General features: G+C 43.9%; 2 protein-coding genes across 4 annotated transcripts; both read left to right on the top strand.

The window, feature by feature from the left end:
* Nucleotides 1-17,364: 17,364 nt before the first annotated feature.
* nus1 (NUS1 dehydrodolichyl diphosphate synthase subunit) lies at nucleotides 17,365-57,780 on the top strand. Of its 2 annotated transcripts, none has more exons than XM_078542200.1 (5): nucleotides 17,365-17,872; nucleotides 38,252-38,377; nucleotides 43,410-43,562; nucleotides 47,304-47,406; nucleotides 55,493-57,780. In XM_078542200.1, the coding sequence occupies exons 1-5, from the start codon at nucleotides 17,551-17,553 to the stop codon at nucleotides 55,581-55,583; spliced, it is 795 nt and encodes a 264-aa protein (XP_078398326.1). In that variant the 5' UTR covers nucleotides 17,365-17,550; the 3' UTR covers nucleotides 55,584-57,780. The 2 variants fall into 2 exon arrangements, with proteins under 2 accessions (XP_078398326.1, XP_078398325.1); XM_078542199.1 differs by having other exon boundaries at nucleotides 55,551-55,810.
* A 66,748-nt stretch (nucleotides 57,781-124,528) lies between these two features.
* slc35f1 (solute carrier family 35 member F1) lies at nucleotides 124,529-560,246 on the top strand. 2 transcript variants are annotated; one of them, XM_078542204.1, is made up of 9 exons: nucleotides 124,529-124,935; nucleotides 258,825-258,887; nucleotides 279,386-279,561; nucleotides 393,336-393,463; nucleotides 431,268-431,427; nucleotides 439,361-439,517; nucleotides 459,364-459,416; nucleotides 478,370-478,524; nucleotides 559,180-560,246. In XM_078542204.1, the coding sequence occupies exons 1-9, from the start codon at nucleotides 124,583-124,585 to the stop codon at nucleotides 559,402-559,404; spliced, it is 1,470 nt and encodes a 489-aa protein (XP_078398330.1). In that variant the 5' UTR covers nucleotides 124,529-124,582; the 3' UTR covers nucleotides 559,405-560,246. The 2 variants fall into 2 exon arrangements, with proteins under 2 accessions (XP_078398330.1, XP_078398331.1); XM_078542205.1 differs by lacking the exon at nucleotides 258,825-258,887 and having other exon boundaries at nucleotides 124,530-124,935.
* The last annotated feature ends 16,470 nt before the right edge of the window (nucleotides 560,247-576,716 follow it).

Genomic DNA, 576,716 nt, shown 5'->3' with positions numbered 1-576,716 from the left:
TGATTTACATTATATAAATCTAGAACAAGTGTAAAATGAAAACTATTTCTTAGTGATGATAAGTTAGTAATATAAATACATACTGAATTATCTGTTGGATTCTCAGGTATGATTATAGTACAACATGAGCATGTAATGAGTCAGCAACTGACCATAATAGTCAAATATATGTATTTATGGAAATTGTAATGATCATAAGCATTCAATATCCATTTTTTTTCTAATTCCTAGCATTAGACAGATTCCAAAACTATGCCTTGTAGTTGGTTGGTATTTTGGATTCTTCTTTGACAGTTTAAAATCCAGCTAGGGTTAAAAATGAGGGGTACTTTTCTCTTTGAAGTGTAAGGGACACATTAATTCCTTCTGATCTTAAAGCTTCGGAGCTCACCTGGAGACCCCGGCCACCTGTGGCAACAAATGTTATTGGGCTTTTGTTTACATCAGCAGGTTCGAAAGGACAGCGAGGGACTGGAATGTAATATGATTGTAACTATACAAAGTGATGTTATCTCAACATTACAGCAAAAACAGGCTAGAGACGAAAAAGAAAACCAAACGGAATGTGCATGTTTGCAGATGGACACCCTACACAATAGACAATTGAGTAATATTGCGACAACGTTTCTATTAGCACTTTGCTTCTTTGCAAATATCAGGGCAATATACTATTGTCTGGTGCTGGCTTTTCCGTTTGTAACAAAACGTTTACTTACTTTTAAAGCCCGATAACATAGTTTTCTGGTATTCTTTTGATCAATGTTTTCTATCAGAGAAACACGCTCGTTCTCTTCATTCTGATGTTTAAAAAAGAGATACAAAGACACTTTGCTGGAGATTGAGATTCTTTCCCGCGAAAGCAGAACGCCTTCCGCATTGATACCGGACTCTATGCTCGTTTACTGGACCACTAGTTCATACTGGTAGTTCTTGAAGACAAAAAAATGGTATTAATTTACTTTCTCTCCATTTTGGCTTTTCTGATGTTATGCCAAGGCGACTGCCCCACGAGGTGTATTTGTGACTCCTCTAAATCGGTGCAATGCTACAGAGTTACATCTGTGCCCAAAGCCATTCCAACCGATACCAGAAAGCTACACCTCGGACACAACAACATCAAACAGCTGCGGGTGAGAGAAAGAAGCTCAATGAGTTTGTCAGCACCATTTTACCTTGGTTTTTGTTAATAATCATGTTATTGATTTGAGTTCAGTGACATTTATTTGCATTGATTTATTTTTAATTGTATCTTTTAACTTTAAATTATTTATTGTTTTGTGTTGAGGTGGGCTGGGTTGCATTGCAATAGTTATTCTCATTTCTGCGATAGTTTGTCTCTATTGCTCAGCGATGACTACATTTAATCTGCTGGATGAATTAAAACTCTGATGGTTTTGTGAATACTTTGGGAAGTCTGAGTGCGGCAGCAAATGAGATGAGGCACTTAAAATGCGTGTAAGATGTAATTACTTATTACATCATTTCCCCTGAAATAATAAAATTACCAAAGATGCTGCTCCTGAAATCGCCTTGGGTAAGGACAGTCAGTCCTGTAAATGCAGAGCAGATACGCGCGGTGTTTAAACTTCACACCATTGAGTTAGGCTGCTCATGGATTTTCCGGATTTTATGCAGGAAGCAAATTTAAAATAATTTTCTTTTGAATCAGGATTACACTCTCATTTTATGCAAAACGATAACATTGTCGTTTGGAATAGAAGGAACGAAAGTTTCTCGAATTGTACCGTACAGAAGCACTTCTTCATATAGAGGTGTTGGGAAAGTGTTTGGCTGAATCCCGATGTTCTTATTATATCATAATGTACGTTTTAAGATTATTGAATATAGGGAGGCCTATAATAGGTCCATATGCTCGCTCTCTGTTGGAAGAATCTGAAAATAACCCTTACACTCTCTCTTACACTCCAGTTCTTTCCTTTACATATAGTATTTATTCACTTTCTCCGTTAAAGATGCCACGGTCTCTGCCTCAGCTATTCCCTTTTGCAAAGCACCTCACGCTACAACAATCTATTGTGTAAAAAAATTTCTAACCACCTCTCTCTTCTTTACAATTTTAAATTAATGGCCCCTTATTGCTGACTACCTAACCAGAAGAAATAGTCTTTCCCTAGTAAGTCTATTGAAGCCCTTCGCAATTTTAAAAAGCTCGAGTATATTTCCTTAGTCTTCTGTGCCTCATGGAAATTGCCTCAGTATCTCAAGCCTCTCCTTGTAACTATAGCTTCCCATCCCTGGCATCATCAAGGTAAATCTATGCTGTACCCATTATGGCTTTACTATCCTTTCTATAATGAGACTGCCAAAATTGCAATCCGTGTTCTATGACCAAACAGCTGTCTTGAACAAATTTGTCATCACATATTTACCCTTATACTTCATCCTCCCATTTATAAGTCTAAAATGCTCTAAACCCTTTTATGGCATTAACTACTTGCTAAAGTATGGTCAAAGGAAATCCCATAATCGTTCTGTTCATCCAAATTCTTCAGCATTTTTCCATTGAGGCGCACTCCAAATCCTTGTTTGTCTCCTAAAATCTATTACTTTATATTGTTTACATCCTTTCATCTCGCTGCCAATTATTTTATAGTATTCCTCAGTGTTTGACAAATCGTTTTGATTTTGGTCATCAACAAATTTGCGTAGCATGTTCCTTATGCCCAAATTCAAATCATCTTTATGCACAGAGAAGAAAATTGGCCCCATACTGACCCCTTGGCCCATCACTTGCAACCCTTCTTAAACTGAGCAGCACCCATTCGCTATAACCATATGTTTTCTGTCTGTCAACTAACTTCCTATCCATGCCGTTACATTACTTGAATTATTGTACCAACAAACACTGGGCTAAACACTACATCTATTGCCTTTCCTTCATCTATACAGTCACTTAGAATCATAGAATCACAGAATTTCTCAGCACAGAAAGTGCCATTCAGCCCATCATTTTTGTGCTAGCCCATTGAAAGAGTAATCAAATTAGTCTCATTTCCTCAGTCTTTTTGGCAGTTTTCTTCCCAAGTCTTTATTCAATTCCATTTTGGAAGTTACTGATGAAAATATTTTTTTAAATAATTTTTATAATTTATAAACATATAATTTATAATTTTTAAATGTCAGAGACATTATAAAAATACAAGTTGATGTTGAGGGTGAAAGCAGAGGGAAGGGTGGTTGCACAGGAGAATGAAGTCAGAGCTCCAGAAGTAGAGTGGGAGAAGGATGTGTCAAGATTTGTAAACAAAGCTGCGGATTCAATACACTGAGTGGCTGGGGTTGTGGAGTTTGGTAGGTCAACGGAAGACAATGAAAATGGGGTTGATGATCAAATGGCCAGTAATATTTTAAATACATTAAGAAACAGCTGTGGACAAGCAAATCAGTTCCTTAGTAAATCAATGGCATGCCAAAAAGAACAGTTTGTATAATCTGCAGTAACCTTGGGGCCAAGATAAAGTTTAGTGAATACAGTTTAAATTATATATAGTGTCTGCCACCACATTCATTCTCTTTATTACGGTATTTTCTTGTTGATAAACAGAAATTTTCCCTCCCCAGGGACTGTACATTCAAATGATGCATGCCTGTCCTTTGCCAAGGACTCCCAAAGTCAGTAACTTGTCAGTTAATGGAGTAATGGATCTGCTCAAATTTCAAATGAGATCAATACCTAATAAATGGGACTCAACAACATTTGATAAATACTTTGGTATTTGCCTCTGGTCAATGTGCTTAGCTACAGCAGAATGGATATGTCCCTTGATTATAAAGTGAAATTCAGAAAATTATGAACTTTACACAATAAAACACTCTTGGTGTAGACATAGTATATCATAAAGGTTAAATAAACTTAAAAGCATTGAATGTTCATGTGGATTTATTCCAGTTTTTTTTCATTCTCTTTCTTTAGTTTCAGTACTATCTCCCCTCATACCCTTTGTGTCATTCTGTCCATGAGACCTACTCCTGCTCACTCAATCCTATTTCCACTAAACTGCTGCAATTTCCTGGGTTTTTTTCATTTATTACAGATTTTCATCATTTGTAATTTTCTTTATCCCAATGTTGTATTCATAGGATTAGAAAAACAAGATTAAATCCTGGCACAAGGTGATTATTGCAAACTGAAATTACACTTCAGTGTCTATCTTGTATTGTTGTTTTGCAGGCATCAGACTTTGGTGGACTTTATGGCATTGAAGAACTTGCATTGTCTTCATGTGGAATGGAAACAACAGAAGCTCACACATTTGCAACCCTGACAAATCTGAGAACCTTAGAATTGTGGAAGAACAAGCTAAGGAATGTTCCCAGTAAGCTTCCCTCCAATGTGGAGGTGCTAAAACTGGGTAACAATCGGATTCAGGCATTATGCGAGACTGACTTTGAAGGCTTGGCAAAACTGAAAGTCCTTGACCTTCAAAATAATAAGATCTCCAAAATCCATTCTAGTGTTTTGTCATCTGCTCTTAAACTAGAAAGTCTTGTTTTGGATAGTAATAGTCTTGAGTTGTTATCAGGGCCATTAAAACTTCCTTATCTGAAACGTTTGAGCATGCAAGATAACAGGCTGTCTTCTCTACCTTCGAATTTCTTCAGTTTTCTACCATCACTGCGCTTTCTCAGTTTATCAGGGAATATATTTTGCAAGATTCCACAAAAAATGCCACCTTTATTGTGGTCCTTAAAGATGGACAAAAATCTGATCAGTGAATTACAGATTCAAGACTTAAACTATCTCAGTCATCTCTTTGAGCTCTCCCTTTCTGAAAATCAACTTTCGACAGCAAATGATGCACTGGCTTTGACAAACTTATCCATAGTGGATCTGTCTAAGAATCAACTAAAAGCAGTTCCTACTAGGCTGCCAGCACGGTTGCAAATGTTGGATTGCAGTCACAACTTCATACAAAAAGTTACACTACAGGAATTCTCTGGATTGTGTGAGCTCAAACATTTGTTTCTGGAGTACAACAACATTACGATTATTGATGTAGATGGACTGCAGCACTGTTTGCAACTTTCAGACCTAGCATTGGAGCGAAACCAATTGTCATCCTTCCCAAAAGGGTATGTTAGTATTATTGGGATGGGAGAAGTACTACACTAAAGTTCTAGTGGTGGGTTTGTTTTCTAGGTATCAAGTATTTTTTGTTCCAAATTTACTGTCAAGCAGGAAATCATAACATTGGAATTAAGGGGCAGAATTTTCCCCCCGTTGGGGGGGGGAAGTTCAGGAGTGGGCGCGTGGAGGCACGTCTCCGATCGGCACCCCCACTGTCATTTTATGTGAGCGGGCCAATTAAGACTATGCGTTCGGGGATCCCTCAGCGAGAGTGCGCTCTTTCGTGCGCATGCGCGCGTAAGAGCGCACTCATCTCCCTGAGGCTAAGTGCTGCCTCAGGGAGATCAGCTCCAAATGTAAAAATGCTAAAAATAGAAAAATAAAATTTCCCTGACATGTCTCCTCATGTGACACTGTCGCTTTTAGTTAGACTTTTATTAAATTTTTAAAAACCTACATGAAACCTCATCCCACCCGTGGATGAGATTCCATGCTTTCTCTGGAGCCCGCCAGGGCTCCCGGCCTGCCCGCCAACCTTAAGGTTGGATGGGCAGGTCCGTTAATGATGTTAATGAGTTTGTCAATGGTCTCAATAGGCCATTGACAGGTCAGTGGGCGCACAGCTGATTTGGCTGAGCCCCCACAGACCTGAAAATTGAAATGACGTGGGGTGACGTCAGGAGTTCCGCCCGATGTCATCCCGCGTCATTTTACGTGTCGGCGAGCAGTCCCTGCCCCCCCACTTGCCGACCAGGAAATCCTGCCCAAGGTTTTTTTTTCTATTTTAATACCACTCATAATAATAATTGCATCAAACAGAGTAGCTGGGTTATTTGTGACCTCAGGGAGTGGTCGTCCCTACCCTTTTGCAAGTTGCCCAAGGCACAGGTGAAGGTTACAAACCATGGCCGATGGCAGAACCAGTGAATTTTCAGTGGCAATGGTGGGAAAACCATCAATGAACAACAGCTGCTTAGGCGGAGGGTCCTTTGGGATGAGGACTTGTGTTTCCTTTGGGCACACATGAGGAAGCCAATGTGAAACTGCTTCATGTTGTCTTTTCCTTGCTCATATTGCTCATTGAAATGGAAAATGAGAGGCTCCTACAAACAACAGAAGAGAAAAGCACAAGATCACGAGGTTTGCAAAAATGAGCAGATCACTTCTAAATCCAAACTCTATTAGTGAGCTAAAAACATAAATGGTATCAATTATTAAGGAGATCCAATAATTCAAGTGCCAACTTATTTCCAGAAACATACATTTACATGGGAGTAAGCCCAAGTTAACAAAACAATATTGCCTTTACAAAATATCATGTCAGCGATGCCATCCATATGGCCCACCCTTCTCATGTCACATCTCACATGAGACTTTCTCTGAAGTTCTGACAAAGAGCTTCCATCCCATTAGCTCATATTTTCTCTGTTCAGTTGCAGAAAGAACTGCTTTGTGATTCTAGTATTTTAACTTCAGATTTTCAATACTTTCAGCTTTTTTTCTTTCCTTTTTAAAATTTGCTTTAGTTCTTTTCTCGCAAAAAAGCAACAAACCAACACTGTAGTAATGTAATAGGAACTAAGGATGTGTAGAGATGATTGGGCAGAATACTGGTGCACGGAGGAAAATGAAAAAGAAACAATAATATAAGTGAACTTATGTTCTTTAATCCAGCTTCTTCCAGATAATGCAGGAAGCTGACAAAGCAGCACTCAGGAGGAAAAATAGCTTCTCTTAGCTTAGATAATCACATCCAAAATGGACCAAAAAGAAACATTTTTTTTTCAGAAGACAAATCAAGACCCAGTACAATATTCAGCTCAAGTGGCAATTTTGGGGTAGTGGATGGGAGGCGGGTAGGGGATGCTGGGGTTCGGTAGTCACTGCTGTTATTTCACAGGCTGCGGAGATAAATGTACTGTCAGAAAATCAGGACAGCATAGTTAATCATCTCACAAAGGGCATTCTGTTGGGAAATCATCACAGCCATGGTGAATGAGCACTGCTACAAATACATCGCAAAGGATTGCACTGTGAGACATAATCTCAGCAGAGATGGAAAATTCTCACAGTATGGGTAATTTAGGGGCTGGGAAAAGCTTTCAACGAGAGATGGGTCAAAACATTTTATTTTGTCACTGGGGGGAGTGGGGAGGCTAACCTGGTGGATTTAGTAAAATTAAACAGTAAGATGCCGGGGTAGGCGGGGGCTGGGATATTTGGAGGTAGGCCTAAGGCTGAAAGTCTACAGTACTTCACCAGTGGATAGGTACAATGTTATTCTATTAAGTGTGAGAGGCAAAAAGAGAAACTGAACAGGAAAAAAACTAGACGTTTCACTTACTGAAAATTACTTGCATTCTCATCATTATTCTATCCATATCCAAATCTTGCAGTAGCTGGAGTATTTTGAACGAACTAACAAGGATGCAGAGCCACCGAGCAATAAGTGAGACTGTCATGTATTTCCAAAGCTAAATTAAACCTGATTTGATGGGCAGCCGTGAAAAGTTACCTCTGCTGGAGCAAACTAGTTACATAACATAACTGACCTCTACCTCCCGGAGGCTGAGCGTCAACTCGCAGACACTTCCTCCTACCTCTCCTCGGACCATGACCCACCACTGAACATCAAGCCATTGTTTCCAGGACTGTCACTGACCTCATCTCCTCTGGAGATCTTCCTCCCACAGCTTCCAACCTGATAGTCGCCCAACCTCGGACGGCCCGCTTCTACCTCCTACCCAAAATCCACAAACAGGACTGTCCCGGCAGACTGATCGTGTCAGCCTGTTCCTGCCCCACGGAACTAATTTCTCGTTATCTTGACTCCCTTCTCTCTCCCCTTGTCCAGTCCCTTCCCACCTACATCCGTGATTCCTCTGACACCTTACGTCACATCAACAATTTCCAGTTCCCTGGCCCCAACCGCCTCCTCTACACCATGGACATCCAATCCCTCTACACCTCCATCCCCCACCAGGATGGTCTGAGGGCTCTCAGCTTCTTCCTCGAACAGAGGCCCGAACAATCCCCATCCACCACTACTCTCCTCCGTCTGGCTAAACTTGTTCTCACACTGAACAATTTCTCCTTTAACTCCTCTCACTTCCTCCAAATAAAAGGTGTGGCTATGGGTACCTGCATGGGCCCCAGTTATGCCTGTCTCTTTATGGGGTATGTGGAACATTCCTTGTTCCAGTCCTACTCCGGCCCCCTCCCACAACTCTTTCTCCGGTGCATCGATGATTACTTCGGTGCTGCTTCATGCTCTCGTCGGGACCTGGAAAAATTTATTAATTTTGCTTCCAATCTCCACCCCTCCATCATTTTCACATGGTCCATCTCTGACACTTCCCTTCCCTTCCTTGACCTCTCTGTCTCAATTTCTGGTGATAGACTGTCCACCAATATCCATTACAAGCCTACCGACTCCCACAGCTACCTCAACTACAGCTCCTCACACCCCACTTCCTGTAAGGACTCCATCCCATTCTCTCAGTTCCTTCGCCTCTGTCGCAACTGTTCTGATGATGCTACCTTCATAAACAGTTCCTCTGATATGTCCTCCTTCTTCCTTAACCGAGGTTTTCCACCCACGGTAGTTGACAGGGCCCTCAATCGTGTCCGGCCCATCTCCCGCGCATCCGCCCTCACGCCTTCTCCTCCCTCCCAGAAACATGATAGGGTCCCCCTTGTCCACACTTATCACCCCACCAGCCTCCGCATTCAAAGGATCATCCTCCGCCATTACCGTCAACTCCAGCATGATGTCACCACCAAACACATCTTCCCTTCACCCCCCCCCCCGGCGGCATTCCGTAGGGATCCTTTCCTCCGTGACACCCTGGTCCACTCCTCCATCACCTCCTACAAATCAACCCCCTCCCAAGGCACCTTCCCATGCAACCGCAGAAGATGCAACACCTGCCCCTTCACTTCCCCTCTCCTCACCGTCCAAGGGCCCAAACACTCATTTCAAGTGAAGCAGCATTTCACTTGCACTTCCCTCAACTTAGTCTACTGCATTCGTTGCTCCCAATGCAGTTTCCTCTACATTGGAGAGACCGCTTTGCAGAACACCTTCGGTCTGTCCGCAAGCATTACCCAGACCTCCCTGTCGCTTGCCATTTTAACACTCCACCCTGCTCTCTTGCCCACATGTCTGTCCTTGGCTTGCTGCATTGTTCCAGTGAAGCTCAACGCAAGCTGGAGGAACAGCACCTCATCTTCCGACTAGGCACTTTACAGCCTTCCGGACTGAATATTGAGTTCAACAACTTTAGATCTTGAACTCCCTCCTCCATCCCCACCCCCTTTCAGTTTCTTCCCCCCCCCTTTTGTTTTTTCCAATAATTTATATAGATTTTTCTTTTCCCACCTATTTCCATTATTTTTAAATCTATACCTTTTATGCCCTTTTAGTCTTATTTCACCCCACCCCTACTAGAGCTATCTGTACCTTGCATGTCCTGCTATCCATTCTTAATTAGCACATTCTTTTAGATAATATCACCACCTTCAACACCTCTTTGTTCTTCTGTCTGTGCCATCTTCTGGTTATCTCCTCCTATCACTGCTTGCTTGTCCCAACAACCACCCCTCACCCTTCTCCCCCCCACTAAACCAGCTTATATTTCACCCCTCTCCTATTTTTACTTAGTTCTGTTGAAGGGTCATGAGGACTCGAAACATCAACTTTGTTCTTCTCCGCCGATGCTGCCAGACCTGCTGAGTTTTTCCAGGTATTTCTGTTTTTGTTTTAGTCACATAACATGGCCTCACAGCACCATCTACAGACACAATCCAAATGGAATACCAACAATTTTACATCATTTTTATAATTTGATGATGTAGCCATAGCTCCCAGTGGCAGAATGTTGTAGATAAGCATGATCAACTTCTTTGGAATGTTTTTGTTATTTGTACATCTAACAGTGAAACAAATAATTTTATGTAAAGCAAAGCCTGTTTAGTCTCATTATCATTTTTTTGCACTTTACCACAAGTTATGCAAATTTTTTATGTGAAACAGTTCAATTGCCTATGTTAAAAATCTGAATAGTTTCAACTGATACCTGACTGGATTACCTAACTTTCTGACAATGGTGAGTATAAACTTGCTGATGAAATGCGATGTGTTTCTTCCCTTTGCCTGATGACTCAACAGGCTTATCCAATAAGTGGCTTGGCTCGATCTCCAGCTTCCATGGTTTTTATTCTATCTGGTGTAGGTACACCCACAGTGCTGTTAGGAAGGGAGTTAATTGATCCCAGCTGAGGTGAGGATAGGATACCTGCAGTTGTCTTCAAGTCCCTGTTTCAGAGAGTGGAAACTCAGTCACAGCTCAGGATCCTGACCACTTAATAGTGACCCCTTTTGGAAGGAGAAAGTATAGCTGCCGAATGAGGACATAATTAAGATTAGCTATGATGCTTTCTGACAATTATTGCCAAGGTTGACACACGAATAATGATAGTTGGGTGAAATAATGTACGAAGATCTTGGTCTGTGGAAGCATACGCCAGCAAGAAATCATCAGGAGCAGTTGAGCAGCAGAGACAATTTTTTGAAGTTTGGTAGATTCATGCATTTTTAATTTAAGAAGGGTACATGATCTGCTCAGCATTAGCTTAGATAGTTACTGTCAGAAATATTATTTTAAATCTTAAAATATCCCACATCTTAATTGGGAGATGGAATTCAAATTGAAGTCTCAACTCTTATTCATATCCGAACATGTCTCAGGAGATGAACTCGCTATCCGGGGATATGAGAGAGATTTTGCCACAGTCGTTCAACCATACCTATTGACCGCTCAAATAAAAAAGAGTGACGGAGTCTGGGAGAAATCCATGAACTTTTGTATCATTCACTTTAGAAGTGGATAACACATATTCCTTCAGCTTACCTGGAAAACTACGTACCCAATTAAATACTTTGAGGGCTGCAATAGCATTTCTGCATTTTCTTAAGAATACCCAAGATATTTCAATGTATAAAAACTGTAATTCCTATGATTAAAGAAACATTCTCTAAATTCAGCTTTTAAAATCAATAAAATTATTTTTCAGAGGTAATAATGCAGGTGAAATGCCTTTTCAATATTCCAGAGAATTGTTTTTGAGAAATATTGTAAATTGTGGTTCTCCATCAGCCTGTCTTATAAGGATATTTGCAGAAAGTTAACAAAGAAAATTTTCTCAAGGTTCTTAATGAGAAAATCTGCAGAAACCCTGGGATATCCAGCATAAACAGGGTTTCTACAGAAAGCAGGTGATCAGGAGTATCCCTGAAGAAATTCCCACATTAATATTTTTAGTAGTTACATGATTGTGCCATCTATTGCGACATCAATATTTTGTCATTTCCATGCTGGATTTCAGAAATTCCCTTCTCACAAGTCTTCTAATCGCAATCCTACAATTTTGAAAAGATTCTGCTGCCTACATCCTGGCCCACACTAATACCCATTTGCCCGTCACTCCAAATCTTGCCAAATGACCTTTGGCTCCCTGTAACTGTACATTTATTTCAAAATCCCAGTCCTCATTTACAAATTCCTCTAATGCTGTTATGATACGTTACAGCTTATGTCTTATCCTGAGACCTATTGTCCTCGAGCTGTGGCTTCTTGTGATTCCTCCCCTTCCCCCTAATTCATCTTTGGTAGCAAATCTTTTGGCATCTGTACTTAAAATGGAGACTGCCTCAGTAAATTTGTTATGCTGTAATTACGTCCTTCCACTAGTGCTGCTGCTGCAAAAATGTGTATTTACCATTGATTACATAGTTCTATCTCAATCTGGAACTAGATGGCAATAATTCTTACCTTTTGTCCTTTCTTCAGGCTCCCTGATACTCTTGTAAGACTAGATCTGAAAGGAAATAATATTACTGACATTTGTAAAGAGACTGTTGAAAATTTGAAGCGGCTGCGAGTTCTGAATCTGCGCAACAACAGGTTATCATCTCTTAACCCCGATGTGTTTGGATATTTTCCTCGTCTCAGGCAGCTTTACCTGGATGGTAACCCCTGGAACTGTACATGTGACCTCATGAAAATCAGAGTCTTATTGATTGCAAGACAACTAGAAATCAAAAGTGGCTACTGTGCAACTCCAGCCTATTATCAAGGTGAGGCCTGGCTATCTTCCACCAAGTTTCTGAACAGCTGTGGATATAATACTATGCATGGTGTAAAAGGAAAAGCATTTCTTGACATTGCTGCAAAGATAGGACAGGAGGATGATGATTTAAATATTAATGGTCTGACTGACAATGAAGATTATTATGACTATGATGCAGACTAAAAATCAACGAACAACATGCCAATTACTTTAAAAATTCTGATTGCGTGTGCGATGTGACATAGATCATCATTGTTCTATAGTAACTGAATTATACATTTGCAGTTTTTTAGTCTTCTCACTGCTTGTTAAATCTTATATACACTTCTAGAATAGATAAACATGATTTTAAGTGTCTTCCCTGAATCCTTTCTTTGTTGATCTACAATTCAAACTGGGTGATTTACTTAGGGTACTGCATGAATTAGTAAGATTTGCATAAGCATTGACTCATTTCCGCTATGAAGAAAATGATGAATAATCAAAAATATTCATTTGGTATAATTTTTATAACAGGATAATGTTTTGCCTATCTACTTATCTTGCAAACCTGATGCCCAGGCAAATTATTCTCTTTCTTAAAGTGGTCTTGACTAAAATGCATATTCAAATTGCTAAAAATTAAGACAATCATTATATGTCTTGAATCTGTATCAGAATTTAAATCAGTGTTACTACCTCATGCAGAATTGGTGTATAACTAGTTGTACTGTTTAATTTACTTACATTGCTGTTTTAATTGGATTGATTTTCTTAAATTCTACATTAAATTAGCATTATTGTTTTTCTCATTACTGACTTAGTAATTTTGAATGTAATTACAAGGAATAAAACAGAGCTCAAATCAGCAATGTTGTACTCTGCGTTAATCTTGGAATGCTTTCTTAATAAAACATTTAATTTAAAGAAGTCGCTCATTACAAAAAGGACAACATGACCCGCAACGTGGAAATGGCAAATGTTTAATATTTAATGTTTAAAATGTATCTTTTTTACAAAAGAAGAAAATAACACACCAGTTTTCACATTGGCCAGTATGGAGGAATGGCGCTTGCTGTTTACCTTGCTGACATCCACCCAGATACTATTCACGGGTTATGAGTGTAGATTTCTTATAATTTGTCTTTTCCAGCTCAATTCCCTCTACAGAGAATCTCTGGCATTTGTGATCAGTGAGAGCAATACTAATGCTCTTAAATGGCCCAGACTGAATCATCGTTGAGACATGCAGAAACCAAACCAAGAAGTATAAAGCGGAAAATACGGCATAGATTTAAATGATGTGTAGAAAGCAAAATAATGATTGGGAAATACAAACAGGATTAATGGAGAGAATTAAATGAAACAGACAGAAAAAGTTAAAGCAAACATTTAAAATCTCCAACACTAATTTTCTTCTGAGGGAATATGATTCTACACTTATAAAATTAATTTTTCAGTGCCAGAGACATTGTTCAGTGGTAATTATTCCATTAAAAACCTGCTTATTTCGGAATGCACTAGTCCTAACTTTTTCAGCCATTGATAGTGCGGAACTAGTCGGCCAATACAGCAAGTTCATGCAGTTGCAGTCATTTTAATGATGAGATTATGGGCAAGGACTGCAACAGCACACCCTGTGGAGGAGCAGGGTATCCTCTGACAGCAACCTCTAGATTTTCCCGCACTCAAGAGTTTCTGTCAGGTTTCCTTCATTACAATGGTGAGCAATGATAGCCTCACCGTTGCTCGCATCAAAAATGACAGGTCGTTGATTTTTAAGAACATAATAACATAAGAAATAGAAGCAGGAGGCCCTTCAAGCCTGTTTGCCATTCAATAAGATCATGGCTGATTTGATTGTAGACTTAAATCCACTTTCCTGCCTGCCCCTAACTCCCTTGCGGATCAAAAATCTAACTCAGCCTTGAATATATTCAATAACCCAGCCTCCACTGCTCTCTGGGGTACAGAATTCCAAAAATTAATGACTTTCTGCAAAAGGAAATTCCTTCTCATCTCCATCTTAAATGGGAGACCCCTTATAGTATTTTGAAACTATGTCTCCTAGTTCTAGATTCCTCATGAGGGGAAACATTCTCTCAGCATTTACCCTGTCAAGCCCCTTCAGAATCTTATATGTTTCAATAAGATCATTTCTTCTAAACAATAATGAGTATAGGTCCAACCTGCTCAAATTTTCCTCATAAGACAATCCCTTCATCCCAGGAATAAACCAGTGAACTGCAAGGCAAGGATATCTAATGCAAGGATATCCCTCCTTAAATAAGACTAAAACTGTACACAGTACTCTAGGCATAGTCTCACTAATGCCATGTACAGATGTAGCAAGACTTCTATTTTATACTCTATCCCCCTTTGAATAAAGGACAATATTCCATTTGTCTTCCTAATTACTTGCTGTATTTGCATGCTAACCTTTTGTGATTCATGTACAAGGACACCTCGATCCCTCTGTACTGCAATATTCTGCAGCATCTCTCTATTTAAATAATATTCTGTTTTTATATTCTCAACAAAGTGGACAACCTTACACTTTTCCATATTATACCCCATCTGCCAATTTCTTGCCACTCACTTAACCTATCTCTATACCTTTGCAGACTCTTTGTGTCCTCCCCAGAACTTGTTTTCCTGTCTATCCTTGTATCATCAGCAAATTTGGCTAGAATACAGTTCCTTCATCCAAGTCATTAATATGACTTCCCTCCAGGGCTGATCGCTGTGGCATTCCATTACAGTTTTCTAGTCAGAAAATGACCCATTTATCCCGATTCTCTGTTTCCTGTTAGTCAGTCAATCCTCTATCCATGGTATTACTCCCAACACCATGAGCTTTTATGTGGCACATTATGGAATGCCTTTTGGAAATACAAATACATACATTTACTGGTTCCCCCTTATATACCTTGCTTCTAATATCCTCAAAGAACTCTAATAAATTTGTGAAATACAATTTCCCTTTCATAAAACTGTTTTGACTCTGCTTGATTGTATTGTGATTTTCTAAATGTCCTGCTACTGCTTCCTTAATAATGGATTCCAGCATTTCCCAATGACAGATACTAGGCTAACTGGCTTATAGTTTCCTGCTTTGTCTCTCCCTCCTTTCTTGAATAGAATTGTTACATTTGTAATTTTCCAATCTGCTGGGACCTTTCCAGAATCTAGGGAATTTTGGAAGATTACAACCAATGCTTCCACTATCTCTGCAGTGACTTCTTTTAAGACCCTAGGATTCAGGCCATCAGGATAAGGGGACTCAGCAACTTTAGTCCTACTTGTTTTCCTTTTTCTCTAGTGATTGTTTTAAGGTCCTTCCTTTTTGCTCTTGATTTTCTGTTATTCTTGGGATGCTTTTTGTGTCTTCTACCTTGAAGAGAGTTATAAAATACTTATTCAAAGTCTCTGCCATTTCCTTGTTTCCCATTAGCAATTCACCATTCTCATCCTCTAAAGGGACAACAGTAGTGCTTTAGACAATGAACATAGAATTTGCAGGACCGCACATTTAAAATAAAAATGTTAACAATACGTAAAAATGTGGGTTTCATAATCAATTTCGATCAATCAAAATTGATAAAATTATTACTTTTGAGAAATATTCTGGGATTAAAGATCTCTGGTGAAGAAATTAAGGCAAACAGTTTAAAATTGATAATGCATAAATTCCATCAGAAAGCTAGTGTTTTTCATATGTGATATCCATTACCCATGAACAAATATAATCATCACAGCACAGCTGACTATAAGTTAACGCCTTTAACAAAGTAAAATGTCCCAAGTGCTTCACAGGCGTGTTCTCAAACAAATTTGACACTGATTCACACAAGCAGATATTAGGGTAGAGAGCAAAAGTTTGGTCAAAGAGGTGGGTTTTAAGGAATATCTTAAAGGAGGAGAGAGAGGTAAAGGGACAGGGAAGTTTAGTGAGGGATTCCAATCTTAGGGCCTTAACAGCTGAATTCACAGCCATTAATGATGGAGCAATTAAAATTTGGGATGTGCAAGAGATTATAATTGGAGGAGCGCAGAGATCTTGGAGGGTTGTGGGGTTGAGGGGGCTACAGAGATAGGGTGGAAGTGAGGCCCTGAAGGGATTTCAAAATAGAAATGAGAATTTTAAAATTGAGGCCTTTCTGGAGTGGGAGCCATTTGGTCAGCGAGTATAGAGGTGATGGGTGAATGAGATCAGAGTAATACTTAGCAGAGTGGAGTGTTTCAGATACCTTATATAATCATCCTTAATTCAAAGATAATTTGTACAAACTATTGCATTACTATAAAACATACATCTATTTTTACAGCCTATCTCTAATTTCCCTTTGTCTGTTCTCCCTTCCTCCTAGACTGTCACCTGTAACTCAGTTGGTAGCACATTTGCCTCTGACTCACAAAGTTCTGGGTTCAAGTTCAAATCCCCAGCTTCCATGCAAAAATCACGACTGATACTCCAGTGCAGTACTGAATAAACATTGCACTGCTGAAGGTACCGTCTTTTGGATGAGATGTTAAACTGAGGCCCCATCTGCCTGCTTGTGTGGATGTAAAAGATCCCATGACACTTTTCTAAGAAGAGCAGGGGAGTTATTCCTGGTGTTCTGCCCAATATTTATCCTTCAAGCAACATCACAAAAAACAGATTATCCAGTCATGATCACATTGCCGTTTGTGGGAGTTTGCTGAGTGCAAGTTATCTGTCCGGTTTCCTCCATTACAATAGTGACTACACTTCAAAAAAAAAATAGGCCATCAGCTGTAAAATTCTTTGTGACAATCAGTAGTTGTGAAAGTTTTTTCTCTCCATACGCCCCTGTGGAATGCAGAGAGTATACTTGACAATTTGACCTCTTTTCTAAAGTTGTTTTGTAACCGGCTGCACGGATATGTCTATAACTTAAAGTAATTCGATTTTCTTCTTCGGTATTGCATTGACAAACGTTCACCCAGCAAATGATTCTGCTCTGCCTACTTAGGGGACGCTAGAGCTGTGGCTACTAGGGATCCAGAGCAGAACATTTCTCTTGTCTACTGACAGTCAGGGCCCAACGTGCACGTCGAGTGGAAGTTTTGAACCAATCCCCACGCTCCATGTGTTGTTTAAAGTCAAAGGTGAAAGTTAATTTTTTAACCCCACCCCTCCCACCGCAAAAAAAATGAAGATGGCGCCCGGCGTGTTGGGGAGTTGGCACTGATTCACAGTCATTCATAGAGCGAAACTCTTATTCGGCAAGCTGGCTTTTCCCGGTTTCCCCAATGTGAATCTTTCAAACAGAAGTTCTTTTGTTTTAATTTCATCACCTTCCCCTCTGTAATTGCATGGTAAGGTGATGGCACTCTTTGAGTTGGTGTGGAGGGTGTTGCACTCTGTGCTGTGCCTGCACCGGACTCTGTCGGCCTGGCTCCGGAATGGAATGTGGGCCTGGAAGCGCTGGAACCCGGCGAGCCTGGCGTTCGGCTTCCAGAACGCCAAGAACAAAGGCAAGAGCCGGCGCGCGCGCTGGCGTTCGGACGGCCGCAGCCTGAAGAAGCTGCCGCTGCACCTGGGACTTGTGGTGACCGAGGAGGAGAGTAGCTACACCGACATCGCCAACTTGGTGGTGTGGTGCATGGCCGTGGGCATCTCTTATGTCAGCGTCTATGACAACCAAGGTGAGTGGGGAGTGCTAACGCTGCTGAAAGGCATATCGACTCTGCACGCCGCCGATCAATGCAGAAATGTGTATGTGGATAAACTTGTGTACTGACCAAGGTGTTTGAAGCTACAAGAGGATGATTCCTCCCATTAAAAGCGAGGAGAAAATACTGTCTCAAGATGGGTCCATCCGCTGATCTTCCCTTGTTGAAGCAATTTAATGTGAGGACAGGCCCCTCCTGTGTCAGTAATAGGGTTGCACACTGATCCGGCGGGGTTTTTTCCCTCTTAAAGTGAGCGTGTCGATGAATAATTAGCAGTAACCTCTGTTCGTGACCACTTCTGATTTAGTTAGTTGTCCAGGACAGGTTGACATCTGTATGAGAACAAATATATTTTTTTTTGAATGGGTCAGTGTTAATGTTTGGCTTTTTAGTTGCAAACTATACCGATGCTAAATGAACGTTTTGTTTTCCAATTAAAATGCTTAACTTGAAAAAATATTTTAAAATTATTAAATATTTAAATATTTTTACTCTGTTCATTTAATACTAAATGTGAGTATTAAAAAGCTGTAGATACTGGTGTCATTGTGCAGATGCATGCAACATGGGCAAGTCAGTTTGATTCAGTTGAGAATGTTACCACTGAACCAAAGTTGTGGGTTCAAGCCACAGATATTTGAATGCACAACCTAGACTGACTTTTCAGTGTGGCACCTTGTATGTGTTGTAGCAGTAAAAGATGAGAGATGTTTTGGGAGAAGATGTTAAACCAAGATCACATTGCCTGCTCAAGTGGATGGAAAAGATCTTGCACTTTTTTCTGAAGATCGGGGAGTTCTGCCAGTGTCATAGGATATGATCGTTCATCATGAGCAGTTTTTAATTAACTGGGCCTATTCCAAAAGGTGTTTTCAAGCTAATACATCGGTATCAGCCCTATTACTTTACTGTTTACCAACACAACAATGTTTCTGACTTTGGAACAATTTGATGCAGAAAATCTAGGAATGCGGTTGGTAAAGCTGAGTTATTTAAAATTCCCAGAGGGAAACCTTAAACAACTGTCATAACCTATAATTTTAAGTGTTATGTTTGAGATGTGACTCTAAATTCAGGAATCAGACCACCAGTTCTCAAGGCTTTACATTGAACTAAATTAAACATTTTATTAATTTACACAGTTTAAAATATATATACACATGGCTTCAAATTATTACTATCATAACTTTTAACAAATTTCCAAACTAATCTCCATTAAGACAACAGCAACCCATAGACTTAACCAATCTTAAGCATTTTCACCTTACGAATTCAAAATGAGGTTCTTTTCACTTTGGTTCCTGTGGAGACAGTTGGAGGCTTGTAGCTGCCTTTTAATCTTACATTCCCTCTGCTCTGCACACCTAGAAACTGCTAAAGTTATACCTACCACTCCTATTGAACGTAAATTCTCATTGTATCACCAACCTCTGAACTAAACCTTTTCTACCAATAAAACCCCTTTCATAGTACCAATTTTATTAGTAATGTAACATATGGCTTGGTATCTGCTAGATAGGTATCATTTTCACCCCACTTCTTGAATGCTCTATTCAAAAAATGCAAATGCACGCTATCTCTCTCTCATATCAAAACTAGTACAAATCAAAACACCCAGACTAGCTGGCTTTAATCCAATTAAGACACATCCACAGGATGAACCTCTATTTTAAAAGAAATCTTTTCCAATAATATATATATTAATAGCTTCATGACAGGTATAGTCACTGGAAGATCAATCCTCAGTTTGCTTAGTGCTTTCTGTCGCTAACGTTTTTTGTTTCTTATTTATGCTTTTATCTACCATATTCACCTTGTATTTCTCATCATTTTTGGTTTTTCTACTGGCCTCTCCACAGAAAGAATAAGTTATGTATAAGTAACAACCAATTTAATTTAGGCTTGTTTACCTTTGCAGAAAATGTTGATTTGTGACTATTGTAAGAGGATCCACGTAGGTGTAATGAGGATATTACTCAATGTTGCAATAATTCTGCATTTTATGCAACACTTCAAAATTAAAATTAGGGAACTGAAGATGTGTTGGTTTGAAGAAGCAGATTTGACTTGGTCGTCATAGCAGGGGTATCAAATTTACAGGATTGACACAACCTTTGCTTTAAAATTGTTGCATGTCTTTATTAAGAGAGGTTTTGAAAAATCCCCCTGGGGTTATTTTTGTTAATTGGATATACTTCAGCTAAAACAGGTACTCCTGTAATGTGCTGGTTTTCTGGAATCTGGTCCAATTACATTGTGGGTCTGAATTCAACACCAGCATAATGGCAAAACAACAATCAATGAATCATATAACTTTGGTTTTAAAAGTCATGGCCATGACTTTCATTTTTGGGCTGTTTTTTTTCCCCCCCTTGCTCGGCAGCTGTTGTCTGGAGGGATTTGGACAGGTCACTTTGAGGTGCTCAGTTTGCCCATGACCTGGGGGGAAATGCAATCAGCAGCAGGGCACGCTGTTGAGTAAACCATTTGCATTTGGCTTCCAACGGAACTGTGCCTCTAGTGACTGGGGTGAAGGAAGAGAGTAGGGGAACACTTCTTGAACTGACCGTCCGGGGTATGCCAATGGACTAACTAGTACTCCCTCGTTCATGTTGCAGTGCAATTATTAAAGTTGGCACTGCCATTATTTGTAGCATCATAATAAAAAGAAAGCACCAGATTTGCTCTTCTGAAAGTGTCTGCACCATTTCTTGGGTGCATTATACAAGTGCCAACAGGGATAACTAGCCATGCTTTATTGATTTAACTCTGTTATTAATAGTGAGAGAAGGCAATTTGAACAAAAAATAACCTAACTTGCATTTAAAGGAAAATGGCAGATAACTAGCTACCATCTGGATGTCTTTCTCTTGTCCTTGTCCCTAAAGCAAGAGAGCAGTTAAACAAGAACTTTCCATTTGTTTATAAAACCATGAGCAAAGTTTTGCTGCAGTGACAGTATTGGACTGCAACAAGATCCTTTATCTTAGACGAAAATATGCTATCAGTTAATAAAGTTAATTTTTAAAAATAAGCAATTGGGTAACAAATTTGGCTAGGCCACAGTGTCTGTCGTATATTTATGGCTTCTAATTCTATCCATAAATGGAAGCATCTCTACATCTACCCTATCGCACCCTTTCATAATCTTAAGGATCGTTGTCAGGTCACCCCTCAACCTTATCTTTTCTAGAGAAATGAGTCCCAGCCTACTCTCTTTCCTGAGAGATGTAGCACCTCTTCTTTAGGGTTTGGGTGATCACAAATTTGTCATTCTTAGCAAGAATAATTTGGGGCAAGATTGCACAAGTTCTGAAAACATTAAATTGTATTGCCTTAAGTGATTTTTTTGATTTCTAAAAGATTAGTGCCCTTTTGAAAAAAAGACAGGCTTTTACATCTCTAGGGGACCACTGAAAGTAACCATGAACAGTCATTTCAACATTTGTTCCACTTTTGCACTTCACAGAATTGCAGAATGGTTACAGCACAGAAGGAGGCCATTTTTTCTGTCTTGCCTGCACTGGCTCTCTGAAGGCGCTATTTACCTAGTGCCACTCCCTGGCTGCCTCCCCATAGCCCTGATAATAATCCAGTTCTCTCTTAAATGCCCGAATGAATCTGCCTCCACCATATTCCAGGCAGTGCATTCCAAATCCCAACCACTTGCTACATGAAATGTTTTTCCTCATGTCTCCATTGTTTCTTTTGTCAATTATCAGAAATCTGCGCCCTCTTGTTCTCGATCCTTCCAATGATGAGAACACTTTTTCCCTATCTGTCCAGCCCCCTTGTGATTTTGCATACCTCTATCAAATCTTCTTTTACTTCTATTACTGCCTACAGACTGAAAGAACCGTACTGAAGGAATGGCAAATCCTCTTTAAATTTATATTTAGTGATGCTGTCATTTATATGAAACGCTAGAGTTAGAAGTCTGGCATTATTGCAATGTAAAAATGGTTGGATAGAGGGGGCAGGCAAAGAACAGGACACTATGAAAGATGAACATAAATGGGTGGTGGAGGTGTAATTTTAGCCCCCCCAAAAAGATGTGGGTTTGGGTTGGGTGGAAATTTTTTTTAAAAAAATCTTAATTTCAAAGACTACTCCCTCCTGCCTTGAATCCATTCACATCCAGTTTTAGTGGAGGCAGAAGGGTAGGCAGGTGGATTGGCCGTTGAAGTTGGTTGTGTGCTTCCATTTTAACAAGTCTTAATTTTCAACTACTGTTGGCTGAATCCCCTGGCAAATGAAAGGTGGGGAGAAGGATACATAGATCCGTAGCATATGTACTGCTTTTGGGACAGGAGTGTTTTCCCCAGGCCCAGCAAGCTAATCCTGTGAAATGCTCAACCTCCCTGATCACTACCACCACCTCCCCCCCCCCCCACCCCCCCCCCCCCCTGCCCCCACACAACCAAGGAACTTATCTGCTTCCAATATGAGGCAGAAAATACTGTAAATCAGACTGGCTGTATGGTGAGAAACCTGCAATTTTCCCTCCAAGACGCACCCCATCCCAACTTGGTAATATATCGCCGTTCCTTCACTGTTGCTGGCTCAAAACCCTGGAACTCCCTCCCTCACAGCACTGTGGGTATACCTACACCACATGGGGTGGACTGCAGTGGTTCAAGGCAGCAGCTCACCACCACCACCTCAAGAGCAATTGTGGATGAACAATAAATGCTGGCCTAGTCAGTGACGCTCCCAACCCATGAAAGAATAAAAATTGCAACACAAACTCCACGACATTCAGGGAAACCTGCGCTTTTGGGTTTCCCAGCCATAATTCGTCCCACCAGCTTCAAAAGCATGCTGCAGTAAATATCAGGGTCAGGGAGTCAAAGAGTGGGCGCTGAGTATGGAAACAGATGCAGAGAGTTTTGTCTATTTGTGAATGCAGAATATTAGGTTAAACCTTTTTGAAGAATATTTTATTGGGAACCAAGCTTTTGTACATATGTTTGTCTATAGTAAGCAGTAACTGTTCCATTGTGGACTAAAATAGTTTTATCTGTTTCAAGCCAGTTTTAGCTTGGGTTAGGCTGATGAGAACAATTTTAAGTTGCACTTCAGTTTCGACAAAAGGATTGAGAAGAGCAAGTGTAACATGCGAAATATGGCATGTTCCTTTTGGACTTTCTAAGAAACTTAGTTTGGCAAAATATTTTTGTTTTGTCATATTTAACCCCGAGATGAGCTTCTGACCACAGATCGACGATATTAATAAGACTGTCTACTTCCGCCTCTGTAACAGCACCTGTCTCAGGCCGCCTCCCGCATTCTACTCTTTGTAAACTTAAGATCACCTAAAACTCTACTGCCAATGCCTTAACTTGCAGCAAGTCCTGTCTACCCATCACCCTATGCTTGCTCACCTGCATTGGCTCCCACTTAAGAAGCACCTTGTTTTTCTGCAAACATCTTCATCCTTGTTTTCAAATCCTTCCATGGCCTTGCCTTCCTTAACCCTAGGGGGCAATTTAGTGGTAATATCATTAGACTAGTAATGGGGATGTGGGTTCAAATCCCACTATGGCAGCTGGTGGAATTTAAATTCAATTAAAAGCTAGTCTCAGTAATGGTGACAATGAAACTATCGCCGATTGTTGTAAAAACCCATCTGGTTCACAAATGTCCTTTAGGGAAGGAAATCTGTTGTCCTTACCTGGTCTAGCCTACCAGTACTCCAGACCCATAGCGATGTGGTTGACTCCTAACTGCTCTCTGAAATTGCCTAGAAAGACACTCACATCGAAGGCAATTTGGGATGGACAACAGATGCTGGCCTTACCATCCCATGAAAGAATTTTTTAAAAACTTCTGTAACCACCTCCACCCTCACGGCTATCAGATATGTGCCCGTCTAATTCTGGCCTCTTGTGCATCCCTGGTTTAAATTGCTCCACCATTGGTGGCCATGTCTTCAGCTGCCTTGGCCCTCAACTCTGGAATTCCCTCTATAAAGGTCTCTGGCTCTCTTTCCTCCTTTTAATATGCTCCTTAAAACTCATTCTTCGACCAAGCTTTGTCATTTGTCACAATGGCACAATTTCAGCTCAATGTAAAATTTTGTTTATAATGCTCCTGTGAAACATCTTGAGACATTTTATGTAAAAGGCACTATATAAATACAAGTTGTGAAGAGTGTGACTAAAAAGTATGTTGCATATTTTTTTTTTTTGAAGATGTGCGATGTCCAAGGTGATGAGAGAGCAGGACACTGGCCTGTTTAAAGATAACTAAAGCTGTAAAGTAATTATCCTGATGAGTTAAATAGTGCATTTGATTCCTAAATCTGTGATGCTTGTATGATGCTCATTAGATTTTTGATTTCTTGAGTAGTAACTGTGGTCACAAGTTTTATACATAATGATAGATGGTGTGACTTCTGTCCCAACAAGTTTTTAGTGCTGTGGATTTGGTATTGCATCTGGAACTCTTTAAATGACCTTGCGCCAGGAGCGAAGTGACCTATGAAGCTGCATATTCTACCAACCTTGTGGCCACCTGAGGCAGATAAATATAAAAGAACAAATGGAAGGAAGCATTTGAAATGAAGGTCAGAATATTTGGGTGGCATGATTCTCAAATACTAATTGTGTTGTACACAGGGAACATGGGTAAACACCTGCAGATTTGATCAATATGTTCTTGATTTTGGTACAGTATAATACCATCTGGATTCTGTACAATTAGGTGGCATGAAATTGGAAGGTGAGTCAACTGGTGTCACTCAGCATATTATTCAAAAGAAGTGTTAGCAGGGGACACAGAGTAATATGCCTGTCCTTCAGCCTTGGCTGGCAAACAGTACAAGCCTGAGATGTTTTAAAGAAGAGTGCTATCAACTTGTTCATATGACAAGTTTTTTTTAATCCAAGTTATTATGGTATATTCTTGCAGGTTGGGAAGGTCAGTGAGAGAGAAGGATAAGGATAGGGAAGTTGAGGTACTGCTGTTAAGGAGGGAATAATGTATTCCTCTTATGGACCTATTGGAAAATGCTGAGATATGGAGAGTAGGTATTGGCTTGTTCAATGCTGATTCAAACCTCAAACGTATGGAGAGAAGGAAGAATCATTGAAATAAACGTAATGGTATTCTATACTGCCTGTTAAGTTCCAATAGTTGTTTAGAAATGAAGACTGAAGCCAAGACAGACACCTTTTAGACAGAGTTTTATTACTTGTCATAAAACTGTTCACAGGCAGAACTGTTATCCCTTTTATACAACCAAATTGATACTTAGTTAAACAACCTAATAATTAGCAATTGAATTTCTTTAACTGTTTCCTTCCCTAACAGATTCCCCTCTTAAAAAGAAAGTAAGCTTTAAGTTTATATAATCTCTCCAAAAAATGGTAATAACGAACATCAATATAATCTTTTAATTCAATAAATTGACCTTATTCCCCTCCTTAAAAAATGTATAGATATGTTCACAAGTATTTTTTCTTAAGAAAAAGATGTCCCTCCTTGAGGATTTCTAGTAACTTCTTGGAGCTCACTCCTCTTTTGGTGAAGCAGTCGGATAATTGGTAGCTGCTATTAATCCATTTGATCTTGGCAATCTCCTTATTCTCAGCATCTGTTTTAAGCTTGGCGATGTTGATTCACAATCTCTTTTCATCGAGTGAACATTTTCCCAAAGTGACTTATTGTCTATAATACATTCGATAGGTACTGTTCCTGAATATCCTTTTCCATTTAAAACTTCTGCCAGCGTCTTTGATATAAAGAATGCCATATCTACCGCCTCAACAAGGGCAAGAGCCTCCGCTGCTAACATACTTTTTACAACCCTTCGTATCATTTTCAGATTCCCATTTCGAAGGGCAGCATTTGCTTTTTTTCACCCCATGAGAAATATTATAAATCTTCCTGCAACCTCAAATTCATCTCACAGATTTGCATAAGACGCATCACTAAACACAATCAGTTTCATTTTTCTAACATCGCCCAAAGATGGGAATTTCAAAACACACTGCATTTTTAATTTTGTCAATGTTTTGTTTGCCCTTGATCGTTCATTTTAGTGCTCAATTCCAAAACGCCAAAATTGATGTCTGTCACTGTTTGTTTGCCTAGCCAATTGAGTTGCCCAATTAGACTTCTGAGTTCCTTTTTTTTCATTTCAGAAACCACTGTATCTTTCTGGGAGGCCCTACCATGACTAATTGCAATGAGATTGTCGTTCTCTAAATAGGATTGCTGATGTAAAAGAATGTGTGATCTGCTTTGCCTGATTTCCAATCCAGTGTACTAGAAGCCTGACTTCCAATTTTAAACTCTGTTCTGAGCCCATTAATGACAACTGTTTCAAATTTGCTACTAACACCCCACAAAAAATAATCTATGTACATCATAAAGATGCCTGCAAGCTTCCCTCCATGGTGCCAATAAAACATTGCCAGGTCGTCGACCAACTTTAACAAAATTGACCCCTGAGAAATACCAAATTCTGGAGGCATCATTTAAACCATATAAGCATTTATTTCGCTTCCAGAGAGTCCCTTCTGCATTTGGCGCCCCTTTTGGTGGATGGAAAAGAACTTCCCTTTGAAGTTGGCGTCCCTGCAAAAAAGCAGCTTTAATACCAATGGACTTACATTCCCAAGCATTTGTAGCTAATAGAACTAAAAAGGTCTTCAGCATAACTTTCCCTGCCGTAGGTGAATCTACTCTTATCTCCCAGTCACCCAATTTTTCTTCAACCTTTGTGCCGCTAGTCTGGCTTTGTAGGTCCCATCAGGAAACACCTTTTCCGTGCATATCCATCTGAGACAAAGCTGGTTGTCCCCTATCTGGCACCTCCGCGTATACCCTAAATTGTTTCCAACCATGTAGTTCATGCTGCTTGGCATCCTTTATTAATTTATTGTCTAACTTGTTTGAAGCTACTAACACTTCTCGATGACATGGGCTTCCGCTCCTTGTAGCGTTACCAGTCTGTGCCACGTTCCTTGACCTTGTTAAGCTATCTATCCTGGCTTCTTCACACTCCGGACTGTTACTGTTTGATCTCCCTCTCCCGTTTTATAGATGTTCTTTCAACAGTTCGCAACCTCTTCCCAAAGGCATGTTCACTCCCAGGCCCACTGTCTGAACTGACCCTGCATTTCCGTGCCTTCCATTTTTTTGTACTTCGTGTTTCCAATCCATAGGCCTAACCTCCTGCCATTTTGCTCATACATTTAACCAGGTTTTATATTTTCCCGTGGCCTTCCTTGCTGTACCTACAATCATCACATGCTGTCATTGACTGGCCCCTTCTGGCAAGTGTGTAACTTTAGTGCCAGCTTTTGGCAGTTGTCCTCTGGGACAAATCATCTCATCTCATTCTTTCGAATTACAGTCTCCATCTTCAAACACCCTGTCAGCTTCAGCTACCTAGTCCTCACAATCATGCAACATATGGGTATGAGAAGTACATGGTTCCTCATCCCTTCCTACAACCCTTTCTGGACCTGCAAATTTGTAATCTGCACCAACTAACCTCGATGAGTGTACCCAAATAGTCTGGTTTCCATGTTTTAAAATAACTGTTTTACCATCTTTGCCTATAATCTTTCCCAGCCTTTTCCACTCATTAAAGTCCTTCTCTTTTATGGTATACCATGTCTCCCTGATTAAAAATAGTTTCTGATGGTTGTAATTGTGTCTTCGAGCTCGCAGAATTCCTAGTGAAACTTTGGCTTTAAGGAACGCTCTTCTACCCACGTGTGGTGCATTTAAATGTTCAGAAAAGGTAGAGTTGAAGGATGATCACTCAGGACTGAAGCAATTTTTGGGTTTCTACCAAAAACCAACTGATATGAATTATAGCCCCCACACATCTGCAGTGAATTCTTGGCATGGACAGCCCACACTAGAGCAAATGTTAATTTTATAGCTTGGTCTGTCCGTCAATATTTAACGAAGCATTTCAACTATCACCGTGTGATTCCTTTCACACACTCTGTTACTAAAGGGGCTTTCAGCTGCGGTAATCATATTATGTTCAGATTTTAGCACATATACCGGAACTTGTTAGTAAATTTTCCCTCCATTATCAGTGAGGAATTTTTGCCGGTGGTCTCAATTTGGTCCCTGTCCACTTCTCCATTACCTGGTCCACAATTCTCTTCTTTACTGTATATGATTGTTGACTGGCTAAACCTTGTTGCCAAATCTATGAAATGCAAAATAAAAATGATCTTTATCCCACATCTTTAAATCCATCGCCACAACTTCATTGAAATCCCTCGTTAAAGGTAGACTCACTATGAGCCCTGATGGTATCCTTCTGTGTTTCTTACGTATATCACATCTATCGCGTATCTTTAAGTTTAGCGTAGCCTCCATCCTTTATTCCTGCATCTCTTAACAAAGTTTTTAATCTTTGTGAAGAAGGGTGGGCAAATTGCTGATGCAATTTTAACAATTTGCTTTTTGTCTTCTAAATTTCTATCCTCTGACGTGAACAACACTTCTTTAATCTCCTTAGTAGAAAAGTTAGGTTTCATTAAAGGAATACAATAGTTTCCAGATTGTGTAAATTGTAAGCCCACAAACTTTCCAGATACTACAGCCTTGTTATTTTCCATGTCCAGCTTCATTTGCACTTTCTTCATCGATGGTCTGCTCAACAGTAACGGTATTTTGCTGGACACAACATCCATGCTGATGAAATGATTGACTCCAGCTATCTTACAGGGAGTCACTGCCCTCTAAAGATTTTAGGGTATTATCATCTCCAAATCTAAAACTGGTGAAACTCAAATTCTTTAACCTTATTCCGATCCTTGTCATTTAAGGAGTGCAGGTAGCATTTTAACCAGTCTATTCCACAGACTGTAGAAGTGCATCCGCTATCTAGCACCGCACAGTTGAAGGACTCTGCCAAGACATTATCACCGGGCTGAAATTTCTTGTAACTAATACAATAACCTCTCTCTGGTCAATATCTCTATCATCTTCTGAGTCTTCTGTCTCCTGTTTAATTTTGAACACCTTATTATATCATTTAGGACAGTGCATTGCATGATGGTATTTTGAATCACATCTAAAACACCGATTGACCACACCCTGGACATTTTTGGGGTTCGTCTTTTTGATGTAATCCCCCAATTCTTTTCTACCATAATTGTCCAAGATGTTTCTGTCCCCATTGTTTCTAGTTACAAATCTGCTTTCATCCATCCTGTTAACATTGTATCCTCCATTTTCTGTCTTACAGCCGAATGGCTCATTTGCGCCATGAATGCTGCCAGAAAGGAATGTTTTCCGTGGAATTTTTTTGAGCTTCTGACATCTGTTCTGGTAGTGTGTGTCTTTCTGCAAACTTAACTCCCGTTAGAACTAGAAACCTGTTCATATTCGATACTTTGGCACAGCCTAGTAACTTAAATGCCAGCACCGTTTGGGGAATTTGTAGATGGAATTTTTGCAATCTTGCATATAGTCTACTGAGTTCCATTATGTAATCTTCTATGGAACTTTCTTCCAACTTTCTAAATTTGTCAAAATCAGACCATGCTTTGTAAGCACATAATAAATCATCTTTTTGATAGATCCTATTCATAAAATCTAATGTTTCCAAACCTTCATCCACGTCCAAATACTCAAGCTCCAACTCTGAACACTTTACATCTTATTTTCCTTTTGTATGGTAATGAAAGTTCCAAGGCCATTCCCTGTTTTTTCTTTGGCAAGGATGTAACCCGTGTCCACATGGTTACTTCATTCTTCCATTGCTCATAGGGTTCACCCAAAAAACATGGGTGGGTCATCATACCCCGAAACTCGACATTTTGATTCAGCCATTCTCCTTTTTTTTTCAAACCACTCTGCTCTTAAAGTTAACTCCAAAGAAGTTGTCCAAAGAAAGCCTAGTTTCCAATCTTTTACTTAAAAGCAGCAACCATTCTCTGCCACCACTAAATTCCAATAGTTGTTTAGAAATGAAGACCGAAACCAAGACAGACTCCTTCAGTTTTATTGCTTGTCATAAAATTCTCCACTGACAAAACTAGTCTCAGCTGTTATCCCCTTTATACAACCAAATAGGCACTTAGTTAAACAATCTAATAATTAGCAATTGAACTTCTTTAACTGTTTCTATCCCTAACAATGTCTAGTCATTAAACAAGGGAATTAAGTTCCTCTGTTGCCTGAGCAAGGGTCTCCAAGGCCCGGTTTTTTTTATATGGTGACATTGTGATAACCAATCCTCCACCTCCTCTTTGAAGCAGATGAGCTGTTGTGATCATTTATACTGCTGTGGCATTTTCCTCAAGAATTGGTGCAACTCAAGGCAAATATTTGCTGGAGCACATATATTGGAAGAAATTGGGTGGTCACCTAAGGGGCAGATGTTGAACTGCCAATGCTGTTATCTCTTGGAAGTCTTTCAGGGGAAGGCCATCCCACAATTCTTACCAGCTCTATGCTGCACTTCAGAATTTAGCTGTATGAGCAGTAGTGAAAAGAGATCAGTTTGTGAATATTAGCACGAGAGCAACAGCTGCAGTGTTTGGTTCTGATGGTGTAGTTGCTTGGGGGATTCTGCTGCAATTGTGGCTGTGTGTCAAAAACAAAATGGTTTCTCTGTATTCAATTTAAAAATAATGTGCTTCAAGGATAAGGTTAAGGGAACAATGAAAATATAGATAAGGTCCTCTTGTAGGAAGTCTGCTACTTGTCCCTACCCTTTATTACCTGCTAATATATATAGCTGTATGTTGCAATGTGTTCAGTTGAGACCATTTTGTGGAGTAAGCATGAACTCAAATTAGTCCTAATTACAATAGAATATAAATTTTTGAGGTTTCATTGCATTTGTATTAAATTTTATTTTGATATCTTCCTATTATTGCTGAAAAACGAGACATGTTGAAGCTTTTCATTGCACTCATCAGTAAACTAGCAAGAAACCAATATAAGGGAAAAACAAGAACTTATACTGATGAGAAGAGAGTGCTGATTGATTGGCAAGTGGACTCTGGTAGAGATGTTGCCATGGAGAATGCACAAGTGATGGTGACTGATATTTGTTTATAAAACCATGAGCAACATTTTGATGCAATGACAGTCTTGGAGGATAACTAACAATGGATTGCAACAAGGTTCTTTATCTTTGACCAAAATATGCTGCCGGTTAATGAAGTTAATTTTTTAAAATAAGAAATTGGGTAACACAATTGGGTAGATCGTAGTGACTATCTTGCATTTATGGCTTCTAATTCAAGACATAAATGGAGCATCATCTCTACATCTACCCTTTCATAATCTTAAGGATCATTGTCTGGTCACCCCTCAATTGCAGCGAGCGGTCGGGATTTGGAATGCATTGCCTGAGAGTGTGGTGGAGGCAGGTTCAATTAACCGCCAAGCATTGTTTAGAATTTAAACCAGGCAGCTTAACCCTGATTCATCAAGGCATTGCCTTGAAGAATGAGCCAGCAAATGGCTGTGACTTATTTTGTTTAGCTGAAACAGGCGCAATGTGTGTCCATGTTCTTTCTGTCTGTAAAGAACAGGACCCTGTGTTTTAATATATGTAGCTTGTAGTGAATACAAATGTACCACACTGCAAGCCCAACTGACAATCTTAAATTGGTTGTCAGCATAATTCTGAGCACACTGAGGATTATTTAGCAAATTTTATCTATTCGGATAACAAATTTCTCTGACCATGTACTCTCAGAAAGCAAGGAGTTTGTTCTTGCGCATGGTTACAATTTTGATGTGCCTTCATCCTAAATCAAAAGGGAAGTGGTATTTACTGAGTTCGAACTTCTCAACTCCCAACTATCCCACCACAAATCAGCATCCACTGAAGACGCTGAAACTTGAAAGCACACCTAGCTGTTCTAGCTCATGCATATTGCGGGATTCAGAACGACCTGTCTGACTTTCACGTGCAATGCAAATGTCTGTGTTGCAAGGCCTTAACACCAATCCAGACATTCACATCAGTAAACCTGACAAAGGGACGGGAATAGTCATCCTTGCCAAGCGTGATTATATCAACAAAATGCTCGCCGTTCTTAATGATGGGCCCAAATTCATAACCATTGGACCTGCCACTCAACATGACTAAACAGCACTGCTCAAAAGCAAGCTTAAAAAAAAAAAGATGCTTGTTGGACTTGTGTAAGACCGATGAGCTGCCACGTGATATATATGACAGGGTTCATCCTTATGGCTCGTTGTGTCCGCGTTTGTATGGACTGCCCACGTGCAAAAGTGATGTCCCTTTATCTTATCTGTGACCAGTTCTGTACAACATGAATTGGCCAAATATTGGGCAAATTGTTACAACAAGTTTTCCACATACACGGTGAAGGATTCCTTCACGTTTGTGAAGGCCATACAGGATTTACATATCGATAGCAATGCTGTGCCCTTGTGCTCATTTGACATTGCTAGCCTATTCGCCAGTGTTCCACTTAAGGAAACCATAGGTATTTGTGCAGCAGCATTATATTGTGGTGATCTAGACCTGCTATCATTGCGTGAATCAGTATGCATTGAACTTATGGACTCGGCAACTCTCACAATTGAGTTCAGTTTTAATGATGCCATGTATGCCCAAATAGATGGTGTTGCCATGGGACCACCTCTACGCCCAGCTCTGGAAAACACCTTTGTTGGGTTCTATGAGAAACGTGTCTTTGATGGAATGACACCTAACCTCCTATCCCTCGTATATTTCCGATATGCGGGTGATACGTTTGCAATGTTTAAATCAGCAGCTGCATGTAATAATTTCCTTATGTATCTTAATGGGCTCCATCCTGCGTTCAAATTCACCTTGGTGAAATGGAGCAGTCAAATGTACTTGACTTACTAGTTGAATAATCTGCCAGGGGGTTCTCTACCGCGGTCTACTGCAAGCCTTCCTTCACTGGACAGTATACGCATTGGGATTCTTACAGTTCCATACACTATTAAATTGGTCTTATCGGCAACCTTGTAAATAAAGCCTGAGCCATTTGCTTACCAGGCAAGCTTGATGTTGGAATAGGAATATCCTGCGGGATAATGGCTACCCTGATCAGATGATTTTGTGCTGTATATCACGCAAACTCATAAATGGGCCTAATGCCATCACTTTTGCCCATGAAATGTGCCAAGTCTGTCTCAGAAGGGCAATGCATCTCAAAAATTTGTGCTACGGGTGAATCTAGCTGTTTCATGCTGCTACTGTGCAGTAGCAACATGAGTGGTATTTGCCACTAACAGGATGCTGCCGTCAAGCTAAAAAGATGCCCTGCCTGTTGCATAAATGAGTAATGTGGTATATGAATTTCAGTGCCAGTGTGATGCTAGGTATGTAGGGCGTATGTCCTTGTGTGGCCCTTCAGCTGTTCTTTAACGGGCAACGTACAGACCGTACCCAACCAGCTCACGCTTGCAAAACTCAAAATAGCGTGCAACATTAGATGTGATTCTGCGATTATACATGTGCTTAATAATTCTCAGTCTCCTAGGCAATTTGCTGACAACCAATTTAAGATTGTCATTTGGGCTCGCAGTGTGGCACATTTCCGTGTACTGGAAGCTACATATGTTAATACAGGGCTCTGTTCTTTGCAGACAGAACATGTACGTACATTGTGCCTGTTTCAGCCATTCGCTGACCCATTCTTCAGGGTAATGCCTTGACCAATTAGGGTCAAGCTGCCTGGTTTAAATTCCAAAACAATGCTTGGCAGTTAACTGTTGGTCACCATCAACTGGTGCATTCTCTATGGCAGCAGCTTTACTAGTCAGAGTCCACTTGCCAACCAACCAGCACTCTCTTCTCATACAGTATAAATTGTTTTCCCCTTTGTATATTGGTATTCTTGTGAAGTGCCCTGATGAGTGCAAGATGAAAAGCTTCAACATGTCTCTTTTTCAGCAATATTCAAGTTCTGTCCTACTAAACAACTATTTCCTTTTACGTGTAAAATGAAGCTTTAGCGCTTCACAGATTGCTTAAAGCTATATTTTTTGCTTTGTGGGCTACTTTGAGTTGCATCCTACTCATGTTTGAGCATTTGTGTGTCTGGATAATTGGAATATTTTCAAACCATTCTTCTCTAAATTAAATGCAGTCAGAGCTCGGTTTTGTGTTTTTTTTTCAGATGATTTTGGGGCTCATCAATTAATAAGGATTTTCTTTGATCTCCACTCTATCACACATAGCTTTTAAAGCCCTGAATATTTTAATACTTTGGATGACCTATGGGTCCAAAATGATAGTATTGAAAGTTGAACTGCAATTAGATGTTATGCTACAGGTGGCTAATTGTGTAACGATTCCTTTACTGCCGTGGTGTTTATAATAATCTGTGGTGGCTACTCATGACTCTTGGCAGACTTCCTGCTTCATATATTTCTGCTTGGCTGACTGGGGGTGGACAGCTGGGATTCAGTTCTACTTATGCACTTGTCAAGTGAGAAGAATTACAGGACTGACCCATTCTTTACAATAAAATGAAGGGCTCTATTTGAAATGACATGGCTAAGTTTTAACAAGAGTTGATTAAACTATAACATTTTACACTGTGGCACAGAGATGTTGAGAGAGGCGAGCAAAAACTTGGTTAATGTGGAAGGTTTTAAGGATTGTCATAAGGGGGAGAGAGAGGTTTTGGGGGAGAATTCCAAAGCTTGGGGTGCCTATGCTGCCAATGGTGGAGCAATCAAAATCTGGAATGGACAGGAGACCAGAATTGGAGGAGTTCAGAGATTTCTGTGGGTTGTAGAGTTGAAAAAGGTTAGGGCTAGAGGGCATGAGGATTTAAATTCAAGGATGAGAATTTTAAATCGCAACTTTTTTCTAGCTGAATGTACAGGGTTTGTGTAGCAGCTGTTACCTCAAAGCGACATTGTGTTTGCATAATTATCAGGAGGTACACAGTTTTCATGCAACCAAATGTTCCTTTATTGGTGAAGCTGCCAAGGTGGGTCACGTTGTCCACTGATCAACCCCTGCAGTAGGAATTTGAAGTTTTTCCACAAAGGTACCTATCATATTCATATTACCTTGGATTTGAACAGTTGGTTTGTCCACATTCTAAAGAGAAGGACATCTATGAATGAAATAATTTTCTACTTTATTCTGGTTTCTCTTTTCCCTTTATATTACCCTGTTTTAATTTGCTTATTTTCCACTCTCTTTTACAATTTCTGACCCCAGAGAGCTATACAATACTTAGTATTGTTTAATATAGTTACTCAGAAAGCTGCACACTTTTGAAGTTTAAAAACTGGTGTTAATTGCTATCGATATGGCTTGAATGTCTTCCAATGTATGGAATTCCATTTTAAAGTTCTGTTCCAATTAGTGAAATGATTTAAAGGAAATTTTAGAATTTTCTTCCCAGTAATATTAGATGTTATTCAACATGTACTTGTTTGACATCAGTACCTATTTGAAGATAGACGGGCTGGCACACCCAAGTTTTATTCCAAGTTGCTTTTTGTTCAGGGAATTAATTGTGTAACCATTGCACGTGAAGAGGTTGAGTCACCAGTGACTACTGCTGGTTAAAGATTTATAGTTGAGCTGTCGTTTGGCACTTTGCCAACACTGAAAAGGGCGTAAGAATTTATTTAGCAATCACTTTGTGCCCTATTGATAATGGTAGACACACAACAAGAGTGAAACTAATGGTTGATTTTGAAAACATGCCTCTGGATTCTAATTTATTTTTCTCTAATTGCTGTTGTACTGTAGGGGGCCCCTGTGTGGAGGGTGGAGAGGTGGTGGGGGTGGGGCATTTAAATCCCAAGTTTAGTGGTCCTGAACCACCACCACCTTCCTGTTGGTCTGCAGTTGCAGAAAATAACACATTTTGATTAGTTGGAAACGTTTCATAGAGTATAGTTTTCTGTTAAGAATCAGAGAACTGAATGAATTTGAGGATCCTCAATATAGTAGTAGCCAGAGTTGGATAACTTTTAGAATGCATTTTTGCTTTGAAGGCTATAATTAGATTGAGATGGAGAATTTGTCAGGATGGACGATGGATGAACAGAATGGGCCTATACTCTTCCCTATCCATATCTTGTGTGATTCTGAAAACTAATCAAAAAATATTTTTAGTCCTTAACAACCTTGACATCAAGGCAGCATTTGACTGAGTGTGGCATCAAGGAGCCCTAGCACAATTGGAGTCAGTGGCTATCGGGGGGAAAACTCTGCTGGTTGGAGTCCTACCTAGCACAAAGGAAGATGGTTGTGGTTGGAGGTCAATCATCTCAGTTCCAGAACATCACTGCAGGAGTTCCTCAGGGTCATGCCCTAGGCCCAACCGTCTTCAACTGCTTCATCAATGACCTTCCTTCCATCATAAGGTCAGAAGTGGGGATGTTCGCAGATGATTTTCAGCACCATTCGTGACTCCTCAGATACTGAAGCAGTCCATGTCTGAATGCAGCAAGACCTGGACAATATCCAGGCTTGGGCTGACAAGTGTCAGGTAACATTCGTGCCACACAAGTGTCAGGCAATGACCGTCTCCAACAAGAGAGAATCTAATCATTGTCCCTTGACATTCAATGGCATCGCCATCACTGAATCCCCCATTATCAACATCCTGGGGGTTACCATTGACCAGAAACTGAACCAGACTAGCCATATAAATACTGTGGCTACAAGAGCAGGTCAGAGGCTAGGAATCCTGTGATGAGTAACTCACCTCCTGACTCCACAAAGCCTGTCCACCATCTACAAGGCACAAGTCAGGAGTGTGATGGAATACTCCCCACTTGACTAGATGAGTGCAGCTCCAACAACACTCAAGAAGCTTGACACCATCCTGTGCAAGGCAGCCCACTTGATTGGCACCCCATCCAAAAACATTCACTCCCTCTACCACCAATAAACAGTAGCAGCAGTGTGTGCCTTCTACAAGATGCTCTGCAGCAACTCGCCAAGCCTCCTTTGGCAGCACCTTCCAAACCCACAACCACTATCATCTAGAAGGACAAAGGCAGCAGACACAAGGGAACACCACCACCTGGAAGCTCCCCTCCAAGCCACTCACCACCCTGACTTGGAAATATATTGCCGTTCCTTCACTGTCACTTGGTCAAAATCCTGGAACTCCCTTCCTAATAGTTCTGTGGGTGTACCTACACCACATGGACTGCAGCAGTTCAAGAAGTCTGCTCACCACCACCACCTCCAGGGCAATTAGGGATGGGCAATAAATGCTGACCTAGCCAGTGAAACCCACATCCCGTGGATGAATTTTTAAAAAAAATCTTTAAAGCTATAAACAATTTCAAAAGGATCTTGTTTCAGCAATACAATGTGAACAAAGATTGTATTGAGCTCCTTCAAATTGCCAGTATATAATTTCCATGAGAATTAATGATTTTACTAATCTGAGATGAAGTTCATGTATACCATTCATCGATTTGACAACCTGATAAATTCTCCTGTTAGGGCACAGAGAATCCAAGTCATTGCTGATGTTTCAGAAGTTCTCAAACTTTACACTGACAGAAACAGCTAGCTCATGCCCAAACAGGAACATTTTTTTTCTTCTCTCCTCTTCCCCACTTTGTGGAACGTTATTCTATTTTCATCACACTGGGTTCGGGTCTCCTGCTGGAAACTGTCGTCTCGCTGTGAGCACGTGTTCACCATATTTGCTGAAACTCTTTCGAGTTATCAACAGTCACAGATTGCAACTCTTTCGAGAACAATCACAGTTCTTGGTTTCCGGGAGTGGGACATGAACCCACAACCCTCTGATTCAAAGGCGAGGGTGCTATGAACTGAGCCACAGCTGACACTTCATATTTGCTGAAATTTGGGCTTTCTGCAAACACCATCAAATTATAACGAGCAGCTTGTGATTTTAGGAAGTATAAATGCAGTCAACTTTCCTTTTACCTAAGCCAACAACACATGTAGGCAGGAATTAAAGACTTCTTGAGTTATTTGTTCACCTTTTTTTTTTGTTCTTTTATAAGTAATGTACATTTTATCTGACTGATCAGTGTTGGTTAAAGTATGTACTCGTGGCACTGAGATCACTAAAGTCGTTTATTGCTGCTATGCAAAGGACTAGAAATAATTGCCAGAGCGAAGAGTACACTATCAAAAGTCCAAGTGCTAATGATTCTGTGTTACTGCAGGAAGAGTCTTAATTGCTGCTTTTGTCCAACTTCATCTTGCAATTTACTACTGTAAACCAGATTTCTCTGATGTGGACCAAGTCACTCACTGATGTCCTTGATGAAGTCACTGACCGGTTTCAGCTGCTTCAGTCTTATTGTCTATTTGACTGCTGTTTTGCTTATTGTAATCACTGTTTTTAATCACCTGACAAGCATGGCCTTTGTGTCTTTCAGGTATTTTCAAGAGAAATAATTCCAGGTTAATGGAGGAAATCTTAAAACAACAGCAAGAACTACTAGGTCTGGACTGTTCCAAATATTCTACTGAAGTTTTAAATAGTCATCAGAAAGTTGAACAAGGTGGGTAATTATGCATTTTTTTTCAATTGCATTTCAGTAGTTTGAGACCCTTTTTAGGAAGTTTAAATTGTACACAAATTTCTAAAGCCCATTACCATAGTAAGTTCTTTTATGATTGGATTTGTACAATGCCATGTGATCTATTCATTGTAAATATTATCTTAATTTAACATGTAGATTTTGTCACCATTTGGAGTGCATCATTTGTAGCATTTGATTTGATGAGCATGCTATGTGGCCTTGTTGTAGCTGAGTTTATGAAGCAGATCATTCTCTGTACAAATCCTTGCTTGAAAACATGATACACAGGTCAAACCGTGGAGAGGTGGTGGCGTAGTGGTATTGTCACTGGATTAGTATTCCAAGTACCCAGGATAATTCTTTGGGGACTCTGGTTTGAATTCCACCAACAAATTTGAATTTGATTAAAAATCTGATGACCATGAAACTGTTCTCGATTGATGCAAAAACCCATCTGGTTCACTAATGCCCTTTAGGGAAGGAAATCTGCCGTCCTTACCTGGTCTGGCCTACATGTCACTCCAGAACCACATGGTTGACTCCTAAAATGCCCTAAGAATGTACTCTGCATGGGGGACTTCAATGTCCATCACCAAGAGTGGCATAGTAGTACAACTACAGACCAAGCTGGCTGAATCCTAAAGGACATAGCTGCTAGACTGGGTCTGTGGCAGGTGGTGAGGGAACTAACAAGAAGTTGCCTGTAACCTCACGGCCTGGCATATCCCCTACCTTACCAAGCCAGGGGATTAACTCTGGTTCAATGAAGAGTGCAGGAGAGCATGTCAGGAGCAGCACCAAGCATACCTAGTGAAGCTACAACACAGGACTATTTGCGTGCCAAACAGCATCAGCAAGCGATAGACAGATTCCACAACCAACGGATCAGATCTAAGTCTGCAGTCCTGCCACATCTAGCCGTGAATGATGTCATAGACAAGTTGGTGGAGAGGGCAGATAGGTGGCAGATGAAGTTCAATGTGGAGAAGTGAGGTGATGCATTTTGGTAGGAAGAACATGGACAATATTTTTTTTAAAAAAGGGTGAAATTTTGAAGGGGTTGCAGAAGCATAAAGACGTGTGTGTATATGTGCATAGATTATTGAAGGTGGCAGGACAGGTGGAGAGGGCAGTTTATAAAGCGTATAGTATCCTGGGCTTTATTAATAGGGGCATAGAGTACAAGAGCAAGGAGGTTATGCTGAATTTATATAAGACACTTGTTAGACCTCAGCTGGAATATTGTGTACAGTTCTGGGTGCCACACTATAGGAAGGATGTGAACACGTTGGAGAGAGTGCAGAAGAGGTTTATAAGAATGGTTCCAGGGATGAGAAACTTCAGTTACAAAGATACTTTGGAGAGGTTGGGAATGTTCTCCTTGGAGAGAAGAAAGCTCAGAGGGGATTTGATAAAGATGTTCAAAATCATGAGGGCTGGATAGAGTAGATAGGGAGAAGCTGTTCCTGCTCGTAAAAGGATCAAGAACAAGAGGGCACAAATTTAAAGTGATTTGCAAAAGAAGCAAGTGTGACTTGAGAGAATCTTTTTTTCACACGATGAGTGTTTCAGATCTGGAATGCACTACCTGGAAGTGTGGTGGAGGCAGGTTCAATTGAGGCATTCAAGAGGGCATTAGATGATTATTTGAATAGAAACAATGTGCGGGGGTATGGGCATAAGGCAGGGCAATGGCACTAGGTCATAATGCTCATTTGGAGAACTGGTGCAGCCACGATGGGCCGAATGGCCTTCCTCTGTGCTGCTAAAATTCTGAGAGTACTGAAGTCTTGTGCTCCAGAACTTGTCAAGCTCCTAGCCAAGTTGTTCCACTACAGCTGCAACACTGGAATATACCTGGCTATGTGGAAAATTGCCCAGGTATGACCTGTGTACACAAATCAGGACAAATCCAACCTGGCCAATTACTGCCCATCAGTCTACTCTCAATCATCAATAAAGTGATGGACTGAGTCATCAGCAGTGCTATCAAGTGGCACTTATCAATAACTTGCTCACTGATGCTCTATTTGGGTTCTGCCAGGGTCACTCAGCTCCTGACCTCATTGTAGCCTTGGTTCAAACATGGACAAAAGAGCTGAACTCCAGACGTGAGTTGAGAGCGAGTGTCTTTGACATCAAGGCAGCATTTGACCAAGTGTGGCATCAGGGAGCCCTGGCAAAACTGAGGTTAATGGGTATTAGGTTGAAAACTCTGTGCTGGCAAGAGTCATACCTAGCACAAAAGATGATGATTGTGGCTGTTGGAGGTCAGCCTTCTCGGGTCCAGGATGTCACTGCAGGAGTTCCTCAGGTTAGTGTCCTAAGCCCAGCTATCTTAAGCTGCTTCATCAATTACCTTCCTTCCATCATAAGGTCAGAAATGGGGATGTTTGCTGATGATTGTACAATGTTCAGCAGCACCATTTGCGGCAACTCAGATACTGAAGCAGTCCATGACCAAATGCAGCAAGGACAATATCCAGGCTTGGGCTGACAAGTGGCAAGTAACATTCATGCTACACAAGTGTCAGGCAATGACCATCTCCAACAAGAGAGAATCTAACTATCTCCCCATGACATTCAATGGCATTCACATCACTGAATCCCCCACTATCAACATCCTGGGAGTTGCCATTGACCAGAAACTGAACTGGACTAGCCATATGAATACTGTGGCTACAAGAGCAGGTCAGAGGCTAGGAATCCTGTGGTGAATAACTCACCACCTGACTCCCCAATGACGGTCCAACATCTACAAAGCACAGGTCGGGAGTTCGATGGAATACTCTCCACTTGCTTGGTTGAGTGCAGCTCCAACAACATTGAAGAAGCGTGACACCATTGAAACGGCTTGATTGAAAGCCCACCCACAAACATTCACTCCCTCCACAATGGCAGCAGTGTGTAACATCTACAAGATGCACTGCAGGAACTCACCAAGGCTCCTTTAGACAGCACCTTCTAAACCTATGACCACTAATGCCTAGAAAAACAAGGGCAGCAGACACATGGGAGCACCATCACCTGGAAGTGCCCCTCGAAGCCACTGACTTGGAAATATATCGCCGTTCCTTCACTGTTGCAGGGTCAATATCCTGGAACTCCCTTGCTAACGGGTAACAGGCAGGATAGATAAAGGGGAATCAGTAGATGTAATATATTTGGATTTCCAAAAGATGTTTGATAAGGTACTGCACATAAGGCTACTTGATAAGATAAGAGCCCATGGTGTTGGGAGTAGTATATTAGCATGGGTAGAGGATTGGCTAACTAATAGAAGACAGAGTTGGGATAAGGGGGGCATTTTCAGGATGGTAACCTGTAGCTAGTGGAGTGCCACAGGGATCAGTGCTAGGGCCTCAATTATTTACAATTATATATTAATGTCTTAGTACATTCACTTCCCTCATCTATCGCCAAGTTTGTGGATGACACAAAAATAGGTGGGAAGGCAAGTGGTGAGAATGAGGCAAGGAGTTTATAGAGGGATATAGACAAGTTAAGTGGGCAAAAACTTGGCAGATGGAACATAATATAGGGAAAATGTGAGGTTCTGCACTTTGGCAGGAAGGAAAGAGGAGCTGCAAATAATTTAAATGGAGAAAGACTGCAGAAGGCTGCAGCACAGGAATTTGGGAATCCTTGTACATGAATCCCAAAAAGCTAGCTTTCAAGTTCAGGTAATGGGGAAGGCAAATAGAATGTTGGCCTTTATTTCAAAGGGAATGGAGTACAAAAATGGGAAAGTCTTCCTAAAACTATACAAGGCACTAGTGAGACCACACCTAAAATACTGTGAACAATTTTGGTCCCCTTATCTAAGGGGAGGCATTGACATTGGAGGCAGTCCAGAGAAGGTTCACTAGGTTGATCCCGGATATGGAGATATTTTCTTATGAGGAGAGGCTGAGTAGGTTAGGCCTGTACGTACTGGAGCTTAGAAGAATGGGAGGTGACCTTATTGAAACATGCAAGATTCTTAGGGTGCTTGACAGGGTAGATGCTGAGAGGTTGTTTCCCCTTGTGGGAGAGTCAAGGAACAGAGGGCATAATCTCAGAGTAAGGGGGTGCCCATTTAAGTAAGAGAAAAGGAGGAATTTCTTCTCTCGGAGAGTAGTGAGTCTGTGGAATTCTTTTACCGCGGGCGGCTGTGAAGGCTGGGTTGTTAAGCATATTCAAGGTTGAGATAGACAGATTTTTAATCAGTAAGGGATTCAAGGGTTATGGGGAAAAGGCAGGAAAGTGGAGTTGAGGATTATCAGATTAATCATGATCTCATTGAATGGCAGAGCAGACTCGATGGGCCGAATGGCCTACTCCTGCTCCTACGTCTTATGGGTCTAACAACACTGTGGGTGTACCTACACCATATGGACTGTAGCGGTTCAAGAAGGCAGCTCACCACCATCTTAAGGGCAATTAGGGATGGGCAATAAATTCTGGCCTAGCCAGGGATGCCTACATCCTGTGAACAATTATTTAAAAAATATCTTAAGTACCATTGTTAATCTTCAGAGTGTTTTTCATCCCATCCCTCGTGTCAAGCAATTTGGATAGATTGCTTAATTTATGACCAAAATTTAATTGTTAGATTGTTAACTTAAAGGATCCGCTGGAATAATTTGAGCAATTCAGTTCACTCAGTGGTCTTTTTATACTTGTAAATACATATACATTATAGATAAAAGTTGTTTATATCAGTTTTAGTTTGGATGCCTTATAGGCACTCTAGTTAAATCCCAGGCTTTTGGGCTGCTTGCTACTCCATTTGTCAATTTGTGTTTTTTGAAGGTTGAAGAAAGGATTTTGGAATTCTCAGCTAACAAAATATTAGTTGGATTGTAAAACTTGATCTTGGAATAAAGCTGACAAAATCCTGTATTTATTTTTCAAGCGCTCAACCCTGTTGAGCTTTGTAGGTTTTCAAAATTAAGTCTTTGTGCAATCATTATACATACTATTGATATCCTATATTACAATTTTTTAACTTTTGTATTTTGTATTTTAGTTTTATCTTGTCCAACTACAGTGAAAGTGCTTTCACCTGATGATGGTAAAGCAGATATAGTGAAAGCTGCTAAAAAGTACTGTCAGTTAGTTGCTCAGCAGCAGAGAAGGTCCACTGATCTAAATGTGAATATTATGGACAGCTTGCTTAGAGGTAAGTGCCATCTGTTGGTCAATGGAAGGAATGCAGCATTCAAATTTACTTGTACAGTTTGAGAATGGATACAGAATCACCTCTTAAGGTTTCATTTGTGCCACATTGAGATACTGTTAGTGATGTGTTTCACTGAAATTATATTTTAATTTCTTTGAATGAAAATATTAATTATTAAAACACTCTTTAGGCCCTTTTTTATTAAATACAATGTTTAAAAATTTAAGAAGCGTAATTTTATTGTCAAAATTTGCATTGTTTCCCTTTTCATAAAAATTGTAATCATTAGATTCTTAATTGAAGAGACAGCACTAGTTTGTAGTTACTTTAACTTGATCATGATGTTGCGAATATCTAGTTCATGGTTCATGTGTGTTATTATATCATTTTTAGTTTTAGGAATTTCAGTTTAACTGGAAAATAGGATAAATGCAGCTAAAGCAAGCTTGGAGCCAATTGCTCTTGAAAGATTGGGACCATGTTAACTTAAGAGGTTAACAGCTAGAAAGATAAGCTCATAAAACAGCAGATGGAGAAACTTAAACAATGCATGATGTATCTGTGGGCATTTTTGGTGGAGACATTACGTCTGTGATCATTGCAGTAATGACAGTACAGAGAGATGTTTTAGTTTGGTGATTTAGAGCTAAATTAGTTTAAAAGCATTTGGTGGACCCTGAAAGGTTGTAAAAACCCATTTACTTCAGATCAAAGAAATTACAAATGAGGGATAATTAATCTAAAGGTTGGTTTGAGGACTGCTCAGAGCAGTCATGGAGATGGGTGGAGCTTAAGAAATTCTTCTTGTGTGTTCTGGAAATTTATCGGTGTGTTTGCTGAGAGCTGCAGTTTGGACCTAGTGTGGTTTGCAGCTCACTGAGAGAAAATAGGCCCAATAAATGACAGTTAGCTAGGCCTGCACTGTAAGTAGAGTAAAAACCTAACTTCATTATAAGACACTAGTTATACCTTATCTGGAGTACTGCGTCCAGTTATGGGCACCATACTTGAGAAAAGATGCGAAAGCATTGGAGAGAGTACAGAGGAGATTCTCAAGAATGATTCCAGGGATGAACAACTATAGCTATGAGGATAGATTGGAGATCTTTTCCTTGGAGAAAAGAAGGCTGAGAGGAGACTTGATAAAGGTATTCAAGACCCTGAGGGGCATAAATAGGGTAAATAATGAGAAACTGTTCCCACTCAAAAGAACATCCAGAACTAGAGGGCACAGATTCAAAATAATGGGCAAAGGGAGTAGAAGTGATGAGAGGAATTTTTTTTTCATCTAGAAGGTGGTTGAAGTCTGGAACAAACTTCCTGAAAGGGTGGTGGAGGCAGGTTCGATCGAGGTATTCAAAAAGGAATTGGATGACTATCTGAAAAGAGAGAATGCACAAGGTTACGAGGATAAGGCAGGGGAGTGGGATTAGGTAGATTGACCTTTCAGCAAGCCAGTGCAGGCTCAATGGGCTGAATGGCCACCTCCTACACTGTAAAGATTGAGATTCTGTGATTAACCTGGAATTGGGGTGAGGCATAATCTCAATTTGAATTTTGAGAGGGAACGGAAGCCTGAAGATTGCCTAGTTTGAAACTAGTGGGAAAATCACAGTGGTCGCTACAGTCTTGTGAAAAAGAAAATAATCAGCTTACTTAGCTGGGAAGTATTGGAAGAGTAACCAGAATAAGTGACTGAGGCATCCAGAGTCAAGAAATGGTAAATGAAAATTTTACCTCTTGAGAATAGCTGGAGTGGAGGAGAATTCTTCAGAGGACTGTGGCATACTTATGGGTCATTCCTACAGAAGTAAATAACTTTAATGATTGAGTCTTATAAGAGAGTTCTTGGGGGAAGTAAGAAGTGTACCTAAGTGCATGACATATGAGCTATAGTGTTAACTAACTTGTATTTGTTTTGTGTTAATAAAGTTAAGCAGTTTGTGTTTCGCATTTTTAAAAAACAAGTGAAATTTTATGGTGCAGTTGTCTTGGTTAAAATTAGGTGTTCAGATTTCTATTGAAATGTTAACGGCCCCTAACTGGATTGTGACAGTAGGCATCAGTGTTACTATGACTAACTTTATTGGCCCCTTTCATGGTTTCTTAGCAGTGCCAAATGCCTTTTCTCTTTCCCTTCTCTAGAATTTAATTGCGATAAAGAATCTAATCTGTAACCAGTTAACTTTTATTTTCATATACATGGTGATCTGTCTTACTACATGGATGATTCTATACAAATTGCTTTTAAAAAGTGCACTTCTAAATCTGAGAATTATGGGTGTTCCAAATTAAAATTAGATGTCAGCTATTTTTGCTAGCCTTGTATTGTGAACGATACACCACATATTCTAGCTGACAAAGTACGCAGCTAACCTGTTCTGACATCTTTGCCTCTCTGAAAGTAGCTTGTATGAGGTGTACAAGAACATTCCAACAACAATAGTCAGCATTTATATAACATGTTTAACATAGTTAAAATGTCCCAAGGCACTACACGAGCATTATCAGACAAAATTTAACACCAAGGCACACACAGATATTGGGACAGATGACCTAGAGCTTGGTCCGAGAGAGAGAGAGAGAGATTGTGAGAGAATGAGCATCTTGAAGGAGGCGAGAGAGGCTGGAAATATAGGGAGTGAATTGTAGAGCAATTTTAAAGTTGAGGATGCATAAGAGGCCAGAATTGGAGAAATGTCAAGATCTGAGGGTAGGAGGGCTGGAGGAGGTTAGTGAGAAAGGAGTGAAGTCATGGAGGAATGGAGAACAAGGATGAAATTTTAAAATCAAGGCATTGCCAGACCAGGAGCCAATGTAGGTCAGCGACCACAGAGTTGATGGGTGAATGAGATTTCATGCTTAGGATATGGACAGCAGATTTTTTGATGAGCTTAAGTTTATAGAAGTTGGGAGTCTGACTAGGAGAGTATTATAATAGTCAAGTCTAGAGACAAGAAAGGGTTTTAGCAGCAGATGATCCGAGGCAGGGATGAAATTGGTGATGTTACGGAGATGGTAGTAGATGGTCTTGGGTTTGAAATACATATGCGGTCGGAAGCTTTCTCAGGGTCACATATAACATAAAGGTTGCAAGCAGACTGGTTCAGCTTCAAGCATTTTTCATGGAGAGAAATGGAGTCTGTGGTTAGGGAATAGAGTTTGTGGCAGGGATTGAATGCAGTGGTTTTGGTCTTGCCAATATTCAGTTGAAGGAGATTTCTTCTCATCCAGTACAGATGTTGGTCAAGTAGTTTGACAATTATTGGGTGTCGGGGGTCAAGAGTGGTGGTAGTGCAGTATGTATGTGGAACCTGACGCGTTTTTGGCTGGTGTCAGAGTGGTAACATGTAGATGAGAAGTGGGGGCAGGCACTACCCCCTAATTTCTGCAAAGCATCTACCACAAGCAGTGCATTGTACCTATGTCATTTGAGATTATTTCAATAATGGTGAAATGCTTTTGACAGCTGAATTACAGTACTGTAATGCTTTTGCAGTGTTCTTCAGTTGTCTGTGCATTTTAGAACATTTAATCAAGTTTCAATATAATTCCATTTTTATATGTTTGTACTATACCTGTAAAACATGAGACAGCACTGTGCTGTTAATGGTTAGCTTGATCCTTTTGTAGGTATTTTCATGTTGGAGTTCACTGTTTAACAAACTTATACAAAAAAAAATCGTGTTTGATTTGATACTTGCATATTTAAAATGTGTATATACTTTCTCTTTTTTTTAGAAAGTGCATTCGGTTTACCTGACCCAGATCTAGTTTTGAAATTTGGTCCTGTGGAAAGTACACTTGGCTTTCTGCCCTGGCACATCAGACTTACTGAGATTATGTAAGTGTCTTTGGGAGTCTAATTTTAGTTAAAAGTTTAAGATTGTTTAAGCAATCAAATACATTGTTTACTAGTTTAAGTACTTTGTAGTAAGTCAATCTTCCAATGAAAACATAATTCCTACTTTATGCTGGGAATGCTAGATGGAGGATATTGCTGTTGTATATTTTAGCAAAATGTCAGTGTGTTTTGAAACTGTTGTCAACAGGTGCTTTAACATATTGGAACTTCATTGTATTAGGCAATGGACTGATAGAATAGGAACCTGCAGATCCCCAAAAAGTGCTCTTGTCCATCTTGCAGATAGCGATTATGGGACAGGGATGTGCTGTTGAAGGAAGTTTGGTGAGTTACTGCACTGCATCTTGCAGGTAGTGCATACTCCAGCCCCAGTACACCGATGATGAAGGGAGTGGATATTGAGCCCAAGTGGCAGGGGCAACAATCAAGTGGACTGTGCTGTCCTGGATGGTGTTGAGCTTCTTGTGTGTTGCAGCTGCAGCCATCCAGGTGAGTGACTATCCCCATCACGCACCTGATTTGAGTATTGCAGGCAGTGGAGCAGCTTTGAAGGATCAGGAGGTGAATCACTCATTGTGAAGTACCCAGCCTCTGCTTTGTTCTTGCAACTGTGGCAATCATGAGGCTGATCCAGTTCAGTTTCTCGCCTGGATGTTGATTTGGTGCCATTGAAAGTCAGCAGAGAGCAATGGTTTTCTTGGGTGGAGAAGAGCATGAAGAACTTTTCTGTTATAAGCTATTTAACCTATTCACAATCATGTTAATGAGGGAGGGAATCACTCCAGGGGTACATCAAATTTAAGTTGGTGCTTTTGTTGTTTTTGTGCAACCACTAGGTGACACTGTGTAGCTGTCATGCTGTCTGTGCAGTGCAGGCATCCACTGTCTTGACTTAATTGTGGCTCAATAGTACAACGCAACACTGTTAATGAATCAGATGCAGCAATTTCTGGTAACATCTTGGGAGCACTGGGAAACAATATCACTAGGTTTAGAGAAGTTGCAGAAAAGGACAATGCAAAATGAAATAAAATGCACAACTGGGGGAGGGCTAAGTTCGGTGAGCTAAAAAGTGTTCTGGCCCAGGCGGATTGGGATACAAGATTAGCAGTTAAAACAGTAAATGAGGTACATATGGGAACTATTCTCACCAAAGGGAAAGGAAGGGTATCCATTGTTAGAACTGGATGACCAAAGATACAGAACTTAAGCCTCCTCTTTCAATTTTAACTTATGGTAAATGTCTGGTTCATAATTCAGTGAAGAACCATGCCGAATACAAAAAGTACAGAGAATAATAGAAAAAAGAAATGAGGGGTGAAGGGTGTTGAGACTATATTAGCGCATAATTTAAGGGAACCCAAAAGCCCTTTAAACCTATAAATAATGAATGAATTAGGCCAATTGGGGACCAAAAATGAAATCATCCTATGGAGGCAGAGGGCATGCCGGTGGCACTAAATGAGTGCTTTACATCCCTCTTCACTAAGGAGGATGTTACCAATATCACAGTGAAGGAGAAGGCAGTAGAGAAATTGGCTAGGGCAAAAATAGGTGAATAAAATGGTACAAGTAGGATGGCAGTGTTCAAAGCAGAAAAGTCATCTGGTCTGGATACCCAGGAACAGGAATAGGCCATTTATCCTCTCTAGCCTATTCTATCATTCAATTGCATCTGTGCTGATCTGTGTCCTACTTAATATACTGTCCTTGCCACATATCCCTGAATACCTTTTTTGGTTAACACAAAATCTATCAATCTCAGATTTAAAATTAACAATTGACCCAGCATCAATTGGCATTGAAGAAGAGAGTTCCAAACTTCTGCCACCTTTGTGCATGGGAAAGTTTCCCAATTTCACCCTGAAATGCCTAGCTTTAGTTTTTAGACTATGCCCTCTAGTCCGAGACTCCTGACTACTTCTCTATTTACCCCATCATTTGCCCTTAATATCTCAAACTTTGATCAGATCACCACTTAATCTTTGAAATTACAGGGGATACAACACTCGTTTGTGTAATCCCTCCTCTTGAATTAACACTTGGAGTCTAGGTATCAATTCTGGTAAATCTACACTGCACTCCCAGCAAGGTTGCTGAGTGAATTGAGGATGACAATTTTGGATGCTCTGGCCACAATTGCCTAATTTTCCTTTATATATGAGAGTGGTGCCACAAGACTGGAGGATTATGAATGTTACATCGCTGTTCTGAAAAGGATAAATCCAGTAACTGGAGTAAACGAGGTGGAGGATTGGTGAAATGGGGACACTCGTGACAGATGAAACTTCAATCACTACTCACTTCTCTGCATTATTTTGGTAGGAAGAATAATAAGAGGCAATCTAAACCAAATAATCCCTGGACATGTGTACTAAACAAGTTTTTGAAATTGATAGAAACCAGTTAAGGCAGTTAAAATGGTATATATCCTTGGCTTTATAAATGGAGGCATTGTGTACAAAAGCAAATAAGTTGTGTGCTGAACCCTTAGAAAACACTGGTTAGGTCCAACCTGGAGGATACCAAGGCCTTGGAGATGGTGCAGAGAGGATTTACTAGAATGGTATCCTCCACAGGGATGAAAGATTTCAGTTACATGGAGAAAGCAGAGAAACGGGTTGTCCTACTTAAATCAGAGAAGGTTAATGTGAGATTTTAATAATGTAGGTTTTGGTGATGAACATGGCAAAGCTAAAAGGCTGGGTATCTAAAGGAAACAGATTTAAGGTAATTGGCAAAGGAACCAGAGGCGATATGAGGTGGGTGGAGTGGTGGAAATTATGTTCCTATGATCTGGAATGCATTGCCTCCAAGGCTGGTGGAAGCAGATTCAATAATAGCTTTCAAAAGTGAATTCGGTCAATTGTTGGAGTGGAAAAACTGTGTGGCTATGGGAAAGTGTGGGAATGTAGCACTAATTGAATAGCTCTTTTAAAGAACCTGAATAGGCATGATCGACTGAATGACCTCCTATGTTCTAATTATTCTATAATTTTATGATCTAAAATGATCATTGGAAAGCCAATGTATGGAAACTCTTAAAGCCTTCAATCTAAATTTAATATAATGAAATTGTTCTAGTGAAAGTACTTGTTTCTCCATTCTTTGCGCCTTTTTAATTCTAGCAATTGGAACAAGAATTTGGTTTAGGCAGTTTGAATTCCATTGACAGCAGCATAAATCTATACTCTCAAAAAGCTTTGTTTTGTACGAGGTCTATAATATTGTTCATCAGAGCTACAGGAAGTTGCAGAGCATAAAAAGTCATCACTCAACCTGATCCTTCAGTGATCTAGCAGAAGTTACTGAGCGAGCAAAAACCCTGGCAATATATTTCCCCCTCTGCAGAGGGCAGCATGTCTAATTCCTTTGCTTCAGTGCCACCCCAGATAAAACGTACGAACATTGCAGCCTGCGAATTAAATGGGGTGTTATTTCATAATGCTTAATATGACACTTTTGTGTTTACTCCATTTTTAAAAAAATTATTATTTATGATTTCCAAATTGTAGTAGTTGAGTTAGTAATGCTTATTTTCTGGGGATTTGATGATTCGGAGTCAAGACATTGTGCCAAAATGTTACAGATTTGGAAAATGGAAAGTCTTCCAGCTGCTAACTGAGTTAACGGTACATATATATTATACTATATTAACTTGTTCTAAGCCATTGTGTCTCCACATAGATAATGTGATGCCAGATGACCTAGAAAAGGGTAAATTAGAATTACACAGATCTGGACCACAAAGTTTTAAAATGATTCGTAGTATGAGGATAAAAATGTTGTTTGGAGAGACAGAATTTCTTTTAAGCTTTGAGAGAAAAAAACACTTCCATTTCAGCAAAACCAAGCAAATTTCAGTTTATTTTTAAACTCAAACTCAAATCTTTAGCACTTTGGCTTTTCTTCCGTCAGTCTGTCACTTAATGTTAATGTTAAAAACTATCATTCTGAGTAGTTGAAATTCTGTTTCTAGTTATGGAACTGTTTAACTGCAAATTAGTTAAATTATCAGATGACACCTAAGCTAGGTGGGACTTGGTAGGATTACATAGGATAAATGGCACAGAAACAGCCCATTCTGCCTAACCAGTTCATGCTGGTGATTATGCTCCACTCGAGTCTCGTCCAACTTTTCTCATCTGAATTTACCATTATAACCATCTATTCCCACCTTCGCCCTTATGCCTGTCTAGTTTCCCTTTAAATGCATCTACACTATTCACTTCAATCACTGCCTGTGGTAGAGTTCCACATTTGGAGGATTTGGGTAAAGATCTTTCTTCTGAATTCCCTGTTGGATTACTTAGTGATTCCTTATAGGTATTTTGCTCTAATTATGCTCCTCTTCACAAGAGGGAACATTCTCTCTCTATCTGGAGCTAAGCAATCTCACGATCAGTGGATGAAATCAAAATTCTGCAGTCCTGCCACATCCAGTCATGAATGGTGGTGACCAATTAAACAACTCGCTGGAGGAGGAGGCTCCATAAATATCTCATCCTCCGTGACTGGGGAGTCTAGCACATCAGTGCAAAAGACTAGGCTGAAGCATTTGCAACCATCACCAACCAGAAATACCGAGTGGATGATCCATCCTCGCCTCCTTCTGAGGTCTCCATGATCACAGATGCCAGTCTTTGGCAATTCAATTTACTCCATGTAACATCAAGAATAGTTGAAGTCACTGGATACAGCAAAGGCTATGGGTTCTGACAACATTCCGGTAATATTACTGAAAGCTTGTGCTTCAGAACTAGCCCCTAGCCAAGCTATCCCAGTATAGCTACAACACTGGCATCTACCTGACAATGTAGAAAATTGCCTGGGTATGTCCTGTCCAGAAAAAGCAGGACAAATCCAATCTGGCCAATTACTGCCCCATCAGCCTTCTCTTGGTCAACAGCAAAGTGATGGAAGGTGTTGTCACCTGCTATGAAGCAACAGCACCTACACACAGTAATCTGGCCACTGTTGCTCAATTTGTGTTTTGCCAGGGCCATTCGCCTCCTGACCTCAGTAAAGCTATATGCCAAACATGGACCAAAGAGCTGAACTCGGTGAGGTGAGAGTGAGTGCCCTTGACATTGAGGCAGCATTTGACCAAATGTAGCATCAAGGAACCCTGGCAAAATTGAAGTCGATGGGAATCGGCGGGGGGGGTGGTAAAACTCTGCACGTGTTGGAGTTGTACCTAACACAAAGGAAATTGGTAGTTTTCGGAGGCCAACCGTCTCCGTTCCAGGTCATTACCCTAAGGAACTCCTACGAAAGTGTCCCAGGCCCACCCATCATAAGGTGAGAAGAGGGGATGTGCGCTGCTGTTTGCAAATGGTACTGAACATTGCACAACGCTTCACATATTGAAGCAGTCCATGCCAATATGCAGCAAGACCTGGACAACATTAAGACTTGGGCTGACAAGTGGCAAGGAACATTCGTGCCCCACAAGGGTCAGGCAATGACCATCTCCAACAAGAGAGAATCTAACCATCTCCCCTTGGCATTCAGTGATATTACCATCACTAAACTCCCCATTATCAACATCCTGGACCTTATCATTGACCAGAAACTGAACTGAACCAGCCATATAAATACTGTGACCACAGGAGCAGCGGTGAGTAACTCGCCTCCTGAGACCACAAAGTGTGTTGACCACCTACAAGTCAGGCGTGATTGAATACCCTCCACTTGCCTGGGTGAGTGCAGCTCCGACAACGCTTAAGCTCGACACCATCCGGGACAAAGCAGCCTGCTGGACTTGGCACCCTATCCACAACTTAAGCATTCACTCCCTCCCCCACCAACAATGGCAGCAGATGCACTATAGCAATTCACCAAGGCTCCTTTGACAGCACTTTCCAAACCTGTGAAGTCCACCATCTGGAAGGACAAGAGCAGCCCAAGCAGGGGAATGCCACCACCTGCAAGTTCCACTCCAAGTCACACACTATCCTGACTTGGAACTATATCACCGTTCCATCACTGTCACTCCCTGGAACTTCTTTCCTAGCAGCACTGTGGGTGTCCCTGCATCAGATGGACTGCAGCAGTGCAAGAAGGCAGCTCATCCTCACTTTCTCTGACTGTTAGGGATGGGCAACAAATGCTGGTCTTGGCAGCGTGCCCACGTCCCATGAAAGAATTTTCAAAAAACTTTCATAATTTTAAAGACCCCTATTAGGTAACCCTTGGGCCATTTTTCCGAAAGAGAAGAAACCCACCCTGTCAATTCTCTCCTGATATGTATGCCCTCCTGATATGTATGCCCAAGCATTTCTGGTGGTCTCCTTGTAAAATATTTCCTGAGCTCTCCAGTGCCTCTATATCCTTTGATAATATGGCAACCAGGACCACACGCAGTATACTAAGTGTAGTCCAACCAAGGTTTGGTACAGGTTTAGCATAACTTCCCTACCTTTCAATTCTATCCCTCTAGAAATAAAACCTAGTACTTGGTTTCTAATAGGAGACAGCTGAGATCTAGCATAAAACTCGATGGCATTTGCACCCAAGGTGATGGTAAGAAATGCAGTTCAGTTTGAAATGCAAAGTACTGCATAGTGGAAATAAGCATAGGGGGTACATGTACTCCATGAATGGGATGGAATTTGCTAAGGAGGTGGTTGGAAGAAATTAGGAGTATTAATTGGTTCATTTTTCACCATGCTGAACATTTTGGTGTTAATGAGTGATATGATGCTAGGTAATATTGCCATTAAAAGTCTCATAAATTTAAAGCTAGGCTATTGTGTATAGCTCACCATAGAGTAAAGGAGCACCCAAGCCCTGGAGGCAGTCAGGATCAGCGCAACAAGGCTGTTCCAAAGTTTCTTGTGTTTTTTAAGAGGCAACTTAAGTTAAGAGTGTTCAAGTTTCAAAAACTGTTTAAAAGTATCATTAAAGAAATAAGATTATACTTAACGGGACATAGAAAGTAAACCCAAAGCAACTTTGGATTTTGCAGACCAGCAGAACTAGAATACAGATTCAGGGCTGTAAAAGGTAAATTGTCGTCTTTACAAAGGACGATGAAGAATCTAAAGAAAAACTGGTTAAGATCATTGTATTCAACTCATTTATGAAACTGCTTGGAAGTAGAATTGGCATTCAGGATAGAATAAGGTTCTCCATTTAAGATGGAGATGAGATTTTTTTTTTCTTTTTGAGTTGTTCACCTGTGTAATTCCCTTGCCCAATGAGCAATAGAGGTAGGATCGTTGCATATGCTTGAGGCTAAGTTGTATTCTTGACTGACGAGGGAGTCAAAGGGTTTTGGGAGTTGGACAGGAAAGTAGAGGCTAGATTCAAATCGTCTGTGACCTTATCAAATGGGGGAGCATCCTTAAGGGCCGTATGGCCTAGTCCTATTTCATATGACTTTGGAACAGTCAGTTCCTGTAGGTCTAAAGTTATATTCTACTCTAAGCATTAACTTTGTTTTGTCCCTCCACAGATGCCACCTGACCTGCTGAGTATTTCCAGCACTTCCTGTTTTTACTTTAGATTTCTTGCATTCGCAGTGTTTTGCTTTTATTTTTGTGTTGTGAATTGTTAGTTACAGTGCAAAGTAGTGGACTGATTTGTTGCGCCTGGTGCCAGTTTTTTTTTTCCTGACAGTGCTGTCAGTGCCATTCTAAAAGGTGGCTGCTTGCAGAGCATGCTCCCATCGTGTCTACGGGCTTAAGAGCTGAAGAGGCTTAGCTAACTAAAGCATAAAATGATTTTTTGGAGACCTTAAGTAGCTGGAAGACTCCTCTGGGTTGTGACCCTCTCTCAGCACTTACCTTAATGGTAACTAAATATGGCCGTGTCTTCATCTTGTGAGGTGCCTGTTTGACACACCAGCTTTGCAGTCGGATTGAAATAAAGTTGGGACTTGAAATTGCGTGGGTGTAGGTAATCAGCCAGCGCACCAATTGGTCACCCAAAAGTCAAAATCCACCCCAATGTGGCTAGCCTAAATCTTATTAGAGGTTAAGAAACATTTTAAAAAGTGCATTTTGAACTTCAGTGATATGGTATGTTGACTTTTTTTTTCCCTCCCCTCTTCTACCTCTAGATCATTGCCTTCACACATCAACTTAAGTTATGAAAGATTTATTTCTGCCCTCCAACAGTTTGCAGCCTGTGAACAACGTATGGGAAAATGACCACAAGTCAACATGGAATCACTTCCAGGCTTCAGACCAAGGGACCCAAAATATCCAATGTTTACACTTACCTGTGAACCATTGAAGCCCAGTTCAGTGTCTTTCTTTATCAACTGAGGATAAGAATGTGTCTTCTTTGTTCAAATCTTAGTTCCGTAAGTGTCTGTGAAGGTCAATGTGTTTTTTTAAAAAAGCAAAATTGAGCTTGACAATAATTCAGACATTCTCAAATGGGACCTTTTTTATATAAAAGAACTGTATGTTCGAAGGATTACCATCATTGGACTCTTCTTTCTTGGATGATATGGACAAATAATTTATCTACAATGCCTTGCACTAAATAAGTGTTCAATAAATGTGTAAAGACGATCCTATTCAATTTTAAAGTACTATTTTAATGCAACATGTAGAATTTTGATGAATTTTAGTTCGCCTTAAACTAAAGAGTGCAGCAGGGATGTTTGATCACATACTGCTAAAGGTTTAAAAACGGCTATATTTTTCCCCTAACGCTTTAAAAGTACAAATATGGAACCTAAGTATTGTAAAGTAAGAAGCTGTGCTATTCCATTGCATCATTATGATGTGCAACTTGGTTTATACTTGGCTGTCACAATCATGGGCTAGCTAGCATTCTTATGTTTTTGTAGACCAATGTGAGATTCCCTATTAGTTTAAGGATAAAACCAAACTAAGGCACGAATTGCCTTTAAATGTTGTTGATATTCAAATATGCCTTGTTTAGCTATCATTTTATTAGACCTTTCTTTCGGATTCATTGGGGCAACTTTATTAGCAGTTAGTGATGAGTGAAGGAACCTGTTTAAATGCCATATTTTGTATAAAATTGGATACCTAAGAGAAGCGTAAGGGAACAATATTCTTGGGTTTTGATTGCATCATAAACCACAAGTGAAGTTTGGTAAATAATCCAAACAAGGGATGTTAATTGTACTTAATTTTATTTTTATATGTAATATGGCACATACAAAATGCAAGTTTTTGGTATAAGTTTAAAATCTGAAAGATTTGCGTCTGAGCCCTGTATTTCCCTATGTTGGAGGCACTGATATACAAGTTTGTCAATTGTGACTTAAGTTGATGCATGACACATGACCGTATATGCTTATGGTTTTGCAGTGTGTTTCTGCTGTTATAAGAATGTTGTATTATGATGTCAATGTTATTGCTTTACAAGCACAAATATGGTATAGATCACAGTGCGGAAAAGGGAAATCCACATCCTTACAGTCATCACAGCAGCAGATATTCGGTTACAATAATGTCATAGCCATTATCACCACAGGGAAGAAGAGCATAGAAATCCAGTGATGAATGTCCTTTTGACTAATGCATACCCGTCCTTTACATTAATAAACCTGATGCCATAGATGAGAGTTGAGTGTCGTTAATCAGAAGTGTAAAGATTTTGGGAAATGGAGGTGCTCTGTTCTTATTAGTGCTGCTAACTAGAACTGGGACTAAGTGAGTAAATGATCAAATGCTAATTGCATTTTTGGCTTGGCTTATCTAATTAAAATAATTCAATAAAGTAATTTGTCATATTTAAATTAACAGCATTGCCAAATCACACTTGACGATATAGGCCCAGCAATGTCAGATGGATGCCAGTAAGATGGCACAGGTAATTTCTTCTACTACTTGACAGTAACCTGCATTGGATAAGGAAAATTATTTCATAGGTTGTTGAGGTAAAGCGGAGTATTATTAGCACTGCAATATTTTCTGTTTGCAGTTGAAAATCCAGTCCTAAAGTGTTCCATATAGATGGTGGATGGTTGTTTTATTTTGATTACTGTTTTTGCTCGATGTTTCAAAGTATTAATCTCCCTTACTTCACAAATCAACTTTGGTTCTTTCTCCGTTTATTTTATGTAGTGTAATAATTGTTCCACTCAAGGTTGAGTTCATTTTTGGGGGGTGGGGGGTAGGTGCGTAAGGGACTAAGTTTTCCTTGCCTAAACCAAGTAAACAGTGCCAACTACACTGAAATCCAGATGAAAACGTGCTGAATGTATAAGTGACTAAACACTTCTCCCTCAAAGCTGGTCACTGATGTTATGCAGAGAAGGCCAGCTTCATTTCACCAAGGTCTATTCATAGTTGTAATCTTTGGTAATGTGTACACCATGTAAAACCAATTTTTACAAATAAAACTTGGATTTTATGAATGGAATACTGTATTATGACAGATAATGACAAACAAAAGCTCCATCTTAATCCTTCTGGGAGAGCAATATATAAACTGCAGTTTAATCCATAAGGGGGCATTTTTTTCTAAATTATGAATATGGCTCAAATGCTTTAAGAGCGAATCATTTTCATTTGAGGTGCCATATTGTAGGACTGCAGCTTTAAGGCATGTTGGTCGGATGGAAAAGGAGATGCATGCTACAAAGGCCTTTCATGAGGGAAGGCAACACACTTACCAAACAGGAAAAGAATTTGACATTCTTCTGCATGCATCTTATTTGGCTGACTCACCCAGGATTTGAACATGTTCCTAGGCCCGAGGTCATCAATATTCCTTGATTTTTAGGAGGATGATGAAATTACTGCTGTCTGATTCTGTATGGTAGCATAGTCACTTCTTAGTTGTCATTGTGTAGCATATTTCGTCAGTGTAGTGGAAATCCAGTGGTTCTAGGGTAGTATAGTGATTAGTAATAGAGTTTTGAACTAATCCAGAGAATGCAAGTTCAGATCCCACCACTTCATTTGAGAATTTGAGTTCAATTTAAAAGAATCTGGAAATAAGTAAGTATCAGTATAAATGACCATGAAGCTATCAGGTTTATCAAAAAACTTGATTTTTATTGTATCTGCCAGCAATTCTGTGGAATGTTAGGCATTTAAAACTACTTCCAAGTTTTCTCCTTGTGGTTCCTAAAGGCATTCACTTGCAAGATAATAAACACATGGTGCTGATGTCAATTTATTATGGAATCCTGTGCTTTATTTTTCCCCTTTCTGTTTTCCAAAGTTTTTCTCATGGGTAGAGTCCTATATATCACCTCGGTCTTTGCTGTCTATCATCAGGGATACATATGGTACTTAATTAAAAGAATAACTGTCTGAGAGCTAAGCGTCAGTACAATTTTTATTAACACTTCCCACTTAAATCAGTTTGAAATGAACCTAATTATTGATATCACATTACATGTGGTGCACCTGCTCCAATGTCAATACATCCTTTCTAAGGTGAGGTACTCAAAAGTGAAACATAGAAAATAGGAGCAGGGTTAGGTCATTCAGCCCTTCTGGCCTGCTCTGCCATTCAGTACGATCATGGCTAATCCTTTATCTTGACGCCGTGCTCCTGTACTCTCCCCATATCCCTTGACGCCTTTAGAGTCCAGAAATCTATCTATCTATTTCCTTCTTAAATATATTCAGTGACTTGGCCTCCACAGCCCCAATGTGGTAGAGAATTCCACAGGTTCACCTGAGTGAAGTCTAGTCTCCTCTTCTCAGTCCTAAATGGTCTACCCTGTATCCTGAGACTGTGACCCCCTTGTTCTCGACTCCCCCAGCCAGAGGAAACACCACTCCTGCATCCAGTCTGTCCATCCTGTCAGAATTTTATGTTTCAATGAGATCTCCCCTCATTCTTCTAAACTCCAGTGAATACAGGCCTAATCGTCCCAAACTCTCCTCATGACAATCCTGCCATCCCAAGAATCAGTCTGGTGAACGTTCGCTGCGCTCCCCCCATGGCAAGTATATCCTTTCTTAGGTAAGGAGACCAAAACTGTGCACACTACAAGTGTGGTCTCACCAAGGCCTTGTACAGCTGCAGTAAAACATCCTTGCTCCTGTACACTCGTCCTCTCTCAATGAAGGCCAACATACCATTTGCCTTCTTAACTGCTTGCTGCACATGCAAGTGATTGGTGTACAAGGACACCCAGGTTCCTTTGGACATCAACATTTCCCAATCTACCACCATTTAATTAATACTCATCTACTTCGGTAGGAAAGGCAGAATGGCAAACTTCACGATTATCCACGTTATACTGCATCTACAACGTATTTGCCCATTCAAAATCTGTCTAAATTGCCTTGAAGCCTCTTAACACCCTCCTCATTGCTCACATTCACACCAAGTTTCGTCTCATCAATAAACTTGGAAATATTACGTCCCTCATCCAAATCATTGATATATTGTGAATAGCCGGGGCCCAAGCACTGATCCCTGTGTACCCCATTAGTCAACGCCTGCCACTCTGGAAAAAGATGCATTTATTCCTACTGTCTGCTAACAATTCTCAACCCATGCCAATATATTGCCCCAATCCCATGTGCTTTAATTTTACACACTAACCTCTTATGTGGGAATTTCTCGAAAGCTTTCTGAAAATCCAAATGCACCACATCCACTGGTTCCTTATCTATTCTGCTAGTTACGTGCTGAAAAAAACTCCAGTAGGTTTGTCAAATATGATTTCCCTTTTATAAATCCATGTTGACTTTGTCTAATCCTGTTTATTTTACAAGTGTCCTGTTATCACATCCTTTATAATAGAGTCTAGCATTTTCTTTACTACTGATAGGCTAACTGGTCTGTAATTTGCTGTTTTCTCCCTCCTTTTTTAAAATAGCGGAGCTACATTTGCTGCCCTCCAATCTGTTGCAACTGTTCCAGAGGCTACAGAATTTTGGAAGATGACAACCAACGCCTCCAATATTTCCATGGCTGCCACCTTTAGTACCCTGGGATGTAGACTATGGGACCCTAGGCTTCTATTGGCTTTCAGTCCCATTAATTTCTCCAGCACTTGTTTGTGATACTTTATTTCCTTCAATCCCTTCTCATTAGATCCTTGGTTCCCTTGCATTTCTGGGAAGTTATTTGTGCCTTCCTCTGAAGGCAGAACTAAAGTAGTTGTTTAATTGCTCTGCCAATTCCTTAGCCTGAAACTGAAGAATTTGTAAAAGAACAAGGGACCTACATTTGTCTTTTTTTAATTCTACATACTTATGGAACCTTTTACAGTTGGCTTTTATGTTCCTTGCAAGTTTAGACTCATATTCCCCTCCCTTTCTCTTTCCCCCCCCCCCCCCCCCCCCCACTTAATCAATCTCTTGGTCCTTCTTTGCTGAATTCTAAATTACTCCCAACTGCTGAATTTAGTACACCAGATGGGGTCTGACCAAGATCCCCATGACAATTGAAGTATTGTCAAATCTGGGTAGAAAGATTGGAGAAGCTGATGTTGAAGCCAAACCAGAATTTTATAAAGGTTCATCATAATTTCATTTATCTTGTATTCTTTGTCTCTTTATAAAGCCCAGGATCCATATGCCTTTCTTAACCACTTTCTCAATCCGCCCTGCTACCTTCAAAGATTTGTGCACGTGTACCCAGAGGTCTTTTTCCTGCACCCCCTATAGAATTGTACCCTTCTAGTTGCCTCTCATGATTCTTCCTAACAACATCATTTCAATGAGCTCATGATCCCCAAAATATCTTTTTCTTTATTTCCTTCAACTACTTCCTTTTCCTGTATATACAGAAAAGGAATTTAGTTTTACTAGCTTACTTCTGTGTATCATTTCACCTGTAACTGAATTTGATAATCTTGTACTTGTTGGAGTTATGATAAATTGTGCCCTGGAAAGTGACAGGTGTATGTAGTGGCCATCTCGCATGCCCTTCAGTCAGCAACCAATAAAACCTGACTCACTACTTTTTTGTTGATTATTTCTCTTCTGTTACTTAGTTGCCCTACCTCAGTTCCTGGGAATAGATCCAGGACTGTCACCTTTCTTGTTGGACTGAAAACATACTGGGCAAAAAGCAGTTATGACCCATTTTGGTATGTGCCTCATTGTAATAATAGTGATGAGCTTCCTTGTGCCTTCAGCACCAGCTCATCTGTTTGCTTTGATCCAGCTGGCTGCCTCAGTGGTGGCAGTCCTCAGGAAATGTCCTGGGCAAGAAAAACTGGCATTTGTATAGCACCTTTCTTAAACTTAAAATATTTTTTTGAAGCACAGTCACTGTCGTAAGGTAGGAATCGTGGCAGCCAAACTTGGGTGCAGCAATGTTATCTGTTGTAGAGATGTCAGTTGAGAGGAAAATATTGGTCAGGATGCCTTACACAGCACTTTTTGCTCTTTATCCAATAGTGACAGTTGGTATAGTCTCTTCCCACTTGAGAAGGCAGACAGTTCCTCAGTCTAATGTTTCATCCGGAAGGCAGTATTTCTGACAATGCAGTACACCCTCAGTACTGCATGGGATGTGTCAATCCAGGGTTTTTGTCCTCAAATATCTGAAATTATGGAGTTGGAGGAAATGTAACCCCCAAAATAAATTATGCAGGACTATGTACATGCTAAACAGCAGGACCAGCATCCTATTGATAGTTAAGCAATCCTTGAACCAACATATCAGAACAAAGCTCTGCATTCCTAATACATTCAATTGTGAATGATGGTGGACAATTAAACAACTAACAGGCTGAGACTCCATGAATACCTCCATCCTCCATATTGGTGGAGCACAGCATGTGAGTACAAAAAATAGGCTGAAGTGTTTGCAACCATCTTGAGTCAGAAGTACTCAGTGGATAATCCATTTTGGCTTTCTCCTGAAGTCCCCATCATAATGGAAGCCAGTCTTTAGCCAATTCAATTCAGCCAACGAGATATCAAGAAATGGCTCTGCAAACGGGATATGGCAAAGGCTTAGAGCCCTGCTAACATCCCAGCTGTAGTGCTGAAGACTTGTGTCCAAGAATCGGCTCCACCACTAGCCTAGCTGTTCCAGTACATCTACAAAGTTGCCATCTACCTGACAGGTGGAAAATTGCTTAATTACATCCTATCCACAGAAAGCAGAACAATTCCAATCCAACCCATTACCACCCCATCAGTCTACTCATAATCATTAGCAAAGTGATGGAAGGTGTAGTCAACAGTGTGGCATTTACCAATAACCTACGCTGGGTTCTGCCAGGAACATTGTGCTCCTGATGTCATTACATCCTCGATCTAAACGTGGACAGGAGAGTTGAATTCGGGAGGTGAGAGTGACTGTCCTTGACATCAAAGCAACACGTGATCGAGTGTGGCATTAAGAGCCCTAGAAAAATTTAACTCAGTGGAAATCAGAGGAGAAAACCCTCCACTGGTCGGATTTATACCTAACACAAAGGAAAATGGTTGCTGGAGGCCAATTATCTCAGCTGGAGGACAATGCTGCTGGAGTTCTCCAGAGTAATGTACTAAACCCAATCATCTTTAGTTACGCTATCAATGACCTTCCCTCCATCAAAAGGGGGGGATGCTTGTTGATGATTCTGCTACATTCTGTTCCATTTACAACTCCTCAGATAATGAAACAGTCCACGACTGCATGCAGGAAGACCTAGACAACATCTAGATTTGGTTGATATATGGCAATATATTGGAACCACACAAGTGCCATGCAAAGTCCATCTGCAACAAGAGAGAAACTAACCATCTCCCCCTTTTTTTTTATTCATTCACGGGATGTGGGCTTTGCTGGCTGGGCCAGTATTTATTGCCCATCCCTAGTTGCCCTTGAGAAGGTGGTGGTGAGCTACCGCCTTGAACCACTGCAATCCATGTGGTGTGGGTACACCCAGACTGCTGTTAGGAAGGGAGTTCCAGGATTTTGACCCAGCGACAGTGAAGGAACGGCGATATATTTCCGAGTCAGGATGGTGAGTGACTTGGAGGCGAACTTCCAGGTGGTGATGTTCCCATCTATCTGCTGCCCTTGTCCATCTAGATTGGTTGTGGTTTGGAAGGTGCTGTTGAAAGAGTCTTGGTGAATTCCTGCAGTGCATCTTGTAGATGGTACACACTGCTGTTACTGTGCATCAGTGGTGTAAGGAGTGAATGATTGTGGATGTGGTGCCAATCAAGCGGGCTGCTTTGTCCTGGATGGTGTCCAGCTTCTTCAGTGTTTCGGGCGCTGCACTCATCCAGGCAAGTGGGGAGTATTCCATCACACTGCTTACTTGTGCCTTGTAGATTGTGGACAGGCGTTGGGGAGTCAGGAGGTGGGTCACTTGTTGCACTATTCCTAGCCCCTGACCTGCTGTCATAGCCACAGTATTTATATGGCTGGTCCTGTTCAGTTTCTGGTCAATGGTAACCCCCAGGATGTTGATAGCGGGGGATTCAGTGATGGTAATGCCATTGACCATCAAGGGGCGATGGTTAGATTCTCTCTTGTTGGAGATGGTCATTGCCTGGCACTTGTGTGGTGCGAATGTTACTTGCCATTTGTTAGCCCAAGCCTGGACATTGGCCAGGTCCTCCTGCATTTGGATATAGACTGCTTCAGTATCTGAGAAGCTGTGAATGGTGCTGAACATTGTGCATTCATCACCAAACATCCCCACTTCTGACCTTATGAAGGAAGGAAGGTCATTGATGAAGCAGCTGAAGATGGTTGGACCGAGGACACTACCCTGAGGAACTCCTGCGGTGATGTCCTAGAGCTGAGATGATTGACCTCCAACAAATGCAACAATCTTCTTTTGTGCTAGGTTTGACTCCAGCCAGCAGAGAGTTTTCCCCTGATTCCCATTGACTCCAGTTTTGCTAGGGCTCCTTGATGCCACGCCCTGTCAAATGCTGCCTTGATATCGAGGGCAGTCACTCTCACCTCACCTCGGGAGTTCAGCTCTTTTGCCCATGTTTGAACCAAAGCTCTAATGAGGTCAGGAGCTGAGTGGCCCTGGCGGAACCGAAACTGGGCATCAGCGAGCAGGTTATTGCTAAGCAAGTGCAGCTAGATAGTACTGTTGATGACCCCTTCGATTACTTTACTGATGGTCGAGAGTAGACTGATGGGGCAGTAATTGGATGGGTTGGATTTGTCCTGCTTTTTGTGTACAGGACATCTAGGCAACATTCCAGGTAGCCGGGTAGATTCTAGTGTTATAACTGCGCTGGAACAGCTTGTCTAGGGGAGTAGCAAGTTCTGGAGCACAAGTCTATTGCCGAAATATTGGCAGGGCCCATAGCCTTTGCAGTATCAAGTGCCTTCAACCCTTTCTTGATATCATGTGGAGTGAATCGAGTTGGCTGAAGACTGGCATCTGTGATGCTGGGGACCTCCGAAGGAGACCGAGATGGATCATCCACTTGGCACTTCTGGCTGAAGATTGTAGCAAATGCTTCAGCCTTATCTTTTGCACTGATGTACTGGCTCCTCCATCATTGACAATGGGGATATTTGTGGAGCCTCCTCCTCCCATGAGTTGTTTAATTGTCCAGCACCATTCACGACTGGATGTGGCAGGACTGCAGAGCTTAGATCTGATCCGTTGGCTGTGGGATCACTTAGCCCTGCCTATCACTTGCTGCTTATGCTGTTTGTCACACAAGTAGCCTTGTGTTATAGCTTCACCAGGCTGACAGCTCATTTTTAGGTATGCCTGGTGCTGCTCCTGACATACCCCCCTGTACTCTTCATTGAACCAGGGTTGACCCCCTGGCTTGATGGTAATGGTAGAGTGGGGGATATGTGGGCCATGAGGTTACAGATTGTGTTCGAGTACAATTCTGCTGCTACTGATGGCCCACAGCACCTCATGGATGCCCAGTCTTGAGTTGCTAGATCGGTTTGAAATCTATCCCATTTAGCATGGTGGTAGTGCCACACAACACTATGGAAGATATACTCAATGTGAAGGCGGGCATTCGTCTCCACAAGAACTGTGCGGTGGTCACTCCTACCGACACTGTCATGGACAGATGCATCTGCGGCAGGTAGGTTGGTGAGGATGAGGTCAAGTATGTTTTTCCCACTTGTTGGCTCCCTCACCACCTGCCGCAGACCCAGTCTAGCAGCTATGTCCTTGGCCACCTCGGTCAGTAGTGGTGCTACCGAGCCACTCTTGATGGTGGACATTGAAGTCCCCCACCCAGAGGACATTCTGCACCCTTACCACCCTCAATGCTTCCTCCAAGTGATGTTCAACATGGAGGAGCACTGATTCATCAGCTGAGGGTGGGCAATACATGGTAATATATAGGAGGTTTCCTTGCCCATGTTTGACCTGATGCCATAAGACTTCATGGGGTTTGGAGCCTATGTTGAGGACCCCCAGGGCAACTCCCTCCCCACTGTATACCACTGTGCCGCCACCTCTGCTGGGTCTGTCCTGCTGGTGGACTTGACCTTGAACAACATTACCATCACCAAATCCCCAGAAATCAACATTCTGGGCTGGTGATCATTGACCAGAAACTTAACTGGACCAGCCCCATCAATGAGCAGGTCAGATTTTGGATATTTTGTGATGAGTGACTCACCTCCTGATTCCCCTAAGCCTGTTCACCATCTACAAGGCATGAGACAGGAGTGTGATGTAATACTCTACATTTTACTGGATGAGTGCAGTACTCAAAAAGCTCGACACCACCCAGGACAAAGCAGACCGCTTGATTGGCACCCCATCCACCAACTTAAACATTCAATCCCTCCACTACTCTCACCCTTTCATTGCAGTGAGTACCATCTACAAGATACACTTGAGCAACTCGCCATGGGTTATTTAAGGAAATGGTAGCATAAATGTCTTTTGACTAGTAATTCAAATGCCGAGAATAATGGTCTGGTGACTTGAGTTCAAATCCCACCATGGCAACTGGGGCATTTAAACTCAGTTATTGAAATCTTATTGAAAAATTACCAATGGTGACCATGTAACTACTGGATTGCCATAAAAACCCATCAGGTTTCCTAATGTCCTTTAGGGAAAGAAGTTTGTCGTCCTTACTGCTCTAGCTTATGTATAACTTCGGGCCCACAGCGATATGGTTGATTCTTAACTCTGAAGTGGCCTCGCAAGACACTCAGTTAATGGAAATTAGGGATCGGCAATAAATGCTGGCCTTGCCAACGACACCCAAATCCTGTGCAGCAACTTTCCAAGCCCCCTTCGACAGCACCCTTCAAATCCACAATCTCTACTACCTAGAAGGACAAGGGCAGCAGACACAAGGGAACACTACCTGCAAGTTCCCCTCTGACTCACTCCATCCTTATTTGAAAACATATTGCCATTCCTTCATACTGTGTTAACATGACGGAACTGCATATCCAACAGTACTTGGTCAGCCTATTTTAGAATGTTCTCTTTTAGGACCTGCTTACTTTGTTAGACTTAGTTCTTCTGGTCTCATTCAGGACAATGGGCAGCAATACTCTGCCACAGGTCCATCGCAATTTACCTCACTCCAGCCCATGTGGTGGTCCGCTCTTGAATGTACTTAAATGTACTTTGCCTCCCATCGCCAGATGGAAAAAGAAGATGGAGCTGGCCAAAGAAGACCTGGCAAAGTACATGTCCAGCCAGTCTCAGTCATCTCCCCATCATGACGTTCCACACGCTTTTCTGACCAGTTCTCTGTAACACTTCATTAGTGATGTTGCCTCTCCATGTTTTACTTTTTCAGGAGCTAAATCAAATAAATAATCAATTTTAAAATTCCAAGATGTTGCTGTTGAAATTGATCAAAATTGTTGAAAAGCAGTTATACTGATATATTCAGCTTTTCTCATTTCAGGAAAAGATCTTTGTTCCATATGCAGTATTTGGAACACTACGTCCTGTCGTTTGTGAAACTAAAATAGGTTATTAATTTCTTTCACCTTTTGTGTATTGCGTTATATTGAATTTTTAAACCTGTCATATACAGTAATTCATTTCTGACCCAGTGGTACTTGAATGGCCATTTTTTGTTCTTAATGCAATTTTTCCTTCAGGTCCATAAGATTAAGAATAGTGGAATATTGATCCTAAAAACCTTCTGCAATTTTAGCCAATGAACAAGATTTAGTAGAATCATGGCACCTTACTGGGAACAAGTGAATCCAAGAGTTATGGAAAGGAGAAGCAAATGCGGAAAGACCAGGGGATATAACAACATGAATTTATACAGTGCGTTAAACGTTAAAAATATCCCAAGATGCTTCACAGAGCAGAAATGAACACTTACCAGCACTAGAGTTTGAAAGGTCAAAACGAAACATTTTTAAAGAGGTTTTAAAGCTGGACAGAGATGTTGCTTGGCATTATGGTTTAGGGGAAGTTCCAAGGAGTAGGATCAAGATAGCCAAAGCCACTGCCATCGTTGATGGAGTGGATGCACATGAAGCTAGAATCAGAAGATCAATTGCTGGGACAGGGTTGATGGAGACAAGGCCATGGAGAATTTTGGTTTAAATGTTTTGGGAAATAAAAAGCCAATGGGATTAGTGGAGCAAGATGCAGGCAGTGAAATTTTGGATAAATTGGTGTTCGCGTATGATGGACTTCAGGAGGCTGACAAGGAGGACATCGGACAAGTCAAAAGCGGGAGGAACCAAAGTATGAATGTGAGTAAGATGGAGGTGGATAAGAGTAATGATGCAGGTTTGGAGGAAAGCATCTAAATGAACAGGGCACATAGTTTGCAATTTGGCCTAGCACAGTGGCTCTACGTTATGTGGTTCAGCCTGGTGAAGCAGCTGAATAGATAAAGTCAGGGCACAAGATCCAGTAATAGGTTGGAAGGTAGGAGACAACGAGTGCAGACAAAAGAAATATTCTCTGGCAAGTGGGATGTGACAAGTGGTGTTCCCTGGGTATCTGTATGAGGCCTCATCTTTTCACCCTTACTATCAATCATGTGGAGGAAGGAATAGAGCTATATACCCAAGCTTGCAGATAACATTAAGTTAGGAGGAACAGTAAACTATGTGGATGGGAGCTGGATATTACAAAGGGACATAGACAAGTGAGTAGGCAAATATATGGCAGATGGAATTCAGTATGGAGAAGCATAAGGTTGTTCATTTTAGTTCTGTGAAAGACAATTGGAATTTTTTATGGTGAGGAAGGAGGAACTGCGGAGAAACAAAAGGATTTAGGTGCCCAAGTGTACAAATCACTAAATGTTAGTGCACAGGTACAAAAGTAAATAAAAAAAAACGAATGGAATGCTGGCCTTTATCTCAATGGTTTCAATGATTAGGAAGTGATACTTTGGTTATACAGCACTTTGGTGAAATCTTATCTGAAGTACTGTGGTCAGTTTTGGACAACAAACTCAGAAATAATATATTGGTCTTGGAGAGGGTACAGTGAAGGTTTACCAAAATGATATGAGGGCTTAAATTATGAGAACAGGTGGCATAAACTTGACTTTTTTCCTTTGGGTTTAGAATTCTAATGTTGTTTAAAATGACAAAGGGATTTGAGAGGGTAGATTCAGATAAATTATTTCCTCTGGTGGGGGGGCTCAGAACAATAGGGCATAATTTAGAATCAGGCCCTTTAGAGTGAAATCAGGAAGCATTTTTTCCACAGAGAGGGTAGTGAAAACCTGGAATTCTTTCCCCAAATGGCTGCATCAATCAAAAATTTTCTAGGTACAGATAGCCATGATCTTACAGGTGAAACAGGCTTGAAGAGCCGAATGACTTTTTCCTGTTTTTATGATTCTGGAGCTTTTGGCAGCATACATTCCATTGATATCAAGCAAACAGTCTGACAACATGACATGACCAAGGACAGCGATAACAATCTGTGTCTGGATTGTCAGTATATTTATGGAAGTAGACTTCAGGCCCATGGATAATATTGGAAAGAGAACATGTAAGCAGGAAAAGGGAGGGAACTTTGGAGTAGAGTGGAGTGCCATATGACAGTGGGAGGTAAAGCTATTGCTGGATGTGTTAGCTAGATAGGAAAAATGGAATTTCAATGATGGGACTCACAGAAATGCCCATGAAGTAGAGGGGATGGAGTGGTTGACTGTAGTGATCAGTGTGGAGAAGTCAAGGAGGGATGATATGGTTCCAATCACATAGGATGACATTTGAGTTTGACCTGAGCATTCAATGGGAGGTGATAATCAGATCTACACAGAAATGTGGGGTGGATGAGCATACATTCGCATAACATTAACATGTTTATGACCTGTCAGGGGAAAGGGGGTTTGGATATACCAAATGAATCTATGCTGCCAAAAAATTCCAAAATCATAGCCCTTTCAAAGAGATGGCACAGCCATAATAGGCCAAATGGCCTCAACCTGTGTTTTATCATTCTATAATTCAATGAGTTAGAGTTGGTTGTTGGAATGATCAGGGATGGGATTTTTGAGATGCAGTGATGGGTGATGGCAGTCTGAAACACATTGAGGTTGGAAGGCTTGTACCAAATGATGCCAGCAAATATTGGAGCAGAGAATGATACCTGAGTGGCCAGTGAGTGTGAATGGAATGTGCAGGAGCTGGATCTCATAGCAGATATCAGTTTGGTGAAGAAGGGAATGCAATGGAATAATGGGGTAAGAGAAGGACAGTGGAATCAAGAATAAGACAGGTAGTAGTAACTGAGACAAACGTGAAAGGTTGCAATAGTGTAAAACTGCAGAAGATCCTTGCACTTGAGGTGTGGGAGAAGGCAGTTGGTTGCTTCTTAGGTAAATTATCCTTGCTTATCAGGATGATTCAAGAGTAGGAGGAGAATCTGGCAGCAGAGTGAAGGCACAGTATTGCTTGTAAGGTGGAGCCAGATCTATTGGTGGACAACTAGGCCAGTCCATGTTCCGTGGATCATCACCATGATGCGCTGGAGAGGCTTGTGTGTTCTGACGATCCCTTCAGTGATGCTGTCAGGAGCTCCTTTCTCCTGGTAGGGCCACCCATACCGGTAAGGCTGGGCAAAGGTGCCAGACAAAGTAAGGTCTAAACAGTCCTAAACAGCAGAACAAGCAAAAGAAGACAGTTCAGCTCACCAGTTGCGAAGGCGGAATAAATATGACCACCAAACTGTCAAGATCATGTGGGCAATGACAATGCCCCAAGTCCCATGTTAAGTGAAGTCATGCGTAGGCTTCTACCAGGGTCCTTCAGCAGCCATGCAGAAAGTGCTCGTGTCCATGCCCCTCAGAGTAGAGGTGAAACTTTACTGGTGGAACAGCAGGGATGGCAGACTGTAAGTGACTAGTGGGGATTAAATGCAGAATTAAATGCTGACTAGGTGCTATGCCTGGCAGAGGGCCGGAGAAGGTAGGATTAAGAGTTGGAGTGTGTACTGGCGAGGAAGGCGGGCGAAATAAAATTCCAGGAACACGGAGAGATTAGGGAGGTCAGAGTTGGTGAAGGGGATAAGCAAGTGAAGCAAGATGGTCTTGTCAATGACCAAAGCCTAGGAAAGGTTAACACCTTACATAGGCAAAGTTAAGGAGTCATCCTTGGTGTGGATGGCTAATGATTTACTAGAGGCATCATGTGTGGCAAATTCAATATAATTTTTTGGAAGAAGTAACCAGTTGGATAGCTAAAGGAAATGCAGCAGTACTACTCTGCTATGGGATGTGCATTTTTTTGATAGTCTACAACTAAGGTATAGTAATTCAAGACCAATAACAAAACAGTGCGCTTGACTGGCAATTCATCCACAAGCCTAAACATCCACCACTGGAGTACCATGGCTATCTACAGGGTGCTGCCTTCTACACGAGCATTGACCTCACCATTGGTCTGCGCAATGCTAGTTTAACTTAGTCTGACTCAGTCTATTGGCCTGAGATACCACTTCTCTAATTTGCATCATTAATAACTGCCTCACACTGACCAGATGCTTAGAGTATGATGAGCAATCACTCCCAAATCTATATCCCTCACAGTGTCTCCCAATGGAGTCAGAGGACCCTCCTGTTACATAGAAGTTTATTCTTACTTATTTCTATATGCAATATCCTGCATTTACCCTCACTGAAACACATTTGTCATATCTCAACACCAGCCCTGCCATTTCTATTGCTTCTTAGGAGTTAATGAATTAAAAATAATCTTTGTTTATTTGCTTGGTATTGTAGTTTCATATGCGCTCTGTCTTAGCATTAAATTCCAGTTGATGCCAAACACCTATGCTGCCTTTTAACAGTTTTGACTTCTCCCAGCAACTCTTCCATTATTTCTGAGCATCTTTCATTCACTCCATTGCCTCAGGCAGCATTCTATAGTATAATTATTTATGGACCCATAGATGTTGCAGGTGTGCAAAACTGATATAGCACTAAATATTTTTATAAGAAATTATGTGTCTGCATGCTCACATGTAAATATAGATCCTTTGCTTTATGACAAGCTCTGAAAACTGATGGATGATCCCTGCCAGTGTGTAATTTCTCATTATTGATTATAGTGCCAGAGTTTTATACCTTTTCAAGGTAATACATCTAAGCTACAAAATGCTCTGCATTCTCCTAGTAATGAGTCATTCTTCAAACAAGCAAAAATGTCAAGGGTCTTTGCAGATTTCTGCCAACTGCTCCTAGTCACTAGTTGAGCCAGTATATGATCCTGAAACACATATTTGAAATGATATGATGGGACTGGACATCGTTATGCACCAGAAAGATGCCATACATATTTGCTGCTACTCCAAATCATTTCTGAACAACTGATCAAACAGCTGAGGATTTACTTCAGTTTCAGCAGAGGCAGATACCAGACTGGAATCTTTCAAGTGATCGCACATGTCTGTTCAGACAAATGCTGAATGCAATGATGATAGCCTCTCAATTTTGCAAATATTGAATACGTTATTTCTGGTTCAGTACCAAAAGATCAGAGTGAAGCTGATGCTTTGAGGCATTAAATCATGCATAAAAAAGAATAGATGTAGTAAAAGCACCAGTAAAAGACCACCAAAGATCTTAAATAAACAATGAATTCAAATAGTTACCTCAGACAATTAAAATGCCAACAATGCATAAGCTTATGATAGTTGTATCTGCCCCTTCTGAACACAATTAACAAATTCAGGTGAACAAATGACAATGCAAGTGCAGAGGCAAGACTGACCCTAAGTTTGCTGTATCAGCATACACACAGTGGATGCTGATGCTGAGCAGCTTGTTCAGCGTAGACGAGCATAAGCAAACTCTGGAAATAATTTTAAAAGTATGTTAAAACTCAATCACCTATAAATGAACACCTAGACCCAACTGTAGAGCACCATAGCGTACTTGATCTAATGATACTGAAAAAGTTTGGAGAAATACTTTCATTACTCTAAAAAAAAAATGCACAGAAAGACATAATGTAATACAGTATTTGATTTATACCTTTGCTTTATTAGGTGATCTGATAATGGTGCAACCAGAGACAACAGTAACAAGGGTAGATGTTTTTACAAATTTGATGTTGATGTTTGTTGTTAAAGGTGTGGAGAAATTGTAATGGGCCCAAAATTCCTATAATCCTAGTTAAACCCATCTTTTGTTGTAAAAGCCAGTATTCCATTAGTCTTGTTTATAACAGCCTTTCCACATAAGATGCTGCTTATAAGGACGTGAACTTGAGCTCCGAAGACCCTTTGCTCTCCCATATCATTCAGCTTCCCGCATTCAAAATATAATTATTACTTATTTTCATGCTCCAGCACCCCTGTTCAGCAAATGATGATTAATGTTGTACTTAAACTTCAGCATCTTGAGGACAGCATTACAGGAAACAACATTACCTGAGAGAGCCATCCCAATGGTATTTGGTGTGGACAAACTATTGAGACGCAAGTGTTGTAGTTAGTGTGTTCTGGCATGAACTCAGAGATCTAATTTAAGCATCAGTAACTCCTATGATGCTGTTGTAATTGTGAGCTTACATAGAATTGCATACCAATTACATGGGTACAATGCAGAAACAGGTCTTTTGGCCTGGTGTCTATACTGAACTCAAGCAGTGGTCTAATCTCATCTGCCCACAATGTACTCATATACCTTCCTCCCCTTTCCTTCCATCACCTATTCTACCTATTCTTAAATGTTGACAAGGGGTTGCAATTATTAACTCTAATAGCGCATTCCACAATCTTGCAACCTTCTTTATAAAAACATTTCACCTGTTCTCTGCCTTAAATCTCTTATATTTAATCTTATATCTATGACCCTACCATCTAGACCATCAACCACTGGAAACAATCTGTTTCTTTCTACCTTGTTCTATCCTTTTACAATTTTAAAGACTTCTATCAAACCACCCTATAATTATTTGTGCACTCATGAAAAAAGCTGCAATTTTAAGCATTTCTATTTCCTCACACCAGACAGCATCCTTAAGAACCCACTTTATTACCTCAACACATTTCCAATGGAGTGAAGCCCATAACTGCATACAGTAATCTTGCTGCAGTCTAGATTTGCTATTGTTTCTATACTTTGCTTTAGTTTTTGCCATAAAACCGATTACTTTATTAGGTTTTTTTGTTATAGCTTTTACCATATGATGTGCTGCTTTTAACAGCTTGTGAACTCAAATTCTCAATTCTTTCTCCTCTTCCATTTCATCCTGCTTCCCCCATCCTAAACATAATTACTATTTTCATTTTCTTTTACCCAAATGTTACCACCTCACTGATATATTTAATTCCACGCACAGTTTATTTGTTCATCTACAGTCCTACGTACTAATTTTCTCTTTCCATATCACCACAGCCAGCTCACTTCTCAGATTTTTAAGAAGGAACTGTGGTAACTCTTTATATTAATGCTAATCAAGAAAACTTTATCATGGATGGTGTTGAGCTTCATGGTGAATATTCCATCAAACTCCTGACTTTTTCTTTGCAGTTGGTGGAAAGGCTCTAGGGAGTCAGGAGGTGAGCCATTCAGCACAGAATATCCAGCATTTGACGTGCTCTAGGAAATACGGCATTTATCTGGTTGGTCCCGTTAAGTTTCTAGTCAATGGTGACCTCCAGCTTGTTCATGAGGGATTGGAAGAGAGGGGCTCAGTGGAGTTGGTGATAGTTAGGCATTTCCCAGCACAATGCAACTGTTACTTACCACTTATCAGCCAAGCCTGATATTGTCTAGGTCTTGCTGTTTCATTATCTGAAAAATTGCAAATGGAGATGAACACTGTGTAAACAACAACAAATTGTTTCATGCCTGACATTATAATGAGTGGAAGATCTTTGATGAAGCTACTGAAGATAATTACGCAATCCTCAGGGATTTCTGCAGCAAGATCCTGGTGCTGAGATGATTTACCGCCTACAACCACAATCATCTTCCTTTGTGTGACTACAATAATGTAGTAGCCATGTTACTGGACTAGTAATCCAATGGCTGAAAATATGTGGGTTCAAATCCCACAATGGCAGTATGAGAATTTCAAACATGCAAAAGATCTAGAAACAAATAGCTGTTTTTGGTAAAACCATTGAGCTTCTGGATTGTTCTAAAATCCCAACTCATTCACTATGATCTTTTGAGAAGGAAACCTGTATATTTGTGACTCTAATCCCATAACAATGTGGTTGACTCTTAACTGCCCTCTGAATTGGTCTAGGAAGGCATTCAGTTCAGGGTAACTAAGGAATGGGCAATAAAAAAACAAACATGGTGAGTTTTCCACTTGATCCCCATCGACTTTAGTTTAATTAGGGCTCCTTGGTGCCATACTAAACAACAACTTGTATCTATATGCCACCATTAATGTAATAAAGTCTCCCAAAATGCTTCTTAGAGGCATTATAGAACAAAATGTGGCACTGAGCTACATAAGGAGATATTAGCTCAGATGACCAAAAGCTTGGTCAAAGAGGTAGTTTTAAAGGCCTGTTTTAAGATGGAGGAATGTGAGGTAGAGAGGTGGTGAGATATAGGGAGGGAATTCCAGAGTTTAGGACCTAGGTAACAGAAGACACGGCCACCAATGGTGGAGCAAGTAAAATCGGGGATGCTCAAGAGGCTGGAGATGTGGAGCACAGATATCTTAGAAGGTTGTGGGGCAGGAGGAGATTAGAGATAGGGAGGGGCCAGGCCATGGAGGGATTTGAAATCAAGACTCAATCAATTGCTGCCCTGGTGATTTGAAATTCAAGTCCCGTGTTTGATTAGTTTTCTTGAACAAAGCTTCACATTGTCTAGAAACATTCAATAAATAACCAATAATCATCTTTCTTTTCTATCTTTCCTAATTTTATTATGCATGTAAATCCTTAGGATTTGAATAAGGTGGATGTATGGGACAAAAAAACAAACTGCAGATATCTGAATAGCTGAAGTTTGTGAAAGATGGAATAATCTTATGAAGTGAAGCATAATCATTTATTCATATTTACAGTGCTATATAAATTATCATACACTAAGTTAATTAGTGTTAATTACACAGATGTATACACTTTTATAGAAGCAAATCACATGTTTTACATCTTATTTGTAAGCAATACATTTTCATGTTAATGCGTGGGTTATACATATATGTAACTATTTATTCTATGCAGTTCACATGTATATGCTATTCATGGGTTCACATTACTTATCATTTATGCAGAAACTATTTCTCACTGCCATAGAATAGCTGCCAAAAAATACATCAATTTGCATGTTATTTCCCTCAAATAATTTCTTCCCATTTATTTTTATTGTGAAACTGATAAAATATTTATTTTATAATTCCTGGTCTAAAGATTTCAGAAGTGAAGATGACAAACCACCCAGATTTTATTTTTACCTGAGACTAATAGTCCAGATTATTAATCTATTTCATCATAAAAACATTCCAGACCAGAGCTGCATTTAGATTTGGGCAAACAAACACCTCTAATACATCATTTACATTAGCTTAAAAAGTGTTGTCAGTGCACAAGTTAATGGTTAATAGTGCTAATTTAAGACTTTGAACATTATAAATTAACCTGTTTAATCTGATTTTACCAACATCATTAAGCACATTCAAATGGCTGCACTGCAAACCAGCCAATGAGAAGCTACATTAACATGTTAATATAATGTGGAAGAGCACATGTTAAGTGCAATAATGCATTGAACCCACTGAATAATGGCATACAAGAGTGCAGGCCAGCTGTTCTTGCAGTTACTTTTCTGAACAATCTAACAATTCACATAGAGGAAATTAGATAAGGACTCAATGTACCAGGTAACTCAGCAATAATATTATGCATAATAAACACTTACCTTAAGTATACATGCAAGATACTCATATCTATCTACTAACTAGTTACACACTCGCATGCTGTAAAATTTTTAAGCTGTATTACGAGGCTCCTGGGATTCAGTTCTGCCGTAATAGGAACAGCTCAGGGCATGCATGTATGAACAAAGGTGCTTAATATGTATGGCTCATTTACAATTAACATTGCATTTGGCAACCTGTGCACAACATCAGCCCTTAAAGCAGCTTCACAGAAGGAATATACATCTTAAATTTCTAGCTTGCCCATGAGCTGTTGGGCATTGTCATTGGTCGTTGACTTTCCTGATCCGTTTGTTCCTATGCCAATTTGTACCTGATTCAAGTAATATTTCCTTCAAGGTCCTGGTTTTCAATGTAGGTCCTAATTCCTGGGTTCTGATGAGAGGTCACAGACCTGAAATGTTAACTCTGCTTCTCTCTGCACAGGTGTTGCCAGACATGCTGAGTGTTTCCAGCATTTTCTGATATTTTTCAGATTTCCAGCACCCACAGTATTTTGCTTTTGTCCTAATTTTTAGTACTTCCTTAGCAAGACCTCTTCCCTAATCTTTCCTATATTGTTGGTTCTGACAAATCACAACAACTGGATCTTCCTGCCTATTTCCAAATATTTTCCAGTTATGTTGAGACGTCCCTTGCTCTGGCACCAGTTAGTAACACATTCTTCAGGACTCTTGATTCTGACTGCAAAGAATACCTATACCTATCTCACTAATTATAGAATTCCCTATAATTGCAACTTTTCAACTCTGCATGTCCTGCCCTTGGACAGCCACCTGCTCCATGGCGCTTAGGTCAGTAATCTAGTTGTCCTTCCCACAGTCTTTCTTCTTATCTTCACAGCTACTTTGCACCTGTTGGACACGAGCAGTATCTACTCAATCTCCTTCACTAGCTCCCTACGTTTCCCTTACCAAGCTGATTGTTAATCACACTGTCCACTTCTGTGCTTTCCTCTGATGCGTGACTATATTCTAGAATAAATTATCCGTAATTCCTCCTGCCCTTTAGGTGTGAGAGTATCGCTAGCTTGAACTCCAGCTCAATGACTCTGAGCTAGAGTGCCTCGAGGTGGAGACATTTCTTACACATGTGCCATTCTGGAGCAATCTCGTTGTCCACAAACCCCACATAACAACAATCCCATATGACTGCCTGCATTTGCTATGTCATCATCAATGAAATTATTTAATTATTTATTTGCTAGTTAAGGCATCCAGATGCAGATCATCATTCTTTGGCCTCAAAAGTGTCAGCTGGCTGGGATGTCAGCAGAGGCTTGTAGGTATATCCTCAGAGGAGAAGGGATGCAGATGCTTCTGTTACTATAACCATATTTCTGAAGCACCAGTGAAGCTATACATCCCTGGAGTGGCTATAACCTCTTCCTATAAGATTTTGTTCAAAATCAAAAAAAAAGAAATTGCCTGGGATTTTAAATTGGAAACTATGAACAGGCTTCACCTCAACATCAGTATTTATATAATTAAAAGTTTTGTACCATGAGTAACCTGTGTAGGTTAAAGTGGCCATCGTGTCCATAGGGTGTAAAGCACCAATTTCACATTCACTAAAAAGTAACTGCTTGAAAACTCAGCCACACCTAAACACACAGGGTATACTTTGCTATCTCTCAAAAACTCTTATTTACAAAAAGAAACCAAGTACATTCCTCAAAACATGCATAAAAGCCTTTATATTTCATAGTATTTTCTGTTGGTCTATCATTTCTCTCTTAATTCTTGCCATCTAACATTTTAGGCATTCTTGACATTGACAAGAAGATGTTGATCCTGTCTTGTTTGTAACTTCTCCTTTCAATTGCTGTTATATTTCTTAAAAGGTTTTTTAGCACTCCTCCAATCTCTATTACAATCCTTCCTCTTGCCAGTATTGCTTTGTATTTTGCTCTCTTTCTGGAATGTCTGATGTTGAATTAGGCTATATTTTCATGTTATTTTTAAAGCATTGTTTATGTACAGTCTTTTCATCACAATGCTGCAATTTCTTCATGATGACATGACTGCAACTGTCTTGAGTGGAAGATCTGAAACAGGGCCTTCAAAATCCAGACCAGGGTCAAGCAAGGCTGTGTGATAGCCCCATTTGATTTACAATCTATCTGTCAGTGGCTATTTACCTCAAAGATGCCTTCTGATGTCAATATTAAATACCGTCTAGTTGGAAATTCTTTAACCTCAGCCACCTCTGTGCCAAAACAAAACTGACCAATTTAAATATACAAGATCTACAGGTTGCAGATGATTGCAGTCTTGTTGCCCACACTGCACCAGATTTGTAAACCACTTTTGATCTCTTCAATTCTGTATATAGGAAACTCGGCCTGACCTTGAATGTTGCGAAAACAAAACTCATATATCAAGCCATGCCTGGTCAGCCAAATATTCAATCTGTCATACATATTAAAGGAGAAACACTGGAATACATTGAGCATTTCCCATGATTGGCAGCCACCTCTCTTAAAAGGCCACCATTGATGAAGAAATCCAACAGCAGACACGCTGTGCCAGGTCAGCCTTCTGAAACCTAAAGAAGAGAGTGTTTGATGGCAAAGATGTCCTAGTGTACAGAGCAGTTGTCAACACCACATTCCTGTATTGCAGTGAGACCTGGACTGTGTATCAGCAACACATAAGAGCACTAGAGAAATTCCATCTGCAAAGCCTTCACTGCATCCTCTGGATTTGATGGAAGGACCATTGGACAAATGCTCATGTCCTTTTTGAAGCCAGCTCTACAAGCATTTGAGCAAAATTTCTGCAAAATCAACTTTGTTGGACTGGGTACTGGGCTGAATTTTTGTGCAGAGTCAGGAAAATTCCCGAAAAAGAGCAGGATGAAGACTCAAGGATATAATTGATGTGAATGAAACATTATGTCCAGATAGCCAGCAGCATAAGCGCTCATTGTTATGATTTGGATAGCCAGATGGTGATGATCCTTGAGCAGACCCCCAAGCTTTTGTTAAGATTTGGTTAGGGAACAGTAACGTTTTGTTTAAAGTGGACAAAATTTGAGATTTAAGACACTTGCTCAGTGAATAAAGCCACAAGATTCCACGGGTTTTGAACAAACAGAAATGAAATTTACTTTACAAGTTCAGAAAGATAAAACAATTTAGAACATGTATCTTATTCTCTAACATTCAAGGTAAGCATGAGGCACATGTGAGTTAACAAGTCAATTGTGGTCGAACACACCACACTACACAATAAATGGCAGATGTATTCAAGACAGTGTCCACGGATTTCTCATCAACACACCTACAGACGTCAGTAACACTGTGGGTCAACCAATCTCACTGAAATCCTGTCTCTCTCATGAAGGCTTCCCATCTTCCCCTTTGAAGATCTTGCCTTGGAATTCTCTCCACGTGATGACATCAATAAAAGCCCTCCTTCACAGGGTTTCAATCTTGTCTCTCGAGATTCTGTTCCCCTGGATTCCCAAGTATACACTCAGACACCAACTCACAAGCACAACTTCAGCTCTCAGCCATGCCAAGCAAAACACTACTGCTCTAAAGGGGTACCTTTGCCCCAACAGCCCGCTGCATGGAGTCACCAACCTGTGACTGCCTTCTTCACTTAATGTCTGCTCCACACAATCCTTTTCCTGCTTGAAGTCTGTTTCTCTGCTCCTCTCTTTTCAACTGTACTGAGACCTTTTCCTTTCACTGTCCCCTCTCTGGGACTCTTCCCGATGGTCCTGGTCACCTGGCCAGGGTTTTTGCACTGTCTTTGTTCTGACATAGGCGCACTTGGGCCAAAGAATGTAAAAATGCTGATCTGCACATTTTTATTTTGAAAAATATACTTTATTCATAAAATATCTGGAAGAACATTACAAAACATTCCTAAATGGCCATCACGAAACATACAATCATTTTCAACTTTTACACTTAGATCACGAGGTGCTTCAATACAATCAATGAATATTACAGTCATTTCAATATGATCATTACAGACAGTGCAATGGTATCGGAGTTATCGACATACATCATGTTGCGCTCTGCGGTGCTTCAATACAATTATGATACATTTAATATTCACTACATACATTTATGGTGAGTTGTACAGCCCGAGGGGTCTATACCTTTCCCAGCCCCTTGGTGCACTATGGCAGAACAGTCTTGTTTTTTTTTTGCAAAAATATACTTTATTCATAAAATATCTTCAATCACATTCCAAACCATTTCAAAAACACCATTACAAGGGTACAATCCAGGTTAAACTTTTACAAAATGTATCACCAGGTGCATCAGTACAAACAATATTACAATCATTTACAGCCTTTCATTTTGAGCTGTACAGCCCGAGGGGCTCTAAACAGTTCCCAGTTTCTCGGTGCGCTGTGGCAGAAAGGTCTTAGACAGCGACCCTTCCCCATTGCGCCTTTGCGGCAGCTGCCCCAAGCTTTAGTGCGTCCCTCAGCACGTAGTCCTGGACTTTGGATTGTGCCAGTCCGCAACAATCGGTCGGGGACAACTCTTTGTGCTGGAAGACCAACAAGTTTCGGGCAGACCAAAGCACGTCTTTCACCGAGTTGATGATCCTCCAGCTGCAGTTGATGTTTGTCTCGGTGTGTGTCCCTGGGAACAGCCCGTAGAGCACAGAGTCCTGTGTCACAGAACTGCTCGGGATGAACCTCGACAGCAACCACTGCATCTCTCTCCAGACTTTCTTTGCAAAGGCACAATCCACAAGGAGGTGAACAACGGTCTCTTCCCCACCACAGCCACCTCGAGGGCAACGTGCAGAGGGGGTGAGACCCCTGGCGTGTAGGAAGGATCTGACGGGGAGGGCCTTTCTCACCACCAGCCAAGCCACGTCTTGGTGCTTGTTGGAAAGTTCTGGCGATGAGGCATTCTGCCAAATGACTTTGACAGTCTGCTCAGGGAACCATCCCACAGGGTCCACCCTCTCCTTTTCCCTCAGGGCCTCTAGGACGTTACATGCTGACCACTGCCTGATGGACTTGTGGTCAAGTCTTTTTTTTTTTGTAAAAATATACTTTATTCATAAAAAATCTTCAATCACATTCAAAACCATTTCAAAAACAACATTACAAGGGTACAATCCAGGTTAAACTTTTACAAAATGTATCACCAGGTGCATCAGTACAGACAATATTACAATCATTTACAGCCTTTCATTTTGATCTGTACAGCCCGAGGGGCTCTAAACAGTTCCCAGTCTCTCGGTGCGCTGTGGTAGAAAGGTCTTAGACAGCGACCCTTCCCCATTGCGCCTTTGCGGCAGCTGCCCCAAGCTTTAGTGCGTCCCTCAGCACGTAGTCCTGGACTTTGGATTGTGCCAGTCCGCAACAATCGGTCGGGGACAACTCTTTGTGCTGGAAGACCAACAAGTTTCGGGCAGACCAAAGCGCGTCTTTCACCGAGTTGATGATCCTCCAGCTGCAGTCGATGTTTGTCTCGGTGTGTGTCCCTGGGAACAGCCCGTAGAGCACAGAGTCCTGTGTCACAGAACTGCTCGGGATGAACCTCGACAGCAACCACTGCATCTCTCTCCAGACTTTCTTTGCAAAGGCACAATCCACAAGGAGGTGAACAACGGTCTCTTCCCCACCACAGCCACCTCGAGGGCAACGTGCAGAGGGGGTGAGACTCCTGGCGTGTAGGAAGGATCTGACGGGGAGGGCCTTTCTCACCACCAGCCAAGCTACGTCTTGGTGCTTGTTGGAAAGTTCTGGCGATGAGGCATTCTGCCAAATGACTTTGACAGTCTGCTCGGGGAACCATCCCACAGGGTCCACCCTCTCCTTTTCCCTCAGGGCCTCTAGGACGTTACGTGCTGACCACTGCCTGATGGACTTGTGGTCAAAGGTGTTTTTCTGCATAAATTTTTCCACCAGGGACAGGTGGTACGGCACGGTCCAACTACTTGGAGCGTTCCGCGGCAGCGTGGCCAGACCCATCCTTCGCAACACCGGGGACAGGTAGAACCTCAGCACGTAGTGACACTTGGTGTTTGCGTACTGAGGGTCTACGCACCGCTTGATGCAGCCACACACAAAGGTGGCCATCAGTATGAGGGCGATGTTGGGCACGTTTTTTCCCCCTTTATCTAGAGGCTTGTACATCGCGTCCCTGCAGACAGGATCCATTTTCGACCTCCAGATAAAGCGGAAGATGGCTCGAGTGATCGCCATCGCGCAGGAGTGTGGAATGGGCCAGACCTGCGCCACGTACAGCAACAGCGAGAGTACCTCACACCTGATGACCAGGTTCTTACCCGCAATGGAGAGGGAGCGTCGCTCCCACATGCCCAGTTTCCTTTTCACCATAGCCACTCGCTCCTTCCAGTTTCTAACGCATGCCCCGGTCCCTCCGAACCATATCCCCAGCACCTTCAGGCCGTCAGCCCTGACAGTGAAGGGGACAAAGGATCGGTCAGCCCAGTTCCCAAAGAACATGGCCTCGCTCTTCCCACGATTTACCTTGGCTCCCGAGGCCAGTTCGAACTGGTCGCAGACGTGCATCAGTCTGCGCACCGACAGCGGATCCGAGCAGAAAACGGCGACGTCGTCCATGTACAGGGAGGCTTTTACCTGAGTGCCTCCACTGCCTGGGATCGTCACTCCTCTTATGCCCGGATCCTTCCTGATGGACTCGGCAAAGGGTTCTATGCAGCACACGAAAAGGACAGGCGAGAGAGGGCAGCCCTGCCTGACTCCAGATTTAATCGGAAAGCTATCTGTTTCCCACCCATTGATTGAGACTGCGCTACTGATGTTAGTGTAGAGCAGTTGGATCCAATTTCGAATTCCCTCCCCAAAGCCCATTTTGGAGAGCACATCCCCCATGTAGGTGTGCGATATTCTGTCAAAGGCCTTCTCCTGATCCAAGCTGATGAGGCAGGTATCCACACCCCTGTCCTGTACATAGGCAATCGTATCCCTGAGCAGCGCCAGGCTGTCAGAGATCTTCCTGCCTGGCACAGAGCAGGTCTGGTCAGGGTGAATCACCAATTCCAGAGCGGATTTGACCCGGTTGGCGATGACCTTGGACAGAATCTTATAGTCCACATTCAACAGTGAAATGGGTCGCCAATTTCTAATTTCCTCCCTTTCCCCCTTGTGCTTGTAGATGAGGGTGATGATGCCTTTCCTCATGGATTCTGACATGCTGCCGGCCAGGAGCATACTCTCGTACACTTCTAGCAGGTCTGGGCCGATCAAGTCCCACAGAGCCGAATACAACTCCGCCGGCAGGCCGTCGCTTCCGGGGGTTTTACTCTTCTCGAAGGACTCGAGGGCCTTAGTCAGTTCGTCAGGAGTTAGCGGTTTGTCTAGGCTCTCCCGCGTACTGTGGTCTAAGACCTCCGTGATAGAGGACAGGAAGGACTGGGAGGCCGTGCTGTCCGTGGGCTTCACGTCATACAGTCCGGCATAAAAGGATTTGCTGATCCTCAGAATGTCGGACCGTGATGACTTTACTGAGCCGTCTTCTTCCTTCAGGCTGCTGATCACAGAGCGCTCTCTGTGTACCTTTTGGAAGAAGAAACGTGAGCACGTCTCATCCTGCTCCACGGAGCGGACTCTGGAACGGAAGATGATCTTGGAGGCCTCCGAGGCAAAGTGCGAGGCTTGCTGGCCCTTCACCTCTTGGAGCTCCTCCTTGACATCGACCCCCATCGACTGCAGCCGGAGCAGATTCTGCATCTTTTCCTGGAGTCGGGACATTTCCCTCTGTTCCTTTCTAGCTTTCTGGGTGCCTTTGCGGATGAAAAACCTCTTGATGCTTCCCTTGATCACTTCCCACCAGTGTGTCAGGGACTCAAAGAGGGGTTTCACGGTTCTCCAACCTTTGTAATCCCTCTTGAGCTCCTCAATGTTCTCTGGGGTCAGCAGTTGCACATTTAGCTTCCATGCCCCCCTGCCCACCCTCAGGTCTTCCTCCAAGTGGCAGTCCGCCAGTAGGAGGCAGTGGTCAGAGAAGAACACCGGCTTGACGTCGGTGGATCTGACTGTGAATGCACGGGACACAAACAGGAAGTCTATCCTGGAACGAATGGACCCGTCTGGCCGCGACCAGGTGTATCTACGCTGCGCTCCGTCTGCAGGGTTGCTGAAGACGTCGTGCAGCTTGGCATCCTTAACTGTTTCCATCAGGGATCTGGACGTAGCGTCCAATCTGCTTCCGGCCCTGCCGGATCGTCCAGCCGCATCGATGATGCAGTTGAAGTCCCCGCCCAGAATGACCGGCCTGGAGGTCGCCAGCAGCAGTGGGAGCTGCTGAAAAACCTCCAGCCGCTCAGCCCCTTGTGCCGGGCCATACACGTTAATTAACCGGAGTGGAGCGTTCTTGTACATTACGTCTGCTACGAGGAGTCGCCCGCCCACCACCTCCTTGACCTCGGAGACGGTGAAGTTGCCTCCCCGCAGCAGAATACCCAGGCCGGAGGAAGTCAAGTCTTGTGTACACCCTGCTCCCAGTCTGCACATGTGCAAAAACTCCAAGGTCCATCGGGAGTTGAAGGTCCTGGCTTCCGCTCTCAACTTCAAGGTAAGTATAGCTATCATAAAAGTGAAGGATAATACTACAGTGAATCTTTACTCAGTCTCATATTCATTTACAGAGTTAAACATTACAAGCATACACCCCCTAACTCAACCACACCCCAGTTTCAATAATTGTCTCTTAATATATGCTCAAATGAAACCCCAGTTAATGCCCACTACCTGCATACAATCAAGATTCCCATCTTTCTCTTCAAATTAAAAAATAGTATTAATATGCAGAACCAAAATTTCAAAACAAATCAAAAAGCTTCATATACTGTACCAAATATTAAACTTCAACACCCTGCTCTAGGACCCCTAACAATTTCTTAGTATAAGCATTTCATTTTATAAAACAATCAGGCACTTGATGACTTGTAACTTTCAAGATTTCCTTTCACTTCTGCGTTGTTTCAAGCTAGCAAAGTCAACTCATAACCTTTATTCATTCACACTCAGCAAGGTGTTGAAAACTATGCTGACCTTGTTGGAGAGCAGGAGGTTGGGAACTCCACAACCCCGACAGACCTCTGAATGAGCCCATGCTCAGACTGGGAGCAGGCTGCACATGCACAATTTGGCAGTTTTGAGTTCTTTGGGCTGGAGACTGGCCCAGCACGCCTGTGCATGAAGAATAAAAGGAGCGAAAACCTGGGTCATGTGACACAGAGTGCCACAGAAGACTAATGTCCCAACCAGGGGACAGGGAGAGGTGACAGGAAGAGGTCTGAAGGGAGACAGGACAGGACGAGGTCCCAAAAGATGAGTCCGAGAGAGAGGACAGGGACAGGAAAAGGTCCCAGTTCAGTTATAGAGAGAGGAGCAGAGAAACAGGCTCAAAACAAGAAAAGGGGTGTGGGTAGCAGACTTTAAATGAAGAGGGTACAGGAGAAGCCCTGGCAATTAAAGAGCTCTGAAGCCCTGAAGATCCAAGAAGGCAGCAGAAGGTTGATGACTCTGTGCTGCAGCCCATTGGGGCGAAGGTACCCCTTTGGAGCAGTAGCTGGCTCCTAACCAAATCTTACCAAAAACTTGGGGGTCTGGCCTAGGATCATAACATAAATGTCAATCCATAACCTTTACTCACTCACGCTTCTTATAAAACAAACATTATACCACAATTGATGATTATCTACATAACATTCAATGGGCATACCATCTTCAGCATGCCCCTTGTATAGAATCTCGCTTAAAATATTTGACGAATAGAATCTCATATCCACTGTCTTCACAAGAGCAGCGTTTCAGCAGCTAAAGTACTTCTAACAATCCTTTTTATCTTCTTGGTTCGGAATTTTCCGCTCCCATTGGTGGTGGATGTGATTGGCGACGTGACCGGACAAGATATCAAGAAGGCCAAAAATTAGTTTTACGCTGTCATGAAACCAATTTGCAATCATCTGCTCCAGCTGTCAATGGCAGGCTGCGTTTCCCACCATCCAACGTTCGGATTTTAATGCATTTGCATCTTACCATTGTGCCTACACACCAGAGCCATCCCCCCACATCAAATTTACCTCCCACGTCAACGTGACTTCAAAATGGTATGATTTATGACTGCCTTTAACAGGCATGCACCTGGCGAGCTGAATTTCAAGGGGAACTTGGATGTAAGTGTACACAATCTTGCGCAGTACTCGCAAGGATGGCCCGTAGGACATCAAGGAAGAAGCGCCGTGCATTCGGGAGCAGGCACAGGCAAGTCACTTTTTCCCAGCTTGCTTTCAGTGTGGTGCTAGGGCAAGAGTGGGTGGGGGCAGGGGATGAGGGGGTGGGCAAGGCAGCATAGACTGATGGAAGGACACAAGCAGATACCAGGGCGGGAGAGGGGGGTGGTGTGCGAAGGGTGAGAGAAGTGGCCTCGCACTTGGATAAGCTTGTCAAAAGTGAAAATTCTTCCAGAGCTGAGACCATTTAGCAGCAGCTCCATTGACATGCTTGGAGTCGGGCCTCTGATGCTTTTCTGCCCACCCAAGCAATGTAAAACCATGAATGTGGCACCAAATGCTCCAGAAATTTTCACCCCTTGAACGCAGACTGCTAATCAATGTGCGTTTTAGGGAGACAATTGGATGACTGTGCAAGTTGTACAATCCCCTTGCGAAAGTGGTGCAGTTACTGGTGGAGGTGCTCACAGCCCCTTGAAATGTCTTTTTTAAGGTTTGGACCAGTATCCCTCATAGTTCAAGATAAAAATACAGCCTTGCAGTGCGGATTAGGAGAATGCCTGCGCCTGAGCTGAGAGCACAGCATGCAATCCAGTGGGCAAAGCTGCTGCCAATCGTCATGGAGTGGGGCGGAGGTGGGTGGGGCTTTGAAAAGCCATGAAGCGTACTACACACTGGCCACCCAAGTGCATTGAGTGTTGTTTTGGGCTGCATGAGAGTGCTTAAATTGGAGTTTGGTGAGCGGGTGTTCAAAGAAGAGAGAAGGAGGGATCCTTTCATTTTCTACCTTTCCTAAGTAAGGAAAGCAGCAGGCTTGGTAGGTAGGACCTGGTGAATATTTTTGCTGTCCCTAATATTCTCTAAACTAGAGGAAGTAAAACTAAGGGAGTAATTTAAGGGTAAGTCAGGGCAGGGTAGCTGGGCCAAGTGGCATGCTCCTCCTGTACGGTATAGAAGGTCAGGGACACTTCCAGTGTCCAGGGCAACTACGTGTCCAGGGAGTGTCGGCAGCTGCAGCTACTCAAAATCCGCGTTTCGGAGCTAGAGCTGCACCTGGAGTCACTGTGGAGCATCCGCAAGGATGAGATCTTCGTGGATAGCACGTGCAGTGAGGCGGTCACACCGCAGGTAAAGAATGCACAGGCAGAAAAGGAATGGGTGACCGCCAGACAGAGTAAAAGCACTAGGCAGGTAGTGCAGGAGTGCCCTGGGTCCATCACCCTCGCTAACAGATTTTCTGTTTTGGATACTGCTGGGGGAGATGGTTTCCCAGGGGAATGCAGCAAGAGACAAGCCCATGGCAGCACAAGTGGCTCAGCTGCACAGGGGGGGGAGAGAAAAAAGAGTGGGGAGCAATAGTGATAGGGAATTCTATCCTAAGTGGAACAGATAGATGTTTCTGCGGCCACAGACGTGAAACCAGGGTGGTATGTTGCCTCCCTGGTGCCAGGGTCAAGGATGTCACTGAGTGGCTGCAGGGCATTCTGAAGGGGGAGTGTGAACAGCCAAAGGTTGTGGTCCATATTGATACAAACAACATAGGTAAAAAGAGGGATGAGGTCCTGAAAGCAGAATATAGGGAGCTAGGAAATAAATTAAAAAGCAAGACCTCAAAGCTAGTAATCCCAGGACTACTCCCAGTGCCACATACTAGTGAGATCAGAAATAGGAGAATAGACCAGATGAATGCTTGGCTGGAGAGATGATGTAGGAGGGAGTGATTTAGATTTTTGAGGCATTGGGACCATTTCTGGGGAAGATGGGACCTGTACAAGCTGGATGGGCTGAACCTCAGCAGGACTAGGAGCAAGATCCTCTCAGGGGTATTTGCTAGTACTGTAGTGGAGGGTTTAAACTAGGGGATGGGAAACTGAATGAGAGACACAAGGAGGGAAACAAAGATAGGAATGAAAGACAGAAAAGTAGAAAGCAAAAATGGAAGGCAGAGGAAACAAGGGCTAGCAGCAAATAGTGCCATAATACAAAAAAGATGCGTAAAAATGTTAAAAAGACACATCTAAATGCACTGTATCTGAATGCATGGTGCATTTGCAAGAAGGTAAACGAATTAACAGTACAAATAGATGTAAATGGTTACAGTATGACTGCGATTATGGAGACATGGCTGCAGGGTGAACAAGGCTGGGAACTGAATATCCAAGGCTACTCAATAGTTAGGAAGGACAGGGAAAAAGGAAAAGGAGGTGGCGTGATGTCGTTAGTTAAGAGTTAAATCAATGCAATAGTGAGAGAGGATATTGGCTCAGAAAATCTAGGTGTAGGATCAGTCTGGGTGGAGCTAAGAAGCAACAAGGGGTAGAAAACATTAGTGGGAGTTGTCTATAGGCCTTCAAGCAGTAGTGATAAGGTAGGGGACAGTATTAAACAAGAAACTAGAGATGCATGTAACAAGGGTTTGTTAGGAAATAGAGATAGTTTAAGTAAGTTATATTTGTTAGGAATGAGTTTAGCTTTAAAGTTTAAGTTTGATCCATATTTCTGTGTTTGTGTGTTAAGAAAAGGCCAAGCTGAGTTTTAGTTTCACTTTAAAAGGTGAAACCTGGGATTTAGTTTCATTTTTAATGGAGACGGCAGGTCTAAAGCTGTTTGTATATCCGCATTTCTAATAAGATTTTTATGACTGTTGGGGAGAAGTTAAAGGAAACAAAAGAGTAGAAAAAAATGTGCTGTTGCCTAGCAACAGGGGCCCAGAGAGGGAGACCCACCCACACACACACACTCACAGGAAAAACAGCAGTTTGAGTGCAGTTGGAAGCAGGTGCCTGGACAGGCAACACATGAAAAGGGGCAGATAGCAAGTGCCAAACTGAAGTTGAAGCCAGGACTCCAGTGAGACTGGACACTGGGATAGGGAGCTGTAGAGTGAGAGCAGATTTCCCAAAAGAACTGAAAGGTCCCAAAATCCAGGGGAGTGGAACAGGAGAAAGTCCCAAGAAGACCTTTTAGTCCAAGGAAGGAAAGGAACCTGGCAAAGGTCCTGTTAAGAGAAGTTAAGAGTGAGGAGCAGAGGAAGACTCCAAGCTTCAAGCTTGAAGGGAGAATGCTGCAGGAAGCAGATTTAAAGTGAGAATGGCTTGTGAGAAATCAGAAGGTCCAAAGAGACAAGTGAAAGTCTGAATGGGCTATGAGCACACGGAACAGTGGTGTACTGTTGATGGCTGAGTGGGTGAGAGAGAGTGCATGGAAGAAAGTTTGAATGTATGTGGTGCCCAGGGGAGAGGAACATCGCAAGGAGAATTTGAAACCCTGGAGGTGGACCCTTGTGCAAGGCGCCTGAGAGAAAGCGTCAGTTTGGTAGAAAATTCCAAAGTGAATTCTTGGAGATTGGAAACCCTCGTGTGAAAGATGGAGTTCAGTGAGGCTGGTTGGCTCACAGTGTGACAAACATCTTGGGGGGAGTTGAGGAGAGATCCATAGCCTCTGTTTGGGGTGGCACCTGGCACTTGGTTTCAGAGTGTGCTGTGTCTGACCACAGGTCGCCCATTGGTTTACATGGACAGTGTACTTACTGTCAACATTAGAGTGTAAGATAGTTTTTATAACTAGTGTTATCCTTACAAATCTGTATATATCTGTAAAAATATAGTTGTGGCTGAAGGAGTATTGTAATATAGTTCATCTGTTCTTATAAAATATAAGTTTTATTCTTCTGTTAAAAGTTCATCATTTGACTTCTGTGACTCTGTTCATTAGCTACTCTCCATGTATCCAAACAAAAAATAAAAGTTAGGATCTATCAAGTTGGGTTCCACCATGGGATCAAGCTTGTCCAGTAGAAATATCAGCTGGGATCGTAACAGGTGCTACAGTCATCATGGATGAGTTTGATCTACATTTAGATTGGACAAACCAAATTATAAATAATGCTGTGGCGGATGAATTCCTGGACTGTGTATGAGATGGTTCTTTAGACCAGTATGTCGAGGAACCGACTAGGGAACAGGCTATCCTAGATTTGGTATTGTGCAATGAGAAGGTGTTAATTAAAAACCTTGTTTTGTGGGGTCCTTTCGGAAACAGTGACCATAATGTGATGGAATTCTTCATTAGGATGGAAAGTGAAGTAGTCCGATCTGAAACTAGGGTCCTAAATCTAAACACAGGAAATGACCAAGGTATGAGGTGTGAGTTGGCTAAAATAGATTGGGGAACTTCATTAAAAGGCATGATGGTGTATAGACAATGGCTAGCATTTAAGGAACGAATGTATGCATTGCAACAGTTATACATTCCTTTCTGGCACAAAAACACAACAGGAAAAGTGACCCAACAAAAGAAATTAAGGATAGTATTAGATCCAAAGATGAGTCATATAAAGTTGCTAGGAAAAGTAGCAAGCCTGAGGATTGGGAGCAATTTAGAATTCAGCAAAGGAGGACCAAGAGATTGATTAAGAAGGGAAAAATAGAGTATGAGAGTAAACTTGAAAGGAACATAAAAGCAGGCAACAAAAGCTTCTATAAGTATATAAGAAGAAAAAGATTAGTGAAGACAAATGTAGGTCCTTTACAGTCCAAAGTGGGAGAATTTATAATAGAGAACAAGGAAATGGCAGAGGACTTAAACAACTACTTTAGTTCTGTCTTCACAGAGGAAGACACAAATAACTTCCCAGAAATGGAAGGGAACCAAGGGTCTAGAGAGAAGGAGGGATTGAAGGAAATTAGTATCACTAAAACAATCATGCTGAAGAAATCAATGGGACTGAAAGCTAATAAATCCCCAGGGCCTGATAATCTACATCCCAGGGTACTAAAGGAGGTGGCCATGGATATATTGGATGCGTTGATTGTCATCTTCCAAAATTCAGTAGATTCTGGAATAGTCCTAGCAGATTGGAGGGTGGCAAATGTAACCCCACTATTTAAAAAAGGAGGGAGGGAGAAAACAATGAATTACAGACCAGTTAGCCTAACAACTGGTAATAGGGAAAACGCTAGAGCCCACTATAATGGATGTGATAACAGGACACTTAGAAAATATCAACAGGATTGGACAAAGTCAAGGTGGATTTACGAATGGGAAATCATGTTTGACAAACCTACTGGAATTTCTTGAGGACGTAACTAGCAGAATAGATAAGGGAAAACCAGTGGATGTGGTGTATTTGGATTTTCAGAAAGCTTTTGATAAATTCCCACATAAGAGGTTAGTGTGTAAAATTAAAGCATATGGATTGGGGATAACATGTTGGTATGGATTGAGAATTGGTTACGTTAGGAAAATACAGTAAGAATTTATTGAAAGGGAATGAATTGCTTAAAATCTCCAGGCAGCCAGTGCTATCAAGCACATTAACAGTTAAAGGTTACCAGATGAACCTTGCACAGCCTTAGGGCCTGCAAACAACAGGAAGGCCTTGGGAGCCAGACTGGAGTCAGAGGATGAAAATAATATAGATTAAGTGTGCACTTCAACAGATAAGGAAAAGCCAGATGGTTCCATCTTAGATTGGGGGAAAAAGCTCTGCCTGGGTGTAGGGGCTGTGTGTACCTATATGTTGACAAGATTGGAATCTGAACAATGTTCTTGTATGTGATCAGCAGTGTATAAATAAACTTGTGATCTGGTAGAGTTCTACCTCAAGCTGCTTTGAGGTGGCTCTCTCCTTGCAATTGCTCGAATAAACGATCGTAACCTGTACCTGGGCCTCCTGTGGTTCATTCGTCAAAGATACCACAATAGTTTGGCATAGTCGGCAGGATACTCGGATCGGATCCTCGGGACGGCTCTGCAAAGTGGGTGAGTATACTTTATTTACCACCCATAGTTAATGCAGTCAGCTTACCCGAGAATGGTCCGGTCAAGTATGAAAAGAATCGGGAGGAGGACTCAGGACAGGAGGCGCCAGGGTAGGAGACGGAGCCGCGCTGGCAGGCTAGCAGAGCTGAAGCTGCGCAGGGAGGCTGGACCACCTTCATGAGAGGAGGCGGAGCCATGCTGGCAGGCTACGGTTTGAAATAGAACCATAGTTGAAGCTGCGCAGAGGCCAGACTCCTGGGGAAACAAGTAGACTGCAAGTAATTAAGTTATCAGAGCCGCACGGACTAACTGCGCAGAGACAAACGGTAATATAAGAAAGAATGCCGTCAGGAAAACAGGAAAGTGCTATGGAACTCGGCTGGGGAGCCACAGACTCCATCACAAGGTTCATAGTAGAACAACAGAGAATGAGAATATGTGGAAAGATGACAGGGACTTGAAAGGTCCCCTACTGAATTTTTGTAACTTAAAAAAATGAATTGATCTAAGTTACAAGAGCTGTTTGTGTTGAAGAGAAAGAGGGAGAGAGAGAGAGAGAGAAAGGGGGTACCCCTACGGGAGTTAATGAGCAGTGACAGGCAGGAGCAGAGGAAATGTGAGCTTCAGTCAGTTTGATTGTCCCTATAGGTGGAGCCTCCAAAATCCCTTTATTCCCCCCACTGCTACTTGAAGTTTCATTTAGAGCATGAGAGTTTTAAGTTGTTAAGTTCAATATTATAGGAACATAAATACATACCTTTATATATGTGTTTGTTTGTGTGCAAGGAAGCATTTGTATGTGAGCTTTAATGTGTTTTCTTCCCTAAATTGTCATTTGTGTGTGTAGTTCAGCATTTTAGAGTCGAAAGCCCCATAATAGATTAAAGGAAAAGTATACTCAAGCATTCCAAAGTTTTGAGTATCTGGCTTGAGTTGAGATTTCTGGCAAAAATCGCAATTTGAAGGTATTGTAAAGATAAAAGGATTTGCCTTTATTTGAGATGAACCAACCTTTGTACTTGAGATGAACCAACCCTTGCAGACTAGTATCACCAGCTTCCAAGCTAATTGGGATGATACATACAAGTTACATTAGCTCATATGAGTTGGTATTCTAAAATTCAGAGGGAAAAAAAATTACCCAAAATTCAAAAGGATTCTAGGAAAACCAAAAGACATAAACACATGGCTTAGGTGGTTCCAATGGATAAAAAAGGGTTTCTTTTGAAGAGATTAGTTAAATCTGAAAGGAAATCTGCATCCCAACAGCACTGTTATTTGAATTTGGGACAACCTTGAGATGTAAAGTGCAGTGTAATTTAGAAGGTTACTTTTGAATAACTAGGATGCTATCCAAGATAAAGAATGTGTCAATAAACATATGAGACCTTTAATCTGGATACAAACCAATACACATGAGAAAGAGGTAGTTTAATTTTGATGGTGTAAATTACAGTTCTTACAAAGTTTTAAAAAATGCAATTTGGTTCCTGATAAAGTTCTCAAAAGGGAATTTTTATTTTTAAAAATTTTACAACAATTGACACTAATTCAAATGCTGCAAGCTTTTTGTAATTGTCAGTCTGTTCACAAAGTTTGGCAGAAATCCAATTTTTGGCTGAGTTAATGAATCTGGGATAATTCTAAAAAAAAGGTCACACATAATTTAGTGGGTTACTTTTGAGACAATAAAATATTGTTTGAGAAGAAGATAAAGAAACAAAACATGTCAATGCCTGATTTCTGTTTTAAAACTGTTATGAGAATACTTTATTGGACTGTAAAGTCTCTCCAGACAACCTGAACAAGATATGATGGTCGCTGTTGCTTGTGTAAAATGGTATGACGAAAGTAGGAGAAAGAATTAGGGAAAGAGAACACAATATACAAACTGTTTTATGGGAACTGAATTTGATAATCTGGCCATCAACTGAGACATTGGAACTGCACAGGGGGAGATAAGCAAGCAAAGATCTAGAGATAGAGAGCCCCGTTAACATGACATAGTTAATATGGCCTAAAGAGTAAGAAAACATTTAAAATGATCAAGACAACAGAGAAACTGACCTCAAGAGAATCTTAGGATGATCATGGTCAGGGGAAAAAAAACCTTAGAGGTAAAATTATGTGGAATCTGTAGTTGAGGCAATTGAAGGGTAAGGAGAAATAAAACTTAACAACAATTTACCACAAGATGGATACAGGTAAAGGGAAAGCAGGAAAAAGGCTAAATAGATGTATTGCTAACTATATTAATGTGCCTGCGGGCTACAAAAAGTAAGACTACAGGATTAACACCCTGATGACAGGCAGAGTTAAGCAGCTCCCAGAGAGAACCGCCACTGGAAGTGAAGATACTGAGCCATTGAAAGATAGGATAAGAAGGTGCATTGTAAAGTTGTGTAGACAGTTTAAGGAATTGAGGTCCAACGAGGGACAGCAGCAAGAGATAGTAGACTGGAAGGAGTGGGGTGCCTACCCAGATGGATTCAGATCAGGGAACTCATTTCACAGGAAGAGTCATTAAAGAAATGTGTAAATTTATGGGGATTAAACAGAAATTCCACATTCCCTCCCACCCACAGAGCTCGGGGATTGTGGAAAGTATGAACCGAACTTTAAAAAAAAACATCAATAGCAAAAGCAATTTAAGAGACAGGGAACAGTTGGGCAACAGTATTGCCCAATATTCTGATGCGCCTTAGGGCTACCCCAAGCAGGACCACCGGGTTCACCCCATTTGAACAAATGATGAGAGCAATGCAGTTACCTGAGGGAACCATAGTAGGAGGGGGAGATGTAGGACCATTAAAGGGAAGGGTGTGAGACTATGTGAGAGAAATGAGTAAGCAATTGCATGAGTTAAGGAAGGAAGTCAGGGACCGACAAATGATTAAGGACATGGAAACAGATAAATCTGAAAGGCAACAACAGACCCCACTAGGTGAGGACCAAGGTGATGGTTAATATAAACCCAGAACAAACAGGGTTTTCACCCAAGTGGGTGGGACCGTATGAGGTAATCATGACCAGTGATACATGCGCGTGCATGGGCATTAGGGGAAAGGGGCACTGGAAGCACTGGTCACAACTGAAGCGTTTTCTTAACTGGTTTCATTCACAGAAGTAATCTCAACAATTGACTGGTAATGATTGGGACAGTTATCTGCTTAAGTTCACAGAATGTTAATTGTAATGTCGATGTTCGTGGGCATGGCGATACTAGCAACAAGGTCGGGGAATCATCACTGCTTGTCCGGCACCACAGGAGGGACTTTGGTACATAACGGACAGTGCCGAATGCAATACACAACGGGGAATGCTAAATGTAACTGTAGGAGAACAAGTGATTTTGAATTGTAGCAAGGATTTGCTTCAGATCGGGCGCGGAAGTGTCAGGAATATGACACGCAGTTGGTGGGAAATGTTCAGGAAAACTGGCTCTTATGTTAAGTTTCCAAATTTAACTACTGTGTGTTTTAAGCATAAGGAGTGGGCAGAGGAGTTTGATTTTGTTTATGAAACAGAGAGTCATGTTTATGTAGCATGCTTGACAATGTATGCACCAATGATTGTTCATTCCCACTCTAAGAATTCCAAATGGAACATTTGTGGCCCAAACGATAACGATGCACTGACTTGGGCAATTAGCAATGGTAGATGGACATGGGAGATACACCCTAGAGGGAAGATTAGTACCACTATCCAGCCACTTCCCACGACTGTAGCAACATTCCGAGCAGAGGCAATTGAAGCCTCTCAACCCACACCAACCGACCCACCTTGTCCGGTTATGGGTCCAGGTCTGACGAATGGTCTCATATTGGTTAGTCATAATAAAGTCTTGTATGATAATGTACATCATGAGCTGGTACCCGTAGTCTTGAACATATCTGGTATAGCCCTGCCCCAGTGGTGCTCGGTCCATTCCCATGCACTTTATATGGCTCTGATGAGCCAGCTGATGACTGAAGTGGTTCAGTTCAATGATGGGATGTGATCAATGGTTATACCTCCAGGTCTGGGAGGGAACCGAGTTAAGCACAGCCTGATAAATGACGCTGCTATGATATTTAATACAGGGACATCAATGGTTAACTCTATTGACCTAGTAACTGTTGACCAGAAGTTCCGGACCTTGATCTCCAAGCTTAAGGAAGTTTTAGAATGCGAACAGGGAATTCACAACACCCAATTAAATACAGAGCAGGACATGACACGGTTAATCCAAAACCTGGCTACTGTGCTTGAAAGTCATGTGGGGACTATCAATAAACTGATCGGGATAGGGAAAAATATTTCAGATGAAGCAAGCAGAAATGATGTTTGGATCCTATGGATCCTGAACACTGGAGCAAACCCGAGAGAATTTAAGACAAATTAATGAAGGGGTGGTTCCTTTATGGGTAACTAATGAACATTTATTTAATCTCTCACGACATAAGGTCATGACTTGACTCGTTGCCAGCTCAAGGTTTAACACATGTATATAGAATGAATGTTGAATGTATTGTGAATAATAATATGCTAATAGGCATTGTCTTAGTGATACCTGTTATACCTATGTCAACGTCCGGCAGAACATTATAGGGAGTAGAAAATATTGGGGTGATACAGGGGAATTACTATATTAGGTACCATGACAATCTGCCATATGCAGTAGACATAGAAGGGAATATAGTTAGCACCACATTAGAAGGGTGTAGTATAGAGACCACCGCAGTAGTATGCACACATCCAATATATGAGATGGAAGAAGCAAGGTGCGGATTTAAAGCAGCAGCAAATTATACAATGGAAACTATATGGGCTGCAAAAGAACTGACTCATGTTGCATATATGGGGAATGGGAGATATTGTATTACCACGTGGCAGCAAAAGATCCAGTTCGGGAGCAACCGGATGTGCCCCATCCACAATCATTCAGTATGCCGACATCCACAGGTGCCAGCAAGGATGGGGAAGGTGGAACAGGTTGAAATATACAAGAAAGTAACTACTACTATTCAGGTCATGGAAAGCCTTAAGGATAACCTGACACAGTATTTGAACCAGTTCTCCTATGAAATTCCCTTATGACCAGAGCACCTAACCGCAATTCGGAGACAGGCTCAGCAGATACATAGAACTTACAATACACTGCAACAATAGGTTAGAGCCTTAAAAGAGGATATCAAGCAAATAAATTCCTCCACATGGTGGGAGGATCTGTGGAATTGGGGCTCAAATGTATAAATACGACTGTGGATTTGGATTATCTCCCATGCCCTGGTTGTGATTCAGCTGATATTAGTTATATATTTAACATACTTAATTCATCATACCTGAAGGTCGCAAAAGAGGTGGCGCTGGCGGAATTTTAACATGTGGAGAGAGGTTTAGCAAGTCAGAGGCCTGAATTGAAGGGCCAGATGATACAGATGGTCTGACCTAGTACCTTTACGATCCAAAGTTGGATACCTGGCCAGTATCAATAGGTGGCGATACGTAAAGGGATGGACAGTATCACTGTAGTTGACTACCTTGGGCTAGGCCAAGGGCCAAATGGGGGGACTGTTAGGGGAAATGCAGTAAGAATTTATTAAAAGGGAATTAATTACTTAAAAACTCCAGGCAGCCAGTGCTACCAGTTAAAGGTTACCAGATGAACCTTGCACAGCCTTAGGGCCTGCAAACAACAGGAAGGCCTTGGGAGCCAGACTGGAGTCAGAGGATGAAAATAATATAGATTAAGTGTGCACTTCAACAGACAAGGAAAAGCCAGATGGTTCCAGCTTAGATTGGGGGAAAAAGCTCTGCCTGGGTGTAGGGGGATATGTGTATCTATATGTTGACAAGATTGGAATCTGAACAATGTTCTTGTATGTGATCAGCAGTGTATAAATAAACTTGTGATTTGGTAGAGTTCTACCTCAAGCTGCTTTGAGGTGGCTCTCTCCTTGCAATTGCTCAAATAAACAATCGTAACCTGTACCTGAGCCTCCTGTGGTTCATTCGTCAAAGATACCACAACAGTTAGCAAACAGGAAACAAAGGGTAGGAACAAATGGGTCCTTTTCAGAGTGGCAGGTGGTGGCTAATGGGGTACTGCAGGGATCAGTGCTTGGGCCCCGGCTATTCACAATATATATCAATGATTTGGATGAGGGAACCAAATGTAATATTTCCAAGTTTGCTGATGACACAAAACTTGGTGGGAATGTGAGCAGTGAGAGGGTGTTTAGAGGCTTCAAGGCAATTTATACAGATTGAGTAAATGGGCAAATACATGGCAGATGCAGTATAACATGGATAAGTGTTAAGTTATCCACTTCAGTAGGAGTAACAGAATGTCTGAGTATTATTTAAATGGTGATAGATTGGGAAGCCTGGGTGTCCTTGTACACTAATCACTGAAAGCAAGCATGTAGATGCAGCAAGCAGTTAAGAAGGCAAATGGTATGTTGGCCTTCATTGTGAGAGAACTTGAGCACAGGAGCAAGGATGTCTTACTGTACCTGTACAGGCCCTTTGTGAGACCACATCCTGAGTATTGTGTGGAGTTTTGTCATCCTTACCTAAGAAAGGATGTACTTGCCATAAAGGGAGTGCAGCAAAGGTTCGCCAGACTGATTCCTGGAATGGCAGGATTGTTGTATGAGGAGATTGGGCCAACCAGGCCTGTATTAACTGGAGTTTAGAAGAATGAAAGGGGTTCTCGGTGAAATATATAAAATTCTGACAGGAATGGACAGACTGGATGCAGAGATGTTTCCTCTGGCTCGGGGGCTCTAGAACAAGATGTCACAGTCTTAGGATATGGGGTGGACCATTTAGGACTCAGATGAGGAAAAACTTCACTCAGAGGGTGGTGAACCTATGGAATTCTCTACCACAGAAGGCTGTGGAGACCAAGTCATTGAATATATTTAAGAAGGAAATAAGTAGATTTCTTGACTCTAAAGGCGTCAAGGGGTATGGGGAGAGAGTGGAAGTATGCTGTTGAGTTAGAGGATCAGCCATGATCATATTGAATGGCAGAGCAGGCTCGAAGGGCCAAATGACCTACTCCTGCTCCTATTTTCTATTTTTTTTTGGTTTCTAATTGGTGGCCAGCACTCTCCGGCATGCATGTTGGGGTCTTGAGCCCGAGACTTAACCAAGAGAGGTCCTTAAGACACATATACTAACCCATGCGTCTCTCTCTTTGATCCTGCAAGAGGAGAACATCAGGATCATGGAGCCTGGTGATTTAGTGGAATGCCTCATGGCTTACAGGGAGCAGAGAGGGAGGAGAAGAGTGCAATGGAGGTGCCTGGCTCACTAATAGTAGGAGCACCACCCTCATGATGAAGGTGTGGCAGGGCTTCCTGGGCACACAGCTGGAGACCCACAGCAAACTGTCGCTTGCAAGTGTGTTACTAGATCCAGGGTCTATATATGGTCCTAATCATTCCTGCAGATGACTGAGAACCAGTGTTGCTGAAGACTGCGCATATCTCAGGAACTGGTCGGTCACATATGCCACCTACTGCAGGATTTGGCACCACGGGGACATGGAGGACATCTGCTGCCAGTGGCCATGAAAGTGACTGTGGTGCTCAGTTTTTATGCCAGTGGCTCCTTCCAGAGCTCCACAGGTGACATGTGCAAGTCTCTATGTACAAATGCATCCAGGATGCATCTTTGCGAAGGCACAGAACTTTGTGTATTTCAACCATGATCAGGCAAGCCAGGAATCAAGAATGCTGGGATCTGCGGCAATCTCTGGTTTTCTACAGGTGCAGGATGCTATCGACATCAACTGCACTCATGTGGTGGTTAAATCTCCATGGCAACAAGTAGTCCAGTACGTCAACCACAAGGGCTTCCACTCGCTGAATGTTCAGCTTGTCTGCGACCACCACAAACACATCCTACAGGTCCATGATTCCCAGAGAGCATCCTACATCCTTAGCAGATCTCAGATCCCTGGCATCCTCCAGGGTCCAGAGGGGCTGCAGGGTTGGCTCCTCAGGAACAAGGGATACACACAGAAGACATGGCTGATGATGCCCCTGCGCTGGCCTCAGACTGCAGCACAGATAAGGTATAACAAAGTTCACGCCGCAACCTGGACTTTGGTCGATCAAATTGGCATATTGAAAATGAGGTTCCAGTGCCTCAACAGGACTGGTAGAGCACAGCAAAACTGTCCCCAGAGGGTGTCACACATCACCGTATCATACTGTGTGCTATACAACCTGGCGCTGCAACGGGGGGAGGACCTGACTGAGGGGGGAGATGGAAGAGCTGAGGTCCTCGAAGGCAAAGATCCCTTGATGAGGCTATCAAGCTGGCCAGGCAAGGCAGGTGCGCTCAGGAGGCCCTCATAGCTGCAAGCTTCATGGAGGATGATGATGAGATGCAGTGAGGACAGTCCTGACATCCTCACCTTGCATCTATGAACATTTGACTCCTGTGTGGCTGATGGCAGTGCACATACCCTCAATGCTCTGGCTCATGTCATGGAGACACAGCAGAAGCTCTATTAGTCACAAGATTCCAGGAGGATGATGATGACATGCAGTGAGGACACTCCGTAGATCTTCACATCTGTGAAGCCACTTCACGGCTCTGTGAACGTCTGACTCCAGCGTGGCTGATGGCAGCTTGCGTGCTTTCTGTAATCAGGGTCATATCACGGAGACGCAGCCGTGAAACTTTAAATGTGCCTGATCCTTTGTCCGCTTTCAACACCTGCACTCTACAGGACCACACCGTCACCGTACACAGACGCTTAAGAGATGGGGGCCAACCCCACCTTTAAGGTACTGAGAGCACTCAGAGAGAATGATGGAACTCTGTGATGCCTGCCCACGACATTCTGGCAGCAATGACAAGCAGGCAGCACTGGTGTGTCCAGTCAGTGTGAAGCCAGACCATCACTTTGCTCTGAAGGTTACACAGTGCACAGGGAAGAGGCCCTGGACTCAGACACCTGCCTTTATCTTGTGCAGGAACCAAGGTTTTACATCTGAATGACACAAACACTGATCATCAGAACAAGGAGCCATAGACACGGTGATGTTTATTTACAATAGTGAATATTGTGTACAAGTGATTAACACATGTGCCTACATGGTACAAATACATCTTCTTAACCTTCCTAACCCTGCGCTACGTCTTGGCTCCCACAACCCCCCCCCCCACCCCCCCAACAACATCAACAGTGGAGGGGGAGGCAGCCTGCTGACTGCTAAGCCCTGCCTGTGATGACCTTGGCGGGCGCCCTCTGGAGGGCTGAGACCTGAAGGGCCCTGTCCTGCTTTGGGTATCCTGCTGTGTGCCAGGTACACCCTCCTCAGCCTGTGGAGCTGGAGATGATGGGGTCACAGGAAGAGCGGATTTGGATTGGCTGGATACTCCTGGAGTCACCCAGGTGGATGGCACCAGCGTGTCGAACTGCAGATCCTCCTCCCTATGGGTGCCCAACGGCCCCTGGCTAACTCCTTGAGGAAAAGGGGAAGCTGGAGTGAGATCAAGCTGCACCCCTCTCGCATTGACACTGTTGGAGTCCAACTATGACCTCAGTGATGAAGTTCAACCCACGCAGCAGTTCAGGACCAATGTCCTGGACCAAGGTCTCCATGGCAGCCGCCATTCTACCAGTGTTGACCACGGTGCATTGGCATACCGGTGCTATCACCTCAGACTGAAGGCGGTTCCTGTGATTGTCTTTGCAGCTCCAGCAACTGATTGAGGACTGAGTCCAGAGGCTCATCATCTGACTAGGACTCAGCAGATTCCTTGCCTCCAGCAGCCCTCCGACTGCCTTCAACTCCAAATGTTTATTACAATATGGAATGCCTATTCACAAGTAGTTATTGAAATAGAGACTTTAAGAGATTCCAAGATCATGCAAAATTAATTGGATAAGCATTTGTAAAGAACAAAGATTAAAATTATACAGAGGTAAGGTGGGGAACTGGAATTAGACCCTCAACTCCGGCTGAAGAGCTAGCACTGACACAGGCAGGAAGGGCTGATTAATCTCTTGTGCTGAAAGTTCTATGACCCTATAATAATTTTTATGCCTCCACTTTGCAGTTTTTGACCTAGAAATTCAATGGTACTGTGCATGTTTTGCAGACATAAAATTGGTGCTTAGAAGTTCAAAATGGTGGCGGTGTTATGCCTTGTGGTTCCCAGAGTTCAAAATAATCACACCTTTAGACACAAATACTGGAGCTTACATCCAGTGAATTTTTCCAGATCCCACCATGTGCTGCGGAATGATACATTGTTACATTGGTACACCACAAATCAGTACTGAGTGATGTGGCATTCTGCATATACATGTATACCTACACATCATTACAGAATCATTATGGAATAATATAACAATATTGAGCAGTCATTAAAGGGACTGCTGAAGGTTATTACCAAAAGAAATATAAGTCAATCCTTTATTACTTCGCTTATTGGGACCCAGGAGAAGCTGGACTGCTGGTCTGCAGTTGCCCCCTCCCACCATGCTTTTCCCCAGCACCCTGGAATCTCCCAGAGCCCTCAGCTGGTCCATGAGTAAAATAATCTTACTGCCCACTCTGTGGCACTGCAGCAAGCAAGCTTTCTGCCTTTCAGATCTCTGGTATTGAGCATTTTATTTCTGAATGTCTTGTTATAATTTTCATTGCTGGAGATTGATGCTTTTGTTTGCAGATGTCCTAATAAGTAACAATCTTGTACCTAGCAGCCAATTTCTGTTCTTTATTGAATTAGGAAAATACAGCTGGTGTTTGTCCTCTAAGCTATTTATTAATGCTCACTCATCATCTCACAATGTCCATGTTCCAATTTACAACCTCTCAGAGCCCTTTGCTGTTATTGACTGCTCCCAGTGATGAAGATTCTCAGAAATATCATTTTATTCATTGTTGCCTGCAGACTGCAGCTATATGTCATCCTTCTCTTCTTAATATTCAACTTTTTTGGTTAATTTATGCACCCTTTACATAAATAAAATGGGTGATTTTATGTTCAGTTAGTTTTTATTTGCAACCTGTGAAAACCTTGCTTGCACTCTTTGCTATCAACCTCACAGCGACAGGAAAGACTGTGGGTGGAATTTTCAGAGCCCGCTGGCGGCAGGCGTGATAGGTGGCTTGCGTGGAAAATATGATGGGACCCACCTGACCAAGGTGTGAAGGCAGGTTGTGATCTTCCGCTCCGCAGGCTGCATTTCCTGCTATTGGTTGGCGGGGAGCTAATTGTAATACATTAGCATATAATTAAAAGACTATCCCGCCAGGCTCTTGGAACCCCGTGTAACGTCTGTCCACGTAGGCGGGAAAGCACGCTGACATGTTTCATGCAGGCGACGTGCACTTGGCGGCCTTCACTTTAGGGGAACTGAGGTGAGTGAGCAGCAGCGTTCTTCACAGCTCACCCATTGTTCACAGGCCTCAGGGGCACTGGGGGGCAGGGAAAACTGGTGCCTGGCCCTGCAGCCAACTGCTGAGGGGTGGGGGATGTCTGGGGGCAAATGCTGGCTAGCCCCGGAGCCGACTGCTGAAAGGGGGTGTCAAGTGCTACCCTGGCGCTACATCCCACGCACAGGTGGCGTGGCAGGGTAAGTGAGGGAAGTGGCCACGCATTAGGGACAGCTGTATAAACTGACCATGCCTCTGCAATTAAGGCAGACCAGGCGCAGTCACAGTGATATGATTGGGGTCAGGCTCCTCGCCTGCCCACCCACGCAAGGATCGCAAAGGGCTACCAAGCGTTCCATATCTTACTCGCCCCGCAACCCACCCAGCACAGACTTTGAGTCCGCCACCACTTACTGGACTGCGGAGCAGTTGGACTGCACACATTGTACAATCTCCTCGCCAATGCTGGCCATGTAGCAGTCACTGCTGGAGGTGCTCACAGCTCCTTGCAATCTCAGCATCCTGGTTTGGACCAGTATCCACCATGTTGCAGGTTGATAGGGCAGCCATGCAGCACACTGAACTCTGGCCATCTGAGGGGTGACCAGCACTCTCCGGGAATCATTAAGGGGCAGTCACACAGGGTCAGGAAAGGTGCTAAATACAGCCATGATAACCACATCTCGCTCTCTTTCGTGCTGCAGGAGGACCACATCAGGATCATGGATCCTGGTGACCTAGCTGTATTCCTGATGGCCCACAGAGACCATAGAAGACGGAGGAGAGAGTGACTGAGGATCCTGACTGCTCAAAGGCAGGAGCAGCAACCTGATGAAGAAGGGGCAGCAGGAGCTCCCGCACACGCTGTCTAGAAGCGACAGCGAGCCGTAGTTGGTTGGCGCCTAGTGACAACCAGGGTCTATAGACACTGCCTGCCATTCCTGCAGATGACTGAGAACCAGTGTCGCCGATGACTGCGCATGTCTAGGGACCTGGTGGCTCACATCAGCCACTTACTGCAGGACTTGGTGCCAAAGGGACATGGAGGGAATCCACAGCCAGTGGCTGTGAAAGTGACTGCAGCACTCAATTTCTAAGCTCCTTTCAGGGCTCCACAGGTGACCTCTGTGGGATTTCATAATCCGCCACCCACAAATGCATCCACGAGGTCACGGATGCCATCTTCTCCATGGCACATAACTTTGTGCATTTCACCCGGGACTGGGACAGCCAGGATGCAAGGGCCATTGGATTTGCCCTGATCTCAGGATTCCCACAGATGCAGGGTGAGATTGACTGCACTCATGTGGCGCTCAGGTCTCTATTGCTACACTCAATGGACTTCATCAACCACTCACTGAACGTGCAGCTGGCATATGACCACCAGAAACACATCCTGCAGGTATGCGCACGATTTCCAGGCAGTGTGCACGACGCCTACACCCTGAGTCACTCGCAGATCCCTGCAGTCTTCCAGGGTCCACAGAGGCTGCAGGGATGGCTCCTCGGTGACAATGGCTACCCACAGAGGGCATGGCTGATGACACCTGTGTGGCGGCTTCAGACTGCAGCAGAGCGAAGCTATAATGAGGCTCATGAAGCAGCTCGCAACTTTGTGCAGCAAACCATCGGGATGCTGAAGATGTGGTTCCGGTACCTGGACTGGTCTGCTGGAGCCCTGCAATACAGTCCTCAGAGAGTGTCATACATCGTCATCATCTGCTGCGCCCTTTACAACCTGGCGCTGCAACCGGGAGAGGAGCTGGCTGAGAAGGAGATGGAGGAGCTGCATTTCTCCTCTGATGGGGATGAGAGCGAGGGGGTCCTCTATGGTGATGACGATGGGGTTGAGGCTCTTGCACTGGCTAGATGAGGCAGGTGCACTCAGGAGGCCCTCATAGCTGCCAGATTTGTGGAGGATGTTGACAATATGCAGTGAGGTGACCCCATAGATCCTCACATTGCATCTGTGAATGTTTGACTCCAGTCTGGCTTATGGCAGCACGAATAACCCCTGTGAGAATGCTCCTGTTATGGAGACACAGTGGAGGCCTTAATAGTCACTTGAACACAGGAGGATGATGACAACTTGAAGAGAGGACACTCCATAGATCTTCACATCGCCTCTGAGAATGTCTGACTGCTGTCTGGCTGAGGGCAGCTCACTTGTGCACCATGATCAGGGCCATCTCAGTGTCGCAACCATGAAACTTTAGACACATCTGATGCTGTGTCCGCCTTCAGCACCTCAACCCTTCAGGAGCTGGTGCACAGCATCACTGGTTGCAGATGCTGGTGTGATGGGGGCCAGCCCCACCTTAAAGGTGCTGAGAGCACACAGAGTAGGAGAGAACTCTGTGGCCCCTGCCCACTACATTCTGGCAGCAATGACCAGCACTGCCAAGGTGCAGGCATCAGTAATGTTTCCAGGGAGTGTGAGGCCGGACCATCACTTTGGTCTGAAGGCTGCACAGAGCACAGGGAACAGGCCCTGGACTGTGACACCTGTCTTTTATCTTGCTCAGAAAGGTATCACATCTGAGTGACAAGAACACTGCTTATCAGAACAAGGAGCCACAGGCAGGGAGACATTCTTGGGAGTTTATTGACAATAGTGAACATTATGTACAAGTAATTAACACCCGTGCCCAGGCTGTGCAACTAATTCTCCTTAATTTTCCTAACCCTGCCGCTATGTCTTGGTGCTCCCTGGACACCTACACAGAGGTGGAGGCAGCCTGCTGACTGTGACGTCCTGTCTGTGATGACTTTGGCAGGTATCCTCTGGAGGGCTGAGACTTGGAGGGCCCCGGCCTACTTTCGGGGCCCTGCTGTGTGGCAGTGGTGCCCTCCTTGGCCTGTGAAGCTGGATCTGCGGAGGTCACAGGAAGAGGGGAGTCAGATGGGCCGGTCACTCCCAGAGTCACCTGGGTGGATAGCCCCGGGGTGTGCACCTGTGGATCCTCCTCCCTATGGGTGCCCGAGGGCCCCTGGCTGACTCTGTGAGCGGAAGGGTTAGGCGGAGTGAGATCGAGCTGCTCAGCACCCATCTCGTGTACACACTTTTGGAAGCCGACTGTGGCAACAGCGATGGAGTTAAGCCCATGCAACAGTGCAGGAGTGACATCCTGGACCAAGGTCTCCATGGCGGCCGCCATCCTGCCAGTGCTGACCTCGGTGCATTGGCATGCCGGCGCTATCACCTCAGACTGAAGCCGGCGGACTCCTTGATCATGCCTTGCAATCTGAGGAGTGCAGCGGACATCCCTTCCTGATGTTCCCAAGCTTGCCTTTGCAGCTCCAGCAACTGTGACATGACTAAGTACAGAGGCTCTTCATCTGACTCGATCTCAGCAATGTTCTGGCCTCCAGCAATCCTCCAAGTTCTGAGGACGTGGGAAGTTCCTGCTTCCGCCTGCTGTGGATCAGACAGTGCGATGTACTCACCAGATTGTGATCTCAAGGCTACTCTAAAGCTAGGTCCCACCGAGGTGTGTGTTTCTGCGCTGATGGAGGGTGTGGGTGAGCGCTGTGACAGGACTTCAGGGAGGGTGCCTTCAGATTCCTCTTCAGAAGTTTCTTGAGAGTTTGCTTGGAGCTTCTGGGTTGTGGACTCTGTTGGCTGCTTCCCAGATGTGCCTGCAAAAGCAAGGGGAGATAATTAGTGCATGGCAGTGGCCTGTGAAACAGGACACATCACTCACAGCATGGTTGTCTGATGGACATTGCACTGCTGGATCCTCACTTAGTAGAGCAGCGCTGACCTCACCATCAGCACAGGACCGGTCCCGGTCATCGCCGGCCAGCTGGATGGCTCTGTTTTCGGATTCTATCAGAACTTTGAATTCCCACATCCCTGCACCTGTCTGCGACCTTTCCCTCCTGTTGTGTGCCAATTTTTCCTGCATTGATAGCAGTGGGGAGAGTATATCAGGACTCCTGTCGGGCCAGATGTTAAGTATGCCTGTCCTGTGTGGGTGGTAAGTGGTCCCATGGACAGGATGAGGACAATGACCGTGTGTGTGAGAGAGTGAATGGTGATGTCCCTTGCACTGGCAGTGAGTGAGGGCCCTGTGGGTGTGTGATGGGTTTGTGAGTGTGTGAGTTGAGAGTGATGAAAAGTGTGACTTACCTTGGCAGAGCGGAGGAGATCATTCATCCTCTTGCAGCACTGGGTGGCTGTCCTCCTCTGCAGGACGTTCGCACTGACCACTGCTGCCACTGCCTCTCAAGCCGGGTTGGTGACATTGCTACCCATCCTGCAGCCAGAGCGGGAGTACAACACATCCTGACAGGCTTCCATGGCATCCAGCAGTTGCTCAATGGACCTATCGTTGAAGCGGGGGGCTGCAGTCTTTTTGCCTTTGCTGGCCATGTCTCCCTGGCAGCGGTGGTGAGCTGGTGGTGATGAGCACTTTGCTGGCGGCTGCCTTTTAAAGATGGCGGTTGGAGTGATGCAACAGCGGGGTGATGGCGAGCGGGCGTATGAGACCCCGCCCACCATGGAAATGGTATGTTTCGTGGGAGTGAATATATAATGAGGCGAGCTCGGGAAGGTACAGCGTGAAAACCCTCCATTTTCATTGGCGGGTAGGCCTCCATTTTACCCACCCGCTACCACACTTAGCGTAATTCTAGGAAAATTCAGCCCTGTGTTTGATCTTGCCTGATCTTCTTTTGCTTTTTTAGTCATTTGGTAAGTCATAGTAATATTTAATACCTTTTCAGTTTCCAGTCAGCATAAATCTCCATGGATACTGCTTAAAATGGTTGAAATATTCCAGCTAACTGAAAATTACGTTTCATCTTTAAATGTATTGAACATCAAACTATATTTTGTTTCATCATGAATTTTACTGTCACTCTTGGCTGTGCATTGTAAAAAGTCTTTACTGTGCTAAAATCTGCAATAAAAATCTCATTTATGTTTATCTGGCTATTAAGCAGAAAATAAATGTCTAAAGGAGTCATCAATCTCATCCTTTTTGACTGTAATCATTTACTTTTAGTAAATTGTGTGAAAAAAAATCCTCGAAGGTGATGGTAAAAAGAATTGATTTTAAACATCACTCCATTATTGATTGTTCTGAGAAAATGGCATTGCATTTATCATAGCCTTTGCAGTATCCAATGCCTTCAGCTGTTTGTTGATATCACTTCCAGTGAATTGAATTAGGGTGTCAAAGACACAGAATATACTCTGGGTGGGGTTTTGAATGCCCATTAGCAAGTGCGGCCTGGTAGCACCACTACTGACTGAGCTGCCAGACTGGGCCTGCAGCAGGTGATGAGGGAACCAACAAAAGGGAAAAACCTACTTGACCTCACCTTCACTAATCTACCTCTAGCGGATGGGGGAGGTGGCGGCATAGTGATAATGTCTCTGGACTAGTAATCCAGAGGCTCAGGCTAATGCTGTGGGGACATGGGTTCAAATCACACCATAGCAGCTGGTGGAATTTAAATTCAATTCATAAATGTGGACTTAAAAGCTAGTCTCATTAATAAACCATGAAACCATTGTAGATTATTATAAAAACCCAGTTGGTTCACCAATGCCCATTAGGGAAGGAAATCTGCCGTCTTTACCTGATCTGGCCGACATGCGACCGATTCTTAACTACCCTCTGAAATGCTCTCCAATTGTATTGAATTGCTACAGAAAAGTTGATAAGGAATGAAACCAGATGGACCACCTGGCATCAACCTAGGCACTGGAAACCACAACGGCACATCCAGCCCTGTTGATCCTGCAATGACCTCCTGACTAGCATCTGGAGGCTTGTGCCAAAATTGGGAGAGCTGTCCCACAGGCTAGCCAAGCAACAGCCTGACCTAACCATACTCATGGAATCATACCTCACAGACTATGCCCCAGACACCACAATAACCATCCCTGGGTATGTCCTGACCACCGGCAGGGCAGTCCCACCAGAGATAGCGGTACAGTGCGATACAGTCAGGAGGGAGTTGCCCTGGGAGTCCTCAACATTGATTCTGGACCCCATAAAGCTTCATGGCATCAGATCAAACATGGGCAAGGAAAACTCCTGCTGGTTGCCACCTACTGACTCCCCTCAGCTGACGAATCAGCATTCTTCCATGTTCAACACCACGTGGAAGAAGCACTGAGGGTGGCAAGGGCACAGAATGAACACTGGGTAGGGGACTTCAACGTCCTTCACCCAGAGTGGCTCAGTAGCACCACTACTGACTGAGCTGACTGAGTCCTAAAGGACATAGCTGCTAGACTGGCTCTGTGGCAGGTGGTGAGGGAACCAACTAGAGGGAGAAACAGACTTGACCTCATCCTCACAAATCTACCTGCTGCAGATGCATCTGTCCATGACAATATCAGTAGGAATGACCACCGCACAGCCCTTGAGGAGACAAAGCTCTGCCTCCACATTGAGGATACGCTCCATCATGTTGTATGGCACGATCACCATGCTAGATGGGTTGAATTTTGAACAGATCTAGCAGGTAAAAACTGGGGCATCCATAAGGTGCTGTGGGCCATCAGCTGTAGCAGAATTTTATTCAACCATGATCGGTAACCTCGTAGTCTGGCATATCCCCCACTCTACCATTACCATCAAGCTGAGGGATCAACCCTGGTTCAATGAAAAGTGCAGAAGGCATGCGAGGAACAGCACTAGACATACTTAAAAATGAGGTGTCAACTAGTAAAAGTACAACACAGGACTACTCGCATGCCAAACTGCGGAAGCAGCACGCGACAGACAGAGTTAAGTGCTCCCACACTTATCCAAACCAATGGGTCAGATCTAAGCTTTGCAGTCCTGCCGCATCCAGTTGTAAATAGTGGTAGAAATTTAAACAATTCAGTAGAGGAGGATGCTCCACAAATATCCCCATCCTATTTGATGGGGGAGCCCAGCACATCAATGCAAATACAAGGCTGAAGCATTTGCATCAATCTTCATCCAGAAGTGCCGAGTGGATGATCCATCTCAGCCTCCTCCTGAGGTCCCCAGAATCACAGATGCCAGTCTTCAGCCAAATCAATTCGCTCCATGTGATGTCAAGAAACAACTGAAGGCACTGGATAGTGCAAAGGCTTTGGGCCCTAGGAACATTCTGGAAATTGTAAAAAAGATTTGTGCTCTAGAATTTGCCGTGCCCCTAGCCAAGCTGTTCCAGTACAGCTACAACACTGGCTTCTACCCGGCTATGTGGAAAATTGTCCAGATATGTCCTCTCCACAAAAATCAGGATAACTCCAACCCAGCCATTTTTTGCCCCATCAGTCTACTCTCAAAAATCATTAAAGTGATGGAAGGGGTCATCGACAGTGCTACCAAGCGTCACTTACTCAGCTATAACCTGCTCAGTGACACTTAGTTTGGGTTCTGCCAGGACTACTCAGCTCCTGACCTCATTATAGCCTTACTCCAAACATGGACAAAAGTGCTGAACTCAAGAGGTGAGGTAAGAGTGACCACCCTTGACATCAAGCCAGCATTTGACTGAGTGTGGCATCAAAGAGCCCTAGCAAAACTGGAATCAGGGGGAAAACTCCTCTAGTTGGAGTCATACCTAGGACAAAGGAAGATGGTTGTGGTTGTTTGGAGGTCAATCATCTCAGCTCCAGGACATCACTGCAGGAGTTCTTCAGGATAGTGCCCTAGGCCCAACCATATTCAGCTGCTTCATCGATGACCAGTCCTCCATTATAAGGTCAAAAGTGGAAATGTTCGCAGATGGTTGCACATTGTTCAGTACCATTCATGACTCCTCAGTTACTGAAGTGGTCCATTTCCAAATGCAGGGAAACCTGGACAACATTCAGGCTTGGGTTGTTAAGTGGCAAGTAACATTCACACCACACAAGTGCCAGGTAATGATCATCTTCAACAAGAGAGAATCTAACCATCACCCCTTGACATTCAATGTGGAGGTTACTATTGACAAAAAAACTGAACTGGACTAGCCATATAAATACTGTGGCAACAATTTAGGTCAGAGAATGAAAATCCTGCAGCAATTTACTCCCTCCTGACTCCCCAAAGCCTGTCGACCATCTACAAGGCTCAAGTCAGAAGTGTGATGGAATAATCTACACTTGCGTGGATGAGTGCAGCTCCAACAACACTCAAGAAGCTCGACACCATCCAGGCCAAAATAGCCCGCTTGATTGCACAACGTCCACCACCTTAAACATTCACTTCTTTCACCACCAGCACCAGTGGCAGCAGTGCGTACCATCTATAAAATGCACTCCAGGAAATCGCCATGCTCCTTTGACAGCACCTTCCAAACTCACGACATCTACCACCTCAAAGGGCAAGGGCAGCAGACGCATAGGAACACCACCACCTGCAAGTTCCCCTCCAAGCCACTCACCATCCTGACTTGGAACTATGTTGCCATTCCTTCACTGGACCAAAATCCTGGAACTCCCTTCCTAACAGCACTGTGGATATACCTACACCACATGGCCTGCAGAGGCTCAAGAAGGTGGCTCACCACCGCCTTCTCAAGGGCAATTAGGGATGGGCAATAAATGCTAGCCTAGCTAGTGACACCCACATACCATGAAAGAATATAAAAAAAGATGCATCTGTCCCTATTCGTCCCCATCTGTCCATGACATCATTGGCAGGAGTGACCATTGCTCAGTTCATGTGAAGACAAAGCCCAATCTTTTCTTTTGCTACCCCAAGTGGTACTCAACATGTAGGAACACTGCTTTATTAGCTGATGGAGGGCAATAGGTGATAATTAGCAGGAGGTTTGCTTACTCGCGTTTGACCTTATAGTATGAAACTTACATACGAACATATGAGGCCCTTCAAGACTACTCTGCCATGCGTTTGCTGGCTGGTGGTGAGGCATTTTCCCATCAGAAAAAAGAAATAAAATTGGTGGAAATGAAGAAGTTTAATTCAAACTGTAAATGTTTAAGAGAGTCCTTTCAATAGATTTATAGACTCTGGAATAACCCCATATAACCTGTAATAACCGTTTTTAAAGAGTGCAGAGAGTGGGGGGGACTTCATTTAAAAAAAGCACAGAGAGCGAGGAGACCTCATTTTAAAAAGAGCATGGTGAGCGGGATGACTACATTTAGAAAGAGCCTGAAGAGCGGTGAGACTTCATTTTAAAAAGATTGCGGAGAGAGGACTGAGTGAGTGCAGTTGTTGGGAAAGAAAGTATAATTTTTTATTTTGTACAAACCTAATTTAGTTTGTTGTTTGTAGTTGGCATTAAACTGAAATCTACAATTTAAATTCTGTATTTGCCAGCTTTAAGTAGGGTTTTTTCAAGGGTTCCAGTGAAAGAATAGTTTAGTTAAGAACCAGCTGAAACTGGATCCTCATTAGGTGACTCAGATAGGCCTTCTGTGTTAGGAGCATATATAAGTAGCCAACTTAGTGCGGCTTAGCACTTGAGTGCGAGTTACAATAGAGTTCCAGGGTTGAGAGCTTCAGGGAGTTAAGCAGAGGAAGGGAAAGAGATGATTGGTTGATTTTGCCTAAACTTTTTCAGCCTTCAGGAATTGATTCTTGCTCTGCTACAGGAGAAGAATAGGTGAGTATCTGGTAAGTGATCAGTATCTGGTAAGTGGCAGCTCCTACAACACTGAAGAAGCTGGACACCGTCCAGGACAAAGCAATCCACTTGATTGGCACCACATCTGCAAATATTCACTCCCTCCACCACTGACACACAGCAGCAGCAGTGTGTACCATGTACAAGATGCACTGCAGGAATTCACCAAGGCTCCTTAGACAGCACCTTCCAAACCCACGACGACTACCAGCTATAAGGACAAGGGCGGCAGTTAGATGGGAACACCACCACCAGGAAGTTCCTCTCCAAGTCACTCACCATCCTGACTTGGAAATATATCGCCATTCCTTCACTGTTGCTGGGTCAAAATCCTGGAACTCCATTCCTAACAGTACTGTGGGTGTACCAACACCACGTGGACTGCAATGGTTCAAGAAGGCAGCTCACCACCAGCTTCTCAAGGGCAGGTAGGGATGGGCAATAAATGCTGGCCCATCCCATGAATGAATAAAAAAAAGGAATGTGGTAGTGGTAGGGGACCAGTATAATTAGGGGGATAGGTACTGTTCTCTGCAGCTGTGAATGTGAGTCCTGAAGGCTGAGTTACCTGCCTGGTGCCAGGGTTAAGGACATCTCCTCAGGGCTGGAGAGGAACTTGAAGTGGGAGGGAAGGGATCATGTTGTCGCCATCCAGGTTGATACCAACAACATTGATAGGATTAGAAAGGAGTTTCTTCTGAAAGAATTTGCACAGATAGGAGCTAAATTAAAAAGCAGAACATCCAAGGTAATAATCCCAGGATTACTACCTGAGCCACAGGCAAACTGGCATAGGGTAAATAAAGTCAAGGAATAAAATGCATGGCTCGAAGATTATTGTGGGAGGAATGTGTCTCATTTCATGGGGCACTGGCACCAGTACCTCGGTAGGAGGAATTAGTAAACGAAGCCAAAGTGATATGAGGGAAAAAAACTTCACATAGCGAGTGGTTAGGGTTTGGAATGCACTGCCTGAGAGTATGGTGGAGGCAGGTTCAATTGAAGCATTCAGAAGGAAATTAGACTGATATCTGAAAATGAAGAATGTGCAGGGTTATAGGGAGAAGGCGAGGAAATGGCATTAGGTGAGTTGCTCATTCGGAGAGCCAGTGCAAACACGATGGGCCAAATGGCCTCCTTCTGCGTTGTAACTCTGTGATTCTGTGAATGCTGAACAGCACTCCAGTCTTTCAATGTCCATTTCAAACAAGTGCTGTATGGGAGTAATGCTCACCATGTTGGTTCTTCACTATTAAAATGCACTCATATGGAATAATTTAAGATTTGTGTTCCTGATGCAGCACAACACCACTAGGCAGCACAATTCAGAAAGTTAGGTGTCTGATTTTAAAAATTGTCTCATAGTTTTGCAGTTGTTTCCAGCAGCTGATCTGTTTGCATCAATATCAGTGTTTTCCTTTTTGCTGATCTCTTGTTTCCAGAACTAAAGTTACTCAGAGATTCTTAAAGCTGTTTTATGAAACTTTCCCCAGGGAACTGTCATTCTGTATTGCCTGTATGAGACCTTTGGGTAACCCTATTACCTTCCATTTTTGCCTGCGAGTTCTGGAGGAGGAAGCATGGGAAACAGATGCATTTGCACTTTAGACTACCTGGTACCTTGATGGTTCAAAAAGGGCCCTGTAATATGTTCCAGCTTGTGGTCCCACACAGTTTTAGCCTCCTATGCTCTGCACAACTTCACCATTCAGAAATACCCGGATCTGGGAATTGCTGGAGACAACAATACGTGGAGAAAAGTGTCATGCTGATCACTCAGAGAAATTGTTGGAGGCACCAGGGCACAATTGATCACTGAAGCTTCCTCTTCCGTTCAACACAGACTGCCTTTGGCACCAGAGCTCCAACTCTTCCTTCACCTTCAAATAAAAGACAAATACTTCAACTCATTACCCATTCTATAACATTACACCATATCAGCTCTCTTTAATTCTATCCAGCATTGCCAATAATAATTACTTGGTAGAATAAATTAGCACAAAGTATGTCCTGACTACAACCTCCATGAATAACAAAGTGCTGCATAAGTCTGTTTCCCACCACTGGGTTTCCCTAGGTGGAAAACATGCCTTGCTTTCTCCTCAATGTGTGACCTGAGGATCAGTATTGCAAGAGACGCTTAACTGCTTATGTTCCACAAAAGGGTCATAGAGCCGAGTTCACTCTCCTCTCACGGTAGTTTGCTCCTGTGAAGACCTGGTTGTATCTTTGGAGCTCTGTGTCACCTCCCTCATCCCACTGGCATGATACTCAGAAGGGGAACACAACCACTTCTTCAGTCATCCTTTCTTTCATGTGATACCTATACATGACTGTAAAACCAATATGACAACCTGCCCCCCATATGCACTATCTTATTATCTTTCAGGTGAAAGTATCTGCGCAGGTGAGCAGTGGGGAAAAAGGTTGAGGGACTTGTGGCAAAGTTGTTGCAGGAACTAATGGCTGAACTTGACCTTGATTTCTTCTCTCTTCTTCATCACTTATGTCATGCCCTGAATCTACATGGCACAGGTTCCATTTGTCCTGTTCATTTTTGTCCTTCTCCTCCTCATTGACTGTGAGAACACCTCCAATAACATAATGGACAAAGGAATTCCATGCAAGCACCTTAAGTACTCATAAAATAATATACAGTGTCAAATCACCAAATTGGTTAGGGATACAAAAAGAAAATCCCCTTTGTTTGGTGTGTAAATATCTCAAATAACTGTACGTCTGATGATTTTTAACATCGGCGATAGTTTTACAAGTGAGTTGAGGCTTTGGGGACAGCAGCAATATTGGGAAGGGGACCAATAGCCTCATAAATCTGATGCATCAGCACTGCCCTGTGCGGCCCTAACCTTTACATTGATTAAGATGTTACTTACAGTTTGCAAGCGGGCCCATCATTAACTCAAACATTTTAGAATAATTGCAGCTTCTGAGCGTATGTGAGACCTAAATCATTCTGGAATTGATGTTTTGTAAACTGAGTTCTATATAGAATCATGCAAAATTTTAAAAAAGTGTTTCACTTTCAAAGAATCAAAATACAAACGCATGAATTAGGAGCGGGAGTAGGCCATTTGGCCCCTTGAGCCTGCTCCGCCATTCAATATAATCATAGCAAAAATGATCGCGGCCCCAACTCCACATTCCTGCCAACCCTTCTATAACCTTTGGCTCCCTTATTAGTCAAGAGAAACTTTATAATCAAAAAGCTCAATACCAATTTACTTTGAAAACAATTGCTACAGAAAATCATTTATTTGCATTGCAATCTTTTAAGTTTTTGTTTTTTACAGTTTCAAGTGTATTCTACATCGTAAATTTAATGCATGAGTCATTCTTTGGAACTCATCATCATGCTTCTCTTGTGCTAGAGTTATATTTTAGCTAATTTCTTTGCCTTAGACTTCTAGTATCATGAAAAATCCCCCAGAGAAGCTGTCTGGCAGACATTCTGTTCCCATGTCAATGCTACTCCTGAGTTAATACTTGTGTGTGTGTGAGTGTGCCTTACTTTAATGTTGTCTGATCTACTTTAGCCTCCACTTATCAGCTCCTCAATAGGGAGATCAGGAAGTCACACATGGTGAATTACAACTGCACTCCATACCGCAGTGCTCCAGAGCACCAGCATGTTACATCAGTCCACTGCTTCCTGAATTTATCTTCAATTTCAATCTGAGTAAGGTTACAGTTAATCCATGGAATAGTCAACCAGAAAATACCTGCAATACTACTGCTAAATTGTTCTTTAACTGATAACCATGCTATCTGTGCTAGGGAATATTTGAAATGGACTTCCCAGGGAGGCAATTGATGCTGATGACATCAATAATTTTAAGGGGGGATTAGACTGACATTTGGTGAGAATATTATTTGACAGATAAAAGGTAGTGAACTGTATATTCAGTGCCTGCCAGATGGACTGAAAAACCTTTTCTGATCAAAGGCATTCCAATATTTCTACATAGCACTTTCTATTCTGATAACTGGAATCTAGATTTATCCCTTGAAATCTAATTCCTCCCAACTACAGAACCACAAATGAGAAATATTCTGTCCTTATCACCACCGTCGTCAGCCCCCCTCACTCCTGCCAACCCACCATAAAATTTTTGTGGCCTCTCTTCACCTCTCCCCCTTTCCCCTCTCCCTTTTCCTGAATTTCTCCTTTCTGTTCTTACTCTGGCTTCCCCCCTTCTCTCTTTTCCTCACCTCTCACCCTTTTCCCTTCCCACTTCTTCCTCACTTCTGTCTCTCCTGCCCTTTCATCTATCCCCTTCATTTCTTTGACTTGGCCTAAATAGATGAGCAGGGCAGGTGTAAAAAGTGTGAAACTTGTAAGTGTTGATCACAGAATCACACAAAATCACAGTGCCCATCGAGTCTGTACCGACACGTGAGAAACACCTGACCTACCTACCTAATCCCATTTCCCAGCACTTGGCCCATAGCCTTGAATGTTATGACGTGCCAAATGCTCATCCAGGTACTTTTCAAAGGATGTGAGGCAACCCCCCTCCACCACCCTCCCAGGCAGCGCATTCCAGACCATCACCACCGTCTGGGTAAAAAAGTTTTTCCTCGCATCCCCCCTAGAACTCCTGCCCCTCACCTTGAACTTATGTCCCCTCGTGACTAACCCTTCAACTAAGGGGAACAGCTGCTCCCTTTTCACCATGTCCATTTCCCTCATAATCTTGTACACCTCAATCAAGTGACCCCTCAGTCTTCTCTGCTCTAACAAACACAACCCAAGTCTATCCAACCTCTCTTTATAACTTAAATGTTTCATCCCAGGCAACATCATGGTGAATCTCCTTTGCACCCTCTCCAGTGCAATCACATCCTTCCTATAATGTGGCGACCAGAACTGCACACAGCACTCCAGCTGTGGCCTCACCAAGGTTCTATACAATTGCAACATGACCTCCCTACTTTTGTAATCAATGCCTCAATTGATAAAGGCAAGTGTCCCATATGCCTTTTTCACCACCCCACTAACATGCCCCTCCGCCTTCAGAGATCTATGGACACACACGCCAATGTCCCTTTGTTCCTCAGAACTTCCTAGTGTCATGCTGTTCATTGAATACTTCTATGTCAAATTGCTCCTTCCAAAGCATATCACCTCACACTTTTCAGGGTTCAATTCCATCTGCCACTTATCTGCCGATTTGACCATCCCATCTATATCGTCCTGTAGCCCAAGACACCCAACTTCACTGTTAACCACCCGGCCAATCTTTGTGTCATCCGCAAACTTACTAATCCTAACCCCCACATAGTCATCTATGTCGTTTATATAAATGACAAATAATAGCCAGCACAGATCCCTATGGTACTCCACTGGACACTGGCTTCCAGTCACTAAAGCAGCCTTCTGTCATCACCCTCTGTCTCCTACAACTAAGCCAATTTTGAATCCACCTTATCAAATTACCCTGTATCCCATGTGCGTTTGCCTTCTTTATAAGTCTCCCCTGTGGGAACTTGTCAAAGGCTTTGCTAAAAATCCATATAAACTACATCAACTGCACTACCCTCATCTACACACCTGGTCACTTCCTCAAAAAATTCAATCAAATTTGTTAGGCATGACATCCCTCTGACAAAGCATTGCTGTCTATCCCTGATCAAACCTTGCCTCTCCAAGTGGAGATAGATTCTCTCCTTCAGAATTTTCTCCAATAGTTTCCCTATTACTGACGTGAGACTCACTCGCCTGTAGTTCCCTGGCTTATCTCTACAGCCCTAGTGGAACCACATTAGCTGTTCTCCAGTCCTCTGGCACCTCCCCCCGTGGCCAGAGAGGAATTAAAAATTTGGGTCAGAGCCCCTGCGATCTCCTCCCTTGCCTCCCTCAGCAGTCTGGGACATAAATCATCCGGACCTGGAGATTTGTCCACTTTTAAGCCTGCCAACACCTCCAATACCTTGTCACTCCCTATATCAATTTGCTCAAGAACCTCGCAGTCTCTCTCCCCGAGTTTGATACCTTCATCCTCATTCTCTTGGGTAAAGACGGATGTGAGGTATTCGTTCAACACTCTACCGATGTCCTCTGGCTCCACCCATAGATTGCCCCCTTGGTCCCTTATGGGCCCTACTCTTTCCCTGGTTATCCTCTTCTCATTGATATACTTATAGAATATCTTGGGATTTTCCCTACTTTTACCAGCCAGAGCTTTCTCATATCCCCTCTTTGCTCTCCTAATTGCTTTCTTAAGCTCCACCCTGCACTTTCTGTATTCCACTGATGCCTCTGCTGATTTGCTTCCCATGATCCTGCTAAAAGCCTCTCTTTTCCTTCTCATCGTATCCTGAATATCTCTGGTCATCCATGGCTCTCTGGGTTTGTTACTCCTTACTATCACCCCAGAGATAACATGTTGAGCCTGTACCTTCCCCATTTCCTTTATAAACACACCCCCACTGCTCCTCTGTAGATTTCCCCACAAGTAGCTGTTCCCAGTCTACCTTGGCCAGATCCTGCCTTATTTTACTAAAATCCGCTCTCCCCCAGTCCAAAACATTTTTTTGCAACTTGTCTATTTCTTTGTCCATAACAAGCTTAAACTGTACCATGTTGTGGTCGCTATCACTAAAGTGCTCCCCCACTACCACCTCAGCCACCTGTCCGGCTTCATTCCCCAGAATTAGGTCCAGCACTGTGCCGTCCCTTGTTGGAACCTCTACATATTGACCTAAAAAGTTCTCCTGTACACATTTCAAGAAATCCACTCCATCCAAGCCCTTAACACTATGTCTATCCCAATTAATGTTGGGAAAGTTGAAATCACCTAACATAATTGCCCTATTGTTATTGTTTTTACTCACCTCTGCAAATTGTGCACATATTTGCTCCTCAATTTCCCGCTGCCTATCTGGGGGCCTATAATAAACACCTAACAATGTGGCTGACCCTTTTTTATTCCGAAGCTCTACCCACAAAGCTTCATTCGATGCCCCCTCCAAGATATCATCTCTCCTTACTGCAGTAACTGACTCCTTAACTAATAATGCAATGCCTCCTCCTCTTTAACCCCCTCCCCTGTCTCACCTGAAGATTCTATATCCCAGAATGTTGAGCTGCCAATCCTGCCCCTCCCTCAACCACATCTCTGTGATTGCTACTATATCACAATTCCACATGTCAATCCTCACCCTTAACTCATCTGTTTTACCTGTAATACTCCTGGCATTAAAGTAGAGGCCATCCAGCCTTGCCTTACTCCCTTGAAACTTACTGCAGCTGTACTCCCTCTGATTGATTGTTTTACTGTATTATGATGTATCCCTATTCTGCTAACATTCTGTGTCCCCTCCCCCTGCCGAATTAGTTTAAACTCGTCCCACCAGCACTAGCAAAAACGCCCGCAAGGATGTTAGTCCCGCTCTGGTTCAGATGTAGACTGTCCCGCTTGTGCAGGTCCCACCTTCCCCAGAAACGGTCCCAGTGATCCAGGAATCTAAAACCCTCCCTCCTGCACCAACTCTTAAGCCACATATTCATTTGCGCTATTCTCCTATTTCTGAGCTCGCTAACACGTGGCACTGGGAGTAATCCAGAGATTACAACCCAAGAGGTCTTGCTTTTCAGTCTACTGCCTAACTCCCTGAATTCTTGATGCAAGACCTCATCCCTCTTTCTACCTATGTCATTGGTAGATGATGTTCAAAGAGACTTAGGCGTGCTCGAACAAGGAACAAAGAAAGCTAGCATACAGGCGCAGCAAGCAATTAGGAAGGAAAATGACATGTTAGCCTTTATTGCAAGGAGATTGGAGTACAATTGTACAGGGTTTTGGTGAGACTGTATCTGTAATACTGTGTGCAGTTTTGGTCTCAACATTTAAGAAAGGATATATTTGCGTGTGAGGGTGGTACAGCAAAGGTTCCTTGGGGTGACGGTGTTTTTCTATGATGAGAGGCTAAGTAAATTGGCTTATATTCTCTGGAGTTTAGAAAAATATGTGGTGAAACCTAGAAAATTCTGAAGGGGCCTGATAAGGTTCATGCTGAAAGATTGTTTCCGCTGGCCTGGGGTAGAGGACATCACGGCGGGCCTCCATAGCTTCCAAATGCGCTCAAGGGATGCATCACGAAACTGGGGTGCTGCAGTCTTCTTGCCGTTTGTCTTCCACGCAGCAGTCGTGGGCTGGAAGCACTGAGAGGTGTGTGCGTGGCTGCACTTTAAATGCGGCAAAATAAAAGCAAAACACTGCGGATGCTGGAAATCTGAAACAAAAACAGAAAATGCTGGAAAAATTCAGCAACTGTGGCAGCATCGGCGGAAAGAGAAACAGAGTTAATGTTTTGAGTCCGTATGAGTCCACTCCTAAAGATTCAAAACGTTACCTCTGTTGCTCCCTCCACAGGTGCTGCCAGACCTGCTGAGTTTTTCCAGCATTTTCTGTTTTTCTTTAAATATGGCGCCTGGCTTGATGAAGTGGTGAGATGATGGTGTGCTGGGCGAATGAGAGCCTGCCCGCCATTGAAATGGCGTGTTTCCCGGGAATGCATAATTAATGCAGCGGGATTGGGATGATAAGGCATGAGAAGCCGCCATTGCAACTGACAGGTAAAATGTCGTTTTTCCCATCCGCTACCGCACTTAGTGCAAATCTGGGATGCTTCTGTCCATAGTTATTATTAATTTCTAATGTTACGACTGCCCATCTTAACAATATACTTGCATTGAAGGCAGTGCAGTGAATGTTCAGTAGATTGGTCCCTGGGATGAGGGGGATGCCCTATGATGTGAGACTGAGTAAGTTGGGGCCTATATTCTCTGGAGTTTTGAAGAATGTGAGGCAATTTCATTGAAATATACAAGATTCTGAGGGGGCTCGATAGGGTAGATGCTGAGAGATTGTTCCCACTGGTCAGGGAATCTAAAACACGGGGGCACAGTGCCAGGATAAGGGGCTGATCATTTAGGACTGAGATAAGGAGAAATTGCTTCACTCAAAGGGTTGTGAATCTTTGAAATTCTGTATCCCAGAGGGTTGAGGATGCACCATAGTTCAGTACACTTAAGGCTGGTGCAGACAGATTTTTAGTCTCTCAGGGAACAAATGGATGTGGGGAGCGAGTGGGGAAATGGAATTGAAGCCCGAGATTAGCCATGATTGTATTGAATGGCGGAACAGGCTCGACAGTCCATTTGGTCTACTCCTCCTATTTCTTGTGTTCTTGTGACATTCCTGTGCAATAGGCAAGTGAATGGGGGAGCATTGGATATAGCATGAGGGAAAAGCTGTACGAGAGCCAATGGTCAGAGCGGCCGATCTTAGGGAATTAGGTAGTACTATAGAATCACTGTGCATCTCACCTTTGAAGGCCTGAAAGTGTCATATAGAAAGTGATTCAAATGCACACCTCATTTTAAAAATCTGCACAAGCATTTAGGCTGATTTTCCTGGGTGCCTACAATGGTAAATTGGTACAGCCTGGGTAGGGTGGAGAAAGATTAGACAGGAATCCAAACATAACATCAAGCCTATAATACACTTGTTCAGGCTTAGGCGGACAGTTATTATAGGGTGTAGATGATGGGATGATCTCATGACACATATTTCTTGTCATCTGTGTCTGCGCAACATTGATTCATTCCTGGAATCCAGCTTTGACCCATGGTGGGGTCATGGTTCCAATTTTACTCTCCAACTAAGTGAAAATTGTGGAGTTCTTTTCACTTTTGTATTCCTCAGCCAGCCGTGCTGGCCACCTCCACGCTGCAGCAAAACACTGGAGCAATTCCACCCCCCCCACCCCCCGCCCCCAATCAGTGAATTGTGCATCTTCCCTCAAAATGTAAACACGTGAACAGACACAGCCATGATGACAAAACCAAAAACCAGCAACCTTTAATTTTGAAAGAAATTCTATGACATTATAGCCAAGCATGAAAACAATTAAAGGTGATAAATAGGAAATGCATGCAAGACCCAAGACTGTTAATAGTATATAGAAAACAGCAGCAACTTGCATTTATGTAGCACCTTTAATAGGTCCAATGGTGCAGGAATAGCCCAAAGGGGTTCACAGGGGTGTAATAAAAGAATGGAGACTGAGTTTAAAAAGCGGATATTTGGGGCATTGCCTTGCTGACGAGATTAATTAAAACCTTGCTAACCTTAACATCTTACGCCATCATGTAACAAAACAGGAAGTAGTACTTTAACTAAGTAGTACTCAGTTTACAGTTTTAAAACCACATGCCTCATTCAATAAACTATCCCCTCCAAAACTGGACTAGAAAGTGCTGGAAAACTCAGCAGGCCTGGCAGCAACTGTGGAGAGAGAAACAGAGTTAACCTTTCGAGTTCAATATGAGTCTTCCAAAACTGGACCTACAGCAGTACGAGATAGTGTTGCCAGGTACCATTACCTTCAAGTGAAGCTGGAAGTGATGACAGAACCAAATCTCATGAGATTCACAAAAATCTCAGCACTTGGGTCAAATTATCAGGTATGTCAATTTTTAATTAAAAAAACAACACAACTGATTGGGGATAATTTTCAAATGTGATTTATTGGAGAAAATCAGCGAATCTGAAAGTAACCATTGTCATTTTTTACACACACACAACTCTAGAAAAATGAAACTCTTTCGAGTTATCAACAGCCACAGATTGCAACCCTTTCGAGTACAATCACAGTTCTTGGTTTCCGGGAGTGGGACATGAACCCACAACCCTCTGATTCAAAGGCGAGGGTGCTATGAACTGAGCATTTGTGGAAAACAGCTCTAGACGGAGGGGAGCTTGGGCGTCACGCCTCGAGGAGCAGTGGCCAATTTGTCCTACAGGACAGTTTAACAAAGACTGTTAGTTATTAGATCTTGCATTGCACAGTTGACAAAGTGTAAAGCAATGGAGTGGGAGATAATGAAAGATAAGATGCTGGGATCTTGGGTTTCCATTTTGTTGAGAGGTGTGTTCTGGCGGAGGGGAGTGGTCGAAACTGACAGCCCCGCAGAAACTGACTACAAGTCCCAGGTGTCAGCGGACGAAGCGGATGGAGAGCAGCGTTCTCCCCCTGCCGGAGAGAATGGGAACCTCAGCTCGCCCAGAGCAGGTGTTCGCTCCTCAGCCTCAGACGCTCTGCTGGCAGCCCCTCAACCCCTCGTCCCTGTCTCTATCCGCCGCTCGAATCGAAGAGGCAGCAGCTCGGCAGGGAAGAGGACGCGGGCGGACTCAGTGCAATCGGCCCCCCATCATTGGTCCCCACGGTGCAGGATGTTCCCTGCATTTTAATCCAGCAATGATCCCCGAGCAGCGCAATCATGTTGCTACCATCGAGAACATCCCAGCCGAAGCCATCACCGCATCGCCTACCCTGCTGCAGAGGATAAGGAAAGTATTCACAAGGTAAGAGACCAACACCCCCTGCCCACCCCCCCCCCCCCCCGATAGATCCCTGTCCAGCCGGAGCGGACCTCCCACACCCTAAAATCTGTCTGAAAGAGACCGCAGTAAACAATGTAGGTGGTCAGACTCGGCACTCAACAGCTGCTGGATCGGTTCCCACCGTCACTACAAGGGGAAAAAGTTGTCTCCGACTCATATTGTAGAGATAGTCTGTTTTTTTAATCCGCACGCAGCCTCAGTTTTATTTTATAACAGTGCAAGGTATTTAGAGTGATCGTGATGTCAGGAGAAGCGCCCTATTTACTCAAATTCCTGATGATCATGATGTATCCAGCTCTATTGAAATTGACCCGCTAGTTAACAGCGTCTCCGCAGATTCATACCCTCGATAACTCCAGCCCACTTTACCAGTGGCTAGATACCATTCACTGGTACTGGGCTCAGGCGAGGGATGCTAAGGTTCATTGACTCATTCCTGGTTCATTTCTGACATTATAGTCGCATCTCAGTCGTCCGTGAGTTGAATGAGTAATTATTTGGGACTTTATACAGTGGATTTACTTGAGGTTCGAATCGCCAAGCATCCTTTTAATGAGCATCCCCCGCCCTCAACCCCTCAGATCTTATGAGGCAGCGAAACCCAAAGCTGGCAATGATCACTGATGCTCTTTGTGTGCTGGGCTTTTTCTTTCATTGCTGATATCTCTTGCTCTCTGCAAGGGTGCACCGGGAGACAGGGCTTGTAAAACGGTAATGGGGACTCCCTGCCTGGGAAAAATAAAATCTCATCAATTTCCACCTAGAATCCATCAGTTTGTTTCTCGGTACTCCTCACCATCCAAAGCTTATAAAACAAAAGACAAATTATTCAAAACCCGCTAAAGCAACGAAATAGTAGATGATATTCTTAATGCTCCATCACAATGCAACAGTATTTCAATGCAAACGCGCGATATCATGTAATGATGCACCTACTGCCCAATCTAGATTCTCCTAACACCATACATCAGTGTGATTCTTGTGATTCTTTTAAATGCATTTATCTAATTTACTTAAAAAAAATGAAATTTTACTCATGCCAAAATCGAGCAGTCCATGATGGACCTCCATTGTTCGGTGTAGTTATTTGATATGCTGGGTCTTGTTACATTTTCTGGTAATATTGACAGCACACTGGGAATGTTAGGAATCATTCCAAAAGCACCATTTTATGATTATATTCTCAACCTTAGTCTTTTTTCACAGTTTTCCTACATTTCTATTTTCTCTGTTTTTCTATAAAAACTGATAACTGTCAGATTATTTTAATGGGCAGCTTCACATTTGACTAGGTAGCATGCCCAGGCACTGAAAATAGAATAAATCAATTCTACCCAGACATGCACGTTAAAGAATTAGCTGATGTTGAACTGTGTTTCTCCCTCATCAATAAGTTTCATAATGATGATTCTCTCCCACTCCTTTTCAAATGTCCAATGATATTTAAACTAGACATGGACTGGTATTAGCTGGAGTTCAAATTTAAATGCATTTCCCAAAATAAGTTGTGAGTCTAACCTGCAAAAACCTGCACTTTTGCTTGTTCACTGACTAGAAAAAAATAGACTATTCATCCACCTTGATAAATTCAGGAAATTGGGCCAGTTAAAGTGTGCATTGTTGTCTTTGGAATGGATTGTTGTCAGCAGTGGTGTTCAAAATTCCCGGAGACCAGGGTTTCTCATTGCTGATTAATCACATTTCAAGTGGAGCTTTAGCCCATTGGCCACAGTATTTTGTATACTGAGGTGTAATAAATATTTGTGAAGCACTTAACTTTTGCACAGAGCTGCATGCAATTATGTGGCGCAGTGATCTTTAAAGCTTTCATTCAACAGTCAAGAATGGGGTGGAGAGTTTTTGTGTGGGAATAAATGGTTACTTATGTTTTTCTTTTACCTTCCCTTAAAAATTCCAACTTGTAATTTATTTGCTAGGTTCTCTCTTCCCTTGTCTCTAGGATAGTTCCCTATATTCACACCTCTTCTGTGGTTGAAAGGATTCTGTCTGTAAACATATCTGCACAGATGATATGATACTGCTCCTTGTTTGAGCCTCTATGAGGCAGACTTGAGCAGTTAGGGAGGACCTCCCCAACACTGCTTCTCAGGCAACCATGCTAAGACTAGCAAACTTGCCTTCCAGATGAGCACTATGTCCAAATGCCCATCATAGCTGGTATTTAAACTTGAAACTCTCAGTTAAGCAATGTAGCACCATTACCACTGGGATGCAGTTACTGATAGTATCGAGACTAGTAAGTGATTGATCTATCAATCCCTAAACGCAGCAGCGTGGAGGTCTTGCGGCACAGTGCCCCTGCTTCTGAGCCAGAAGCCCTGGGTTCAAGTCCCACTCCAGGACTTGATGGCTGTTCGTAATGTGACCAAACAGGTTGATTTTTCAACCTGTAAATCTTCCCAGCATGCTTATGGCAAGCAGTGAGAGCAGGAGAGTCTCCTGCTCAGCTATGCTTGATGTTGAGTAAGCATGTAAGCATGTACTTCATCTGCCTCCTGTGTCTCAAGGTGCTGGAAGAAAATCAAGAAGAAGAAAGGGAGCAGTGGCTATGGCCATGCTTCTCAGTCAAGAATTGTTCCTAATTGAATAGCAGGTCTATAGACAGTTTGCTTGATTATACTAAGAAGGAAGCTTTCTTCTTCGTGCTGATGGAACAATGGATTTTTTCATCTTTTTGTGTATTGTTTAGTAACATAAAAAAAATTATATAGACTTAACATTCTTTGTTGTAGGCTCAGCTTTCCTTGCAGAGATTCAGTGGCATTCCTTTTGAAGATTGAGAAACATAATTAGGCTTACTTCTTTCTTTAGAAAGAGAATGCTTTTATAAATTGAGCTTATTTTCTTGTGTACTCTATTAAGAAACTCAATGCTTTAATTGCACTTTTTCATGGATATGATAAATAAGTCCATAAATTTTATGAGCAGACAAATAGTATATAATTCTTTAAAATGCTGAGAACAGTCACATTTGTAGAATCACTGACGTATGTGAAAAGGGCAACTGCATAAATGTGTTTATTAAGTTACTAAATCAAGTCTAGTTTCTTAGCATTAGGTCAGTGAGGAAGTGTGTGTGAAAACTGAGGTAATTTTATTCTGCAAAAGTAAACAGCATGAGTATGGACCCACTTTGTTACTTCTAAGCTTGCGTTTCTTTAGAATAGAGGGCAGCTTTCAAAGTGGATTTTATTTGTTGTCCTTGTCTCATACACAGTCAACACATGTCAATAAAAATGAAACTTGTATGTTGTGATTAATAGTGCATTCCTGCAATAATTAACAAATCATCTGTATATTCAATTTGGAAGCCTGCTTTAGGCTGATGTAATTTAGTGCAAAATGTTCGGGCTTGTTATAAATTTGCAAGTAGGCTGTTCAGCCCAATGTGTATAATAAGCATATTATATGTTGGAGAAGAGACAGTATTTTATTTAGTGTCTTCACAGACTGCATTTCAGCTCTCTTGGTTGGAAAGGGTATACAGCATCCCTTGTGACAACAGCTTCTTAGCGTTTCCTATGCAGTTAACTTAAAGCAATTATTAGTAAAGTATTCACAATTGTCTCTGAAAATGAAAATGATCCTTGACTGCAAGATTTTTCAGCATCATTGTAATGATTTTGAGAAAAGTAGCATATTAAAGTGGAATGTGACTCATTTGTAAAAGTTTAACCAACAGTTGTCACTTTAGATAAAGTATTGATGTTTTATACCACGTTCTTAGTATTTGTCTTGTTGAACCAATCTCCATTAGGTTACTGTGCAATTAATAGAAGTGCTGTGCCTGGCCATTTTTAAAATCTACTGTAAATTCCCTGGTTTACTCAATTGGAACATTGATTGTAGAATGTTAATTGCATAATCGGTGCAAGTTAGTGCAAGGTGATTCTGTCAGTGTCAGTGTGATTAGTTGTCATTCAAAATTTCAATTTCATTTGAAAAGCCTTGAAGTAGTAGGTTCAGACAGTTTCAAAAATTTCCAACAATTTATTCCTACCTCCAGTTAGGATGGAGCACAAGGTACAGTGACAATAATGAATTCAGTACATGTATACATTGGGGATTGAAGTGCCCGGGACTCCTCCAGCATTAGGTTTCACCATAATTCTTTGTGTGATATAAATCCCAATCTATGTGTGATTTTTCCATTTGATATTGTCAGGTTATAGATGGTTGATGTTCAAAACTTGTGATGTCTGCTGTAGATTGCCTGCACCAATAGGGACTTCATGATAGAATTGGCCAGCCTACAGTCTCACAGTCGTGTTAGATAAACTGCCTGTGAGTGCTCCCATCAATCTGTGAAAGATTCAGTTTACTGCAAATGTACTTTGTCATTAACATTTCATAACAATTTCTCTACTGTTTTCTCACTATTCCTGTTCATTTCATCACTGACATCACCTGCTCCCCTTCCACAGGTATTTCAAAGATGATCTACAACAGTAGAGGCTTGCTTGCAGTAGAATATAGCTGCACCAATAAGTTGAAAGCAGAGTAATTTATAAAGTTGCGAATTGCTTTCCCTTCCGATGAATAACAATGTTGCATGAATTCCACTGCAATCAAAAGTAGGATTATTAAATGATAGTACATCAAGTTGAACCTGTTGTTACTTATGTTAAGTTGAGTTAACAGTGCATAAAGTAAGTGGTAGAATGATACAAGTTGCTATTGTGCATAAAAAGGCCAGAAACTGCATAATGGGAAGAACTATCTTTGTTTTACTTAAACTTAAAGTTGTAGAATCCTTATTTATTTCTTCCACACACAGGTAAAGATGAAGAAAAACAGCTGTGAAAAATGTTTCTTAGCTCCCTCTCCAGCAATTCAAGTTTTATGATGCTTAATTGCTTGCATTGGATATTGGTGTCAATAATGAGTGGTATGTCTACTTTTGCTGCTGGTTCGGCTGTTTATCCTTGGTTCTTAGCTGTGTGACAGGCAGGAGCCCTGGGGGCTGTAGGACAGGACTTAACTCAACAAATTGCAGGGCCGCAAATATCCAACCTTCTGCAAACATAAAGATAAAACAGCCAGGAGCAGAGAACACTTAGTACTAGGTAAGCCTGCATAAGTTCATACTTATGTGTGGAAAGATGAAATTATGGATCACTGCAGCTTTAAATTCTAATACTGTGCCATTAATGTAAAGACATGCACCATATGGTATGCTATTTCTAAATGGGCATAAATGCACAAGATTTACACAGTAAAGCAGCTTCAGTGAGAGGTTATCATTGTTTCTTTATGTGCTGCTCTGCTGCACTAATGAAAGGCAGGCATTGGCATTTAAACGATATAGGATGTATCCTCGATGGGGACACCATCAAGCTGCCACAGATTTTACAATGATGATGTATTTAATATATAGTATAATGTTTTAACAACTTGCTGAAGTGCCACCCAACAGTTCAGTGACAAAGAAATATTGCCCTTGTAATTTACTGAGATTAAATTCTTGACTTGGCGCCTTGATTTGAGGTAAGTGCTATTTAATTTTTTGTTGATATGGGAGCACAAGACAAAGACTGGGTGTGGGCCCAGTTCCTTGTTAGCAAAGCATGTGATGGAGAACAACAGAGTCAACCCCCTTCACTTATCAATTTATTCGGGGATTCCTGCTATGTGACGGCGCGGAATGCGGGTGAGTGAAAGGAGCAGTAAATGTGCAGCTGCGGTTGAATGATGCTGCTGCAGCGACTGCCAGCTGGCGGCCCCGTTTCATGCTGCTTTCTGTCCGTTGCAGAGCCATCTGCTACAGTTTTAATGAATGAACCTTTCTTTCGTGCTGAACAATAGCTCCAAGGATGTGATCTACATCCTAATACACCGCATCTCTCTTTGGGGGACACGTCGTTTCACCTCTATTGTGAAAGATGCAAGGGGAGGGAGAGGCGCTTCTTTTTTTTTCCCCCCAAAAGTTGTCGCCAGTTCTAATCTTCCTCTTGTTCCTGAGTGACGAGGTCTGTTTTTTTTTTGGTGTTTCTGAGAGAGGCAGCCTGGAGCTCAAACTGCAGTAACATTTTAAGATTTAAACTTAAAATCAAAGATGGGAACGAAGAAATTAATTGTAATTGGGCACTTTATTCGCTGAACCCCAGTGAGCCACATATGCTGCTCCTGTTTTGTTTGTAAACTGATTTCATGCGGAAGGAGCGCGGTTCTGCTAAGCAACGGTGGAACAATGCTCGGGATTTTCTCAATCCATTGACAAAAAAAAAAGCAAGTCTTGAAATGGTACTACCCCTTCATACTGGTCTATCCAAGGTCATTCAGCAAGATTGGCGCGCACTTTACGAGAAAATTTAACCTCATGTTAACTTCCTTATCGTAAGTGTGCAGTAATGTGTGTCGTTCATAAAAGCGCCACCTTTGTCGATTCCTACTTCAGACCAAGAACACGTCGACTAATTTCTGGCTTTCATTGTGTTCCCCACGGTTACTAATGAATAAAACGTTTGGACTGAATGAGATCCTGTAATGCTTTTAACAGAATCACAGAACTTTAATGGCACAGAAGGAAGCCATTCGGCCCATCGTGTCTGCACCGGCTCTCCAAATGAGCAATATGACCTACTGCCCTTACCCTGCCTCTTCCCTGTACCCCTGCACATTGTTTCTATTCAAATAATCGTCTAATGCCCTCTTGAATGCCCCAATTGAACCTGCCTCCACCACACTTCCAGGCAGTGCATTCCAGGCCTGAACTACTTGCTGTGTGAAAAAGTTTTTTGGCACGTCACATTTGCTTCTTTTGCAAATCACTTTAAACCTGTGCCCTCTTGTTCTTGATCCTTTTACGAGTGGAAACAGCTTCTCCCTATCTACTCTGTCCAGCCTTCTTATGATTTTGAGCATCTCTAACAAATCTCCTCTTAGCCTTCTATTCTTCAAGGAGAACAGTTGAAACCTCTCCATTCTATCTTCGGAACTGAAGTTTCTCATCCCTGGAACCATTCTTGTAAACCTCTTCTGCACTCTCTCCAATGTGTTCACATCCTTCCTATAATGTGGCACCCAGAACTGTACACAATACTCCAGCTGAGGTCTAACGAGTGTCTTATATAAATTCAGCATAACCTCCTTTCTCTTGCACTCTATGCCCCTATTAATAAAGCCCAGGATACTATATGCTTTAGAAACTGCTCTCTCCACCTGTCCTGCCGCCTTCAATGATCTATGCACATATACACCCAGGTCTTTCTGCTCCTGCACCCTCTTCAAAATTTCACGCCTTATTTTATATTATCTGTCCAATTTCTTCCTACTAAAATGCATCACCTCACACTTCTCCACATTGAACTTCATCTGCCACCTATCTGCCCACTCCACCAACTTGTCTATGTCCTCTTGAAGTTCTACCTTGTCCTCCTCATAGTTTACAACACTCCCAAGCTTCGTATCATCCACAAACTTTGAAATTGTCCCCTGCGCACCAAGTTCTAGATCATTAATATATATCAGGAAAAACAATGGTCCCAATACCGACCCTGGGGAACTCCACTACAAACCTTCCTCCAGCCCGAAAAATATCCATTAACCATTATTCTCTGCTCCTATTTTTCAGCCAATTTTGTATCCACATTGCAACAGTCCCTTTTATTCCCTGAGCAATAACTTTTTTCGCAAATCTATTGTGTGGCACTGTATCAAATGCCTTTTGAAAGTCCATGTACACCACATCAACAGCATTAACCTCATCGACCTTTTCTGTTACCTCTTCAAAAAACTCCGGCAAGTTAGTTAAACACTATTTTCCCTTTAGAAATCCATGCTGGCTCTTCCTTATCAATCCATATTTTTCCATGTGACTACTAATTCTACCCTGATTAATGGTTTCTAGAATCCTTCCCACTACTGAAGTTAAACTGACTGGTCTGTAATTGCTGGACTTATCCTTACACCCTTTTTTGAACAAGGGCGTAATGTTTGCAATTCTCCCGTTCTCTGGCACCTCCCCTGACAAGTGCCCCTGCAATTTCTACTCTCACTTCTTTCAATATCATTGGATGTATATCGTCCGGTCCCAGTGTCTTGTCAACTTTAAGTACCGACAGCCTATTCAACACTTTCCCCTTACCAATTTTGAACCCATCTAGTGACAGAGTTTCCTCATCTGTCACCTTTACCTGGGTAGCATCTATCTTCTCGTTAAAGACGGATGCAGAGTATTCATTTAATACTTCAGCCATGGCTTCTTCATTCATGTGTAAATTCCCTTTTAGGTCCCTAATCGACCCTACTCTTCCTTTTGCCACCTTTTTATTATTTATATGCCAATAGAAGACTTTGGGATTCCCCTTTATGTTGGCTGCCAGTCTTTTCTCATAATCCATCTTCACTTCTCTACTATGCTTTCTGACCTCCCCTCTGAACCTTCTGCATTCCTCTTGGTTCTCAGTTGTATTTTCTACCTGACACCTGTCATAAGCACATTTTTTCTTTTTTATCTTAATTTCTATCTCCTTTTTCATCCAGGGAGCTCGGGATTTGTTTGCCCTACCTTTCCCTTTCAGTGGAAAATACCTTGACTGTGCCCGAACCAATTCTTTTTTGAAGGTAGCCCATTGTTCAGCTACAGTTTTTCCCCCAATCTTTCATTCCAGTCTATCTGGCCCAGCTCCATTCTTGCCCTTTCGAAGTCGGCTCTCGTCTTACTCTGGATTGCCTATCGTCCTTTTCTATCACCATCCTAAAACGTATAATACAATGATCACTGTCTCCTAAATGTTCCTCCACTGACACTTGATTTGATTTACTTGGCCCACCTCATTTCCAAGAACCAAGTCCAACAGTGTGTCTTTTCTTGTTGGATTGGACACATATTGCTGTAGAAAAATTTCCTGAACACATTCTAGTGACATTTGCCACTCTCCATCCTTTACACTACCACTGTTCCAGTCTACATTTGGATAATTAAATTCGCCCATTATAACTACTTTATAATGCCTGGATCTCTCTGTAATTTCCCTGCAGATTTGTTCTTCTACGTCCTTCTCACTAGTTGGTGGCCTATAGACTATACCAAGCAATGTAATTGCACCCTTTTTGTTCCTTAGCTCTAGCCAAATTGATTCTGTCCTTGAACCCTTTGGGATATCCTCTTTCTCCAGGACTGCAATGCTCTTCTTAACCAATACCGCCACCCCTCTTTTCTGAACATCTTGTACCGAGGAAAATTTAACACCCAGTTCTACCCTTCCTTGAGTCTCTGTTGTCACCACAACATCATATTTCCACATGGTAATCTGCACCTGTAACTCCTCAATCTTATTTACTGTACTCCGTGCATTCACATGTATGCATAGCAACTCTGATTTAGATTTTGTTACTTTCTCCCTTTCCCTAACTTCGCCTATTAACTCACTATTCTCTATACTAGTGCTATCTGTCCCTCCCAGTATTTTGTGTACCCTGGTATTCCTCGCTAACATTTTCTTTTGGTTCCCACACCCCTGCTGAGTTAGTTTAAAGCTCCCCCCCCCGGAAAAGCACTAGCAAAACACCCCGCAAGGAACTCAGTCCCAGCTCTGTTCAGGCGCACCCTGTCCGGCTTGTACAGGGTGCCATCTTCCCCAGAGCCAGCCCCAGTGTCCCAGGATTCTAAAGCCCTCCCTCCTGCACCATCTTTCCAGCCACGCACTCATCTGCTTTATCCTCCAATTTCGGTACTCGCTGGCACATGACGCTGGGGGTAATCCGGAGATTACTACATTTGAGGTTCTGCTTGCTAATTTTTTACCTAGCTCCCTAAATTCTGATTGCAGGACTACATTCCCCTTCCTACCGAAGTCATTGGCACCAATGTAGACCACGACCTCTGGCTGATCACCCTCCCCCAGAAGAATGTCCCAAGGCAATATCACCATATGTTGGAAAGTCATTTACATATTGTTTCAATCACATGATCATTTAAAAGTGTCAAGATATTCAACAAATATGCCACAGTATTGTGTTATTCTATTAATTCTGCTGCTTTTGAAGAGGGTTTATCTTTTTTGTCCAGTTAAACTCTTTGCCCCAGTTACTGGAACTCTCTTTAGGGTGCCATGATTGCTATGGTCTAAAAATGTCATGATCAGAGAAGTGACATTCACATGATTATTGTCAATTTTGCATGTGCGCTTTCATCTCCAATGGTGGTGGCAAGGGGATGCAAATTTATGTAAGGAATGTTCAATTATTAACATTTCACTTAACAACAAATTGGCAACAGATTTACCCAACTTGTGACCATGACAACCGCAACATTTATATGGTGCCTTTAAATGAGAAAAATGTCACAAGGTAATTCAAATATGTGCTGTCAGACCAAAGAAAAGATTGAGAAATTTGGGAGTTGATGTGGGGTGGGAAGGACTGGGGTGGGGTGAGAGGGAGGGAGGGAGGGAGTGGGGTGGGGGGGGAGTGGGGTTGGGGGGAGCGAGTGGGGAGCATGGGCTTTACTAAAAGCTTGATCAAAGAGGTGGATTTTAAGGTAGAGGGGGAGATGGAGGAAACAGCAAAGCAAAAGGTTTAGGTTGCTGAAGGCACAACCATGAACAGTGGAGTGAAAGGAGGGTGGATGCACAAAACCCAGAGCCAGAATAACAATGAGTTCTGTTGAAGGGTTGTAGGTTTGGAGGAGGCTGCAGAAAGCTGAACAAATAGGGAAAAGCACAGCCATGAGGGGGTTTGAAAACAAGGACGAGAATTTTAAATTGGTAGGGTTGGTGGACTGGGAGCTAAGGGCAGAGGTAATGGGTGAGCAGCACTCGATGTGGGAAGAGACATGGGTAGCAGAATTTTGAATGAGCTGAAATTTACATTGCATGAGGAATTGGAGAATGGTAAGGTGAATTAGATTATGGTGTAGATTGGTGAAATGTTGTGGTGAATGAGGTTATGGTGTAGATTGGTGAAATGTTGTGGTGAATGAGGTTTTGGTGTAGATTGGTGAAATGTTGTGGTGAATGAGGCTATGGTGTAGATTCTGTTTTCTACTATATCAGACTGAAAGTTAGTGGCACAATTTATCCAGTGAATAACTGAGTTATACAGAACAAAAATAAGAACATATAAATTATAATAATAGTTGCAATTATATATTATCTTGTTGTATTGAAACAGCAGTAACTCGTTTATACAGGACCGTCATCAGAGAAACATCATCCCAAAGTACTTTACAGTCTCTGAAAGCAGGTAAAATGATGAAGTGCAGTGACTGTTGTATGGGCAAATTCTATGATGGCAGCAGTCAGGCAAATAATCAGTCACTCTGTTTTTAGATTATTGGTTAAGAATTAAATGCTGACAAGACATTAGGAAAACTTCTAGCTTTTCTCTGAATGATGAAGTAGAATCTTTTAAAATTCCTTCTGAACCATTGGAACAGACAAACAAGAATGGCCTCTTTAGACAATGCACCATTCCCTCAGTAGTGCCTTGGGCTGCCAGCTTAATTTATGATCTCAAATTTTGTGAAGAGATCCAACTTTCAAACTTCCGACCCAGGGACTGCACAAACTGAGTCAAGCTGAAATAAATGTTTAATAAATAAAATAAATCCCAGTCTGGGATGAGTTTCTTGATTGCAACTAGGGCAATTAACCTCAGTGCCATTGTGCTATCAAAAGGAAAATCAGCATCCAGTCTGGAAATTGTGTGTGCCTGAACAATAGATAATAACTATTATGGTCTATTTTCATCCTCCACCCCTTGGTTCAATAGCTAATGACACTCATTATCAAAAATCACACATGAATAGTATCAACTGAGGCAAAGTACCAGGGTCCATGTAACCTGAATCCAGCAGAATCAAAAGCTTCAAGACACGAAAGCAGGGGGAATTTAAAAAGGTTTGGCTAACATCCATGCAAAGTAAAATCTATTTAATGTCAAACCACAAGATTCCATGGTAAAACATGGAACGGGAGAAGGAATTGGCCAAATAATAGAAGATACATTTGTCATGCCCAGTAAAAAAGGTATGCCATATTCATTACTTCAAACATGGACTGTGCTCGTATGGAAGCTTTTGGAACTGCCTTTATTTATTTAAAAATGATAAACTGTTAAGATGGCTGCCAAGGGGGTCAGGTGATCTTTGCAACTTTAGCACAGACTATCAAACTTCCACAAAGTTCTGAATTGAATCATAGTGGGTCAGGGTCTTCCCCTTGAGTGGACATGCCTAAACAACCTCCTTTGTGGTATTCATGTCTGCCATTGTTCAAAGTTTATTCTAAAACACAGTCAATGGACTCCTAAACTCTACATCTCCAGGTTTGCAATGTAACAAAGGAAAACTGATGAGACCAGTTATCCATAAGAGTGAAAGGCCAATATCTACCTTCTAATGTATATCAAAGGCTGATGACCATGTGACTGAAACTGGCTCTCTGATACTGAAATCCTTTTATCCCAAAACTCAGAAGAGACCTGGGAGCAGTCTGTAGAAAACACCGACAAGACAACAGCTGCAGAGAAAGGCTATGCCACCTTTGCCTTTTAAGAACCGAGAGTCTTAAAAGCCTTTTGTAAAAGAAAGCCTCCCAGCTTGATTCAAGAGTTGTCACTGTACATGTGAAAACTGACATGTTTTTGGGTGATGTCACTGAGGGGCAACATATAAATTAAAAATAGGAGGGGGCCAAAGATAGAAGCTTCGGAAACATCAGAGGTAACTGTGTGGGAGTTGGAAGAGCAGCCACTGATTCTCTGTCTATGATTGGATGGATAAGAATGGAACCATGTGAGAGCAGTCCCAGCCAGCTGGATGATGGGAGAGAGGCATTGGAGGAAGATGTTGCAATCAACTGCCTCAAAGGCGGCAGACAGGTTAGGAAGTATGAAGGGCGATAGTTTGCCTTTGTCACAGTCAAATAGGATGCTATTTGTGACTTTGATAGTAGCAGTTTGGCATTGTGGGAAGGGCAGAAACATGATTTGGGAGATTCACACATTGAGTTCTGGGAAAGATTTGGAAGGCAACAGCACGTTTGGAGAAAAAAGGGGGTTGGATAGTAGTCTGAAAGGACAAAGGGTTCAGGGGTTAGTTTTTTGAGGAGAGGGATGATGAGGGCAGATTTGATGGAGAGAGGGATGACATGAGAGAGAATTGTTAACAATGTTGGCTAACATGGAAATCAGAAAGGGAAGTTGAGTAATCAGTAGTTTAGTGGGAATAGAGTTGAGAGAAGGTGTTCGGACTTATTGACAGGATGAACTCAGTGTATGAGGGGAAATTGCAAACAAACTAGATGCTAAAAAAAAGGGGAGACTTAGTTTAATAATGGTATTGAAAATATGCATTGGATGTATATAATGAATATGATTAAATTAGCACAGGTAGACTTAACGCTGGAAGAAGCAGGCCATTTTCAATGTCCGTAAAATATGGCAGAACAATTAAAAACAGAATGGAACATTGTGATTATGTAGCTGAAAGAGGAGTGTAAATGTGCATTAATTGAGTTAATACTTAAAGAAGTCAAGGTCAGATCACAAGAACCAAAGACGAAACAAGGAAAAACATTTTTTTTCATGCAGCGAGTGGTTAAGGATTGGAATGCACTGCTTGAGTGTGTGGTGGAGGCAGGTTCAATCGAGGCATTCAAAAGGGAATTAGACTCGTTTTTGAAAATGAAGAATGTGCAGGGTTATGGGAGAAGATGGCACTCATTAAATTGCACATTCGGAGAGCTGGTGCAGACATGATGGGCCAAATGACCTTCTGCACTGTAAGAAAAAGTGGTTAAGATCTGGAATGCACTGACTGAGAGGGTGGTGGAGGCAGATTCAATCATGGCTTTCAAAAGTGAATTGGGTAACTACCTGAAAAGGGGAAATTTGTAGGGCTACAGGGAAAAAGCAGGGGAGTGGGACTAGTTGAATTGCTCCTGCAAAGAGCCCACATGGACAGAACAGGCCGAATGGCCCCCTCCTGTGCTGATTCTTTGATTCTACGTTTGGAATAATTGTGATCACCATGCTAAAATAAGACCTGCAGGCGTTTGAAAGGGTGCCTAGATGAGAAACAAGACTGATCTCATAATGAAGGGAACCTACTCACTGACGCTCAGTTTATGTTCCTCTAGGGTCACACTGGTTGGAGTCATACCTAGCACAAAGGAAGATAGTTGTGGTTGTTGGAGGTCAATCATCTCAGTTCCAGGACATCACTGCAGGAGTTCCTCAGGGTCGTGTCCTGGGCCCAGCCATCTTCACCTGCTCCATCAATAACTCTCCTTCCATCATAAGGTTAAAAATGGGGATGTTCACCGATGATTTCACAATGTTCAGCATCATTCACAACTCCTCAGATACTGAAGCAGTCCATGCCCATGTGCATCAGGACCTGGACAACATTCAGGCTTGAGCTGATAAGTGGCAAGTAACATTTGTGCCACACATGTGCCAAGCAATAACCATCTCTAGCAAAAGAGAATCTAACCATCATCCCTTGACATGCGATGGCATCCCCCACTATCAACATGCTGGGGGGTTCACATTGACCAGAAACTGAACTCGACCAGCCATATAAATACTGTGCCTACAAGAGCAGGTCAGAGGCTGGGAATTCATTGACAGTAATTCACCTCCTGACTCCCCAAAGCCTGTCCCATCTACAAGGAATAAGTCAGGTGTGTGATGTAGTAGCCGGCACTTGCCTGGATGAGTGCAACTCCAACAACACTCAAGAAGCTCAACAGCATCCAGGACAAAGCAGCCCACATGATAGTTCAAGAAGGTAGCTCACCGCCACCTTCTCAGGGGCAATTAGGAATGGACAATAAATGCTGGCCTAGCCAGCGACACCCACATCCCTTGAAAGAATTTGAAAAGAAGCTATCGGTAAAGGGTAGATAAACTTAACTCTGACAGTCCAGAAAAAAATGGTGAAATGATACAGATAAGTTTATAACAAAAATTAATATCTTGCATTTATGTAATGCCTTTAACATCTTCACAGGGGTGTTACCAAACAACATTTGACAACAAGGTTCATGAGGCAATATAATGGCAAATTACTAGAAGTTTGGTCAAGAAGATAGATTTTAAGGAGTGTATTTTAAGTAGGAAAGAGAGGTAGAGAGGCAGAGAAGTTTAGAAATGGAATTCCAGAGATTGGAGTCCTGGGAACTGAAGGCATGGCCACCAATATTGGAGCGATTACAATTAGATGCTCAAGGCCAGAATTAGCAGAGTGTAGATATATCAGAGAGTTGTGGGCCAGAGGAGATTACAGAGATAGGAGGAAAGCCATGGTGGGATTTGAAAACAAGGATGAAAAATTACTAATTGAGGTGTAGCTTAACCAGGAGCCAACGTAGATCAATGTAGAACACAGGGTGATGGGTGACAGGAATGGTGCGAGTTAGGATGCAGGCACAAGGTTTTGGATGACACCAAGTTTATGAAGGGGTTAGTCCTTAAAACTTCAATGTGAATGAAGAAATTATAGTCAGAGGACACTTAGATATTTGAAGAATGCTGAGGATATAAAATTGCACCATGTAATCAGGAACAAATACATTAATGCATTTATATGAAATTCCTTTGTCCACAATTTACTTTGAATGGGTTAAACTTGTTAATGCATCTGGAAAATGTTTCACAGTGCGCGGAATTGTCCGTGCCCGCTGGCCTTGAGTGCGCTTGGCGGCATGAGCGGACATTATGGCGAGAAGGCCAGAAATCGGTTTCATGATGTCGTGAAACCAGTTCGCGATTGTCCACTCAGCCTGTCAATGACGGGCCGCATTTCCTGCCATCAGGCGTCAGGAACTTCATTGTAATGCATTTGCATATCATTATAAGGCCAGCCCGCTGGAACCATTCCTTGCACCCCGCCGCTGGATCATCCACCCGCGTCAGTGTGTTTGCACACTGACTTGTTTAACAACAGCACACATAAGGCATGCACTTGGTGGGCTGTACTTTGAGGGGAACTGTGGTTGATGTTAGTGCACAAGCATGTGCGGGGTGGGGGGCAGGGAAGCGGCCATGCATTAGTGAAACCTTGTGTAAAGTGACCATTCCTCCGCAGCTGAGGCTGTTCAGACGCAGCCACATTGACATGTGTGGTGTCGAGCCTCTAGTTTATCTGCCCACTCAAACAACGCAGAGGCATGAAAGTGCCACCAAGTGCTCCAGAGCTTTTCACCTCTTGGGCACAGACTGCAAACTAACGAGCGTTTTAATGGACTGCAGAACAATTGGACGACTGGGCACGTTGTACAATCTCCTTGTGATAGCTGGTCATGAAGCAGTCACTGGTGAAGGTGCTCACAGCCCCTTGCAATGTCATCATCCCAGTTTGGACAAGTCTCCCCCATGGTTCAAGCTTACAGTGCAGCCATGAAGTGTGGGTTCAGAGAAAGCATGTGCCTGAGCTGAGAGTACAGCATGCAGTCCAGTGAGCAAGGCTGCCGCCAACCGATCAGGTGGAGAGGAGCGGAGGTGGTTGGAGTTTCGGGCAGCCATGCAACGCACCAAACTCTGGCCATCCAAGTTGTGGCCAGCACTCTCCGGGATGCGTTGAGGGGGTCTTCAGACTTAACCAAGGGAGATTCTTCATAAACTCAAGCTAACCCAAGGTCTCCATGGCGGCTGCCATCCTACCAGTGGTGACCTCGGTGCATTGCAATGCCAGTGCCATCACCTCAGAGTGACGGCGGACGGACTCCTCCATTGTGCCTTGCAATATGAGGAGTGCAGCGGACGTTCCTGACATTCTCGGATGTTCCCGAGCTTGCCATTGCAGCTCAAACAACTTTGACATGACCGAGTCCAGAGGCTCATCATCTGACTCGGAATCAGCAGATTTCTGGCCCCCAGCAATCTTCCGAGTGCCGGGGACCTGGGAAGTCTCTGCCTCCGCCTGCTGTGGATCAGAAAGTGCGATGTGCTCACCAGGTTGTGACCCCAAGGCTACTCTAAAGCTAGGTCCCACCGAGGTGTGTGTCTCTGCGCTGGTGGAGGGTGTGGGTGAGCGCTGTGACGGGACTTAAGGGAGTCTTTCAGTTGATTCCTCTTCTGAGTTTCCCTCAATTAGAGGCCCTAGGTCATGGACTCTGTAGCTGTTTCTCAGATGTGCCTGGGGAAGCAAGGGAGATAATCAGTGCATGGCAGAGGCCTGTGAAAGAGGACACATCACTCACGGCATGGTTGTCTGATGGATATTGCACTGCTGGATCCTCACTTGGTAGAGCAGCGCTGACCTCACCATCAGCACAGGAACGGTCCAGATCCTCGCCAGCCGGTTGGATGGCTCTGTTTTCAAAGTCCATGAGGACCTTGATTTCAGGCATTACACCACCAGTCTGCGACCTCTCCTCCTTGTTGTGTGCCAGCTTGTCCTGCATAAATAGAGATGGAGAGAGTGTAAGCAAGATGCCTGCCAGGCCAGGTAATGTATTCCTGGCATATGTGCATTGGATGAGGACAATGAAGGTGTATGTGAGAGAGTGAATGGTGATGTGCCGTGAACTGGCAGTGAGTGAGGGCCCTGTGGATGTGTGATGGGTTTATGAGTTGAGAGTGATGAGAAGAGTGACTTACCTTGGTGGAACAGAGGAGATCATTCATCCTCTTTCAGCACTGGGTGGCTGTCCTCTTTTGCAGGGCGTTGGCGCTGACCACCGCTGCCACTGCCTCCCAAACCAGATTACTGATGTTGCTGACCATCTTGCAGCCAGAGTGGGGGTAAAGGACATCACGACAGGCCTCCACTGCATCCAAAAGGTGCTTGAGGGACGTGTCATTGAACCTGGGGGCTGCAGTCTTGCCTTCCAGGGCTATGTCTTCTGTGCAGCAGTCCTGAGCTGGAAGCACTGAGAGGTGTGCGCACGGCTGGACTTTAAATATGGCGCCCGGCATCATGGCGCGCCAGGCGAATGAGACCCTGCCCGCCCTCAAAACGGAGTGTTTCCCAGGAATGCATAATTAATGCGGCAGATTTGGGATGATAACGGCGTGAGAAGCCGCCATTGTGGCCAACAGGAAGAAACGTTTTACCCGCCCATTACCGCACTTATTGCAAATCTGGGACGATTCTACCCAGTGTCTTTTCAATCCAAAGAAGAATGAGAAATGTTTAGAATAATCTGCTGGAAAGAGAAAAGCTTTAGTCAAAAGCAGAAATACTCTGAATGCTGGAAATCTGAAATAAAAACAGGACGTGCTGTAATTAGGCAGCAGGCCTGGCAGCATCTGTGGAGAAACAAAGATACTTTGGGTGAGATTTTACCAGACCCTGGGTGGCAGGCTTGGGGGTGGGGAGCTGATAAAATGCCTGGGAGCCTTTTCAGGAGGGCTTCTTGATGCATTCCCTCCACCAGGCCTACCAGCAGTGGGAAGGGCAGTGGCTTAGTTGCCCACCAGCTGGAGGTGAGCAGCCAATTAGGCGTATTAACATGCCCATTTGAGGGCCATCTTCCCAGGCTCCCAGTGTTTTGTCAATGGTGGAATGACCCTCTGCTAGGTGGGAGGCTACCAACTGCATTGAGGCCCTTTTCCCAGCGGCTTCCCTGGTGGGCTCCATTGCTTCCAGAGGCTCCATTGTCCAGTGAGGGGGGCCCCCAGTTGCAAAGGCTGCCCCATGGTCCTGATGCCACTGCTGGAGGTGTCCCCTCTGATCTAGAGCCTAGCCCTGGCACAGGAAGAATTTTCCACCTCCTCTGCAAGTGTGCCATAAATGAAGGTGCCCTCTCATCCTTCTTGCAGCCTCAACTGCATCCATCGCTCTTGGTGGCGCTGCAGAGCTGCTGGCCTTCTGATTGGGCCAGCAGCCTGGAAAGCCTTCCCGTTGTCCTTCATTGGACAGTGGGCCCGGCAATGGCCTTTTAATTGGCCACCGCGGGGAAGATTGCCTCTGCGGTTTTGCTGGCTGCCCATGTGGGCTTGGGACCTGCGAATAGTCCCGAAATTGGAACTCACCATGTGTTGGGTGTTAACTCTGTTTCGCTGTCCATGAAGTTAATTTAAAATGTAGTTGAATGCTGAGATGGGAGGTTTAGCATGCAAGAGAAATGAGCTTCAACAGACTAAGTAACCTTTTCTTGTCTTTAACCTGACTTATGTAGAAAAATAGAACTGAGTGGTGGGATGAGTTTTTGATCATTCAACTTTTGAAGACAAGTTTATATGCAGTCCATAATAATGGAGTTAATGTTTTCTCTTTCTGTTGGTAATAAGACCGGTACTAAAATTAATTTGGGTAGTCTGACCTTAGTCCCATTGAAAGCTGTGAGATAATATTGTTATGATCCCCGTGGAAACCAACATACCAAAAGAACCCAAATTACCGAACAACCTCAACAAGGAAACCAACGGACAAGATTTCAACTTTTTATAGCTTTTATTTTAGTAAGCAAAAAATCACCATAAATTAAAACATGAATTAACAGCCAAGTTACAGTCAATATAAATATAAATAACACCTTAAAATCATGAATACAACAAAAATAGATCTCACGGATTTACTTGGTAGTCTACTCAACATATATGACACCAATTTCAGCCACAAAGTCCTTCACAGCTCTGAACTTCCTCAGGTGGAACCCCAGTTTCTTCTCAGTTAGTTACTGCTCCTCACCTGACAGCCCCAAACAGCCTGAGTTCCAAAGACACAAACTTCACCAAAACAGCACACTTCTGCAGAACCTCCTCAGTTTTGCTCACAACAGTCTTGGTGGTGTGGATCAACCAGAATCACCTTTATCCAAACCCTCAGCAGCAGCCCAATGCCCGTTTCTGATCGAATAAATAATTGAAAGCAGCAGTAGTAACCTTATTTTCCCTTACCTCTGCTCCCAGATCCAACCTTAAAGTTCACTTTATTTCCAATTGCACCGTAATCTCTTCTCTAAAAACTGGTCACATGGACCAGTTTGGGCACCAGCTGGGGCCATGTGGGCCTGCTTCATGTCCTTCCAGAGGCTGGGCTAGCGTCTTGTCTAGCGTGAAGCCCAGCAACAGTCAGTTCCTCTTCTTTCCTCAGTGAGGAGCGTGGACCCCATGGATGGGGCAGCTTCAATCCATCAGGTGCCTGTGTGCTTGGGGTGGCTCTGTCAGTCCCGCACTCAGTCCACTTCCTGCTTGTCTGCCTCTGCTATACTTGAACTGTGCAAACAGCAGATCCCATCCCACTATGTCAAACTACATGGGATAGGTTCTTCTGTTCCGGTGCCTGGGTGTATTGGATTGCTTGTGCACAGTGCATGGAGGAAATCTGCACAGAGAGGTTCACAAGGACAGAAGGGAGCCCCATTTTCTTTCCAATTTGCCCAGGTGCAACATCAGGAAAATATGCCCCTTCATAACTTGGGAGAGATTGGCACCAAATTTACAGAAGGCCCATCAGCATAACCATAGAAAGAGATTTATCCTGTATTTTGTCCATACTATAGCTGATCTAGAATTGCTTCTAGTGATATTTGGTGGAAAAGTGTTCTGTTCTGCACGACTAACAATTTTCATTGTGGATACCATGAAATTTCCTTCCCCACAATTTAATGTTGACTTGTAGCAAAGAAAAACTTCTTAAAAGTACATCAAGACAGGGCAGAGGTCATTCACCAGTTCTGAGTGTGGGAAGGGAGTCACTGATGCATCCAGCCTGCTGAAACACCAGCAAGTTCACAAGTGACTGCAGGGGTTGGATTCTGCTGTTATAGCTGCTTTATTAAGTACATATAAGTAAGTATATAAGTACAGTCTTAAAAAACCCTTAAAAGTACATTTTTGAAGTTGACCTTTGATTGTCTGCTGTCTTGAATGTAAAATAATAAATCAATCAATCATTTTGCTCTGACAGTAATAGTCTACTCCACACTGCAAGTGGCTATTTTGCAGGTAATTGACCTGCAAAATGACTGTTTCAATTGATTACATCACCAAACCTGGTCAAATCACCACCTGACACGATAATAAAAATAGTAGGATGGGTCCTGTGGGTTATTAATCTGCCAAACATGTTGTCAAACAGAATGTAAAATAGTCCATTCCCACTGTTTTAATAAACTTAATTAGGTGTGCATTTTGTCCTGCGTAAACGCTGCATTAAAGCAAAGTAATTTTTGATTTGTCAAAGGCAAAAGGTTAGCTGCTTTGATAAAATCGCTGAAGTTTTTCTTTCATTAGGCATTTTAATTTATGTATTTGCAGAATATCACAGAAACTAACCAAATAAATATTCGAGTATTGCTGAAAAAAAAGATTTTTTTTGTCAGAATTTTTCTTCTTGCACTCATCAAGACAATTTGCAAGAAAATACCAATGTCAGGTGAAACAATATATTTATACTTTGTGAGAAGAGAGTGTTGATTGGTTGTTAAGTGGACTCTGGTAGAGGTGTTGCCATGGAGAATGCACCAGTTGATGGTGACTGACAGTTAACTGTCAAGCATTGTTTGACATTTAAACCAGGCAGATTGACTGTGATTGATCAAGGCATTGCGCTAGGGAATGAACCAGCAAATGGCTGTCACTTATTTTGTTTAGCTGAAACAGGTGCAATGTGTATACCTGTTCTTTCTGTCTGCAAAGGACAGGGCCCTGTCTATTAATACTTGAAGCTTCCAGTACACATAAATGTAACACATTGCAACCCAACTGACAACCATAAATTGGTTTTCTGCGTAATTCTTAGCATACTGACGACTATTTAGCAAATGTTGTCCAATCGCGGAATCACATCTAACGTTGGACACTATGTTTTGAGTTCAAAAAATATTCTGTGGAGGGTGAGGAAATGACTGTGTAGCTCACTTGTACTTTCACCTCAGGCATCTGGACTTGAATTTAGTTCAGACCGATGAGATGAAAGGTTGCTCCTTGATAGTTGCCAATGATCCCCAGTGAAATTGAATTTGGATAGTATCAATCCATTTCCCTAAGGCATAGCCCAAAAGTGCCTTCATAGTTTGCACACAAGTAAATAATTTAAAAGAAACAAACAGAAATTCAAGTATGATAGATGGTGCAGTAAGAAAGTACAGAAAGAAGAAAATATTTCCTTTACATTAATGGTTAGAAATGTTGAAAGTTTGAATTGTTTGTAGATAATTGATGCCATGCAGCATTCCTGGTCAAATAACAAATGAGGATTTGTTTGCCTGCATTTGAAAGACTGCATATAACATCTGTATATTATCTAATCATTCATGTGAAGAGAATGACTGGCTGCTTATTGCATTGAAATTAGCAGGGACAATTGTTGACGGAGAAGAGTATGTTATCGCCAACTTTGTTGAACATTGGGAAAGTAGGCATGGTTAGACTCATCATTACTTCTGGTCTGATGACACCCACAACATCTAATCATAGCAAAACTGTCATAAAAATGACTTAAAATCAGTTCCATTGGGAAGTGACATGTTTTTCAAGAACATCTGAAATAAATCCTACAGATGTTTTCACCAGACTGGTGACATTTTCAGTGTAAAACTTGCAATTGTGTTATCACTGAAATCTTAGTAAAGCACAATGTTAGGTCTGTGAAACCTTTGCTCATAATGTAAACTGCTTACCCCACTGTTTCGGTGCTCCATAGTGGTTGATATGTGAAATTTCTATACTATGTCCAATTGAATTTTGCAAAACATCCAGCAATACATCTCGTTCTTTGAAATTTGCATTGTACCAGACAAAAAAACACTGGGGTGAAGCCTATTGGTTTAAGTGTGAATTTTCTTAGTGGGTATTGATCAATCATATTGGCACCAATATCCTGAAGAATCCAGGGCATTCTTCCCCTGGGGATATATGATTGGCTAACTTAAAATAAGTAAAGGAATTCCCCAGGAATTCGGAAAATGTTTGTTACCACTCTCCTGTTTAACTGTATATGAAAAGCTTACATCCTGGTTCTTAAAATGTATTTAAAATAATAGCAAAGTCACCATGACTGTGAATCATCATTGTTCTTGTCGTAACTCTTAGTTTTTATTATGGCATGATATAAGGCAGACCCATGGGCACAACATAATTTATGGACAGAATTATGTGATCTACAAAGGCTGGCTATTGCGTCAAACAGATGCATTTCTTATAATCTATTCAGCACATTGTCCACTGGTGTCCATTGTGAAGCTATGGTTAAGTACTTAACACACTACCTTACTCTACAAAAGCCATCCCCCTAGATTTAAATCTGCTGGCTGTAAGCTTGAGTGCACTTGATAAGAAAACAGCCTGGCTATTCATCTACAAATTGGGCTACTCTCCTTGAGTTGAACTCCAGCTTTTCAGCATCAATGGTAGTATTTTTGTTCATGTGTCTGCTGTGACGCTGTGAACAATTAGGGCACTTTACTGCCACCACCACAACTCACCCTATAATGGCAAGATGTAGCCCTTTAAGAGCTGCTGCCCCACCAAATGCAGGAAAAAATCTCTGGGCAAACTTTTCATCCACTGTAGCCTAGTCAAATTAGTGGGGAGAGACCTCCATTGCAAAATTTGGCGCTCCAAGTCTCCTGAGTTACTCATAGACAAGCCTGTAATGTATATCAGCTTGATCTTTTTTGACATTCTTGCTAAATTGAGTTCAATGGCCTGACTTCCTTGTGCCTAAAATTAAGAGCATTACTTTTGCTGCCTCAGCCTTCTCTGCCTTTCAGGCCTCCCCTTGCTCTCTTCCTGTCAAAGCACCACAATCTTCTATATCCCCTCCCCTTATTGTCATTAATGATATCTTGTCTATGAAGTTCACTTCCCATTCCTTCCAGTTTCTGACCAGCTTGCATACCCAGTTCCATGCTTGCTGACATCATCAAGCTGTCTCTGTCTTCTGGCATGGTTCCTACCTCTTTCAAAATTAATATCACCCAGGCCTGCTTCGAAAAACAAGCTTTGACCACTCTATATGTTCCAACTATTGCCCCCCTCCAATCTTTCCAAAGTCTTGTGACATGTTGTTGCCTCATAACTCTGCTCCCACTATACCAGCCTCCAAACTCTTAGCGTATTTTCACCATGTCTATAGCAATAAGTCACCTGCAACATCCTGTGTGATTGCAATTGTAGCACATTTCTTTCATTGCACTTTCAACTCTCTTTGATACCATTAACCACCCCATCAATCAAACATTTCTCCTTAAAGCCTCCTGTGGCACAGATAGTTCATGATCTTATTAATAGCTTTTAAAAAATATTCAGTCATGGGATGTGGGCGTCGCTGGCTAGGCCAGCATTTATTGCCCATCCCTAATTGCTTTTGTTCAGAGTGCATTTAAGAGTCAACCACATTGCTGTGGGTCTGGAGTCACACGTTGGCCAGACCAGGTAAGGACGGCAGATTTTCTTCCCTAAAGGACATTAGTGAACCAAATGGATTTTTACAGCAATTGGCAATGGTTTCCTGGTCATTATCAGACTTTTAATTCTAGATTTTTATTGAATTCAAATTTCACAATCTCCTGTGGTGGGATTCAAATCCAGGTCCCCAGTGCATTACCTTGGTCTCTGGAACACTAGTCCAGTGATAGTATGACTATGCCGCCGCCTCCCCTGTCAGAACACACATCTGCATCACTCCTATTGCTTTCTCCTCCAAGGCCCATATTATCACCTGAGATGTATCTAAAGTTCCATGCTTGGCCTCAAATTTGTCCCGATTTGCCTCTCATCATCCAACAACAAAGTACCGGCTTTCACATGCATGTCAGTGACATTCACCCGTAGCTTTCCATTCTCCATTGCCACTTTCATCAATTCTCTATGTTCTCAAAGGCCTCACCCTTCTTACTGCTGCAGTCCCTCTAAATCCCTGTGCACTCCCCCCTGCCCCTCTGGCACGCTTGCTGCTTTAGTCCTTCCGCTCCACTGTTGTCAATTGCTTCTTCCGCCACGATGTTTGGATCCTGGTTAAATATTTGGGAATTTTCTAACCTTTTTAATCCAGGTTATTTCAGCTCTTACAATTTAGGTTATTCTTATGTGTGTAGCCCAACTCCCTGCACCTTCAAGAATATTGAAGGCCTTTGTCAGCTTTTAGTTATAAGCGTGGGAAATAAAAAGCAAACCCTGTCGGATAATTACTGGACTTACGCTGTAACTCCATAAAGTCTCAGTTTAATATTCAAAGTTGGTAGATTATAACTTCAGACTCATTTTAAATTTAAAACAGTAAGTTGATGTATTTCACAAAAACTTACTGTAATTAATTAACTGTCATATAATGTAATTTTATTTATTGTAGACAACCTTACAACTGTCCCTTTAAGTGGACAAAATAATAAGAGGAATGCAACTCCAAGAACTAAGCTAACCCATTGCAAATAACTTTTAAATATTGACCGGTTCTTTTATTTCTTGAATTTCTTATGGGAGGCTATATTAATCCAAATGGTTCTTGAAAATATCAAACTAATCTTTCTCTCTGTCAGGAGTTTCAAACTCTCCCATTCCTTTAATCATCAAGAATCATTGAGTAACACAGGACAGAAGGAAGACATTCAGCCCATCAATTGCATGTGCCGACTCTTTGAAAGAGCCAGCCTGCTGTGAGATTTTCCAATTTACTCTTTTCTTTCAAAGATTTCCAAAGTGACTCCCCTGATTCAGACAGAATTGGACTTTTATATCCCAACACAAAAGAATGATCAGGTCATCTTAGAATCCCCAGCATCTGGATTTGAAAAACGAAACAACAGTCAAGTACAAGCTGAATCAATCAAACATCATTATTTAAGCTTGTTTCCTTTCTTAAGCTGTAACAGGCAAAACTTGCAATGCCGTATCAAAATAAGCTTGTTATAGAAGTCTGAGCTGTAATTATGTATGTAAATTTGCCTATGTTGCTGTGACTGGATTCAAAGGAACAGCCACTAAACCACCAAAACTAACCAAGCTTAATTCAAATTTGTTGCAGCCTATTTCATAAAACAAAAACAGAAAATGCTGGAGGTCTGGCAGCATGTGAGAAAACAGAGAAACAGAATTAACAAACTGGATTTAGTGGTTCCGAAGTGGGGTCTTGCCTACAGGTTGGAGAACTGGCTGGGAGCCCCCATTAGCTTCAGGGGGGAGCCCTAATGGTATTAAATATCTATCAGGCACTTAAGTGGCCACTGTGCGGCCTTCTCCAGGAAACAGGACCCTGGTGGCAGACACCCTCTTTGCCGGGAGCAGCCGATCAATCAGAGGCTGGCAGCTCGCCATTGCTTGTCAGCAGCACAGTGGCAGCTTCCGGCAATGCACCCACCAGAGGCCCAGGATGAATGAGAGACTTGAGGCCAAAGGTGAGTGAAGGAGGGGTGAGGAGCATGGGCAGGTATTTGTGCAGGGGGAGGGCAGGTGGGTTTGAGGCACGAGAAGGGGGTGGCTTTCAGCAGCGCCCCCACCCTGCTTCTCAATGCCGAGTCCCTAACAAGGGCATCCCCACCCTCATGAGGCTGCTGGCAAACCTGACAGGGTTTGTTGGGCAGCATTTGGGACGCGTGGGAAAGCCATGTGGCTCCCATTTGATTCCTGAGCCACCATTGAATTGTGGTAGGCTCAGGGATAATGGGTGTCAATTGGCTCATTATGAGATTAATTGACATCCCATCAGTGGTGGTCAGAATCCTGCATTATCCCCTTCCGCCCGCCGACTTAATCCTGTAATTAAGTGGGTCCAGCTGCCATGGTTCCCACTGTCATGGGCTGCATTAAATCCAGACCAATGTTAATGATTACCTTTCATTTGAACCTGATAATCTTTCTTTGTCCATCTCTGTCTTATCAATCCGATTCCTGCCTTCAAGAACGCGAGATCATAATAACATAAGAACATAAGAAATATGAGCAGGAGTAGATTGAGCCTGCTCTGTCGTTCAATACGATCTTGACTGACCATCAGCCTTAACTTCACTTTCACTAGATACCATGAGGCCAAAAATCTGCCCTTCTCAGCCTTAAATATATTCAGTGATGGAGCATCCACAACCTTCTGGGGTGCAGAATTCCAAGTTTCACAATCCTTTTGGTGAAGACATTTCTCCTCATTGTAGTCCTAAAAAGTGTGGACAGCATTCAGCAGAGCACATACCTCTACAATACCATGTTAATGCAGCATTATTACAATTACTCAGCTCTTCCTTGAGACTTTTCCCTGCCTGGTTGATGCTCTGTGATGACAAAACTGAAAAATAAACATTTTATTAAGAGCTTTCAGCTCACTGAGGAGGCTTTAGGCCAATCCACATCCAACAACCTGCTCTGAAAACCCTGCTCACATTTTGGCAGCTGTGACAAATTCCACCACAGCAGCTGAGACAATCCACAACATTCCAAAACAATCAATGACATTCTAAACAAAGCAACCCACAACATTCTAAAATACAATCAATTCAAAAAAAATCCAGGATCCAAATCCACATCTTGGCCAAAAACTATTCAGCTCATCCTTGGACCATACCCTGTCTGTGTACCAAGTTTTGTTGAAATTCATCCATTAATTTTTGAACTATATTTTTTACAGACAGACTAACAAACAGGGGCGAAAACATTACCTCTGCCCACCTTTAGTGGTGGAACTAATGATTGACCCCTTATCCTGAAACTGTGTTCCCCTAACCTAGATACCCTAGCCAGGGGAAACAACCTCTGTGTCTACCCTGTTAGGCACCTTCAAAATCTTGCATGTTTCAATGAGATCATTTCTCATTCTTCTAAACTCCAGAGAGTATAGACCCAATATACTCAGCCTCTCATCATAGGATCAAAAATTTTCTGACTGTACATTAACCTTCCCTCTTTCTCTGCTTTGCATCCACTGATTCTCGGGGTATGAAGCGTTCTATGAAAATGTAAATTTTGGTCAAGTATGATATTTCCTTGTTAACTATTTTAACTCATTTCCTTTCCTTTAAAGAAATCGGACAAAGTAATTTCATATGAAGGCAGTAATGTCTGCAAAGTTTAAATTGCACACTTAGGATATTAATCTAACATTATACCTACTGACTGAATACATACTGTGGTTCCCAACATGAATGGATTTAATGGGGTTGATTTCTATCCCTTCTGTTTGGTAGGGACAAGGCATTAGCTCAGTCAAAATAGCAATGCAGCAGTTATTATCCTATTTGCAACAGCATCAGGGTTTCCACCATTTTGCTGGAGCCATGAAATGACCGGCCCAGGTGCCCGCCAGAAACAGGTGGAAGACTCATTAGTCCATGCAAGTTGGTGTCTATGATGCAATTTTGAAGTACCATTGAAGTGAGTTTGTGCTGTGCATGTGCTATCCATTGGGACTTTGTGCTGAATGATCTAAGCAGTGGGACCGCTATAGGCTGCTGAAAAAAATCTTCAAAAAATGTTTGTGAATGATCTTGGTGGGGTGGGAGATATTAATGCTCCTCCTGGCTTGAAAATAATGACACCCTCCCCTGACAATCACTTTCTGTGGCTCTTCCCCCAGACCCCCTTCCCTCCCCTCTTTAACTTACCCACTCCACCCAGGCTGTGTGGTGGAATCACTAGATTTCTGCTCCCTCTGATCAGTGAGCTGCTCCAAAAGCCCAAATGAAATTGTGAGAAAATAATTTTTAGACGGAATGCTGACGCGACACAAACATGAAAATGATTTGAACCTCAGAATGCCCCATTGGGTAGGCAATGGGCTCGATCCTTCTGTACCCCACTCCCCAGCCTATCTTTTCCAGTGTTCCACATACAATGTCTTTTGTGCTTTGTTTATCCTTATAATTTTACTTGTCTTTCATAACCAGATTTTCATTGAGCTCCTTTCAAAAGGGGCTAAGTGTTAAAACATCTTATTTTTTATAATATTTCTTTGAGACAAGTGACATATCTGATGTGCTTATGATGGTGCCATGTAGACTATACACTATATCAAGTTAGTGCAAATGTAATCCTTTCTGCACAAAATTCAGCATGAATGACCTACCATGTTATACAAATGCCCTTGAGACTTTTCGTGCAAAAGCCTCTTTAAATAATGAATGAATGTGTATATTGATTTGCATTATGTTGAATCCAGAATACCTAGTTTGCTGCTTCAGTTTGCAGGTTTAATGTTGTAGAAACATCCAGTGTTTTGCAGTATAATTTAGACTAAATCACAGATAATCTAGCACAAAGATGCCATTTATGCTAAAAAATGAGCAAAAATAGTCTTGCAATAGCCACCATTTCCTGACCACTCACAATCTATTATTGAAATCTGCATTAATTTCTTAACTGAATTAATAAAGATTGATGTGCTTGTTGTTCCATAATGATTGCTGTTTTGCTTAAAGTGATCAAAGAATTTACAAGGATAAGAATGATTCTTGTCCTAAGGCATTTAACCTTATATAGCAAAGTATAACTGGGGACACATTGTAAAATAGTTTTCCACAGTTCTTTACGTATAGAAGAGAAGTGCTTTCTATTACACAGTGAATGAAAGACTGTAATTGTGCTAAAATGATCTCTGAAAATACTACCCTAGTCTCTGACAAGAACAAAGACTGAATTTACTAATGATGTGGTGATCTCACAGCTTTTTGATGCACATTGCACTCTCCCTTGTCTGCTGCCTGAATTCTTGTTATCACCAACCACAAGTGTCTGCACCAAAAGTTCTTTGGGGAAGGGGGTGGGGGAGGTACCTCTGTATTAAGCTTTTGAAAAATTGTTATGGTAAAGTGCATTCCATTTACAAATACCCCAGTTAAGTTGCAATATTATTTGCTGGCTTCTTGCTGAGGGCTATAGTAATCGGTACAGTCAAGCCTATTGCCTTCTCATCGGCTGTGAACAAGTAAACACTTGGATTGAAAGAAAGTACTGGTGGAATAAACTGGGTAATCCTTTCACCACTGTTCATCACGTGGGTGTTGGATGGAGAATAGTACCATTATTTTATGGAAAAAATGAGCTTTTGAACACGGCTATTTGTGATAGCAATTGAAGTACTGTCTTTTTCGCAGATGATGAAACTCATCAAGTATGTGATATGCTGTTTGTTCAAAATTTCCACAGCCTTCTGTAGCCCTATGCCCAAATAGATATTGATTAGAGCATTCTGAAAAAATGTTAAATGGGTGCAAATAAAACAAGTGTTTGTTCCTGTTTGTGGCCTGGAAAAAGAGATAGGTTTGGTTGGGTTACAGGAAGTGATAATTTCCTTTTTCAAGGTCGAAAGAAATGTTGAGGACTGATTCATCAGAGATTAATGTAACGAAATGTGGTCAGAATTCTAATTATGGATTCAGGCAAAAATCTTCAGCGTGACCAGCAAGCTGCACTTTGTGTGTGTGTGTGTGTGTGTGTGTGTGTGTGTGCTATAATGGTGGTGCGCCGCATCCTGCACTGCCGTGGTCCATGCAGTACAGATACACCCACAGTGCTGTTAGGGAGGGCGTTCCAGGGTTTTGTCCCCTCGACAGTGAGGGAACGGCGATGTATTTCCTAGTGAGGATGGTGAGTGGCTTGGAGGGTAACTTCCAGCTGGTGGTGTTCCCATGTGTCTGCTGCCCTTCTAGATGGTAGTGATTGTGGGCCTGGAAGGTGCTGCCTGAGGAATCTTGGTGAATTCCTGCAGTGCATCGTGTAGATGGTACACACTGCTGCTACTGTACGTCAGTGATGGAAGGAGTGAATGTTTGCGCATGGGGTGCCAATCAGGTGGTCTGCTTTGTCCTGGGCGGTGTCAAGCTTCTTGAGTGTTATAGGAGCTGCACTCATCCAGGCAAGTGGGGAGTATTCCATCACATTCCTGATTTGTGCCTTGTGGATGGTGGACAGGCTTTGGGAAGTCAGACGGTGAGTTACTCACCGTAGGTTTCTTAGCCTCTGACCTGCTCTTGTGGCCACGGTATTTATATGGCTAGTCCAGTTCAGTTTCTGGTCAATGGTAACTCCCCAGGATGTTGATTGTGAGAGATTCAGTGATGGTAATGCCATTGAATGTCAAAGGGTGATGGTTAGATTCTCTCTAGTTGGCAATGGCCATTGCTTGGCAGTTGTGTGGCATGAATGTCGCTTGCCACTTGTTAGCCCAAGTCTGGATATTGTCCAGGTCTTGCTGCATTTGGACATGGACTGCTTCAGTATCTGAGAAGTCACAAATGGTGCTGAACATTGTGCAATCATCAGAGAACATCCCCACTTCTGACCTTATGATGAAAGGAAAGTTATTGATGAAGCAGGTGAAGATGGCTGGGACTAGGACGTTACCCTGAGGAACTCCTGCAGTGATGTTCTCCAACAACTACAACCATCTTCCTTTGTGATAGTGTGACTCCAACCAGTGGAAAGTTTCCCCCCTGATTCCCATTGACTCCAGTTTTGCTAGGGCTCCTTACTAAACATTTAGACCTTTCACATTTATTTATGAAACTTCTAGTATGCAAACAGTGGCATTTCCTCTCTCCCTGTTTTTAAAGCCATGGAATTGCCTCACTTAAATCTAACCGATTCTGACCCCTTCTTCCTTTAAGTCACTCCTTTGATCATCTATCCTAGTCTTCCTAATATTTACTTGGAGGAAATTTCTGCTCACCCAGCACTAGATGTCAGATAAGCAATCTGATAATTTAGCAGTGGAGGAGTCAAGAGAGATGGTGGTGAGGTAGAACTGGGTGTTGTCAACTTACATGTGAAATATGAAATGTGAAACGTGAAACATCGGATGATGTTGCCAAGGGGCAGCATGTAGATGAGAAAAGGAGGGGGCCACCAATTGATCCTTGGGAGACACCAGAGGGAGCAGTGCAGGAACAGGAAGAGAAATCATTTCAAGTGATTGGCTATGATAAGATAGATAAGAATGGAACCACCTGAGTGCAGTCCCACCCAGCTGGACAATAATGAAGAAGTGCTGGAGGAGAATGATGTGGTCAACTGTGTCGAAGGCTGCAGACAGGTCAAAAAGGACGAGTGGGGACACAGTCACATAGGATGTTATTTGTGACTTTGGCAAGAGCTGTTAATACTGTGCTGGGGTAGAAACCTGATTATAAGGATTCAAACATGGGGGAGAATTTTCTCCCTGTCGGGCAGGCCGGTCAGAAGCGGATGCGAGCGGGTGTGGAGCCGATCGCCACCCACGATCGGCTGCCTGTCGCTATTTTACGTGGGCGGGCCAATTAAGACCCACCCAGCATGACGTGCGCGCGAAAGAGTGCAGAAATTGTGCCTCAGGGAGATTAATTTCAGAATGAGAATTTTTAATAAAGAAGGTAGAAAATAATTTACACATGACCCCCTTGTGACAGCGTCACATGAGCTGGGACATGTTTATGAAATGTATGAAACTATTTATTAATTTAATAAACCCTTCATGAAACCTCATCCTGCCTGTGGATGAAGCTTCATGAAAAATGCGAAGGCCACATTAAGGTTGGATAGGCAGCCCTGTCAACTGGGTTAATTGTTTTATTAATGTCCTTAATAGGCCTTTGACAGTTTGGCGGGCACGCAGCCGATTCTGGTGCATGCCCGCCGAACAAAAGATTGGAATGACACGTGGTGATGTCGGGACCCACGCCCATCGTCACCGTGTGTCATTTTTATGCGTCAGTGTGAGGAACCCGCCCCCGCATGCTGAACAGAGGATTCTGCCCATGAAGTTCTGAGAAAAATGGGAACGGATTTGGGAGGTGACAACATGTTCAAGGACTTGGGAGAGGAAAGGGAGATTGGAGTTGGGACGAAAGTTTGCAAGAACGTAGGGGCCATGGGTTTTTTCTTTGAGGAGAGGGGGGGCGATAACAGCAGATTTAAAGGAGAGAGAGAGAGGACCTAAAGAGAGAGAACTGCTTACAACATAGGGGCCAAGAGGAGAGGTTGAGTGATCAACAGTTTTGTTGGAATAGGATTGAGGAAAGGTGAATCTCATGGACAAGATGAGCTCAGGGAGGGCATGAGGGAAGATAGGAGAGAAACTACCATGCTATTTAACCCACCTAGATGAACCATTGTAAGTGTACAACTAGTGCAGGTCAGTTGTCCCTCTGCAGCATTAACAAAAAAGTGAATGGTGGTGGGGCTGGTTAGTGGAGATTGGAAAGGCATTACATGTAGCTGAATTCAGTATGAAAGAATAGTCCCTGAACAAAAATGAAAAACACTGACTGCATGATATCTTTTCTCACCTGCCTGATTCCCTAGACCAAATAATACAAAGGAACTACCAGGAATTTAATCTGGAATTTTACTGATTTAAAGATGACACATCTATCTGTTTCAGCTAAAAGCAAAAAACTGCGGATGCTGGAAATCCAAAACTAAAACAAAAATACCTGGAAAAACTCAGCAGGTCTGGCAGCATCTGTGGAGAGGAGCACAGTTAACGTTTCGAGTCCGCATGACTCTTCAACAGAACTAAGGAAAAATAGAAAAGGGGCGAAATATAAGCTGGGTTAAGGGGGGGGCGTTGGGACAAGAAGAGCTGGATAGATAGAGGGCCAGTGATAGGTGGAGATAACCAAACGATGTCACAGACAAAAGGACAAAGAGGTGTTGAAAGTGGTGATATTATCTAAAGGAATGTGCTAATTAAGGGTAGAAAGCAGGATGAGCAAGGTACAGGTAGCCCTAGTGGGGGTGGGGTAGGGTGAAGGAATCGAAAAAGGCTAAAAGGTAGAGATAAAACAATGGATGGAAATACATTTAAAAATAATGGAAATAGGTGGGAAAAGAAAAATCTATATAAATTATTGGAAAAAACAAAAAGGAGGGGGAAAATTGGAAAGGGGGTGGGGATGGGGAGAGAGTTCATTATCTAAAATTGTTGAACTCAATATTCAGTCCGGAAGGCTGTAAAGTGCCTAGTCGGAAGATCAGGTGCTGTTCCTCCAGTTTGCGTTGAGCTTCACTGGAACAATGCAGCAAGCCAAGGACGGACATGTGGGCATGAGAACAGGGTGGAGTGTTGAAATGACAAGCGGCAGGGAGGTCTGGGTAATGCTTGCTGACAGACCGAAGGTGCTCTGCAAAGCGGTCACCCAGTCTGCGTTTGGTCTCTCCAATGTAGAGGAAACCGCATTGGGAGCAACGAATGCAGTAGACTAAATTGAGGGAAGTGCAAGTGAAATGCTGCTTCACTTGAAATGAGTGTTTGGGCCCTTGGACGGTGAGGAGAGGGGAAGTGAAGGGGCAGGTGTTGCATCTTCTGCGGTTGCATGGGAAGGTGCCTTGGGAGGGGTTGAGCTGTAGGGGGTGATGGAGGAGTGGACCAGGGTGTCACGGAGGGAACGATCCCTACGGGATGCCACCAGGGGGGGTGAAGGGAAGATGTGTTTTGTGGTGGCATCATGCTGGAGTTGGCGGAAATGGCGGAGGATGATGTTTTGAGCTGCTGTACTGTTGCAAACAAAATAAAAGATTAACAAGAACTTTTTAATGAAGCAACCTTTTTAAGTTTGTAACTAGTGTAGTTCCAGGTCTTCCTAATTTCCTTATGTTTCTCCCTGAAATACTAAGAATAAACAATGAAAATTTGATGTACTGGCAATTCCTTGAGTGCTTTTAAAAACAATATTCTGAATATCAAATTGTATTTCTTAGATCCCTGAAATCATATTTCTACTTTATTATTCTATAGTGGTATATGTGCTTCAATTGGTGTTTTTATTCTGCAAATATTTGAATATCAGGGACACTATACTCATTAATAGGTGACCTTCAAACGTATGTTTGCACCAGCACTGTATGAAAATTTCTTTAATAAACGCAATATGTATGCCTCACAGTAAATTTTGAGAATCTTTTGGTCTGGTGGTTTCTAATGATCTCAATTACTGTAAAATTAACTTCAGAAGCTTTTGGGCTCTTCCTGGAATTATTTGTTTATCTTTAATTTATTTGTTTATGGGATGTAGGTGTCGCTGGCTACACCAGCATTTCTTGTGCATCCCTAATAGCCCTTGAGAACGTGATGGTGAGCCACCTCCTTGAACCGCTGCAGTCTATGGTGTAGGTACAGCCACAGTGCTGTTAGGGAGGGAGTTCCAGGATTTTGACCCAGCGACAGTGAAGGAATGGCAAAATATTTCCAAGTCAGGCTTGGCAGGGAACTTCCAGGTGGTGGTGTTCCCATGTGTCTGCTGCCCTTGTTCTTCTGGAGCGTAGTGGTTGTGGGTTTGGAAGGCGCTGTTGAAGGATCCTTGGTGAGTCGCAGCACTGCATGTTGTAGATGGTACACACTGCTGCCACTGTGCACTGATGGGGGAGGGAGTGAATGTTTAGGGTGGTGGATGGGGAACCAGTCAAGTGGGCTGCTTTGTTCTGGGTGGTGTCCAGTCTCTTGAGTGTTGCTGGAGCTGCACGCATCCAGGCAAGTGGAGAGTATTCCATCACACTCCTGACCTGTGCCTTGTAGATAGCGGACAGGCTTTGGGAAGTTAGGAAATGAGTTACTCTGCAGAATTCCCAGCCTCTGACCTGCTCTTGTAGCGACAGAATTTATATGGCTAGTCCAATTCAGTTTCTGGTCCAGAATGTTCATAGTGATGGTAATGCCATTGAATGTCAAGGGGAGATGGTCAGATTCTCTCATATTGGGGAGTAAATTACAGGACTGTTTTAGTGCATTAATACGAATCTAAAAAACCTAGCAGCACTGTTTGTAATTAGGATGTGTGGTAAGATTAAGAAAGAGCGTTGATAAACTGACAGCATAGATGAATTTTCTTATATGCATACTCAAGAAAATGGTTTCTATATGTAAACAGTAACCTGGATCATCTATTCCAGTGGTTCCCAAACGTTTTTGGTCATGTACCCCTATTCAGAATTACCAACTTTTTGCATACTCCTACAAGCAATTTCTTTTTTAACTACCCCTCTAATGACTATTGTTTTGGAAAAGTTGCAACTAGAAAAGCTTCAAGAGGACAAACCATGCAGCCTTTTATACTCACTCCTTTTACCTTTGTGAGATGGCTCCATCCAGGGTGATGGCCTCAGCCAGGCAAGCCGACTCAGCTGACCCTCTGGGTCAAGCAGCCGCCTCTCCCGTTTGGACAGTGCTTCGGGCAGCAGTTATTGCTCTTGGACCAGCACCATGTTGGTGCTCAACCTCATGCACCACCACTCACCTTGCTGCTGCACACATCGCCTCCAATCACACTTGCTGCTAATAGGCACAACTGCGTCTCACTAGTGTGAGCAGCGGGAAGGTGAGTGGCAGCGCCTGAGCTTGAGCACCAGAGACACCTGCGTTTGGAAACCCCTGGAGTTTGGAAAAAAATTCTCATCTCTGAAAATTTCCTATTATGCAGTTAAGACAACGGTACCTCCTAGAGACATCTGCAGTAACCCCCTGTGGTACTTGTACCCCAGTTTGTGAGCCACTGGTCTGTGCTACATTAGAAAGAGAGAGAGGCACAGGGATTATTGATGGAGTTTCTTCTCTTTTAAGCATATTGAGCAGAATCTAATGTAGGCGACAGGGGACGGAAGACCCGCTCACCGAGAACTGCCGGCCAATCTAGGGCTGATGGCTCTTCATTGCTTGGCAGTGCCACCAAGGAGGCAGGGCTGCTGCCAGTAATGCACCCATCCAATGTCCAGAATCGCCGAGGGACCCAGACAACAGGTGAATGATAGTGGGAGGGGTTCTCAAGGTGGAGATTGCAGGGGAGGGGAGTAGGGGGGTTGGCAGCAGAGCAGGGGAATGGTTCATAGCATGGCCCCCCCTTCCTGATGCCGGGTCCCTCGGTCAGGTACTGAGCACCTTTGAACGAGGGCCCACCCTCCGGGCCACCCTCCCCACCAGGAGTCTCCAAGCAATCCTGACAGGGTTTGCTTTTCAGGCTTCCCGCATGGCAAGTCCCTTGCCCACCACTAGGTAAATACCACGGCAGTGGGATGAGGCCCTTAACTGGGCATTAATTGCCCATTTAAGGGCCCCAATTGATGACAGGGAGCCTTCTGCCCATGTGCCTTCCTGCCCCGGGCATAACCAGGACAGACACGGGAATGTGATGGGGTCTGCACCCACCACCCTCCCGCCTGATTAAATGCCCCTCCTTCCACCAAACTCACCAAGGGGGAGGACATTAAATTTCGCCAATTGAATGTGCTGCCATTTCCTGCCTTTGTTAAATGATCAGAAGAATCCAGTCAGAATAGATAGCAGCCTTGAATTTCTTTGTGGCCTGAGGTGTAATTAGGGGTAAAGATGATGCAAGAGGTTTAGCAGGGGAGGAAATTGGTAGGACCGGAGAGCTCTGCGTCCCTGACTAGAAAGAGGGCCAGTGAAAGCTTCCATGGGGTCTGCGGCGGATGAAACTTCCACCAACCAATTATAAGGATCATGATATGGTGAGAAGGCAGCACTAACATCTCCCTGCTGAGTTTTTGTGGCTCCCACTTCCTTTCTGCCCAGTGATCTGCACATCAGGAAGGGCTCAGAATCCAAGATATTGTAAGGACAGGGGTTGTGTCTACTTGTCACACCCCTGAAAAGTACTGTCGCACTCTGGCATTCAGTCCCTTTATAAATAAGGCCAAATAGCAGCATTAATAAAAACTTTAGAATCAGTGTCATTAGCTAAGCCTTCCAAGGAGCTTGTCACCATTGCCTTTCCCCAGTGGGTAGCCAAAATGAGTCCATATAAATTTGGACATTCACCAAAAATACTTAAATAAGATGACCCTACCCTGATGCCGGATATTCTGGTAGGGCTATAAATGGAAGGCATTGCTCTTTTCTAATCAAGGACTTACATAATGGACTTCCCATTGCAGATATATAGAGCCCCATCTTAAGTCACTCAAAACCCATTCACTTACGCAGAGTTAAATTGGTGTAATTGTTAAAATGTAGATTTTTCGTCTATTCATTGTGTATTTAATAAATCTGTTTAATGTTTTAAACTTAAAATGAGGTCCCGTGATGCTCTCCTGCTTTGCAGGGGGATCCTGTGGAGTTACAGAATAAAATACAGTGGTTTGACAATAATTAAAAGAGCGGTTTGCTATTCCAGGCATGTTATTAAAAGCTTACCTAGATTGTCAAGCTACGATAGAACCTCTAAAATATGTGGGTATTTGGGATGCAACCGAGATGATAAACTGGGATATAAAAGCTGAAATAATCTGGAATAAGAAAGGCCGTAGTGACCTAACAAAAGCAGCACCAATGGCATGGTGTATTTACTCAGGAAATCAAAGTGGCCATTAGCTTGTCTGCCCTGATATGGTTCCTATATATCAATGACATTTATCAGTGGGTAAATGCTCTGTGCTATGAGTTTCACAAAGGCCCTAGTTTCCACTAGGCTACGCAATCCAGTTTGTAGTTTGCCTCACTCCCTCCAGAGTGGAAAAGGGAAAATTCAGCAAACACATTTGTTCCTAAAGAATGTAGGTATGGCCCATTATATTGAAGAATAAAGGGAAGAGACTGGTATATGCAGCCAAATATCATGGCATTTAACTTTGTAGAGGTCAGCACATAGTCCTCCTCATCCAGGTTAACCTTCTTAAGGTTTAGCTCCCTTATCAAATCTAGTGCAGTTCTACTTGATCTTAGAAAACACATTTATTATAAGGGAAGGTTTCCAATAACAAGGTTCACTGCACTGCAGTTATTTTCCTGTTGGTGTTTGATTATTTTTTTGAATTAAATTCTCTAAGCAGAGGGTTTAACAGCACAATGGCAGTTTAATGGGGAATCCTGGGGCAAGATGCCTACAGATACAGAACATGTGATGAGAAAGGAAAATACAGAATACTGTCATAATGCAATTATGGTATATAGCTAAACAATAAAGGATTATGCAGTAGAGTAGCATGTTAATTAATATTACAAAAGACGAAAAAAGATAGTTATTTAGGTGTTGGTCCTTCATTGTTCTCCCTGAGCAGACAGACCATGCACATGGCCTTGGCAGGATAGTGTGCTTCCCATAGTGCATGATATCACATATGTGCTTATGTGGGCACTGCACCTAGATGCAGAGATTTACAAAAAACATTGGAAAAAAGAGCATGACTGATCATTGGCCTTAACTCCACTTTCCCACTTACTCCCCAATTCCCTGAGAGACCAAAACCTGCCTATCTCAACCTTAAATATATTCAATGATGCAGCATCCACAACCTTCTGGGGTAGAGATTGTAGTAATTATATTTTTATTCAGTGTGTAATGTACCTTTAAGAATAATACTTGTTAGGCAAGATCATGTGATCTGTAGTAACCAATAGGAGAGTAGCACAGGCTACCTCCGCAGTCAGTTTTAGAGATACAATTGGAGTTCAAAGCACATATATAGCTGCTGCTGAGTATATTGTAAATAAACTTAAAGTTTCCACCCAAGAAGTGTCTGCAGGTCAATTCTATCATTAATAACACAACTTGGCAACCCTACACCAAACTGGCGATGAGAGTGGAATAAAACAGGATTGAACAGAAGAAATCAAGTTAAAAAAAATTGGAACAGTGCCCCAACCAGTGATTGTAAGTAGTAAGCTCCATTAGCATTGAAGAAGTCATCCCTTCTCAAAATGCCACAATTTGGGAGAAATTATCCTTTTGAACCTGCCACATAGTCTCAATACGTAGAATGCCTCATGCTCTTTTTTCAAGCGAACAAGATTACAGGGGAAGAGAAGAGGCGAGTGATCCTCTTGAGTACTTGTGGGAGCAAAAGCTAAAATCTGATTCGAAGTTTGATGGCACCCAGTGCCTCAGATTCGAAGAATTTCGATGAATTGGTGGACCTCGTGAAGGATCACTTTCAGCCAAAGCCCTCAGTCACGATACAGAGGTTCAGGTTTAATTCATGAAATAGAGCCCCGGGTGAGACAATTGCATGCTATGTGGCAAATTTGAAGCAGGTGATGGAACATTGTGAGTTCAGTATGACTCTGAACGACCTGCTCAGAGATCGTTTAGTGTGTGGTGTGAAAGAGGACGCTATTCAGAAAAGATTATTGTCCAAAGTGAATCTGGATTTCAAGAAGGCGCTAGAGATAGTGCTGGTCATGGAAAGCTTGGTAAGAGATTCAAAAGCAAGACAGGGTGTGCAAAATGGCGCCGTCCTCCATATCGTGTGGGAAACCTCAGCCAAAAATGGCACGATAAAGAGAGACTCTGACGAGAAGCGGGAAACAACTCCCGCCAGCTGAAGAATAAAGAAAAATAACTTAGCAGTGAAATCAAAGAATCATTTTAATGGAGGTGGAAACAATCAGTCTTTTAACGATTAGCAGTTAAAAAAAATCGAATGCTACTATTGTCATAGAAATGGACATATAATGAGGCAATGCAAGGAAAGATTCAAGCAGGCTTGCAAACAAAAGAAGAAGCCCAATGAAATCTACAATGTAGAAGAGTCTGAAACAACAAATTCAGACATTTACTCATTGTTTAATCTGAAAGCTGGAAAGACAGAACCAATATTTGTCACAGTGAAAGTAAATGGCAAACCTGTTAGAATAGAAGTGGCCACGGGAGCTTCCACTACAGTAATTGGGGAACATACCTTCAGATATTTGAATAATGGTGAACATCAATTAAGCTTAGAAGAAACAAATGCCAATCTAAAAACATATACCGGTGAAGACATTCAAGTAAAAGGCATAAGCAGAGTAACTGTCCATTATGGAAGTCAATTGGCAAAGCTACCCTTGATGGTGGTAGCAAGTGAAGGGCCAAGCCTCCTGGGGTGAAATTGGTTAATGGAGGTTAAGTTACAATGGGCTGAAATTTTCCAGTTGAGAGCAAGTAGGCTACCAGAGCTATTAGAAAGTAAGCTACTGTCTTCAAGGATGAACTGGGGAAAATCCAGGGCCTGCAGGCCAAGATTCATGTGGATCTGGAAGCAGCCCCTCACTTTATGAAGGCGAGCCCGGTACCATATGCTCTGCAAGGAAAAGTCAACATTGAACTGAACAGACTAGAGTCTGTTTCGGGCGTCATACAACCTGTTCAGTTCTCAGAATGGGCAGCACCCATAGTCCCCATCCTTAAAACCGACTAAAGCATCTGAATTTGTGGAGACTACAAACTGACGGTTAATAAAGTAGCTAAGCTAGACAGGCACCCCATTCCAAAAATTGTATGCCAAGCTGGCAGGAGGGACAACGTACACAAAGCTTGACATGGGTCATACTTATCAACAACTAGAGTTGGATAATGCCTCTTGGTAATTTGTCTCAATTAATACCCACAAAGGGTTGTACCAATCTACATGATTGCCTTTCGGTGTCTCCTCTGCTTGTGCCATCTTTCAGAGCACAATGGAAAGCTTACTGCAGGGACTGCCCCAGGTTGTAGTCTATTTAGATGATGTATTGGTGACAGGATTCACTGACAAAAGAACATTTGGCAAACTTAGAAGAATCTCAAAATATTTCTTGCAAGCTGGACTGCGTTTAAAAAAAGAAAAGCGCATGTTCTAGGCGAGGGAGGTAATTTATTTAGGTCACCGGGTAGATTCACAGGGCCTCTATCTGATTGAGGATAAAGTGAGAGCCATAAGAGAGGCACCTGCGCCAAAAATGCCTCAGAGCTCAAATCATTCCTAGGCACTTCTGCCTATTTGTAAGGATGAAAACGCAAAGGAAAACCATCCTCGGGCATCACCTGACCACTCAACTCAACAGCCCACTTGTTAATATAACGAGCTATAAAATATATAATCAACTATTATGGGCAGTTCTTACCCAATTTGTCTACAGTGCTGGCTCCCCTGCATCCTCTAGTCATAAAGAACCAATGTTGGTCTTGGGAAGCGCCCCAGAAAGAAGCTTTCATAAAGGTGAAGCAATTATTGTACTCGTCCAATCTATTAGTGAATTATGACCAGATGAAAGAATTGGTGCTGACATGTGACGTATCTCCCTACGGAGTGGGAGCGGTGCTCTCTTATCAGATGGATGATGGCACGGAATGGTCAATAGGTTACGGATCAAGAATGCTCACCACAGCGGAAAAGGGATACTCGCAGATAGAAAAAGAAGGCCTACCATCATCTTTGGTGTCAAGAAATTTCACCAGTATGTACGTGGCCACTATTTTACAATTGTTTCAGACCACAAACCTTTGCTAGGATTGTGTAGTGAGGACAAGGCTACCACCCATAGCCTCAGCAAGAATACAACGATGGGCCTTAATTCTGGCAGCATACGAATACACTTTCATACATAGGCCTGGCAATCAAATCACAAACGCCGATGCCCTTAGTCATTTGCCTTTACAAAAAAATGATGAGCACGTCCTGGTTTCACAGGAACGTGTTTTACTGTTAAATTTCTTAGATTGCTCGCCGTTATGTGCTCGACAGATCAGAGACTGGACAAGTCGAGCCCAGTCTTATCTCAAGTACGAGAATAAGTGCTACACGGTTGGCCACAGGAGCCCGTATCTGACGAAATGAAACCGTACTTCAACAGAAGACATGAAATAACCAGCCAGGATGGCATCTTATTGTGGGGAGCACGAGTGATAGTTCCTCCAAAGGGAAGGGAGCCACTTTTAATTGAACTACACAGTGCATATCCAGGAATTTCCCGAATGAAGACCATAGCACGCAGCTATCTATGGTGGCCAGGGATGGATGGTGAAACAGAGAGTTTAGTAAAGCACTGTATGCAATGTCAGCAACTGCAAAAGTTGCCAGCGACAGCTCCATTACACCCATGGGAGTGGCCAGGTGGACTCTGGGTGTGGTTACACATTGACACATTGGATTTTTCCTGGGAACAATGTTTCTGCTCATTGTTGATGCCCATTCAAAATGGTTGGATGTATATGAGGTGAAGTCACCAACGTTGGCCGCTACAATTGAGAAACTATGTCAGAGTTTTGCCTTTCACGGACTACCAGAAGCAGTCGTTTACAATAACGGCATGGCATTTACAAGTGTTGTGTTTCAATGGTTTATCAGCCTCAACGGTATCACTCATGTGAAATCTGCACTGTACCACCCTGCCTCAAATGGACTGGCCGAAAGGGTGGTTCAAACGTTCAAGGCAGGCATGAAAAAGCTAACTAGCCATTCCTTGGCAACCAAGCTAGTATGCTTTTTCATTACAGGACTACCCCTCATATAACAACAGATGTCCCACCTGTGGAATTATTGTTGAAATGTCTTCTCAGGACGAGATTGAGCTTAATAATGCCGAATTTAGAGGGGAAGGTGGAAAGGAGTCATGGAAGCCAGAAATCTAGACATAACTGGCATAGTTGTGAGAGGAAATTTACAGTGGGAGAGCCGGTATAGGTGAAAACTTTGGAGGAAGGACCAAAGTGGTACCCGGGTGAAATAAGTGCGGTGACTGGACCTCTACCTTACCATGTGGAGGTGGAAGGCCGGATCATCCATAAACATGTGGACCTTTTAAGGAAAAGAGAGGCACATCATCAAGATATGGTTCCGCCAGTGATCAGGACCGGTTCTGCGTTTCCTGTTGAGGATACTAAACCTAGGACTGACATGTCTGATGTTCCTGTAAGAGTTGAGGATACAGAACTACAAGTGCCCACCGAAGCACCTGCTGCTCAGGCAACTCCGGAAAAGGAGGTTCCTGGCAAAGAATCAGAAGTTGTGGAAATATGATGTTCAATATGTACCAGGAAAACACCTGGAAGAATTAATTTGTAAATTCTTTACCTAGTGTAAACATTATGTTGTCTTAAACAATATGTATTTATAAATATAATATGTATAGCCAAGTTAAAGGGGGAGCAATGTAGTAATCATGTTTTTATTTAGTGTGTAATGTGCCTTTAAGAATAATACTTGTTAGACAAGATCACATGATCTGTAGTAACCAATAGGAGTGTAGCGCGGGTTAGCTCCGCAGTCAGTATAGGGATAGAATTGGAGTTGAAAACACGTATATAGTTGCTGCTGAGTATATTGTAAATAAACTTCAAGTTTCCACTCAAGAAGTGTCTGCAGATCAGCTCTATCATTAATAGCACAACTCGGCCACCCTATAACAGAGAATTCCAAAGGTTCACAACTGTTTGAGTGAAAGAATTTCTCTTCATCTCAGTCCTACATGATTCTGAGACTGTGCCCCCTCGTTCTAAAATCCCCGGCCAGGGAAAACAACCTCCCAGTGTCTACCCTGTCGGTTAGGCCTTTAATAATCTTGTGCCTCTCAATGAGATCACCTTATAGAGTCATAGTCATAGAGGTCTACAGCCCTTTGGCCAATCAAGTCTGCGCCGTTCAAACAGGTACCTAACTATTCTAATCCCATTTTCCAGCACTAGGCCCATAGCCTTGTATGCCATGGCATCGCAAGTGCACATCCAAATACTTCTTAAATGTTATGAGGGTTTCTGCCACTACCACCCTTTCAGGCAATGAGTTCAAGATTCCCACCACCCTCTGGGTGAAAAAATTCTTCCTCGCATCCCATCTAAACCTCCTGCCCCTTACCTTAAATCTATACCCCTTGGTTATTGATCCCTCCACTAAGGGGAAAAGTTCCTTCCTGTCTACCTTATCTATGCCCCATATAATTTTATACACCTCAATTATGTCCCCCCTCAATCTCCTCTGCTCCAGGGAAAATAACCCCAGTCTATCCAATCTGTCCTCATAAGTAAAACTCTCCAGTCCAGGCAACATCCTGGTAAATCTCCTCTGCACTCTCTCTAGTGCAATCACATCCTTCCTATAATGTGGATTCCAGAACTGCACGCAATGCTCTAGCTGTGGCCTAACTAGCGTTTTATACAGTTCCAGCATAACCTCCCTGCTCTTATATTCTATGCCTCGGCTAATAAAGGCAAGTATCCCATATGCCCTCTTTACCACCTTATCTACCTGTCCCGCTACCTTAAGGGACCGGTGGACATGCACACCAAGGTCCCTCTGATCCTCGGTACTTCCCAGGGTCCTACCATTCATTGTGTATTCCCGCGCCTTGTTTGTCCTGCCCAAGTGTATCACCTCACACTTATCTGGATTAAATTCCATTTGCCACTGATCAGCCCATCTGACCAGCCAGTCTATATCTTCCTGTAATCTAAGGCTATCCTCCTCACTATCTACCACCCCACCAATTTTTGTGTCATCCGCGAACTTGCTGATCAACCCTCCTACATTCAAGTCTAAATTGTTTATATATACCACAAACAGCAAGGGACCCAACACCGATCCCTGTGGAACCCCACTGGCCACAGGCATCCAGTCACAAAAACACCCCTTGACCATCACCCTCTGCTTTCTGCCATTCAGCCAATTTTGGATCCAATTTACCAAATTGCCTTGGATCCCATGGGCTCTTACCTTCGTTATCGGTCTCCCATGCGGGACCTTATCAAAAGCCTTGCTGAAGTCCAAATAGACTATGTCAAATGCATTGTCCTCATCTACACACCTGGTCACCCATTTGTAAAATTCAATCAAATTGGTCAGACATGACCTCCCATTAACAAAACCTTGCTGACTGTCCTTGATTAATCCCTGCTTCTCCAAGTGTAGATTAATTCTGTCCCTCAGAATTGTTTCCAATAGTTTCCCGACCATTGAGGCTAGACTGACTGGCCTGTAGTTCCCTGGTTTATCCCTTCCTCCCTTCTTGAGTTATGAACCTCTCGTTCTCCTAAATTCCAGAGAGTGTAGGCCCAATTTACTCAGCGTATTATCATAGGACAACCCTTTCATAGCAAGTATCAATACAGTGCACCACCTCCAATATAAGTATATCCTTCCTTAAATATAGAGTCCAATACTACACACAGTGTGTAGTCTCACCAAAACCCTGGAGCAAAACTTCCTTATTCTTGAACTCCAATCCCCTTATAATAAGGGACAATATGCCATTTGCCTTCCTAATTGCTTGCCATACCTGCATGCTAATTTTTTGTGTTCCTTGTATGGGTACACCCAAGTTGCTCTGATCATCAATATTTTCAAGTTTTACGCCTTTTAAAACTATTCTCTTTTCCTATTCTTACTACCAAAGTGAATAACCTCACACTTCCCCATATTAAACGTCACCTTCTACCTTGTTGCCTACTCGCATAACCTGAATATATCTTCTTGCAGCCTCTTTGTGCCCTCCTCATAGCTTGCATTCCCACCTGGCTTTACTGCAACCGCAAAGGTGATTGCATGCTGCAGTTAGTGTGCGATCATGCTCAGCATATCAAGCTCGTGAATGCCGGGTATCCTAGCAGCAGTCAGTGTTCCCTCAGTACTTGAGTCACCATGTCAAACCAGAGGGTGGCTGCTGGGTGACAAGGGCTATGTGCTCTACATCTGGTTCATAACTCCATCCCACAACCCAACCACATGTGGCTAGCATATGTGCAATGAGAGCCATGCTGCCACACAAAATATCATCAAGCAGACGATTGGGGGTCCGAGTCAAAGGCTTTGCTGCCTGGACCACATAGGAGGAGACCTCCAGTACCCACCAAAGCAGGTGTCCTGTTTTGTGGTGGTCTGCTGCATCCTCCACAGCCTGGATATAATGAGGGTCCAGCCTTTTCCACCACAATGACCTCCTCAAGAGTAGGAGGAGGAGCACAAGGAAAGGAGGAGGAAACTAGTACTTCCCCTTTCTGGCTGGATTATCCATGATTGATTCATTCAATGATAATTCCACAGCCCCACTCTCTATTGTACAACAGCCCCACACAGACCATCACAGCATCCTCTTGGCCACAATCCTGAAATAAAATCCACCACAAAACAAACATTCCAAAACAACTTTATATAACAAATCATCCAATATTTCATACAAAATTCAACTAATCACCCTTGTACATTCCCTTAACGCTTGTATTATGTGGGCCTTTGCCTGTCCTAGCATTGCTACGCAGTGCTACCTCAGTGGTTGTTACCCCATAGTTGGCTTTGGGGAGCTTGCAGATGGCCTTGCAGAGTGACCTCAAGCAGCTCTGACTTGAGGCCCATCTTATGACTGCACCATTTCAACATGGATGGCAGCAGTCTGGGCTGGCTGGCTGAGGGCAGTGGTGGGAGCACGAATACTGTCATCCTGGGAGAGGTATCTCAAAGGGTGAAGGCTCAAGGGTAGGGTTGTTGGAGTGTGGAGAAAGCAAGAGCTTTTAATAGTAGCCATAAACAGGAACTTTGGCAATTATCTCTTTCTGTCTCTTCTCTCTGACTGGGAGTGTTCATACATCGTCCAAGAAGAAACCTTTGCATGTTCCCTGCAGGCCCCTAAGGAGCTTCCTTAAAACCTGCAGAAAAGAAATATTGTATCCATTCATCCCTGGTACCATTCTAACAAATCTCTTCTGCACCCTCTCAAATGTCTTGGCATCCTTCCTAAAGTATGATGCCCGTAATTGAACACAATACTCTAACTGAGGCTTAACCAATGTTTTATAACTATTAGCATAATTTCACTGCTTTTGGCCCCTATGCCTTTATGTAATGTCAACGATCTCCAATACCCTTCTCAATTTGTCCTGCTATCTTCCAAGATTGTGCATGTACACACTCAGGTCCCTCTGTTCCTGAACTCACTTTAAAATTGTACCATTTAGTTTAAATGCCACCGGAAACAATCTGTTTCTATCTATCCTTTCATAATGCCTCTTCTCATTGTTCCTATCAAAATATGTCACTTACCATTCTCTGTGCTAAATTTCATTTGCCATTTACCTACCCATTCCACCAGTCTATGTCCCCATGTCTGTTAATATCCTCCTCATTGTTTACTACATTTCTGAGTTTTGTGTCACCTACAAACTTTGAAATAATGCCCTGTATATCTGAGGTCATTAATATATGTCAAAAAGAGCAGTGGCCCTAATACAAACTGCTGGAGAACACGACTGTATGCCTCCAGTCTGAAATCAACTGTTCACCATGTCTCTTTACTTTCTGACCTGTAGCCAATTTTGTATTCATGCTGCCACTGTTCCTTTAATTTTACTTACAAATTGTTCTGGGAAAATATTTGGTATGTCTTTGTTGTGCTTCTTCTTTGATTTTACCATGAAAGATGTCAAAGTATGATGTCATCAATTAACTGATACAGCTTGTCATAGGGATATGTGTGTTCCATAACAACATTGAATACTCAATGCAAGAAACCAGATTCCATTAATAGATTTGGGAGATTCCACTGTATTATACAGGAGGGTATTGCAAGACATTTGCATTCAGCCTGGGCCTTGGATAGTGAACACTGTTGAATCTTAAGCAGTTTAATGGAAAAATCGCATGATCACTTAACTATGCAGAACCTATTCAGTTGTGACCTGAAATGACCATTGAAGAGTGCAGTGACCTTCACCACCCAGCTAGTGTGCTGGGAACCAACAGGGGTGGTCTTCATAACCTGCTGCTTTTCTCTTAAACTGCCACATGCACACTCAGTTGCTGTGGCATTCTGATTAGGTTCTGAAAATCCTCAATAAAGCAAAGCTCTTCATGTGAAGATAGTGCCCCTTTTCTGACCATCATTGTTTTGCTTTAAAGCTTGGATCCTCAGTCAAATAGATGCATAACTTTATCCTTACATCTCTGGAGGTTACCTCAAAAATAACGGCAGTTCTTCCACTTTTTTGAAAAAGATTTTTGGGGAAAAAAAACCATGGTTGAACAGCACCATGGACTGATTTTTCTCCACCTATACTGTACTGCTGAAGCTCGAACCAGAAAAATTCTTAGGGCAGGATATTGAGGTCGGCGGGCTGGGGGCGGGGTGGGGGGGTGGGGGGGTGGGTGGTGGCGGGGCCCGCTTGCCAGCGCGGGATGCTGTCTGGCGGAACTCCCGACGTCACCCCACGTCTTTTCAATTTTCAGGTTGGCGGGGGCGCAGCCAAATCAGCTGTGCGCCCGCTGACCTGTCAACGGCCAATTGAGGCCATTTAAAAAGTAATTAGACTAGTTAGTGGGCCTGCCCGTCCAACCTTAAGGTTGGTGGGCAGGCCGGGAGCCCTGGCAGGCTTCAGAAAAAGCATGAAACCTCATCCATGGGCGGGATGAGGTTTCATGTATGTTTTTAAAAATTTAATAAAAGTTTACTTAAAAGTGATGGACGTGTCCCAACTCATGTGACAGTGTCACATGAGGGGACATGTCAGGGAAATTTCACTTCTCTACATGTACCATTTTTAAATTTGGTGCCGATCCCTCTGAGGCAGCACTTAGCCTCAGGGAGGTGAGTGCGCTCCTTTGCGCGAGTGCGCAAAAGAGCGCAATCCCGGCTTAGGAGTCAAAGGCTTTGCCCCCTCCCCCGCCCGCCCGTATAGGGCTTCCTGGCGCACATCACACTAGGTGGGCCTTAATTGGCCCACCCACGTAAAATGGTGGCGCGCCCCATGATGGAGGCGCCGATCAGAGGCATGCCTGCACACGCCCGCTCCTGAACTTCCCCCCACCCCGACGGGGGAAAATTCTTCACTTAAGCTTCTAAACTTCAAGGTATTTCTGTGTCCATTCTCTCTATTTCTGATACTGTGGAGAATTGACTGCTGCTAATCCGCAGACTCTACGTACAAATGCTTAAAAGCGACTACATAGAAATGGGCCATTCGGCCTATCCAGTCCATGCTGGCATGTACCCTCCACATGAGCAAATAGTGGTAATCATATTTAATCCCTGTTGCCATATCGCTTTATTCTCTTTTCCTTCATCCACTTATCCAATCTATTCTTGAATGTTAATATAGATTTTGCCTCAACCATTAACCCACAACCAATAAGTAAATGCTGCAACTCTGCATAAAGTAGTTTCTCCTGGCTTCTGTTCTTAATCTCTTACATTTAGTCTGTATCTACAGCCTCCCATTTTTGACCCCTGGACTGCTGGAAACAATCTGTTTCTATCTATCCTTTCATAATTTTAAACGCTTCTATCATTTTGCTCTACAATATGCATTGTTCCAATGGAAAAGGACCTATTTATCAAGGGTCTCTTTGTTTTCATATTTCCTTATAAAAAGCAGCATCATCGTGAAGCTGCTTTGCACAGCCTCTTAAGTTTCAATATCCTTTCTCCTACACTCGCTCTTGATGGTGGAGGATGCTGAGAGCTTACCTGGCATGCTTAAACAAACCTGATGGAGGAAACTGGGTTAGGTTTAGGGCATGGTCCAGGTGATGGGGAAAGTCCTTCTGTAACTTCCTTTTGGTGGGCTTAGGACAGTCCACCCCCATAGGTCCACTAAGTCTACTGTCCTGTTGGTCTAGCAGTTGTGCTGAATAATTGGATTCTGTTTAACATATTTGTTCAATTTTACCTTGAAAAAGTCTCAGATGGTTGCTCCTACACCACCCTTTGTAAACTGTTCCTTAAACCCAACCATCATTATGTCTGCCTAAACCTACTGCTCCTTAGTCTATCTTCCCTGTTTTTCTGTCTTGTACCAATTTGAATAGCTTTGATTGATCCTCTCCACCCTGAGCCTTACTAATTTGAAAATGTTAATGATGGTGTGAGATAGATATATCTTCTTTAACTCCCAGGTTTATTTCTTGATCTCCCCTTTGCAAGTATTTTCCCATGAATTGTGTAATTCCTCTGCCTGTTCCATATTCCTACCTGCAAGACTTTACACTTAAATATATCAACTGTATTTGCCAAATGGTCCAAATTCCATCTTGCTCTTTTTTTCCCTGTCTTTTTAAAGCATTTTCTCTTCTCTTCTCCCCCAGTTGCCCTTCCCCTATATTTCTCTCTTCGCTGTCTTCCTGGCTTTGGGCTTTGAGATAACCCAAAAATGTTGCAAATACCGAGTGAGCCAGGCAGTGGAGAGAAGTGGCAAATTAACATTTCAGAAACTCAATGGGCAGAATTTTGCCGTCAGCGAGCAGGGGGCGGCGACCGCTCGCCAACGCGTAAAATGACATCACCCCGCCCCATTTAAATTTTCAGGAAGGCGGGGGCACAGCAAAATCAGCTGCGGGCCCGCCGACCTGTCAATGGCCAATTGAGGCCATTGACAGGATCATTTAACCAATTAAAGGATCTGCCTGTCCAACTTTAAGGTTGGCGGGCAGGCCAGGAGCCCCGGCGGCAAATAGAAAAAACATGAAACCTCATCCACCGGCGGGATGAGGTTTCATGTAGGGTTTTAAAATTTGTAATAAAGTTGTTCTGTAAATTATGAACATGTCCCAACTCATGTGACATTGTCACATGAGGGGACATGTAAGGGAATTTTTTTTTTCTATTTTTAATATTTTTAAAAGTTGAGGCGATTTCCCTGAGGCTGCACTTAGCCTCAGGGAGATGTGTGTTCTTTCGTGCACATGCGCGAAAGAGCGCACTCTTGCTTTTAGGGATTCCCTCCGCCCACACAGGGAGTGCATAGCGCTTCCCGGCGGACGTCAGGCTGGTGGGCCTTAATTGGCTCGCCCACGTAAAAAGGCGGTGCGGCTCGCTTCTCCGGCAGGGATTGGCTACGCGCCCGCCGGACATTGGGTCAGGCCCACCCGCCCGACAGGCAGAAAATTCTGCCCAATATGTTTTTTTCTTTGATTGGAGAAGAAGAGTAACAAAAGCCAGGAAAGTGGCTTTTTCCCAAAATCTATAATTGCAATGCAAGTCCTATATTAAGCAGTTTCCTATTAGCAGTTGGTTAAAGCATTTAATGACTAAACTGTACAAATCAGGAAGATCCTAGGTTTGATACCAAATTAGCTAACTCCAGGCATGGTGATGCTAGATTATTATTCAGCGACACCTGCTGGAGCTCCATTGTGTGAGAAGGCGATTGGTTTTGGCTGTGATACCCTGTGATTGAAATGCCTGCAGGCACTCAGTAAACTGACATATGTAGAATGAGGTACTAAAGGCAACTGGCATCTCTGGAACTGTATCCCAGTCGGAAGCATTGCCTTCCGGAGAACAGTAAAGGGGGAAAGAAAATTTGCTGAGAAAGGAGGGGAAAAAAATGGCTTTTGTTAGATCTGTTGTAGGTCCTGACAAAAGAACTAATTGTAACACCCCAGTTAATAAACATGATTCTTATACTGCAGTTACAAAGACTAATACTGTGATTGTAAGGCTCCCTATCACACCATACCACACTATGAACTGGTTTTTATCAGCCCTCTGGAGAAGGACTTGGAATTGGGGGCGTTGGGGGGCCTGTAAAATGGGGAGCGAGGGGAGTGTTGTGGAGTGTTTGTCATTTTCCACTTTGCCATTTTACCAGCAGCAGGGAAGGTGGAGGATGGCCCTTCTGCCCAGGCACCAATTGAGCCACTTAAGAAATCAATTAAGGGACCTCTTCCTGTCACCAGTGGCATTTAGGTGGTTGGAAGGGCGGCTTCCTCCCTTGGCATCATCATCTTCCAGGTGCAGTCTCAACAGTCACCACCACTTCCAGTAGCACTGCTGAGACAGCTGAGCTGCCAGCCCTCCAGTTGGCTGATAGTTCTTTGGAGTGAGCAGCCAAACTTTAAAAGGACTGCAGCCCCGACAGAAACCAATTAGTTGCCTGACCCCTGTAAAATGCAGCCGGGGATTTTGCAAACGGCCGAGGTGGGGTCACCCCAGCTTTCACTTGATAAAATTCCAGTTCACATTTACAAGGATTCAGATACTGCTGCAATCGTCATCAGCGAACTTACCTATTGATGCTCATGAACCATCCTAATAGCTTACAATGCTGTGAAGCAATAAGCTAATTTTATTTTGCTCTTATTGTGTACCATTTTTCCCATTAATTAAACAGGAGCATCACTAATTAGCATAATAAGTGTGGTTGGAGGGTACAATATAAGTCTAGGATTGCTTGCTGTAAATAAGGCTTTAGAGGGCTAAAGCTGAATAGTACTGAATGGAAAGAGAAGGTGAGAAGGAAGGAAAGAAATAACTGGAATACCTTCAAAATTTTGTTAAGGCTGGGGATTTCCTCAGGGCTGGTCCCACACGACTCTGACTTCATCTAAAATGTGGTAGAAACCCAGTTAACACATACAAACTGGGTTTCCACTGCGCTTCCACAGGGCAGGAGCAGTTCCTAAGAAATCTCAATGTTTTATTATTCGTAGGTTTGAAACAATTCTAGTGATTTCTGAAGGCTTGTATCATTATTGATGGAATGCTGGGATTATTGTAAAACAGGGTTATAATTCCAAGTTGTGAATTTAATAAGAGGCCTCGTTTTATTTGTTTATTTAAGTGGAAAATATTATATTGGTCGTAACACAGCTCAGATTTCATCCAGTGACAGTATCTGCAATTGGGGACAGGGTTACTTTTGTCATGGTGTCCTGCTTTGATCAGAGAATGGGGTCAGACTTCAGGATGTAGATCTAAGATGAGAGTGTCAGGCAAAGAGAACTTTGAATTTCATTAATATTTGTTGAATCTGATCATCAGTCATTTCTTGCTATGAACAGCTAACCTTCACCAGACATGTAGCCAGGATCAGTTCTAACTAGGCACCTATTTCAGTTACCATAGAGAGTTCAATTTTCATTTGTCCATTGCATTAATATTGAAGTGGGTTTCAGGCATCTAACAAACATACATTTAAGGAGCATGCAACAGTATGCCCAAGCAGTGAGGATGAAAATAACCCTTTTACACGATCCCTCTGTTTGACATTGGCTTTGATAGATGGGTAAATTTTAACCCTATCCACTCAACAGAGTCTAGACAGGTGGGAAGTCAGAAACAAGCAGGTTACTTACCCACTTAGAACGTGACACTCTCTGATAGGCATGAAGGGACTACCTAACGCAGACAGAAACCCCGTAAAGTTATGCAAGTCAGGGTTCTGTTGTGCCCAGTGAAGCCTGTTTGTGGCCTGAATTTCATGCTCCTCCGCTGATGGGTTTTTGGGAATTAGGATGAATGGGCCCCCTCTTGGTTCCTGCCGCCCCGACCTCCCAGCGATTTTATGCTGGGGTGGGCGAGGCCTTGGATGGTCCATCCGCCCTTGCCCCAGTTTAGGCTCTTAAGTGGTCAATTATTGACCACTTAAGGGCCATTTACCACCCAGTCTCAAATTTTAGGCTTGTGGGAATGGGGGAAGCCCGAAAATAATTGAGTTTACACTTTGGGCAGGGAGGGGATGGGGTGGGGGCACCTCCATCAGAAGCCTTCTTCTAACTTCAGGCGCCCGCGCCCCGTCACTGCAGGGACTAGAGAGCTGCCAGCCAATCAGACTGGCTGGCAGTTCTCTGAGGCGGGGCTGCCTCCCGAGTGAGGGGCAGAAGTCTTGCCTGCAGCCAGCTGACGCTCATTCGAGTGTGAAATGGCTACGGGGCAGGAGGAGCCTGCGGGAATGTGTTCCCTGCCGACTCTTCAGACGGCAGGGCGGGAAACCCCACCACCCGTATTATCTTGGCACCATCCCCCCCCACCAAGTGTTTTAACTGGAGCCTGAACAAGGAAGCTGACATGGCTAAAACAAGTTGGTAGCTGGTGTGAAGGACAAAGAGGCCCTCCAGGTAAATCAAAAAATTCCCTTAGTTGGGACAGGATAAGCAGGCTTTCTCTGCTTCAGACTCCTGCTCCACCCACCCCGCAGCCCATCCTAAGCTCCCTCCTGAAATTTGCTGCCCCCAGTGTTTGCCTGGGAGCCAGTGGGTGGTCAAAAGCCACCTGAGTGTTAATCGCCAGCATCCTCTCTATGCTGTTTCCCCAGTAAATTGGGAGTATTTAGAGGCCTAGGAATGAAAAAAAACTCTGGGCCTGAAAGTTAGTTTCACACTCTGCCTGCCATCCTTTGCCCAAGGTATGTACCAAGTTAATTATTTACCCCTAAGCGTTCAACTAAAATTAAATGTTTTACTGAATAGTCTATTAATTCTTTATAGACAAATCATATTGTTAAAAACTTTTGCCCTATGCCCTTACACAAAAAAAAGTCACTGAGATAAAATGGCAGGTATATTACTTGCACAGATTTACAACTGAATGTACAATGAGCTGATGAACAGGAGTCTATGCTTCATAAGCTTTAGACTTGTTTTAAGGAATTTGCACTCAGCTCCCCTCCCTGCTACCTTGCACCATAATCCTGGATCTAACGCTCTTTTTATTTGTCTTTTTTATATAAATAAACCCAACAATTTAAAATCTACCCTTGTTACCTCATACTTCAAATATGAACCCAACATTAACTCTCACCCTGTCTCAAACATTAGTCTCCATCCACACCCACATCGATTGCCTGGTCCTATCAAAAACAAAGTCCTGTATCCTCCTCAGCCTCAACTAATTGACTGAAAATTCATTAATCTACTTAAAGCATAAATTCACTTTCCGCACCCCCATGGGACCCCTCCCCTCATCTAAACCCAGAGAATTTTACTCATCTCCTTGTTAGCGCCTCCTCCTCCTGATCTGGGATGCTTGGCAGTCATTTGCTCCAACCCTTCTTTGTATCGATTGCTTCTACTAGTCGTCACCCTGGCAGCACCAAACTCGATACTAAAATCTCACCCCCAGCCCCTACCAACCCCTGGCAAATGGAATTTCCAAAGCCACTTCCTGATAGACTTTTCCAGCTTCCCCTACCTTCCATTGCTGATAGATTTTCAGACATCACAGTGAATGAGGCCCCCACTCACTCTGATAACTTTCAACTCTTGCTGCTGATGCAGTTTTTGACCCTCCTCCCTCTGGAGTGGGACTTTTTTACCCTTAATCCAACTCCACCCAAACCACCACTGAGAGTTTATTCCCCTCCCACCCTTTTCTGACAGTGCTTGCTAACCTCAGCTCTCCTTCTCCCCACCCCACTCCTTTACTCTCTCTCTCAGTACTCCTTCTCCATTCTCCCCTTCTAACTTTCCTCCGAATTCCTTCTCCCCTTCTCTCCCCGCTCTCCTTTTCCTCCTGTCCTCTCTCCCCCTCCTTTGCACTCTCCTCTCTTCCTTCTCCCCTTGGAAGAGGCAGAGGTGGGAGAGTGACTGATTTATGTAGCTGGCATGGATGCTGGGTACCAATTTATTGATATAAATAGGGTGAGTGAGGTTCCAGTTTTAGTTATGATTGTATGGAATTATTCCTTTTTAAGTTATGTCATTAAGCAATGCTACAGAGGCCCACAAGGATACATGTAAATCTTTACTTTCTGGAGCTGGAGGTTATGGCAAAGTGAAACTGCAGAAATCCTTAGAGCTATGTTTGGTGGAATACAGCATATGCCATTTCCATTCTTGGTTTAAACCCTGTGATTATTTTTGTAATATGAATGATAGAATCTGTCTAGCATTTGATAGTCAGACATTATCAGACACCTTAACCAGCTTACAGCTTAATGAGTGAATCTTTAGTCCAGTGAAGGAGGTGAAGAAATTAAATAATATCAAACATTTATCAGTAATGCAACAAAACTGAATTTGCTTTTTGAAACTAATTGTTATGAGGTAAAGGATTATTTTATAATAAACAACAGAACACAGTGGAGACAATTATTTCGCTGCACAAAAACATTTTTCACAGATACCATTGTTATCAACATTACAAATAAGAAGGTTCTCCTTCACTTGCTCTCTCAGTTGTCTAAAATATCAAAGATTAAACAATCTTAAAATTGTTATTTCAGTAGAGAGTGATAACTTTTAGAAGGACATTTGATTTCCTAGTGGCTGCTGCTGACTAGAATGGTCACACGATAAGATTTCAAGGTTTAAGACTTTTACGATGTTAAGCAAACTAAACTAAACAAAACAACATTGTCTAAACACTATTCAGTAGGCAAATTATTCTCTAAACTACAGAAAAAATCCCCCACTTAACTTTTAAACCGACAGAAAATTTCCCTCCATGGTTATACTTCATTCTGTTCCTTAAATGAACACATCATTCTCCAGGGACCAATCCAAAACTATTCTCAGCTCCCAATGGCTTGCTTTGTCCTTTTCCAACCAGGTAACTCCTAATCCCCAAACTTACTTTCATTGTGAGGTTTACCCGAGGGATCCTTCCCTACAGCCAAAGCTAGGTGAATCTTCCAGGCTCATTTAAATCTTCACAAATTCTGCATCTTCAATCTGAGCATGAGCTCCCATCTGCGTATCACGTGGTGACTGACAGGACTGACAGCATTTTCTCTGCTTGAGGTGCAGGATTAGCTGCATCTATCTTTTCCTGCTTTCTCTCCCTCTCAGATTTTTGTAGCCTGAATCTATCCATGAGGTTCAGTGATATTTTTAGGAAAGGTCCACAACCCATGGCTTCCTGTGGACTTCTCCCTTCCCAAAACCCATCTTGATGGCAACATGAATCAGATAGGCCTTGTATCCAGGTAGAAATGTTAATTAGCTATCCTATAGGCCACCAAATTCATTTTATCTTGGAATTAAATAGAAAGTTTAAGCTATAACTGTTTTTAAAACCTGACATTCATAACAGCTCCCTGGGACTTGTAGACTGAAGGTCAATTTTTTGCTCCTGAGTCAGGAGCACAGAGTCGGGAAAATTGCAGAATCTGCAAACCTGACTCTGGAGAAAGTGCCCTGAATCTTTGGATTTTTGTTCTGGGGGTTGGGCAGGGGAGGGGGGCTGGGGATTGGGGATTGAAGGAGGGGCATTGGAAATGATAACAGGAGTTGGGTCTGCTGGGGCAGATGCAGAGCAGAGGGAGCCACAGGGGCTCCCAGTTATAATAAAAGACAATAAAAGAAAAAAGCATCCCTTCTGGCCCTCACCCCCACTACCCCCACACACTGTCCATGGCCCATCTATGCCAACTCATGCCGCTTCATGACATCCAGTGCCCCATGGCCCCTCATAACGTCCATGCCAACCTCTTTACCCATATCTCATGCGCTTTCATACACTCCATGCTAACCCATGCCCCCCACTCATCCCCATGACCCTTTGTAGCCCCTATGCCAAATTAGTGCCAACTCATGCCAACCCATGCCCCCACCATCCTTTTCCCTTATACCCTCCATGCCAACTCACCCAGTATCCACCATGGACAGACCTCAGGGGCAATAGTAAGATGAGTCTATTGCAGACTTCATTATATGTAAAAAAACACTCTCATTGCTGACATTTAAATCCATTCAGGTACTTAATCCCCTGTAAAAACAACATTTTCTTCAAGTACTCAAACCCTTATAAAAACAAACATTTCCTTCAAGTACTTAATCCCTCATGAAAACAATTTATAGCCCCATATCAAAGACAGCCAACCCTTTTATAACCATTTGGAGTGATCAGTCAAATTGTGAAATTGCAGACACCCACCCCCGCCATTGTGATAATGATAGGTTGTGGAAGCAGTCAAGTAGCACTAATAGTATAATGATATCCCTCAGGCCTATGTCAACAGACAGTGAAATAGCAAGAAATATTTATTTTCAACTTCATGCTGGATGGTTTTGTTCAAAAATTTAAAGGGCCTGGGATTTAAGTGACTTGACAGCTTGATAGCTCCACAGAGCTTATCCACTTTTTACGCACACTCATATCCACTCTTAACAATCCCAAAGGGGTACCTGATCTCTCCTAAAGGTGTACTTTACCTCTCCCAAAGGGTGCCCTGTTGCTTACCAGGGGATACCGTACCTCTCCAAATAACTCTGGCAGCTTTAGAACTTTTTCTCAAAAGTCTAAAACTCGCGAGTTGTGTTTCGGAAACACCAGTAATGAAAATGGATCTTTTTGAAGGCAGCTGCATTTAAATGTGCTGCTCCCTCTGTGAACTACAGATGTGCAAAATACAACCTGCATCTCCCCTCCCCCCCACCCACCACCATTTCCCCCGCACACCTGGTGAAAATGGTGGGTGCCCGGTACAGGTGTGAGACTTCTGGAATCGAGGCTCTGGTGCTATTTTGGCTAAGGTGAGGAGCCCTTCTATCTTTATGAAAATTCAGGCCTAACACTCTATCCATCATCAGCACAGCTGCCCTGGTCATTGCTTACAGGTGTGAATATCTCACACCTTCTTCCCAGTAAGACAACCTGGGTCTCCCCGTAACCTTTAGCAACCAAGCCACCCAGACTTGTGAGCAGAATTCTGAACAGGTCACATGACCCCCTCCATCACTCCATTTACCCTAAATTAAAGAGACAGGCCCGCAACATAATATTACAAAGCTCAGAAGCTCAAATTTCTAACAAAATGTGTCACTGTGTTTTCTGCTGAGGTGTGTATTTTAATGTGAGAACAGTCTGTGTCTCAGTTAAAGATAAGTAGGATTACACTGAGTTGCATTGCAGAAGGGTTTTAAAAAAAACTCATTATTGCTCAAAAACCACACTATTAAATTACTTATTATGAAACACTTATAAAGATACAAACATATGAACATACAAACAAGGAGCAGGAGTAGGCTATTTGGCCCTTCAAGCCTGCACCGTTATTTAATAAGATCATGGCTGATCTTATAGTAACCAGAAATCTGCAACCCACCTACCACCGATAACCTTCACCCTCTTGCTTACCAAGAATCCGTCCACCTCTGCCTTAAAAATATTCACACTCTACTTCCACCGCCTTTTCCAGACAGAGAGTTCTAAAGACTCACGACCCTCTGAGTGAAAAAATTTTGCCTCGTCTCTGTTTTAAATGGGCGACCCCTTATTTTTAATCAGTGATCCCTGGTTCTAGATTCTCCCACATGTTCTAGATTCTCCCTCATGTTGTTTCTTAGCTAACTTTGGCTCAAAACAACTCAAAATTCCAGGCCCATTTTTGCATCTTTTAAAACTGCCTGTTATACTAATAATCTTGCATTTGTGCATTTGCAATACTGTATAATTATAATAATGTAATGAGCTTCTAATGTTGGCCTATCTCTAGTATATGAAAAAAAAATTAGTGTGCACTTCCTCTCAACCTTTCCATTGTAACTTCCTATGCCTACATTTATAATGGAAACATGTAAACTTGTCATGCTGTAATCACGCTCTCATCCCGGTTGTAATGCTATTGTGTTTATGTTAATAAGAATTTTTAAAAATATATTTGTTCTCAGTACTTGCTAGGATGCATTTATTGCTTACCTGTAATTGCCCTGATAGAGTGGTGCTGGCCCTTCTTGCATATTTGTGGCAATTTTTTTGGTGAGGGTGCTGTTGAAATGCTGTTAGGTAGGGAATCCCAAGATACTGACCTAAGAAAGATGAAGCAATAGCGATCTAGTATAATTTGAGGGGAACTTGGAGGTGATGGCATTCCTGCAGCATTGTTTTTCTTGTTCTTCCTGGTAGAGAAAGGTTCTATTGAGTGACCTTTCAAAATTGATGCAGGACATTCACGAAATCCCACAATTCTCCAATCACAGCTTGCTGGTGATGGATATTGATTTCAGTAGCATATGCCCATCAAGGAAACTGCTCTGTTCTGATGGTGATGAACTCCTTGCGTTCTATGATGGCTGTATCAATCCAGGAAAGTATGTATTCCATTACATTGCTGACTTGAGCCTTGTTGAGGCTTTGAGGGGTCAGAAGGTGAACCACTTGCTGCTTATGTCCAGTGTCTGTCCTGTTCTTGTAGCCAAGTTGTTGATACAGCTAGTTTAGTTAAGCTATTGATCAATGTTGACCCCAAGGTTTTGATTGTAAGGGACTCAGTGATGTATCAAAGGTCAGGCTGAGATGGCTAAATTTGCGCTTGTTCAAGGTTATTTCTAAGGTTCTTTGGTAGCATTCTTACCTCGGAGTCAGAAATTGTGTGCTTAAGCCCAATTCCAGAACTGCGTGCACAATTTCAGTCCTTCGCTGAAGTACTATGAGAGCACTATAGCTGTCTGTAACATTATTTAAAAGAGAATTGGATAAGTATTTGAAAACTAAGAATGTAGAAAGACGTTTTATAAAGGATTTCTAAAGTGGATTTAGAGTGTACAGTTCCAGCTTAATAGCTACACCAGCACAGGCATGATCTTCTTTCATGAAGTAGATTGAATGGGGTGAATTTTTCTGGGCCAAAGCTCTACCCCCTGCTACCCTCTGGTTTACCAAACCCATCCCTGTCAATACTAGGGCCAATTGATCTGAAATTCAGCTCTGTTTCTGGAAGCATCTCTGGAATACCTGCTGGTGAGATGATGGGAAATAGGTGGAACCTGCTTCTGCCAGGATTCCACTATATGAAGAGTATAGACTGGGAAATTCTCGTGACAAGGAAGAGGACAGATCATTTGTCTATCTTCCCCCGCACCAAGAGGGTGTCCGAGGAAGATCCTAACTTAGTTGATTGACTGAATGGAGCCCACTCCTTCTGGGGGAGGCATAGATTCTATTATGGACCTTCCAAAGCCCCCAAAATAACTTGGAAAGGATCCTTGCAAAGACAGCCCCATAACTGAGAGCTAATGAATTATACAAGCGGTCTTTTGCTAGATCCAGTTCACCAACCGCTGGAACTAAATTTCAGTCCCAGCTCTAAGTAATGCCAGAGCAGTAATTTATCTATATAGGTAATGCTCTGGGGACAGGGGTCGGAATCCCACCACAGTACTCAGAAACCACATCAAAGGCAGTACATGTTGTTACAAACTCTTCAAAATCTCAATCAATCTCCTGAGCAACTGTGTCAATAGGGTCAGATTTTCATGGAGTCAGTCCAGCTCTGGAGGCCTTTGAAAATGGTGGGTGGGACCTGGAGGCAGAAGTCCCGCTCCTATTTCCGGCAGAACCCATTTTTGCTGGCAGGAAGAATGAGTGGAGCGTGAATCACACGGGTGGGAAACCAAACTCAGCAGGGTCATTTGAAATTGATATTGAGATCAAACAGACCCCATTTTGTCTGTTCCAAGGGTCTTAAACCGCAGTGTGGAAGTCACAAATTGGAGAGACGCAAACACTTTTGAAGGGTGGATGAGGCCTGTCTAAGTGTCATGATCTAAACTTATTTAAATCCTCAGCCCTTTAAACATGAATAAACAGGCTGCAACTGTCATAGTAAAAAAATGCACACTGGAGTGCATTGATTGATAGGCCATCTGGTGTTGTTTAGAAAAAAAACCCATCTGTTCCTGCAGTTTCAATAAAATACATTGCTGACATTTCCCAAGGACAATTATTACAACGGAGCCCATTATGAAGGCTTGGCTGAGTTTCAAAACCTCAAAAACCACTTATCTCAGTGGGGGTGCTGAGTTCACACTCTGATTGACAGCTTTAAGAGGCTATTAAATGATTAGATGTCTTTGACGTGGTTACTGAATAGAAGTTTGTTTTTCTAACAGATTGACCACTTGAGGGGATTTAAGATCTTTGGGTTTCATGAATCAAGTATGTATGAATGAGAGCTCTCTTAAATTGAATGCATTAAATGGCAATGGATCCTGCATGAGTTGCTATGGAAGTCGCTTGGGGGCTATGAGTGGCATGAGGACTTGAGGTAGCATGGGATAGGTGGAGGGTGTGAGGGGTGAGGACTAGAAGGCCTAACAGCCTTTCATAAAACTGGGCAAAAATCTTAAAGAACCAAGAAGGGCCTTCTAATCAGCCCGCCTTGGCACTCACCTGATCAGCCTCCTGCCTCCCCCACCACCCACTCACCCCCAAGGGACGATGTTTCCATGGATACATGTCTGCTGAGTCAGGAGATTTCCCAACTGGACCCTTCCACTTCCATGAGGAAAATCCAGTTCACTGTGTTACATTTCCATTTCAAGTTTGATTGCCTGTCAATCAATGGAGGGCAGTAGGTGTTTAAGTTTTTTTTTAACATTCAGCAGCAGGGGAATTTGTTTGCAAAGTCAGAGCTGTGCATTTAAATCACTGAACCAAGCATAATAGGAAGGTTTACCAACACATTTATCTACATTTTTGAATGCATTATATGGCCCTTTCTCCAATGGAGAAAGTAAGATAATACATATCAACATTTACACAATGCTGGTCAATGTAATGGTCAGCTTACCTTTGCAGGGTAGATCCCAATGATGAGTCGTTGCATTAAAAACATATCTACATTGCTACCCAGTGTCTAACAATGGCATTTGAAGGTGTCGAAACATTTTACATTTACCTGTCAGGGTGTTGCCGACTCCTCAGCAGGCTACCCCCAGTGGTCACAAACTTCCCAAAGAGGGGTTTTTTTTTGAGGGGGGGGGCTTTTAAAACCTGCACCAGTACACAAAGTAGTGTGCTGGAGGAAATACAATTTTCCTGTGGTCCTCACAATTGGAACCCTGACCTTGGAAGAGGTGAGTGTGTGTTTTGAACCCCAGGCTTTCCTGATCCATGAAAAGGCCATATGAAAATAGCATGGGGTTGGGAAGGCACAGGAAAATTATTTTCCTGCAAAAAAGACGTTTTGCATTTTGGGAACCGATGCCCGCCTCCATGTGGAGACGAAAATCTGGCCCCAGCACCGAAATTCATTTTACATATGAACCTTACAGCCCATAGGCAGGAGATTTTCACCCCAACAATCTGGCTGGATGTAAATTTTGGTGACAGAGGTAAATAGATATTCAGGGTCATCAGAAGGAAAAGCAAAATACTGCGGATGCTGGAAATCTGAAACAAAAACAGAAAATGCTGGAAAAACTCAGGTCTAACAGCATCTGTGGAGAGAAAAACAGAGTTAATGTTTTGAGTCCATACGACTTCTTCAGAAGAAGAGTGAAATGGACTTGAAACGTTAACTCTGTTTTTCTCTCATTAGAAGGAAACGTTTGTTTGAATGAAAGTCTTGCTGCTTCTGTGCACTGTGCACCATTTTTTTACTAGCTTTGTCAAGTTCCAATAGGAGCCTGTTAGAAATGTGCCATTTATAGTATGTATCCCTTATAAATACAGAAGAATAAGGCAACTACACAAATCAGAAACTACTCCTCATTGTAAAGAAATTAACCAGCTGGATCAGTTAAAAGTGTCAGCTGACATGTGCAAGTAAAGGTACTCTTTCACGATGGGCAGAATCTTCTGTTTGGCGAGTGGGAACGAGGCCTGCTCGCCAACGTATAAAATGATGCGGGGTGACATCTGGCGTGTGTCCTGACGTCACCTCGCGTCATTTAGATTTTTAGGTTGGCTGCGCGCCTGCCAACCTGCCAACAGCCTATTAAGACCATTAAAAAACTAATTGAAATCATTAATGGATCTGCCCGTCCCACTTTAAGGTAAAGCATAAAACCTCATCCACGGGCGGGATGAGGTTTCATAAGTGATTTTAAAATCTTGGAATATTTCAAAATAAAAGTTATGGACATGTCCTAACTCATGTGACAGTGTCACATGAGGGGACATGGCAGCGAAATTTTTTTCTCATGTTTATTTGAAGTTTCAAATCTGAGCCGATCTCCCTGAGGCAGCACTTTGCCGCATGGAGATCTGTGCGCTCTTCCGCACGCATGCGCAAAAGAGCGCACTCCCGGCTCAGGGAATTCCCCCCCCCCGCCCGCACAGGGATTGTATAGCGCTTCCTGGTGCCCAGGATTAATTGGCCCGCCCACATAAAATTGCAGCATGCCCCAAATCAGGGGCGCCGATCGGGAACCCGCCCACCCGCGCCCCCTCCTGCACATCCCCCCCACCGACGGAGGGAAATTGTTGCCCTATCATAAGAATTCCTTCTAATTCCAGCACAGTACTATTCCTAAAATTGGATGACCAATTTTTGTTACGCTCATAAGAGAACAGAAAATTATTATTTCCATTTATCATCCAGATTAATGAAGCAAAATTGGCTTTGAAAAGCAGATCTAGAAAAAGTATACCCCCCAGTTGAAATAAGCTCAGTCGGATATATATGAAACTTGTAAAGGCAAGAGAGAGCTGTAGAAATGTCTTAGTGCAGTATAAGGGAAAAGCAGTTTAATTATGGAATATGATTCTAACCATCATGCTTTTTTCTGTTACCAAATGCTATTATTGGAAATGTTAACATTTTAAAAGGGCTTTTACATACACATAAACATTATGATCATATTAATATAATGAATGGGTTAACTTCGTGATTATTTACACATAGGTCAAACGCGAAGAGGTTTAACTGTATTTGCATGTTAAATAAGGCAAGCTGTGGATAACTCAAGTGCTTTAATCATTATTTATGACGCAAAGGTGGTATAAAATTTGATTGTTGAGTGGAGCTGATGGAAAGTAGTGATACAATATTGAATTAATTTTATTAACTTAATTACGCAAGCTTAGTGCTTCTTTCACCATGGAGGAAAAAGTAAGTTTAAAACCTGAAAAACAGTAATTTCTATTTCTTTCAAAAATGGTGGATTAATATGTACCATTTGTGGAAGCTGGACTACGTCCCATCCCCGTAGCACGCGAGCTTTGTGCCCACATTCAAATAAGACCTGCATCAATGCTTCCGGCCGCCTCATGCTGACCTTGGGCAGCCAGCATGAACCCTCTACTGACTGCATTTCTTTCAGGTGGAAGTCAAAATTAGTTCTTCGTAAGCACAAATGCTGGCCGTCAGCTTAAAACGCTTTGACCCCACCTGTCCATAAGCAGAAATTGTTTTGAATTAGTTTTTAAAAGAATAGGCAGTGGCGTGTTCCCCCAATCCCTTGGTTTTGTCATCAAATTTTACTAATCACAGCAAGCTCAAGTTAGGATCAACTCAGAAGGTTAGTTTATTTTTCACATTAAAAATCTGCGAAGGGAGTGTTCGCCATGTCCCTATCCACACATTCACACACTAAAGAGGGGGATAGAGAAAAGGAGTTTTACAGTACAAGGACTACAGAAAATGAATATTAGTTCATGTGAGTTCCATAGTCCAAAATCAGAGTCCAGAAGGTGTTTCCTTGGTGGTGATGTTCGGTTCTGATGACTTTCTGATTGGTTAAATGATTTAAAATCTTTGAAACAAGCGATGCTGCTGCAAGATGGGTTTCTGTGTTTAGGTCGCTTGGCAGGCATTGATTAGAGACTTAAAACTAAGCAGGCTTTGTGGAGTTGAGACTGCTTACCCAGCTTGGCTGCTGGAGTTCTGTCCAGTTGATGTTAGAACTGCAGTCTGCCTGTGAGGCCCAAAGATGTAATGTTAAAACTATCCAAAAGGGCAGAGGCTTGGGTCATGTGACATGGCCTATTAATGGTTAATTGCAGCTTAACAATCAGTTTCTATGTTTTTGGCCAGGATTCCATTGTTTCTGCTTAAGAGATAGCTGAGGTGGTTAATAGCATCTCTTTCAGTACAATGAATTTCGGCCTCACTCTTTTGTGATAGTTCAGGATGGGGGAGCCAGTTCGTCTGTCCCTTCTCTGCTTTCGTTGATTACAAGGGGTTAGTACAATAAAGTGTGAAATTCCGGAAGCTGAAAAAAATAATCATTTTGTTCTTGAAACTGCTGGGAATAGTTCCCAGACAGAGGGCTAACCCTGTGATCTGGTGACTTGTAGCAGCCATCTTAATTTTCTTTGTCCAGCAGAAAAAGTCCGGTTTTAAAAAAAAATAACAATAATGATAAAGTTTTGAATATACCGTGTTTGGGTTTCTTTCTGTGTCATAGCAACCCAACAATAGCATTAATGACATCTGCCACAGTGGGCTGTCAGGTGAACTGGAGCAGCAGGTTGCTGTTCCAAGAACAGAACAGAGGTCAAGGAAGAGCCTATCAGTAATTGCCTAACAGGGCCTTAAGAGTGATACAGAAGCAAATTGCTGCAGATGCTGAAAAACAATATGTTGGAAATACTCAGAGCTATGATGAAAATATATCAACCCAAAATATCAATTCTATTTTTCTGTCTCCACATATGCTGCCTGACCTGCTGAGTATTTCTAATATTTTCTGTTGTTAGTGCTCAGAGTAAGCTCCTTTTCTACTCTAATATGGGCGAGTGGGTCTTTTGTCTAAGTTATTTCATCCCCTTTAGATTGATAAGCTCATACTACAGGAAGTCTTTTTGTGAGACCTCAGTTGATGTACTGAGGCTTTCAGAAGGAATAACCGAGGAACTGCTGATGATACACTTTCTCTGAGAGGGGTCTTGAATAAGTCTCACTGAGATTTCCCTTCCTTCTAGTTCTGGAGCCTATCTACAGCTTGCCTACGCATTTAAACAGCTTAGCTAAAACTGGGAATGAACTGTGAGGATATTCCATGCTATGGCAAGCCAATCTTGATATGATAGTGTTGATTTTCTGATTTTGCGCTCCCTTAAAGGGAGCCATTCTCATCAGCAGCATGGACTGGAAATTTGGACAAATGTTGTATGGTTCCTGCTGATCATTGAAGTTAATAGTTTGAAAATTGTATACCACAAATGTTCAATTGTACAAAATGTACTCTTGACTGGTAATAGTGCCTGCAGTGTAAAACTGGCTGCCAATTTATTATCTCCTGTTTTGTGCTACCACCAAGATATATGTTACTCTGATAGGTGTCTAGGAGTAACTACAAAATTGTGAGTATAGTATACAGACCGAATACAAAGATTCTATTGTCCATTTGCCCAGGGAAAGGCACTGAATTAAGTGGATATTAATTGTTACTGGTCTGGAAACATATGCATCAGATACAGATTATTTGTTTATGGTGTAGAGACCAGTTATAATTATTGAATTAGGAAGCAGCTCAGAGTGACACAAGCAGCCTAAAATGAAGATGTTTATGAAGTTATTAATTTTGACTCTTGCTTTTGGATAGTTTAGGTGTGAGAAATACTCACTGTCCCAGTATCAACCTTTGAAAAGTTTGTAACAAGTCTTCAGCTTTTTCTGATTGTTAAAAAAAATCTATCTTATGTACTTGGTGTCATGTTACACCTATTTTGAGTGGCTTTCACATATCTTTATGCATAAAATAGGAGCAAGTAATAGTCTTACCTGGTGTGAACTTGCTCTTCACTGATGTAAAAGAAGCACAGGAATGCTAACCCTTTGCACTACAGAATGGAGTGTGTGTGGTAAATTGGCTGGTGCTAATGTGATTGTAAACTGAGTGGCTAGCAAAAAAATTAGTCCAGAGAAATTAAAAAAAATAATGGGCTAGCTTTGTTCCTTTACTGCCTGGGCTTTGAATATCATCTGGGCAAGAGCAGAGAGAAATATCTGATAGGGAGGACTGCACGCCCTAACAGAACCTATTTATCCACTTAACAGCTTAGCATAATGTCATTAACATCTCTGAGGTTTTAACCTAACTTCCTTGATCTCATCTTTCAATAAACATTACATAAATCTCAGGATTGTGACAGAATAATCCAGTACCTCATAAATTAAGGTCGAATGGGCCTAATACCATTCTATTGTCAGTTTTTGGGCATCATTGTCCAAGAAAGCGTCCAAAGTTGGGTAGAGACATCCTTTTGAACAATTTAAAATGAATCAAGCATGTGTACAGTATGGGTTATGTTACTGGACTAGTAATCCTGGATCAATAGTTTAGAGAACACAAATTCAAATCCAACCACAGCAGTTTGAGAATTTGTACTGAAATAAAAGCTGGTGGTCAGTAAAAATGACCATTGTTTCAGAAACCCATTTGATTCACTAATATCTTTAGGGAAGATAACCTGATGTATTTATGTGGTGTGTCCTATATGTAACTCCAATCCCACAAAAATGGGCTGGTTTTTACAATGAGGGCGGGCTCCTCGCACCCCAGTGTAATTTTGGGGACGATCCTGCCTCTGGTAAGTTGGCTCGTCCTGCTATAATTTTTCGAGTGACAGTCCTTTATTTATTATGAGGCGGGACTTCTGTCTATCTCCAGAAAGACCTGCCGCCTCATAGCGCTGCTGGCCAATTGGAGACTGGCAGCTCTGCACAGCAACAGTGCCAAACATGAGTGGTGGCCATTGCCAGTACTGCAGTCAAGTTAAGTGGCTGCATTCAGCGATGGACCTGGACATTCAGGTAAGTTCAAGATCTCCCCAGGACCAGGCTGACAGGCCCCAACAAGGAAGGGGGCATGTTGGATAGTGTTGGGGGCGGCGGTGGGTATGGGAGGAAAAGCTGTGGGAGGGGGCCTCATATTTACACAGAGGGATCAGGAAGGAGGCATCCCCCCCCTTTCATTGACCAAAAGCCCGCAGGTTTAAACCTGCTAGGCTATACTTTCGGCATAGGCCTCTTTTGCTGCCTGTTATATTGGAGCAGCAGCAGGATGAGGCCTTTAATTGTACATTAATTTCCCAATTAAGGGCTTCAGTTAGGCCATGGGCAGGGGGCCCAACCGACTTCTTCCCAGTGGCCCAAAAATGGTGGAAGGGGTAGAGGCTGATGGACCGGTGGCAGATCACCACCAAGAGCACAAGGCCCTAATTTTTAGGTCCAGTTGCATTTAGGTGGGATACCTCCTGCTGATTACCACGTACCACCCTCCCTCAGCTGACGAATCAGGACTCCTCCATTTTGAACACCACTTGGAGGAAGCACTGAGGGTGGCAAGGATGCAGAATGTACTCTAGGTGGGGGACTTCAATGTCCATCACCAAGATTGGCTCAGTAGCACCACTACTGACTGAGCTGGCCGAGTCCTAAATGACATCGCTGCTGGACTGGATCTGCAGAAGGTGGTGAGGGAACCAAAAAGAGGGAAATGCATACTTCACCTCATTCTCACCAACCTGCCTGCCCCAGATGCATCTGTCCATGAAGGTATCGGTAGGAGTGATCTACTTTGTGGAGACAAAGTCCCGGCTTCGCATTGAGGATACCCTCCATCGTGTTGTGTGGCACTACCGCCATGCTAAATGGGATAGATTTCAAGCAGATCTAGCAACTCAAGACTGGGCACCATGTGGCACTGTGGGCCAATAGCAGCAGCAGAATTGTACTCGCGCACAATCTGTAACCTCATGGCTCAGCATATCCCTCACTCTACCATTACCACCAAGCCAGGGGATCAACCCTGTTTCAATGAAGAGTGCAGGAGGTCATGCTAGGAGCAGCACCAGGCATACCTAAAAATGAGGTGTCAACCTGGTGAAGCTATAACACAGGACTACTTGCGTGACAAACAGCATAAGCAGCAAGTGATAGACAGAGTTAAACTATCCCACAACCAACAGATTTAAGCTCTGCAGTTCCGCCACATCCAGTCATGAATGGTGGTGGACAATTAAACTCACTGGAGCAGGAGGCTCCATAAATATCCCCATCCTCAATGATGGAGGAGCCCAGCATATCAGTACAGCATTTGCTACAATCTTCAGCCAGAAGTGCCAAGTGGATGATTCATCTTAGCCTCCTCCAGAGGTTCCCAGCATCACAGACGCCACTCTTCAGCCAATTCAATTCATTCCACGTGATGTCAAGAAACGGCTGAAGGCATTGGATAGTGCAAAGGCTATGGGTCCTGACAATATTCCAGCAATAGTGCTAAGGACTTGTGCTCCAGAATTTACTGCGCCCCTAGCCAAGCTCTTCCAGAACAGCTACAACACTGGCATCTACCCGGCTATGTGGAAAATTGCCCAGGCATGCCCTGAACATAAAGAGCAGGACAAATCCAATCTGACCAATTACCACCCCATCAGTCTACTCTTGATCATCAATAAAGTGATGGAAGGGTTCATCAACAGTGTTATCAAGTGGCACTTGCTTAGCAATAACCTGCCATCTAATGCCCAGTTTTGGTTCCGCCAGCGCCACTCAGCTCCTGACCTCATTACCACATGGACATACACAAACATGGGCAAAAGAGCTGAACTCCCGAGGTGAGGTGAGAGTGACTGCCCTTGATATCAAGGCTGCATTTGACTGAGTGTGGTATCAAGGAGCCCTAGCAAAACTGGAGTCAATGGGAATTAGGGGGAAAAACTCTCCACTGGTTAGAGTCATACCTAGCACAAAGGAAGATGGTTGTGATTGTTGGAGATCAGTCATCTCAGCACCAGGACATCACTACAGGAGTTCCTCAGGGTGGTGTCCTAGGCCCAGCCATCTTCAGCTGCTTCATCAATGACCTTCCCTTCATTATAAGGCCGAAAGTGGGGATGTTTGCTGATGATTGCACAATGTTCAGCATCAGCCACGATGACTCAGATACTGAAGCAGTCCATGTCCAAATGCAGCAAGACCTGGACAGTATCCAGGCTTGGGCTGACAGGTGGCAAGCAACATTTGCGCCACATAAGTGCCAGGAAATTACCATCTCCAACAAGAAAGAATCTAACCCATCACCCCTTGACATTTAATGGCATTACCATTGCTGAACCCCCCATAATCAACATCCTGGGGGTTAGCATTGACCAGAAACTGAACTGAACTAGCCATATAAATACTGTGGCTACAAGAGCAGGTCTTGGCTAGGAATCCTGCATTGAGTAACTCACCTCCTGACTCCTCAAAGCCTGTCCATCATCTACAAGGCAGGAATGTGATGGAATACTCCCCACTTGCCTGGGTGATTGCAGCTCCCACAACACTCGAGAAGCTTGATACTGTCCAGGACAAAGCAACCCGCTTGATTGGCACCACATCCATAAACATCCACTCCCTCCACCACCGAAACACAGTAGCAGCAGTGTGTCCCATCTACAAGATGCACTGCAGGAATTCACCAAGGCTCCTTTAACAGCACCTTCCAAATTTACAACCACTATCATCTAGAAGGATAAGGGCAGCAGATAGATGGGGACACCACCACCTGGAAGTTCCCCTCCAAGTTATTCATCATCCTGACTTGGAAATATATTGCTGTTCCTTCACTGCCGCTGGGTCGAAATCCTGGAACTCCCTTCCTAACAGCACTGTGTGTGTACACCACATGAACTGCAGCAGTTCAAAAAGGCAGCTCACCACCACCTTCTCAAGGGCAACTAGGGATGGGCAATAAATGCTGGCCCAGCCAGCAAAGCCCACATCCCATGAATGAATGAATAAAAAAAAATTGTTGTAATATGCCTTTAAGGGATAGCAGCATGACATCATTAGAAGGGAAGTGTGTCATGTGATTCAGTGGTGTTCCCATCTATCTGTGATCCAGTCTTAGTTTAACTTTTGCCTTTGAGCAGAGCACACGCACACAGCTCTGCTGCTGATGTCTTCAAGCTTTCTATCTCTGTATAAATATTCTCATGTGCCTGGTCTAAGTAAATTAACCTACAATGTGTTTACACAATCCCTTATGAGTGTCTGGTGCCTATATCATTATAACAACATGAAACAGGTGGCCTGTAAAATTCAGCCCACTGACTCTTAAATGCCCTCTGAAATTACCTAGCAAGCCATTCAGCTGTCATAAGTTGTTCACCCTCATTGTAGGGTGCTGCCAGTGGTGCCCATAAACCCCAAATTAATTTACGCTGTTTCACTCATTGGACTGATAGGCTAGACGCTTCAATCTCGCCACCATCTGCTTACCTGCTCTTTATTTTATCTCAACACTGTGTCTTTAAAGCTTTTCTGCACAGTCACCGCGTCACATTTTCAACGTTCTACAATGCTGAGGCTTTGTTGCGCTCTGACCAGAATGTCGAAAGTTGACTTATGCTAGTTAGCATGATCTAAAGCTGTTTACCATGTTGTACCTGTACTTAATCTGCTGTTTGACCACTGTTGAACCCCACGTAATGCTTTTATAATTATATAAAGGCACCAATCACTCATAAGGGATTGTGTAAACATATTGTGGGTTCATTTATTTAAACTAGGCACATGAGAACACCTATACATGGATGGAAATCTGGAAGAAACCAGCAGCAGAGTTGTGTGCTGTGTCCTGCTCACAGGCCAAAATGAAACTGAGACTGGATCACATGACACACTTCCCCTCTAGTATAAGGCATATTACATACACTTAAAGGAAAAACCTTGAGTACATCTCATTGCAACTCCCTTAACAGGGTGCTTCAAATGACTCAACAGTTGTGCTCAACAGATTTTACATTGTGCTGACTTTGTTTTACAGTACAATTATTTGATACCATTCTAAGTATTGTGCAATACAGTAAGGAACTGGACTACACCTAATTCATTGTTTAACAGCTGCAATAATTAGAAGGTAAAAATCAAATGCCCAGAAATGAGGAACATTCCTGAGCTCAGGTTTATGTTCTATGAGCCATGTTGCCAGCCTGAATTTGCTGTAAAGCAAGAATTCTCAACCTTGTTGTTTCCGATGCTCCCTCCTTAATCATAAAAATTCCACGGATCTCTGTAACACTAGTGCTTTCTCTGTATAAAAATTTCACTTACTTAATGTGAAACCTGAAGTGTGTATGCTTGCCCGTTGACTGTGATCTCCTCAAACTTGCTGGATTTTCATTGCCATGCAGCGCACCTCTGATCCTCCCTCAACCTCTAGCTATGTTCTTACGGAGAGGCAAACTAATTCAGCCCAGAGGAAAGTTTGGCTTCAACTCCCCCATCTTGGTTGGTGGGGGCAGGTTTGGGAGGAACACCTTCATCTTCCTCCATTTTCTTTCTGCACAGTGGCTTCATTTACAAACTCCTTTCATAGACTTTCACCTGTTAAATGGCCATTACTTATTTTCGAGCAAAGTGGCGAGTGGGGCGGCAAATAAGGTGAGCAAGCGGATGGTGAGCATTCAACGGGCACACAATGATAACGTCAGTGGCACCGCGCATGTGCCTACGGGCAGAGTGGGTGCAGACTTCCTGTTTCAACCACACGATGATGATGTCAATGGTGATGTCAGACTTCCTGTTCCTGTGCAGTGACAGGAGTTACAATGTTTCTGTTTTAAAACCGAGCAGCATGCTGCCGCATGATGTCATTTACACATGACATTGAGAAGGGGCCAGAAGGAGACGATGATGAACTAGCCTGTTGGTGGACCCTTGAAGTTTTGTCATAGATCCTTAGGGGTAGCAGGCCCCTATTTGACCCACCAGCTCCAAAGGACTGATAGCTGTGGCAATGTCTGTTGGTTATTTACATTCAAAGGCATTAAAGACCATGGATTTCTCATTTGCAGCTGCTTCTTAGTCTGCAGGTGTTACAACAGTATTTTTTGATTCTTTCACAGGACATGGGCATCGCTGGCTAGACCAACATTTTTATTGCTCGTCCCTAATTGCCCTTGAGATGTTGGTGGTGAACCATCTTCTTGAACCGCTGCAGTCCATGTGGTATAGGTAACCCACAGGGCTGTTTGGGAGGGAGTTGCAGGATTTTTATCCAGCGACACTGAAGGAATAGGGATAGAGTTCCAATTCAGGATGGTGTGTGGTTTGGAGAGGAACTTGCAGGTGGTGGTATTCCATGCACCTGCTGCCCTTGTCTTTCTAGGTGGTAGAGGTTGTGGGTGTGGAAGATGCTGTCGAAGGAGCCTTGGTGTTTTGCAAAGCACCATAATGGAGGCGACGGAAATCTCGCCCGCCGACTAGAGAGTTGGCAGGAGCCCCACATTGTCTCCTTTAGGGAAGGCCCACCGAATTAAGTGCCGCTCAGGCAATTAACTGTACAGCAGTGAGCCTTCCCAGGATCAAGGTCCCCGGGGCCAGAAGTACTGCTCATCAAGCATTGCCAGCCAACCAGAGGGCTGGGAGATCAGCAGCCTCAGCAGTGCCACTGCTAGTGGTGGCCATTTCTGGGACTGCACTTGGATGGCCTTACCTTTCTTGATATCAGGTAAGTGAGGTCTGGACATTCTGGAAACAGGCTGGCAGGTCCCAGGGAGGCGGACGGAGAGAGTGCGGTTCCTGGGTGGGGGGGGTGGTGTGACCATTGATATTGGGTGCTCGTCTGTGCGCCAAAGTGTGTTGAAGAAGGAGGATCACTCACCTGGAGCCCGCTAGGCTAGTGGGGTTAGTGCCATTCACAAAATGTCAGCCGATGGGTGAGTAGCCCCTCAATTTGCCACTTAAGCAGTTCACCTAGGCTCCTGGTGGGCAGGCTGTCTGCCACCTTTCCCACTGTTGGCAAAATGGCATGGCAGTAGGAAAGCGTCAGGCATCTCCCTGTTGCCTTCCTGTTCCACTTTGCTAGTCTTACTACCTCCCTGCCCGTTCCCAAAGGGCTGGTAAAATTTAGCTCTGTAGATAAGGAAAGAGTTCTCAATGATGCAGCAATATGGAAAAGGGATTGGAAAAAAGAGAGGGTGGGACCTGATTCTAAACTTAAGCTGGTGTCTCTTAAAACTCCAAAAAAGCTGCATATGTGAAAATAAAATGTACAATATACATGTACTTAAACTAAACCCTGGCCAAACAAAACAACAGGTTCTTCTTTCCAAATCTGGCAGTAGAATGGTGGAAAACGAAGGAAGTATGGGTGGGGAGATTGAATGTGCTGCCATTAACATAACCAACCTTCTGTTCTCTCCTTCCGTCGCAGCAGGTAAGTAACCCACCTGGGCCCAGACCACGCTGTAATGTATAGATGATAGAGAGAAGGCAGGTCCTCAGTACCCACCTGATCCCTGTCACCACGAACGCAGGAGAGGGGTGGTAGTAGTCCCTAGAGTATTGCCGGCATCCCTATTGGCAGAATGTTAGTCGCAAATTAGGATCCAGTAGATGCTCCCTTCCCTCCCTTACGAGGTTTTCCACTTTGCAGCCAATTATCTCATGAGGAGCCTTTATTCAAATTTAAAACAAATTGCCGGTGCTCTTCCGTACCTTTAAAATGCCACACTTCTGGAGCAGTGTAATGAACTTGATGTACTGGACAGGTTTCTTACTTGAAACAGGTAACTTTATTACAGAGCTGGTTTAGAAGCCACGTGCTTGAACCAGGTCCACGACTAGAAAGCTCCGCCCCTAGGATTACCCACATTTTGGGCCCCTTCGTCAGTACAATCACGTGACTCCTAAAGGCAGCAGGAAAAGTTATACCTACAATCACTGTATTTCCTCCCCCTTTAGTTTTTTTACATTTCCTATTTACAAAGAATATTTTGATCCACTACGTATACATATATACACAGGTCATGTGATTAAAGATTGAGTCTCTGAGGTGGTTTTCTAATTTGGTTAGAGCGGCGTAGCTCTACCATTTGAGATTCTCCCATTGGGTTGACATGATAGGGACTACAGCAACAGGGACATCCTTAGAAAATGGCAGTTCAGGGTTAGGTAATTCAACAGAGACACCAGGTATGTCTATTTTAGGTTGATCTGGCACCTCAGGGATTAAAGGTTTGACATTGGTTACAGGCAGAATAGCTGGTTGTTGGAATGTCTCTCTACTCTTTAGATGATCCACATGTTTTTGAACAATCTGGTCTTCCACTTCCGCTTGGAATGACAAAGATCCAGTTTCAGAGACAATTATACCAGGAACCCAACTAGGCCCATTTCCAAAATTCCGCACAAAAACTTTATCTCCCACAGTAAATCTTTGAGCTTTGTTATGAATATCATGATTCAATTTCTGAATACTCTGGTTCTTCTCTACCTTCCCCTCTAAGTTTGGAAACACCAGATTTAACCTTGTATGAAGGCAGCGTTTCCTCAGTTATTCAGACGGTGTTGAACCCCTAGTTGCATGAGGAGTTGTATGATAGTTGAGAAGAAATTGTGAAATTCATGTTTCTAACATTCCTTCGGACAATTTCTTCATTCCTGATTTGAAAGTTTTCACTGCTCTTTCTGCTAACCCATTGGATGAGGGTTGATATGGTGCCGTTTTAACATGTTTAATTCCGTTTAAACTCATGAATCTCTGAAATTCTGCACTAGTGAAGACAGCACCGTTATCTGAAACAATAGCTTCTGGTAGGCCATGTGCACTAAAACATTGGCGCAGCTTTTCAATAGTTGCACATGATGTCGGTGATCTAACTTCATCTACATCCATCCACTTAGAATGAGCATCTATGATCAATAAAAACATGGTAACTAAGAATGGACCGACATTATCTATATGTAGTCTAACCCAAGGTTGACCAGGCCACTCCCACGGATGCAGTGGAGCTGAGACGGGCAACTTCTGTTGTTGCTGACACTGGAGACAATGCTTGACCATGCTTTCAATGTCACTGTCTATGCCTGGCCGCCAGAGATACCTTCACGCAAGCATCTTCATCTTCGATATGCCTGGATGCGCACTGTGAAGCTCTGTCAAGAGTGGTTCTCTACCTTGCAAAGGGATGACAACTCTTGATCTCCACAACAAGATTCCATCTTGACAACTTAACTCTGTTTTACTGGCATGGAATGAATGGCCTTATCTCTTCAGACACTGAATCCAACCACTCTTGCAATACCTGGTCTCGGATTTTTGACAAAATTGGATTCCTGTTTGTCCAATTCCTTATTTGCTTCGCATAAACCAGTGAAGAGTCCAAGAAATTCAGTACTAGCACAACCTCTTGTGGCAATGGAACATGTACAATGCTACCTGGTAATGGAAGACGACTGAGTGCATCTGCATTTGCAATATGCACACCCAGACGGTGCATAAAGGCGTACGCATATGCCGATAATATCAAAGCTCAAAGTTGAATTCTTGCTGATGCTATTGGTGGAATGGCTTTGTCCTCACTGAATAAACCTAGTAATGGTTTATGGTCTGACACAATGGTGAAATGTCGTTCATACAGAAACTGATGGAATTCTGTCACTCCAAATATTACTGATAAACCTTTCTTTTCTAGTTATGAATAACCCTTCTCAGCTGCAGAGAGGGTCCTGGAGACATAACCTATTGGCCATTCGGAACATCTTCCATCTCGTGTGACAACACAGCTCCCACACTGTAGGGAGATGCATCGCAGGTTAATATTAATTCTTTTGATGGGTCATAATGTACTAGTAGACATGATGAGCGTAATAGCTTCTTGAATTTTACAAAGACGACTTCTTTTTGTGAGTTCCATGGCCAACGATGGTTCTTTTTTAAAAAATGTGTAATGGTGCTCACACTGCAGACAAATTTGGCAAGAAGCGACTGTAATAATTTATCATGCCCAAAAAAACTTGTGTTCAGTGACACAGGTAGGAGAGGGTGCCTCGTTGATTGTTTTGACTTTCTCCTCGACTGGATGCAAACCTTTGGCATCCATTCGGTGACCCAAATAATTGACTTCTGGCACTTGGAATGTACACTTCTCTTTCTTCAATCATACACCAGCTTCCAAAAATCTTCTTAAAACTTCTTCTAGGTTGGCCAAATGTGCGGCTTCCGTTGATCCTGTGATCAGGACCTCATCCAGGTACACGAGAACTTGGGGAAGTCCTTGCAATAGCCTTTCCATGGTCCTTTGGAAGATTGCACAGGCAAACGATACACCAAAGGGTAGGCGTGTATATTGTGCGTGTTGATTATTTCATACCCTCTAGATGTGCTGTCCAGCTCTAGCTGTTGGTATGCATAGTTCATGTCCAGTTTGATGTAGGATTTTCCTCCTGCTAACTTAACGTACAAATTTTCTATCCTCGGGGCAGGGTGTTTATCTAATTTAGCAGCCTCGTTCACAGTTAACTTGTAGTCTTCGCAGATGTGAATAGTTTGATCTGGTTTCATCGCAGGGACTATGGGTGCTGCCCATTCTGAAAATTGGACTGGCTGGATGATGCTTAGCTTCTCTAAGCGGCACAATTCTGTACCCACCTTCTCCTTCAGGCATAAGGCACAGGTCTGGCCTTAAAGAACCTGGGTGAGCTGAATTTTAAAAAAAATTTTATTCATTCATGGGATGTGGTCTTCGCTGGCTGGGCCAGCATTTATTGCCCATCCCTAGTTGCTCTTGAGAAGGTGTTGGTGAGCTGCCTTCTTGAACCGCTGCAGTCCCTATGGTGTAGGTACACCCACAGTGCTGTTAGGGAGAGAGTTCCAGGATTTTGACCCAGTGACAGTGAAGGAACAGCGATACATTTCCAAATCAGGATGGTGTGTGACTTGGAGGGGAACTTCCAGGTGGTGGCGTTCCCATCTATCTGCTGCCCTTATCCTTCTTGGTGTTAGTGGTTGTGGGTTTGGAAGGCGCTTTCAAAGGAGCCTTGGTGAACCCCTGCAATGCATCTAATTGTGGCCCAGAAGACTAGGTCCTTCACCTGTTACTATGATCACTGGAAGCAGGGCTGTCTGTTGCCTATAGGACACAGGTACTGTGGTAATGCCCTTTACTTTATTGACTCTTCAGTGTATGTCTTCAGCTGAGCCGTGCTTTGCTCCAGATTCAGTGGTTGGGTACCTTAATTTAGGTAATTAAATGTGTGTTCTCTCACGACTGTGGTTGAGGCTCCTGTGTCTGCCTTCATGACTTGAGGTTTCCCATTCACTTGAAGGGTGATGGTGATTCACTTTAATCTGCTTTGACATTGTATAGGGAATACAAATCAGTATCGGCAACTTCTGGTTCCGTCATATTGTGCACTTCAGCCATCTTGGTCTGCTGTCTGATTAGCTGTCTCAATTTCGCTCTGCATTGCTTTATCACGTGCCCTTTTTTGGAACAGTAATGGAATTCGGCCTCCTTAAATCTGAAGGGGCAATATTTTTTGTCCTGCAGATGGGCGCGCGCCCGGCCCAAACGGGAGTAAAATAGTCCACGATGACGTCAGGTGAGTGTCCCAATGTCATTGCGCACTCGCGCGATACTTTGCTCGGTGGGTGCATGCGGGTGCCAGAGTTGTGCCTGCCAATAATTAACAGGCCACTTAAGGCCTTTAACAGTTCAATTGAACGTGATTTTTCCTTGCCCGTGTGATTTTCTGCTCGTTGCACAGGCAGACAGCTGACATTTTCACAAACCTCATCCACAGGCGGGATAAAAAGGGTCAGCAGCATTGCCAGTGTGAACAGTGTGCAGCTTTGGAGATAGTTTGCAGCTGGTTGCTTATTGGTATTTGGCAGCTTCATCTCTGTTCAGGGCTTCATTCTTAGCATTTCCAGGCTTCTTTTCAGGTCTCATTGCTGTCTGCCAGACCCCCTGAAGATTCAGACCATGTGGACCCTTACAAGTAACAGACAGCCTTCCGTTACCCTGGTAATTTGGATTGTGGTCTCCGCTGGTAGCACCTCCTCTGAGGAGGAAGAGAGGGTAGAAGGTAGAGGAGGCCAGGTGTCCCAAAGCAGCATCCAGAGGATGGACCTGTGGGAGGAGACGCGCAGGCACAAGGGGTGCAGGGCCAGCAGCAAGTCCAAGGCAGAAGGGGCCGCAGAAGACACCACTATCCTGCTGCCAGGGTTTACAGGCAGCGATGTAGCTACCTCAATATATCCAAGGTGCAATGCTGAAGGAGGCTCTGCCTCTCAAGGGAGACCGTGACCTCCATTTGTCAGATGATTGGGCCTGAGATCAGCTCCAACTGTGTGGGTGGACACCCTATGGCAGTGGCTCTGAAAGTCACAGTGGCCCTCAACTTCTATGTCTCTGGCTCTTTCCAGGGCTCAGTGGGGGATCTTTGTGGAGTCTCCCAATCTCCAATTAGTTGTCCACAATTGCGTCAAGCTGGTGACAGAAGTCCGGTTCTGACCTTTATTCTGTACCATATGCATGAGGCCAGCCAGGCTGAGCGAGCCAGAGAGTTTGCAGCAATTGCTGTGTTCCCCCCGCGTCCAGGATGCCATCGACTGCACACATGTGACCATCAAGGCGCCAGCGGGTGAGCCGGGTACCTTCGTCAACAGGAAGGGCTTCCACTCCATGAACGTGCAGATAGTGTGCGACCATAGGATGCAAATTCTGCAATTCTGTGCAAGGTATCCCGGCAGCGCCCATGACACTTATATCCTGAGACAGAGGCTCTTCAGTGCTCCAGCCCAACTGGATGGATGGCTGCTGGGTGATAAGGGCTATCCCTTGAAGAGATGGCTCATGATGCCTCTCTGCCACCCAAGATCAGAGGCAGAGAAATGTTACAATATGAGTCATGCCTCCATAAGGGCGGTGATGGAGTGGACCATAGGTCTTCTCAAGATGTGCTTCCGATGCCTGGACTGTTCAGGTGGTGCACTACAATACCCCCCTGTGTGGGTGTCGCTGATAGTGGTTGCATGTTGCGCTCTCCACAATCAGGCACTGGCGAGGGAGGACCAACTGGAGGAAGAGGATCTTGACGCAGCTGCACAGGCCACAGATGATGAGTCCAGTAGTGAGTCTGAAGATGGGCACAGTGAGGAGAATGCTGAGGGCATTGAAGCAGACCTCAGTAACCTCCAGGGAGGCAGGGATACCAGGGATGCCTTGATCCAATGCTCCTTCAGCTCGGCTACCAAAGATCAGCTTCAAGTGCGTGCCAGGGCTGCCGCCTCCATCCCGGATGTTTCATCTGAACACAAAGAACACTCAGTGCATGTGCAATAAAGTTAAGAGATGCTTATGTCCAGCATTACATACTGGCGTATCCTGCACAAATAAAATAAAAAGGTGAAGCATACTCAGGCCTTGATGACAAAAACAAAATTTATCTCATGTGGACAATTCCAAGCTATTTACCTAGACTGCTATGGTCTTCATTCCCAGACCAGTATAGATAAACTAAACATAAATGAACATAAAATCCACCCATGAACTGTCCCTCTTGTGCTCATGGTCCCTTTAACTTACGTTTGTGAGTGCTACATCTAGGTGCTCCCCCTCACTGGCACTGACATTGGGGGCAGCCTGCTGACTCTGCTGTCTTGTTGGCCTTGATGACCTTGGCGGTAGTCCTCGGGCCAGTGGAGCCTGTACTGGCCCCGCCTGGGAGGGAGTGGCCTGTGCCATGGTTGGCATCTCCCCAGTCGCCGCAGCCTCACCAGATGCCACGGTCACTGGCAGAGGGGCGGAGGAGCTGCTGCCATCATCTGAGCACCCCGAGAGGAGCCTGCAGAGATGACAGGCAGCTTGTGCACCGACGTGAGGTCACTCTGGACCTCCCTGCTCACCATTGATGGACGGGCACCTAGCTGGGACACTTGGTGTCTCATCCATCTCCCACACTGACACTGACCACCTGAGGTCATTGCCTGTGTGAGGGCTTGCAGGTCCGAGCGCAACCCCAGGAACCCCTCATTCTGCCCCCCGGAGCTGCCTCTTCATGAGAGTCGCCACTCTCTCAATGGAGGAGGCAGTGTGCTCCGTATGATGGTCAACACAGTGCTCACACTCCGCATGGTCTCCTCCATCACGGAGGCCATAGCACACATACTCTCATGGATCTCCACCAGAGCCATCCGCACATCTTGCCGGACATCAGCATCTGCCGCCTAATGAACAACTCCAGAGGCTCATCATCTGCCTTTGACTGACCACCATCCTGATATCCAGCAGTCCTCCAACTGCCGGCGCCTGGGCACTCTCTGCCTCTGCCTGCACCTCAAGCGACTGTGAAGTGCCCTCACTAATGTGCACTGAGATACAAGCTGCCGATCTAATGCCCACTGAGGTGCTGGTATCTGCACTGGTGCCTGGTTCAGAGAGTGGGTGTGACGCAGGTGAAAGTGACGCCTGATGGTCCTCCAGTGTCAGGAGTGGCCCTTCAGGGTCTGCAGATTGGATGCCTGCTGGCAAGCCCGAAAGGGAGAACAATGACATGTCACACTGTCACTGTGCATGCCAGGCACCCTCATGAGACAATGGAGATCTGCTTCATGGTGCCATCGTCTTTCAATGATCAATGGAGACGCCAGGTTTGAGGCTCCCATCAATAAGAAGGCTACACCAGAATGGTTGCACAATCTGAAACGCTCACCTCTGTGCACTGCACTCTTACCTTCGTCAGAGACCCCAACCTCTCCACATGAGGTTGCACGGGCAACGTGCCGGCTCTCCAGCTCTAGGGCATCCTGCACGAACCTGGTGAGCAGCAGCAGGTTGGGTGGGCCTCCGTGTGTACGTACCCTCTTGAGTTGGTTATGGCTTGTCTTCTCCTGAAGGGACAGAGGAGCATTGATTAGTCCACTGTCTACCTGCAGTGCCATTGCAGCCTGGCCGACCCCAGCTGAGGAACACCTTGCAGGGCACATCCGAGTTGTGGCCCTCGAGCCGCAAGGCACTCAGCCCAAGCAGCCAGGGCTCACCCCCTTGGCCAGCTCCGGTGTCACTGACAGTTTGCACTCAGACTCTAGCACCCTTAAGGTCCACACCTTAACACTTTTGCAATCTGAGCCACACCAACACGGTGCACAGCAGGCCACTGAAGCGCATCCAGCACTGCACCCATGTGCGCCACACCACGTCATGGCTGCTAACCTGGGCTGCCACCTCCTCCCATGCCCTCTTTGTGAGGTGTGGTGGCCTCCTCCTCCCATCTCTGGGGACAAGGGTGTCGGTCCTGGCCGCCACCTACTCCAGGAGGACAGCGAGGCACTCATCAGAAAAGCGGGGGCCGAGCGCCCACCCAACCTGCCCTCCCACCTGGCGTTTGCACTCGACTCCATTGTTGCAGTGGCAGACAGATGTCCTTCCCTGGCAGCCTTTCTGGGGCTTCCTGGGTCGCTTTTAAACTGGCCGCTGGGTCACCATTGGACCTGGCGGTCAACAGGCCCTCGCCCCTGCTCGGCCCTTCCCGACCAGTGTAGAGCCTTTCACACTGGGTGGGCCTTAATTGGCCCGCCAGCGTGAAATTGCGTTCAGGGCCTGATCGAGGGCTGTGGTTGGTTTCGTGGCCGCTCCCGGGATCGCCCGGCACGCCTGCCCGATGAGGGAAAAATTCTGCCTCAGGTTTTGGGTACATGGTTACCCCCATATCTGTAAAAGGTTAATTTCTGAATCGCTGCTGAAATGGTTCCACTATGCCTTTTTGTTTCTCGAACTGTGGAGACTGTCTCTCGCTTCGTGGCTGTCTCTCTGGTTTTCTTGCCAAGCCCGGTGGTAGGTTCCCGCCCCAACTGAAGAACGGTGCCAAGTTGCACAATCTGTAAATTCTGAGAGTCCCTCTCAGCACTTTCCATTGCCAGCATTATTTCCATGGTGCGCTTCAAATCCATGTTAGCCTCTGCAAGTAAGTAGCACTGGATAACGTCATCATGAATGCCACAAAACAACCAGTCCCGCAACATGTTATTGACTGTATCTCCAAAGTAGCAGTGCTCAGTCAGCTGCTTCAACTTCAAGTTGCGATGGACTCTCCCGGGGCCCTTACTGTGGAGTTAAACTTAAATCTCTGCATTATGACTGATGGTTTTGGCTGAAAATGAGTCTTCACGAGGTCAACCAATTTATTAAAAGATTTTGAATTCGGCGCGTTCCGGACCATCAGACTCTGGATCAGGTTATATGTCTTGCTACCGCAGACACTTAAAAGAATTGTTTCCTGCTTCTCCTCTGGGTTTATTTCGTTCACCGCGAAATAAAAACCAAGGTGCTCTATGTGCTGGCTCCAGTCTTTGTGGATGCATCATAAGGATTCATTCTGCTGAAGAGTGGCATGACTTTTCTTTCCTTAAGGATTGATGTACTCATAATCACAAGGCAAGGTGCAGCGTCGGAGCTATCCCATCCTCATCACCAAATGTAATGAACTTGAGGCGCTGGACAGGTTTCTTACTTGAAACAGACAATTTTATTACAGAGACCTTAAAGAAGCTACATGCTTGACCCAGGTCCATGACTAGAAAACTCTGCCCCTAGGATTACCTGTGCTTAGGGCTCATTCGCCAATACAATCACGTGACCCCTAAAGGCAGCAGGAAAGGTTATGCCACAATCACTTCAAGCTGCAATGGGTTTCCCAATATAGCAAAGGTGACTTCTCCACTGTCACCATTGTCTGCCTCCTACCATTGACAGAAAGCTCACTGGAAGTCCATCCTTTACGCCTGCAGCAACATGCAATTTCCTGCCCACGTTCGTAAAACACCCTTGTGGTGCATTCATACATATGGAGGATTGGAATTTGGTTTAATCTCATATGGCTAAAGCTTTTGGCCTCTGTTTACTTATAGTTAGCTTGTAGGTTTGTACTGTAGCTAGAAATACCAAAATGGTTAAAAGCTGTTCAATCACAAGATGTTTTAAGATTTGATTTTTTAAAATTCCTTCACGGGATGTGGGCATCGCTTTCTAGACCAGCAATTATTGCCCATCCCTAATTGTCCTTGAGAAGGTGGTGGGCCTGTGAGAGAATAGAAACAATTGTCAGGGTACAATTTAGCTGACAGTGCTGAACCTACCGAATGTATGATTTGTGTCATATTATGGCCACATTGGGAATCAGTTAGCCAAGATAGTTTTCAGATAAGGAGATGGAACAAGGATGACAGGATGAAACAAGTTGACGGCTGTTTTTTTTTAAAGGAATATGTCCTTTTTGGAGGTCTGGTTCACAGTAATATGCTACAATAACACTTGTCATGCCATTGTCATGTATAGAACTTATGTGTTCTCTTATTGCCCGTGATCAGTATGTTTTGTGTGAAGGAGGTGTGTCTTTTATTACCCTTGGCAAGCATACCCCAAGTTAATTATAATTCAGCAGCAAGCTTTTGTTAGTTAAAAAATAAAGAGGTTATTTATTCTCACAAACTTACCCTGAATTAAACGCGACTTCTCACACATTCGTTCTCACCAACACAAAGATTGGATACAGGTGAAGGTAATGTACTTTTACAGAATATAATTATCTTGGTCTCTGATTTATGATCTATGGTCTCTGATGTGGCAGGCCTGTAGTTTCTTGAATGGTTTTGATGCTTTAAAGTTAAAGTGAGGGTCTTGTAAAAGTAAGGGTTACCAGCAGGTTGTGCGGTTTCTCATAGTCGAATTTCCTGGAGGTTGATTCTCAGATGGAGTTGGAACAGGTTGGGGGAGTCCTCCTCTCTGTTGGGATCTCCCACTTTCAAGATGTTGCTGTTAATTACCTTAGCTGCTTGATGACTTGCAGCTAGTTCATGGCCTGGCTTTCTGACCAACTGAACTATTGGTTCAATGGTTTTACCTGCAAACAGCTTTTGCTGATTTAAAAAACCCAACAAAAAAGGCTGTCTCACCATGACTTCACACAAGTTCAAAGCCTTTTCCAAATAAGGGGGTGGTGTTCATGTTGATTGCACATCCTGTGTTGTGGTTAACACCTCTAAGGGTTTGAGACAGCCAGTGTCTCTGCTTTTAAATGCCCCATTCAATCTGATAGTACCATTTTTATTGGTTGCAGGGAAGGGCATTGATTGACATCAGTCTAGAATGTTGCTTTGTTTCCTCGAGGCAGGCGAGTGGTTCTAATCCACAAAAGAAGTCAGGCGAACCTCGTGCAGCCATCTTTTCCCGCCTTTGTGTCCAGCTTTAAAACATAAAACTTAGTTTAAAGTTCAGCATAGGACATGCCAGCACTAGGCATGACACTGTAATTAATCATTAACGACAAAGTTTTATAAGAATAAGTAATAAAGATCTCAAGCTTTTCTTACAAGTTGTAAAGGAATCAGGATTGGCTGGAATGCCAATATGTTTATGTCTCTACCCAAGGAAAGGAAACATGGCTATTTGTTGTTCTGTATGTTTACTGCTAAAAGATATTGTATGAATCTGGCCTTGGTCATGGAATAAACAGAAAAACATTGGAAACTAAATTCTTCTTGTATCAGGAATCAGACTTGTTAAAGTAGGAACTGGCCTTCAGTGAATGGAGTCTGGTTACTAAACAGATGTCGGTTGCATTCCACTCAGATTGGTCAACAGCAATTTATTGGGGCAGTTAAAAGAAATAAGTTATGAGGGCGGCTAGGACTTTGAGAATTTGAGTACAATGCCACTGAGGCTTGTGTTTTACTAGGAGTTGAGATTTGAAGAAAATGCTTAATCTCATTTTGATTTGGTAAATTTCTATACTTCAGGGGGACATTCAGCACTCAATCCCACATTTCAGATAATCTTTCAGCAAACGTGTGGGTCACAAATGTGTAAGAAGTAACTCCATCTTGCTTAGGAGTGCAAAGTTGGGTCTTGCACTGCATATATAGTTGATTATCTATTGCATATCTTCACATTGGGCTGCATATTATGGGGAGCAGACTGCTTGCCACCCTTGGAAGCAAGTCAGCGAGAAGCTGACTTGCTCCCTGCTAGCCCGCTCCACATCCATAATGCGCTGTGAGTGGGCTAAATTGCCTGACAGTGGAACTTCTGCCCCTCATGGGGGAGGATGTCTCACTTTCGGGAGCTGCTGGCAAATCCGATTGGCTGGCAGTTCCAGCAGTCCTGGCAGCACCAAGAGCTCTGTAATGGACGCTGCGGGACTGCAAACTGTCTCAAGAAGAAGGCGCAATGGATCCCGGAGTAAGATGAGTCCAGGGTATTGGGCAGGGAGTGTTCGGCTGCTTTAGGGAGAGAGGTGGGGGATGGGTGTGGTGGTGGTGGGATTTGCCGAGCAGGTGAGTTGGAAGAAAAGGGAGGTTCTATCATGGGGGACTGCCCCCGATGTGTAAAAGGCACCCCCAAATATAGTGCCCCCTTCCTTCCCACCCTTTTGAAAACTTTTTTAAAAGAATGGCCTGCCCAGTCTCGTTCCAAATGCCCATGCCAACCGTATTATGCCATGGGCTGCGTATTATCGAGATCAATTGGCTGGTTAAACCAGCTCAATTGACTCTTCATTATTTATTTATATATGGTGGGTGGGCTGCCGATTTCGGTGCCTGCCCATCTACCATTTTATGGGGGTGAGCTTGGGGGTGGGCGGGCAGGTGGTGGGGTGGTGGCACCCTCCCTATTTTACCTGCTCCCCGCCCCCCACCAAAAACTGGGGCAATAAAAATCCAGCCCGTTGTCTGAGTTTGTGGAATTTGAAGCTTATCTTGGATGTGCACCCTTGAGAATGGAATGACAGGATTCCTTTATTCACCCAATCAGAGAGCTAAATTTTGCACCAGTGTTATGTACACCATATTCCAACTCATCTGATTGTGGAGCGAAATCTGATTTTAGACTATGTGCAAGGTGTCGACTTTAATGGAGAGTAAGTGATGGTAAATGTAACAGCTGGTGCTTCCCTGAATGGTTTCAGGGGATTGGTCTTAACTAGATCAAAGCAACGTTATGTTCAACTAGAGAGTGAACTAGCTGTTTAGACCCATAATCAATCGTGTTTCAGAATGCAACATAGCCATAATGAGCTTCTAATTTGCTACCCAACCACTTCTCACAGTAGAGTCGAGGCTTGCAGATAAGAATGCTTAATTGCATGTAAATAATCAGATCAGTTGAAATAAACAACAGTTTAGGGCCATTCTTGGAGACTGACTCTGCATCAACTGCCTGGCACTCAAACACAGCAAACTGCACATTGATTAAAGGACAATGATCCAACTTGAACAGGAAATGAATAGAGGCCAGCACATCTAATTCAGGTTCATATAGCTGGATCTGCCACATTTGAACGTTGACTGAGAGTTTCTAGTTGGCCGTTTTTAACCGCCAATTCATTATTTTAATTTTTCTCTAACCATACGTTCTATGATATGGCAAATCATTGTTATGTGTGCTTGATAAAAAAATGATAGAATGTTGCAATATGGAACTGGCGTAGGACATCAGATAGCTTTCAGTCTAGTAATTGCCATAAATCTACACCTTTGCTCTGGGGATGGGGGTAAATCTTGCCTGAAGAATGTAGATTTTAGTATTCTTGCTAATGTAGCTCTTATTTTCTTGAAGCATATGTGTAACTGATTCATTCTTCCCTCTGCGCTCTTTAGCCTCTGAATTCTAGATTTGGAGAAGAAAAATAAAATTTAAGGTGCAGTCTGAAAATTTGAGGAAGGAAATTGGTTATGTACCAGGTTAACCCAACAGTTAGTTACCTTTTTTCTTTATAAAAAATAAAAAAGTCACATGCAGTGCAACGTATTTCTGCAAAAATGTAGCAGTATGTGATAATATTGGCTAGCACAGAATTATAATATATTGCCGTAAAATGATATCAAATCCACTGGTTTCTGACCGTTAACATTCACGATTGGCAGTTTGAAGTATAGGTGCTGTTAACAGTGTGTCTTGAATATTAATTCCTAATCACATCATAACCTCGATTACTTGGGTTATGAAGCTAATTCAAACTAATCTGTAAGTGAGTTTTATCTGTAGAATGCAGAATAGTAACTCGGCAATTCAAACCGTCAAGGTTGCCTACAAGAACTTGTAGCTCCAGAATCTTGTCAATACTTTTCTGGTTGTATTACAGTAAGAAATGACTTGTATTGTATGATACCTCTTCATTAGGACATTAATTTTCTGTGTGCAACAGGAAAATTATGTGGAGCATAGGCAAGATTCAAACCACTAGCATGCAATCATGCTGCACAAAAAGCTAATGCAAACTGTTATTGGCTTAAATTTTGACTGTGCATCAAGCAGCAAATTGTGCATAAGGCAAAATTGGGGGTGGATGTTTCTTTGCTGCCAGGTTGACAGCTTATCCAACAGTGGTTAGGAGCTGGAATGCACAGCCTGAGAGTGTGGTGGAGGCAGGTTCAACCATAGCTTTCAAAAGGGAACTGGATCATTATCTGAAGAGAAAAACTTTTCAGGGCTTTAGGGCAAGGGCGGGAGAGTGGGACTAGCTGAGTTGCTCTTGCAGAGAGCTAGCATGATCATGATGGGCTGAATGGCCTCCTTCCATGCAATAACCCGTGTATGATCCTATGAACTGGCAGCACCTCCAACAGTGTAACATTCTCTTAATACTCATGAGGGTTGCCAATTTTGCCTGGATGAGTCATCACATGAGCTCCAACCTGCTTTCACCATCCCAGCAAAACTACTGTCCTGTGACTCCAGATCAGTAGCAATATGCTGGACACTTAACTATTCTCCGAAATAGCTAGCAAGCCACTCGGTTGCATTAAGCCATTACGAAAAGCAATAAGAATTGACCTAGGTATTGGATAAGACCAGTCCAGTCCACCCTGCAATGTTCTCTTAACTAACATCTGGGGACTTGTGTCAAAATTGGAAGAGCTATCCCACAGACTAGTCACACAACAGTCTGAAATAGTCAGAGTCAGAGAATTATACCTTTGATTTAACATCCCAGACTCCTCCATCACTATCCTTGGGTATGCCCTGTCTTTCCGGCAGCTCAGACAAATCATTGGTATACAGTCAGAAGGCTATGGCTCTTGGAGTCCTCAACATGGAATCTGGATACCAAGAAGTCTCATGGCATCAGATCAAACATGGGCAAGATAATGTCATATTTGTTACCACCCAGCACCTTGCTTCAGCTGATGAATCTGTACTCGTTCATATTGAACATCACTTGGAAGAAGCACTGCGGGCAGCAAGGTCATAGAATATACTCTGGGTGGGAGACTTCACTGTTCATTATGAAGTGTGACTTGGCAACATTATTACTGATCGACTTGGCCAAGTTATGGACATATTTACCAGACTGGGTCTGCAGCAGGTGCTGAGGGAACCAATATGAGGGAAAAAGCTACTTGACATGTCCTCACCAATTTACTTGTCATTGATTATCCTTTCATGACGTTATGGGTAGGAATGATCATCGCGTAGTCCTTATGGAAATGTAATCCCATCTTCACACTGAGGATACCTTCTACCATGTTGTATGGCAGTATCACTATGCTGAAAGGGATAGATTCAGAACTGATCCAGCAGCTCAAAACTGGGCATCCATGAAGTGCTGTGGGTCATCAGCAGGAGGAGAATTGTACTCCACCACAATCTGTAACATCATGGCCCGGCCTATCCCACATTCTCCCATTACTGTTGAGTCAGGGGATCAATATTAGTTCAATGAGGAGTGTGGGAATGCATGCTAGGAAGAGCACCAAAAATGAGGTGCAAATCCAGTAAAATGACAAACAGGACTATATGCATGGTAAATAATGGAGGCAGCATGCTATAGAGAGGACTAAGTGATCCCACAACAAAGCTCTGTAGTCCTGCCACATCCAGTCAGGTGGACAATTAAGCAACCAACTGGAGAAGGAGGCTCCACAAATATCCCCAGTCTCAATAATGGGGGAGCCCAACACAAGTGTAAAAGACAAAGCTGAAGTGTTTAAGATGATCCTTTTTGATCACCTCCCAAGGACTCCACCATCACAGAACCCACTCTTCAACCAATTCAATTCATTCCAGATATTAGGAAACAGCTAAGAGCGCTCAATACAGCAAAGGCTATGGCCTCCGAGAACATCCTGGATGTAGTGCTGAAGACTTGTGCTCCAGAACTAGCCACATCCTAAGCTGAGCTATTCCTGTACAGCTACAACACTGGCATCGACCCAGCAATGGCAATCTAAGCAACAATGGCACCTAACCAACAATGTCATCTAACCAACAATGCCTAGGTATGTCCCATTCACAAAAAGCAGAACAAATCTAATCCGGCCAGTTACAACCCCATCGGTCTACTCTCAATCGTCAGTAGTGTGGTGGAAGGTGTCAAGCAGCACTTGTGCAGCAATAATCTGCTCACCGATGCTTAATTTGTGTTCCCCCAGCGCCACTTAATCCCTGACCTCATTACATCCTTGGTCTAAACATGGACAACGGAGCTGAATTGCAGAGATGCGGTGAGAGTAACTGCCCCTTTCATCAAGGCAGCATTTGAACTGAGTGTGGCATCAAGGAGTCCTGGTAAAATTGAAGTCAATGGGATTCAGGAGAGTAAAAACCTCTTCACTGTTTGGAGTCATACCTAGCAATAAGGAAGATGGTTGTGGCTGTTGGAGGCTAATAATCTCAGTGCCAGGTCATTGCTGCAGGGGTTTTTCAGGGGAACGTCCTAGGCCAAAACATCTTTAGCTGTTTCATCAATGACCTTGCCTCCATTATAACTGATTGCACAGTGTTCAATTACATTTACAACTCCTCAGATATCTAATCAATCTCAGCCCACGTTCAGCAAGACCTGGACAACATTCAGGCTTGGGCTGATAAGTGGAAGTAACATGCAGGCGACACCAGTGCTGGGCAATCACCATCTCTAACAAGAAAGAGCCTCCCTTTGATGTTCAATAGCATTACTATTTGCGAATCTCTGACTGTTCACATCTGAGAGGTCACTATTGACCAGAAACAACTGGACCTGCCATATAAATATCGTGGCACCGCCTAATCTGAACCCACTCATTTTTTGTGGTTAAAATTCCCTCTTAGGTGGAATTTTGCAGAACCAGATTCTGTGCCATTATCCAGTCCCTTGTGGGTTGATTGTTCCAGTGCCACCTAAGGTCTGATTGGAATTTAGGGCTTTCAAACACTGATTTATCGAAAGTTCAGTTTACTTTATGACCTTAAAAAGGCACTGTATTAGGATTTGTATATTTTTAATACTAAACGGAGACTCATGGCCAACACTGAGATTACAAAAGATGGGCCTGCAGAAGAATGCATGTCACAGCCAGTTGAGCTCAAATTTCTCTCCTCCTTCTGTTCTTTTTTCAAAGCTCATGTTACTATTTAAGCGTTTTTATATCATTCCAATTACATAATTTCACATGTTCGATGCCCTTTGCATCAATTCTCACTATTCCTATAAATAAATTCCTGGGCCTAAACTTTTATCTTTGTCTGATGTCGTCTTGAAGCTATTCAGAAATCATTGATGTTTAATGTTAGCAAGGCTAAATAAGTGACTGAGTCTCCAGTTTAGAGTGATAAAGCAAATCCAAATATAAGCATGTACAAGCTGGCTTCAAAGCAGGTTGTAGCTAACCTTTGTACAGGCAATTTTGCAGTCTTGCTGTATTTTAGTCTTCAATTTCCAACTATAGAGCTTAATCTAAATGAATTCTTTTTGTAAAAAATGGTTTCCTTTCCTATTTCTTGATCTTTGTCCCTGACAATAGCTCTATCTTCACTGCAAAATAATGTTTCATGCATCACATGATATAACACCTCTGTTAATTACGTTAAATTGAATGATGCGCTTAGGACTCTATTTGATCATGGGTGATCTGGTTATATATACATTTATATATAATATATAGATATATATATAGTATACGGTAAGGTATACATATATATTATACAGTAAGGAATAAAATTTAAACACATAGGTAAAGAAAGTCATATAAAGTTGAGGCCCACGAAGCTTTTTAAAATTCTTCTGTTGAACAGATGACCCATTTGATAATGGTAATCCCACTGGGATCAATTACAGTGTCTTGTGCTTTGTTGAAATTTCAACCCACGAGACATCTTTATACCAGAGACATGGATCCTCTTTGTCCTCAGAGAGTACTTCAACGATTAATGGGGGTGGGGGCGCAGTGTGGACAGAAGAAGCATTAACTTCAATTTGCAGATTGTACTGAGTTGTGCTCTATCACTTGCATTGTTTAATAATACAATTTTAAATACTGTCAAATATGTATTTTTTTCTGTTTTACACTTCGCAACATTAGCAGCAAAACTCAAGCCAATCAAAGTAAAATGTGCCAATTCACACACAACTCAGCATAACAAAAGTTCACTTGCAAACATTGTAGCGATGAATTGCGTCTGAATATTTTTTTCAGTTTACATCAGAGGCAAGCAGAACATTGAAAATGCAGCAGGACAGATAATTTTCAGGAGAGGTAGAGAGCAGTGGTGATAAAATACAATTTAAAACAAAACCAAAGTATTAATTTTTAAATAAGCAAGCAACAAGCAGGTAGATTTCATTTATCCAGTCAGCAGGCCAGAAATATTAATTTTCAACAAACATGGTGAGCACAGGTAAAAATATAACTTCTAAAAGCAGGACAGATATTCATTGGAAGATTGAGAACAGGCAACAGTTTCCAGATTTTTTTACATTCTATTTAAGAATGTGGAACGAAAATGTTCAGTATTGATGGAAAACTAGGCAATGCATTCCCATAGTTTCCTTGGAAGTGTTTCCTGCAAGCACAGAATCAATTTATCATAGGAATGTGGCAGCACCATTAATGGAGGAACGATGTACAGCAGACATCACAAATTACAACATCACTCGTTATAGTGTATTGAAGAGCAATTTTTTAACCTGTACTATTATAAGTCATTTGTGATCAAAGCCTAGAAATTAACTGCAATATTATTGAAAGAAGACAACACATTGATGTAACATTCCATGGTCTGTTATTTTAGCTTATCCATTTAAAATAAATGAAGTAATACCTGTGTTACAACAGGATTAGAAAACTAATAGAAATACAAAACACATCTGTGATTCACAGTTCTAATGTGAAGATCCAATACAGTAGTGTATATTCGATCATATGAAGTAGCTAACACATTAGAAAATAATTCACATCTTTATAAAATGTCCACCATAGAATTCTTCAAACCGCACTAAATAAAATGTCAAAACAAAAATATCTATGAAGAACCACACAGCGTCTCTCCTCAAAAAAATGTTGTTTTTGGTTTGCACTATGCCACTTTACAAATTGCTATGGCTTGGTGCACCAGGGAGCTTGTGAGAGGGATCACTGTTCTCAAACTGGTTCTTACAACAGTATTCAGGCAGTTGGAAGAGCTGAGCTACTGGGCAATAGTGAACGATTCGAGCTGGCTTGCAACCAAAATTTAGTCTGGGAAATTCCAGCTGTTCCTGCTCTGCCAGTATTATTTCTTGGTGAAAACCCCATTTGTGTACTCAGAAAATATTTCTTTACATGGTAGATGATTGATACTTGCAGAAGTTGGATTCATTTAAGCCAGAACTCTAATGGGAAGGGGAGGTGGTTTGGAAGAATGAGATTGAATGGACTGACATTTTTTTTTCATATACATATAAACCTATCTTGTGATCTTGTATGTGTTAAGTTGCTGTCAGAAAATACCGAATTGTGGTAATACTATTGCTGGAAGGAGCTAGTGTGTGATATTATGATTGATACTAAACATCTGTGAAAAATAAATTACCTTGTGCTGTGCAAATGTTAGAGAATTTCCATTTGAACAAGAACCAGAAATCAATGCCACCAAGAATATTAGTATTTATACTTTGCACTGACAAATAAAATTATTAGAGTAATAATTTGAGATAATGTGAGACAAATGCTGCCTCCATATCACCACATTCAAAAAAAGCTAAATTGATCCCTTTGAATAAATTCCTGAAATGCAATTACTCAAAGGAACTGGCATTGTATCCAAACAGAGTTTATGAACTGACTAAAACAATGTTTTGTTACAGTTGTACTCACTTATTCTGAATGAAGCTTGAAGTTTTTGTGTGGTCCATTCTTTCAGTATGAAATTGCCTTGCATTTTGTTCACAAGTTAAGTCTCCAACATGTTAAATAAATGGGTTATGGTCAGCACAAAAGATGCTCCAACTGTCGCATCAAATCGTATTATTATCAGTTATTAAGATCATAATAACAGAATCCTAATATCTGTGAACTTCATTATAATACAAAACCAGTGCTACTCATTCTCTTAAATGGATTATGCATTGAGCTTTCAATAACGGTTCTAGTGCCTAAATCTAAAAGGGACCTAGAGCTAATTCGAGAATTCAGCTATTGCATGAAGCTTTAAGTGTAAACTACAGTGAATAAATTCAATGTCAAACCAGGCATAAAAGAAAGAGAGAGGATTAAAAGAGAGAGAAAGAGAGATAAAAAGGAAAGGTTAAAGAACATATTTTAATTTTAAATTTAATATTTGCAAAATCTCCAACAACAATTAACACCTGAAGGAATATGAGACTCAATGCTTGTGATAATTACTTTTCAGTGTTAGTAAGATTGATTAGCAGTAACTAACAATTATCACACTGCTAAAATAGTGCTTATACCTGTAATAACAAGACTTAACTTACTCAAGCATGTATAGTTTGTATCTACTGCACAATTATAACAAGTTCACGCTTTTAAATGCATTTCAATGGTGATAATGAAAGACTGTTTGTCTGGAGCTAACTGCAGAGTTGCGCACTTTGGACAGCAATTTTTAGTTATCTGTATTTAATCGCATGTCTGTCCCTCGCCTGAAGTTGCTATACCATTTTTGCATAAATAAATATGCACATCACCCTCACAATTATTTTGACACCAAATATGGTCCATTACAACTTAACACTTCAGTATCAGCATTCCCTGAGAATAGTTGTACCTAATGGTTTAGCACCAATACAACTCCACTAATAGAACCATCAGTTTAAATTGGATTCCTGCCAGCTTGCAACATTTGCACAACTAATATGGCAACAACAGAGTCACTGGCCTAATTTTCTATTGGGGCAGCATTTTCCCCCCGCTGCGGGGATTGTACAGGAGCGGGCGTGAGCGGGCAGGTTCTTGATCGGCGCCCCCGGTCAGGGGCGCACTGCCATTTTACATGGGCAGGCCAATTAAGGCCCGCCCAGCGTGACGTCCACCTGGAAACGCTGTGCGCTCCCTGTGCAGGCAGGGGGGTTCCCTGAGCAGGTCTGTGCGCTGTGCACACATCTCCCTGAGGCAAAATGCTGCCTCAGGGAGATCGGTTGAACTTTAAAAAATTTATTAAAGGTATGAAAAAATTTTCCTGACATGTCCCCTCATGTGACACTGTCACGTGAGCTGGGACATGTCCATTACTTTTATTTAAAAATTTTCCGAACATTTTAAATCCCTCATGAAACCTCCTCCCGCCCGTGGATGAGGTTTTATGCTTTTTCGGAAGGCTGCCTGGGCTCTTCGCCTGCCTGCCAACTGTAAGGTTGGACGGGCAGCCCTGTTAATTACCTCAATAAGGTAATTAACAGGCCTTATTAGGCCTTTGACAGTTCAGTGGGCGCGCAGCCGAACTGGAAATCTAAATGATGCAGGGTGACGTCGGGACGCACACCTGACGTCACCCCGCGTCATTTTACACGTCGGCGTGCGGGCCCGCTCCCGCACGCCGACCAGGAAATTCTGCCCTTGGTGTATGACTTTATGGGGTGATTTGGAGGATAAAGGCTTTGAATTTAATAATATAAATGGCAGGAGTTAGCTTCTGGGTATTCATTTCCCAGAATCCAACCGAAATAAGCACCAGTATGAATGTGGTTCAAGCTACTTTAATTCATGCTAGTGATTGTGTGCACCCAGTTTAAGTGCACACTGTTAAATGGGCTTTAATTTAACAAAGTGATTATGTGCAGCATTGCTAACTGCTCAGGCACTATTACATGCTTACATTTATCAGAATGATTGTGTGTATCCAGATCAGTTTGGCAGATGAAAGGAGTTAATTGCCGTTTCATATCAAATAGGCAAAAACAATGATAATCTGGTTGGTTTTTAATTCCAATTAGTCAAATTCTGAAGCAGAGGTTTATAGATGAACAGTGTAAAATGCAATTGTTTAAGTTCAGAATGAGCTAAATAACTCCAAGCATATGTATTAATGACACAGGAGTCCAGATGTTTCCTTCTGTAGTAGGTGCACAGAGTCAGGAAATTTCCCAGCTTGGCGCACCTGCCTTGGAAGAAACAGCCCTGAATGGCAGGATTTTCATTCCAGGGGGGTGGGTGCAGGCTGAAATCAGTGCCGCCGCCCCCTGAAACAGTTTGGAGGCAATCACAAGGGCTGCCGAGTGCCAAGGCGGGCTGGTTAAAAGAACCAGCTTAGTTCTCTGGAACTTTGTCTCAGTTGTAATAAAAGCAGTTAGACCCTCCAACCCTCACCCCCTCACAGATTCTCATCCTTCCAGCCCACTCCTATTGCTCCATCCATGCTCAATCAAACTGTGACTTAACAGGCTACCCACAGTGATAATAATAGGTCGTGAAAGCAACCAGGCAGTACTAATACTATAATGATGACCCTCAGGTTTATGTCAACATGCAGCAATTCAAATCACAGGCACTGATGCTTTTCAACTCAGAGGCACAGCCGGCTGTTGTTTTTCAGAATTTTAAAGAGCAGGGGGCTTAAATAATTTAAACACAGCACTGAGTTCAAATGGTCTTGCTGGGTTCAGGTTTCCCCTGTGTGTGAATCACATCCCACCCCCCCACCCCCCTGCCACTTGCAAAAATAGGATCTGTCGGAAATAGGGGCAGAACTTCCAGATCTGGGATTCCAGTGTCATTTTGGCAATGGCACAGTGTCTACACAACTATGCAAAAGTATGGGCCATGGATTAAATCATGAATATATCATGAATAGATAGCTATCATGGCCACTGATTTTTTTGGTGACAAAATAAGTTAAATTCCTTTTTCATTGTAAGTACTTATTATAATTTTCCAGGACTTTTATCAATAATTTATCTGTGATTCTACCCACTTACCCCATGAAAATGCCTGATCTTGATAATTGCTATTTTAGTTTGGTCTTGAAAGGAATGTATGTTTGTCACTTCTCTCATTCATAAAAACAAAGGATATCATAGATGCATAGAATAGAAGGAGCTAATTCAGCCCATTGAGTCTGCACCAGCTCTTTCAAAGAGCAACCCTGGTAATCCCACTCTATCCCGCTTTCCCCATATCTCTGCAATTCTTTCTTCTTGAAGTATTAATCTAATTTCCTTTCTACCACTCCATCAGAGAGTGCATTCAAAATCCTGACCACTAGTTGCATTAGAAACAGTTTTTCCTCATGTTACCTCTGCTTATTCTGCCAATCACTTAGATTTGTACCCCCTTGTTATCAACCCTTCAACCATGGGAAACGATTTCTCCTTATTTACCCCATCTAAACTGTTCATGATTTTAAACACCTTCATCAAATTTCCTCTTAGCCTTCTCTCCCTTAAGGAGAACAGCTTCTCCAGTCTATCCATGTATCTGTAATCCCTCAACCCTGGAACCATTCTAGTAAGTCTCTTCTATGCCCTCTCCAAAGCCTTCACCTCCTTCCTGAAGCGTGGTATTTAGAATTGGACACAATGCACTAGCTGGGGCATAACTGATGTTTTATGTTGGTTTAGCATAAGTTCCTGGCTTTTATCCTCTACACCTCTTTTATAAAGCCCAGGACCCCAGGTTCTTTGTTGACTGCTTCATTAATGTGTTCTGATATCGTCAAATATTTGCGCTTTAAAATTTAGCATTTATTATCTATGGTCTCTCCTCATTCTTCCTACCACAATGTATCACCTCAAATTTTTCTGCATTAATTTTCATCTGCCTTGGGTCCACCTATTCAACCATACTCTCTTGAACCCTCACTCGTTACTACATTTCCAAATTTTTGCCATTTGCAAATTTTGGAATTGTGCCCAGTACCCTCAAGGCAAATCATTAATGTTTATTGAAACCACAGATGCCCTAGTATTAAACCTTGGAGAATTCCCCTCCAGTCAAAAAACAGCCATTCACCACAACTCTCTGTTTCCTAAATCTCAGCTAATCTTGTATTCATGGGCTGAATTTTATCACAAGCTGCAGGACCTGGATGTTGGCACACAAAGTGGGCCTGAGTCTTTGCTGGCAGCGGGACTGGCTGAGTGATTGACCATAAGCGAACTTAATTATTGGCCACTTGCAGGGCAATTATCCAGTTAAGGACGCTGGGTGATGCTGCCACCAAATCAGAGGGCCAGCAGCTCTGAAGCTGCAGCAGCAACACTGGAAGACACTGCTTGAGGCAGGTCGGAGGGAATTAAAATTTAGTGGCAGTAGGCCCTTTGGCGATGTGGGGGAAAACCCTCCATGGGGATCGTTAGAGCTGCCTTTTGTGCCCATGGCTCCCTCTTTGGCCATGGAGCTTCTGGCTCTGAAGGCTCTGTGGCTGACAGCTTTCTGACCCACTGGGGGGGGCGGCTCCACCGTCTCAAAATGCTGATGACTCTGTAAAATGGCCTGTAATTGGGCTGTTAATTTTGCAAATCAGCTGCCATACCTTAGAGCGGGTAGTCGATCTGCTTTGCTAACCGCTTCCTGCCCGCTGCTGGGAAACTTACCTGGTGACAGCCCAGTGATGGGAAACAATCCTGACACGTTTCCCCACTATTTTACCGGCTGTCTGCCTCCATTCCTGCCATCCAGAAACTGGTAAAATTCAGGCCCATTCTGCACCTCTCCTTTTTATCCCATGGGTTTTATTTTTTACCAGCAAAATTAATATGTGGTACTTTATTAAATACCTTTTTGAAGATCATGTACACAACTGCATTGCCTCATCTACCCTCTCTGACATCTCATTAAAAAAATCAATCAAGTTAGTCCCATGCGATTTTAGTTAGTCAATTTGTGAATAGTAAAAAAAATCAACTTGTATTCATACAGCTAACCAAAGAAAATAAGGCAACGTGTGTTTGTACAATGTCATTTACAGTATTCGCCTGCCATTATTTGAGATAATGGGTAAATTACTCAGATTTCAGTTTAATCAAGTGTGCTAATGTACAACATATCAAAATCGATCTGCCGTAAGAAAGTACTTTATTTGAAACTATGTTCCTGCAAAGTATTTAATGCTATCTCATTTGTTAAGAAGCATACACAGGTATTGGGTTTAGGGCATTATATACACATTTGTTAGGTAAATTGTGAAAGGCCTTAAAAGAAAAGTCAAATGCTTACAGTACGGTAGTGTTAGCACTTTAGATGTGTTCGGAGAAGACCCAACGTGAGCTCTGTAGCAGAAAAGCAATTTCCATTAAAAGACCATGGGAGGAATCATCCTATATTTGCACTAAGTGCAGTAGTGGGCGGGAAAAAGGATGTTTTACCCGCCAGCCGCAATAGCGGCTTTTCACACTGTATTGTCCACTTTCCGCCTTATTAATTATGCAGCCACTGGAAACACACTGGTGGGTGGCCTCTGAATTGCCCGCCACGCCATTACCTCACCGTTTCCTCACTCTGGGTGCCATATCTAACCTGCAGCCACGCACACTGTTCTCAATGCTTGCAACCCAGGACTGCTCCAGTGAAGACATGGCCCCGAAAGCCAAGAAGAATTCAATGACCTGTCACCAGGATGCCTTTTGGAGACCTGCCGTGATGTCCTCTACCCCTGCTCTGGACGCAGAAGGTCCAGCGATCTCACCACTCTGGCTTGGAAGGCGGTGGCAGTGATGGTCAATGCTGAAGAAGCACTGAAGAAGTTGGCTATCCAGTGTAGAAAGAGGATGAAGGATCTCATCCGTGCTGCCAGGGTAAGGCAACCATCTCATCACTCTAAACTCTCACACTCACAAGGCCATCACACATTCATGGGCATCTCTCTCACTGCCAGCTCAAGGGGCATCATCACTCGCTCTCTCACACACACCCCCACATCTCCATCTGGTCTCATCTCATCTGGAGACTGCCTCCTCAGCCCTCACCCACTTGAGGCCACTTGCACAGATCAACATATGCCCCCACACACACCCTGGGATACCTCCCTTCCCCAGCACAGCCCTTGTCCTGCAGCTTCTCCCCTTGTCTGAGGCCACTTTTCCCCCTTCCCCAAGCAAGCCCTAGCCCTGCAGCCATTGAAAAGCCACCCACATATGGCTGATCTGGTAGGTAGAGACCTGACTGTGAACCCCACTAAAAGTGATGTGGTGTTGCCTGTGAAGCCTGGCGCTGATGACTGCGAGTGCTGCCTGAAGCAAAGTAGGCAAACAAGCCTCGAAGTCCCAAGCGAATTGCAGCCCACCAGGTGCACATCACTTATGTACAGTGGGTGCCCGGATGATCCAGCGTAGGGGGATGATTCCGGTGGGCAGGGATTATAATTATATGCTGATTAATTAAAATGACGTTCCTGATGTCCGGTGGTGGGAAACACGACCCACCATTGACGGGTGGAGCGGATGATCGCAAACTGGTTTCATGATGTTGTGAAACTGATTTTTGGCCTTCCTGCCATATTGTGCATTCACACCCGCCATGATGACCGATGCCAATGGGGATGGAAAATTCCAGCCTATGTAACTTGTGCTCGTATACATGCCACGACTGGGGTGATGTGCTGTGGGTCTAATAACGAGATTTTAATTATGATATAATGCACCAGGAAAGCATTGGAATTGTTGAGTCAGGAAGGCATGGATGAGGAATGTATACAGTCTGGTTCAGTTTGAGGGAGGGATTAGAGGATATGGAGTTGTAGGCAAGAGTAGGATCATTGTGGTGGGGACTTTGGTCCTTCCTTAACTTTAGCTGGAGAATATTGAAGCTTACCTAAGACTTAATGCCAAACTAACAGTCTCACAGCATAGAGGTGTTGAGAGAGATAGTAGAGAGGAAGAACTGTGTATCACCAGCTTACAGGTAGAAACGGACCCATTTTGCAGAAGATGTTGCCAAGGGAAAGCATATGGTTGAGGAGGAGGAGACCTTAACCTGTGAAGCGGAATTTTACTTTTAACATAAAACCTTCCTGGTCCAGGGTTCGATCAAATTGTGACAGGGTTTGGGGCAATATACGGGAGGTGCGGGGAGGGTAGGTGCAGCAGGGGAAATACTTTTCAGGGTAGCCTCCAATGGGCCCAGGGGGCTCGTAAAGGAAGTATCTCATTTCCCCACCAACCCCCCACTCCCCGTGCCATAGCCCGAGCAGTAAAAGCTGCCAGGCTTCATACTTGTCACCAGCCCCTGCCAACTGCAGGAAAAGTTGCAGCAGGTGCTGGAAGCAGCCCTTAAGTAACCATTAATGAACCACTGAAATGCTTCAATTGACTCAAGGGTGGGTGGAGCACCCAACACCTCCCCTGCCATAGGTACAGCACCTCCAGACGAGTACATGTGGGCACCACTTCATCAGAGAGCAGGCGGATGAGCTCCTCCAACTCGCGTGCCACTCTGCTGAGGGCTTCCAACAGCTCTGCATGATGTTCCCCCGCCTTCTGCTGACTCTCCAGGATGAGTTGGAAGGCCAAATTTCGAGGCTTGTCATCTGACTCGGACCTCACAGATGCCTGATCCCCAGCAGCCCTCTGAGCACCAGCTAGCGCGTACAAACCTGCTTCCTGCCGCTGCAGACACGCGTCCGTGTGATAACCACCAGTTTGTGAACTTGAGCCTCCTCTAGATCTAGGTCCCACGAAGGTGTGTCTCTGCGTTGGTGGAGGGTGTGGGTAAGCGCTGTGATGGGTCACCCAGGCTTCTTATTTCCAGATCTTCAATGGAGGAGAAGTCCTCTTGGCTGGAGGTGAGGATGTGAATGGAGCTGAGGGCCTGGCTGACTGAGGGTGTCGGCCACTTGGCAGAGCTCCCTGTGAACCAAAGTGGAGATAATTAGTGCATAGCAGCAGTGTCAAAAGCAGGAGAGAGCACTCACAGTTGCATTGAGAGAGGAATAATGTGGTGCAGGATCCTTGAGGGTGTTCACCGTCGACCTCACTGTCACTGCAGGTAGGTCCAAGTCCTCACCTGTTGGTGCAATGGCACACTCCTCATAGTCAGTGAGGGGCCTAATGTGCGCCATTCTACCTCCAGCCTGGGACCTCTCCTTGCTGATGTGAGCAGGCTTCTCCTGCATGGGAACAGGTGGAGAGGGTATGAGCAGGACACATGGCAGTGCGTGGAATGTTTGTGTGGTGAGCGGAGCCATGGACAGGATGCAGACATGAGCTCGAGAGAGTATGAGCCTGATGGAGATGTGAGGGTGTGTGTGAGAGTTAGTGGTCCCTTGAGATGTGAGATCACTGTGGATGTGTGATGGGTTTGTGAATGTGTGAATTGAGAGCAATGAGAAGAGTGAGTTACCTTGGCAGAACGGGACAAGTAATGTTAAAAAGGCAAGCCTTAAAGCTTTGTGCCTTAACACGAGGAGCATTTGCAATAAAGTAGATGAATTAACCGCGCAAATAGATGTAAACAGGTATGATATAGTCGGGATTACGGAGACATGGCTGCAGGGTAACCAGGGATGGGAACTGAACATCCAGGGGTATTCAGTATTTAGGAAGGACAGACAAAAAGGAAAAGGCGGTGGAGTTGCATTGCTGGTTAAAGAGGAAATTAATGCAATAGTGAGGAAAGATATTAGCTCTGACAATGTGGAATCTATATGGGTAGAGCTGAGAAACACTAAGGGGCAAAAGCGTTAGTGGGGGTTGTATACAGACCCCAAACTCTATGGGTGATGTTGGGAATGGCATTAAACAGGAAATTAGAGACTCATGCAATAAAGGAACATCTGTAATTATGGGTGACTTTAATCTGCATATAGATTGGGCAAATCAAATTAGTAACAACACCATAGAGGAGGAATTCCTGGAGTGTATATGGGATGGTTTTCTGGACCAATATGTTGAGGAACCAACTAGAGAACAGGCCATCCTAGACTGGGTATTGTGTAATGAGAAAGGAATATTTGGCAATCTAATTGCGTGAGGTCCTTTGGGGATGAGTGACCATGATATGATCGAATTCTTCATCAAGATGGAGAGTGACGTAGTTGATTCTGAGACTAGGGTCCTGAATCTTAATAAAGGAAACTACAATGCTATGAGGCGCAAGTTAACTATGATGGATTGGGAAACATTACTTAAAGGGATGATGGTGGATAGGCACTGGCAAACATTCAAAGAGCGCATGGGTGAACTGCAAAAATTGTTTATTCCTGTCTGGCGCAAAAGTAAAATAGGAAAGGTGGCCAAGCCATGGCTTACAAGGGAAATTAGAAATAGTTTTAGATCCAAGGAAGAGGCATACAAATTGGCCAAAAAAAACAACAGACCTGAGAGTAGGGAGCACTTTAGAATTCAGCAAAGGAGGACCAAGGGATTGATTAAGAAGGGGAAAATATAGTACGAGAGTAAGCTTGTGAGGAACATAAAAACTGACTGTAAAAGTTTCTATAGGTATGTGAAGAGAAAAAGATTGGTGAAGACAAATGTAGGTCCCTTACAGTCAGAAACAGGGGAATTTCTAATGGGGAACAAAGAAATGGCTGACCAACTAAATACATACTTTGGTCTGTCTTCACAAAGGAGGGCACAAATAACATACCAGAAATGTTGGGGAACTCAAGATTTAATGAGAGGGAGGAACTGAAAGAAATCAGTATTAGTAGGGAAATGGTGTTGGAGAAATTGATGGGATTGAAGGCCGATAAATCCCCAGGGCCTGATAATCTACATCCCAGAGTACTTAAGGAAGTGGCCCTAGAAATAACGGATGCATTGGTGGTCATCTTCCGAGATTCTGTAGACTCTGGAACAGTTCTTACAGATTGGAGGGTAGCTAACGTAACCCCACTATTTAAAAAGGGAGGCAGAGAGAAAACGGAATTATAGACCAGTCAGCCTGACGTCGGTAGTGGGGAAAATTCCAGAGTCCATTATAAAAGATTTAATAGCTGAGCACGTGGAAAACAGTGGCAGAATTGGGCAGAGTCAGCATGGCTTTACGAAAAGGAAATCATGCTTGACAAATCTACTGGAATTTTTCCAGAATGTAACTAGTAGAGATGATGAGGGGGAGCCAGTGGATGTGGTTTATTTGGACTTTCAGAAGGCTTTCGACAAAGTCCCACATAAGAGATTAGCGTGTAAAATTAAAGCACATGGGACTGGGGGTAGTGTATTGAGATGGATAGGAAACTGGTGGGCAGACAGGAAACAAAGAGTAGGAATAAGTGGGTCTTTTTCCAAATGGCAGGCAGTAACTAGTGGGGTACCACAGGGATTGGTGCTGGGACCCCAGTTATTCACAATATATATTAATGATTTAGATGAGGGAGTTAAATGTAATATCTCCAAATTTTCAGATGACACAAAGCTGGATGGGAGGGTGAGCTGTGAGGAGGATGCAGAGATGCTTCAGTGTGATTTGGACAAGCTGAGTGAGTGGGCAAATGCATAGCAGATGCAATATAATGTGGATAAATGTGAGGTTATCCACTTTGGTAGCAAAAACAAGAAGGCAGATTATTATCTGACTGGCTATAGATTGAGAGAGGGGAATGTGCAACGAGACCTGGGTGTCCTCGTACACCAGTCGTTGAAAGTAAGCATGCGGGTGCAGCAGGCGGTAAAGAAGGCAAATGGTATGTTGGCCTTCATAGCCAGAGGATTCGAGTACAGGAGCAGGGATGTCTTGCTACAATTATACAGGGCCTTGGTGAGACCACACCTGGAATATTGTGTGCAGTTTTTGTCTCCTTATCTGAGGAAGGGTGTACTTGCTATAGAGGGAGTGCAATGAAGGTTTACCAGACTGATTCCTGGGCTGGCGGGACTGACATATGAGAAGAGATTGAGGCAATTAGGATTATATTCGTTGGAGTTCATAAGAATGAGGGGGATCTCATAGAAACCTATAAAATTCTAAAAGGACTAGACAGGGTAGATGCAGGAAGGATGTTCCCGATGGTGGGGGAGTCCAGAACCAGGGGTCACAGTCTGAGGATATGGGGTAGACCATTTACGACTGAGTTGAGGAGAAATTTCTTCACCCAGAGAGTGGTGAGCCTGTGGAATTCGCTACCACAGAAAGTAGTTGAGACCAAAACATTGTATGTTTTCAAGAAGGAGTTAGATATGGCTTTTGGGGTGAAAGGGTTCAAAGGATATGGGGAGAATGCGGGAGCAGACTATTGAGTTGGATGATGAGCCATGATCAGAATGAATGTCGGAGCAGGCTTGAAGGGCTGAATAGCCTACTCCTATTTTCTACGAAACAAATGAGACCATTCATTTTGTAGCAGCACTGGGTGGCTGTCCTCTTTTGCAAGGCATTGCCGCTGATGATGGGTGCCACCGCCTCCAAGCTGGATTAGTGAGGTTGATGCCCATCCTGCAGCCAGAGCGGGGGTAAAGCACTTCACGGCGGGCCTCCACTGCGTCAGAAGGCGCTGTAGGGGCACGTCATTAAACTTCAGGGCTGCACTCTCTGTGCCTTTCTGGGCCATCCTGCCTTCTGTGCAGCAATCGTGGGCTGGAAGCACTGAGAGGTATCCACATGGCTGGACTTTAAATATGGCACCTGGTGTGATGAAGCGGCGAGGTCATGGCTTGGCGGGCGAATGAGACCCCGCCTGCCATGGAAAAGGCGTGTCTCCCGGGAATGCATAATTATTGCAGTGAGTTTGAGATGATTCCGCCAATAACTACCGTCCAGCTAACCTGAACAGGGTAACTGTGCAGCAATAACACTGACTGGAACAAGACTATTAGGTTTTCCTTTTGTAACAGTGTTCGCTAGTGGTGGCATAGAGTTGATTTTGAAGTTAGATCTAAAATACAGTGCATAAAAATCAAATTTTTAATCAATGATTAAGTGTTTTACATTCAACACACAACATGGATGTATATAATTGTGCCTTAATCCTTTCGTTGGCACGCCCTCTTGAACCAATACTTGTATTTATACTGTGATGCTCATCTTTGGCTTAATATAAAGATAAGTAGGTTCAAACATGGACAAAAGAGCTGAACTCCCGAGGTGAGGTGAGAGTGACTGGCCTTGAAACGAAGGCCGAATTTGGCCAAGTGTGGCATCAAGGAGCCCTAGCAAAGCTGGAGTCAGTGGGAATCAGGGGAAAACTCTCCACTTGTTGGAGGTCAGTCATCTTAGCTCCAGGACGTCACTGCAGGAGTTCCTCAGGGTCGTGTCCTAGACCCAACCATCTTCAGCTGCTTCATCAATGACCTTCCTTCCACCATAAAGTCAAAAATGGGGATGTTCGCTGATGATTACACAATGTTCAGCACCATTCGTGACTCCTCAGATACTGAAGCAGTCCATGTCCAAATGCAGCAAGACCTGGACAATATCCAGGCATGGGCTGACACGTGGCAAGTAACATTCGCACCACACAAGTGTCAGGCAATGACCATCTTCAACAAGAGAGAATCCAACCATCGCCCCTTGATGTTCAATGGCATTAACATCAGTGAATCTTCCACTATCAACATCCCGGGGGTTACCATTTACCAGAAACTGAACTGGACTAACCATATAAATGCTGTGGCTACAAGAACAGGTCAGAGACGAGGAATAGTGCGACGAGTAACTCAACCCGTGACTCCCCAAAGCCTGTCCACCATCTACAAGGCTCAAGTCAGGAGTGTGATGTAATACTCCCTACTTGCCTGAATGAGTGCAGCTCAACACTCAAGAAGCTTGACACCATCCAGGACAAAGCAGCCCACTTGATTGGCACCACAACAATAAACATTCACTCTCTCCACCACAGACGCACAGTTGCAGCAGTGTGTACCACCTACAAGATGCACTGCAGGAATTCACCAAGGCTTCTTAGACAGTACCTTCCAAACCCACGACTGCTGCCACCTCGAAGGACAAGGGTAGCAGATAGATGGGAACATCACCACCTGGAAGTTCCCCTCCGAGTCACTCATCATTCTGACTTGGAAATATATCGCTGTTCCTTCACTGTTGCTGGGTCAAAATCCTGGATCTCCTTTCCTAACAGTACTGTGGGTGTACCTACATCGGTTCTAAAAGGCAGCTTACCATCACCTTTTCAAGGGCAACTAGGGTTGAGCAATAAATGCTGGCCCAGCCAGTGAAGCCCACATCCCGTGAATGAATTAAAAAACGGAGCACTCCTGCTTGTGCCAATCATCATGTGGGGACCAGAAAATCTCACCTTGAAGATTTCAGCTGATTCCTGCTCGAAATTTATCTTCAACAAATTTCTGGAGACCTTCAGTGTTGGCATTCAGCATTCTAGCACATTGTGTGTCCACTTCATTAAACATACATTCTGCACATCAACAAGGAACACTACATTAAAGCACAATCTAGCTGTTAAAGGGATAGAGGCATCTTTTGGCAAGTCAATATTTATTAATAATTTACTGTTAAAGTACCAAATCACAGCATTTCATCATTGAAGTGGTATTCTAGAAGCCCGGACCAAATAATCCAAATAGTTAAAATCTCAACACCCATGTTGGAGAATTTGAATACAGTTTCAAAGAAATTGGATATTAAAAAGCTGGTGCCCCTAAACGTGAGCATGAAGCTGTCAGCTAATCATAAAAAGCAATTGGTTTACAATGTCCTTTAGCGATTGAAATCTGCTGGCCTTATCCGGTTTGGTTTATATGTGACTCAGTCCCACTCCAACATGGTTGACCCTTAACTAGCCTCTGAAGTGGCTTAACAAGCCATTCAGTTGTATCAATCTGTTAGCAGTTCAAGAAGACCCACCACCATCTCAGGGCAACCAAGGATGGGTAATAAAAGGCAGAAAGGCCAGAGATGCCCACACCCCAAGAATTAATAGTTAAAAAAACTTTACCTCTTTGGAGGTACACCATGAAGAGACATTCCAAGGTGATTGGCAGCTAGCAGACCCTAAGTTGTCAGACCTTCCAAGGGGCTAACAAGCATATCTGCAGACCCTGGCACAACAACATGGCAGAAATAGCAAGAGAATGTCTTTACTTGCACTGAATCAGCAGCCAGGCAGATGTGGAGCTGTGTCACCTACCGTGTAGTATTGAGCCCGCAAAACAATGATCAGTCACAGCTTCCAATTTCCTCTGCACTTTCTTCCAGGTGTACTGCAATGCTGGCCCTTGGAGATGGTGCCCAGAAGTGACAAAACCACCTCACGCAGCAACACATCCACCTCACCAGCCATCAAATATAAGAAATAGGAGCAGGGGTAGGCCATTCGGCTCCTTGTGCCTGCTCCATCATTCAATAACAGCATGACGGATCTTCAACCTTAACTCCACTTTTCCCAACCTATCCCCATGACCTTTGATAGTGTCCAAAAATCTACCAATCTCAATCTTGAATAAAAAGAGAGTTGGGTGCCAAGTTATTCTGGCACTCACCTTTAGATTCCATTTGATATTGTCACTTGGGCCAAAAATGAAATGGAAAGAAACCATATCACCTTTTTATCCCTTTCCTGCTTCAGCTTCGACAAAGATTGCCATTGGATTAAATTGTCTTTTAAGCCCTTCAGAAGGTTCTGAGAAATTCTTACTCCATTTCTGGCATGTACTTTTAAACATCCTGATTTACAACTTTCACACCCCCTTCTTTAAATTACTTCCATTTAACAGGACGAAGCTACACATGAAGCAATGTAAAATTATGACGATGATTTAATCACAGAAAATTTCTTGCTATCAGCACACCACACTAAAATGAGTTTTGTATTTGTTTGTGGCCATTCAGGACTAAACTACACTCATACCAGAAAGTCAAGGCTTAGCAACACATAGACAGATAGGACTGAATTTTTGCTCCTGAGTTGATTCCTGACTCTGCATAACCAACTCTGGAGAAAGCGCCTTGAATCTTCGGATTTTCGTTCTGGGGATCGGGTGCTAACTGACGTTGGGCCCACCGACCCTGGAAAGAGTGCAGAGGTAGCCACAGGGGCTGCTGGGTGCTGAGGCAGGCTGTTTAAAAGACCCACTTCGGTGCTCTGGGATTTTGCCCCAGTTACAATAAAACAACAAAACAAAAACCAGCCCTCTAACCCTCACATCCCCTCAAACCCCACACACTCCTCAGGCCCAACTCATGCCATCTCAGACCCTCCACCCACCCCCATGGCCGCTCATAAACTCTCTGCCAACCTATGCTCTTCTACGTGCCCCCATGCCCGTCAAATGCTCCTTCTCAACCTATGCCCCCATTCATTCCCATGGCCCTTTATAGCCTCTATGCCAACTTAGTGCTAACTCATACACTCATCATCCTTTTTCCTCACCCCTCAATGCGAACTCACCCGCTATCCACTATGGGCAGACCTCAGGAGCCATGATGAGATGAAATAAAATGAAGCTCTAAATGTCTATTGCAGACCACTATGTTTTTAAAAACACTGTCACAGATAACATTTAAATACCTTCATGTACTTAATTCCATATGAAAATACTCATTTGAATTCACTGTCCCACATCAAAGATAGCTAATATCTTTATAACCACTTGTAGATGTCAATCAGGCTGTGAATTTACAGGCCCCACAGCATGACAATGGTAGGTTGTGGAAGCAGTCAAGCAGCACCCCTCCTTATGTCCTATAAAATAGTGAAATAACAAGCACCTAGTTTTTTTACAACTGCAGGCTGGATTTTTTTTCTCAAAATGTTTTGGAGATTTAAATGACTTCTCCACTTTTTACTTACCTTCATATCTATTCTTAACAATCCTAAAAGGGTACCTAACCTTTTTCAAAGTATGCCTGACCTCTCCCAAAGGGTACCTTACCTCTCCAAAAGGGCACCTGACCTCTCCCAAAGGGCATTTTACCTCTTCAAAGAGAACCTTATCTCTCCAAAAGGGTACCCAACCTCTTCAAATAACTCCAGCAGTTTTCAACCTTTTCCCCAAATGTCCACAAGTCATGTTTTAGAAATCCCAGTATTGAAGGCAGCTGTACTTTTACATGTACAGCTGTCTCCATGAACTGTGGATGTGCAAAGTACAACCTGCCCCCAGGGAAAATAATGGGTGCTGGGTTCGGGGCAGAACTTCCAAAATCAGGACTCCGGTGCCCAAAGAACAGGGTATCGGACTGCAAAGTTTTAATATTAAACTTCAACTATTACGCTGATTAAAAAAGAAGTGTACCTGAAATGCAATACTTTTGTTGTAGAGTAGGGTGGCCAATTTAAAAAATTCATGTGAAATAGCCAAGTTAGGTTTGGAACAAGTGCATAAACATGGTGGCATCATGCTGGAGTTGGCGGAAATGGCGGAGGATGATCCTTTGAATGCGGAGGCTGGTGGGGTGATAATTGAGGACAAGGGGGACCCTATCATGTTTCTGGGAGGGAGGAGAAGGCGTGAGGGCGGATGCGCGGGAGATGGGCCGGACTGTAACTAATGCCCCGTTTGCTCATGTAGGGGAATCACATCAACTGGCATCTCAGACACAGAGAGCCACGGCCTTTGCCCAATTAGCCATCTTCCTTCAGGTGCAGAATGTCATAGATTGCACCCATATTGCAATGAAGGCTCCAACTCACCATGTGGACACCTTTGTCAACCAGAAGTCCTTTATCAACATCCTGAATTAACATCCATGTGGTTTGTGACCACAATAAGGTCTTTCTTTAAGTGTGTGCAAAGTTCCCTGGCAGCTGCTATGACACCTTCATACTAAGAAGTTCACAACTCCCCGATCTATTCCAGCAACCATTGCAGATCTGTGGTTGGCTCCAAGGGGACAAGAGGTATCTATTAAGAACTTGGCGACTGATCCTCTTTACAAGCTCACAATCCAAGGCAGAGTGCAGCTACAACAACAGCTGTGTTGTCACCAGGAGTACCATCGAGCAGGCCATTGGCACTTTACAGGTGATGTTCAGGTGTCTCGATCACTCAGGTGGAACTCTGCAATATGCTTCAGTAGGGGTATCAAGAATAGCTGTTGTGTGCTACACGCAGCACAACATTGCTCAGCAGAAGGGCCTCCAAATTGATGATGATGAGGGCATGGGCAGAGCTGCTACCTTTGAGGAGGAAGATGATGAGGAGGAAGAGGAAGCCGCTGTATACTCTGCCGATTCTGAAACGGATGAGAATGAGGAGCTGCCAATGGCAGAGCAGCTGGGAGGCAGGGGCATGTAGCCAAGGCTGACACTGTGCAGGAGGGGTTCATCACCAGGTACGCCCTTGTTCAAAGTGGATTTTCATGAGCTCCACCTATATAACACTTGCCATCAGCTGGTCCCTGGTGACATATTTCCACATAAAGATCCTTGTAAATTGACAGCACAATTACTCAAGGGTTGCCCATTCCCTACAAGGGGGGGTATGAGCATCAAAGAGTTTGAATCAGTCACATTTATATGGCTGCTACCTCTCCATCATAAACAGGGGCCTCATCATATTTCAAATACTGAGTTCCTCAGGCTAATGTCCTCATCCCAACCGTCTTCAGCTGCTTCATCAATGACCTTCCTTCCATCATAAGGTCAGAAGTGGGGATGTTCACTGATGATTGCACAATGTTCAGCACCATTCGCGACTCCTCACAACATGGACTGCAGCGGTTCAAGAAGGCATCTCCCCACCAACTTCTCAAGGGCACTTAGAGATGGACAATAAATGCTGGTCTAGCTAATGACACCCATACCCCATGAATGAATGCAAAAAAAACACACATGGCAATAAGGCCGTCACAACCTGCCCCCCTCACTTGAACGCCATTGGCAGTAAATGAGGTGCCAGTGCCGCCAACTTGTCCATAATCAAGTCATGTCCACAATGCAGATATTGACATGACTTAAAACTTAAAACCCTATACATGCTGGTATGAGTGCATGTTGTATCATACAAGTAAATATGACACCTCATGCATGATGTCATACCTGTGCCATTGCAGTTCCTTGAAAGAACTTTTGCAACATTCATTCTGGCTAGTGATCCTGCTTAAGAACTGTGGGGGTGGTGGAATAGTGTGGAGGGGTGCCAGGTGCATCATTCCTGACTTCCATGTATACCTCTGCAAATTGCACAAATCATATCCTGGAATGCCAATGCAGCCACTGTACTGGGCACAACAGGCAACCAATATTACCTGGACAATACATGGCCGACCAAGCTCCGATACCCACAGCTGGGCCAAGGTGCAACACTATGGTGCAGATGAATGTCTTGCATCCAGCACTCGTGCTTGAGCTGCACGTGCTGACCAGCACCTGGTTGTGGAGTCTGCTCATTAAGCCTTCCTTAAAGGCACACTTACATAGAGAGTGAAAAATACAAGGAGCATCTAGACCAGCATTTATTGCCCATCTCCTAATTGCCCTTGAGGTGTCTTCTTGAACCGCTGCAGCCCATGTGGTGTAGGCTTGAGCTTTGACTTCTGGAGTCATAAGTGATACAGCAGAAAAGGAAGAAGCCTTCCTATGGTTCACCAATCAGCCTAAATCCTTTCTCCTGTTGATGAACCTCAGCATGCTGCCCTCATTATTACTGGTAAGATGTGCCTTCATCTTTTGATCATTCTTTTTGAGCTCTAATGTCAAGTCATGTAGAAGTGGAAGTAACTACATTCAAACAGTGCTCAGAAGTGATAAATGCAATATGAAAAGTACAACCACATTGAACCTATTAGTGCTGTAGGCGAGACAGTGCCCTTCACTCATGCACAACCCTACGAAGTGCCCCCCTGTGTCGCCTCAGAGGAGGTAGAGGCAGGCTGCTCACATAGCGGTCTATATGGCAATAAGGAGCGTGGCAACTGGCCTTGTTGTGCAGGCACCTGTTGGGCACCTCCTTCAGACTGCGGCCTCTGCATCTCTGCATGGGCAGCCATGGTCACTGGCACATGTGGAGCAGATGTGGGCTCTGGCGGAGGGGCTGGAAGGTGGAAGAAGACGAGGATGTTGAGATGGTTTTGATACCTTCACCCTGCTCAGTTACCTCCATAGCCCTAGGTTGGCCTTCAGGTGGGGTTGTTGGGGCTGGCTGCTGGAATGCAGCAGTCATTCATTCCAGCAATCGCTGTGCCAACAGTGTGAATGTCCCGTTAAGGGAAAGCAGCTCCTCATATATTCAATGGATGTCAGCATTCATACTCTGAGCTGACTGATCCAAGCTAATGAGGGAGGCTTGCACAATTCCCTGGCTGAGATGCTGCTCTTGCATCCATGCAAGTGTTGTTATGTGTATCTTTCCATGAGAGTGGCCAATCTCTCATGGTCAGAACTCATGTGGTCAAACCCTCGAGGCAACGTGGAGCTCATGATGGTGATGGACTCCTCCATTTGCAGTCCTAGAGTTTCCACTGCCTCAGGGAGCTCTGCCAGATGTCCACACATCTGCTCCTGATTGGACAAACACTGTGCCCCAAAAGGTGACTCCCGAGGCTCCACGCTCCTTCCCACTGGAGCATCATTGTGATGTTCCTCCCTCCTCTAAGGGGCACTGTGCACAGGTGTCTCTGATGCAGACACCCACTCCTGCACTCTACTGCTGAGCCCTACACCCTGTGCCACTGATTCTACACGTGCTACATCCCTCTGATGTGCTGGTATCTGAGTTGGCAGAGTGTGGGCTAGTCTGATGTGACGCTGCGTCTTTGCACGTCTTCCTCCTCTTGATGCCCGAGGGATGAACGGGCCTGGGTGGTGGCGGGGGGAGGAGCAATGGAGCTGGGACCTGTGCAAGGCAAAAAAGGAGTTATTTCGGCATATCCCTTCTCCCAGTGAAAGAATGCTCTAGTGCATGCTCTTGCTTTAACCAAGCTCGCGCTGCCCCCATGATGCAATCCCATCCTTGAACTCCCTCTCATGCCAACGTCCCATTGTCCTCAGCGAAGTGACAGCATGACCTCCACCATTACCAGCATGTGCCAAGGCAATTGCAACACCTCCTTCATCACCTGCTACTGTCAATTCACCATCACCAACATCTTCAGGCACCCTGGCGATCTCCATGGCCATTTGTTCCACAGTGCATATGGGCCTCAAAGTATGCTGACCCACCAGTAGTCTGGGCCATTACCACTGCATTCTTTACCTTTTTGCTGAGCAACAACAGGAATTTCCCTCATATAGTGCATGCAGAAATATTGCTCTTCACTGCGCCTATGCAACACAGTGCCTATTCACATCTGCTTTGTGCGCAGCCATAGTAGCTGCTTACACGTGCAAGCCTCAAGGCTGAAGCAGAGGCATGTGCCATATCTTGCACCTTAGCTGCAGCATTCAGGTGTGACCCTTCCCTTGGACCTCTGTGTCTATGAGCCAAGCTACTCACCTTCCTGGAACGATGCAAGTCACTGAACCTTTTCCAGAACCGAATCCACGATCTCTGGTGGTCTCCTGTGGCGCTCACAGCAGCTGCAGTTTCCACCCAAGCCTTCTCAGTTGCTGCAGATGGATTCCAATGGTCAGCGGGGTATATAACTTCTTCTCCTCAGGGCTTCCTCAACTAAGACCTACAGGTCTTGATCTGTGAATTGTGGGCCCCACCACTCTCTCTGCGGTTTCCCCTGTTGAAAATGGTTAGTGCATGTAAGCACACAAAAGTGAATGAGAGCAACGTAATCCGAATTACTCAGGACCCTTTTCGCTTTACATCCTCATTAATAGAATAAAAGCAAAATACTGTGGATGCTGGAAATCTGAAATAAAAACAGAAAACGTTGGAAAAACTCTGTGTAGAGAGAAACAGAAGAAGAGTCATATGGACTCAGAAAAACTGTTTTTCTCTCCACAGATGCCACCTCGGGGTTGCAGCTACAACATTCATGGCACCAAGCATGTGGGCAGAGCCATTCTGTCCACCGCACTGTTAGCAGTATTCATTGATGAAATGTTGAAAATGATGCCATCTCCATGGCTGTGTCTTGAGATTCCATTCAGTGGCTTAGTTCAGTACACTTTTGATTAGGCAGCAACAATAACAATTCTTCCGTAGGGAAAGCCCATGATGGGCTATCCATTCCAGGGTCAGCAAAAAGTTGGACAACATTTAAAGCTTTGAAAATCATCTGATAATCCAAAGACGTGCCCTGCAAGGCCCAGGAGGTATAGCATTGAGAACCAACTTCTCAAACAGACCTAAGGGGTACTGTTTATATGCGCCCAAGTTGCCCAACTTGTGCAGGGCCTGCCTCCGACCCCTCACTATTTCCGGGGTTGCCCGGTCCAACTTAGAATCCACCATCCACATCCCCCATCCACACCCGCACCCCTCCCCATTCGCACCAATTGAAAATTGCAAGTGTGGGCAGATATTTTTAAAGGTCCGGTTCGTGGAGCCAGGAATTCTCCCAACTCTGCACACCCGACCTGGGAGCGAAAATCTGGGCCCATGGCTCAGTCCAAACAAGGCTGAATCCCAGCAAAACTAGGTTCACTGAAAATTCCTCCACAGTACTCAAATCACAAATACAATTACAAAGAGAGTTTTAAATATGAATTAGTCTAAATGCTTCCATCAAATTTGTGTGTGGTTTGTTCACTATTGTAAACCTTTCGTATTAAATTTATTACTAAATGAAAGAAATAATAAAACAAAGCCCAGTTTATCTTAATATGTGTTTGCAACAATAAATTCAGCAGACATCCCCTACATGTTTCCTTATTTGGAGGATAATACAATCACATAGGTCCAGAATAGCTCTGTAATTGTCTTGATTATTGACACTCCAACCCTCCCACTGCCCGTCCAAAGTTTCTGGTTGTTAGTCGATGTAGAGAGCCATACCTTTTAACAAATACCTATAGAGCTTGATATTATCACAGAGGATCTGTGATCTGCTTGAAACTAATTTTCAGGAGTAAATTATCCCATAATTTTCTGGTACGTAGGCCTCTGTCCTTTTGAGAAATTATGTTTTAATGGCCAAAAATGTGAAAAAAAACACCTGCGGGGGCAGTCATTAACAGGAAAGGGTCTGGTCTGTTTCGTAGATTACATTCTGGAATGTGGCATGTTCTATTTATTTGGTCTAATTTCATCCCTGTGACTGTGCAAAGCTACATTAAATTTGGAATAAGGCTATGAATAGGAATTGAATAAACTTGGCAGTGGTGTTACAGATAAAATAAACGTATCCCACATTTCCCTCAGTACAAGTAATTTTTGTTTTAATGTAGCTGTGTCAAAGATAATCCAAATCCTACTAATAAGTATTTTCATGTTTTCAAAGGGCAAATATGCTCATCTGCTTATTTGTCTTTGATTGTGCCTCCTCATCACTGAGATAGCTGTCAGCTTTTGGGAAATCATCCATTAGCTTTTGATTATTAAAGTGCTTGCTGCTGTCAGAGTATTTAAAAAAAAAACACAAAACATGCTGGAAATAAAAGCAAGTCAGTTATCATTTCCAGGCATTAGATGTTTTTGGTGAAACATTTATGGCATCATTTGTTGTGAGTTTCTAGTATTTTCTGTTCTATTTCATTTTGCAATATTTACATTTTATTAATCAAATGCTGTAACATATTCTTCCACTGCTGTGAGTGCCACTGTGATGACCTTTGCTCCTCAGATATAAGGGTGCTATGAATTAATCATTCATACCTCAACCCTCAGGGTCAGAGTTTGAACTTTGGACAGAACATGCAATGGTTTCAAGAATGAGTACTGTATTATTGCCATTAAACCCTTACTGGTTTCAGTGAAGAATAGTGTTTGATTACTGGAGCCTTCCTATAAGTAGTAACAACTACTGATGAAATATGTTTTATTTCATTCTTTCATGGGATGTGGGCATCGCTGGCAAGGATAGCATTTATTGACCATCCCTAATTACCCTTGAACTGAGTAGCTTGCTAGGCCATTCAGAGGGCATTTAAGAGTCAAGCACAACGCTTTGGGTCGGGAGTCACATGTAGGCCAGACCAGGTAAGAATGGCAGATTTCCCTCTCTAAGTGGCATTAGTTGAACCAGATGGATTTTTACAAAAATCAATGATAATTTTCATGGTCACTGTTACTACACTCGCTTCATATTCCAGATTTTTATTAACTGAAGCTCTTTTGCACCCCTGTCCCCAGAGCTGTAGCCTGGGCCTCTGCATTACTAGTCCAGTGATATTACCACTACGCCACCATCTCCCCTGTTATGCAGTGATGAGATCAGGAATTTTTTAAAAATTCATTCATGGGATGTGGGTGTCACTGGCAAGGCCAGCATTTATTGCCCATCCCTAGTTGCCCTTGAGAAGGTGGTGGTGAGCTGCCTTCTTGAACCACTGCAATCCATGTGGTGTAGTGCTGTTAGGAAGGGAGTTCCAGGATTCTGACCCAGCGACAGTGAAGGAACAGTGATATATTTCCAAGTCAGGATGGTGAGTGGTTTGTGTTTGTGGATGGGGTGCCAAACAAACTGGCTGCTTTGTCCTGGATGGTGTCAAGCTTCTTGAGTGTTGTGGGAGCTGTACTCATCCAGGCAAATGGAGAGTGTTCCACCACACTCCTGACTTAAGTGTTGTAGATGGTGGACAGGCTTTGGGGAGTCAGGAGGTGAGTTACTTGTTGCACTATTCCTAGCCTCTGACCTGCTCTTGTAGCCATAGCATTTATGTGGTTAGTCCAGTTCAGTTTCTGGTCAATGGTAACACCCAGGATGTTGATAGTGGGGGATTCAGTGATGGTAATGCCATTGAATGTCAAGGGGTGATGGTTAGATTCTCTCTTGTTGGAGATGATCATTGCCTGGCACTTGTGTGGCATGAATGTTACTTGCCACTTGTCAGCTCAAGCCTGATATATTGAGTTGGCATCGTGCCTTTGAGTCTATGTGGGACCTAGGAATGATACCGCAAGATTACAAAGATGCCTCTATTGTCCACCTGTGCAAGCGGCAAGGAACTTACCGATCTTGTGACAATCTTTGAAGAATCGCGCTCCTCTCCACTGCCGACAAAATCTTCTCCAGAATCCTTCTGAACCATTTAGAGCAACATCTCGACCAGGATCTGCTGCCAGGGAGTCAGTGCAGTTTCAGAAAAAGTCGAGGAATCACTGATATGGTGTTTGCTGTTAGACAGTTCCAGGACAAATGCCAAGAGCAGAACATGGACCTCAACACCACGTTTGTTGGCTAGGCTAGCATTTATTTCTCATCCCTAATTGCCCTTGTTCAGAGGGCATTTTAAGAGTCAACCACATTGCTGTGGGTCTGGAGTAACATGTAGGCCAGACCAGGTAAGGACGGTAGATTTCCTTCCCTAAAGGGCATTTGTGAACTAAATCGGTTTTTACAACAATCGACAATGGTGGATTTGAACCCTGGTCCTCAAATCATTACCCTGGGTCACTAGGATATCAGTCCAGTGACAATACTGCTCTGCCACTGCCTCCCCCGAATTAGATTGGAGGAAGGTTTGTAGTGGAGTTCCTCAAGGGTCAGTGTTGGGGCCCTTGGTCTTCCTGACATATATTAATGACTTAGACTGTGGTGTTCAAGGCATGATTTCAAAATTTGCAGATGATACGAAGATTGGAGCCATTGTCAGCTGTGATGAGGATAGCATTGAACTTCAAAAGGACATAGGCATGTTGGTGGAGTGGGAGGACAAGCGGCAGATGAAGTTCAATGGAGAGGAGTGTGAGATGATCTGTTTTGGCAGGAAAGATATGGTGAGACAGTATAAAATAAAGGGAAAGACTCTAAAGGAGGTGCAGGAACAGAGGGACCTCGGTGTATATGTACATAGGTCATTGAAGATGGCAGGGCATGTTGAGAGAGCAGGTAATAAAGCATCATCAGCTTTATTAGTAGGGGCATTGAGTACAAGAGCAAGGAGGTCATGTTGCACTTGGATAAGACACTAATTATGCCTCATCTGGAGTACTGCATCCAGTTCTGGCTGCCATGCTTGAGGAAAGATGTGAAGGGATTGCAGAGTACAGAGGGGATTCACAAGAGTGATTCCCGGGATGAAGAACTGCAGCTATGAGGATAGATTGGAAAGATTGGGACTGTTTTCCTTGGAGAAAAGAAGGTTGAGAAGAGACTTGATAGAGATATTCAAGATCCTGAGGTGTATGGGCAGGTTAAATAGTGAGAAACTGTTCCCACTCAAGAGAGCATCAAGAACTAGAGGGCACAGATTCAAAATAATTGGCAAAAGGAGTGATTATGATTTGAGGAAAGATTTTTTCACCCAGAGGATGGTTGGAGTCTGGAACAAACTTTCTGAAAGGGTGGTGGAGGCAGGATTGATCATTGTATTCAAAAGAGAGAATATACAAGGTTATGGGGATAAGGCAGGGGAGTGGGACTAGGTTGAATGCTCTTTCAGAGAGCTAGTGCAGACTCGATGGGCCAAATGGCCTCCTTCTGCACTGTAAAGATCCTGTGACCAAGGCCTTTTGTCAGCCATGAGGGCCTTTGGAAGGTAGTGGAAAAATTCTGCTGCCCTGAGAAATTAATCACAATGGCTCAGCAGTTCCATGGCAGTATGCTCACGTGTGTCCTGGATGATGGCGAGTCATCTGACCTATTCCCAGTCACTAATGGAATTAAACTGAGCTGCATGATAGTGCCAACTCCCTTCAGCATGTTTATCTCTGCCATGCTCACCAATGCCTTCCATGGTGGTGATCCTGGCATTGAAATCAGCTATTGCATGGATGGGAAGCTGCTCAATCTGACACGACTCCAGGCAAAGACCAAGGTCGCCAAGGACATAATTCACAGTTTCCTGTTTGCCAATGACTGTGCAATAGCTGCTGGTTTAGAGCTGGACATGCAATGCAGCATGGATTTGTTCTCTAATGCATACAACAACTTTGGCTTTATGATCAGTACGAAGAAAACGAAGTAATGTTCTCGTCTTCTCCAGGAAAGGTCTAACTTAAGCCCAAGGTTTCAGCCCATGACCATAACCTGTTAGCAGTGGATAGGTTCACTTATCTTGGCAGTGCACTCTCTCAAGTTGTCTGTATCGACAACAAGACACATGAAAGAATTGCCAAAACACATATAGCCTTTGGCAGATTTCAAATATCAGCCTGGGAATGAAGAGAAGTAAGTCTGCCTACCAAACTGAAAGTCTATAGAGCAACCGTCCTTCCCTCTACGCATGCAAGACTTGGACTGTGTACCAGCATCATGCCAAGAAGCTCAACCACTTTCAGTTGAGCTGCTTTTGGAAGCTTCTGAAGATCAGATGGCAGGACAAAATACCAGACACTGAGGTATTCACCCGAGTTGTCATGCCAACTATCCACACCATATTGAGACAGTCACAACTGAGTTGGGCTGGTCATATAGCCAAAATACCTGACACTAAAGTGAATCTTCTGTGGGAAGCTTGAGCCTGTGGTTTGCTCTCAGATCGGTGAAAGAAAGAGCTTCACTTAGGAGTTTTGATATTGAATTTGAGTCCCGAGAGAAGCTGGATTGCTGCACCTGGTGCAATCAAATGAAAAATATGATAAAAGCATAGTGTGGTGGATGTTAGAAACTTGAAATAAAAATAGAAAACTCAACAGGCCTGGCAGCACCTGTGGAGAAGCAGAGTTAATGTTTCGAGCTGGTGTGACTCTTCTTCAGAGCTGAAGAGCTAAAAATGTTGTGGCCTCCTTCGAAAGCAAACGTATTTCAGAGGCAAAGAGAAAACATAAGGAAAGGAAATCCCGAACCATCATCTCTTCCAAAACTCAATCATCTGCAGTATCTTGTCCTATTTGCAGCAGAACCTTCAGGGTACAAATTGGCTTAGTGGTCACCTATGTACTCACCGGAACCTTAACAAACACCCCAGTTGATGAATGTGGCCATCTTTGCTCGTAGGTTGAACAAAAAGTCAAATCTCCTTAAGTATTTCATGCACAGAGATATTTTTCACTGCAGTGACTGTTGTTATGTAGGTAAAAGTGGCAGCTCTTTTGTGCATAGCAAAATCCCACAAACCACAGTCAGGTAAATGACCAGTTAATCTGTTGTCAGGTCGTATTCGTACAGGGAAGAGCACTGGTCCAGACTCGAGAAGAAATCAAAGTTTTTCTTTGAATTTTATTTTGTTCATTTTTGGGTATGGGCTTGCATTTATTGCTCATCTCTAGATGCTCCTGGTGGTGGGCATGAGGGACATAGGGGTCATTTGGGAGGGCATCCAATGGCATGGAAGGCATGAGGAATACCTTTTGAATGTATCTTTTAAAAGGTTCCTTCATGCAGACTATGGTTCACAACACCTCTGAAATGCCATGAACCACAACTCACTGAAAACCTGGCCTGCCTCCATGAAAATTGCTGAGGACCAGGCTATGCCTATCCCTGCAGTGGAGCCGGTAAGGTCAGGAGTGTAGCGTTTGGGATTTTGACTCGAACCTGCCGGCAGCCTTAAAATGCAGTCCCTAAAATTGGAAATCCTGGGAATAGTGTTGGGAATTTGGAATCGGGTCCCAGCTGCCGTTTTTAAAGGACTTCCAAGTCATCGCAACTCAGTGAAAATCCAGTCCATAACCACTATTCTACCATTCCCAGAAGCATTGCACAACTGATTGTAGATAGGCATTTGAATGATGTAATATGATATACAAAAACAGAAAATGCTGGAAAAACTCAACAGGTCTGACAGCATCTGTGGAGAGAGAAACAGAGCTGACGTTGAGTCCGTATGACTCTTCTTCAGTCCGTCATACGGACTCGAAACGTTAACTCTGTTTCTCTCTCCACAGATGCTGTCAGACCTGCTGAGTTTTTCCAGCATTTTCTGTTTTTGTTTCAGATTTCCAGCATCTGCAGTATTTTGCTTTTATCTGAATGATATAATAGTTTGATGGCTTCTTTAATAAACTGATTTTAATTATAGTTTGCAAATGTAGATTAACTCTCAAAAACGAAACTAGCATAATATTGACTTACACCAAGCTTTTATAAATCATTTTTTTCACCACATCTGCAATAACTTTTAAGAGAAAGTATATTCTGGGAATTGCGATACATTTTGAAATCTTATAACTGGAAAAATAAATATGCTTTCTACTGTCTAGCCATGCCCTTGTTTACAAATGTTATGGTTTTAAACTGCTGATTAGAAGCAGCTTGGGATAGACATTTTGTGTAGAATTTCTCTAACAGAGATCATGAAATGGGTAGCAGATTGCAAACAACATTTTAAATTCATGATGTGTTATTGGAGAGGAAATTCAGAGCGTCATGACTGCTCCCAGTCTCCCTCAGTCTAACATCCGAAAGTTTAAAACACAGAAACAACTGTTTCTTTTTTTCCAATGGTCCCCTCTTCTCTACTGAATGTGCCAATTTGTGCTAGAATACTATTTCACAAGCAGCATGCACTTTTTGGAAGCAATGTTAAACCGAGGCTCTGAGTGCTGTCTCAGGTGGATGTAAAAGATCCATGGCACTATTTCAAAGAAGAGCAGGGGAATTTTCACTCATGTCCTGGCTAATATTTATCCCTTAGTCAACATCACTGAAAACTGATTATCTAGTCATCATATTACTGTTGTGGAAGCTTGCTGTGTCCAAATTAGCTGCTGTGTTTTCCACATTACAACTGTGACTGCGCTTCAAAGGTACTTCGATGCCTCTAAGGTGCTTTGGGATGTCCTGAGGTCATGAAAGGTACTGAATAAATGTAAGCCTTTTTTCCTTCTTTCTCTTTTCTATGAGTAGTAATTCTTCATGTAAACGCAGCAGGCAGTGTGATGCAGACATTGAGTGAGGATACAAATACTTTCCACCAGGGGTCATTGATCAACAGTCACATTTGGCTGATTTTACACTCTTTCTAGTCCACAGCTACTGAGGCCATTTCTACTGTCCCAGCTTCTGAGCTCAGCTAGGTAAAGAATTGAATTTGGTCTGCATGAATCAATTCTGCATTGTGCTTTTGACAATTGGCACTGACATTGGAATACTATATGTATTAGCTTTAGTACGCTGGCTATTACTTTCAATTCAGATTACCACGCTGTCCGCAAAACTATTTAAAACAGGCTAATGACTTTCTTAGCACACTTAGGAATTTGATGTTAACTCATTAACAAATGAACTAAAAGTAGTCCACTTTGGAACATTGTGAATAGCCATTAGACTTTTTATAGCATTTAGCATTATGCAATATTCCAATGGAATACCATCCCTCAATCAAAGAAATTGGTAGTAATGGCAAACCTCAAACATTCTTAAAGGCCTCTTGACAATGGCTGCAAAAATTACACTCAGACTCTCTCTAAAAGACTTACTTTTACCTCTGTAATGTTGTTCATCTCGGACTCTGCCACAGCCCATCCGCTGCTAAAATCCTCATCCATGCTTTTGGTACCTCTGGACCTGACTAATGATCTCTTAGCTGGTCACCCATCCTACAGCCAAAAATTCATCTAAAAATCTGCTGCCTGTATTCTGACTCACACCAGAAATCCTATTCACTCATCACCTAAGTGCTAGTTGACCTGTTTTGGCACTTGGACAGGCAGTGCTTCGAATTTAAAATTCTCATCCTTGTTTTCAAATCCCACCGTAGCCTCACACCTCCTTACCTACAATCCTCCAAGCTATCTGCGCTTCTCCATTTCTGGCCTCTTGCACATCCCTGATTTAAATCGCTCCATTAGCAGCTGTCAGAACCCAAAGCCCTGGAGTTCCCTCCTTGAGCCACTCCGCCTCTCTAAATCTCTCCTCCTTTAGGATCCTCCTTAAAACCTACTGTTATGTTCCTTCTATCGGGTCACTTTGCTCAGCGAACACCAGTTGCACGTTTATCTACTGGTGAATGAGTTGGTAAACAAGGTACTACAGATGCAGAGACCAATGTAAGATGAAGCACATGCTGTTCATTAACACAAGTAACAGAGCACTAACTCAATGTGTGCTTCTCCAACCAGACCCTATTCTAAACTACTGATTAACATTGTAGCCAGTGCTACACAGCAATTCGGTAATACAGTCACATGGTCAATCTGCTCACATTCTCTTAAAGTCGTATTGCACCTTTTCGACCAAGCTTTTGGTTACCTGCCATAATGTCTTCTTCTTTGACTCAGTGTTAATTTTGGTCTGATTATGCTCCTGTGAAGCCACAGGAGATGTTTTACTACATTGCCCTTCAGGATGTTTTCTATCCCTATCAGACATGTATTGCCCTTATTGGTCACAACAAGCTTCGATTTAATAAACATAACTATTAATTTCGATTCTTTTCAGTGGAAGTGTTAATGAATGTTTCAAATTCAATTGAGTGACAACTAGTTTCTCTAACAGTTACATAACTAAAGATGGTTAGAAAATCCTTAGTCCTGCACTCTGCCAGGTTTTACCATTGTTCAATGTTTCCCATCAGACTCACTTCCTGTGTGACTGCCAGTGCCTGCTCCAACCACAATGTACCTGCCCTTTAAGAGTCACAGGTTAGCTTTAAGCATTTCAAGCTAGTATTAAGTGGTGCTAACCACTTACGAGATTGATCTCTGCTCAGACATCCAGCCAATCAACAAGGCATTTCACACGAGCTGAATGCTGAAATCTTTGAAATGAACAGGTTGCATGAAGTTGCTGGGCTGCTGCATTGAAATCAACAGCCGTGAGTTAATTGTGTTCTCTGTGTTTGATCTCCGGGCGTATCAAATTTAGCCCACTATGTTTTTGGCTTAGTGAGAATGTAGCATCAACAACTTAGTGCCATTTCAGTGTCTGACTGATTGGAAAACTTGAAGCCTGAGAAAAATGTTATTAAGACCAAATGTTAAAGCGGCAGATGTAGTTAAATCTGCTGGATTCAGGAACTACTTTTGAGTTCCCTGAAGCTTTGAAGTCTAGATGACTTTAGATTCAATTAGAGTCATATCTGAAATTCTGTGATGCATTTTTCCCTGGTAGGTTCATTGGTGATTCAATTCTGTGTCCCACCTCTGTGCTGTTGTAGTTGGAAACGTTGACATGTTAACCATAGTGGGGCCTGGCCTTTGCCAGATGGTTAGAAGAGCAGAGAGGTTGAAAGAAAGTTGAGTATGTGGCTCATAATTACGAGCTTTCTGTGATTGGTTTTGTTAGCTCTACCAGCATCAAAAGAACTGATGCAGACCAGTCACCTCATCTGATTTGTTTAATTCAAAATATGTCTGTAAAGGAAGATAATAAAGTAACATTTGGTAGTATGAAGATGAGAATGATTATTCAGAAATGATGGTGTCACCCTTGAAATAAAGGTGATTTGAAAGGTATGTAATTGCACATTTCACTCACACAAGCACTCCCAGATTGCATTTGAGTGTTAAAACTGACAAGGGCTTTTCTTTTCAGACTCAAATTGGTAACCTCAAAATCCTGACATTTAATTTTTCTGCCAATCTTTAAAAATAAATTTACTGTTCTGCATAGGACTATTAACCCAGTAAAGAAATACATGAGTCAAGTTTTGAGCATTGTTATGAAACATAAGACTAGGTTATTCATACAGCCGCATTCAATTGCTTTGTGCATATAAGTTGAGGCCTGAATGTGGGAATAAATCAATCTGAATCTTGAGTAGAACAGAATGCTTCCCTGTAGCCTGGTACTTCTTGATGCAGAAAGAGGGAGCTTCCCTGGCCCCCTCAGGATACTATTGATCAGAGCTTCAATCATTCTGCTTGCACCACAGGAAGAAGGCATTTGATTGGTCTGCTTGATGAGTACAAAGTGTCTTTGATGGTAAGTGAGATGAAAGTCCCAGGTGAATTGAAATCAATCTCCTTTGGAGTGCCCGACTGCTCATCCATAATGTACAGAGCCTCAGAAATGTTACACATGAGCATTAGGAATGTTGATTTGCAGGGTTGATCAATACTCTGAGCAATTTGCAGCCTGATGAGCTATTATCCAAGCTGCTAAAGATTTTATGGCACTTTCACCTATTTAATTTTCCTTCTATTTTAGGGCACTGATTGTCACTGTCTGTCAGGTCTTGCTTGTTTTCCATCAACTGTCTGCTTCTTACTTTACTACAATTCAACTTTATATTAACAAGTCTTTGTATGATGGATTGTGTTGTAATAACCTTTTGTACACTGCTATAACATCTCTGTATCCAATACAAATATATAAGGAATAGATTGTGATAAGTATTGAGCAGACAATACTTTCAATTAAGAATGTGCTGAGTGGAGCAGTCAGGTGGTTGGGTTATTTTCATTGAACTTTTAAACTGTATGCCAGACTTACCTACTTTGCATATGATGCAAGGGAGCAGCACTGAAATATAGAGGGCAAAATTCGATTACCCCCAAAAACAGGCCTAGAAATCATGATCTGGAATTAACCCCCACCCTTTCCTTCTAATACAGGCAACCAACAAACTTCGGGATGCCTGATTATTTAAATGATAGCTGCATGCATCTCTGCATTAAATGTGCTGTTGAGTGGCAGAACATTTCAGCAGGTGACCCAAGTTTGTTGTGAGGCTAGCATCACTTACCCAAAGCCAACCTGCATCTCCAAAAGGGGAAGAGGTGCTGGAAATGGTTAGGAAGGAGAGTCTTACCAGTAAGAAGAGTGGCAGCAGTACAGAGAGCAAGCTCTAAGGTTCTTAAGACGCATCACCGAAGGCCTTGCTGCAGGAGGTGGATGGGAGGAGGGATTTCCTTATCCATGGAGACCAAGAGGCCCTCCAGACAAAATCTGAACTGACATTGAAAGCAGATAACCACTTTGGCTAATGCAAGCCGCGTAGCCCCAAGGACCTGGATACAGTACTGCAAAAGGTTTAATGACCACAAACAAGAGGCTAAAGTTAGTGAATTAATTTTCAAATGTCATATTGCAGCAACTGTGCCACTAGGCTGACATTCCCCATCATTCACCTACAAATAATCCCTATGGATCAGAACACATACCAAAAATTCATATGCTCCACTTCACCCCCCACCCAGTTAGTACTGCTGCAAGCCAAACACTCACATCTCACAGCTTGCATACACTGCCAACTATTCAACCATGACACCACATCACCCAAGCACATCACACCATACTTACTGACACACTTGCCTCACTTGCAGGGCAAGGTGGCGCACAACTGGAGGCAGCAGAAGTTAACTGGAGGGAAACAGATGCACCTGCATGTCCTAACCCCCATGGAGGAGACAGTGATGGCCATTGTTGAGTCAATCATTGCTGAAACTATGGGCACCAAATAGAGGTCATGGACAATGATGGTATGCTCATACCTAAATCTTTTTACATCTCACTTTCCCCTCATACCAGAATCTCTTCTGATTTACAAGCTGCAGATGGTGTAAACATAAACCTCTTGGTTTCCCCTCCTAGCCCCACTACAACCCTAGCCTTGTGCCTTTATCATTTCAGATACCCAAGAACTGCCACCTGGCCGGCAGTGGGGAATCAGCAAGAGGTGAAAGGACAGGAAGACTAATAAAGAAGAAGTACTGTTACTTCGCCTCACATTCACAACCACCAGCTCAGATACTGAGACTGCAGGTGCATTAGAGGCGGGATCTATATGTGGTGAGGCACCAGGCATAAGTAGCCTGCGACCAGGGCTGGAGGTGGAATAGCACAGGTGCCAACATACAAAAATGGCAGTGTTGCACCCAGGTTCTTCTGCTGAAGACTCAGATGAGCACTTTGGGTGGTCTACAGAGAAGGCTGATGTACCCTGAAACACTTAGTACCTTGGGAAGCTGGTTAGACAGCCTGCGGTCAATGTCAAAGAGCATAGAGGAGTCTAGTATCAACTTGGCAAGGGCTTTGTGTAGAAATTGGGAGCGCATCCTTGCCAGTTTGGTGGAATGTGATATTAGTCTGTGATGCCGACACATCTAAAGCAGAGGAGGAAGCTGAAGCAGCTTGTAAGCAGCTGCCTGCTCCATGAGAACATTTCTGGACACATCCATGATTCAGCATCTATGGCTGATGTCTATTGCAGCAGAAGCTGAAGCCACTCATAGTTTGGGTGCTGCAGCTTGATGTCATGCAAGTTCCGAATGCTGTCATCATAGCTCTGGCTACCTGTGTTCAAAGCAGCTTGCAGAGGCACCTTACCGTCCAGCAATCCGCCCTCCAACACATTGATAGGATTGCTGAAGTGCTGCACCTTAGGAGTGGCAGTGGCTCCTTGGAGCAGGAACCTGCTGGTCTCTCTCTCTCGTGTTGGCATTGTGCATTCTGCCACCATTGCCACTCCATCAGTGCCCTTGCTGGTGCTTGTCAATCAGCCAGACCAGACTGCTGCTGTCCATGCCTAGGTGGTGCAATCTGAAGCTGGGCATTCTAGGCCTTGAGATGCTGAAGGTCATCTTGTAAGGCCATCTACAGTCCGCCCCATTGAAAGTCGGCAGCCTACCAACAGCCATGCCAGCAGTGAGGAAGAGCGCTAGCTCGGGCAAGAGCATTGAGAAGACAGGCACTAAGGAAATAGACAAGGGTGAGTTGGCGAATTTTGTATGAAACTTTGGATAGTTTAAATTTGGTATGGAATCTTTGTTTTGTGGTGGCTTTTATTTCAGTCTTGTGACCAAGAGGATACCGTGGTGGTCAGTAACAGCTGTGGGACTGTTGTTGAATGGGGAATTGGAGTTTAGTTGGTCAGATGAGCCAATCACAGACAGCCAGGCCAGAAAGGGGATGTGTTGGTTGCTTCCTTTTAAAATGAAATACGTGAACATTTAGAAATGCATGGGTTAATTGGTTAATAGAATGGGGAAGCTGGGGTTATTCTGCTTAGAGAAGAGAGATTCCCATGAGATTTGATAAAGGGGTGCAAAAGCATGAGGGCTGTAGGCAGGGAGAAATTGTTTGTATTAGCAGAAAGGTCAAGAACCAGAGAACACTGATTTAAGATGATTGGCAGAAGTACAACAGCTACATAAGGAAAGACTTCATAATGCAGCAAGTGATTGGGATTTGGAATACACTGCTGGGGGCAAATTTGTCACATCTTTCAAAAGGAAATTGGATAAGTACCTGAAGAGAAAAAAAAATTGCAGGCCTATGAAGAAAGGGCTAGGGAGTGGGACAAACTGAGTTACTCTGGCCAAGAGACAGCATGGGCACAATGGGCCAGATGGCCTCATTTTATGCTGTAACCATTGTATGATTCTGTGAGTGGAATTCCCTCAGCTGTGTGGCAGCAGGTTTGTGGGGAGGGTGTGAAAACAGGGGTTTGCTGTGTCGTGATGGCTCCCCAATGCATTCCTGATGCTGGAGAAGTTTCCCATGGCCGGGCTGGGAATACAATCAGCTGGCTGCTCCACTGTGATGGGCAGCCAATTAAGATGGTCAAGGCCCCAGTTAGGAGCAATTTTGCGGCCTCACCTTTGTTTTGCTGTCATCAGAGTGGCCTCCCACAGCCGCCTTGCTACAGGCCAGGTGGCCATCAGAGCCAGAGGCTTCATACCCCAGTGATGGCAGGCATAAAGGCCACCCCCATGGTCCAAGTGATTCCTTCGGAGGGCTTTCCTCTTCCTGACTGGCTTCACCCTCATAATTTTTGATTTGGAACCATGCTTCTGAGGGAGTCCCCATGTTGATGTGCTCTCTCGATCCCCAGCCTGCCTCAGTGGTACCCACCTCTCCAGGTGGGGCTGCTGAGGCTCCAGAGCTGCCAGCCCTGTGATTGGGTCTGGAGTATCGGGAGTCCATGGCGGTAAGCGCAGAAGTGGCCAAATACGAGGGCACTTCCTGGAAGGCTGTGCCACTGGTCTTGTTGTCGACAAGTGTAGCGCTGAGACTCCCATTTGGTCCTGACATTGGGGTCCCAAAGCCTGCGGGAATGAATTCTAATTAATGGTAGCTAACATGGATTTGTTAAAAGCAAATCATGTTTGCTAAAATGTAGCATTTTTTTTCTACGAACTAACTGATTGGATAAATAGAGGTCATGAGCTAGAAGTAGTATAATTAGCATTCGTTAAGATACCTCACAAGAAGCTTGTTACAAAAATTCTGGTGCATGTCATGAAAGGAATTGTAGGAGGAGTTAACAGACAAGGAACTCAAGGTTTGAGGTTATGGTTGTTGTTCAGATTGGAGAAGGGATGGATGTGGTGTATCCTAAGAGCCAGTGCTGGGTTCACCTTTGTTCTCTCTCTTTCCCACTCTATGTCTCCCCATACATATACACAAAATATTTAATTTCGAATTGGTGATAGGGAGCACAATATTGACATTTTCTGATAACTTGAGGGGAAGTTGACAAGCAGTGAGAAGGATCATAAAATATTTCAAGGGCACCAAACAATTTAATGGCAGGGACTGAGAGGTGACAAGTGCAGTGTAATGTGGAAAAGTATTCGATACTGAGCTTGGGAAGGAGAAACAGAATGAACATATACATAGGAACGGGAGTAGGCCAATCAGCCCCTCAAGCCTGATCAACCATACCATGAGATTATGGCTGATTTCTGACATCCCTGCACATACCTTCCTTTGCTTGATATCCATGACCCAACATCATGCCATTTACAAGTAGAAATATTTTCCTATCTCACTCCTGAAAGGTCTGGTTCTAATGTGTGTAGAGTAGCATAGTAGTTATGTTACTGGACTAGTAGTGGCCTGAACTTTTCTTCTATTTGATCATGAGATGTGGACATCTTTGGCAAGGCCAGTATTTATTGCCCATTCCTAATTGCCGTTAAGAAGTGGGTGATAAGCCTAACCTGCTTTTCTGCTGTGATGTTGCTTTCCTCAAATATTTCTTATTTCTCCATCTTATTTATTTTACATCTTTTAGTTTTCCCTTTACCTATGGTGCCTAATGCACAATTTCTAACTATTATTCTATTCATTTCCTTTTCATTTATTTTACAATTAATATTTACACTACTTTTTCCATCTTCCTCCATCCTTTAAGACACCCCTTAAAACCTAGAACAAGCTTTTGGTCACTGAGCTAGTTTATCTTTTTGTGGCTCAGTGTCGAATTATGTCTGATAATGCACCTGTGAAATCCCTGGAGATGCTTTACTACATTAAAGACACTATATGAATACAAGGTGTTGCTTTCTCATTGAGAATAGCTGAAGCAAAGACCATTGCATCTTTAGAGGGAAAAGCTAATAAAGATGTGTGTCATGTTTTCATAATGATATAAAAGCACCAATCACGCACAAGGGATTGTGTAAACATGTTGTGGGTTCATTTATTTAAACTAGGCACATGAGAACATCTATACATGGATAGAAAGCTTGAAGACATCAGCAGCAGAGCTTTGTCTGCTGTGCCCACAGGCCAAAGTGAAACTGAGGCTGGATCACATGACACACTTCCCCTCTAGTGATGGCATGCTGCTAGCCCTTAAAGGCATATTACAACAATGTGAAGGTGTCGAGAGAGAGCATGATAATGAGATTAGTTTTACTTTGCTGCAGCAAACACCTAGCCCAGACGTAATGGGCCAATTTGCCTTCCATTGATTTCAATAGATGGAAAATTAGACGGGCTCTATTGTTGCTGTGCGATCTTCGTAGCATAATTTTCCTTTGTACTCTTCGCTATTTCAGACAACTCTTTACATTCAGGTGCAATAAGAGGAAAATTTGCCTTATAGGGTCAGTGTTAGATATGCAATATAACTTAGTCCTATAACCATGGGCTGAATCTTCCGGTGTGGGGGCGTGCCTGACACGCTGACAGGTAAAATGATGCGTGATGATGTCGGGCGTGCATCCCGATGCCATCGCGCGTCATGTCAATATTTTGTTTGGCGGGCGCGTGCCGGAGGTGGCTGCGCACCCACTAAAATGTCAACAGCCTATTAAGGCCATGCCCATCCAACCTTAAGGCTGGCGGGCAGGCAAAGAGCCCAAGCGACCTTCGCCATTTTCAGGAAACCTCATCCACGGGCGGAATGAAGTTTCCTGAAGCTTTTATAAAATAAATAAATAAATTTTCCAAACTTCATGAACATGTCCCAAATCATGTGACACTGTCACACGAGGGGACATGTTTAAATAAATGATTACTTTATTCATTAAAACGTTTCATAATCCTTTTAATCTCCCTGAGGCAGCTCCGTGCCTCAGGGAGATTGCTGTGCTCTTTTGTCCGCATGCACGAAAAAGTGCAGGCACCGACTCTCCCTCCTCCCCCCACCTGCACAGGTAGCGCTGAGCGCTACTGGCTGCGTGTTACACTGGGTGGGCCTTAATTGGCCCGCCCGCGTAAAATGGCGGCACGCAGCTGGTGATTGGCTCCGTGCCTGCCCGCCATAGGAAAAATTCTCTCCCATGATATTCAAAGTTGAAACTGATTATGTTCTCAGTCATATGCAATTTGGCTGGAAGTTGAGTTTTCCAGTGAAGACTTCCCTCAGGTTGACTTTACTGGCCAGAGACTTGCAGGGTGTGTTCACCAGACATGAGCGTCTTCCGTGATATATAGAATCATAGAATGGTTACAGCACAGAAGGAGACCATTTGGCCTGTTGCATCTTTGCTGGCTCTCCCCAACAACAACAGAGCTAATTCTACTCCTCTGCCTTTTTTCTGTAGCCCTGCAAATGTTTAATCTTTGGGTTCTTATCCAATTCCCTTTCAAAAGTCACAACTGAATCTGCCTCCTCCATGTCCTCTGGCAATACATTTCCGAGCCTAACAATTTTCTGTGCAAGAGAAGTGTTTCCTTTTGATATTCACCTTATGCTTTCAAACAAAAGTGTTTGTGTTTTAGGGCATCTGGAGGTGGATCCCTGGTGGTTCACAAAGTCAACATGTTTTATCTATGATCACATTTTTTGTAACTTTTGTAAATGATGGAATCTGGAAAAATGCGTCCTTTTCTGTCTAACTTGATTGTAGACAGTATGATCCAGGGTCCAACTCTGGTTTAATGTATTCCTGAAAGTTTCATCATATGACCTTCCTCCAATTACCCCGCCCCCACGATCTCACCATTGGTCACCGCAACACATCTTTCCTCATGTGTGCTACCTTCCCGCACCAACTGGGAAGTGAACAGACTGTTTATTGCTGAATTGGGTGATTCTTGACTGTAAGACTAATAGCCATTTTTCCATCTCCAATAGTTTTATAACCTTTAGACAGAACTTTTCAAAGAAAATGGGAAAAAAAAATTATTTTCAAAATGCTGCTATGTTTTTTCTTCAGAATTGTTTATAGCAGCATCCTGGAGAATCTACAATGCTGGAGACCCCAGGACAATCCTAGAAGGTTGGCAATCTTCAATTAGACAGTCTAGTACAATGTTAGTTTGTGTCAGATGGCACCAGTAAATGATAGTGCATTTAAACTGCATTCCAAAATTACTCTAAATAAAATCTGTCAGCCTGTTCGGAACCATTTACAAAGCTTGTTAAACACAGCTGTTATTGCAGGAGCCTTGGCAGCACTTGATACTGAAAATCATTGAATTCCCTAATTTAAAAAAAATTAGTTTATGAAATTACAGATTGAATAGGTTGGGCTTCTTGTCTCTAGAAAACAGGACACTGATAGCAGTCTTTAAAATCATGGAAGAGTTATAGGGTAGACATAGAGAAGATGTTTCCAGTTTCAGACAAGATCAGAACTATGGGGCATAATTTTATTTTATTTGTTCGTGGGATGTGGGCATCGCTGGCTAGGCCAGCATTTATTTCCCACCCCCAATTACACTTGTTCAGAGGGTGGTTAAGAGTTGGTCACACTGGGGAGGTGATGGCATAATGTTATTGTCGCTGGACTAGTAACTTAGAGACCCAGGGTATTGCTCTGGGGACCTGGGTTTGAATCCTGCCACAGCAGATGGTGGAATTTGAATTCATAAATATCTGGAATTAAAAGTCCAATGATGACCATGAAACCATTGCTAATTGTTGTAAAAACTCATCTGGTTCACTAAAGTCCTTTAGAGAAAGGAAATCTACCATCCTTACCTAGTTTGGCCTACATGTGACTCTAGACCCACAGCAGTGTGGTTGACTCTTAAATGCCCTCTGGCAATTAGGGATGGGCAATAAATGCTAGCCTAACCAGTTAAACCCACATCCCATGAATTAAAAAAAAAACTGCTGTGGGTGTGAAGTCACATGTAGGCCAGACCAGGTAAGGACATTAGTGAACCAGATGGGTTTCTTGTGACAACAAGCAATTCGTGGTCATCGTTAGACTTTTAATTCCAAATGTTTTCACCATCTGCCATGGTGGGATTCAAATCCTGGTCCCCAGAGCATTATCCTGGGTCTCTGGAATACTGGTCCAGTGACACTACCACAATGCCACTGCCTCCCCTATAAGGTAGTCACTAATAAATACAATAAGGAATTCAGGAGAATCTTCTTTATTCAGTGAATGGTTAGAATGTGGAACTCAATACCTGAAGGAGTAGTTGAGGCAAATAACATAGCAGCATTTAAGAGAAAGCTGGATAAGCACATGCAGGAGAATGAAGTAGAATGATATGCTGATAAGGTTAGGTAAAGAAGGGTGGCAAAAGCTTGTGTGTAGTATAAACACTAGCGTGGACCTATTGAGCCGGGTGGCCTGGTTCTCTGATGTAAATAGAGGGGTGGTAGCTTTCTGTGTAAGGACCGCTATAAAGAATTAATAGGCACATGTGTGCAATAAAAACAGTAATCACTCCTATTTTTAAATATTTACTGTATAAATCGAAACACCATACACACCAAATGCTGCAAAGCTGTGCTACATAAGGAGATATTGGAGCAAATAACCAAAAGCTTAGGCCAAGAGGTAGGCTTTGATGAGCGTCTTGCAGGAAGAAAGAGAGGCAGAGAGGGTAAGGAGGAAATTCCAGAGTTTAGGGCCTCTGCAACTGAAGACATTAATTTCTTTAAAGATTCTCCTGCTCATTTGCTGTAATTTTGCCAACTTCCAGGGTTTTTTCAGTGCTTTGTTGAAGTTGCAGTAGATGAGCAGGAGAACCCTCGAGGAGATTTACCTTTATTGGATGCCTTTATTACATTGGAGGGTCCTGTGATTTTGTTTGGAAGTGTAACTTCTGTTCATCCCAGACAGGAAAACATTGAAGTCAACAGGACAACCTCCGATTGAATTTATGGGTCAGATTTTCACGCAGTCGCACTGACTCCAGAAGCCTTTAAAAATGGCGGGTGGGAACCGATTCTGGGATTTCCGCAATTCCGGCGCTGGCAATTTTCACCAGCACGGGATAAGAGTGTGGATAGCAAACCCTCACCCTGCACTCCTGACCTGGCCAGTTTCATTGTGGGATAAGCATCTCAAACTCCCTGTAGTTTCTGTGGAGTCTGGCCAGCTTCTCGAGGACTCATGGTACACGGCCCTTCAGAGAAGTCCTAGGACGGAAAGTAAATTGTGAAGAGGACGTAAGGAGGCTACAAAGGGACATATATAGGCTAAGTGAGTGGGTAAAGATCTGGCAAATGGAGTATAATGGGGCAAATCTGGAATTGTTCATTTTGGCAGGAAGAATAAAAACAAAATTTATTATCTAAATGGTGAGAGATTGCAGAGCACTGAGATTCAGAGGGATCTGGATATCCTAGTACATGAAGCACAAAAGGCTAGTATGCAGGTACAGCAGGTAATTAGGAAAGCTAATAGAATGTATCATTTATTGTGAGGTGAATTGATTACAAAAGTAGGAAGGTTATGCTTCAATTGTACAGGGCATTGGTGAGACCGCATCTGGAGTATTGTGTACAGTACTGGCCTTCTTATTTAAAGAAACATCTAAATGCATTAGAAGCAGTTCAGAGAAGGTTTACTAAATTAATACCAGGAATTGGCAGGTTGTCTAATGAGGAAAGGCGGGACAGGTTAGGCTTGTATCCACCGGAATTTAGAAGAGTAAGAGGTGAGTTAATTGAAACATATAAGATCCTGAGGGGTCTTAACAGGGTGGATGTGGAGAGGATGCTCCCTCTTGTGGGAGAATCTAGAACTAGGGGTCACTGTTTAAAAATAAAGGGTCGCTTATTTAAGACAGAGTTGAGGAGAAATTTTTTCAGTCAGAAGGCAGTGAATCTTTGGAACTCTCTTCCTCAAAACACGGTGGAAGCAAAGTCTTTGAACATTCTTAAGGCAGAGCTAGATATATTCTTGATTAACAAGGGGGGTGAAAGGCTATCGGGGGTAGACAGAAATGTGGGGTTGAGGTTATAATCAGCTGAGCCATGACCTTATTAAGTGGCGGCACAAGCTCAAGGGGCCTACTCCTGTTCCTAATTCATAGGTTTGTATGATTTTCCGGTGGGACCTGCTGTGGGAGATTCAGTGTCCTAGCTAAAAGTCCATTGACTTTCGCGGGGGGGATCCGGATGTTCCCAGTGGCGAGTGGAAGTGGAAAATCTGGCCCATAGTTTGGCTCAAGAACCTTTTGAAAGGAATGTTTAAAAGGCCTTGAAAATGTGCTTTCCATACCCTGTCATCCAGTATCCACTATACACAGCACCAATGATCCATATAATAACAATGGTAAATCTTGAAATTCTCATGAAAAAAAATGCCAATTCAAAAATCTGCTTTGAAAAAGTCTGTTGCCCTTGCAACCTTATAGAAATGTCAATCAGGCACTGTCATTTGTAGCTTCAAAAACACCTTTACAGATATTGAATAAAACCGATCAAAGAATTAATACCTTATTATAACCTCATTAAGATGTTAATCATCAAAGCTAATACTCCACTTGAGCCTGTACAAACAGAACCTTGTTGGGCTAACCATTAGTGAGTCTTGAAGCTCAGCCAAACATTCATAATGAGATTATCTGACAACTGTATATACAGAAACAGATAGCCAGACATCTCCAGGTAGTAATTCATCCTCCACCCAATAACCATACTTTACTCTCAGCCTTTCCTGCCTGTACTCCACCTTTCCTACCTCCTCATTGCCCTGCCACATCTTCCTATCCCTGTCCTGATCTGCTTTATATTCTTCGCTGCTCTGCCTTTTCCCACTTTGTCACCCAATGGTCTTCTCCATTCCCCAGTTCCAGTTTTACAACTGCCTGCTAACCTGCTTGATGTGAATATTGGATTTGGTCTTAATTCCTTGTCTGCAACACTGTGCATGATCTATTAGTTTGTGTTTGTGTATTGTTACAAACAGGGATGAGCGGGAGAACTGCTAAAACTCCTGTTCCCTTCCCTTACTTTCGTAATCAGTATGTTTTTTTCAAAAAAAGATGTATGTGCTTTTTAACTCCTGAGAACGTGGACAATTTTAATGACCAGCAGCAGCTTATTGTGGGTTTAAATAAAGAGGGTCATTTATTCACACATTCACCCCAAAAGTCCAACTCTACATCACTCTCACACACACACATACACACACACACATACATGTACCCTCGAGGAAAATACAGTTAAAGAGAATAGTGCACTTTTACACGTTATAAACAAAAGAATAATTCATCATTCATGTGATTGGCTTGTATTGAAAAAGGCATGTGTTTCAGGCCTAGTGAAGAAGGTGTTTTCACTCTTGAATAGTAGTCCAGGTGGATTCATTAGCTGGAGTCGAAAATCAGACTTGTTGCAGGATTCCCTGGAAGAAATGGATTTTCAGCAGGTCATGAAGTTAATTACTTGTACAAAAACAAAAATACCTCGAAAAACTCAGCAGGTCTGACAGCATCTGCAGAGAGGAATACAGTTGACATTTCGAGTCCGAATGACTCTTCATCAGAACTGAGGAAATAGAGAAATGAGGTGAAATATAAGCTGGTAGAGGGGGGTGGGATAGGTAGAGCCAAATAGAGGGCCAGAGATAGGTGGAGACAAAGAAGAGATTGCCAAAGATGTCATAGACAAAAGGACAAAGGGGTGTTGATGGTGGTGATATTATCTAAGGAATGTGCTAATGGGGACATTAAGGGTAGCAAGCAGGACAAGCTAGTGGCAGATGGCCCTAGTGGGGGTGGGGTGGGGGGAAGGGATCGAAATGGGCTAAAAGGTGGAGATAAAATGATAGATTTAAAAATTGGTGGGTAAATAAAAATATATTTAAAAAATATAAATTATTGGAAAAAGGGGGATCGGAAAGGGGGTGGGGATGGAGGAGAGAGTTCGTGATCTGAAATTGTTGAACTCAATATTAATTCCGGAAGGCTGTAAAGTGCCTAGTTGGAAGATGAGGTGCTGTTCCTCCAGTTTGCGTTGAGCTTCACTGGAACATTGCAGCAGACCAAGGATGGACATGTGGGCATGAGAGCAGGGTGGTGTGTTGAAGTGGCAAGCGACAGGGAGGTCTGGGTCATGCTTTTAGTCTGGTTACCAAGAAGTTGGTTTTCTGTACTGTGGTCTTGAAAAGGAACAGGCTTGTTGAACTTAAGATGATGCAGTCTTCAGTTCTTAAAGGTGTAGATGTTGTTACCCTTTATGCTGCTGTTGACTCTGCAATTGTTGTTTGGTGTTCTGCAGACAGCACTTTAGGCTTTTTTAAAAATAGGCGACCGACATGACTGACTTATCATGTGGTTCTTCACATCTCACTTCCAAAAATAGTGTTGTGCTTAAGTTAGTTAGCCATAACCTGGGTTTTTGTATGCAGACATTCACCCTGGAGGTCTGAGACAATCACTGTCTTTATTTCTGAAAAAGACCCATTCAGGTCAAGAAATTTCTTCCAGATGGTCTCATGATCTGGGTATTGACACTCCTTAGTCTGGAAGGTGTCCTTTTGTCCTTTCGAGACAGTTGAATCCACAGATTAAGTCAGGTGATTTTCGGTGACCATTCTTTTGCAGCTTTTAAATGTCCATTCTTGGAAAGAAAAGTTAGCTCCAGAAGATTCCAAACTGATTACAATTTATGTTTTAAAAGTTATGGATAGGACATTTCTCTACTGGGCAGGTTAGTATGTATGTGCACCAAAGAAATGCACTGGTGTGGGGAGGTTGATACTGGAGGAGTGTTTTACATGTCATTTGGAAGTTATTTTGCAGCTTTCCTTTAAAATGCGGTCATGGTAGAGTAAGGAAGTAATTCTGCATTAGACTCACAACCAGTTCAATGCTGAAAAGCTGCTCTACTGCATGAAATTGTAATTGCCTGTGCTACATCAATTCTTGGCCAGGATTAAACATTTCCTGGAGGTATCATAGAGTCATTTACAGCACTGAAACCATTCGACATCTGAATCACACTGGCCAAATGCAAGCTCTGCAGAAATGTGCAGTGTCCCATACAACAGAGTTTGCCATTTAGGGAAATATCCAAAAAGCAAAGGAATATTGTTGGACTGGGGTTGGGGAGGTGGGGAGGGGCGGGGGGTGGGGTGGTTTCAGAGGGCGGTGGGGTTTGGGGCTAGGGGTTTGGAGAAAGTGGATAACAATATGTATCTTAAAAAAGAAAAATGGAGCTGGCCTGTAATGATCTACACCATGGAACCAAGCCATTTCTGCTCCCTCGTCAACTAATTTAATTTCTGACAGCATTTACGTTCATATCACTTGTAGAAGCAGTCAGGCTCTAAAGGCTGCCATGCTGTTGCTCAGAAAGCCATGAAAGAAAGGAAGATTTATTCAGAAGCCTGGGGAGGCTGTAGAAAAATGATGTAGAGCTATTTAAAATCTCTTTATAAAGCCCAAGAACCTGAAAATTTTGTAGAAGGAATCTTGAATGAAGTAATTAGGATTTGCCATCTTGCTTTCCAACTTAAGAGAGGCTGACAATCGGTATCATATTAATAACATAATCAATCTTGTCAGAAGTTATTATTTGTGACATTGAGCTATCTCTGTAAAATTTCATGTGGCTATCTCCACTGAATTGATGCTGCTTCATTCCTGTGAAATACTTTTTGCTTGTTGAGATTGAGTCAGGAAATGTAGGTGTAGATTTTGATTGGTTTGCTAGCGCAAAATGGGTGATGGAAAATTTGTTGCACATTTTACATCTCTCCGCGTTTTTATTTTCATTGGCTTCTGTCTAAAAGTGGCAATTAAAAGAAAAATCTCATTTTGTGTGACTAAAAGGAAGTTGTTATGCTCACACTCAGCTCATGACCAATTTGGGGCACTGTGGGGTTATGAAATAAGTCACGGTGCCCTATGTAGTCATGAAAAAGTTTTACAATCTTAACTGGGGGAGGCAAACAAAGAGCAGGGCCCAGAAATATCAAAATCCTACTCTGTTTACACTGCTCTGCAGTTTCAAGCAGAAGTAGGAGTGGCATCTTACTGACTGACATCTGCAAACTTGGATAGACAATTCCCTATTCCTTCACCCAACCCAATTGTAGAGTGAAGGGTTGAAGTCCCAGTATGGATCCCTAAGATACACCATTTGTCACATTCTGCTAAACAGATAGCAAACCCTTAATCCACACCCCCGGTATCTATCTACCAACCTATTTCACATGACTACCTCCAATTTCCTGTGCCTTAATTTTTGCTAATTTGCTAGGTTCTTGTGCAGACCATTGTCAAATGCCTTCTGGAAGTCCATGCGAACAATACCAAAGGCACGCCCCATCCACCATGCTAAAAATTTCAACTGGAGTAGTGAATGATTTATCCGTCACAATTACATACTTCACTAATTAAATTTTGGATGAAGTTTGTGAACAAGACCTCCAAAACACCTCCCTCACTGGGATAACACTTAATGTAAAGGTAAGCACTGCACTGAACCTTGGGCTGGATTTATGTGCAGCCTGCCGGAGCGGGCGAGGTGGCAGGTGGGGTCACATAATCGTGGGGTGGCCACGCATCCAATTCCTACCGGCGGGGAAACTTAGCCCATTAAGTCAGTGGTGGGATAGGACTGATGCAGGAACCTGCCTACTGGCCAATTAGGCTCATTAATAAGCCATTTAAAAGTAATTATCCCTGAGCCCACTCAGATTTAGTGGTGGCTCAGGGATTCACCCAAACTTGTGCAGGTTTCCTGTGCCTCCTGAAGGCTGCCCAGCAAACCCTGTCAGGCTTGACAGTGGCCTCCTGGGGGAGGGACCCTCTTTCAAAGGCACTTAATGCCCAATTGAAGAACCCAGTATTGGGAAGGGGGGCTTTGTGTGAGTTAGGATACAGGTTACAGAGTTGTTGATGATCTTAAGTTCATAGAAGGTGGAAACTGGGCGGGCAGTCAGAAAGAATGTGTTGGAATAGTCAGGCTTTGAGATAACAAAGGCATGGATGAGGGTTTCAACAGCAGATGAGCTGAGGTGGAGCAGACTTGAATAATGAAATAGGTGGTTTAGTGATGGTGTGGATATGTGCTCAGAAATTATCTCGGGGTCATATATACCACAAAGGTTGCAAAGAGTCTGGCTGCAGCCTCAGACAATTGACAGGGAGAAGGGTGGAGTTAGTGACTAGGGCACAACATTTGTGCTGGAGACTGAAGACAATTGCTTCGCTCTTTCTAACATTTCCTTGGAGAAGATTTCTGCTCATCGAACATTGGGGCCAGGATTTTACAGACCTGTGGCCCCATCCACCAGGCAAAATGTCAGGAGCAACCATGCCTATGTCAGTTATGGAAGTCCCAACTGAATTTTACGTTGATCAGGCAACTAATTACCTGCAATCAAGGCTTTCACCTCCTTAAGGGAGGAGGTCCTATCCCCAAGAGCTGCTGGCCGGTGGCTCGTAAAGAGCAGCTGGCCCCAGTGCAACCTCCCTGGAGAAGGCCTTGAAATGGAGGTAAGTCAGGTCAGGGTCTCCAGGGCCAATCGGGCAAGCCCTGCGAGGGGGAGGGTCTAGGTTGTGAGTGCAGGAGGTCTTTCGACTGGAGTAGCCCTTGACCCAGGGAGATCCTCTGTGAGCTCCACCTAGCCTGCAAAGGAGGCTGCCAAGGTTTACCAGGGTATCCCACCGTGGCAGCTTGTGGAATTCAAATTCAATTAATAAAATCTGGAATTGAAAGCTAGTCTCAGTAATGGTGACCACGAAACTATCATTGATTGTTGTAAAAACCCTTCTGGTTTACTAATGTCCTTGAGGGAAGGGAGCCTTTTGTCCTTAGCTGGTCTGGCCTACATGCGACTCTAGACTCACAAAAATGTGGTTGACTCTTAACTGCCCTCTGAAATGGCCTAGCAAGCCATTCAGTTCAATGGAGTTAGGGTTGGGCAACAATTGGTGGCCTTGCCAACGATGCCCAAATCCAACGAAAGAATTTTTTTAAATGTGGGAAAGTAAAATACCAGCGATGGTGGAAGAAGCTTTTAAGTGGCCCTTACTTGGCCACATAAGAGCCGCAATTGGCCTAATGGCGAGCAGGCCATCCGCCATCTTCCCCGCTGCTGGTAAAATGTAGGCACTCCACTGATTTACCCTCTCCCCACCCCAAACCCCATCTCCCAGCATGTTCCCTGGGACCATGTGAAACCCTGACCTGAATGTCAGCCAAGATATCAGCCAATTTAGAGAAAGTGGAGGGGTCAAAAGAGGTAGTGGTGGTAGAGCTGGGTGTTATTAGTGTACATGTGGAGAATGATACCCTGTTTACAGATGACATCAGTGAGGGGCAACATGTAGTTGAGAAATAGGAGGGAACCAAGGATAGATCCTTGAGGGGCGTGAGATGTGATGCTGCAGGAGTGGAAAGAGAAACAATTACAGGTGATTATCTGGCCACAACATAACATTTAACAATGTTAAATAATATTTTAATTTTTTTTTACATACATGATCGGGCCAAAATACATGGGCAGGATTTTCCTTCTGGGGGCGGGAAGCGGAAATCATGAATGTCTAGGTCCCAATCCTGCCCTCGGAGTGGGGTGAAACAGTCACTGTTTGAGATTTTGCAAAGGGTGCTTCTGGAGACACTCACTCTCTCACTAACATTTTTAAACTTCAAATAGAAAACAGATTCAGTAGCCAGGCACCACTGTGGGAGAGAATCCCCTGCGGCCTTTAGCTGTACCCACGCCCAGGCAGACAGGCAGGCGGGGACTGCAGGCCTGCTTTAAGCGTAGCCCCCCCCACCCTTAGTCTGCCACTGGGTGCCCGCCTCCAGGCAGTTAAACAGTCCCCTGTTGGGTTGGAAAATTGGAGGCTGACTGGAAAATCCCAATTGGCATCCATTATGTGTGGTTTACAAGGCTCTGAATGAGCCTGATTGGCTACCTGACTTGTGGGAGCAGGTTGCCCTGATGGTCCTGAACCTGCCTTGGCAAAAATGGCTGGTGCCAGGAAAACTGACATAACAGCCATTGCCAGTATTTTTAGGTCCCGTTCCCGTTTGTTCCCGCCCTTGCTGGGGCATAAAAACTCAGCCTCTCTACTAAACCTACTGGGAAAACTGTGAAGTCACTTACCAAGTTCGACTTTTGACTTTAACTTTAGTGTTTTCAACATGATTTACACTAAAGTGGGACATGTCCAGGTGTATGTGGTGGTCTGTATGGGATACGCAGATACCAGGGGCAGAATTTTCTGCCTGTCGGGCGGGCGATGCAGGAGCGGGCACGGACCCGATTGGCGCCCCCCCAATCGGGCCTGCGCCGCCATTTTACGTGGGCGGGCCAATTAAGGCCCGCACAGCGTGACACGCACCCGGAAGTGCTGATCGCTCCCTGTGCAGGCAGGGTGGGGTGGTGTTCCCTGAGTCAGGAGTGCGCTCTTTCGCGCATGCACGGGAAAGAGCGCAGAAATCTCCCGGAGGCACAGAGGTACCTCAGGGAGATAAGTTTTAAGGTTAAACAGTTCAATAAAGCGGTGAAAATTTTTTATGACATGTCCCCTCAAGTGAAACTGTCACATGAGCTGGAACATGTACAGTAATTTTAATAAAAATTTTTGTGAAAATTTAAAATCATTCATGAAACCCCATCCCGCCCGTGGATGAGGTTCCATGATAAACGCGAAGGCCGTGTGGGCTCTTCGTCTGCCCGCCACCTTAAAGTTGGACGGGCAGCTCAGGTAATTGCTTAAGTAGCTTTTTAAATGGCCTGACTCGGCTGCACGCCTGCCAAACTGAAAATCTAAATGATGCACGGTGACATTGGGACGCATGCACGATGTCACCCCGCGTCATTTTAATGCCTCAGCGAGTGAGCCCTGTCCCCGCTCGCCGAGCCGAAGATTCTGCCCCAGGTTACATAGAAATTATTTGAGCGTTCCTGATTCTGGATAAGACATGCATACGCCTCTATGATATAAAAAGTTAGTGGGCTGAAGTTGCTGCCCATGGCTAGGCAGGAAAACTAGAGAAAGGTTATATTTCTAAGTCAAAGGAAAGGGGGGTGTCAGAAGTTCAGGAACTGAGGAATCGAGAGGGAGGAAACTGGAGCAGGAATGATTTCTTACAAGTTGATTTTGTTGGGCAATCAGTGTGTGCGTGCCGTCTGAAGGATCATTGACGTCTAGTGTCGGCAGGCTAGGAACAGATGTCTTCAGGATCACAATCTAACTGACCATACTCTAGAGCTTTACTGGAAGGAATCCAGGAAATCTTGTATTTTTCAGCTGTTCACAGTAACCATGAAAGCAATTAGGGATTGTTCCACATTCAGCCTATGAGAATGTACCATTCTCTTGGATTTGGCAATCTTCCAGAGCATGTTCACCCAGATGATCACATTGTTAACTCTGACTGGCACTACTTGAATGATACACACTGTTCGGTAGTGTAGAACAGTAAATCAAATAATCAGCCCATACTAGGGTCAAGTGGGAATATTTAGCAGGAGTCTTAGGAACCATCAGAGTTTGTTTAGCTTAATGTAATGGGTTTAGCTTTTCTTGTGTCTGATGCTCAATATGGTAGGATTCTCGGATCTGTCCAGGAGGTTGGAATTGCTAGATTCTCTACAAAACCTTCCAACATGTATGTGGTACTACACTTATTTTGCTTGGTGTGGTTATGTTGGGCTGTGTTAAGTATGTACAGAATTTTAGTGGCTCATTTGTGTGTTGTTTGCTATGGAGGTTGTATAGATTTCAGACTATGTTAATCTTCAGAGTAGGTTATTTTTCACATCTCTTTTACAAGCCTGAAGCTTGCTGGTAAAATGGAATAACATATTCTGGGACAATGATTGTGTTGAGATGGCAGATACATGTAGCAGTACTTCAAAGAAATTGTATCCCTCCCATCATATTAACATTATGTCCCATGTTTGTGACTTGGGCTCTAGAATGCAAGGGATACTAGAACTTGTTGTGAAGAGAAGCAGGCTATGATCAAGAGAGGCAGACAACTCAGATTCATTCTATTTTCTTATTTTGTTCATGGGATGTGGGCATCACTGACTAGGCCAGCATTTATTATCCATGCCTAATTGCCCTTGTTCAGAGGGCATTTTTAAGAGTCAACCACATTGCTGTAGTCACATGTAGGCCAGACCAGATAAGGACAGCAGATTTCCTTCCCTAAAAGGCATTAGTGAACCAGATGGGTTTTTATGACAATCAGCAATGGTTTCACAGTCATCATTAGACTTTTAGCTCTAGATATTTATTGAATTCAAATCTGCCATGGTGGGATTCAAATCCAAGTCCCCAGAACATTACCCTGGGTCTCTGAATTACCAGTCCAGTGACAATACCACTATGCCGCCGCCTCCCCCATTCTAGTGATCTACTGGGACATGAACTCACTGCATTATTGTACAGATCCTCTCTTACAAATTATGTAGAATGTGATTTTGAAAGCTGCACCTGTAAAATTGACTTTGAAAATTAATTTTATACATTCCTCGAGGAACATAGGCTGGAATTTTCTACTCCTGTTGGTGGCGGCATGTTTGGCAGCGTGAGTGGACAATCTGGTAAGACGGCTAAAAATCGGTTTTATGTCTCGGTGAAACCAGTTTGCGATCGTCCATTCCACCCATCAGTGGCAGGCCGTGTTTCCCAGCGCCGCACATCAGGGACCAAATTTCAATGCTTTAGCATCTCATTATAAGCCCTGCTCACCGGAATCATCCCCCCCATGCTAGATCATCCGGGCACGTCGCCGTGTTTTACAACTGTACATAAGCGACGTGCACATACTTTGCTCGGGACTTCGCGGCTTGTTTGCCCACTTTGCTTTGGACAGCACTCGCGGTCATCAGTGCCAGGCTTTGCAAGCAGCACCACATCACCTTTTAAAGGGAATTACAATCAGGTCTCTACCTACCAGACCAGCCATAAGGTGGGAGTGGCTTTTCAACAGCTGCAGGGCTAGGGCTTGCTTGTGGAAGGGGAAGAAGTGGCCTCAGGCAAGGGAAGAGGCTGCAGGACGAGGGCTGTACTGGGAAAGGGGGGTATCCCAGGGTGTGTGTGGGGCACATGTTGATCTGTGCAAGTGGCCTCAAGTAGTGAGGGTTGAGGAGGCAGTCTCCAAAGGGGATGAGGCCAGATGGAGATTTGAGGGCGTGTGAGAGAGACTGAGTGGTGGTGTCCCTTGAGCTGGCAGTGAGTGAGAGGCCAGTGAATGTGTGATGGCCTTGTGAGTGTGTGAGTTTAGAGTGATGAGATGGTTGCCTTACCCTGGCAGCACGGATAAGATCCTTCATCCTGTTTTTTCACTGGATGGCCAACCTCTTCTGTGCTTCTTTGGCACTGACCACCACTGCCAGCGCCCCTCAAGGTGAGATTTCTGGATCTCCTGTGGCCAGAGCAGGGGTTGAGGACATCCCGGCGGGTCTCCAAGAAGCATTCCAGCTGACGGGTCACTGAACTCTTCTTGGCTTTCAGGGCCACGTCTTCACTGGAACAGTCCTGGGCTGGAAGCATTGAGAGTTGTGTGCGTTTAGATATGGCACCCGGAGTGAGGAAACAGTGATGTAACGGCGTGGCGGGCGATTCATAGGCCACCCGCCAGCGAGATGATGTATTTCCTATGGCTACATAATTAATGAGGCGGGAAGCAGACGATAGGGCGCAAAAACCCGCCATTGCGGCCGGTGGGTAAAACATCGCTCTTCATGTCCGCTACCGTACTTAGTGCAATTCTGGGATGTTTCTGCCCATAAATGTTTATTTTGATCACAAGTCTAACCTTCCTGCAGAATAATTTCCAAGCTGTTGATTGACATCTTTTACCAATCCGGTGATTATTGCAGCTGAATGTGAAGAACTGTTATCTTATTTTATAAGAAATCAGCTTTATATAAACCTTGGGTATTTTCAAGAAACACTGGGAAGTATGACTTTTTATGTAAAACCAATCCCCCTACGATCAAACATCCAGCCCCAGCAGCAGTTTCTCCTTGGGGGCTATTTCAGAATATGGAGTGTTTTATGACAACTGGTGACTGGTGCTAAGTTGATTATAACATTCAAAAAGGTTACGGAGGGAATAGTAGAAAGATTGAATGTGGCTATGGAGGGAACATGGAACTATGTAAAATCGGTCCCTGCGAGAGGTGTAAGCTCAGCACTCACAAGCACATGCAACTATCTGCCCAATGTAAGTAGTTCTCTTCGCTCATGCCTGTCTTCTACCTCCATGAGAGTGACAAATTCCTAAAGGAATGCCCATTCTATTTGTGACCCTGGATTTTTAATTTGGCGCCTGGATCATTTCTGCCTCCAGACCACAGTGATACGACGTGATTTTAAAATGCAAAGAGTCAAATTGGCTTGGAGGTGAGTTTTCAGTCCCCAATTAGCAAGGAGTGGCCCGAAGGTGGAACCTAGTAATGGAGGGCCCTTTGAAAAGGTAAACGGCAGCCAAGGCTGGACTTGCTGTTGACTGAAACTGTTATGCAGGAGGGAGTTCAGATGGCCAGTGCTGGCATGAGCAGGTGGATCCACATTTTTTGGATTCTCCCTTGAGGCTTTAACGGATGTGTCTGACAGGAGGGATGATTTGCTGAAGAAATCCTCTGAGAGACACAGAGGGCGTGATGGAGGTGGTCATGGAGGTTAGTAGCTAGGAAGTCACTAGGAGGATGTGAGTGTAGCGCAGAAAGCACGTCAATGATTGATAAGGTCTGGAAAGGTGAGTGGCAAGTGACAGCCGGGTGGCAGGTCTCTAACTCTGCATGTACCAGCATGCACATGAGCTGAGCAGATTGACTGCCCATAGTTCTCTTTTACTTTGTCAGATCAAGTGGCCATTTGCATCAGTGAGACTTCAGCAACCCTCACACATGGAGCGGAATTTTGCAGGGGGCATCATGAAGGAATGAAACATCTCATGTGAATGTAATGCTGGAATGAATGAGGGAGGGCAGCCTTCTCAAAAATCTGCCTCGCTTCATCCTGTAGGAGGAGAGAGTGCATAATTCCAAAGAGATACCTTGAACAGGTGCTGGGGTGCCTCAGCTCCATACGCTGACACCGATGGAGGCAGTGCTGGAAATCGCAAAGATGTCACTGCATCAAGCTGTGGGCATCAAGAGCAGGGTCATTTGATAGCTCAATCTTCAAGTGAAGGGCATGGAAGAGATGCCTGCCTACTGTGCATGGGAGCCATACAATCACTGCCATCTTTTGAGGCATCTGCTGAGTAGCCCGAGTTCTCTCATACATCTTGTGTCTCCCACAGGGCCTGCAGTGGAAGGGGAGAAAAATGTCCCATCACAGTTGTCGCCAGCCTCTTCAGTGGGGAGAGTTGTCCCTGAGGTAGCACCGTCACATCATTCCGATGCACATTCCACCAATGCCAGCACACTTGCCTCGGTTGGGCCTCAGTGTAGCTTAGAAGGGGATCACTGGGTGAACCACACCTCATGAGTGAACATGATGAGGAGGGTGAGGCCGGCTCAGCTATGGCCAGAGGACGGACACAGCCATGCTCTGCTGGCAAAGATGCTGGGTCTCAGGTGTCACACACAATGAGGGTCTTTCTGGAGTATCAGAGGCAGATGAGTTCCTGAATGTCAGAGATTCCTGACGCATTGCAGAGCCTTCGGTAGTCAACAGAGCAATATGTACAGTGCATATGCTCTGTGATGACTCAGGGTTTAGAGTGCATGAGCTCTGCCATTGAGAGAGTGGCCAACCTCATGGAGAACCCAATACAGCACTGCCCTGAAGTGAATGCAGGAGCAGTGTGCTTAAATGCACAGAAAGAGTGAGACTCTCGGTAGTAATGACAGCTCAGTGTTGCTGATGGCACAGAGATACATGGAGTGGATATCAGCTTTGTCCTAGCCGGTGGCCTCATCCAGTATTCAAGGGTATCATGAAAGGGCTGAGGCAGTCGAAGCAGCTGAAGAAGGGTCGACCCCTCAGGGGACTCTGGTGCCATCTCTCACTTCCTTGGCCCCTCTGACTGAAGAACCATTCATGCAGCAAGGCCTTGTGACAGATGCTGCTCCTGCAATCACACTGACTCAGCAGCCTGTGGAGAGCCCCCATGGGCAACTCCATGACGTGGACAGAAGCCACAGGCATCCCAGCTGGATGCGGAGACAAGGGAGCAGACTGCATCCACCTCCTCCTCAGCCTCAGCTCCCTGTAGAAGTGGAACGGAACGCAAGGAGCCTTGTCATTAGATACACTTTATGGGTCACTTAGCTGATGATTTTTCAGTCTGTATGGTCATTAATTTATACTTTAATAATTATTGCTCACGCCTATGGTCAGAGTTGCGTGTTACTGTTGCTTGATATTAAAAGGGACATGGATTTAAGGGACATGAAGATGGGTATGGAGGATGGCTTGTTTCATGCAGTGCCATGGTCAATGTTGGGGGAGACTGTTAGTGGTGGAGACACCATTTTCAATCTATCTGGGTGGCAATGGAATCATTCAAGTGTGTGTGTGCTTGCTGGGTAATTCTTCTCTAAGAAGAAAGATGACTTACAAAAGGCTGAGATCCGTTCAAGTGAAACGTTGTTGAATGAATGTGGCCCCTGTGGCCATGCCAAGCCTGCTGATTACCGTGAGCCTGACAGCCTCAGTGACCTCCCTTCGAAGCCTGGGCACTGGGCTCTCTGGAATGCCACCATCACCCTCTTCTTCTTCCATCTCCCTGTCCTCGTCTGAGGAAGAGTGGTGTTCCAGGCCCTTCTCTTCATCCAACTTCAGAACTCTTTGCATACTCATGTTGTGGAGCGCACAGCAGCAGACCGTAATACGAGACACCCTGGCTGGCTCATATTGGAGAACACCACCTGACCGGTGGAAGCAATAGAAATGCAGCCTCAAGATGTCAATGGTCTGTTCAATGCAGGTTCGTGGTAGTGGATGGTTTTGGTGCCTCTCTCTCTCTGTGTCAGGGTGCTGGATGAACATCCAGAGCCACCCAACTCTCCAAGGATGAAGGCATCATGATGGCTGCCTAGGAACTGAGCACAGTCCTGGAAGAATTGTAAGAATTTGAGGGATTTTAAGGTATAAAACCTTTTTAATTCAAATACCTGGGTTCAAAATTCTTAATTTATTACATTGGGATCCTTAGTTGTGCCTGACCTAACAAGGCACGAACCACCAGTATTAATCAAATAGAATTTATTAAGCAAGATGTTACACATATTTACTTATCTCTTTTAGCTTTAATTTCCTAAACATTTCAGCGCATTTAAGGTCACAAGGTTATTGAGAAGATCAGCAATTCTCAGACACAATTGCTTCCCTGTTTTCGGTCTGCTTTTAACTGTTTAGTTGCCTTATTCAGCAGGCAGAAATTCAAACTGAACTATTTAAAAGGTGATTAAGACAAAAATCCATTAATGTTACTTCAAACTGATAACAGAATCCTAAAAAGTAATAGTGCTATCAAAATCTTATACTATGGTCACACACCAGCTGGTCATTCAGTGAGTGGAAGCCTTTTCTGTTCAGGAATCTGGCTGGATGGTCGGTCAGTGCCTTGATAGCTACGTGGATAAAATTGAGAAACCCCTGGACGTGAGGGAATCCATCAATGGCAGCAAAGCCCAATGCTCTTTATGCTGTGCTGGTGCTTTTTTCTCAAGATGGATCTAGTACCTGCCCTCTGGAAAAGGCTATCCGTGACTTCTCTGATGGCGTGATGAGCTGCCGGCTGCGAGGTGCCACCCAGGTCCGCAGCTGATGCCTGGAATGCCCCGGATGCATAAAGTGTGTGATGGTGACCTTAACGGTGGCAAATAGGGGACTGCCATGAGGGCTTTGAGACATCAGGTCTTTGTGGAACAGAGCGCAAATCTCTGAGACCGTCTGCCTGGATAGGTGCAGTCTCCTACAGCACTGTCATTTGCAGGTAGCTGACTCTTGGCCAGTACACTCAATGTCTTGGGCAATGTCTTCTTCTCCTTGCAGCCCCTTTCTGTATTCCTGTGGCCTTCTCCTGACCAGGAGAATGCATCTGCTGAGGCTCCTCCTCGCGAGTGTGTCGAATGTCACTGTAGGCTGCTCCCATTTCCATTCCCTCACCTGCCACTTGTTGATTCACCAGGACTTTGACTGCCAACTTCTGATGTCAGCAGCCTCACATCCCTCTCTAGTGTCTACCACTCACTTTACAAATGAAATCTGCTCAGCATGAGCGATGGCAACTCTGTGCTACTGCTTGAGCAGCTGGGTATAAATCTCCATCTTTCACATATGTTGACCATATGTGCCATATTCACAAGAGCTGTACCCTAATGTGCCCCAGACCCTCTGTTTTCTCTGTGCCTCCAGATTGAAAATCTCAAATTGCTGCCAAAAAAACTGTTAATGAGTTCCACAACAAGCTCATTATTGGAGGAGTGTGGGTTGCTGGCTCTCCAGCACGGACCTCCGTTTGAAAATCATGTCTCGTTCCGGTGGCTCGGGATCCAGCGACGCCATCTGAGAATGCAATTTTCAATGTGTGCCTGTACCCAAACCCAAACCATGGAATCTGTTGCCATCCCTCAATAGGTAGGTGGTAAAAAGACAAAAGAGAGCAGCATCAAAAGAAGTGAAGAAAAAATGTTCAAAAAGTGAAATGCTAAACGGAACCTCCAAACACCAAAACAAGACAATATACCTATGTGCAACAACAGTAAACCAAAAATACATTGAATAACAGAATTTCACTCTCGCTCAGAACATCAGCAAAAATGCACTTTCAAGTAACTCACTGTTAGCAAGTGATTGGAAGTGTGCCTATATTCTGCTGAAAGGCTGAGTTTTTAAACTCTCTGTGTGTGTGTGTGTGTGTGTGTGTGAGAGAGAGAGAGAGAGAGAGAGAGTCTGTCTGTTTGTACGTTCTCATGAGACACATGTAGCCACTTTCACTATATGGCACAGAGAACACTTCATTTTCTCTCCAGTAGGCAGCAACATATCGTGCACCTTTTTTCACCTGCATCACGTATCGAAGGCTGAACAGAATTTCATTGGGGAACTGGAGAATATGAGGATACGGTTACTGACCCATGTCAATTCTTTTTGAATTGGAAGACAGACTTGCATTTATGTAGTGCATAATCACATCTCGCAGAAACATAAGTGCTTCATATACTGTGAATTAGTTTGAACTGTAGTGATTTGTTATGGAGGGAATTGCAGCTGCCATTTTATACAGCAAGGACCTACAAACAGCAATGAGAGGAATGATTAGTTAATTTGCATTTGGTGGTGTTTGTTGAGAGAGGAATGTTGACCAGGACACCAGGAGACCCTCTACTCTTCTTTGATTAATCCCATTTGAACCATTGGAATAGGCAGGCTCATTTGAAGGATTACTTTCATTCTTGAAAACAGTTTTAAGCATTTGTTGTTTACTTCAAATTTGTTTTGCCACAAGTAGTCTGTATTGTTTCTTCCCAAGGTTTTTGCTGATTAAATCAAAAGTCAAATAGTCTCACTTGTGACCTGATAAAAACATGAATTTGCTTGTAGCTGATGAGATGCCACCTTATAAACCAAATACAGGAAAATATATAAAAACCGAAAATTACAGGACCAAATAACATCAATGTTCTTTGCAATCTTGCAAAATGTCTCAGTAATTAATTTAAAAATGAATATACTGTGCCTAACTGTTAATTTTCAAGCTATTCTTGGAGGTTTAGCATTTACTTCCTAAGAAGCTATATCATTTTCTTAAACTCAGAATCAACTAACTAGTGTTTCCTTGTATCCTGAGGTTAATATTGAAGTGCAATGACTGAGGAGTAAATTGATGATCATTTCTTTGACACCTTAATAGAAAAAGCTTTGCTGTTCAATTTTGTAATGGATCCAATAATGAGTGGTTTTCTTTGGGGAAAAAGATATTGCAAAATACTTTGGTATTATAAGTTTTTTAGAACACAATGCAAATCTATAAAATATGAGCCATAATAGACCCTGTGGTGTAGAAGTGTAAGGAATGGTCTTAAGATTTTAAAATTGTTTATTTCCTTCTAAAGCTGAAGCCCATGTCATATACAGTACACTGAAATGATTAAAGCATACAATTTTTAGTAGATTACTGTATAAACTTTGGCTTTCTTGATAGTTTAATTTATGGGACCCCTCTCTTAGAAGATGGAGTATCTAACATGAGTGAAATTGTCATTGCAGGTCAAGAACTTTCCTTTCATTGGTTACATTCAGAAAGATGGTGTGGCAAATCATTTGCCAGAAAACACAGCTCCTTTCAAATTACACTGCAATTCTACCCATGGGGCTTGGACTGTGAAAGCAGCCATTCTGATAGCTGTCTGCTCTATCTTTCAGACACGCTGGCTGAAGATTTTGAACGTGGCAAAAATAAAATCAGTTATTGAGCAGTTAGATGTTACAGTAGGTTGTAAATCTTTTCAGTTTTATTCCCATCTTAATTGTAGAAATGGCTCCCTCAGGGTTCTTTCATTGTTGCCAGTCAGTCAGCAAAAGAATTTATCTTTGGTCATTGACTTTGCCCTAATATGCAGATCACTTGTTCCTTTAGAGAGCTGCTGCTGTCGCTGGCACTGGGCCAGGTGCTGTCATTGTTGATCTGTGGTATAGGCCTGACTAGCAAGTACTTGGCGGAGGACTTCCATGCCAACACTCCAGTGTTTCAGAGCTTTCTCAACTACATCCTCCTGTTCCTGGTTTACACAACCACGCTGGCAGTACGGCAAGGTAGGCAACACCTAACTTCACATGACCTTTCTCTTTTAATTGTAAAGGACGAAAAGACAAATTAGTCATCCAACATGTCCATTGCAGCTTGCTTCATATTTCTAGATTAAGCTAAAAAGTTAATGCCTGTCACTCTTCAACCAGTTTATCAACCAGCAGTAATTATGAGATTTCATTAGCCAGTGCTAATTGAATAATCATTCTCATTGTTCTGTGTTTATTGTCAAAGCTCTGATCAATGCTATTTATGGCATACATAGTGGATGGAGGGGAGGTGGGGACATAATTTAATGGATATCAGTGTATGAAAATGCTACAGATACTCAGAACCTGCTTGCCATACTGAATATCAGCAGCAATGTTGTAAATCCCCACCCCTTTGTCAGATTACACTTTATAAAGTAACTGCTACTCCTGTATCATTTTGGTCATCACTGACCCTTTAATTGTAAAATGGAGGTCAAAGGTATGCTTGTAAGCTTTAATTTTTTTTCCCCTACTAGTGTAATGGGCAAGATATAGTGACTCAGGCAGGGACAGTAAGAGTTGGACCAGACGTAGTAAGAGGAGCAGAGAGAGGGAGAGAGCTCTTGAAAAGTATGAAAAAATTATTGAAAGGACGTTCAATAAAATTGTTTGAGAGGAAGGTGAAAGAAATAAGCACTGTTCTTTTCATACCTGGTTGCCACCAACCACCCCCCACCACCCCCCGCCAACCCTGAAGAAGCCCAGTACTTTTAAAAGGCTGCATGAGTTTCCATTTCAGTCCAGCTAGTTAAATTCTTTTTACACAGGTCAATCCCAAAAGGCACAGTAGTAGTGCCACACAACACTATGGATGGTATCCTCAATGTGAAGACAGGACTTCTTTTCCAAAAGGAATGTGTGGAGGTCACACATGCCAATACTTGCATGAACGGATACATCTGCAATGGGTAGATTGGTGAGGGGGCTGCCAAGTAGGTTTTTCTCCCTTATTGCTTTTCTCACCACCTGCCGCAGACCCAGTCTGGCAGATATGCGCTTCAGGACTTGGCCAGCTTAGTCAGCAGTGCTAGCAAAATACTTTTGTGATGGACATTGCAGTCCCCCACCCAGTGGACATTTCGTGCCCTTGCTGCTTCTTTCAAGTGGTGTTCAACATGGAGGAGTACTGATTCACTAGCTGAGGAAGGGAGATAGGTGATAGTCAGTAGGAGGTTTCATTGCCTGTGTTTAACATGATCTCATGGGGCCTAGTCCCTTGGGACTCCCAGGCACAACCACTAGGCAAACTAGGTGGTCTTTCAGGATGGAAATATTTGGGGGCAGGGGATGTGACAAAACTGAACTGAAACTACATAGTGTTTTAGAATGATATGAGCAACTTTCCACATGTGCCCGAGGTTTCCACAGATGAATCTGAAACTCTGGAATTTTCTGAAGCAGCTCTTTCCTGGCCCCACCCACCCCTCACACATGCACATTAAACCTCCAATCACAATCTCCCTATTGCCTCTGCACTCGCCGATCCACCAATCACAGCCTACACTCCCCCTTCATGCTCACTGATCCACCAATGTCAGCTTACCCTTTCCCTGCTCTGCACCCATCCCAGGTACTCACTGATCCTCCTCCAGTCACAGCCTCCTGTTCTCCTCTGCGTGCTCGCTAACTGTAGCTTTCCCTTTCCTTGCCCCCTGCATGTGCTCACTGACCCTCCAATCACAGCTTCCCCCCTCCCCTTTAGTGGTCGTGGGTTTGGAAGGTGCAGTCAAGGGAGCCTTCGTGAATTTCTGGCAGGGCAATTATTTTATTGTTTTCTATTATTCATTCATGGGACGTGGGCATCACTGGCTTAGCCAGCATTTATCACCCATCCCCAATTGCCCTTATTCAGGGGGCACTCAAGAGTCAACCACATTTCTGTGGGTCTAGAGTCACAGAGCAGATTTCCTTTCCTAGTGAGCATTAGTGAACCAGGTGGTTTTTTATGACAATCTGAAATGGTTTTACAGTCATTATTAGACTTTTAATTCCAGATTTATTTTAATGGATCTAAATTCCACCATCTGCCATGGTGGGATTCAAACCCGAGTCCCCGGGTCCCCAGAGAATTCCCCTGATTACCAGGCGAGTGACAATACCACTACGCCACAGCCTCCCCCGGACTAATACAACAGAACAAGAAGTTTGAACAATACAAATGTTTTCAATAATGTCTGAATTGTTGTTCATTTGCAATCCCATGAATGGTTTTTGACTGTACGAAGATAAAATAAAAGAATGAATAAATAAAGGCCAGTCTTCTTACTTTGCACTTTCAACAGGGACCTTCTCTGAGAGAGAGCACGTAACAAAAATTCCAGTATGTGCAGCACACCATTTTCCAAAGTGGTTTGAAAATATTGTGCAGCATGTGTGAGAATTTCCAATGTGCACGCTCAGCAGGAGATTTCCCTGCCAGGAGCACAAAGACAGTAAATTATCCCTTTGGAACAATCTATTGAAGAGTATTTTCTCTCAGCTTCACAGAAAATATCAAAAACAAATTTGCTTTCTCCTTAGGTGTTGACAGGAAATACTCCAAGTAACATATTATTACTGCCCAGTAATTTCTGTTGGCATTCATTAACTATAATTTCAGCAAAATTTACTTTTAAACAAAATAGGGGGAGGCAGTGACCTAGTGGGCTAGTAATCCAGTAATGCACCGGAGACCTGGGTTCGAATCCCACCATGGCAGATGGTGGAATTTGAATCCATAAAAAAAAAAAATTTGGGCCAGGATTTTAACTGGCCCAGAGGACTGGAAAATCGCTAATGTAACCCCCCTATTTAAGAAGGGAGTGAGGCAAAAGACGGGAAATTACAGGCCTATTAGCCTGACCTCGGTCGTTGGTAAGATTTTAGAGTCCATTATTAAGGATGAGATTTCAGAATACTTGGAAGTGCATGGTAAAATAGGGCAAAGTCAGCATGGTTTCATCAAGGGGAGGTCATGCCTGACAAATCTGTTAGAAGTCTTTGAGGAGGTAACGAGTAGGTTAGACAAAGGAGAGCCAATGGATGTTATCTACTTAGGCTTCCAGAAGGCCTTTGACAAGGTGCCGCACAGGAGGCTGCTCAGTAAGATAAGAGCCCATGGTGTTAGAGGCAAAGTACTAGCATGGATAGAAGATTGGCTGTCTGGCAGGAGGCAGAGAGTGGGGATAAGGGGGTCCTTCTCAGGATGGCGGCTGGTGACTAGTGGAGTTCCGCAGGGGTCAGTGTTGGGACCACAACTTTTCACTTTATACATTAATGATCTAGATGAAGGAACTGAGGGCATTTTGCAGATGATGCAAAGATAGGTGGGGGACAGGTAGTATTGAGGAGGCGGGGAGGCTGCAGAAGGATTTGGACAGGTTAGGAGAATGGGCAAAGAAGTGGCAGATGGAATACAACGTGGGGAAGTGTGAGGTCATGCACTTTGGTAGGAAGAATAGAGGCATAGACTATTTTCTAAATGGGGAGAGAATTCAGAAATCTGGAGTGCAAAGGGACTTGGGAGTCCTAGTCCAGGATTCTCTTAAGGTTAACTTGCAGGTTGAGTCGGTAGTTAGGAAGGCAAATGCAATGTTGGCATTTATTTCAAGAGGACTAGAATATAAAAGCAAGGATGTGCTGCTGAGGCTTTATAAGGCTCTGGTCAGACCACATTTAGAATATTGTGAGCAATTTTGGGCCCCGTATCTCAGGAAGGATGTTCTGGCATTGAAGAGGGTTCAGAGGAGGTTCACGAGAACGATCCCAGGAATGAAAGGCTTAACATATGAGGAACGTTTGAGGACTCTGGGTCTATACTCGATGGAGTTTAGAAGGATGAGGGGGGATCTAATTGAAACTTACAGAATACTGAAAGGCCTGGATAGAGTGGACGTGGAGAAGATGTTTCCATTAGTAGGAGAGACTAGGACCCGAGGGCACAGCCTCAGAATAAAGGGAAGACCTTTTAGAACAGAGATGAGGAGAAACTTCTTTAGCCAGAGAGTGGTGAATCTATGGAATTCACTGCCACAGAGGGCTGTGGAGGCCAGGTCATTGAGTGTATTTAAGACCAAGATAGATAGGTTCTTGATTGGTAAGGGGATCAAGGTTACGGGGAGAAGGTGGGAGAATGGGGTTGAGAAACTTAACAGCCATGATTGAATGGCGGAGCAGACTCGATGGGCCGAATGGCCTAATTTCTGCTCCTTATGGTCTTATGATCTCCTCCTGGCGGATATGGCGAGCCATTTAAATCTCCATTCAGCGCGGTGGGACTGTAATATCCTGCCGGGTGAGAGGGACCAGAAAACCCTGGCCCTGGAACTAAAAGTCTAGCGATGACCATGAAACCATTGTCGATTGTTGTAAAAAAAAAACATTTGGTTCACTAATGTCCTTTAGGGAAGGAAATCTGTCGTCCTTACCTGGTCTGGCCTACATGTGACTCCAGATCTGCAGCAATGTGGTTGACATTTAAATGCCCTCTGAAATAGCCTAACAAGGCACTCAGTTGTATCCAGCCACTAAAAAGTCAGTAAAAAGGACATGATTCCAGGGATTGCAGGCACCGGAAGTGACAAGGACAAACCCAGCCCTGTCAACCATACAAAGCCCTCCTTACTAACGCTTGGGGGCTTGTGCCAAAATTGGGAGAGCTGTGTCTCACAGTCTACTCAAGCAACACCCATAGTCATCATCATGGAATCATACCTTACAGATAATGTCCCAGACGCCACCATCACCATCCCTGGATACGTCCTGTCCCATCGGCAGGACAGACCCAGCAGAAGTGGCGGCACAGTAGTATACATTCAGGAGGAAGTTGCCCTGGAAGTCTTCAACATCGACTCCAGACCCCATGAGGTCTCATGGTGTCAGGTCAACCATGGGCAAGGAAACCTCCTACTTAATACCATGTATCCCCCCACCCCACGCCCACCATCAGCTGATGAATCAATACTCCTCCACGTTGAACACCACTTGGAGGAAGCACTGACGGTGGCAAGGGCGCAGAATGTACACTGGATGGGGGATTTCAATGTCTATCACAAAGAATGGCTCAGTAGCACCACCACAAAATGAGCTGGCCGAATCCTAAAGGACATAGCTGCTAGTCTGGGTCTGCAGCAGGTGGTGAGGGAACCAACAAGAGGGAAAAACATACTTGACCTCATCCTCACCAACCTGCCTGCCCCAGATGCATCTATCCATGACAGTATCGGTAGGAGTGACCATCACACAGTCCTTGTGGAGACGAAGTCCTATTTTCACATTGAGGATACCCTCCTTCGTGTTGTGTGGCACTACCACCGTGCTAAATGGGATAGCAACTCAAGACTGGGCATCAATGAGGCACTGTGGGCCATCAGTAGCAGAAGATTTGTACTCAACCACAACCTGCAACCTCATGGTATATTCCCTGCTCTTCCATTACCATCAAGCCAGGGTATCAACCCTGGTTCAATGAAGAGTGCAGGGGGGCATGGCTGGAGCAGCACCAGGCATAACTAAAAATGAGGTGTCAACCTGGTGAAGCTATGCCAAACAGCATCAGAATCACAGAACCACAGAATCTTTACAGTGCAGAAGTAGGCCATTCGGCCCATCATATCTGCACTGGCTCTCTGAAAGAACATTCCACCTAGTCCCACTCCCTTGCCTTACCCCGTAACCTTGCATATTCTCTCTTTTCAGGTAGCAATCCAATTCCCTTTTGAATACTTCAATTGAACCTGCCTCCATCACCCTTTCCATACTCCAACCACCCCCTGGGTGAACAATTTTTTCCTCACATCACATTTACTCCTTTTGTCAATTATTTTGAATCAGTGCCCTCTACTTTTTGATGTTCTCTTGAGTGGGAACAGTTTCTCACTATTTACCCTGTCCATACACCTCAGGATCTTGAATATCTCTATCAAGTCTCTTCTCAGCGTTCTTTTCTCCAAGGAAAAGAGTCCCAACCTCTCCAATCTACCCTCATAGCCACAGTTCTTTATCCCTGGAATTATTCTTGTGAATCTGCTCTGTACTCCCTCCAATGCCTTCACATCCTTCCTCAATTATGTTGCCCAGAATTGGATGCAGTACTCCAGATGAGGCCTAATACATGTCTTATACAAGTTCAACATGACCTCTTTACTCTTGCACTCAATGCCCCTATTAATAAATTATATTATGATACTAGATGCTTTATTAACTGCTCTCTCAACATGCCCTGCCATCTTCAATGACCTATGTACATATACACCGAGGTCCCTCTGTTCTTGTACCTCCTTTAGAGCCTGTCCCTTTATTTTATACTGTCTCACCATATTCTTCCTGCCAAAATGGATCACCACATACTTCTCTGCATTGAACTTCATCTGCTACTTGTCTTCCCAATCCACCAACATGTCTATGTCCTTTTGAAGTTCAAGACTATCCTTATCACAGCTGACAACATTTCCAATCTCCTTATCACCTTCAAGTCATACGGACTCGAAACGTTAACTGTGTTCCTCTCCGCAGATGCTGTCAGACCTGCTGAGTTTTTCCAGGTATTTTTATTTTTGTTTTAATTTTGAAACCATGCCTTGAACACCACAGTCTAGGTCATTAATATGTATCAGGAAGAGCAAGGGTCCCAACACTGACTCCTGGAGAACTCCACGCAAACCTTCCTCCAATCAGAAAAACAACCATATATCACTACTCTCTTTTTCCTGTCACTCAGCCAATTTCTTATCCAAGTGCCTACTTTCCCTTTTATTCCATGACCTAGAATTTTGCCCACAAGTCTGTTGTGTGGCACTGTATCAAAATGCCTTTTGAAAATCCATATACATCACATCAGCAGTGTTTCCCTTATGAACCATCTCTATTACTTTCTCAAAAGACTCCAGCAAGTTCGTTAAACATGATTTTCCCTTACTGAATCCATGCTGGCTTTCCTTAATTATCCTGCACTTGTCTAAATGATTATTGATTTTATCCCAGACTATAGTTTCCAGAAGTTTCCCAGCCACTGAGGTCAAACTGACTGGCCTGTAGTTGTCAGTTTTATCCTTGTACCCCTTTTTGAACAAGGCTGTAACATTCACAATTCTCCAGTCCTCTGGCACCTCCCCTGTGTCTATTGAAGACTGGAAATTATCATTAGTGCTTCTGCAATTTGCACTCTCACTTCCCACAGTATCCTTGGATGCATCTTATCTGGACCTGGTACCTTATCTATTTTAAGTAAAGATAGCCTTTCTAACACCTCCTCCTTCTCAATTGTAAATTCTCCTAATGTACCAGTTACCTCCTCTCTCACCTCAGCCTGGATAGCATCTTCTTCCTTTGTAAAGACTGGTGCAAAGTACCCCTTCAATACCGCCGCCCCCATATGCAAGTCCCCTTTTTTGTCCCTAATCGGCCCTAATCTTTCCTACACCACCCTTTTATTATTTACATGCTTATGGAAGACCTTGGGATTCTCTTTTATGTTAGCTGCTAGCCTCTTTTAAAGCTCTCTCCTTGCTTTTCTTATTAGTTTCTTCGCTTCCCCTCTGGTCCTTCTATATTCAGCCTGATTCTCCATTGTATTTTTACCTGACATCTGTCATACACGCACTTCTTCCTTTTCATCTTCACCTCTATCTCTCTTGTCATCCGGGACACTCTGGATTTATTTGTCCTACTGTTCCCCTTCAAAGGAGTACACCATGACATTGCCTGCAATACCTTTTTTTGAAGGTGGCCCGTTGTTCAGCCACCGTCCTTTCTGCCAGCACTTGATTCCAACTCATTTGGCTCAGTTGCATTCTCATCCCATTGGAGTTGGCTTTCCCCTAGTTAATTATCCCTTGTAATGGCACAGCGGATAGTAAATGCTGAGCTGCTCAAATCCCAGAGGGAAACTTGGAACAGCTGTCACAACTGTTTTGCAATTTGTATTTTTATTTTGAGATGCGTGCCTTGAATTCAGTAGTAATAAGTCCACCGAGTCTTAGAGGGTGTTTACAAAACTAATTTAAACATTTATTAATAAAATAAATGATTTTAAGCACATGCATAGGCCTACAAATTACTGCTATGATAACTCTGAACTCCCCTAATTAATCTAACTTCCAGTTACATCTCTGTTAAGGCAACATTAAAACCACATAGATTTCAATAGACCCAGGAAAAGCACGCAATACCCTGGATAGTGAAATTTAAAATGAATCCTTTTAGCTTCAGTTCCTGGAGACAACAGCTTGGTAAATAGAGGCTGGAGGCTTTTCATACGTGTTGGGTCTTAGAATGCCCTCTTCTTACACATAACCTCACCTCCTTTATACATGTTTCTCCTTTTTTAATGTAAATCCCATTGTTCCAATTTTTCTTTGCAACTTTACGTTTTCCGTAATATAAATCTTTCATAGTACTCATATTATTAGCAATCTCTGGGAAAAATAAACATGCTGTTTAGCTTAGCCTCTGTTAGCTAGGTGTAACACTTTACCACCTCTTTGAAATTCACAACTCTGGTTTATTTAAAAATGCAAATGTTCTTCACACCTCACATTCTAAAACTTCAGCCATGTTTACTTATTTAGCATTTCAAACCTAGTTTCCCTTTTGATATGTCAAAGCACCCAGACCAGCTGTCTGTAATTCAATTAAAACCCACATACAAACATCTACACACAGAAACTAATCCAAACCCCACTGTTAATCTAGTTTTACAATAAATTATAATAATATTATGAAAATTATTATATTTTAATGACACCCTGCTCTGGATTGTGCCGGGTCCTTTTGCATGACCAGCCTAAACCTTATGATCCAATGATCACTGTCCGTTAGAGGCTCTCCCGCTGATGTTTGATCCACTTGGGCCAACTCATTCACCAGGTGCAAAAGTGCATGTCCTCCCATTGGATCGGAAACATACTGCTGCAGAAAATTATCTTGAACACATTCCAGGAATTCTCGCCTCTCTTGTCCCTTTGTACTGTTCCTATCCCGGTCTATATTTGGATAATTGAAGTCCCCCATTATGAGATTACTGTATAATTCTTGCATCTCTCTGTAATTTATTTGCAAATTTATTTCTCCACATCCCTTCCACTAGTTGGTGGTCTATATATTACATCAATCAATGTTATTGCACATTTTTCATTCTTTACCTCTAGCCAGAGAGATTCCATTCTTGACCTCTCTGGAACATCCTCTGTCTCCAGTGCTGTAATGCCATCTTTAATCAATAATACCACTTGGCCCCCCCTCCCCCCAGCAACCTTTTTCTTCCTTTCTCGTCTCGCCTAAACACCTTGTGCCCAGGAATATTTAATACCCAATCCTGTCCTTCTTTGAGCCAGATTTCTGTTATAGCAATGATATAATTCCATTTGTCAACCTCTGCCTGCAGTTCACCAATCCTATTAACCACACTCTGTGCATTCACATACATGCACCTTAGCTCAGATTTTGGCTTCTCTACTTTTCCCCTTATTCTGACGCCATCTAATGATTTACTATTGCCCACTCTAATTCTATCCAACTCCCAAGTATTCTAACTTGATACAACTCTCAGATTTTTCCTCGTTATCAGTTGATACTTCTCTACTTCCCACTGCCAGTTTTCTCCTCTCCACTCTGAATTTCCCCTCAGTTTCCCATTCCCCTGCCAACCTAGTTTAACCTCTTCACCCCCCCCCACCCCCGGCCAACTCAATAGCACTAGCAAACCTCCCCGCGAGGACATTAGTCCCAGGCTTGTTAAGATGTAACCCATCCTTCTTGTACAGGTCCAATCTGCCCCAGAACCAGTCCCAGTGCCTCAGAAAACTAAGCCCTCCCTCCTACTCCATTTCTCCAGCTGCATGTTGAACTGCTCAATCTTCCTATTCTTATGCTCACTAGCACATGGCACTGGGAGTAATCCTGAGATTATTGCTCATGAAGTCCTGCTTTTTAATTTCCTTCCTAACACCCTAACATCTGTTTTCAGGACCTTATCCCTTTTCTTACTGATGTCATTGGTCCCAATGTAGAACATGACCTCTGGCTGCTCACCCTCCGCCAAAAGAATGTCCTGCAGCCTCTCTGTGACATCCTTGACCCTGGAAGCAGGGAGGCAACATACCACCCTGGAGTCATGTTTACAGCAGCAGAAACGTCTTTCTGCTCCCCTAACTATGGAATTCCTGAATACTATAGCACTTGCACTCTTCCTCCTTCCCTCCTGTGCAGCTGAGCCACCTGTGGTACCTGGCTCTTGCTACAGTTCTCTCAGGAACCATCTCGCTCACCAGTATCTAAAGTTTAGAGAGCAAAATAGCCTTAGTGGATTCCTGCACCACCTACCTGTTTCTCTTAGATACTCTGGCGGTCACCCATTCTTTCTCTGCCTGTGTACTTCTTAGCTGTGGTGTGACCACCTCTCTAAATGTGCTATCCATGTAATCCTCAGCCTTGTGGGTGCACCACAGTGATTCCAGCCACCGCTCGAGCTCCCGTAACTCAGAGCTCAAGCTTCTGCAGTTGTTGATACTTCCTGCAGGTTTTAGTCATCAAGGGCACTTTATGCCTGCACAACTTCCCACATCCTGCAGGATGCACATTCCACATGGCCAACCTACACTGACATACCTTAAACTTTATATAAAGCGTTTACTACAGTATTTATTTACTAATTTATTTTAAACATTTTCTTAATTAATTTAGAATAATTCCTAGGTGTACTACAATTTACTGTGCATATTAAATGCTAGTACAACCCACAAATACAATTAAAAATTATCCATTTCTTAATTACACAGGTATGTGTTTTAGGGCTCGCGCTGTCTTGCCTTTCGTGCTGTTTTCAATCTCCCAACTACCTCAACTCACGCTGTTTTCAGACTCCTGACTGCCTCGCCTCTCATGCTGTTTTCAATCTCCTGACTGCCTCTCCACTCGCGCTGTATTCAATCTCCCGACTGCTTCTTCATTTGCGCTGCTGTCACTGTCCTGACTGCCTCTACACTCGTGCTGTTTTAAATCTCCCAGCAAGTGATAGACAGGAGCTAAGCAATTCCACAACCAGCAGATCATATCTAAGCTCCGCAGTCCTGCCACATCCACTCGTGAATGGTGGTGGACTATTGAACAACTGACTGGAGGAAGAAGCTCCACAAGTATCCTCATCCTCAATGATAGCGGAGCCCTGCCCATCAGTGCAAAAGGTAGGGCTGAAGCATTTGCAACAATCTTCAGGCACAAGTGCCAAGTGGATGATCCATCACAGCCTCCTCTGGAGGTCCCCAGCATCACAGATGCCAGTCTTCAGCCAATTTGATTCACTCCTCGTGATATCAAGAAACAGCTGAAAGTACTGGATGGTGCAAAAGCTATGGGTCCTGACAATATTCCGGCAATAGTACTGAAGACTTGTGTTCCGGAACTTGCCAATCCAACCCCCTAGCCAAGCTGTTCCAGTACAGCTACAATACTGGCATCTATCTGGTTATGTGGAAAATTGCTCAGGTATGTCCTGTACACACAAATCAGGACAAATCCAACCCAGCCAATTACTGCCCCATCAGTCTACTCTCGATCATCAATAAAGTGATGGAAGGGGTCATCAACAGTGCTATCAAATGGCACCTGCTTAACAATAACCTACTCACTGACACCCATTTTGGGTTCCAACAGGGTCACTCAGCTTCTGACCTCATCACAGCCTTGGTTCAAACATGGACAAAAGTGCTGAACTCCCGAAGTGAGGTGAGAGTGACTGCCCTTGACATCAAGGCCGCATTTGAGCAAGTATAGCATCAAGGAACCCTAGCAAAACTGGAGCCGATGGGAATCAGGGGTAAAACTCTCAGCTCGTTAGATTCATACCTAGCACAAAGGAAGATGGTTTTGGTTGTTGGAGGCCAATCATCTCAGTTCCAGGACATCACTGCAGGAGTTCCTCAGGGTAGTGTCTTAGGCCCAACCATCTTCAGCTGCTTCACCAATGACCTTCCTTCCACCATACGGTCAGAATTGGGGATGTTCACTGATGATTGCACAACGTTCATTCGTGACTCCACAGATAGTGAAGCAGTCCACGTGCAAATGCAACAAGACCTGGATAATATCCACGCTTGGGCTGACAAGTGACAAGTAACATTTGTGCCACACAAGTGCCAGGCAATGACCATCTCCAGCAAGAGAAAATCTAACCATTGCCCCTTGACATTCAATGACATTGCCATCGCTGAATCCCCCACTATCAACATCCTGGCGGTTACCATTGACCAGAAACTGAACCGGACTAGCCATATAAACACTGTGGCTACAAGAGCAGGTTCGGGCTAGGAATCCTGCAGCAAGTAACTCATCTCCTGACTCCCCAAAGCCTGTCCACTCTCTACAAGGCACAAGTCAGGTGTGTGATGGAATACTCTCCTTTTGCCTGGATGTGTGCACAGCTCCCACAACACTCAAGAAGTTTGATACCATCCAGGACAAAGCAGCCCACTTGATTGACACCCCTTCCACAAACATTCACTCCCTCCATCACCAATACACAGTGGCAGCAGTATGCACTGTCCTCAAAATGCACTGCAGGAACTCACCAAGGCTCCTTAGACAGCACCTTCCACACACATGACTGCTACCATCTAGAAGGACAGGGCCAGCAGATAGATGGGAACACCACTGCCTGAAAGTTCCCCTCCAAGCCACTCACCATCTTGCCTTGGAAATATATGGCCATTCCTTCATAGTCGCTGGGCCAAAATCCTGGAACTCTCTCCCAGACAGCACTGTGAGTATACCTACACCACAGGGACTGCAGCAGTTCAGGAAGGCAGCTCGCTACCACCTTCTCAAAGGCAATTAGGAATGGGCAATAAGTGCTGGCCTAGCCAGCGATGCCAATATCCTATACATGAATTTAAAAATACATTTTGTCTGTTTAATTAGCTTCTATTGGCCTGAATTTCGGAGTCAGGTAATTTCCCAGCTCCACAAATCCAACCCGGGAGAAAGTGCCCCAGAAGGTCAGATTTTCGCTCCGGCATTCTCTGGGAGTCGGGTTGGCCGACGCTGGAATGACCACGGAGGCTGTGGGTTGCATAGATGCGCTGGGCAGAAGGCCTGCCTCTGTGCTCAGGCAGTATGTCCAAGATTTTAAAAACGGCAATAAAACAAAAACGAATATGCAGTCCTCTTACCTCACGCTCCCTCACGTGCACACTCTCCCCATGCCCCATCTGTGTCAACCCATGCCTCCTCATGTCCTCAACCCATCCCCCATGGCCCCTCATAACCTCCAAGCCAACACAGGGACTGCAGTGGTTCAAGAAGGCAGCTCACCACCACCTTCTCAAGGGCAATTAGGGATTGGTAATAAATGCTGGCCTTGCCAGCGATGCCCACATCCTGTAAATGAGTTTAAAAAATGTCAACTCACCCCCATAGGCCTTTAAAGTCCCTATGTCAACTTAGCACCATCTCATGCCAACCCAGGCCCCCCAGAGATCTCTTTTCCCTTACACCTACCATGTCAAATCACCCAGTATTCAGCATGGGCAGACCTCAGGAGCCATGCTGAGATTAAATAAACTTCTAAGCTTTTATTGCATACTTTATTTTTTTTAAAAACTCCAATTCATAAAAAACCCATTCACTACATACCTTCAACTACACCTTTATAAAAACAAACATTTCGTTGAAGTGCTTAACCCTTTAGAATAACAAACATTTCATTCAGTGTTTAATCCCTATGAAAACAATCATTGGAATTCATAGCTCCACTTCAAAGAGTCTATAACCACTTGGAGCTGCCACTCAAACTGTGAAATGGAAGGCAGTCTGCTGGGATAATGGTAGGTTGTGAAATCAGTCATGCAGCACTCATTCTGTAATGGCAAGTTCCAGGCTTTTGTCAACAAACAGAGTGAAATAGCAAGCAATTATTTTTCAAACTCTCCAGACATTTATTTTGAAAGATTTAAATGCTTTGACATCTTGACAGTTGCCTTTGACATTTCTTTTGACACATCTGACAGTTCCAACGAGCGTGAAAGTTAATGAGTTTAAGCATTTTTTATGCACATTCATGTACAGCTGGAAGACAGAGTGAGCAGATATGAGTTTGGTGAGTGGGCTAGCACTGAATATGGGACCAGATCAGTACATTGGTAAGAAAGGATCATAGATTGAAGCATGAAGATGTAGGCCGGGATCTTCTGTGCCCGCTGGCGTCAGGTGTGTTCAGTGGCATGAGCGGACAATATAACGAGAATGCCAAAAATCAGTTTCAGTTTGCAATTGTCCGCTCCGCCCACTGATGGCAGGCCACATTCCCAACCATCGAGAACCTCATTGTAATACATCAGTATATCATTATAAGGACAGCTAGTGGACTCATCATCCTCCACCCACATCGGCAGGCTGGTGCAGAACACATCTTGACAAGTGTGACATGCAGAAGTTGGGACTTACTGCCAGGGCCTTGCTCACATCGACGACATCCGAGGAGCAGAAGATTCTGGAGCCTGACAGCAATTGGATGTTGGATGAAAGTCCATGGCATGCTGGGTGGATTCTCAAGGACATGGTTCCACTGTGAAGCAGCACACAGAAGTTGGAAAGTCACCATTGATACAACGGATGATAGTCGAGGGGATGGGTGAAGAAGGTCTAGGATTGACTGGGAGATTAAACGGTGTTGGGAGGGTGAGATTGGGGGGAGAAATGAAGGTGTCGGGGGGGCTGAGGTTTGGAGGGGGTAATGAAGGTATTGGGGGGGGTGAGGTTGGGAGGGGTGTATTGAAGGTATCAGGGGTGAGGTTGGGAAGTGGGGGATGAAGGTGTCAGGGGTGAGGTTGGGAGGGGGGAGGGAGTTCAGCGGAGGAAGGGGTAACGGGAGAGAAGATGGCAACTGGGGAGGTAGGTGTACATGAGGTGGAAGGTACAAGGGAAGAAGTTCGAAATGGGGAAGGAGTGCGAAGAGGGGAAGCTATCCAGGGGAGGAAGGAGTGCAGAGAGGGGAGGGAATCCAGGGGGAGGAAGGAGTGGGGAATGGGAGGGAGTCGGGGGGTGGAAGAAGTAAGGGTGGAGGAAGGAGTTGGGTAGGGGAAAGGAGTAAAGCTGGAGGAAGAAGTGAGACTGTCTGAGGGAGTTAGGAAGGGGGAAGGAGTAAGGCTGGAGGAAGGAGTTGGGAGGAGGGAAGGATGAAGGGTGGCAGGAGAAGTAAGGGTGTCTGAAGGAGTCAGGAAAGTGGAGGGACTAAGCGGGGTGGGGGTGAGTCTGGGGGGATACAAGGACTAAGGGGCGGAAAGGGCTTCCGGGGAGAAGGTCTTCTGGGGGTAAGATGTTCTGGCAGGGAAGGGGATCGGGTTCTATGGGGGGAAGCGGCCCGGAAGGGGGAAGGGGTCCGAAGGGGGTTATGTCTAGGTGAACGTGCGAGGGAGTGGTCTGATAGCTCCATGACTGCCTCCTGGGGAGTGAACTGAGGGCGGGCGTGGTGTGAGGGAATGGTGAAAATGACCAAGGGCAGAGTGAGGTGGGAGGGTGGGAGAGTGAGGGTTCGACGGTAGCGGTAGAATGGATGGCGAGGGTGGTTGGTGGGAACTCAGAGGCAGACACGGATCCTGGGGGTGAGAAGGAGGAGGTTGGGGAGGTTAATGTGGACAGAGGTGATATTTTCAGGAGGAAAGGGAATGTGCACATTCACCTGGGCATCCCTGCAGGAAAAGGGTTGTGGCTGGTAGGTCAGGAAGGGGAGGTGGAAGGTGATGCCGGGGTGGGGTCAACAGTGTTGGGGGAAAGGAAATGGGTGATGGGGGGTAGGATAAAAGATGGATGAGCACCTCAAAAAACCAAAACCAGACCATGCTGTCTAAATTGAAAGCGAAGCGAGAGTCGGGTGGGCGAGATCAGGTGCTGTATGGGAGTGTGATCACTGGGTGGGGGGAGATGCAGCTCAGCTCAGATGGTCGACTGAAAGCGAACCCCAGCAGGCAGCATTGAAAATGCTCAGGACATTGAGCTGAGTGTGATGCGGGAAGGTCCGGGTGTGTGGGAGAGTGCTTGTATGAGGCTCTGAAAGGCCCAGCCCCACACGCACACACTTCTCCCTCCAGAATCACTCCAGCTGCTCCCTCTGCGGTGACAGAGGATGAGTTTGAGGGGCTTACAGGCAAAGGGGATTCAGAGGGAGAGGACAGCCTCTGAGATTACTGAGCGGATGACCCAGGAGTACCCAGCTGCCGCTCCTCCTCCATTTGGGTGCCCGGAGGCCCCAGCCTGACTCCATGAGAGGAAGGGGAACCTGGAGGAACATCGAAGTGCCCCATTTCCCTCTTGCGTTGCCACTGCAGGAACTCACCCATGGCTCCTGCAATGGAGTGTAGGTCTGCACGCATCTCTGTGTTCTGCTGGACCAGGGTCTACAAGACGTCCGCCATCCTCTCCATGGAGACCTCCTCACACACACACATGGGCACCACTTCATCAGAGAGCAGGTGGATGCACCCCTACTCGTGTGCCACTCTGCTGAGGGTTTCCAACAGCTCTGTGTGATGTTCCCACGTCTTCTGCTGACTCCGCAGGATGAGTTGGAAGGCCAAATCTGGAGGCTCGTCATCTGACTCGGACCTCACAGATGCCTGATGGCCAGCAGTCTGAGTGCTGGGGAGCTCACACAAATCTGCCTCCTGCTCAGATTGTGAACCTGAGCCTGCTCTAGATCTAGGCTGTACCGAGGTGTGTGTCTCTGCTCTGGTGCAGGGTGTGGGTAAGCTCTGTGACGGGTCACCCAGGCTGCTTATTTCCAGCTCTTCAATGGAGGAGGTGCCCTCTTGGCTGGGGGTGAGGACCTGAATGGAGCTGAGGGAGTGGCTGGCTGAGGGTGCCGGTCGCTTGTCAGAGATCCCTGTGAACCAAAGTAGAGATGATTAGTGCATGGCAGCAGAGTCAAAAATAGGAGAGAGAGCACTCACATTTGCATTGAGAGAGGGATGATGTGGTGCAGGATCCTCACGAGGGTGTTCGCCGCCGACATCACTGTCACTAAGGCAGGTCCAGGTCCTCACCAGCCATTGCGATGGCACACTCCTGAAAATGAGTGAGGGGCCTAATGTGGGCCACTCCACTGCTGATGTGAGCCAGCTTCTCCTGCATGGAAACAGATGGAGAGAGTGTGAGCAGGGCACATGGCACTGCGTGGAATGTTTGTATGATGAGCAGAGCCATGGGCAGGATGAGGACGTGAGCTCCAGAGGATATGAGCCTGATGGGGATGTGAGGGTGTGTGAGAGCTAGTGGTGTTGTCCCTTGAGGTATGAGATCCCTGTGGATGTGTGATGGGTTTGTGAGTGTGGGAGTTGAGAGTGATAAGAAAGTGAATTACCCTGCTGGAACGGATGAGACCATTCATCCTTTCTCGGCACTAGGTGGCTGCCCTCCTTTGAAGGGCATTGGCGCTGACCACCGATGCCACCCCCTCCCATGCCAGATTAGTGAGGTTGCTGCCCATCCTGCGGCTAGAGTGGGGGTAGAGGACATTACAGTGAGCCTCTACAGCACCCAAAAGGTGCTGGAGGGGCGTGTCATTGAACCTGGGAGCTGTAGTTGTTTTGCCTTCTGGGGCCATCCTGCCTTCTTTGCAGCAGTCGTGGGCTGGAAGCACTGAGAGGTGTGCGCACGGCTGGACTTTAAATATGGTGCCTGGCGTGATGGAGCCAGGCAGTGGCGTGGCAGGCGAATGAGAGCCTGCTGGCCATGGAAATGGCATGCTTCCTGGGAATGCATAATTAATGTGATGGGTTTGGGATGATACGGTGTGAAAAGCCACCATTGCGGCTGGCGAGTTTTACCCGCCCGCTACTGCACTTAGCCCAACTCTGGGACGATTCCACCCATAGAATCAGTTTGGGTGGGGCTAAGAATAAGTAAACAGCAACAAACATTGGTGGGTGTTGTTTATAGGCCATGAAACAGTAGTGGTAATGTTAAGTACAACATAAAGCAGGGAATTGGAGTTGCATGTAACACAGGTAATACATTATAATTTACAAAACTTGAATTGACTTGAATTTACAAAAAGACTGGGTAAATCTAATCTGCATGATTGCTGTGGAGGATGAATTCCTGGTGTGTGTACGAGATGGGTTTTTGAAGCAGTACATTGAAGAACCAACCAGGGATTGGGCTAGTTTAGATTTAGTTTATGTAATGAGAAAGGGCTAATTAATAACCCTGATGTAAAGGGGCCGTTGAGAATTGGTGACTATAATATGATAGGATTTCACATTAAGTTTAAATTTGAAATAGTTCATTCTGAAACTAGAGTGTTAAATCTGAACAATGGAAACTATGAAGGTATGAGAGGCAAGTTGGCTATGGTGGATTGGGAAAATACATTAAAAGATTTGACGGTAGACAGGCAATGGCTGGTATTTAAAGAAGTATTTCACGGTCTACAACAGACATACATTGCTCTAAGGCACAAACACCCAAAAGGAAAGGTGAATCAACCATGGCTTAATAAAAGAAGTTAAAGATTGCATTCGATCTCAGGAAGTGACTGATAAGGATGCCAGAAAAAGTGGTCAGTCCGAGGGTTAGAATCCAGCAAGGGCGGACCAAGAAGCTGATAAAGAAAGCGAAAAGAGAATATGAATGCAAGCTAGCGAGAAACATAAAGGCAGACTGCCAAAGCTTCTTTAGGTATGTGAAAAGGAAAAGATTAGCTAGGACAAATATGGGCCCGTTACAGGTGGAGAATTTATAGTGGAGATCAGGGAAATGGCGGAGGAACTAAACAATTACTTTGTGTCTGTCTTCATGAAAAAAGATACAGAAAATCTCCCAGAAATACTAAGCAACCAAAGGACTTGTGAAACTGAGGTACTGAAATAAATTAATATTAGTAAAGAAGTAATACTTGAAAAATTAATTGGATTGAAGGTTGATAAATCCCCTGGACCTGATGAGCTACATCCCAGAGTAGTAAAGGAGGTGGCTATAGAGATAGTGGATGCATTGGTGATTATCTTTCAAAATTCTATAGATTCGGGAAAGGTCCCTGCAGACTGGAAAGCAGCAAATATAACCCCACTATTTAAGAAGGGAGGGAGAGGGGGAATGGAGAACAATAGAGTTAGTTTGACGTGGACAGTAGGGAAAATGTTAGAATCTATTGTAAAGGATGTGATAACTGCACACTTAGAAAGTAATGGTAAAATTGGGCAGAATCATCATGGATTTATGAAAGGGAAATCATGTTTGACAAACTTGTCGGAGGTTTTTGAGAATGTTAATTGCAGCATAGGCAAAGGAGAATCAGTGGATGTGATGTATTTGGATTTTCAGAAGGCTTTTGATAAGGTCCCACATTGGAGGTTAGTAAATAAAATTAGACTGCATGGAATTGGGCGTAATATACGAGTATGAACTGAGAATTGGTTAACAGACAGAAGGCAGAGAGTAGGAATAAACAGGTCATTCTCAGGATGGCAGTTTGTTACTAGTGGGGTATTGTAAGGATCAGTTCTAAGTCCACAGCTGTTCACAATCTATATAAATGATTTGGATGTGGGGGCCAATTGTAATATTTCCAAATTTGCTGAAGACACACAACTTGGTGGGAATGTAAGCTGTGAGGAGGATGCAAGGAGACTTCAAGTGGACTTGGACAGGCTAAATGAATGGGCAAGAACATGGCAGATCGAATATAATGTGAATATATGCGAAGTTATCCACTTTGGTAGAAAATACGAAAGATAGAATATTTCTTAAATGGTGATAAGTCTGGAAGTATTTGTGTCCAAAGGGACCTGGGAGTCCTTGTTTATGAGTCACGAAAAGCTAGTACGCAGGTGCACCAATCAGTAATGAATGCAAATGGTATGTTTGCCTTCATTGCAAGGGGATTTGTCTAAAGAAGTAAAGATGTCTTGCTGCAATTGTATAGAGCCTTGGTGAGACCGCACCTGGAGTATTGTGTATAGTTTTGGTTTCCTTAGCTAAGGAAGGATATACTTGCCATATAGGGAGTCCAATAGATGTACACCAAACTAATCCCTGGGACTGTGGATTGTTTTATGAGGACAGATTGAGGAAACTGGGCCTGTATTCTCTAGAGTTACAGGGCATGACAGGGTGGATGTAGATAAGATGTTTCCTCTGGCTGGTGAGTCTAGAACCAGGGGACATAATCTCAGAATCGGGGGTATGCAATTTAAGACTGAGATGAGGTGGAATTTCTTCACTTGGAGGGTGATGGTTCTTTGGAATTCTGAACCACAGAGGGCTGTGGAAGCTTAATCATTGAGCATGTTCAAGATGGAAATTGATAGATTTCTGGAGACTAATGACATCAAGGCATATGGGTATAGTACGGGAAAGTGGCATTGAGGTAGATGATCAGCCATGGTCTAATTGAATGGTGGAGCAGGCTCAACAGGCTGAATGGCCTACTCCTGTTCCTATGTTCCTAACAATCCCAAGGGGCACCTTACCTCCGCCAAAGGGCAGCTGACCTCCCCAAAGGCCTCCTGGGACCATATCCAAATGGGTGCCCAAACTCTCCAAAAAAGGTACCCCACCTCTCCAAAGGAATCCACAAAGTTCAGATCTGCTCCTACCAGGTCTAACCTCCACATGTCATGTTTCACACACCTGGTTTACCAAAAGTAGACATGAGTGGAGGCAGCAGCTGATTTATATGGGCAGTTGCCTCCGTAAAATGCACATGTGCAAATTCCGACCCAGGCCTGTTCCTGCCCCTGCAAAAATGATAGGTGTCCTGTTCAAAGGCTGGACTTCCAATTTTCATCCTCTTCCAGCATTTTCACAACGAGGGAGAGGCTTTCCGTTGATGCAAAAATCTAGGCCATTGTTTGTGGCATTATAATCATACATGTGACGGATTCCTTTCCTTTATTTGGCATGTGAGCTTAGAGTATCTGAGTGAAAGGTGGTGCGTGGTTAGAGATGTGGTATGGCGAGTGAAATTGGAATGTTTATGATAAAGCAGGGTGCAGTTAGAACATCCGTGGTTATGGCGAAATGAGGTTGGAAAGCATGTTGGTGTAAGGTTAAAAAGACAATAGCAGGCTGAGAATTCAGTACTGAGATTGGAATCTGAATTTCCTTGGCTTAGTAACTCTGGTGTAAGTTTGCTTTATCTATGGTGGCGTGGGGCTGGAGTGTTTATTGCAATGGCAGGGTGAGATTGGAGTTTCTGCACCTTGTTTCTAATACCACTCATGTTTCAGTACAGCATATAGGCTGAACATTCACTTCTGATAGCACGTGTTATAAAGACCATGGGTGGGATTTTCTGGCCCCGCCCACCGCCGGGATCGTCCGGTCCCGCCGAAAGTCAATGGATTTTTGGATGGGCTACTGAATCTCCTGCGGCAGGTCCTGCCATGATGGGGCCAGAAAATCCCGCCTCACATTTTTCCTGTTGGATAATGTCAACAAGAAAATAAACACAGAAAATGCTGGAAAAACTCAGCAGGCCTGTTAGCATCTGTGGAGAGAGAAACAGAGTTAATGTTTCAAGTTCATATGGCTCTTCTTCAGAAGAAGAGCTGTGAAGAAGGGTCACAGGCTCAAAACATCAACTCTGTTTCTCTCTTCAAAGATGCTGCCAGACCTGCTGAGTTTTTTCAGTATTTTCTGTGTTTAGTTCAGATTTCCAGCATCCGCAGTATCATGATGGGGGTGGCAGTTTTAGTGAGGATATACTGTAATAGATGTACAATATTTATTGTTTGGGGGAAGAGGGTAATTTTATTAGGGGCATTTTCAGCATTTGGAAGTCAACATTTTATTTACATGGAGTTATTCTTTGACCCTTTTATTGCTTCATAATTATTATGACCATCTATTATTGACAAGATTCTAAATTTATTTCTTGACTCTTGTTTGTTGCTATACCACTACATGTATTTAGTGCAGAAGTTACTGTTGGTGATATTAGTTTGTTGTCCTGTATCAACTGTTTTAACAAGCATTAGCCCATTTATTTTCAATGGGTAAACACCTTTAAAAAACAAAGGAGTGATGTGTTGAGTCTTCATCCACTACTATCATCATCTCTTGTCTCTAGTCCCATGATATAATACCTATAATCTAATTAAAAATAGCTCTGTCATTACAGTAACAGTTACAGAACCTTTTGACCTTCATAAGAAGATGGCTGGCTGTGTCAGATTGACCTTATGTCATTTGGCATTTTGTAATTTTGAAGGATATTAAAAATAAAAAGTGAATCTACTCACTATACTTTTAGTTACATGCTGCTTAAAAAGTGGGCAGGTTCTTATTTCCAAAAATAGAAGGTTGTGATACTATATCCCTGAGTAGAGATGATTAAAAGCTGGTGCAGTATTTATAGGAAGTAGTATTGAAACATTTGTTTGTACTTAGTGTTGATCTGAGGGTTGGGGGGAATTGGTAGGGGTAGTGGTGATTTTATGAAGCCCAGTGGAGCCCACAAGAGTGGGAAACGTGGTGTGCAGGGTGACTTAATTAGACGGGATGCAAAAGCTCAATTTACTGATGGTGAGTTGAGAGGCAGAGATAAAGTCACCGGTGTGTTTGTGGCGTCTCGAGCCCCATGCCAACCTGTGGTGGGTTCATACGTGTAATGTATTTGCATTCCATGAATAATCAATAGCGTAAAACTTTTAAAAATTATGTTCTACCTTCAAGATAAAGTCAACAGCACATGAGAATCTCATGACACCTGGTTCAGGTTTGCCTTAAAGGTGATGTGCACCTGTCGGTTTTGTGCAGTTGGGTCTGAGGTCAGTGGTTTTTCTTGTTTAACTATATGGAACAAGGGAGGGGAGCAGGAGAATGGCAGCTTACATGGATGCCTGGGACTGACAAGGGTGAGTTAGTGGTTAGTGGGGGGCTGTGTGGAGTGGCGTTGGGGGCATGGAGGAGTGGAAGTGGGATCCAGAGGAGGACAGAGGGTGGGGTTGGGGCATGGAGGACCGAAGAGGGAAGGGCCTGGAATCCTGAGTGTGGTGGGAGAGGGTTGGTGGGAACAGTCAGTCAAGTTAAGAAAACGAGGGTCTTAAAGTGCAGTGTCAGTACTGTAAATATATGGGTCCATCTCAGGGTGTTGGCTGACAAGAGTCTTTGAAGGGCTTTGGGTTCACCTACAATATTTCAATTATCCCCACTGAGAGTGATCACAGACAATGTCCTTTACAATGCATAGCAGGGAGGGCCAGCTGAGCCATGCCTTACAGAGAGGTGAGTACAACACTGGACACTAACATAAATATTCAATAAAGAGTGAACAAAAAAACATTGTTTCTTCCACAATAAAGGAAATGCCCCTAATTCCCCGAACCATCGATGTGTGTCAACCATTAGGACTGCCCGTAAATTTAGCTCTCTGACCAAGCAAGTCTGAACAAATAACAATGATGCACACATGAATAAAGTGAAACCACTGTAATATGAATTATTTATGTGAACTTTAAATTTTAAATTTGAAAAAAATACCTGTCTCACCTTTGTGCTCTCAATAAGTCTGATGTTAATGGCAATGGAGTTGGGCAGGAAAGTTTTGGCCATGATGCAGAGCCTCCCTGTTTGACCAGGAGGCTCTTTCATAGCCCACACGTAGCTGCAGCATTATCAGCCAATGGCAGGTTTCACCACTGAAAAACTCCCCCCGTCGTGAATTCGCACGTGTCTCTCAAGGAACGCCGCCAGAACTTTAAATTTTAATTGTAATCACGTGGGAAATAGGAAAAGGAAAGTGTGGAAGTGGCATCCACTTCTGGTTATGCCGTCAGGAGTGGCAGGCTGCTGACAAAATCTCTCCTCCTGTATCTCTACAGAAATGGATCAATGAAGTTTAGCAAAAAATTCTGTGGAAACCAATTTTTTGCCCCTTCACACCTTGAAAAATATATCCAGTTAGCCTCTTTAAATCTAAGATGGTAGTGAACACTAGTCTGTGCAGACTGCCAGAAATATTTTTTAAATCTTGTGATTGAATTAGGTTAATGATTTTGATGTGTTCATTTATTCATACCTTTTGCAGAACAAATTTGAACGTGGCTGGTGAATGTCGGTATGTAAACATTATGGGCGGTGTAAGATGAGGCATCATGTGGAGTTGACTCATCGGCTGTCATGTAAATAACAGCCCTTGGGAACACCTAGCTCAGTGCAAGTGTCAGAGGAACACAACTCTAACCTCTTGGTTGCATAGATGATAGTATCTTAGGAGTCTTTTGAGTTAATGCAGCAGGATTGTTCAGTGTTAGAGGTACATGGATCTCTGCTTCCACAAAATAGGGCATTTACTGCTATCAGCTCCTGCTATATCCCTCAAGACCAAAGCACATAGAAATAGGTTAGGACAAATACAGTTTTGAGAAGAAACACTAGCAGCACAAAGCTTAGTGAAACAATCCAGGAAGTCTGGTGATGAGGATAGAACTAGAGCCATTCTTTACACACCTTTCAAAGCATTTATTTACAGAGATACACATTACAAACACATACCTCCTCAACCAACATCCACAATTTCAGTCTGTGCCCTTTTACAGGGACACAGGTGAATCCCCAGTTAATGCTCACCATCCACATACAATTAAATAAAATGAATACACAGTTAACACTCAACAATATACTACACACAATAAATGGGTTTCCCCTATTCACTGGCGATGCCCATTTCCAATATTTTCCAATATCCAATAAATCTTTGCACATGAAATACACCTTTACACTCATGATAGTTCACACAAACACTATAGGTGGAATCATCCCAGATTTGCACAAAGTGCGGTAGTGGGCAGGAAAAAAGCCGTTTTACCCACCTGCTGCAATGGCGGGTTTTCGCACCATATTATTCCATTCCTATCTCATTAATTATGCAGCCACAGGAAACACGCCGTCTCGCTGTCGGGTGGCCTCCGATTGCCCACCATGCTATTACCTTGCCGCTTCTTCATGCAGGACCCCATATTTAAACTGCAGTCGCGCACACCCTTCTCAATGCTTGCAGCCCAGGACTGCTCCGGTGAAGACACGGCCCCAAAAACCAAAAAGAATACAGAGGTTCAGTGACGCAGCCCTGAGACGGTTTCTGGATGCTGTGGGTGCCCGCTGCGATGACCTGGACCTCCGCTCCACCTGCAGGGGACCCATCAGTCCCACCAGTCCGGTTTGGGAGGCAGTGGCAGTGGTGGTCAGTGCCAATGCTGCAGACAAGAGATCGGCCATCCCATGCAGAAATAGATGAATGATCTCATCCATGCTGCCAGGGTACGGCAACCATCTTATCAGCTTAAACTCTCACACTCACAAGGCCATCACACATTCACTGGTATCTCATTCACTGCCAGCTTAAGGAACATCACCACTCACTCTCTCACACACACCCTCACATCTCCACCTGGCCTCAGCTCCCCTGGAGACTGCCTCCTCAGCCCTCACCATCTTGAGGCCATTTGCACAAATCAACGTGTGCCCCCCACCCCCAACACACCCTGGGATACCCCCCTTCCCCAGTACAACCCTCTCCCTGCAACCACTTCCCTTGCCTGAGGCCACTTCTCCCCCTTCCCCAAACAAGCCCTAGCCCTGCAGCCATTGAAAAGCCACCCCCACCTTACGGCTGGTCTGGTAGGTAGAGACCTGCCCGTGAGCCCCCCTAAAAGTAATGTGGTGCTCTCTGTGAAGCCTAGTGCTGATGACTGTGAGTGCTGACCGAAGCAAGGTAGGCAAACAAACCTCAAAGTCCTGAGCGAAGTGCTGGTCGCCAGGTGCATGTCGCTTATATACCGCACGCTGATGTGCCTAGATGATCCAGCGTGGGAGAGATGACTCTGCGAGCAGGGCTTATAATGCAATGCCAAAGTATTGAAATTAGGTTCCTGATGCACGGCGGTGCCATTGACAGCTGGAGCAAACAATTGCAAACTAGCTTCTTGATGGCGTGAAACCGAATTTTGGCCATCTCACCATATTGTCCCCCACCCCACCCGCCATGACGCCTGACGCCAACAGGGCTGAAAAATTTCGGCCTATGTTAAATGACATTCAGAAGAATTTGCATCATAATAAGCATGACGTAAATGTCGACTCAAGCTAAAACTTTATGCAGCCTGTAAACACCTAGAGGTATCAGCACATGCTCATAGGTCTGGATTATTAAGATGCAACAACAGTTTCTATTTATGTAGTGCCTTTAGTGTAATAAAATGCCCCCAGGTGCTTTAGAGGAGCATTATAAAACAAAACATGACACCAATCCATGTCAGGAAATATTGGGCTGGATTTTCCGGCCTTGACACCGATGGGCATCATCACAGGGGGACAAAAATTTGGAGAGCCGTTCGGCTCTTCAAATTTTCCCATCCCACCAGCGATGATGCCCGTCAGGGCCGGAAGATGCTGCCCGTGAAGTCAGATGACCAGAAGCTTAGTCAAAGGAACAGGTCTTAAGAAGTGTCTTAAAGGAGGAAAGCAAGGTAGAGGGGCAGGTAATTGTAGGGAGTGTAAGCCTGAGCTTAGGACCTAGACAGCTGAAGGCGTGGCCACCAATGGTGGAGCAATCAAAATCAGGGATGCTCAAAAAGCCAGAATTAGGTGAGTGCAGATATCTAGGAGAGACTCTGGCTGAGCAAAGCAGATTCGAACAAGCAATATGGCAATCATCATCACAACCAACACAAGGCAGGTGTCTCATTGCAGCAGATCAGAGGGAAAAAAATCAATTAATTTGTTGTTGTGCTGCCAATTAGTGTTCTTACTCAGGGGTTAATAGTATTGTTCCTATCTTTTATTAGCACCTTATAACCTTTCATGAGCTGCCACTATCAATGCAGTGTGCAACAACCTATTTTGGTGATCTATTTTGAGGAAATGATGTGAAAATAGAATACCACAGTAGAACCAATGACACAAGCAGAAGAACTCCAATGGGGTTCCTACTGACTTATGTCATCCATACATACCTTCCACTGTTTAAATGTTGAACTGAGATTCATTAAGTTGATATCCATGATGAATGGTTTAGTTATCAAGAGAGTCTAGAGTATTTGAGCCTTGTTTCTTTATTCTTTATGCTAATAAAGTTCTGATAAAGATGTTCAAAAGTATGAAAGGTTTTGATGAGATGAATCATACAGAATTATTTCCACTCGTCAGTGAGATGGTAGGTGACCAACAAACAAAGAGAGAGATTGGGAGATTATTTTTAAAGCAGAAAGTTATTAGGACATGGACCCTACCAGAAATGGTGTTTGAAGCAGAATCATGATAGCTTTTACAAGAGAAGTGGCTACTTTCAGATAATTAAAAAAATATAGAAACTGTGCAATCGGACTAAGAGATAGCTAGCTCAAAAAATCAGCACATGTGTGATTGATTGAATGGCCTTCTTCTGTATTGTAAAATGCCATGAAGTTTATAACAGAGAAGTCAAATAAATGCAGTATACTTATAGAGTCAAGTATTTTTTTAACCATTCATTATACTCATCCTATGTATATGCTATGTACATTATATGTTACAACATGAAGAAATCTTAAATGCTATCAATAGTATTGTGGTCTTGTGGCACGGTGGACAGTGTCCCTGCCTCTGAGTCAGAAGTTCTAAGTTCAAGTCCCACCCCAGGACTTGAAGGCCAAGGAAGATTCATTTATAACACAGCCAAATAGGTTGATTATCAACCCACAGATCCTTCCAACGCATGCCTCTGGCAGGTGGTAAGAACGAGAGAAGTTTCTGGTCAACCATGTGATGGAAAGGAAGTTGGAGCCTCTACCATCACTCTCCAAAAGCTCCAGACTGCAACATGTTGTCACAACAGCCTGGCCTCCTTGAGTGATCTGTAGCTTGCATCAATCCTTTACTGTCCATGCTTTGGATCTGTGGGAAGATTAGCTTATTTTAGAATACTTATGTCAATTAAAACAGTGAAAAACAATGTTGACTTGTTTAAATGAAAAAAAGAAAAGAAAACATTCTAATAATAATTTGTCTCATTAACTTGTATCAAAATCTGTAAAACCTGCCATCTTACTACTTCCCTTATACATATTTGTTCCAATGCAACAACAATTATGTAGTAGACAAGGCGGAGAGAGGGAGAATTTTAGTGTGTAACTACTTCTTTGTTTTAAAGCTGGGTTCAGATTACACTCTTTAGGGTTGTAGGAAAGTCTCCCCATTACTGCCAAAATGTGAAATTCAAAGTGAGGAAGCAAAAGCACCCACATACTTATGGGCATGCCCGATAAAGTGTTGAATTAATAGTGAACATGGAGAAGTCATCATGTCAGATCATCACCACCCACCCATCATTCAACCTGAGGGGCAGTAAGATGGAGAAAGCAAAACAAAAATATATGGGAGGTGATGGCATAGTGGTATTATTGCTGGACTAGTAGTCCAGAGACCCAGGGTAATGCTCTGGGGACCTGGGTTCGAATCTTGCCACGGTAGATGGTGGAATTTGAATTTGAATTCAATTAAAAAAAAGATTGGCGTAAAAACCCATCTGGTTCACTAATGCAGCACCAGGCATATCTAAACATGAAGTGTCAACCAGGTGGAGCTAGCAATCTTCAAGGGATAGGAAACTGCTGGGAACTGATGGCTGCTAAAGAGAGGAAACATGCTGCCCCCAAATTTAGCAATGCCTCCTTCGAGCACCTACTGGATGCAGTGGAGGCCTGCCGAGATGTCATCTACCCCTGGTCTGAGTGAAGAACCTCATCCAAAGTGACAAATTCAACATGGGAGGTGGTGGAGTGGTGAGTGCCAATGCCCTTCAAAAGAGCACAGCCACCCAGTGCCAAAAGAGGATGAATGATCTCCTTCATTCCGCCAGGGTAAGTCACTCTTATCATTACTCTCACACACTCACAAACCCATCACACATCCACAGGGATCTCACTTGTCAGTTCAAGTGGCATCACCATTCAATCTCTCACACACACCTTCATTTACCCTGCGGATCGTGTCCTCATCCCATCCATGGCACCACTCCCCACCCACATATGCCAGGCATCCTTCCCATCTGACCTAGCAGGCGTCCTGCTTATACTCTCTCTCCATCTTTATTCGTGCAGGACAAGTTGGCACACAACAAAATGGAGAGGTTGAAGACTGGTGGAGGAATGCCCTACATCAAGGTCCTCACAGACTTTGAAAATAGAGCCATCCAGCTGGCCGGTGACAATCTGGACCATTCCTGTGCTGACGGTGAAGTCGGTGGCGCTCAACCAAGTGAGGATCCAGCAGTGTAACATCCATCAGACAACCATGCTGTGAGTGATGTGTCCTGTTTCACAGGCCACTGCCATACTAATTATCTCCCCTTGCTTCCCCAGGCACATCTGGGAAGCTGCTGGGAGAGTCCACTAGCCAGGGCTTCCAATCCAGCCCCGAGGACACCACGAAAGAGGAATCCACAGACACCATAATTGAAGACCCGTCACAGTGCTCACTCACACCCTCTACCAGTGCAGAGACACAGAGCTCAGTGGGACCTAGCTCTAGAGTAGCCTCGGGGTCACAACCTGGTGAGCACATCCCACTGTCTGATTCACAGCAGGCGGAGGCAGGGACTCCCCAGGTTGCCGGCACTGGAGGCCAGAAATGTGCTGAGTCCAAGTCAGATGACGAATCTCTGGACTTGGTCATGCCACAGTTGCTGGAGTTGCAAAGGCAAGCTCGGGAACACCAGGAAGGGTTGTCCACTGCACTCCTCAGATTGCAAGGCACAATTGAGAAGCCTGTCCACCTTCACTCTGAGGTGATAGCGCCGGCACGTCAATGCACCGAGGTCAACACTGGTAGGATGGCGGCTGCCATGGAGACTGTGGTCCAGGACATCGGTCTTGCACAGCTGCGTGGGTTTAACTCCATCGCTGAGGCACTTGCAGGCATCCATCAGTGTCAACAGTAGGGGGTGTCTTTTGAGGTCACTCCAGCTGCCCCTTCCTCTCAAGGAGTCAGCCAGCGGCCCTTGGGCACCAATAGGGAGGAGGATCAGCAGGTGCACACCCCAGGGCCATCCATCCAGGTGACTGCAGGAGTGTCCGGCCCATTCGATTCACCTCTTCCTGTAACCCCAGCAGCTCCAGCTGCACGGCTCGAGGAGGGAGCCACTGCCACAAAGCAGACCGGGGCCCTCCAGGTCTGGCCCCTCCAGAGGACGCCCGCCAAGGTCATCACAGACATCAGGGCGTAGCAGTCAACAGGCTGCCTCCACCTCCGCTGTGGATGCTGGGGATGCACCAAGACATAGTTGCAGGGTTAGAAAGGTCGGAAGATTTAATTGCACAATGTGGGAGCTGATAATCACTTAAATGTTGACCATTGTAAATACACTCCAAAGAATGTCTCCTCGTCTATCGCTCCTTGTTCTGATGAGCAGTGTTTGTGTCAATCAGATGTGAAACCCTGATCCCTGCTCAAATGAAGGCAGGTGTCGTAGTCCAGGGCCTCTCCCCTGTGCAGTGTGTCACCTTCTGAGCACAGTGATTGTCCGGCTTCAAAGTCACTGTTCAGATCAGTGGTGCCTGCACCTCGATGTGGCTTGTGTTTGCTGCAAGAATCTCGTACCCAAGTGTCACTGGGCTCCGTGATGTTCTCTATATGCTCTCAGCACCTTAGAGGTGGGCTCCCCCCCATCCCTCCAGCATTCCTGACAGCTGAAGGTTTGGTGCTGAAGGGAACAGGTGATGAAGCCTGCCAAAGGATCAAGTTGTCTTAAAGTCCATGTGCTCGCTGTATCACAGCAACGCCTCCATGATATGAGCCTCTTCACAGAACGTATGTGCGCTGCCCTCAGCCAGACAGGTGTCAGACATTTCCAGATGCAATGTGAAGATCTCAGGAGTGTCCTAATGCATCTCGTCATCATCCTCCTGGAATCTTGCAGCAATGAACGCCTCACGACTATGCCTGTCTCGTCTGGCGAGTGCAACGAATGCAATCATCTCCTGCACCACCATCTTCCATGACCTCATCACCCTCATCCCCTTCGACTTCCTCCTCATTGGAGGAAATGTGCAGCTTTTGCATCTCCTCATCATCCAAGTCTTCCGCCCATTGCATCGCCAGGCTGTGTACCGCACAGCAAGCCACGATGATATGTGACACCCTCTGGGGAGTGTACTGCAGTGCTCCACCAGACCTGTCCAGGCACCGGAACCTCATTTTCAGGATGCCAATGGTGTGCTCAACCAAACTCTGGTTGCAGCATGAGCCTCCTTGTACCTTCTCTCACCAGGGCCCTGAGGCTGCTGCACAGGCATCATCAGCCATGTCCTTTGTGGGTAGACCTTGTCCCTGAGGATCCACTGCTGCAGCATGTGTTGTCCCTAGAAGATGTAGGGGAATCTGAGACCTGCTGAGGATAAGCGAGTCGTGGTCACTTGTGGGCTATCTTGCATAATCTGTTTGTTATGGTTGAAGATCAGCTGAACATTGAGAGAGTGGAAGCCTTTGCGGTTCACATACTGGACTGCTTGTTGCCAGGGTGATTTAAGAGCTACATGAGTGCAGTGGATGGCACCCTGCACCTGCGGGAATCCGGAAATCTCAACATATCCCAGCGCTCTTGCTTCCCGGCTCACCTGGTCACTGTTGAAATTGACAAAGTTGTGTGCCTTGGCAAAAAGGGCGTCGGTAGCCTCCTGGACACATTTGTGGGTGGAGGCATGCGAGATCCTCCAAAGGTCCCTAGTGGAGCCCTAGAAGGAGCCACCGCCATAGAAATTGAGCACAGTGGGTGCCAAATCCTGCAGAACATGGCATATTGCGTGACCAGTTCTCATGACCTGCGCAATCGTTGGCGACACTGGTTCTTGTTCTTGCAGTTAGCACGTGTGCCATCTGTAGATCCTGGGTCTAGCGATGTACCTACAAACAACGGCTCTGTGGGGTACATCCTCTGTGTGCTGAGGAGACCCCTTGGTCTTCAGGGTTTTGCTCCTCCCTTTGGCGAGCCAGATGCCTCCTGCCTATAATTAACGAGACAGACAGTGAGATCACCAGACCCCATGTTCCTGATGGTCTCCTCACTGCAGTATCAAAGAGAGAGACACGAGGGTCAGCAATTGTCTCCTAAGGACCAATTTTGTTCAAGTCATCACCTTGGCTGCTTCTCAAGGCCCCTGAACACATGCCGGAGAGTCCGGGCAACCACATGGATGCTCAGTTAAAAGCAAAAAACTGCGGATGCTGGAAATCCAAAACAAAAATACCTGGAAAAACTCAGCAGGTCTGACAGCATCTGCAGAGAGGAACACAGTTAACATTTCGAGTCCGTATGACTCTTCAACAAAACTAAGGAAAAATAGAAAAATGGCGGCCCAGTGTTTAGTGCACATGATGGTTCACTATGCCCACACCCACCACCGCCCCACACCACATGACTGAGTGACAACAGCTTTGGCCACTCGACTGCATCCTGAATTCTCATCTCAGGAACAGGCATTGCCCTAACCTGGACACCAAGGCTTCGCGGTTTGCTTGGACCATGAGGGTGACTTTTCAATGTCAGCTGAAACCTATTGCAAGGGCCGAGGAGCGCACCCTTCCATCAGCGTTCAATGGCCACCTTTCCCAAGAGGATCCTGAAGCTTGCCCAGTCGCCCAATGGTTCTGCAGCACCATAGCACTCATTCGAGTTGGAAGTGTGTGTGTGAGGGGTTAATAGTAGAGGAGCAATCATTAGCACTGTGAGGAATTAGTACTGCTTGAGTGAGCAGAATTGCTGACTCCAAGCATGTCAATTGAGTTCAAGCTCAACGCTCTCAGCTGCAGAAGAGTGCTCATCTTTGACATATCTTAGCACTCGCCCAGTCATTTTTCTCCCCCCTCCCTCACCCCGACATGTGTTTGTGTTCAAATTTTAGTCTGTGCTGCCATGACCCTACCTTGCACTGTAGCCCTTACCCTAAGGTTTCATTCTCTCCGGCACAGCCGCCCTTGCCCCGAGGTTCCCTTCTCCTGGGCACTGCCTCCCTTGCCCCAAGGTTCCTTTCTCTCTCTTCCCCGCCATTGACAGGGGGAGGGGACAATCATTCCCTGGATTCATGCCGCAGGGAAACGCACCCACGGCCTTCTCGAGAGATTATCAGAACTGGCCACCAAACACGCCCGTCGGGATTGGGCACGAAAAATCCCGGCCAAGGTGTCAACCTGGTGAAGCTATAACACAAGACTACTTGCGTTCCAAACAGCATAAGCTACAAACGATAGACAGAGCTAAGTGATTGCACAATCAACGGATCAGAACTAAGCTCTGCAGTCCTGTCACAACCAGTCATGAATGGTGGTGGACGATTAAACAACTGACCAGAGGACGCTCCACAAATATCCCCATCCTCAACGATGGAGGAGCCCAGCCATCAGTGCAAAAGATGTGGCTGAAGCATTTGCTACAATCTTCAGCCAGAAGTGTCGAGTGGATGATAGATCTCGGCCTCCTCCAGAGGACCCCAGCATCACAGATGCCACTCTTCAGCCAATTTGATTCACTCCACGTGATATCAGGAAACAGCTCAAAGCACTGGATACTGCAAAGAACTTGCTGCGCCATTAGCCAAGCTGTTCTAGTACAGCTACAACACAGGCATCTACCGGGCTATGTGGAAAATTGCCCAAGTATGTCCTGTACATAAAAAGCAGGACAAATCCAACCCAGCCAATTACTGCCCCATCAGTCTACTCTCGATCATCAATAAAGTAATGGAAGGGATCATCAATAGTGCACTTGCTTAGCAATAACCTGCTCATTACACTCAGTTTGGGTACTGCCAGGGCCATTTAACTTCTGACCTCACCACAGCCTTGGTTCAAACAAGGACCAAAGAGCTGAACTCCCGCGGTGAAGTGAGAGTGACTGCCCTTGACATAAAGGCTGCACTTGACTGACTGTGGCATCAAGGAGCCCAAGCAAAACTGGAGTCAATGGGAATCAGGGGGAAAACCCTCCACTGGTTGGAGTTATACCTAGCACAAAGAAAGATGGTTGTGGTTGTTGGAGGTCAGTCATCTCAGCTCCAGGACATCACTGCAGGAGTTTTTTTTTTCATTCACGGCAGCAGAGCCCACATCCTGTGAATGAATTTAAAAAAAGAGTTCCCCGGGGTAGTGTCCTCGGCCCAACCATCTTCAACTGCTTCATCAATGACCTTTTTTCCATCATAAGGTCAGAAGTGGGGATGTTCACTGATGATTGCACAATGTTCAGCACCATTCGTAACTCCTCAGATATTGAAGCAGTCCTTGTCCAAATGCAGCAAGTCCTGGATAATATCCGGGCTTGGGCTGACAAGTGGCAAGTAACATTCACACCACACAAGTGCCAGGCAATGACCATCTCCAACAAGAGAGAATCTAACCATCACCCCTTGACATTTAATGGCATTGCCATCGCTGAATCCCCCGCTATCAACATCCTGGGGGTTATCATTGACCAGAAACTGAACTGGACTAGCAATATAAATACTGTGGCCACAAGAGCAGGTCAGAGGCTAGGAATCGTGTGACGAGTCACCCAACTCCTGACTCCTTGAAGCCTGTCCACCATCTACAAGACGCAAGTCAGAAGTGTGATGGAATACCCTCCACTTGCCTAGATAAGTGCAGCTCCAACAACACTCAAGAAGCTTGGCAGCATCCAGGACAAAGCAGCCCACTTGTTTGGCACCCCATCCACAAACATTCACTCCCTCCACCACCAATGCACCGTGGTAGCAGTGTGTACCATCTACAAGATGCACTGCAGGAACTCGACAAGCCTCCTTAGCACCTTCCAAACCCACAACTTCTACCATCTAGAAGGATAAGGGCAGCAGACACATGGGAACACCACCACCTGGGAGTTCCCCTCGAAGCCACTCACCATCCTGATATATTGCCGTTTCTTCAATGTCGCTGTTCTTCAAGACCCAGGAACTCCCTCCCTAACAGCACTCTAGGTGTACCTACACCACATGGACTGCAGCAGTTCAAGAAGGCAGCTCACCAGCACCTTCTCAAAGGCAATTAGGGATGGGCAATAAATGCTGGCCATGAATGTGTAACAAAATAAGTTTTATGTCAGGCTATCTCCATAGCGCTGCCTGATCTGCTGAATATTTCCAGCATTTTCTGTTTTTATCTCTTTATTCATTCACTGTTATGGAAGCGTGCTGGGCTCCTGATATGTGATATAGTCAATAAGGGGAGCGCCTAGTGTCTAATCAAACTACACAGACCAAAACGTTTCAGTTCCAATGATTTATCTGGAACCTGTGGGATTTAGTGAAGACGAGTTAGTCTGTGATGTTGAAATCGAATGGGCAGAAAATTGATGGTCAGGAAAAGAATAGCTGGTCCAACTGAGCCACACCATGATGACTGGACCATCATGGATAAACACTCCTTTCCCCTTCGTACCACAGCGTGTAATCTCTTGGGAGAAAAAAAGAACCAGAAAAAAACCAGGCCAATTAGGGAAAAATGCGCTGGAAAATTCCCATCTGGCCTCCTCAGGTGATTGAAACCACTTCAGGAGATTCTATTGATCAAATGTTATCTATAGAGACAGCAAATAGTCTACCAATATTCACTACCTAGACCTATACATGAAGGATGGTCACCAGTGGTAACTTAATACACATGAAGCACAGTGATCCCATACTCCTATTTGATTAGGATAATTGGAGCTGCAGCAGTTCACTATTTGCATAAATGCTTTGGAGTCTGGAATCAGAAGTACAAGATTAAAAATTGTGGACAACACCAAATTGTTGGTATAGTTAATGCTGAGGAACACAGTGACATAATACAAGAAGAAATGAGCAAGTTTGCAAAATGGATATGCGAATGACAATTTATTTTCAATCTCGGTAAGTATGAGGTGAAGCCGCTTACTCCTTGGGACGTCAGACTAAATGGGATAGATGCAGAAAGAAATCTAGGAGCTCAAATTCACAAATCCGTAAGAATTGCAATGCAGTTAATGAAGCTATAAAAATGTAAACAAACTTGTTTTTATTTCTCGGGCATCAGAATTCAAAAGCAGAGAGGCTATGTTAAACTGTATAGAATTTTGATTAGATTGGGAGGACTGTGAACAGTTCTGGCCTCCAGGTTATATAAATAATATAGAAGCACTGTAGAAAGTACAAAAAAGATTTTCAAGGTTGATACCAGAACTGGTGCAACTAGCAGGAAAGACTGAACATGCCTGGGCTCTTTTCTTGACAAAGCAGAAGACTGAGTGGCGTCCTAATAGAGGTCTTTAAAATTATGAAGGAGATTGATCAGGTAGATGTAAAGAAGATGTGAAGGAGAAATCTAAAACTAGGGGCCATAAATACAACATAGCCACTCAAAATCCAATGAGGAATTCAGGAGAACAACTCGTCACAACATGGAATAGTTGAAGTAGTTCGCATAGATGTATTTAAGGGCAGGCTGGGCCATTTTATTTCTTTAAAGTCAGTATATAAATGTAAGGTGCTGCTGCTGATGCTATAAAATTAATGTGGGAGGAAGGAATAGAGGATATATTAATGGGGTTAGATAAAGAGGATGGGAGGAGGCTTGTGTAGAGCATGAAAACTGGCATAGACCTGTTGGACCAAACAGCCTGCTCCAGTGCTGTAAACCTTATGGCCAGAATGTTCCGGGTCTGCCTGCAGCGGGAAGCTTGTTGGGTGGCGGGAGGCCAAAAGTCAGTTTCCCGATGGTGGGATGAACTTTTGCAATTGAGCTCTCAGTATTTTAAAGGCGGACCAAGCTTCCTGACGAACAGTGTCTTTTGCATGCATTTTCATGTCATGCACGCTCATTAAAAGGCCAATTCACCAGGCTTAAGTTCCCACTCCAAATTAAGATCCCCGCCAGCGAGAAATTCCAACATTCACAGTTACAACTGCACATAAGTGGGGAGCACCTGGTGAGGTTGACTTCTTCGATGATTACCAGTGAGCTGCTGCTGCATTGTCATCTCTGGGAAGTGTCTGTAAATGCCAGCCTGTGCTTGAGACTGGGCAGTGACAGCGCAAGTTGCGTGAAGAATGACCAAGGGAGTCAGGCTTACTGGAGAAGGGTGGAACAATTGCTGGGCATGGGAGGCAGGGAGAGTGCAGGCTGTCCGGGGAGGGACGGTGCAGGCTGTCCGGGGAGGGAGAGTGCAAGCTGTCCTGGGAGGGATGGTGCAGGCTGTCCTGGGAGGGATGGTGCAAGATGTCCTAGGAGGGATGGTGCAGGCTGTCCGGGGAGGGATGGTGCAGGCTGCCCAGGGAGGGTTAGTGCAGGCTGTCCGGGGAGGGAGGGTGCGGGCTGTCCGGGGAGGGATGGTGCGGGCTGTCCGGGGAGGGAGGGTGCGGGCTGTCCGGGGAGGGAGGGTGCGGGCTGCCCGGGGAGGGAGGGTGCGGGCTGCCCGGGGAGGGAGGGTGCGGGCTGCCCGGGGAGGGAGGGTGCGGGCTGCCCGGGGAGGGAGGGTGCGGGCTGCCCGGGGAGGGAGGGTGCGGGCTGCCCGGGGAGGGAGGGTGCGGGCTGCCCGGGGAGGGAGGGTGCGGGCTGCCCGGGGAGGGAGGGTGCGGGCTGCCCGGGGAGGGAGGGTGCGGGCTGCCCGGGGAGGGAGGGTGCGGGCTGCCCGGGGAGGGAGGGTGCGGGCTGCCCGGGGAGGGAGGGTGCGGGCTGCCCGGGGAGGGAGGGTGCAGGCTGTCCAGGGCTAGGACAGGTAGGCTGATCCGCTCAAGCGAGTGTTGGTCATGCTTTTGTTTGGGGGAGGGGCTGTATGGGTAGTGATGGTGTTAGAGGGAAGCATTTAAAAGCTGGAGCCCCTGGATGTCAAACTTTGGGTCCAGGAATTAGGGTACTGGGAGACAGAGGGTACGATAATAGTGACAGGGGGGGGGTCAGATCCAGTAGGGTGGGACTGGCAGGGTCTTGGTCAGGTACTGTAGGATTCATGTGGACAGTCATGAAAAGTCAGGTTAATGGTGGCCTCAAGGACATATGGGTCAGGGTCAGAATGGGCATCTGCATATGGACGGTTAAGGGCTCGTGGGGGAGAGAACAGATAAAGATTAAAGTATTATTCTAGGGTCAGGGGTAACGGGAGGAGGTGCAAAGGTGAACAGGGGAGAGATGAAGGATGTGTGGTGTTGGTGAATGAAGATGGGGAAATTTAGTGGGTGATAGCGGGAGGGTAAAAGATGCTGGACCTTCATCGATAAGAGATGTGCACCATTGTTTTACTTGCAATGTCACAATGCAGTCCCATGGTGAGAATCAGGACTGGAAGTGGGAAGAGGGTCTTCATGGGTGGGTGGAGTTACTGCTGTGCTTAGTGGGCCAACTAAAGGGGCACCCGAATAATCATTAGTCAACTGGATGGAGAACCATGCTCAGGTGTGTTCTGATCTGTATGGTTAAACCCCCAAGACAGCAGCAGCATTCCTTCATAACTTGTGATCTCATTGCTGGGCCAATCCAGCAAGGTCTGGAGAAGCAGTGAAGCGTGGACTGAAGGCCATCTCCTCTTTACCGAGGCAGGGATGGCTGGAGTGGTAGAGGGAAATGGAACTCCATGGGGCCCAGGTGGGGGTTGGCCCCAGTGTGCCAGGCTGGAACCGCGAGGTATCTGGGTAGATAATAATGGCAAATAAGGGAGTGGGTGTTACGTCCATGATGGCGAAAACAGAGTCTACTGAATGTGTCTCGGGGGCTTTGGAGGGAAGCTTAGTAGTGTCTGAGGGAGAGTGAGCGGACATGGCTTTCATGGTCCCAGTTTAAGCAGCATGTATCCATGCACATGGATATCTGAATGAGGGGAGCACTCATCTGTGGTCCTCCAGTATGGGCTTCACCATGCTGGGGAGGTGGGGTGCCAGGGGTAGACCAGTGCTAGATACAGGCTCTCCTATTGGCTGAATTGTTCATTGGTGGAGGGATAGTTTCAAACACTGTGATGCCTACATGGGTCACTGCAATGTGTTCACAGAGCACCTCAAGCATCCTGGAATTTGGCTGAAGACAGCCTTGCTGTTTTTCTAGCCATGGTACAACTGAGGAGGAACTAGCCCAGGGCAGCCCAGTGACAGGAACAGTAACGGCCAGAACAGCAAGAGGCAGCAGCTGCACAGGCTGCTCATAAAGCATTCTGAAAGGGAACATAATCGGGTCACCAGTACCTGCTGGGTGGCCAGATTCGTGACAAGGCCACAACTTTAGCAGTGATGCCCAAGTTTGCCTCTACACAGTTCAGTATACCTTGCACAACAGATGACTTGAGACAATAAATGGTATCCAATAGGCCCACATCATCCATGGGTTCCCTAGAATGAAGTACGACACCCTTAAATGTACTCAATAATTTCAGCAACTAGCAGCGTAATGAGAATACAACAGGCATAAACATGGTACAATTATACATAGAATTACAATTGTGATTGATGTTCACAGTGATAATACACTCGTGCCACCTTTGTGCCCTTGATGTTCCTTTATCTTTCTTCTCTTATTATTATGCCTATGTGCAGCCTCGACATCCACAGCTGAGGTGGAGGCAGCCTGCTAACTGCTATTCCCTGTTGACTGTGATGAGTTTGGCGGGCATCCCCCGGTGGCCCAAGGTCCAGATGGCCCCGGCCTGCCAAGGGTCTCCTGCTCAGGTGCAGGTGCAACCTCCTCAGCCTGACCTGCGGGAGGTGATGGGCTTTCTGGCAGAGGGGGGAGGTTGAGCGGCAGGGCATCGTTGAAGTGTCCTGCGATGAAGCCCCCCTGAGGTGTCTGGCTGGCCATCCTCCTCCCTGTGGGTGAATGATGGCACCTGCCTGAAACCTTGAGGAGATGGAGCACCTAGAGGGAGGTCGAGATGCCCTAACCCCTCTCGCCTAGCCACTGCTGCGCTGCACTTATGGCTAAAGCAAGCGAGCGGATATCTGGCAGCCACTGTATGTTCTGCTGGACCTGTGTTTCCAAGGCAGACGCCATCCTTTCCGTGGAGGCAGCCAAGCACTCACATGCCGGGGCCACAACAGCAGACAAACCGTGGACGGACTCCTCCAGCCTTTGGTCCAGTCTGTGCATGGCCTTTGGCATCTCTGCCTGATGTTCCCCTGCCTGTCTCTGCATCTCCACCATGCCTCTTAGGGCTGAGTCCAGATGCTCTTCATCTGCATGGGGCTGAGTAGGGGCTTGGTCTCCAGCAGCCCCCCAAGTGCTAGAGACTTCAGCTATCACTTTCTCCACCATCTCATGTGAACGATGTGCTCACCAGATTGTGACCCCCAAGTCTACTCTGGAATGTGCACCCACCAAGGTGACTGTATCTGCATTGGTGGAGAGTGCAGGTGAATGCCATCGCGGTGCATCCTCTGAGGATGCTGCGGCATCATCCTCAGAGGTGGGGATTGAGCTGGTACTGTAGGTGGGCTGCCTTATTTTCCTCCCTCTTTTCTTGCTGGTACCTGGAATCGAGAAGAGAAAGATTTTGTGAATGTCAGAATGGTGAGTGGCTTTGAGGGGAACTTGCAGGTGGTGGAGTCCCATTCATCTGCTGCCCTTGTCTTTCTAGTTGGTAGAGGTTGCAGGTTTGGAGGGTGCTACGTTGCAGTGCATCATGTAGATTATACACACTGCTGCCACTGTGAGCCGGGCGTGGAGGGAGTGAATGTTGAAGGTAGTGGAAGTGGTGCCAGTCAAGCGGCTGCTTTGTCCTGGACGATGTCAAGCTTCTTGAGTGTTGTGGGAGCTGCATTCATCCAGGCAAGTGGGGAGTGTTCCATCACACTCCTGACTTGTGCCTTATAGATGGTGGACGGGTTTTGGGGAGTCAGTAGGTGAGTTACTCTCTGCAGAATCCCCAGCTTCTGACCTGCTCTTGTAGCCACAGTATTTATATGGCTAGTCCAGTTCAGTTTCTGGTCAATGCTAACCCCGAGGATGTCGATAGTGGAGTATTCAGTGACGATAATACTAATTGAATGTAAGGGGGGATGGTTAGATTCTCTCATATTGGAGATGGTTGTTGCCTGTCACTTGTGTGGTGCAAATGTAACTTGCCATTTATCAGCCCAAGCCAGGTCTTGCTGCACATGGGCACGGACATCTGAGGAGTCATGAATGGTGCTGAACATTGTGCAATCATTAACGAGCATCCCCACTTCTGACCTTATGATGGAGGGAAGGTCATTGATGAAGCAGCTGAAGACGGTTGGGCCTAGGACAGTATCCTGAGGAACTCCTGCACTGATGTCCTGGAGCTGAGATGGTTGACCTCCAACAACCACCTTTGTGCTAGATATGACTCCAACCAGCAGAGAGTTTTCCCCCTGATTCAAATTGATTCCAGTTTTGTTAGGGTCCCTGATGCCGTACTCATACCTTGATGTCAAAGGCATCGCTTGCCACCATTTCAGAGGGTAGTTAAGAGTCAATCACATTGCTCTTGCTGTGGGTCTGGAGTCACATGTAGACAAGGATGGCAGATTTCCTTTCCTTCCCTAAAGGGCACTAGTGAACCATATGGGTTTCTACAACAATCGATGATAGAGACTAGCCTTCAATTCCAGATTAACTGAATTTAAATTCCACCAGCTGCCATAATGGGATTTGAACCCATGTTTCTAGATCCTTAGAATTAGCAGTCTAGTGACATAACCACTACACCATCATCCCCCTCCAACAACCTTCCATTATGGGAATCAATGAAACATTTCTACATCGGCTTAATACCATTTTTTCAGCCATTCAGCGTATTGTAGATAGTAGTTTACTCTCATTACATCATTGGATTGTCCCAAGTTATGATGCAAATTTCAGCACCTTTCAGCACCTGAATTGGCCTAAACACCTGTTAGAATTATCTTAATTGTGGTTTAACTAGCTGTGTTAAGACAAAGTAATGAAAAGAGGATTTGGGAAATAGATAAGTTTCCCACCTTCTAGAATTATCAGAATTAAGACAGCTGTAGCACAAGTGAATGCAAAGTAAAGCTACCATTACTGTGCTCTAGTAACATGCCTTACTGACAAACTTAGAAGGTCATCACTATACTGCATCATGTCCACATCAATTTTTGGCTGACTGAGTGAGGTTGCCAATTCAGTATCAATTATTAACAAATGATGGCAGGTCTATATTATCATCCCATAGCTTTTAGAAACTGTGCTGAAACTATCCACATTAATTTCACTTACAGCCAGTAGGGAAAGAATATTCGCATCGTATCAATTTGAGCAAAAAACTTGGTTGCAGTGGTTGAAGTGTCCAAGACCACCCAGTACTTATAAAATGTTTTGTTCAAACAGTGCTTTTGTGAAATGAACTTAAATTTTGGAGTCATAGAGGAAAAAACTCTTTCATTCCATGTTAATCTGGGATGTATTCAAACCCAAATTCAAGCTAAGAACCATTGCTCCATTTTGTAACACACATTGATTTTGGCAAAACAAGATAGGTACTGAAAAAAGATTCTGACAATATAGTTTCAATTTAGTAGCAAATTAATTTTAGGTCCATCGCCCTGTTCTGGTCCATTTATGTATTGAGTACGGTGCCATTGTAATTGATTTTTTTGTGACAATTTGAAGTGTTAATTGTATTGGCCTCTAACCATTTCAATGTTTAGAAAAACCAAGTTACATTGAAAGTAGACAGCCTGATGGAACCTATTTATAATGATTTTGTGTTTGTTAAAGTCAAGCCTGTGCTTGAGCTGCATGCTAACAAATCTTTTGCATCTGAACATGAAGCTACGTTAGCCCTTTCTATCACTAATACTAGAAAGCTCTCTATCCCCAGTTGAAAATATATCCTGCAGATTTGCTTTGAGGATGCAGCTGAACAAGTCATGTTAGTGGCACTTTGCTTTATGGGGTAGCTAAATTCCAAGTTACTTTACATCATAATGTAATCGTAAAAAAAAATCAACGAAAGCAATGCTTCAAACTGGCCTTCCAGTTATAGTATCAATTGCATGTCTTTGTCTACTTTCCTGTCACTCTAGAACTGCATTTTAAATGACTCTTCCCAACTTCTTGATCAAACCTTCTCTATATCATGCGGAATGGTGTTTTGGGGTGTTGCTTACTTTTCCAAGTGAATAGTTACAGATTATACTGTCATTTTTTAAAAGCCATTTTAAAATAGAGCTGAGAAGGAGATCGGGTTGTGTCATTATGTTGGCCTGGACTTTATGTTAAGAATGATGGTGATGCTGTCTGTGTTTACTGTTGCAATGGCTTCTGGAGTCAGCACATGTGCAGTAAAACATGGAGCTTCAGAAGTTGCTGTTCAAATTGTCCTGCCCCTACAAAAGCTGCAGTGTACTGGCACCTTATTGTTAGACTCAGCATTGGAACCCATTTAAAGGTGCAAATTTGCAATATTGACCAATCAATTACCCACTAAACAGGCCACAAAAACATTAGGGTTGGTACAGTCAGATTAAGTGAATTTTTAATGGCATACTAAGTCTTAATTACTACCAAACAACTTCTCTAACCCTGAAAACTGATTGCCATTTTCCCCATCCCTCTCTTTCTTTTTCTGAACATGATTTACAACTAATTAAATATTCTTGATTTAGACTCTGGGTGTCTAGTGGCAGTTCTTTAGATAATTAGTCGAAGGGAAACACTGTTGCTTGTCCTGCTAACACATGCCACAAATCCCCTGTAGAGGATGCCATCAGATGCCTGATGGCAAGTTGCCACTCAAAAGCCTTCGAAAAAGTGCGTGGGCAGCTGCATGCATAATGAATGGCGGACGCCATTCTTTCGCCATGGATCAGAAAATCTAGGGCATATATATTTCAATTCTGTGAGTTTTTTGTTAACTTGATTTCTCAATGAAAAAGTATAACATTGATTTTATATGATTTAAGATACATTGATTTATTTCTGATAATTATCAGGTTCAACATTTCTAACCAAACTAGTGAGTTACTCTCTCTATGAGCCAGTGTTATCAATGAGACCATTTTTTAATAAACTGAACAATACTTTCATTGACTGAAATAGGGTTCCATTCAGGCAAGGATATTTCATCTGGTCAGTCCATTTGAAATGTTTCTGACTGCAAGAAAGACAGAAACAGAGGGTTGTATTTGCAGCAATTGTATTTTACGGAACAAGCAATCCTTTAACCCTGACACTGTGAATCACAACAGGACATATATGGAGATGACAAGGTTAGATGTTTTTCTTTACCAGAGTGTATAATAGGACAAAATGCTTCTCTTGCTATTTAAACATTTTATTGAACTGTACATGTATAAACTTTATATTAGTAACATTTAAAATATATACTTTCACTCCAGGAAAAGTATTGAACCATTATGATGTCCCTGCACCTGTGTGATACCCCCATAATGATTGTTTTAAAAAAGCTAGTAAAAAGTAAGGATATGAGGGAATTATCATTATGATCCCAGCTGGGAGTGTGTTCGGCTTGGGATCAAGTAAAATATGAGAGGTTGCAAGCCCAGCACCTTCCCGCCTGCTCCTGAGCTGTCCCCATAAAGAGGTAGTTGGGCAGGTACTGAAATTAGCAGCCTCCCCACCCACCATTTTCAAATAAATAATTAACGGTCAATTGAGCTTGTTACCAAGCCAATTGACCTGGTTGGCGTTGGCAGGCAGGTGGGAATGGGCAGGCTGTTTTTTAAACACAAGCAGTTAAAATTAGGGCAGGAAGGGTGGGGACATCCTTCAGGGGGGGTTGCCCTGTGTACATCGGTGACAGCCCCCCCAAGATGTTACCCGTCCTTTGTTCCTCCTCACCTCCAAAACCTGTCCCCTCACCCCCTCATCCCTCTCGTTCCCCATCTCCACCCCCCCGCCCACCCCCCCCAACCCTCAGGCTGCCAGATCCCTCCCTCCTCTAAAAACCTGGGACTTACCTAGTTCCAGGATCCATTGAAGTTCTGCTTGGGACTGCAGCACCCACTACTGAGTTCTGGCACTACTGGGACTGTTAGATTTACCGGCCAGTCAGATTAGCCAGCAGTTTAGAGGGCGGGACTTCCTCCCATTGAGGGGTTGTGGTCCCACTCTCAGCTGGTTAGCCCTCCAGCAGCATGTTATGACTGTGGGGTGGGCTTCTTTTAGGTGCGTTGGCTGTTGTTCAACTCTTGCAATGTTGGTTGGTGTGGGGGGGAATGAGCAATATGTCCCTCCCCACCCCTCTGTGAAATCCAGCCCTATGTTACAGCTACCATTGTGCAGGGCCTGTAGTTTTTCCATTTAAATATATCTGTGAGCACGAAACTTAAATGCCTATATCTGTTTTAAGGTAAATAATTTGGCAATAAACAATCTGTTAATTCTGAGTTTATGCTCTGAGATCCAACAATCCTCTGACTCTTGTTTTTGTAATTTCTGTGTAATTTCTTTTGGTAAGTTTTGAGCTTTTTAAGGTGAGGGGCTTTCATGCTGGGAATTGGCACTGTTTCACATTGTGGGTAGCCAATGCCAACCTCAGGCAAGTGTAACTTGGTTCAGATGGAGGATGAAGCTTCCCTTGCTCAGCCTAAACCTCCAAGAGCAATCTCCACAGCACCAGCATAGCATTTTCCACTTCCCACACTGTTCATCCTGCTGCTTCCTTCTTTACGATTGCTTGCTGGATTCAAATCTTGGCAGTTTTGTGCTGTAGTAGAATAGCTCCCCTTCATCTTCCCCACCCACCCCCAAAAAGAAAGAACTCCCGGTATATGTGGATCACATCAAAGAATCGCAACAAAATCCTATATTATCATTATTGGGTGCCGACTGTTTGTAGAAGACCCTAGATTGTGCAATTTGTTTGCTAAGATAAATTTTTACAGCATAGATCTAGTATAATTACACCAACTTTTACCAAAATAAGTGTGAAATACTCCTATAAACACAAACACCAACCTTTAGAGCAGAAAACCTAAATGGAGCGGTATTATTGGCATTTTGAGTGTCAAGTTTGGATTAGATCAAATTTGCTCCGCCAATATCAGCCACAAAACACTATAAGGCACTTCAGACCCCAGGAGTGTTGCTTACTCTGATAACTTTTGTGGATTGTAACAAATAATAGATTCAGCTTTCCACCAATGCCTCTGTGAACTGTGATAATGTAAAAAGGACTTTTTTCACCAAGTCATTTCTTTTCAATTAAAAATAAAGCAGCCTTCATTTCATTTTGTGCAAACATGTGACTAGATTGATGTCAGTTCTGCATTAAAGATCTTTTTTAGCCAGTGACTGCCAGGAAACTTGATGCTACTGTAAGTAGCGGTATATTAAATGTAAATTTTGATAAAAGAAGAATCCCTGTGGAGACCCTGCAGTGCTTTCATGCTGAGTATGCAGCTGAAAGTACAGGTTGATGAGTTCTTATTGTGATATCCAACTGCATGAACTTACTGTGCAATATTATATGACATCTATAATTGAGCCAAATTGGAAAACATCTGAACTGCTAACCAAACTGAAAATCAAGATGAATCTGAAATAGTTAGTACACTAAATGAATACTTCGGCCAAGTACTCACTAGGGTTGACATGAGCAACAAGCCTCCTATAAATAGTGGCCTTAGCTTTGACACATGAAACGGAAGTCCTAGCCAAGCCTAAAAGAAAGTTCCCAATAAAGACATAGATGAGATTTGTAAGGTGTAAATGGTCATTATGATAGTCAGTGAAGGTGGTGCAGTCCCAATGGCCTGAAAATAGGGGCATATGGTGCCCATTGGTAGGTGAGTGACAGGGTTATGGTGATTTGAACTGTGCCTGTGGTTCAGTTGGTTGGATATTGCATTTGCAAATTATTCACTGATCTTGGCCACTCATGTAACGCCATTGAAATATAGAACAAAAACAAAAATACCTGGAAAAACTCAGCAGGACTGACAGCATCTGCGGAGAGGGATACAGTTGACGTTTCGAGTCCATATGACCCTTCGTCAGAACTAAGTGATATAGAAATGAGATGAAATATAAGCTGGTAGAAGGGGGTGGGACAGGAGAGCTCGATAGGGGGCCATTGATAAGTGGAGGCCAAGAAGAGACTGCCAAAGATGTCGTAGACAAAAGGACAAAGGGGTGTTGACGGTGGTAGCCATTGAACTATATCCAGGTTCTCAGGGCTTAATGTCTGTGCAGTGACCTTCACAGATATTTGCTCCTAGTGCCTCTCACAATGTGTCTGCAGGGGCTCTTGGCCCACTTTGGATAAAGGACATCTCACCTGCTCTCCACCTCCTTCAATGAGGTGTCTGAAAATCTTGGAGCTGCACTCTCTCCTGTTGTGCCATTATTCAGTATTTCTCAGGACAAATTTGCTTCCTACATGACTGTCAGCATCTGCTGCAGCCATAGTGCACCTTCCCTTTAAAGGATGGAGTGTAGTTTTAAGCAGTGCAGCTAGCTTAAAGCAGTGCTAACCATTCACCATGTTGCCTCCCTGCTACCCCCTCCCCCCACTACTCCCACCCTCCTGCTGAGGACCCAGCCAATAAACAACATGGTTAGTGCCGAACAAAAATAAAAATACCTGGAAAAACTCAGCAGGTCTGGAAGCATCTGCGGAGAGGAACACAGTTAACGTTTCGAGTCTGTATGACTCTTCAACATAGCTTAATATCTATCAAGGAAGAACGGAACCAAAGAACCAAAAGCTTTTTCCTTCTGCATGAAAGTCACAGCTGTTATTCTGAATATTGGGTCACACAGTGTACCTTGTCATAATCATTCCCAATGATTTCTGAAGGCTCTTTGTGAAAATTGAAAATGTTTCAGTTAATCACCCTAGACGATCGGTAAAAGACAACATCTTAGCGAGTAATTTATGCCTGGCCTTGAAATGTGCATCTAATGAGAGATTTTTTTGTAATTTCTAACATTAACAATATGTGAACAGAATAATTTACTGTGTTTCAAATTGAATCTCCTGAGCCCTATTGAAAATATCCATTATTAAAATAATACTCTGGTTCCTCCATATACCAGCTTGCAGTCTATCATACAGCCTTCAGTAAGCAGATAGTTGCTGTAAGTAAGAATTAGAAAAGGTGGAGGTAATCAAAATTTATGGAACAAAAAGCTCAATGTTGCAAACAACCAGCAGGTCAAACAGCATCTGTGAAGAGAAGAAAGTGGGAATAAAATTTCAGGTTTGAAAGATGTCCTAGTTGGTTGTTAGACGACTAATTGGTGCAGAATTTGTATCATTCATAGAAGGATTGGGGAATTGCAATAGTAATCAGAACAGCTATCCATAAATTATGTAATTATATTATCATCATGTTCTGAGCCAGCATGGGTCCACATATCCCATTGAATAATAGTTCCACTAATTGGAGAGGCTGAATTCAGCAGGAGCTGCTTGCCTCTCTGCAGCCTGACCATCAGTCTCCAGAAAATGTCCTTTAGCAACTGTCATTCTTTGTTTCAATGTTTCCTCGTCAGCTACGTTGACGTTTTACATATTTCCAATTGTTTAATCTGGATGAGTGCACCTCCCACAACACTCAAGAAGCTTGACACCATCCAGGACAAAGCAGCCCACTTGATTGCTACCTCATCCACAAACATTCACTCCCTCTACCACTGACACATAGTGGCAGCAGTATGTACTATCTATAAGATGCATTGCAGGAACTCACCATGGCTCCTTCGACAGAGCCTACCAAACCCATGACCACCACCATTTAGAAGGACAAGAGCAGCAGATAGATGAGAACACCACTACCTGGAAGTTCCCCTCCAAGCTACTCGCCATCCTGACTTGGAAATATATCACCGTTCCTTCACTGTCGCTGGGTCAAAATCCTGGAACTCCTTCCTTAACAGCACTGCGGGTGTACCTACACCACAGGGACAGCAGCGGTTCAAGAAAGCAGCTCACCACCACCTCCTCAAGGGTAATCAGGGATGGGCAATAAATACTGGCCCAGCCAGCGAAGTCCACATCCTGTGAATGAAAAAAAATCCAGGTCTTCTTGTGAGGCCCTTAGGCCAAAACAGCATATCTGCCATGAGACTGACCCATTCTCCATGTTACTTGTGTGTGCTGCTTGGAGCTCTCCTTCCCTGAAATCATTTCTCTTTAGCAAAAATTCACCGCACTGCTTTCTCCTGCATCTTGCACATGAGCTGATGGATTTTATCTAGATGTGTACTCCAGCTTCTAGATCCATGTTAGAGTAGGTGAGAGACTCACTAAATTTCTCTCTCTTGAGTACTGAGACATGATTGTCCACAGTCCATCCTATTTGTCTGCAGTGAGATTCCTTGATAATTTTAAGCAGTGTTCCTTGGTAGATGCTGGGCTCACTGGCATCCTATTTCCTGTGGATAGACAACACAGCTGTGCTCTTGCCTCAAATAGAATTCTGGGGGGAATTTTAACCACCACCGTAATGAAAAGGGAGGGAAGGTTAAAAATGAGAAATTGCTTATCATCATGCCAAACCACTGTCTATTTGCCTTTGGCACTTTTTAGGCCATTTAGTTGCATGCTGTTTCTGTGTCCTGCTCTTGAGTTTGGACACCTCGTTATAATATTTAAATAAGGTTTCCACAGCGCACTTTGAAGTCTGATTTAAGTGTGACCCAGTGTTCGGGAAATCCAGCAGCAAAATAGAATCTGGAGCAGCCAGATTAAGCAGACAAGAGCTATTTATAGCACTGACTGTGGGCTAGGAAGAGCAGGAATGCTCCCCAACTCCCCCATCTGCCCCTCTAGCAAGCCTTCTACTGCAATTGCCTGCCCTCCCACCAAACCCGCAAACTCAAGCCTTGTGCCCTGTGACCTTTGATGACCTCACCTTATGGGCTTAGATCATTTCTGATTGCTGGGGACCATCTATTTTTTTCGTTCATGGGGTGTGGGCATCGCTGGCTAGGCCTGCATTTATTGTCATCCCTAATTACACTTGAGAAGGTGGTGGTGAGCTACCTTCTTGAAGTGCTGCAGTCCATGTGGTGTAGGTACACATCATTGAGGGGATATTTGCTGAGCCTCCTCCTCCAGTGAGTTGTTTAATTGTCCACCAGAATTTGTGATGGATGTGGCAGGACTCCAGAGCTTAGATCTGATCCATTGGTTGTGGAATTACTCAGGTATGTCTATCGCTTACTACTTACGCTGTTTGGCATGCAAGTAGTCCTGCGTTATAGCTTCACCAGGTTTACACCTCATTTTTAGGTATGCCTGGTGCTGCTCAGGGCATGCCCTCCTGCATTCTTTATTGAACCAGGATTGATCCCCTGTCTTGGTGGTAACGATAGAGTGGGGGATATGCTGGGCCTTGAGGTTACAGATTGTGGTCGAGTACAATTCTGTTGCTGCTGATGGCTCACAGCGCCTCATGGTTGCTCAGTCTTGAGTAGCTAGATCTGTTTGAAATCTATCCTATTTAGCATGATGGTAGTGCCAAACAACACGATGGAGGGCATCCTCAATGTGAAGATGGGACATTGTATATACAACGACTGTACAGTGGTCACTCCTACCGATACTGTCATGGACAAATGCATCTGTGGCAGGCAGGTTGGTGAGGGTGAGGTCAAGCATATTTTTCCCTTTTGTTGGTTCCCTCATCACCTGCCGCAAACCTAGTCGAGCTATGTCCTTTAGACTCGGCCAGCTCCGTCAGTAGTGGTGCTACTGAGCCACTCTTAGTGATGGACATTGAAGCCCCCCACCCAGAGTACATTCTGCACCCTTGCCACCCTCAGTGCTTCCTCGAGTGGTGTTCAACATGGAGGAGCACTGCTTCATCAGCTGAGGGAGGGTGGTACATGGTAATCAGCAGGAGGTTTCCTTGTCCATTTTGCCCTGCTGCCATGAGATTTCATGGGGTCTGGAGTCGATGTTGGGGTTCCCAGGGCAACTCCCTCCGACAGTATACCACTGTGCCACCACCTCTGCTGGGTATGTCCTCTCGGTGGGACAGGGCATACCCAGGGATGGAGATGGTGGTTTCCAGAACATTATCTGTAAGGTATGATTCTGTGAGTATGACTATGTCAGACTGTTGCTTGACTAGAGGCAGCTCCCAGATGCTCGTAAGGAGGACTGTGCAAGGCCGACAGAGCTGGGTTTGCCATTGTCATTTCTGGTGCCTAGGTTGATGCTTTATTTACTTGTTTTTAGCGGTCTGATACAACCGAGTGGCTTGCCAGACCATTTCAGAGGGCATTTAAGAGTCAACCGCATTGCTGTGGGTCTGGAGTCACATGTAGGCCAGACCAGGTAAGGACGGCAGATTTCCTTCCTTAAAGGACATTAGAGAACCAGATGGGTTTTTAAGACAATCAACAATGGTTTCATGGTCATCATTAGACTTTTAATTCCGGATGTTTTATTGAATTCAAATTCAATAAATTACTCCGGGTCTTTGGATTACTAGTCTAGTGACGATACCACTATGCCACCACCTCACCCTGTACAGACTTCCCTGACTGGCAGCCAAGTAGCCTGTCAATCTGACCAGCTGCTGGGAGAGAAATGAAATAAAAATATACTAATGAGGTCCTGCCATTAACTTTGAATGAACCTCTGCATTCCTAGGATTTCTGCATTTCCACTCCCCCTTCTCGAAATTTGCTTCCCCACCTCTCTGCCAACATCAGGGCTTATTCACCAGGATCAGAGATGCAGCTCCAAGGTGAGCTGGCAATTCCTGTCAGTGTCCTCCAAGAATTTTGCCATTCCCTTTCTTGCCTGGAGTAATTTTTAGGAATTCACTAGGATTGCATCACCCTTGATGCCTGACTATTAGTTTATTCCTTAAAATCATGGATCTGTGCCGTGCACTCCACTTGCTTTTCCGATCTACATGCAGTTAGATGTTGGATCATGTGCCAGCTTGGTATAATGCTTTTTCCAGTAACCGTGGATTTCCTTATAAGCCTGTCAACTCAGCTTTAACTATGACAGATGGCAGATTTTAGGCAATGGAAGAATAATTTATGGTCTTTTTTATTTTATATTTGTGCGCCCACTGATTCTGTTTCAACATCCTAACAGAAGCCTGACTGCTCTGGCTTCATGACACTTTGCAAAATAATCTATCTTTGCAGCAGCCCTTTATTATTCGAGGGGATTCAAACATTCCTTTAATGGCCCTCTGCATTTGCCCCAATTGTTTTTTCCCTTTCCCAGTTCCTTAACCGGCTGCTGCTCAGTAAATGAACAGCGGGCAGGCCTTACCTTCAGTTTGTTTATGATTAGTGGCAGAAACAGGGACGCCATTGGGAACATCCCCTGCTGCCAAGCCTGCCCTATCAACAGTCTCACAGGATTGGCCAAACCCTAACAGCACAGATAGAGTATTTCAATGCTATCTAGAGGGATAGGGAGAATCTTTCATGACTTGAGTCTGGTTGGGCAAAGGTCATGTTAAATTTTGTACAATGTTGCAGATGGCAACTGGCTCGATTAACCTTAACCTCCTGTGCCTTCATATATTTTAGATCTGGTGGAATCAAAAGCTCCCTTGGGCACGTTTGTGAAATGCGGATTTTTTTTTGCTGAACAGGTAGTCAGCATTAAACAATTATATTGGCAAATAGAATAAGCCTCAGAAGTTGGTTACAAAATGATTGCTATCTGCACCTGCAGGAGAAGCGAGTGTGTTCCTGCACCCCAGTAAACTTACCGTCAGGGAATTAAACCCGTGCAATCATTTGAGCCACTAGCCCGTCAAAGTCCAACTCATGCCCAAGCTTCCCGCTGTCCAACCTATCCCCGCAATGTCCGATGTCTACCTCGCCATGGTGTTAAATTTAACTTTCTATCCCAAAAGGCAGAGAGCCTGTTAATTTAGTGGGCTTTCGGGTGGAAAATTTATTGGAAACACTTAAAAGACATTCTGTGGTTAATTTCTACAAGATGTTTAGGAAATATTTGCAGGGGGAGAATTTTCTCCCTGGGGGATGGGGGGGGGGTGGTTAGGCGGGAGCAGGTGTGGGCAGGTGCGCAGCCGATCTATGAATTTTATTAAGAATTTTTATTAAAGTTTTAAAAACCTTCATGAAACCTCATCCTGTCCGTGGATAAGGTTTCATGATAAATGTGAAGGCTGCCGCCTGGGCTCTTTGCCTGCCCACCAACCTTAAGGTTGGATAGGCAGCTCCGTTAATTATTTTAACTGGAATTTAAATGGCCTTAATAGGCCTTTGACAGTTTGGCGGGCACGCAGCCGACTCCGGTGTGTGCTCGCCGAACTGAAGATCTGTATGACGTGAGGTGATGTCGGGATGCACGCCTTACGCCATCGTGCGTCTTTTTACACATTGGCCAGCAGGGCCCACCTCCGCTCGCTGACCCGAAGATTCCGGCCCAAGCTTCCCATCCAAAAATCCTTCCCGAGCTGTCCTCCCCACCAATCTTTCCGGCTCCAAGAAATATTGGGACGCATTAATTCGAGTACAACCACTCTGGTTATAGTAAATACAACTTTCAATTAGAATGTGCTCTCATTCATCCTGGGACTAATACATTCAGTCGTGTTAGTAAGTAGATATGACAAAGCAGACACTAGGCAGTCGCTTATTAGTGCCAGTACTTAAAATTATAAGTAGCTTGTGTCATACTTTGAACAAATAGAAACACCACAATAATTGTGCAAAATCCTAGAACTCGTTGGGATCTCATTCTCGAAAAATAGATTTGTCAATATTAATTCAGTGACATAAATACTTTGCTATTTTAATTACTAAACTCAATTTTGTGACCAATTCGTTGCCAGAATCAAGAAGCTGAGGCAGACTTGGGGCAGAATTTTACGGCCCCGTTTTGGCGGGGACGGGGCCGTAAAATGCGGCAAGACATTCTATTGGCTTCGGCGGGAATGTAAAATCCTGCTGCCGTAAAATTCTGCCCTTGGAGTCACTTCACAAGGTTTTAAACTGATGGCCCTTGTTTTAACTAACAGAGCTATCAAATATGGTTTAAATTTGGTGTGAAAGTTCTGTATAATGCACTTTGCTAGTTTAAATTGATTTTAAAAAAATGAAACTTCAGTGTTAGTACTGAACACAAGCTGATAAGATGTAGAAATAAATTTGGTGGTGGGGGTCTGGAACTCGGTGGTAGAGGCAGAAAACCTCATCTCATTTATAAGGTGCACCTGAAGTGCTGTAACCTGCAGCACTACAGACCAAATGCTGGAAAGTGGGATTAGGATGGGTGGCTCAATTTTTCAGTGGTGCAGACATGATGGGCCAAGTGGCCTCTTTCTGTGCTGTAAACTTCCTATGATCCTAAATAAAAGTTTCCAGTTCTTAAATAACTTTCTCTCCCGACAGTGAAATCCCTAGGACAGGGAAAGCCAATAAAAAAATCTCAATGCCCTGATTTACAAATAGTTTCATTCTAATATAGTGTTACGATCCTTGTAGAGACCAATGAATTTCTTTTTAAAAGTTAAACTTGCAGTTAATAGCCAAAAGAATGACACATCAAGATTTCATGTTTTAAGACTTTTACTGAAACAAATGACTAAACATGATCTTTGTGGGAAACTTGTACTTTAAACTGCAGAATGGAACACCTCTTTTTTTTATTCCTAGCCCAACTGGGGGAAAAAATGTCTTTCACAGGTATACTTTACACTGTCCTTTACATGGATGTTCAATTTTCCCACAATTGATCCAAAGTGATTCTTAGCTATAGAGGGTTTGTTTATCCCTGTTTTCTGGTAACTTGCAATCTTAGAACTGTGTTCCACAGTGAGGTTTTCTTTTCCTGGAGACACTCCCTCTAGCTCAGGCTAGGTGACTCTTCCAGCCTTGTTTTACCTCCCCATGAATATCGGTCTTCAATCCAAGCACAAGCTTCCACCTGCGTTCCTGGATGGTGAACCATCGAGACATTTTTTTTGCCTCTAGCTGCTCTCACTCTCTCCCAGGTCCAGGCAGACTCAAAAACACTCCGGAATATTCTAGGAAAGCCTGTACCCTGATTTTTAAAATAGCTTCCTATACATCCTCCCCTGTGGGGATGTAATAGTCTATCCTTGAGAGCCTAACTCGCTTTCATCTTGTCACTAAAAGGACAGTTTAAAATACAATTGTTTACATCCCAACATTCTCAACACACTTCTGGGACTTTGGAGACAGTCTTCACTTTTAAGATACAGGCTGCTGCCATTGCCTCCAAGCATTAATACCTTGCACCTTCTTTCCAGTCAAACAATCTAAGCCTTCCTTTGATTTCTTAACAATCAAACCGTCCAGGCTTACTGCCAGGCAGATTTCAGAACAGGCCACAAGACTCACTTAATTTTACCTTACATTTAAAGACAGTCCCAGAATATGACATTCTTTTAAACTGCATGATTGCATCGGTAGTAGACTTAATTCCACTACAAATGCACATTTCCTGGTCAACTCCACAAATCTCTAGTAATATGTTTAAGGTACTGGGCTTTGCTGTGGTTCCATTGTTCCACTCGTATTGCATTGTTGTTAACTCTGGCTTTTGTAGTTAGTGTGCTCATATGAGGTGCAATCAGTTTAGCATTTCTAGCTCTCAAATGTATCTGTGTTCTTTAGCTATTCTTCTTTCTTACTGATGCAAACCTTTTTTTTAAATGCTCTAAATTCGACAGAGCTGCCAACATTGGACAAATCCTAGGTACTAGATTTTCAGTGCAGTCAGCAACATAACTGAGGTGCCACCTTGTGTCAAATATACAAAAGTCACAGGCTGTGTTCAGAGGCTGGGCCACAGAGGACTGTCTGTCTGCTATTATCTGAATCCTCTGCCTCATTACCACTGATGCTGCCACTCTTAACTGCCACTGATTTTCTTCGATTATCATTACAGCCACAGTCATGTGGCCCGGCAGCTATAGAAAGAAGCTTTTTAAGCCCATTTAAGCCCATTTGAACGAATGGTCTTGCATCAAGAAAGCTATAAAAGCAGCTGGGGCTAAGCTCAGCATTAAGGTGAAATTTGAAAACAGACTCCTGTGACCAGATGTATCACTAATTACAACTTGACGAGTGAAGATAACTGATTATGTTGTCAGCTTCCTTCCGCTGTTAAATCACAATGGCCGTGGGAGCTGTCCCTCTATAGTGTTTCCCCTCTCACTGGAGAATGGAGGAAAGTGAAAGAAAACATGTAAGTTCATGCCAAGGAAACAGGGGGCCAAATGCTCAGGCTTTCCATTCATCAGGGAGTGTTGTTAAGACTGAGACAATATTTTCTATGTTGTGCACAGGAAAAATCAGCAGATTAGAAATGCAGCAATAAATGTTGAATTCTCAGGATATGAAGCTAAATCATTTAGTTCATCTGGCAAAAGTTTTTCAATTCCGACGGTACAATCAGAGCAGATAAAAGTTGAACCCTGGCTGTCTCGAGTCGCACAGTTTTGATAATGCAAAATAAACTATATCATTTGACAATTGCTTCATACTGGATATAAGCAGGTTTAAAAATAGTATCTTCTGTGCTTTGGCTTTTTTTGTGGCATTAAGAAAGCAATAAAACATTTATCTGAACATCAGCCTTTGGGAAAGAATTCATCACTAAGTACAGTTCACATACTCTTTAGGGGATGTAGATCATCTTTAGCCACCACGCACTATAATCAAAGTGATATTATTCCTTTGCTCTCACTCTTTTGCTAACTATATTTAGTAATAATTATGGTTTTGTTAAATGTTGGATTGTACCAGTAAGAACAGTCCTGTGATGTAAGATCACATGATCTGTGTAAACCAGTGTTAGCAGAGTAGGCAACCTCCACAGTAAGTGTAGAGATAGAGATAGAGGTGGAGTTGAAAGCACACTTGGAGTTGCTGCTGGCTGTATTGTAAATAAACCCAACGTTTCCACTTAGTTGATCTGCACACAACTTTCTATTAGAAATAGGCGACTTGGCCACACTACAATGTTTTTAGTAGAGAATTACTTGAGAAATTGAACCATATCATGAATGGCGATAAAGCATGCCTAACTGCTCCAACCGTTGCTTCCCATACCGCTATTGCAGCAATATTGCAATAACTAACCAATTTTGTATTTATTATGCTTTCTTGAAGTCTATGGGAAGAAAATACTTTTACATGAACCTTTTTCTCTCACAGTTATCAACATTTGATAATTGGAGCACAATATCAGGGAAAGATGGTAAAATCATTTAATCTCTTCTACAGAAGGGTTAGGAGGTTTGGGACTATTAGTGGACAGGAAGTTTCCTTCCTATTGCTAGCTTATTGATCATGGGAAAGCAAAATCAGAATTCAACCCTTGGCACTTCTTTACTTAAGTTGACTTTTCTACATCGGTATGACAGCAAACAGGTGGCAAGTGATGAATCAGTTGGCTCCCATGGAATACTTGCATTATTGTAAGCTCTTGTCATCAATGAATTATGAAGCGCAGTACATGTTATGAATACAAATACAGCTAGGTCATTACAAACAACAATGAGATGAATAGCCATTCAATCTGCATTTGGTTGAGGACGAATGCATGTTGCCTATGCCATTATTCCATTTGGTCGGGAGTCCACTACAACAACAGAAACTTGCATGCACACTACGCTTTTAACATAGTAAAATATCACAAGGCACTTCACAAGAGCATTTTCAGGCCCCATTTCACTCGGAACCACATGAGATATCAGGACAGTTGCTCAAAAGCTTGGTCAAAGGTTTTAGGAAGCATCTTAAAGGAGGAGAGAGAGGTAGCGATTTAGGAGGGAATTCCAGAACTTGGGCCCAGGCAGCTGCAGACATGGCTGCTAATCGTGGGGATGAAGTAAATTGAGCATGTACAAGAGGCCAGAATCAGAGGTACTCTGAGTTCTTGCAGGGCTGTAGGAGGTTAGAGATAGGGATGAGTGAAAACAAAGATCAGAGTTTTAAATTTAAGAAGCTGCTGGACCAGGGTTGATGGAAGAATTATTAATTGTTGTCCGTTAGGAAATGGGCAGTATAATTTTGGATGAGCTCATGTTTGCGGAGGCAAGAAAATGGGAAGCTGGTCAGGAGAGCATTGAAATAGTTGAGTTTGGGGGTAACAGAAGAATGGATGAGGGGCTCAGTGGTAGATGGGCTGGGGCATGGGCAGAAACAGGCAAAATTCTGGAGGTGGAAGCAGGTGGTCTGGATGATGGACAGGATGCGGAGTTGGAAGCTCAGCTCAAAGTCAGTTAGGATGTGGAACTCTCATTCATTCCCAGGCAGTTACCAGGCAGAGCAATGTCTTCAGTTTCCTTCCTAGCCAATAGTTTTGATCTGTCCAATATTTAATTGGAGGAAACTTCTGCTCATTCAATACTAGATGCTGGACAGGCAGTGTGGGAAGTCAGTCTACACTTGGTCACCAATAAAGTTATGGAAGATGGTGTTGGCGGCACTTACACAGCAATAACTTGCTCCCTGATGTTCAGTGTGGGTTCTGCCAATGCCACTCAGCTCCTAAGCTCATTACAGCCTTGGTGCAAACATTGACAAAAGAGCTAAACTAAGAGATTTGGTGAGAGTGACTGCCTTTGGCATGAAGGCAGCATTTGACTGTGTGTAGCATAGGGAGCCCTAGTAAAGCTGAAGTCAATGGGAATCAGGGAGAAAACTCTCTGCTGGTTGGAGCCATACCTAGCACAAAGGAAGATGGTTGTGGTTATTGGAGGTCAATCATCTCAGTCCCAGGACATCACTGCAGGAGTTCCTCAGGGTAGTGTCCTAGGCCCAACCATCTTCAGCTGCTTCATCAATGATCTTCCCTCCGACAAGGTCAGAAGTTGGGATGTTTGCTGATGATTGCGCAATGTTCAGTACCACATGTGATTCCTCAGATACTGAAGCAGTTTGTGACCATTTGCAGAAAGACTGGGGCGACATTCAGGCTTGGGCTGATAAGTGGCAAGCAACAGTCGTGCCACAAAAGGGCCAGGCAATGACTGTCTCCAACAAGAGAGAATCTAACCATCGCCACTTGACATTTAATGGCATACCATTGCTGAATCTCCCACTATCAAAATCTTGTGGGTTACCATTAACTAGAATGAACACTATATAAACATATAAACACTAGCTACAAGAGCAGGTCAGAGGCTGGGAATTCTGCAGTGAGTAACTCGCCTCCTAACACAACAAAGCCTGCCAACATCTACAAGGCACAAGTCAGGAGTGTGATGGAATATTCCCCACTTGTCTGGATGAGGGCAGGTTCAACAACACTGAAGAAGCTCGACACCATCCAGGATAAAGCAGCGCTCTTGATTGACACCCCATTCACCACCTAAATGTTCACTTCCTCCACCACCAATACACAGTGGCCGCAGTGTTTACCAAATACAAGATGCACTGCAGCAACTCGCGAAGCCTATTTAGACAGCACCTTCCAAAACCATGACCTCTACCACCTAGAAGAATAAAGACAGCTGATGAATGGGAACACCACCACCTGCAAGTTCACCTCCACCCACCATCCTGACTTGGAACTATATTGCTGTTCTTTCATTGTCGCTGGGTCAAAATCCTGGAACACCCTCCCTAACAGCACTGTGGGTGTACCTACACCACATGGACTACTGCCTTTCAAGAAGGCAGCTCCTTCTCAAGGACTCCCACATGGATCCCCGCATCCCATGAATGAATATAAAAAATGAGAGAGAATGCACAGCGCTCCAGTAAGTATTCATTATGTTTTTAAATGCATGACAATGTTTTATAACGGTAATCTGTATTTCTGCAATCTCAATGTACTTAGCCTATGATCCATGAAATACTTCAAGATGCAACCACTGATCATACTGTCTGTATCAGAAACATGCAGACTGCAGTAAACATCATCATAAGGTAACTGCTGGCCTGAACACTTGGTTAACATCCGCCTTCTCTCCTAATCCCCAAACCAATGCATGCCATTTCTGAGCATGCAAAAAGGATTTTCCCTGAATCTCCGGGGAAATAACATTGGTCCGGGAGTGAATACAAGAAAATTCATTTCCACAGTCTCGACTTCAATCATTCTTTCCAAATATTGCGTTCCACAATCTCTGTCCGAATGAAAATAGCCACAATTTTGTATAGATTCCCTTCATGTTTGTATTTCCTCAGACTGGGCAAGATCTAAGTGGTGCCTAATGGATCTGTGCTGTCCCCCTCTAGTCTGTCAAATTAACTCGTGCATGCTGGGTAACTTTTTGTCAAGATATTATCCTGGGTGCACCATAATATTTCTCTAAGCAGGTACTACTTTAACTTATGAGGGGAAATGATAAGTGGAAATTTAACTCTATTAATTGCAACATTTGTTCTTCATTTTTCAAAAACATTTTTTTCACAGGATGTGGATGGCTAGGCCAGCATTTATTGCCCATCCCTAATTGCCCTTGAGAAGGTGGTGGTGAGCCACAGTCCAGGTGGAGTAGGTACACCCACAGTGCTGTTAGGAAAGGAGTTCTAGGATTCCAGGGTAGTCCTGACTATCCCTGACCCATCAACCACCTCACCCACCTGCCACCCCACCCTCTTACCCACTTACCTTCTCTCTCTGGCTTTTCAAAGAAGCTTCATGACATTTAAACTCTTACTTACCAGAATACGGAAGTTAGTGGCATAAAAAGGGATGTGGCTTCTGTGCGGATTCCATTTGCTGATGTTTCCGAGGTTTCCGTGCTGACTGAGTTCTGCAGGATCCTCCATCCGAAGGTTGCCCAGAAAAATCGGAGGAAAGTAAGTGGGTATTTTTTTGTCTGATCAGGGTCAGAAATAGCGGATCTGATCCTGTTAGAAATATTTGTACCAATATCTCTAATAGAAATGTTCATTTCTGACTATATTTACCCTAACGATCTTCAGCCTATGGCTAGCATACTTCCACCTTTGTTCTTTTCCCCTCAATTCTCTGTACTTTTCTCTAGAAGGCATCTTTTCAAGCCCTGTGAGACCTATGGATGCAAAGTGCCTCTACAATCTAGTCCATTTAGTCATTCCCCTTGTGGGTGCCCAGGAAATGTGTTAACAAACTGTGGCTCTTGTAGCCACAGTGTTTATATGGCTGGTCTAGTTCAGCTTCTAGTTAATGGTAACCCACAAGATTTTGATAATGGGGGATTCAGCAATGGTATGCTCAATCCTTTTCACTTGTGATTGCTGATGTTCATACATACACTTTCTAACAAAAGAGCAATGGCTGAATTTCCCCTCCAATCCTGGGGGCACTGAGGCCAATAATAGTGATCGAACTGCCACCTAAGCACAGCAGATTCAGAACTAACCAGGGGCCAAATTTTGTATTTCCTGGTCAGGATGGCTAAGGTAGTCACTGCGTTAACCAGCTGGGCCATCAGGGACTGCATCTATTTTTTTTTAAAAAATTGATTCTGCATATTTTTTTGCTGGAAGCCTGAAACAGATACCTAATCTTTGAGGGAAAAAAATCCCATTCACTCATTTCATTCTCCAGTAAAAGCAAGTTCAGTTCTGTGGGGTCATCTTCATAACGTATGTTACGATATCCGTAAAGACATAACTTTTAAAGAGAGATTTAAATTTCTAGTGACTGACTTGAAGGAATCGCACAAGATTTTAGATTTTTGCTGTAACAAGGAAATGAAAAGCCACACAACTAAACATTAAATAGCAGGCAACTAATACTCTAAACTACAGAAAATATATCCTTCATTAATTTTTTAACACATCCAATGGCCCCATATACATTATGCTGCAGTCTCAGCAGAAATATTGTCTTGCTTCAAAGCCAACCCTACTAGCCAATTGAATATTACATTTGTGAAAATAGACTGAGTTTAATGGGGTCCTGTGGTTCCTGGCCCCAAACCCCCACCCCACCCCAGCTAAAAAGGCAGTGTTGGGGGAGGGGTGGTGTGGGAGAGCCCATCATTGATCCTGACAGCTGTCCACAGCAATTTAATGCTGGGAGAAGCGTCAACTGTTTTTAATGCAAGACATCTGTCCCTTTCCCAGAAGGAAGTCTCACCTTAGAGAGCTGCCAGCCAATCTGATTGGCTGGCAGATCTGTAGACCAATCAGTGCCACTGGGAGCAGTGGCGACTGCTGGGACTATAAGCAACTCCCAACGCTGAGGAGCACAGACTGACAGGTAAGTCTGGGGTTGGGGGGGTCTCAGCAAGGGAGATGAGGGGGAACCTGATTCAAAAGGTCGGGGGAGTATTAAAGGGTCATGGGATGTTCTTTGGAAGAGTACCACCAATGGGCCCAGTAACAATCAACTCCCAAGAAAATATTTTTAAAATTACCAAACTTCTTTTGTAGGTAGACTTCATGAGGTTCCAATTGTGTACTTAGCAACTGAAGGTAGTCTCAAGTTCCTGATCAGCAGGTTTCTGGTCCTTCACTAAACCAAAAGCAAAATATTGTGGATGCTGGAGATCTGAAATAAAAACAGAATGTGCTGTAAAAACTCAGCAGGTCTGGCAGCATCTGAGGAGAGAGAAACAGAAATAATGGGCAGGATTTCCTGTCGGGGGGCGGGGCCCGCTTGCCGATGAGTAAAATGACGCGGTGTAACGTCGGGCGGAACTCCCAATGTCACCGCGCCCCATTTAAATTTTCTGGTAGGCGGGGGCGCAGCAAAATCAGCTGTGCGCCTGCCGACCTGTCAATGGCCAATTGAGGCCATTGACAGAGTCATTTAACTAATTAATGGACCTGCCCGTCCACCCTTAAGGTTGGCGGGCAGGCCAGGAGCCCCGGCGGGAACTAGAAAAAGCATGAAACCTCATCCACTGGCAGGATGAGGACTCATGTAGGTTTTTAAAAATATTATTAAAGTTTTTGTAAAAATTATGGACATGTCCCAACTCATGTGACAGTGTCACATGAGGGAACATGTCAGGAATTTTTTTTCTCTATTTTTAATTTTTGTCACAGAACAGCTGATCTCCCTGAGGCAGCACTTAGCGCACTCTCGATTTAGGGAAACCCCCCCCTGCCCGCACAGGGAGTGCATAGAACTTCCGTGCGGACGTCGAGCCTTAATTGGCCCGCCCATGTAAAATGGTGTCGCGCCTCCAATCGGGGGTGCCGATTGGAGGCGCGCCTGTGGGCACCCGCCCTTCAACTTCGCCCCTGATGGTGGGGGGGGGGGGGGGGGGGGGGGGGTGGGGGGGGGAGAAGGGGGAGGTCCCTGCCCAATATTTTGAGTCCGATATGACTCTTCTTTGGAACCCAAGTTGACTTCTGAAAAGGAGTCATATTGGACTCAAAATGTGCGGCAAATTTCCCCCCATCGCACTAAGCGTGGGAGCGGCTGTCAAAGATGGCGTTCTACCCACCGGCCGCAATGGTGGGTTTTCATGTTGTATTGCCTGCTGTATTGTCCACATTAATTTTGCACACACAGGAAACACGCCAGATCACTGGCAGACGACCTTTGATTCACTCACCCCGCCGCCAGCTCACCGCTTCCTCACTCCGGGCGCCATATTTAAAATGTGGTTGCGCACAGCCTTCTCAATGTCAACAGCCCAGAACTGCTCCATTGAAGACATGGCTCCCAAAATCCGAGAAGACAGCAGCCCCCAAACTCAGTGATGCCTCATTGGAGCACCTGCTGGAGGCATTTGAGGGCCGCCGTGATGTCCTCAGTCCTTGCTCTGTCTGCAGGAGGCCCAGCAAGGTGACCAATCCGGCTTGGGAAGTTATGGATGTGGTGGTCTGTGCCATTGCGATACAGAAGAGGTCAGCCACACAATGCAGGAAAAGAATGAATGATCTCATCCCTTCTCCTGAGTAAGGCAACCATCTCATCACTCTCAACTCACACACTCGCAAGCCCATCACATATTCACATTGATCTCACACACTGTCAGCTCAAGGGACATCCTACTCATTCTCTCACACACACCCTCACATCTCCATCTGACCTCATCTCCTCTGGGGCTTACGTCCTCATCCATGACTCCACTGAACGCCCACGCTTGCCAGGCATCCTTGCCATCTGCCCTGGTATGCATCCTGCTCACAATCTCTCCATCTGTCTTTATGCAGCACAAGCTCACACACAATCGCAGGGAGAGGTCCCAGACCAGGAGGTGGAGTGTAGGAGATCAAAGTCCCCTCTCCGTTCAAAAACCGAGTTGTAGAGCTGGCTAGAGAGCACATCACCGTGCCTGTGCCTATGGTGAGGTGGGCAGCGCCCGGCGCATACCCAAGTGAGGATCCCGCAACAGCTATCCCTCAGACAACGAGTGCTTTGTCCTTTTAAGAGTCCCTGCCATGTATTAGTTATCTCTCCTTTCTTTCATGGGCACCTCTGGAAAGCTCCCGAGGGCATCCACAAGCCAGGCCCTCAGCTCCAGCCCCAACAACACCTCAGATGAGGAACCAGAGGACACCACAGCAAAAACCCTGTCAAAGCGCTCACCCACGTCCTCCACCAGCACAGAGAGACACACATCTCAGTGGGACTAATTCTAGAGCAGACTGGTCGTCAACCTGGTGAGCACAGCGTACAAACTGGCCCACAACAGGCAGAGGCAGGGACATCCGAGGTCGCCGGCACTCGGAGGACTGCTGGAGGCCACGATGCTGCTGAGTCCGAGTCAGATGACGAGCCTCCGGACTCGATCCTCAATTAGTTGGTGGAGCTTCAGCTACAATCATGGGAACATCAGGAAGGGATGTCAGCTGCATTCTTCAGATTGCAACCAACAATGGAGAAGCCCTTCCGCCTTTAGTCTGAGGTGATAGCGCCGGCATTCCCAAGCACTGAGATCAACACTGGTAGGATGACGGTTGCCATGGAGGCCTTGATCCAGGAAATTGGTCCTTCATTGGTGCAGGAGCTACACTCCATCACTGTAGCCGTTGGTGGCATCCATCAGTGGTCATGTGAGAGAGGTGCAGGGCAGCTCGATATCCCTCCAGCTACCCTTCTCCTCAAGGAGTCATCCACGGCTCCTCGGGCACCCATAAGGAAGAGGACCAGCAGCTCGACAGCCCAAGGCCATTCTTGCAGATGACTCCAGGCTTTCCGGCCGATCCAAATCCCCCTCCCTGGACCCTATCACCTCCTGTTCCACAGGCCTAGGAGGGTGCACCTGCCCCACCCAAAGCAGGCTGAGGCCCTCCAGTGAACACCTGCCAAGGTCAACACAGACAACAAGGCATAGCAGTCAACTGGCTGCCTTCACGTCCACTGTGGAGGTCAGGGAAGCACCAAGATGTAGCGGTTGTGTTAGAAAATGTAAATAGAATCGCATCCATTTCACACCTCATGTGTATGCGTGTATGCTCCCTTTTCATGATGAGCTGTGTTGCTGTCAATCAGGTGTGATGCCATGGCCATCCCCCCTCCCCCCCCAACTTATCACAGACGTCGCTATCATGGACCTCTCGTCTATGTAGTATGCCTCCTTACCACCAGAGCTTGTGGCCCTTTTTCAGATCATTCCTGACATCAGAGATGCCTTGACCTTAATGTTAAGTGTGATTGTGGAACAAATCTCGTTCACGTGCTTTTCAGGGTAATGTCATGTTTACTCTTGGCTGTGTAAGATTGAGGCAGAGGCACTCTCATACCTTGTCTGCATTCTTGAAAGGCGAAGGTGCAGTGTACAAGGAGAGATGTGTTCACGCATGGAGAAGGGTCATATATCATGCAATCCATGGCTTTCTGTCTCTTGGCAGGATTTTCATGCTGTGAACCCATACTCAGAGCTTGCGTGTGCTGCTGTCAGCCAACCGCATTTTCAACTTTCAAAGTGGGAATACCTTGCAACCTCAAGATGGCAAAGCTCTGCCACATTATTGTCCTGGCACTTGGACATCCAACCTTAAGTGTCTCTCACCCTGTGGTTGTGTGTCTTGTGGGTACAAGGCTCTCGTTACAAAGTAGGGATGCAGCGCTGTGCATCCCCTCAGCTGAGCACTCGCTGAGGTCACTGATGCTGATTCCAAATGGTGATTCCTGGCAGGAAATCCAGAAGTGCACATGGTTGCTTTAGACAATGTGGAGGGGAGCAACGGGATAGGAGTGAGGATGTACTGAAGCTGAAGCGTGCTCTTTATTCGCAATGATCCGAGCCCTTGAGGGCTTCATGCTGTGTGTATATGCATTTTGGATTTGGCAAGGGCCAGGCTGGCCATGAGGGCACAATGTATGTGTTAAAGAGGAGGCATTTTAATGTGTGGCAGGCAAGTGTTTGATGTTATCATGCTCAGGTGGTCTGCATCCATATCAAGCTGAGGATGAATGCAGCCCAGGATCCCTAATTGAGAATGCTGGATGCCAGTGTGATTTTGGAAGAATACACCACAGAAGACTGAGACATTTCTAAATGGATTCACAGCAGCTGAACGTCATTGCCTGCCTTGTCCAATCAATGTTATACAGAGTGCGTAGTGCCGCTGCTTAAGATGGATCTCCTTGAGGAACCTTGTCACATTGAAGGCATAAAGCTACGAGACCACTGAGGATTGACTGACAGCCCTTGGCTCTTGTAGGGTGTCATTGCAATTGGGATGCTGGAGAGACGCTTGAAGAGGTGGCACCTTTGGACGTCTGATGCCGGGATGCCTTCCTCCAGTTAGCAGTTCACCTCAGCAAGGACACATGTTGCTGAGGGTCCATCATCCTTCAAATTATCAGGACAATGTGAGCCTGATATGTAACTATTCACTCTCATATTGAAGTACATGGGCGAAATGAGAGGAAGTGTAACGCTGGTACTCATGCTGGTCCATGAAGGAGGGCTCATGTCCATCCTCCTGATGGGATCTGGTGGCTATCAGGGCTTCATGCACACATCTGCCTCATCTAGCCCTTGCTATGGCCTCTTCCCCTGCAGCCTCAGCTTCCTCAAACACATTACCCTCATCCTCTTTGAGGTCCTCCTCATCGGAGGAGATGTGCATCTCCTCCATCTTGTTATCTGATAAGTCCTTTCCCCCTTTGCAGCACCAGGTTGTACAGCGCGCAGCAAGCCACGATGATCCGTGAGACCCTTTGGGGACTGCACTGGAGTGTTCAACCAGATCTATCCAGGCATCGGGATCGCATCTTTAGGATCCTTATGGTGTACTCCACCAATGTCCAGGTAGCGGCATGAGCCTTGTTGTACCTTCTCTCTGCAGAAGACTGAGGCTGCTGCAGGGCATCATCAGCCACGTCCTTTGCGGGTGCCCTTTGTCACTGAGGAGCCAGCCCTAGATCCTTGTGGTCCCTTGAAGATGTCCGGGATCTGCGATCTACTCAAGTTGTATGAGTCGTAGACGCTTCCTGGATATGTGGCGCAAACCTGCATGATAAGTTTCTTATGGTCGCAGACTAGCTGTCAATTGAGTGAGTGGTAACCTTTCCGGTTTATCTATTGGAGTGCCTGTTACTAGGGAGCTTTTATAGCCATGATTGCAGTCGATGGCGCCTGTGGGATCCAGAAATCTCAACAAAGCCCAGTGCTCTGCCGTCCTGGCTTGCTTGACCTCTGTAGAAGGTGATGTAATTGTGGGTATTGGCAAAAAGGGCATCTGCGACCTCCTGAATGCATTTGTGAGTGGACGCTTGAGAGATTCCGCAGAGGTCCCCAATGGAACCCTGGAAGGAGCCACTGGTGTAGAAGTTCAGAGTGGCCGTTACTTTTACAGTCATCGGCAATGGATGCCCTCCCAGTCCCTGTGGCACCAATTCTTGGAGAATGTGGCAAATGTGAGTCACCAGATCCCTGGATATGCAGAACCATCAGCAACACTGGTTCTCACTCATCTGCAGATAACACAAGTGAGTGCTGTAGACCCTGGCTCTTGCGAGCTGCCTATGCATGGCACCTCTGTGAGCCTCAGCCCCTGTGTCTGGAGGCGGCCCTGCTGGCCTTTGGTCTGGAGGGTTTTACTCCTTCCTTTTGTGATCCAGGTGACTCTGTCACATTCTTCTTCTCTCCTGCCTATAAGCGATAATGCTGGCAGCGATAAATCCAGCCTCCATCTTCCTGATGTTCTCCCCTTTGCTGCATCAATGAGAAAGAGATAAGTGTCAGCATTGGTCTCCAAGGGTCCTCTTTCTGTCAATCACTCATCAGTGAATGTGGGTTTAAGGGCTTTGTTCCCATGTTGGAGAGTACTCGCCCCTGAAATAATGGCCAGTGCGGGATGTGTATCAAAGCTCCCCCCGCCGCCAGCCCCCCAACATGACCGACTGCTATGACCTTGCTTTAGCCAGGCACTTGGATGTGCTGCTTTCAGCCTGGGTGCTGGGATCCTCATTCACTGCACTCTAATACTGCACTGTTGGGAATAAATATGAGGGTAAATGTTCACTCAGGAAGCAAGATTATTTGAGGGCGGCCTGAGGCTTCCCTTCTGTGAACCATCTAGCACCAACTTTCTAACAGGCTTCTGAAGCTTGTCTAGTCTCCCAATTACTCTGGAGTTCGTTATTACTCTGGGGAATTTTCCACACTACGAATAAGGGTGCAATTTTGCAGGATTAGCACTGCACTGTCATTGAAAAGTTCCTAATATGTCCCAGCTGTGCCTCTCTCCTCATTGGGAAATACACAGTTCAGTTGGGTGTCTCTTTAATCAGCTCCCCGAATACATGCACCTGCCCTCCAATCCACCCGCACAGCCCTCATCAGCAGAGCTTCACCTCATTTTAATTTTGCACTGCACCATTGCTGCAGGTTGGAAGATGGTGGTGCTGAGCTCTCACTGCCAGACCAGCTTGGACCCTCCCTGTGAGAGTATGAAAACCCCTCCCATCGTCCCAGAGGAGCTTCATGTTCAGGTTTCGCTCCCTCACAGACCTCCCAATCCAGTCCCTGTATTACTTGATCCCGTTGTGATTGTGGTTTGTTAGCCCCTGGACATTCTGAAGCGGATGTGCCTATTCCCCATTTGGAACTCCCCCTTCCACATCTTGAGGCTCCTTCAACAGTTAAACATAAACCTACAGCGCCCCCGCCACCCCCCACGTGCCCTCAGATAGCCCCACAATGCCTTTTCCCCATCTGTAGGCTGCAGATACCTCGCTTGACTGAGTGTGCCGTCTGCGGTCCATTATGACCCCAGAAACCCCGTGGACCGGGGCACGTGATGTTACGACCACACCCTGCGCACAACAACTGACGTGCCCTCCCCCTCCTTGGACTGGGATAAAATCAGGCTTCGCAAGCTCAACATTGAAGCACTCCTCCACTCAGCACTCCTCCTAGTCTGGCACCAAATGTGTTATGTCATTCTGTAACATCCTCTCTCCCTACCCTGGCGCTGAAGACGTTAACACCCCACATCCTCCCCCCAGTCATGTGTCTGAGTGCAACCTCTCCACTCGAAACCCCCATAGGAGCCCTAGCCCTGCAGCCCCTTCTCCTGCCTCAGGCCAGATTTCTCCTCCCCCCCACTCACCTTCTGTAGCGCAGGCCTAGCCCTGCAACCCATTAAAAGCCACCCACAGCTTACTGCTGGTGTGGTAGGTAGAGATAAAAACAAAAAACTGCGGATGCTAGAAATCCAAAACAGAAACAGAAATACCTGGAAAAACTCAGCAGGTCTGGCAGCATCGGCGGAGAAGAGCACAGTTGACGTTTCGAGTCCTCATGACCCTTCAACAGATTTACTTAGTTCTGTTGAAGGGTCATGAGGACTCAAAACGTCAACGGTACTCTTCTCCGCCGATGCTCCGACCTGCTGAGTTTTTCCAGGTATTTCTGTTTCTGGTAGGTAGATACTTGCCTGTGACACCCCCCTGAAAGTGATGTGGTGCTGCCTGCGAAGCCTGGCACTGATTCCCGCCAGTGCTGTTTGATGCAAGGTGGGTGGACTAACCTTAAAGTCCTAAGCAAAGTGCAGGTCGCCAGCTTATGTACCATTGTGAAACGCGTGGTTCTAATTGCATGCTGACGTGCCCGGCTGACCCAGTGTGGGGGAATGATTCCGGCGAGGAGTCCTTATAATGAGATGCAAATGTATTGAAATACATTCCCAACATGCCGCAGTGGGAAACATGGCTGGCCAATGATGGCTGGAGCGCACAATTGCAACCTGGTTTTACGATGACATAAACCCAATTTCTGGCCTTCTTGCGATATTTTCTGCTCCCGCCCGCCATGATGCCTGCGAACGGGAGCAGAAAATCCCACCCATTTACTCTATTTCTCTCTCCACAGATGCTGCCAGACTTGCTGACTTTTTCCAGCACTTTATGTTTTTATTTCTGGTCCTTCACTGCTGCCTCTGGTATCACATCCTCGTTTATTCTCTTGTGGTTCACCCAGTGTTTTCTCTGGCAGCTCATCAATGAAAACCCCTGAAATGTATGTGCTGCTGTTTGCCGCTATTGAAATGAGAGGAGCAGGTGTTTTATGAAGTGCTGGGGACAGCACGGACAGTAGACTCTGGGGTCTCCTTATGGATGCAAGATCAGAGAACTTGCAGGTTGACGCGGTAGTTAAGAAGGCAAATGCAATGTTGGCATTTATTTCGAGAGGACTAGAATATAAAAGCAGGGTTGGGCTGCTGAGGCTTTATAGGGCTCTGGTCAGACCACATTTAGAATATTGTGAGCAATTTTGGGCCCCGTATCTCAGGAGGGATGTGCTGACCCTGAAGAGGGTCCAGAGGAGGTTCACGAGAATGATTCCAGGAATGAAAGGCTTAACATATGAGGAACATTTGAGGACTCTGGGTCTATACTCGATGGAGTTTAGAAGGATGAGGGGGGATCTGATTGAAACTTACAGAATACTGAAAGGCCTGGATAGAGTGGACGTGGGGAAGATGTTTCCATTAGTAGGAGAGACTAGGACCCGAGGGCACAGCCTCAGTAAAGGGAAGACCTTTTAGAACAGAGATGAGGAGAAACTTCTTTAGCCAGAGAGTGGTGAATCTATGGAATTCATTGCCACAGAAGGCTGTGGAGGCCAGGTCATTGAGTGTATTTAAGACCGAGATAGATAGGTTCTTGATTGGTAACGGGATCAAAGGTTGCAGGGAGAAGGTGGGAGAATGGGGTTGAGAAACTTATCAGCCATGATTGAATGGCGGAGCAGACTCAATGGGCCGAATGGCCTAATTTCTGCTGCTATGTCTTATGGTCTTATGGTCTAAAGGACATTCAAAAATGATCAGGAAAAGATTAGATGGTCCATTGAGCTTGCCTCATGCAGTCCTAATTTCTTAAGGTTTTGTGGTGTTAAACAGGAGAGGGCAGAATGCGTATGGGTCTGACGAATAGTAGTGCAAGAATAAGAGGGTGCTAGTTTGGTTGTCAGACATACAGTTTTTTAAAAATGCGATGGAGCAACTGTGTGCAGCATTGGGTTTCATCCTATAGAAAGGAGATCGAGTCTTAAGAGAAAGTCTAATGCAGATTCATCGGGATGCTCCAAAATATGAGAAAAGACTTGAGAATTTAGGCCTTTTGTTATAGCACCCCACCATAATAATAAAGTGCTTAAAGTTGTGAAAGGATGGGATAGAGTAGATCAAAGCAAACTGTGTCCAGTAGTTGAAGCGTCAAAAACAATGGACTATAGATACAAGGTTAAGTGTGAGTTTTAGAACAGAGAGCAGGAGAAACTTCTTCATAAACAGAGATGGGGTTGTGGAGTACACTTCCAGTGATTGAGGGAGAAACTATGTCAACATTCAAGATTAGATCAGATTGGTAGGTGAAGGAAAGGAGGGTTGAGGGATATGGGAACAGGGTGAACAAATGTGATTAAAGTTACCTGCTGTCATAGAGGATAAATGCTGACACAGACTGGTTTGTTTGAATGGTCTGTTTCCATGTTGGAACTTCCATGTATTTCTACATATGGGGGTGGGTGGGTAGATTTTTCTCAGTGGTAAGAAAGCAGATGGTGTACCTCAGGGGAAGGCCTGGCGAAATCCGCCTTGGGTGACGGTGCTATATGGATCATAGTGCAATGGCAGTTTTTGCACACTGCCATTGATTTCCTTGGAAAGGAAATCAGACAGAGTGTAAAATGAGCTGCTGATTTGCTGTAACCCATTTTGCCTTATCAGCCAAAACAAATTTTATCCCCTCATGACTTAAGGGGAGGAGAAAACTGAGCACTTAAGAGAAATCTTTATACAGGATTTCATTGTACTGTATTGTAATTTCTTTAGAGTAAGTCAGGATGCAAGGAATCGTTACTTTTAATCAGATCTAGTTTACTTGCCCTTTTATAAACATCATGAAAATGAAACAGCAGGCTAGAATAACGAAACGTATCTTGAGCTAATATATAATTCTTCAGATTTGTGGGTTGCAAAGTTCTGCATGAAGGCATCCCTTGCATATCAGATTTCACAGTCCTCCATAATTACTTGTTCTGCATAATTTCACTTCCTTCAGTCCATTCTGAAATTTTCTGTTGAATGTAGATGGCTTTTGTTGTTTGTACTTAATAGATGGTACCTGCTATTTACTGCAATGGATATGATGCATTAAGTAGTTGCTCTTTTGTGAAGGCTGAACAGGAAACCTTTTAAGGTATGTATAGCCTGATGTCTTGTGCACTTACTGGTGTTTCAGCTCTGCTGTGGTACAAGTGGGTTAGAAAGATGACATTCTTACATTTGGTATAATAAAAGTTATTTCTGAAAAAAAAATAAACTGCCAAACTGGGACTTGCCATCAATTTACATACTTCAGGACTTTGACTCTCAAGCCCACCTATGTGAATTCAATAATTTCTGCAATAGAGCCAAATATGTATTTAGAGGGTGAATGGTGCATTAAAATTGCTACTGTGCAGTTTATCTCAAATAGAGAGATAAATCTGTTGCTAAGATATACTTATTATCACCCACTGCAACGCCTTCAGACTTACTTCGTCTGCCAAGCTGCTTATGAGGCTGAATAGAAATAAAACACTTCTACTAATGCGAAAATGGGGCTTCATTATATATCTTCACATGTAATCAGTATGTACGTATTATTAGTTAGACATCTGTTATGACTTCTGTTTTCTGGAAAATGTTCAGTGTTTGGTTGTTTGAATCAGAATTTGATAATTCAACACTTAAGAGTTGGGAAAAATATTTGTTGGATGCTGATGAGAAAGAGGGAACAAAACATTTTGATCCACTAAACATGCCAGAGAAAGTATTTCCAGGCTAGATTATTGTGTACATTAGGTAACATTTTGTTAATACAGCTTGCGTTAATAAAACAAAAAATATATATAATTCAAAATATAGAGGTGTATTTGTTGCCACAGAAGTATATTTAAAATAAGGCCACTCAGATTATCAAAGCCAATCGAACAAGTGTAAATATTGTGAGTACATGTTTGTTCTGAATTCATTCAACATCATGAAGCCTTATCCAAAGTGTGAGCAGGCACAACATATTCAATATTCGGATATCACACTTCAAGGAAACTTTCGAGACCTGTCCATAATTTCCTGAAAGGTACCAAGCCTTGAAATTCTTGTTAGGGGATGAAATTTCCCCAGCCAATAGTAAATAAGGGCTATGGTGCAGGAGCAGAAAGACCTGGGTGTATATGTGCATAGATCATTGAGGGTGGTAGGACAGGTGGAGAAAGCAGTTAATAAAACATACAGTATCCTGGGCTTTATTAATAGGGGCATAGAGTACAAGAGCAGGGAGATTATGCTGAATTTATGTATGATACTTGTTAGACCTCAGCTGGAGTATTGTGTACAGTTCTGGGCGCTACACTATAGGAAGGATGTGAACGCATCGGAGAGAGTGCAGAAGAGGCTTACAAGAATAGTTCCAGGGATGAGAAACTTCAGTTATGAAGATAGATTGGAGAGGTTGGGACTGCTTTCCTTGAAGTGGAGAAGGCTAAGAGGAGATTTGATAGAGATGTTCAAAACCATGAGGAGGTTGGATAGAGTAGATAGGGAGAAACTGTTGCCGCTCATAAAAGGATCAAGAACGAGAGGGCACAGATTTAAAGTGATTTGCAAAAGGAGCAAATGTGATGTGAGAAAAACTTTATCGCACAACGAGTCGTTCGGGTCTGGAATGCACAGCCTGGAAGTGTGGTGGAGGCAGATTCAATCAAGGCACTCAAGAGGGCATTAGATGATTATTTGAATAGAAATAATATGCAGGGGTACGGGGAAAAGGCAGGAGAATGGCACTAAGTCATCATGCTCATTCGGAGAGCTGGTGCAGACACGATGGACTGAATGGTCTCTTTCTGCAACATAACAATTCTGTGATCCTGTGATTAAAGATGTTATACAGAAATTAGATCACCGCAGGGCTCATATCAATCCTGTTATTGTCTACTACAGAATTGTAAACCCCCAGTGCACCTACTCAGAGGGTTTAATTTTAGAATTTCAATTAGTTAGCTAACACTTCTGTATAAAAGTTCTGCCTGCTCCCGATGTGACTGCTGTTCTAAATATAAACTTCACTTAAAACGATTTTTCTCTCCGGTTGGAGCATTCTGCTCCTTTGAACATTAAAAATCAATTTCTATTTTTAAATTATATTCACAGAACAGTGACAGGATAGGTGATATAATGCAATAATAAATGAGAAGGTGCGCATATATCAGAGTTTTTACTGTGCCAATGTTCGTAATAATGCTCAGCTGTGTTACACCATGCCAACACTATACATATTTGTGAGACCAATTTTTGTGTGTGTCTTTCATTCATTGTAACCTAGTTAATGTGACATTTATGAATTGTAATCATTTTACTTACACACACACACCAGAAGGTTCTGCACTGCATGTAAGGAAAAATGAGCAATGCCACCCCATCTATATTGATAACATTTGGGATTCCCCTTCTCCTTTCCCCACCAGAAACATGTTTCTGTTTTTTGTTTATTTCACACACACGCGCACATTTTTCTTTCCCTTTGGAGATTAGTGGGTAAGTGTTGGGAGGATTATTAGGCTGATTATCAATCTGTTTGAACCATATCATGGTCTTCTATGGCCAACAAGGCTTGGATTGGCACTTAAACATGGGGCTGAGAGGCAGGGCCGTTACCTGAGCCACGAGGCCTCCACACATGTTTCTGATTTTACTTAATTCATAAAGCATTACTAGTAAGTCCAGCATTTGTTGCCCATCCCAAATTTCTCTTCAGGATGTGGTGGTGAGCCACCTTCCTGAACCACTGCAGTCCACACGGTATAGGTACACCCACAGTGCTGTTAGGGATGTGTAGTGATATAGTTCCAAGTCAGGATGGTGAGTGCCTTGGAGAGATTCTTGCAGGTGGTGGCGTTCCCATGCATCTGCTGCCCTTGTCCTTCTAGGTGTTAGAGGTTGAGGGTTAGGAAAGTGCTGTCTAAGCAGCTTTGCAAGTTTCTGCAATGCAACTTGTAGATGGTACACACTGCTGTCATTGTGCGTCGGTGAAACTTCGCCCAACTGAGATCATTTTTTTTTTGTGTATTCTTTCATGGGGTGCTGCCTAAGTAGCCTTGATGAATTCCTGCAGTGCATCTTATAGATGGTACACACTGCTGCCACTGTTTGTCGGTGATGGAGGGAGTGAATGTTTGTGGAAAGGATGTCTTCCACAATACTGTGTCTGCAAGAGCAGTTCAGAGGCTGGAAATTCTGCAGTGAGTAACTCACCTCCTGACTCCCCAAAGCTTATCAACTATCCACAAGTCACAAGTCAGGAGTGTGATGGAATACTCTCCATTTGCCTGGATGAGTGCAGATTCAACAACACTCAGGAAGCTCGACATCATCCAAGCCAAAACAGCCCACTTGATTGGCACACCATCCAACACATTAAACATTCACTCCCTCCACCGCCGATACACAGCTACAGCAGTGTGTATCATCTACAAGACGCTTTGCAGCAACTCTCAAAGCCTCCTTCGACAGCACCTTCCAAACCCGCAACCTCTACCACCTAGAAGGAGAAGGGCAGCAGATGCATGGTAACAACACTCCCTGCAAGTTGCCTGCCATGTTACACAGCATTCTGACTTGGAACTATATCACCATTCCTTCACTGTCTTTGGGACAACACACTGGGATTCCCCCTCTAACAGTACTGCGAGTGTACCTACACAACATGGACTGTAGCAGTTCAAGAAGGCAGCTCACCACCACCACCACCTCAAGGGCAATAGGGATGGGCAATAAATGCGGGCCCAGCCAGTGAAGCTCACATCCCATAAATTTAAAAATCTGACTTCAGCTCAGTTTCTGGCCAACAATAAGCCCCAGAATGTTCATATTGAGGTGTTCAGTGATGTTAATGCTATTTTATGTCAAGGGGAGATGATTAGATTCTCTCTTGTTGGAGATGATAATTACCTGGCACTTGTCTGGCATGAATGTTACTTGGCACTTATCAGCCCAAGCCTGGATATTGTCCGTGTCTTGCTGCAAGTTATCACGGACTGCATCAGTATCTGAGGAGTCGTGAAATGTACTGAAATATTGTGCAATGTTCAGTGAACATCCCCACTTCTGAATTTATGATTGAAGGAAGATCGTTGATGAAGCAGCTGAAGGTGGTGGGGCTGAGGACACTAACCTGAGAAACTCCTGCAGTAATGTCCTGGAGCGGAGATGACTGACCTCCAACAACCACAACCATCTTCCATTGGGCTAGGTATAAATCCAACCAGTGGAGAGTTGGTTTTAAATATGCCCATTAAATGTTAAGGAAAGGAAGCACACAGGTTCATTAATGTTGACTCAATGTCCCTGTTTATATGTATGGTGTCATGTTGCGTATCCTGTCATTATATACAATGTTCATTTGCAGAGATGTAGTTAGTATTTCATAGAATCAGAAATTATTGTGTTTTTAGTATCAAAAAATCATAACTGACGATCTTGTGGAAAGATTAAAGATGGATGTGTTACCTGCAAAAGACTGTGCCTGAACCTTTTATGTATTGGTGTGCAGTAATTGTCTGTGGTGATCTAGGTGCTTGTTTTCCTTGGCCTATTTGTTGGTCTTAGTGTTTTCAAGTGTGCAGCTCATAGATGATCCTTTCTGACTGTGTCTAAGGAGGCCTGATATTAGGATTGATGTTTCCCATACTCCAGGGCTGATAGAAAAAAAACAGGCAATACTCTGGTTGTATAAGAAACATAGGAGCAAAAGTGGATCATTCAGCCCCTCCAGCCTGTTCTACCTTTAAGTTAGATCATGGCTGATTTATCTACCTTTAATTCATTTCCCTCGGTACCCGTACTTAATAATGCATGTTGATGTCAGTCTGAAAATTGCAATTGAATGAACATCCACAGCCTTTTGGAAGAGAAAATTTCATATTCACTTTAATGTTTGTGTGAGAAAATGCTTCCTAATTTCACTCTTAAATGGTTCAGCTCTAATTTTAAGATTGTGCCCCTTTGTTCTGGATTCCCTCACCAGGAAATAGTTTCTTTGTATCTGCTCTATCAAATTGTTTCATTATTACCTAAATTATATCATCTCTCAACCTGCTAAACTCAAGAGAATACACCCAAAGTTCATGAAACCTGTTCTCATAATTTAACCCTTTTAAACCTGGTGTTATTCTGATGAACCTGCATTGTATCCTCTCTTTCTCAAAGCTCAATACATACTCCCTGAGGCACGGTGCCCAGTACAGAACATAGTACCCAGATAGGGTCTGATCAAGGCACTGCACAATTGAAATATCACTTCTTTGACTTTCTATTCCAACCGCCTTGAGACAAAAGACTAACATTTCATTAGCCTTTTCAATTACTTTTTGTATCTGAGCATTAGCTTTTAGTTATTCATGTACTTGGACAGACAAAATCCTTTTGCTCCTCCCCAATTTCTAGCCTCTTACTATTAAGGAAGTATTCCACTTTGATTTTCTTGGATTAGCTCACACTTCCCCAAACACAACTCCATCTGCCACATATGTTACCTACACACAATTTTCTATTTCTCCATCGAAATCATCGATATATATAGTGGAAAACTGAAGTGCCCATTCACATTCCTGGGAAGACCACATCCACCAGTCAGTGTAGATTCCCTTTATTCCTCCTCTCTGTCTTCTATCTCTCTGGCAAGTATCAGCCTATATCCCAAGGTTACTTCCAATTCCATGTACTCTCATTTCAGCTAATACTCTTTTGTGCAGCACCTTTATTAAATAACTTCTGGAAGTCCATATAGACAATATCTATAGACACTCCCTATCTATCTTGTTAGTGACCTCCTCAAAAGATTCTCCTATCTTAGTCCAACATGACCTTCAAATAGCCATGCTGACTCTCTTTGATCAACTCACACTTGTTCAAATGCTCAGACACTTAGTTTTCCCAGGCACTTGGGGGCGAGCAGGAAAATAAGAAAGAGCAGCAATGGGCCAGTTCTCCGGCATGTTCCCACCTCCTCACTTTTCCCATAGGCAATTTGTGTACGATGTCAGCAACGCGCCCAGCGCTGGCGGGAAGCCAATAGCACTTGTTAATGAGTCAATTAGTGGCCAGTGTCAGCCCTTGCCTGGGATTAAGCACCCTGAGGGTGGAAATACCACCCTCCCAAGAGCTTCCAGCCAATCACAGGCCCGCAGCTCTCCATTGTCATCAGCTCTACTCGTGTAGTGGCAGCTGCTTGGCAATGCACTCACCAGAGGCCCAGAATCAACGAGACTCCCCCAGGGCAACTGTAAGTGAGGGTAGGTGGTGTCGCGGAGTGGAGGCCATGGGGGAGTCTCGTTGGATGTTGGAGGCAAGGGCAAGGGGGTGGCTTTCAGCGGCCACCCTTCCCTCGGTCCCGCTTTCAGGTACTGAGTGCCTTTGAATGGGGACCCCCCTCCACCACCTCAGGAGCCCACAAAGTTTGTTCTTTTGGACTCTCTGTATGACAACTTGCCCACCTACTGCTGGTTGAATGTCAGTGCCAAAGAGTTGAGGCCCTTAAGTAGGCATTAAGGTATCAATTGCCCAATTTGGGCCACAATTGGAGTTTTTAAAAATTAATTTATGGGATGTGAGCATCACTGGCTGGGCCAGCATTTATTGCCCATCCCTAGTGCCCTTGAGAAAGTGGTGGTGAGCTGCCTTCTTGAACCACTGCAGTTCATGTGGTGTAGGTACACCCACAGTGCTGTTAGGAAGGGAGTTCCAGGATTTTGATCCAGTGACAGTGAAGGAACAGCGATATATTTTCAAGTCAGGATGGTGAGTGGCTTGGAATGGAACTTCCAGATGGTGGTGTTCCCATGTGTCTGCTGCCCTTGTCCTACTAGATGGTAGCGGTCATGGGTTTGGAAGGTGCTGTCTAAGGAGCCTTGGTGAGTTCCTGCAGTGCATCTTGTAGAAGGCCTTCCACGAGCTTTCCCAGCCAGGCTTAATTGCAAATGTGTCAATCTCCTTCATAGAGTCATAGAGGTCTACAGCACAGAAAAAGGCCCTTTAGCCCATCGAGTCTGTGCCGCTCAAACAAGTACCTAACTATTTTAATCCCATTTTCCAGAACTAGGCCCATAGCCTTGTAAGCCATAGCATTGCAAGTGCACATCCAAATACTTCTTAAACGTTATGAGGGTTTTTGCCTCTACCACGCTTTCAGAAAGCGAGTTCCAGATTCCCACCACCCTCTGGGTGAAAAAATTCTTCCTCACATCGCCTCTAAACCTCCTGCCCCTTACCTTAAACCTATGCCCCCTGGTTATTGATCCCTCCACCAAGGGGAAAAATTCCTTCCTGTCTACCCTATCTATGCCCCTCGTAATTTTATACACCTCAATCATGTCTCCCCTCAATCTCCTCTGCTCCAGGGAAAATAACCCCAGTCTATCGCATCTCTCCTCATAACTAAAACTCTCCAGCCCAGACAACATCCTGGTAAATCTCCTCTGCACTCTCCCTACTGCAATCACAACCTTCCTGTAATGCACATTCCAGAGCTGCACGCATTATCCTAGCTGTGGCCTAACCAACGTTTTATACAGTTCCAGCATAACCTCCCTGCGCTAATACTCTATGCCTCAGCAAATAAAGGCAAGTATCCCATATGTTGTCTTAACCACCTTATCTACCTGTCCCGCTACCTTAAGGGACCGGTGGACATGCACAACAAGGTCCCTCCGATCCTCAGTACTTCCCAGGGTCCTACCATTCATCATTTATTCCCATCCCTTGTTTGTCCTGCCCAAGTGCATCACCTCACACTTATCCAGATTAAATTCCATTTGCCTTCACTCTCCTCCCTTATTAAATGCCCCCTCCCCTACCTTCAAGCACACTGCTGGGGGGAGGTATTAAATTCTATCCAATGTAACTGGTCATCTTGCAGGAGGCGAGTGCATAGCAGGAGGCTGGAGTGGTATGAAAGTTTCATGCAAACTGAACTTTAAACAGAGAAAGTGGCAAGCCTGAAGCCATTGTGGGAAGAGGCTTGTTAGTGTAGTGACATCTCATTGAGATTACTGTCACAGCCATTACTTGGAGTGAGAAAATGGCTGTCAGCTCCTTCAGTCTGATTTCACACCCATTTGCTTCTCCCACTTTTGTGCTATTCTCTTCAGTAGCACTCTCACTACAGCCACAGTGATTTGTGTTGATTTGCCTCCCTGCCTTCTCAACCTGCTTGCCATCCCTTATTGCACCGGCAATCCTGAGGTGGATTCTTGATTGGATGTCTTCCAGAACATTGAACCGGAAGGTGTGCCACTCTGGCCTCTGGGTTACGGACTCCGAAATAGAGCCACCTCCTGTTTCAAAACTAAGGCCCAGATTTTCACTGTGACGGAGAGGCTCTCCATCGTGGCAAATATCCTGGAAATAAATCCTGCCCCCCGAACCTGGCTTTGCCCATCTTCGCGAAGTTGGGGCTGGAGTCATGCTGGGGTTTGTGCATGCGCAATTTGCGGAGGCAGCTGGCCATTTAAATCACCAGCTGCCTCCACTGAAGTGAAATTTTGGAAGAACAAGGATGTGGAATTTGGAGTGTGCAGATTAGAACAGGTAAGAGGAGGTCTGAACTTGCTGAGTGCATTTGGATAGCCAGGGTATCACTTTGGAGAGGTAAGGTACAAAGGGGCCCCTGGGCACCTTTGGGAGAGGTAAAGCACCCTTTGGGAGAGGTGAGACACATTTTAAGGTTGTTAAAAGTGAACATGAAAATGCACTTTATTCACACAAACTGACTGGAACTGTCAAGCTGTCAAGGAACTGTCCATTTGTCAAGGAAATGTTAAAGAGCTGTCCAGCTGTTCAGGAAGTGTCAAAGCTGTCCAGGAAGTGCCAAACCTGCCAAAGAACTGTCTAAGGATACTAAGTGTGTTGGCATGGAGGGGGTAAGGCAAAGGGTGGTGGGTGGAGGGCATGAGTTGGCACTAAGTTGTGATAAGGGATATGGGGCAATGGAAGTGGGTAGAGGGGCACTAAGTTGACCTAGGGGTGTTAGGGGCAATGGGGGTAGGTAGAGGTGCACTAAGGTTGGTATTTTCCGGGCCCTCCTGCTGGCAGGAATTTCTGGTCCTGCTGGAGTCAACTGAGATTTGAATTGCTCGCTGCAGGAGAACCTGCCATGGCGGTGCTGAAAAATCCCAGGCTAAGCTGACATAGGGAGTATGGGGGGTGGGTAGACAGGCACTAAGTTGGTCATGGTTGGCCACATGAGGGGCCATGGGGGGAATTGGGTGGGAGCATGGGTTGGCAGAGGTTGGTATGGACGGGGCATAGGGAGTGTGTGGGGGTGAGAGGGTGTTAGGGGTGTGAGTTTGAGGGATTTTTTTTGTTTTATTATTATTTTGTATTTATTTAAACACAGTGCCGGAACACAGAGGCAGCCCACCTCCGCAGATGGCTGCCTTTGCATTCATTCCGGTGCTGCACACCCTGATTTCTGTTTCAGCCTGCACCCCTGACTGAAAATATGACCTGCAGATGGACATTTTTAAAGGTTGGGTTCGTGAGCCGAGACATCCCCCAACTCGGCAAAACTGACCCAGGGATGAAAACCTGAGCCTAAGTTGGCAAAATTCAGCCCTTATTCCATGTTGTATTATATCATAGTAGCTTGTGTACAACTGAGATTAATTCGGCAGGTCTGTAATTTTTTGCTTTCTCCCTCCCTCCTGTCTAAATTAATAGAGACACATTTGCGATTTTCCAATCCAAAGCCGTAATTTCCCCTATGCCGACTTAGTGCTAACTCATGCCAACCCATGCACCCCACCCACCACCCTTTGCCCTTCACTCTAGAGAGCTTCAGAAAATTATGAAAAATGCATCTGTGATTTCCCTACTTGTTACCTTTAATACCCCTGGTGGAAACAATCAAATTCTAGAGTTTTATCTAACTATTATTATTCCATCTTAATTATCCCATTATTTTTTCCATTATCATTGATTTCATTATATTAAATTCACAAAGATCTTCCCTTTGACTTGTTTTTAGGTTCACTTAAACTGTTGTTAGTTGGTCCTCATCTTCAACTGTAAGGTACGAAATAACCATTTAACAAGTCTGCCATTTGCATATTATTGTCTTAGTTGCACCAGTCTTTATGGGTAAACATTCAACCATACCACTTTCTTTCTCTTGGTGGAAATATCTGCCAGATTTGGGCTGAATTTTCATCTTTGGGGCAAGTAGCAGGTGTCAGGAAAATTCCCAGCTCAGCCCGCCCTCCTCAGGAGCTGTGTTTAAAAAGCTCACCTTGGTCCCGTGGTACTTCGTCCCAGTTATAATGAAAAAAATATGGCCTGCTAGCCCTCACCCTCACACTCTCTCACCCCCCATATGCTCCCCATGCCTCATCCATGCCACCTCATGCCAAGGTATGCACCCCACCCACCCCCAAGGCCTGCATGCCAACCTATGGCACTCAGCCAGGGATGCATAATGAGGCTTGGCTGAGAGCCCAGAGTACTGGAACACCTGAGCCCCAGGGAAAAACATTGCTCAGGCTCCCTGATCTCTTGAGGTCATCCAAAACTCTTCTGCTCGGGTTTTAACTAACACCAGTCACCCCTGTGCTCTCTGGACTACAGTGGCTCCTTGTTAAGCAACGCCTCAATTTTAAAATTCTGATCATTGTTTTCAAATCCCTCCATGGCCTCACCCCTCTTTATCTCTGTAATTTCCTCCAGCCTTAAAATGCTCCAAAATATCTGCACTCCTCTGATTCTGAGCATCACCAATTTTGATCGCTCCACCATTGGTGGCCATGCCTCCAGCTGCCAAGGCCCTAAGCTTTAGAATTCCCTCTCTAAGCTCCTCCACCTCTCTACTTCTCTTTCCTTCTTGAAGGTGCTCCTTAAAACCTAACTCTTTGACCAAGCATTTAGTCATCCATCCAAATATCTCTCCAAATTTATTTTGATAACACTCCTGTGAAGCACCTTGGGATATTTCAATATATTAAAGGTATTATATGAATACAAGTTATTGTTGTAATTGATGTTATTGTCAATAATAAGGAAAGAAATATCAGCATGAACTGAAGTGATAGGGAAGAATTGTCCCACATTTAAATGAAACGGGAGATGGGAACAGCAGAGTATTAAAGGGTAAAGGGAAGAAAACTGGGGTAAAAGAAAATAAAAGGAACAAAAACTATGTCGATTGACTATTTAAAAAAACATTATTGATCTACCTAATTTTAAAAGTATACATTTGCTTACATATTTATAAGCTAATTGACAAATTTTGTATTTGGGTTGTGTAATGTGTAGAGGAAGTGAATCCTTGTTTAACTTAGCTTAATCAGCAATTCTGTGGCAGGCTAATGACTTGCAAAAGGGTCAATTCAAGCACTGGTCCAGTGAAAATAAATTAGATGTGTTTTTAACCTTACAATCAAGACCCGAAGATTACAGCTAGCCTTTCATTATAAGCTTTTTCAGGTTTTTCAGTAAAACACCAATAATCGATTGTACATCAATGAATGACAGTCTCTATATACTGGATAATGGGCTAGAGTAGGTATTATTTTAAAAGTATTTTCTCCTAGGTCCAATCAGATTTTCATGTGTGCTGCAAGACGCATGTGCACTGTTGTGTAACTTATTTTACCAGCATCCAATTTGTTTAACCAGAGCTGGTAATCAAAGACAGGTATTCTTCTTAGCTGAGTTGAATTTTTGGATCTTGTTTTTCATTCAGGTGAAAATTGTAAATCCCCAAAGAGCAGCGATGTTTTTCAGTGATGTGCCAGTCACACCTGTGATTACCATCCTTGGGCATTATGGAAAATAGTTAATCTTTCTTCAAACAGCTATTATTTATAAAGTGCTGTTTGAGAAAATAAATATGCTTCATTTTAAATAGCAGCAATCTGAATATGAAGTTCACCATTTGCCTATGATATTTTGACTGAAGAGGGTCATCAGAGTCTTAATATTATATTGCATTATGTGCATTGCTTAATGTACAAGGTTGCTTTATGTATATAAAGTATCCTATGTAGTCCCTGACAACAAAATATACTAGCTTACTCATGTTTTGATCATATTTTGTAATATATACATCTGATGAGAACTGACATTATTTTTTATAAAGGAACAGAGGCTGGGGGGAACCCGGTCTGGGGGATGCAGCACGCCAGCCAAAAGCCCATTGACTTTTGGCTGGACTGGACCATCCCAGTGGCGGGCAGAGCCAGAAAATCCCACAGATAGACTGTTCAGTTTTAAGATTTTATCTCTTGTATGTGTTTGTGTAACAAAAATTATCCTTCCCTTTCACATCTCTATTGCCTAGTCTTCACTGATACTCCAATCAGGATAAATTGTTCATCAGTTCCTTTAAGAAGTTGTATTATTCTGTACTGAGGCCATTCTCATGATATCGCGCACAACTTCCTTCAGTAGTATGCATGTGGTTTTATAGAAGAGGCTTTAATGCACAGAGTGGGCAGAATTTTATAGCCTCGTCGCGGTGGGGGTGAGTGCGTAAAATGCAGCGAGCTGTTCAATAGTCCATCAACTTCGGCAGGACAGTAAAATCCCTCCAGCGTGAAATTCCACCCAATGATTCAATAGTTCCAAAATCTGGATATAGACTTTACCATTTGAATCAGGATTAATGCCAAACAAATGTTTTGATCTCTACATCTGATTCTCTCCTTTGATCCCCCATGATGTGAGACCCTAAAAATGTACCTTTTATATTTTGTAATAGATCTTCCTTTCCTAGTATGAGTGTTCCTGGACCATTTCTGCAAGAGCCAACTCTTCCCTGCTAAAGGGCAGAATTTAATGCCACCCTTGGGAGCAGGTGAGGAGGTGACGGAGGATTAGTGAGGGCAGATAGAATCTGGAGGAATGACAGGGGGTGGAGTGCCTATTACCTTCCGTACTCTCTCTGATTGAGTCAGGGATAGCGAAGGTCAAGGATAGCCTTCCCACCCAGAGGACGATTGAGGCCCTTAAGTAGCCAATCAATGGACACTTAAGGGTCTCCCCTACGTGACGTTGGGAGGCTGCCCTGTAAAAGCTGGTGGCTGGGCTGATGGCCTTGGTAAGCCCCACAAATTTACTTTAATTCTGAGGTCTCATCCACTTTCACTGGTCCAGACCTACTGCAGTTCCAGCAATGGCCACTGCTCCCAGTGGCATTGGTAGGACTGAACAGCTGATGTCTTCTGATTAGCTGGCAGATCTTAAAATTGGGCCTCTGCCCTTAAAAGGGCAGAAGCCTGACAGTAGGCACTTAATTGTCTGATTGCAGTGCAGTTATGTTGTAGCTTCCAAAGATGGCCACTGGTTGGGGCCACTATAATGGCCATTAAATTCAGCCCAAACTGTGCAAACCTAAGTGTAAGATGGGCTTAATTCTACTAGCGAATGTCCAAAGTGTCGAGTGTTATGTAACATGACCACATATTGAAAATTCAGGCATAGAGCCCAGTATCTCACATGACCTTCCATCCTTTTATTTCCTACTTGCCTATCTTGTGTTCATCCAAACCAAACTTAGGCCTGAATTTTTGCTTCTGAACTGGGAGCGCAGAATTGGGAAAATTCCTGACTCCACAACCCCAACTTGTGAGAGAGTGCACCAGATGATCTGATTTTCGTTCCGAGGGTCTGGGTGTTAATGGTAGCTGGGCCCACTGGCCCCGGAAGCATTGAAGAGGCAGCCATAAAGGTTACCAGGTGTGGAGGTGGGCTGTCTAAAAGGCTCGCCTCAGCGCTCCAGCACTTTGTCCAGCTGTGTGGGAAAAAAAGAAAACAAGCCCTCTAGCCCTCACCCTTCATGCCCCACTCCTCCACCCACTCCCTAATACCCATCTATGCCAACCCAAGCCATCTCTTGCCCCCCCCACCCCACCCATCCACTATTGGCCCTCATACCGTCCATGTCAACCTGTGCCCCTCTACCCACTCCATGGCCTCTCATACCATCCATTCTAAGCTATGGCTCCCTACTCTACTGCCAGTTGTAGCCCCTATGCTAACTTAGTGCCAACTCATACCAAACTGTGCTCTCCCACCCTTTGCCCTTACACCCGCCAACTCACCCAATATCCACCATAGGCAGACATCAAGACCCATGCTGAGATGAAATAAGTTAAGGTAATAAGTGTCTACTGATAACTATAATTAAAACACCCTAATTGATGAAAACTCATTTAGAGTCATAGAGGTCGACAGCACAGAAAAAGGCCCTTCAGCCCATCGAGTCTGTGCCAGTCAAACAACTAACTATTCTAATCCCATTTTCCAGCACTAGGCCTTCTATGCCATGGCATCGCAAGTGCACATCCAAATACTTCTTAAATGTTATGAGGGTTTCTGCCTCTACCACCCTTTCAGGCAGTGAGTTCCAGATTCATACCACCCTCTGGGTGAAAAAATTATTTCTCACATCCCTTCTAAACCTCCTGCCCCTTACCTTAAATCTATACCCCCTGGTTATTGATCCCTCCACCAAGGGGAAAAGTTCCTTCCTGTCTACCCTACCTATGCCCCTCATAATTTTATACACCTCAATCATGTCCCCCCTCAATTTCCTCTGCTCTAGGGAAAATAACCCCAGTCTATCCAATCTCTCCTCATAAGTAAAACTCTCCAGCCTAGGCAAAACCCTGGTAAATCTCCTCTGCACTCTCTCTAGCGCAATCACATCCTTCCTATAATGCGGATTCCAGAACTGCATGCAACACTCTAGCTGTGGCCTAACCAGCGTTTTATACAGCTCCAGCATAACCTCCCTGCTCTTATATTCTATGCCTTGGCTAATAAAGGCAAGAATCCCATTTGCCTTCTTACTACTTTTATGACATTTAAATTCCATCAACTACTTAATCATAGCCCCACACCAAAGACTTTATAACCACTTGCAGATGGCAATCAAACTGTGAACTGACAGGCAGCCCACTGCAATAACGATAGGTTGTGGAATCACAAATCCTATCATGACAACCCTGAGGCTTATGCTATAGCAAGCACTGATTTTTTTTTAACTACAGACTTTTCTTTCAGCTTGACAGTTCCAAAGGGATTTAAATGCCTTGACACCGTGACAGGTCCAATGAGTTTATCCAGTTCTTATGCATATTCATATGTACTTTCAATAATCCCAAAGGGCACTTGGCTTCTCCCAAAGGACACTTGACCTCTCCCAAAGGTGTCCATGGACATATCCAAATCGGTACCGTAGCTCTCCAAAAGGGTACCCTACCTCTCCAAAGAACTTGCGTAAGTTTAGACCTTCTCTTGAAAGGTTTAAAACCCATAAGTCGAGTTCTGGACATCCTATTGATGAAATTTGCTTCTGTTTGAAGTCAGCTGTCCTTTTATATGTGCAGTTGCCCCCATGAACCATGGAAGTGCAAACTACAACCCATCCCGTATTCTCGCCCTGGCAAAAATGATGGATACAGGGTTCAGGGGCAGGACTTCCGGAATCCATTCTGATGCCTTTTCAGACAAGCTGGAGACCCTCTCCAAGGTTGTGAAAATTCAGACCTTAAGATCTGTTGTTTTCTTTTTTCTCTTGTGCCCCTGTGAAGTGACTTGAGGTGCCTTTTGACATAAAAGGTGCCAGATAAATGCAGGCTCAGTATTTAAACACGGAAATAGCACATATTTAGCTGTACTGAAATTCTGCAGTGAAAGATATTGTGCATTGTTTGCTACAAGAAATATTTTACAGCACTTCTATAGCTTTGGCTGTACTGGAATTACTAATACATCTATGTGTAATATTTTGCTGTATTCCATGCAAAAGATTAAATACATTCCCCCTTTTTTTTCATTTGTTCTGCAAGGAAATAGTTTAAGTAAATTATATTTGTATTTGTGGGTGTTAGGAATGAGTTTTAGCTTTAAAGTTTAAGTTTGATTTGTATTTCTGTATTTGTGTGTTAAGAAAAGGTCAAGTTGAGTTTAAGTTTCGCTTTAAAAGGTGCCTGCACTTCTAATGAGGTTTTTTTTATGACTCCTGAAGGGAAATTAAAGCAAAGACAGAGTAGAAAAAACTGTGCTGTTGCCTAGCAACAGGGGTCCAGAGAGGGAGACATACACACACACAAAAATCTAGAAGAAGCAGTTTTGAGTTCAGCTGGAGGCAGTTGCCAGCAAAAGCAGCCTAGAAGAGAGAGATAGCCAGTTCCAAACCAAAGTTCAGTTGAAGCCAGGACTCCAGAGAGACTGGACACTGGGAGAGGGAACTGACACTTGCAAAGTAAGAGCAGATTTCCCAAAAGAACTGAAAGGTCCCAAGGCCAAGAAGTGAGTCAGAAACAGGAGAGAGTCCCAAGAAGACCTTCTGGTCCAAGGAAGGACAGGAACCTGGTAAAAATCATGGTAAGTGAAGTTAAGAATGAGGAGCAGAGGAAGGCTCTAAGTTTCAAGCTTAAAGGAAGAAAAACTGCAGGAAGCGGATTTAAAGCAAGGGGCCAGAAGGTCCAGCTGAAGGTCTGTAACTCTTTGCTATGGGCATATGAAGCAGTGGTGTACTGTTGATGGCTGAGTCGCTGAGAGAGAGTGCATGGAAGAAAGCTTGAATGCATGCGGTGACCCAGGGAGAGGAACATCAGGAGAGATTGAAATCCCGGAGGTGGACCATTGCAGAAGATACCTTGGTTTGGGAGAAGATTCCAAAGTGAGTTCTTGGAGCGTTGAGATTGGAAACCCTCATGTGAAAGGCGGAGTTCAGTGAGACCGGTTGGCTCATGGTGTGATAAGCATCTGGGGGGACTTGATGAGTGATTCATAGCATCTGTTTGGAGTTGCATCTGTCACTTGGTTTCAGAGCGTGGTGTGCCTGACTACAGGTCACCAATTGGTTTACATGGACTGTGTACTTACTGTGAACATTAGGGTATAAAATAGCTTTTGTAACCTGTGTTTCCCTTCCAAACCTGTATATATCTGTAAAAGTATAGTTGTGGGTGAAGTAGTATTGTAATATAGTTAATCTTATCTTGTTAAATAAAAGTTTTATCCTTTTGTTCGAAGTTCATCAGCTGACTTATGTGATTCTATTCAGTAGCCCCACTCTGCGTATCTAAACAAAAAAATAAAAGTTAGGATCTATGAAGCTGGGTTCCACCCTGAGATCAGGCTTGTCCAGTAGTAACATTGGCTGGGATCTTAACAGTTCATAGGATGTGGGCATCACTGGCAAGGCCAGCTTTTATTGCTCCTCTGTATTTGTCATCTTCTCCAGGGAAATTTGGGAAATGCTAGTCTCGCCATAATGCCCACATCCCACAAATTAATAAAAAACAACATTATGAGAATTTATTTTAAGACTCTCCATGCAGCCTCTTGACTGAGCTAAAGAGGAAGAAAAATAATCTAACAAGTTATCATTGTAAAAATAAAAAGTGGATAAATAGAGAATGTGTAAAACACTGACTCATTTGTGTTTCACTTCTGAGGATGATCTCATAACTCAGGTGCATTGGTCTTGATCTTTTTGTAAGTCATCCTCACCTCTGAAATATGAAGCAAGTTAAATTTTAAAGTTTGGGCCTTGTCTCCATATATTTGATGGCAAAAATAAACTTTCCATAAATAGACAGAGTTTCCTGTGAACTTAAACCTCCAGCCTTATCCGTGTTGTGAAAGGGATAGCAAGGCAGAATTAAAAACTATCCTGAATCATCATTACTAACCCCTGAAGATCATGCAGAATGCCCACTATGTTTTACTGCTTCCTTTGAAAATTGGAAAATTTCACTTCACTAGTGAAGTTGTGAGTTGACTAAAACTGATAAGTTCTTTACAGGTCAGAAGTAATAAGACGTGGCAAGATTTAGATTGTTCCTGAATTCTCCCCAGGCTTGTATCAGAAATTCATGTTCAATATTTTTCAGTAAACCGCACCTTAGTCATTTTAGTGTGGACATTTTGTTTTAAACAGATAGAGTTGTTAAATAAAGCTGCATTCGATCTTACAAACATATGAATTAGGAGCAGGAGAAGGCCATTCGACCCCTTGAACCTGCTCCACCATTTGATAAGATCACAGCTGATCTGATTGTGACCTCTACTTTCCTGTCTACCGCCTAGACTCCCTTGTCAGCCAAGAATCTATCCAATCCAACTGCATGATACTGGCTCTGCCTATTGGATGAATGCTGGGTGCCTTAAATGCACAACATGGGGTAAATGTAGTCTATCTATTTGTAGTAAAATCACAAACCTGTTTCATGAAGAACCTGTTTACACCATGTTTTCTATTAATACCATAATAATAAGCATAAAACTACATTTGTAAAGTCAAGTATTAACAGTAATAGATTCAACTGTGGAACAACGTGGAATAGTAGTATTCTAGAGGCCAGTGGTGCAGCAAAAATCATATCCAATGGCTAGTGGTGTGAATTGAATAATGCAGGCCCAGTGGAAAGTTGCAAAAGATTGTGGTAAAATCTTTAGGGATTTTTTCCCCCTCATTTCTTACAGAGAAGTTGTAGGCTTTGTTGAGCATACATTGGAACTTCCTATTTTTAAATCTGATTGTAAATTTGTCTTTTCAATGCTAAATTGTTTTAAAATTATAAAATAATCTCTTCTTCCTTCTTGCTGCAATCTTTTCCCAAGCCCCTGATTCACAGTGACACTCTTCATCTCTATCCTAGATATCCTGTTCCTCCCCTCCTCCCTTAATCGCTCTCTTAGTTCACAGCTCCTAATCTTGCAAAGCTAAGAATGACATTAAGGTGCCAGCCGGGAGTGTAAAGGGATGATTTTTACAGGGGAAGGTGTGATTTTGTGGGGCTGGAAAATGTTTGCAAATTCTGTGACAACTATAGTTGTGATCTTAGCAATAGCTTTTGTAACTTGTAAGTAATTGTTTTCAATGTGGACAATCAATACGAATCTATTGTTATTTCTTTGAAGTGTGTTTTCATAGCTCTTTCTTTCTGGAGTAGGGAAGTTGCACTATGGCATTACCATTTAAATACTTATTGCGTGTTATTAAATTCCTTGGCCTACTACTTTAACAGAAGTTAACCCATTAAAAAGTAAAATCATGTATCAAGAAGGAAGTGGAGGCAGATTCAATTGAGTCCTTCAAAAGAGAATCTGAAGCAAAAAATTTGCAGGACTACAGGGAAAAGGCAGGCTAATAGGACTAGGTAAGTTGCACTTTGCAAAGAGCCAGCATGGATGTGACCAGTCAAATGTCCTCCTCCTGTGCTGTAACCATTCTATGATTCTAAAATTTCTAGGCATATCGGGTAAATTTTGTGTGCTCAATTCATAGCATAAAATGAATGACTGAATATATTTTAATGCAAGGAGCCTGAGGAATAAGACAGACGAACTGAGGGCACAGATATACACATGGGAGTATGATATCATAGTTATGACCAAGACTTGACTAAAAGAAGGGCAGGATTGGCAGCTCAACATTCCTGGTTATAGGGTATTCAGACGAGATAGAGAGGGGGATAGAAGGGGAGGTGGGGTCGCAATATTGATCGAGGAATCAATTATAGCAGTGAGAAGGGATGATATCTTGGAAGGATCATCAAATGAGGCCATATGAGTGGCAAAATGTACATAATTGCCTGCCCTGGCAAACGTTGGTGTGGATGGTCAAATGTGAGAGCCTTTAAATGTCCCTGGCAAAGCCCTGGAAGGAACCACAGGAAAAGATGTTGATAGCAGTAACTTTGACATCATTTGAGATAGCATGGCTCACAGGTCCCTGGCAAATGACTGCCACTTGATGCAAGATCCTGAGCCACCTGAAACACTGGTGTTCTGACATGCCCATAAAGCGAATCCTCTGGCTGTACAATGTGGTTTGTGGCTATCACCTCCTGTCAGCTGCACCTCTTTGCTCAAACCCTATCCGCTGTGGAGTAGGCAGTCTGTGAGCAGAAGGCTGCAATTGTTCCTGCCACTGGTGCTCTTCCTGCTCCTGCTGGTGCTGTTGATGCTGCTGATCATCTGAGCTCCAAGCTAATACAGCATCAGTGGCATCCAGCTGACAGATCACAGCTGCGAAGTGGAGATCAGACACACAAACCTCTGAAGTGATGAAAGTCAACCATAAAATAATCAAAATAACATCTCAGAACAATCCTGTCAGCTAAAGGCTTTCACAAAATGAGGCAAAAAAAATCAGCTGAGCGGTTTCATTCACTGTATCCTTCCCTTACTTTCGTTGGCAAGTTCCAGGAAACCCATGCCCCCACAGTTAAATCCCAAAACCCATATTAAATTCACTGTTAGTTTTGATTCATTAATAGCTCATTAACAACGCATGTCTCCTGAGGGGGTTGCTCACATCAGCCTGACCCACTGAAGTGAAGTGTGGAAGTCGGCAGCTTCCTAATGTGCTGCCAATTTCAATGCTTTCTGCCGGCCAGAAGACAGGAAGGGAAAAAAATATATATATATATCTACGTTAACCTGGCTACTTTATAAAATTATTATTTTTATTTTAACCTTGTATATGGCTTTACCCTGACTAGCCATGACTCATATCAGAGGAATTTCTAACCTTCAGAAACCAGCAGGGCCATGGTTATCTTTACAGAGGTGCTAATGCTGCTTATGACGGCTGACAATCAAATTCCAAAGAAATATGCCTATCTCTAAGACAGAGCTCCGGCCAACGGAAATGGTATGTCTGCAAAGGGCAAAAAGGACCCAGACTCCTCTATTAAACACCTCAAGACTCCAGACCTGGGAAAATACATCTTTTTTCCAACACCCAGGAGAAGAAGTGGGAGGTATGTCACATGACACCCCCCAAGAAGCAAATGTGACATGAGAAAAATCTTTTTCACACAATGAGTGGTTTGGGTCTGGAATGTACTGCCTGGAAGTGTGGTGGAGGCAGGTTCAAACGAGGCACTCGAGGGCATTAGATGATGATTTGAATAGAACCAATGTGCAAGGATACGGGGAAAAGGCAGGGCAATGGAACTCATTTGGAGAGCCATGAAGTCCTCTCTGATGATCAGGTAAATGCACTAATGAGGTGCGAAGAATCATAGGTTTGAATGCTCGTTTGTGTTGAATTAGCTGAGCTAAACTGGGTTGTGGAACAGGTACTGCAATTAGCAGCAGTGACCCTGAGCTATTAGTTGGTGACATCATCCAAAAGCACAGGATCAGATTCCACGTGTTACTGATAACATAAAACTTTACCTTTCCAACTCCTTTTTGATTTTAAGATTTTATTCCAAACTCCATTTATAAACCTGACAGCAAGTCTCAAACGAATGAATCAAAAGCTTTTCAAACTCATATACAAAACCGAAGTCATCCTTTTTAACTCCTGTCAGCTCCTGAACATTGCTTTTTCACTCAGTCAGCCTTCGCAACTGGCACCTTCGGAGTTCCTTGATCTGGAGTTAATTTTCTTCTTCACATCAGGTCTGTCACCGAGAAGCATTTTTCCACCTTTCAAACACTTTCGCACTCCACACCACTGCTTCCAAGAGTCTCAGCCCACGGCTCTATATATCCATTCTCCTAGCTAGTTTCCCTCTTTCCATAAATCACAATTCATTCAGAATGCTGTTGTTACCTATGCCCTTACTTACTCAGAGTTCTGCACTTCTAACACCTTGATTCTTGAGAAGCTCCATTGATTCCCCAGATCTGATTTTGTTCTCCAACAAGTTGTCTATGGTTAAGCACCGAGTCAGCCACTTAGTTATACCTTTCACAGGAGCCTGTCTGTACTACATCCAGCACAGGGACAACCCTGCCCATTGTAGTCAAAGTCACTGCTGCATTTAACATTTAATCCAGTGGCTTGTTTTAAAATCTTGCGAGTGACATTAGTTACATAAGTGAGTTTTCTGTACATTAATGCATCAAGCAGTTCACTACAGCCTGGTTTGCCTGAGGTAAGGCTACTGTCACTTTCCTGATGGATAGGGAGCAACAATCTAAGAAGCTGTAGCAAGTCTAATAGGTAACTAGGTTCTTAAAATTGCAGGCGATCATCAACGGCACCCCATTATCTAACAACCACTTATCCGGTTCCTTTAGGAATTCTTGCAGTTAATCCTCATTCACCACAAATCGATAATTTATGCCGAGTGTTCCTATCCTTCTGCATAAAAAGCAAGCAACCTCCTAAACCAGTTCTCTGCTTACATAGTGTATATACATGACTGCTACAGTTTCCCTAATAAATATAGTTCAAATATTCTACCCATATTGATATAGTGTAGTTGAGTGTAAAAAGACCCAGCTCTCAACCTGCCATGATAATTAAGGTCTTTTAAACTAAGGATCACTGTGGTCTTTTCTTGAACCTTACCCAAGGTTCCTATATTACCCAGCACCCAGTATTGTCCTGTCCCACCAGGTGGCGGCACAGTGGTATACAGTCAGGAGGAACCTGCTCTGGGAGTCCTCAACATCAACTCCGGACCCCATGAAGTCTCATGGCATCAGGTCAAACATGGGCAAGGAAACCATCCCGCTGATTACAATGTACCGCCCTCCCTCAGCTGATGAATCAGTGCTACTCCACGTTGAACACCACTTGAAGGAAGCACTGAGGGTGGCAAGGGCACAGAATGTACTCTGGGTGGGGGGGCCTCATTGTCCATCACCAAGAGTGGCTCAGTCGCAACACTACTGACTGAGCTTTTGTTTTTATTCATTCATGGGATGTGGACGTCACTGACCAGATGTGAACGTCACTGTGGGTGCTGTTAGGAAACACATGGACTGCAGCGATTCAAGAAGGCAGCTCACCACTACCTTCTCAAGGGCAATTAGGGATGGGCAATAAACGCTGACCAGCCAGCGAAGCCCACATCCCGTGAATGAATAAAAAAATAGTGAGGTCTAACTAGGGTCTTGTACAAGGACATTTTGGTTCTTTGCTTTACAAGGTACTGCTCTATTTGCCTTTGCAGTAACCTTTTGGCACTGATCATGCACCTTTACAGATTCATACTGTAATTCTTGGATCCCTTTCCTGCCCCCTTATATACATTATATGATATCTGCCCAATATGAGCCTATTCCCCCTTCACAACTGCAGCAGATAGTACCTCTCTCATCATTATTTCCACTGACAAAAACTGTGCTGTTCTCAGTTCTGTGGACAGTGTCATGACACCATCGTCTAGATCTTTAATGTAGATTGTGAACAATAGTGCTTCTGACCTTCATGAATGCAAGACTCCAGAAATAATCATTCTTCATGCAGAACCAGTTCCATTAATAACAAACCTCTGCCTGTGACAATTCAACCAATCTGGAAATGGCCCTCCTACCGCACATAACTTTACCTTTTGAAGTAACCCTCTGTGCACTCTGTTAAATTTTTTCTCAAAGACCAAATGAGATGGCTATTTTTAACCTACTTCCTCAAAAAATTCAACCAAGTTAGTGAGACATGACTTGCTTTTCCTGCCTTAAAGGGATTGCAGCATGGCATCACTAGAAAGGAAGTGTGTCAAGTGATCCAGTTTTAGTTTCATTTTTGCTTTTGTGCAGAGCATATACACACAGCTCTACTACTGATGTCTTCAAGCTTTCTGCCTATGTATAAAGATTCTAATATGCCTAGTCTCAATAAATGAACCTACAATGTGTTTACCAAATCCCTTAGGAGTGATCAGTGCCTATATATCATGATGACAACACAACATGTTGCTCAGCAGTGGTCAAACAGCATGGCAGCAAGATTAAGTGCAGGTACAACATGGTGAACAGTCTTAGTTCATCATGCTGGGTAGGATGAAATGACCCTTGACGTTCTGGTCAGACTGCAATGGAATCGTAGCATTGGCGAGAACTGAATTGCAGGCTGGTGATTGCACAGAAAAAGCTTCGAAGAAATGGTGCAGAGATAGTGCTCAAATAAAGAGCTGGTAAGCAGAAGGGTCCCTAGTGGTGAGATTTAGTAGTGCATAGCCTGTCAGTTCAATGAGTGGGACAGTGCATAGAGAGGATCAGCACATTAGCTAAGTCAGGACAGGCGAGTGACCAGGGTGTGGGCCAGATTGAGAGTGAGCGAGGGAGAGCCAAACAAACAAAACTGTCATAAAATTGGGCCAGAGAAGGTTGCGATTATAATGGGCAGAACTTTGGAAAAGCGGCTACAATGACATTCATCCCAGGTACTATAGGACAAGGGAGGTCAAAGGGATATTGTCAAAATGTCCACAAAATTCCCTAGTTGAATTGGGGCACAGCTGACCTATCTGAACTCAAAATTTTTAAACAGCATACAGAGCTGTGGTTTCTTGATTCAGGTGTGTCTGAACCAGACAAGTAAGCCATAAAAAATTTTCTAGCAATGCAGAATGAAGGTCAATACAGGCTGAGCCCATCAGAATTAACAGAAGAAGAGCTGAAGGAACCCCAAAAGATATGGACTACATTGGAAGACCAGTTCAGAATCAGGTTAAACTTCCGTATTCATTGACTAGAGTTCATGTCATTTCTACAACAGCCTACAGAATCCATAGACCACTTGTTATGACCAATGCAGTTGGTAAAGTGGAGTTATTTAAAATTCCCACAGGGAATCTTTAAACAACTGTCATAACCTATAATTTTACGTGTTATGTTTGAGATGTGACTCTAAATTCAGGAACCAGACCACCAGTTCTTGAGGCTTTACATTAAACTAATTGAAACATTTAATTAATTTACACAGGTTAAATTGTATCCACGTGGCTACAAATTGCTAATATCATAACTTTTAACAAATTCCCAAATTAATCTCCATTAAGGCAACAGCAACCCATAGACATAACCAAACACCAGGCAAAGCATTTTCACCTTATGAGTTCAGAATGAGATTCTTTTCACTGTAGAGCCAATTGGAGGCTTACAGCTGCCTTTTGATCTCACATTGCCTCTGCTCTGCACACCCAAAAACGGCTGAAATTATCGCTACCACCACTGATTGAATTCAAATTCTCATTGTCTCACCAGCTTCTTTGAACTCCATCTTTTAACAGTTAAACCCCTTTCATAGTACTAATTTTATTGGTAATATAAACATGTGGCTTGGTAGATAGGCGTCAAGTTTTCACCCCACTTCTTGAAAAATGCAAATACATGCTATCTCTCTTCCATATCAAAACTAGTACCCATCAAAGCACCCAGACTAGCTGGCTTTAGTCCAATTAAGACGCACCCACAGATTAAACCTCTATTTTAAAAGAAAAATATTTTCCAAAATATTATATACATTAATAGGTTCATGACACCACTTCATCAGCATATGCAGAGAAAAGGGTATGTACTGTGATTTTACAAATGCAGAGCTAGCAGACAGAATTGCTGAGATGGTGATCACATCCATTCCCATGGAAGCATTCCAGAAAGGTCTGCTAGACAAACCCAAAATGTATAGCATCGAAGACCTAGTCAAGGATGGATGTAAGTACGAAGCAACCCTCACAGGTCGACAAAGCTTACATGTCCTAAGTACAATCCCAATTGTTGACGAACTTATTAGAACACTCAAACCTAGCAATGTGGAAGTTGTGGTCTTCTGCATGCACCAAGGAAATGCCCAGCTTTCCATCAGTTCTGCAAGCATGTGAGAGAAAGAGCCCTTGGCAGCAGCAGTGCATTAGAGCAAAGGCTGATGCAGCTACAAAGAGCCATGCACTGATCCAAACAGACCGTTCACAATGGCTACCTTCATGCAATAAGAATGACCATATGGTATCCCATCAGAAACATATGAATAAGGTGACTGACAAATCAAAACAAGACGATGATGTGCATGACGAGATGAAGAGCAGTGAACACATGTTTGACACCGTCAATCTCATGGAAAATATAGATGCTGAGGTGTTTGCCAAGATTTTAATTAATTGTCCCAAGAAAGTTGATAACTACTCATTGTTGGCCAGGATTGACATTGGGGCAGTTGCCAACATACGACCTCTGCGGATTCTGAAAGACAGGCATCTACAGACATGGAAGGCCATGGCGAAACCTACTACTGTGCAACTTTTGGCGTACAACGGTTTGTTAATTTCATGTACAGGATCCATAGTCCTGGAGTGCAAGTACAATCAATCTTCCTGGGTGTCACAGATGTTCTACATCGTGGAGACTAAATGCCCAGCGATTGCAGGTCTACCAGCATGCCGTAGACTCACACTAGTGACAACCCATGGAACTACTTGGACATCACAAGGCAGATGAACCTCACCTACTCCGATCACCTCAGTTCACAACCTAACATCAAAATACCCAGAATGCAAGTCCAGCAACTGATCTGGTACATTTTGTGTGACGCAAATGCCAGCAGCTACAAGAATAAATGACACACAACAGAAACTGGAAAACCATTATCGAAGGATTCTCTGATTCAATTCATCATGTCCACGAACACATGAGAGTCATTTATAAAGGCAGGTATACCAAAATACCGGAATCTTTGCAACATGATATTCTTCAACAGCTTCATCACGCACACATGGGCATAGATTAGATGAGGAGACTCGCAAGAGAGACAGCCTATTGGCCGGGTATGGATATTGAAGTCGTCGTCAAGAAGTGCGAGGCACATCAAAAGCATATGCCAAACCAGCACAAATAACCACTTATTCCACATGTAGTTTCTACCCATCCTTGGTTCAAAATTGCATCTGAGCTCTTTCATATCCATGACACTGATTTCATTGTCATCATCGACCACTTTACCAAGTGCCTCATTATTCGACAATTGCACATTATGTCAAGCGCAACTGTTGCGCACACTCTAAGTGCCATTTTCAGTTTATTTGGTATGCTTGGAGAGAGGATTACAGATAACGGTCCACAATTTATTGGTAAGCCTTTTCAGGATATGTGTGAGAAATGGAATATCAATCACACTACCTCTTCTCCTCATTGCCCTTGATCTAATGGCCTAGCTGAACAAGCAATTCACACGGTGAAATCCCTGATTCTCAAATGCAGACAGATCAAGCAAATTCTACATGTTACAATGTTACATCCGGGAGCGACACCTTTAAGTGCAACTATTCCATCACCAGCAAAGCTCAGGTTTGGCAGACTGGTGTGTACCAATTTACCTGATCTTACCCATTCTACTCTCTCAGAAACTAGAGAGCAACTTTTGAAACTGCAAGAGAAGATGACCAATGCACATGATAAAAATATAGGTACAGAATCGCCAAGCTTGCCCCAAGTTGGGACAAAAAGTTCGCATCCAGGATCCCACAGAAGGTATGTGGCAATCTGCTAAGGTGACACTGATTTGTTCAGGACCAAGGTCCTATGAAGTCATTACACACAAAGGCAAAATTGTGAGATGTAACCAAGGGCAAATCAGATTCACTCCAGCTCCTCAATGACCATACCATAAGACCGTAAGATATAGGAGCAGAAATTAGGCCATTCGGCCCATCGAGTCTGCTCCACCATTCAATCATGGCTGATAAATTTCTCAACCCCATTCTCCAGCCTTCTCCCTGTAACCTTTGATCCCCTTACCAGTCAAGAACCTATCTATCTCAGTCTTAAATGCACTCAATGACCTGACCTCCACAGCCTTCTGTGGCAATGAATTCCATAGATTCACCACTCTCTGGCTAAAGAAGTTTCTCCTCATCTCTGTTCTAAAAGGTCTTCCCTTTACTCTGAGGCTGTGCCCTCGGTCCTAGTCTCTCCTACTAATGGAAACATCTTCCCCATGTCCACTCTATCCAGGCCTTTCAGTATTTTGTAAGTTTCAATCAGATCCCCCCTCATCCTTCTAAACTCCATCAAGTATAGACCCAGAGTCCTCAAACGTTCCTCATATGTTAAGCCTTTCATTCCTGGGATCATTCTCGTGAACCTCCTCTGGACCCTTTCCAGGGCCAGCACATCCTTCCTGAGATACGGGGCCCAAAATTGCTTACAATATTCTAAATGTGGTCTGACCAGAACCTTATAAAGCCTCAGCAGCACATCCCTGCTTTTATATTCCAGTCCTCTCAAAATAAATGCCAACATTGCATTTGCCTTCCTAACTACCGACTCAACCTGCAAGTTAACCTTAAGAAAATCCTGGACTAGGATTCCCAAGTCCCTTTGCACTCCAGATTTCTGAATTCTCTCCCCATTTAGAAAATAGTCTGTGCCTCTATTCTTCCTACCAAAGTGCATGACCTCACATTTGCCCACGTTGTATTCCATCTGCCACTTCTTTTCCCATTCTCCTAACCTGTCCAAATCCTTCTGCAGCCTCCCCGCCTCCTCAATACTACCTGTCCCTCCACCTATCTTTGTATCATCTGCAAACTTAGCCAATACAGTCCTATTGCATCTAGGACAAGGTGTCAAATGCAGTTAGGAACAACATCCAAGAATGACAAGCCCACAGATCACTGTGGGCAATAGATGAAACCTCTCGACATGGTTACCATTACAAGATCTGGACATACCAGCAAATTACCTTTACTCTTTAGAGACTCACAGATTCATCTGTCCTATATACTTATGTAGTGGTAACTAAACATGAACATGTATTGTAAATTGTTATACTTCCTTGGAAGGGGGAAAGTATTTTTAAAAAGAAAGAGGGATGTTCTAAAAATTCCTTTAAGGGATAGCAGCATGACATCACTAGAAGGGAAGTGCACCATGCGACCCAGTTTTAGTTTCACTTTTGCTTTTGAGCAGAGCACAACACACACAGCTTTGCTGCTGATGCCTTCAAGCTTTCTACTTATGTATAAATGTTCTCATGTGCCTAGTCTCAATAAATCAACCCACAATGTGTTTACTCAATCCCTTATGAGTGATTGGTGCCTTTAAATCATAATGACACGGCATTTCCAGAAGCCACGTTGGCAGTTTCAATAACACCTATTCCATCCAGAAGGCCATATCGGGTATCTTTGATGATCCCTTCTAACTTTTCAATAACCAGAGTTAAGTCAATGAGCAAATAATTCGCTAGATTTGACTTGGGGCAGAATTTTTCACTCGGCGAGCATGCATGCACCCAACCTGCTTGAGCATGAAATAACGTGTAATGACATCAGCTGATATTTCGCTAGGTGGGTGCGCAATGGAGACAGACGCGCGCGCGCCATTAAGAGGTCAGCTAAGGCCCTTGAGACACCCAATTGTCTCTGACTTTATGTAGCCCAGGCGCTTTTTCGGCCGTCGTACAGGCAAAATGGGCAGGTGGGCAGGCCACAATTAGCAAAAGCTCATCCACGGGCAGGATAAGAATGGTCAGTGGCATTATCAATGCTGGTAGTGAGGAGTTTTTGGATCAAACTTGCTGCTGGTTGCTTCTGTGAACTGGACAGATTCATCTCACTTCAGAGCTGCATTCTGAGCATTTCTAGGCTCCATTTCAGGACTCATTGTTGTCTTCCAGGCCCCCGGAGGATTCTGACCACGTGGGCCTTCCCAGGTATAAGACAGCCTTCCGTTACCCTGGTAATGGGGATTGTGGTCTCCATTGGAGGCACCTCCTTTGAGGAGGAAGAGAGGGGCAGAAGGGAGAGGAGGCCAGGTGTCCCAATGCAGCTTCCAGGGGAGCGACCCGTGGGAGGAGAGGCACAGACACAAGGGGCGCAGGGCCAACAAGAAGTCCAAGGCGGAAGGGACAGCAGAAGATGTCACTATCCTGCTGCCAGGGTTTACAGGCGACAATGCAGCTACCCCAATATGTCCAAGGTGCAATGTCGAAGGATGCTCCATCTCTCAAGGGAGACAGTGACCTCCATCTGTAAGAGGATCAGGCCTGAGATCAGCTCCGACTGTGTGGGTGGACACCCCATGCTAGTGGCAGGTCACAGTGGCCCTTAGCTTCTATGCCTCCAGCTCTTTACAGGGCTCAGTGGGGATCTGTGTGGAGTCTCCCAATCAGCTGTCCACAGTTGCATCAAGCTGGTGACAGAAGCTCTGTTCAGGCGTGCATTGACTTTCATTCATTACCGTGCGGATAAGGCCAGCCAGGCAGAGTGAGCCAGAGGCTTTGCAGCGATTGCTGGGTTCCCCCGTGTCCAGGGTGCAATCGATTGCACACGTGGCCATCAAGATGCCAGCGGGTCAACCAGGTGCCTTTGTCAACAGGAAGGGATTCCACTCCATGAACGTGCAGATAGTGTGTGATCACAGGATGCAGATACTGCAAGTGTGTGCAAGGTACCCAGGCAGCTGCCATGACGCTTACATCCTCAGACACTCCCAGGTGCCGAGGCTCTTCGCTGCTCCAGCCCGACTGGGTGGATGGCTGCTGGGTGCAAGGGCTATCCCTTGAAAAGGTGGCTCATCATGCCTCTCCGCCATCCAAGAACAGAGGCTGAGCAGCGGTACAATAGGAGTCATACCTCCACAAGGGCAGTGGTGGAGAGAACCATCGGTTTTCTCAAGATGCGCTTCATATGCCTGGACTGTTCAGGGAATGCATTGCAATACCCCCCAGAGCACGTGTCACTGGTAGCGGTTGCATGCTGCGCTCTCCACAATCTGGCACTGGCAAGGGGGGACCAGTGGAGGAAGAAGATCTTGACGCAGCTGTTCAGGCCACAGATGATGAGTCCAGTAGTGAGTCCGAGGGCGAGCACGGTGAGGAAATTGCATTTTGTCCACTTAAGGCTATTATGCAAATGTACCCAGGAGAGGGAGTCTAGAAGGAGAATAAAGAAATCCATGTTTTAACAGCACGCACAGCGGTTCAGCTTTGTACAGAATCTTGCCGAATCCTACTATCTCTTCCCAAGAACTTCAAGTTTTCCTTCTTAAATATTGGTTCTCCTTTATCTACCCTCCAATCCATGGGAACAATTCCAGTCTTCAGTGAGCTATTAAGTACATAAACCAGGCACTCACTTAACACATGCCCTACATCTTTAAGCAGTCTGAGTTTAATTCCATCAGGCACAGCAACCAATCAAATTTGAGGCTCCTTATTCCCTCTTGAATTTTATTGACACCCACTTTGACATTTACCTCAACCACTATTTTAGCTTTGTTAATTTCCAAATGGTCATCAGTATACCAGGAATGATTATCTAACTCCATGCTATTGGCCTTGCCTACTAGCAATATCATATGTGTCATATATGTATTTGGAAAATCAGGTGATCAGCATAGATAGTGCATTTCCAATGTGCCCTGCCAGCACGCAAAGTGCCCTCAGCAGTGTGCAGTTCTTTCCTTCTTTGATGTAATCTAGCAAGTCACCAGTTTCTAAGGGCAGTTATGAATGGACAATAAATGCTGCCTTGCCAGTGTCACCCACATCCTGAGAACAAGCTAAGAAAGACAAATTTAGCCACAGAATGCCCGAGTTATTTATAAAGTTATAAAATAAATGTGACCTTTCCTATCGAGCCAGCACCATATGCCATAACTCTGCTGGCAAACTTAGCACTTCTACAAAAGTACATCAGTGGGTAAGTCTGAATTACCAGGCTTCCATAGACCAGCAGGTGCTCCTGGCATAAACGGTGCATATTGGGAATACAAGCCTATGTCATGATCAATATTCCATCTATTAAAATTAATGGATGAAACAATGATGGTTGGGGGGGGGGGGGTCAACTAATTCCTTATGTTCACCCCCAGTGTGTGATGCTCTGCATGAGGAGTGCAAATTCATAGGTTTACCCCTTTATAGCTTTCAATTATGTTTGAAAATGGAGAGTAATTGCTTAGCAGTTGTAATTTTCTGAATAATTAGATTGGGAAATTGTGAGAGGCAGGTTGGAGGTGTAAAATTAAATTCCTTCTGTTCACAGAAATTAACTTTATGACCTCAGTGAGATCGGGCCTGCAACAATAATCACCAAACCACACAGGCTTTGAACATTCTGATGCACTGCGTGCTGGTGGTGATTTATGAGGAAATTTGCTGCTTCTCAGTGTGCTAAGCAGCTCTGAACATACAATAGAAACTCGGAGCAATTATCGAAACTGATTACATAAACCAAGGTCACTAATCTGGATTGTATACAAAAAAATATAAAGGATTTACCAATAAACTGCAAGTGATTTCTTCTTCAGGAAGTTGATTAGATTGATGCCGAGTTTCCATTAAAAACTGAATTATCTTATTTTAACCATTCATCCATTAATGAAATATATGCCTTTTTTCTTTTTAAATTAATCTGATTCAGAGGAGTGACTCATTTAATTTACAAACTGTCAGAATCTTTATTACAAGCCGATATATATGTTTTAAAGACACGACAGCAGGTCTGTCAATAGGAAAAAGAACCAACATTTTAACGTTTAGGATGTAAACCTTTATTCACAACTAAAAACAAGAAGTGATTGGACACATTAATGAGCAGAAAATGGGAGATGGAGAAAACATACATTTAACAAAAAAACAGAACCACTGACTGGAACCATGAATTGAATTATGTAACAAATCACCCCAATCAAATCATGGATAGGAACATTGGCCGGAATTTTATGACAGCGGGATTTTATGGTCCTGCCGAAGTCAATAGACTTTACAATGGCTCGCTGCCTTTTATGGCTCTGTCGCCACCATGACGGGATCATAAAATTCTGGCCACTAAGAAATTAAAAAGACAAAGGGTGTGTGAATAACTAAAGGAATAGGAGACGTGGGCAAATGCTAAAAAATGAGATAGATAGAAAACATGGGGCAGGATTTTTAGGTTGGTGTCCGAGCAGGTTCGGCGGGCTCAGGAGCGGCTGGGGAATGGACTACTGCCCACGTTTGGCCCCCAACCGCAATTCATGCTGGCTGGCCAATTAAAGGCCAGCCAGCATGAAGCATGTGCTGAAATGCCCAGCGCTGCTGGGGTGGGGGGTGGGGGGGGTGGGAGGAGGGCGGACACTGACATTAGCATGGGCGCAGGCGAGCACCAAACGAAAGCTCCCTGAAGAGAGCTGAAGCCTTCCAAAGAATTAAATAAAGATCTTAAAATCCGGAAAAAAATGTCCACCCATCAGAATCTGTCACCTGAACATTTCCATGATGCAAATTCTGCCCATACATTTTTATTTTTAAAAATTTAATCAAGGAAACCTCATCCCGTCCTTGGATGTGGTTTCATGAAAAATGCAAAGTCTGCCTGGCAGATTCACCCGTCTGCCAACCGGAAGGTTGGACGGACTGTGAAAAATCAGGGACAATTGGAACCTTAACAACTTTAATTGTCGGCGGGCGCGCTTCTGACACTTGCGCACGCCCGCCGACCGAAATATCGCGCGAGCATGGGATTACGTCGGAGCGTTCACCCGCCACCGCCATCACGTGCGATTTCGTATCTGGTCAGGTCGGGCACGTGCCCACACGCCGGCATAAAATTCCTGCCCATGGAATCAGGTGTGAAAACTGGTTTGAAAAACGAGGGAGGGAAAGTAAATTCTGAGGGTGGTGGGGAGGGATAGGGTGTAGGGCAAAGATGATCGAATGACTCAAATGATGCTGCAAACAAAAGGAGGTGACATTGAAACAAGAACAAAAGATAGACCCAGGGGAGTGTTAAATGGTTGAAGCAGCATAGAAGAGGAGGAAGGAGGCACAAAAAGACTCCCATGGTCTCTGTATGTGGCAGAAGATAGGAGGGTCGATGTTCAGGTTGCACACCATTTCGCTGGCTGTGTACCGATTATGGATCCCCATCCTCAGTACCAGCCTATATCTCCTCCACTCCCAGTGTGGCACTTGTGTAGTCATCCTCCATTGCAGGGCACCTGTTGTTTGAGAAGTGTGGTCAGAAAACAGAATTGGATTTTTTATTTCAGTTCACTTGCATCACATGTGAAAAGGTGGTGAATTTGTTTCAAGGCCAAAAAAGGCTGATCAGTTATTCTGCATTTGGATAGTGTCTTTCATAACCTCAGGACATTCTAAAGTCTTTGCAGCCAATGAGGTGTAGCCACTGTTGGAATGTGGCAGTCAATTAGTGCATAGCGAGATCCCAGAAACAGCAATGTAATTTTTTTAAAAAAAAATTTCTATTCAATAAGGGGATGTGGCCTTCGCTGGTTGGGCCAGTATTTGTTGCCCACCCCTAGTTGCCCTTGAGAAGGTGGTGGTGAGTTGCCTTCGCACCGCTGCAATCCATGTGGTGTAGATACACTCATATTGCTGTTAGGAAGGGAGTTCCAGGATTTTGACCCAGCGACAGTGAAGGAACAGTGATATATTTCCAAGTCAGAACAGTTAGTGACTTGGAGGGGAACTTGCAGGTGGTGGTGTTCCCATCTACCTGCTGTCCTTGTCCTTCTAGATGGTAGTAGCCGTAGGTTCGGAAGGTGCTGTCTAAGGAGCCTTGGTGAATTCCTGCAGTGCATCTTGTAGATGGTACACACACATTACCACTACTGTGCGTTGGTGGTGGAGGGAGTGAATGTTTATGGATGTGATGCCAATCAAGTGGGCTGCTTTGGCCTGGATGGTGTCGAGCTTCTTGAGTGTTGTTGGAGCTGCACTCATCCAAGCAAGTGGGAAGTATTCCATCACACCCCTGACTTGTGCCTTGTAGATGGTGACAGGCTTTTGGGAGTCAGGAGGTGAGTTACTTGTCGCAGGATTCCTAGCCTCTGACCTGCTCTTGTAACCACCGTATTTATATGGCTTGTCCAGTTCAGTTTCTGGTCAATGATAACCCCCAGGCTGTTGATAGTGGGGAATTCAGTGATGGCAATGCCATTGAACATCAAGGGGTGATGGTTAGATTCTCTCTTATTGGAGATGGTCATTCTGTGGCACGAAGGTTACTTGCCATTTGTCAGCCCAAGCCTGCATATTGTCCAGGTCTTGCTGAATTTGGACATGGACTGCTTCAGTATCTGAGGAGTTGCGAATGGTGCTGAACATTGTGCAATTATCAGTGAACATTCCCACTTCTGCTGTTATGATGGAAGGAAGGTCAATGATAAAGCAGCTGAAGATGGTTGGGCCGAGGACACTACCTGAGGAACTCCTGCAGTGATGTCCTGGAGCTGAGATGACTGACCTCCAACAACCACAGCCATCTTCCTTTGTGCTAGATATGACTCCAACCAGTGGAGAATTTTCCCCTTTATTCCCATTGACTCCAATTTTGCTAGGGCTCCCTGATGCCACACTTGGTCAAATGCAGCCTTGATGTCAAGGGCAGTCACTCTCACCTTTCACCTTTATATAATGTTATTTCATGGAAAAATATTGGCCCATACGCCAGGGAAAACGCTTCTGTTTTCTTTGGATAATGCCACGGAACCTTTTATGTGCACCTGAGAGGGAAGACTAGTTTGGTTTTAATGCCTGTAATGTAAGATACACCTCCAGCAGAGCAGCACTCCCTCAGTACTGCACTGAGTGTCATCAAGAATTAATGCTCAAATATCTTGCTATGATCAGGTGAGTAGAGGTCGAATGGCTCCCCTTTTTTCCCTCCTTGTTTGATCGCAGCAGGTTTTTAGAAACAATATACTTGCCAATTCAGTGAGTTCAAAACTTGGAAACTGGACAGAGAGAGAGAGAAGGAAACCACTCAGGGTCTTGTTCCTTCAGTGCCTCAGTTACTTGTCCTTTTCTGCAGAAAAGCAGGTGCTTAAACACACAAAGGGTTGGCTTTTTTTATTCATTCACGGGATGTGAGCTTCGCTGGCGAGGCCAACATTTATTGCCCATCCCTAGTTGCCCTTGAGACGGTGGTCGTGAGCTGCCTTCTTGAACTGATGCAGTCCGTGAGGTGTAGGTACACCCACAGTGCTGTTAGAGAGGGAGTTCCAGGATTTTGACCCAGCGACATTGAAAGAATGACAATATACTTCCTAGGCAGAATGGAGAATGACTTGGAGGGGAACTTCGAGGTGGTGATGTTCCCATGTGTCTGCTGCCTTGCCCTTCTAGATGGTAGTGGTCGTGGGTTTGGAAGGTGGTGTCTAAGTAGCCTTGGTAAATTCTCAACACTTCAGACTTGGTCAATGCAGCCTTGATGTAAAAGGCAGTCTCTGTCACCTTGCCTCAGGAGTTCAGCTCTTTTGTCCATGTCACATTACCTTCTCCCTCCAACTTCCTAGTGACCCCAATATGGTCATGGCTGGTGTATCCCAATTGTAACTTGATTAGGTCATGGCTGGGAATGCCTCTCTCAGCCATGGGTCCCATTGTCCACCCAGTTGATTGTCTGGACATTTTGCTAATGGGATAGGAGTTGGTCTCCGTCCATATTCCTTCAAGGCAATTGTTCTTGATGCGGCTTTGCAAACAGGTTGTCTCCATATGAATGGCATTGGAATGTGGGAGGTACAGTGATGCAAATTTGCAGCCATTTTTGACTCTGATTCCAAGCCACTGTAATGTGGCTTTAAGCTTTTTTAAAATTAATTAGGAGTTTCCAGCCAGTAAATTCAAAAATCATTTTTTGATATAAAGCACAGTTTTACACAATCTTTAGTAGTGCCTGAACCCATGATCTTAAGACTTGGAGTCGAGAGCTTCACCACTGAGCAATTGCTGAGACCTAGCCTATTGAATGAATGAAGCATGCTATTTCTAACCATATTTATATTTTCACCATAAGGTGGCACCTCAGATATGTGACTGTAAATTTGCAGCTGCCAATCCCACACCTAGGATTTGCCCAGTGTTGACAACTCTTCACTGTCAATGATGTACATCCTGCTTAATTTCCTTCCTGATATGTCAGTTTTAAAATATATTTGTATTTTCAGAGTCAATGAGTCATTCAGTAAACATAAGGGAGGCGCATGACATCTCTGAATAAATTAAGCAAATAAAAAGCTATTGAAAAAGAAAATCAAAGTCTATAACCCGACATTGAATGTTTACCATTGCATAATTAGCTATGGCTTTTATTAGTTGGAAAGATGTTCCTTTCACAGCTTGCAGAACAGACTAGTTTTAGAGCAGTAGACTGATACCTTCTGATAGCAGCAGCTGAGCTTATGAGACACACTCCAAAGCAGCTTCTAACATCTCTGAACAGTTCGCAATGGCTAAATGTAAGTTTACATGTTTGCTTGCAGACCGTGAGTCAATCAGAACCATGTGGCAAAAAACTGCATCATAAATAGATGTCTAACTTCCTTGCAGCTACAGATATATAACAAAACACATGAGGCTGAAAGAAAGAAGCTGTGAATGCTCAACTTGAGTTATGACTCAAATCACATCTTTAATGTGCATCAAGGTTCTGTGTAAACATACCCATTCATTAGGAAAATTCATGTCTATCCTTTTAAAAAGGAAATATCTTGTTTTTCTCCAGCTCCTAGTCAAACAGGATGATAAGCAAGGTAAAGTAATGGAGGAATTTCCTGGGAAAAATGTATGCAATTTCAATATATCTTAAATAGGCTTGGGTATGAGAACAGACTGATGCTTTATACACTAATTGCTGTTTGCTAACAATTTCCGTTGTCCCAAGCATTTGCCATATGTGCCACTGGAAGTGGCACATGATGAGGCGGCTATGCTACATCTTTTAAGTAATTTTGAATCTGAATCAGTTTCTTCATGGAAAGAATCAAAAGGAGCTATTTTTTGTCAGTTGTCCAGCTGATAGCAGCAACAACAACTCGCATTTATAGAATGCTTTTAATGTAGTAAAACATCCCAAAGAGTTTCACAGGAGTGACTGTCAAACAAATTTGACACATAGCCACATAAGGAGACATTAGGACACTTGACCAAAAGGGGTAGGTTTTAAGGAGCATTCTAAAGGAGAGAGAGAGAGAGGTAAAGAGTTGAAGAGGTTTAGCGAGGAAATTGCAGAGCATAGGACCTAGGCAGCTGAGGCTCAAGAGGGTTGGAAGGGTGGGGTTGGGTGAAAAAGGAAAATACTAACATTAGCAGAGGGGAATTGTGAGAGAGAGTGACAGCATTAATGGAGGGGGGGAGAGTTTCAACATAAACAGGGATAGGAGTGTCACCTTGAACTGGGTTAATGAGAAAAAAACAAAGAACTACTGCGGATGCTGCCAGACCTGCTGAGTTTTTCCAGGTAATTTTGTTTTTGTAATGAGGAAAAAGATTGCCCAAGCTGAATTGCGGGAGCGTGAAGCGTAGCTGTTTGAATAGGGAAGATGAGAGGAATATCTCTGTGAAATGAAAACAAACTAAAATTTTACAGACCAACCAGGACCTCAGTTCCCTAAAGGTTACACCAACAATCGCTCCCACAACCCACTTCCACAACCCAATTCACAGAGCCTTCTATCACCACCACCCCACCAACCTCCGGCCGAGTTTACAATGAGAATACACTCTGTCCAGCTCCCCATCATTTCACAGATATTGGGGCGCGTGACCAAAGGCTTAGCTAAAGAGGTCGGTTATAGGCAGCATCCTAAAGGACAGAGAGAAAGAGAGAGATAGGTAAAGAGTTTGAGAATGGAAACGGCACCCAGAAATGCAACGCCAATGTTGTACCCACAACATTTTTTCACTTCAATTCAAGAACAGGGATGTTACCTACAATATTAGTTACAAAGGCCCTAAGCTGTTCAGGGGTCATTTTCACTTTTGACAGCGATGAAAAACTGAAAGCAATGCCCATTGACGATAATAAAAAGGAAATTCGGGCCGAGTGTGAAATGTGCGGCCAATCCAGTACCCCAGCTTTCTGTTTGCCCAAAGTGCTTTGCCTTCACACACCGTTTTAGCCGGGCAGTCCTTGAAGTGTCAGCTTTTAGGGTCTGTGTCAACTCAAGCTGTTGGTCTACTTTTGCTAATATTCCTAGTTGGTTTATATGGCAATCGCCAACAAAACAGCAGTCTCCGCACTTTAAAGTAATTTATATTAAGTGAACTGCTTTTAGATGAAAAGTTTCTACAAAAAAAAAAAAAAATCAGAGACCTTTCAGCTTGAAAGGAGCAACGTTCTCCAGTACAGGATAAATAAGGGAGAGGGCACTTAAAAATAGGGGCACCTTCTCTCCAAATTTTAAGCTTAAATTAAAAAATGAATCTTGCAGTCTCTAGACACTGGCTGCTTAATTGGCCTCAATAGACTCATAAGCCATGTTGGCTATCCACCACTTGCACACAGGTAGCCCTGCCGCCCCCACCCCATCCCGCCTCCTCCAAGGTGGCCTGAGGCCAGGAGGGAGTCGGGGAACTGACGCGCCAGCCAACAGGGATATTTTTAGCGTCTGCCCGCATCCAATCCCATCCTGGCAGGGACTAAAAATCAAACTCTCTGTTATCCTAATGGGCAGAATTTTCTGCCTGCCAGGTGGGCAGGCCCGACCCAATCTCCGGCGGGCGGGGAGCCGGGCCGCCCCGCCATTTTACATGGGCAGGCCAATTAAGGCCCGCCCAGCGTGACGCCCGGCAGGAAGTGCTATGCGCTCCCTGAGTGGGCGGGGGGATTCCCCAAAAGCGAGAATGCGCTTTTTTGCGCATGCGCACGAAAGAGTGCACATCTCCCTGAGGCTAAGTGCTGCCTCAGGGAGATCGCTTACACTTTTAAAAAGATTAAAAATAGAAAAAAAAATTCCCTAACATGTCCCCCCATGTGACAATGTCACATGAGATGGGACATGTTCATAAATTATAGTAAAACTTTATTAAACTTTTTAGAACCCTGCATGAAGCCTCATCCCGCTGATGGATGAGGTTTCATGTTTTCTCTAGTTGCGGCCGGGGCTCCTGGCCTGCCCGCCAACCTTAAGGTTGGATGGGCAGGTCCTTTAATTGTTTAAATGATCCTGTCAATGACCTCAATTGGCCATTGACAGGTCGGCGGGCCCTCAACTGATTTTGCTGTGCCCCCGACTTCCTGAAAATTTAAATGGGGCAGGATGACGTTGGGGGTTCCCCCCGACGTCATTTTACGTGTCGGCAAGCTGGCCCCGCCCCCTGCTCGCCGATGGGAAAATTCTGCCCAATGTGCCTGTTGTAAGTTGTTGGCATATAAAAGTATTCATAGTCTTAGGTAGTACAACAGTAAGTATTAATTAGCCACAGAAACTATAAACATAGATACAATAAAGGTCCAAGCTGAGAGCTGACTCTGTGCTTAATTCTACACACAGCTGTGTCCAACACTACACTGACCCCTGGGTGCAGGTCATGTGTTCTCATACATCACTGTGTGGGTGGTACTGTACTCAGTCCCACACTAACCCGTTATGTATTAGACCCTTATACCACAGAATCTTTAAAGTGTAACCTGATAGACCAATATGAATAGGTTATTGAATTTGCAAGGTAATTTTAATTATTTACATTCCTAATATTACTTGGATCATAATAAAAACATAAAAAAGTACAACTTACAAAAAAAAGTACAAAAATAAGTACAAATCATACTTTTTCAGATATGAAAGTATTTTTATTAAACAAACTAATTTCCGCATAAATATGTTGATATAGAATAAACAGTTTTGGAATTATTTCCTATGATGTATTTTTGCACAGGAGAAAGCACTGAAGCTGCTTTGATCCTATTAGAACTTCTGTCATTACTTATAGCTCCCTTTTATTTGAAAGGTTATCTAAATTTCATCGCAGTGTGTATTTACAGAAGGAACAAACTTCTTGCCCATCTAGTTGACGCAGAGATCATTGGCTGAATGACTTGGATGTCGTGAAATTGGCCTGAAATTGAACAAGTTGACAGGGAGCAACTGAAATGCCAACATTTTAAACCAATCAATGTCATATCCAAAAGAAAGGAATATATGAGGATTAGATAAAAACCAAAATGAACAATAAAATGAGAAATGCGTAGGCTTATTGCATAAATAGCACAGCGTAATATCTTCAAGCTCCAAGATGATGTATCTTTGTTCCCAGGCTGAACTATGCAGCTGTAAATTAAAAACTACATTTTGGGGCCTAACTGAATTTTATAAAAATAAATAATAACAATTGTGAATTTCCTCAATGGGTGTATTTTTTCAATATTCCCTCTTTTTCCTTTTCCTGGCCATGACGACTTGCGTACTTTAAATCTGCAAAATTAGAAATCTTGGGTTCAGAAAAGCAGAGACAAATGGCCCAAATCAGTGCCATGAATGTTCAAATATGTTGATATTTTCATTTTACGCTATTACATTTATATTTAATCAGTTTAGTACAATGCTGTACTTCCACAAATCTCAATGCAAAAATATGATAGTTAAAAAAAGAGAAAAATTGCCCACTTCGATTGTGGAGGAGGGATGTAGATTTTCCAAACTCTACCCCATTGTGATCACAGACAAGAAAATTGCAGACACCCTGATTGTAATCACACTAACTTCTTGGCTGCAATTAATTTGATGAACAGAGGAAAATATGCCCTCACAATTGTTTTCATTTAATTTTTATAAAATTCAGTTAGACCTCAAAAAATAGTTTTTAATTTACAGCTGCATAGTTCAGCATGGGAACAAAGATACATCATCTTGGGGCTTGAAGATGTTACGCTGTGCTATTTATGCAATAAGCCTACTCATTTTTCATTTTATTGTTCATTTTGGTTTTTATCTAATCCTAATGTTACAGAATCCTTACTTTGCAATCAAATAGGTGAAACCACAACAATTTCTTAACAGTGACTAGTTGCAGTTGTAACCTGGTGGTCTTTTCTTTTGCACAGGAGAAGAGAACCTGTTGGCAATACTAAAAAGAAGATGGTGGAAGTACATGATCTTGGGAATAATAGATATAGAAGCCAACTACCTTGTAATAAAGGCTTACCAGTATACAACCCTGACGAGTGTTCAGGTAGGTGCACAAAGGTTTGCTATTAACTGTACTTCAGCTGAAATGTAGACACGGTGTAAATGGTTACAAGATAAATTAATAAACTTGTTCTTTTTGTATTGATTTTGTTTGCATGTAAATGCACTGGGGTTAATTTCTACGTTTACTGCCCAAGCAGTGATCTGGTGGGGCAGATTGCGCGCCATTTATAGAATTTGGCAGATTTTCATTCCATTGACTGAAAATGTGGTGAAGGTGAAAACCTGTCCGGTTGTTCACAGAATTCATAATACAAGGATATTAAAGAAACGACTATTGCAAAGGAATTCTTGGTTGCAAGGCTTTCAACTTATTGGGCTGATCTTCGTGTTAGCAACCCCTGTGCACCAGCTCAAGGGACACATCAAAAAGGATGATGGCCTGTAATTCTGGAAATAGGTGGGAGCTTCATAATATAATAACAGAAGTTGTGTAATTGTGCCTTTCACATGGGCCAGATTTTGCCCTTGGTGGGGGGTGCTCGGCGGGGGCGGTCAGGAAGCCGACTGCCACCCGCAATCGACTCCGCACTGCGATTTCCCACTGGTGGGCCGATTAAAGTCCGCCCAGCATGGAACGGAAGCGGCAACGCTGAGCGCTGCCTGTGCAGGCGGGGGGTAGGAGGGCGAACGGGCCGAGCGTGAACTTTGTGCATGCGCGTGAAAGAGCGTTTCAATCTCCCTGAGGCACGGAGCTTTCTCAGGGAGATGAAGGGCTGTTTGAAAAAAAATAAAGGAAATAAAATTGTCATAAGACATGTCCCCTCACCTGACTCTGTCACATGAGCTGGGACATGTTTATAATCCAAAAATAAAATTTTTATTTGATGTTTATTTGCTTTAGGAAGCTCCATCCCACTCATGAATGTGGTTTCCTAAAAAATGTAAAGGCCGCTTGGCCTTTTCACCTGCCCGCCAACCATTAGGTTGGACGGGCAGTGTAAAATTGAATTTAATTAGCTTCTTAACGGGCTTAATGGGCCTTTTAAATGTCGGTGGGCGTGCAGCCAACTCCGGCAAGCGCCTGCCGAATGGAATATCACGAGTCTGCGCAATGACATCAGGACACTTGCCCAACGTCATCACATGTGATTTTATGCTCGGCTGTGCCGGGCATGCACCCGCCCCCCGAACTTAATGTTCTACCCATAATTTCCTGGTCACCATGCTAGCTCATCATCAGATGCAAATTTCATTTCTCTAATGGAAGTCCAGTTTTGTTGCTGTAAGACTCATTCAGTGCCATTTTTGCACGGTTCTTTTCTTGTTGGCCCTCAGTTTTTTATGAGCTTTTGAGCTGATTGGTGTAGCTCTTATTCCCCCAGCATCGTTAACAGTGCCAAATGGGTTTCCCAATGCGAAGCCCTCTATGTGATACCCTTGGAAGGAAAGAAAAATGAGTAAAGGGATGCCAGGCAGGCAAGGCTGCACAAAAAGTACCCTATGCCTACTCGGCAGAACCTGCTCACCCACACCTGCAGTCAGAGGTTCCCAGAATTCATTTTAAGAAATGATTAATGCAAGTAGGGACTCCTGTTCCCAAAGGAAACTGGAACTGTAGACTAGATAGCAGCACTGTTGCATGAATGACCACAGAGTTGGATTGTGCTTCAGAATCACCCCATCCGCAGTATGGCCTGAATTATGTGGTACTGCATGCCAGGGTGACCATCAGCCAGCACAACCTGATTGAGCACACTTGCCAAGTTGTCACCAGTCATATTTACAAGCATTGTCACATCTATCTCGCAGCAGTGGTAAGGAACTGTCTTCATAGGGTCCTTGTCAGTGAAGAGTCAGATATAGATCTGTGCCACTTACAACTAGGGCACCTGCTGTTACTCTGCAGTATAGACTGGCATATGTGATGTGCCCCACACCCAGACAAACCAGTTCTAGCAGAAGATATTGTTTTGTTTCCTACAGCTGTGCTTTTTTCCACTGTACCAGCCAAAGGTCAACTTATCCTGACTTTCAGTTCTGCTGTTTAATTGGATTGGCTTAGTAACATAGGGCAGCATTTTACAGGCCCCAGTTGGTGGATTGGCAGGCATAGGAAACCCATAAAATTCTCTGGGTGGCTTTGCCGCCACCCACCTACCTGCCCCCAACCTGCCAGAAGTTTTACTAAGCCTGCCCTCACCCAAATTGAGGCCCTTAAGTGGACAATTAGTGGCTATTAGCTTCCCAACTGGCCACATTTTGAGGCTAGCAGAAATAGGTCAGGAATGGGGAGGGAATGTGCAGCATGTTAGCCTGCTTGAGCTGTGAGTGGGAAAAGGGGTGCGCCTCTGTCACTGGCCCCCTTTCCCAATTGGGTGCCCCCCCACCCCCAAGGTAGGGCCCCTGGCTGTCCCCTCCCCACTGGCCTTTCCAACATGATCCTCATCCCCTTGCTCTTCCCCACTTCCCAGGGCCTCCCCTCCTATGCTTGCCACGATACCCCTGGACTTATCTTTGTCCTGGCCTCCCGGCACTTAGAATCCGGAAACTTCCTGTAGTCCCAGCTGTGGTCACTGCTCTTGGTGGCGCTGCTGGGTCTAAATAGCTGTCAGGCAATCAGAATGGCCAGCAGTTCTGAGGTGGGGCTTCCTCCCAAGTGAGGAGCGGAAGTCCTATCTCCAGCTAATTAATGCTCTGTGGATGCAGGGCATGCACTCCAACTTTTTTGGTGGCGAGGCAGGGAACCCCATCATCCAAAGAATCCTGCCCATAAAGTCTGTTTTACAATGCTGCTGTGATCTCCTTTAATGAAACTGTTTATATTGTGGAAGATTGTGCTACTGGTCTCATTGCTGGCAAGTGCAGGCTCAGGACCCCCATTTGGTCCTAACATTGGGGTCCCAAAATGGGTGTGAAAATCCCCAGGTATAGCGTCATCAATGCCTCCAAGGGTTGAAGAACAAGGAAGTATTCTGTAAACTAGGTTTAGATTTCCTGGAATTTAGAAGTTATAGAGTGATTTGATTGACCTTTTCAGGATATTAAGGGGATTGGATAGCGCATTAAAGAGAGACTATTTCTGCTGGTGGGGAATCTAGAACCAAGGGGCATAATCTGAAAATTGGAGCCAGATCCTTCAGGAGTGTAATTACGAATCTCTTCCACACACTAAAGGAGTAGTAGAAGTTTGGAGCTCCTTTCTGCAAATAGCAATTGATGCTAAATCAATTGTTAATTTTAAAATTGAGATTGGTAGCTTTTTGTTAACCAAAGGTATTAATGGATTATGGGACAAAAGTGGGTATATGGAGTTAGATCACAAAGCAGTCATGACCGCATTGACCAGAATTTTCAGGTTGGTGTGTGGGGGGCGAGCCCGGCACTCCAATGCATAAAGTGACGCACGGTGACGCCGGGCGTGCGTCCCGATGTCACTGCATGTCTTTCCAATCTTTTGCACATCGGAGTTGGCTGCGCCCCCGCCGAACTGTCAAAGACCTGTTAAGGCCATTAGGAAACTAATTTAGATAATAAACAGGGCTGCCCGTCCAACCTTAAGATTGGCGGGCAGGCGAAGAGCCCAAGGGGCCTTCGCGTTTTGCGGAAACCTCATCCACGGGTGGGATGAGGTTTCCCCCATGGATGAGGTTTCCTGAAGGTTTTATTAAATAAACGTTTTTCACACAATTCATAAACATGTCCGGCTCATGTGACAAAGACCCAGAGTCTTTCTACCATCTACAAGGTTTATGACACTGTCACATGAGGGGACATGGCTAAATAATTTTAATCTTTATTTAAAACTTTCAATTTGAACTTAATCTCCCTGAGGCAGCTCCATGCCTCAGTGAGATCTCTGCACTCTTTCACACGCATGCGCGCGAAAGAGCACAGGCCCCGACTCTCCCTCCTCCCTCCTCCCACATAGGTAGCGCTGAGCGCTACCGGCCATGCGTCATGCTGGGCGGTCCTTAATTGGCCTGCCCACGTAAAATGGCGGCGCGCACCCAATTGTGGGCGGCGATCGGCCCCACGCCCGCTCCCAATCAGCCCGCCCGACAGGCAGAAAATTTTGCCCATTGAATGGTAGAACAGATTCAAGGGCCAGAATTTCAATTGAAAACATGGCCCTGCTCATGTGACAGAGCCCCTGCCCACCCCCGCCGATCCTGGACGCCAAGGGCAAAATTCTGCCCAAGGGGATAAATGGTCAATTCCTGTGACCTACAAGCTATAATTTTAATAATAGGCTCCCCTATTATTGTTAAAGCTGGGATTAAGTCAGTAACCATCCAGCGAGAAAAAGTAGGAGAAATGTTGGGAATTAATTATTATAATTGACAGATTCAGAAGATTATCACCCTCAGGTGTTCAAAGCAGCTATGGACATGAGATTCTAATTTTACACGAGGCATGTGTCACATGTCAACAAATTAGTAGACCTGTAAAAACTAGATTGATGTGCACATATCCGTCTTAAATACTTAGTTGTAAGGAAGTGAATTCATTCCTTGTATTTTGCACAACAGTGGTGTAGGAGTAGGATTGTAATAAATGAACAAATGTATGACATTACAGAGATGATGTAGTTTAAAATGCCAGAGATTGAATTTGAGTATCTCAAAACAAGATTGACAGAAACGGACATTGCTCTCAATTGTACTAATCCAATGTGTTGTTGGAAAGAGATGGTATTTTTTCATGTTATTCCTTGTGTCAGTTGAAAGTTATGTGTTGCCATTGTAAGGTCAGAAAGGGAAATGTGTGCCAATGATTGTAGTCTTCAGTTCCATTCACGATTCCTCAGATAATGAAGCAATCATGCCTGCATGTAGCAAGACCTGGACAACATCCAAACTTGGGCTGATAAATGGCACGTAACATTTGTGCCACATAAATTGCCTGTCGCATTCAAAACTATTACCATCACTAAATCCATCAATGTCCTTTGATTTACTATTGACCAGAAACTTAACTGCAACAGCCACATAAATACTGTGACTAGAAGAGCAGATCAGAGGCTGGGTATTTTGTGGGGAATGACTCACATCATGGCTGCCCAAAGCCTTTCTACCATCTACAAGGTTTATGTCAGGAATATGACGGAATACTCTCTATTTGCCTGGATGAATGTAGTTCCAAGAACGCTCAAGAAGCTTGACACTATCCAGGACAAAGCAGCCGACTTGATCAGCACCTCAACTACCACCTTAAATATTCACTACCTCCAACACCCACACAATGTGCTGCAGTCTGTACTCTCTACAAGATACACTGCAGCATCTCGCCTTAGCTCCTTTGATAGCACTTTCCAAATCTGTGACCTCTGCCACCTAGATGGACGAGGGCAGCAGGCCCCTTGGAACACCATCAACTACAAGTACCCCTCCAAGTAATAGAACAGCCTGACTTGAACTATATCTCTGTTTCTTCATCATCGCTGGGTCAAAAAGTTGGAACTTCCTCCCCAACAGCACTGTGGGTGCACCTACACCGGATGGACTACAGCAATTCAAGAAGGAGGCTCACCACCACCTTCTCAAAGGCAATTTAGAATAGGTAATAAATGCTGGCCTTGCCAGTGATGCCCACATCCTGTGAAGGAATACAAAAAATGCAGTTGAGAAAAGATTCTTGTTAGTGTGCAGAGTGCCAATGTGCCTTTGACTAATTATATAGTTATTGATTGTATATTAGTTGACATTTGCATGACCTTTCCTCCAATATAAGTTCAGAGGTGGGGATGCTTGATGATGATTGCACAATGTTCTGTAGCATTCTCAGATAGTGAAGCAGTCCGTGTCCACATGCAGCAAGACTTGGGCAGCATTCAGGCTTGGGCTGATAAGTGGAAAATAATTTTCGAGCCACACAAGTGCCAGGCAATGACCATCTCCCACAAGAGAGAATCTAATTATCTCCTTTGACATTTAATGGCATTGCCTTCATGAATAATCCACCAGCTACATCCTGTGAGTTACCACTGACCAGAAAATTAACTGGACCAGCCTTATAAATACTATGGTTACAAGAATAGGTCAGAGGCTGGGAATTCTCTGGCGAGTAACTCACCTCCTGACTCCCCAAAGCCTCTTCAACATCAACAAGTTACAAGTTAGGAGTGTGATGGATTACTCTCCAATTGCCTGGGTGAGTGCAGCTTCAACAACACCCAAGAAGCTCGACATCCATCCAAGACACAGTAGCCACCTTGATTAGCACCCCATCAGCTGGTGTACCTTGGTATGACCAGGTGAGAAGGAGAGAACTGGCTCCCCTCTCTCTATATTCAACCTCCTCGTTTGGGCACAACAAAGGTATAATGTTCTTTATCACAAGGATATGCCTTTTCCAAATCCAAATATATTTAATTATTTAAGCTGTGATCAATAAAGAGCCAATCGAACAAAGTTTTCTTGAGTTAAAGAAGGAGCAAATTTATTAACCACTAAACCCAAGAAAAAAATAATAAAAACGTGACATCAAGCATGCGGACCTCCATGCAGTCATTTGGGCACACAAAGACACACACACACACAAAAATACACACACAAACATACAATCACACACACAAACATACAATCACACATACACACAAACATACGCACAGACACACACACACATGCACACGCACACACACACACACAGAAACTCACACAAACACACACAGACACACACACGCTCTCTCTCACACACACACACACACACACACACACACAACACACACAGAGACACCAACACAAACACGCACATTCACACACACACACACACACACATAGACACTCACACACACACACACACTCACAAACACACAGATATTAGAGATAAGGGAAGTTAGAGTCCAATAAAAAATGGTTAAAATAATATACAGTTGTGTCCTTTGATTGTCCCTGAGGTTCAGATGTTTAAATGTTGCAACCGATTTGGATTAGCTGGTTTTGTGGATGTGGTCAGATGTAGAAGATGTTGCAATTATTATTACGAGATCTTGGTTTGCTGGGAGATTTCTAGAAATGTTGGCTTCGGAACCAGTAAAACCAGAAACTGAACTGGACTAGCCATATAAATACTATGGCTACAAGAGCAGGTCAGAGGCTAGGAATCCTGCGTCGAGTAACTCACCTCCTGACTCCCCAAAGCCTGTCGACCATCTACAAGGCACAAGTCAGGAGCGTGATGGAATACTCCCCACTGCCTGGATGAGTGCAGCTTCCACAACACTCAAGAAGCTGGACACTGTTCAGGACAAAGCAGTCTGCTTGATTGGCACCACATCCACAAACATTCACTCCCTGCACCACCGACGCACAGTAGCAGCAGTGTGTACCATCAACAAGATGCACTGCAAGAATTCACCAAGGCTCCTGAGACAGGACCTTCCAAACCCACAATCACTACCACCTAAAAGGACAAGGGCAGCAGATAGATGGGAACACCACCACCTGGAAGTTCCCCTCCAAGCCACTCCCAATCCTGACTTGGAAATATATCATCATTCCTTCACTTTTGCTGGCTCAAAATAGAAAACATAGAAACTGGGAGCAGGAGTAGGCCATTCGGCCCTTCGAGCCTGCTCCGCCATTTATTATGATCATGGCTGATCATCGAACTCAATAGCCTGCTCCCACTTTCTCCCCATACCCTTTGATCCCTTTCACCCCAAGAGCTATATCTAACTCCTTCTTGAAAACATGCAATGTTTTGGTCTCAACTACTTTCTGTGGTAAGGAATTCCACAGGCTCACCGTCTCTGGGTGAAGAAATTTCTCCTCATCTCAGTCCTAAATGGTCTACCCCATATCCTCAGACTGTGACCCCTGGTTCTGGACTCCCCCACCATCGGGAACATCCTTCCTGCATCTACCCTGCATAGTCCTGTTAGAATTTTATAGGTTTCTATGAGATCCCCCTTCATTCTTCTGAACTCCAGCGAATATAATCCTAATCGACTCAATCTCTCCTCATATGTCAGTCCCGCCATCCCAGGAATCAGTCGGGTAAACCTTCACTGCACTCCCTCTATAGCAAGCACATCCTTCCTCAGATAAGGAGACCAAAACTGCACACAATATTCCAGGTGTGATCTCACCAAGGCCCTGTATAATTGCAGCAAGACATCCCTGTTCCTGTACTCGAATCCTCTGGCTATGAAGGCCAACATACCATTTGCCTTCTTTACTGCCTGCTGCATCTGCATGCTTACCTTCAGCAACTGGTGTACAAGGACACCCAGGTCTCGTTGCACATTCCCCTCTCTCAATTTATAGCCATTGAGATAATAACCTGCCTTCCTGTTTTTGCTACCAAAATGGATAACCTCACATTTATCCACATTATACTGCATCTGCCATGCATTTGCCCACTCACTCAGCTTGTCCAAACCACACTGAAGCATCTCTGTATCCTCCTCACAGCTCACCCTCCCACCCAGCTTTGTGTAATCTGCAAATTTGGAGATATTATATTTAGGTCCATCATCTAAATCATTAAAATATATTGTGAATAGCTGGGGTCCCAGCACCGATCTCTGCAGAACCCCATGAGTCACTGCCTGCCATTCAGAAAAAGACCCGTTTATTCCTACTCTTTGTTTCCTGTCTGCCAACCAGTTTTCTATCCATCTCAATACACTACCCGCAATCCCAAGCGCTTTAATTTTACATGCCAATCTCTTATGTGGGATTTTGTCGAAAGCCTTCTGAAAGTCCAAATAAACCACATCCACTGGCTCCCCCTCAACAACTCTACTAGTTACATCCTCGAAAAATTCCAGTAGATTTGTCAAGCATGATTTCCCTTTCCTAAATCCATGCTGACTCTGTCTGATTCTGCCACTGTTTTCCACGTCCTCAGCTATTAAATCTTTTATAATGGACTCTAGAATTTTCCCCACTACCGACGTCAGGCTGACTGGTCTATAATTCCCTGTTTTCTCTCTGCCTCCCTTTTTAAATAGTGGGGTTACATTAGCTACCCTCCAATCTGTAGGAACTGTTCCAGAGTCTATAGAATCTCGGATCTATGCATCCACTATTTCTAGGGCCACTTCCTTAAGTACCCTGGGATGTAGATTATCAGACCCCGGGGATTTATCGGCCTTCAATCCCATCAATTTCCCCAACACCATTTCCCTACTAATACTGATTTCTTTCAGTTCCTCCCTCTCACTAAACCCTGTGTTCCCCAACATTTCTGGTATGTTATTAGTGTCCTCCTTTGTGAACACAGAACCTAAGTATGTATTTAGTTGGTCAGCCATTTCTTTGTTCCCCATTATAAATTCCCCTGTTTCTGACTGTAACAGACCTACATTTGTCTTCACCAATCTTTTTCTCTTCACATACCTATAGAAACTTACAGTCAGTTTTTATGTTCCCCACAAGCTTACTCTCGTACCCTATTTCCCCTTCTTAATCAATTCCTTGGTCCCCCTTTGCTGAATTCTAAACTGCTCCCAATCCTCAGGTCTGTCCTGGAAGTCCCTTCCTAAGCACTGTGGGTGTACCTACACCACATGGACTGCAGCGGTTCAAGAAGGCAGCTCACCACCTTCTCAAGAGCAACTAGGGATGGGCAATAAATGTTGGCCCAGCCAGCGAAGCCCACATCCCGTGAATGAATAAAAAAAATTGTTCCAAAAGAGAGAGAGGGAGAGAGACACGTCATGGCCAGAATTTTACATTCGGCGTGCAGGTGCCGCTGCGCCAGAACCTAATGTGACGCGTGATGACATCGGGCCTGTGGCCCGACGTCACCACACACCTCGATATTTTGGTAGGCGGGCGCTATGAGGATGGACACGCACCTGCCATTAATTAACGGGCCAGTTAAGGCCCTTGAGGCACCGATTGTCTTTGATTTTGGGCAGCCCGTGCGATTTTCAGGGCGTTGCAGGTGCACTACGGCCAGGTCACATTTTCAAAAACCTCATCCACGGGCGGGATAAGAGGGGTGAGTAGGCTTGCTAATGCGAGTTGTTTGTACTTCAGATTATAATTTACTGCTGCTTGCTTTTGTGAACAGAACAACTTCATTTCGCTTCAGAGCTGCTTTGACAGAAATAACAGACTTCAGTTCAGGACTCCGGAGAAGTCATAACACTTGGGGCACTCCAGGTATCAGACAACCTTCCCTTACCCTGGGAATGGGGATTGTGGTCTCTGCTGGAGGCACCTCCTCTGAGGAAGAAGAGAGGGCCAGAAGGGGGAGGAGGCCAGGTGTCCCTATTCAGCCTCCAGGGGAGCGACCTATGGGAGGAGAGGCGCAGGCACAAGGGGCGCAGGGCCAACAGGAAGCCCAAGGTGGAAGGGGCCACAGAAGAAGCCACTATCCTGCTGCCAGGGTTTAAAGGTGGCGATGCAGCTATTTCAATATGATTGAGGTGCAATGCCGAGGGAGGTGCCACCTCTCAAGGGAGGCCGTGACCTCCATCTGTCAGATGATCGGCCCTGAGATAAGCTCCAACTGTGTGGATGGACACCCCATGCCAGTGGCACTGAAGGTCACAGTGGCCCTCAACTTCTATGCCTCCAGCTCATTCCAGGGGTCGGTGGGGGATCTTTGTGGAGTCTCCCAATCAGCTGCCACATTTGTGTCAAGCTGGTGACAGACTCTCTGTTCAGGCGTGCATTGACTTTCATTCACTACCGCACGGACGAGGTCAGCCAGGCAGAGCGAGCCAGAGGCTTTGCCGCGATTGCTGGGTTCCCTGTGTCCAGAGTGCCATCGACTGCACACATGTGAACCTGGTGCCTTTGTCAACAGGAAGGGATTCCACTCCACGAAGTGCACATTGTGTGACCATAGGATGCTGACTCTGAAAGTCTGTGCAAGGTACCCAGGCAGCTACCATGACGCTTACATCCTGAGACACTCCCAAGTGCCGAGGCTCTTCAGTGCTCCAGCCCGGCTGGATGGATGGCTGCTGGGCGACAAGAGCTATCCCCTCAAAAGGTGGCTCATGACGCCTCTCCACCATCCAAGAACAGAGGCCCAGCAGCGGTACAATAGGAGCCATGCCTCCTACCAGACTGCGGCAGAAAGAACCAGCGGTCTTCTCAGGATGCGCTTCCAATGCCTGGACGGTTCAGGTGGCGCACTCCAGTACCCCCCAGATTGTGTGTCACTGATAGTGGTTGCATGCTGCACTCTCCACAAGCTGGCGCTGGAAATGGGGGACGCAGTGGAGGAAGAAGATGTTGATGTAGCTGCCCTGGCAGCAGATGATGAGTCCAGTAGTGAGTCCAAGGACAAGTACACTCAGGAGAACGCTGAGGGGATAGACACTGACCTGGGCAACCTCCAAGGAGGCAGGGACACCTGGGAGGCTTTGATCCAACGCTCCTTCAGCTAGCCCACCACAGATGAACCACCACCACATGGCAGGGCTGCAGGCTCCATACTTGATACCTGAGAGCAACATTTGCTTTGTCAAAGCATGCACTATGTGCCATTTCAGTAAAGTTCAATGACAAACAAGTGACTCATAACATCATAGGTTACCGCTCGCCTGCAGAACTAATGAAGCACCCAGAGGCTTGTTGATCACAAACACATTTAATGGTGTGGTCCCTGCATGCATAAAACAAATTAAATGGAAAGGTGTTCTCCATCACACCTACTTATAAATAACTTAAAAGTGGGGGGGGAAAAACTATCACCAGTGATAAGCCCATGTTGTGCTTAAGTTGTTTTAAGTTTTCGTTTGCGGGTGCTACGTCTAGGTGCTCCCCCCTCGCTGGCACCAACATTGGAGACAGCCTGCTCACTCTGCTGTCCTGGTGGCCTTGATGACCTTGGCAAGCGTCCTCTGGCCCATGGAGCCTGTTTTGGCCCCATCTGGGAGGGAGCGGCCAGTGGCACGGCTGGCATCTCCCCAGTCGCCGCAGCCTCATCAGATGCCATGGTCACTGGCAGAGGGGCAGGGGAGCTGCTGCCATTATCCGGAGCACCCTGAGAGGAGCCCATAGAGACAACAAGCAGCTCGTGCGCCGACGTGAGGTCGCTTTGGACCTCCCTGCTCACCATTGATGGATGGTCACCTAGCTGGGATACTGGGTGCCCAATCCATCTCCCACACTGACAGTGACCACCTGAGATCAATGCCGGTGTGAGGGCTTGCAGGTCCGAGCGCATCCCCAGGGAGCCCTGCTTGAGTTCCTGGGGCAGCCTCTCCATGACAATTGCCAATCTCTCCATGGAGGAGGTAGTGCACTCGGCCATGAGGGTCATTGCATTGCTCATGCTCTTCATGGGCTCCTCCATCACGGAGACCACGGCACGCATTCCCTCATGTATCTCCGCTAGATCCTCCCGCAGACCCTGCTGGACTTCCAGCATCTGCTGCCTCAGGGACGACTCCAGAGGCTCATCATCAGCCACCGACTGAGCATGTTCTTGGTCCCCAGCAGTCCTCCGATTGCCGGCACCCTGGACTGTCTCTGCTTCCACCTGCACCTCAAGTGTGAGTGAAGTGCCCTCACCGCTGTGCACCGAGATACTATCCACCAATCTAATGCTCACCGAGCTGCTGGTATCTGCACTGGTGCCTGCCTGGCTGAGAGGGTGTGACGCTGGTGCGTTTCTGTCATCTGTGTCCTCTGATGTGAGCGGCGGGCCTTCAGGCTCCTGGCCTTGAGGGTCTTCTGGTGAGCCTGAAAGGAAAAACAAAGACATGTAATTAGTTGAAGTCATTACACTGTTACTATGCAAGCCTGGCACCAGGATCAGGGAGCCCTCATCCTTCCATTATTAATGGGGATTCCAGGTTCGAGGTTCACATCAATATAGAGACTACAGTGAAATGGTTGCAATGACAGACATTCTGACCTCAGTGCATTGCACTCCTATCTCCCTGTGGCACTCCAACCTCACTGCGGCCGGTTAACCTAGGCGTATGGTGCCTCTCCAGCTCCTGCGCGTATCTGGACAGGGTTAGAAGGTGGAGCGGTCCTCTGCCAGTCCACAACCTCTCAGCAATTTTTGTGGGATGTCCTCTGAAAGGAGAGAGGGGCATCGATTAGTCCACCCTGTACCTGCATTGCCATTGCAGCATGGCCACCCCCACCTGAGGAAAACCTCGCAGGGCTCAGCCGATTCGTGACCCTGGAGCCGCAAGACACTCATTCCAAGCAGCCAGGGCTCACGCCCTTGCCCAGATGCTGCCTCATTGACATTTACCACTCACACTCTAAGAACTCTGAGGTTCAAGGCAGGGATTGGGGGGGGGGGGGGGGGGGGGGGGAGGGGCGGCGCTCCTAACTGCTGTGCTAAGTGACCCATGCCAACACGGTACTCACCCTTCCCGATCACAGGAGGTTATTGAAGCGCTTATGGCACTGTGCCCATGTGCGCCTCACCACATCATGGGAGCTGACCCTGGATGCCACCTCCTCCCAGGCATTTTTGGTGAGGTGGGGGGGCCTCCTCTTCCCATCCCTGGGGACAAGTATATCTCGTGCTGCCACCTCCTCCAGGGGGGCAGTGAGACACTCATCAGAAAAACGTGGGTCCGACTGCCCCACCCACCTGCCCTCCCGCCTGCCGTGTTCATCACTGAGGTTCTCCATAACGAGGGTCCTTCGAGTCAACGGCAGCCTCCGCATGGCTGTCGCAGCCGCTTTTGAATTGGCCGCCGGGCGGTCATTGGACCCAGTGGGCGTTGAGCTCCCGCCTGCCCGCCCCTTCTCGCTGGTGCCGGAGTCGCGTATTATGCTGCGTGGGCCTTAATTGGCCCGCCTGCTTAAAATGCTGGTGTGGAGCCAATCACGGGCGGCGGGTGGGTTCCAGACCGCCCCTGCGCGCTGAGCCCACTCGACCGATGTAGAATCCTGGCCCATCATTCTTTGTTTGCAGGAGGATTTTTAGCCAAAACTGACCTTTCTGCTCATTTCAATTTGACACTGCTCATTTCTAGAACATGAATATGCGATCATGCCTCATCTTGTTCCTGTCAACATAACTTAGACAATAGACAGTTATCAGTTTTTGCAGCCAAATGGATTTTTTAATATATTTGACAGAGCTTTTAATGAGGAATTTTGCATGCTGCTGCTAAGTCTGTTGTTACTTCATTACCATTATTCATATCCAGAAGCAATATCCTAATTAATTACCAAGTGGTACATATTCTCTCTCTAAAATAGCATTTTTACACAATTATTCAGGAATTAATGCAGATATGTGGGGAGAATTTGTAAAAGCTGCATCAAAGGAAATTATTTACATTGTTGCTTGAGCAAGCTGAATTTATTTTTCTGTTCTTTCAGTTTACGATTTACATCATTGTTTCCTATTCTCCTTTCAGTCCACCTCTTTATGGCATTGATACTGTGCTTGGGCACTATCGGCATAGACTGGCATTCACATCAAGCACGGGACAATAAGTCATGGGTCCCAATCTATGGTTTAAAAATTGTTTAAAATTAATAGTTGGAAAATTATAGTCAATGGACCTTGAATTCCTCATCTTTTCTCCCTGTAAGCTGGAGCTACTGATGAAGGAATCAGCTCATTTGCTCTTTCATTTATCTAACAGATTGTTTTCATTGTGCTTATTATTTTCCATATCTTCCTTTCTGTAATTTTCTATTCTTAGTCTTGCACCTTTTTCTATGAATTGGGTTTCTTTACTTGTTGCACACATTCCGAGAGCCAGAACCATTTATACTCAAGTATTAGTCAATCTTGTGTATAAGTTGACCCCCGACTTTTGGCCAAAATATCCAAACTATTTCTATTTCCCACCTGCTCACCGCTCAAGTCAAACTTGCCCTGGTGCAAACTTACATATTCAAACACAGCTGTGCTGCTCCTTGTGTCTGTGCAGAATAATAAAAACATTTTTTGGCTCCTTTTAGGGGACGGGATTGGCAGGTACACTCTCCAACCTGGCAACTCTGCGATCACCACTGATGTACCGCCATAAACAGTTAGGTAGTGAGATGATGGGAGAGGGTGGATTTCAACCCCTTGAAAGTATTATTCGTGTATAAGTTGAACTCGATTTTTTGGCTAAAAATTTGGTCTCAGAAATTGGACTCTTACACGAGTCGATATGGTAGGTTTATCACCTATCACTTAACACTGTCTCTTTTTAACATGATCCTGGATTACCCTCTTTGCTCTTTGAATGTTTTCCATTTTGCCTTCTTCTAAAATACCTTCATGTACCAGTTCAGAAAAGTTATAATTTAATGAACTGAACACTGGGATTGTAAAGTTCTTCGAAAAGAGACTGTACTGGAAGCTGTTTATTGCCGGATTGATAGTTCTGAGTATTTTAAGCCATCCACTACATATTTTACTGATCAAATATATATGCAGATTAATATTCAGTTATTTTCCTTTTTGTACAGCACACCAAGAGGCCAATCAACCTTAGAGATCTCTGCCCCACATGGGCCTTCTCTCACCATACTTCATTTACCATTATCAACATATCCTTCTGTTTCTTTCTCCCTCATTTACATATCTAGCTTTTTCTTAAATACAACTATGCCATTCATTTCAGCTACTCCATGTGGTAGTGAATTCTACATTCTAAGTAGTCTCTGTGTAAAGAAGTTTCCCCTGAATTCCTCATTGTGTTTATTGGTGACTATCTTAGATTCATTGCATCATAGTTTTGGATCCTGTCAAAAAAAAACATCTTCTTTGTGTCTACCCTACGAACATCCTTCATTGTTCTAAAAGCTTATATCAGGTCATCACTTAGACTCCTCTTCTCTGGAGAAAAGCCCAAGTTTGTTCAGACTTCCCTGATAGTTATGCCATCTCCATTCTGGTGTTACCCTTGTAAGCTATTTAAGCATTTTCTTCTGTGTTTCAGTATAATTTTTGTAATTTTTTTTACTTGTTTTAGGACATGAGTATTGCTGGTAAGGCCAGCATTTATTGCCTAGCCCTAATTGCCTCGTGAGAAAGTGGTGGTGAAACACCTACAGCTGAGTGGATGCTAGGCCATTTCAGAGGACAGTTGAGAGTCAACTACATTGCCATGGCTCTAGATTCACGTGTAGGTTAGACCAGGTAGGGATGGCAGATTTCCTCCTCTGAAGTTCATTAGTTTTTGCAACAATTTGGTAGGTTCATCATCATTATTAATGAGGCTAGCATTTTATTCCAGATTTATTTAATTAATTGTATTTAAAGTCCCCCCAATTCCAGTGATGGGATTTGAACTCATGAGTAAAATTTTTCGCTTGGTGGGTGGAAGTGCGCCCAACCCAACCGAGCGTAAAATGACGTGTAATGACATCGGGCGAGTGTCCTGACATCATCGTGCACTTGCGCGATATTTTGGTCGGCGGGCGCGCTCCTGGAGTTGGCAGCGTTCCCGCTGACAATTACAAGGCCTATTAAGGCCATTAAAAAGTTAATTAAAATAGATTTTTCACTGCCCGTCCAACCTTACGGTTGGCGGGCAGGCGAAAATGCCAAGCAGCCTTTGCACTTCTCTGGAAACTTCATCCACGGGCGGGATGAGGTTTCCAAAAGTAAATAAAAATAAAATAAAAACTAATTTTTCATTAATAACATGTCCTGCGCATGTGACAGAGTCACATGAGGGGACATGTTTCATTACATTTTTATTTTTTCATATATCTTCATCTCCCTGAGGCAGCTCTCTGCCTCAGGGAGACTATGCATGTGAAGGTTGCGCCCGCCAAGCTCGCCCTCCTCCCCCTGCCCGCACAGGCAGCGCTGAGCGCTGCCACCCACGTTTCACGCTAGGCAGACATTAATTGGCCCACCAGCGTGAAATCGCTTTCTGGGCCCGATCGTGAGTGGTGGTTGGCTTCCTGACCGCTCCCGCCAAGCCTGCATGCCAGGAGCAGAATTCTGCCCCACGCCTCCAGAACAGTCATCCCAGCCCATGTATTACCAGTCCCGCAACTTTACCAATATGCTTTTGACCTCAGCATAGAGACCAGAACTGTGAATAGAACTGTCAGGTGGTCTAACCAAGGTTCCACATAAACTAACATGACTTCCCTGCTTTTGAATTCTATTCTAGAAATAAACCCCGATGCTTTATTTGCACTTCTATGGCTTTGTTAACCTGCCTTGCTACTTTTAATGATTTATAAATCTGTACCCCTTTGTGTATTTACAATATCACAATATCTAGACTCTTATTTCCAACACATAGGTGGTCTCCATATTCCTCCTACCAAAATGCTCCACTTCAATGTATCTATGTTCAAATCATTTAGTCATTTACACATCATTCTGCAAGTGGCAGAGTCTGCGGATCATTGGACTTATCAGCCACCTCAGAAACCATGGAACTGAAGTGGAAGCAAGTCATCCTCAATCCCGAGGGACTGCCTAAGAAGAGTTAACTTGTCTGATCTGTCAGCCAGAAATCTAATGACAATCACTGTCCCAAATCAGGGTATTCAACAATTCTTGTGATTGTGTTGATCTAATGAATTGGAACTGCAACCTTGGGCAGAATTTAATTCAACCGCCAAAGTGGGATTCATGATTGGAGACCATAGGATAACATGGAAGTAGGTGTGGTGGAATACTGATGACAAAAAGTAATCATCGAATTAAAAGATCGTCAGGAAGGCAGTGATGTGGCAAACCCGCATGTGCAGCAGGAAGGCCATTGAGATCATTAAGGCACTTAAAAGAAATTTGCCTGCCAGGGAGTGCTATTACATGTACCTTTTCAGGTTAAGTGAGTGGTGATGATTGCTGTGACGAGGTGCGCTCCCTGCATCAGCAACTGAGGTGGAGGCAGACTGCTGAACAAGATAACCCATGGTTTGGGATGACCTTGGAGGCCGTCTCCTGCATGTCTGAAGCCTTGGAAAGCATCAGCATGGTGAGGGCCTCTGAGTGGTGCAGAGCATTCCTCAGCACCTCTGGAGCCGGTGGTGTCATTGGCAGGGGGGATGAAGGGCGCACTACCACTCCTGGAGTGCCTTGCTCAGATGTGACATGGTGTCGCCCCTCCTCCACCTCAGTGTATGATGGCACCTCCCTGCACACCAAAGGCAGAGGAATACCTGGAGGATCACTGAGGCCCTGCTCCTACATGACAGTGAGGGACTCAACAGAATTTGAAACCAAGCCAATTGGCGAGCCCCTGCACAGCGAGGTGAGTGTACCTGTGTTGGTGGAAGGATGATGTGCTGCTGCTTCCTCTGAAATCTTTGCTCCCTCCTCCTCAGGCATTGACTGCATGCTTTCTGATTCTTGAGCCACATTTTCCTTTGGCGTGAGGAAGTCTGCAGGGTTAAAAACAGACGGGTAGTTAGGTATTGCCACTAATTGGTCACAACCATGGATGTCGTGCACTTCATTCATGCCCAGAAATGGACAGGACTCTCTAGGACATCTCACCCTCTGTGCTCATGACTCCTATCTCACCATCTCTAATAACCCATGCTCCCTGCTCGCTGGCCAGCTCGAGAGCCTCAATCTCTGCCTCAGTTCAGATCTTCAACTCCGCCACTCCTCCTGCAGTCTTGCTCCTTTCCCTGTTGTTGTGTTATGTTCCTGCGAACATAAAGGGGGATCAGGCCTTTACACAATGAATGCCTTGCTCACATCTCCCCTATTTTCCCTCAAGCTCATGATGGATCCTCCTGTAGGTCATCCTGACATGTCCACTCTCATTGGACTTGGTGGAAGGTGCACACGTGAGGTTTATGCCTTTGATCATCATGCTGCCTTTCCGTCAGATGTGATTGCCCCTGTGTTTTCTCTTCCATCCAACCCACCCCCCCCAGCTAAATCTCTTTGCGTCTTCTGCACTTCTCATCCCTAATGATCAGATCATGCACACACACTCGCCCTAGTGGTTTGCAGGAGGCTATTGACCCTCCTCCTGCATTGCACCAGTTTCTTTTTTGAATCCCCTGCCTGCTAACCTTCCCAGCAATCTCCATCCATGCCTTGTTTGTCAGTCTAGAAGGTCTCTTTTCCCCCATACCATGAAAATAGGACATCCTCCTTTCATGAGCTGCTTGCAGTAGAACCTGCAGGGAGGCATCACAAAGTCTAGATGCCGGTCTTTTTGTCATCTGCTGAGGTCGTACACCTCTCTTTGCTTCAGGCTCTTTTCCTGTCTTTTTGCGAACTGGGTCTGCAGGTCTTCCCAGAAGGTCAGTTCATTCCTGATGCAAGGTAGAAGTTTCAATTCATCATCGTCATCGTCATTATCATCAGCCTATTTCATATTTGGCATCCAGATTTTCTCCTCAGGTGAAGGAGATTGCAAAGCAAAATAAAAGGGTTTATAATTAGATTAATTGAATGAATCCGGCCAAGCTGAACAGAGGCAATTGAGGAAAGTATTAGACTGACCAACAATGAAACTAACTTCAACTATAACATCCTATTTGGCTTTGTGATGGGTTTCTGACCCTATATCCTCTCCAATTCTGTTACATCACACACTTCACCCCTACTCTGACCCTACTGACCTCTGACCCTCTGCCCCTACTTCAGCCCATCTGTTGTTGAAATTAATGATGTCACCTCCAGGCTCAGCTATTTCAAAATTATCCTGCATGACTTCCCATTCTCCATAAACACCAATTCATCCATAATTATGCTACTGTGCACCAGATTCTGCTTAAGTATAACCCTGTCCTTATTGACCTCCTTGGCATTCAGACTCCATAATACAGCCAATTTTACATTCACATCCTCATGTTTGATTCCCTTTATTGACTCACCCCACTCTGTTTCTTGCTCCCTCTAACCTGCTCCTCCACCCTCTCTGCCACCACCAATTTGTTTCTATGGTCCTGTCTTTGTTGCATCCACCCTCTTTGCTCCACCATTGATGGTTGTAGCTGCCTAGGCTTAATACTCTTAAGCATAAACTCCTCAGCCTCCGCATCTCCCTTTCTTCCTTTAAGATCCTCTTTAACTTGTGCTAAAGGTGTTTATACAAATGCTGTTGAAACAAATGTATAGTGACCCCTGTCTAACAAATGAGAAGAGAAAGAAAAGCTGTGGCTGAGGTGGTGGTGGGGGAGCATTTTAGCGATAGCAACCACAACACGGTACAGTTTAAGTTTGTTATGGACAAAGAAATAGACAAGTTGTAAAAAAATGTTTTGGATTGGGGGAGAGTGGATTTTAGTAAAATAAGGCAGGACCTGGCCAAGGTAGACTAGGAACAGTTAATTGTGGGGAAATCTACAGAGGAGCAGTGGGAGGCATTCAAAAAGGAAATGGGGAGGGTACAGGCTCAACATGTTCCCTCTAGGGTGATAGGAAGGAGTAACAAGCCCAAAGAACCATGGATAACCAGAGATATTCAGGTTACGATGGGAAGGAAAAGAGAGGCTTTTAGCAGGTGCAAGGGAAGCAAATCAGCAGAGGCATTAGTGGAGTACAGACAGTGCAGGGTGGAGCTTAAGAAAGCAATTAGGAGAGCAAAGAGGGGATATGAGAAAGCTCTGGCTGGTAAAAGTAGGGAAAATCCCAAGGTATTCTATAAGTATATCAATGGGAATAGGATAACCAGGGAAAGAGTAGGGCCCATAAGGGACCAAGGGGGCAATCTATGGGTGGAGCTAGAGGACATCGCTAGGGTGTTGAATGAATACTTCACATCCGTCTTCACCCAAGAGAATGAGGATGAAGGTATCGAACTCGGGGAAAGAGACTGCAAGGTTCTTAAGCAAATTGATACAGGAAGTGACAAGGTATTGGAGGTGTTGGCAGGCTTAAAAGTGGACAAATCTCCAGGCCCGGATGATTTGTGTCCCAGGCTGCTGAGGGAGGCAAGGGAGGAGATTACAGGGGCTCTGACTCCAAATTTTTAATTCCTTTCTGGCCACGGGGGTCGTGACAGAGGACTGGAGAACAGCTAATGTGGTTCCGCTATTTAAGAAGGGTTGTAGAGATAAGCCAGGGAACTACAGGCCAGTGAGTCTCAAGTCAGTGGTGGGGAAACTATTGGAGAAAATTCTGAAGGAGAGAATCTAACTCCACTTGGAGAGGCAAGGTTTGATCAGGGATAGTCAGCAGTGCTTTGTCAGAGGGAGGTCATGCCTAACAAATTTGATTGAATTTTTTAGGAGGTGACCAGATGTGTAGATGAGGGTAGTGCATTTGATGTAGTTTATATGGATTTCAGCAAAGCCTTTGACAAGGTCCCAAATGGGAGACTTATAAAGAAGGCAAATGCACATGGGATACAGGGTAATTTGATAAGGTGGATTCAAAATTGGCTTAATTGTAGGAGACAGAGGGTGATGACAGAAGGCTGCTTTAGTGACTGGAAGCCAGTGTCCAGTGGCATACCACAGGGATCTGTGCTGGGTCCCCTATTATTTGTCATTTATATAAACAACATAGATGACTATGTTGGGGTTAGGATTAGTAAATTTGCGGTTGACACAAAGATTGCCCGGGTGGTTAACAGTGAGGTTGAGTGAGTTGGGCTACAGGAAGATATAGACGGGATGGTCAAATGGACAGATAAGTGGCAGATGGAATTTAACCCTGAAAAGTGTGAGGTGATACATTTTGGAAGGAGTAATTTGACAAGGAAGTATTCAATGAACAGCATGACACTAGGAAGTTCTGAGGAACAAAGGGACCTTGGCGTGTGTGTCCATAGATCTCTGAAGGCGGAGGGGCATGTTAGTGGGGTGGTGGAAAAGGCAAATGGGACACTTGCCTTTATCAATCGAGGCATAGATTACAAAAGTAGGGAGGTCATGTTGGAGTTGTATAGAACCTTGGTGAGGCCACAGCTGGAGTACTGTGTGTAGTTCTGGTCGCCACATTATAGGAAGGATGTGATTGCACTGGAGGGGGCGTAGAGGAGATTCATCAGGCTGTTGCCTGGGATGAAACATTTAAGTTATGAAGAGAGGTTGGATAGACTTGAGTTGTTTTCGTTGGAGCAGAGAAGACTGAGGGGTGATCTGATCGAGGTGTACAAGATTATGAGGCATGGACAGGGTGAATAGGGAGCAGCTGTTCCCCTTAGTTTAAGGGTCAGTCACAAAGGGACATAAGTTCAAGGTGAGGGGCAGGAGGTTTAGGGGGGATGAGAGGAAAAACATTTTTGCCCAGAGGGTGGTGACGGTCTGGAATGCACTGCCTGGGAGGGTGGTGGAGGCGGGTTGCCTCACATCCTTTAAGAAGTACCTGGATGAGCACTTGGCACGTTATAACATTCAAGGCTTTGGGCCAAGTGCTGGTAAATGGGATTGGGTAGGTAGGTCAGGTGTTTCTCACGTGTCGGTGCAGACTCGATGGGCTGAAGGGCCTCTTCTGCACTGTGTGATTCTGAAACAAAAACATGGAGGGATGATCCAATGATGGTGCTTTGGAAAGAGAGAAAGAGCTATGGGTGATGTGAGGAGGGAAGAAAATGTAAGACATGACACACCTGGACCAAGTTAATGATTTTCAATAATTTGCAGAACAACACAGTTTGGGTGGAGATGAGGAATAGTGGGGGAAAGAAGTCACTAGTGGGAGGCTCCCTAACAATAACCACAATGTAGGAAAAAGTACAAGAAGAAGAAATATTGGGTGCTTGTGATAAAGGAATGGCAATAATCATGGGTGACTTTAATCTACATATAAACTGGAAAAATGAGGTTGGCAGTAGTTGCCTGGACAAAGAGTTCATAGAATTCTTTTGAAATCGTTTCTGAGAGTAGCAAATTCTGGAACCAACCAGAGAGCAGGTTATATTAGACTTGTTATTGTATAATGTAACAGGATTAATTAATGACCCTAGGTAAAGGCACCCCTAGGTAGCAGCAACCACAATATGATTGAATTTTACATCCAGTATGAAGGAAGAAGAGCGGATCTAAGACTGGTATTTTAAACTTAAATAAGGGCAACTATGTGGCATGGAAGCTGAGCTAGCTGAAGTTAACTGGGATACTAGGCTAGGGGATAGGTCAGTAGAGAAGCAATGGCAGTTATTTAAGGAGATTTTCCCACATACTCAGAAAAAGTATATTCCTACGATAAAGAAAAATTCTAAAGGGAGGACCCACCATCCATGGTTAACTAAAGAAGTTTGGAAAAGCATCAAACTTAAAGAAAAAGTCTATAACTGCACAAAGATGAGTGGCAAGTCAGATGATTGGTCAGAAAATAAAGAACGGCAGAGAATGACTAAAAGGTTAATCAGGCGAAAGAAATTAGAGTATGAAAGAAAGCTAGTTTGAAACGTAAAAACAGATAGCAAGAGGTTCTACAGGTATTTAAACATGCAGGAAAATAATATGTAAAGTGATTGTTGCTCGTCTAGTGGGGAGTTAATAGTAGATAATAAGAGAATGGTGGATGAAATGAACAAATATTTTGCTCCTATCTCCACTATAGAGGATACAAAAAACATTCCAGTAATAGCTGTAAATCAGGAGGTGGAAGGGAGAGAGGAACTTGGCAAAATTACAATCACTAGGGAAGTGTGACTGAGCAAACTGATGGAGCTGTGAACTGACAGGTCTCCGGGTCCAGATAGATTTTGTCCTAGGGTCTTAAATGAGGTGGCTAATGAGGTAGTAGATACATTAGTGTAAATTTTCCAAAATCCCCTAGCTTCCGGAAAGCTCCCATCAGATTGGAAAGGAGCAAATATAACCCCTGTATTCTAGAAGGGAGGGAGGCAGAAAACAGAAAACTATAGACCAGTTAGCTCGACATCTGTCACGGGTAAGGTGTTAGAGTCGATCATTGAAGAGATTATAATTGGGCACTTAGCAAAACACAAGGTAATCAGGATGAGTCAGCATGATTTTGTGAAAGGGAAATCATGTTTAACCAATTTATTAGAGTTCATTGAAGAAGTCACATGTGCAGTGGATAAAGGGGAGCCTGCGGACGTACTGTACTTGGATTTCCAGAAGTCATTTGATAAGGTGCCACATCAAAGGTTATTGCGAAAATTAAAATCTCGTGGCATAGGCAGTAACATATTAGCCTGGATAGAGGATTGGATGGCTGGCAAAGAATATAAATGGGTCTTTGTCTGATTGCCAGGATGTGACTAGTGGGGTCTTGTAGGGATCTGTGCTGGGGCCTCAACTTTTTACAATTTACATCAATGGCTTAGATGAGGGGAGCGAAGGCATGGTAGCTAAATTTGCAGATGACACAAAGATAAGTAGGAAAGTATGTAGTGAAGAAGACATAAGGAGTTTGCAGGTGGATATAGATAAGTCGAGTGAGTGGGCAAACATCTGGCAGATGGAGTATAGTGTGGGAAAATGTGAAGTTGTTCACTATGGCAGGAAGGATAAAAAAGCAAAGTATTACTTAAACGAAGAACAACTACAGAATTCAGAGGTGCAGAGGGATCTATGTATTCTCGTACATGTGTCGCTAAAGGCCAGTACCAGGTACAGCGTATGATCAAGAAGGCTAATGGAATTCTATCCTTTATTACGAGAGGAATTGAACATCATAATAAGGATGTTATGCTTCAGTTATACAGGGCACAGGTAAGAATGCATCTTGAATACTGTGTAAATGCATTGGAGCCAGTTCAGAGGAGGTTTACTGGATTTATACCTGGAATGAGTGGGTTGTCTTATGAGAATAGGTTGGACAGACTAGGCTTGTTTCCACTGGAGTTTAGAAGAGTGAGGGGTGACTTTATTGAAGAATACAAGACCCTGGGCAGGATTTTTGGGTGCGGGCGCAATCGGTGGGCCTGGGAGCGGCTGGGGAATGGACCAACGCCCCCGATCGTCCCCTGACCGTGGGATTTCACGCTGACTGGCCAGTTAACAACCAGCTAGCGTGATGTGCACGCTGAAATGCTCAGTACCGCCGGAGTGGGAGCAGGAGGAGGGCGGGCGCTGGCGTAAGCATGGGCGCGGGCGAGCGCTGAATGAAAGCTCCCTGAAGACATAGAGCTGCCTCAGGGAGCTGAAGGCTTCAGAACAATTAAATAAAATCTGGAAAAAGATGTCCACGCATCACAATCAATACATATACATATACATGGTGAAAATTCTGTCCATACATTTTTATTTTTTAAAATTTAATAACAGAAACTTCACCCCGCCCTTGGATGAGGTTTCATCAAAAATGCAAAGTCCACCTGGCCGATTCGCCAGCCCGCCAACCGTAAGATTGGACGGACCACGAAAAAATCGGGGACAGTTGGAACTTTAACAGCTTTAGTTGTTTTCTTAATTGTCAGTAGGCACGCTACCGACACTTGTGCGCTCGCACGCCGACCTAAAAATTCTGCCCCTGAATGGTATTGACAAGGTGTACGTGGAAGGAGTGTTTCCTCTTGTGGGCGAGTCCTGAACTAGGGGGTACTGTTTAAAATTAGGGTCTCCTTCATAGGACAGAGATTAGGGGAAGTTTTTTCTCTCAGAGACGGTTGTGCAACCTTGGAACTCTCTGCCTCAGGAGGCAGTGGAGGCAGGGTCATTGAATATTTTTAAGGCAGAGGTCGGTAGGTTCTTGTTAGGCAAGCGAATCAAAGGTTACAAGGGTAGATGGGAATGTAGAATCGAAACACAAACACGTCAGCCATGAACTTATTGAATGGCAGAGCAGGCTCAATGGGGCTGAATGTCCTACTTCTGCTCCTATTTTGTATGTTCATGTATTCGTATATATGCTCGTATGTTCATAACACAAAAGATTTAACAATTCTGAGGCCCACCATCTTGCCAGTTTATTGAGTCTCTTAACGGTCAGCTCTTCTGGGTGCAGTTTGGATTTTTGCATCACTACATTACCCTCACATTTCTGGGACTTTTTGCAGGAAGATGTAGTGTGGCCTCGCAATGTCTGCAGTAAGGGCAGGCTCGATGGAGCTATGCTGCTGAGGTGAGTTGGGACAGTTCAACCTCCTGCCTCATTTTCCCATTCAACCTCATGCTGCCTGCCGCAAAGCATGCACCCCAAGAACTGCAGGTTGATAATAACCCACAAGTTGAAAGGAATACTCACGATCAGCATTAGCATTTGTCAATTACTATAGATCACAGCATATAAGTTGACCTGGTATATAAGGCGACCCCATTTTTTGGCCCTAAAAGTCATGTTTGTGCATATACGTATAAGCCGACCTCCCTTTTCAGCCACATGTTATACTCGCATTAGGAGTCGGTCTCAATTTTTCAAATCACAAATGGATGTTTTACTTACTGGTACTCTCTAACTTGGTGCAAGGAATCAAGCAGGCGATACGGGCTGTATTGCAAAGATGTATGGGAATTTAAGACGCCCACACATAGCAGACCTTACATGGCAATTAACAAAGATGACGACGATGTACACCCATGCCAGTGGTTCATTTTGATACTCAGCTTATAAGTCGACCCATCTTTTGGAGGTATTTTTTGAAGCTCCAAAGGTCGGCTTATACACTGATATCTATTGCAAATATTAAATTGTTCTGTTGATCAAAATTCAGTGTTTGTGGTCGTGTTTGGTGTGTTAATATGTACAAAATCCTTTACTGGTAACACGCCCACAAGCTCCTAATACCATGAAACCCACTCAATGTGCAGAATTAGGCAAATAACTTGTACGTGCATGGAGGTTTCAATTTTATCTTTTGCCCATTGTACCTTCCCTAATAGCTGAGGAAGCCTCATGGAGGGGGAGAGGTCAGGAAATTCCATTGCTGGCCTGTTCAGTTAGGCACATCTGCTCAGCTTGCCATTTGAGCAGGGATAAAAATGGCACCTTGCATCATTGGAGACAGTTTTTATAATATTTATACCGTTATCACCATGCTGCTGTGCACCCCACCCCCCTGCCACCGGCTGAGCTACTAGCTAAAACGTCAAGGAATTTTCTCCCTGTCGGGCGGGAGCGGGTGCAGGCGGGCGCGCAGCCGATCACCGCCCGCGATCGGTTGCGCGCGACCATTTTACGTGGGCGGGCCAATTAAGGCCCACCCAGTGTGACGCGCACCCGGAAGCGCTGAGCACTCCCCTTCTGAAGGCGGGGGGAGTAGGGTCAGTTGGGCAGTTGGACGGGCAGCTCAGTTATGTATTTTAATTGATATTTAAATGGCCTTAATAGGCCTTTGACAGTTCGGCGGGTGCACAGCCGACTCCGCTGCGCGCCCGCCAAACTGAATATCTGAATGACGCGCGGTGACGTTACTGCGTGTCATTTTAAGAGTCGGCGAGCAGGGGCGGGCCCTGCTCACCGACCTGAAGATTCTACCCCAGCCTTTAAGTCAATCTGTGTGGGTCAGAAGGCAGCCGTGTCACCTCTTTTCCATTATAATGTTGCTGCTGGCGTCAAGAGAACTGTTGTTGGCAGAGCTAAGCCATAAAGTGCAGCATCAGAGAGCTCATTCAGTTTGAGGAATGCAGTCAACCACATTAATAAACTTCATGTCTGACAGTTTCTTATCTAAAGATCAATTTTACTATTTAATGCTGAACAAACTGGTTATTCAGCATTTACAGTCCGAAAATTAACTACTACAGTTAATTGGATTAATTTAGGAAATAAATTGTATATATTTGAATTCCTGATAGAGGTTTCCTGCATGGAAAATTTGGATATAGAGCTCAGCAGGTCTCTTAGGATTTTCTGTCCATTAAAGTTTATAAAATTTCCCTTAAGCACAAATTGTGTTCTAGTTACAGCGATTAGTCAGCAACTCTGTTATCTTCCTTATTAGAAAAATGTCCCTTGTCATATCTACAAAAGTTTCACAATCAGGATAACAGACCTCTTGAAACAGATTTATCAGTTGTTTAATTAGAATTGAAGGCATTCTGAAAGGTAAAGCTAGTGGTCTTAAATAGTTGGTTCAGGTATATCAAACTGACCTTTTCTTACAACATTGGTCCAGAAATGGAATATCAGTTTACCCCTATTTTCTCATTTCTTACACCTAACATAACTTAATTTAGACTTCTCCTTTTTAAGGATCAAAAGTTCATAAATGAATTATTGAATGTTGAACTAGATGGCTTATCCTTAGCTCTAGGCAGTACAGGAGATTTACTCATATAATTGTCCTTGTCCTTCTAACTTAAGGCTTCGTTGCCCAGGCCGGGGAGGAAGATCACCTCTACCATGCCCCCGCCCATCCCTTCCACCAAATAATTCCATAATTTTGTGGTTCAGGCACCACCTTGATCTGCCACATCAACCCTTATCAACCATAACACCTCTTCCTTAAGGTATAGCAGCTTCTAAAGATTCGCTAACTTTGAGGTCACGAACTCCCAACATAAGAATTTCCTGCCCCAACTTGATCTCCTCCCGATTTCTGTCTTTGTAACAAGTGGTTAACTGTTTTGTCCCATATAAGGCCATTCAGGGAATTCCCTGTCTGGACGAGGACCCTGGGATCGCCCTGGAAGCTGTGTCGTATTTTGCTCCTCATGTGCCGGCCTATTACCTTAATACTACAGATAAAAGCAAAATACTGTGGATGCTGGAAATCTGAAACAAAAACAGAAAATGCTGGAAAAACTCAGCAGGTCTAACAGCATCTGTGGACAGAAAGACAGACTTCTATGTCAAACAGCCATATCCAAATAGAAAATCATTAGGCCTTTCTATAACTTCACTGGAAGACAAAAGGCCACCTTAAGCTGTGAGGTAAATGGTTTGAAGAACATGCTTTATGTGTACTTGTGAAACGGCAGGGACTATTAAGATATAAGCTCTGAAGAATGACAACTAACATTTTTAAGATCATTCATTTTAGACATGTAGTCACAAGCTAAACAGTACCTACTTTAAAATGAAAACACTTGGCAGCACACCAGCCACATAGTGATAATGAGCTATTTAAACCTTGAAGCAGGTGGCACACCTGGTAAGACTGAGACTTTAAGGCCCAGTTGACTTTAAACTTCAAGCCTAATTTCAATAAATTTCCTCAAGTCCTATCTAGCTGGCAAGTGGGATGGAGAATATTGCAGCCAAGGGATTTGTTCTGGCAGTCAGCTGAATGTAAGGCGGGGGCAATCGCAATTTTGGGAGGGAAGGGAAGCAAGGTAGACCCAATGCTTCCTTGTGAGGTAAGAATGCTCTTGATCATCCTGTCTCACAAGAAAATCTATTAAGGAATGTTTTTAAATCTTTCTTGCGAGGCCTCTTCTGCCCCATTGTACACCTTCCTTCTTGTGGATGTCTTTCTCATCTGTTGTAAAAGACAGGTTAATATCAGGAGTCAGAAGGAAGGCAACACCAAATCGCTGGCCTTGCTATAACTTTGCACCCAAGCTATTTCTGCCAAAATTTAAAATTTATTTGGCAAATTCCCTGTGGGATTTCTGCCTTTGTGGGGGTGGGGGTAGGGTGCTGGCAAGGGAAGCGGGGAGAAGGGGTAGCTAGGAGAGCAAGGAATGCCTGAAATTCTGACATTGCAGCAGATTAAAGGGGGCTGCCCTCTTCCAGGCTGAGAATCTGGCTTTTGGCAGATCCTGTGTGAGGGGTCACGACAGGAGTGCAAATTTAATCACCTATTCATCAAGTAAACTCCCTGTGGTGAGCCTTAATTTTTAAAAGGCCTCCATTGGACCTAGCCACAGAGAGCACTTGTTCTACACAGGCACTCCTTAGTCCAGCCAGCCTATGGCATTAATGATCAATAGATGCTCTTACATTTCCCACCCCTGCCCATGTAACATCAGAGGGAAACCTGCTTCCTTAAGTGGCTCAGCACATATAAATGATTTCATTTCAAATACTTGTTCTCTGTTTTTCTGTATTTCTGAACCTTAGTGGATCAAGAGCCTTAAGCTGGGCATTTTTTTAATGTATTTTCCTCGTAGGTTCCCTAGCTCATGGAGAACATAGTTATTTTGTTGTGTTATGTGAGGCAATTCCCTTCTCTGAGTTCTACCAAAATCCCAGTATACCAATGTTAAAAAAAAGGTGATGGTTCAAAGGCAATTGGCATGTAAGCAGGATGCATCACAGTAGTATCCCGCTATGCCCATGGCAAAATGTAACTGATTCTGATCTGAAGTATACATTTTGCAAATAACAGTGCCAGTATCAAACCCCTGCATGTTAGGATAATAGGGTGTGTGACATTGAAATTGAGAAAATGCAGTAAATATCTTATCTTTCATAAAAGTCAGTTGTTGAAACTTTAAAAGGAATTTAGTGCAATCAGTTCAGGATGTTAACTGGAAGCAATTCAGTTATTTCAATACTTTGGATAATCTATTGATTATGCAGAAGGCTTAATTGAACCTTTTAGCTCATTCGTGAGATGTGAGTGTCACTAGCAAGACCGCTATTTGTAGGCCCATCCCTAATTGCCCTTGAGAAGAAAGAAAAGAAAGCTGGAAATTTCCTTGGAGCTGCCCCTGCTCCACCATTGGAAGTGCAGTAGAAATTCCAATTATGCATAAACGGAAGTTGGAGGAATAGGCCATTCAGCCCCTTGAGCCTGTTCTGCCACTCAATGAGATCATGACTGATCTGTACCACTACTCAATTTACCCATTGGGATTCTGCCGCACTTCCAATGTGAAAGTATGGCACTGGAGTGGGAGTGACTCAGTCCAAACCTCAAATTAAAATGGAAAATGCTGGCAACAAAAGAAAAAACGTGACTGTGTAGCTGACCCACCAAAAAGTCAAAATTAACACCTAAATACATATAAACTGACAGGTGACAAAAATAAAAATCTTACTGAAGGTATAAACTGATCCAAGTGTGAGGAGACCTGCCAACAAACCATTAAGTGCACAGCAAAACTGAAAGAGAGATAAAGGAATCAGCATTCCAGACCGAGTCAATACCAACTCTTGTCATCAGGTTAGAAACGGTCACAAATGACAAAAGATATTTTTTTGTTTCTCTTGACCTGTTTGATACAAAAGATAAATAACCTGGCTCTGGAATTCTCTTACCCTGGTGCTGTAAATGCAAAATTTTTGGGGTGGGTGGGGCAGATTTTCAGGTGCTATCCAGTTACACCAAGCTACCCCTCCCTTTTTTGCCAGTCAGATATTCTGGATGGAGTGGGCGTTATGTGCACCCTGAGGCAGAATTTAATCCAGGCAGCAGGGGTCTCGACTGCCGGCTAGAGAGCTGGCAAGAGCCTGTGTCGCCTCCTTTGGGGAAGACCACCATATTAATTGCCTCCCAGGCTCTTAAGTGGCCAACAGCAGGCCTTCCCTGTAATCAAGGACCCTGCGGCAAAAATCCTGCCCCTGAGAGCTGTCAGCTAACCAGCCAAACAGAGGGGGAGCGGTGGCAGCTGCCAGCAATGCTCCCACCAGGGGCCCAGGACCAGTGAGGGACAGAATGGGCTTTGTGGGGAGAGATTCGTTGGCTGGGGGGCAGAGGCATGGGTAGTCAGAGGAAAGGGAAAGTGGGTGACTGTCAGCGGGCACCTTGGGTCCCTCGATCAGGCACTGAGTGTCTTTGAACGAGAGACTCCCCCTCCATCACCGGCAGCCTGCAAGCAAACTCGATGTGGTTGCTTTTCGGGCTCCCCATGTGGCAACTGCCCTGCCCATTGCTGGTAAAATACCAGCAGCTGTAAGATCAGGCTCTTACGTGGACATTAATGGTACGCGTAAGGGCCTCAAATCGGCGTCAGGATGGGAAGGCCATTCTGTTACTCTCCTGCCCAATTAAACGCCCCCACCTCCAAACGTGCCTTGGAGAAGGGCATTAAATTTCACCCCGGAATCCAAAGTTGCTGTGGGCTGTCGGGAGGAATTTAGCATTTATAAGTTGATCTCAGCAATGCAATCAATTTATTCTCATTTGAGCCAGATTTTGCGATGAACAAACAGCCCGAGCTGTTCGAACATAAGAACATAAGCCCACAGACTTTCTATGGGCTTTGGTATTGGAGGCTGCAGTTATTATAAATCCAAAATACTGTGGCGCCCTCTACAGGGGTCTGGAACCAGTGTAATCAGTAGAAAAAGCTGTGCATCTCCTTAACCAAACAGAGTCAAGAAACCTTACTGCCCCCTTAGACTTGGCTATTCCGACGCATTCCTGACTACCCTCCCATATTCTATCCTCTATTAACTTGAGGCCATCCACAACTCTGCTGCCCATGTCATAACTCACACTAAGTGCTGTTCACCCATCGCCCGTGTGCTCGTTGACCAACGTTGGCACCTGGTTAAGCAACACCTCAATTTTAAAATTCTCATCCTTTCAAATCCCCCCAGGACCTTGCCACTCCCTATCTTTATACCCGCCTGCAGGCTTCTGCTGCCTAAGGCCTTTGTTCGAAACACATGTTTGGAAGTTCATCTCAGGGCCTCCTTGGATCGAGTACATGCTGCTTATGTACATGCTACAGATTGTTACAAATCTTAGAAAAAAGTTTGAAGAGAACTAAGTGGCTTCTGCAGATGGAAGGAGTCATCAACAGTGTTATCAAGCAGCACTTGCTTAGCAATAACCTGCTCACTGACATCCAGTTTGGGTTCTGCCAGGGCCACTCAGGTCCTGACCTCATTAAATCTTGTTTCAAACATGGACAAAAGAGTTGAACTCCCAAGGTGAGGTGAGAGTGGCTGCTCTTGACATCAAGGCAGCATTTGACCAAGTGTGGCATCAAGGAGCCCTAGAAAACTGGAGTCAATGGGAATCAGGGGGAAAACTCTCTGCTGGTTGGAGTCATACCTAGCACAAAGGAAAATGGTTGTGGTTGTTGGAGATCAGTCATCCCAGCTCCAGGACATCACTGCAGGAGTTCCTCAGGGTAGTGTCCTCGGCCCAGCCATCTTCAGCTGCTTCATCAATAACCTTCCTTCCATCATAAGGTCAGAAGTGGGCATGTTTTCTGATGATTACACAATGTTCAGCACCATTCACGGCTCCTCTGATACTGAAGCAGTCCATGTCCAAATGCAGCAAGACCTGGACAATATCCAGTCTTGGGCTGACATGTGGCAAGTAACATTCGCACCACACAAGTGCCAGGCAGTGACCATCTCCAACAAGAGAGAATCTAACCATTGCACCTTGATGTTCAATGGCATTACCATCACTGAATCCCCCACTATCAACATTCAGGGCCTTACCATTGACCAGAAGCTGAACTGGATGAGCCATATAAATACTGTGGCTACAAGAGCGGATCAGAGGCTAGGAATTCTGCGACGAGTGACTTACCTCCTGATCCCCCCAAAGCCTGTCCACCATCTACAAGGCACAAGTCAGGAGTGTGATGGAATACTCCCCAATTGCCTGGATGAGTGCAGCTCCCACAACACTCAAGAAACTTGACAACTTCCAGGACAAAACAGACTACTTGATTGACACCACATCCACAAACATTCACTCCCTTCACCACTAATGCACAGTAGCAGCAGTGTGTACCATCTACAAGATGCACTGCAGGAATTCACCAAGGCTCCTTCGACAGCACCTTCCAAACCCACGACCACTACCACCTAGAAGGACAAGGGCAGCAGTTACATGGGGACACCGAATACTGGAAGTTCCTCTCCAAGTCATTCACCATTCTGACTTGGAAATATATCACCACTCCTTCACTGTCATTGGATCAAAATCCTGGAACTCCTTCCATAACAGCACTGTGGGTGCACCTACACCACGTGGACTGCTGCGGTTCAAGAAGGCAGCTCACCACCACCTTCTCAAGGGCAACTAGGGATGGGAAATAAATGCTGGCCCAGCCAGCGAAGCCCAAATACCATGAATGAATTTTTTAAAAAGTTTCCCTCAAATTAACCAGCCGAGACATTAGTTTCACATTTAGGACACAGTGCTCTAATTTAATAAGAAATCTAGGTTTTACATTTTCATAATTGTGGTGAAATTGTGCTGTGCAATATTAATTAAACATGTTTTAATGTGTCAATTTGCTTGAAATTCATTAAGCTGTTTAATTTGGTCTTTTGCATCATGACACAACATATAGTTATACTGAACCAGCTCTCCATTAATCACTAGCTCTGTCTTTAAACATCAGCTAATTGTAACAAATTGGGGGAATAATTTTGGTTTCTGTGGAAGAGAAAATTAAGAAAGATACATCAAGGTGGCTGAATTTATGTCACTCCTTTTACATATCATTCAAAAGTCAAAATTAACCCTCAGGGCTGAATTTTCACCTCGGCTTATGGGCGTGTGCCTGACACGCACGAGAGTGAAATATCCTGCGATAACGTCGGGCGAGTGTCCCAATGTCATCGCGCACTCGCATGATATTTTGGTCAGCAGCGTGCCAACCAACAATTAAAGTTAAAAATCTTCAGCTGCCTGAGGCAACCCTGTGCCTTCAGGGAGCTTTCACTGAGCACACCTGCGCGCATGTGCTGACTTCCGCGCTGACCCTCCTTCATCCCCACCCCACCACCCCACACCCAGGCAGCGCTGAGTGTTTCAGCTTGCAATTCATGCTGGCTGGCCGTTATTTGGCCCACCAGCGTGAAATCGCGGTTAGGGCCCGATCGCAGGCGGCAGACCGTTGCGCAGCCACTCCCGGGCCCGCCTGCCACGACCTCCCGACAAGGGGAAAATCCTCCCCTAAGTTGTTTTTATCTAAACCTAAAATTAAATTGTAAGCAAATTATTGGATAGACACATGGTTCAATAGTGAGGGAAGTGGTCTCTCTAAAGTCCTGTTGGGATGAATAATTTATACATTCCTGGTTTTTAGTTCTAGGAAGGTCCTTGGTGTTTTTGAAGCAGAGCATTATTTGATCCTCTCAGTTTGATTGAAGTTCTAGTTTGACTCCTGCACAAAATCAATACTACAGAATTCAGCGTATATAAATTTTATTTACTCAAAGATCTTTCAATAGCTTTCAACGTCTTTAAAAGCGAGGGTAGAAATTATTTGAAATCTGAAAAGGGTTTTGGGAAAGTTACTGTAAAAATCAATTATCTCAACTGTCACTCAATCCATACAAATTCCAAATGTAATTATTTTTGAAACTATACTAGTTGTCTCAGTTATTTCAGAAGCCAGCTGATGTGATTGGACTTGATTTGAATTTGTTTTGTCTGGCATTAATGGGATGATAATGACCTCAAAATGGGGCTGATAATCTTACCGGCTCATTAACTCTTATAATGCAGCTGACAACATTTGAAAAGGGGACTGCTAGGCAGCCAGAGGTCCTGCCTGTTTAAGGTGGCATGCCCTTGTTAATACGCAACATTGAAATTCAAGGATCCCAAATTAGGTTGGAACTGATTAGTGAGTAATTCCTCTGAGCCCTGGAAAAATCATCTGGGCCTCCAAAGCTCTGGAATTGCCATTCTTCCCAACCTTTAACAACCTCCACCTCCCCATACTACCTCCCTCGCACCAAGGGCAAAGGAACCAGGGATGGAGGTGAGAATTTATTTTTACACATCATTTCACAATGGACCACTGAAAGAGTGGCCGAAGCATATTTAATGGTAACGTTCAAAAGAAAATCAGATAAATCCTTGAAAGAAAGAAATAAAACGTTCATTTATATATTGACTTTCACGACATCTCAGGACATCCCTCAAAGCACTTTCCAGCTAATGAAGCATAGTGATGTGAAAATGAGGCAGCCAATTTGCACACAGTAAGCTCCCACAGACAGCAATGTGATAATGACCAGATAATCTGTTAACGATGTTGATTGAGGAATAAATGTTGGCCAGCAAAATAGGGATAACTCTTTGCTCTTCTTCAAAATAATATCATAGGATCTTTTATACCTACCTGAGAAAGCAGATGGGGCCTCCAAAATGGAAAATATCCAGGCTTATGGGGACAGAGCAGGGAAAGTGACTATTTAGATAGCTGCTTCCAAGAGCTGACACAAGTTATAATTCTATATTGGCCAATCTTTATCTGGCAAATTGCATTGGGGCATCCATTTGGCTCGCTGAACCCTGCCTGCCTGATGTAAATTTCAGCCGCTTATTTGTCATGTTGAGGGCGAGCGGTTAGTGCACTCTGTCAATTGGATGTGTAAAAGGCAAAGAGCCGATTATCATTTTAAAATAGAATGAACTTAAATGCTTTTTGAAGAGAAAGTAATATTTTGGACAATAACAGCAAACACTGATTATCGTTTTATAGTAGCCATACATTAAAAATATCTACGTTCATTGGGCAGGATTTTCGGGTCACCGGGCGGGCGTGGTGGGCAGGCTTGGAGCGGCCGGGAAGCGGGCCGCCACCCACAGTTGGCCCCTGACCGTGATTTCATGCTGGCGGGCCAATTAATGGGCAGCCAGCGTAAAACGCGCACTGAAAGGCTCAGCGCTGCTGGGGTGGGGGCGGGAGGAGGGCGAGCGCTGAAGTCTGCGCAGGCGTGGGGGAGAGCGCGCAATGAAAGCTTCCTGAAGGCAGAGAGCTGCCTCAAGGAGCTGAAGAATTTTAAACCATGAAATAAAGATTTGGAAATGCTGGAAAAAATGTCCACACATCAGACTCCTTCACATGACATATAGATTATAAAAATTCTGTCAAAACATTTTTATTTTAATTTTAATTAATAATGGAATCCTCATCCCGCCTGTGAGTGAGGTTTCCTCAAAAACCCAAAGGCCGCTTGGCCGATTCGCCCGCCCACCAACCGTAACGTTGGACGGGCAGTGAAAAATCGCACTTAATTAATACACTAATGGTCTTAATAGGCCTCTTAATTGTTGGCGGGCGCGATGCTGCCTCTCGCGTACACCTGCTGACTGCAATATTGCGCGAGTGCGCGATGACGTCGGGACGTTCGCCCAATGTCATCGCACGCCATTTTATGCCCAATCGGGTCAGGCACCCACCCGCCCGCGGGACGTATAATTCCGCCTTGTGTCTAAAGTTGAATGTAAATAACTGCTGCAAATACAGAGAGTGGACCTGGGACTCCATGCAGAACAGGATTTTACCATCAGCAGCGGGGGAGGGGCCCACTCGCCATCGCGTAAAATGACGCGAGATGACGTTGGGTGGAACCCCTGACGTCACCACGCCCCACTTAAATTTTCAGGAAGCGAATTGAGCCATTGACAGGATCATTTAACCAATTAAAGGACCTGCCCGTCCAACCTTAAGGTGGGCGGGCAGGCCAGGAGCCCCGGCGGCAACTAGAAAAAACATGAAACCTCATCCAGCGGCGAGGTTTTAAAAATTGTAACAAAGTTATTATGAACATGTCCCAATTCATGTGACATTGTCACATGAGGAAGACATGTAAGGGAATTATTTTTTTTCTATTTTTAATATTGTTGAAAGCAGAGCCCATATCCCTGAGGCAGCACTTAACCTCAGGGAGATGAGTGCGCTCTTTCGTGCGCATGCGCAAAACAGCTCACTCTCGATTTTAGGGATTCCCCCCCGCCTGCACAGGGAGCGCATAGCACTTCCCTGCGGACGTCACGCTGGGTGGGCCTTAATTGGCCCACCCACATAAAATGGCGCCACGCCTCCAATGGGGGGTGCCAATTGGAAGCGCACCCGCACGTGCCAGCCCATCAACATTCCCACCCCCCCCACCCCCGCCCCACGACGGAGGGAAAATTCTGCCCATTGTGTGTGTTTGAGTCACTGGTTTGCGGTGTGATTTCATGTCATGATGCAAGCATGTTAACGTAGAAAACAAACATATTAATTGTCAGGCCCACTTTATTTGTTTGGATATGATTATTTGTCAGGCGTACCCTGAAACTCTGTTGAATTAGCTTCCAGTAAGCCTAAACTTGACAGCAGCAGATCATAAAGTAAGTTGGATTGAACAGAAGCTTATAGGTGACTGTTTGAGTCACCCAGGACCAGAAGGGTGAGGCCAGTGTGTCTGCAGTCAAGTGAAACTTGTTTTTGGAAGGTATCCTATGTCAAAACCAGGAGTTGCACATGATGTGTTGTAATGTTTTGTTGATTTATTGTCACTTGAAATTTGGCAGTAATGGTTTATTTTGCCCTTTCTTTTTTGTGTTGCAGCTGTTAGATTGTTTTGTAATCCCAGTGGTACTGTTGCTGTCCTGGTTCTTCCTGCTGGTGAGATACAAGGCTCTTCACTTCATTGGAGTCGGGGTGTGTCTGCTGGGGATGGGATGTATGGTGGGGGCTGATGTTCTTGTTGGGAGACATCAAGGAACTGGTGAGTTACTCATTACTTACACCATTAGAAAATACAATGAACCAATTTGTGATATGTGTCCAAACCATCAGAAAAGTCAATGCAGATTGTTAACAAGCTCCTCCATGACACCCTGGTTCACTCCTCCATCAACCCTAACTCCTCATCCCCTCCCCATGGCACCTCCCCATGCAATCACAGAAAACTTCAAACACTCCTTTCAGAAGAAGCAGTGCTTCACTTACACCTCCTTCAATTTGGCCTACTGTACTCGCTGATCCCAATGTGGTCTCCTCTACATTGGCGAGACTAAATGCAGACTGGGTGACCGCTTTGTGGAACACCTTCTCTCAGTCCGCAAGCATGACCCGGACCTTCGTGTCACTTGCCATTTCAACACACCGTCTTGCTCTCATGCCCACATGTCCGTTCTTGGCCTGCTGCAATGTTCCAGTGAAGCCCAACGCAAACTGGAAGAACAGCACCTCATCTTCCGATTAGGCACTTTACAGCCTTCCGGACTTAACATTGAGTTCAACAACTTCAGATCATGAACTACCTCCTCTATCTTCACCCCTTTTTTTAATCCAATTTTAAAAAAAATTATTTTCATTTATTCATTCATTTTTAAAATCCTTTCTCGCCAAACCCCCCCCGCACCCCCCCCAACCCCCACCACCTCAGGGTCATCTGTCACTGGTTTCTATGTTGTGCTTTCACAGAGTGCTGACCCTTGTTCTGCTGTTAACACATTCTGCTCTTTATGCCACTATCAGCTCCTTCTTTAGTCTTCACTAACACTGTTAACACTCCCCTTGTCTTGTGCCCATGACATCTTTGTCAATTTCTCCTTAGCTCCCACCTAACCCTGACCTTCTATCTTGCACTACCTGCTTGCCCCCTCTTAAACAGTATAAAATCCATCACATTTCTACTTCCCCTTAGCTCTAAAGAAGAATCATATGGACTTGAAACGTTAACCCTGTTTCTCTCTCCGCAGATGCTGCTAGACCTGCTGAGTTTTTCCAGCATTTTTCGTTTTTGTTTCAGATTTCCAGCATCTATAGTATTTTGCTTTCATCATTATTATTATTGTTAACATACTTAGTGCCTTCATGCAGCTTTCAATTTTGGGAGATTAAGGCACTCTGGATAATTATGCATCAATAAACTAAACATTGTTAAGGTTTGGTCCACTTTTCATTTATAGGCACTAATGGGATTTGTTACTTCACACTGAATGTACTTTACTTCGGCTAATTACGTTTACCTCCCAATTGGGCTGTTTAGTCCACCACTGCTAAATTATAGAACTATGTAGCACAGAAGGAGGCCATTGACTAGTGCCGATGCTTTTAAAGAATTTGTCCCTTGCCTCTGCACTTTCCAAATAGCCCTGTAAATCTTTCCTGTTTAAGTATATATAAACTACATAAAAAAAAATATCATTATATTAAAACTGCACCAGAATTTGCAATATATTGCATCCGAATTGCCATAGCACTGGATGGCTATGAGTGGGTGTAAACACAGTGCGGAAATTTACGGCTCCTCCCACCAGTGGGATTTTCTTTTCCCGCCCAAGCCAATGGAGTTTTGAATGGCTCTCTGCATTTTACGCCCCCATCGCAACGGGGCCGTAAGGTTCCACCCATTGTCTTAAAAATTGACCCCCACCATCTTAGACATGGAGAATCAACATTTTTTGGGTGACTGTCCAATCTGACTTTGCTGTTAAAACACAGGGGGTATAAGAGTTTGATATTTATACAAAGTAAAAATAGATAGTAATAAATGGACCAAACCAAGCCTGTATGCTAAAAATAAGCTACACTTCAAACATCAGTACTACCTCAATACATTCCTCCTCCTCCTCCTTCAGATACCATGCTCTAACAGGGTGTTGGTGACCATGGACTTCCATTGGATTAGTCCATGATTATGCCTGGCAAAGTATGCAGTGGTTTGCCATTGCCTTCTGCAGCGTGGCTGACCACTGCAAAACTCTTCCTGCTCCTGAACCCCTGCCATCAGGCGTATTGGAAGTATTTACTGGCTGATAATCAACTTGTTATGAACGCAGCTTCTGTGGCCATCAAGCCCTGGAGTGGGATTTGAACACGGAGCTTCTGCCTAGATGTAGGGGTGCTACCACTCGCCACAAGACCTCCAGCTCAATATATTACTGTTCATAAAACAAAACTGACATAGAATTGGCACATAGCACTGCATTTTTACTGGCTTACTACTTTCCTATTCACAAAGAGCCCCGACACTTGAGTTCAATAATTGGCGTTACTCAATACCTGATGCTGTGAATTATACCCTGAATCACATAGGCCAGGATTTTCCGGTCATCAGGCGGGGGCAGCCGCGAAACAGACCGCTGCCTGTAATCAGGCCCCGACCGCGATTTCACGCTGCAGCGCTCGACGCTGCCTGTGTGGGGGCGGGAGGAGAGCGAGTGAAGAAGTTCACGCAAGGAGCTGAAGATTTTCCAAATAAACAATAAAAAAATTTAAAATATTAAAAAATGTGTCCCCTCATATGACTCTGTCACATGAGCAGGGACATGTTAGAGATGAGTGCAATAAATTTTTTTAATCACTTTAACCCCGCCCATGGATGAGGTTTTGTCAAAAACACAAAGGCCGCTTGGGCTTTTTGCCCACCCACCAACCATTGGACGGACAGCAAAAAATTTCACTCAATTAGTTCGTTAAGGGCCTTAATAGGCCGCTTAACTGTCGGCAGGCACACTACCGACTCCTGCGCACGCCTGCTGACAGATATATTGTGCAAGTGCGAAATGACATCGGGACGCTCATTTGACGTGATCGCACGTCATTTTACACTCATTTGGGCTGGGCACACACCCACCCAACGAGCACAATATTCTGCCCATAATAAAGTAAAACAGGGTACACATTAGACCATGTCTTATTGCTGTTCACATTTATGAACATTTCATGTTTCAAGTCACTATACAATAAAAAGGCTTTGAAAGGCACATGTGGTGAGATCAAACACTCGGTTTCATATGTGTCTTATTGAAACTACTATGTACTAATTGACATGAGATTGGTGCTGAAACGATATCACTCTTTGGATTGGCTGACAAAGCCCTCTAAAACATGTACTATTAAGAGTCAGAATGTCAGTTTTGGAAATGCAACAGAGACCTCTAAATAAGAATCCTGCCCATCACCATTATTGTAATTTTAAACTCTGGTGCTCATTTAACTCAAAAATGGTTTACTTTGTTTAATAATGTTTGAAAAGCACCCAGCCTTTGTTCAGTATGGAATCTCAGGGTGATAATGAATTCCAAAGTGTTCAGTACAATCAGATTTTTAGCACCTTTTTTTAGTTCTCAGCTGTGCTTTGCGCCAAAACAATATAGAGTGTGGTTGATTGGCGAATACATTAGTGCCTTCTCATCATTACTCCATTATTGTTATCAGGATCAGGTCTATGGGGCAACATTTTCCCCCCATCAGGGGGGAATGTGTAGGACCGGGCGCAAGTGGGTGCGCTTCCGATCGGTGCCCCCGATTGGGGGCGTGCCACCATTTTACGTGGGCGGGCCAATTAAGGCCCGCCCAGTGTGACATGCGCCAGGAAGTGCTCTGCGCTCCCTGTGCGGGCGGGGGATTCCCTCAGCTGGGAGTGCCCGTGCGGAAGAGCGCACAGATCTCCCTGAGGCAAAGTGCTGTCTCAGGGAGATCGGCACCGATTTAAAACTTTCAATAAAGATTAGAAAAAAATGTCCCTGCCATGTCCCCTCATGTGACACTGTCACATGAGCTGGGACATGTCCATAACTTTTATTTAAAATATTCTGTATTTTTTAAATCACTCATGAAACCTCATCCCGCCTGTGGATGAGGTTTCATGTTTTTTTACAAACCCGCCTGGGCTCCCGGCCTGCGCGCCGACCTTAAGGTTGGACGTGCAGGTCCATTAATGAGTTCAATTGGTTTCTTAATGGCCTTAATAGGCCATTGACAGGTTGGCGGGTGCACATCTGACTTGGATGCGCGCCCACCGAACTAACAATCTAAATGATGCGGGGTGACGTCGAGACACACGCCCGACGTCATCCCGTGTCATTTTACACATCAGTGAGCGGGCCCTGCCCCCGCTTGCCAACTGGAAGATGCTGGCCATGAAGTTTTGCTCTTGATGGGCACTAAGTGACTATTGCGATATACAGGCACTGCTCTCCATGATTTTCTGTCCATTAATTATAATGGCTAAAAGTTATGGAGGATATACATCTTAATTTCTTTTATATGGTCATGATGGCCAAAGCACCCCACACAGCATACCATTTTATAATTGACCTCATAGTGTAAAATACATTTTCTTCAGCATAAAGTCAAATAAAATGTGCTTTTTTCTCTGTGCTCATGAAGATTGGGGATGTTAATGTTGCAGAGTGGAACACTTCCTTTCCACTTCTGGCACCCATTTCCTGCTTCAAATATCCTAGGGACAGTTGCAACCCATACGAAGTGAAGGGAAAGACACTGGAAGCCTATCTACATGCAAACCCTGCCCACATGTCTTTGTGCAACGCTGACAGAAGCTAATTATTGTTCTTGGTAATAAATTTGAAGAACATCATATGATTCGATGGCTCTCAAAAGTTTTTCAGATTCTCATATCCCTCTAAATTTCTTTCTGAATTTCCTGCTTTTGACTTCCCATGCTCAGCATTGTATTCCACCCAACTGCCCCCATTTGGCTTAACCTGATTTTCATTCTCTTCTATCCTCTGTCTTCATGGGTGCAGTTTCTTTTCATGCTGGCTTTTCCTGCATCAGAAGATATGCAAATACTTGGAACCAGCATTAGAATGTCTTCATATCTTGACTGGTGCACTGAAGAGTTTCAGCTCATGTAGACTAAATTGTGGTTGGGCTGCTAGCTCTGTGGCTCCCAGATAAAGTGTGGCATTACAAGACATAGAGTAAAGGTCGCTAAAATCTTTCTGACTTTTTTAACTTTGAAGTGGAACCTAGGCTTTCCAAGTTTCTGCTCCAAACCAAAAGTGCTGGTAATATCAGCTGGTGGGGGAGCACAGATGTAAAGAAGATCTGCCTGGAAGACTTCCAGAGCTACTTCTTGAATTCATAGGTTCATAGAGTCATATAGCATTGAAGGAGGCCATTCAGCCCATCATGTCAACTCATTAAAAGAGCTATCCAATTAGTCCCACTCCCCTACTCTACTCCCATAGCCCTGAAAATTAGTTTTTTCAACTAGCTATCTAATTTACCTTTGAAAGTTAGTATTGAATCTCCTTCTCTCATATTTTCTGTTGATGCATTCTAGATCACTGCACCTGCACATGCCCCCATTGTGGCCAACAGAACTCTCTCTCGCTCTCAGCTGGCAGAAATCCCATTGAGGACCTAATAAAGTTCCATGAAGTTCCAAATACAAACTAATCAACCCTTCTCCAAACATGTCTCTTAACTCTCTTCGGGACATTGAAGAAATGTAATAGCTGCTCCTCTATTGGTCTTATTTTCCTCCCAACTGTTGGGTCTGGAGCATCTTTCAGGTACAGGCCTAACATTCAAAATATGTTATTAGTGACGCCATCCTCACATTGGTAGTTTTAATCTGGAAAATTGTCACGCTTTGTCCCGTGTACTAAAAGCTGGACAAATCTAACCTTGACAATCACTGCCCTATCAGCCTACTTCCAATAATCAGCAAAGCGATAAAAGGATTTATCAATCCTGTTATCAAGTGGCACTTACTTAGCAATAATCTGCTCATCAATGTTCGGTTTAGATTTCACCAGAACTCACTCAGTTCCAGATCTCATTACAGGCTTGGTCCCAAACAGGAACATGGGCCAGAATTTTGAGTTTGGTGGGCAGGCGCGGTCGGTGGGCCCAGGAGCGGCTGGGAAATGGCCCGCCACCCGCCATTGGCCCCCAACCACGATTTCACACTGCATGAAAGGCATGCTGAAATGCACGGCACTGCCAGGGTGGGGTGGGGTGGGGAGGAAGGCGAGCACAGGAGTCAGCACCGGCACGGGGGAGCATTCAATGAAAGTCCACAGTGGACTCACTCACCTAAACATATAGATTGTAAAAATTCTCCCCAAACGTTTTTATTTTTTTAAATTAATATCGGGAATCTCACCCTGCTCTCGAATGAGGTTTCCTCAAAAATCCAAAGGCCACCTGTCCGATTCGCCTGCCCGCCAATCGTAACATTAGACAGGCAGCAAAAAACCCAGGTTAATTAAAACATTAATGTCCTTAATAGGCCTCTTGATTGTCGGCGGGCGCGCTGCCGACTCTTGTGCGTGTCAGTCGACCTAAATATTGTGCAAGTGCGGGCTGATGTCGGAGCGCTCGCCTGATGTCATCGCGTGCGATTTTATGCCTGATTGGGTCGGGCGCCTGCCCGCCCACGGGATGTAAAATTCTGCCCTTGAGCTGAATTCCAGATGTAAGATGAGAATGACATCCTGTGATATTAGACATAGACCAGAATTTTACGTCCCGCGAGCGGGCGCGTGCCCGACCCGAACAGGTGTGAAATAGTGCAAGATGACGCCAGGCGAGCCTCCTGACGTCATCGCGCACTTACACAATATTTCGCTCAGCAGGTGCTAGCGACAGTCAAAAGCTCACCCGCCGACAGTTAAGTGGGCAATTAAGCCCATTAATGATGCAATCAACAGCAATTTCCCATGGCCCGTCCACATTTATGGTTGGTGGGCGGGCAATTCTCCCAGGCGGCATTCCCATTTTTGCTCAAACCTCGATCCAGGGTGGGATGAAATCTATGTGAGGAGATAGAATAAAAAGAGATATCTGGGTACTGGGTTTTATGAGGTATGCTTTCAGGCGCTTGATTGTGCTGCATGGACATATTTTGCAGCATTTTTGTCGGGTCCTTTAGTCTGTGGAGGTCTGCAGCTCACTGGGACAGCTGTCTGCTTTCAAGGAGCTCTCTTGAAGTGCTCACGGTTACGTCGGCGCCCACCCTCTTCCCGTCCCCTCCCCTCCCCGGCAGTGCTGAGCATTTCAGCGCATGTTTCACGTTGGCTGGCCATTAATTAGCCAGCCGGCATGAAAATGCGGTTGGGGGCCAATGGCAACTGGTGGCCTATTTCCCATACGCTCCCAGCCTGCCTATCGCGCGTGCCCAACGACTGAAAAATTCAGGCCATGAAAACAGAAAATGCTGGAAATATTCAGCAGGCCAGCCATCTGCTTTTGTCCCATGATATTAGTATGGGCCAGTTTTAAATCCAGTGTGACGACTAGGTGAGGAGGGGTCGAATGGCTACCCTCTTTGCTCTCTCCTTGTTTGACTGCAACAAGGTTTGATGGTTTGTCTCCACCCAGCTGAGTATTTGGACGTTGTGCTAATGGAATAGGAAATATGGTTCATTCACATTCCTCTGAGGTCATTGTCTTTGATGGATTTTTGCAGACATGCCGTCTCCATCTCAAAGGGGTTGGAATGTGGAAAACACTGTAATGCATAGGTAGCCATCTTGGCTGTAAGTTCAAGTTACTTTAGTCTTTTTTTAAAAGTTCAATTAATGTTTCTAGCCGATGCATTAAGAATCATCATTTGGCATAAAACACATCTTTATGACACCAGAGATAAAATGTTTGTGTTGTAATTGGTTACAAAACCAAATTATACGTATAGACTTGAATAAGATACCTCTATAACAGTTTTTGCCTGGTTTTAAGTTTAACTGCCATTCTTATAACATAACAGAATTTTCTGTACCAATTATGTAAATATTAATGTCAGGTCAGTGAATGGGTTAAGATTGTTAATCTCTAATGTAATTTTATATCTCTGAAAGAAAAAGTGATTGCAATTAGCATTCAGAAAGTTTTCTAACCATACGTTGTAAACTAATACTATAATTAATATTTTTTTGTTTCCTCTTGACCAGGTGATAATAAGCTGCTTGGAGACTTGCTAGTATTGGCAGGAGCTACATTATATGGAATTTCCAATGTCTGTGAAGAATTCATTGTGAAGAACCTGAGTCGGGTGGAGTTTCTAGGAATGATTGGACTGTTTGGCTCTTTCTTCAGTGGCATACAGTTGTGAGTTCTTTTCCCTACTTTATAATATGTGGCTAGCAAATTAACTAACAGCCAGATTCGATTAATTTCTGGGAAAAAGTAACTGCAGGGCTTTCTCCTACATCACTGGCATTGCATTTCAGACTAATTCACTGTGCACACTGTTGTGTAGAGAAGTGATAAGATGCCAGGTAAATGCAAGTTATTCGTTGGAAAACATTTTAGACAATTTCCTTTTATACACACTCGAGGGTAATTTTCTGACTTCATCTAAAATAGTGCACTATTTCTGATATCATTCACCGCAGCCAAGGGTCCCTGCCTGAAGCAAAAATAATTATAATAATTATCCCTGTTGATTTTTAAGTTTGATATTATTTTTGCGCTCATCAAATTGATGGGTTTTGTGCTGGAACAGATTTTCAACATTTTTCAGCCAGTGTCCCAAGTCAAACACTCGCATGTCAGGTGCCATAATTATTCCCATAATAGGCACCTAATGTGCAATTTCATACATAACACTTTACTCTGCATGTAGATTTTATTTTGCAAATAGTATACTATTAACTGAAATGGATTGCTGAGGTCTTATTTCCAAATTAAAATAGTAGGCTTGGTACAGAGTAAAGGTCATAAATTGAAGTTCTACTCTAGTGACTTCATCTCATAATCTAGGTTGACACTCCTGTGAAAACTGAGGGAATGCTATATTTACCTGAGGCACTGTCTTTAAACGAAGTTAAAGAAAGTGTACTCTGAGGTGGACCTAAAATATTACTATTCATTGGCTTAGCCATTATTTATACCTCAACCAATATCACTAAAAATTACATTATTTAGCTACATTCAGGAGATAAGCCCATTTACTAGTTTAGCTCAAGATCATTAATGCACCTTAATAGGGTGAATTATTTGTGCCCTTACATTGATTCATAATTCATCCATTAGTACAAAATTAATCTACATTTAATTTAAATAATTTGAAAGTTTAAACTTAATGAAATACTATTGATTGAGTGCAGGGGATTTGGAGTTATTTTGTAATGCCTCCAGATGTTTTAGCATAAAAGACTATGCATCGCTACATTTTTAGTTGCTCTATAAATTGGGCAGATTTATAAGGTTAATAGTTAATGGTATTGACTGTCTTCTTTGTCACATCAGATCCATGGCTCCAACTCTTCCTTCTTACCTCGCAAGGCCAAACGCTTTTTCACTCCACACATCATTGTAAAATATGTTTTTGTCACCAAATGTATGCGGCTGTCCAGCGGGTAGGAATTAATGCTTAGGCTGCCAATGGCCAATGATCAGCATCAGAGGAGGCTTGCCAGCAAGCAACAGGAAGTGGGTTTTAGAAGGACCTCGCGAAAGTAGTGGGGGGATTCCAGGACAGGGGAGGGTACAAAATGTTTGTGGGCCATGGAAGTACAGCACCCCTACTCCTCCTGACTTGGCAAAAGAAAGTTTTAAACTTACCTTCAAGGGCCTCTTCGTCCTCCCGACAGCTGGCGATCTGGTTTTACCTAGCGAGAAAGCTGTAGTGACTTTCACGCTCAGGCCTGGGTTAAAATGTGATCAGGCTCCATTGACATCATGAGGCCTCTATTTGCATTAATTCATGAGGCAGCAGCCTGAATCTGGCAGGCACTCATCTGTCACCAAAGCAGCAGTGATAAAAGCAGAAATTGTCAGGAACAGTGTCGGAAATAGACCCTCCCCATTTTAACTGCTTGTCCACTCCATTTCTGTTGAACAGAATGAAAATTCTCACTCCACATCCCAAACATGCCTGCATGTTAAAATTGCAAATAGTATATTAATTATGGACATATATTTTAATGATATCATTACATAATGCATAGTCACAGACTACCATTTTGAGTAATTCCAAACAGGCACAGATGGTTAGATGTCTTGTCACACGTGGAAGTTTTGTTTATTTCCAGTAATTGTGCAATTCATACATGCAAATTTGTATACAACAGATCAAACTGGACAGATTAATTTGGAACATTCTGTACCTAAGTCAAATTTCTGTGAAAGAATAAAATAATGTGAATGTTACAATTTACACAAACAAGAACAATCCTTCCTATGTTCCTTGAATTTAACATTGTATTTAACACTGTTGCAAAGAAAAGCCTTGAAATTCTGATGGATTGTTAACTTGTAAACTGAGTGGATCTACTTAATGGAAGGGGATGGAATTTGGAGAGGAGACTGGTTTTACCTCCTCCAGTATTTTAAGGTCTACCCTAAATTCTGCCTGAAGTGAGCAATGGTATGATGCACTCACTTGAATAACATATCTTGTGTGGATTAAAGAGATCCTGGCAACCTGATCACTGTGGTCAGATGTCTGTGGTCACTGTGGTGGCAGTGCTTGTACCAGATGGGTGTTCCGAGGAATTTGATGAATAGTTTGCTGCACTGATTGTCTCAGTTTTCTTAAATGTGTATAAAGCAGCATTAAAGACACAGACGGTACCGAACTCTTTGGACAGAAACGTCCGTGGATGCTGGAATGCTTGACGCTGTGGGTAGACAATATGGTGAGAAGGCCAAAAATCGGTTTCACCATGTCATGAAAGCAGTTTGCGATCATCTGCTTAGCCGCTTGATGGTGGGTCGCGTTTCGCTCCATCAGATGTCGGCAACCTCATTGTAATACATAAGGCCAGCCCGCTGGTGTCAGGATGGGGTGAGGCTGGGAGGGGGGGAATGAGGGTGTCAGGATGGGCTGAGGTTGGGAGGGAGGGAATGAGGGTGTCAGGATGGGGTGAGGTTGGGAGGGGGGGGCAATGAAGATGTCGGGGGGGAGATTGGGGGGCAGGGGGTAAGAGGGATGATGGGGTAACGGGATAAGACAGCAACTGGGGAGGTAGGTGTAAGGGGGGGGGTGTAAGGTGTTAAGGAAGTAGTTCGGAGGGCGGAAGGAGTGCATAGAGTGGAGGGAGTCCAGGGGGAGGAAGGAGTGTGCAGAGAGGAGTGAGTTTGGTAGGAGGAAGGAGTGTGGAGAGGGGGGGGGAGTAAGACTGGAGGAAGAGGTAAGGGTGTCTGCAGGAGTCAGAAAGGGGGAAGGAGTAATGCTGGAGAAGAAGTAAAGCTGGAGGAGTCGATGGGGGGAAGGAACAAGGGTGGCAGAAGAAGTAAGGGTGAAGGAGTCAGGACGGGGGAAGAACCAAGCAGTGGAGTCCATGATTGGGGGGCGGCGAGGACCAAGGGGGTGGGGGCAGTCTGGTGGGGGAAAGGGCTCCAAGGGGGGAAGGGGTTCAAAGCGGGGAAGAGGTCTGGTGGGGGGGGATGTCCAGGTGAAAGTGCGAAGAAGGGGCCTGATGAGTCCATGACTGCCTCCTGGGGAGCAAAGTGAGGGTGGGCGTGGAATGAGGGAAGGGTGAGAGTGACCGAGGGCAGAGTGAGGCAGTAGGGTGGGAGAGTGAGGGTTCAACAGAGGTAGAAGGGACGATGAGGATGGTTGGTGGGGACTTGGAGGCAGACACGGAACCTGGGGGTGGGAAGGAGGAAGTCGGTGAGCTGGATGTTCACCTGGACATCCCTGAAGGGAAAGGAAAATCCCTGCTACAACAGCTGGTTGGCCACAGAGGGGAGGTGGAAGGTGATGCCAAGGGTGTCAACTGTAATAGGGGAAAGGAAAGGGTGACTGGGGGAATGGGAAAAGATGGGGGAGCACACAAGAAACCGAATCAAGACCACGCTGTCTAAATCGAAAGTGAAACGAGAGTTGTGGTGAGGGAGATCAGGTGCTGCATGGGAGATCAGTGGCTGGGCGGAGATGCAGGTCAGCTCAGATGGTCAACTGAAAGTGAACCCCAACAGGCAGCATTGAAAATTCTCAGGACATTGCGATGAGTGTGATACGTGAAGGGTCCACGTGTGTAGGAGAGTACTTGCATGAGGCTTCGAAAGACCCTGCCACACACACACACACACACACACACTTCTCCCTCAAGAATCACTCATTGGCCAGCTCCTCCCTCTGCGGTGACAAAGGATGAGGTTGAGGGGTTCACAGGCAAAGGGGACTCAGAGTGAGAGGACAGCCTCTGAGATTCCCGAGTGGATGACCTGGGGTGTCCAGCTGCCGCTCCTCCTCCCTTTGGGTGCCTGAGGGCCCTGGCCTAACTCCTTGAGGAGAAGGAGCACCTTAAGGGACGAGGTGCCCCGTTTCCCTTTCGCGTCGCCACTGCAGGAACTCACCCATCGCTCCTGCGATGGAGTGTAGGTCTGCACACATCTCTGTGTTCTGCTGGACCAAGGTCTCCATGGTGTCCGCCATCCTCCCCATGGAGGCCTCCATATGCGTACATGTGGACACCACTTCATCAGAGAGCAGGTGGACGCAGTCCTCCGACTCACATGCCACTCTGCTCTGCGTGATGTTTCCGCACCTTCTGCTGACTTTCCAGGATGAGTTGGAAGGCCAAATCCAAAGGCTCATCATCTGACTCGGACCTCACAGATGCCTTTTCCCCAGCAGTCCTCCGAGCTCGGCCAAACCTGCCTTTTCTTGCTGCGGATACGGGTCTGGGTGGTGACCACCAGATTGTGAACCTGAGCCTGCTCTAGATCTAGATCCCACCGAGGTGTGTGTCTCTGCGCTCATGGAGAGTGTGGGTAAGCATTGTGACGGGTCGCCCAGGCTGCTTATTTCTAGCTCTACAATGGAGGAGGCGTCCTCTTGGCTGGAGATGAGGATGTGGATGGAGCTGAGGGACTGGCTGGCTGAGGGTGTCAGTTGCTTGGAAGTACTTCCTGTGAACTAAAGTAGAAATAATTAGTGCATGGCAGCAGAGTCAAAAGCAGGAGAGAGAGCACTCACAGTTACATTGAGGGAGGGATGATGTGGTGCAGGATCCTCATAAGGGTGTTCATGGCCGACCTCACCGTTACCACAGGCACGATCCACATCCTCACCAGTCAGTGCAATGGCACATTCCTCATAGCAAGTGAGGGGCCTAATATGGGCCACTCCACCCCTGAGCTGGAACCTCTCCCTGCTGATGTGAGCAGGCGTCTCCTGTGTGGAAACAAATGGAGAGTGTGAGCAGGACACATGGCACTGCATGGAATGTTTGTGTGGTGAGCCTGATGTGAGAGCTAGTGATGTTGTCTCTTGCAGTGCGAGATCCTTGTGGATGTGTGATGAGTTTGGGAATGTGAGTTGAGAGTAATGAGGTGGTTGAATTACCCTGGCAGAATGGATGAAATCATTCACCCTCTTCCTGCACTGGGTGGCTGACCTCCTCTGTGCTCCGGTGGTGTTGACCGCCACTACCACCACCTCCCAGCCCGATTGGTGACTCTGGTGGACCTCTTGCGGCCAGAGCGGAAGCAGACCCAGCTTGCGGTGGCCTTCTACTGTGCCCTGCAGGCACCCCAGAGAAGCGTCACTAAATTTGAGGGTTGCTGTCATTTTTGCTCTTGGGACCATCTGTCGCCTGGAGCAGCCCTGGTCTGGAGACATGAAGTAGGCTGCACTCTGGTGTGCTTTAAATATGGTGCCCAGGGTGAGGAAGTGCTGAGGTCATGGCATGGCGGGCAAATCCAAGCCTGCCCCCAACTGATCCAGTGTGTTTCCCATGAATGCGTTATTAATGAGTTGGGACGCGCTGGGGAAGGGGACGATGCGGCGCAAATATCCACCATTGCGACCGGTGGATAAAACATAATTTTTCATGCCTTCCAACACACTTAGTGCAATTCTGGGATGATTCCGCCCATAGAATCATTAAAGCACAGAAGGAGGCCATTCAACCCAACTAGTCCATAAGCAAATTAGTTAAACACGATTTTTCCTTAAACAAATTTCGTTAATTAATCCACATTTGTCCAAGCGATTGTTAGTTTTATCTGGGAGTATCATTTCTAAAAACTTTCCTACCACCAAGGTTAAACTGACTGGCCTATTAGTTGCTGGGTATCTTTACATCCTTTTTTGAACAAGGGTGTGACATTTGCAATTCTCCAATCCTCTGGCACCATTCCTAATACTAAGGGAGACTGAAAAATTAGGGCCAGTGCTTCTGCAATTTCCACCCTTACTTCCTCAGTATTCTGAGATATATCCCATCCAGTCCAGGTGCCTTACCAGCTCTAAGTACAGCCAGCCTTTCTAACAACGCTACTTTATCCGTTTTTAGCCCATCCAGTATCTCAACTACTTCCTCTTTCTTTACGCAATTGGCAACATTTTCTTCCTTGAAAAAGATAGATGAAAAGTACTTATTTAGTACCTCAGCCATATCCTCTGCTCTAAGCATAGATCCCCTTTTGGATCCTCATCAGCCCTACTCCTCCTTTTACCACCCTTTTACTATTTATTTGCAGTCAAAGACTTTTGGATTCTCTTTTAAGATAGCTGTTAGTCTCTTCTCACACTCTGTCTTTGCTGCTATTATTTCTTTTTTCACTTCCCCTCTGAACTTTTCTTATTCAGCCTGCTTCTCACTTGTATTATCAACCTGACATTTGTAATATGCACACTTTTTCTGCTTCATCTTACTTACTATGTCTTTCATTATTGGGGGAGCCCTGGCTTTGTTCATCCTACTTTTCACTCATGTGGGAATAAAGCTCAACTTTGCCCAAACGATCTCCTGTTTAAAGGTAGTCCATTGTTAAATTACAGTTTTGCCTGCCAATCTTTGATTCCATTTTACCTTGGTCAAATTCATCCTTATCCCACTGTAATTGGTGCTTTCCAAATTAATTAGTTTCACTCTGATTGGCTCCTTGTTCTTTTTCCATAACTAACCTAAACCTTTTGATCACTGTTCACTAAATGTTCCCCTACTGACTCTTGATCCATTTGACCCACCTAATCCCCCAAAACCAGCTCCAGCCATACCTCTGTTGTTTCTTAGTTCCAACTAAACATTCTGTCCTCGACCCCTCCAGAACATTGTGTTCCCTTAGTCAACATCTACACTCCTTCTCCATTCTTTCCTATCCTATCTTTCCTGAACAGCTTGTATTCAGTCTGGTTTCATTCTTTTTATACTTCATAGTGGTTTGATAGAACTGAGTGGCTTGCTCAGCCATTTGGGAGAGCAGTTAAGAGTCAACCACATTGCTGTGGGTTGGAACAGTGGAGGATTTGCAATTTCAAGATTATGGTCTCCAAGGTATTTTTATATTGATTATATACCATCAGTGGCAAAACACTCTTTCAAAACACTGACAGCACAATGTAACATAATGTGAACCACTTGACATGGTGTATGGAACTCAACTTTTGATGTGGCCTGAGAGCAGTAGTTCAGGACAGTAAGTACCGTTCTCTATCAGGCCTACAACAATACCTGATGGCACACGGGGACAGTAAAAGGAGAAAGTGGCACTGCAAAGTCACAGGCCTCCTTCTGAGCACAGTTTTCGTGGATCCTGATACCAGTATAGGAGTACCTTGCAAAATCAGACAAACCTTTTCCATAACCTGTAAGCATATGATACTTTTACTCTGCTGCAAATTCAATTGTAGATGACAATTTAGAGTCTGTTCTGATAGAAATACCAAGTGATTTGTGCCAAGTTAATCCCCTCACACTGCCCCTCTGAGGAAAGACTGGTGACAACTAAAATAAATGTTCTTCCCAGACTAAATTGCTTATGGGATTCATAAGCAATTCACAACATTCAGTAGCTGAGAACGTATTTTCAAAAGATAGATAGAATAATTAAATCCTTTCTTTGGGGACATCTAGAATTCATCTTAAAAGATTGATGGTCCACAGGTTTTCAGTGGAGTTTGGTCTATGACTATAGCAGGTGCCTCCTTATTAGTTTGTCACTCCTTTTAAAGGGCTGCTGATGATGATGCTTGTGATTATTTGCAACTATACGGCTTTAAAAAAAAAAGATTATCTTTAACATTGTTTTTATATTTAAAAATTGTTTTTGGTGTCTTTTGAAGATATAAAGGCAATTTGTACTCCTGACAGGGACACTTGTCGTCTTGTCTGTCCAAAATGCTTATCAGAACTTTGGTCATGCATGGTGCACAATTTTTATTTAAATGACTTCACACAGGCGGGAAACCCCAACTCAGCAGGGCTATTTGAACTTAGTGCTGAGTTCAAACACATCCTATGTTGGCTGTTCCAAGGGCCTTAGCCAGCAGTGTGGGAGCCCCGAATTGATGGAGCATATGTAAATGCTCTTGAAGGGTGGATAAGATCTGTTCAAGTGTCATAATATGAAGTTTTTTTTAAATCCCCTGCTCTTTCAACTTGAAAAATATAGTCTTAAGCTGTCAGTGAGAACCAAACAAAACAATGCCAGCTGGACTTCTGATTGCCAGGCCATCTAGTGTAGGAAAAAAAAACTTGACCGCCTGTTCCACAGTTTCAATAGAGTTCTTTGTTGACATTTCCCAAGGGCTGTTATTATGTCATTATGCATGTCTCATTGAGTTTCAAAAGCTACAATTAGCTCTGCAGGGGGCTCTGAGTTCGATTGACTGTTTAAAGAGGCTCTTAAAGGATTAACTATCTTTGATGTGGCTACTGAAGAAAAGTATGTTTGTTTTTAATAATAGATTTACCACTTGAGGAGATTTAAAAGCTTTGAAAGGGTTTAATGAATGAGGGGTTTTTCACTATCAAGTGCGTATGAGTGTGAGATGTATTATATTGTTAGAAGTTTGCTTTTTTCATCTGCACATGCCTCCTGAGGTTTGCCCATGGTGGATACTGGGCGAGTGGCTATAGAGGGCATGCAGGGGCAGGGGGTGCTGGTTGTGGGTATGAGTTGGCATAGAGGTGATATGGGGATATGAGGGGGTGTGTTGGGGGTTGAGGGGGTCTGAGTGGTGAGGGTTAGAGGGCCTAACAACTTCCAGAACAACTGGGATAAAGTCGCAGAGTGCCAAGGCGGACCTTCTAACTAGCCCACCTCTGCACTTGCCCACCTCCAATCTGCTACTGAAGTTAGTGGGCCGGACTCTATCCTGCCCCTGCCTTCCTGGAGCTTAAAATTAGGTCTAATGGGACCCTTTAGGTGGAGGCGTGTCTGCCGAGTCAGGAAATTTCTGAGCTCGAGCTACCTGTCTCAAGAGCAAAAATCTGGCCCTAAGATTCAACTCTGAACGTAACTTGCTGCTTGCTGCTTTTGATGGAGCATTGAAAGGAATTAGGAAATAAAGGTAATCATGCAGCTCCAAGTTTCTTTAAGGTTGAGCTAACCAATGCCACCGATCCTTCGCAAATGGTGCTGATTTCAAACATAGGCCAAATGACCAGATGTCTCTGCTGACAGGCCTGCTGAAAATCTGTGGCCAACTGTATCCGAAATGAATGGTGAAAGTCATTCCTTCAATGCTCACTGCAAAATCTTGGCCAATAAAAGCAACAAGATTGATGAGATGATGTCAATTGCCGCTGGAATACCCTGTAGTCCTACCTCTCATGGCTCGAAAGAATTGCATGCCAATGAAATGCTGGCAGAGCTGATCCTTCAAGAGTGTTCCAAGCTGCATCATGAACTGAAGCATTTAAAACATGCACTGTTAGTCCTGGAGACATATGCCTTCTTGCAAAGTGACCAATTTGAAGTGTATTCAGAAGCTTCTAATCAGGCTTGTTGGCCTTGCAGACAAGTGACTAGTCAACATTCCATCTGTCTTACTGATTCTCTCTCCCACACTCCCCCCAACTAGTTTCTTTCAAGAAGTTCCAATACTGGTGCAGGAAACCGCCAAATATATGTATATTGCACGATCCTGGAAGTCATCTGGAGTCAGGCTCATAGGTCACCAGTGAATCATAAATCCAACTCCACCAATATCAGTGCAGAGTGAGCTCACAGTTATTTTGGCCTTGTGATTTGTTTCCTACTTTACAACAATGACAACACTTCAAAAGTACCTCATTTGCTGTAAAGTGTTTTGGGACATTCTGAGGTTGTGAAAGGTACTGTAGAAATGCCAGTCCTTTTTTTCTTTACCTAGAACCACAAACAACACGAAGATCTCCTGATTAGCAAAGCAGCCACTGCATGAGAACATTTTATTTGGATAACTTAATGAATTAATTATTTATAATTCAAGTTATTCTTAGGTAGTGGGGGGGAACCTTTTACTGCATGAGCATTCAAGCATAATTCTGAACCACTCTTTTAGTAACTAGCTTTACAGATGTTAATTCAGCTCCTAATATTATGTTATTAAATATCTCAGCTCTATGGTCTGGAACTTCCCTCTAAATGTCTTCACCTTTACTTCCCTGCCTGCCTTTAAAAGTATCTATACATTATGGATCGCTCCCCTTAATTCTACAACCTCTTGTCATCTCTGCTATGGTGTACATACACCACAGAAAGATTTAGGCCACAAAATTGGGCTCCACAGCACCTGTAATTTCAGTGGTATGGGTGTAATTTACCAAAATGGTGTCCGCACACATGCGCATTGTTCTGGAGTGGCCCATGCCAAAAGGCATCATGGTGAGGACATTAATGCGGGCGTTGCGAGCATGTACCGACAGTATACAGACAGGCAGGTTGTGATGTCAGTCAGTGTATATTACTGATTGGACTCAAATGTTGCCACTCTTGAAGTCTGTAGGGAGCGGTTCCGCAGCTGGAGAAAGTTTTGATTGTGACTGCATGGCCTCTGGCCACATCACTTGCTCCCAGTCTTGGTTGCAAGAGTTGCACTCCCCTTAGGCTACAGCATGAGAAGGAGATGGAGCAGAAACAGCAAAGAAGTTGAGCTGTTCACAAAAGGAGGAGGAGGAGGAGAGAAAGCACTCAGTGGGAGGCTTTACCTACCTAGGGTCTTCGGGAGCGCTTCTCACACCTTCACCTAAGCAAGGAGCAGTGCGTGAGTAGTTTGTGAAGGAGCAGTGCGTGAGTAGTTTGTGAAGGAGCAGTGCGTGAGTCGTTTGTGCTTTATGAAGGAGATGCTTACAGAACTCTGCCATCTCTTGGAAACAGACCTACAGCCTCAGAATAGGATGAGGACGAGGATGATGCTGCAAGGGACCATGAAGGTGACTGTTGCCTTGAATTTCTTTGCATTAGGATCCTTCCAGGCTGGAGCAGTGACATATCTAGCATCTCTGTTTGCTGTCTATTGCTGCATCATAGAGGTGACAGACCCTTATTATGCCAGCAGAGGGGACTTAATTGTGTTTTCTTTGAACAGAAAGAAACAAGAAGAGCCTACTTGTGGCTTTACCAGGATAACAGGCTTCCCATGGTGCAGAGCGACATCGACTGCATACACCTGACTTTGCGGGTGACACATCTTAATGCTGAGATCTCTCTCAACTGCAAAGGTTACCATTTGATGGATGTGCAGTTGATGTGCGACTATGCTCAGCTTATCATGCAGATGAATGCCTGTTAACCTTTCTTTCTGCATCCCCTCCATGGGGGTGAGGACATGCAGCCATGTCTGTCTTCTGCCTGTTAGATGCTGCTGCTGCTTCCAGTTATGTGCAACTTTGTCTTGCAAGAGAGGTTGAAGTGTATCAGTGAGTGTGATGCAATGTATTTGGGGGATGTGACTGTCATGGGTGAATAGCTTGCAGTGTGTCAGGTATGAGATGCAGGTGTGAGACTTGCAGCAGTGCTAAGTGTGTGAGTATGAGATTGTGCTACGAAGATATGACTCACACTTAATAGAAAACGTTGGTATGTGAATGAGGGGCATTGAGCAGTGTGTGAATGTACTGCTTTGTTGTAAGGGTACGGCATTTGAAGATGAATTAATTGACCTTGACCACACGCCTAGCCTTTTGGCACTTCATTCAGGTCCTTGGGATGACACTATTCACATTGACTACCATCCCATTCCCTGAACACTTGCCTGGAGGGTTTTCTGGCCCCTGAGGGAAGAGAGCCTCTCTCTTCCTATAAATCTCCAGCAGCAGGTTCCCAAAATATTGCATCAGAAAATCGAAGCGCCTTTTCTCATCTTGTTGCAGCATCTTTACTTTTCTGTAGGTCAGATACTCTTCTCCAATGACTTCCAGTATCTGCAGCACCCAGAATGTACCTTGCCCTTAAGAACTGCAGCCTGGATTTTAGTAGCGCTGGCCTTGTTTGGTTGTAGTGCGCAGCCACTTCACAGCATGTTTCACCCTAGGCTGGACATCACTATCATTTAAATTAGTAGGCAGCACAAAGTTTACAAACTACCTGCATTACTGAACGGGCGCGAGTTAATCATACATTGCGATCCCTGCACTCGTCTAAGGAAGCCATTGAAATTTTAGCCCTTAATGTTAAACGCAATTATTTATGTTTTCCGCAAGGCCCATTGCATGGACAGAAACTGGAAGGAATAAAATTGCTTTCTCTCAATTGTTTCTGGAATTCAACAGTACTAACAGTGATGGCAGACAGAGAGATACATGTTCACTCTAGGAGGCATGGGCTTTATTTTAATCTAAATATAGATTTATACTCAAAAAGGGGCTAAGGGTACTGGCAAGAGCAGTCGATTTAGTTAATTAGCATCACGCAATTCCAGCCATGAGCTGTTAGTTTATTGCATAGAAAAAAGGCTTGCTCTTCCGTACTGAAAATTACAGTTTACTTTAAAGGCCTATGACCTAAATTGTACATTTCCCACAAAATGGATTGAATTCCTTCAAATGTAAATTATATGCAGGCTTAGCATTTTTAGATTTGGCAAAAATATATGCTGGCTAAATATATACTTCAGTCTACGAATGTGCTCCAAGAGAGTAAAATAGCAAGAGGATGAAAAAATGTCATGGATTTTGATGGTGAAACTAGCTTTTAATATATTCCTAGTCCTATGATTTGGTAATGCCATGTAACATAATTTAACCTGTGTCATTCCATATCAGTTCTGAGGAGAGATTTATGCCCAAAACGTTGACTTCAATTCTTTTCACAGATGCAACTATACCTGCTGAATGTGATGAATGTTTTCTGTTTTAAGTTCAAAATTGTGTGACTTATAATATGACCTTTGGCCATTTACACCCCTCCCTGCTCCCTCATTCATCTGCAAATCCTGGAAGATTTGCTGTTATATGTGCCTTTGGCCTTCAGTTCAGAATCTGCCTCACTCTGGGATGTTGACTGAGCTAGGATTTAATACAGCTTCCCCCTTCCTTGATCTCACATAAAATAATCCAAAATAATGCAATTGGAAGGCAGTGTTATTCCTCCTGTCATACAGTAAATGAAACATTTCCATTAAAGTAAAGTTACTTAATATAATTATAGGTCTTGAAAGTTCTTGTGATGAAGCCCTTAGCCTTCAGTTGGCAATTGCCCACAGTGGCATGACTGATCGATGAATCTCACCAAATGAGGCATTACAGGCACAGATCAGTGTTCCATTAGTCTATCGTGTAGCCTTCCTTTGAGTGCTCCTTGAGCAAAATAACAGTTGGGATTGTGGCCTTCAATAAGAAATTAATGCATGCAGTTCAACAACTTTTAAAAAATATGTTTTCTTCTTCTTTCCCAGCCCCATGGAAGTCATTGTTGAATTTGAGGCTTCAGTGATTGAATCACATGATTTGAATTGAAGCGCTATAATAATGTGATGCAAAATTGAATTATATTCAATTTTATTCCACTACATGAAGCAGGAGAATAAGACAGCCTGTAAATATTATAAGACAATGAATGTATATGTACATTATAAATATATAATTAAACATTTTATAAGTTGTTCTTTGGAAACCCAAATAATTTCTGTTTCATGTACTGTATTTCAGCACAGGTGGTGTGTCTGTCTGTATGCATTTGTGTGTAAGTGGGAAAGTTGCACTGAAAGCTGTTTATGATGCATTATTGCATATGCTGCATCGTGTGTCCAAAGTTAGCTGGTAAGGAAAACAGATTAGTTTCACATAGGTATAAGTCAAAGTGCTAAATTAATAAGAAAAATAACAACAAAAAATATGACTTGTGCCACATTAAAATAATCAGAGACACGTAGTTCTGCTGATCTGCTGCTGGAGAGCCCATACAGAAATTCTAAGTGAAGCTCACTACTCTGCATTGGAAAATGATGGGCTAGAATTTGTTGTGAGCGACATATTAAAGTGGTTGGATATACTGGTCGCATTAGTAAGTCAGGAGCCTGAATTTTATCTGGCAAGTCCCCACGCTAGAGAGTTAATTTCTCATCTGCCCACAGCAGAATGAGGCCCAGTTAATGTTAATGGCTGGGCCACATTTAAATCGCAGCAGCCAACTTCCCACCCACAATAGCCAGGGGCTCGTCAGAAAATCAGGCGTCTGGAGACTCCCCACTGACACAATGTAGGTAGGGGAAACTTAAGCATTCCTTGTGGAGCCCAGAGGAGCCAAAGGATCAAATTTTAAAAATCCTTGGAAAATATTTTCAACTCATTCAAAATTTTACACACTGGCTATCAAATACAGAAAAAGAAAAGGGACAGAATTTTCCACTTGAGATGCGCTGGCTCCCTAATAAAATTCTTCAAGAGATGTGCCACAATCTCCTGTTAGCCTCCATCACTTCTGACACTTTCCACTGAAAGTGACATCAGATGCACAATGAGTGTGTCTAAATATGGGCAGATTTTTATAATGAGGTGTAAATGGCAGTACTACATTCTATAATGTATTTCCCATTATGTGTGTCTTTTCAGCACAGGTACTGGAAAGGTGCTGGATAGCCCTGACATCCAGCCTTGCTACGCTGGTGGAGTAAAGTTGAATTTTGAATTACTTAACAATTGTCAAAGGTTCTCCCTCATTTTCAGCTGCCCCAGGGGCTGTCAGCTCAATTATGCACTGATAAATCTCAGAGGTCAGCTGCTGCTATTCCCTGTTGGCTTTTGCTCAGGCGTGCTCTCTGGCACGGCCCAGAGATTTTGTCTCAAGCGTGCAAATTGTTTTTTTTTATATTTGAAAGCTTTACTAGAACGCACATGACTATGACAGGGCATGGCCAGCAAAGTCCTCAGAAATTCATGATGGCTTATTTTAACCAACCTGCCTGGTGGAAAACAGACAAAATCAGATTAAGTCCCCAATTTACACTCTGCTTGATCTCCATGAAGAAGGAAAAGTTGAGAGGAGATGTGATAAAAGTTTTCAAAATCATGAGGTGTCTAGACAGAGTAGACAGGGAGAAACTAATTCCATTAATAGAAGAGTCAAGAACCAGAGGACACCAATGAAGGTGATTGACAAGAGAACCAAAAGAAACGTGAGGATTTTTAAAAATCTAATGGTTATCTATGATCTGGAATGCACTGCCTGAGAGTGTTGTGGAGGCAGTTTCAATCGTGTCTTTCTAAAGGGGTTTGGATCAACATCTGAGGAGAGAAAACTTGCAGGGCTACGGGAAAGGGGAGCGGAGTGGGACTAGGTGAACTGCTGTTGCAGAGATCTGAAACATTCGTGACTGAAACCATTTTATGATTCCAATTTATACTTCCTCTTGTTTACTTCCTTTTTTGCAGTCTGCATGCCTCAGTGGGGATTCTTCAGTCTGACTGGTTGAAGAACCTCACTGCTATATTTGAACTGCTCATGAAATAAGACAAATCCCCTGTAGAGTGCCCTGAATTCAAAAAGACACCAGATGAATAGGAGTCTCCACTAAGAAGCCTGCTAAAAGTCTTTGGGGAATTGTACACAAGGTGAATGGTCATTCCTTTTTCACTCACAACAAATTGCGACCCATCATTTTCCAATGCAGTGTAGTGAGCTTCACCTAGAATTTCTGTGTGGACTTTCCAGCAACAGATCAGCAGAACCCCTGGTGAAATGCTATAACCTCCTTACACAAAACAAAAGCCCAGTAGTGGTTCTTACAGGGCAGGGTTTTACCATCGGCAAGCGGGGGCGGGGCCCACTCGCCGACGTGTAGTGACGTCGGGCGGAACTCCTGATGTCACCGCGCCCCATTTAAATTTTCAGGTAGGCGGGGGCGCAGCAAAATCAGCTGCGCGGCCACTGACCTGTCAATGGCCAATTGAGGCCATTGACAGATCAATAAAGTAATTGCGCACCCACATGCGCCCGCCCATCAGCTTCCCCCACAACAGGGGGAAAATTCTGCCCATAATCTCCTGTTAAAATTACAACCAAAGGTTGGAAGGAACCAATAGAAATTTAGGTCCCTGTTTACTTCCACCATTTGTCTGCACATTGATTTTTTTTCTCTCCCTGGCAGTTCTTCATTTATGGCTTGAAATTTGTGGAAGGATGACTTCCCTTCTAATTGAGGTGTGTTAATATCTATCACCTTTATCCTTTTGGTCTTTTCATTCCTGCATTTGTGCAGCTAGTTATGCAGTGGATGACCAGCACCAGATCATATGAAGACATATATTGCATTTTATGTAATGTGGGGAATACTAATGTTCCTTTCGTGATCATTGAGGACTTAAGGGAAATGAAATATCATTTAGTAACTCGATTAGACATTGTACCAAGCAACAATGGGATTAAGAGGAAAAGATAAAATTAAACTTTCAGTGCAAAAAAGGCAGATTAACAGTAATTATGGGCAGAGTATTACTGGGGGTGGGGGGTGGAATGGGGGCCAGACAGCACAGTCAGCGTAGAGCTGTCCCGTTCCACGCCAGCTTGCCCCGCAGCCATAACGCATTGTGGGTGGGCTAAATAGGTGCAGTGTGGGACACCCACCCCTCACTAGGGAGCTTGTCCTGCCCTATGGAGCTGCCAGCCAATCACAGAATCGCAGAGTGCACAAGAGGCCCTTCAGCCCATCGAGTCTGCACCGACACATGAGAACCACCTGACCTACCTACCTAATTCCATTTACCAGCACTTGGCCCATAGCCTTGAATGTTATGACATGCCAAGTGCTCATCCACGTACTTTTTAAAGGATGTGAGGCAACCTGCCTCCATCACCCTCCCAGGCAGCGCATTCCTGACCGTCATCATCCTCTGGGTAAAAATGTTTTTCCTCTCATCCCCCCTAAACCTCCTGCCCCTCACCTTGAACTTATGTCCCCTTGTGACTGGCCCTTCAACTAAGGGGAACAGCTGCGCCCTATCCACCCTGTCCATGCCCCTCATAACCTTGTACACCTCAATCAGGTCGCCCCTCAGTCTTCTCTACTCCAACGAAAACAACCCAAATCTATCCAACTTCTCCATAACTTAAATATTTCATCCCAGGCAACATCCTGGTGAATCTCCTCTGCACCCCCTCCAGTGCAATCACATCCTTCCTATAATGTGGTGACCAGAACAACACACAGTACTCCAGCTGTGGCCTCACCAAGGTTCTATACAACTCCAACATGACCTCCCTACTTTTATAATCGATGCCTCGATTGATAAAGGCAAGTGTCCCATATGCCTTTTTCACCACCCCACTAACATGCCTCTCCACCTTCAGAGATCTATGGACACACCGCCAAGGTCCCTTTGTTCCTCAGAACTTCCTAGTGTCATGCCGTTCATTGAATACTTCCTTGTTGAGTTGGCTGGCACCTCTAGCAGTCCTGGCAGTGCCAAGAGCGCATTAGTGGGCACTGCCAGGACTGCAGCCAAGAAGAAGAAGAAGGCCCAATGGATCCTGGAGACAGGTAAGTCCGAGGTCCTGAGTAGGGGGGTTTTGGGCAGGTTAGGGAGGGGCGGTGGAGGTGATGTGTTTAATGCAGTAGGGGGTAGGAAGAAAGGGGCCGCCCCCTCATCTGCAAAGAGCAGCCCCCCTTCCTTCCCTTCTAAAAATTAAAAGATATAGGGCTGCCCACTCCCACCCGACTGCCCATGCCAACTGTTTTATAGCATGGGCAGCATATTATTGGAGTCAATTGGCTTGTTAAAAAGCCCAACTGACCCTTGATTATCTTTTTAAAAATGGCAGGCGGGCTGCAATTTTGGCATATTATGGGGGTGAGCTCAGCGGTGGGTGGGAAGGTGGAGGGGTGGGCACCCGCTCTATTTTTCACGCCCCCCCAACCGAAAACATATCCAACGAAGGCATGTAAAATGCAGCCCTATGATTCATGATGCTGTTAAAAATTCATTCACACCGAGATGTACCAGCCCTAACTTTTTCAGCCATATCTAGTGGGTAAGTACCACAACCTCATGCCCTTACATGGAATTCAATGCCATGTATTTCAGTGTGGTGTTGTTATAGGGTAATTCAGGGTAATCCAGACTACAGCTTCCAGGTTTCCACATTTAATGATGAGTGTGTATATTTTGGAAATTGCTGTCTGATTTACTCCATAGTAAGTGAACGCTGTTAGCCTCCCCAGAACGAAAAGCTGTTCGGACCAGTATTCTTATTTCCCAGTTTTTACTGTTTTTTCCCTCCTGGGTCACCATTATTGTCAATGAAAAACCCAGGCCATATGTTCAAACAATTGTGAGTAACATCAAACTGTCACTATAAATATGTAAGCAGTCAGGTATAATGCTTACTGTAGTTTTCTGGAGCTGGATTAAGCATTTTTTGGATGAACTTGAAATTCCAGATATGAGTTTATAGAAAAGTAAATATTGCAACCTAATCAAAGGTAAAATGATATCAGAATGAAACTGAAATAGCCTCATGAACACCAGGATTAGATTACAGTTTTCAGTTTACTTCCTGTGATTAAATTTTTGAAGTTAACTTCCCCACACCCCACCCCCCCTCCCCCACCAAATATTTTTGAACATGATCACTTTTCTTTTTGTCATTTCAGAAGCTCCATTTTAGAGCTATATGGTGTTAGCAGGAAGTTACCTCCCTGTAGGGATACATTCACTGTACATTTATCAGAAAATTATTTGCAGTATGCATGGTTATGCAATGTACCTTACACAATATACAAAGGCCGAGATTCTAACAGGCCATCAGGCTGTAGTTGGTTGGAGAACCAACGGGGAACCATCAGTTCCGTGGGGAAGCCCAACATAATCAAATGCCTTTCAGGCACTTAAGTGTTACTGTTGGGCCTTACCTGTGATTGAGCTCCCTGGTGGCAGAAATCCCTCCCACTGAGAGCTGCCAGCTAATCAGAGGCTGGCAGCTCCTCATACTGCCAATGCCAGAGGGGGCAGTGGTTGCTGGCGGCAATGCACTCACCAGTGGCCCAGGATCATTGTGAGAGTCCAGGCCGCAGGTGAATGAGGGTGGGATGGGGATCACGGGGTTGGTGATGAGGGAGAGAGGGGGCTGGGGGCATGGACAGGGGTGTGGCTTTCAGAGGCCATACACCTGCCAGATGCCAGGTCCCTTGATCAGGCACAGAATGCCTGATAATGAGGACCCCCCTCCTCCAGTAGGCCACTGGCAAACCCAACAGGATTTGCTGGGCGTCCTTCCTAGGGTGTGGAAAAATCGCCATTTAACCCCTGAGCCACCACCGAATTCCGGTGAGCTCAGGGATAATGGGTGTCAATTGGTTTATTAATGGGCCTAATTGACATCCTGTTGCCAGCAACTGGGAATCCCACGTCGCCCCTTCCACCCTCCGACTTAATCGAGGGAGGTTTTGCTACTGCCGGGAGACGATGTGGGGCCTTTCCCATGACTAAGCAGGCCCGGCTGACATGTTTCCCACTGCAAGAAGCTGCATAAAATCCAGTCCAATATAACAAATTTACTTATGAAAGATTAAGTGTGTTCTGGGTGTTTGCATAATTAATTCTGAAGCAATCCTACTACCTGATGCACTGGAATTTCATTTCTGTTAAATAATGGATAATATGTCGGTTGTTGCTTAATTACCACAGATCCTGATGTTCAATGACCTTACTGTATAATTACCTAAGCATTGCTTAGGAACCCTTTGTTGCATATTTATGCTTGTGAATTACTTTTCCAGGGACAGGTATGCACCAATTTTCTCTTTAAGTGGAGTGGAAAAACATGAATCATTTGAACTTTACTTTTATTACAGGGCTATAATGGAACATAAGGAACTGTTAAAGGTGCCATGGGACTGGCAGATAGGTGAGAAATTTTTTTTCATATGCTATTATCCAGGAGTAGTAATTCATTTGGTTTTCGCTAGGGTTTCAAATCTTGAAGATTGAATAACATTAAGGGTTTCAGGGTTGTAGGATGTGATTAGGATTGCACCATTCCTGTCCTTCCACTTTCCCCTTCCATTCCTTGCAAACCGATAATTAATGTACATGTTTGATGAGCTGGCACACATACTATCCTTTCCACTAGGGCTTACTGCAGTCCACTCAAACCTACATGTTGAACATGACTCTGTAAAAACCTCAGTATCTGAGCTGGTGGCTGCGAGTGTCAGATCAAGTGACAATGCTTCTTCAGCTGTGAAGTGGTATTGCTCTGTCTTCTACCTGAGGCTGTTGTGGCTCGGCAGGTAATGGCTTTTGGGTATCTGAAAGCAAAAAAAAAATCAGAAGGAGAGGATTGGGGTGATGAAAGGGAGGCGGGATAGAAAGCAAGAGGTCCATGATCACATCACTGCAGCTTGTTCTTCATGCCAGATAGCAGAATGAGGGTGGGGTGGGAGTTGAGAAGGAGCATAAGACAGTGACATGCTGTCACCCTGAATGTTCTCAGTGATACTGATTGCAGCTGCCTCTGCCATAGCTGTATCTATGATACCGAGAATCATCTACTCCGTAGAGCTCAGGAGATGCAGGTGTTCTTCTCCCCCACCACTTCTGTTGTGCTTTTTTTCTTTATTCTTTCCTGGGATGTGTGGACATCACTGACAAAGTCAGCATTTCTTGCCCATCCCTAATTGCCCCTGAACTAAGTAGCTTGCTAGGCCATTTCAGAGGGCAGTTAAGAGTCAGCCACATTGCTGTGGGCTTGGAGTCACATGTAGGCCAGACCAGGTAAGGACAGCAGATTTCCTTCCCTAAAAGACATTGGTGAATCGGAGGGGTTAGTTTCAAGGCACCATTACTGAGACTAGTTTTATATTCCAGATTTTTTATTAATTAATTGAATTTAAATTCCACCAGCTGCCATAGGATTTGATTCCATGTCCCCTAAAGCATTAGTCTGGGCCTCTGGAATACTAGTCCAGTGACATCATCACTACTCCACCATCTCACCTACATAGCATTGCAAAAAGCATTAACTAAAAAAATGGCACAGGACATGCACGCCCTCTGTAAGAATTTTAATATACGTACTGTTCGATATTGATTGCAGAGAATTACAGTGAAACAGATCACTTAGCCCAAGCTGTTTATCCTCCACCCAAGCTGAAGTCCTCATAGCCTAAGCCCATCCTGTATTTACATATTTTTCTCCTCCTTTCCCCCATTCACCTATCCATCTATCAAACATTTTCTTAAATATTAACAAAGTCCCTACTTCAATCATTCACTTCAGTAGCGCATTCCATAGTCATACTAACCTCCGTAAAGGTCTTCTTGCTCTCTGTTCTAAATTTCTTAGATATAATCTCATATCTATCTACTTATTCTAGACTCTTTAATCACTAGAAACAGTCTAATTCTCTTTTTATATAACTCGATTAATTATCCAATAATCTCCTTTGTTCTAATGAAAACAGCCCCTACTTTTGAAGTAAGTTTTCATATTTGTATTACCACATTCCCAGGTAACATTCCAGTGAAAATGGTCTGTACCGTCTCTATTCCCTTGATGTTTTTCCTATAGTATGGATCCCAAAACTGCACACAGTCTAGCTTTACTCCTGTTTTTTATTGGTGAAGCACAACCAGAGAGTGGGCTACTTACACATAAGGAAGATCTTGTCCAATGTTTGTACCCATCTTGAGTCATACAAACAATAGCCCAGATCTTCCAGTTTCCAGATCATCGCAGACTGGACGTGCAAGCCAATATGTGCGTCAGGACCCCGCGGAAGACCTGGACAATATTTAGCTTTGGGCTGATATGTAACAGCACAAGAGCATTACAAGTGCAATAACCATCTCCAACAAGAGAGAATCTAAGCATTGCCCCATGACATTCAGTGGCATTACCAACACTGAAACCCCCACAATCAACATCCTGAGTTTACCATTGACCAGAAACTGAACGGGACTAGCCATATAAATACTGTGGCTACAAGAGCAGGTAAGAGGCTGGAAATTCTGCAGAGAGTAACTCACCCTCTGACTCCCCAAAGCCTGTCTACTATCTACAAGGCACAAGTCAGGAGAGGGGTGGAATACTCTCCACTTGCTTGGATGAGTGCAGCTCCAACAAAAAGCTCAACGACATCCAGGACAAAGCAACCTACTTTTTCGGCACCCCATCGACACCATAATAAACATTCACTCCCTCCACCACTGACGCACATTGGCAGCAGTGTGTACCATCTACAAGATGCACTGCACCAACTCACCAAGGCTCCTTCTACAGCACCTTCCAAACCCGTGACCTCTACCACCTAGATGGACCAGGGCAGCAGACACATGGGAACAGCACCACCTGGAAATTCCCCTCCAAGTCACTCACCAGCCTGACTTGGATCTATATCACTGTTCCTTCACTGTTGCTGGGTCAAACTTCTGGGGCAGGATTTTACATCCTGCAGGCAGGCATGCACCCAACCCGATTGGACGTAAAATAGCGCGCGATGATGACAGGCATGCTTCCCGACATCATTGCGCTCTCGCGCAATATTTCGACCAGCCGATGCGCACAAGAGTCGGCAGCGCGCCCGCCGAAATTAAGAGGCCTTTTAAGGTCATTAATCAATTAATTAAAAGCTATTTTTTGCTGCCTGTCCAACTTTACGGTTGGCGGGCAGGCCAATAGGCCAGGCGGCCTTTGGACTTTTTAGGAAACCTCATCCACGGATGGGATGAGGTTTCCGATATTAATTTTTTAAAAAATGTTTTGACAGCATTTTTACTATGTCCTTGTTCATGTGAGTGAGTCCTATGTGGGGACATGTTTTTTCACATTCTCAAAATCTTTATTCTTGATTTTACAATTCTTCAGCTCCCTGAGGCAGCTCCTGCCTTCAGGGAGCTTTCAGCGCGCACTACCCCACGCATGTGCAGACTTTGGTGCTCACCCTCCTCCCACCCCCACCCGGGCAGCGCTGAACTTCTCAGCGCACCTTTCACACTAGTTGGCCGTTAATTGGTCAGCCAGCGTGAAATGGGTGGCGGACCGTTTCCCGACATCTCTCGGGCCCGCCCGCCCCTCGACCAGAAAATCCTGCCCCTGGAACTCCCTCTTTACCAGCACTGTGGGTGTACCTACACCACATGGACTGCAGCAGTTCAAGAAGGCAACTCTTCTTCTCAAGGGTAACTAGGGATGGGGAATAAGTGCTGGCCTAGCCAGCGATGCCCGCATCCTATGAATGAATATAAAAATAAAATTACCCAAGAAATGTTAGACAGAAAAATCCTAGGCTAACTCCTGGATAACTGCAGAACTGACCAACCCCCCAATCACTCACACTGAGCCCCCGACTCTCCCTTAGATCCCTCAGGCTCCCAACTACCCCTTGAACCCGCGACTCCCCACATGACTCCCCTACCATCCCCCACCACCCGACAATCCCCCCAACTCGACCCCATCACCCTTCCCGACCAAGCTATTCCCCAACCACCTGACCACAACCCTGACCAGACCTGACCATCCCATCACCCGGTTAACCCACAACCCGACCTGACTAGCCCTTAACCTGACTACTCCTCATGACTCAACGCGATTACCCCTGACCTGCCTACCCATCTACCCACCTCACTCACCTGCCACCTCACCCACCTGCCACCTACCCATCTACTACCCCATCTAACTGTCACCCTACCTACTTACCACCTCACCCATCTACCACCCTACCTACCACCCTACCCACTTACCCACCTACCTGTTGTAAAGGTGACTGTTGCGCTGAATATCTGTGCAACAGGATCCTTTCAGGCAGAATATGGAGACCTCAGTGCCAATACACAGCTTACTGCACACCACTGTATTATTCTCATTGGACCGACTGAGTCATTTCGAAAGAGCTAGAAGCTTTGCAGCAATCGCAAGTTTCCTCAGGGTCCAGGGAATGATTGTCTGTACACACATCGCTATAAAGGCTCCAGTTAGTCAGCCCTCTATATTTATTAACAGGAAGGGATTTCACTCCTTGAATACCCAGTTGGTCTATGACTACAATCAACGGATTATGCAGGCATGCACAAGACTCCCTGGCAACAGCCATGACACACACACTCTGCATAATTCCCAGGTTCCAGACATGTTCAATAGACCTGATGCCCTGGATGGTTGGCTTCTAGGTGACAAGGATTGCCCTTTGAAGAGATGAATCATGACTCCAGTGAGGGCCCTGAGAACAAATGCAGAGAGGAACTACAATGACAGCCACGGAACTACTAGGGCCACAGTAAAGCAGACAGTTGGGCTATTGAAGGTGAGGTTCAGATGCTTTGACTGATCAGGAGGATCTTTGCAATTACTCCATCATGAGTGTCATTTATGCTGTGCACTCTATAACTTCGCCATTCAGAGAGAGGATGGTCCTTGAGGAAGAGGGGATGCCAGATAGCAGCCATTTATCTGAGGATGAGGGCGAAGACATGGTGAGTGAACACCCTGACGTAGAGGTGCAAGGTCTTGGACATGACCTCATGGATGGCCATGACACAAGGGATGCCTTGAGAAGGCAGAGGTTTGCATTCGAGGCATCATGGCCTCACCTCCAAAACTGGAAAGCTATGCATACCTCCCAAAAGGAGTTCACCAGCACATACAGATTGAATGAACATCTGCACGAGGGATTGTAAACATACGGTTTATTATCAAATTTACAATGATATATCTAATTAACATCCATGTGACCTTTGTGGTGACTATTGTGGAGTTTTCTTAAATCATTTCCTAGTTCTCCAGCGCAGTGCTTCCCCCATCACTTGCTGCTGCACTGGAAAGAGGCTGCTGATCTGCTACTTACCTTGCCCTGGATGAATTTGGCAGGTGTCCTCCGTGTGGCTGATGCCTTGAGGGCCCCGCCATGTTAGAAGACTCCTGCAGAGCGGCAGGAGGAGCTTCTGTCACTGTGGCAATGAACGAGGGCTGTGCCAATGGCAGAGGGGCACAGGAGAGGCTGCCCGCATCAGAAGTGCACTTGAGAGGTGCTTCCAGATGGCGGCAGTAGCTGCTCATCCTCCGTCACTGGGACTGATTGGTCTTCCCTGCCTTCCCGTGAGGTCCCAGAAGCTGGCTCAGTGCCCAGGCTCTCAGTCCCCTTGTCGCCCTGGCTCTGGGCCCCTGAGCTCAGGGCCAGGGCGATGGTGTGCAGTTCAGAGCACATTCCCACAACTGCGTCTACACTGCACTCGGTTTGCCTCTCCAAGACAGTCGCCAGTCTGTCCATGGAGGAAGTGGCATTCTGAAGAGTGGGTGATTGCAGTGCACATGGCCTGGATGGACACCTCTACAGTCCAGGCCAGAGCACGCAACCGCTCTGGTATATTCGCCATATCTCCATGCACATCACACTGGACATTCAGCATCTGCCGCCTCACAGACCCCAAGGGCTCATCATCCATCTCAGAATCAGTCTCTGGATCACCCAGGGCATTCCTCCAACTGCCTGAGGCCTGTTCCACCACACTCTCCAGCAGCTTCAAGTGCAAATGTGAAGTGCCCTCGCCAGCTTGTGCTTGCCCTCGACCCATCATGTTAATCTTTGCTTAAGTGCCAGTTTTTGCACTGGTGCTTGGTTCAGGGATAGGATGGGATGCTGCATCTTCTGAGGGTTCTTCTTCATCCTCAGAGGCAATAGTTGGACTGACAGGTCTACGAGGTTCCGCAGAAGAGATTTCACTTGTGCAGGAGACACAGAAAAAGGGCGTTAGTTGCTGTTTGAAAGCTTTCAACTGGTGTGCAAGGTCACCATGCTCAGCCCCATTAGCAGCATGTGTAATATGAGATATGACACATAGCAATCATTAAGTCACACTTGCAGCAACATCACCAGGTTTCCATTAGGAAGCTTTCCTGCCTTTGAGCTCAGAAACGACATATTTACCATTCATAAAAGCATGCCAAACATCAGTACCCCTCCCACTTGCCTTCACCCTCTGCAGCCCATTTTCAGCCCCTTGCATTCTCATTAGACCCATGCCTTCCTCCAATCTCACTTCTGCCAATGGATTGAGTAGATTCTATTGTGGTCAGCAGGAGAACCTCCTCCTCAGGCATAAGAACATAAGAAATAGGAACCGGAGTAGGCCATTCAGCCCTTCGAGCCTGCTTTGCCATTCAATAAGATCATGGCTGATCTTCTTGTGTTTCAATTTCCACATTCCCATCTAACCCCAATAACCTTTGGTTCCCTTGCCTAACAAGAATCTATCTGCCTCTGCCTTAAAAATATTCAATGACCCCATCTCCCACCACCTTCTCAGGCAGACTGTCCCAAAGTTGCAAAACCCTCTGAGAGAAAGAAATTCTCTTCATCTCTGTCCAAAAAGGGTGACCCCTAAATTCAAAACAGTGCCCCCTCGTTCTGGACTCACCCACAGGAGAAAACATCCTTTCGATGTCTACCTTGTCAAGACCGTTCAGGATCTTGTATAATTCAATCAAGTCACCCCTCACTCTTCTAAACTCCAGTGGAAACAAGCCCAGCCTGTCCAACCTTTCCTCATAAGACAACCCGCTCATTCCAGGTATCAATCTAGTTAACCCCCTCTGAACCGCCTCCAATACATTTACATCCTTCCTTAAATAAGGAGACCAAAACTACACAGAGTATCTGAGGTACGGTCTCACCAATGCCCTGTATGACTGAAGCACAGGACAGAATTCTCCCTTCGGCAAGCAGGGGCTTGGCCCGCTTGCTGATGTGTAAAATGATGCGCAGTGACATTGGGTGGGCGTCTCGACATCACTGCGTGTCATTTAGATTGTCAGTTCGGTGGGAGCACAGCTGACGCGGCTGCGCACCTGCCGAACTGTCAAAGGCCTATTAAGGCCATTATTAAACTAATTAAAGTTGTTAAGAATGCTGCCCTTCCAACCTTAAGGTTGGCGGGCAGGCGAAGAGCACAGGCGGCCTTCAGAAAAAACATGAAACCTCATCCACGGGCGGGATGAGGTTTCATGAGGGATTTAAAATTTGTGTTACGTTTTTAATACAAGTAATTTTAATAAAAGTCACATGAGGAGACATGTCAATAAAATTTTTCTCATCGTTTATTATCTTTTTAAAAGTAACACTGATCTCCCTGAGGCAGCACTTTGCCTCAGGGAGATCTGTGCGCTCTTTCGTGCGCATGCGCGAAAGAGTGCACTCCCAGCTCAGGGAATCCCCTCCACCCACACAGGGAGCACATAGCGCTTCCTGGCGCACATCACGTCAATTAAGGCCTACCCACGTAAAATGGCGGCACGCCCCCAATTGGGGACGCTGATCGGGAACCCGCTCGCTCACACCCACTCCCGCACAACCCCCCCAACAGGGGGAAAATGCTGCCCATAACATCCTTACTTTTATGTTTAATCCCTCTCGGAGTAAAGGATAGAATTCCATTTGTCTTCTTAATTACTTGCTCTACCTGCATACTAACTTTTTGTGACTCATGTACTAGAACACCTAGATCCCGCTACACCTCAGAATTATGCAGCCATTCACCATTTAAGTAATACTCTGCATTTTTGTTCTTCCTGCCAAAGTGAATAACTTCACATTTTCCCACATTAAACTCCATTTGCAAGATCTTTGCCCACTCACTCAACTTATCTATATCCTTCTGCAACCTCCTCATGTCCTCTTCACAACATACTTTCCTACCTATCTTTGTGTTATCTGCAGATTTAGCTACCATGTTTTCACTCCCTTATTTAAGTCATTGATGTCAGTCATAAAAAGTTAAGGCCCCTGTACAGACCCCTGTGGGACTCCACTCATCACATCCTGCCAATCAGAAAAAGACCCATTTATGCATACTCTCTGCTTTCTCCCAGCCAACCAATCTTCTATGCATTCTAATATGTTACCCCCTACACCATGTGTTTTTATTGTCCGTAATAATCTTTGATGTGGCACCTTATCAAATGCCTTCTGGAAATCCAAGTACATTACGTCTACAGGCTCCCCTTTATCTACTGCACATGTTACTCCTTCAAAAAACTCCAATAAATTGGTTAAACATGATTTTCCTTTCACAAAACCATGCTGACTCTTCCCAATTGCCTTGAGCTCTTCTAAGTGCTCAGCTATAACTTCCTTAATGATCGATTCTAATAACTTCCCCACAGCAGACGTCAAGCTAACTGGCCTATAGTTTCCTGTTTTCTTCCTCCCTCCCTTCTTGAACAGAGGGGTCATATTTGCTACTTTCCAATCTGATGGAACCTTTCCAGAATCTAGCAAATTTTGGAAAATTAGCACCAGCGCATCAACTACCTCATTAGACACCTCTTTTAAGATCCTAGGGCGTAGTCTGTCGGGACTCGGAGACTTGCCGGTCTGCAACTCCATCAATTTGCTCAGTACCGTTTCCCTAGTGATTTCAATTTCACCAAGTTCTTTTCTCCTGTTCACCTTCTGATTTGCAGCTATTACAGGATTGCCAGATCTGGCACTCCACCCCCAGTCCTGCTTCATTCCCTGGAATTGTGTGCCCGCTTTTCCTGAAAGAAGGTGTTACATTGCAATGACTATCACTTGTAGATTACTTGATGTCATCCCGCTTCCAAGGGGAGGGAGGAATGCATGATCAGCACAATGCTAGGCAACCAAGATGCTGTGCACCTTCCCCATGTGTAAGGCCTTCACCCACCCCCCCCAGAACCACGAATGACACCTCCGCAGAGACATAAGGGCCATGAACAGTGCCTTTGCTGCATTATACTGCCTTGGACCTCAGACATCCTCATAAGGCTGCAGCATTTTTGAGCCTTTCCTGTACTTTCCTGCAAAAAGAATACACATAGTGAGGAATTAACTTGGCCAATCTCAAGAGGTCATTCAACCTCTTCATGCATTGCGTCCAGGTGTGACACACTGCTGATCTCTGTAGCCACCTCCTCCCAGGCTGAATGTGTCACAGAGGGGGATCTCCTCTTCCCATCTGCTGACATTAGGGCCTCAAGTCTGATAGGCACAGCATGGAGGAGGGCCCATAGGGATTCATCATCGAAACACTGGACTGTTCTTGCTCTTCTTCCCTGCTTCTCACCTTGCTGCCTTGTCTTGGCCACCTTTGGAGGTAACCTGCTAGAATTAAACAGTTCCTCTTTCTTAAGATCTTGCAAGCATTTCTATGGTCAGATTGTATGCCATCTGTGCTCACTGGCAAGAAACAACTCAAACTCTACATATTTCAAGACAATTTACACTAGAATCACACCCACCTTGAGCAATCCCTGATACTATCTCCAACAAGTAAATACTGATTTTGGATTGAAGACTCACACATTTTCTGGATCACCTGACACTGACCCATGCCAAGTGGACCTTTAAACGAACGGCCGTGACCTCCTTTCTGGTCATGGCAGCTACTGTGGACATTGAACGTCCCACCTTCCAGCTGCGATTGGGCGGATTAGAAAAAGACATTCAGCCTTGTGGCCTTGAAACCCGCCCTCAGGCTCACAATGGAATTTTATATGACGTTCTTTGACGGCAGGGGTGGAAGTTGGAAAGTCAGGGTGTGAGTCCCACCTGCCCTGACGGAATGTATTATTCAGCCTGTGGTCTCTTTCTTCCTATCCAGCTCCATGATTAAGGCCTCCAGCACTGCATCCATGAACCTGGAATGCTCTCTCTATCCTGGTGTGCCACTTATTTTGTTTCAATTGCAATTGCAAAACCTGCAGTCAGCAGCATCAGATTCTTTTCTTTCAGTACAGCTTTTAACGAGGATAAGACTGCCTTTAAGAGCTGGAGGCTAGATGAAACATGTGCTGGCCCCACAAACTCTTAGGCCTTCCATTGAACACACAACCAGCCAGGAGCATGGATTCCACTTTGCTGAATGCTTCAATCAGGCAAATGAGGAGGCTGCAAGAAGGTGATGCCCACCTGTGTGAGACCGACAGTGCCTGGCCATGGCAAAAAATAGGTACAGGCAAATTTTTAAGGAAGTGTGATTTTTTTTGTTTACCTTAAAAGCAAAAACTTTGTATCTACATGTTTCCATAAAGTGACAAGTCTGTAGGGTGCAACGTGTGCTCATTGCCTCAAATTTCAAAATCACTAAAAACAACCAGTCCATAAATGGAAATGCAAACAGTGAGTACACTTCACTTGCTCTTAAAAAATTCATATTTTATAAAAAAAAGTCACATGAAATTTAATTTTTTCAGCGTCATGTTGGTTCATGCACCCAGTGACCTTTGTACATCGAAAGCAAAATTCATAACATGAAACAAGACAGGAAGTGAAGTATATAAGAGGCTTATGCGGTAACACACAGTACCATGGCCTGCCCGACCCAAATGCACGCAAAATTGTGCAAAATGATGTCAGGTGTGCATCTCAACATCATTGCACACGCGTGCAATTTTGAGGTTGGCAGTTACGCACAGGAGTCGGATCGGCACCCACCGACAATTGAAGGGCCAATTAAGGTCATTAAAAATCCTATTCACCATGATTTTATGTTGCCTGAGCGATTTTTGGCTTGTCGCACGGGCAAAATGGGTGGACGGAATTCACGTTTTTATCATTTCCTCATCCCCGGGCAGGATAAAAGGCCCCTGGAGCAGCAGCACTTACTTTCTCATTGCCAGTTCTTTGCTGTGTGAGTACAGAATTGTGCCAGAGCTTCTTGGCATCTTGTTTGATTGTCAAGCCTGCATTTCAGCATCTCAGGTCCTCATCTTCCCTGGAAGGTTCCTCTGTGTAATGCAGCACAGTGCCCCTTCGTTTTCAAGTCCTCTGCATCCCATCTAATGGTGATAGTGTATTCCGCTGGTTGAACCTCCTCTGAAGAGGAAGAGAGGGGCAGGAGGGAGAGCAGGCCAGGTGGCCGTGGGCAGCACCCCTGGGACAGACCTTTAAAAGGAGAGGCATGGGCTCAGTTGGTGCAGAGCCAGCAGGGAGACCAAGGCAGGAGGGCACACCGAAGATGCCACTACCCAACGTCTAGAGTGTTCAGGCAGCGCTCCAGCTACCTCCAGATGTCCGAGGCCCAGTGCCACAGGAGGTCTGCCTCCTCAGGGATACAGTGACACAATATGCCACATGATGGGTCCGGAAATTGCCTTCAACTGCATGGGCGGTCACCCCACGCAGGTGGCTTTGTAGGTCACAATGGCCCTCAACTTCTACGCCTCTGGTTATTTTCAGGGCTCAGTGGGGGATCTGTGCGGCATTCCTCAATCAGCTCCACACAGATGTGTCAAGTTTATGACCCTACCTTTAGACATGTCTGCACTTTCGTCCACTTCCGGACAGACGAGGTGAGCCAGGTGGAGCAAGCACAAGGCTTCACTGCGATGGCTGTGTTCCCCCATGTCCAACGTGTAATAGACTGCACTCACGTGGCCATCAAGGTGCCAGCAGGTGAGCCTAGAGCTTTCGTCAGCAGAAAGGGGTTCCACTCAATGAATGTTCAGATCATCTGTGATCACAGGACACAGATTCTCCAAGTTTGTGCCCATTACCCTGGGAGCTCACACAATGCTTACATCTTGTGGTACTCACAGGTACCAAGGCTGTTTGTGGCTCCTGCATGAGTGGGTGGATGGTTCCTGGATGACAAGGGCTTTCCCTTGAGGAGGTGGCGGATGACCCCACTCCGTCACCCAAGAACTGAGGCCGAGGAGAGATACAATAGGAGTCATGCCTCCACAAGGGCGATTATGGAGAGGACCATCGGGCTGCTGAAGATGCTCTCCAGGTGCCTGGACCGATCAGGGGGAGCATTACAGTATCCTCCAGAGCATGTCTCCCTAATAGTTATCGCATGCTGCGCCCTGCACAACCTGACTCTGGCAAGGGGAAACCCACTGGAGGCTGAGATAAAGGAAGACAGCTCCACAGGCCATGGAGGATGACTCAAGTGATGGCTCAGAGGAAGAGCCTGGGGAGGGGCAGGGTGAGGACCTCGAGGCAGAGGATAGGAACCCTCATGGAGGCAGGGACACCAGGGATGCTTTGATGCAGCGAATCTTCTGCTAGGCATCCAAGGCATCGATGCCTCATCAAACCATTGGACTGTCTCCTTTGCTAACAATAAATGAGAACCCAACCCAGTACACCAGCACCACACACCGTCATACTTTTACAAGCCTGTGCTGCATCTGGCACCTATTCATACCATCCATCCAACTCAGCGCATCTAAGTCAAATAAATATTTATGTTTCTTCACATGAACAAAGTGTCCATCCCTAACACCAGCATCAAAGTAAACAATGCAAAAAATGTCACCCGTGACACCCCGCTGCTGTGCTCAAGGTGCCTTCAACTTACGTCTGCGGGTGCTGCGTCTTGGTGCCTCCCCCTTGCTGACAGTGGTGTTGGAGGCAGCCTGCTGACTCTGCTGTCCTGGTGGCCCTGATGACCTTGACAGCCGCGTTCTGGCCGCTGGAGCCTGAGCAGGCTTTGTGTGGGAAGGTGCATCCAGCCCCATAGCTGGGCGCTCCTCAGTCATTGTGGCATCATCAGAGGGGTGAAGGAGCTGATGCCCTTGTCCAGAGCACCCTGAGAGAAGCCCATAGAGATAACAGGCAGCTCGTCCACCAGCGTGAGGTGCGTCTGTACCTTCCTGCTCACCACTGATGGATGGGGACCCAGCAGGGAGACTAGGTGTCTCATCCATCTCTCACGCTGGCAGTAACCTCCTGAGGTCACTCCCTGTGTGAGGACTTGCAGGTCTGCGTGCAACCCCAGGAACCCCTGAGCCTGCTCCTGAAGCTGTCCCTCCATGAGAGCCGACAATCTCTCAAAGGAGGAGGCTGTGCGTTCGGTGCTTTGGGCCATTGCAGAACTCATGCTCTGCATGGGCTACTCCATAACGGAGACCATAGCATGCAGACCCTCATGGATCTCTATCTGTTCTCCCCACGCATGCCGCTGGACATCCAGCATCTGCCACCTGATGGACTACTCCATAGGCTCGTCGCCTGCCTCGGATGCAGCATGGTCCTCTCCCCAGCTGTGCTCCCACTGTCGGCTCCTGCTTCTGTCAGCTCCTCCTGCGAGTGTGACGTGCCCTCACCGCTGGGCATTACCTGTGGAGCCAAATTCCCACCAATGTGCTGGTGCCTGGTTCAGAGGAACAGTGTGACGCTGGTACAGGTGTGATGTCTTCCTCAACGAGTTGCCCTTTTGCCAGCAGCTCCTGTGGATGGCACGTCTGCGGGAGGAAGGCAAAAGGGCAGTACATTCAATCATCATAGTCACTATGCATGCTAGGTAGGCTGAGGAGACAGTGGAGACCTGCTGCATGGTGCCACCTGCACTGGAGCTTCAGTGGGCACTCAGGCTGTGACAGCTCAGTTTCTGATGAGAGGAGCCTGTTATATGTCCAGTACCTACCACACATGCATCTGTCACCTGCACCTCATCCGAGGCCCCTGCCTCACCGCGACCAGAGGAGTAAGCTGGCTGGTGGCATTCAAGCTCCAGTGCAATGCTTTTGTGCTTCATGAGGATGCACAGGTTTTGCACTCCCCCATCCGTTCTGTGGCACTTTGTAGCATTATGACTGCTGTTCCCCTGACAGGGAAAAATAGACAGCCTCATTATTGCTCTGCCTCTCTGCCACCTGCCCTCTCACCTGGGCATTAGACGGGCTGTGTCACTGTGGCACATCTCACCTTGAAATGCACTGAGGCCAGCTGTGCTGACATCCCAGCCTTGGCAGGGCAGGCTTCAGTGCCAGTGACATACATACTCGCAGACCCCTGAACATTCCGAGCAATGGGCACCCGACTAAAGTTCTCCGCACGGGTCCATGCCATTTCTGTACTTAGCCTTGTTGACAGCAGCAGATCATTGAACCTTTTGCGGCACTGAAACCACGAGCGGCGCACCACGTCGTACCCACTGACCTTGCCGGTGACCTCTGTCCAGGCCTTCTTGGTCAGGCGGGGTGGCCTTCTCTTGCCTGGGCCTGTCACTGACCTCCTCGACAGAAGCCCAGGCACTCATCTGAGAAATGGGGGGCAGAGTGCCCATCCAACTTGCCCTCCCGCTTTCCATGAACACCAGGTGCTGAGGCCATGGCTGCACACCAGGACATTTGTTCTACTGCTTCCAAACAGCTCCCTCAGCCTCCCCCACAACTCCTGGCAGCCTTCAGGGAGCTGCCTCTTCCGTTTTTTGAGCACATCGTTGGGTCCGCATTGGACCTGGTGCCCGATGAATTCCCACCCCCACGCACGAAAAACACATCTTTAATTGGCCACCCAGCGTAAAATCACGTTCACAGTGCAAACTCGTCCGGGAGCAGGTTTTACATCTGCTTCCGGCTGCACCGACTTTGGTTGCATCCCGAGGGTAGAATTCAGGCCTGTGAGTTGAAATTTATGCTGGGGATTAGTTCCCCATTCCCCATTTAACAGCAATCAGGCTGTTAATTAACTTGAGGCAGGCATTCTGCTCCCAACAGAGAGGAATTCCCGCCTCCAAGGGTTGCTGGCCAATCAAATGATTGGCAGCTCTCTGGCCGCAGCAGTGCCACCAGGAGCATTGGACGCTGTTGGGAATGCAGTGAGTCCTGGAGGGAAACATGCTGTGGTGGAGCCTGAACAAAGCCCAGGTTCTCACTATGGCTAGGCTGGCAGGCCCCGGTGAAGAGGGGTTGGAGGACCAAGATGCGCAGGGCGGTGGATAGGGGGAACCCAGGGTGTAGAGTTACCTTGAGGTGTGCCTCCAATGAGCACAGGGGTGTCTAAAGAGGAGGAACATCCCCCCTTGACCAGCCACCAATCCACTAGCTTTCACCTGCCAGACTGAATGCTTGGTGTCGGCCTCCCCTGCCACCAGTAAAATCCCAGTGGCAGTAGGAGGAGGCCCTTAATTGGTTATTTAAAGGTTTCAATTAACCCATGGGCAAGCGGGCCACCCTACTCCTCACCCACCACTGGTAAAACTGCAGCGGGGGCAGGCAGGGATGTGTAGGTGCTGCAATGGCAGCGCTGGCATGGCACCCAATTTTACAGCGTGCACCCCCCTGCCCCCACCATACATCAGCTGCCATCCCACCTGCGGGATGCCATAAAATTCTGGCCTACGTTAATCCCCTGATAAGCCGCTTAGAACCCTTCCTGCACCAAAAAGTTCCACATTTGTAAACAGAAGGGATAACCTGATTATGAAGTGTGTAAGTGTTTATTTCATGGTGGTGTAACATCTAGCAAATGGAGCCTGCCCAAAAAAGGGCTGAGCAGTTGGGTTATAAAGGGTATAAAATAATATTGGTATTCAAAATTCACTGCAGTGTAACTGTTGGACAAAATGTGTTTTCCAAACTATTAGCATTTGGAAAATAGCGATTTTTTCTCGCTATCCACTATTTCTTGAAACTGATGCTTTGGTTGTTGTTAATTTAAGGGCTTAATTCCCATCTCAAACCTTCCATCCTTCGTTCTTTACCATGCCTAGTGGCACATGAGGCAGACAAAGCATGTGTTTATGTCTGTTGCCATAGCTGCAGGTCACCAGAGGGGTGCCAAGAGTGGCTGACTAGGAAACTCTCCTGCTCTTACTGCCTTGCCATAGCTGAATTAGAAGGATTTACAAGTTGGTAATCAACCTGTTTGAACATATTGTGAGCACATCTTCTGTGGCCATCAGATCCTGGAGTGGGACGTGAACCTAGAACTTCTGGCTCAGAGGTAGGGACCCTACCCACTGAGCCACGAGATCTACATCATTGCAAGTCTAAGTGCAAAAAAATCTTGCATGTTCTTTTAATATATATCCAAGTCAAATTAGAAGTTATTAGTATGTTGACTTTGATGGTGCTAATGCATGTTAGTGATTGAGTATGTGGAGTATATTGTATTGTATAGCATCCAATGTAAAGGACAGCTTAGAAAAAACGATTTCACATTTCCTATTCTGATTTTAATGCCAAAATAACATAACTGGTGTGTTATGAATGCCCTTGAGTAACATTAGTAAGATAAGATCATGGTTGGGGTTTGGCAGTGAAGTGGATTATGTCAGGTTCCCACATCATCAAGGTGACATGGTAACAAATGGAAACCAATTCTCAGTGACCATCCTTCTATAACAGGTGTTGTGATAAATTTTACCAGTTAAATTGATAATATTAAACTTCAATCTGACACCGAATTTATCATTTAGTGAAATAACATATGAACTACTTCACCTTCCCTGACTGCTGAAAAAAACCTGCTGTGTTCAGATACTTATGAGGTGATGGATGAAACCGAGGCATCGCAGTATGGTGATGCAGCACATAGAGCATTAATACTCGGTGCTACAGAGTGGCAGAATGTGGGATTGTGTCCACAGTTGCCCACGAAGCACATTTTTAATATCAGCAATATTGTCAGGAGAAGACACGAGAGCCCAACATAGGGAATGGTGAGAAACACAGAAGGTAAGTCATTGCAGGCAAGTCTCAGCACATCCTAGTTATCAGATCAAGAGCTGAACTGGCAGGTATTCAGGACCAGATTGCTTGTCTGTTTGCCAACCCCTCATGGAAGAAGCATGTGAAGCTGAGGGAGATCTAAGATCGTAAAAGAAATCACAAAAGTAGGAGGACAAAATCTGTTTATAAAACTGCTGCATATCGTGAGGTATTTTTTTCTCAATGCTCTCAGAAATTAGCACCTCAATATATCCACCGCCCAGGATAAAAATACCGATTTCACAGGTCTACGTGCCAAACTCCAAGGACAGCTGAAATTTGTCCAATGTCATATTGGCTTAGCAATATGCAAGCGTACCTGGCTGTCACCTTGGAAAGGTGTTAGGTCCTTGAATATGCTATGCTGGGGCCAATAGGCCTTTAAGGATCTCTGTCCAAAGTTGGTTGGCAGCTAAGCAGAATATGTGCAGGGCATATTCTGCTCAGTTTTTCAGATTTCTTCTGTGGTCTAATTAGCAATCCTTCAAAAAAAGCCCCAACAGAAAGGGATCAGCCAAAAGGCTGTCTCCAGCAACAAAAAGGTACGCTTTCTTAATCATTTTCTTTAAACTCACTGCTGTTCGCTGCATTTTCCCTCTGTTGAGCTGCCTCAGGAGACCTGATGCATGCAGGGCAGCAAGGGCCAAGGCCAGATTTCAGAAAAACCTCAGGCCTTTAGTTTCTGCCACACACTGTGAGTATGCTGATCAACTGGCTGTGCACTTTCAGCATTTCCTGTTTTTAATTACAATCTCAGCACTTCGAAAATGTCCTAATTCCAGCTATCGCTTCTTTCACACACTAACCCAATAACTAAAAAATCATTACAAATAAGTGTTGGATAAAAGAAAAGCAAAAGCTAAGGGTTGTTATGCAGGGAATTTCAGGCACTCTGTAACAAGCACAAGCACTCTCAGCTCAGGCATAAAACAATTAGATGGAGATACATACTCCTGGTTCAACAATGTGCACCAGGCTCAACTCTCAGGAAGGTACTCCTTCTTGGCCAAGGTCACAGTTTTTCATTTAACAAAATATCTCATCCCAAATAAGATTATCAAATTAGAAATAGCACTCTTCTGTGGGCTCATTCTCACTAGGCACTAGACTGGGACAAAAACAAAAAAACTACTGCGGAGGCTGGAAATCCAAAACAAAAACAGAATTACCTGGAAAAACTCAACAGGTCTGGCAGCATCGGTGGAGAAGAAAAGAGTCGACGTTTCGAGTCCTCACAACCCTTCAACAGAAGGGTCGTGAGGACTCGAAACGTCGACTCTTTTCTTCTCCACCGATGCTGCTAGACTGGGACTGCCCAACTCAATTCATGTGGAATCCTTACGAGGAGCAGAAAGATGAGACTTTCAGCTTATCAGTCTGGCTTGAATACAAGGTCATGTCCCAGAAGGGAAAACCTATTGCACCACACAGCCTCCCAAATCTTTAGTTATTACAAACTAAAATTATTGAAATTTTCTTTAAAGTAATGAGAAGGCCACCACTCCTCTGTCTGAAATTTTGTTGACATCTCTAGTTTAAAAATTGGCATTTCTCCCATAGGAACTTAAATAATTTGCCCTGTTTTACCGACTAGATCCAAATAATATTGAGCACATAAACAGCCTTGGTGTATTCTTTGATATTCATAATTTTCTACTTAAGTTTCTAAGAAATTTAATTCTGCAAAATTAAAAATTAGAAATTGAAAAAATTATTTACTTCAGTTTTTTTCTTTTAAAGATTCTTAATCCCACAATGACAATGTTTTATACTCATTCCTTACAAGCATAGTCATACCAGATATGAACACTGATACAAGAATATAAATTTTAATGCTGATGTCAGTTCATCATCTATTTCCAATTAGTAAATGAGCAAATGACCCATTTACCTTCCATCTGTGATTTCGCCTTCCTAGTCGATAACTATTTGCAAAACGCTGTGCCAATACTTCTGTTAAACAAGAGAAAGCTAACAGAATAAAGCTGGAAGCATTTGGGAAGCAATATGTTCCAAAAGTGACTCTGAATAATGAGACATGGCATTAATTATCTGAGCATGCAAAATATTATGGGGAAAAATTTCAAACTTTGAAAAGCAAAATTAAACATTTTGTTTTCTTTTTGCTACTTTTCCCTAATTAAATCTGAAACAGTCCCATTGGAATCCACAATATGCATTCAAGGTTTGAGATATTTTTCTGTTTTGTTTTACTGATCATGCCCTTTGGATTATAATCATTCAAATTGGAACTGTTCATTAAGTAGTCTGACGACACCCTGCTGAATGGGTCATTGAAACTGACAGCTTTAGTTGCCTTCAAAGAGCTTTGGAACTGCACCAGTTATGTTTCCTTTTCTTTTCGAAAATGTCCTAATGTCTTTTTCTGCACTTTTCTCCAGGACTGCTCTACGTTGGTTTCAGTGCCTGTATGTTCGGTCTGTACAGCTTCATGCCTGTAGTCATTAAACGAAGCAGTGCCACCGCTGTCAACCTCTCCCTATTAACGGCAGATATTTACAGTCTATTTTGTGGATTATTCCTTTTCCAATACAAGGTATGTTAATCAAATTAAATATGTCAAGGGGACACATTATCTTGGGAGGCATAGCAGGAGGTGACCTGGACTCCTACTGAAAAGTGTCTGTGAACTGTGTGCCTCATAGGTTTGTTACAAATGCAAGGGTTATTTTTTCTGCACAAAATTGAACACTGGTACTCTGTCAACTTAGTTTTCCTAGAAGATGCAGGAGGTTCTGCTATGTGAAACATTAGACCTACTTTCCTGTCAACATCATGTAAAGATGCACATTCATTTCTCATCATTCCTGTCAGAACAAGTGCTCTCATGCTCAGTAATTGACTCATTATATTTTTTAAAATTCTGGACCCATGGTATGATCTCTGCTTTATGCTGAGTTAGCTGCTGATCTCAAGCAAGGCAATGCTTAGGACAGTGTAATTTGCCTCAGCATTTGCTGAACAAGGAAGAGGTAAAATCACTTAATAACTCCTACACCAAATTGCTCTCCAGTGACCCCTGCTGAAAAGTACCTACCTGCTCGTGACAGATGAGGAAGGATAATGTACAATCATGTTGCCTTATGCTGTTACATAGTCTGCTGACACTCGCTGCCTAGGCTCATACATTGGACAAGACACTATAGGATAACCAGAGCCTGTGGAACCGTACCGCATTGTGACTCGCCACCTTCAGAAATCCATTGGGAAAAGGGAAACAGCCAATCCAACACATCCTGCACACCATATGGTGGGACATGGGCTTGAACCTTGTGATTCTCCACTGAAATCAGAGGGAAAAAGAAGATGCACTGAATAAGTCACTCATGTTCAATGGGGGGAAAATTCTTTAATGTAAGCTGGAGAGTGTCTGATTTTTCTCTGAATTTAATTCAATGAAGTTGTATTTTAGAAATTGTACAATTCAAAACTACATGTTCCCATTCCACAATGAATCCCAAATTCATTAGTGGATCATTAGTTACAAAGTAAACTGGCATTCAGTGGCTTTCTTTTGGGTAAAAATAGAAGCTTCATGCCAAGTGACTAGTTTAAGAGTAGCATCACACCCCCATTCATGTAGCATAGAAAGACCTCAAAAGGATGGAAAATAATCTGCGGGAGATCCACATTGATACTCAAAATGACTGGGCTGGGTTAAATTTGAGTTTACGGAACATATCTTGTAATAGTGTAAGCTTCTGGGATCTGTCAGATATCAGTGCTTACTGAACAGAGATCTTGCACTGTTCTGAGATCTTGAATAGTCTAAGATGACACCAGATGTCTAAGAATTGAGTTCTTGGTGTTTAATTCCACAAATTTGCCTTCCTGATAGTAACGTAGTCTTGAGATGTCTGAATGGAAGCATATGCTGTGCTGTACCAATAAACTGTACATGAAAGTCATGGGCCAGGATTTTCTGTGCCGCCAGCGTCGGGCGTGTTCAGTGGCGTGAGCAGACAATATGGCAAGAAGGTCAACAATCGGTTTCACGATGTTGTGAAACCAGTTTGCAATCATCCACTCAGCCCGTCGATGGCGGGCCATGTTCCCCACCATTGGACATTGGAACCTCATTGTAATACATCAGCATATCATTATAAGGCCAGCCAGCCGGACTTACCGCCCCAGCTGGATCGTCTACCCACATCAGCGGGAAACCATGCAGGTGCAGAATACAACTTGACAAGTGTGACGTGCAGGAGTCGGGACTTACTGCCAGGGCCTTGCTCACATTTCGGACATCCGAGGAGCAGAAGATGCTGGAGCCCGACAGCAACGGGAGCCTGGAGGAATGCCCATGGCATGCTGGGTGGGTTCTCATGGACATGGCTCTGCTGCAAAGCAGATCATGGAAGTTGGATAATCACCGTTAATGCTCACAACAAATGATGGTTGAGGGGGTGGGAGAGGAAGGACCAGGATCGACTGGGAGAAGAAGTGATCCCGGGATGAGGTTGGGTGGGGGATGGAATGAAGGTGTCGGGGGGGGTGAAGTTGGGAGGGGGGAAATGAAGGTGTCAGGGGGGTGAAGTTGGGAGGGGGGAAATTAAGGTGTTGGGGGGATGATGTTGCGGGGGGAATGAAGGTGTCGGGGTGTAGGTTGGGAAGGGCTAACGAAGGTGTTAGGGTGGTAAGGTTGGGAGTGGGTGAGGAAGTACAGGGGGAGAAGGGGGTAACAGGGGAGAAGATGGTTTAAGAGAGCTGGGGAAGTTGGTGTAAGGGAAGGAGTACTTAGAAACATAGAAACTAGGAGCAGCAATAGGCCATTGGGCCCTTCGAGCCTGCTCTGCCATTCAATATGGTCATGTCTGATCCTCTATCTCAATGCCATATTCCCACTTTCTCTCCATACCCCTTGATGCCCCCAATATCCAAAAATTTATCAATTTCTTTCTTGAATATACTCAGTGACCCGGCCTCCATAGCCTTCTGTGGTAGAGAATTCCACAGGCTGACCACCCTCTAAGTGAAGAAATTTTTCCTCATCTCAATCTTAAATGGCCTGATATCCTGAGACCGTGGCTCCTGGTTCTGGACTCCCCAACCAGGGGAAACATCCTCCCTGCATCTAGTCTGTCTAGCCCTGTTAGAATTTTATATGTTTCAGTCAAATCCCCTCTCATTCTTCTAAACTCTAGTGAATACCAGCCCAGTCAAACCAATCTCTCCTCGTATGACAGTCCTGCCATCCCCGGAATCAGCCTAGTGAACATTTGCTGTACTCCCTCTATGGCAAGTATACTCTTTCTTAGGTAGGGAAACCAAAACTGCACACAATACTCCAGGTGTGGTCTCACCAAGGCTCTGTATAACTGCAGTAAGACATCCCCACTTCTGAACTCAAATCCTCTTGCAATAAAGGCCAACATACCATTTGCCTTCCTAATTGCTTGCTGCACCTGCCTATTTACCTTCATTGACTGGTGTACAAGGACACCCAGATCCCTTTGTACATTCACATTTCCCAATATATCACCATTTAAATAATAGTCTGCCTTTCTGTTTTTCACACCGAAGTGTATAACTTCACATTTATTCGCGTTATACTGCATCTGCCATGTGTTTGCCCACAAATGCAACTTGTCTAAATCACCCTGAAGCCTCCTTGCATCCTCCTCACAACTCACAACCCTGCCCAGTTCTGTGTCATCAGCAAACTTGGAAATATTGCATTTGGTTCCCTCAACAAAGTAATTTATATATATCTTGAATAGCTAGGGCCCAAGCACTGATCCCTGTGGTACATCACTAGTCACCACCTGCCATCTGGTAAAATAATCATTTATTCCCACGCTCTGTTTCCGGTCTGTCAACTAATTCTCAATCCATGTCAGTATATTACCCCTGATCCCATGTGCTTTAGTTTTGCCCACTAGCCTCTTATGTGGGACCTTATCAAAAGCCTTCTTGAAATCCAAATACACCACATCCATTGGTTCTCCCTTATCTATTCTACTAGTTACATCCTCAAAAAATTCCGGTAGATTAGTTAAACATGATTTCCCTTTCATAAACCCATGTTGACTTTGTCCAATCCCGTTAATGCTTTCCAAACGTTCTGTTACCACATCTTTTATAATAGACTCTAGCATTTTCCCCACTGCTGATGTTAAGCTAACAGGTCTGTAATTCTCTGTTTTTTCTCTTCCTCCTTTTTTAAATAGTGGGATTATATTTGCTACCCTCCAATCTGTAGGTACTGCTCCAGAGTCTGTAGAATTTTGGAATGCATCCAATATTTCTAGGGCCACTTCCTTTAGTACTCTGGGATGTAGATTACCAGGCCCTGGGGATTTTTCAGCCTTTAACCCCATTAATTTCCCTTGCACCATTTTTTTATTCATACTGATTTTCTTCAATTCCTCCCTCTCACTAGACCCCTGGTTTCTTAACATTTCTGGGAAATTATTTGTGTCCTCTTTTGTGAAGACAGAACCAAAACATATGTTCAATTCTTCTGCTATTTCTTTGTTCCTATTATAATTTCCCCCATTTCTCACTGTACGGGACCTATGTTTGTCTTCACTAATCTTTTTCTCTTCACATATTTATAGAAGCTTTTACAGTCAGTTTTTAAGTTCCTTGCAAGTTTACTCTCATACTCCATTTTTCCCTTCTTGATCAATTTTTTTGTCCACTTTTGCTGAATTCTAAACTGCTCCCAATCCTCAGGCTTGCTGCTTTTTCTGACAATTTTATATGCCTCCTCTTTGGATCTAATACTATCCCTAATTTCTTTTGTAAGCCATGGTTGAATTACCTTTACTGTTTTATTTTTGCGCCAGACAGGAATGAATAATTGTTGTAATTCATGCATATGTTCCTTAAATATTAGCTATTGACTATCCACTGTCAACCCTTTTAGTAAGGTTCCCCAATCCATCGTTGCCAGCTCGTGCCTCATACCCTCGCAGTTCACTTTATTTAGATTCAGGACCCGAGTTTCAGATTCAACTTCTTCACTCTCCATCTTAATGAACGATTCCATAATTTTATAGTTGCTCTTCCCCAAGGGACCCCACACAACAAGATTGTTAATTAATCCTTTCTCATTACACTGTATCCAGTCTAGGATAGCCTGCTCTCTAGTTAGTTCCTCAACATATTGGTCTAAAAAACCATCAAGTACGCATTCCAGGAAATCCTCCTCCACAGTATTATTGCTAGTTTGGTTTGTCCAATCTACATGTAGATTTAAGTCACCCATAATTTCAGTTGTACCCTTATTGCATGCATCTCTAATTTCCTATTTAATGCCATCCCTTACATCTCCATTAATGTTTGTGGGCCTATAGACAACCCCCACCACCAATTTCTGTCCTGTGGTATTTCTTGTCTCCACCTAAACAGATTCCATGTCATGATTTTCTGAGCCAATATCCTTCCTCACTATTGCATTTATTTCCTCCTTTACTAACAATGCTACCCCACCTCCTTTCCCTATTTGTCTGTCCTTCTTAAATATTGAATACCCCTGGATGTTCAGTTCCCAACCTTGGTCACCCTGTAGCCATGTCTCCGTAACTGCAGCTATACCATAACCGTTTAAATCTATTTGCGCTGTTAATTCATCTGCCTTATTGTGAATGCTCTGCGCATTAAGATACAATGCCTTTAGACTTGTCTTTTTAACCTTGTTAGTCATCTTAGCTTTATTTTGCACTATGATCCCATTTGTTTCTCGCCCTTGTTTTTTCTGCCTTCCACTTTTGCTTCTTACTTTTCTATCTTTTGTTTCTATCCTTGTTTTCCCCTCCTCTGTCTCCCTGCTCAGGTTCCCATCCCCCTGCCATTCTAGTTTAAACCCTCCCTGACAGCACTAGCAAACACCCCCCTGAGGATCTTGGTCCCAGTCCTGTCCAGATACAACCCATCCTGTTTGTACTGATCCCACCTTCCCCAGAACCAATCCCAATGTCCCAGGAATCTGAATCCCTCCCCCTTACACCATTTCTTCAGCCACATATTCATCTGATATATCCTGTTATTTCTACTCTCGCTAGCACGTGACACTGGTAGTAATCCTGAGATTACTACCTTTGAAATCCTACTTTTTAATTTACGTCCTAACTCCCTATATTCAGCTTGTAGGACCTCATCCCTTTTTTCTTAACCTATGTTGTTGGTACCAATATGTACCATGACCACTGGCTGTTCACCCTCCCCCCTTCAGAGGTGGGAAGGAGTCCAGGGGGAGGAAGGAGTGCGGAGAGAGGAGGGAGTTCGGGGAGAGGAAGGAGTATGGAGAGGAGAGGGAGCCTGAGGGGTGGAAGGAGTGTGGAGAGGGAAGGGAGTCCAGCGGAAGGAAGGAGTGAGGAGAGAGGACTGAGTAAGGGTGGAGGAAGGAATCGGGAAGGGGGAAGGAGTAAAGCTGGAGGAAGGTGTCTGAGGGGGTCAGGAAGGGGGAAGGAGTGAGGCTGGAGAAAGAGGTAAGGCTGGAAGAAGGAGACGGGTGGGGGAAGGATTAAGGTTGGTGGAAGAAGTAAGGGTGTTTGAGGGAGTCAGGAAGGGAGAGGGACTAAGCAGGTGGGGAATTGGGGGCGGGATGTGGGCTAGTGGGAGGACTAAGGATGGGAAATGGGTTCCAGAGAGAAAGGGGTTCCGGTGGGGAAGGGGTACGGAGGGGGGAAGGGGTCTGTAGGGTGAGGGGGATGGCCAGCTGAACATGCAAGGGAGGGGTCTGATGGGTGCATGACTGCCTCCTATGGAGTAAACTGAGGGTGTTCGTGGTATGAGTGAATGGTGAGAATGGCCAAGGGCAGAGTGTGGTGGTAGGGTGAGAGGGTGAAGGCTCGAAAGAAGCGATAGAAGGGACGGCGAGGGTGGTTGGTGGAGACTCGGCGGCAGACATGGACCCTGGGGGTGAGAAGGAGGAGGTCAGGGAGGTTAATGGGGGTGGGATTTTCAGGAAGGAAGGGACCGTTCACATTCACCTGGACATCCCTGAAGGAAAAGAGTTGTGGCTGGTAGGTCATGGAGGGGAGATGAAAGGTGATGTCAGGGGATCAGCTGTGGTGAGAGAAAGGAAATGGGTGACTGGAGAGGGTAAAGGACGGGGGAGCGAAAGTCAAACCGAATTAGCACCATGCTGTCCAAATCAAACAGTGTCTGGAATTCGCTGCCAGAGGAGGTGGTGGAAGCAGGTACGATAGTGGTGTTTAAGAGGCAGCTTGACAAATACATGAATAGAATGGGAATAGAGGGATATGGACCCCGGAAGTGCAAAATGTTTTAGTTTGACAGGCAATATGATCGGCGCAGGCTTGGAGGGCCAAAGGGCCTGTTCCTGTGCTGTACTTTTCTTTGTTCTTTGTTCTTTGAAACAAGAGTTGTGGTGGGCGAGATCAGGTGCTGCATGGGAGTGTGATCAGTGGGTGGGGCGGAGATGCAGGTCAGCTCAGATGGACAACTGAAAGTAACCCCCAGCAGGCAGCATTGAAAATGCTGAGGACATTGAGGTGAGTGTGGTACGTAAAGGATTTGCGCGCATTGGGGAGCGCTTGCATGAGACTCCAAAAGGCCCTGCCACACACACACACACTCCAGAATCGCTCATTGGCCAGCTGCTCCCTCTGCGATGACAGAGGATGAGGTTGAGGGGCTCAAAGGCAAAATAGGCTCGGAGGAAGAGGACAGCTTCTGATATTCCTGAGTGGATGACCCAGGGGGCCTCCTCCTTTTGGGTGTCCAGGGGCCCTGGCCTGATTCCTTGAGGGGAAGGAGCACCTGGGGAACGTCGAGGAGCCCTGTTTCCCTCTCGCGTCACCACTGCAGGAACTCACACATGGTTCCCTCGATGGAGTGCAGATCTGCACACATCTCTGCGTTCTGCGGGACCAGGGTCTCCATGGCATCTGCCATCCTCCCCATGGAGACCTCCATACGTGCACATGTGGGCAGCACTTCATCAGAGAGCAGGTGAACACACTCTTCCGACTCATGTGCCACTCTGCTGAGGCTTCCAACAGCTCTGCGTGATGCTCCCCCGCCTTCTGCTGACTCTTCAGGATGAGTTGGAAGGCCAAATCTACAGGCTCATCATCTGACTCAGACTTCACAGATGCCTCTTCCCCAGCAGCCCTCCGAGTGTTGGGGAGCTCAGCTGAATCTGCCTCCTGCTGCTGCAGACATGTGTCTGTGCGGTGACGATCGGATCATGAACCCGAGCCTGCTCTAGATCTAGGTTGCACTGAGGTGTGTATGTCTGCACTGGTGCAGGGTGTGGGTAAGCGCTGTGGTGGGTCTTCCAGGCTGCTCATTTCCAGCTCTTGATTAGAGGAGGTGTCCTCTTAGCTGGAGGTGAGGACGTGGCTGGAGGTGAGGGTCTGGCTGGCTGAGGATGTCAGTCACTTGGCAGAGCTCCCTGTGAATCAAAGTAGAGATAATTAGTGCATGGCAGCAGAGTTAAAAACAGGAGAGAGAGCACTCACAGTTGCATTGAGAGAGGGATGATGTGATCCTCTCGAGGGTGTTTGCTGCCGACCTCACCGTCATTGCAGGCACGGTCCATCAAAGTGCAATCCTCAAAGTGAGTGAGGGGCCTAATGTGGGCCACTCCACCCCTGGTTTGGGACCACTTTCTGCTGATGTGAGCAGTCTTCTATTGAGTGAAAACAGATGGAGAGAGTGTGAGCGGGACACATGGTATGCATGGAATGTTTGTGTGGTGAGTGGAGCCATGGACAGGATGAGGACACGAGCTCGAGAGGGTATGAGCCTAATGGAGATGCGAAGGTGTGTGTGAGTTAGTGGTGTTGTCCCTTGAGATGGGTTTGTAAGTGTGTTGTTTAAGAGTGATGAGAAGAGTAAATTACCTTGGCCGAATGGATGATTCATGTCTTTGCGGCACTGGTTTTAGACCCCACAAATTTAATTACTTAATCAGGCTGTTCTTGGCAGATTTCCCTCGCATCTCGAGCAAAAACCTTATTCTGCCTCTGCTCTTAGGCCTGCCTGGCCAGCTGTCCAGCTGTGCTTAAAGTTAAATCTTCCTGCGATTGCAAGAAGTCAGCGAGATTCTCAACTAAAACATCGATGAGTATTCGGTCTCTGATCGGGTCATCTTTTAGTGTTCCATACTCACAATTTGCAGCTGACCGGTACAAGGCATTGATGAATGGGTCAATCCCTTCACCCTGTTTTTAAGTGCACTGATTAAATTTCACCCTCTCAATAACAATTCTTTTGCGAAGACTGAAGTATGAGTCAAAGGTTCCGATGACATTCTAGTAGGAAGCAGACTCTTTGTTCACCCCCTGTCTAGCGAGCACATCATCAGCTGTGCCCCCAACAGGGTAAAACAAAGTGCCAACTTGATCTTTCGTTCTCTTTAGTTGCGAGGCCTGAGGTGTTGTGGTATTGGGTAAAATGTTTTCACCAATTTTGCCATTGCTTAGCCTGTCTGGGGCCCTCAATATTTTGAAAAGATTCTGGTAGATAGTAGCCATTGCTCACCCTGGATCTGAGGCTGAGCTGCACTGCTGCTGGACTTCACTTGATATTTTTCCCACTGTTTTCTACCGTTTTCCTTTGGGTGTAGTCACTCCTGCCACCAACTGTTATGGTGTGCTTGCCTTGGGGTTCATTAGCTTCTTAATCTAGAAGGGATCTCGCTGGAGGCAATGGTCTTTGTTTAAAAAAACATTTGTTTACATGCTAACTATTTACAAAGGTTAAATATGACTAACATATAGTTAGGGCTGCCCTCTGAGGTGCTACTCAGACATCCTTTCTCAGTGAATGACATCATTGTGACACAGCTTCCTTTACACATACTCAGTATGCTCCTATAAGAGTTAACCCTTTACTCTACAGGGACTATATCATTTTCCCACTCACCAGAGAGCAACAGGACAAGCGAGCCGCATGTCTTTGCCAAGCTAGTGGGATTCCCGATGGCTTAGGTCATTGACTGCATGCACTTGGCTCTGTGGGCCCCACATGTTAATGAGGAGATGTTCCACAAGGCTACCAGGGCTACCACTCCATGAGGATACAGTTTGTGTATGACCATGCCCGAAGATCCTGTTGGTGAATGCCTGCTATCCCGGCAGCAGCCATGTTGCCATCTTTGATCCACTACTAGCAAATAGGTGCTGGTTGCTGGGTGACAGTGCACCTACAACAGGAGGCCACCCTCCAGTACTCACAAGGGCATGTCTCCAAGTACTTGTTGATCTGCTGTGTTCTTCACACTAATTCTATTTTGAGGGTGCAGCCCTGGCCAGCGGGGCTTCACTGACCACCTCAGGAGGAGGAAGAGAATAGGTATGAGGAAGAAGGGAGAAAGCATCCAAGATCCCTCACTGGAGCCCAGCTGTCCGCAATCACATGCTCAGGCTCTCGTTCCCCTGAGATCTCATCCTGTCTTGCTGTAGTTCCACAGTTCCCCACCTTTCAATCCCTTTACTCCATACCATCACAGCATCCTCTTAGTCAAAATACTGAAATAAAAGTCACCAAACGTTCTGTAACAATTTCATCCAGTACTTTCAAAATTGAACTATTTATCATTGTGCATTCCCTTAGCGCCTGTCTTACGAGAGTTTTTGCCTGTCTTAGTGCTCTTACACAGTGCTAGCCCAGTGGCCAGTGGAAGGCTGCTGATTTCAGTGAGACGACTGCAGATGGATTTGCAGAATACATTCAATCAACTTTGGGCCTGATGGACCCAGCTTCAGACTGCACCACCTTGGCATGGGCAGCAGCAGTCTTAGCTGGCTGGCTAAAGGCAACAACAAGAGCACTGGAGGAGTGGCAGTGCTGAGAGCACGAACACAATCATCCTGAGAGAGGACTGCAGTTTTGTGCACCACTGAGTCACTGCTACACGCCTGGGGTGGTGCCTCAACAATCGTAACAATCTGTTGGTGTGAGAGCCTGCTTGCCTCTTTGAGCACTGGTACCAAGGCCATGATGGTGGCAATCTAAGCCTGTTTGACACCAAGCAGGGCCAGTATGATAATAAGCATGGATCTCATGATTTCACTCTGAGCTTCCACTGCATTACTGAGAAGTGGAGTTGCCTCAGCTTGTCTGGAAGCTTAAAGAGTAGCCATCAGATGCTGCATGACAGGTGGGTCCGCAAGTGATGTCATGGAGTTGGCCATCACTTCCATGCAGGAAAGAATGTGTTCCAGGTTATGCGTGAAGCCCTGTGGCAAGTTGGAGCTGGACTCTTCAATGCTCCTTGACTATGATGACAGACTGCCTGGCAGGCTTGCCAATTCACCAAACATTCCAATGCTGCTGCACCGACCTCCTCATCTGTGTCCTCTGCCCCAGAATTGGTATGCGACCTCTTCCTCTGTTGAGCTGGCACCAGAACCATCGGTGCCTGGTGATTCAGCAGGTGCTGGTTGCGACTCTGTACTAACCTCTAAGGTATGTGCAGTGCTACGTACCTTAGTTAACGGTAGCGAGTGTGAGATCAAGTGATGGTGCTTCTTTGTCAGACACCTTCAGTTGGTCCCACATACCCTTCATTATAAGTTCAAAGCAAAATACTGCGGATGCTGGAAATCTGAAACAAAAACAAAAATAGCTGGAAAAACTCAGCAGGTCTGACAGCATCTATGGAGAGGAAGACAGTTAACATTTCGAGTCCGTATGACTCTTCATCAGAACTGAAGAGAAAGAGAAATGAGGTGAAATTTAAGCTGTTTAATGGGGGTGGGACAGGTGGAGCTGGATAGAGGGCCAGTGATAGGTGGAGGCAAAAAAGAGATTGCCAAAGATGTCATAGACAAAAGGACAAAGGCGTGTTGACGGTGGTGATATTAGCTAAAGGATGTGCTAATGGTGACATTAAGGGTAGAAAACAGGACAAGCAAGTGACAGATGGCCCTAGTGGGGGTGGGGTGGGGGGAAGGGGTCAAAATAGGCTAAATGGTGGAGATAAAACAATGGATGGAAATAAATTTTAAAATAATAATAGAAATAGGTGGGAAAGAAAAATATATTAAAAAATATATATAATAATTATTGGAAATAAAGGAATAGGAAAGGGGGTGAGGATGGAGGAGAGAGTTCATGATCTGAAGTTGTTGAACTCAATGTTAAGTCCGGAAGGCTGTAAAGTGCCTAGTCGGAAGATGAGGTGCTGTTCCTCCAGTTTGCGTTGAGCTTCACTGGAACATTGCAGCAGGCCAAAGACGGACATGTGGGCATAAGAGCAGGGTGGAGTGTTGAAATGGCAAGCAACAGGGAGGTCTGGGTCATGCTTGCAGACAGACTGAAGTTGTTCCGCAAAGTGGTCACCCAGTCTGCGTTTGGTCTCTCCAATGTAGAGGAGACCGCATTGGGAGCAACAAATGCAGTAGACTAAATTGAGGGAAGTGCAAGTGAAGTGCTGCTTCACTTGAAAAGAGTGTTTGGGCCCTTGGATGGTGAGGAGAGGGGAAGTAAAGGGCAGGTGTTGCACATTCTGCGGTTGCATAAGAAGGTGCCATGGGAAATTTATTTCCATCCATTGTTTTATCTCCACCTTTTAGCCTATTTCGATCCCTTCCCCCCCACCCCACCCCCACTATGGCCATCTTTCACTTGCTTATTCTGCTTTCTAACCTTAATGTCACCATTAGCACATCCTTTAGCTAATATCACCACCGTCAACACCCCTTTGTCCTTTTGTCTATGACATCTTTGGCAACCTCTCCTATGCCTCCACCTATCATTGGCCCTTTATCTAGCTCCACCTGTCCCACTCCCCTTAAACAGCTTAAATTTCACCTCATTTCTATTTCTCTTCAGTTCTGATGAAGAGTCATACGGACTCAAAACGTTAAACCTGTTTTCCTCTCCACAGATGTTGTCAGACCCGCTGAATTTTTCCAGCTATTTTTGTTTTTGTTTCCCTTCATTATAAGGCTGCATTGGCTGGCCAGGTGGCAGATCTTGGGTATCTTAAAGCAAAAATGCAAAAGTGGAGGGTTGGGATGAGAGAAAGGAGTTGTGGTATAAAGCAAGAGGTCCATGTTCACACCGTCTGCAGCTCGCACTTCATACCAGCTAACAGGATGAGGGTGAAGTGGGATTTGAGTAGGTGCACAGGGCAGGATCAGACTGTCATTCTGAATGTTGTCAGCAGCAGCAAGTGCAATGGACTCAGTCATAGTCCATGATGCGGAGCGCCATCTATCCCACAGGGCTCCGGAGACACAGGTCTGTCTGTCCTACACTGGTTCTCTGCTACCCCCTCTCATTATATGCAACTTTGTCCTGCAAGAGAGAGGAAAGAATAATGTCAGAAGTATGTTGCAATATGTTTGGATGGTGTGGCTGACATAGCTAAAGAACTGGAAGTATGTGGAAGTTGCGAGAGGTGAATGCGAGGGAGGCAGCATTGGCAAGTGTCTGAGGGTGAGTTGGAGTTTCTGAAAGTTATGCATGAGTTCTGACTGTTGCTGTGTGAGTGATGAGAGTGTGGTGCATTGAGCATCATGAGAGGTTGGTGGCAGGGTGGGTAGGAAATGTCCTTTGAAATTGCATTCACTGAACTTGACCGCTTGAGTGAGGCCTTTGAACTTCTTCTGACATTGCAACTAAGTCCTTTGGGCCAGATTCCTGGAATTGATTTTCACAGCCACCTGCTTCCATTCCCTTCACAGGGTTCCTTGAGGACCTCCTGGTTCTCTGTGCAAACATAGTGTCACTCCATCTTTCCACCTCCATCACAAAGGCCTCCCATTAAATATCCATTTGCTGCCCTCTTCCATCCAGACAATATTGCAGCAGCTCCTGTAATTTAAATGCAGCTCCTCATTAAGAAGGACTGGCTGACTCTAAGGGGTTCTGGCTAGCTGTGTTTTGTGTTTGCTACACACAGTGCAGGGCCCACTGTTGAGTGCGCAGTGGGCTTCACACTACAATCTTATTGATGAGCAGGCAGCATGAAGTTTGCAAGCTGCCTACCTCAATGGGATCAGGCATGGGATAATCACGCTTCATGATCTTCGTGTCCAATATTGGGCCTAACCTAATTTTCTGCCCCATAAGTCCTAAGCAATAGATGTTAGTTGCAGTTTAGAAGCCAGTTTAGAAATGTGAATAAAATTAGAACAACACATTGATGAAATGTAAATGGATAACAGGATGATTTTGAAATATCAATTGGCAATGGAATAGTTTGGTGACATGCAAGTGGGGATGGTAAGTGTATTCATGATTTCTCAAATAACAAGTTTATGATTTTGATCCATTTGGCAGGAAGAAGTAGCATCCCCATTTCAGAAGAAATGAGTTGGTCTGACCTAACTGATATAAACGCAAGTTACTGTTGTTGTTGATCTGATGTTGAGGGTTCCAAATATTTTTACACAAATCCCAATGTTTTATTCTATAATACAATACCTGGAAACCTTTATCCATCTTTATAGCCCAAGGATGGAATCTGCTGCCACAGTAAATAAAAATCTTTTAAATGTCAGAAAATGAAAATGTTAAATGAAAATGAATTTATTAAAATATAAGGCTGAGTAAGCTGTTTGAATATTAAGTTAGAACAGTAAGTGTTGGATGTATGCCAAATCTTAATTGTAATAGCCCAGTGACAACTGTATCACTTTACTGAATCAGAATTTGCAGCACAGAAGGAGGCTGTTAAGCCCATTATGCCTGTCTCAGTTTTGTCTTTTCTATTGTGCCAACGCAGAGGCCAGATTATACCTATGCTGTTAGTTACAAAGAACTTTTAGAATTCTTTATAGATTTGCTCTCCCAGAAGCCTTTAAAAATCAAATTATACATTTCAAACTTGCTGAATCCCGCCTCCCCCACCCCCACCACCCCCACCCAGCCCACCAAATCCTTTAACTGCAGATATAATTTTAGCTGTTGTGTAGATCTTAAAACACAGTAATGCCACTGCAAGGTTTGAGCAGCCGGGACGATTGAAATTTACCTGCAAATTCAATAGTTCCAGAAATAAAACAACACTGTGAACTACATTCCCTTCAGATCAAAAGTAAGGAACAATTTAGTACAAAAAGCATGTTAACCACTAGGGTATTAAATTTCCTCCTCTAACTAGCCCTAATTTTACACACCCTCTGGAATGCAGTTATCATTGTCAGAGTGATAGAAATTGCAGTGCTCTATTGAGTATCTCTATTGAGACTTAGTATTGAGCACTCATGGTCAGAATCTGTGTTCAGACAACTTACTATTCCATTTGGGCAGACTGTGCTCAGTCATCAGTAACAAAGTAAAGTGACCACTAAAATGTCCCAAATAACTATTTTTAAAAATTGAATCATTTCTGAATTGCAAGTGATGTTATTGACACAGTGATGGCTCCTGCTCTGTCATTTTTCCCTAGCAATTAGCAGCTGGAGGAAAATTGTAACGGCGTACAGAATTTGCTTAGAAATTAATTGCAAATTATTTATTCAGTATTTAATTTTCCCAGTTTTTGCTTTGTTTGCAGCCTGACTGAAGAAACTGCTAACATAGCCACAAGGAGCTCTTAAAATGCAATTTATTTTTGAATTTAAAACAATCTAATGAATAAATAAATAAATGATTCATATCTCTGAGTAATTACTTAATATTTGTAGTACTCAGAATTTCCTTCTCTTTTTAACGAGCTTGAAGTATATTATTCATGCAAACATCCATTATTGAAGATGGATGAATAATTAACAAATTAGCATTTAGAATCAGTAAAAAAAAAGAATAGAAATTGGAAAATTGAACGCAATTAAAATCCCCTTATTATTATTATACACTTAACTAAATAGGTTTTTAATAGAGGAAATATTTGGAAAAAGATATACGCCTCACGAAAAGCACATCATGAAAGTAGAATAGACTTTAATCAGTTGATGTAAATTTTTTTGCTGCTGCGTTTTACATTCATGCAATGGGATAGATTACTGTTACTCTACCTTTTTCATCTTTGTTAGATTAATCCACTTTACTCTATTTAAATTTCACTGTTTTGAGGACCTGTCCACCTCAATGGATACTGTTGGCAGTAGAATTATTAATATCACAATTACACCACCAACTGTGCCCAGCATTATAGCCTGGCAGCCTTGGAGCGTAGGAAGAAGTCTGGTGAAAACATCCTCAGACCATCATGTGTAAAAAAAACACGAATCCAGTCAATGCAGTTTTCATCTCATGATGTAATTTTTCAATTATTAAACACAATGGTCATCCAAAGAGTAGTTTAATGGCCCAATTAGCAATTTTGCAAATACAAATATTTGGCTTTCATCCTTGAAAGCTGATCTTATAGAGGTATATAAGACAGCAAATATTGTGGAAAAAATAAATCAGAAAATTATTTTAATTGTATGCAAGGGCTGTCAAGTTCAAACCAGTAAAAGATAAATTTGGGACTGATATCATGAGGTTCTCCTACACCCAAGTGTGGTCAACACTGTTATGTTTAGTGGTTCATTTGGTGTTTGATTGTGTGCGTCTCTTGACTGCTCATTGTGCTGTGTGCAGTGAGTCAAGCCTGCGGGTGTGGTTAAAGGGAAACTGAAAGAAGCAGTAAGTATGAAAAAGCAAACATTTTAAAAACATGGAATAAAGCTCCTGTTCTCACAGAACATGGTGAGGGCCATTTATGCATATCTCTGAAATCAAAAATGCAATGAACACTTAGACTGGATTCTCAGATAGAAAGCAGAGGTGAAAATCCAAGAATTAATTGACAGCCATATGGATGTTGCAGTGTGGGGACTTCAGATGAATTAGATAGATGAATGAAGGTGGGTTAAATACCATTCCTTGTAATTATCTTGAGATCGATTTGTTGGAGATAGGTGGAAATGTGCTAGAGGAGTGAGTTGACAAAAAAATAGGAAAGTGAAGCTGCAGTAGTTTTTATATATTATCTGAAACCTCAGTTTTTAAAAAAATTTTTAAAATTTTGCCCAGTATTAATGTTTAATTACATCAAAAACCTTCATTGTTAATAAATATTTGGGTTCTGTTTTATTTCCCAATTATACACACCCAACTAACTATCTCTCATCTCCTAACTCTGTTTTGTCTCAGATTCATGCTGCCCTTTCTTGCCCTATCTTGGGTGAACATTATCGTTGTGATGAAAGGTCACAAATCTCTCTCCTGTGGAGTTCTTCCAGCATTTTCTGTTTTTTTTTTAATCACCCTTCATATGTTGTGTTGCCTTTGCCTGGTTCTATTCCACACTGCTTCTGCTGGCTTGGCTCAGTCTGTTAGGCCTTTGCTTCCCCACACTGCACCAACACCCCCCTCCCCACCCCACCCCCACCAAACTGTGCCCTGTCCAAATTATGTAAGGATTCTCCTTTCACATCTCTGCTGCATGTTTGTCACTGTGGTTCTTCCTCTTCTGCCTCAGCCCTGTTTCAAACCTGTGCTGTTCTTCTTGGTAAGTCAGTCGAGTCTGAAATCAGTATTTTATTTGTTCTTTATCCATTTTATTTAGAGTACCTAAAATTGAACAGTTTTGATTTGTAGGCAACATCCCTTGTCTTTTTGAGGTAGGATTTCTGTGCAGCTTCTCTCAAGCTGCCTCATCATCAGTGGAGGATTGACAGCAATCTGAGAGAAACAGCATGAATGACTGTTTCTGCCACTTCTGCAAAGCTTGCACCAATCTCCTGTTGAAGATGCAGCAGGAGATCGAGAGAGCATCGATAGAAATTTTAATCCTTGTCTCTTCTTGTGTGGACAAAGCCAAGGATTATTGGTTCCTTGTCATCAAAGCCAAATGGTTGAAAAAAGCCATCAATAACTGTTGAATTTTTCCCTGAACTAACCCTGAATTTTTCCAAGGTTTCCCTTGATCTCTTGCCACAACTTTGGCAGGAGATTAGTGGAACCTCCAGAGAAAACTTGAGAGATCGATGACTGAAAACAGCCCTTTATGGTGTTTCTTCAGGGATTCTGTTAATTTGCCGCTGAACATCAGAAAATTCAGACAAATGCCACAAGAATTCAGCATTTATACTTTGCGATCAATGCAAAACAAAAAATGATGTCATAACCCTATTGCTTTGGTCTACCTGGATTTTGTGGTTGTAATGACCACAAAACTGCAAATATTCTTTGTTGTTACTTCATGAAAGAGACAGTTATTATGGGGGTTTGCAAGAGCGTAGAAATTCAGAAATTGCTGTCAGTAAAACTAAGCTCCTTTAGAAGGTGTACTTTTGAAGTTCCCCTGGTCTACCATCTATTTGTAATTATTGACCTGATGAAAACTTCCACTCTTATACTTAAACTTGCATTAAAATCCTTGAAAAAGTTGCACCTTATTGAATGAGGTGCAACTAGGCTTTTAACAGTCTACTAAGTTCATAATTACTGCTAAACAGCCTGACTAGCCCTGAAAAAACTAATTTTATATTTGTGGTATGTCAAATTTCTCCAATAATTTACAGCTTTAAATTTTTTTAAAGTTTCTTTATGACATTTTAACTTCTAAATCTAATTATAATAATTTATTTCACTATCTGAAGTATTTAAATTAAAAGTGAAGAGATTCAGTCCTTTTAACTTCCTGGTTTGCTGTCTGTGAGAATACTTCAGTATGATTGCCTGATATCACTGCTGAACACCTGGAGATCCCTTTAACTTGGTGCCAGCTTTAAACTGCAGTTGGGAAAGTGGAAAACCACACCACAGAGATCACTCGATCTTTGTGGACAACTTTCATTGATGTTAGCAATGAGCACTGTTGCTTTATGGCTGACCACATGATCCAGCCTTTTCTTTGTAATCACAATTGAGGTGTAGTGAAAAAAAGCAGAATGTTTAGCATGTATGTACATTTTGTATTCATTAAATCTGAAAATGTACCGATAGTTTAAACAGCTCCGATATTATTGAGATTGATATTCAAGCTCTATGAATGTCAAAAAGGCCCCAGGAATTGTACATTATATTAAATTCACTGCTGGCTATTTGTTATTCATATTAGATATTGAAATGTTATGCAGTCCACATATGACACTTGGCAGAGCAGCATAACTTGATGTATGGTGATTGCAACACAAAACGTGGGCATTGCTGGCTAGGCTAGCATTTATTGCCCATCCCTAATTGCCCTTGAGAAGGTGGTGGTGAGCTGCCTTCTTGAACTCCTGCAGCCCATGTGGTGCTGTAGGAAGAGAGTTCCAGGATTTTGACCCAGCGAAAGTCAAGGAATGGCAATATATTTCCAAGTCAGAATGGTGAGTGGCTTTGAGGGCTTCCAGGTGGTGGTGTTCTCATGTCTCTGCTGCCCTTGTCCTCCTAGGTGGTAGTGGTCGTGGCCTGATGATGCTGCCTAAGGAGCCTTGGTGAGTTTCTGCAGAGCATCTTGCAGGTGGTAACCACAGCTGCCACTGTGCGTCGGTGGTGGAGGGAGTGAATGTTTGAGGAAGGGGTGCCAATCAAGCGGGCTGCTTTGTCCTGGATGGTATCAAGATTCTTGAGTGTTGTTGAAGCCACACTCATCCAGGCAAGTGGAGAGTATTCTATTACACTCCTGACTTGCACCTTGTGGATGGTCGTCAAGCTTTGGGGAGTCAGGAGGTGAGTTGCTCACTACAGGATTCCTAGCTACTGACCCACTCTTGTAGCCACAGTATTTATATGTCTAATCCAGTTCGGTTTCTGGTCAATGGTAACCCCCAGGATGTTGATACTGGGGGATTTAGCGATGGTAATGTCATTGAATGTCATGGGGCAATGGTTAGCTTCTCTCTTGTTGGAGATTGTTATTGCCTGGCACTTGTGTGGTGCAAATGTCACTTGCCACTTGTCAGGGCAAACCTGGATATTGTTCAGGTTTTGCTGCATTTGGACATGAACTGCTTCAGTATCCGAGGAGTCACGAATTGTGCTGAACATTGTGCAATCATCAGCGAACATCCCCACTTCTGACCTTATGATGGAAGGAAGGTCATTGATGAAGCAGCTGAAGATGGTTGGGTCAAGGACACTACCCTGAGGAACTCCTGCAGTGATGTCCTGGAGCTGAGATGACTGACCTCCAACAACCACAACCATCTTGCTTTGTGCTAGGCATGGCTCCAACCAGTGGAGAGTTTTCCCCCTGATTCTCATTGACTGTAGTTTTGTAATCAGCCCCATCCCTCTTTTTGCACTAACCTTTTACTATTTATAGTCTATAGAAGACTTATGGATTTCCTTTAATGTTAGCTGCCAGTCACTCTTACCTCAGGAGGAGGTCATGGTGGAATATACACTCGGCACTGCTGGCTGAAGATTACTGCCAACACTTCAGCCTTATCTTTTGCTCTGATGTGCTGGGCTTGTCCATCCTTGAAGATGGGGATATTTATGCAGTCTCCCTCTCCTTTTAGTTGTTTAATTGTCCCCCACCTTTCACGACTGGATGTGGCGGGGCTGCAGAGCTTTGATCTGATCCATTGGTTGTGGGATCGCTTAGCTCTATCGCATCGAGATCAGTCCAGGAAATCATATGGACCGAGTGTTATACATAAAACCATTTATCTTCTATATAATGCCATCTCTACTACAGTCAGGAATCAGCCTTTTATTCAGGGCCTCCAGTGCTGCTACTGGTGCTGGGCCTACTGCAGTCCAAGCTGTGGACAAAGTGCTGTTGGCCCTCTGATTGGGTAGCAGCTCTTGGAGGTTGGGCATCCTGTCTCGGGTTGCAGGGTGGGAGTGGGATGATTGGCGGTGGGCAGAAGCCATGACCTCAGGAAACTAATAGCCTGATGACCATAAAATCTGATCAAGCCTTCCAGGGCCGGCAGTGGCGTGCTCGCCCTTGATTTTACAAACCGTGATAAATCCTGCCCATGGAGTGAAAGAGAGAAGACAGATACAAATTAGGAATGCCAGTACTTCCACAAAGAGGCAGCTAATGGGTTTAATATTCTTAAATGGATTAATATAGTAAATTGAAACTTCTCTTAAATGGAAAAAATGAAAGGAAATGCAGCAGCCAGTATGCACACAGCAAGCCCCAACGTACATCCATGAGATAATAATAATAACAGAAAATGCTGGAAAAACTCAGCAGGTCTGGCAGCATCTGTGGAGAGAAAAACAGAGTTAACATTGGAGTCCGTACGACTCTCAGAGCCATATGGATCAAAACCTTTACTCTGTTTCTCTCTCCACAGATGCTGCCAGACCTGCTGAATTTTTCCAGTAATATCTGTTTTATTTCAGATTTCCAGCATCTGAAATATTTTGCTTTCAGCCATGTGATAATGGCCAGATAATCTGTTCTTTGGTATGTTGTTTGAGAGATAAATGTTGGTCAGAACACCAGGGACAACTCTTTTCCTCTTCTTCAAATAGTGCCATGCGATCTTTTACATTACCTGAGAGGGCAGATGAGGCCTCAGTTAATGTGCCATACAAAAGACTGCATTTCCAAAAGTGCAGCACTCCCTCAGTATTGCACTGGAGTGTCAGCCTGGATTTTTGTGCTCAAGTCCTGGAGAATCTTCTGACTCAGAGGCAAGAGTTCTACCACTGAACCAATTGATGTTAACCTGCCTGACGATGTATAAATTTTAAAACATTCTGCATTGGGAGTAGAACACCCAAAAATGTAATCTTAAATGTGCTGCACTTCAGTGCTGTGGAGTCATGCACCTGAATTTTCTGATTCGCCTTCTGATATCCAGCCATAACTTCAACAGAAACTGACCAAAGCAGAGTAAATGGCTATTTCCATTTTCACTCCAGCGTTTCCGTCAATCTTCTACCAATCTTCTACTGGGAGATCAAGAAAACCTCATGGAAATTGATCCCCCACCTTTTTCTGTTCCTAGGGGAATGACAATACTTTTCCTATCACAGGGAAGCAGGGATAGTTGTTATTTTGATAGCCGTGTTTCTGGTAAATCTGGTTTTCGAATTGCTCTGCAGTACCTCTGTGTGGTTGCTTAACATAAATATTAGAAAAGTGAACATAGAATTCTGGTTCTAGTGATAAATTGATAATTGGCAAATGTAATAACGAAAGATTAGTTATGTATTGTTGGATTCAAAACAAATACATTATTAAAGAAGCAGAAATTCAAGTGAAAATTAAATGACAGCAGAATCAATGCTAATAAAATGCCACCTAGACTCTTCCTTAAGTCATTTTAAACAAAACAGTAGACAAACAGCAAAATGTTATCTTTAAAATGAACCACTATACGACCTATAGAAAGTATGTACTTCTGCAAGATTTTATATTTTGGCATGATCACAGACCTTGGGTTAAATCTTGCTGGAGTGTGACATCGCGCCTCCAGCAGCGTTAGAATTTTTCCTGTACCCTTCAGCTCGAAAATTTTCTATGTAATGACTTGCTGAAAGTGTGAACTGGGAAGGAGGCATCTGGGATCTTTAGAACAGTGAGACCAACAGTCTGCCTCTTTAAGCAATGGGATTTAAAGATTGAGAAAGAAACAGAAAATAACACAGAAGGAAAGTGAATTAAAGTCAAATCAGATGCAAAAAGAGAAATAAAGACAACGGAATAAAAATTGGATTGAGAGAGAGAGAAATAAAATTCAGAAAGGAAAAGTAAGATTTTTTAAAAATTTTATATATATATATACTTAAATGTCTGAAAGCAATTTACTACATGAGGCCGAACAGTGTGAATCACTCCCCTTCTGGATCAGAAAGGTTGATTGGCATTGAATTAATAATTATCACATTGTTCAAAAGGTACTTATACTATTAATTATGAACCCTACTATCTGTTATGAGTTTAATGGTAGATTAATGTGCAAATCCAGCAAATTCTTAAAGTTAATAGGGCAGTTAAGGGTGAGATGCAAGGCAAATTGCAGATCAGGATAAATCAACTAACACCTTATGGAAACTTGCAACTCTCGGTATTGTCTCTACCCCAGAGGCCTGTGGATGCTTCATCATTGAATATTTTTAAGGCTGAGGTCAAGGGATATGGGGAGCTGGAGGGAAAATGGAGTTAGGACCAATAGTCAGCCATAATCGTATTAAGTGACAGAGCAGGATCAAGGGCCCATATAGTCTACCCCTGCTCCTATTTCTTTTCTTCTTATTTTCTTATTCAGCCCAATTGATTGGTACCACATCCACAAACATTCACTCCCTCCACCACCAACACACAGTAGCAGCAGTGTGTACCATCTACAAGATGCACTGCAGGAATTTACCAAGGTTCCTTAGGCAACATCTTCCAAACCCACGACCACTACCATCTAGAAGAACAAGTGCAGCAGACACATGGGAACACCATCACCTGCAAGTTCCTCTCCAAGTTTCTCGCCATCCTGACTTGGAAATATATTGCCGTTCCTTCACTGTTGCTGGGTCAAAATCCTGCAACTCCCTCCCTAACAGCACTGTGGGTGTACCTACACCACATGGACTGCAGCGGTTCAAGAAGGGAGCTCACCACCACCTTCTCAAGGGCAACCAGGGATGGGCAATAAATGCTGGCCTAGCCAGCAATGCCCATACCCCATGACTAAAAAAAATTAAATCTTAGTTCCTTGAATTTGCTAGCCAACCTGTAAACAACAATGGAGTGCTGTGTTAATATACTTTTGTTTGTCCAACAAGATTTGATCCGTTATTTTGAAACAAAATGGCTTTTGTAATCAAACAGGGTCTATAATCTAAAAACAAAAAACTACTGCGGATGCTGGAAATCCAAAACAAAAACAGAATTACCTGGAAAAACTCAGCAGGTCTGGCAGCATCGGTAGAGAAGAAAAGAGTTGACGTTTCGGGTCCACACGACCCTTCAACAGAACTGAAGTATAGTTAGGAGAGGGGTGAAATATAAGCTGGTTTAAGGTGGGGGGCGGGGGGAGAGAAGTTGAGGGTGGGGTGGTTGTAGGGACAAGCAAGCAGTGATAGGAGCAGATAATCAAAAGATGTCACAGACAAAAGGATCAAAGAGGTGTTGAAGGTGGTGATATTATCTAAGAAAAGTGCTAATTAAGAATGGATGGCAGGACACTCAAGGTACAGCTCTAGTGGGGGTGGGGTGGAAAGATTGACAAGGTGTTAGTTGTAGATTTAAAAATAATGGAAATAGGTGGGAAAAGAAAAATCTATATAAATTATTGAAAACAAAAAAAAAGAGGGAGGGGGAGGAAACGGGGTGGGGATGGGGGGAGGGGGAGTTTAAGATCTAAAGTTATTGAATTCAATATTCAGCCCGGAAGGCTGTAAAGTGCCTAGTCGGAAGATGAGGTGCTGTTCCTCCAGTTTGCGTTGGGCTTCACTGGAACAATGCAGCAAGCCAAGGACAGACATGTGGGCAAGAGAGCAGGGTGGAGTGTTAAAATGGCAAGCGACAGGGAGGTTTGGGTCTTTCTTGCGGACAAACCGCAGGTGTTCTGCAAAGCGGTCGCCCAGTTTGCATTTGGTCTCTCCAATGTAGAGGAGACCGCATTGGGAGCAACGAATGCAGTAGACTAAGTTAGGGAAAATGCAAGTGAAATGCTGCTTCACTTGAAAGGAGTGTTTGGGCCCTTGGACGGTGAGGAGAGAGGAAGTGAAGGGGCAGGTGTTGCATCTTCTGCTTGGGCATGGGGAGGTGCCATAGGTGGGGGTTGAGGAGTAGGGGGTGATGGAGGAGTGGACCAGGGTGTCCCGGAGGGAACGATACCTACGGAATGCCACCAGGGGGGGTGAAGGGAAGATGTGTTTGGTGGTGGCATCATGCTGGAGTTGGCAGAAATGGCGGAGGATGATCCTTTGAATGCGGAGGCTGGTGGGGTGATAAGTGAGGACAAGGGGGACCCTATCATGTTTCTGGGAGGGAGGAGAAGGCGTGAGGGTGGATGCGCGGGAGATGGGCCGGACACGGTTGAGGGCCCTGTCAACGACCGTGGGTGGAAAACCTCGGTTAAGGAAGAAGGAGGACATGTCAGAGGAACTGTTTTTGAAGGTAGCATCATCAGAACAGATGCGACGGAGGCGAAGGAACTGAGAGAATGGGATGGAGTCCTTACAGGAAGCGGGGTGTGAGGAGCTGTAGTCGAGGTAGCTGTGGGAGTCGGTAGGCTTGTAATGGATATTGGTGGACTGTCTATCATCAGAAATTGAGACAGAGAGGTCAAGGAAGGGAAGAGAAGTGTCAGAGACGGACCATGTGAAAATGATGGAGGGGTGGAGATTGGAAGCAAAATTAATAAATTTTTCCAGGTCCCGACGAGAGCATGAAGCAGCACCGAAGTAATCATCGATGTACCGGAGAAAGAGTTGTGGGAGGGGGCCGGAGTAGGACTGGAACAAGGAATGTTCCACATACCCCATAAAGAGACAGGCATAGCTGGGGCCCATGCGGGTACCCATAGCCACACCTTTTATTTGGAGGAAGTGAGAGGAGTTAAAGGAGAAATTGTTCAGTGTGAGAACAAGTTCAGCCAGACGGAGGAGAGTAGTGGTGGATGGGGATTGTTCGGGCCTCTGTTCAAGGAAGAAGCTAAGGGACCTCAGACCATCCTGGTGGGGGATGGAGGTGTAGAGGGATTGGACATCCATGGTGAAGAGGAAGCAGTTGGGGCCAGGGAACTGGAAATTGTTGATGTGACGTAAGGTGTCAGAGGAATCACGGATGTAGGTGGGAAGGGACTGGACAAGGGGAGAGAGAAGGGAGTCAAGATAACGAGAAATGAGTTCCGTGGGGCAGGAACAGGCTGACACGATCGGTCTGCCAGGACAGTTCCGTTTGTGGATTTTGGGTAGGAGGTAGAAGCGGGCCGTCCGAGGTTGGGAGACTATCAGGTTGGAAGCTGTGGGAGGAAGATCTCCAGAGGAGATGAGGTCAGTGACAGTCCTGGAAACAATGGCTTGATGTTCCATGGTGGGGGTCATGGTCCAGGGAGAGGTAGGAGGAAGTGTCTGCGAGTTGACGCTCAGCCTCCGCGAGGTAGAGGTCAGTGCGCCAGACAACAACAGCACCACCCTTGTCAGCGGGTTTGATGACAATGTTGAGGTTGGACCTGAGAGAACGGAGTGCAGTAAGTTCAGAGAGAGACAGATTAGAATGGGTGAGAGGAGCAGAGAAATTGAGACGGCTAATGTCACGCCGACAGTTCTCAATGAAAAGATCAAGAGAAGGTAAGAATCCAGAGGGAGGGGTCCAGGTGGAGGGAGAATATTGGAGGTGGGTAAAAGGATCCGTTGAACTGGGAGAGGACTCCTGCCCAAAGAAGTGAGCACGGAGACGAAGACGGCGGAAGAAGAGTTCTGCATTGTGCCGAGCCCGAAATTCATTGAGATGAGGGCGTAAGGGTATGAAACTAAGTCCTTTGCTGAGCACTGAACGTTCAGCATCGGAGAGGGGAAGGTCAGGGGGTATAGTGAATACGCGGCTGGGGCTGGGATTGGAAGATGGGGTGGGGACGGAGGGACAAGCAGGGGTGGAGGGTCCCAGATGGGTGTTGGTTTCGATGAGTTGTTGGAGCTTGCGTTCCTTAGCACTTGAGAGAAAGAGAAAAAGTTTCTTGTTGAGGCGTTGGATGAGGCGAAGAATAAAATGAAACTGGGGGCACACGCAGCTTTGAAAAAGGGTGCGGCGGTGCTGCTGGAGGGAGAGGTCGAGTGTGTTCATATGGCGGCGCATGGCACTGAGTGTGGATCTCAGAATGCGACGGGAACAGCAGTCCAAGAAACGTTTTATGTCCCAGAGATACCTGTAATCCTGGGTGGGTTCGAAACAAGAGGGATGGAATTTCAGTTGAAATCCACGTGGGGTGAATCGGAGACGGAGACAGCCACTGAGAAAGGAAATATGGCTGTGAAAGCGGGTTTTAGTAAACACCTTGTCAAACACCAGGAGAGAAATGGAAAGCAGTGAAGGTGCACAAGGCAGAAGAGACAGGCGGAAATCCTGTCGGAGAACAGAGCAATACTTCTTCAAGGAAGGCATTTCTTGAAGAGGAGTGGCAGTCAATTAAACACAGAGATAAAAACAAAAAACTACTGCGGATGCTGGAAATCCAAAACAAAAACAGAATTACCTGGAAAAACTCAGCAGGTCTGGCAGCAAAAGGTCGGGCCCAAACACTCCTTTCAAGTGAAGCAGCATTTCACTTGCATTTCCCCTAACTTAGTCTACTGCATTCGTTGCTCCCAATGCGGTGTCCTCTACATTGGAGAGACCAAATGCAAACTGGGCGACCGCTTTGCAGAACACCTGCGGTCTGTCCGCAAGAAAGACCCAAACCTCCCTGTCACTTGCCATTTTAACACTCCACTCTTGCCCACATGTCTGTCCTTGGCTTGCTGCATTGTTCCAGTGAAGCCCAACGCAAACTGGAGAAACAGCACCTCATCTTCCGACTAGGCACTTTACAGCCTTCCGGGCTGAATATTGAATTCAATAACTTTAGATCTTAAACTCCCCCTCCCCCCATCCCCACCCCGTTTCCTCCCCCTCCCCTTTTTTTTTTGTTTTTTTTTGTTTTCAATAATTTATATAGATTTTTCTTTTCCCACCTATTTCCATTATTTTTAAATCTACAACTAACACCTTGTCAATCTTTCCACCCCACCCCCACTAGAGCTGTACCTTGAATGTCCTGCCATCCATTCTTAATTAGCACTTTTCTTAGATAATATCACCACCTTCAACACCTCTTTGATCCTTTTGTCTGTGACATCTTTTGATTATCTGCTCCTATCACTGCTTGCTTGTCCCTACAACCACCCCACCCTCAACTTCTCTCCCCCAACCTTAAACCAGCTTATATTTCACCCCTCTCCTAACTATACTTCAGTTCTGTTGAAGGGTCGTGTGGACCCGAAACGTCAACTCTTTTCTTCTCCACCAATGCTGCCAGACCTGCTGAGTTTTTCCAGGTAATTCTGTTTTTGTTTATGGTCTATAATCTGCCGAGATTGAAAAACAGCATTAACCAAGTATTGAGGAAATAAAGGCAGTTAACAAAACACTTTCAGTCATTACCTGGGAGATGTCACGTCTTCTGTCAGTTTTCTTGCTACATGCCCAGAATATGGATTTAGAATTTCAGTTTCAAGTCATCAAAGGCTATTTTTATTCTATTCTTATTTGTGCAAGAGAGACTGCTGTAATTTTTTTGGCAATTTACAGTGGGACATATATTAAATCAGATGATGCAAAATCAATCGCCTTTCTGTACTTGACAGCAGTACATTTCACTCAGATTAAAGGAATCACTTAAGTGCCATCGTAATGGTTTTCTAATATTTCACAAATACAAATTACACTTGTTTGGAAGACATAGATTGAATTTTGATTGATGTAGCTTTTGCTTTGCTGCAAAATATAAATAAGGTAAAAGTTGCAGTAATAATAGAGGACTGTTCATTATTTGCTTTAGACCAACAATTAAAATATCATACATATTACTAATTACAACAAATATTTGGATACTGATAGAGACTGATAGTTAAAGGATAACAACGTCAAACCTTAATTATTTTAATAATCTAAAGCCAAATGCATGTGAACATAATTTTTGAAAATCATTTAGACCAGAAACCAGGATTTAGGAATCCCGGCTTGTGAATTTGAGCTAGTGGTTTGCTATAGAAAACTTCTTGACACTGAGGCAATCAGCTCGAGTGCATGTGATCAGACGGGTGTACTTCAATCACAAAATTATTTTTCTTGGTGGAGAATTAAAATGACCGGCAACACCACATTCACGCATTGGCCTCACTGTCCTCTGCCTCCTACATTGCTCCAGTGAAACTCAATGTAGGCTCAAGGGACAGGACATCATTTCAATTAGACACTTAAAACCTTGCAACTCAGCATTGAGCTCAACAATTTCAAATCATAAACTCTGCCCCTATTTTTTCAGACAGGTAATGATTCTGCTATTTCCATTTTCACCTCTTCTAATTGTCCCAATATCATCCTTTTTGTCTTTTCACCCTTTTTGTCTTCCACCCTATCACAAATCTTTCATTCTGATGGTAGGTCACAGACCTGAAAAGTTAACTCTGTTTCCCTCTCTGTAGAAGCTGACAGACCTGTTGAGTTTTTCCAGCAGTTTCTGTTTTTATTACAGATCTTCACTTTCTTTTTTTCCCCCCCTTCCTTGTTGCTGTACTTGTTTAAGACCTGGCACATCTCCCTAACTTTTTCTAGCTCTGGCAAAAAGTCATTGACCTTTGACGTTAACTGTTTCTTTTTCCACAGATGCTGCCTGATCTGCCAAGTATTTTAGCTGTGTTAAGTCTTAATTTCAGTTTTCCAGCATCTGCAGTATTTCGCCTTTATATTCACGTCTAATTGTTTGTTAAAATCAGTATTGGAAGAAAATATATCCCTATGTTATCTATTTGCTACTCTTAAGATGCCAGACAGGCTTTCCTGCAGTAATATTTGTGGTGATATCTATAGTTTCTTTCTGGAGAGTATCATTAAATTATGATTCAACAACAACAACTTGCATTTACATAGTGCCTTTAATATAGTGAACCATCTCGAAAGGCTTCACAGGAGTGTTGTGAAAAATTGGCATTGAGCCAAAGAAGGAGATTTTAGGGTTGATCAAAAGCTTGATCAAAAAGGTAGATTTTAAGAACAAGAGATGAGTGATGGAATGGAGGGTTTAGGATCTAGACAGCTGAAGGGATCATCACCAATGATGATGCAAAGAAAGTGAATGAATGTGTAAGATGCCAGAGACGGAGGAACAAGTTTTCAGAGGGTTGCGAGGCTTGAGAGGTTGCAGAAATTGGGAGGGGGTAAAGCCATGGGGGAATTTGAAAGCATAGGTGAGATTTTAAATCTGAGGCATTGGTGAATTAGGAAGCAATGTAAACACAAGGGTGATGAGTGAATGTGAAGGCGCAGGTTAGGATATGGGTAACAGAGTTTTGGCTGAACTCCAGTCCATGTATGATGAAAGATGGAAGGCTGAACAGGACAGCATTGGAATAGTTGTGATAGAGATAACCAAAGTATACATGAGGTTTTAGCAGCAGATGTTCTCAGGCATGGCTAGAAATGGGTAAGTTGACAGAAGTGGCCTTCGGGATGGAAAAGATATGGGGTCAGAAGCTCGAATTAGCGTCCAACAGGGCACAGCGGTTGTGAACAGTTTGAAACAGTGACCTTGAGGGGACATTAAATCGATTGCCAGGAAACAAAGCTTGTGATGGTCTGAAGACAATGACTTTAATCTTCCTGATGTTAAAGTAAAATTGTTACTCATTGACTGGCTGGCTGGAGGCAGAGAGTGGGGATAAGGGGGTCCTTCTCAGGATGGCGGCAGGTGACTAGTGGAGTTCCGCAGGGGTCAGTGTAGGGACCACAACTTTTCACTTTATACATTAATGATCTAGATGAAGGAACTGAGGGCATCCTGGCTAAGTTTGCAGATGTTACAAAGATAGGTGGAGGGACAGGTAGTATTGAGGAGGCGGGGAGGCTGCAGAAGCATTTGGATAGGCTAGGAGAATGGGCAAAGAAGTGGCAGATGGAATACAATGTGGGGAAGTGTGAGGTCATGCACTTTGGTAGGAAGAATAGAGGCATAGACTATTTTCTAAACGGGGAGAGAATTTAGAAATCTGGAGTGCAAAGGTACTTGGGAGTCCTAGTCCAGGATTCTCTTAAGGTTAACTTGCAGGTTGAGGTGGTAGTTAGGAAGGCAAATGCAATGTTGGCATTTATTTTGAGAGGACTAGAATATAAAAGCAGGGTTGTGCTGCTGAGGCTTTATAAGGCTCTGGTCAGACCACATTTAGAATATTGTGAGCAATTTTGGGCCCCGTACCTCAGGAAGGATGTTCTGGCCCTGGAGAGGGTCCAGAGGAGGTTCACGAGAACGATCCCAGGAATGAAAGACTTAACATATGAGGAACGTTTGAGGACTCTGGGTCTATACTCAATGGAGTTTAGAAGGATGAGGGGTATCTGATTGAAACTTACAGAATACTGAAATGCCTGGATAGAGTGGACGTGGGGAAGATGTTTCCATTAGTAGGAGAGACTAGGACCCGAGGGCACAGCCTCAGAGTAAAGGGAAGACCTTTTAGAACAGAGATGAAGAGAAACTTCTTTAGCCAGAGAGTGGTGAATCTATGAAATTCATTGCCACAGAAGGCTGTGGAGGCCAGGTCATTGAGTGTATTTAAGACCAAGATAGATAGGTTCTTGATTGGTAAGGGGGTCAAAGGTTACGGGGAGAAGGCGGGAGAATGGGGTTGAAAAACTTATCAGCCATGATTGAATGGCGGAGCAGACTCGATGGGCTGAATGGCCTAATTTCTGCTTCTATGTCTTATGGTCTTATGATCTTGTTACTCAAGCAAGGAGGTTGACAACACAGCGACAATGCAGGGGTCAAAAGAGGCAATAGTGAGGGACAGAAGGCTGTCATTCCACATGCCTACATGTGGAACCGGAGATCATAACCCTGACATTAATGGAGAGTTGGCGAAGGTGCAGGAGAGCTCATTGGCAGAGGAAGACTTATCATCCATAATGCAGGATATCATTTAAATGAAAAAGTGCAGAGCCTGCACCAAAACTGGCCAGATTGAGAGCCTGGCTGCCAGTTGAGAGCAGGGAAATTGCAGCAAGAAACTCATGGGAATGCTCCTGACAGTTAATGAGGGGTCTGCCATGATCAAGGAAAAGTCAGTAATCAAAGGAGTAGGAAGCAAGGGATCTGACTTTGATTCATGGAGAGCAAGCAGGTGTCTGGTCTGCAGCAAGCTTGAAGGGGGGTGGTGGGTGGATAAGCCAATTCAAAGGAGTCCCAAGGCTTCCTTGTAAGGCCTGGAAGAGCGCTCTTGGTTGACAAGGAAACCCGCAAATAAATTCAAAACGTAAACCTGCTGGGGCTTTTCTGGCCCAAGATCTGCCTCCCAGCAAGTTTTACCTGACATGAAGCTGACACTGTCCCCTCCACTCAGACCTCTGATTGAAATTATAAACTGGATCCTGATGAAACCGTCCGTTCACTGCACCATTACAATAATGATCAGAGGTCTCTGAAAAATACAGGTAGAGAAAAAAAAATATTTTTGACACATGCTTCAGGCTGAGCTAGTTTGTATTGTTTTTCCTGAATAGTTAAACAACATCCACCATAACCAAAGTAAATGTGCTGTCAAGACTTTATCTACGTTATTTGCATTGTGCTTTAGAGTGTTGAACATATTGCTGACTATCACAATATGGGGGGAGTGCGCTTATTAGATTGTGGATATTCTCAGTCGGGTCAGTCTCCACAATGAGATGCTAATAGAGGGTATTTTATTTTTATACTACCATGGGAGTGGCCACTTCTTGTTCATGAATGTTGCTGTGGATAATTATGTTGAATAAGCCTCCAGGAAGAGATAGGGGGTAAGATGAAGCAGAAAGAGAATGTGTATAACATGTCAAGTGGATAATCCACATGAGAACCAGGTTGAAATTATTTTAACAATTACAATGTACATTTAATGTAGAAAAATTTCACCCACGGCACTCCAGATGTGGAGAGGAAAGGGGCATCAAGTCAAAAAAGCAAAGATTAGGATCAATGACCGTAAAGCTTGGGAAGAGGGGAGTGTTTTGCTAGGGCTTCAAGAAGGAAAGGAAGATGGATAGATTAAGGAGGGAATTTTGGTGGGTAGGTCTTTGGAAGCTGAAAGTACAACTGCTAATGGTGGGGTGAAAGGAGGCTGATGCATAAAAGACCAGAGTCTGAGGAACAGAGAACATGTAGGGGGTAGTGTGGGGGTTTGTGAAGAGGCTATATTGGTTAAAGAGAATATAAAACAAGGATAGTATACAGGCAATCGAGTTTTGGATGCGCTGAAGTAAATAGAGGGTGGAGGATGGGAGGTGAGCCAGGAAAGAAGAACCTGGAAGTGATAAAGGCATGGATGAAGATTTGAGTAGGAGGTGGGCTGAGGTAGAAGTGGAAGCAGTGATGTCATAGGGGTGGAAGGAAGGGATTTTTATGATGGAGAGGAGAAGTATGAAATATTGTGATGAGGACTCTGAAAACATGGCAGGAACACAAAAATAAGTGAGCAGAATGTATAGATAAATGGCAGTTGAGAATAGAAAAAATGCGATGTAATAGACTTTAGAAGAAGGAATAGCAGAAGGGAATGCAATTCAAATGGAAAAATTTAAATGGAGCACAGTATACATTGCAATGAGAAAGAAAAATTCCAACTGGAGGGCCCACCACCTGTGCTTAACTAAAAAAGTTAAAGACAGTATCAAACTTAAAGAAAAAGCATTTAGGCCAGAATTTTTGGAGTGGGGGCGGGGCCCGCTTGCCGACGGGTAAAATGACACGTGGTGACATCGGGCGTGCGTCCCGATGTCACCACGCGTCATTCAGACCTTGAGTTCGGCGGGTGTGCACCGGAATCGGCTGTGTGCCTGCCGAACTGTTAAAGGCCTTTTAAGCTAATTAATTGAGCTGCCCATCCAACCTTAAGGTTGGCGGGCAGGCGAAGAGCCCAGGCAGCCTTTGGATTTATCATGAAACCTCAACCACGGGCGGGATGAGGTTTCATGAAGGTTTTTAAAGTTTAATAAAATTTTTAAATAAAATTCATTGACATGTCCCAGCTCATGTGACACTGACACATGAGGGGACATGTCTTAAAACTTTTTTTTTCTTTATTAAAATTTTCAAATATCAAACTAAGCTCCCTGAGGCAACTCTGTGCCTCAGGGAGATTGCTGCGCTTTTTCGCGCGCATACGCAAAAGAGCACAGGCCCCGACTCAGCCTACCACCCCCCCGGCGCCCGCACAGGGAGCACACAGCACTTCCGGGTGCGGGGTCACGATAGGCGGGCCCTAATTTACCCGCCCACGTAAAATGGCGGCACGCAGCCGATTGCAAGCGGCGATCGACTGTGTCTGCCCACACCCGCTTCTGTCCAACACTCCTGACGGGGGAAAAAGTTCTCCCCATAATTCCGCAAAGGCAGGTGACAGGTCAGAAAATTGGAAAGGATATAAATAACAGCGTGAAAGAGCACAGCAATCCCCTTGAGGCACGGAGCTGCCTCAGGGAGATTGAATAGATTATAAAACTTTTTAATAAATAAAGTAAAAATGTATTTAAATATGTCTCCTCATGTGACAGTGTCTGTTTGTGACATATTTGTGACGTTTGGAAAATTTATTTATTTATTTTATAAAAGCTTTAGGAAACCTCATCCCGCCCATGGATGAGGTTTCCTGAAAGACGCGAAGGTCACTTGGGCTCCTCGCCTGCCCTCCAACCTTGAGGTTGGGTGGGCAGCATTCTTAACAAGTTTAATTACATTTTTTAACGGCCTTAATAGGGCGTTGACATTTTGGCGGGCGCGCAGCCACCTCCGACACACACCCGCCGAACGAAATATCAGATGACGCGCGATGACGTCAGGCTGGCCCCCGTGCACCGACCGAAAGGTTTTTTCATTGATATTTTTGGAGGGTGTGAATAGGTAATAGAAGTCTGCCTGTTTGGGAAGGGTCATGGTGAAGTAAACAGTGATAGACTTTTTCTGCTTCTTCAGTAAATTATTACTTTTGAAAATAAACAAAGAAATGGTGACATGGAGGGTGGTAAGATTGAGGAATTCTCAACCATGAATTTGTTTAAGTTGTTGATGAAGCCTTTAACAATTAAAATGGATGTTTTTTTTTGAAAAAGCTGACTATTAAAGGATATGAAGAGCAAGAAGCAAAGCACTTTCAGTTTTGATGGCCCCTTTGACCTTTAATGGGCCAAACAGCCTGTTTCTCTGCATATTTTCATTTACTGAAATGTACATATAAACTGATGAATCCGGTTTTCCTTATATTAAATGTGAAATGCATAGAATGTTTAGAGGTTATCCAGTGATTTAAATCTCCAGTCTGCATTCTGATTCCAGTCTGTACTCCCATTCCCATTATTTTAAATGTTAATTTGTTAATTATTCATCCAACTACAGTACTGGATGTCAGCCAGTATCAATAACATGTCCTCAACTCTTTAAAACAGAAGAAAGCCCTAGAGTTGAGTACTCTGAATGACAAGCAATTACCCTGAAATATGATCCATATATTTTCATTACCATGCTGGAAATATTTGAGTTTTAAAGAGTTCTCTGAGGGGAACACTCAGTCTGTGTGAGGATACTGTAGTTCAGAGTATAAGCAATTTATATTCCCAGTCAGCAGTTCAATGTTGGAGTGTGAGGTTTGGCTCAGTAGTAAAAACCAAAACTAAAAATATCAGCCAGAATGCTTCTGGCTACTTGCATGCACAACCCACATGGCACCCTGGTTCTAAGGGTGCCAGCATGTATGTGCCAGGCTTGCACCGCAAGCATGCAGAGTGCACAGATTATGACGTCAAACAGCATTTAATGCTGACTTGCTACCAAAACTGCCATTTTGGACCTCACAGGCCCTGCTAACTCCCTCTCTTAATCACTCCCTGCTGAACATGCATTCAGCTGCACAAGGGATCCCGCCACAAGCGCTGCTTAAAGGGCTCAACATTCAACTTTCAGGTGAGGTGCTTCTGACTTCATAGAATCATAGAATTGTTACATCACAGAAAGAGGCCATTTGGCCCATCAAGTCTGTGCAGACTTGCTGAAAGAGAAATTCACTTAGTGCCACTCCCCCACCTTCTTCCTATGGCGTTGCAGATTCATTCTTTTAGATTATAATCAGATAATAATAACATAAATGGCTTGATTGAACCTGCTTCCACCACAATCTCAGGCTGTGCATTTCAGATCCTAACCAATCGCTGTGTGAAAAAGTTTTTCCTCATGTTGCCATTGCTTCTTTTGTTAATTACCTTGAATCTGTGCCCTCTGGTTCTTGATCCTTCCATCAATGGAAGCAGTTTCTCCCTATCTACCCTGTCCAGACCCCTCATGATTTTGGATACCTCTATCAGATCTCCTCCCAACCTTCTCTTCTGCAAGAAAAACAGTCCCAACTTCTCCAATCTATCTCCTGAAGTTCGTCATACCCGGAATCATTCTTGTAAACCTTTTCTGCACAATTTCTAATGCCTTCATATTCTTCCTAAAGTATGGTGCCCAGAACTGGACACAATACTCCAGCTGAGGCAGAACCAATGTTTTATACAGGTTTAACTTAACTTCCTTGCTTTAGTACTCTTTGCCCCTAATGATAAAGCCTAGGATCCCGTACGATTTATTAACCGTGCCCTCAGTCCTGCTACATTCAATGATTTATGTACACATCCACCCAGATTCCTCTACTCCTGTGCCCCCTTTAGAATTGTATCCTTTATTTAATGTTGTCTCTCGCATTCATCCTACCAAAATGAATGACTTCATACATCTCTGCATTAAATTTTGTCTGCCACTTGTCTGTCCTTTCTACTAATCCTTGACCCTGGTATTAGAGAGGCAACATACCGCGCTGGATTCACGTATGTGGCTGCAGACACCCCTGTCTGTTCTCCTAGCTATTGAGTCTCCTATCACTATTGCTCTTCCATTCTTCTTCGTGCCCTGCTGTATAGCTGAGCCAACCGTGATGCCATGGACCTGGCTCTGGTTGCATTCCCCAAATGAACCATTACTCTCATCAATATTTAGAACAGAAATGCTGGTTGGAAAGCGAGATGCACTCAGGGGACTTCTGCACTACCTGCCTGTTTCTTCTTGATTGCCTGGTGGTCACCCTCTTTCACTGCATGCTCTTAAGCTGTGGGATGACCACATATGCTATCTGTGAAACTCTCAACTTCACGATATGCTACAGTGATGCCAGCTGCTGCTCAAGCTTCAAAACCAGGAGCTTGAATGCTGCAGCTGATGGCACTTCCTGGTTATGTTTATCAAGAACTCGGAAAGTGCCCTGGGGTTCCCAGTTGGCACAGGAGGTGTACTTGAGAGGTTGGAGCTGCCCTCCCATTCTTCTGTCTATTAGATAATAAACCTTACTACTGTAGTTAAAAAGAAAGACTCACCAGCTATTCACTTCCCTTCTGTTGAGGTCACTTAAATACAGGCAAGTCAACTGAAATGTTCTCCTTAACCCCCATTATTTAAAAAAAAATGTTAAGTTTTTATTTCCCAGCTCCTTAAACTAACTCCCTAACTTGGAAGATAAGGACACAAAGCTACAATACTTAGCAGCCAATCAACTCAAGGCCTTCCTATGATTTTGATTTTTTTTGATTTTACTTTGATCTCATTTCCTCAAACTTGAGCAGCTGCTGCTGTCTCTCTCTGCAGGCAAGTGATAGACCCCAAGCCTAGGCTTCAATTTATATGACCACATATAAATGTACTATACCAGTTCCTACAATCAGACCTGCAGCCACCCAGCAAGGTATGGATGGTGCTGCTAGTGACTGTCAAGATCACCATAGGCCTAAATTTCTTCTTGGATTATGCTACACAGGGCAGGCAATTTTAGCATCATTTCACAGTCCAATGCTGTATCAAGAAAGCTGGCAGAGGTCCTGTACAGAAGGAGAGGGGACTTCATTGTTGTGTCTCTTACTAGATGAAACAGGAGGAGCAAACAAGTTGCTGCTCCAGGCTAGCTGGATTCCCAATGGCTCAGCGTGGAGCAACTGCGTGCACAAGACCCTGAGCCTCAGATTTCAACTGGGAGATGTTCCGTAAGCACAAGGGCTACCGCTCCATTAATGTGCAGTTGGTGTGCAAACATGTCCAGAATTGGTGAATGCCAGCTATCCTGACAGCAGCCATGACACATTGATCCTGCAGAAGTCAGACATACCCATCATCTCTAGCCCATCGTGAAGAATCAGAGGCTGGCTCAATATGACTGAGCATGAGATAATTGTGCATCATGATCCCCACGTTTGGTATTGTGCCTGATCAAATGTTTCCCCCATAATCTTCTTATGCATTCTTTATCACTACTGTCCTCTTCTTAAGACATTTTTGACTCCTGGTTTATGGCTCCTTTGAAACTGAGTATCTTTGGTACTTTTCCAGGTTGCCTTTCATTATCTTGTGAGAACATAAGAACTAGCAGCAAGAGTAGGCAATTCAGCCCCTCGAGCCTGCCCCTCCATCCATTACGATCATGGATGATCTCATTTCGGCTTCAACTCCAATTTCCCGCCCTCTCCCCAGGACCTTTCAACCCATTACTAATTAAAAATCTGTCTATCTCTTCCTTAAATGTATTCAGCGTCCCGGCATCCATTGCACTCTGAGGTAGTGAATTCCACAGATTAAACAACCCTTTGAGAAAAGTAATTCCTCCTCACCTCTGATTTAAATCTACCACCCCTTAGCCTAAAACTATGGCTTCTCATTCTAGAATACTCCACAAGGGGAAACATCCGCTCCACGTCTACTTTGTCTATCCCCTTTAGCATCTTATATACCTCAATTAGATCTCCTCTCATCCTTCTAAACTCTAGCGAGTATAGTCCTAAACTGCTCAATCTCTCCTCATAAGACAAGCCCCCTGTCTCTGGAATCAATCTAGTGATCTTCTTCTGAACCGCCTCCAGTGCAACTACATTCTTCCTCAAGTAAGGGGACCAAAACTGTGCACAGTACTCCAGGTGCGGTGTCACAAATGCCTTGTACAGTTGCAACAACAATTCCCTATTTTTATACTCTATTCCTTTAGCAGTAAATGCCAAAATTCCATTTGCCTTCCTTATTACTTGCTGTACCTGCATACTAACTTTCAGCGATTCATGCACGAGGACACCCAGATCCCTCTGCACTGAAGCATTCTGAAGTTCCTCTTCATTTAAATAATAAGTCGCCTTTTTATTCTTCCGACCAAAATGGATAACCTCACACTTATCCACGTTAAACTCCATCTGCCAAATTTTGGCCCATTCACCTAACCTGTCCATATCCATTTGTAAATTTCTTATTTCTTCATTGCAACTTACTTTCCCACCTATTTTGGTGTCATCTGCAAATTTAGCTATAGTACCTTCTACCCCTGAATCCAAGTCATTAAAATAGATTGTAAATAGTTAGGGCCCAAGGACCGAACCCTGTGGCACCCCACTAGTTACAGCTTGCCATCCAGAAAAAGACCCATTTATCCTGACTCTCTGCTTTCTGTTGGTTAACCAATCCTCTATCCAAGCTAATATACTACCTTTAACTCCGTGTGATCTTACCTTGTGTATTAATCTTTTGTGCGGCACCTTATCAAAGGCCTTCTGGAAGTCCAGATATACTACATCTACAGGATCCCCATTATCCACTTTGCTTGTCACATCTTCAAAGAACTCTTGCAAATTAGTCAAACACAATTTACTCTTCATAAAACCATGCTAACTCTGATGGATTGCATTTTGACTTTCCAAATGCCCCATTACTACTTCCTTAATAATGGATTCTAACAATTTCCCGATGACAGACGTTAAACTAACTGGTCTATAGTTTCCTACTTTCTGCCTCCCCCACTTTTTGAATAAGGGCGTTATTTAACATTTTTCCAATCCACTGGAACCTTTCCAGAATCCAGGGAATTTTGGAATATTATAGCCAATGCATCCACTAGCTCCATTGTCACTCCCTTTAAGACCCTGGGATGTAGGCCATCAGGTCCCGGGGACTTGTCACCCTTTAATCCCAATAGTTTGCTCAGTAGTGAACAGGCAATCAAACTTGACATGTTGTTCGTTCATGTGTCACATCACAGGTCCTCTCCTCATGTGGTGATCAGAGACATGCACTTTTAGCATGGGTTACTGAACGACAGCCAGAAAGACCCTGGCCAATTATTTTCCTCCCCAACTTCAAGGTGGTGAAACCACTACACACAGGAACACTCCGAATTCTCCCCGACTTAGATTTGCTAACCCTGTGGAGTATGGGAACCTGCTACCATTCTCTTCAGAAGGTGGCACTTGAGGGCCTCCTGTCCGCATCCCCACAGAAACTTCTCCTATCTACTTCCGTCACTGAGGCATGCATTTGTGAACCTGGGACCCTCTCCCTTCCCTGCTGCTCCATTTTGCAGCTTCTACATGTAGCTAGTGTCAGTACAGGCATTCAGCAACAATTCCCTTCCACTGAGTACGGCTCCCCTTTAAGAAGACTAGGCTGGCTGCACCAACAGCTGTCAGCACACAATGCACAACCTCCTGCTGAGTGCTCTGTCAGCCAACAGCTCAGGTCCTGCTCAGACCAACACTGCAATCAAAGCTACTACATCTGCTTGCCTCAATGGGTACAGGCATGGAAAGATTGCAAACTGTGACCCCCATGCCCGAAAATGAACCATTACCATTTTTTAGCCTCTGAAGCCTATGATTCAATGTTTTGCATCAGCCAACAGTCATCATATTTTCTGCTTTTAAAACGTGTGAAGGATGAATGTGCTTCAGTCATCAAATCTAATGATAGCTTCTCTAGAGGACGGACAGCGATTTGTGTAATTCAGCGTTTATAATAAGCAAGTGTTTTGTGACCACGAACGTTAAGAAAGTCACATCCTGTAAGGTTCTACATCAGTTAATCAATCGGCTTTACTTAAGACATCAGGCAACATCAAACATGCCAGCTGCTATCAATGTTATTTACTAAAATAACAAAAAAAATCACAATTTGTGCATTGTATTGTAGTAATCCTTGATGACTGCATGCAATGTACAGGCTGTAATCCAATAAAAGGGTACAGACAAAAATTAATTGAAAGGTACAGATTAGTCAAAGAATTGAGACAGTGAAATTGGGCTCCATAATGCCACTGGCTCCAGTACTATGGAAGCCCTGAAGTGAGGAAATGGTGCCTACTATGTTTCTGACAGTGTTGGGATTAGCGACAGCGTGAGCGTGTCATGCATATGCCAAAAACTTTCACACTGGGCAGGTTGTAACGGAACAGAAGGTTCAGCTGATTCGATACTGATTCTGTAAATTCACTGGACCATGAACACTCGATCAAGTGTTCAGCTACAAGAGGGATCCCCCACTAGCAATATTGAAAGGGCCAGTTGCCGAAGTTGCAAGTGAGATAATTTTTGTTGTGTTGTTATAATGATATAATACCTTGGGCTTGTTCACTGTACAAGACACAAGGCACCAATCGCTCATAACGGATTTGGTAAACACGTTGTAGGTTCATTTATTAAGACTGAGCACATGAGAACAGTTATACATAGAGATAAAGCTTGAAGACATCAGAGCTGTGTGTGTGCTCTTATCAAAGTGAAGCTAAGACTGGATCACATGACACACTTCTCTTCTAGTGATGTCATGCTGATATCCCTTAAAGGCATATTACAACATCCCCCTTTTTTTAAAAGATACTTCCCCGCTACCTACCAAAATAGTAATAACTATTTACAATGCACATTTATGTTTAGTTACCATTACATAGGTGTATAGAACCTTGTCTGGAGGTTTCTTTAATTGCTCACAGTGATCTGTGGTTGCCATTCTTGTATGTTGTTCCTCGTTGCATTTGGGATCTTGTGTTAGATGCAATAGGACTGTATGTATGGTGGTTGAGTACTGGAATGGATCTGGTTTATCCTCATTTACCCCTCACCGTTGTGCCTCTGTGTGTAATGACTTCATAGGACCTTGGTTCTGAACAAATCCTTGTTACCTCGGCTGGTTGCCACTTACCTTCTGTGAGATCCTGGATGCAAACTTGTCCCAACTGTAAACTTTACATTTCTGTACCTGCATTTTTATCCTGCATGTTTGTCTTCTTTTCTTATAGTTTTAAAAGTTGCTCTGTAGTTTTTGATAGAGTAGAATGGGTAAGAGCAGATAAATTGGTACACGCCAGTCTGCCAAACATGTGCTCTGCCAGTGCTGGAATAGTTGCACTTAAAGGTGTTGCTGTCAGATGTAACATTGTAACATGTAGATCTTGTTTGTTCTGTCTACATTTGAGAATCAGAGATTTCAACATGCAAATCAAGTAGGCCATTAGATCTATAAGGAGAAGAAGTAGTGTGATCGATATTACACTTCTCACTCATATCCTGAAAATGGCATACCAGTAAATTGCAGATTGTTATCCATAATGATCTCTCTAGGCACACCAAGTAAACTGAAAATAGCACTTAGAGTGTGTGCGACAGTTCTGCTTGATGTATTATGCAAGTGTTGAACGATGGGGTATTTGGTAAAGTAGCCGACGATGCTGATGACGTCAGTGCCATGGGCATGAGAGAGATCGGATGCAATTTTGGACCAAGGATGGGTAGGAAATTCATATGGAATCAGTGGTGCTTTGTGCTGACTCAGCATATACACTTGACATGCGTCGCACTTCTTTACGATGACTCCAATGTCATTGTTCATATCCGGCTAATAGATTGTCTCTCTTGCAAGTCTTCTCATCCGATCTATGCTCAAATGTGAGTGATGAAGTTGTTGAAGAATATCAAGTCACAAAAATTGTAGTATGATGAACTGCCTGCCTTTAAAAATGACTCCCCGGGAGATGCCTAGCTCGCCCCGATAAGGCCAAACAGCTCTCACATGTTTGTGAACATGCTAAATTGAATCTGGGCATCCTTCAATAATAGTTTTCCACAGTTTCTGTAGTGTGTCATCTTTTGCTGTTTCTTCTTGTAGCTGCTGGCATTTGCATTGCACAAAATGTGCCAGATCAATTTGGAGAACATCTTCAAGTTTGATGTCAATGAAGTCAACACGTAGATCTAACGATATACCTTCTGTTTTCGCTGGGCTAGGCAATCTGCTAAGTGTATTTTTTTTTTTATTCACTCATGGGATATGAGCTTTGCTGGCTGGGCCAGCATTTATTGCCCATCCCTAGTTGCTCTTGAGAAGGTGGTGGTGAGCTGCCTTCTTGAACCGCTGCAGTCCATGTGGTGTAGGTGCACCCACAGTGCTGTTAGGAAAGGAGTTCCAGGATTTTGTCCCAGTGATGGTGAAGGAACGGCGATATATTTCCAAGTCAGGATGGTGAGTGACTTGGAGGGGAACTTTCAGGTGGTGCTGTTCCCAACTATCTGCTGCCCTTGTCCTTCTAGATGGTAGTGGTTGCGGGTTTGGAAGGTGCTGTCTAACGAGCTTTGGTGAATTCCTGCAGTGCATCTTGTAGATGGTACACACTGCTGCTACTGTGCATCAGTGGTGGAGCGAGTGAATATTTGTGGATGTGACATCAATCAAGCTGGCTGCTTTGTCCTGGATGGTATCAAACATCTTGAGTGTTGTGGGAGCTGCACTCAACCAGGCAAATGGAGAGTATTCCATTACACCCCTGACTTGCGCCTTGTAGATGGTGGAGAGTTTTGGGGAGTCAGCAGGTGAGTTATGTCAGAGGCTAGGAGATTCCTAGCCTCTGACCTGCTCTTGTAGCCACAGTATTTATGTGGCTAGTCCAGTTCAGTTTCTGGTCAATGGTAACCATAGGATGTTGACAATGGGGGATTCAGTGATGGTAATGCCTTGAATGTCAAGGGGCGATGGTTAGATTCTCTCTTGTTGGAGATGGTAATTGCCTGGCACTTGTGTGGCATGAATGTTACTTGCCACTTGTCAGCCCAAACCTGGATATTGTCCAGGTTTTGCTGCATTTGGGCATGGACTGCTTCAGTATCTGAGGAGTCACGAGTGGTGCTGAACATTGTGCGATCAGCAGTGAACATCCCCGCTTTTTGACCTTATGATGGAAGGAAGGTCAGCTGAAGATGTTTGGACTGAGGACACTACCCTGAGGTACTCCTGCAGTGATATCCTGGAGCTGAGATGACTGACCTCAACAACCACAGCCATCTTCGTGTTAGGTATGACTCCAACCAGTGGAGAGTTTTCCCCCGATTCCCATTGACTGTAATTTTGCTAGGGCTCCTTGATGCTACACTCGGTCAAATGCGGCATTGAAGTCAAGGGCATTCACTCTAGGGAGTTCAATTCTTTTCTCCATGCTTGATCCAAGTCTGTAATAAGGTCAGGAGCTGAGGGCCTTGGCGGAACCCAAACTAGGCGTCAGTGAGCAGGTTATTGCTAAGCAAGTACCGCTTGATAGCACTGTTGATGACCCCTTTAATACTTTACTGATGATGGCGAGCAGACTGATGGGGCGGTAATTGGCTGGGTTGGATTTGTCCTGCTTTTTGTGTACAGGACATACCTAGGCAATTTTCCACTTAGCCACGTAGATGCCAGTGTTGTAGCTGTACTGGAACAGCTTGGCTTGGGGCGCAGCAAGTTCTGGAGCACAAGTCTTAAGTACTATTGCCGGAATATTGTCAGGGCCCATAGCCTTTTCAGCATCCAGTGCTTTCAGCCATTTCTTGATATCACGTTGAGTGAATCGAATTGGCTGAAGACTGGCATCTGTGATGCTGGGGACGTCCGGTGGAGGCCGAGATGAATCATCCACTTGGCACTTCTGGCTGAAGTTTGTAGCAAATGCTTCAGCCTTATATTTTGCACTGATGTGCTGGGCTCCTCCATCATTGAGGATGGAGATATTTGTGGAGCCACCTCCTCCAGTGAGTTGTTTAATTGTCCACCACCATTCACAACTGCATGTGGCAGGACTGCAGAGCTTAGATCTGATTCGTTGGTTGTGGGATCACTTAGCTCTGTCTATCACTTGCTGTTTATGCTGTTTGTCATGCAGGTAGACCTGTGTTATAGCTTCACCAGGTTGATACTTCATTTTTAGTTTTGCCTGTTGCTGCTCCTGACATCTGATGTGCTCAAGTCACCTGGCTTGTACCTAATCTCACAGTCATATCCTTGGATTTTTATCAAGAGACATTGCAATCTTGGTCAGTGGTTTTTGCCAAATCATCTTCAGTGGCTTCTGGTCAGTCTCTACCAAGTAGATAGGTATGACAATGCATAATTCCAAACACTAAAGCTAATGTTTCCTGCTCGATGATAGAGTAGTTTGTTTGCATTACGGACAGAGATTTCGAAGCAAATACAATTGGTTTGCTTTTTTCTAGTATGTTGCATCTATCTCCAGGGTAGTTGTCCGCCTAGGATCGTAAAATTGCAATGTTACACTTCTGATAATGACTGTTTTAGTGCTTCGAAGGGGTTTTGGTGGTCTTTGTGAAACAGGAAAGGCACATACTTTCTCAACAATTCCCTTAGCGACGATAATTTTTGAGTAAAATTGGGAAATGTAAGGAAACAAGACATTACAGAGACCTAGACATCTTCAATGATCACCCTCACCTTGAAGAGTTGGCATGGCTTTAATATCCTCTATTTTACTTGAATTGGGATATATACCAGCACTAGAATAAATAAAACCAAAGAAATTGATCTGCTGCAAGTTGATACCACGTTTCAGACTGTTTACCACCTTCATTACCTGCCGCTTGCATCAATATTTGGACATTATGGTCATATTCTAGCTTTGTTTTTTCCCACAAAAGCAATATTATTTGCTATACAGATGCATCCTGGCACAGTGCATGTAATACGGTCCATGTGAGCTTGAAAGAGTTCCTGGCTAACAGTCTGAAAGGAAATCATTGAAAACAATATCATCTGAATGGGGTATGAAATGTTGTAAGCTCTTGGGACTTCTCTGTGAGATGTTCTGACCAGTAACCATACTTGGCATCAAGCTTTGAGAAAAATTTTGCACCTGAAAATATCGGATATAACTCTTCAAATGTGGTTTATTTTGTAAGGACAACATTTCAAAGCTTTGTTTAAATGTCATGGATCAAGGTATACTCTCAGTGACTGTCCTTCATCATGACACATGATTGAGCTACGCCAATCTGTGCACTCTTGTATTCTTCTGATGATTCTGTCTTTCTCCATTTTCTCTAGTTCGACCTTCAGTTTGTCTTGTAAGTGGATGCTGCATTTATGTGATGGATCAATTGGTGAACTTGCATCCTTCTGCAAGGGTAATGTTGCCGCTCCCTTGAAGCTGCCAATTTTGTTGAAACATTCTGGATATTTTGATGTTAGGTCATGAACCAAGGTGACATGAGTAGTTTCTGAATTTGGTCTGCCTTGTGATGTGTGACTAATTCCATGGATTGCTACTAGTGTGAGGTCACCACATGCTGATAGACCAACAATCGCCGGCCTTTAGTTTCCACAATGTAGAACATCTGTGGCATCCAGGAGGATTGATTGTACTTCAATTGCTGTGACATAGCAGTTGGTAAAGGCTGAGTTATTTAAAATCCCAGAGGGACACTTTAAACAACTGTCATAACCTATATTTTCAATTGGTATATTTGAGATGCAGCTCGGAATTCAGGAATAAAATCAACAGGCCTTGAGAGGTTTTTGTATAAATTAAATTAAACATTTATTAATTTAACAAGGTATTAATCACATACACATGTCTACAAATTACTACCGTAATAACTATTAAGTAAATCCCCAAATTAACCACATGTTAATCCCATGTAATCTTCCCCAAGGCAGCAATAACCCATAGACTTAAGAGACACCAGGCAAAGTACATTTTATCTTAGGGATTCAAAATGAGGTTCCTTTCAATTTGTTCCTTTGCAGACACAGTGGTAGGGCTTACAGGCTGCTTAGATATTACATGCTTCTGACTTCCACACACAAAACTCTTCTGTATATACCTAGCCTTCCCTTTGAATGCAAATTCTCATTGTATCACCAGGTCTTTTGAACTCCACCTCTTCTAACAATAAAACCCCTTTCATAGTACCAATTTATTAGTAATATATACATATTGCTTGATGTGTCCTAGCTAGGTGCAAGATTTTACCTCCAGCCTTTGAATGGTTTATTCAACAAAATGCAAATGGACGCTGTACCTTACTGTTAAAATCTGACAACTACTATACATCAAAGCACCCAGACTAATTGGCTTTAATCCAATTAAAACACACACATTCACACCTACAGACACAGGCCCTACTACAAGTCCAATTTAAAATAATTTCCATACCATTATATACATTAATATCTTCATGACACACTCCAGAACCATGGACCCTGCACATGGAATTAGTGTATCATTGTATGCTGAAAGTTTCACAGCAGTAGATTTCACCATGGCTTTCCATGTCTGTGGACACATGTCTTTTAGAATTCACAGAGGTAACATGTTGGCAATTTCCCCTATGTCAATCTTGGCCAATAACAAAAAGATACCAACTTAGGACAGATAACTTGACTCTTGGCAAACACTTAGGACGGTGTGACGGTATCTATGTTTTCTACGAGATTGACGGTGTGAAACATGTGTTCACCGCTCTTGGTCTTGCTGTGCACATCATTGTCATTTTCTAATTTGTCAATCACCTTTTGCATATGTTTCTGATGGGATACCGGATGGTCATTCTTATTGCTTGAATGTATCCAATGTGTGTGGTCTGTTTGGATCAGTGCACAGCTCTTTGTAGCTGCAACCGCCTTTGCTCCAATTCACTTTTACTGCCAATGGCCCTTTCTGCCACATGCCTTGCAGAATTGATTAAAAGCTGAGCATTTCTTTGGTGCATGCAGAAGACCACACCTTCCACATGTCTCGCAAGGTTTGCATGTCCTAATGAGTGTGTCAACAATTGGGATTGTGCTTAGGACTTGTTAGCTTTGTCAACCTGTGAGGATCACTTTATACTTATGTCCATCCTCGAGTAGCTCTTCAATGTTATAAGTTTTAGGTTTGTTTCGCAGACCTTTCTGGAATGCTTCCATGGGAATAGATGCAATCACCAACTCAACAGTTCTGTCTGCTAGCCCTGCATTGTAAAAATCACAGTACGTACCCTTTTCTCTGCATCTGCTGACAAAGTGGTCTGTGGATTCTGTAGGCTGTTGTTGAAATTACATAAACTCTAGTTGATGAATACAGAAGTTTAACCTGATTCGAACCAGTCTTCCAATGTAGTTCATATCTTTTGGGGATCCTTTGGCTCGTTTTCTGTTAATCCTGATGTGCTCAGCCTATGTAGACCTTCATTTCCAATTGCTAGGTGAATTTTTATGGCTTACTTTTCTGCTCCAGACACACCTGATTCAAGAAAACTTAGCTCTGTACACTGTTTAAACATTTTAGATCAGCTGCATCCCAATTCAAATTAGGGAATTTGGTGGAAATAATATCCCTTTGACCTTCCTTCCGTCTGTAGTTCCTGGTATGAGCGTCACTGTAGCTGCTTTCACGTGCTTTTCCGAAGCTCCATCCATGAAGATGGCAGGAACGCACTACGGAGGAATGGCAATTTTATTCAGTTTATTGTTCAGCAGCTCCCAAAGGCACACCTTATAATTGCAGCCTTCTCTGGCCTGATTTTTAAGATGCTTTTTTTTTGGTTTTTTTTGATTGATTCTCCCTTGCTCGCTATCGATCCAGCCCACACCCTGGTCACACACCTTTCCCGACTGAGTTAACCCGGCGCTGGTCCTTTCGACGCGCTGACCCGCTCATGGAACTGACAGGCTAAGTGCTGCAATCTCGCCATGAGGGATCCATCTGCATACCAGCTCTTTAACTGAGCACTATCTCAGCACTGTGTCTTCAAAGCTTTTCTTCACAGTCACCCGCTACGTTCTCCACAGTCTCTGATGCTGTGATTCTGTTCTGGCTGACCAAAATTACTAGGGTTGTCTCATGCCATGCAGCATGATCTAAGGCTGTTCACCATGTCATACCTGCACTTAATCTTGCTGTCCCCTGTCTGACCACCACTGATCACCATGTCTTGTTATAATGATGTAATACATCGGGCTTATTTACCGCACAAGACAAAAGGCACCAATTGCTCATCAGGGATTTGGTAAACACGTTGTGGGTTCATTTATCAAGACTAGGCACATGAGAACAGTTATACATAGGTATAAAGCTTGAAGACATCAGAGCTGTGTGTCTGAGTTCTGCTCAAAGCAAAAGTGAAATTCAGACTGGATCACACGATATCATGTCATGCTGATATCCCTTAAAGGCATATTTCAACAATTTTAAGTTATTTGTTCTCCAGCAAAGTTTGTGAAAGTACTGTGGAGTGTTTTTGGTAGTGTTGTGGCAAGTTGCTGGATTTGGCAGGACATGTGGCTACATCCTCACAGGGAGGACAGAGGAGTTTTGTGACCTGTCCTCAGAAAGGCTGCAACAGTTATGGGGCTGTAGTTGCTTTATCTCTGGATCTGCAACACAACAGTGAAATGGAGTTAAGTTGGAGAGAGGGGAAGCTCTGTAAGGCAGGAGGAGGAGAACTCTCCAAAGAAGGCCCTACCCACTAGGGGTTTTCAAGGAGCACTTCTCCCGTCTCCACTTCAGCCAGGAGCATTGTCTGAGGCACCTGAGATTCACCAAGGAGATCGTCACAGAACTGTGACACCTCTTTCACCAGTTCCCACAGTATCACAGCAGGGTGAGGACAGAGCTGCCAGTGGCTGTCAAGGTCACCATCACTCTAAATTACTTTGCGACCAGATCATTCCAGGCAGGAGCAGGTGACCTTGTAAACATATCCCAATATTCCATCCATCGCTGTATTCCCAACTACATACTACCCTCTAAAATATTGCAGTGCCAGTATCTGAGTTAGTGGCTGTGATTTTCAAAGCAAGTCACAGCGCTCTTCATTAATGCTGTGGTGTGATTCTTGCCCTTCCTTATGAGGCCTCTGTGACTGAACAGGTGGCAGCCCTTAGGTGCCTGGAAGCAGCAAATTAGAAGTGGAGGATTGAGGGTGAGTGAGGAGGAATAGAAAGCAAGTGGTACATGGTCCCACGCGACTGCATCTTGCACTTCATTTCAGATAGTGATTCGAGGGTGAAATAAGATTTGAGAAGAGGTATAAAGCAGTAACATGCCATCATCCTGAATGTTCTCGGTGGTGCCGGATGCAACCTGCTTTGTTGCACTCTGCCCTGTGATGCGGAGTACCATCTCCTCTGTGGAACTCAGAAGGGGCAGGTGTACCTGTTACCCGCTGTCTCTGCACTGCTCCCTTCTATTGTGTGTGACCTTGTCTTCCTGCAAGAGCGATGGAAGAATAGCAGTGATTGTGCAGCATTGTGTTTTGAGATGTGGGTGCCATTCCTAAATAGCTGCACACATATAAAGGCAGTGAGAGCTTGGTGTGAGGTTTGCTTCATTGACAGGTGGAACATATAAATATTATGTATTATCTGAGTTCTGAATGCTAGGGATTGCTGGTGGGTGAGTGAATGGGGTTGTGGCACTTTGAGCAACATGACACATTGGTGGTATGGTCGTTATATGGTATTTGTTGGCGATGTATTCATTGACCTGCCCTGCTGTCATGTCTGTGGGGCCAGACTCCAGTAGGTGACCTTCCTCACCACCTGTTCTCAGTCCCTTCTCAGGGTGCTCCGTGATAGCATTCTGATCCTCCTTGGAAACATGGGCCCAAATCTTTCCATCTCCGATCGTCGAAGGCAGGACGTAGATTGGGAGTTGCACATCAGGACCCTGTGGAAGTCCTGACAGGTGGACATATGTGGGGATTGCCAGGGAAGTTTAAACTTCCAATGGGCTGATTCGCTGCTCCCCGGGATCCTCTGTGAATGTCTCCGGCCCTGAGCTCAGGGCGCAGACTTGGGCTAGATACACGGGCCATAAAAAGCAGTAAGACTTTGGAGAGAGAGAAGCCATAAAAATCAGCAAGACTTCAGGGAGAGAGGAGCCATAAAATGCAGCAAAACTTAAGGGAGAGACAAGCCAGCCTCTCCACTCTGTGGACTCAGAACCTGAGTTTGGAAGCAATAATAGAGGTCTGACATCACAAGAAAGCAGATAGGTCATTTGCTGGTGGATATTTTATATTTCCTGGTGTTAGGAAATAGAGGTAGTTTAAGTAAGTTATATTTTTATTTGTAGGTGTTAGGAATGAGTTTGAGCTTTAAAGTTTATGTCTGATTTGCATTTCTGTATCTGTGTGTTAAGAAAGGTCAAATGGAGTTTTAGTTTCACTTTAAAAAGGTGCATGCATTTCTATTGAGAGTTTACGACTTAAGAAGTTAGGCAAACAAGAGTAGAAAAATTGCGCTGTTGTCTAGCAACAGGGGCCCAGAGAGGCAGGTCCCTCCCTCAGACACACAGAAAAGCTAGAAACAGCAGTTTGTTTTGGAAGCTGTTGGAATTCAGCTGATTTTGAAGACAGCTGCCAAACAGAAGCCACCTAGGAAGGGACAGATAGGCAGTCCCAAGCTAAATAAAAGACCTCAAAAATCCAGGGGAGTGAAAAGGGAAAGGTCCCAAGAAGACCTTCTAGTCCACGGAAGGACGGGAACCTGGAAAAGGTCCTGTTAATTAAGTTAAGAGTGAGGGGCAGAGAAAGGCTCCAAGCTTCAGATTTAAAGAGACTAAAGCAGCAGAAAGCAGATTTAAAGTGAGAACAGCTTGCAAGAGCTAAGAAGGTCCAAAGAGATGGCTGAAGGTCTGTATCTCTTTGCTATGGGCATGTGTATACCGTTGACAGCTGAGTCTGTGAGAAAGCATCGGTTTGGGAGAAGATTCCAAAGTAAGTTCTTGGAGGGTGGAGATTGGGAACCCTCATGTGAAAGACAGAGTTCAGTGAGACTGGTTGGCTCATAGCGTGATAAGCGTCGGGGGAGTTGCTGAGAAATCCATAGTATCTGGTTGAAGTGGCATCTGTCACTTGGTTTCAGAGTGTGGTGTGTCTGACCACAGGTTGCCTATTGATTTACATGGACTGTGTACTTGTTGTGGACATTAGAGTATACAATAGCTTTTGTAACTTGTGTTATCCTTACAAATCTGTATATATCTGTAAAGGTATAATGTGGGCGAAGGAGTGATGTGATATAGTTAATCTTTTCTTATTTAATAAATGTTTTATTCTTTTGCTAAAAGTTTATCAGCTGAATCCTGTGACTCTATTCAGTAGCTACCCCCCACGTATTTAAACAAACAAATAAAAATTAGGATGTATCAAGCTGGGTTCCACCCTGGGACCAGGCTTGTCCAGGGTTAACCTCAACTGGGATCGTAATACTGGTGAGTATTTTGTTTGTTTTTCTTTGAAAACTCATGTAATTTATTAGTATTTGTAAGGTTTTATTAGTATTAGTAAACAGATTAGTATTAGTATTTAGAAAACAGGGTGCCTGACCCGACCAAGTGTAAAAGCGATGACATCAGGCGAGCATTCTGACATCATCGCGCACTTGTGCGGTATTTCGGTTGGCAGGTGCACGCCGGAGTCAGCAGCACACCCGCCAACAATTAAAAGGCCTATTAAGGCCATTAAAGTTGTAATGGAAAGAATTTTTTTGTTGCCCATCCGTAGTCACGAGGGGACATGTTTTATAACATATTTAAAATCTTTACTTTTAATGTTTTAAACTCTTCATCTCCCTGAGGCAGCTCTGTGCCTCAGGGAGCTTGTCCAGCGCGCACTCACACGCATGTGCGAACTTGCGCTCTTGCCCCCAGGGACAGGAGAGTGTGACTGTAAGTGAAGTAGGCATGGGGACACAGGAGGTAGAAGTGGAGGAGCCTCAGTCCTTGCAGGTTTGAGATTCTTGCAGCCTCTATGGATGAAAGCGGTGGCTGCAGGGTGAATGAGCAAAGTGACCATGGCCCCATGGTACAGGAAGCCATTCAAGCAGTGGGACTTAAAAGGAATGCAGTTGTAGTAGGGGACAGTACAGTCAGAGGGATTGATACAGTTCTCTACGGTTGAGAGTGTAAATCCAGACGGCTGTGTCACCTGCTTGGCGTCAGGGTTCGGGACATCTGCTTGGGGTTGGAGAGGAACTTGCAGTGGATGGAGGAGGATTCAGTTGTCGTGGTCCATGTTGACACCAATGACATAGATAGGACTGGGAAAGAGTTTCTGCATAGGGTTTATGAGCAGCTCGGGACCAAATTAAAAAGCAGAACCTCAAAGATAATGACCTCTGGATTGTTACCTAAACCATGAGCAAATTGGCATAGGATAAATACAATTAGAGAGATGAATGCATGACTCAAAGATTGGTGTGGGAGAATTGGGTTTCAATTGATGGGGGACTGGCACCTGTACTGGGGAAAGTGGGAGCTGTACCGTTGGGACGGTCTTCACCTGAACTGTGCTGGGACCAGTGTTCTGGTGAGTCATATAACTAGATTGGTAAAGAAGGCTTAAAACTAAATAGTTGGGGGGAGGGATCTTGCGAGAGGAGATATAGTAAATCAAAGGGAAACAATGAGGTAATAGAGCAGTGTAGCACTATTTGGGTAATGATAACCAGAGTGTGGCAGGAAAGGACAGACAGTACAAATTTAAAAGTGCACCATCAGATAAAGCCGGAGAGTACAAAAATGGTAAAAAGACAGAGTTAAAGGCTCTGTATTTGAATGCGTGCAGCATTCATAACAAAATAGATGAATTGTTAGCACTGATAGAAGTAAATATGTATGACCTGATAGCCATTACAGAGACATGGGCCGGGCTTTTCCGTGCCCACTGGCATCGGGCGCGTTTGGTGGCGTAAGCAGATAATATGGCGAGAAGGCCAAAAATCGGTTTCACAGCGTGAAACAAGTTTGTGATTAACCACTCTGCCTGCCAATGGTGGGCTGCCTTCCCCGCCATCAGGTGTTGGGAACCTGATTGTAATACATCAGCATATCATTAAAAGGCCAGCCCACCGGACTCATCTCCTGTGCTGGATGGTCCGCCCACATAGGCAGGAAAACACGCCAACATGTTTCACAACAGCATATATACGGCGTGCACTTGGTGGGCTGCACTTTGCTCGGGACTTCAAGGTTTTCTTGCCTACCTTGCTTCGGGCAGCACTCGCAGTCAGCGCCAGACTTCACAGGCAGCACTACATCACTTTTAGGGGGGCTCAGGGCAGGCCTCTACCTACCAGATCAGCCATATGTGGGTAATTTTTCAATGGCTGTAGGGCTAGGGCTTGCTTGGAGAAGGGGGAGAAGTGGCCTTAGGCAAGTAAAATAAAGAGGGAGAAAGAAGAGTATGAGAGAAAGCTAGCTAGTAATATAAAAGCAGATAGTAAGAGTTTCAACAAGTATATAAGTAGGAAAAGATTAACTAAAGCTAGTGTTGATCCTCTAGAGAGTGAATTTGGGGAATTGATAATGAAAAACAAGGAAATGGCAGAGGCATTGTGTTTTATGTCTGTCTTTACTGTAGAAGACTTAGAAAACTTCCCAAATAAACTTGAAAATCAAGGGATGAGCAGGAGGGAGGAACCTAAAACAATCACTATCACTAGGGAAGAGGTGCTGGGAAAACTATTAGACACTAAAGCTAACAAATCCCCATGACCAGGTGGCTTGCATCCTCAGATCTTAAAAGAAGTGGTTGCAGAGATAGTAGGTGCATTGGTCAAAATATTCCAAAATTCCTCAGATTCTGGAAGGGTCCCAGTGCATTGGAAAATAGCTAATATAACACCTTCATTCAAGAAAGGAGGGAGATAAAAGCAGGAAACTACAGACCAGTTAGTCTAATATCTGTTACAGCGAAATTGCCAGAATTATTATTAAGGAGGTGATAACAGGATACTTAGAAAATCATAATTTGATTAGGCAGAGTCAACATAGCTTTGTGAAAGGGAAATTGTGTTTAATTAATGTATTGCAAGTTTTTGAGGAATTAGCAAGCAAGGTGGATAAAGGAAAACCTGTAGATGTGCTGTACTTGGATTTCCAAAGTAATTTGATAAGGTGCCAAATCAAAGGTTACTACACAAAATAGGATTACATGGTGTAGGGGTAATATATTAGCATGGATAAAGGATTGGTTAGCTAACAAGAAGCAGAGAGTAGGAATAAATGGGTATTTTTTGGGTTGGCAGGCTGAAGCAAATGGAGTGCCGCTGGGGCCTCAACTATTTACAATCTACATCAATGATTTGGATGAAGAGACTGAATGTATGGTAGCTACATTTGCCGATGACATCAAGATAGGTAGGAAAGTAAGTTGTCAAGAGGAGGTAGAGAGCTTGAAAAAGGATATAGACTGGTTAAGTGAATGGGAAAAAAATTGGCAGATGGAGTATAATGTAGGAAAATGTGAATTTGTCCACTTTGGCAGGAAAAATAGAAAAGCTGTATACCATTTAAATGGAGAAAGATTGCAGAACTCAGTGGCACAGAGGGACCTTGGTATCCTGGCACCTGAATCACAATAAGTTTGTATGCAGGTATAGCAAGTGCTTAGGAAGGCAAATGAAATGTTGGCATTTATTGCAAAGGGAATGGAATATAAAAGTAGAGAAGTTTTACTGCAGCTGTAGAAGGCCTTGGTGAGACTACATCTGGAATACTGTGTATAGTTTTGGTCTCCTTATTTGAAAAAACATCCAAGTGCACTAGAAGCAGTTCAGAGAAGGTTCACTCAATTCATTTGTGGGATGAGGGGCTTATCTTATGAAGAAAGGTTGAACAGGTTGGGCCTATACCATTGAAATTTAGAAGAATGAGTTGGTCTTATTGAAACATGTATGATCCTGAGGGGATTTGACAGGGTAGATACCAGGAGGATGTTTCCACTTGTGGGAAAGACTAGAACCAGGAGACAAGGTTTATGAATAAGAGGTCTACCATTTAAGACGGAGATGAGGAGAAATTTTTTCTCTCGGAGGGTCGTTAGTATGTGGAATTCTCTTCTCCAGAAAACAGTGGAGGTTGGGTCATTGAATTTATTCAAGGCAGTGTTAGATAGATATTTGATAGACAAGGGAGTCAAGAGTTATGGGGGACAGATGGCATAGTGGAGTTGAGATAACAACCAGATCAGCCATGATCTTATTGAATGGCTGAGCAGGCTTGAAGGGCTAAATGGCCTACGCCTGCTCCTATGTCCCTATGACTTACCTGGATACTTACCCAAGAAATGATAGACAGTATCATCCACCTCAACTCCACTTTCCCGTACTAACCCATATCCCTTGATGCCATTAGTAACCAGAAATCTATCCAATTCTGTCTTGAGCATAATCAATGATTAAGCTTCCACAGCCCTCCGGAGCAGAGAATTCCAAAGATTCACGATCCTCTGAGTGGAGAAATTCTCCCTCATCTCAGTCTTAAATGGCCTGCCCCTTATTTTGAGACTGTGTCCCCAGGCTCTAGACTCACCAGCCAGGGGAAACATCTTATCTACACCTACCCTGTCATGCTCTGTAAGAATTTTGTAAGTTTCAATGAGATCAGCTCTCGTTCCTTGAAACTCTAGGGATACAGACCCAGTTTCCTCAATCTCTCCTCATAAAACATCCCAGGGATTAGTCTGGTGAATGTTGGTTGCACTCCCTCTATGGCAAGTATATCTTTCCTTAGATTAGGAGACCAAAACTGTGCACAATACTCTAGGTATGGTCTCACCAAGGCTCTAAACAATTGCAGCATGGTATCTTTACTCCTTTACTCAAATTCCCTGAAGGCCAACATAACTTTTGCTTTCCTAATTGCTTGCTGCACCTGCCTGTCAGCTTTTAGTGACTCATGAACAAGTTCACCCAGGTCCCTTTGGACATCAACACTTCCCGACCTCTCACCATTTGAGAAATACTCTGCCTTTCTGTATTTTCTACCAAAAGTGGATAACTTCACACGTATTCATATTATATCTGCCAACATCTTGCCCATTCACTTAGCCTGCCCAAGTCCCCTTGAAGCCTCCTTGCATCCCCCTCAAAACTCACATTCCCACCCAGTTTGGTGTCACCAGCAAATTTAGAAATATTACATTTGGTCCCCACATTCAAATCATTGATATAGATTGTGAACAGCTGTGGCCCCAGTACTGAACTTTACGGTGCCCCACTAGTTACAACCTGCCAACCTGAGAATAACCCATTTACTCCTACTCTCTGTTTTCTGTCTGTTAAGCAATTCTCAATCCAAAACAATATATTACCTCCAATCCAGTGTGTTCTAATTTTGCTTACTAGCCTGTGTGGGACCTTAGCAAAAGCCTTTTGAAAATCCAAATACACCACATCCATAGGCTCTCCTTGATCAATGCTACAAGTAACATCCTCAACAAACTCCAACAGGTTTGTCAAACATGATTTCCCTTCCATAAAACCATGTTGACTCTGCTCAATCATATCATTTTTTTCTAAGTGTATAGTTATCATATACTTCATCATAAATTCTAGCATCTTCCCTAATACTTATGTCAAACTAACAGGTCTGTAGTTCTGTGCTTTCTCTCTTCCTCCCTTCTTAAATAGTGGGGTTACATTTGTTGCTTTCCAGTCTGCAGGGACATTTCCAGAATCTATAGAATTTTGAAAGATAACCACCAATGCATCCACTATCTCTGTAGCTACCACCTTCAACACTGTGGGATGTAGCTCATCAAGTCCAGGGGATTTATCAAACTTCAATCCAATTAATTTTTCAAGCACTACCTCTTTATTAATACCAATTTCTTTCAGTTCCTCATTTTCACAAGTCCCTTGGTTCCCTTGTATTTGTGGAAGATGTTTTGTATCTTCTTCCATGAAGACAGGCGTAAAGTAATTGTTTAATTTCTCTGCCATTTCCCTATTCTCCGTTACAAATGCTCCTGTCTCCGCCTGCAATGGACCCACAAAAGACAAGGCTGAAGCATTTACCACAATATTCAGCCAGAAGTGCCGAGTGGATGATCCATCACAACCTCCCCTGGAGGTCCCCAGCATCACAGATTCCAGCCTTCAGCCAATTCAATTCACTCCACGTGATATCAAGAAATGGCTGAAGGCGTTGGATAGTACAAAGGCTATGGGGCCTGACAATATTCTGGCAATAGTACTGAAGATATGTACTCCAGAGATTGTCGCGCCCCTAGACAAGCTGTTCCAGTACAGCTACAACATTGGCATCTACCCGGCTATGTGGAAAATTGGCTAGGTACAAAAAGCAGGACAAATCCAACTCAGCCCCATCAGTCTACTTTCAATCATCAGAAAAATAATGGGAGGGACCATCAACAGTGCTATCAAGCAGCACTTGCTTAGCAATAACCTGTTCACTGACACCCATTTTGGGTTCCATCAGGGCCGCTCAACTCCTGACCTCATTACAGCTTTGGTTCAAACATGAACAAAAGAGCTGAACACTCGAGGTGAGGTGAGAGTGACTATACTTGACATGAAAGCCGCATTTGACCGAGTGTGACATCAAGGAGCCCTAGCAAAACTGGAGTTAATGGAATAAGGGGGAAAACTCTCCACTAGTTGGAGTCTAGCACAAAGGAAGATGGTTGTTGTTGTTGGAGGTCAGTCATCTCACTTCCAGGACATGACTGCAGGAGTTCCTCAGGGTAGTGTCCTAGGCCTAATGATCTTCAGCTGCTTCATCAATGAAATTCATTCCACCTGAAGATCAGAAGTGGGGATGTTCGTTGATGATTGCACAATGTTCAGCACCATTTGCGACTCCTCAGATACTGGAGCAGTCCATGTCCAAATGCAGCAAGACCTGCAGAATATCCAGGCTTGGGCTGAAAAGTGGCAAGTAATATTCATGCCACGCAAATGTCAGGCAATGACCATCTCCAACAAGAGAGAACCTAACTATTGCCCCTTGACATTCAATGGCATTACCATCACTGAATCCCTCACTATCAACATCCTTGGGGGTTACCATTTACCAGAAACTGAACTGGACTAGCCATATAAATACTGTGAGCTACGAGAGCAGTTCAGAAGCTAGGAATCCTGCGATGAGTATCTCACCTCCTGATTCTCCAGTGCCTGTCCACCATATACAAGGCACAAGTCAGGAGTGTGATGGAATACTCTCCACTAGCCTGGGTGGGTGCAGCTCCCACAACACTCAAGAAGCTTGACACTGTCCAGGGCAAAGCAGCCTGCTTGATTGGCACCTCATCCACAAACATTCACTCTCTCCACCACCGATGCACAGTAGCAGCAGTGTGTACCATATGCAAGACACACTGCAGGAATTCAACAAGGCTCCTTTGACAGCACCTTCCAAACCTACGACCACTACCATCTAGGAGGATAAGGGCAGCAGATAGATGGGTACACCATCTAGAAGTACCCCTCCAATTCGTTTAGCATCCTGACTTGGAAATATATCGCCGTTCCTTCACTGTTGCTGGGTCAAAATCCTGGAACTCCCTTCATAATAACACTGTGGGTGTATCTACACCACGGGAACTGCAGTGGTTCAAAAAGGAAGCTCATCACCACCCCCTCAAGGGCAACTAGGGATGGGTAGTAAATGCTGGCCCAGACAATGAAGCCCACATCCCATGAATGAATAAAAAAAATTGTACTCACTGATCTTTTCCTTTTCACAAACCTAATGAAGTTTTTGCACTTCGCCATTATGTTTCTTGCTAGCTTGCATTCATTTTCTCTTTTCCCTCTCTTTATCAGTTTCTTGGCCCTCTTTTGTTGGATTCTAAATTGCTGCTAATCCTTGGACTGACCACTTTTTCAGGCAACCTTCTAAGCCACTTCCTTTGTTCAAATGCAATCTTTAACTTCTTTTGTTAGCCATGGCTGATTCAGATTTCCTGTTGGGTTTTTGTGTTTTTATGGAATTTATATTTGGTGTAGACCGTGTAATACTTCTTTAAGTCTACTATCATGTTTTTGTACATTTTCCTAATCCATCATTGCCAACTTGCCCTTCATACCTTCATAGTTTCTTTTGTTCAGATTTAAGACCCTAGTTTCAGAATGAACTATATCACTTTGAAATTAATGCAAAGTTCTATCATATTATGCTCACTATTTCCTAAATGCCGCTTTATAGTAAGATTATTAATTAGCCCTTTCTCATTACATAATACTAACTATAAAATAGCCCGATCCATAGTTGGTTCTTCAACATACTACTCCAAAAACCCATCTCGTACACACTCCAGGAATTCATCCTGTGCAGCATTAGTGCTGATTAGATTTACCCAGTCTATAAGTAAATTGAAGTTGCCCATAATTACTTTATTACCCATGTGATATGCATCTCTAATTTCCTGATTTATTCTTTGTCCAACCTTAGCTTTACAGTTTGGTGGCCTATGAACAACTCCTACCAATGTTTGCTTCCCTTTGTTGTTTCTTAGCTCCACCCAAACTCATTCTACATCTTGATCCTTCAACCTAAGATCCTTTCTCACTCATGTACTGATCTTGTCCCTTATAAACAGTGTTACCTCGCCTCCTTTTCCTTTTTGCCTATCCTTCCTAGTTGTTGAATACCTTTGAAAGTTCAGTTCCCAGCCTTGGTCACTCTGCAGCCACGTCTCCATAATGGCAATTTAATCATATCCAAATAGTCGTTTGCTAGTACAGGACTTGAGTATTGCTGAAAAAAAGATATTTTGTCAAAGCTTTTCGTCTTGCACTCATCAGGGCAATCACAAGAATACCAATGTCAGGGGAAGCAACAACTTTATGCTGTATGGGAAGAAAGTGCTGATTGGTTGGCAAATGAACTCTGATTGGCAGAGGCATTGCCATGGAGAATGCATCAATTAATAGCGACTGACAGTTAACTGCCAAGCATTGTTTGAAATTTAAAGCAAACTGCCTGGTTTAAGTTTCAAACAATGCTTGGCAGTTAACTGTCAGTCACCATTAACTGGTGCATTCTCCATGGCAACGCCACTACCAATCAGAGTCCACTTGCCAACCAATCAGCACTTCCCTTACATTAAGTATTAAGTTGTTGCTTCCCCAGACATTGGTATTCTTGCGATTACCCTGATGAGTGCAAGATGAAAAGCTTCGATGAAATGTCTTTTTAAATCATATCTATTTTCCTCTATTTGTGCCTACAAATCATCTACCTTGTTGTGAATGTTGTGTGCATTCAGATAGAGTGCCCTTAACTTTGGCCAGAATTTCATGCTTCCCCCACCGGTGGGTTTTTACATTGTGGTGGGGAGTGTGAAATTGAAGGGATGGGATTCACTCGGGTTCCTGCCCACCCTGACCACACAGCAATTTTATGTTGGGGTGGGCAAGGCCTCAGATGGGAAGCCCACCCTTGCCCCAATTGAGGCCATTATGTGGCCGATTATTGGCCACCTAAAAGCTGTTTCCCGGCCAGCCTCAATTTTGAAGCTGGCAGCAGGTTTGACTTCCATGGGGGAAGCCTGAAAATCAAGAGTTAGATTTCAGGTGGAAAGTGGCAGGGGTTTGCAGCACCTCCATCAGAAACCCCAACCTTACGTTCCGATGGCCTCCAGACTTCCCTCCCACTGCGCCCCTGTCGGCCTCTCCCATGAAACCCTGATTGTCCCCTTTGTGCCCCCCAACGCCTTCCCTACTCTCCCCCCCGAGACCCCTTAAATTTACCTGGACTTCTGCTCCCCGGGCTTAGGCTCTGATGACTTCACAAAGTTCCTTTTCTGTCCACTGCAGCGCTGTTGCTGCAGGGGTTAGAGAGCGGCCGGTTCAGGCAGGGAAGAATCAGATTGGTGAAATAGCTGTGGGGTACTTGGAGACTCAGTGTCGGCAGGGATGTCTTCCCCGATCGACCCTTCAGATGGCGGGAAGTGAGACCCTGCCATCCAAAAAATTCAGGCCTTTGTCTTTTTGACATTATTCTGCATTCTGATCCTACTTGATGCTTGCCCTCGCTTCGTCTGCCTTCTGATTTCGCTTACTATTTTTTGCTTGCTACTTTCCTACTTCCTGTTACCAGTTTTGCTTTCCTCCAATCTGAGCTCCCTCTCAGGCTGCCATCCCCCTGCCAATCTGGTTTAAACCCTTTACAACAGCAGTAGCAAATCTCCCTGCGAAGAAGTTAGTCCCGGTCCTGCTAATATGCAACTCGTCCATCTCGTACACATCCCAACAGCCCCAGGACTGGCCCCAATGCTTCAAAAATCTGATGCCTGCCCTCCTACACAAATTCTCGAGCCACCTGTTCAATCACACAATCCTCCGATTCTGTATACAATAGCACGTTTTTTTTAAAAATCCACTCATGGGATGTGGGCAATGTTGGCTAGGCCAACGTTTATTGCCCATCCCTAATTACCCTTGAGGAGGTGGTGGTGAGCTGCTTTCTTGAACATCTGCAGTCATCCAGGCAAGTGGAGAGCATTCCATCACACTCCTGACTTGTACTTTGTAGATGGTGGACAGTTTGGGGAGTCAAGAGGTGAGTTACTCGCCTCAGGATTCCCAGCCTCTCACCTGCTCTTGTAGCCACAGTATTTATATGGCTAGTCCAGTCCAGTTTCAGGTCAGTGGTAACCTGTAGGATGTTGATAGTGGGCGATTCAGTGATGGTAATGTCATTGAAAGTCAAGGAGTGATGGTTAGGTTCTCTCTTGTTGAAGATGGTCATTGCCTGGCACTTGTGTGACGTGAATGTTACTTGCCATTTATCAGTCCAAGCTTGGCTATTGTCTAGGTCTTGCTGCATATGGACATGGACTGCTTCACTATCTGAGGAGTCACAAAGGTGCTGAACATTGTGCAATCATCAGCAAATATCCCCACTTCTGAACTTATGATGGAAGGAAGGCCATTGATGAAGCAGCTGAACATGGTTGGGCCGAGGACACTACTCTGAGGAACTCCTGCAGTGATGCCCTGGAACTGAGATGATTTACCTCTAACAACCACAACCATCTTCTTTTGTGCTAGGTATGACTCCAACTAATGGAGAGTTTTCCCCCTTATTCCCATTGACTCCAATTTTGCTAGGACTCCTTGATGTCACACTCGGTCAAATGCTGCCTTGATATCAAGAGCAGTCACTCTCACCTCACCTCGGGAGTTCAGCTCTTTTGTCCATGGTTGAACCAAGGCTTTAATGAGGTCAGGAGCTGAGTGGCCGTGGTGGAACCCAAACTGGGCATTAGTGAGCAGGTTATTACTAAGCAAGTGCCGTTTGATAGCACTGTTGATGACCCCTTCCAGTACTTTACTGATGATCAAGGGTAGATTGCTGGGGTGGTAATTGGCCGGATTGGATTTGTCCTGCTTTTTGTGTACAGGACATACCTGGGCAATTTTCCACATAGCCGGGTAGATGCCAGTGTTTTAGCTGCAATGGAACAGTTTGTCTAGGGGCGCGGCAAGTTCTGGAGCACAAGTCTTCAGTACTATTGCCAGAAGTTTGTCAGGGCCCATAGCCTTTGCAGTATCCAGTCCCTTCTACTGTTTCTTAATATCACGTGGAGTGAATTGAATTGGCTGAAGACTGGCTTCTGTGATGCTGGGTACCCCTGGAGGAGGCCGAGATGGATCATCCACTCAGCACTTCTGGCTGAAGATTGTTGCAAATACTTCAGCCTTATCTTTTGCACTGCTATGCTGGGCTCCTCCATCATTGAGGATGGGGATATTTGTGAAGCCTCCTCCTCCAGTGAGTTGTTTAATTCTCCACCACCATTCACGACTGGATGTGGCAGCACTGCAGATCTTAGATCTGATCCGTTGGTTGTGGGATTGCTTAGCTCTGTCTATCACTTGCTGCTTATGCTGTTTGGCACACAACAGCTATAGCTTCACCAGGTTGACACCTCATTTTTAAGCATGCGTTGAACTGCTCCTGGCATGCCCTCCTGCACTTTCATTGAACCAGGGCTGATCCCCTGGCTTGATGGTAATGGCAGAGTGGGACATATGCCAGGCCATGAGGTTACAGATTGTGTTCGAGTACTATCCTGCTGCTGCTCAAGGCCCACAGCGCCTCATGGATGCCCAGTCTTGAGTTTTAGAAATGTTTGAAATCTCTCCCATTTAGCATGGCGGGAGTGCCACGCAACACGATGGAGGGTATTCTCAATGGCTGTGCGGTGGTCACTCCGACTGATACTGGACAGTTGGATCTGCGGCAGGCAGGTTGGTGAGGATGAGGTCAAGTATGTTTTTCCCTCTTGTTGATTCTCTCACCACCTGCCTCAGACTCAGTCTAGCAGCTATGCTCACTCTGTCCAAGCCACGCTCACTCTGTAGCCCATTCACTCACTCCCACATTCACTCACTTGCCCATTGACTCACTTGCCCTTTCACGTACCCACCCATTCACTCACTCGCCCATTCACTCACACACCCATTCATAAACACGCCCGTTCATGCACCTACCCATTCACTCGCTTGCCCATTCACTCACTCACCCATGCACGTATCCACCCATTCACTCACTCGCCCTTTCACTCACTCGCCCATTCACTCACTCACCCATTCACTCACTCGCCCATTCACTCACTCACCCATTCACTCACTCGCCCAGCCATGCACTCGCCCAGCCATGCACTCGCCAATTCACGCACCTACCCATTCACTCACTTGCCCATTCACTAAACTACACATTCATTAAAAAACTTACCCTTTAAAAACTACCTGAATGCAGCAGCTAGTACAGTAAAACAAGGGAATGTCCTCTCCTGCCCTGATTCTTCTCCATTCGCTGGACATCAGATGGGCATGGCTGCGCTGCCCATTTCCCTGTCAGCATTGTCACTGACTGGACGATCTAGAGCAAGAGGTCACAAGAAGTGACGTATCAATCACTAAGGCTTCCAGTGCTGCATGTGTGAACTTCAGAGTCCGCTCTCCTCCCTGGTGCTCCTTTTGTTTAGCTTCTACTTGTAGCCACTTGCACCACATGGCACTCAATGGCAGCTTCCTTGAAGAGATGAGGTTTCCTTGACGTGGTGCAGGCTAGTTGGAATACGTGCTCCCCAATGTGCACACTGCTAAGTCGCTGCTCTGCATTCAGCCAACCAGCAGAGTGGGCCATATAGCCACTGAAATAAGGAGACAGCACAAAGTTTGCATGCTGTCCACCTCAAAGGATTGGGTGTGGGCTGGTAGTGAATCATGACCCTTCCTGTCCAAAGACAAGGGCTTTCAAATTTTTAGCCAAATGACTGATCCAGTTGAAAGATGATCCATCTGGAACAGACAGCCTAACTCATTAATTCAACAGTCTAGAAACTAATGCCAGCATTCCAAACAAGGAAATAGATCAATTCAACCATGTTGCTCATAAGGATAAGATTGTATAAGCTCTAGAACATTGTTCTTCATTGCAAGGCCCGCAAGCCAGTGGCAGCTCCCGCCCTCACTAAGTGTGGCTCCCTGACGACTCCCCAACTCTCCCTTTCCTGTAATCTCATCGAGCGTCACGAGATTTGTTTTAATGTCGTTTCCTGTGTGACAGTCGGTCTTGTGCCACTTTGGAGCAGGCCCTCGCCGCTCCCCAACCTCCAAGCTGCAGCCTACCCCGGACCTCCGAGCTGCAGCCTACCCCTCTCCCTGACTTCAGAGTTGCGGTGGGATTTTGAACGGGAACGCATGTCCAGGAGAGGGAAAGGGGGTGTGTCAGGGAGTCAGAGATTCTGCGAGAGGGTTGGTCAGAGAGGGGGAAGAGGCCACAACCCGAATGTCGGGGAGGGGAGGAGGTCACAATGTTGAGGGTTGGGGAGGAGGATGATTTGCCCCGACCAGGAGGATCAGGAAGCAGGAGGTTCGGGAAGCAAGATTGGCGGCAGGCAGGAAGTCGCTTAAGTAGAAAGTAACATTTTTCTTTTAAAATAGATTAAGTTTAAAAATATAAAAGTTATTTCATTTACCAATGTAGAATATTGCAATTTAGATGGTATAATGTTTCAATATTTGTTTTTTTCTGATAAGGAAGTTCCTACAGAACCTAACTACAGTTTTAACATTGATTCACTTAAAGACATTTCACTTAAAGTTGTGATTTTCAGGAATGCAACCACAGCTTTAAATAAATACATTTGTATTTATTTTTAAGTATAATATGTGATTTTGTTTTAGTTGCATGCGTCGCTCTGCAACCTTACATCATGAAGGAGTAGTAAGCAATGATAATTTGGTAAAGTTGTCGATGTGGCTCTCACATTGCAGGTTTTTTGCTAAAGTGGTCCTTTCTTGAAAAATAGTGAAGATCACTGCTCTAGAACATTGCCAACCACCCGAATCTAGGAATTAATTTATCCAGTAAATTATCTCTCCAAGGCTGTTAACTTGTTAGCTATCTATTGAGCTATTCTTAGAGTAACAACATCAATTTACAATGGTCTCAGACACAGATCTTAACTGTAACTTAATTGTTTTGTAGTCAATAAATAGTTAATATCTGACATTATCAGCCTTCTTTGATGATTTGGCAGGAAAGGTTTAATCCATTCGCTCATTAGCCATGGATATCCTAATTGTGTGTTAGTAAGGTGAGCTCAGTGCAATCTAAAGTTGATAATAATGTAAGACAGTTAGATGAACCAACACAGACATCACTTCCTCCAGGACCTAAAACTGTGTGGTAAAACACCAGGTGGTTTCTTAGTGAGAAGGTAAGCAAGGATTTATCTGATTACTTGACAGGTATTTGCCACAAGATCAAAACTCAATGGTCTTACAGTAGGACCACTGAAGGATGAGTGTGATACAAAATGATGATCAGAGGTAAGGTAGCATCATGGTTATGTTATGGACTCGTCATCCAGAGGCCTGGACTAATGATCCAGAGGCGTGGGTTCATATTCCACCATGACAGCTGGGAATTTAAATTCAGTTAATTAAATAAATCCGCAAGATAAAGCCAGTCTCAGTAATAGTGATTATGAAACTAGTGGATTGTTGTAAAAACTCACCTAGTTCACTAATGTCCTTTAGGGGAGGAAATGTGCCAGCACGGTCTGTCCCATATTTGACTTCAGAACCACAGCAATGTGGTTGACTCTTAAGTGTCCCCCGAAATGGCCAAGCAAGCCATTCAGTCATATCGAAACCATTGTAAGTGCATTTAGGGATAGATAATAAATGCTGATCCTGCCAGCAACACCCACATGCCAAAAAGAATAATAAACTCACAGGAAATGGTACTAAAGTGGCAGAGATATGGAATGTTGTTTGTTTTCATTGAAGACATTGCCAAAGCAGAAATAACTGTAGAAGTCAAGTGGGACATCACAACAGTTGCAGCAGAAAGAGCAAAAAAAAAACAAATGAGCAAAACTTGAGGACAAGACCTTTGTCCCAGTGGATATTCAAAGAAACTAGGGAGATGATGCAGAGGCATCAGTTTCCAAATATTACAAAAACAATAAAGGAAGGAATAGTACCAGTGGATTGTAATTCCGATCTTCAGTAAGGAAATTAGAACTGACCCTGGGAACAGTAGATAAGTTAGCTTAATATCTGAGGTTCAAGATCAAACAACATGGAGAGTATAATAAAGAAAAATAGTCACAATGGATTTCTGAAAGGAAGATTATATTTAACCAATCTTATTCTTTGAAGAAATAACAGAAAGAATAGACAAGGGCAATGCAGTGGATGTGGTATATGTAGATTTTCTGAAGGTCTTCTATAAGATGCCATATAAGGTATTCATAATAAAGGTCAGTGTCAGTGGAAACAGTGACCAGATATCAGAATGATTGAAAGACGGCTTCAAAATATTTGACAGAGAGAATTAAAGAGCAGTTTCTCAGACTGGCAAAAACATTTACTGAGATATTACCAGATTTGAGAGGATGCGGCTATCAGGTAAGATTAAGCATGCTGGATCTATTTTCACTGAAAAAGAGAATCCTTGATAGAAATTATTAGCATGCAGAGGAAAGCCATTAAGCCCACTGAGCCTGCACTGGCTTTCTGCAAGAGCAATTCAGCTAGTTCCACTTCCCCACCCTTTTCCTATAACCCTGCACATTTAAAAAAAAAATCAGGTGCTTATCCAATTCCTTTTTAAAGACACAATTAAATCTGCCTCCACCACACTCTCATTTCAGATCCTAATCACTCACTGCATAAAAAAATGTTTTCTCATGTTGCCTGTTATGACGCGGCAGATGATGTGTGCCAAGTGGATCAAATCAATGAGGGAAACTTGATCCCACTATCACGACGGTTTTGCAATTTGTATTTATTTCAAGATGCATGCCGTGAATTCAGTTGTGATAAGTCCACCAAGACTCTAGAGCTTTTTTAAAAAAATTAAATTAACATTTATTAACAAAATAAAAGATTTCAAGCACATACATAGGCCTACATATTACTACCTTAATAACTCCTAAAACCTCAAATTAATCTGGCTTCCAGTTATACGCCCATTAAGGCAATGGTAAAAAAAAATAGATTTAAACAGATCCAAGCAAGTCAACACAACACAAAAACAAAAATAGCTGGAAAAACTCAGCAGGTCTGACAGCATCTGCAGAGAGGATTACAGTTAACGTTTCGAGTCCATATGACTCTTCATCAGAATCCTAATAGAGTCAACCCTGGACAGTAAAATTCAAAACAAAAACAAAAATAGCTGGAAACACTCAGCAGGTCTGACAGCATCTGTGGAGAGAAAACCAGTAAAATTCAAAGTGGCTTTTGCCAGCTTCAGCTTCTGTAGATAGCAGGCTTTCTGCACAAATACTAGAGGCTTTTCACACTTCTGACAGACTTCTAACACATAACCTCAGTCTCCTTATACATGTTTCTCCGTTTTAATGCAAATTCCATTGTTCCCATATGTCTTTGGAACTTTACCTTTCTCATAATATAAATCATTTCATGGTTCTAATATTATCAATAACATTTGGGAATAATAAACACACTGCTTGGCCTAGCTTCTCCGGCTAGGTGTAACATCCTATCATCTATCTAAAAATGCAAATTTTTCTCACCTTACATTCTAAAACTTCAGCCACGTTTATGTATTTAGCATTTCAAACCTAGCTTCTTTTAATGAGTCAAAGCCATCAGACCAGCTGTCTTCAGTTCAATTAAATCCCACACTCACACAGAAACTATCCAAACCCTATTATTTGCCTACTTTTACAATAAATCACAATAATATTATGAGAATTATTATACTTTCGTGACATTGTCGTTAATTCTTTTACCAATTCCGTAATTTTTTTTTCCTGTGGTTCTCAACACCTCCAGCTAAGGGTACAGTTTCTCTCTACTAACTCTGTCTAAACCTCCATGATTTTGAACATCTCTATCAGACATCTATATTGCCTTTCCTTGTTCTTTGCACCAAAATGTATTACTTCACATTTCTCTGTATTAAATTTCATCTGTCATGTGTCCACCCATTCCAGCAGCCTATGTGCTCTTGAAGTCTATCATTATCCTCCTCACAGTTCACAATACTTCCAAGTTTTGTGTCATCTGCATATTTTGAAATTGTGCTCTGTATAGATGATATGTATGAATATATATTAACTTAATATATTAAGTCATTAATATATAAATAGAAGCAGTAGTTCCAGACCTGACCCCTGGGGAACACCAGTATATACCTCCTCCAATCCAAAAAGCAAGCATTTTACCATTACTCTCTGCTTCCTGTCACTCAGCCAACTCTGTATTTGTGCTGCCACTGTACCTTTAATTCCATAGACCTCAACTTCGCTGACAAACCTCTTATGTGGCACATTAACAAAAGCCCATTGAAAGTCCATATACATCACATAAACCCCATTACCATCATCAACCATCTCTGCTACCACATCAAAAAGCTCAGTCAAGTTAGTTAAAGATGATTGACCTTTAACAAATCTGTATTGGCTTTCCTTAGCTAATTCGCAAGTGTTAATTTTATCCTGAGAGGAATATCTTTTCAAATCTTTAATCTTAGAAAACCCTTCATAATATTAACATGGATGGTGGGTGAATCCAGAACAGGGGACATACATATAAGGTCAAATTTGTAGCTCGGCGAGTGGGTGCGCACCCGACCCGACTGAGTGTAAAATGATGTGTGATAACGTCGGGTGTGTGTCCCAATGTCATCGCACACTCGCGTGATATTTTGGTCGGCGGGCGCGCGCTGGAGTCAGCAGTGCACCTGCCAACAATTAAAAGGCCTATTAAGGCCATTAAAAAGTTAATTTAAATAAATTTTTCGCTGCACGTCCAACCTTACAGTAGGCAGGTAAGCGAAAAGGCCTTTGCACTTATTTGGAAACCTCATCCACAGGCGTGATGAAGTTTCCAAAAGCAAATAAAAACTTTATTTTTTCATTAATAACATGCCCCTGCTCATGTGACAAAGTCACATGAAGGGACATGTATCATAACATTTATAAAATTTTAATTTTTTTTGAAAATGCTTCATCTCCCTGAGGTAGCTTTCTGCCTCAGGGAGATTATGTAGCGCACTCGGGTGCATGCCCCAAGGTCATCTCGCCCTCCTCCTCCTGCCTGCACAGGCAGCGCTGAGCGCTGCCGCTCACATTTCACGCTGGGCAGGCCTTAATTGGCCCACCAGTGTGAAATTGCCTTCCAGGCCCAATCGCGGGTGGCAGTCAGCTTCCCGACTGCCTCTGCCTGGCCCCTCCAATCCCGCACGCCGAGGGCAAAATTCTGCCCGTAAGATATCCATTAATAAAGGAATTTTTCTTTGCACAGAGAGAGGTGAGAATGTGGAACAGCTACCCTAGGGAGTGGTTAAGCAGAACGCGTTTGTATATTTATCGGAAAGCTTAATGTATACTTGAGGGAATAGGGCAGGGAATAATATGAGGACAGGGTGGGACGAGGTAGTTAAATACAGTTTTCAATATCAATTTCACTTTATTTTCCATGACGGAGATTCATTTTGGGTACATTGCTCATTTATTAAAAACAATTACATATATATGAATAGTAACAATAAAAAGAAAATTACCCAATTACAGAGGTCTGACTTTAGTTAAAATTATTCCAGTGCATTAAAATAATCTGTCAGCGAGTCCCACTATGAATGATCCTCATCCATGCATCAAACTCCTGTTAAAAGTTCTTATAAACAAGGGCCCAAAGAGTTCAGGAACCAATTTTTTCCTACATCTCAGGGATTGTAGCCTTTTCCCTAAATGCATTGAATAGTAATACTGAGACTAGGGGTGATTCTCATTGTTCATGTCACTCAACTTCCGCCAAAATTCTTAGAGAGCAGATTTTGTCAAGAAAGATCTGCTCATCAAACACCCTTCCTGCCTGGCTCAATAACCCCTGCACCCTTGAAGAGTCTGCTTTCCTTAGACAACAGTATCAGGAGAGACATCCACAAAGGATAGCACTTTCAACTATAGCCACTGAGAAGAGTTTCATGATTGTGGGATCTACTCAAAAGGATTTAAATTTTCTGTAGTATAATCGTGTATATCCCTTGGCCACCACATTTGTTCCCTCCAGTTCACCTTACCATCTACTTTGACACCTAGATTCTTGTATTTCGTAACTATTTCATTGTCACGTTATGAACCTTTACGGGAACTTGGCTCTTTCCCAAAATCTATAACTAGTTCTTTTGTGTTATTTTCATTCAATTTAAGAGAATTGTTATTACTCCATTTGACAAACTTCTCCACTGAGTTCCTATAGTTTACGTCATCATTCCTTATGAGACGCACAAGTACCATATCATTAGTGTACTTCAGGGTCATTGTGCTCTGATCGACAATCATTCATGTGAAGGATGAAAAGCAAAGGTGAAAGTACACAGTCCTGAGGAGATCCAGTATTCCTTACCATGGGCTCCGAGTAAATCCCAGAGACTAAAACCCTTTGGTTCCTGAAATAAAAACAGAAAATACTGGAAAAACTCAGCAGGTCTGACAGCATCTGTGGTGAGAGAAACAGAGTTAACGTTTCGAGTCCATATGACTCTTCTTCAGTGTAGTTACAGAGAATATCCCTCAAAGACAAAGCACAGTGGTTGATATCACCAAGGATGGTTTTTGGTGAAGCTGGAGAAGGACAGCCATTTCTTGGACTGTTTCAGAAACAACTCCTGCTGCCTCCTCCACATTGGCACCGCTGGAATATATCCAGCATAAGGCAGTGAGGAGAGAGACCAGGTTTGGAGGTGCAGGGGGGAGTGAGGTGAAACCAAGGCTGGAGGGAGCGAGGTGACTCTGCGGTTGGTGGAGCGAAGTGACACCAAGGCTGGGGTGAGTGAGGCTACTCCTGGGGGGAGCGAGGTCACACCAAGGCTGAGCAGGAGTGAAGTGACACCGGGGCAGGGGGGTGCAACGTTACACCTGTGGGTGTGCGAGGCTACACCTGGAGGGGAGCGAGGCTACACTTGGGGAAGCGAGGCTGCACTGGGACCGGGAGGAGTGAGGTGACACTGGGGCTGGGAGAGGCAAGGTGACACCAAGGCTGAGGAGAGCGAGGCTGCACTTGGGCCAGAAGGAGTGAGATGACACCAAGGCCAAGGAGAGCGAGTCTACACGGGTGCCAGAAGGAGTGAGATGACACCAAGGTCAGGTGGATGTGGGTGCAAGGCTGCAAGAGGGCCGGGGGATGTGAGGTGACACCAAGGCCACTGGAGGTGGTGAGGGAGAGTGGTAACGAGGCTACAGTAGGAAAAGACATAGACCGGTTGTGCCATGTAATAATGACTGAGAATAACACAAGAGCAGGCTGTGAAGCCAATGTTCGCCAAACCCCCAATTTCCCTCCTGTGTCCCAGCCAGGACTATTGCTGGCTGCCACTTTCCACCCGTTGTATAAAACTGCTGGTGATTTCTCACCCGTTGACCAAGTTTCTTCCAGTCATCAAAACCACCATGTGCAAGTGATGATGGCTGTGGGGTAGTAGAAGACAGGGAGAATGATAGCAGACATCAGGAAATGGTAGTCTGTAAACTGATACAGGTGACATTTTATTTTGGAAATTGCACTTCTGTTGCAGAACTAGACTTAATGGAAGTATAGGTCGGAGATTCAGAACCTACTCCAGTTCACTCTGCAGACTCCCACTTAATTAACTGTTTCGGGTTAGTATCTGCCAAGCATAAGAAGCTGCTGCTCTCTTGATCTCTGGGGCTATTTGATCCCTGTAAAGGCCTAGCCACTTTCCTTGGTGCTGCAGCAGTGTTCCCATTGCAATATTGCCAGGAATTTGCAGCTGGGTGCTGTCAGACACCATGTCGACAGTAGGAGTCCTATTGGAAGGACACTGTACATCAGTGAAATGCGTCAGGTCAGGGCAAAGTTAGAATGACAGACACAAGTCTACCCCACTCCTACTCAGTCCCAAAAAGGAAAATCTGATACTTCCAGTTAACTTGTATTTTTTAATGGCACAAATGTCCATGTAGTTTAAAGTCAAATCAGATTTTATTAAACCCATTCAAATCACTTTAAATAAACATGACAAATACTGATTACTTTTACCGGATTGGATATGAATGAACTGCATTCTGTGAGTCTAATTGCTTTGTCCCTTAATCTGTGGGACTTCAACTATATAGGCTTTGTATAAAATGTTTGACCTCAGATGCCATAATGTTGACCTATTTCAATGTACTGTACTTCCACATAACTACTCAAGTGTTTGAGTGTTGCACTCCCAATTACAATTCTTCCAGTGCACAGAAAAATATCGAAATACAGAAGGAACCTGATAGCTGAAGCAGTTCAGCACTTTATTTGCATCCAAATGTTTGTGAGCTTTGACTCGTAGGGTTGGCCTGCCATGTGCGCAAGAAAACCCGAAGATGTGTTTTTTCATCTGGCTAGTGAATTCAGTTACTTTTGGTTGCCATATCAAAGGGAGTTCAGACATGCCATCTATGAGTCAGAGGGGAAAGGACGCAGTTACCAAATCCACATGATTCCTTCAACTGTTTAGAAAGAAAGTTTTCTTGCATTTCCAACTGGCACTCACAACATGACTAACAGTAAGAAAGAATAAGGAAAGCGCAAATGTTACTGATGGCTCTGTGGGTAAGTACACTACATGATGTGGCACTTGAGCCAAAGGTCTCAGGTTCAATCCTGAATCTGTGCTCCGATAACTGATTATGGTATAATTGGCCTCAGAGCTTCTGTGCTGGGAGGAGAACGATCAGCTTTGATTGTTATCTTATGACCTGCATACTGGAAAAAATGTACTTTTGTGGTGGTCATACATGACCTCAGCTACTGGCCCCAATATTAATGAGGAGAAGGGAAGTGTGCAATGGCAGTGGCTATGATTGGCCGAAAACTCTGACCTGATTGGGAAGTGGAGTCCCTGCCAACCTTTAATGGAATGACCTCACTTCAGCAAAATGCTGCAGTCTCCTACCAGATCGACAGTTCATTCAACTTGTAGCAGGCCTCAGCCAGGGACCACGTGGATGGTTCCAACTAGTTGATGAGTTTTGGTGTTTGTGACTGCGAGAGTGGGGAGTATTGCAGGGGTCTTTCTGTAATCAGAGCAGCAGATGCTGTCTGCTTATGATTAGGGCCTGAATGCGGTGGGGGGGGCGGGGTTGGTGGGAGAGGGGGTGGTTGCAGGAGTGATGTCAGGGATTGGGGCCAGTAAGGGGATTTCTGTTTGTGACCAGGACTGTTGAAGAGCGTCTGTGTGCAGTGAAGGCCAAGGGTGCTGATATCTGTGTACGACAGGTGAGAAGGTGGTTGGGGTGTCCATCTGTGCAATCGGGGACAGGGGGTGACGGGAATGGATGGGTGGTGTGTGTCTACAATTAGGCCCAGGGACTATGTCTGTTTGCGATAGGTGATGGCGAGGGCAGGGTGTCTATCTGTGATCCTGGTCCACAAGGAAATCTGAAAAATAAATTTCAAACATGCCTTTTGACTCAAGTTACAGTTCCTGCAGGTTTTGCCTGACATGAAGCCAACACACCACATCGCTCAATCCACTGGTCAATATTCCAGATCAGATCCTCAGGACATCACTAGACCCATTCTGCATATTTAAAAAAGGACACTGATTCCTTCCTATGGGAATCTTACTTGCCTATTTGAACAGCAGTCTAATATGTGGCACACTGAGAAGGAAGTGAGATCAGTCCTGGTTACTGACACCACTATTTTAACTTTCCAAGTTGTGGGAATTTAAAATCAGGGCCATAGTCTCATGCAGTTGTGATACCCTATGGTCAATGAACCTTCTGATACTCTGCTTATGTAAAAAACAGGAATTTGGTAAAAAAAATGCATTACTAGCAGAATATTCAACCAAGAGAAAATTGGAGGCCAAAGTGATGCACAGGGATTAATTAGAAGAAGCACACCTGCCCAATTTTGAGGTGAATGCTTATGAGATAAAATAGGAAAATTTGGCTTGAAGCAAAAATGTAATGACTGATTAAACAACTTTTAGTTCAAAATGGCCTAGGGCAGCACTTTTCATTTAATGTATTCTTTCTTCAATTTATTCCAATTCAGAACAAAGAAAAGCTCAAGGTAGAGTGAAGCATGTGGTTTATGGAGATTAACTAGACTAAGAAAGTGTAGTTCAGCTTCAGTTATCTAGATGAATTATCAGTGAAACACATGCTGTGGGAGTGGAGAGCTCACGTCCTTGTAGAGCATGAAACAAAAATTTGGAACAAAGCTCCTTTCATTATTGGAATATGAATCGCTTTGTGGTATTTGTAATTTGTTCTTGAAAGCTAACCAAAAATCTCTAGTTATGAAAGATTTTACATTGAGTAGATGGAAAAGTATTGCTGTTCGTGTTGAGCATGAGAAAAAACTGCAAACATTTTGGTATAGTTACTGAAATCAGACTATTATTTAATTATTTGATTGACAAGTTTGTTACTTCCCTTTACCATGTGTTATTGGTTTAAAATCTTTTATGCTGAGCTCCCTCAATAGTTTATTGGGTAAGTGCAGTGCCTAGTAAGTGGGTGAGTGAACAGAGACTTACACACCAGGACGATAACAAATTTGATCTCTGGTCTATGCTTAATTAGCTGATCCCAACCAGCCATCAGTTGAAAGGCTACAGTTGGTCCCAGCCCCTTTCAGCCAGAACGAGTTCAAGTCAACCACCATTCCTGCTCCTGATTGCTTTCTTAGTGACTCTGCTGAGAAGTACATGGGGTAGATAACCGTCAACTGTGATGGAGATGGAAACCTCACTGAATCAGACTGGCTAGTCATTGGAAACCTGATTGGGCAGGGTGTATAATGGGCAGTCTATCCACCACCTCCAGATTTGTATATGGATGCGAATAGGATCAAACTAGACTGAAGTGGATCGCAGTATAGTCTTAACAGCATTCACTAACTGGGTGAAGGCGTGAAGAATGCTCACTTAGCTAAGAAGCTGGAGGGATGACAGCCTTTGTGGGACTGTATCCCAGCATGAGCTAATGTCTTCAAGAGAAGTGGGAAAAGGATTGGAGGTATGGAGCCGATTAGGGACCAAAACGATGATTTTACGCAGGGAGGCAGAGGGCATGGCTGAGGTACTAAATGAACACTTTGCATCTGTCTTTACCAAGGAAGAAGATGTTGGCAAAGTCACAGTGAAAGAAAAGGTTGTTGAGATACTTAATCGACTGAAAATTAATAAAGTGGAGGTTTTAGATAGGCTGGCTGTATTCAGATTTGATGTCACCAGGAATGGATGAGATGCATTTGAGGATCCTGAGGGAAGTAAGGGTGAAAATTGTGGAGTAGTGGCTTTAATCTTCCAATCATCCAATACTGGGGTGGTGTCAGAGAACTGGAGAATTGCACATGTTACACCCTTGTTCCACAAAGGGTGTGAGGATAATCCGAGCAACTACAGGCCAGTCAGTTTAACTTAGTAGTAGGAAAACTTTTAGGAAGGATATTATGGGAGAAAATTTACAGTCACTTGGACAAATATGGATTAATTAAGGAAAGCCAGCACAGATTTACAAAGACAAATAGTGTTTAACTCATTTCATTGTCATCTTTGATGAGACAATAAAGAGGTTTGATGAGGGTGATGCTTTCGAACTTCCAAAAAGCATTTGATAAAGTGCCACATAACAGGCTTGTCAGCAAAGTTGAAGCCCATGGAACAAAAAATACAATGGCAGCATGGATACAAAGTTGGCTGAGTGATATGAAAGAGAGTAGCGGTGAATGATTGTTTTTCATACTGGAGGAAGGTATATAGTGGGGTTCCCCAGGGATCAGTACTAGGACTACAGTTTTTCTTGGGTCAGAATTTTACGCTGATCGGGCTGGCACATGCCCAACAAAATCGGTCGTGAAATTGCGCGAGATGACATCAGGCGAGCGTGAAGTGCGCCTGCCAACAATTAAGAGGGCAATTAAGCCCATTGATGGAGCAATTGACTCCAATTTTTTGTGGTCTGTCCAATCTTACGGTTGGTGGACAAGCAAATCAGCCAGACGGCTTTTACATTTTTCATGAAATGTATTGATTGATTATGATGCACGGACACTTTCTTTCAGCTTCTGAGACCTTTATTTTTGATTTTTCAGGTCTTCGCCTCCCTGAGGCAGCTCTCTGCCTTCAGGGAGCTTTCCCCCAGGGCTGGCCCATGCTCACGTTGACGTCATCGCTCACCCTCTTCCCACCCCCATCCCGGCAGCGCCGAACTTCTCAGCGCACGCTTCCCACTGGCTGGCCGTTAATTGGCCAGCTAGTGTGAAATTGCGATTGAGAGCTGATCGCTGTCGGCGGTCCATTCCCTGGCTGACCCCGGGCCCGCCGATCGCGACCACCTGCCAACCTAAAAATCCAGGCCTTGATCTATATTAATGACCTGGACTTGGGTGCACAGGGCACAATTTCAAAATTTGCAGATCACACAAAATTTGGGGCAGAATTTTGCCCTAGTTGGGTGGGCTCAGCAGGGGCGGTTGGTTTCCCACAATCTAAACGTGAGCGGCAGCGCTCAGCATTGCCTGTGTGGCGGGGGGAGGAGGCCAAGCAAGAACTCCGTGCATGCACATGAGTGCATGCTTCAAAACCGCACAGAGGCACAGAACTGCCTCAGGAAGATGAACAGTTTTCGAAATAAAAGATATAAATGCGAAAAATGTTATGAAACATGTCACATGACTCTGTCACATGAACAGGGACATGTTATTAAATAAATTTAAAAAATTTTACTTTATTTTTATTTACTGTTGGAAACCTCATCCCGCCTGTGGATGAGATTTCCAAAAAAATGCAAAGGTTGCTTGGTCATTTCACCTGCCCGTCAACCGTAAGGTTGGACGGGCAGCGAAAAGTTTCTTCTAATTATCTTTTAAATAGCCTTGATAGATCTTTTAATTGTCGGCGGGTGCGCTGCTAACTCCAGCACGCTTCCACCCACTGAAATATCGCACATCGATTTACACTCGGTCGGGTCGGGCGCGTGCCCGCCCGCTGAGCTAAAAATTCAGCCTTTGTAAGTATTGTAAACTGTGAGGATGGTGGAGATAGTCTTCAAGAAGGCATAGACAGACTGGTGAATGGGTGGACATATGGCAGATGAAATTTAATGCAGACAGTTGTGAAGTAATACATTTGGGTAAGAATAATGAGGAGAGGCAATATAAAATAAAGGACATCATTCTAAAAGGGGTGCAAGGGCACAGCAACATGTGTACAAATCATTGAAGGTGGTAGGATAGGTTATGAAAATGGTTAATAAGGCATATGGCATTGTGGTTTTTATAAATAGAGGCAGAGTACAAGCTTTATGAAACACTGGTTCAGCCTCAACTGGAGCATTGTATCTAATTCTGGGCACCATGCTTTAGGAAGGATGGGAAGGCATTGGAAAAGGAGCAGAAAAGATTTACCAGAATAGTTCCAGGGATGAGGGATTTCAGTTACATGGATTGATTGGAGAATCTAGGGCTGTTCTTCTTTGAGAAAAGAAGGTTGAGAGGAGATTTGATGGAGGTGCTCAAAATCATGAGAGATCTGGACAAAGTAGACAGAGAGAAAATGTTCCCATTGACAGAAGGGTCGAGAACCAGAGGACACAGATTTAAGGTGATTGGCAAAAAAAAACAAAGGTGCCATGAGGAAGACCTTTTTATACAGCAGATGTTTAGGATTTGGAATGCACTACCTTGTGGAGACAGAGTCAGACATGTTCTGCAAAAGGGAACTGGATAATTAGCTGAAGAGAAAGAATTTGCAGAGCTACGGGAAGGGCGATGATGCGGAACGAGATGATTTGCATGGTACGAAGGATTGAATGGCCTCCTTCTGTGCTGTAACTATTCAATATATCTATAATGACTTCCCTTTACTTTATTCTTTAAATTTACATTGTTGCCTCCTAGTATCATGGTCCTTCCCTTTCCTGAGAAGGCCGACTGCTTGCCCCCACCACTCCCCACAAACACCCCAGAAAGCAAAGTCGGCGTGGAGCTGACCCACTCCACACCGGCACACTCCATAGCCATAATGCTCTGCGGACAGGCTAAACAAGGGCAGAGTGGGACATCCACCCCTCAATCCAATTGTCTGGCAGTGCCAAAAGCATGTTAGTGTGTGCTATTGGGACTGCAAGAGACGGAGGAAAATGCCCATGGATTCCCAGAAACAGGTTAGTTCAGGGTCTTGGGCAGGGAGGGTTTGGGCAGATCAAGGAGAGGTGAGAGGAGGGTTTAAGGCTGTGGGTGGATAGGAAGAAATTAGGGGGGGTTTATCTTGGTGGGTGGGGGGGGTGTCCCATGTTTGACAAAGGGTAGCCCTTGAAGATAGAAACCCCCAATTCCTTCCCGCCCTTGAAGAGATCATTAAAAAAATTAGGCTGCCCACTCCCACCCAACTGCCCTTTCCCAACATTTTATGATGTGGGCAGTGTGTTATTGGGGTAAATTGGCTTGGTAACAAGCTTAATTCTCCCTTGACTATCTACCCCTCACCCCAATCCCGTATTTTGAGGATGAGCTCTGGGGTGAATGGGAAGGTGATGAGGCGAGCACTATTTTATGTGGCCCCCTGCCAAAAACACACTCGGCAGGGACATGTAAAATGCAGCCCAGTGTGTGTCACAGATTTTTCCATGACTCTTGGCAGTGCTGCTCTACAGTCACTTATTAGAAGAAGCAACCACCTGTGGGAAAGGCTTACAATAATACCAAGTTTTTCTTTCCTGAGATAGACTCGTTTATGTGGCTAGAGGGACTACTGATTAAAATCAGATGATAGGATTAAGTATAAATCAAGGCTAAGGATTTGCACTACACTGAGCTATGTTAGAAATAAAAATGAAAAATGTTGTAAAGATGCAACAGCATCTGGAGGTTTCTGACCAGCATCTGACCAGGTTTCAAGTTTGTACCTCTAATGCCAACACTTTACCTCTAAAGCAATTAGACAAAGGGTAGCCTTTGAAGATAGAAACCCCCATTTTCTTCCCGCCCTTGAAGAGATCATTTAAAAAATTAGGCTGCCCACTCCAACCCAACTGCCCTTTCCCAACATTTTATGATGTGGGCAGTCGCGTGATATTTCGGTTGGCGGGCGCACATGGGAATCAGCAGCATGCCCCCCGATAATTGAAAGGCCTATTAAGGCCATTAAAAAGATAAGTAACTTAAACTTTTCGCTGCCTGTCCAACCTTACAGTTGGCGGGCAGGCGAAAAGGCCAAGTAGCCTTTGCACTTTTTAGGAAACCTCATCTATGGGCGGAATGAGGTTTCCAACAGCAAAGCAAAGAAAAATAAAATAAAACATTTTAAATTTCATTTATAACATGCCCCTGCTCATGTAACAGAGTCACAAGAGGGGACATGTTTTATAACATTTTTAAAATCTTTATTTTTTTTTAAAACTGTTCATCTCGCTGAGGCAGCTCTGTGCCTCAGGGAAATTTTCAAGTGCGCACTTGCCCGCATGTGCGAAGTTCTGCACTCGCCGTCCTCCCCACCCCCACACAGGCAGCACTGAGCACTGCTGCTTGCATTTCACACCGGGCAAGCCTTAATTGGCCCACCAGTGTGAAATCACGGCCCAGCCCCGATCGTAGGTGGCGGTCGGCTTCCCAACTGCACCCCGCCCGCCCCCGCCAAGGCTGCCCAACAGGAGCGAAATTACTGCCCTTTAGAGTTGTGTGACTTGTTACAGGATATGTGCACGTCAGTTGATATATTTCTGTTTCATTGTGGACTGTAATATGGTCGCAAACAAAATCCCTGAAATGCATTGGATAACTTTTTTGTGTAAGTTGAGCAAAAAGGTCAGGAAGAAAGCCATGTAACAAGAGGATTTTGCAATTTTGAAAGATGATTGGATATTGCAGCCATGTTTTGGCTCCGTAGTAAAGAGAATGAATAAGATCTGCAGTCAATGTGAGTGGTTCACAATCTTCTTGATAAAATATATTTAAGGACAACAAAGGCAAATTTAACATTCAGTTGATTCAAAATGATGGAAATCAAAATCCAGTTTGAATTTTGACTAATGCAAATGACCAAATATATTGTCAACTTGGTTGTAAACATGTAGTCAAATTTCTGTGGCTACTTTTTTTGCAGGACATAATTTAAAAGCCATTGCAAAATATACCGTTTCAATAGTAAGCTCATTCTGAACTGTAACACATAGTTGTACTATAACATTGTGACCTTCTAGATGGATAAATTGAATATCCATGAGCTGCTTGTTATTTTCTCAGTGCTTTATAGTTCATGCTTCCTAATATTAATTAATCTCATGTTTTACTCTTTTTTTTAGTTTTCAGGACTCTACCTTCTGTCTTTTTTCACAATAATTCTTGGATTAATCTTCTACTCTTCCACTTCCACATACGTGGCCCAAGATCCACGTGTATACAAGCAGTTTCGTAACCCTGCAGGCCCAGTAGTCGAGATACCAACCACTGGACAAGTGGAGCCATCAGTCACATATTCCAGCCTAGGACAGGAGACTGAGGAGGAGGCCCATGTCCGAGTTTCATGAGGAGGCACTGAAGATGCATCCTGGCACTTCAATGGGCTTTATTTTACATTCCTGGATTTTTTTTTTTTTGTTTACATCACCTCATTCCCCCTATTTTTGGTTTACTACATTTTAATATTTATTTTTCAAACCAAATTTCTAGAATTCTTTTTACTAATTGTAGAGTTTAGTAAATTGTTATTTGAAACAATTGGGTTTAATGTGTCAGTTCACTGACTAAGAGTTTTTAAGTGGATTGCAATCAATTGATGGTTTAAAAAGTGCCATGTAAAACATTTTTATAATATAGTCTATATATCACTACCACTGTATGGGAATAAGGGGATTTTAACTGAGTTTAAATATGCACTGTATTTTTTCTCATTTCCAGTCATTCCCATCTTTTTGCACATAAATGTTTCCAAGTTAAGGCCATCTAAGAAGTCATTTAAAGGGTGATGTTATCTTTCTATATGAAACGCCATTATATGACCTCTGAACCTGCGTCAATCTAAGATGGGCGATTGTATAGTTTAGAATTTGCTAACTTGTGCTGTTAACATTTTGACAAGTTGTGTAGTACCTTTGTGTTGCTTTAACAATTAGTATTCTTCACAGTTAGATTACAATAAGTATGGACTGTACCCCATGGGTAGAAATCTACTGTTAAATAAAGAAAAGATAATAACATAATACAGTTAAACTCGACACCATTACAAGAAAACAAACCAAAAACTGCACAGTTCAACTGAAAGAAGCCCTTTATCTTTTTGATATCTGCATGCTCTTTATGGACTGGCTGTGGCAATGTAATGCCTGTATGATGTTTTCAAATAAATGCTTTATGAAAGATAATATCACAACATAGACTCCTGTCCACTACTTGCAATGATCACGCAACAAATCTGTTCTAGAAAAACAGGCTGCGGGCATCATTTTTCAGTGTTTCCTCTATTAAAACTGCAATCGACAGCAATTTACATCAACCAACACCAGGAATGATCATGACTCAGTGATTGGATTTTATGGATAATTACTAATTTGACAAAATATCAGTGTGAAAATACATGGTGTATTTTTGGCTAATGTGTTTATCTGTGCAAAATGGGAGCGCTTAGTTATATTTTTGGTTAATTGAATGATTTGCTTCTCGTTGTTAATAGCCTCAAAAAATATTCTACAGTTGAGGTTCTCAATAGGCATTATTGCCTTTATAGATTCAATCACCAATAACAGCTAACACTTGAGTCGAACAACCACATGTAAATTGAATTATTTGTTCCAAAATGGAAAAACAAATGTCACCACTGTCATCCCATAGGAAATATAATCCTATTAGTTGAGCTACAGAGCACCAATGACAATTCATAGAAGGGGGGTCTATTTCCTACTTACTCCAAATTAAATAAGAATATATGCAGACAAATGGCTGTAGCCATGAGTATATACAACAAGGAAAAGGAAGAAACAAAATTACAGTCACTAAAAATAAACTATACAATGTTCTGTTTTTCTGAGCTGCAGCATTATTGGAAGAGATTAAAATGGAATTAATCAACAAAGATTTCTGCAAACCAGATTAAAGCATAGGTTAGTCAGAAAGTTAAAGAATTTTATTTAAAGAAATAATGCGCATAGTTTAATCACGCTTGCTAGTTTTGAACTGTTGTCTAGATCAGTCTTAAACAGATATACCAGAGTTGGTAGTGCTATCAACAGCAATAATTTTAAGAAGTAAATTATTTATCTGCCTATCATAACAAACACATCTTTAGGAACTGGAATATAGAATATAGAGAATGGGTAGAGCGCGGAAGAAGGCCATTCAGCACAGCTCTCTGTAAGAGCAATTCAGCCACAATCAATCCCCTGCCCTTTCCCATTGCACTGCAATTATTTTTTCTTCAGATAATTATCCAATGAAAGCCATGATTGAATCTGTCTCCACTCATCCTCTCAAGCAGTGCATTCCAGATTGTAATCACTCACTGCATAAAACAGTTTTCCTAATGTCGCATTGAGCTCTTTTGGCAATCACTTTAAATCTGTGACATCTGGTTCTCAAACCTTCGCCAATGGGAGCAATTTCTCTCTGTCTAGACCCCTCATGATTTTGAACACCTCAATCAAATCTCCTCTCCACTTTATCTTAAGGTGAACAGCCCCAGCTTCTTCAATCTATCCTAGCAGGAGCAAGGTGCTCCCAACGGAATCGCTCAAGGGATCCTCCCCCGCGTCAAGGTGGCAGAAAAGACCCTCAGATTATACCCTATTTAATTTCTCCCTATGCCAATAATTTATCATTCCCTCTTAAATTTCTCAACATTATCCATCTCCAGTGCCAATCTAGTACTGCTGCACAGATGTAATATGAATTATTAACTCTATAACTGATTGAGGAGAGATTTATTAGAGGTACAAGATTATGACAGGATCAGATGTAGAAAACTGTTCCCTTTAGCTGATGGTGCAAGGACTAGGAGACTCAGATTTATGCTGTTGGGCAAGAAATACAGCAGAGGATATGAGGAGAAACTTTTTTTTGCAGTGACTGGTACTCACCACCGATAGAGGTGGTGGAAGCTGAGGTGACCGATGATTCCGAGAGGAAATTGGATGGGCATTTGAATCAAATAAAATTGCAGGGCTGCAAGGAGAGAATGGGGGAATGGGTCTGATTGCACTGTTCTACGGAGAGCCAGCATGAGTGGAATGGCCTCCTTCTGTCACCTACTAATCTATGACTGACTCTAAATGGTTTATTTATATCTTGAAGGTCAATACAACCTGGAATATCCATTTCAATACCATGCAGAAAGGTGTAACTACGAAGCTAGCATTAAAGGCCAGTGATTGCATTAAAAGTGTAGAAATAGATCCATGGTGTAAGAGTCTATAGAAATGCAAATCAGGAGAAACATTAAATAGGCAGCCAATTCATTATAGCACATTTTACACTATTGTACAAAGTTAAAATCTACCAAAGAAGGTGATGGCTCCAAAGTTCATTAGAAACTATAACTAGGCAGAGATTCCTGCTCAATAATGAGGAATTGTCATATTGGGTGAAATTCTCCCATCCTGCCTGTGACGGGTTTTGTGGCAGGCGGGAGCAGAGAATCTAGCGGGAGGCAAAAAGTCGAAACCTGCTGGTGTAAAAGTAGTTTGCGATTTTCCCAATGGCGGGTTAATGGCGGATCAGGTATCCCGCTGCATCGTGGCGTGAATGCCATTTGCATTCATTACCATCTCATCAATGCTCATTAAATTAGCTTCTCGCCGGAATCACGTGCCACCTTCCAATCTTGCGTCATGCCAGCGGGAAATCACATTAGCCTGAATCTCGTTTGAAAAAGAGTGACGTGCACAGGTCAAACCTCACTTCGCTCACGACTTCAAGGTGAGTGCAACATACATAGCCTACGTGCCACAGTGCTGCGCCAGTCTCGTTGCGATGCCAATGGAATGCCACACTTCTGGGACTGTAGGGTTCGTGAACTCCCAGTGGTTGCCCCCGGGAGTCACAAGGACACCATGTGCACCGGTACTCAGGCAGGTCTCACCTTTCAGACAGGGACCAATATTCCGAGCAGGGGTGGTGTAGGGGAGGCCTGCTCCCTGTGGGTGCCACTGTTGTCCAGAAGGGCACCATTGTGCAGCAGTACTCATACAGGGTTGAGCATTCGGAAACCAACATTTCAAACAGGGTGGTGTTGGGGGTTTGTGAGGAAGGGGGAACATAAATGGGACAATGGGGAAGGAAGGCTTTGCGAGGGGTTGGTGGTGGGGAAGAGGGAACACACCGGGGTAAATGGGGAAGGAAGACTTTGCAAGAGGTGGGTAATAAATGCTGGCCCAGACAGCGAAGCTCAAATCCTGTGAATGACTTTAAAAAAAAGATGTGCTTCAGACATTTGGACCGCTCAGATGGCGCACTACTGTACACTCCCGATAGGGTTTCACGCATCATCGCAGTGTGTTGCACCCTTCACAACCTGGCACTGCAGAGGTGATCCCTTGCCACAGGGTCAAATGAAGAAGGATGAGAGCTGTTTGGTGGATAAAGATCAGGAGGGCTAGGAAGCTCAAGAGGATAATGAGGGGTAGTTTGAAGGTGATGTTGCCATAGAGGAAGCACAACATGGGAGTCATGCCCGTGACACTTTAATCATTGCTATATTCCAGGAGGAGTAAAGTGAAGGCAAGGGGAGATAGCCACTGTTTTCCTGGCCCTCAATGCCATTCTTTTCCATTTCAATGGATGTCCAGCCAATCGCATAGAGAGCTAGTCCATCATTCATACTTGCACCTTCTAGCCTCATGATTCACCAGGCCATGATGTCTAAGAAGGTCAGTGGTGCCCGCTGTATGTGCTCGCTACAGAAAGTGAGAATCCACTCAACAATGAGAACAATGCGAAAACTTACTTGAAGCAGTCATCACCACAGTGGCCAGTGAGATGAGGACATGGTTGGGAATCTCCTCCTCACATCCATATCTTGTCCTTTGGCACTACCACTGAGCAGAAATAGGTACTTTGCGTCAGTCTTCATGGTGGAAGACACGAGTAACATCCCCAAGGTTCAAGAGAGTTGGGGGGCAGAGGTGAGTATGGTGGCCATTACCAAGGAGAAGGTGCTAGGATAACTGAAAGGTCTGAAGGTGGATAAATCACCTGGACCAGATGGATAACACCCCAGAGTTCTGAAGGAGATAGCTGAAGAGATAGTGGAGGCGTTAGTGGTGATCTTTCAGGAATCACTGGAGTCAGGGAGGGTCCCAGAGGACTGGAAAATCGCTAATGTAACCCCCCTGTCTAAGAAGGGAGTGAGACAAAAGACGGGACATTACAGGCCGATTAGCCTGACCTCAGTCGTTGGTAAGATTTTAGAGTCCATTATTAAGGATGAGATTTCAGAATACTTGGAAGTGCATGGTAAAATCAGGCAAAGTCAGCATGGTTTCATCAAGGGGAGGTCATGCCTGACAAATCTGTTAGAATTCTTTGAGGAGGTAACGAGTAGGTTAGACAAAGGAGAGCCAATGGATGTTATCTACTTGGACTTCCAGAAGGCTTTTGACAAGGTGCCGCACAGGAGGCTGCTCAGTAAGATAAGAGCCCATGGTGTTAGAGGCAAGGTACTAGCATGAATAGAAGATTGGCTGTCTGGCAGGAGGCAGAGAGTGGGGATAAGGGGGTCCTTCTCAGGATAGCGGCCGGTGACTAGTGGAGTTCCGCAGGGGTCAGTGTTGGGACCACAACTTTTCACTTTATACATTAATGATCTAGATGAAGGAACTGAGGGCATCCTGGCTAAGTTTGCAGATGATACAAAGATAGGTGGAGGGACAGCCTTCCTCTTTTGGTTCAAAGACATCTCTGTACGTGCCCTGGAGACAGCTGGGCTGCAGAGAGTGAGATGTGTGTGCGTGGGTGGCGTTTAAATACGGCACCCGGACCTTCGACCCCACCAGGTAACAGCAGAATGGACGAATCAGCTCGAGCCCTGCCAGGTGATTCTGAGAGATACTCGCCTGTGCATAATTAATGAGCATTCAAGCGCAGAATTGGGTACGAGTTCCCGCCATTCCAAGCAGCGGCCATCTGCCACTGCACTTAGTTTCAAAAACAGAAAATTCTGCCCATTGTCTTTCAGGCATGATGTTAAATCAAGGCCCCACCTTTTGCTGATATGAATATAAAAGATCCCATGCAACTATTTAAAAAGGATTAAGAACTTTCCTAGTGTCCAAGCCAAAACAGAAATGATCCAGTTATTCACAGTTGTTTGAGGGGGATTGCTGTGAGCATATTTACTATTGTTTTTGCCTACATACCAACAGTGAATTCTGAACGAAACCTTTGGGTACCTGGAGAAGAAATTTGCAAGCTTTGCAATATAACATCCTTTAAAAGATTACTTCAGATGAAAGAAATGTTGCACTGTGTTAACACTGAAATGTCTACTTATGCATGAGGAGGAGTGAGCAAGTGAGTGATATTAACTCCATTGACACATGCTGAGAAGTATATAAGTGTGTAGACTTTGGGTCAGGACAACATTTGGTTCGGCTGTGATATTGTCCAAGGTCAAATATGCTAACAGTGCTCACTGACAAAATATACAAATGGAGAATTGGCATAAAATGAGGCACCTGAGAGTTGTCAGTATCTGTTGGTCATATCAGAGCAAGAATGACTGACTTCAGGAAAGAAAACTAAAAAAATAATGATTTTCAGATGCAGTTAGTAATATATTTGTTTACATTTCAGCTTTCATGTGACAGCATTTTCCATGCAAAATGATGGATGTTGAGAAGAAAATAGGGAAGAAGTTAAGGGAGGTGACCAAAGGCATGGTCAGATATATGTTTTGAGAGAGCTGAAGGTGGTCAGAAGGCAGAGAGATTTTGAGGTGCAATATAGAATGCAGGGCTTTGCCTTTGTGGTGCTATAGTGAGGGGAGGGAAGAAAATACATATTAAGCCAGAGTTGGAAGAATGGTATAAACATGCTGGGATATATGAATGGAGAAGATTGTATAGTTAGGTTAGACAAATGCTATACAGCAATTTGAAGACTATAGAAAGAAGCACCAATTTTTACAACTGGAGGTTTTTGGGCATTGAAATCACGTGCCTTCCTTGCCAAGTACCCTGTTGGTGGGCAGGCTGGCCATATTTCCAGCAGTGACAGACAGCATCCTCCAGTCATGGGGCAAAGTTTCTGGTGAGCCCGCCACCATTTAATAAGCAACATACATTTTTTTCTGCTACTTGGACATTACTGGATTGTAACATCATCGGCAAGAGCACCTCAACAGAGGTAAGGTTAGAATTACCGACTGATTAATGCAACTGCTGCCTGCTTCAGATGATGTCTGAGCAATCTTAGCAAAGAGAAAAATAATAACAGACAGGATTGGGGCAAGAATGCTTTGGTAAGTACAGCACTGCCATTTTCTGTCCACTTTTGCCCCATTCCAGCTGAATGGAGCAGGTTAAAATAGGCTCTAGGATTTCAAAATTGACATGCTACAGTGCAAGGAGCTTGTATTTATGGTGAGAGACTATCTCTGAGATAGGACACAGGTTCAGAATTGCAGTTGATATATTTTCCAGCTGGAGTGAACAGACAGCATAATTGGCTTCTCGGGAAACACCATCATCAGGAGGAAACATCTTGGCTGATTTCTGGCAAACATGATCTGACTAATCTGAAAATGTTTATTCTACTCATATTATTTCAAATATGCTGAAGGATTAAAATGTGTAATTTAAGCATTGTCTTTTAATGACACTGGTCCAAAACCTTCATATGTCCAGTGCTGTTTTTAGCTGAATCCTCAGGAGTAATTCAAGCAGCAGTTACTGTGTGTAGAGACAAAACTAACAAAGACTAGAGATTATAGTGAAGAGAAACCACAGGTATTATGCTCTATTTGATGTAACAGTAAGCTCCAAACCTATGCATTTGTTTTAGAATTACACATATGCAATGGAATTATCTGTGCTCAACAAATGTTAGCAGCATTTTGAGAAGTGACCTTGATGATAAATCCACCTCGAGTGCAGTAACCTTTGAGAAGGGTTAGAAGAGTTGTTTGGCTTTTAGAAATGTTTATTCTCTCTAGCGCAATCCATAAGTCCCTGTGCGGAGCTTGTATCTACACCTTCACTTGGTGTGTTGCGCCAATCTAACAGAGCTAGAAAATCTGACAAACCTGACTCCTTGCATTTTGTCAAGAATCATTTGACCTACCTGTCAACATTCTCAGCTTTGCTGTTGGACTGCGGGTAGTGAGGTGATGGTGTCACGTGTCTAAATCCCCACCAAACACTTGCAAATTCTGCAGATGCAAATTGTGGGCTTTTATCTGTAACTAGGATGTCTGGTATCCCAAGTCTAGCAAACATATCTCTCAGAACGCTGCACATAATAACTGAAATGAGGCAACCTACTTCAAAAACTGCTTACTGTAATAGTCACACACAGTGCGCATGATTTGGATGTGTAGCTCAAAAAGATCAGCACCAGCCTTTGACCAGAGTCTGGCCACAATCTCATGCTGAAGTAATGGTTCCTTACTTGGAGAACTCCGATAAGCCAAACAGATACCACAATGCATTGTTTAAGCTCTGTTGACATCCTGGGTCGATAGATACCATCACAGATTCTACGGATACAAGCTATTCAAATGCATATTGAATGAGCGACTGACATTAATTTTTTATGCAATGAAACTAAGACCATGAGTTTTTGCCCTTTAAGTATCAATTCCCCTTGTGCAGTTAGTTTATCTTGAAAGTTAAATTAAGGATGTTGGCATTCAGGCACCTTTGACTTGATCCCAGAAACCAGCCTTGCTGAATAACAATCCGCATTTGTTCTTGGTCAACAGCTGCAGCATGATTAAACTGCTGCCAGGGTGAACCTTCAATTTGAAATGATTCACGATCCCCCTGCTCACATGTAAAATCACAGGTGTTAACATTTGGCAAAACATTTCTGCTCAATTTATCGTCTAGGGCCATCTTCTCATCTTATAACATACTTTCAGACAAAACTTTTGGAGCATTCTTTGAAGTATCTTAGGTGCATTTGCAAATTATTAGTTCTACCAGATTTTTAAAAATTTATTCATTCACAGGATGTGGGCATCGTTGGCTAGGCCAGCATTTATTGCCCATCCCTAATTGCCCTTGAGAAGATGATGATAAGCCATCTCCTTGAACCATTGCAGTCCATGTGGTGTAGGTACACCCATAGGAAGGGGGTTCCAGGATTTTGACCTAGCGACAGTGAGGGAACGGTGATATAGTTCCAAGTCAGGATGCTGTGGTAGCTTGGAGGGGAATTCTGTAGGTAGCGGTGTTCCCATGTATCTGCTGCCTATGTGCTTCTAGGTGGTAGAGGTCACGAGTTTGGAAGAGGCTGTCAAAGAGGCCTTGGTGAGTTCCTGCAGTGCATCTTGTAGATGGTACACACTGCTGCCACGGTGTATTGGTTGTGGAGGGAGTGAATATTTAAGGTGGTAGGTGGGGTGCCAGTCAAGCGGACTGCTTTGTCCTGGATGGTATTGAGCTTCTTGAGCATTGTTGATGGTGATCTATTCCAATATTCATCACCTTAATCTTCAACTTTATTATTGGTGAACATAAACATTAGAAATTCTTTTTTGTCCTGAGTGTATCTCATCTTTGCTGCTGTTATCACTCTTAATAGACTTGCAATGGGTTGTCCATTCATGCTACTCCAAGTCCAGATTGAGGTGCATCTCATTGAAGAGTAACTTCTTCCTTGAGATGATAATACGTAGAGACTGGAATGCTGGTGACTGCCTTTTTGAGTCATTGCGATGCAAAATCTTCTGATCCTCTCCAGAAATATTCTGTGTTTTTCTGAATTAAATCTCTGAGCAGCTTCATCATGTCTGACAAATGCAGGAAAATCTCACTCAGATATTGATCAAGCCCCAGCAGTTGCTAGATCCCTGCTACATCATTCAGTGTGCAGACATCTCCAAGATTGCTTTAAGTTTGTATGGATCCACACAAAGTTCCTTTTCCAATAAAAGGAACTTCTTGCCTACAAAGTTTCATTTTATCAATGTTTAACCCTATTCCATGATTGCTGCGTCAATGTAGGACAGCTTCTAGGCTTTTAACCTGGTTTCAAATTGCTACTTCAAATATTTCTCCAAAACCAACCACCACAGGCAATCAAGAGTCATTGAGACCAGAGCACCATGTAGATGTGCAGCTACACCTTCAGAAGTTGGTAGAAGATAATGGTCTTGCTTAATAGCCTTGTTTAAATCTTTAGGATTTAAGCAGATGCATAGCGTGTCACCCTTCTTAGATATGACTACCACGGACTGACTAGACTATCAAGGATTTCCATCAGCTTATCCTTTAAAGCCATTTGCAAATGTCACAGGACATTGGAGACCAGATCTGCTACCTTAAGAAATCTGATTCAGTACTCTTCCTAAGGATTGGGAGCAGTTTAGAATTCAGCAAAGGAGGACCAAGGGACTGATTAAGAAGGGGAAAATAGAGTATGAGAGTAAGCTTGCAGGGAGCATAAAAACTGACTGTAAAAGTTTCTATAGGTATGTGAAGAGAAAAAGATTGGTGAAGACAGGGGAATTTGTAATGGAAAACAAAGAAATGGCTGACGAACTAAATACATACGTTGGTTCTGTCTTCACAAAGGAGGACACAAATAACATACCAGAAATGTTGGGGAACACAGGGTTTAGTGAGAGGGAGGAACTGAAAGAAATCGGTATTAGTAGGGAAATGGTGTTGGGGAAATTGATGGGATTGAAGACCGATAAATCCCCAGGGCCTGATAATCTACATCCCAGGGTACTTAAGGAAGTGGCCCTAGAAATAGTGGATGCATTGGTGGTCATCTTCCAAGATTCTATAGACTCTGAAACAGTTCCTACAGTTTGGAAGCTAGCTAATGTAACCCCACTATTTAAAAAGGGAGGCAGAGAGAAAACAGGGAATTATAGCCCAGTCAGCCTGACGTCGGTAGTGGGGAAAATTCTAGAGTCCATTATAAAAGATTTAATAGCTGAGCACGTGGAAAACAGTGACAGAATCGGACAGAGTCAGCATGGATTTATGAAAGGGAAATCATGCTTGACAAATCTACTGGAATTTTTCGAGGATGTAACTAGTAGAGTTGATGAGGGGGAGCTAGTGGATGTGGTTTATTTGGACTTTCAGAAGGCTTTCGACAAAGTCCCACATAAGAGATTGGCGTATAAAACTAAAGCGCATGGGATTGGGGGTAATGTATTGAGATGGATAGACAACTGGTTGGCAGACAGGAAACAAAGAGTAGGAATAAACGGATCTTTTTCCGAATGGCAGGCAGTGACTCGTGGGGTACTGCAGGGATCAGTGTTGGGACCCCAGCTATTCACAATATATATTAATGATTTAGATGATGGACCTAAATATAATATCTCCAAATTTGCAGATGACACAAAGCTAGGTGCGAGAGTGAGCTGTGAGGAGGATCCAGAGATGCTTCAGTGTGATTTGGACAAACTGAGTGAGTGGGCAAATGCATAGCAGATGCAGTATAATGTGGATAAATGTGAGGTTATCCATTTTGATAGCAAAAACAGGAAGGCAGATTATTATCTGAATGGCTATAAATTGAGAGCGGGGAATGTGCAACGAGACCTGGGTGTCCTCGTACACCAGTTGCTGAAGGTAAGCATGCAGGTGCAGCAGGCGGTAAAGATGGCAAATGGTATGTTGGCCTTCATAGCCTGAGGATTCGAGTACAAGAACAGGGGTGTCTTGCTGCAATTGTACAGGGCCTTGGTGAGACCACACCTGGAATATTGTGTGCAGTTTTGGTCTCCTTATCTGAGCAAGGATGTACTTGCTATGGAGGGAGTGCAGCGAAGGTTTACCCGACTGATTCCTGGGATGGCGGAACTGCTATATGAGGAGAGATTGAGTCGATTAGTAGATATTTGCTGGAGTTCAGAAGACTGAGGGGGGATCTCATAGAAACCTATAAAATTCTAACAGGACTATACAGGGTAGATGCATGAAGGATGTTCCCGATGGTGGGGGAGTCCAGAACCAGGGGTCACAGTCTGAGGGTATGGGGTAGACCATTTAGGACTGAGATGAGGAGAAATGTCTTCACCCAGAGAGTGGTAAGCCTGTACAGAAAGTAGTTGAGACCAAAACATTGTATGTTTTCAATAAGGAGTTAGATATAGCTCTTGGGGTGAAAGGGATCAAAGGGTATGGGAGAAAGCGGGAGCAGGTTATTGAGTTGGATGATCAGCCATGATCATAATGAATGGCGGCGCAGGCTCGAAGGGCCGAATGGCCTACTCCTGCTCCTAGTTTCTATGTTTCTATGTTAACTTGTCCTACTCCATTACTGAATACCTGAGGATGATTCAGTTTTTAACACACACTGGTTCATGGCTTCAGTCATTGATCACATATACTCCAGTAGCTGTTTTGTTAATTTTAACATTAAAATTGTATTTAATGATATTTATGCCCAGGCAGGCCTTTCTAACAGCCAAAGGTAACATAGTCATGCACTCAATGAACTTACAGTCTAGCTTATAATTTTGTCACCACGTTAGGCCAGAATTTGTACCTGTCATCTAATGGGGAGACTTGTTCCACCATAAGTTATAATTGTGGATTTAAGTGGTTTCATCTTTACTAGCTTTAAACCTCTGTTACTTTGTTATGTAGATGATGTGCAATTACGTTACAATGTGCACCTGTATCAATTTTAAATCTCAGGTAGTTGCCTAACTCCAACTTAAATGTAACACATTCCAAATCATCCAAAGCAATAGTGCCATTGATGACAACAATCTTGGTTCTTCAACTTGTGCTCCAGCTGCCTGTGCATAGTATTTTCATCTTTCCACATGTTGCACACCTTCCTCAAGACTGGAAAAAGGTTTCCCTTGTGCAACCCATGGGCTGAATTTTATGTTGGGAAGTTCCCCCCACACCCCCCCACCCCCAACGCCCCTACCACCCCCCTCCGCCAGCGTATAAGTTAGCAGTGAGCCTGCCTCCACTTGGTGGGCTCACCCTCCAGCCATTTAACAACAATCAGGCCACAAATTAGCTAGACACTGGACTTCTGCCCACTTTGGAATGAAATTTTGTTCCCTGAGAAGTGCCAGCCAATCAAATGGCCTATAGTTCTCCTGTCACAGCAGTGCTATCAGGAGCAGTGGCCACTGCTGGGACTGCAGCCAGTCCTAGAGGGAAGTGAACTGCAATGGAGCCTGGACAAAGGTAAGTCTGGGGTCTTGCCAGAGCCAGGCTGGCAGGCCTCGGCAAGGGAGTTGGGGGATCTGGGGTGGACAGGGTTGGGGGGGTTGTTGGGGAAACGTGGGAGGGGGGGCACCATGGGGTCATCCAATGGCCACCAGTCCACCAGGTTTCATCTAGCAGGCTGGACACTTGACAGTGACCTATCCTGTTGTGGTTAAGACTCTAGCATTGGCAAGAGGAGGCTTTTAAGTGGCCATGGATGCTGCTGTCATGACACCCCAACTTTACAACCCACCCCTGCTTGCCATCCCACCCCAGGGGCGGGGACCATAAGATTCTGGCCCATGTTTGTTCCCACATTTCCAAAACTGACAAGTCCTTGGGAATTTTCTAGCATTGAGCTGAATCTTCCTCCTTTTGTGCTTTGGGGTATCCCTGGCTTTACGTACCACACTTACATTCCGTTCCTTCAACTTCCTGATAACTTTAAGTTGCTCCGCCATGTTTCTCAGCTGCATGGTAAATTTCTTCTGATTTATGATCAGATTAGTTTCTCAAAATAGTTGTTCTCATACCTTCAAATCCATAGTTCCAAACACAAGTTGGTCTCTGACTATTTCTTCTGGCATTAACCTCACACCCTTCAGCGAGTTTTTGCACTGCCATATAATATTGGTCGTAGGGTTCACCAACATCCAGCATTGTCCTGTTGAATTTATATCTTCCGTATTGAATATCTAATTTTAAGATTCCTATATTTTAGGAATATAACTTTCAGCTTGAGGATTGAAATTTTTAAATGTTATGAAGATTCCTGGTTTGAGAAGCTGGTAAACAAATTTGTTGTAATTATAAATTAAAGGGTGACCTATGTTTGTTAATAAGGCCACTGTGGGAAGTATGGGAAGCCAAACAATGGGCTACCTCTCTGAGCTTCTTGGAGGAGACAGGATGTCTACAGCTATCTCAACAGATGGTTTAAATTATTCACATGGTTCCCCAGAGCAAAGGTGAGGTTTGAGATATGGAGATAATTGGTTTAAATCTCTACCTGGGACATCCTATGTGTGCTGCATTGTTGTGGGTCTAGGTTGCAAGGAGGTTTTTCTGGTTTTGGGTTTTATCCATGTGATTTCTCAAAGGAACAGGCGCTTGAAGTCTGGGTCCGGAGACGTTTGCAGGAGGCAGAGAATCTGCCAGGAGCTGAGGACCAGGAGCAGAGGGCTGTCAGAAACCAGGGATGTTCCTGATTTGAAGTCACTGAGCAAGAATACAGTTAGGCCCATGCTTGAGCTGGCGAATCCACAATCGTGAGGTGTTGAAGGAGAGTTGAAGAGTTTGCCTAGCCGGATGCTAGTGGAAGGAATCCAAGAAGTTTCATATGTCAGAGAATAGGGGGAACACGGAGGAAAATCAAAGTGAATTCCTGAGAGCTATGGGACCCCTTAGTTTGGCCCCAGGAGAATCGAAGAAGCCCTCAAGACCCTATAAAGTATAGGGGAACTCCTGGGTGGAATCTGTTGAGATTTCTGGCTTTAAAGTGTAAGTGTTTATGAAATATAATGATAAGTTAGTAATACCTGTTTTAGTTAGTTCTTGTACAGTAAAAGATTTTTGTTTCAAACATGAAATCTTGTGACATAATTCTTCCAGTTAATAGCTGGGAATTCAAATTTCTTTTTAAAAGTTACTGACCTTTACCAAGATCGTAACACTCTTATCAAGAACATTCTGTGCAGCAGACAGTAGTTAGAACATTTCATATGTACCAGCTGTATCTTACTATGTCTCTATTCTTGGCCCTGTCTGTTCATGTGGAGTAAATTTCTTGTGCTTCTTCCCCTATCACTGTGAGAAATGCTGACACCAGTGCTCGTTGCAGCTCAACAAGCTTCATCACAAAGGAGTAATGTTTCCAGGCTTGCTTGAATCTCTCCCACTTCACTACAACATTCACATTGTGGATTTCAAGAAACTGAGGCAGAGGTAGAGCACCGACTGATGCCATTGTGCACACACTTTAGTTTTCATATAACTTTAACAACCATGCCAGCCACTAAGTTGACAACCAAAATATTAAAATTTGTTTTGGCAGCATGTGTCGATAACTCTTTAAGTAGCAGGCGTAGCCACGAGTTGGTATAAAGAGAAACAATGTTTTATTGGTATATATATATATATATATAAATTGCAGACTAATTTACCGAAGTTTCAGGAAATGCAATTATCTTGCTGCTTAATGGATCACACACACACAAGAAAGAAAGAGATCAGACTCATCACCACAAATCAGATGCAATATTCTGTTAAGTATTTCTTGAACTCTCCACCACCACTCCAAAATTTAAATACCTAACCAGATCTCCTTCTCTCCATTCCATCGCCAGACCGTAACATAATCTTCTTTTAAACCATATCTACCGCATCACAGGATTGCCTTGGAAATGATGGTAGGCTACAGGGCTGGGAATAACTAGCTACAGATCCAGAACAGAATTCAAAAGACTAAACCAAACTTGCAGGAATGCATTTGCTTATAATCAAAGTGTGTGTATTAATGATAGAATCATAATGCTGGTAACTTTACTGATAATTCCACCAACTAAAACGTACAAGTTATTAATTTTTTTCTGAACAAAATCAGAGACTTGATATGATTGACAAAGCTTTGTATAAAACCCACTTCTGATACCGTGCCAGATCTATCGCCTTTATATTCCTTACAGACTTTCTTGTTCAATGAAAATCAGCATGCCAATTTTTTTACTTATCCTTCAAATTATTTCTATTGTAATGTGTTAATTGCCCTGAAGTATCTAATGTAAACAGTGCTCCTGATCCCCAGCATTGTTTTTAAAAATCATTCAGACTGTCTTTAATGAATAGAATTACTAATATTTCAGTCCTCATTATTGCTTACTTGTCCATTGTGAATCAGGTATGATTACTAAGCCAAGGAGCTGAATGTTGGAAGAAAATTACAACCCTTAGAGCAGGGACCGGTAACCTATGGCACGCAATGCTGCCAATGATTTTGAGTGGCACTCACACCTCTAGTCCAATTAATGGCACAAGAAAGTTCTAAAGAAAAAATATTTTGTCATTCACTTATCTCGAGAAGATATGTAACATTAATAAAATATGTACAGAATTTAAATAGTAAAGCTTGTGTTTTATTAACTACTGGAACATTTTTAAGTCCTGATTTGCTGCTTATGTAATGCGGAACAGCACATTGCGTTTGACATCCGTCATGATTTTTTTCACTGTAAGGAAAGGAGCATGTCAAGGATCACACTAAACTGGTAAGATCTGCATTTTAATGTAAATTAAGGGCAATGGTGGTCTAGTGGTAATGTTGCTAAACTAGTACTCTGGCAACCCAAGCTAATGGTCTGGGGGCATCGGTTCAAATCCCACCATGCAGCTGGTGGAATTTATATTCAGTTTTAAAAAAGCTGAAATCTAAACCTACTCCTCAATTTAAAAATAGCCTTCAATTGTCACAAAAATCCATCTGCTTCACTAATGTCCTTTAGGGAAGGAAATCTGCCATCCTTACCTGGTCTGGCCAACATGTGACTCCAGACCCACAGCAATGTGGTTGACTCTTAACTGCCCTCTGGAATGACCTAGAATACAAGCACAATTTATTAAGCATTTTCAAAACCTTATTTACTTTACATACAACAATAGTTTTATTATATATAGAGACCTTATAAATGTTAAAATGTATTACTGGCACACAAAACCTTAAATTGGAGTGAATAAATGAAGACTTAGCATGCCACTTCTGAAAGGTTGACTTAGAGAATGATGAGTAAGTAATACAACCAGCAATTTTTCTTGACTCAGTTACTGACATGGTCTTGTTAAAGATAACACACTGTTAGTCCAATTTGGTCTTTATCTGAATGACGTGATTGCTAGCTATTATTCAGATGGGAGAATGACCAATCTATAAAGGGTGACATCATCAAAATAACATCATTTTTGGTAACATCCATTAAGCCAATGGTGGTGAAAAATAAAGTTGCTAGGTATGTTGAGATGAGAATTCCACTACTTACTTCCTCTAATCAGATGGCTGGTTATTGAGATTAAAATGCTGCAACAACATCATATTGGTTACGGACTGATCTTAACAATTAATCTGATGGGAAACAAAGAACCTAGCAAATAATTATTGGGAATTGGCTGGGGTGGTATGCACGATGGTGGTTTCTTGCTGGCTTTGACCCCTCCCTATGAATGATTATAACATCTGCAGTGTTATGTGCATATACACCCAGTGACGGTCATGCGTCATGCATAATGGTAACCTGCTGTGCCCTGCACAACTTTGCTATACAAAGGAACCTAGCTCTACGCAGGCAGAAGTGAAATGGAGCATCATGAAATGACTCCTCAGTGACTGCTGTAATGGGCATCAGAGCACATATCATCACTGAAGCCCCTCTTCCCTTTAACACAATCAATCTTTGATACCACTCTAATTCCTCCTATCCTACCTTCAAATAAAGAAATAATCCTCA

Source organism: Cetorhinus maximus, chromosome 5 (genome assembly GCF_964194155.1).
Source record: "Cetorhinus maximus chromosome 5, sCetMax3.hap1.1, whole genome shotgun sequence".
Taxonomy (NCBI): domain Eukaryota; kingdom Metazoa; phylum Chordata; class Chondrichthyes; order Lamniformes; family Cetorhinidae; genus Cetorhinus; species Cetorhinus maximus.
This window is presented reverse-complemented; position numbering and strand designations above follow the sequence as displayed.

Bases quoted from the DNA above. Each gene is read 5' to 3' on its own strand.
- nus1 (XM_078542199.1), top strand. From the start codon at position 17,551: ATGGCACTCTTTGAGTTGGTGTGGAGGGTGTTGCACTCTGTGCTGTGC. The intron at 17,873-38,251 runs GTGAGTGGGGAG...TGTGTCTTTCAG, and splicing joins CAGCGTCTATGACAACCAAG to GTATTTTCAAGAGAAATAAT. The intron at 47,407-55,550 runs GTAAGTGTCTTT...GCCCTCCAACAG, and splicing joins ATCAGACTTACTGAGATTAT to TTTGCAGCCTGTGAACAACG.
- slc35f1 (XM_078542204.1), top strand. From the start codon at position 124,583: ATGGAGAGCAGCGTTCTCCCCCTGCCGGAGAGAATGGGAACCTCAGCT. The intron at 393,464-431,267 runs GTAGGTGCACAA...TTTGTGTTGCAG, and splicing joins CAACCCTGACGAGTGTTCAG to CTGTTAGATTGTTTTGTAAT. The intron at 439,518-459,363 runs GTGAGTTCTTTT...CTTTTATTACAG, and splicing joins TTCTTCAGTGGCATACAGTT to GGCTATAATGGAACATAAGG.